General features: G+C 39.8%; 3 protein-coding genes across 5 annotated transcripts; 1 reads left to right on the plus strand and 2 right to left on the minus strand.

The window, feature by feature from the left end:
* Positions 1-16,397: 16,397 nt before the first annotated feature.
* LOC149258390 (uncharacterized) lies at positions 16,398-28,556 on the plus strand. 2 transcript variants are annotated; one of them, XM_089371459.1, is made up of 5 exons: positions 16,416-16,573; positions 27,366-27,490; positions 27,682-27,768; positions 27,862-27,954; positions 28,127-28,556. In XM_089371459.1, exons 2-5 carry the CDS (start codon positions 27,443-27,445, stop codon positions 28,310-28,312), a joined length of 414 nt encoding a protein of 137 aa, XP_089227585.1. In that variant the 5' UTR covers positions 16,416-16,573; positions 27,366-27,442; the 3' UTR covers positions 28,313-28,556. The 2 variants fall into 2 exon arrangements, with proteins under 2 accessions (XP_089227587.1, XP_089227585.1); XM_089371461.1 differs by lacking the exon at positions 27,366-27,490 and having other exon boundaries at positions 16,398-16,573.
* A 12,937-nt stretch (positions 28,557-41,493) lies between these two features.
* Positions 41,494-42,774, minus strand: LOC149258391 (uncharacterized). 2 transcript variants are annotated; one of them, XM_089371471.1, is made up of 3 exons: positions 42,326-42,774; positions 41,874-42,014; positions 41,494-41,787 (listed from the first exon to the last, which is right to left on the minus strand). In XM_089371471.1, the coding sequence occupies exons 1-3, from the start codon at positions 42,521-42,523 to the stop codon at positions 41,623-41,625; spliced, it is 504 nt and encodes a 167-aa protein (XP_089227597.1). In that variant the 5' UTR covers positions 42,524-42,774; the 3' UTR covers positions 41,494-41,622. The 2 variants fall into 2 exon arrangements, with proteins under 2 accessions (XP_089227597.1, XP_089227593.1); XM_089371467.1 differs by having other exon boundaries at positions 42,323-42,767.
* Positions 42,775-169,588: 126,814 nt separating this feature from the next.
* LOC149258392 (asparagine synthetase [glutamine-hydrolyzing] 2-like) lies at positions 169,589-469,632 on the minus strand. Its single transcript, XM_089415256.1, has 14 exons — positions 468,944-469,632; positions 445,651-445,789; positions 425,070-425,165; positions 424,723-424,864; positions 424,492-424,587; positions 424,000-424,094; positions 377,323-377,484; positions 344,927-345,007; positions 344,597-344,818; positions 279,215-279,349; positions 235,688-235,768; positions 171,136-171,222; positions 170,489-170,596; positions 169,589-170,200 (listed from the first exon to the last, which is right to left on the minus strand). Exons 1-14 carry the CDS (start codon positions 469,021-469,023, stop codon positions 169,955-169,957), a joined length of 1,770 nt encoding a protein of 589 aa, XP_089271382.1. The 5' UTR covers positions 469,024-469,632; the 3' UTR covers positions 169,589-169,954.
* Positions 469,633-576,716: the final 107,084 nt, after the last annotated feature.

A 576,716-nucleotide genomic window follows, 5' to 3' on the forward strand; every position in this document is an offset into this window, starting at 1 on the left:
GAGCAAAGGTGATCAAGGAAGAACAGTATACAAGCAAGAGAAGTTCGAAGTTTGGTTTCTGAATATTGAATTGAGTTCTTATCACATCTATTTCACCTATGGTGTTCAGTGGTTTAAGACTCAAATATGCCCTTGATGGCAGTTCAAATTATATAGCTTGGAAGGATCGCATGGTGGCAGTATTAGAAGATAACGGTCTAAAGGACTTCATTGATCAAGAAGTCCAGAAGCCGACTGATGCTACTCAACTGGTGGAATGGAAAAAGTGTGTGGCTAGAGCAAGGAGAATCTTCCTGGAGGGAGTTCGAGATCATATTGTCTCGAGCCTCCATGGGAAGGAGACTCCATTTTCGATGTGGAAAACATTGAAAGACCTTTATCAGAATAGCAGCGATCAAAGGAAGTTGGCGCTGAAAGATAAGCTTCAAAAGATCAAGTGCTAAAAGGGCGACACAATCTCTATGTTCTTGAACAAGCTCACCACCTTCAGGGATGAACTTGGAAGCGTAGGGATCATAACAGCTAATGACGACATGGTGAGCCTAGCACTCCTCAGTCTTCCTAAGAGCTGGCATAGCTACCAGGACTCGGTTAATGGAAGAGAGAAACTGCTAGATTGGGAACGACTTTGGTCGGATCTGATGCAGGAGGAGATAAGGCGAAACACCAGGGATGGATCTTCATCAAAACAAGATGATGAAGAAAATCTAGCTTTAGCAAGTAAAGCTAAGAAAGGGAAAGGGAAGGCATCCCAATCCAAATCTTCTCATGGTGGGAAGAAGGTTGACAAGTCAAAAGTGCGATGCTTTCACTGTCATGAAGTGGGCCATTATGCAATGAATTGTCCACAAAAGAAATCCAAGAAGGGTTCCTCAAAGGGATCTGATGGTGATGCACTAGCTTCACAGTTTGAGCTGGATTTCTCTCTTATCGCATGCATGGTTTCATCCATGGTGGGATGTGTTTGGTACCTGGACAGTGGAGCTTCTTTCCACATGTCAGGTGACAAAAATATTTTCAGTACATTGGAGGAGAAGGATCTCCAGATGCGGATCAAGATGGGCGATGATGGAAAGTATTGTGTCTCAGGTGAAGGTACAATTGTGTTTCAGAGGGAGCATGGTGCTCCTCTCACCCTATCTGTTGTTAAGTATGTACCAGGTCTGAAAAAGAATCTTGTGTCTATTGCTATGCTAAAAGATAAAGGCTATGATGTAGTCTTTAGTAAAGGAAAGGTTTTCCTGAGGCATATCAACACGAAACAAACCAAGCAAATTGGGATTCGAGTAAAGAATCTTTACAAGCTGGAGGTAGAAGACTGTGTTGCACTGAGTTCCAAAGCAGAGGTGGTTCCAAGCCAAGATGTTGGCGAGCTATGGCATAGAAGATTGGGCCACTTGCATCACGGAGCCCTGAAGATCATGCAACAGATTTCTACCGGATTACCCAAGGGAAAACTTGAGCAGATGAGTACATGCAAAGGTTGTACCTTGGTTAAGTCTTTCAAGATCGGGATAGTAGAACTGGAGCGAGTTCACTTAGATGTATGTGGACCATTCTCTACATCCTCCACCGCTAAGCAAAGGTACTATGTTATTTTTGTTGATGATTTTTTCTTGTAGATGTTGGATCTACTTTATGCAAAATAAGGATCCGACCTTCTTGAGGTTTTGTGAGTTTAAAGCCTTGGCAGAGAAAGAATCTGGAAAGAAAGTAAAAGCCTTGCATAGCAACAATGGTGGAGAGTATGTTTCCTAGCAGTTTAAAGACTTCTGTGCTGCAGAAGGAATTAAACGGGAACTGATGGCACCCCATAACCCACAACAGAATGGGGTGGCCGAAAGGAAGAACAGATCTATTGTGGGAGCAGCTCGAGCGATGTTGCATGACCAAGGCCTACCACTTCATCTGTGGGCTGAGGCATGCAATACAACAATGTGCCTTCAGAACAGAAGTCATCATCGTATCTTGGGGATGAAGACACCTATGGAGGCTTTTTTGGGGAAGCGACCAGATGTGAGTCACTTCCGCATCTTTGGATCATCAGTTTACTGTCATGTGACCAAAGATGCTCAGAAGAAGCTAGACCCAACAACTGAGTTGGGGATACTTGTGGGGTACACAGATACACCCGCAGCTCGAGCGATGTTGCATGACCAAGGCCTACCACTTCATATGTGGGCTGAGGCATGCAATACAACAGTGTGCCTTCAGAACAGAAGTCCTCATCGTATCTTGGGGATGAAGACACCTATGGAGGAGTTTTTGGGGAAGCGACCAGATGTGAGTCACTTTCGCATCTTTGGATCATCAGTTTACTGTCATGTGACCAAAGATGCTCAGAAGAAGCTAGAACCAACAGCTGAGTTTGGGATACTTGTGGGGTACACAGATACACCCCACAACTATCGTGTGTTTCTTCCTGCCATTCAGAGGACCGTAGTGCGCAGGGATCTGAAGTTCAACGAGTAGAGAGCCATGCGAGTGTCACTTGAGAGGGAGCTCAAGTTGCATGGTGATGAGGAACTTTTAGTTCCAAAGGAGGAGGAGCCTCCTAATGATGTGGATCAACCACATGCAGAGGATCCAGTAGTGGAGACCACCACTCCTGGAGAGTCTCCTAGAGACGGGTGGAAACACTCGCAGGAAGCTGAAAGATTGATGCTAGATGCGAGAGAGAATGTGGGGCAGCCATCCTCTCAGCGTAGACAAAGGAGATCTCCTGAGAGATACACTGGCTACATGGCCCTAGTTGGGGAGTGTGTAGTGACCGAACCTTCTTCTTTTCAGGAGGCAGTGCAGCAACTAGTCTGGGTTGATGCAATGGTAGAAGAATATGATTCTATCATACGGAACAGTGTGTGTGATGTTGTCCCTAGACCTGGGGACAAGTCAGTGGTTAGTTCCCGATGGCTTTACAAGGTAAAGCAGGCAACTGATGGCAGTGTTGAGAAACACAAGGCAAGGTTTGTTGCCCGAGGTTTTTCACAGGTTGAGGGGATTGACTACGATGAGACCTTTGCTCCCGTAGCAAGGTGCTCATCTATTAGATCGATGCTAGCTCTATCAGCTTAGATGGGTTGGAAGATCCATCAAATGGATGTGAAGACGACGTTCCTCAATGGGAAGATTGAGGAAGAGGTAAACATCGAGCAACCCGAAGGATTTGAGACCTTCGATCACGAGTCGCATGTTTGTTGACTCAAGCGAGCACTATATGGGCTGAAGCAAGCACCCCGTGCTTGGTATACTAGGATTGACAATTATTTCACCAGATTGAGCTTCACTAAGAGTGAAGCAGATGTGAACCTTTACCACATCATGGTAGAAGGAAAGCCATATTATTGTACTTTATGTTGATGATCTGATTTTGACAAGTGATGATTAGCTGATCAAATCTTGCAAGGAGAACCTTGCAAGAGAGTTTGAGATGAAGGAGATGGGCCTCATGCACTACTTTCTAGGCATGGAAGTGTGACAGAAAGATGGGGAAGTATTTGTGTCTCAAGGCAAGTATGATAATGAGATACTCAGGCACTTTCACATGGAGAAGTGCAAACCCATGCAGACTCGTCTAGCTGAGAACTGGAGGAAGGAGGATGCTACTTCAGGTGAGGTAGCAGCTGCTATTGTTTATTGGCAGCTGGTGGGTTTACTTATGTATTTGGTGAACACACGACCCGACTTATGCTTTGCGGTGAACCAACTGAGTCAAGCTATGGTTCATCCTACCAAGCTATTTTGGAAGGCAGCGAAACATGTGCTGAGATATCTCAGAGGCACTACACAGTACAGATTGTGGTACAGACGGACAGAGGGAGTGAAGCTGCAAGGCGTCAAAAATGTGGATTGGGCTGGTAGTCCATCAAACCGGAAGAGAACTTCTAGAGGAATATTCAACCTTAGTTCAGCTGCAGTTTCTTGGTACAGCAGGAAACAGAGATCGGTTGCACTTAGCTCAGCAGAGGCTGAATACATGGCTGCCAGTCAGGCAGCATGCAAGGCCATTTGGATGCGGAAGATTCTAGAGGGATTGTTTGGTCAGATGATGGATCCTACAGTGATATACTGTGATAATCAGAGTTGCATAAAACTCTCTGAGAATCCAGTGTTTTAGGATAGGTCCAAGCATATAGATATTCGTTACCATCATCTACAGGACTGTGTGGTCAAGAGGATCATGATGTTGCAGTATGTTTCAACCAAGGAGTAGGATGCAGATATTTTGACTAAGGCATTATCAAAATACAAGTTCGAGTTCCACAGAGACAGGATCGGGGTTACTGATAATCCCTTTCTTGTTGAGAGGGAGTGTTGAGATCACTACAACAAAACCAGCGATTAGCATCCCTTTTTACTTCTTTTTTTGCATCTAGAGCCCATTTTTGGTGCTATTTGAATCCATTTATCAAATATGGTGCAAAACTTGACACAAAATTTGCATCAAGTTTTGCACCAAATCTTACACCAAGTTTAGCACCAGGTATTGCAATAGGTTTTGCACCACGTTTTGCACCAAATTTTATGCCAAGTTTTGTGTCATCCTTTACACCAGGTTTTGTTCCAGGTTTTGCATCAAGTTTGGCACCTAATTTTGTTTGAAATACTTTTGCATCCTCATTTGCATCCACTTTTTGCACCTACACTTGCATCGACTTTTGCATCCTTTTTTGCATCCTTTTTTAAATCATTTTTTGCATCCATTTTTTCATCCATTTGTGCATCCCTTTTGCGCCAAGTTTTACATCGTGTTTTGTGTCTAGTTTTGCATAAAATGTTGCATCTACTTTTGTTGCATCCACTTTTCCCTCTTGTTTGGCATCCATATTTACATCCTCTTTTGCATCTATTATTGTACCCACTATTGCATCTAATATTTTTGTGCCACAATTAGCGCCTAGTTTGGCACCTCCTTTTGCACCCACTTTTGTTATGCTTCTGGACCTGCAAAGCGATACCCAAACATAGAATTTGCGAAGAAAAGATACCGAGAACACAAAATATGCGAAGAAAATATACCCAGAGCACAGAATAGCAATGATTTTATTATCCAGAGAGAAATGTTCACAGGCCTCTTCGAGGGGGCAACCTCCAATAGAGCAGAGCTCGATTACAAAACAAGACACAATGCTCCTCGTAGGGAGTCTCTATCCTTTATATATGACTCATACATGCAATACCACGAGCCAATATCGTGGATTTTATTAATACCACCTATCTAATACTACCGCCCATTTACCATCTAACTAATACTTCCGCCCATTTGTAACTAACTGTGGTCCCGTCATTAATTGTGGGTTAACCACTTACAATTATTAATATGGGCTTTATTGACTCTTGACTATGACGTGATCCCATGACATAAATAAGGGGGTTAGGGTGGGACCCTAACATGCCCTCCCCATTAAGACTAGCCTTGTCCTCAAGGCTGAAGCTGCGGAAACTGCTGAAGAATAGCGGCTGGTTCCCAAGTTGCATCTTCCGGCGAGGTGTCTTTCCATTTGACTAGGACCTCCTTAATCACGCGGCCACGCAGGTGCTTGTCTCGTGTGTCTAGAACCTGTTCAGGTTGAAGCCAAATTGATCCTTCTTCATCCAGTTCAGGTAGACTGGTTTGAACTCGGCAATTGTTCCCAATCACTTTCTTGAGGCACGATACATGGAAAACTGGGTGGATTTTTGCTGTAGGTGGCAAAGCCAGCTTGTAAGCCACTTCTCCAATGCGCTGAAGTACTTGATATGGTCCGTAGAATTTTGGAGAGAGCTTTTGGCAGCCCTTGTCTTTGAGTGATGTTTGCTTATATGGTTGTAGCTTCAAAAAGACCTGATCCCCTTCTTGAAATTGGCGCTCTGAGCGATGTTGGTCAGCCTGTTACTTCATACGGTTCTGAGCTTGATGAAGATTCTCGCGCAAGTGGGCCAGCATGGTTGCACGGTGTTGTAAGAGTTGATCCACTGCTTGTACTTTGGAGCACCCCGTGAGATAAGAAGTAGGGGACGGCGGAAGTTGTCCATAGACTGCTTCATAGGGAGTCATTTTGGTGGTGGCATGATAGTTGGTGTTATACCACCATTCTGCTAGAGGTAACCACTGTGCCCAAAGGTGTTGTTTTTCTGAAGTGAAGCACCTAAGGTAGGTTTCGAGGCATTTGTTGACGGCTTCGGTTTGACCATCGGTTTGCGGATGATATGAAGTGCTGAGTTTGAGTTGAGTGCCTTGTATTCTGAAGAGCTCCTGCCAAAAATTACTGGTGAAGATTGGGTCGCGGTCGGACACGATCGAAGTGGGCATGCCATGCAATTTGAAGATTTGATCCATGAAAGTTTGAGCAACCAGAGTAGGTGTGAATGGTTGGGGTAGAGCGCAGAAATGAGCATACTTCGATAGTCGGTCCACAACCACCATGATGACTGATTTGTTCCCAGACTTTGGAAGACCTGTAATGAAATCCATGGAGACCTCCATCCAAATTGACGCCGGAATGGGCAATGGTTGTAGTGTGCCTGGTGTGTTGACAGTTTCCCCTTTGTGGCATTGACAGACGTCACATTCTGCTACAAAAGTAAGGATGTCCTGTTTCATGCTGGTCCAAAAAAATGATCTTCTGGTGCGAGCGTATGTCTTCTGAAAGCCCGAATGTCCTGCAATGGGAGAAGAGTGCAATTCTGCCAAAATGCGACTTTTGAGGGTGGATGTTGGTGATATGACGACTCTGTCCTTGTAGCGAAGAATATCATTCTGCCACGAGTAGTCCTTGTTGGAATTAGGATCTGCCTGTAATTGAGAAATGAGTTGGGAGAGCTCAGGATGTGAAAACCATTCCCCGCGAGCCTCTTCAATCCAGTCTGGAATGGGGAGGGATATTGCAAGCAGAGTACTTTCCTCCTCAAATTGGCGTGACAATGCATCTGCTACCCTGTTGTCTTTCCCTTTCTTGTAAATGATCTCATAATCATAACCCAACATTTTGGCTAACCATTTATTTTGTTGGGGGGAAGATAGGCGTTGCTCCAAAAAATATTTAAGACTGTGATGATCTGTGCGGATTTGGAAACGTCGGCCCAACAAGTAAGGTCGCCAAGTCTCAACTGCATGTAAGATGGCCATCATTTCCTTCTCATAGGTAGATTGGCCCAAATTCTTCCCACTTAGTTGTTGGCTGGTGAAGGCCAGTGGTCGCCCTTCCTGCATTAAGACTGCTCCAATACCTGTTCCCGAAGCATCAGATTCAATGACAAATGTTTTGGTGAAGTCCGGTAGTGCTAAGACCGGAGTGGAACACATGGCGGTTTTGAGAGCGGTAAATGCCTGTTGTGCTTCTTCGTTCCAGAAGAAGGAATTTTTCTTGAGAAGTTGCGTCAGGGGCTTCGCTATGCGGCCATAGTTGCGGACAAATTTACGATAATAGCCTGTGAGACCCAAAAATCCTCTCAAGCTTTTCAAGGTCTTAGGTTGAGGCCATTCTTGCATTGCCTGGATCTTTTTGGGATCAACCTTGACACCTTCACGGCCCACAATGTGGCCTAAATACTCAACTTCCTCCATGCCAAATGCACACTTAGACATTTTGACAAATAGTTTATGCTTGCTGAGCAGTTGCAAGAGGATATCTACATGCTTAAGATGTGCTGCCCAAGTGCCACTATAGATGAGGATGTCATCGAAGAAGACCAGGACAAATTTTCTGAGATATGGTCTGAGCAGGTGATTCATAAGGCTCTGAAAAGTGGAGGGGGCATTACAGAGACCAAATGGCATGACCAAGAACTCATAATGACCTTCATGAGTTCTGAAAGCTGTCTTGGGAATGTCAACTTCCTTCATGCGAATTTGGTGGTAGCCTGAGCGAAGATCCAAGTTAGTGAAGAATTGAGCCCCATTGAGTTCGTCCAGCAAATCGTCAACCACTGGGATGGGAAATTTATCTTTGACTGTTAAATTATTGAGGGCCCTCAAGTCTGGACACATCCGCCACTCCCCATCTTTCTTGAGGACCATGACGACTGGAGATGAGTAAGGACTAATACTAGGACGAATGACACCTGCTTCCAGCAATTCCTTGATGATTTTTTCTATTTCATTCTTTTGGGTGAACGGATGTCTGTAGGGCCGCACATTTGGGGGTTGGGCCCCTGGGACCAATGTGATGCTATGATCATGTTCCCCTCGCGAGGGTGGAAGTTCATGAGGTTTGTCAAAGACCGTCCTATGTTTATTCAAAATCTGTTGCATCTCAGGATGAATTGGCGAAGACATGGTCTCTACCCCCTGGATGGCATTAAATTGAGCTACTACTCCATGATGGCCCTTTTTTAACAATTTTTCCATACGATGCGAGCTTATGATCGAAGGGTCTCCCGCTTGTAGCCCACGGAGGGTCTGTGTGTAGTCGTTCTGCTTAAAACTCATATATAACTCCTGAAAATCCATTGTGATTGGCCCAAGAGTGCGGAGCCATTCCGCACCTAAGACAATGTCGCAACCCCCCATGTGTATTGCAAACATGTGGGTTTTCAATTGATAATCCCCCATTTGAATTTTGACATTTTCACAGCGACCTTCACATTTCATTGTGCCTCCATCTGCAATCTGGACTTGGAAGTTAGAAACTGCTCAGACATAACAATGTGCTGCTTCAGTGATCTTTTGGTGGATGAAATTATGGGTACTTCCACTATCAATCAAAACTATTACTGGCCGATGTTTAAGAAAACCCCTAATTTTGAGAGTTTGAGGTGAAGAAATTCCTGCCAATGCATGTAGCGAAATCATTGGTTCATCAGATACCATCTCCTGTTGGTTATCTTCTTCGTTTGCCTTTGGTACCTCAAGTGGTGGATCTTCCTCGGTGGTGCTGTAGTCAGTGGCATCTATTTGAAAAAACTTGTGCTCTTTGCATTTATGACCCGGGGAGTATTTTTCATCACAGTAGTAACATAGTCCTTGCTTCCTTCTTTCGGCCATTTCTGCAGGTGACACCTTTTGAATCTTAAGTGTTTGGGTCATATTGGGAGCCTGTGAGGGACGACCTTTAGCGGGAAAGTTGGGGCGGCTGGATTGAGCTGTTAATGCCCGTTCCACCTTACGGGCTACCTGGCAAGCCTCGTTCCATGTGGGGGGGTGGTGGAGTAGAACCTGAGCTTTGATGGCTTCTTTAAGACCGCTGATAAAGCATTCCATGTAGAATTCATTTGTGAGACCCTTAGTGCGGAAGGCTAAGGCTTCAAAAGCGGTAATATATTCATCCACTGTACCCGTCTGTCGGAGCTTAGTGAGACGCCCCAAAAAGGAGTCTTCCTGTTCAAAGCGATTTCGAAGAGCTTTGGTAAATTGGCCCCAAGTATGAAATTGTCCATTGCAATGTTGATACCATTCCTTCCATTCCCATCGTTCACTGTCCAAGTACATGGTGCCCACCATAAGCTTAGTCCCCTCATCTATGATATGATTCAATTGAAAATACTGCTCCATTTGTGCTAGCCATGCGGACGTGTGAGAACCGTCAAATTTATGCATATCCAACTTGGGAGGTCTGTGATTGGGTGGTGGGTGGGTGTGCCATACAGGAGGAGAGTGGTTGGACTCCCCATCAGGGTATTCATGACCCTTATACGCCTCCTCGTGGGCTGGCTCCTTGCCCTTGTCCTGTATTAGGCAATCTAATCCTTTAAGATGACTTTCGAATCCTTTAAGTTGACTTTCGATCCGTGCCATTGTAGAGTGGAGGGATTGCACTTCTTCTTCTATTTTTTCTATCCTTTCAGTGGCCATTTTTTGAGCGCGAGTTTCTACCATACACCCTCCTGACGAAAATTTGGGACCGCCGAAATTTTTTTTTACTGAAAATTGAATGGTACCACCTTGCTCAGCTCGTCGTCCTGATTCTGATGGGCTAGGTCACCAATAAGCGCCCTGGAAGATCTCAAACTCTTTTTTTTTTTTTTTTTTTGTGGAAACTCCTAACGGAGTTTCACTCCTTTCTGATCAATACTGCAGTCGCCAAATCCTCAAAATGTCAATGCCACAAAAAGTCCTGCGAAAATCATATCCAGGTATAGGAACCCTTCGCAACTACTCTGATCTGTTGGATCTGAGATATCTGAATGGTGGAACACTGCTGCTGCTGATCTTGAATATCCGATCTGGTGGATCTGAGAGATCTGAATGGTGGAACAACTGCTGCTCTTGATCTGGAAGAGATGATGTTTGATCCCCCGATAGAAGGGAACTATGGTCTTGGGGAGTGTCAGGTGCTACAGATCGCAATATACATAAGGATCTGACAGTAGTACTCGGCCCAATGTTTCAGGGCTCTAACTAAGGAGGATCGACCGTACCCTTAGCTGTACAACCCGACTACCCTATCGTACGGGCGAGTAATCTCTCCGAGTGCTGTTCTCGGTGTACTGTAGCAACAAGACGGCCGAAGTTTTATCTATGGTGAGGTTTCAAGGGAGCTAGGGGGCTTCCTATATACCCAGAGGGTACGTGGAAGACAGTCCGTGCGCGGTTCTGTCTAATGCGCTACTACTCGAAGGGGTACCCACAGGGGTTACAAGGGAGTCCAACAGACGTGACCACCTCTTGTATTTCCTGCATGCATGCCTCCCCAAATCCGCAGGTTTATGCGCTTAACGACAGATCCCGTGGTTTAAAGACGCCGGAACACGTCTCTAGCCTAAAAAAAAATTTTGCTAAAATTTGGAGAACCCACCGAGCCCTGGAAAGTGCTCTGATACCACTTGTTATGCTTCTGGACCTGCAAAGCGATACCCAAACATAGAATTTGCGAAGAAAAGATACCGAGAACACAAAATATGCGAAGAAAATATACCCAGAGCACAGAATAGCAATGATTTTATTATCCAGAGAGAAATGTTCACAGGCCTCTTCGAGGGGGCAACCTCCAATAGAGCAGAGCTCGATTACAAAACAAGACACAATGCTCCTCGCAGGGAGTCTCTATCCTTTATATATGACTCATACATGCAATACCACGAGCCAATATCGTGGATTTTATTAATACCACCTATCTAATACTACCGCCCATTTACCATCTAACTAATACTTCCGCCCATTTGTAACTAACTGTGGTCCCGTCATTAATTGCGGGTTAACCACTTACAATTATTAATATGGGCTTTATTGACTCTTGACTATGACGTGATCCCATGACATAAATAAGGGGGTTAGGGTGGGACCCTAACAACTTTTGATTATAATTTTGCATCCACGTTTGCATCCTCATTTGCGTCTAGGTTTTCATCAACTACTACATCTATTTTTGCATCCCTTTTTGTATCCAATTTTGTACCGGGATTTGCATCGGGTTTTGTGTCTCGTTTTGCATCTACTTTTGCATCGACTTCTATTGCATCCACTTTTGCACGCAATTTTGCATCCACTGTTGCACCCATTTTAAATTTCACTTTTTGCATCCCTTTTTACATCTTCATTTGCATCATACTTTGATTCTTTTTTTGCATCTATCATTACATCCACTTTTGTTATGCCACAATTTGCACCATGTTTTGCACTCACTGTTGTATCCACGTTTGCTTCCAATTTTGCATCCATGTTCACATCCTCTTTTGCATCAAATATTGCATCTATTTTTGCATCCACTTTTATGTCAGGTTTATGCATTGGGTTTTGCATCTCGTTTTGTATCTACTTTTGCATCTACTTACATTATATCCATTTTTTGCATCCAATTTTGTTTTGCCTGCTGCATCAATGTTTGCTTCCACTTTTACATCCATTTTTGCATCTTATTTTGCATATTTTTTGTCTATTGTTACATCCACTTTTGTTTCACCATATCTTGCGCCTACCATTGCAACCACATTTGCTTCCACGTTTGCATCCACTTTTGTTTCATCCATTTTTGCATATACTTTTGTTTCCGTTGTTGCATCCACATTTGTTTCACCACAATTTGTGCCAAGTTTTACACCTACCATTGGACCCATGTTTGCTTCCACTTTTGCCTTCATGTTTGCATCCAAGTTTGCATTGACAACTGCATCTACTTTTGCATCCACTTTTGTGTCAGGTTTTTCATGTTGTTGTGCATCTACTTATGTTGTATCCACTTTTCATCCAATTTTACTTCTATTGTTGCCCCCATTTCTATGTTCGCTTTTGCATCCCTTTTCCAACACTCATCATATTTTCTGCATTGATGATATTCCTTATGGCATTGACAATTATGAACAATTGATGACAATGTCAATAATATTGACAATGATGAAAATGAAGATGATGGCGATGACATGAATTGTGATTATGATGATAAAGACGATAGTGGTTACAATGACAATGATGATGATGGCAATGATTATGATGATGACGATGCTAATGACGTTGGCGAATCTTCCCAATTTTAGATGTTGTCATTGTCATAATCATAAGCATTATCTTTGGTGTCATGATCATCATTTTCATCTAGGTCATCATCAAAAACAATAATGGCATGAATGATGATGATGCATGATTACAACAATGTCGATAGAAATTACATTAATGATGATGATGGGGATGATAAAAATGACAATGACGATGATAATGGTGGTGATGATGATCATCATCGATCATTTGTCAAAAACAGAGTTGTTATTTCTCTTACATATATCAATGTGTCCTAAACAACCCTTTTCTAGCACTGATCACATTTTTTGGGTCGATGATATTTCTTACAACATCTACAATTATGAACAATTGCAAACAATGTCCATAATGATGATGATGATGGCATGAATGGTGATTATGACGATAATGTAATGATGGCAATAACAATGACAAGGATGATGGTGATGATGATGACAATGATTATGATAATGAGAATGACCTTACAATCTTATGGATTCGTGAACAATTACTAGTTTCAATACCATCTTCTGGATACGTATTACTATCATACTTTTTAAATTTTCTGTCTCTCTTGAGGTATCTTACTATAATGGTGTTGTCAACACTAGAAAGATATCTTGTTGTAATGGTGGTTCTAATGTTAGCACTAGCAAAGTTTAGTAGGGAGGATGCTACTACAAGAGGAATTCCTTCTAAGTGACTATGGCATTCAAAATGAGGCTTTATGGGCTGCTTGGTAACACATGTTCTCATGCTCATATAAAATTAATGTGAAAAGTTGCTTTAATTGGTTCCCATGCATAATTGATATTGATAATGGGGTGGTATAAAATTGTAATGGGCATATCCGTTAGTTAGTTATGATGGGTCAACAACATTGAAACCATCCAAGTGACATTTCACCTTGGAACAATCGTCGCTCGTGCTAAAACACGAAGTTTATGTAAATGAAAGTTGTGATTGTAGTGGAATTAAAACCATCGAGAAATATCAAAGAAGACGCTGCCTACCAGTTTTGAAAGACAACCAAGGCATTGAACAACTATTTGCGTTAGGATGTAGTGAGGGAATCGAAGGAAATTTGGCAGCCCTAAGTTTCCATTACTATTGCCAATCACACATTCAATAGTAACCATAAAAGGTAGCCACATATAAACAGAACCTCGAGGTGTTGACAGTCAGAATCTATTGTAATAGCTTTGACGTATATATAGTTTTGTGTTTAGATGAGAATGAAGTGGGCTTCATCCAAGGTTCGGCTCAATCCTCGTCCATTCCATGCAGTGGTGTTTAATTCGCCAAGCAAGAGAATATTACGTGAGTGTTCAGAGTTAAATCAACAGAAATCAAGGACGTGTGATTGTCAAATTATTGCTCCTCCCTTATGATTGAGCGCTTGATGCGATGGTCATTATCCTTGGGTGATACTTTTATTCCCCATTTTCTATTGAAAAAGTAGTGTTTTTCTGTTCGATTATGATAGGATTGGATGAACGCTGGTTTGGGTGGATGTAGACCCATGTTTTTTTGTGGTGATCTTCAAATGTCTTGAGGATAAGAAAAAAATCCTTGACCAAGGTCCATGGTTTTGGGGATGAGTTGGTCTTCTAGTGAAGCCATGGTTTCCCAACTTCAATCCTCTCACTATGTTGTGGATGACTACTCTAGTATGGGTAAGATTCCCAGTTTTCCCATTCACTTTACCCATCTAGATCTCTTAGAAAAAGTGGGCAATTTTATTGGAAGATTCGTCAAAGTAGACAGGGAAAGACTTTTGAAAGGCATTTTCACCTATGTTTGCATATGTGTTTAGGTAGATCCCAATGAAGTTTTGCGAGATAAAATTGAGCTCAAGTGGATGGGAATTGTGTATTCCCAACCCCTGGACTATGAAAATACAACTTATAGATACACCAATAAATTTCAACCACAAACCTGTAAATTTCATTTTCCTTCACACCATGCATCTAATTTGTATTCTGTATGAGAATTAACAAAGGAATGATGCTCTTTTTCCTATATTTTGACTCCCGGAGAATACTATGATAAACGTGGATAGACATAGGGTCCTGTATGGTCCATTTACATCCCATGGATGGGAAATCAGAAGTAAATAAAATAACATCCATTACATAGGCACTCATGTAAAATGGGGGAACAATGTTTTCTAGAATAAAAAAACTACAGTTCTTCCTATAATCTAGGATTTGGATACTTAAATTATTAGATAGAACAGTCCCCCAGTCCATAACATAGCTGCATCAATCAAGGGTACCCACTGGTCTGAAAACTTTTGGGTATTGACATAACCAAATAATCTACATATCATAGTGGCAACATAACAATATGGACCGACAAGAGAAGCTATAGAATGCATACCCTTATTTTCTCGCTTGTGCTTGCTGGCATCTCTTCTCCATCCTTTGATGACTTCAGATTGATCCTGATTTTCCTTCATGAATTTCTCAATGAAGGCATTATCATATTTCTTCTGAGCTGCCGACAACTGGTACATTCGAGTCGAATCTTTGTTGGTGAAAGAGCCGATGATTGTGTTCCTCTTGGTCATAAAGTTTCTGTCAGCGATGTTTAGATGGTCAACAACACATGTGATCATATCCATGTAAGGAAGGATGTTCAGCTGAGCAACAATTCTGTGGAGGAATGAATTGGCCAGATCACTATATGTAGTATCAGAAACCGGGTATGAATCTTCGGCTATGACTACTCTTTCTGTGACTCTCGGCTCTTCATCTTCGAAAAGTTGATATGTGGCCTCCCAGGTAGATGTTCCGGTGTTTGAGGTGCATGTGGTATCGGTAAATAATGCAAGCAATTCTGCAAACTCAGGGGGAAGAGAAACTGATTGTTGTTGAACAACAGGTTTCTTCATGGGTTTGGTCGACCAAGACATTTTTGTTGAATTATGCTTGTTGGGACTGACTTGTCAAGAGAAACACAAGGGTGAGAGTAACTAACATTCAGAGCGAATAACTTAGCAAATAACCGATTACATAATAATCCAAGACTTTTATGAGCAAAATCTCAAGAAACCGTTAGTAATAATGAATGCGTTTATTCTATCGAAAACCATTAATTCTCCACATTTGGCCATTAATATCGCATCCGCCATATCTCAACTTTTGAAGCCTTGTCACTTTGAAACCTCCGATTGCAATACGTGTTGCAGACTCGACTGCTCCATCATAGCACACCTTAATATAATATCACAGTTGCCATGTCACGCCTTTCATATCACAAGTTTTAAAGACGTGTGTCTGGTCATGGACATTAAAAGTTGCAATGGTTATGGTGTAAATAATTAAATTGAATGGATATGGTGTAAATAAAGTCGCAAGTTAGAGGCTTCGGAAGTTTGGTCATGGACAATAAAACAAAAACGCCACTCGCGAGATCCCAATATGCAACGTGGCAGTTTTATGGGGTCGACCTCTTTATTACTATTTACATATATATGCCGGCTTTTATTATATTTATGCTTTAAACCTTTAAAATTTATTTGGAAAAGGTTTTAATCGCCATTTTTCTTAAAAGACTTTTTAGGATGTTCTAATATATCCTTTCGCATTGAGGCTTTAGAATTAAACCTAAAATTTATCGCTCTTTTTAATTAATTTTTTTGATCTTAAAACTAATATTTCCTCTCAATTTTTTTTTATAATTATATCCTAAATTTTAAAATAATAACCCTTCTCTATTAATTCTTTTATTAATTATATAATAAAATTATTAATTCATACAACACATATTTAACATTTTACTAAAATATTACTTTTACTTACTTCCATATCCCACTACTTCTATGACGTTGCACAAACCTACTTCCATATCCCACTACTTCTATGACGTTGCACCGGTTTGTGCAAATGCTAGTTCTATATACGATGTAGGGTTTCAGGGTCGGCGACAACGCTCTTTAACTTTTTAAAACATTTATATCTTAAAATGGGTTGTTATATCGGATGTAGGGTTTCAGGTCCGCAGATATATCCTTCTCCGAGGGGTTTCAGGAGGGCCTCTTACGCCGCGCGCCCTTTTCAGGTAGACGCATTTGCAAATATTTGCATTGTGCTATTTTTCTTTCCAGGCGGCGGATTGACTTGATCGGTGCACGGACAAAGGTGCATTTTTGGATAACCGATGCGGCTGGTTCAGATCCTCATATGCAATCGGATAGAGGTGAGTCTAAGCCTTGATTTCTTTTGTCCCTCTCAACCCATATTCTCTTATCACGATGTCTTTTTTGTTTTGTATTTCCGCTTCACATTTTCCAGAAGAGGTGCTGCTTATATTTGCTTTCACAGACTCACAGCAGGCATATTTTTTCAATCTGTGTTTTTTTTGGCGAATTTATTGGCTTACATATCGATTGATATTGATATATTTTCCCTCAATTTTTCTAATCTTTTATTTCATCCGAGTGTAAAGAGATACTTTCTGTAAATGCTTTAAGCTTCAAGAAATATCAGAACGAAAATATACATTCTTTGCTAAGCCTGAAGAAGGCATTGATATTGATTGAAGGGTCCTGCAACTTCTCTAAAATTCAGAATTCTTCTTTTGAGGCACTTGGATCATCTTCAGAATACTGACTGTCATAAGAATCCCCATTCGAGGATGCAAAAATATGTTCGTGTAAGATATGACAATCCTTGATTTCACTTCATAACCTTGAACCCTCAGCCAACTGTAGTCCTTCCTTCCTCAAGGTGTCTGCTTCACCATTTAATTCTTTGTAGACATGTTCAAAGCACTCTGAAATAAAAACGGACAGAACGTTTGATTTCATCTTCTACTACTGCCATTCATCCAATTAATTACTAACAACTGATGAATTTAATAACACTTGTTTAACAGATTCTTCTCCTACAGGAAAGTAGCACAGTCTGAATTTAAAGGCTAATCGAAATTGTAATCTGAATGTCGTTTGAGCCTATAAACGGACACAGTTAGAAAACATGCACAGAACATGTAGATCATTGTCGAGAACCCCTGTTAATGCTATTCCATTATCATTGAATAAAAAGCTGCATCACTAACATATCTTAGTGCAAAATGCACTGCCCCCTTCCAAGTATTAGAACTTGTGTTTTGTGGCATCCTGATGAACTTGCCTAGGCTGCACCATGTACTGAAAGTGTTGACTGCAAAATAAATGTTAGGCCTTGTGTTAACTAAGTACATGAGGAAACCTATCAATTCCCTGTATACAGATGTTCATCAAATCTGAATTAGAATCAGCAAAGTACAATGGATTTACTACCACAGGGGAGTAGCCATGGGTTTGCAGTACATCATTTGAAATCTCATCAGAATTTCAATTTCATACACTGGAGTAGCCATGGGTTTGCAGTCCATCATTTGAAATCTTCTAAGAATTTCAATTACATACTTTTTCTGTCCAAGGAACACTTCACCTGCACTTTGCTACACCCCTAGAGCCAGCAAGTAGTGCTTCAAGTCATGACAAATTCTCTTGCCAATTTTGCCCTGCACCAGTTTGTGGATTCCTTTTAACTTCCTGTGAGTGTAAGATTGTCTACATATGGGACTAAAACAAGCAGATTAGAATGATCTACCAAATTGTAAAAATTAGAATCTGCATCTGTCTCAGTGAAACCCAAATCTGAAAGTTACTCATCGATCTTGGAGTGCCATGCAAATGGTGCCTGTTTCAACTCATAAAGGGCCTACTTCAACTTGTAAACATGGGTCTCAAGCCTATTCACCTAAAAGCCTCTTGGTTGGTTTATTCATATAACTCCTTAATCAACCTATTAAGAAATGTTGTCTTTACATAAATTTGATATAAAATCCAATGGAAGATTGTTGTGAAAGACATAGTAAATCTGATAGAGGTATATTTAGTAACAAGAGAAAAAGTCTCCTCATAGTCAACTCCTTTTTAATGGGAGAACCGTCCAGCCACAAACCGAGCTTTGTAGTTTTATATGCTGCTATCTGGTGCATGCTTAACCATGCATGATTGTTGTAAGAAAAACTAGAGTCAAATACTGACTTCTCCACTAGTCTAGGCACTATCTCCTACCCATCATTCTTTAGGAGGAGATGTATTCCTCCATCATGGCATTTTGCAGTACTTGCTTCCTTACTGCCGTTACTAGAAGGTTTTGTTTCAATAATGAAAGATATCAGTGCAACATAACTAGGGAACTTTTTAGGAGGGTGGCTTATTTGAAGGGAAGTAGTTGGAGCACCAACTTACTTTGTTGCCTCTTTTAATGTCTAGATTAGCCATCTAGGCTTTCTAGCTGAACTTGAAGGTAAAGAGGCACCCCTTGCACTTCCAAAAGCTTGCTGATCTAAGTATGTGTTTCATGATCTTTTTGATTTCTGCAGATCTGTTTTTGGGATACCAAGCTCTTCTGCCTCCATGGTCACTATTGGAGGTTCTTGAGACTTAGAGGACCATGCATTTTCTTCAAACTTGGTATCTCTGCTCACAACTACTTTATGTTGAGATGGAATGTATATTCTATAAGCTTTTGAGGTTTCACTCTAACCTACAAAAATGCCCTTCAAACTAGAAGGTTCCAACTTGGTCCTTTTCCCATCTGGAATATGAATGTAGATAGGACAACTGAAAAACTCAAAGATGTGTTACTTGAGGCTTCTGAATTCCTCCAGTCTTATCCTTCAAAATTCTGTGACGATACCTATTCAAAATATAGACAATGATGAGACATGTTTATACACAGAGACACATGAGCAGAACTAGATCATGAATCAAGGCCCCAAACTACTGAGGGTTGTAGGGAACTATCAACATTTTCTTGATTCTTGATTTCATGCAAAAGGTATCAAACTCCTTTGGTTTTTGTGAATTAAGTCTAGGACTTCCTAGAAGAATCATCAATAAAATATTCATAGTAAATGTTACTTGATAAGGAAGTTGAAGAGATGGGCCCACATACATTTGAGTTGATTAGGTCAGAAACCCCTCTTGACCTATGTTTACTGCCAGGAAAAAATCCTTTACATGCTGGCCAAGTGCACAACCTTTGCACACTCCTTTCTTCTCAGCCTTGAAGATTGGTAATGCCCACACCATGTTTTTCAAGATTGGCAACATTCACTAGTGCAAGTGACCTAGTCTCTTTTGTCAAAGCTCACACATGTTGTCACTATCATACCCTAAAGTTCTTATAGGATTCCCTTGCAATTTAGGATGAGGACTTGTTGATCTTCAAAGTTAGCCCTATATGTAGGATCTATCATCACTGAAATTGGAAAGAGATTTTTAGTTAAGCTAGGTACATACAAAACATCATTAACTTAGTAAGCTTAAGGATATCACTTGATGGATCCCACTCTTGCAACTGGATATGTGGCATCATCACCAAGTTCTACTAAAGGTACTCTTGTTAGAGGTTGTATGTTTGCAGGCTCCACTGTCCACATACCAGTCCACATCAGACATGATGTCAGATGACAGGCATGAGACCATTGAGAAGTGTATCTCGAGATTGGATGAAAGCTCATCCACTTGAGCTGATGCTTTTGTACTCTTTACAAGTTGCTTTCCCTTCCCCTTCTTTTGATGACATTGGAAGCGAAGTGCCCAAACATTTGACACTTTGAGGGACATGGAATCTGTAACAAACCCAGCCCCTAGATGTCCTTTGAGGGACGGGGTCTCAATTTTTTTTGCAAACCTTTAAGCTTGAATCAGGTTTCCTCTCATATCCTTTTGCGTTAAACGAAAGTATGATTTGGTTTCCATTAGATTTAGCAATCTTAATCTTCACCCCTGTAGATTTCTTATTAGTAATCTAATTTTTCACTTTTAATCTCATGTGCTGATAGGGCTTTCTTTGAACAAGTGCATGTACTAAGTTAGTCTATACCCAAAGTACATGCACTGAAATCATTATTACATAAACATTCCCAGCAGGTTGCATCCATTCAGCCAACATAAAACAAATAAATTATCACTTATAAATATTATGAAAACAGATAAAAATACTTAACTGAATATTAATTGCCTGCAACTGAAGAATGGTGAACCTTTTTTCCACCAACCATAGGCTTAGCTACATCCATCCATGTCCACGGCTGGCCACCCCCTAGCCAGGCCATGATACCACTGGGGAAACTTGGTTTTCTCGAGGAAATTGTTGGGTGTGAAGGCTACTCTCCTTCACATACAGTCAGATGGTAGAAACCCCTCTACCCACTGGGCCTGGGACTTACACGAATTCCACAGATGCCTTCTCAGCTGGATTTTATCAGCACAGGGGAGTCCTTTCACTGCCAGTGTAGTTCCTCAGCGCCCTCCCCTCACTGCTTGCTAACTCTCCGAGCTAGCATCAGATTCACAAGCCTTTTTGCCCAGGTCAGGTTCATGCTTTCCTGCCCCATTTCAGCACTCAAATTTGTATCTTAGCAGGCCCAAAAATCTAGTAATGGACCCAGCTCCAATTTGATACCCTTGGGCATGATTTTTAGCAGTCCAAATGAGTTTCATTTTTTGATGCCTGTGAACTTCCAGCTGTGAGCCCACTTGCGATTTTCACTCACTCCGCTCGTGGGCGCTCCCAGAACCTTGTAAACTTTCTTTCAGTACCTCCTATCTCCTCTGCACACTACCCACACATGGAATAATCATTTCCTCAACCCCCCACGTGCATCCCCCTTCCTTGGCCCAAGAAGACTCACAATTTTTCTTGCTTGTGGCAGATGGATTCATGGGTCAACTTGGGAAATCGAGGTGGGTACTTGCCATACCTTTTGTTGACAGTTCCTTCTATCCAGCTACTTCTCATCCCTTCATAACTGTCAGTGGTTGGCTGCCCCACTACCCAGCTCTCCCTCAATAACTGATTTCTGGGAAGTAATTTCAAATTTAAATTTCTGGCAATTTGGCAGTATGGGACTTTTGGCAAAGGTCAATTACTTGGCAGGAAAGGTAACCTCCTAGTCCCCTCACCGGATTCCACTCGTAGTATCATGGCTAGTACTAGTGCTTCATTCTTTAATCAGTGGTTTGGTGAATATTCATTAACTAACAAAACATACGTACATCATTTATAAGTTGTCTGTTCTAGTTTTAAAAAAGTTGAGGAACATCCATGTTGTGATTCACGGTGAGATTGAGACATATTTACAAACTGGGGGGAAACAGGGTATTACAGAATCTAGAAGATACTTCATACTGTAAAATGGCATGGATCCTGGACAATTAACGATCTGGAGGTTGTCTGCTGTGAAATTGGGGCAAATAAACAAGCAAAATGAGTGCTTTATTTTGTTTTTTTTATGTGTCTTTTATAGGCAGATGGCTGAGTTTGAATTGCGAGAAGTGAGAGTCTGACTCACATTTGACCTGCAAGTATGAGTCATACTTGTAAGTCAATGCACAAATATGACATTGGGCCACAAGACAGACTTGGAGAAATTGAATTTGGCTTGGTTTCCTCAAAGAGAAGAGTCAAACTCAGCAGTCCAATTGGACTTGGAAAAATCTGGAAATGCTAGTGAAATGGCAAATTGTCCAAGTAGGCTGCTGCAGGTCTCAGTTGAAACCAGGACAGATGCTGATTTCTCCAAGTCTGTGCATTCTGCTTGGTTTACCGCATATGATATCGAATATACCCAATAAAATAACTATAAACTTGGAAAAAAGAAAAAGAAGAAAAAGACATCTGTTGGAAGACTTTCAATCTAGTATACAAGAGATCTCCTATTTAGAAGAACAACTCTATACTAATAATAATAATCTAATTTTAGATCTTATTTTAGGGTTACAGCCAAGACAGACATGAAATTGTGTATGAGACCCCCTTGTTTGTGTTACAAGTGACCTGCCTCTGCGCAGCAATTTGACTGCTAAAATCTACAGAGGTGTGCATACTCTGCCCCCCTCTGGATTTGATCCTGCTTTGTGGTTTACATAAAGATGATAATGAATCCTTGATTTCACTGTTTGACCATGAGCTACCTGTCAAATTTTAGAGTTTTATTTGACTTCCTGTAGCTTACTGAGGGCCAATATACAGCCCAACAAATCCAAGGAAGCTACCCAACAGCTCTTTAAACCCATTGCTTAGTACAAAGATTTTCTTAATTATCGAGAGGCCCTGTACAGGGTTGTACGCTCCAATGTGGGGGTATCTCTCGCTTGGGAGTGTGGTCACTGGATGGTTAAATGAATTAATCATTCTTGCTCGGCATTTCTTTAAATCATTGGTTTATTTTTCTTTCCTCTCATTGATTTTGGTGTCCTTTTAAGATTTCGGCTTCATCTCAAGTATTCTTGGTGAATGGTGTTTGAACCAGTGCGTGTGGCATTGTGTAGTTCTTTGTATTCTTGCCACCGGATGAAACTGACCCTTGTATGTGTGAACCTTTGTCCATCTATTGTATGCTAATGAGTGGCATTGGAATGGATTAGAATTCGGTTATGAACAGAGAGAACTTGGGATTGTAATTATCTTCAAGCCAATAAGTGGTCATTGAGCTGATCTACTCTTGCATTCTATCTTGCATTCTAGCCTTCCATTATAGATCTATCCAACAACAGGCAACTAGAGGTAGTTTATTACTGTATCCTTATATTAGTCTTGCAATTACTTAAAGGGATTGTGGTAGATTGTAAATTTTTTGGAAACTCGTGTCGGTGAAATGGATAGACTATAAGCCTGTCATTTATGGTATCAGAGCCCAAGTTCGAATATACTTGGTTGGACCTGTAGGTAAGCACCTGCAATGACTATAGAAGAAGTGGACAGGAATTGTTGCTAGGGCTATGGAGAAGCAGAGCACTGACAATGATAGGGGTCCTCATGAAGAAGTTGAAGAAGAAAGTCCTAGGGATAGGTTGGATCGGCTAAAGTAGAACATTGCCATGCTAATGTTGATGGTAACACAACTGTTGGCAGGAAAGGGTATGGAAACAATTTAGAGTATTGTTAGGGAAATAAGCTCGGTGTAGTTATTTGATCCTCACCTAAATCTGTTTTAAATCTGATACAGTGAGAGTTATTGAGATAGAGAACACGTATGGCTTCCCTTTTTTGGGGGGTACCTTGACTAGCTCCATCAAAGTAATCCCCATGTTCCAGATTTGTCCATAGGAGCACGAATCAACTTTTTCTGTGTTGGGGTTGATGAAAAAGCTTTGAAGTTTGAGAAGATTGACTGACCTTGGAAGGCACATTGAAAGAGTTATATACCTGTCTTCAAAGATTTCAACATTTCTATCTTTCTAGATTCCCCATGATACTATTAGAGGAAGGCCTTTGAGGACTGAGTTTTGCTACCACTTTTTAGAGCACTCTTCAGCATAACCTCCTTGTCCACAGTCCTTTATCCTTGTCAAACCATCCAGATTTCCTTTATTAAGGACAGAATATCAGCAAGTGGTCTATGTTCTTTTCAACTCTTTTACACATGATACATTTGCTTGCACTTGATCCATTTCTTCTCTTAAGAACTTCCTATGTGGGTGCTCTATTTAAGATTGCCAACTGCATGTAAATAATGAACTTTTGAAAGGTTCTTATCCAGATGCGCTTCCACCATGAGAGTGTGCATTCTGGTCTGTCCAGGGTACACGATTCTTATCCTAACTTTGGAGTGTAAATCCCCAAGGCTGGATTTTAGACCAGACATGTTCATCATCAGAGTCTTTTATATAGGCATGGCACACTTTTGATTTGTTTATAAATCCTTTTGATTGAATATTTTCTTGGCCTTTGAGTCGTCTCTCTGTTCAACGCTATTCCAATCCTGCTGGCAAATGGAGGAGTTTCCTGGTCCAGCTGCCTGGTCTAGATTGAAGAGAGTTTATCACTGCTTCTGGCAGCTTGTACTCAGCTCCACTGCTTATCCATGGGTCTATACTGATCTTCGCCTTAGCCTCATTGCGAACCTTCCATGCCAGCAATTTTTCTATTAAAGGGAATGTTATAGTCAGTACTTTCAATAATATGGATGCATTGTTGATTGACTTGTTTGGGTTTCCAATCCAGTCTTCTGCTGAATTGGGCTCAATATATCTCTGAATGTGAATATGATTCCAGAGGTCCTCTTTTGATATTAGTCTCCACATACACTTGGCTTTTAGGGCTTTCCCGAAGGAATGATATTCGATATGTAATGCATGTGGCTTTTTTGTATACCTTTGTTTTCTTAGCAAAATATAGTCTTATATTATAAAAAACAGATCAAGTACTGTAATTGCTTTCTCTTTGCATCCATGCTAGAAGAGCCAACATATCAGATTGGGCATCATATTTGGAATGTCTCATGTCATTCTAAGGACAAAATCCACAATAGTGATAAGATTCAATGTTTGCTTTTATTTTTATTGTGCTCTTTCCAGCTTTGTGGCTGGAATGTGTTGTAGGTCCAACTGAATCTGTATTGAGTTCAACCTGATTGTACAATGTATTTTTCTAACTTTCTACAAACGTGGTGTTTATATCTAGTATAAGCAGATGGGGGATAGACTCATGGAGTACTAGGCTTGTGCAGTTACATCCTGTAATTAATCTATTAAGATTGGTTCTGGTCTCCTTAAGTCCATATCCAGATGGGTCATGAGGGGAATGCAGAAGTTGATTTTGTATTCTTATCGGCACTGGGTCATAGATCCCACGATCCTTCATTTAATGTCTAGTTTTTGTCAATAATTAGGTTCTGTTCTTTAGATACTCCAATCTTTAGTTTTAACTTTTAATGTTTAGTGTTCTTTTATGGTGATTATTTTTTAGTATTTAGATCCTGTAATGATCCTTCTACTATGATTGGTTCTTTTTAAATTCTTTTCTAAATCCTTTTCTAAATCCTTGATGTCAAAGGAACACAATTTCGTTATCGAGTCAGGCAAGTCTTTGTTCATTGGAATTAAAAACATTTTACGGAAATGAGAGTGCTACCAGGAAAAAATTTAGATAATACAGTTCTGTAGTTTGATGCTACAACAAATTTTGTTTGTGCTGTCACTGCCTTGTTTGGTTATTGGTATCAATTCTACTTTGGTACTGCATTTAGATACTTCAAGCTACATCATTTCCACATAAGATTGATAGGAATTCGACTATGTAGTGATTATAAAAAACACTGCTGTTTATCTATCCTATTTTAGTACTACCACACGACTTGCAATTGTGCTAAACATAAAATACGAAATAGTTAAAATTTTGATCCATTTTTTGCTTTTGTAAGAAAACAATAGTTTATTTTAACCAGTGTTCCATGAGGATGTGTCCCCTATGGTGGGGTGCACGTATCCACGCTTCCCACACACCTAGGATGGGAAGATGCCCAGGGACACGTTTCCCCACGCCCCCTTTTAGGGAGACACAGGGAGACGCAGGGGGAAACGTTTCCCTACTGTGGGGATGTGTTTCCCCAAAAGGGGTGCTTCTGGGCAGCTCCCCTAAAAAAGGGCTAGGTGCTCCCCCTTAATTTTGCTTGAAACAATAATTTATGAGTGGGAAAGCTCAACATTCAACCCTAGGGCCCTATTAATTGACTTAGGATGTTTGAGAGTGGTTCTGACCTCATTTTATTTCATATGGAGAAAGTAAATTTCAGATTCCACTCAAAATGCGTCAGACATAACAATTTTTAGGATTTCAGGAATGAGCGAATTGCGATGTTTCCATTGGGCTCTATTATATATAAGGGTTTGGAACTACCATTTAATCAAGAGCACCAAGCCCAAAAGCACCCCTTTTGAGGGGGGCCATGTTCTGCTTAATTTTTTTTCTAGTAACTGTTGTAATATAGAAATTAAAAAAAATTATAAAACAACCATAAAAAAAAAAAAATTAAAATTAAAAAGAACAACACATAACAAATATCAAAACCTAAACTAATTTGCAATCTCTAACTCACTCATTCGAGTTACCAAGCTTATGTCTACTCAGCTTGCTGCGCAGCACTATTTGACTTACCAGTTAACTGTTGCACCTCCTCCTCCATGGCACTCCTAAAATGCTCATTGGCCATTTTTAATCGTCAGTTTTAACTTTCGAGTCTTGACTTTAGATATGGATGACCTTAGACTGATTCTTTGACTTTCACTCTTTACTTTTTTTGAGTTTGAGTTATATCAATTTACTATTCCAATCTTCAGGCTTAAGTATCTACTATAGTCTATTTTGGTTAGTACTAATTAGATTCTAGAATCACGAATTTAAATTTTAAATCAATTTAGAATCTAGAATGATGAATGATGAATTTAATTTTTAAATCAATTTAGATTCTAGAATGTTGAATAATGAATGATGAATATGGATCAATCTAGTTCATTATTGAATCTCGTGGTGTATGAATGAATGATGTATGTATTAGTATGAATGATGAGTATGGATCAGTGTATTTCATTATTTAATTCAATCATGTACGGATCAATGTATTTATGCTTTCATTATTGAATATATATATATATATATATATATATATATATATATATATTAAAAAAATTATATACCCCCATATCCCCCTGCCCCCTAATTTTACCTAAAATTTGAGGGTACTCTCACACGCCCCCCCTGTGCATCACCCCAGACATGCATCTCCCTATCCCGGAGTCTTGGTGGAACATTAGTTTTAACTTGCCAACATAGAAGGGTTGAAAATATAGTATGACTTCATATTGAAATATGACCATGCCCTTCAAATTTGATGCCAGGTTGAAGAAGTATTTTAGGAAAAGTATTTTGAAGTGTGTTCTAGTGTTTGCCTTTTAGAAAATGTTAATCTTTTTTCAAGCTTTCTTTTCAGTTCTTATAACTGATTTGTTTGTTTTACTTTAGTGGTTTATTTATAATAGTTAAAAAGGCTTACGAGATTTAATGGAAACCTTTTATACCCACACCAGATATGCCAAAAAGACCTTAGACGTGTGAATGCCAATTTTGATGCACCATTCATATTGTGCAGTTGTGATGTTTTTTGTTAACGATTGTGCTGAATAGCTTTGTGTCGAATGATGCAGGTACCTTCAAGACAATTTATACCACATATGGGAATCACATGAGATGGATCTAGATTTGAAGATATAATTCTTCAAACATGTTAACTAATGCATTCAACTGTCCAATGTTCTTAGGTAGCGGTCTTGTAAGATTTCTTCTGACAATATCTGGTAACAAGAGTATTATTGTAATAATTAAAATGTTATAAATAAGATATATGAAATAAAAATTCAGGTATTGAATTTTTCATTAAACATTATTTAGAATGTATTAATACTTATAAGTATCTTAGACATGTATTTGTGTGAAAATAAATTGAATTGGTTTATGTTTAAGGACAAGGCATCCAAGGCGAGGTTAACCAAGACAAAAGTCACTCATCGTAGTGGCCAGAAAGGTTTAAAAGCACTGATAACAACCTTTGTAAGTATATTAAACATGTGATATTTTTTTAATAAATTTTGTACTAGAAGAAAGTCATTGTTATCTAATTTCTCCCTATTTACTGATTGATAGGAACTAAAATATGGAAGACCTCCAAATCATTTGGAAAAGGAGGTGCTGCAGCAAAAGAGATGGGTTGAATTTGTTGTTTGGATGGACTCTATGGTATGTAATCTTAGTTGGATTTCCAATATACTTTTAAAACATATTTTCATTTTATTTTTTAGTACTATTAGATATTATATCTTACCTCATTTTATGGTTAACATTGTATAACAAAAACATGTGTTGTGCTATGTAATTAATACTAACATGTAATATTGATTTTTTTTGTCAGAATGCTATAGGTAATGATTGCCAAGACGATGATCCAAATTATGTTCAACATATATCAGGAGATGATGAGGATGATGGTGGTGAAGGAGGAGATGATGATGATAGTTGCGGTGTTGGTGATGATGTGGATCAGAGTAATGAGGATGGTCAAGATGATCATGAGGATGATCTTGGTGGTGGTAGCTAGGCATGCACATGCATTGTTTTTTATGAAGAAATTATTGTGTAGAATGACATTGTTATGTTTAGATGGGTGTTGTGAATTTACCCTATATCAATGAGACATTTTGATTTTGTAATCATACGATGAGTTTGATTTATGTATGTTGTTAATTTATCGTAGAATAACGATATTCATGAAATATTTTGATTTGTTAATCATATTTGAATTTTACTTGTTTTGATTAAAAATAATAGTGATTTTATTAGTATTATGTTGCTATTTTATACATGTTTTGAAAATTGTTAATGACACATTGTTATTTTTTTGGATGGATGTTGTCAATTTCTCTTAAATTTCTTTACAAATGATTTTGAATTGTGATATCTGCTTTAATGATATTTAGAAACTATCATATATTTCACTATGAATCTATAAAGGGGGTCATATATGTAAAGAAAAATATACTCTATATAAGAAGTCAAATGTGGATGTAACCATGGATGCAAAATTGAAAGTAAAATTGGATGTTAAACTAAGAATTAATACAAAATGCAAACAATTGACATACAAAGTGTTTTAAATTAGAAGTGAAACATTGTGCAATAGTTGACACAAAGAAGAGAACAAAACATGGCATACAAAAGGATATCAAATTGGGCAAAAACAAGGACACATAAATGGGCACCAAATTAGATGCAAAAAAAGACAACAACTAGATGTAAAATAAGATGCAAAGTTGAGCGTTAAAAAGAAGCAAAAAACGTTACAAATTAATATGCCAAATGATGATGCAAATAATGGTGTAAATTTGGGATGCAAACTTGGGTGCAAAAAAGGAAAAAAAAAAAGATGTAAGAAAAGACATAAAACAAGATGCAAAATGGGGCTGAAAAAAGGTGAAACCAAGGATGCCATATTGGATGTAAAAAATGATTCCTAATCACATGCAAATTTAGGCTCGAACTCAGACACAAAATTATATGCAAATGTGGACACAAAATGAGGCAAAAAAATATGCAAATTTGGATGGTGAAAACGATGTAAAACTAGACACCAAAAAAATGCAAAATTGGATGAAAAAGTCTGTGTAAATAATGGTGCAACATTGGACACAAGTAGACACAAAAAAATGGTGCAAAAAGGGGCATAAAATAGCTTAAAATTGGATGCAAAACTTGGTGCAAAAACAAATACAAAAGTAGACGTAAAAAATGGCTCTAAATTGAATGTACCATTAGACACAAAATAAGATGCAAAGGTGGACACAACACATGACTCAACATAAGATGCAAATATAAATGCAAATTTGGATGCTCAAAATGATGTAACGTTAGATGCAAGAGATGGTGTTAAAAATGATGCAAAATTGGATGAAACAAATGACGCAAAATATGGTGCAAAATGAGATGGGAAAAATGGAGACAAATCAAACGTAAATGTGGATGTAAAAAATGGTCCAAAAAAAGATGCAAAAATGGGCACAAAAATGGATGCAAAATTTGGTGCTAAATCAAATTCAACACATGGTGCAAAGATAGGCACCAAAGCTGGTGCAAAAATAGAAGCAAAAACTAGTGTAAGACTAGATACAAAACCTGGCGTAAGACTAGATGCAAAAACTGACACAAAATGGATGCATAAAAAGACGTTAAATTGGATTCAAAATACAGTGTAAACTTGATGCAAATGATGGTGCAAAAATGGAAGCAAAGAATGACACAAAATAGGAAGCAAAAGAGAATGAAAAATAGATGCAAAAAATGACACAAAACTAGAAGCAAAACCTGTCATAAAATAAGATGCAAATCTTGGTTCAAAAGTTGATGCAAAAAATGATGCATAGTTTGGTGTAAAAAATGATGCAAAATCTAGCATGAAAAAGGATGCAAAATCAGGTGCAAAAAAGGACGCTTTAAAAATTGTACAATAGAGCCAGATTTAGCGCCAGGTTGCTCATCACAATTACAAAAAAAATGCACTAAAATCTGGCGCTAAATCTGGCGCAAATCGTTGGTTTTGTTGTAGTGGATGTGCAACAAGAAATGCTAAAAATAGCCCGGCTATAAATAACAGTTCATCCATTGTGGATCTTAGCAACAATGGGTGAAAAGTGAAAGTGCTAAAAATAGCTTTTCTAAAAGTAGCATTTCAGGATCCCTTCTTATTTTAGTCAGTCTCTGTACTAAACAAAGGAAGTAAAATTCGAATTTGATGTTAACAGCTATTTGTAAATTGATTAATTAATTCATCTTGAGTTAATTAGTTAAGGAATTCTGAACATGAAGTCTATGTGAGGACATGCAACAGTTTCTCTTTTGATTGAGGGATTTATCCATCAGTTAAAGAGATAAGAGTGAGTTGTAATTAGTTGGCTCAGTTAACTAAGTCAAGTCCAGTTAGATTAATTTAACAGTTTGTTAAATTAATGAGAGTTCAGTTAGTTAATGCTTGCATGCATGTAACTATTGTATTTCAGATAACTAAGTATTCACTCATGGATAACTCATGCATGTCGGTTCAGTCAGAGACCCAGTTGAGATCAGATGGAGGGAAAGTGTACTATCATTTGCAAGAATATTCCATTGTGAATATTCCTTGCATGCAAAAGGAATATTATTCCTTAAGGATTGCGTAGTTGGATTAGAGGTTACAGTAAGTGTGATGAGGCCAATTCACACATGTGACATCATTGGACCCCAATCAAAACTGCGCAAGGAAATAGGAGGCTTGGAGGACTTGAGGAAGACATAAACTATGTCTATTCAGTCTGTCAGCTGTATTGTTTGATTACAGAGAGAGCAGGATAGCTTGAGAGCTGATTCTTTTTGTAACTTGAACAAGATTTCCACTTGTATGATAATACAGAGTTGGTGTTTTAGGCTGGTGGTTTCCCTAATGATATATCTTCTATGCTATGGTTGATTACTTCTCGTTCTCAGTTATATTTGTTCTTGTTTGATGATGCTCATATATGTTTAAGCTTCCGCAAAGTTTATGGTAGAAGTAGATCTAGTATTATGCTTTAGGACATTGCATATATCAGGTGATCTACAATGAAAATTCTACAAAAAGAAGTTTTTTTTAGAGACTCTTGTCACTCCTGTTATTTTATATGGATGCCAAGTTTGAGGTTGCAGTATATCTAGAGAGTCATTGAGGAAAATTGAACAAATCCAAAAGTAATTTATAAACTAAACCTCAAGATTAAAGGAAATACTCCCTACCCTATTCTCGTGATTGAAGAAAGTTTTCCCCCATTGAAAGCATGGCTATGACTAGGTTTCTTATGTACAATAAGAAGTGATAAAACATGGATGCCAAGAGGTTTCCTAAAATTGCTTCTAAGTGTAGCCAAAACCCCCATGTAAGGTGGCATAAAATGCTCAATCTTCACTAAACCATTGGGAAATAAAGAAGGAGACCATCTTACACAATTGGGATAATTAAAAATATTATTACTTCCAAATTTAAGGAGAAACTATTGGGAAATAAAGAGTCCGAGGAAAAAAGGAAATTAGAATATTATAAGGAGGTGATCAACATCAATCTAGAAAACCAAAATTATTTTTTTGTCTTGACTAGTATTAAGAAAAAAATGAACATTACCAAGATTAAAACTAATTCTTTTGAGCTTCAAAATGAAACTTACATTGGTCAATTCCCAAAATGCCATGGGATGAAGGAGTTTGGCACGTATGCAATCCTAGGAGGGTTGAAGATGAAAAACACTTTCTATTAAATTGTCCATCTTATAGTCACATTCGATCTAATTTTCCAAAAATATGTCACACAGTGGACTTTGTTGACCTTTTAACTCAACAAAGTTGTGATCAGAAGCACTTCTCTCACTTTTTTTTTAACATAGAAATAAAATATTAAAAAAATCTATTTAATCACTCACTTTCTTAAAATATATGAGACCATATAAATTTTAATAGACATACATCATAATCATCATATATTAATTCTATTATATTTTAAACCAATAAACTTTCAAATTAAAATAGATAAATTACCATTTTATATTTATTAATATTAAGTAGTGTCCCACTGGGTCGCATCCCCCCACCTGGGGGTCGAGTTTCCTAGTTCCCTCGTGCTCCGAGGACTTGGGGACAAGAGGGGGACGTTTCCCCACGCTCCTAAAAAACAGGGTATTCGAGGAAACTTGAAAGTGGTCATTTCCTCCAATTGGGGTCGTTTCCTAGGTGAAAGGGGTCTTAAGGGGTAGTTTCCCTAGAATAAATTTGCAACTTTTTTTATGAAACAAAAAATAGTAATTTTTAATATTTGTTGACCGACCGAGAAGGGTTTACATTATGTTCATTTCACATTTCATTTTCTATTTGCTCCTTTGTTGAACTGAACAGTGCCGCCATCGCCAAGCAGCCTTCTGTCTGCTCCTTCATTGAACGGAACGTTGCCACTGATGTATCAGACTTAACTTTTATATTATTCAATATTCAATGTTCATAGTTGGAAGTCGAACATCAATATGGCTTAAAGTTTAAAGTTTAAAACTTTAAACATTTATAATTTTATAATTTATTTTCATTGTGCATTGTTAGTAAGTTAGTAGACTAGTAGTTACACTGTACAATTACAAAATTACATGTATGATGTATGATTATAATTTATATGATAATGATATCAATGATCATGTTTTTTGTTTTAAATTTGTTTCAGTAGTTATATGATTCCTCCATTTATATTTTATATTTATAAGTTTTTAAGACCCCTAAGTCCCCACGTTCCTAAAAATTGATAGAGAATTTTTGCATAAACCATTCCTACATATCCCCACTCCCTGGCCCCGAAACTTGGTAAAACATTGATATTAAATTTTGGCAAAACATTGATATTAAGTTATATATATATATATATATATATATATATATATATATATATACTCTTTTAATTTAAACGGTTTAAACATATTTCATAAACCATAAATCCCTTTACCCCACAAACAATGTAATAAAAAGTAACTACCTGTCTATCCTTAAACATCATAGATCCTCCAAAATGGTAACATAGACTCTCTCACACGTCTAATAAATGATATAGGAATATTATATTGAGTTTATAAAATAAAATTTAAATATAAAATATAATTTGTTTAAAAATTAATCAAATAAAACTATATTATATTTAAAAATATTTATTAATATTTTAAAAATTATAATAAATTTAATTTAAATTTAAATTTATTAAATATTAATAAGAATTATTATTTTTAAATGTATAATATTTTTTATTTTGTAAGTTCATTTAAGTATTATTTTTTTTATTCAGTAATTTAAAATTTTATTAATTTTTTTTCTTAATATTCGATAAATTTGAATTTAATTGGGTACATATAATTATTTGTTTTTTAAATAAAAATGATATTTATTACAAATTATAAAACACTTTACTACTTTTAATGTAATTATTTTAAATTTTATTAATATCCAACATTTAGAAAACAGATATCCAACAGGTAAAGAGGGTTTATCGCATTTCGAGTAGGGCTTCCACAACTTTTCAAGCGACCTTCTTCTGGTTTTACCTCGACCTCTTCTATAGAAGCCATAAAGGAGCATCCATTGGTCTCGGGGGTTCAACTTTTGAAGTTTTCCAAGTCAACTTGAAGTTTCCAAAGCAGTGCCATCCCCCGCATTCCAATTCTTTCTTTCGTCAGTCACGTCTCTTCCGCTATTATCAGACAAATTTCCGAACCAGTTGCAAATCCATTCTGATTTAGCTGAGAGGAATATAAAGAGGATAAGTTTTTACTTACTCCAAAATTCCCAACCCTCCCTTGAATCCATTTCTTAGATTATTAGAAAGTCGCGTGGTTCTAATAACATGTTTATTCTAGATTTTTACACTAAACTGTGTTGAAATATATATATATATGCACTTGATGTGCATGATGTGTTGGTTGGGGCGGTTGGTTTTCGCATCCCCAGTCACGTTCGATTCCTGCGGGAGTTGTGCGTTGCAACGCGCAGTAGCATTTTGTTTCGAGAATGACACGTATGTGTTTCGATGTGACGTATTATGATTCTTCAGCGGAGATTCTCTGCGCCAGTGAAAAATATATATATATATGGACAGAGCATAACAATTATTAACCAATTGAAACAATTATTAACCAATTGAATCTCAGAATAATAACCCAATACTGGTTTAATAGAGCAGGTCACCCAGGACTCTTTCATCACGTCAACCTAAATGTTAATCTTTGGTGTTTATTTTTCCAGCAATAACAAACCCTAAGTTTGTTTTCGAATGGGGGATTTAAGAAGTCCTTGTAAGTAAAGCGCTGCGGAACATCCCCTGGTGAAAAGGAGACCGGAAACAAGGAAAGGAGTGACACTGGCACAAGAAAAAAAATCTTGCACTCGCACTTTACACATTTCTGTTACTAGCGGTGTAGCAGTGATTCTCTTAGAAGGAGAAGCTTCGATTTCTCCCTTAGCTTCATCAAAACCCTCGATGCCTCTTTGCTTCAACAGGCAAAGAGAAAATGCATTAGAAATTACACCTGATGTCAGAAAAGCCTTAGGTGTTGCTTGTTGGATGGCCATGGGACAATAGACTACATGGTTGTGAAAGTTTATCATTTTTATTATGTTTAATATAATGTCTAATATATTATCTGGATTAGGGTGGAGAATTAAATCCATGTCTTCATATTAAAGGGAATTGAACCCATAACTATATATCAAAAAGAGTCTTAACAAAGCACCGATCACCCTATAAACTTTATTAAATCCATTCAGATTGTATATTTATATATTTTATTACTGTTAAATTTATTTTTGTATTCTTCACTCACTTCCAATGGCATTCACTCTCACAGATTGTATATTTATATACTTATATACTTTATTACTGTTAAATTTATTTTTGTTTTGCTACCCATTTTCATTGACACTCCCACTTGATGTTTCCCTATCATTTCACCATCAGAACTAAAGAGGTATTCCCACTTGATGTTTCCCTATCATTTCACCATCAGACATAAAGAGTTGCATAAAACTCTCTGAGAATCCAGTGTTTCATGACAGGTCCAAGCATATAGATATCCGTTACCATCATCTACGGAACTGTGTGGTCAAGAGGATCATGATGTTGCTCGAGGAGCAGGATGGAGATATTTTGACTAAGGCATTGTCAAAATGCAAGTTCGAGTTCCACAGGGACAGGATCGAGGTTACTGATAATCCCTTTCTTGTTGAGAGGGAGTGTTGAGATGTGTAACAAGAAATGCTAAAAATAGCCCAGCTATAAATAGTAGTTCAGCCATTGTGGATCTTAGCAACAATGGGTGAAAAGTGAAAGTGCTAAAAATAGCTTTTTTAAAAATAGAATTTCGGGATCCCTTCTTATTTTAGTGAGTCCCTGGACTAAACAAAGGAAGTAAAATTCAAATTTGATGTTAACAGTTGTTTGTAAATTGATTAATTAATTCATCTTGAGTTAATTAGTTAAGGAATTATGAACATGAAGTCTATGTGAGGACATGCAACAGTTTCTCCTTTGATTGAGGGATTTATCCATTAGTTAAAGAGATAAGAGTGAGTTGTAATATTGAGTTGTAATTAGTTGGCTCAGTTAACTGAGTCAAGTCCAATTAGATTAATTTAACAATTTGTTAAATTAATGAGAGTTCAGTTAGTTAATGCTTGCATGTATGTAACTACTGTATTTCAAATAACTGAGTATTCACTCATGGATAACTCATGCATGTCGGTTCAATCAGAGACCCAGTTGAGATCAGATGGAGTGACAGTGTACTATCATTTGCAAGAATATTCCATTGTGAATATTCCTTGCATGCAGAAGGAATATTATTCCTTAAGGATTTCGCAGTTGGATCACAAGTTACAGTGAGTGTGATGAGGCCAATTCACACATGTGACATCAATGGACCCCAATCAAAACTGCGCAAGGAAATAGGAGGCTTTGAGGGCTTGAGGAAGACATATACTATGTCTATTCAGTCTGTGAGCTGTATTGTTTGATTACAAAGAGAGTAGGATAGCTTGAGAGCTGATTCCTTTTGTAACTTGAATAAGATTTCCACTTGTATGATAATACAGAGTTGGGGTTTTAGGCTGGTGGTTTCCCCAATGATATATCTTCTATGCTATGGTTGATTACTTCTCGTTCTCAGTTATATTTGTTGTTGTTTAATGATGCTCATATATGTTTAAGCTTCTGCAAAGTTTATGGTAGAAGTAGATATAGTATTATGCTTTCGGACATTGCATATATCAGGTGATCTATAATGAAAATTCTACAAAAAGAAGCTTTTTTTAGAGACTCTTGTCACTCCTGTTATTTTATATGGATGCCAAGTTTGAGGTTGCAGTATATCTAGAGAGTCATTGAGGAAAATTGAACAAATCCAAAAGTAATTTATAAACTAAACCTCGAGATTAAAGGAAATACTCCCTACCCTATTCTCATGATTGAAGCAAGTTTTCCCCCATTGAAAGCATGGCTATGACTAGGTTTCTTATGTACAATAAGAAGTGATACAACATGGATGCCAAGAGGTTTCCTAAAATTGCTTCTAAGTGTAGCCAAAACCCCCATGTAAGGTGGCATAAAATGCTCAATCTTCACTAGACCATTGGGGAATAAAGAAGGAGACCATCTTACACAATTGGGATAATTAAAAATATTATTACTTCCAAATTTAAGGAGAAACTATTGGGAAATAAAGAGCCCGAGGAAAAAAGGAAAGTAGAATATTGTAAGGAGGTGATCAACATCAATCTAGAAAACCAAAATTATTTTTTTGTCTTGACTAGTATTAAGAAAAAAATGAACATTACCAAGATTAAAACTAATTCTTTTGAGCTTCAAAATGAAACTTACGTTGGTCAATTCCCAAAATGCCATGGGATGAAGGAGCTTGGCATGTATGCAATCCTAGGAGGGTTGAAGATGAAAAACACTTTCTATTAAATTGTCCATCTTATAGTCACATTCGATCTAATTTTCAAAAAATCTGTCACACAGTGGACTTTGTTGACCTTTTAACTCAACAAAGTTGTGATCAGAAGCACTTCTCTCACTTTTTTTTTTTAACATAGAAATAAAATATTAAAAAATTCTATTTAATCACTCACTTTCTTAAAATATATTAGACCATATAAATTTTAATAGACATACATCATAATCATCAGATATTAATTCTATTATATTTTAAACCAATAAACTTTCAAATTAAAATAGATAAATTACCATTTTATATTTATTAATATTAAGTAGTGTCCCACTAAGTCTCGTCCCCCCACCTGGGGGTCGAGTTTCCTAGCTCCCTTGTGCTCTGGGGACTTGGGGACAAGAGGGGGAGGTTTCCCCACGCTCCTGAAAAACAGGGTATTCGAGGAAACTTGAAAGTGGTCGTTTCCTCCAATTGGGGTTGTTTCCTAGGTGAAAGGGGTCTTAAGGGGTAGTTTCCCTAGAATAAATTTGCAACTTTTTTTTATGAAACAAAAAATAGTACTTTTTAATATTTGTTGACCGACCGAGAAGGGTTTACATTATGTTCATTTCACATTTCATTTTCTGTTTGCTCCTTTGTTGAACTGAATAGTGCCGCCATCGCCAAGCAGCCTTCTGCTTGCTCCTTCGTTGAACGAAACGTTGCCACTAATGTATCAGACTTAACTTTTATATTATTCAATATTCAATGTTCATAGTTGGAAGTGGAACATCAATATGGTTTAAAGTATAAAGTTTAGAACTTTAAACATTTATAGTTTTATTAATTTATTTTCATTGTGCATTGTTAGTAAGTTAGTAGACTAGTAGTTACACTGTATAGTTACAAAATTACATGTATGATGTATGATTATAATTTATATGATAATGATATAAATAATCATGTTTTTCTTTTTAAATTTGTTTCAGTTATATGATTCCTCCATTTATATTTTATATTTATAAGTTTTTAAGACCCCTAAGTCCCCACGTTCCTAAAAATTGGTAGAGAATTTTTGCATAAACCATTCCTACATATCCCCACTCCCTAGCCCCGAAACTTGGTAAAACATTGATATTAAGTTTTAGATAAATATATATATATATATATATATATATATATATATATATATATATATCTTTTAATTTAAACGGTTTAAACATATTTCATAAACCATAAATCCCTTTACCCCACAAACAATGTAATAAAAAGTAACTACCTGTCTATCCTTAAACATCATAGATCCTCCAAAATGGTAACATAGACTCTCTCACACGTCTAATAAATGATATAGGAATATTATATTAAGTTTATAAAATAAAATTTAAATATAAAATATAATTTGTTTAAAAATTAATAAAATAAAACTATATTATATTTAAAAATATTTATTAATATTTTAAAATAAATATATTTTAAAAATTATAATAAATTTAATTTTAATTTTAATTTATTAAATATTAATAAGAATTATTATTTTTAAATGTATAATATTTTTTATTTTGTAATTTCATTTAAGTATTATTTTTTTTATTCAGTAATTTAAAATTTTATTAATTTTTTGTCTTAATATTCGATAAATTTGAATTTAATTGGGTACATATAATTATTTGTTTTTTAAATAAAAATGATATTTATTATAAATTATAAAACACTTTACTACTTTTAATGTAATTATTTTAAATTTTATTAATATCCCACATTTAGAAAACAGATATCCAACAGGGAAAGAGGGTTTATCGCATTTCGAGTAGGGCTTCTACAACTTTTCAAGCGACCTTCTTCTGGTTTTACCTCGACCTCTTCTATAGAAGCCACAAAGGAACATCCATTGGTCTCGGGTTCAACTTTTGGAGTTTTCCAAGTCAACTTGAAGTTTCCAAAGCAGTGCCATACCCCGCATTCCAATTCTTTCTTTCGTCAGTCACGTCTCTTCCGCTATTATTAGACAAATTTCCGAACCAGTTGCAAATCCATTCTGATTTAGCTGAGAGGAATATAAAGAGGATAAGTTCTTACTTACTCTAAAATTCCCAACCCTCCCTTGAATCCATTTCTTAGAATATTAGAAACTCGCGTGGTTCTAATAACATGTTTATTCTAGATTTTTACACTAACTGTGTTGAATCATATATATATATAGACAGAGCATAACAATTATTAACCAATTGAATTTCAGAATAATAACCCAATACTGGTTTAATAGAGCAGCTCACCCAGGACTCTTTCATCACGTCAACCTAAATGTTAATCTTTGGTGTTTATTTTTCCAGCAATGACAAACCCCAAGTTTGTTTTCGATTGGGGGATTTAAGAAGTCCTCGTAAGTAAAGCCCTGCGGAACATCCCCTGGTGAAAAGGAGACCGGAAACACGGAAGGGAGTGACACTGGCACAAGAAAAGAAATCTTGCACTCGCACTTTACACATTTCTGTTACTAGCAGTGTAGCAGTGATTCTCTTAGAAGGAGAAGCTTCGATTTCTCCCTTAGTTTCATCAAAACCCTCGGTGCCTCTTTGCTTCGACAGGCAAAGAGAAAATGCATTAGAAATTACACCTTGATGTCAGAAAAGCCCTAGGTGGTGCTTGTTGGATGGCCATGGGACAATGGGACAATAGACTATATGGTTGTGAAAGTTTATCATTTTTATTATGTTTAATATAATGTCGGTGGGGAATTAAATTTATGACTTCATATTAAAGGGAATTGAATCCATAACTATATATCTGAAAAAGTCTTAACAAAGCACCGAATCACCCTATAAACTTTATTTTTTTAAATTTAAATATATAAAAAAAAACATATATTTTTAATTATGAAATCCATTCAGATTGTATATTTATATATTTTATTACTGTTAAATTTATTTTTGTATTTTTCACTCACTTCCAATGGCACTCTCACAAATTGTATATTTATATACTTTATTACTGTTAAATTTATTTTTGTTTTGCTACCCATTTTCAATGACACTCCCACTTGATGTTTCCCTATCATTTCACCATCAGAACTAAAGAGGTATTCCCACTTGATGTTTCCCTATCATTTCACCATCGGAACTAGAGAGGTATTCCCACTTGATGTTTCCCTATCATTTCACCATCAGAACTAGAGAGGTATTGTAGTATTGTACAATGAACGGAGCGTTTTCATGGTCGAACATGAAAATCAAACAGAGTAATACAAATTGGAAAAAAACTTCAAAATCAAGCATTTACTCACTGCCATTTAACTTCCTTCATTGCTCCAAGATGAAGCTCTACTGCTCTGGACTGAAAATTTCTCCTACAAGCACCGAGTTTGAACCTGCTGCAGAGCTTGAATCTCTTAACTTGCAAAATAAAATATGGGGTTTTGAGGTCATACTGAAGATCAAGAAGAAGAAGAAAAAACACAGGGGAAGCCAAGCCAGGGACGCATCCCAGACCTCAGGAATGTTTACCAGTGAAACACTGCTTTTAATAATCGAAAGTGAACTCCAGTAGACGAAACGAAAATGCATTTTATTGAAATAAAGGGAACCGTGGTACTCAAAGCTGCACTGATGATAGTCAACTTAGTTGGCCCGGCTACATATATCTCCCATAGGTGGGGTGCCTATATGGTTCCGTGAATGGAAGTGATGTTACACTGAGCGAATTGAATCAGGGACAGAGATCATCATCATTGCTAAAACACTCGGAGAAACAGGACCAAAACCTTGTTTTTCATCATCCTTTCACTCTAGAGAAAAATTGTTCTATGCGGACCTGGCTGCAAAGAGATCCATTCCTGCACCCCCTCATCACCATTGCAGTGATTTTCAGTTCAGTTATGCATGTCAACTGATATGTTTCAGAAGATATGATCCAGAACATAACACACTAAATTTGGATTCGGGATAAAACAGGCCAGTTGTTATTGCCTCATTTTTTAGGTAGAGGACTAAAGCATAAGGGACCAAAACACTTTTCTAAAAAATATAAAGAACACATATGTCATTGACTGAAACCCTTCACTAAATTTCACCAAATTGTTTGCATTGGCCGCATCACCCCCTCCAAACCAGCCCAAATTTTCCAAAAAAATACCCCAACGGAGTAAAATTTAGCCAAGTTTTGATTATTTTGTGTTCTGCTTTTAATGCTTTGATTGCAATTAGGGCATAGAAATATTTTTTAAGACAATCTTGAAAAGAGTCTGATATACCATCCAATGAAACCCTCAATCAGACCAAGGACAAAAGGATCCGAGATCCAATATAATATACACTAATATAAATGAGTACATCCTGAGACATGTTGAATCTCTTCATTAATGTAAGTATCGATATGAGCAACACTGACAAGCATTTCTAAAATACTCTCAAATTTTGCTGAGTGGGGTTCTATGATCCAATCCTCTAGTCTTCTGCATGGACTGGCGAACATGAGCAATGAGCTCACCTGTGCCTTTGTTTCTCAGTTCCACAACTACTGTAGAAAGGCCTCCCTTGTGACCCACAACCCTCGCATCGATCTCAATTTCATCCTGATACCACCGAATTTAACTACTGATTCAATTGAAGGGAAAAAATTTATGGTGAAGCCAGGAATAAAACGGAGAATGGGTCTTACCTGGACTTTGACGGGAGAAAGATATGAAATGTTGTAATCGACGGAGACCTTCAATGTGAGACCACATGTCATGATAGCAGCTGCGCAAATCATGTCTACAAGAGTGATCAGAGCAGGTGTCCGCCAATGGCCACTTTCATCCTGTCAACAATAATAATTACAATTTCAGAAGTGAAGCTTTTGTGAGTTGAATTATGTTGAACTTTTTTTCCTGGATTCAATATATTGGTAAATTATGTACTCAAACTGGTTCATTTTCCTTCATTCATCTGTGTTGATGACGAACCCCAATTTAAAACAATAACACAAAATTTACCAATACTAACTATGGATCTGGAAAATAAGCTCAAATAATCCCAATGTCTGTTTATCTATGAGATTCATTTATCAAAAGGGCATGTGCATATGCGGAGAGAATAATTGGGGGACTCGGGACGACTTGAACATACGACCAGACGAGAAGGTATTGTGAAGGTACAGATCAATCTTCCTTGCGTTATCTGGTGAATCTGGATTCCTCTGAGAGAAAAACTTGCATAAAAACAGGGAATGTCAGAGCGGTCAAGAGCAGAGGATGTCTCTGATGCTGGGGTCGCTGTATTTTGAAGAGATTCGAGCCACTGTATGGCCCTTTTGTAGGGCTCCTCCATGGCACTTATTTGCACTTGTAGCTAAATTTTCTCCTCCATATGTTATAAACTAACTGTTTGAAATTCAACGCCGAGAGAGCATCTTTTGGGTCTATGGAAACGACCTTGAATTATAATAAAAAAATGAGAGGCACGCAGGCGAAGGGAGTTTTACAGCAATTTTCAGAAAGACGGAACGAAGCCGGATAGCACTATCTGCCAGCGGAGTGGTAGAAGTGCGACAGGGTAAAGGGACATAAAATTATAAAATTAAACTCCGTTACTCTGAGACGATGTGATCTGTGGACTTTATGGGCGTGGTCTACGGATGTCATAAATTTGTTGGGAAAGTTTTTTTTGGAATTTGGTGATTTAGTTTTCCCAAAAATGTGATTATAAGAATGTTTGAAGTGTTATGTGATTATAAGAATGTTTGAAGTGTTTTTACAGTGGAAATGGATTCACATTTTGAAAATTTTGGTGACCTAAAAATTGTGAAATATTTAATAGTCTTAACCTAGATTTTCCAGATTTCGAAGGAATTTTTACCATTTAAAAAAAAAATTATAATCTTAATAAACTTCTCTTTTTATGCGCACTTAGTCGTTGTATATTAAAAAATGTGTATTAAATCACAAGGCTGATGATCACCAATTTTTTATTGGTTAAGGATCTCAAATCTCTATGCTATTTATCAAATTATAGATAACATGTTTGCACAAAATTTGTTTAGGATATTGATAAAAGAGTTACAAACAAATTACAAATTAAAGAGTTTAGATTTTTGTGATCTATATTTTGATTGTGAGCGATGAACCATATTAGTTGGTTCGAAACGTGTAGACAAAATGATTCTTTATGTGATTTTGTTGCAATTATTCTTACAATCAAATTACAAATTATAATATGGATGGTGTAATTGAAAATTTTGATGATTTGATAGGTGCAAGGTTAGTATTCCAATGTCCTTAATGAATAAGCGTAAATTTTAAATTTATTTTATTATCAAAATTTTAAATAAATATTTAATTTAATTAAAATTTATAGTTAATTAAAAAATAATTTGCAATTCAAAAAAATTAAATTTAAAAATAATAAATTCAATTAAAATATATTGCAAAATATTATAACTAGTATTACAAATATTTTAATTGGTAATTAATGGTTAAAAACATGTGTTTCTTTTTAAAAAGTCAAAAATTCAAAATTAGAAGAATAAAGTGTGTATGTTTTTGTAGATTTAACAGGGAAATCACTGTAAGAAAATAGATCCCTATCCCACAAACAAAAAATCTCATACACCAATTTAGTATCTGACTTGTAACCTTAAAATTAATTACTAATAATAATTTCTATACTTCTAACAAAAACTAATAAACAGCATTAATAAAATAATTACAAACCCATTCTAATAAAATAATTACAAACCCATTCTAATATATGTAGTAATAATTAAACAAATACTGTGTAGAGATTACTTTACCATAACTGGAAAAAAATTGAAAATCTATTGTTATATTATATTATATAATGTTATGTTAGCATGGTAGTTGGGCATATGCTGCGATATAGCGTCTATTATTATATTAGTGGTCATATCCTGTAATATGTAGCACTCACGTTATTTTGAAAATTTTAAAATAACCTAAATTTAATATAATTAATTTAAAATAAATTAAGTCTGAATGATTTAATTATTAGTAATTATAAAATAAAGTATAAAAATTCATTAATATTTAAAGATTTTAAAAATAATAATTGAAAATAAGTATTTTTTTAAGTTAAAGGTATATATTTAAAAGAAGTTACAGTTTCCAACTATTGTTTTATTTTTTTATATAATAATTTAAAAATTATTTTTAATTTATTAAAAATTAATTTATATTTGTTTTATGTATTTTTTTATCTTGATTTGAAATATGGAAAAAGTGTTGTAATGTTAGAGAAGATTCTTCGGCAAAAATCACATGGAATACCATTTGTCGACGCGTTTCTCCCGTGTTCCTGTGGGACCCTATATTGGGGAGACTGCTCGCTCCATTAGTCAGAGGATTAGCGAGCACGCAGCTGATCTTAAGCATAGGAGAGCTAAGTCTTCCGCTTTGGCTGAACATGCTGAGAAAACCAATCATCATGTTTGTATTGAAGAGGCCAGTGTTATTGCTAAGGTTCCGCAGTTCCATCATCGAAAATTTAGGGAAGCGCTTGAGATTGAAAAGAGACCAAGCAATCTCAATAGAGAAGATGGTTGGAAAGTCAGTAGGTGTTGGGTCCCTGCCCTCTCTTCCTAGTCGTTCTTCCGTCCTTTTTTTTTTTTTTTTAATTTAGTTATTTATTTATTATTATTATTTTATTTATTTATTTATTTATTTGTTTATTTTTTGGCTTTTATCTGTATGTTTACTTGTCTACTGATTTATTTATTTTTATTATTATTATTAATAATTTTATTTTATTTTAGTTACTTATTCATTTATTTATTATTATTATTATTATTTTTTTTTTTTATTTTTTTCTTAACTAATTTTATATTTATTATTTATTTATTTTTCGATTGTTATTTTTATTTTAATTTTTGTTTATTCTTATTCACGTGATATTTATTTATTGATTTATTTTTATGTGATCTCTTCTCTATTTTTTCTCCTTTCTTTTACTGGTATTTTTTCTAGCAACCTATTTCTTCTGATATTTTAAGGTCCTATATGACCTTTTTCCATTTTAATACCTTTTATTTTTATTTTTATATTTTGGCACCCATTTCAATGAATTTATGTATTGTATTTTTCTTATTACTTTTATATTTATTTTATATTCTAAGGTCCTTCATTTAACTGATTTTTATATTTTAACTAATTCCCTAACTTTCATAATATCCTTTGATTTTCTTTATTATATTCTGGTCCTTTATACAGCTTAATTACCTTTTATTTATTAATCAACATGCAATTTTTAATAATACTTTTAAATAATATTATTTATATATTACTTTATATATTTTATTTAAACATTCATCTATTATAAGGTCAGTTATTTAACTAATTTTCCTTTTAAATTATTAATTAACTTATAATCTTTAATAATTATTTCTTGAACCGAATACCCCCATTAATAATTTAGTTATTTTTACTATTTATACTAATATAATAATTTTGACCCTGGTCCTTGAGTCAAACTAGCCGTTAGACAAGAGAGTTGTTAGAGGCTCCACTCAGTCTATTTAACATGATGAGCTTGATCTGTTTCTTCAACTTGTCCTGACGATGAACCACACTGGTTGGTTCGAAACGCGTCGACAAATGGTATTCCATGTGATTTTCGCCGAAGAATCTTCTCTAACTTGATATGGATCACAGAAGCCTAAACTCTATTGTTGTAATGTTACGTAAATAATTTTCAAAATATATAATTAAAAGAAAAATGGAAAGATAAAATTGTTTAAAATTAAAATTAAAATTATAATAAATTAATGTTTATAAATTGAGGTCATAGAATCAATTTATCGTTGGGATTTTTGGGTTCGGTTTTGACAAAGATATTATTATGTGATATAGTCTTAAAGGCTAGAAAAATCTCTCTCTCTCTCTCTCTCTCTCTCTCTCTCTCTCTCTCTCTATATATATATATATATATATGTCTTAACTTATCAAGTGGGATCAAATCTCTAGAGAGATTTGATCTAGGCTCATATAAAATAGATAAATGTCATATTAGATGGTTAAAACTTAGTGTGTTAATGTCTAAAACAATACACTAGATGGGTTCACTTTGTGCATTACCAGCTCACATTATCAATGGTTGAGAGGGATCAAATCTATCATGGTGCAAAAAAAAATTGAGTACAAAATTTGAGGAATAGTTTGCAACTAAAACGATGTGATTCATGTGGTAAATCTAAAGTAAATTTGAGGAATTCACTACTTAATGGTATGAATAAATTAAACTTGAAGAAATGGCTATTTACTAGCACAACCACAGTAATAATGTGGTTGATAAATAATAATAATTAATAATAATAATAAATATATAAATAACAACAGACTCGACAGCCCCTTCGAGGTAAGAGTGTTGCCCCTTTTATAATGGTGAAGGCGGAGATGTCTAGGTGCAAAAATAGTTAAAGCAGCGATCCCTCAGGATCAAAGGATCCTGAGGGATTCGCCGAACTGTTAGTCCTCAGTTATCTCTTTTCTTTCTTGTGCCGAGCCGATATCTCCACTTCCTTTCTAGGGCTGATTCACTTTGATTTGTTTTGCCTTGTTTGCATACGGTTCCCTGCCAAAGGGACAACGGTTAACCCATCCTTGTCCTTTCCTTTGGAACGATAGTTTTTCGTTTTTCCTTCTTCCTGCATAAGAAAATGACAATTGTCAGTGTTTTCGTTTTGCACATTGATCTCAAAGGTTTTATTACAATTCCTTATCATTTTCCTAGCTCATGATGAAAAAGGTTTGTAAGTTATAATGAAAAGACACTGAAATAATTGCCAAAAACATACCTTCTTTAGTACTCCACACAACGCAGTGTCCGTACATTCCGTACGATCAACCGAGTGTTCATTTGGAATTATCCCCTTGTACATCTTTGGTCGTTTGTTCCCAGCTATGGAACCTGAAGGTGATGCTCCAATTACCTCAACGGATGAATCAGAAGTTTCTACTCCACCCACTGTTGAAGAGAAAGAACATCAATTTCCTCCTAAATTTTTCCCCTATGCAAGGAGCATTCCCATTAATGTGTATCGAGATTTACTGCCTAATTATATGACTTTGGCACAATTGGTCTCATGTACACCTAGTGCCTCATCACTTTATCATAACCCTGTTTGGGTGTCTGGTGCCATACCTACTACAGGTCTGTTCATTGCAAACCCGACCTCCCAACAGGTTGTTACCTCAGTCCCAGTACAACCCACCATTCTAAACCCTCTTGTCTTGTCTCGTTTGTCCCAGTGACCCATCTGGTTCAACCGACGGTCTTGACTAATGTTACTGTCAGTTCTTCGATCCCTCCAATAAGTGGCGAAGTTATGCCACTACCTGGGGTGCAGAATTAGAGTGTATCTATGGTGTGAGGCACCACCAATGTGAGTAGCTCACAGGGTCACATGGTTGGCATGAACCAGCCTTCTTCTTGCTTCATCCAAAACCCTGCTAGTCCTGCTGGATCAAGCAATGCCCAGTACCAACAGGTTCAAAATCCCATTGGTGCATCTGGGTCAAGCAATTTCAAATATCAGTCGCCTTATGAGTCTCAGGTTTAGTCACCAAACTCCTTACGTTCCATATGGTTCTCAAGGAATGGTCAATCCACCTTACATCCTTTAGTCTAGGCAGTACGTTCAGCATGGCCCATCCACTTTTCACGGTGGCTATGGCCAGATTCAGTTCGGAAATTTTCTGGGAACTGTTCAAGTACCCTTGTAGTAGTAAGGACAACCTCTCCAGCAACAAGGGAAACCTTTGTTGCAGCAACAACTATCCACACAACAACAAGGGAAGATGATAACACAACAAGGACCACTGCAACAATTACAGGGACAACCCTCACAATAGTTGCAGCAAACCATGCAGCAGCAGATGCAGTATGCTCCACAAACTTCCCAGCATATGTCTTCGCAGGGGCAACATCTGCAACCGTAGGGACAACCTTTGCAGCCACAAGGACAACCTTTGCAGTTGCAAGGTCAATCCTTGCAGCACTAGGGCCAACCCGGGTAACATCAACCCTTATATACATATCAATAGGGTCAACCCTTGTAAGGACAAGGCCATGGTCAAGTCCTGTAGCAGCAGGCCCAAAATCCTAATGTCCTAATGGGGCAATAGGCCTAAAATCCTTATGTCCAAGGACAACAGGTCCAAAATCATATGGTTCAGGGGCAACAGGTTCAAAACCCGTATGTTCAGGGACAACAGGTACAATATCCATATGTCCATGGTCAACAGGCTTAACAACCTCTTAACCCATATGTTGCTTATCAAAAACCTATGACCGGACAGTTCCAAGGTGTTCAAGGTTAAAATCCTCCCTATGGCCAAGGTAACCTAGAGTGGGGGCAAAATCAAATTCCATATGGCCAAAACCCTACACCATGGGGCCAAAATCCTTACCAGCAGGGATGGGCTCCTCGGTTGGACCTGCTTATCGACCTCTAATGCCTCTTAATACTCAATTTTTGTTCTTAGCCACACTATAGTTTCCAGATGTGTCTCGCCTTATGAATGATCCAATTCTTCATTCACCATACTGACCTCCAGTTTCGTCCAAGATCCTAAGCGATTGTCTTAAGTTCGATGGAAAAGCAAAAGAAGATCCTCAAGTTCATGTGATGACATATCACCTCTGGTGCTCTTTGAACTCTTAAGTTGATGATTCTATTCATCTACGTCTTTTCCAAAAAACCCTCATAGGTGTTGCAGCCAAGTGGTACATCGAGATTCCTTGAAGTACTTACCATGACTTCAACTCTTTATCCATGGCTTTCCTCACGCATTCCCTGTTGCCGATTCACTACGAAACTGGCACCTATTTGCTCACATCACTTAATGTAGAAATTTTGAATAATTTAACACATATTCAATGGAGATTATCCTGATCATGTACTAATGCGGAAAACATACACAATACATAAGCTCCTCTACGTTGATCAAGAATATAGCAGCATCAATAACAATAAAACATCAAGAGCATTCACACATTAACACAGTATGTATCACGGGGAAAGCATCTCGCTAAAAACCCCACACTATCTGTATATTAATGATTGAGTCATGTAACATTACACAGCATAATACTTCTCACAAGTATCTCCACCTCTGTTACACACAATACAGCTCAGATCTGATCTCCAAATCTCTTCCACTGCTTGCCTGCCTCCACTGCTCAATACCTGCTCAAGAACTGATGAGAATAGCTTCCCAAACTCGATTTTCACCTGCAAAATAGTCACTCACTCTTTGTGGACGTGAGCAAAGGCTAAAATGCGGGCCAAATACGTGAGCAAACTCATTGGCATACTCAATCCTTTGATTGTGCAAGATCTGGTGCACAACTATAGTCACAACTGATAGCAATATGATTCTCTACCACCTGTCCCTGTTGAACTGAACATGCACTGACATGCAACTGAGTTAACTGATGTATTCTTTAGTTGTATTATGAGTTAATAATTAGTTTAACAACTCATCATTAGTCTATCTGCAGTTAGACTAACTACAACCAGTTTAACTAAGTTAAACTGAACACAACTCCATCAACTGTACCTCCAGTCCACTAAACTCAACTCACTTGAGTTCTAACTGAAGTCATGCATGCAACAACTCAACTGACTCATAAGAAAAACGAATTTCCTTCTGACAGCTGCATGTGCCACTTCCGTAGCTCAAACTGAAGTGCTCCAAGAGAATAAGATTAAGTTTATAGTCCAAATATTATTGTGAGATAATAATATTTGACTTTTCTATTTTTGACAGCCAGTCTAAAAATAGACTTGATCACTCACACTGTGATCACTCACACTTTCATCAAAAATAGAAGTCCATCTATTTTTCCCAACTTGATCAATCATCCATAAACATAGACATGATCCATATGTCTAAAAATAGACATAGTCTAAAAATAGACTTGCGCCAAAAATAGCCTGCGGGCCCACTTAGTGAAGGCGACTCTTTTCACTAAGCTCCATCATCTTGTTGCAATCTCAACACTCCCTCTCGACAAGATATGGATTATCAGCAACCCCTATCCTGCCTCGGTGGTACTCGAATTTGCTCCTGGTGAGAGCCTTCGTCAGAATATCAGCATCCTGATCCTCCGTTGGAATGTACGAAAGTAACATGATCCTCCGCTGCACACAATCTCTGATATGATGGTATCTGATGTGCTTGGACCCGAAAAACCCGACCAAGATCATCCTCATCCACACAGATCTCTGCTTCCTGCTGTACCAAGAAACTACTGTCGATCCAATACTGAAGACCCCTCCTGATGTGCTCTTTCTGTCTATTGGGCTCCCTGCCCAATCTGCATCCGTGAAGCCACATAGCTTCACCTCATCCTCCTGTCTGTACCAAGATCCATATCCCGATGTGCCTCTCAAGTGGCTCAATACATGCTTGCCCGCCTTCCAGAAGAGCTTGGTAGGCTTAACCATAGCTTGTGAAAGCTGGTTAACTGCATAGCATATATCAGGTCGTGTATTGACCAAATACATCAGCGACCCCACCAACTATCGATAAACAATGGCATCCACTTCTTCTCCCGAAGTGGCATCCTCCTTCCTCCAACCTCCAGGAAGAGGAGTATCAACAGGCTTGCAGCCATGCATGTTGAACTTCTCCAGTATCTCCCGAGCATACTTGCCCTGAGAAACAAACAGTCCACCACTGCGCTGCCATATTTCCAATCCTAGGAAATAGTGAAGGAGGCCCAAGTCCTTCATCTCAAACTCTGTAGCAAGATCCTTCTTGCATGACAGTATCAACAGCTCATCACCCGTTAGAATCAAATCATCAACATACAGTACAATGATAAGCAACTTACCCTCCACCACAATCTGGTATAGGTTCGGATCCGCCTCGCTCTTGGAGAATCCAAGTCCTGTGAAATAGCTGTCTATCCGTGTGTACCAAGCACGTGGTGCTTGCTTCAACCCATACAGCGCTCTCTTGAGCCTGCACACATGCGACTCGCTGCTGAAGACTTCAAAGCCTTCGGGTTGCTCAATGTACACCTCCTCCTCAATGACTCCGTTGAGGAACGCAGTCTTCACATCCATCTGATGAATGTGCCATCCCATCTGCGCTGAGAGAGCAAGAATCGTCCGTATGGAAGAATACCTTGCGACAGGTGCAAAGGTCTCCTCATAATCGATCCCCTCAATCTGTGAAAAGCCTCGGGCAACAAATCTTGCCTTGTACTTCTCCACACTCCCGTCAGCTGTCTGCTTAACTTTGTAGATCCATCTCGAACCCACCACTGATTTCCCTTCCGGTCTAGGAACAATCTCCCATGCACTGTTTCTGATAATAGAATCATACTCTTCCACCATGGCGTCTACCCATGCGGGATCCTCCACAGCTTCCTCGAAAGAGGATGGCTCAGTCACAACACACTTGCTCATAAGAGCCATGTATCCAGTGTACCGATTCGGTGACTGTCTCTGCCTGCGTTGGGCTGTAGGTGGTCCTACAACTTTCTCTGCATCTTGAGCCAGTCGCTCAGCTTCTGTCAAGCGCTTTCGCCCTCTGATGGTTGGCGCTGCATGAGTGGTCTCTTCCACTCCATGAACCTCGTCCTGTGGCTGATCCACGTCCTGAAGCTCATCCTTAGGAACTAATAGCTCCTCATCTGCATGCAAGTGTAGCTCCCTCTCAAGCGAACACTTCATGGCTTTCTCCTCCTGAAATTTTATATCCCGTCGCACAACAGTTTTACCACTGTCTGGCAAATACACACGATAGTTGTGGGGCGTATCAGTGTACCCCACAAATATCCCAACCTCTGCAGTCGGCTCCAACTTCTTTCTGGCATCCTTCGTCACATGCATGTAAACGTTAGCACCAAAAATCCTCAAATGAGAAAGATCAGGCTTCTTACCAGAATAAGCCTCCTCGGGTGTACTCATGCCAAGTATCCTATGAGGACAACGGTTCTGCACATAAACTGCTGTATTGCATGCTTCCGCCCACAAGTGAAGGGGTAGGCCCTGATCATGCAACATTGCCCGTGCAGCACCCACAATCGTTCTGTTCTTCCGCTCAGCTACCCCGTTCTGCTGTGGGTTATGGGGAGCTATGAGCTCTCTACGAATCCCTTCTGCCTTGCAGAAATCCTTGAACTCGTCCGAGATGTATTCACCACCATTATCGCTCCTAAGAGCCTTCACCTTCTTCCCCGACTCCTTCTCGACCAGTGCTTTGAATTCACAGAACTTTGAATATGTCTCGCTCTTCTTCTACATGAAGAAGATCCAGCACTTACGAGAGAAATCATCAACAAAAATCACATAATACCTGTGTTTTGCTGTCGAAGCAACTGAGAAAGGTCCACACACGTCTGTGTGAATTCTCTCAAGGATCGTCGTGGCGCGACTATCCTTCTCGTGAAAGGTGGCTTTCACAAACTTCCCCAAAGTACACCCCTTGCACTGATCTGACTGCGCAAGTGTGCCTTTAGGAAGCCCTGTAGTGATCTGCTGCAGTATCTTCAAGGCTCCATGGTGAAGGTGACCCAATCTCCTGTGCCACAACTCGCCATCATCCCGGCTCACCAATCCTTCTGCCTTGCCTGCCATTGCTGCGCATCCATCTACATGCAACTGATAAAGGTTCCTCACTCGAACCCCTATCTTCCGGGTCTCACCAGTTGTCTTGCTGCGCAGGAAGGCCTTTCCCTCGCTGAAAACAACATCATACCCCTTGTCTTCTAACATCGCCACTGAGATGAGATTCTTCTTCAATCCTGGAACATGCATGACTTCCTTCAATACAAAGGGTTTACCAGACTCCCTCTCAAAGGAAATGGTACCGATACCGGTCGCACTGTATCTACCATCATCGCCCATCTCGATGTGCACTCCAAGATCTTTGTCCTCCAGATCAGAGAACAAATCTCTATCTCCCGTCATGTGAAAAGACGCACCACTGTCCAGGAACCACACTGATCCCATCACACTTGAAACCAAGCATGCGATCAATGAAAAATCAAGCTCAAACTGAGAAGCTAAAGCCTCTCCCCCTGCAGATCCAGCAGCTTGCTTGTTCTTCTTCTTTTGCGGACAATTTGTGGCATAGTGTCCATGCTGGTGACAGTGAAAACACTTCACCTTGGACATATCCTGCTTCTTGCCTTTCGCACCAGACTGAGAAGCTTTCCTGTTCTTCCCCTTCTTTGCTTTGGCAGCCAAAGCACAATTCTCTTCATCAGATACCTTTGATGAAGATCCATTCTCACCTTTATTGTTATTGAATTTATCCTTGAGCGCCAGGTCGCTCTTGCTTTGGAATAACATTCGCAATCTGTTGAAAGACATTTCAACAACACTGTTGCAAATTCGAATTCCACCAGCAACCAACTCAACTGCTTCCGATCAACCCTCGCTTGATATCCTGTAAAAATCTCTTCTACAAATCAAGCTGCTCTGATACCATGTAGAAACTTTTTCTACAATTATCTAGCTCTGATACCATGTAGAAATTTTGAATAATTTAACACATATTCAATGGAGATTATCCTGATCATGTACTAATGCGGAAAACATACACAATACATAAGCTCCTCTACGTTGATCAAGAATATAGCAGCATCAATAACAATAAAACATCAAGAGCATTCACACATTAACACAGTATGTATCACGGGGAAAGCATCTCGCTAAAAACCCCACACTATCTGTATATTAATGATTGAGTCATGTAACATTACACAGCATAATACTTCTCACAAGTATCTCCACCTCTGTTACACACAATACAGCTCAGATCTGATCTCCAAATCTCTTCCACTGCTTGCCTGCCTCCACTGCTCAATACCTGCTCAAGAACTGATGAGAATAGCTTCCCAAACTCGATTTTCACCTGCAAAATAGTCACTCACTCTTTGTGGACGTGAGCAAAGGCTAAAATGCGGGCCAAATACGTGAGCAAACTCATTGGCATACTCAATCCTTTGATTGTGCAAGATCTGGTGCACAACTATAGTCACAACTGATAGCAATCTGATTCTCTACCACCTGTCCCTGTTGAACTGAACATGCACTGACATGCAACTGAGTTAACTGATGTATTCTTTAGTTGTATTATGAGTTAATAATTAGTTTAACAACTCATCATTAGTCTATCTGCAGTTAGACTAACTACAACCAGTTTAACTAAGTTAAACTGAACACAACTCCATCAACTGTACCTCCAGTCCACTAAACTCAACTCACTTGAGTTCTAACTGAAGTCATGCATGCAACAACTCAACTGACTCATAAGAAAAACGAATTTCCTTCTGACAGCTGCATGTGCCACTTCCGTAGCTCAAACTGAAGTGCTCCAAGAGAATAAGATTAAGTTTATAGTCCAAATATTATTGTGAGATAATAATATTTGACTTTTCTATTTTTGACAGCCAGTCTAAAAATAGACTTGATCACTCACACTGTGATCACTCACACTTTCATCAAAAATAGAAGTCCATCTATTTTTCCCAACTTGATCAATCATCCATAAACATAGACATGATCCATATGTCTAAAAATAGACATAGTCTAAAAATAGACTTGCGCCAAAAATAGCCTGCGGGCCCACTTAGTGAAGGCGACTCTTTTCACTAAGCTCCATCATCTTGTTGCAATCTCAACACTTAAGAAAGATACTGCGACACAAATCTCTGATCACATCCATGAATGGAGACGTAGACGTCGCCTGATCAAATTTGATATTGTTGATCAGTTTCTCACCGAATGGTTTACCAAGTCATTCGTCGCTCCAATTGTTCGCAATATAGCTATGGGTGGATGCATTGCCGAAGAACAAGCCATTACTCGTGCCCAATACTCAGATCTTGTTTATTCTCAGTCTGGTACTTTGTATGAGTTATTACCCGATGCTCCGTGTCCAGCATCCGATCCCATGGCATCGAAGTCACAAGCTACACCTCCTATTGATGGAGTAATTGGTTCAGTGTCCCAGACCCCTGCCAAATCTGCATCCAAATAGAAGTCAGTCTCAAACACTGCCTCCAATAGTTCCTCCCAGAATCCACCTAGCCCTGGTAAAACCTCAAAGGTCCACGCTATCCAGTCTACACAACAGAAAAATCCTCAAAAGGTAAGAAGAAAGGCAAAGGTAAGGGTAAAGCCGATGCCCCAAAACAGGGTCCTCCTAAGTCATCTACTGGTGATTCTTCACAACGGAAGCCTAAGTATGTGTGCCTCATTTGTGAGGAGGATCACTATACTAAGGATTGTCCCCGACGGTTTGAAGTTAGTCGTTTTCTCAAAGGGACCCCATTCATCCTAAAAGAGCCATTTCCGTCTCAGCAGACTCAAATGCTAGACCAACCTCAATCATTTGCTTCCTCAAGATCTCAAGTGTTCATGATGAGTACCTCTATTAATGTGGCTACTAGATCAAAATATGATCAAACTCCTACTCCGACAGCCAAGAAAGAGAAAGAGGCCACCCCTTCTTCTTCTGCCCCGAGTTTTGGCCCTCTTCATATCAAGTGCCCTAACCCTGATTCCACCATTCGACCACCTTCTCGAGGTGTGCTAAGGAAATCCTCGTACAATCCCAACACGCGAGCTTGATCTGGATTTAAAGAGGAATGCAGCAAATTACAGATATAACCATACATATAGAGATGTAGCAGAAATAATATTTCATTTCATTATTGTCAAATTCTGAAATATGCTTACAAACAGAAATGGAAATAAACTAGCTAGGGCGATGGTAGCTTATCTCTGAGAAGAGATGTGGCGGCTACATGCCTCTGAACCTTGTTACAATGAGGCTCAAAGGCCTATTTATTGTTGAGAAACAATTGAAAATGCTAAACATCCAAAAACCTAACCCTAGAAGATGAAACACCAAACTGTGGGCCCCGTTTGGGTAAATTGGTACATCAACTTCTCGGGGTCGTAACTTTGGCATACGATCTCCGTTTGACGTGCACAATATCTCGTTAGAAATATCTATTCGAGAAATACAAATTTTGGAAGAGAAAAATTGGTCCATCTACCCATGTTGCTCCTATTTTTCCCAAAAAAAGGCCGTTTAGGGCCTCAAAACGGCTCCGGAAGTTCAGGACCCAAAAAACTGCTAAAAATAGTAAATTGTGCTACAATTAAGGAAACTCAAAAGATGAAAGAAACAATGGTGGGGGTCCAAGTGGACTTGGTGGGTGGCCACCAATATCCACCTGGATCATTCCTCCCCCATAAAGAAGAAATGGTCCCCATTGCATTGAATTCCTCCATGAGATGAGGAAACTTCTGTTGAACTTGGTCCCTGGTGAGCCACTTTCCCTGGTGAAGGAGTTGACCTACTTTGACAACTCGATACAGTTGAATATTCTACTAGTGAATGTGCTTGATTTGTGTGTCCATGATCGGATCAGTTGCAGCTTGTACCATGCAATCTGGATTTAACTCTGTGGGTGTGAGCTATTCTGCAATGTCGGATGTGTCTAGTAATGGTGGAAAGTAGGCTGAAGGCGGTCCATATTGAACACTCGGTGCAGGCCAAGGAATGGGGGACTGCTGAGCTCAAATGCATTGTCTCCTATAGCCTTGGTAATGGTGTAAGGACCATATCAAAGTGGTCTGAGTTTTCGATAGGCTCTGGTAAGGAATTCCTTTTTCAAATGCAACTAGACTTTGTCGCCCACCTGAAACTTGTGTGGCACCCGATGTTGATCATGTCGTTGCTTTTACTTGGCATTTGATTTCTCGAGAATTTCATGGACCTGATGGCGAATATGTTGGATGTGCTCAATGAATTTGTTTTCCTTATATGTTTCGGACTAGACATGATCTGAATCTACGTGAGTAGTTGCAAATGGCATGGCCACATTAATGGGACATAGTGGCTGGAAACCCAAGGCCACCTGAAAAGGGTTGTGGCCAGTCGAGCTGTGGAGAGCCTAGTTGTAGTTGTGTTGAACATAGGGGAGGCTCTCATCCCATGTGCATGGATGATTTGAGTTGTACATACACAGAATGTGTATGATTATCCTGTTGACAACCTCTATCTGGCCATCAGTTTGAGGATGGAAGGTTGTGGACTTAGTGAGTTTGGTGTCTAGCATCGACTAGAGACTAGACCAAAATGTACTGAGGAACCTACTGTCCTGATCTGAGATGATAGAATGTGGGATCCCAAAGTATACCCAAACTCGTTCAAAGAAGAGTTTAGCAGTGGCTTCTGTTGTGATATTCTTCTCGTAGGCCGCCATAATGGCCATCTTCGAAAACTTGTCGATGACCACAAAAACATAGTCATTTCCATGCTTAGTAGAAGTAAGGCCCGACATGTAATCCATGGAGATGGATTCCCAAGGTCGACTAGGGGTAGGCAACGGGGTATAGAGGCCTTGCTTCTTGATGGTCTGTTTGGCAATGGCACAAGCAGTGCATGATCTGATGTACTTCCTGACATCCTTTTGAAGATTCGGCCAATAGAAATACTTTTGCAGTACTGCCACCGTTTTCTCGACCTCGAAATTCCCAGCAGCCCAACTGTAGCGTGCTTCCCAAATAATCTTGGCACGCTCTCTTGAAGGAACACAAAGGTGACCTAAGTGGCATAACAGGGCATCCTAGAGGTGAAAATCTGGAACATGTTAACCCTCCAAGAGTGTCTGGTATGAATGGCCGAATTCTAGGTCGCTTTTGTAGAGAAGTGGGCAATCGGAAGTTTCGTGCCCACAAGAGTTGAGCACGGTGGTTAATGCCATGATCGGTGGTCGACTGAGGTAATCTGCAACATTGTTGGTGCTTCCCTTCTTATACTTGATATTCAAATGGAACTGTTGCAGGTATATGGACCACTTCTAATGGCAATCATTCTGCAATTTCCCTTGGGTCTGTATGAAATGCAGGGGTCAGTGGTCTGTGTGGATGACCGTTTCCTTCCCCAGAATGTAATGCTTCCATTGTCGGAAATCCTGCACAATGGAATACATCTCTTTGTCATAAGTGGGATACTTCCGGACTGTGTCTGAAAGTGTCTCACTGTGATATGCCACTGGATGCCTGTGTTGAGTAAGGACTGCCCCAATAGCATAGTCAGAGGCATCTGTCTCGACCTCAAATGGTTGTTGCAAGTCTGGTAATGCGAGCATTGGTGCCGAGCAGAGGTGATATTTCAACTCTATGAATTCCTTCTATTGAGATTGAAACCAAAAGAATTTTTCTTGTGCTCCTCCCTTGGTGACTTGACTCAAGGGCCAAGTGATATGAGAAAATCCCAACTCGAACCTATGGTAGAAGTTGGCAAGACCTAGAAAACTATGGAGCTCTGTCAGATTGGTTAGAGATGGCTAATCCCAAATGACTTGGATCTTGGTTGGATCCACATGCACCCCCTGTTCATCAATAATGTATCCCAGATACTGAACCTGGGTTATGCCAAAAGTTCATTTCTCTAAATTGGCACATAACTTGTGTTGCCACAATTTTTGGAGAACCTGTCGGATGTGGTGGAGGTGCTCTTCCCAACTCTGGATGAAGATCAAGATGTCATCAAAGTATACCACTACAAATGAGTTAGTGAATGGTTGCAAGATGTCATCCATTAGCTTCATGAAGGTTGCAGGAGAATTCGTCAATCTGAAAGGCATAACCAATCATTCGAAAAGGCCCTCCTTGGTTTTGAAGGAAGTCTTCCACACATCAGAGTGTTCGATTAGTACCTGGTGATATCCTGACTTCAAATCAATCTTGCTGAAATATTTTTCCCCCTTCAGTTTGTCCAGGAGGTCATCAATCTGTGGGATTGGGTACCTGTTACTGACAATGATCTTGTTTAGCGCCCGATAGTCAATACAGAGTCTCCAAGTCCCATCCTTCTTCTATACTAACACGATTGGGCTTCCAGAGAGCAATGAACTCGGATGGATGTGACCTTTCTATAGCAACTCCTAAATCTGCCTCTTGATTTCATCATTCTCCATAACAGAGCGCCGATAGATTGGTACATTGGGTAGCGACGCACCTAGGGTTAGATTGATGGAGTGCTTGACCTGACAGTGCAGAGGAACCCCTGGGGGGGAGGTGAAGATGTCCTCATACTCCTCCATGACCTTGTCTATCTGTATTTGTCATGCGGAGGGGCCATGTCTGGAGGTCGTGGTCACCAACTTCTTCTTTCCTTGAGGGCATATCATCAGGAAAACAAATTTCCTGGTTTTGGAAATGAGCTTACTACATTGTTTTGCAGTAACCAAAGAGATGGAGGTAAGAGGTGCTACCTCTGATATGTTGTACAAATTATTTCCCAAAGTAACAATAACAACACGGGGCCTTCATTCATACACATCATGTTGCTTCCACAAGTATGGTTGTCCTAATAATACATCACAAACATCAAGGGGAGCAACGTCACACAATACCTCATCTGTGAAGGGCTTGATGTTGTATGGAAGGAAACACTGCTGGATCATGCGAAGATCCCGTCCTTGGTGAAGCCACCCAATGGTGTACGGTTGTGGATGTGCTATGGTCGGTAAGCCCAGCCGCTTCATGACCTCTACTAAAATGAGGTTCTTTTGGCTCCCGCTTTCGACAATGAATGAAGCGAGGAGCCCTTTACCCACATCTAGGAGTGTAAGAGACACTCCTCCTCCTCTGGATCTTCGGGTTCCTCCTTCTGAATCTTCATTGTGGAAATGGTGGCATTGGGCTTTGCATCGATAATCTGCTTCCCTTTGTCATTCCCCTATCGGGTTCTGACTCAAAGTTTGAACATGCATCTGATTCTGAAACCTTTAGCTTGGCGACCAGTGACTGCTTGGCCTGACACTCACTTGTGTTGTGAGTGGAGCTCTTATGGAACTCACACCACTTCCCCATGTCCTTTTTCGGTTTCGCAGCGCTATTCTTTGCTTGCAACTTTAGCGGGTTGTCTTGGGCCACCCTGCCTTGGCTTCATCCTTTGTTCTATGGTTTTGGGGCACCTTTCTTCTGTTTAAACTTTTGCTCAATCTGGACAGCATATCGGTGTGTTGTGCCGAGCGAGGAGATGCTCAGGAATTCTATTTCTTCCTCGATGTACCTGTGCAGGCAGCCGCAGTATTTGAGTACCAAATTCTACTCCGAATCCTTGATACCCAACTTTGTGTGAAGGTTATGGAAAATATTGGTAAATTCCGACACATCTTGGTCCCTTCCCTACCATAGCGTGTTCCACTTTATGTATTGATCCTCATACCTTCTGACAGGGTAGCACTGCTCCTTGATGGAAGTTCGGAATGAATTCCAAGTGGGTATGGCTGAAAATAGTGAGGTCGTACTTTCATTCCCACTAGTCCTTGATGTGGGGGCGACTTTGAGAAGAGTGAAAGTAATCTTTTCCGGGCCGGAAAAATCATGAACAGAAAAATACCCTTCTAGCATATTTAACCATTTATCTATGACATCTACATCTATCTGACCCTCAAATATGGGAATGTCAAAGTTAACTTGTACCTTAAAGAGTGTGGCGCTTCCAAAGGAGGCCGTTGGGATTTGCGAGGCTGGTCTTGCAAAGGTTCGACCAGTTCAAGCCCTAACTCCTTATATCCCGACCTCGTTGGGGACATGCAAAGAAGGAAAGAGAAAGAGCAGAACACTTTGATACCACTGATCCGGATTTAAACAGGAACGCAACAAATTACAACTATAACCATACATATAGAGATGCAACATAAATAATACTTCATTTCATTACTGTAAAATACTAAAATATGCTTACAAACATAAATGGAAATAAACTAGCTAGGGCGATGGTAGCTTATCTCTGAGAAGAGATGTGGCAGCTACATGCCTCTAAACTATGTTACAATGAGGTTCAAAGGCCTATTTATTGTTGAGAAACAATGGAAAAACCTACACATCCAAAAACCTAACCCTAGAAGATGAAATTCCAAACTATGGGTCTCATTTGGGTAAATTGGTACATCAACTTCCCGGGGTCATAACTTTGGCATACGATCTCATTTTGACGCACACAATATCTGGTTAGAAATATCTATCTGAGAAATACAACTTTGCGAAGAGAAACATCAGGCAAAACTCCCATGTTGCTCCCATTTTTACCAAAAAACATCATTTAGGGACTCAAAACAGCTCCGGAAGTTCAAGACCCGAAAAACTGCTAAAAATAGTAAACTGTGCTACAATTAAGGAAACTGAAAAGCTGAAAGAAACAATAGTGGGGGTCCAAGTGGACTTAGTGGGCGGCCACCAATATCCACCTGAATCATTCCTCCCTCCTTAGGAAGTAATGGTCCCCATTGCGTTGAGTTCCTCCATGAGATGAGGAAACTTGTGTTGAACTTGGTCACTAGTGAGCCACTTGCCTGGTGAAGGAGTTGGCCTGCTTTGAAAACTCGATACAGTTGGATATTCTGCTGGCAAGTGTGCTTGATTTGTGTGTCCATGATCCGATTAGTTGCAGCTTGTTCCATGAAATCTGGATTTAACTCTGTGGGTGTGAGTTGTTTTGCAATGTTAGATGTTTCTAGTAATGGTGGAAAGTATGGCCGAAGGCGTTCCACATTGAACACTAGGTGAAGGCCAAGGAATGGGGGAATGTTGAGCTCAAATGGATTGTCTCCCACAGCCTTGGTAATGGTGTAAGGACCATATCAGAGTGGTCTAAGTTTCTGATAGGCTTCGGTAAGGCGCTCCTTTTGGAAATGCAACTAGACTTTGTCGCCCACCTGAAATTTGTGTGGCACCCGATGTTGATCATGTCGCTACTTGTAATTGGAATTTGATTTCTTCAGAATGTCGTGGACTTGCTGGTGAATATGTTGGATGTGCTCAATGAAGCTGTTTGCCTTATTTGTTTCAGACTGGACATGAGCCGAATCTGCGTGAGTAGTTGCATATGGCATGGCCACATCAATGGGACATAGTGGCTGGAATCCCAAGCCCACCCAAAAAGGGTTGTGCCCATTCAAGCTGTGCAGAGCTTAGTTTTAGTTGTGATGAACATAGGGGAGGCTCTCATCCCATATGCGTGGATGCTTTGAGTTGTGCATGTGCAGAATGTGTACAATCATCCTGTTGACAACCTCTGTATGGCCATCAGTTTGATGATGGAAAGATGTGGACATGGTGAGTTTGGTGTCCAAAATCGACCAAAGACTGGACCAAAATGTACTAAGGAACCTGTTGTCCCGATCTGAGATGATAGACTGTGGGATCCCAAAGTGTACCCACACTCGTTCAAAGAAGAGTTTAGCAGTGGCTTCTGCTGTGATATTCATAATGGCCATCTTTGAGAACCTGTCTACGACCACAAAAACACAGTTGTTTCCATGCTTAGTAGAAGGAAGGCTTGACATGTGATCCATGGATATGGATTCCCAAGTTTGACTAAGGGTAGGCAGCGGGGTATAGAGGCCTTGCTTCTTGATGGTCGTTTGGCAATGGCACAGGCAATGCATGATCTGATGTAATTCCCGACATCATTTTGAAGATTCGGCCAATAGAAATACTTCTGCAGTACTACCGCCATTTTCTCGACCCCGAAATGCCCAATAGCCCAACTGTAGTGTGCTTCCCAATCATCTTGGCATGCTCGCTTGAAGGAACACAAAGGTGACCCAGGTGGCATCACAGGGCATCTTGGAGGTGAAAATCTGGAACATGTTGACCCTCCAAGAGTGTCTGGTATGTGTGGCCGAATTCTGGGTCACTTTTGTAGAGAAGTGGCCAATCAGAAGTCTCGTGCCCACAAGAGTTGAGCACAGTGGTTAACGCCATGATTGGTGGTCGACTAAGGCAATATGCAACATTATTGGTGTTTCCCTTATTATACTTGATATTCAAATGGAACTGTTTCAGGTATGTGGACCACATTTGATGGCAATAATTCTGCAATTTCCCTTGGGTCTGTATGAATTGTAGGGGTCAATGGTCTGTGTGGGTAACCGTTTCCTTCCCCAAAATGTAATGCTTCCATTGTCGGTAGGCCTACAAAATGGAATACATCTCTTTGTCATAAGTGGGATACTTCTGGACTGTGTCTGGAAGTGTCTCACAATGATATGCCACTAGATGCTCGTGTTGAGTAAGGACTGCCCCAATAGCATAGTCAGAGGCATCTGTCTCAACCTCAAATGGTTGTTGCAAGTTTGGTAATGCGAGCACTGGTGTCGAGCAAAGGTGATCTTTCAACTTTGTGAATGCCTTCTGTTGAGATTTAGACCAAAATAATTTTTCTTTCGCTCCTTCCTTGGTGACTTGACCCAAGGGCCAAGTGACATGAGAAAATGCCAACATGAACCTACGGTAGAAGTTGGCAAGACCTAGAAAGTTGTGGAGCTCTGTCAGAGTGGTTGGAGATGGCTAATCCCGAATAACTTGGATCTTGGCTAGATCCAAATGCACCCCCCTTTCATCAATAATGTATCCCAGATACTGAACTTGGGTCATGCCAAAAGTGCATTTCTCCAAATTGGAAAATAACTTGTGTTGCCGCAGTGTTTGGAGAATCTGTTGGATGTGGTGGAGGTTCTCTTCCCAACTCTAGCTAAAGATCAGGATGTCATCTAAGTATACCACTACAAATGAGTTGGTGAATGGCCGCAAGATGTCATCCATTAGCCTTCTTCTGTACCAACACAATCAGGTTCCCACAGGGCGATGAACTCGGATGGATGTGAACTTTCTGCAGTAGCTCCTAAGTCTGCCTCTTGATTTCATCATTCTCCAGAATGGAGCACCGATAGATTGGTCCATTGGGCAATGACACACCTGGGGTCAGATTGATGGAGTGCTTGACCTGACAGTGCAAAGGAACCCCTACAGGGGAGGTGAAGATGTCCTCGTACTCCTCCATGACATTGTCCATCTGTAGTTGTCATGCGGAGGGGCCCTGTCTGGAGGTTGTGACCACCGTCTTCTTCTTTCCTTGAGGGTGTATCATCAGGAAAACAAATTTCCCATTTTTGGAAATGAGCTTACTGAATTGTTTTGCAGTAACCAAAGAGATGGCGATAGGTGGTGCTACCTCTAGTATCCTGTACAACTTATTTCCCAAAGTAACAATAACAACACGGGGCCTTGATTCATACACAGCATGTCGCTTCCACAACTATGGTTGTCCTAATAATACATCACAAACATCAAGGGGAGCAACGTCACACAATACCTCATCCATGAAGGGCTTGATGTTGTATGGAAGGTGACACTTTTGGCTCACGCGAAGATCCCGTCCTTGGTGAAGCCACTCGATTGTGTACGGTTGTGGATGTGCTGTGGTTGGTAAGCCTAGTTGCTTCACAACCTCTGCCGAAATGAGGTTATTTTGCCTCCCATTGTCGATAATGAATTGTAGCGGGGAACCCTTTACCCACATTTGGGAGTGTAAGAGACACTCCTCCTCCTATGGATCTTCAGGTTCCTCCTTCTGGATCTTCGTGGTGGCAACGGTGGCATTGGGCTTCGCATTGATAATCTGCTTCCCTTTTTCATTCCCCTTGTCGGGTTCTGACTCAGAGTCGGAACATGCATCTAATTTTGAAACCTTTAGCTCAGACATCAGTGACTGCTTGGCCCAACACTCACTTGTGTTGTGAGTGGAGCTCTTATGGAACTCACACCACTTTCCCATGTCCTTTTTCGGCTTCACGGTGCTGTTATTTACTTGCAGATTTGGTGAGTTGTCTTTGGTCACCCTGCCTTGGCTTTGTCCTTTGTTCTACGGTTTGGGGGCACCTTTCCCTTGCTTCAGATTCGCAGATCTAAAGTCTCGTTTCTTCTGTTTAAAATTTTGCTAGATCTTAACCGCATATCGGTATGCCGTGCCGAGCAAGGAGATGTTAAGGAATTCTATTTCTTCCTGGATGTAACTGTGCAGGAAGATGCGGTATTTGAGTACCAAATTCTGCTCTGAATCCTTGAAACCCAACTTTTTGTGAAGCGTATGGAATATTGGTAAACTCCAACATGTCTTGGTCCCTTCCCTACCGCAGCGTGGTCCACTTTATGTATTGATCCTCATAGCTTTCAACAGAGTAGTACTGCTCCTTAATGGCAGTCCGAAATGAATTCCAAGTGGGTGCAGTTGAAAACAGTGAGGCCGTACTTTCATCCTTCTACTCGCAGTAGGTTTCCCACCAGTCCTTGACGTGGGGGGTAGCTTTGAGAAGAGTGAAAGTAATCTTTTCCCGACCAGAAAAATCATGAACAGAAAAGTACCCTTCTAGCAGGTTTAACTATTTATCTACAACGTCTACATCTATTTGACCCTCAAATGTAGGAATGTCAAAGTTAACTTGTACCTTAAAGGGTGTGGCACTTCCAGAGTAACTGCTGGAAGTAGATGTGTCGCCCCTGGGTAGCCGCTGAAGGATCTGGGCAAAGTTGTCCATCATCACGTTCCTTTGTCGCTCGAGGGCCTCCTCAAGCAAAATTTTGATAGGATCTCCTACCCCCTCATCTTTCTTTTCATCCTCCATGGGAGGCCGTCGGGATTTATGAGGCTAGTCCTGCAAAGGTTCGACCAGTTCAAGCCCTAACTCCTTATATCTCGACCTGATTGGGGACATGCAAAGAAAGATAGAGAAAGAGTAGACCGCTCTGATACCACTCATCTAGATTTAAATAGGAATGCAACAAATTACATATTTAACCATACATATAGAGATGTCGCAGAAATAATACTTCATTTCATTACTGTAAAACACTGAAATATGCTTACAAACAGAAATGGAAATAAACTAGCTACATGCCTCTGAACTATGTTACAATGAGGCTCAAAGGCCTATTTATTGTTGAGAAATAATGGAAAACCCTAAACATCCAAAAACCTAACCCTAGAAGATGAAATGCGAAACTGTGGGCCCCGTTTGGGTAAATTGGTACATCAACTTCCCGGAGTTGTAACTTTGGCATACGAGCTTCGTTTGATGCGCACAATATCTCGTTAGAAAGATATATCTGAGAAATACAACTTTGTGAAGAGAAAAATTGGTCCATGGCCCCATGTTTCCCCAAATTTTCCCAAATAACGTCATTTAGGGCCTCAAAACGGCTCTGAAAGTTCAGGACCTGAAAAACTGCTAAAAATAGTAAACTGTGCTACAATTAAGGAAACTGAAAAGTTGAAAGAAACATTGGTGTGGGTCAAAGTGGACTTAGCAGGTGGCCACCAATATCCACCTGGATCATTCCTCCCCCCTTTGGAAGTTAATGGTCCCCATTGCGTTGAGTTCCTCCATGAGATGAGGAAACTTCTACTGAACTTGGTCCCTGGTGAGCCACTTGCCCTGGTGAAGGAGTTGGCCTGCTTTGACAACTCGATACAGTTGGATTTTATGATGGTGAGTGTGCTTTATTTATGTATCCATGATCCGATCAGTTGCATATTGTTCCATGCAATCTGGATTTAAATTTGTGGGTGTGAGTTGTTCTGCAATGTGGGATGTGTCTAGTAATGGTGGAAAGTATGGCCAAAGGCGGTCCACATTGAACACTGGGTGCAGGCCAAGGAATGGGGGAATGTGAGCTTAAATGCATTATCTCCCGCAACCTTGTTAATGGTTTAAGGACCATATCAGAGTGGTCTGAGTTTCTGATAGGCTCCGGTTAGGCATTCCTTTTGCAAATGCAACCAGACTTTGTCACCCACCTGAAACTTGTGTGGCACCCGATGTTGATCATGTTGCTACTTGTACTTGGCATTTGATTTCTCCAGAATGTCATGGACGTGCTGGAGAATATTTTGGATGTGCTCAATGAAGTTTTTTACCTTATTTGTTTCAAACTGGACATGAGCTGAATATGCATCAGTAGCTGCAAATGGCATGGCCACATCAATGGGACATAATGGCTGGAATCCCAAGCCCACCTAAAAAGGGTTGTGGCCAATCGTGCTATGGAGAGCCCGGTTGTAGCTGTGCTAAACATATGGGAGGCTCTCATCGCATGTGCATGGATGATTTTAGTTGTACATGCACAGAATGTGTACAATTACCCTGTTGACAACCTTTGTCTGGCCATCAGTTTAAGGATGGAAGGTTGTGGACTTAGTGAGTTTGGTGTCTAGCATCGACCAGAGACTGGACCAAAATGTATTGAGGAACCTGCTATCCCGATCTAATATCATAAACTGTGGGATCCCAAAGTGTACCCACACTCGTTCAAAGAAGAGTTTAGCAATGGATTCTGCTATGATATGCTTCTTGCACGCTGCTATAATGGCCATCTTCGAGAACTTGTCAACAACCAAAAAATAACAGTCGTTTCCATGCTTAGTAGAAGGAAGCGCCAACATGTAATCCATGGATATGGATTCCCAAGGTCGACTAGGGGTAGGAAGCAGGGTATAGATGCCTTGCTTCTTGTTGGTCAGTTTGGCAATGGTGCAGGCAGTGCATGGTCTGATGTACTTCCCGACATCCTGTCGAAGAATCAACCAATAGAAATACTTCTGCAATACTGCCACCATTTTCTCAACCTAGAAATGCCCAGCAACCTGACTGTAGTTTGGTTTCCAAATCATCTTGGAATGCTCACTTGAAGGAACACAAAGGTGACCCAGGTGGCATAACAGGGCATCTTGGAGGTGAAAATTTGGAACATGTTAACCCTCCAAGAGTGTCTAGTATGTGTGGCCAAATTTTGTGTCTCTTTCATAGAGAAGTGGCCAATTATAAGTCTCGTGCCCACAAGAGTTTAGCACGGTGGTTAACACCATGATCGGTGGTTGACTAAGGTAATATGCAACATCATTGGTGTTACCCTTCTTATACTTGATATTCAAATGGAACTATTGCAGGTATGTGGACCACTTCTGATGGCGATCATTATGCAATTTGCCTTGGGTCTATATGAACTGCAAGGGTTGGTGGTTTGTGTGGATGACCGTTTCCTCGCCCAAAATGTAATGCTTCCATTATTGGCAGGCCTGCACAATGGAATACATCTCTTTGTCATAAGTGGGATACTTCCGGACCATGTCTGAAAGTGTCTCAGTGTGATATGCTACTGGATGCCTGTGTTGAGTAAGGACTGCCCCAATAGCATAGTTAGAGGCATCTGTCTTGACCTCAAATGGTTGTTGCACGTCTGGTAATGCGAGTGTTGAGCCCCAAAACTGCGTCTTTTTCAAGCAATTTCTTCACCCTTCTTCCTCTATTTTCCCATGCCAGTGCATTCTCAACCATCAAAATTCATTGTAGGTTGATTCCAGGAGTACATTTTAGTGATTTTCAAATTATATTATTATGTGTGTTATTTGGATAGGGCTTTGTTCTTCAGCTACGGAATGTAGCCACATTCCGCAGCCATCTCCATACTTTTGCAGGTTACAGGTGTCAAGAAGAGGAACAAGCCACATGGGTAGCTAAGGAAATGTTAGTACATGGATAGAGTCCTATTCGTTTGATAAAATTAAAGGAGAAAGACCCTGGTCAAAGGGGAGCCAATGGAGAAGTCCTACAGCAGCTAGAACTCTGTTTTGGCATGCAAATGAGTCTGAGGCATGTTATTGAAGCTAAGGATTCGTTTTGCCACCTTCTTAACCATATCCAACATCCATATTAAGAGATTTACTATTTATGCCAACCGGAGACTAAATTCCTGGATGCACAACCTATTCACGTGTCTGCTGTAGAAGATTTTCCTCTTAGAAACAGTTATGAATTTCTCCTATAAATTCCAGCATTTGGAACGCAAAACTAGTTAATGTTTTTACTGTTGAAGTAGTGTGATTTCTGTTTGTAATCAAGGGACATACAATCCTCTGTTTTTATATACAAAAACTCTGTTTTCTTATATGGCTACCTGAGCATGTGAAGTAAATTTGCGTTGCTAGTCCAAGGCCATGCAGAGGGCCCCTGCGTGGTTGAGGTTCCTTTTTGTTTCTGTGTATTTACATTTGTTTTTTTTCTTTCGTTCAGCTGTATATTTCTTGTGTTTTCATTTATGTCCATAATTGTTATAACATTGTATATATTGTAGCTTTTGTCGCTTGTTTTTACTAACCCTGATAAGTGCATTTCAGTATCACAGTAGTTCTTTAATTTCTTTTATGCTCGAGCTTCTTAGTTGTAGTTTTGAAACTGTATTAAGTAGCATCTTTAGACTCGCTTCTTCTTCTGTTCTTTAGTTTTCAAGTTCAAATTGTTTTATGCTTTTTTTAGGATAGTCACTCATTAGATAAGTGCATGTTTCCATAACCTTTCATTGATGGTTTACCCTCAAACTAATTGGTGAAATATGGAGTTTATGAATGAGATTTTCTTGTTGTTCAGTACCTTTTCTTTCTTAATATAGTCACTCATGTTATAAGCAAATATTTCCAGAGCCTTTCGTTGATGATTGATCTTCAAACTAATTGGCGAAGTGTTATGTTTATAAATGAGATTACTTGTTGTTCATTAGTTTAGAGTTAGATAGTTTAATGTCATTTTCTCATGATATAAGATAATATTTCCAGAGCCTTTCGTTGATGATTGATCTTCAAACTAATTGGCGAAATGTTATGTTTATAAATGAGATTACTTGTTGTTCATTATTTTAGAGTCAGTTTCAGTTTTATTTTTGCCTTTAGTTTAATTGCAGTAGTTCATTAGGCTTTAATTTTGCAATAGACAGCAGAAGTAGTTTTGCTTTTAGTATTTCATTCTTAGTTTGATATAGATAGCTGCACTTCCATTTTCTCACTTAAGTTTTGGTTTTGTAATTAGGTAGACAACAGTTTTAAGAGTCTTTTAAGCTCATATTTTGGAAACCATTACAATAGCAAGAAGATAAGCTTTGTCTTCACTTTCTTGTTTTAAAAACTCCACTTCCAAACTTGGCCTAAAAAGCACTTTTAAACTCTCACTTCAGCAGTAGATTAAGATTGTAAAACTCTAGGAGTCAAAAGAACAAAACCCCAAAACAAAATAAACTTGAAAATATTGAGGTAAGAAAGGGTTATTTAGCACATATAGTGCACTACACTTCATTAGTTTATGACACCCAGATTGATAATTTATGTAGCAATTTAGGACACTAAATTGACTAAAAATTTTGGCTCCGTTGGCTGGGAAGTGTAACTAGGTAGCCTATCTCTTACATTCATTAAAAAAATTAATAATTTCTCGAGTATGCTCTCCTCTTGCACTTTGTGTGATCTGGAGGATCAGAAAAAGAATTGTTATTCCGACTAAAAAAAATGACATGCATAGAGAAAGATATTCTAAGGGTAGATTTATAGCTAGGGGCAGAAGTTCTCTTTTCACAACTCCAACTACTCCACCAAGGATTAAAAAGGACATACCTACATCCCAGACTCATACTTCCAGCCTTAGGATTCCTGGAATTCAAGGGGCAACAACTCAATTAGAAGATTCTCCCACTTCATCTATTAAACTAGATCTAGGAGAGGAACCCTTTTTCACCTCTATAGGGGAACCTATTGTAGTTGAAGAAGTAGGAATACCTAGAGAAGAAGAAGAAATAGAAACTCTCTCTCATCAGCCATTGATAGAAGAACTAGAAGATTCTAAGGAAACAATCATGGCAGAAGAAGAGCAAGATGGAGAATTTTCACAATTTGGAGGAGGGGGTAGAGGTAGAGGAAACAATGGAGGAGGTATAGGAAATAGGGAAGGAGATAACTCATTTGGATTCCCTATAGTAGATGAGGAAACACATACAACAATGAAAATCATTTCACCATCTGTCCTCCCAAACTTTTATGGGTTGAGAAGTGAGGATCCTGAAACATTTTTGTTTGAGTTTGAAGTCTTATGTCGAACTTATGACTTTATAGAAGACTCTCAAAAACTCAAATTGTTCCCTTCAACACTGAAAGGGGCTTCTCTGAAATGGTTTATGGGATTAGTCACTCAATCCATTAGGACTTGGAATGATATGAGGCAGGCATTTTTGGATAGATACTTGGATTACTGTATGCCTACCAATCATAAGGATGAGGTATTCAAAATGATGCAAAATGATGATGAAAACTTAGAGGATTTGCTTGAGAGATTTAACTACAATTTGAAAAGAGAAAAAATGAACAATTTAGATGAAGAGACCTTGAAAGCTCTTTTGTTGAAAGCCATTAGAGATGAATGGATAGATATCTTAAACATGAGGGGGAAGGGAGACATCTCTCAACTTCCATTGAGTGACATACTAGAACTATGTGTCCATCTCTCAAGAGGGAAATCTAAAATTGGGAAAGGACCAAGAGATCATTCTCTTATTAGAGCAAACAAATCTGCAACTAGAACTATAAGTAGGGCAGAAATTGGCAATTCTTGATGAGTTCAAAACTGATATTTTAGGGAGCCTTAGTGAGTAGCTAAACATCCTCAAAATCCAAAACAAGTAGAAAACAAAAGCTGATGCTTTAGCCATCTTTTGTTCAAAATGCAGAAAGAAACATGCTCTAAGGGAATGCCCCTTAGATGCAAAAATTGTAGAAACTTGTATGATTTGTTCAGAAAGTCATGAGACCAAGGATTGTCCTTCAATCCCAGGTCTTAAGGCTATATTTCAAGAGGAAGTGGTCCCAAATCCTGTAGAAGACCTTGGAAAGGGCCACAAAATCAAGGATTTAACAATCCAATGAAGTTTCAGCCCCTACTAAACTGGAATTCTTGGCAACAACCTTGGCCTCAACATCAAAATCAGTATCAATCTCAACCATGGGCACAAGGGGTACAAAATCCTTATGGGAGATTTGCTCAATATTATCAATATCCTCCATCTTATCAAAGCTATCCTCCCCCACAAAATCAATAGCGAAATCAACAACCACAACTTCCAAATCAAAGCCCTCACCTTTCATTGCCATTTCCACAACAACCTCCATAATAGAGTCAAAATCCTCAACTCTTACTTCCAGTTTAACAAAAGCCAAATCAACTACCAACCCAACCATTTCCAAACCCCAATAATAAAAGCCCTCGGAATTCTTACATGGTAGAAGGACAACAATTTCCTACTTACATGATTGTTCCTCTAGATCTTAATGATGTTCAACTTAGATCTGGAAGGATTTTAGAAAAGGAAAAACCTTCTATAGATATTCAAGAGCAAGATGCTTCTAAGGAGGACTCTTTGAAAGTCAATAAAAGTTTTGAGGGGACATCTCTTCAAAACCAATATATCTAAAAAAAATACAAAAAGAATCAATAAACACAACTCCTATAGTTGAGCAACCTGCATCTACTTCCACACCTCCTTTTCCTAAGAGATTACAAATTGATAGAAGAGTGGAAAAATAGATCTTGTTGCCCAATTATGATTTCCTAGATGAATTAAAGAATTTCTGTATCAAGATTCCCTTGTTACAAGCCATTAGAGAAATTCCTATTCTAGCAAAAACAATAAAGGAGTTGAGCATCAAAAGACCAGGTAGAAAATCAAGAGACACAAAAAGAATTCACCTGGTAGGAAAAATAGTAGATATCATGATGGGAAAGATTACCATGCAGAAATATGTAGATCCAGGAAGTCCAATTGTCAAAACACACATAAATGGGATTGAAATTCCAAATACATTGATTGACTTAGGGGCAACTATAAACATTATGAGTAGACAGACTATGGAACAACTTAAACTTCCTAATCTTCTTTACACACCTACCTTATTACAACTTGCAGATAGATCAGTAATCAATCTAGATGGTGTGTTAGAAGACATTTCAGTCTCCTTAGATTCTTGGGAATATACTGTTGATTTTATGATTTTAACTCCCAAGAATAGTCTAGGAGGACACCCACTTATCTTAGGAAGACCTTGGCTGACCACAGCTAATGCTTTTATTAGTTGTAGATCTAGTGACATGTACATTTCTGATGGTAGTTCAACAAAGAAATTCACTTTGTATCCTCCAGCAAAAACAATCACAGAAATAGATGACAAGGAATGGATCGATGATGAAGATGTTATACAACCTATCTTTACTATATCAGAAATTAGTGAGGATAGTCAAATTTTGAACAAATTAGAAACTTTTGAAACATATTCAAAATATGATCATGCACAATTTCAAGTAAATTCTAATATTGAATACTTGTCATCTAGGCAGATGTCTCTTTATTCTATGGAAGAGTTTGGAAGCTCTACAATTGAAATTTTTCCAGGTAGAACATTGAATATAAACAAAAACTTGGAGAAATTACAATAAGAGGAGCTAGCCAAAATCTTATAATAACATTCTGCTGCATTTGCATGGGAGTATACTGATATGTAAGGTATTGACCCTAAGACTTGTATCCATCATATCTATATTGAGGAAAATAGTAGACCAATGAGACAACCTCAGAGAAGGATGAATCCAAATCTTAGGGAGATTGTGAAATAAGAGCTCCAAAAACTACTCAATGTAAACTTCATTTACCCAGTCTCAGATAGCCAATGGGTTTCTCCTTTGGTAATTATGCCTAAAAAGAACGGTAAGTGGAGGGTGTGCATTGATTACAGAGAATTGAATAAAGCAACCATGAAGGATCACTTTCCTTTGCCCTTTATAGATCAGGTATTAGATACATTAGCAGGTAAAAGGTACTTTTCATATTTGGATGGTTTTAGTGGTTATAATCAAATTCAGGTAGCACCTGAAGATCAGGATAAGACCACATTTACTTGTCCATGGGGAACTTTTTCCTACCGAGTACTTCCTTTTGGATTATGTAATGCACCCGCAACATTCCAAAGAGTAGTACTAGGATTTTTTTATGATCTAATACATGATTGTGTAGAGGTATATATGGATGATTTTACAGTCTATGGTAACACATTTGAAGAAGCCTTGGAAAATTTGGAAAAAGTCCTTAAAAGATGTAAAGAAACAAACCTTTCATTAAGCCATGAAAAATGCTTTATGATGTTTACGGAAGGTATTGTTTTAGGACATCACATTTCAGGAGATCGGATTAAAGTAGACAAATCTAAAGTTGAAGTCATCTCTAAGTTACCAATTCCAAATTGCCAAAAAGATGTTAGAATTTTTCTAGGATTTACAGGATATTACAGAAGATTCATAGAAAACTTTACTAAAGTAGCATCTCCACTCTTCAAATTTCTTACAAAAGATTGTGAATTCAAGTGGAATCTTGATTGCCAACTAGCATTTGAAGCCTTGAAAACAAAAATATCTGAAGCACCTATCTTAAGAGGACCAAACTGGAAACTTCCTTTCCATATTTCTACAGATGCTTCAGATACAGCTCTAGGAGCTGTACTGGGACAACAAGACTTGATTCCTTATGCCATTTACTATAAAAGTAAAAATTTGACTCCCACTGAGTTGAATTATATTGTGACTGAAAAAGAGTTCTTAGCTATTGTTCATGCAATTAATAAGTTTAGACATTATATAACATGCTATGAAACTTTTGTTCATATTGATCACTCTACAATTAGATATTTGATGAATAAACCTATTACTAATGGCAGAGTTACAAGATGGCTTTTACTTTTGCAAGAATTCAATATTACTATGCTAGATAGACCTGGAAAACAAAACATTGTGTTTCTGATTTCTTGTCCAGGATTCAAAATATCAAAGAAGACTCTCCGGTTGAGGAAAAGTTTCTTAATGAATATATATTTACAATAACTACTCAAACTCCTTGGTTTGCAAATGTTGCTAACTATTTGGTTACAAGGAAGTTACCTTCACATTTATTTCCTAGAGACAAAAGAAGGATTATTCAAAATAGTTCAAGATATTCATGGATCTCTAACGAATTGTATAAAATGGGGCCAGATTTTGTGATCAAAAGATGTGTCAAGGAAGATGAAATGCCTGATATTCTTAAAGCATGTCATGATGAGCCGTGTGGTGGACACTTTGCTGATAGGAGGACAACCTATAAAATCCTTTCTTCGGGATATTATTGGCCATCCATCTTCAAAGATGCAAAAGAATATGTCAGAAGGTGCGACAGCTGCCAAAGGGTAGGGAAACCTGCTCCCTCAAATTTGATGCCATTACAACCTCAGGTACTTATCGAACTCTTTGAAAAATGGGCTTTGGACTTTATTGGACCTATTAATCCTCCATCCAAGCAGAAAAAGTACATATTGGTATGTACTGATTATGTCACCAAATGGGTAGAAGCCAAAGCATTACTTTTTGCTAACGAAAAGATAGTAGTTAATTTTCTTTTTGAGGATATTTTTACTCGCTTTGGTGTTCCAAGAGAAATTGTGATAGATCAGGGACCTCAATTCACATCCAGAATGATGGAGAGGCTTATGGAAGAGTACAATATCAAGCATAGGAAATCCACTCCCTATAATCCACAAGAAAATGGTCAAGTGGAGTCCACAAATAAAGTGATTGAAGGAATCATTGTTGGAAATAATACTGAGAGGCGGGGGGGTGAATCAGTATTATCACATTAACAAAACTTTTTCATTTCCATAATCAGATTCATATATGCTACTTCCACAACTTCTTATGATTAAGTTAATTGATCTTCAATGAGTGCATTAGAACATTATCAACCATATTATCAGATAACAGATGCCGTAATAGAGAATAGATCATCACACATAAGGCACACACATGAACACCAAATATAAGGTGGAAACCCAATGCGGGAGAAAAACCACCTGCTGCAAGTCATCTCAATCTTCTTCTTAATAAGAAAATCCTTTTACAATATTTGTACTGGTGCAGTCTTATACCAGTACAGGAGCTACAACCCCCTTTGCTCTTGTACTAGCCGATCCATTTACTAGTACGCAGGATGCTACCTACTACAATGCTCCAAAGATCTCCTTTAGCTTTTGTACTAGCTTAGATATTAGTACATAGGCGCTGGCCTACAATCTTCTCTCCTCCAGGTACCACGTTTCATCAATTTTCAGACTGGATACACTGAAGCACAACACATAATCTGAAAGGCCACTTTTCATCCAATTTTCATACTGGACCCAACAACAACATTGAAGCTCATAATCAAACAACCTTCTGAATCACCCAATCACCAGATCCATACATATACAATGATATTATGAGAGTTATCAACCAGATCTAGTACATAAATATAAGTCATTAATCATGCTGTTATCTGAACTCAATACCAGTAACCAAACATCAGTTATGCACCCAAAACCCTGCAGAATAGTCAAAGGCAGTTAAAACAAATTTTAAGCAGGGATCGCAACTTCACTGGTATAGATCTGCGGATATCTGTACTACCTCCGCACCTGCGCCTTCTGTGGCGCCGCGACCACCGCACCTGCACCTTCTGTGGCGCCTCCGCACTGCGCCTTCTATGGCGCCTCTGTGGCGTCTCCGCACTGCGCCTTCTGTGGCGCCTCCGCACTGCGCCTTCTGTGGCGCCTCTGTGGCGTCTCTGCACTGCGCCTTCTGTGGCGCCTCTGCACTGCGCCTTCTGTGGCGCCTCTGCACTGCGCCTTCTGTGGCGCCTCCGCACTGCGCCTTCTGTGGTGCCTCTGCACTGCGCCTTCTGTGGCGCCTCCGCACTGCGCCTTCTGTGGCGTCTCCGCACTGCGCCTTCTGTGGCGCCTCCGCACTGCGCCTTCTGTGGCGTCTCTGCACTGCGCCTTCTGTGGCGCCTCTGCACTGCGCCTTCTGTGGCGCCTCCGCACTTCCGCAGCTGCAGCGCTCGAGAGATCACCCTTCACAGATTCGCTTTCAACTTCACTTTCATAGATCAAACTTTCAAAACAATAACCCAATATTTCAGATCTTAAGATATTCAATTGCAAGGATGATTTAGCCAAGTGATCTCCTTTGCTTTATATAGGCTTAGGCCTTTCACAATACCATGGGCCAAAACCATAGGATCAAAAAAAATGTTGGACTAATACCATGAACCAACCATGAAAGTACGTGAGATCAACACTTTTGACGAAGTACCATGGTCCAAAACCATAGGTTCAAATACCAAGGACTAACTACCATGGACCAAAGGTAAGTTCTCCAACATATACGCGCTTTTCCTCATAGGTTCAAATACCAAGGACTAACTACCATGGACCAAAGGTAAGTTCTCCAACATATACGCGCTTTTCCTTGCATGAAAGTGCGTGAACTTTTTCTCTACTTGAAATAAACTTTTCTCTGCATAAAAGTGCGTGAACTTTTCTCTACATGAAATAAACTTTTCTCTACATATAAGTGCGTGAACTTTTCTCTACATAGAATAAGCTTTTCTCTGCATATAAGTGCGTGAACTTTTCTGCACTATAATTTATCATCTGAGATGAGTGGGTTGCCATCAAGTACAACATATGTATCATAATGCCAACAATCTCCCCCTTTGGACTTGATGGCAACAACAACCAATCACTCTCCCCCTTTGACATCAAGGGCAAAGGGTTATGCTCCCCCTAAGAGCATGCTCCCCCTGAATATGAACCAGATCTGTAAAGAAGAAACATAATCCACCAAACACCATAAATGACCATGAAAGAGATAGATTGCAGCAATAATCAGACCAACATCCAAGATCTCCTTCTGTACGTCCTCCATAATGCCAACAATGCATTATAAGCTCCCCCTGAGTACCTGTTGAAATCTCTGAATGAGCTCCCCCTTTGTATATGTCATGGTGCACCAATCTGATCATGCTCTTTCTGAGAACAAGCTGAAATGTCTGCTCTGCTATATAGTGTTGTTCATGCTCAGGCTCCCCCTGACTGTAAGCAAGGTCTGCAAAAGGATGTTCTACATCACAAATGACCTTCCTAAAAGATTCAATACATACATCCATCACCCAACCAAGTGGGGATATATCAGAAAAATGAAAACCAAATACATTACATCTTCATCCCAGGCATAGTGGGGAAACCAACATAGGTCGTTACATGACCTGAAGAGATGACACTATTACATCATGAGTCTTGATATGACATCACCTAAATAAGATGAACATCAGCAACAACACTTTATGATCTGCTCCATAGTATCTGTCAACAGCAACTAGACCAGCAACTTGTATTAGTGCATGAATCATCAAGGTATGTCTGCATCAACAGAATTTCACATTCTATGTGAGAAACATCATAGCCATCCAGATCTACATGAATCAAGTATCATCAATTGGGAATATCTGCATTAATCAACATATGTATGAAACAATCCTATCATCATATAGATAAGAGCTCATTATCATCATGTCTCCAACAATGCAACTTTGAATAATCATCCCCGTATCCAGCCAACAATCCTCATCCATTTGTGCCAAGAATGAAAGGAATCATAACTGTGATATATGATCTTTATGCATATGACGACAACAGCATATGAGTGACTCAACATCAAGAAGATGTGAATTCAAGCTAAGTGCTTCCCATGCAAGCATCATTAGATAATCAACCATAAATCTGATCCAAGAACCATGTGAACAACTCATAACCATAGCAAGATGAATCATTTATCCATATAAGTATCATCACCAAGGACTATTAACCATAATGCCAATAATGCATTAAGTCCATATGCTCCCTCTAAACCTGTGCCATCTGTCTGATCATGCATATCAATAAGAAGTATCAAGACATCATCAATATCAAGTTAGAACCAAAACACTTCTAACCATCATATCCACACATCATTATTATTAACTAGAGCAAAACTGATCCTTCTCTTGAATCTGTCCCTACTGCCTTTCTTCAAACAATCATATACGCGACTGTGCAGTAACTAACTCGCGTATATATGCAACTTTCCTTTATGGAGTTTGCATATGAGATTCAGGACACTGAAGTTTTGTACTTTCAGCTCCCTCTGATTCTGGTATGTCTGTACGTTGTGCAGTGCTGCCTTTTTCTGACTGTACTTCCTTTTTCCTCCATATCTTCAAGCGTGATGATGACATTTTCTCCTTTTGATATGGTGCCCACACTTTGTTCCTGCATTCCTTAGCTATATGTCCAAGCTTGTTACATGCATAACATCTTACATGTTTCATATTCCTCCTGTAACAATCAGCAACTTTGTGACCAAACATATTGCAAGCAAAGCAATATCCATAAAAGTACCTTGAATGTGATGATCTTTCTGCATAATGGTCTTGAACCCTTCTTCTTCTACATCTAGCTGCAACATGTCCAAGATTATGACATACATAACATTCAACATTATTCATAGGAGGAGTAAAGGATTTTCTTTGAGGAATCTCTTTTCTTGGTTGATGATGAGATTGATCTTTCATTTCTTCGTTGATCACTTTAGATTTCTCTTTAGAGTTCCTTGCCTCACCTTGTGAACTAGATTCACCTTCAACAGATTCATGGAAACCAAGACCAGTCTTTATAGCAGGAGACCTTTGACTACTAAGAATATCATCCAAGACTTTAGAACTATCTTGAAATCGTAAAAGCTTATCCTTTTCTTCTAGTTTACCTTTCAAGATATTTACCTCAACCTGAAGCTGTTCTTCCTTTTCAAGAGATTGCTTTTTCAAATCTTCTTCAGCTTTCCTTCCTTCTTCCATTTGTTCCCTTAGTTTGAGAATCTCCTTTTCTTGTTCTTCATTCAGATCCTGCTTCATTTGACGAACTCGGAAGGCACATTCTAGTTGAGATTTTAAGCTGGTGACTTCGTTTTCTTGTTTTGCAATAGCTTGGAGTAGATCTGTATTCTGCTTCTTTGATTCTTCAAGATCTCCTTTTAGTGAGAGGATTGTAGCTTCAAGATTTTCATAGTAGCTGGATCTATCTTTGAGTTTCTTGATGGTTGTGCTTCTTTCATTGACTTCTTTTCTTAATGATGTCACTTCATGCTGCAATTTTTGACATTGGTCTTCCTTGTCCTTGAGTAGCTTTCTTACCTTGTTTCCTTCTTCTAGTTGGGCTTTAGTTTGGTAGCTTCTTCTTTGAAATCACATTCCCTTTTGTTCAATAGATCTTGTTGATCTCTAATTTTGTCTGTCAGCCTTTTAAATTCTGCCTCTATTTGATATCTTTCTTGTTCACCCATAAGAGAAAATTCAGTAGTTTCGCTATCACTTTCATCTCTTCCAAAAGGAAAGATAGCTGGAACATCAGAGGATAATATATTCATACCTGATAATGATTCTGAATCTGATTCTGAATCTGAAGAGCTTCTTATACCTAATCCCCAATCGATTCTCCCACTGTCATAGTTCTTCTGAGATGACTTCTTTTTCTTAGGTGCTTTCTTCTTAAGCTTCTTTCCCATTGTTCCACGGATCTCCTTCAAGCGATCAAGCTTTTATCAAAGGACCTGCTCTGATACCAATTGTTGGAAATAATACTGAGAGGGGGGGGTGAATCAGTATTATCACATTAACAAAACTTTTTCATTTCCATAATCAGATTCATATATGCTACTTCCACAACTTCTTATGATTAAGTTAATTGATCTTCAATGAGTGCATTAGAACATTATCAACCATATTATCAGATAACAGATGCCGTAATAGAGAATAGATCATCACACATAAGGCACACACATGAACACCATGATATAAGGTGGAAACCCAATGCGGGAGAAAAACCACCTGCTGCAAGTCATCTCAATCTTCTTCTTAATAAGAAAATCCTTTTACAATATTTGTACTGGTGCAGTCTTATACCAGTACGAGAGCTACAACCCCCTTTGCTCTTGTACTAGCCGATCCATTTACTAGTACGCAAGCTGCTACTTGCTACAATGCTCCAAAGATCTCCCTTAGCTTTTGTACTAGCTTAGATACTAGTACATAGGCGCTGGCCTACAATCTTCTCTCCTCCAGGTACCACGTTTCATCAATTTTCAGACTGGATACACTGAAGCACAACACATAATCTGAAAGGCCACTTTTCATCCAATTTTCATACTGGACCCAACAACAACATTGAAGCTCATAATCAAACAACCTTCTGAATCACCCAATCACCAGATCCATACATATACAATGATATTATGAGAGTTATCAACCAGATCTAGTACATAAAGATAAGTCATTAATCATGCTGTTATCTGAACTCAATACCAGTAACCAAACATCAGTTATGCACCCAAAACCCTGCAGAATAGTCAAAGGCAGTTAAAACAAATTTTAAGCAGGGATCGCAACTTCACTGGTATAGATCTGCGGATATCTGTACTACCTCCGCACCTGCGCCTTCTGTGGCGCCTCCGCACTGCGCCTTCTATGGCGCCTCTGTGGCATCTCCGCACTGCGCCTTCTGTGGCGCCTCCGCACTGCGCCTTCTGTGGTGCCTCCACACTGCGCCTTCTGTGGCGCCTCTGTGGCGTCTCCGCACTGCGCCTTCTGTGGCGCCTCTGCACTGCGCCTTCTGTGGCGCCTCTGCACTGCGCCTTCTGTGGCGCCTCTGCACTGCGCCTTCTGTGGCGCCTCCGCACTGCGCCTTCTGTGGCGCCTCTGTGGCATCTCCGCACTGTGCCTTCTGTGGCGCCTCCGCACTGCGCCTTCTGTGGCGCCTCCGCACTGCGCCTTCTGTGGCGCCTCTGTGGCGTCTCTGCACTGCGCCTTCTGTGGCGCCTCCGCACTGCGCCTTCTATGGCGCCTCCGCACTTCCGCAGCTGCAGCGCTCGAGAGATCACCCTTCACAGATTCGCTTTCAACTTCACTTTCATAGATCAAACTTTCAAAACAATAACCCAATATTTCAGATCTTAAGATATTCAATTGTAAGGATGATTTAGCCAAGTGATCTCCTTTGCTTTATATAGGCTTAGGCCTTTCACAATACCACGGGCCAAAACCATAGGATCAAAAAAACTGTTGGACTAATACCATGAACCAACCATGAAAGTACGTGAGATCAACACTTTTGACGAAGTACCATGGTCCAAAACCATAGGTTCAAATACCAAGGACTAACTACCATGGACCAAAGGTAAGTTCTCCAACATATACGCGCTTTTCCTCATAGGTTCAAATACCAAGGACTAACTACCATGGACCAAAGGTAAGTTCTCCAACATATACGCGCTTTTCCTCATAGGTTCAAATACCAAGGACTAACTACCATGGACCAAAGGTAAGTTCTCCAACATATACACGCTTTTCCTCATAGGTTCAAATACCAAGGACTAACTACCATGGACCAAAGGTAAGTTCTCCAACATATACGCTCTTTTCCTTGCATGAAAGTGCGTGAACTTTTTGTCTACATGAAATAAACTTTTCTCTGCATCAAAGTGCGTGAAATTTTCTCTACATGAAATAAACTTTTCTCTGCATAAAAGTGCGTGAACTTTTCTCTACATGAAATAAACTTTTCTCTGCATATAAGTGCGTGAACTTTTCTCTACATAGAATAAGCTTTTCTCTGCATATAAGTGCGTGAACTTTTCTGCACTATAATTTATCATCTGAGATGAGTGGGTTTCCATCAAGTACAACATATGTATCATAATGCCAACAATCATCACCAAGACTATGCATCTACATAGAAGATATTGGGTAGAAAGGCTCCATGAAGCCTTATGGGCTTACAGAATTACATGGAGGAATAAAACGGGACATACACCCTATGAAATTGTTTATGGGAAGCAAGTCTTGTTCCCCATTGAGTTCCAAGTTAAAACGTTCAAGATGGCAGTTAAGTTGGGGATGGATCTATCATAAGCTCAAAAGCATAGACTGGAGCAGTTGAATGAACTTGATGAAATCAGACAAGAAGCAGTTCAAAGGAATAGTCTAGTTCAACAACAGAGAGCTAAGTGGCATGACAAGTACATCAAGGACAAAAGGTTTCAAGAAGGAGATTGGGCATTGCTATTTGATTCTAAGTTCAATGATTTTCAAGGTAAGTTTCAAACTCATTGGCTTGGGCCATATGAGATTGAAAAAGTTTTCAGTAATGGAGCAGTAAGAATTAGAACCATAGATGAGCATCAAACTCCTCTCCTTGCGAATGGTCATACGTTGAATATCTATCAAAAGCCAATCTCAAAGGAGGAGTTTATCAAGATCTTTCAAAATAATTTTGAAATGAAGTTGGTGAAGAAGAATCCTTATTCTCCACCAACTTAGTCTTTGTTCTTTTCATCAAATATATATATATATATATATATATATATATATATATATATATATATATAGCTTGAAGACAAATCACTGATTGGCATCCTTATACAGAAAATACAGGGTGAAAATTAGAAGACTCTGACACCCTATATTTTCCAAAAAAAAGAGAAGGTCCTTCATTTTATTCATGGTTTGTTTTATTCCATTCCATTTCATTTCTGCAAATTTCACTCCCTTTCACCACCACATTCCATCAATAAACTTTTCTTCAGTATTTTTCATATCCACTTTTCATCTCCATTCTGCCATATTTCATCCATACAGTCACCTCCTATTTTCATTCATTCATCAAGTCATATTTCATTCACTGTGTCATATTCCACAGCTGATCTGATTCCGCAGCTAATCCTATTCTGACTCTGCAGTAACAGTTGGATCAGTAGCCAAAAATAAAAATAAAAAGCCAGATGCAGGTATTGAAGTAGAAATCTTTTGAAGACACAACAACGCCTAAACACCTACAAAAGCAAACAATCAAAGGTTAGCAAATGGAAAAGGTATGGTTCCAAAGGTGAGAATAAAGCCTATTACAAATAGCACTATAAAAGCATAAGTTATATAATTTGAATAATCACTACTCCTTAACATGTCATAATGCGATTTGATTGTTGTCATAACTCCACAATGCCTTCCAATTTAATGCTTAATGGTCTCATGATTTGCCTACGAATTTAACTCGTACTTTACTATACTTTCTTACGCCACCTGTTTAAACGGATAATTATGTGAGTGTAATTCAGTTGAATACAGCTCTTTCACCCACCGAGTTTTTCATTTTCTTACTCCCGCAGCCTTCTTATGAATGCAAAGCACTCAAACTTCATTCAGTTTTCAGTTCTGTGCATGAGTAATACTCTGCCTCCACGTAGTCTACATATGCACTAGTCCTTATAGTTCTTGTGCATACGGTCTTCCTACTTCGTAACCCTCCATAATTCACCTTCATATCCATCATTTTTTCCCAGCTCCATATCCATCGATTTTCTCTACAGTTTTCTTCCATTCCCGTCTACTTTGTTCCCATATAATCACCATTTATAGAGCTATTACACAGTGAAGAAAAGTAGAATGGGTCTCATTGTAAGATCAGAGCCCATAGGAGTCAAGTTTATGGAGGGATACCTTCAGTTGAAGGGGACATTGAAGAAGGCTGGCTGGCTAAATTTTATTATGAAATTCAATGGCCATCACAAAGAAGTCACCAAAACATTTGCAAGGTCTTTTGATGGGGTATGTTGGGTCCCTATAATACTAGTGATTACCCCATTACTATTGTAGTTATACCCCTTATTTATATTTTTGTGCCCATATTACCCCCATGTTGTTATTTCTGTGCCCCATAGAATCCCTCTATTGTTATTTTTGTGGCTTTATATTATTATTGTTAGGTCGACTAGATTATATTGTGACTCCTTAGACTCCTATATATAGAAAGGAGGTTTTGTCATTTGTATCATCCAAGAATTATTTATTTATGTAATGTAAAGGAGGTTGCCCCCTCGAAGAGGCTGAATGCTAAGGCGTTGATCTATCTTTTCTTGAACTGGTTTCATAACATTTGGTATCAGAGGCTTTGGATTCTAGGGTTTCGCTGCTCCAAACAGGTCATAGTGGAATTTTTGCTATAACATTTTTTTGTGGCGTTTCAGAAGTTGAAAAAAAAACCCATTTGAGAAGAAATCGTGCTGAACCTTGGGTCCGAATTTCAGAACATTTCGCTCAATATTTGCGGAGATATGATCTGAGGAAGATGGTCTTTTTGCAGACTCCTGAATTACCTTCAAAACAGGTGACCTGGGGAAGATCGTCATAACTTTCTCTCTGGGGATTGGATTGAAATTTCGTAAGAAGGTACAGAAATAGGACAGACTGTAGTTTCTTGTATGTGTGTTTTAGATCCAAAGGTTGAAACAGTGACTAGTGGCACATCGTACAAGTTCGCTCTACTGAACTAGTCTAAAAGCAAGTCACTGTGGGAGATTTCACATAACTCTTCCTTGGAGAATCCAATTTGGGTCAGACTTGTGGCATTGGAAAGAGGATGCAAAAGGCTACTACAAGTCGCAATTTCAGAACTGGATGATCCTAAATTACAGAGATACATCAGATTCAATATCAGGCTTCTATAAAGTGAAAAAAGGTGTGTAGTTTTTTTTTAAATTTTTGTGTAAGCTTGGTTTAACGGAATTCAAAGGGCATAGTAAAGCATTATTATCGGTAACTGATGCCCCGAGGAAAGAAAATGCAAACACCTAGTAAGGAACCTGAAAGCTCTAGCATGACTCATGAAGAAGAGGAAGAAATGATACATGATATATCAAAATTACAAGAACAAGTGCAAAAAATGTCACGCTCACAAAAGCTAACAGAAGCTAAGATAAATGGCGTGGAATCTAAGATAAATGGCGTGGAATCTAAGATAAAGGGCATGGAAGCTAAGATGGATGATTCAAAGACAGATTTGAAGAGAGACATGGCATATTTGAAGACAGATTTGAAGACAGACAGGGCAAATTTGAAGACAGATTTGAAAAATTTTCTACAAGAAATACTTACTAATGGTGAAAAGGTTGTAAAGGAAACTCATGATGTGAAAAAAAGTAATGTTAATCATGATTCCATAGACTCTAATGTTGGATCGAAGACCCACCATATTCCAAAAATCGATATGAGGAAGTTTGATGGCAAGGATCCCACCACATGGATATTACAGATGGAGCAGTTCTTCGATCTCAATAATGTGCAAAACACACAAAAGGTACGTATGGAAACTGTATATTTGGAACCAAATCAGTTTGTATGGTATCAATGGCTTTGCTCTCGTAAACAATTTATCACTTGGGCAATTTTTACGGAAGAATTGATAGCACATTATGAAGATACAAAAAGCAACACTTTTTTAGCCAATTGATAAGTCTCAAACAAAAGGGTTCAGTAATGGAGCACATTGAGGAGTTCCAAAAATTGAACATAAGGGTAAAAGATATTCCAGAGGAGCATAGGATTGATGTGTTCATAGGGTCTTTAAAGGATAATATCCAACATGATGTTCGCCTTTGGGAACCTGATTCATTAGAGAAGGCATTCAGGTTAGCAAGAAAAATGGAAAGCAAAATTATGGCAACCAGGAAGCATACCACTCACAACTATAAAGACGGAAGTGTTGTTGCCCCTAGTCTTCCACAACCTATAAGGTTGACACCACAACAATTGGAAGAAAAAAGAGCAAAAGGGCTTTGTTACAGTTGTGATAGCAAATACACTAAAGGTCATAAGTGTGCTGAGAAGAAATTATTCTACATAGATTGTGAAGAGGAAGAAGAAAAGGAGCAAGAAAGGTCAAAAGAAGAAGATATACTCCAGGAACAAAGCCTAGATGAAGAACAAATAAATCCGACCATATCTTGTAATGCATTGGCGGGAATTACCACTCCTCAAACCATCAAGATAGAAGGACAAATCAAGAAGAAAAAGGTAATAGTGTTGATTGATTCAGGAAGCACCCACAATTTTATTCATTGTAGGGTAGCAAAAGAATTGAATTGCTTCCTATATCCAGCACCAGAGTGTCAAGTGATGATTGCAAATGGAGGAACAATAAATTGCTCTGGAAGGTGCCATAATATCAAGCTATCCATGGGAGAATATGTATTGACTAGCCCAATGCTTTCCATTCCAATGGGAGGTGCTGATGTTGTACTAGGAGTCCAATGGCTACAATCCTTGGGTACAATAGCTTTTAATTTTCAAGAACTTTTCATCGAATTTTCTACGGAAGGAAAGGAAGTTGAATTAAGGGGTATTGCAGGGAAACCAGGAAAGATAATCAGCTCTAATGGTATGACAAAGCTTCTAAAAAAGGAGCAAAGAGGTGTAATTGCACAATTATGTTCGCTAGATGTTTCCACATCGGAATCATCTATTTCTCCAGATCTCCAAAAAGTCCTGGACAATCATTCCAAGGTATTTGAGACTCCCAAAGGTCTCCCACCTATGCGTGATCATGATCATGCTATTCATCTGATTCCAGGAAGTGTTCCTCCAAACATCAGGCCGTACAGATATCCCTATGTCCAAAAAAGTGAAATTGAACGTATGGTTGCAGAAATGCTAGAGGCTGGTATAATTCAACCAAGTCAAAGTTCTTTCTTTGCTCCAGTAGTATTGGTGCACAAGAAGGATGGATCATGGCGCATGTGTCCGGATTATAGGGAGCTCAACAAGCTCACTATTAAAGATAAGTTCCCCATTCCTGTCATTGATGAATTACTGGATGAATTGCATGGATCAATTTACTTCACCAAGTTGGATCTTCGTTCGGGATATCATCAAATCAGAATGAAGATTGAAGACATTCCGAAAACGGCATTTAGAACTCATGAGGGTCATTATGAATTTTTGGTCATGCCTTTTGGCCTTACCAATGCACCTTCAACATTTCAAGGTTTGATGAATTCAATTTTCAAACCATTCCTTAGAAAATTTGTGTTAGTATTTTTTGATGATATACTAATCTACAGCAAGTCTTGGAAGGATCATGTTGAACATGTTGACAGGGTGCTACAACTATTGGAGGAGAAACAATTATATGCAAAAAGATCCAAATGTTTCTTTGGAGTCCAGGAGGTGGAATATTTGGGTCATATTGTATCTCATGAAGGAGTTAAGGTAGACCCTAGCAAAATTAAAGCCATTAAGGAATGGAAAATCCCCACATCCATAAAGCATCTGCGAGGATTTCTTGGGTTGACAGGGTATTATCGCAAGTTTGTTAAGAATTATGGGAGAATAGCAGCACCTCTAACAACATTATTGAAGAAAGATGCATTTTCATGGACTCCGGAAGCAACAAAGGCCTTTGAACATCTTAAAGAGGCAATGTGCCAAGCACCGGTCTTAGCTACACCGGACTTCACAAAAACCTTTATTGTGGAATGTGATGCTTCAGGAAATGGAATTGGTGCTGTTCTAATGCAAGATGAAAGACCCATTGCTTTTGAAAGTCGTCCAATCAAGGGAAAGTTTTTAAACAAAGCTATTTATGAGAAGGAAATGTTGGCAATACTCCATGCACTTAAGAAATGGTGACCCTACCTAATGGGAAGACACTTCAAGGTAAAAACGGATCATGATAGCCTTAAATACTTTTTAGAACAAAGATTATCCTCTGAAGAGCAACAAAAGTGGGTCACAAAGATGTTGGGTTATGACTTTGAAATCATCTACAAAAAAGGGAAGCAAAATGTGGTGGCAGATGCACTCTCAAGAAAGGATGAGGATGTGGAAGCATTGTTGTGCGCCATTTCTATTATCCAACCAGATTGGATAAACGAAGCAAGGGAGGAATGGAAGAATGATGAAGAAGTGTGGGCACTTATTCGAAAGCTACAACAAGATTCCAGTATGTCTGATACATTTAGCTGGCAAAATGATTCATTATGGTACAAAGATCGCTTATAACTCTGTAAGAATTCCCAGCTAAAACAAAAGATTCTTATGGAATTGCACACTTCTCCCTTAGGAGGGCACTCAGGATTTTTAAAAACTTACCACAGGGTTAAGAAGGAATTTTTTTGGGATGGCCTTAAATCAGATATTCAAAAGTTTGTGGCAGAATGTTTGGTTTGCCAACAAAATAAAGTTGAAACAATTAAGACACCGGGTCTATTACAACCTTTATCCATTCCAAGCCAACGTTGGGAGGAGGTTTCAATGGATTTTATCACAGGTTTACCCAAGTCTGAGGGAAAGAGTGTCATCATGGTGGTAGTTGACAGACTTACCAAGTATGCACACTTTTGTGCATTATCACATCCATTTAAAACCAGTACAGTTTCTACTGCATTTATGGAAACAATTCAAAAGCTACATGGAAACCCAAAGATTATTGTAAGTGACAGAGATCCCATTTTCACTGGAAATTTTTGGACAGAATTATTTTCTTGTCTTGGTACTCAGTTAGCTCATAGCTCATCTTATCATCCTCAATCTGATGGGCAAACTGAGATAGTAAAAAAATGTTTGGAAGGATATCTTCGTTGCTTTGTATCTGATAAACAGACACAATGGGTCAAATGGTTGCCTCTGGCTGAATGGTGGTATAACACTTCCTTCCATACAACAAAAAAAATGACCCCATTTATGGAACTTTATGGGTATCAAACACCATCCATCACATCATATTTAAGAGAAAATTCTAAGGTTCAGGCAGTGGAACATCACATCGAACATCAACAACAAGTCCTCCAACTCTTAAAGGATAACCTCGTGTTGGCACAAAATAGAATGAAACAACAAGCAGATCAACATCGCAGTGAAAGAAGTTTTGATGTAAGTGATTGGGTATACCTACGGCTACAACCATATAAGCAAATGTCCCTAAAGCAAGCTAAGAAGGATAATAAATTATCACCAAAGTATTATTGTCAGTACAAGGTGTTGCAAAATATTGGTACTATGGCATACAAATTGGAGCTTCCTGCAGCTTCTCGACTGCACCCAGTTTTCCATGTTTCATGTTTAAAGAAGGTTATAGGCGACAAGCTCCCAGTTCAAACAATATTGCCAGAACTTGACGAGGAAGGAAAAATTATATTGGAACCGGAAGCAGTCACAGAAACAAGAAATCGACAGCTACGAAATCGATCAATTTCAGAGTATATTATCAAGTGGAAGAACTTATCCGCTGAAGATTCCACATGGGAGGATGAGAATTTTATGCAGAAGTGTCCAGAACTACTCAAGCATTGAGGACAACAATTTTTTTAAGGAGAGGGGCATGTTGGGTCCCTATAATACTAGTGATTACCCCATTACTATTGTAGTTATACCCCTTATTTATATTGTTGTGCCCCTATTACCCCCATGTTGTTATTTCTGTGCCCCATAGAATCCCTCTATTGTTATTTTTGTGGCTTTATATTATTATTGTTAGGTCGGCTGGATTATATTGTGACTCCTTAGACTCCTATATATAGAAAGGAGGTTTTGTCATTTGTATCATCCAAGAATTGTTCATTTATGTAATGTAAAGGAGGTTGCCCCCTCGAAGAGGCTGAATTCTAAGGCGTTGATCTATCTTTTCTATCTTTTCTTGAGCTGGTTTCATAACAGGTTAGAAGTGGAAATTGGTGATATAAGGTTCTCAGTGACTGAATCTTCCATTGCAGCTGCAACCGAACTTCCAAAAGATGGAGAAAGGTGGTTCAAAAATAAGGAATTCGATGATGAGGCATGGAAAGTTATTCTCCGGAACCCAGGTATGGATATCTCAATTTTCAGAAGAGGAATTCCTATCTCAACATTAAAGGATAAATGGACTAGTTTGCTCTTGATTATTCAGAAATTTATAATGTGTGAGGGTAGATATGGTTCAATGTACATGTATCACGTAAGGTTGTTGATGAAATTTTTGGAAAATGGGACCATATATCTCCCTTACTTTCTGTTGAATAACTTAAGGAAGATGTCCACCACTGTTCAAAAGAAGATAGAAGATATAGAACCTCACCTTTACCACCATGGTCTCATAAAAATCTTAGTTGAAAATCATTTGAAGGATATAGGAGACACATGGGGAAACTTCCTGATCAGGAACTTTTTCCAAGATCCACCTGAGTTACCTGAAGGGAGTTCAGTAAAGAAGAGTAGGAGGAAGAACCTCTCTCTAAAACTCTAACTGAGGTCATGAAGCAAACAAAACAGAGAGGAAAAATAAAAAGAAAATTTGAGGAAATTTATCAAACTCCTGAGCCTTCATCAGAAGAGGAACAATTGCTCTCTGAAAAATTAGTCCACATTAAAGAACAGTCCAAGAAAGAAAAAGAAAAAGGGAAAAGAAGAAAGGTCATAGGAGAAGAGGACATAGGCTCACAAAGTCTAAGAAGAAGCTCTAGGCTTAAAGGCAAAATGAAGAAAACACAGACAAAAGAAGCCCAATTCATAGACTTGGGAGGGGAGACTCCAACTCAATCACCAGATAACACCTCATTTGAGCAGAGTCCACAATATTCTCCTTATCCTCAACTAGACTTTGAAAGTAGTCCAAGAAAAGCATCTCCAGAGATTGACCAAGCTTAGCAGCAGATCTATGATTATATTGAATCATTGGAGCAGAAGAACACAACAACAGATTAGGGGACTTCATCTAATCAGCCAACTACATCACAAGAAACTCTGATTCACTCACTAAAGCAAGAAATCTATGAATTAGAGGTCTTAAACAGGCATATTCAGAAGGAAAATGAAGCTTTGAAGGAACAAAACAAGCTGGAAAAAATCATTCATGACAATACCATGCTTCATTTGGGTCTATGGCATAAGAAAAACATAAAATTGAAGAAGAAAAATAGGAAGCTAAGCAGGGCCCTCATCAACCTTAAATATAGATTCCTTATGAGAAAGCCTAGAATGGCAGTGGTAGAAAGGAAAAACAAGAAGAGGTTGGATGTTATAGCAGAGGTTTCAGAGCAGATGCAGTAGAAGAAGGATTGTTACAATTTTGGTTGCATGAGGACATGCAACAGCTTCACAGTGGGGGTATGTTGAGCCCCAAAACTGCCTCTTTTTCAAGCAATTTCTTCATGCTTCTTCCTCTATTTTCCCATGCCAGTGCATCCTCAACCATAAAAAGTCATTGTATGTTGATTCCAGGAGTACATTTTAGTGATTTTCAAATTATATTATTATGTGTGTTATTTGGATAGGGTTCTGTTCTTTAGCTATGGAATGTAGCCACTTTCCGAAGCTAACTGGCAATTCCGCAGCCATCTCCATACTTTTGCGGGTTATAGGTATCGAGAAGAGGAATGAGCCACATGGGTAGCTAAGGAAATGTTAGTACATGGATAGAGTCCTATTCGTTTGATCAAATTCGAGGAGAAATGCCCTAGTCAAAGGGGAGTCAACGGAGAAGTCCTACAGCAACTAGAACTCTGTTTTGGCATGCAAATGAGTCTGAGGCATGTTCCTGAAGCTAAGGATTCGTTTTGCCACCTTCATAACCATATCCAACATCCATATTCAGAGATTTACTGTTTATGCCAACCAGAGACTAAATTCTTGGATGCACGACCTGTTCACGTGTTTGTTGTAGAAGATTTTCCTCTTAGAAACAGTTATGAATTTCGCCTATAATATCCAACATTTGGAACGCAAAACTAGTTAATGTTTTTACTGCTAAAGTAGTGTGATTTCCGTTTGTAATCAAGAGACATACAGTCCTCTATTTTTATATACAAAAACTTTGTTTTCTTATATGGCTACCTGAGCGTGTGAAGTAAATTTGCGTTGCTAGTCCAAGGCCGTGCAGAGGGCCCCTACGTGGTTGAGGTTCCTTTTTGTTTCTATGTATTTACATTTGTTGTTTTTCTTTCGTTCAGCTGTATATTTCTTGTGTTTTCATTTATGTCCATAATCGTTCTAACATTGTATATATTGCAGCTTTTGTCACTTGTTTTTACTAACCCTGATAAGTGCATTTCAGTATCACAGTAGTTCTTTAATTTCTTTTATGCTCGAGCTTCTTAGTTGTAGTTTTGAAATTGTATTAAGTAGCATCTTTAGACTCACTTCTTCTGCTGTTCTTTAGTTTTCAAGTTCAAGTTGTTTTATGCTTTTTTTTAGGATAGTCACTCATTACATAAGTGCATGTTTCCGTAACCTTTCGTTGATGGTTTACCCTCAAACTAATTGGTGAAATATGGAGTTTATGAATGAGATTTTCTTGTTGTTCAGTACCTTTTCTTTCTTAATATAGTCACTCATGTTATAAGCAAATATTTCTAGAGCCTTTCGTTAATGATTGATCTTCAAACTAATTGGCGAAGTGTTATATTTATAAATGAGATTACTTGTTGTTCATTAGTTTAGAGTTAGATAGTTTAACGTCATTTTCTCATGATATAAGCTAATATTTCCAGAGCCTTTCGTTGATGATTGATCTTCAAACTAATTGGCGAAATGTTATGTTTATAAATGAGATTACTTGTTGTTCATTAGTTTAGAGTCAGTTTCAGTTTTATTTTTGCCTTTAGTTTAATTGTAGTAGTTATTTAGACTTTAATTTTGCAATAGACAATAGAAGTAGTTTTGCTTTCAGTATTTCATCCTTAGTTTGATATAGATAGCTGCACTTCCATTTTCTCACTTCATATTTGGTTTTGTAATTAGGTAGACAACAGTTTTAAGAGTCTTTTAAGCTCATATTTTGGAAACCATTACAATATCAAGAAAATAAGCTTTGTCTTCACTTTCTTGTTTTAAAAACTCCACTTCCAATCTTTGCCTAAAAAGCACTTTTAGACTCTCACTTCAGCAGTAGATTAAGATTGTAGAACTCTAGGAGTCAAAAGAAAAAAAAACCCAGAATAACATAAACTTGAAAATAGTGAGGTAAGAAAGGGTTATTTAGCACATATAGTGCACTACACTTCATTAGTTTACGACACCCGGATTGATAATTTATGTAGCAATTTAGGACACTAAATTGACTAAACAGTGAGCACTGGTGCCGAGCAAAGGCGATATTTCACATCTGTGAATGCCTTTTGTTGAGATTTAGACCAATAGAATTTTGCTTTCGCTCCTCACTTGGTGACTTGACTCAAGGGCCAAGTGATATGAGAAAATCCCAAAACGAACCCACAGTAGAAGTTGGCAAGACCTAGAAAGTTGCGAAGCTCTGTTAGAGTGGTTGGAGATGGCCAATCCTGAATCACTTGGATCTTGGCTGGATCCACATGCACCCCCTGTTCATCAATAATGTATCCTATATACTGAAGCTGGGTCATGCCAAAAGTGCATTTGTTAGGCCCCTATACTACTAGTGTAACCCCTTATTGTTATTAGTACAACCCACTTATTATATTGATGTACCCATGTAGTGCCCATATTGTTAGTATTGTGCCCCATAGAAGCGCACTATTGTTATTATTGTGCCCTTACATTATTATTATTATGTCGGCTCTGATTATGTTATGACCCCTTAGACTCCTATATATAGAAAGGAGGTCAACCATATAAGAAAATGTCCCTCAAGCAAGCCCCCTTATTGTTATAAGTACAACCCACTTATTATATTGATGTACCCATGTAGTGCCCATATTGTTAGTATTGTGCCCCATAGAAGCCCACTATTGTTATTATTGTGCCCTTACATTATTATTGTTATGTTGGCTCTAATTATGTTATGACCCCTTAGACTCCTATATATAGAAAGGAGGTCTTTTCATTTGTATCATCCAAGAATTGCTCATTTATGTAATGTAAAGGAGGTTTCCCCCTCGAAGAGGTTGAATTCTAAGGCGTGGATCTCTCTTTTCTATCTTTTTGTGAGCTGGTTTCATAACATTTGGTATCAGAGCTTTTGATTCTATGGTTTCATTGCTCCAAACAGGTCATCGTGGTATTTTCGCTATAACTTTTTTTCTGCAATGTTTCAGAAGCTAAAAAAAACCCATTTGAGAAGAAATCGCGCTAAATCTTGAGTCCGAATTTAAAATCTTTTCGCGCTATATTTGCGGAGATATGATCTGAGGAAGTTAGTCTTTTTGAAGACTCATGAATTACATTCCAAACAGGTGACCTGGGGAAAATCGTCATAACTTTCTCTCTGAGCATCGGATTGAAATTTTGTAAAAAGGTATAGAAAGAGGACGGATAGTAGTTTCTTGTATATATTTTTCAGTGCCAAAGGTCAAAAAAGTGACACGTGGCACTTCATACAAGTTCACTCTTCTGGAAAGGTCTATAATCAGGTCATCTTGGGAGATCGTGCATAACTCTTTCTTGGAGAATCCAATTTGGATCATGTTAGCGCTTGAAATTTCACCTCAGGCTGAGAAAGGTAAACCTCAAGGCTACATCAAACCATTTAGCCTCGTAGCTAGCCCTACGGGGCAGGAGAAGGCTCTCTCCGGTCAATCTCGGCAGATCTTCAATGGAATGAGATGACCAACAAGGTAACACTGATATTAGGCTAGTAAACTGATTAAAAAGGGTGATTTGGGGTTTTTTGGGTTTTTTGGTGGCAAATTGAGGAATTGCAATTTTGGGTGCGGGGATTTGACACAGTTTCTGCAGGGAGTTCTTTGGGGCGAGGTAGGAGACCGTATTGATGCCTTTGATTGAGGTGAGTGGATGGAAAAGACCGGTGAGGAGCTAAGGAGAGAAAATAATACTTTGAATTCTCCTTAAACAGTAGAAAACATAGAAATTAAACAAATTTAAAAGCAGAGCATGGCAAGCATGAATTCTTACTTTAACACTTCATTTGTTTAATGTGCAGCAGTAAAGGAAAGGAAATGTTTCACATAAACGCACTTACAAGAACATTGAGAAACACACCATCAACACATGAATCCACAAGAATCCCAAAAAGGACTACAAAACCTTGGTCTTCCTTAGCCAAAAATTGCAGAGATACAAGTGAAATAATACAATGATAGCTTCTCCCTCAAGAGTCCAACCATGAAAATGAGCAAGAAAGTACATAATATAGATGATCTAACCTCTTTCCCTGCCTCCATGGGTCGAGCTCACTATCCTAGGAGCTGTTTCAACCACTTCTAAACTAAGCACTACAAACTAGGCAGTCAAAACAACTTGCCTCTATAAACTTGGAAACCAATTCATACATTTAATTTTTACCCTTTACATGAATGAATCTTCTAGAAGTGTTAAACAAGAGTAAAAGTGTCTTAGAGTTACAATAATTACATCAAAGATAATCATCTTCCACCCCAAAAAGTCAAACTGAGTCAAATCTACGTTTTCTGGGCTGTACAGTGCAATCTGGCAAAAAACTGCCTGACAGGTCGCGCCCCCCTGCCTGACGGGTCGCGCCCCTTTGGATCTCTATTTGAGGCACTTGTAGGTGGCCAAATTGAGAAAACGTGGGCTTGTTGGAAAGGTCTGTGAGTCTACTTTCCAACCCAACTGGAATTTTTGAATTTGGAGTTCATTTGCGCTGTCAAAAACCAATTCTCCCAAGATAGCTTTCTGCAGTTCAAAAAAGTGGCAGAAAGTCACATTTTGCATGTATTTTGACCTTCTGGAGGCCCAAAACTCCATAAAAACTCAAGTCCATCCATGGGCATATGTAAATTTGCATAAAAAATCAGGAAATGCTGAGTTTTTGTGAAAAGGAGTTGCCATGATGAAGGGTCTCACGGGGGGTGAGACCCGTTAAAGAGCCAAAACCTGTAAATTACCAAAAAATGCCAAAATTACCCAAAATTCTCAAAATTTTTTGGGATTTGAGCTGTGGCTAGGCTATTGAGTGCCATGATCTTTGAGTGAAGCCTCAGCCAAGATACGGAGGGGATTTGGCCTCTTTCTCCGTTTTAGAGCCTCGGTCAACCGCCTTTGAAACATCTTCATTTTGGCCTTGCACACATGCATTCTTGCCCAGTAATGGTGTTTCATGTTCCTCAGCAATATCTTCTCTTGGTTGGCCTTAGCCAATAGCCTCTCCAAGTGTGCGTTCTCCTGGATGAGCATAGACTCTCGGTCAGCAGGCAATGGGTCACCGGGTCTTCTACGGTTCAAGGTTCGGTCACTACGAATCCTCCATAGCTCATCAAGTGCTTTCTCCTCCTCCAACTGTTTGTTGCGCTGCTCCAGGTAGGTGATGGTCCATTGGGCACCCTCAAATCTCCTCTACAAAGCATCATTTTCAGCTCTGAGATGCTGAATGATCTCGTTTGCCTCTCAGCTAGGAGAACTGGCCTCAAGATCGATCACCTCAGTGTCTGGAACTCCTGATGGACCCTCATCAATCATGGGCTGTTTGCCCCTCTGTGCTGCCTGTGCTGGTGAAGGAAGCGAGGCCCCTTCCACCTAATGTGGAGATAACACTCGCTGAGCTGAAGATGAAGGCGAGACCCCTTCCACCTGCTGTGGAGATAGTACTCGCCTGGCTGCTGCAAATAAGACCCTCTGGCCTCTCTGATAAGTGATCAAAGGTGAGGAGCTGACATGTCTAGTGACAGGGATGTCATGCTGCTGAGATGGTCCTCCCTCCTTGTGAACAACCTCAGGATGTGGCTGTGATGGCCCTGTGAAAAACTCACGAGAGATGAACTCCTCCCATGAGATGCCCTGCTGAGTCAACTGATGCAATACTACTAGCTGAATCAAACCATAATGGCAAAGGCTCCTATACTGCTGTGATCGCCACCTTTTCCACCCTTATGTGGCCTCCTCTGTACCTCAATCTCGGAAACGGATGCTTGGTCATCACTCTGCTCATAGGTTTCGGTTTCTGACATGTTTAAAAGAGCAAAGTGGACAAAATGTACTGCTGCTTCTGCTTTATAAAATGTTGATTTATATGCTCAAGCGATTTGATGGCTTGGAGGGCGTTTGAGAAAATTTGTAATAAGTTTGTAGGGAGACAGCTTTACGGGTCGCGCACCACGCCCAACGGGTCGCGCTCGCCTGACGGGTCGCGCCCGTTGTAAAATTGCACTGTGGGAAACCCTCTGACGGGTCGCGCCCGTTGTAAAATTGCACTGTGGGAAACCCTCTGACGGGTCGCGCACCAGGCTCAACGGGTCGCGTTTTTCAGGAGGCTTTTGGAGGCCTTCCCGGTGTTAGAATCGGGTGCAGGATAGCTCGTTGGAAAGGTATTTGAGTATAATTTCCAACCCAACTAGAATTTTTCAATTTGGAGTTCATTTGACCTATCAAAAATCAAATCTCCCAAGACTGGTCAAAAAGTGCCAAATGAGGCTGCCTCAAGGAAGAATGCTGTTACAGTCAACTTTTGAATGCCTTTCTCAACCCCAAATTTAACTCATGATAGCTCATTGGAAAGCTCTTTGTGTTTAGTTATCATTTTACCCATCAAGAAAATCATTTGGCCAACCAATCTAGGAGAAAACTTGATTTTCCCAAGGTCACTTCAGAGGTGTCTTTAATTCTCCTGAGGCAACGGTATTCTTGACATTTCTCTCAAACCATGACACCTATGTAAAAAGTGAATGAGGTTTTTCTTCCGTGGCATGGTTTGGACAAAACCCTCTCTCAGTTTTCCAAAATTCATCTTTGATTTCTCTGAAACATCATTTGAGTGAAACTTGTCCCGATGTGTGAAACAAGGAATTTTATCGAAATGAAGCGAAATGAAGGGGATAAGGGGCTTCTAAATTCTTGGGGAAATTTTGGGGAGTAGGGAGGGATGTTAGGAAGTAGGGGAAAGTGTAATCTCAGAGATTGAGTGAGGGGAAGGGGTCCAAAAGGGCAAAACACAGGCCAAACCTAGAAAATTGCCAGGTTGTAGCTAGAAACTAGGGTTTGTGCAAAAATGAGGATTTTGGTGGATCTAAGGGATGGGAAGCATTTAATAAGTTACTTTAAGGATAGGGGAAGGTGTATGAACATCAGGATACAAGTTTTGCAGATGATTTGACCGTCCAAGAGAAATTAGCTTTCAAAACCCTAGGAGAGGGAAATGACCTTACCTAGGCACAACTGAAGCATGAATAATGTGTAAAATGACTCATTCGACACTGACATGATAATGAAAACCCTCTGAATGATGATAGGCTCAGCTGAATGATGACATAGATTGACATTTGGGCAACTTTGAAAAGAGTGAAAGCAAACCCTAGATCTAATGCCTAGTGACCAAATTTTGCTTGAAGACTCACTGAAATGACAAAATTTGACCTTGACACTTCTGATACTACTTTGTAAGAGCATATTTGATCACTGGAGGAAGGCTGGAAAGACTGACACTAACATTGGCTCCAATGGGGATGGTAGCTCCTTGGAGGTGCCAAGGACCTTAGACCTCTGGGAGAGCAGACCAGTGCCTTACAATTATTGGGCAATGGAGTCAAAAACTCAAGCTGAAATGCATGACTAAAAACTGATGAGTTGACAACACAAATTGACTCTCACTCAACTAAAAACTGACTCGATACTTAAGCACAACCGACAAACTGAAATGATGCTCAAAGGGGAGCTTATTCATCACAACCTACTCTAACAGTTTCATACATCACCTGATCAAGTGAAATGAAACAACCAATGTAACCAAGCAAGTATCCGATCTGCTGTTCAAATTCTCCGCAAGTGCTCACTTATGACCAACAAGAGAGAACTACTGAAAGACAACTCCCATGACAACTTGGGAACAGATCCATTGAATAATATGAATTCTTTATCCGCCTCCAAAAACACTGCATAAGGGTCTCGAAATTCAAGCACATTGGGACTTAGCTCATCCAATGGATTAATTCTCTTTTCCTCATACCATGACTGCAAACTTTGATCTGAGCCTTGTGACGGGACCTCTGTTGAAAATGAGAAAGAAACCAGCTTCCGAATCAAATTCATATCAGCACGTGTTTCAAGCTCACATGTAGTCAATGGAGAAAGACTTTGACTGAAAACCTCATCCAAAACATCAGCTATTGGATCATGAAAAACGTGAAAAGACTGCTATAATGTATCCATTGAAAATGCATGACATCCTTCTAGCTGTTCATCTTGTTCTTGAGAGATTTTACGAGAATTCTGCCTTATAAACTGAAATGCTTCAAAACAAAAGGGTATAGAATCTTCCTGTATCATCAAATCATGTATTTTGGCTACCACAGCTTCATCTGTAATCTGCCTTCAATTTCATTTGATAGCTGCAAATCTGATGCTACAGGCTGCTCAAGAATTTTGTCATCTGTCTCATCCTCAACATTTACACTGAGAGATTGCTGATTTGTTATAGGCTGTTCATTTGAAGATTTACTATGCAATCTACCCTTCAAAAACTGAAATGATTCAAAACAGAATGGTACGGAGTCACCTTCTTGTATCATTTGATCAAATATGTCAGCTTCCATGCTTTCATCTGCAACTTGAAAACCAATGGCATTTGGGGGCTGCAAATCTGAATATGAGAAGTCTGGAACAAGGTTTTTATTGCCTCCAAGATGGTCTAGATCAAGACTTGTTGACAGCTGATTTCTAATTTCATGGAAGTTGTCTTTAATGAACTGACATGAATCAAAACAAAAAGGTAAAGATCCTTCACTTACTTCAAAATTTGTTGCACTTTCCTCGTCACTGTCATAGCTGATATGTGATGGCTGAACATTGTATTCAAGCTGCTGAAAATGAACTTCTTCCTCCCACAAACTAGCTGCTGATTTGTCTGTAAGATTAGCTTTTGTTTGGAGAACATAATCATCATCATACTCATCAAACCGAGGCAAATCATCATCAAACATACACATCATATCAACAGCTCTCTCTTCTTCACAATGATCTATAAAACAATCACTATGACAACTCGGATCAGAAACAAAATATTTTGAATCAGCAACTTGTTCTTCTTCAATCAGCACGCCATGATCTTGAACACCATAAGCATTTCTTGTGTTGATCTTGTCCATCATCTTTTCCACGGCACTTACCAAAATGTCAAGCTTCACCTCTAAAGATGTTGATTTTTCCGGATCTATGTTTTTCATCTCTTCTTCTTTCAACCTTGCCCTTCGGATCAGCAGATGAGCTGCTACACTTACTGCACTGTTTTGCATCTCGTGAAGTGTTGCAATATTCTTTTCTCTCAGCTGAAACTCCATCTCCGGATCAAAGGCACCTGGATAGTGCAAGAGAGAAGATCTAGGAGAAGGTCTTATATCAACTGGCATCGAATAGTAAACTTGATTAAATCTGGCTGAAAACTGTTGTACTATCTCCCCTGGCAATCTTTTCAGCTGGTTATACTCTTCTACAATCAAGAAAAGGTTCTGCCCAATCATCCACCTATCGAGAAAAACTTTGACGAACTGCTGGAAATCTGAGATGCTCGCATCAGGCAGGGCTTTGAACCAACTCTTCACTTTGGCTTGCAAAGAAAGAGCAAAAAGCCTTATACTAACATCTTCTTCATCAACTTCAAAAAGATCTAGAAAATTCTCAAAATTTTGGACATGTTGCTCAGCGTTGACATTCTTACATTCACCATCAAACATCGGCAAGTATAGATCATAGTTTTTGGGGAAAGCATGAAGAACAGAAGGTAAAACAAGAGGTTTATACCGATCTGGAATTTTACAAGGTATAGGGGTATGTACAGCAGGTATAGAATTAGTTTTGGTCACTTGAGGTTCATCAACTTGAAGATGGCCATCACAAAATTCGGAAGAAAGGTCTTGATCAAGCTCAAAGGTATGCAAATCTTTGGTATTCACAATCTTCGAAGGAAAAGAATTAACTGTAGGTTGCGGATCTCTTCTCAAATACAGTATTCTTTGCAAAGCCCTTTTTACATTCTCAGGAAAAGAGGAGAAATAATTTAGAACAAAGAACAAAATATCTTGGATGAAATTCCAACTTGAGTACCTGATCTGTCCATATTCTCCTTTCATGTTTTTGCTGGTCGGGATCATCCTCCAGTGGAGTCTTTGGATCTGATCTCAAAACTGATTTAGAGTCGCCAGGTGAATGATTTCAGCCTTTCAAGTGTCTGATCGTTGTCCACCATCAACCATCAGATCTGAACTTGATATATGTGCTGGGGTGAAATGCAAATGAAGTGGTCGTATTCACAAGCTCACGGAGATTGACTGAAGCAGCGTTTATCTACTTGCGCTGATGCAAAGCAAGAGCGTTTTCGAAGGCTACCTGGCGTAACTTCAGGCTCCGTCTAAGACTTATGAAACAAACACATCAACCCACAAACAAGTTTTTCCTCCCCAGTATGGTCACCAGTATGTTAGCGCTTGAAATTTCACCTCAGGCTGAGAAAGGTAAACCTCAAGGCTACATCAAACCATTTAGCCTCGTAGCTAGCCCTACGGGGCAGGAGAAGGCTCTCTCCGGTCAATCTCGGCAGATCTTCAATGGGATGAGATGACCAACAAGGTAACACTGATATTAGGCTAGTAAACTGATTAAAAAGGGTGATTTGGGGTTTTTTGGGTTTTTTGGTGGCAAATTGAGGAATTGCAATTTTGGGTGCGGGGATTTGACACAGTTTCTGCAGGGGGTTCTTTGGGGCGAGGTAGGAGACCGTATTGATGCCTTTGATTGAGGTGAGTGGATGGAAAAGACCGGTGAGGAGCTAAGGAGAGCAAATAATACTTTGAATTCTCCTTAAACAGTAGAAAACATAGAAATTAAACAAATTTAAAAGCAGAGCATGGCAAGCATGAATTCTTACTTTAACACTTCATTTGTTTAATGTGCAGCAGTAAAGGAAAGGAAATGTTTCACATAAACACACTTACAAGAACATTGAGAAACACACCATCAACACATGAATCCACAAGAATCCCAAAAAGGACTACAAAACCCTGGTCTTCCTTAGCCAAAAATTGCAGAGATACAAGTGAAATAATACAATGATAGCTTCTCCCTCAAGAGTCCAACCATGAAAATGAGCAAGAAAGTACATAATATAGATGATCTAACCTCTTTCCCTGCCTCCATGGGTCGAGCTCACTATCCTAGGAGCTGTTTCAACCACTTCTAAACTAAGCACTACAAACTAGGCAGTCAAAACAACTTGCCTTTATAAACTTGGAAACCAATTCATACATTTAATTTTTACCCTTTACATGAATGAATCTTCTAGAAGTGTTAAATAAGAGTAAAAGTGTCTTAGAGTTACAATAATTACATCAAAGATAATCATCTTCCACCCCAAAAAGTCAAACTGAGTCAAATCTGCGTTTTCTGGGCTGTACAGTGCAATCTGGCAAAAAACTGCCTGACAGGTCGCGCCCCCCTGCCTGACGGGTCGCGCCCCTTTGGAGCTCTGTTTGAGGCACTTTCAGGTGGCCAAATTGCACAAACGTGGGCTTGTTGGAAAGGTCTGTGAGTCTACTTTCCAACCCAACTGGAATTTTTGAATTTGGAGTTCATTTGCCCTGTCAAAAACCAATTCTCCCAAGACAGCTTTCTGCAGTTCAAAAAAGTGGCAGAAAGTCAAATTTTGCATGTATTTTGACCTTCTGGAGGCCCAAAACTCCATAAAAACTCAAGTCCATCCATGGGCATATGTAACTTTGCATAACAAATCAGGAAATGCTGAGTTTTTGTGAAAAGGAGTTGCCATGATGAAGGGTCTCGCGGGGGGTGAGACCCGTTAAAGAGCCAAAACCTGTAAATTACCAAAAAATGCCAAAATTACCCAAAATTCTCAAAAAAAATTGGGATTTTAGCTGTGGCTAGGCTATTGAGTGCCATGATCTTTGAGTGAAGCCTCAGCCAAGATACGGAGGGGATTTGGCCTCTTTCTCCGTTTTAGAGCCTCGGTCAACCGCCTTTGAAACATCTTCATTTTGGCCTTGCACACATGCATTCTTGCCCAGTAATGGTTTTTCATGTTCCTCAGCAATATCTTCTCTTGGTTGGCCTTAGCCAACAGCCTCTCCAAGTGTGCGTTCTCCTGGATGAGCATAGACTCTCGGTCAGCAGGAAATGGGTCACCGGGTCTTCTACAGTTCAAGGTTCGATCACTACGAATCCTCCATAGCTCATCAAGTGCTTTCTCCTCCTCCAACTGTTTGTTGCGCTGCTCCAGGTAGGTTATGGTCCATTGGGCACCCTCAAATCTCCTCTGCAAAGCATCATTTTCAGCTCTGAGATGCTGAATGATCTCGTTTGCCTCTCGGCTAGGAGAACTGGCCTCAAGATCGATCACCTCAGTGTCTGGAACTCCTGATGGACCCTCATCAATCATGGGCTGTTTGCCCCTCTGTGCTGCCTGTGCTGGTGAAGGAAGCGAGGCCCCTTCCACCTAATGTGGAGATAACACTCGCTGAGCTGAAGATGAAGGCGAGACCCCTTCCACCTGCTGTGGAGATAGTACTCGCCTGGCTGCTGCAAATAAGACCCTCTGGCCTCTCTGATAAGTGATCAAAGGTGAGGAGCTGACATGTCTAGTGACAAGGATGTCATGCTACTGAGATGGTCCTCCCTCCTCGTGAACAACCTCAGGATGTGGCTGTGATGGCGCTGTGAAAAACTCACGAGAGATGAACTCCTCCCATGAGATGCCCTGCTGAGTCAACTGATGCAATACTACTAACTGAATCAAACCATAATGGCAAAGGCTCCTATACTGCTGTGATCGCCACCTTTTCCACCCTTATGTGGCCTCCTCTGTACCTCAATCTCAGAAACGGATGCTTGGTCATCACTCTGCTCATAGGTTTCAGTTTCTGACATGTTTAAAAGAGCAAAGTGGACAAAATGTACTGCTGCTTCTGCTTTATAAAATGTTGATTTATATGCTCAAGCGATTTGATGGCTTGGAGGGCGTTTGAGCAAATTTGTAATAAGTTTGTAGGGAGATAGCTTGACGGGTCGCGCACCACGCCCAACGGGTCGCACTCGCCTGACGGGTCGCGCCCGTTGTAAAATTGCACTGTGGGAAACCCTCTGACGGGTCGCGCGCCTCTGACGGGTCGCGCACCAGGCTCAACGGGTCGCGTTTTTCAGGAGGCTTTTGGAGGTCTTCCCGGTGTCGGAATCGGGTGTAAGATAGCTCGTTGGAAAGGCCTTTGAGTATACTTTCCAACCGAACTAGAATTTTTCAATTTGGAGTTCATTTGACCTATCAAAAATCAAATCTCCCAAGACTGGTCAAAAAGTGCCAAATGAGGCTGCCTCAAGGAAGAATGCTGTTGCAGTCAACTTTTGAATGCCTTTCTCGACCCCAAATTTAACTCATGATAGCTCATTAGAAATTTCTTTGTGTCTAGTTATCATTTTACCCATCAAGCAAATCATTTGGCCAACCAATCTAGGAGAAAACTTGATTTTCCCAAGGTCACTTCAGAGGTGTCTTTAATTCTCCTGAGGCAACGGTATTCTTGACATTTCTCTCAAACCATGACACCTATGTAAAATGTGAAGGAGGTTTTTCTTCCTTGGCATGTTTTGGACAAAACCCTCTCTCATTTTTCAAAAATTCATCTTTGATTTCTCTTAAACATCATTTGAGTGAAACTTGTCCCGATGTGTGAAACAAGGAATTTTGTCGAAATGAAGCGAAATGAAGGGGATAAGGGGCTTCTAAATTCTTGGGGAAATTTTGGGGAGTAGGGAGGGATGTTAGGAAGTAGGGGAAAGTGTAATCTCAGAGATTGAGTGAGGGGAAGGGGTCCAAAAGGGCAAAACACAGGCCAAACCTAGAAAATTGCCAGGTTGTAGCTAGAAACTAGGGTTTGTGCAAAAATGAGGATTTTGGCGGATATAAGGGATGGGAAGCATTTAATAAGGTACTTTAAGGATAGGGGAAGGTGTATGAACATCAAGATACAAGTTTTGCCGATGATTTGACCGTCCAAGAGAAATTAGCTTTCAAAACCCTAGGAGAGGGAAATGACCTTACCTAGGCACAACTGAAGCATGAATAAGGTGTAAAATGACTCATTCGACACTGACATGATAATGACAACCCTCTGAATGATGATAGGCTAAGCTGAATGATGACATAGATTGACATTTGGGCAACTTTGAAAAGAGTGAAAGCAAACCCTAGATCTAATGCCTAGTGACCAAATTTTGCTTGAAGACTCACTGAAATGACAAAATTTGACCTTGACACTTCTGAGACTACATTGTAAGAGCATATTTGATCACTGGAGGAAGGCTGGAAAGACTGACACTAACAGATCAGACTAGTGGCATTGGAAAGAGGACACAGAGGGCTACTACAAATCGCAATTTCAGAACTTAAAGATCTAAAAGTACAGTGTTACAATCGTTTCAAGATTGAGCTCCTAAAACCAAGAAAAAGCAAGATGAGGAAGTTTGATGGCAAGGATCTGGTAAATTGGATACTTCAGATGGACCAATATTTTGATCTACATGGTGTACCACTGTTACAAAAGGTATGTATTTCATCTTCATATTTAGAACCGGATCAATTTTTATGGTATGAAGGGCTTTGTTCTCATAAACAACTTGTTACGTGATCAATTTTCATGGAGGAAATGATAGCACATTACGAGGATACAAAGAGCAACACCTTCTTTAGAGCAACACCACAACAATTAGAAAGAGTAAAAGGGATTTGTGACATAGTGGAAAGAAAAATTATGGAAACCAGGAAGCATATACCCCTCAAAACTATAAAGATGGAAGTGTTGTTTCTCCTAGCCTTCCACAACCTACAAGGGTTACACCACAACAATTGGAAGAAAAAAGAGAAAAAGGGATTTGTTACAATTTTGATATCAAATGCACTAAAGGTCATAAGTGTGCTGAGAAGAAATTATTTTACATAGAATATGAAGAGGCGGAAGAAAAGGATCAAGAAACATCAAAAGAAGAAGATATACACCAAGACTCCACCCCAGAGAAAGAAGAAGTGAATCATACCATATCTTGTAAAGCATTGGCAAGAATTACCACTCCTCAAACTCTCAAGATAGAAGGACATATCAAGAAGAAAAAGGTGCAAGAAGTGAAAGATCACATCGAGAAAGAAGAAATGAATCCAACCATATCTTGTAATTCATTGGTCGAAATTACCACTCCTCAAACTATCAAGATAGAAGGACATATCAAGAAAAAAAATGTTCAAGAAGTGAAAGATCACATCGAGCATCAAGAAATGAATCCGACCATATCTTGTAAAGGATTGGAAGAAATTACCACTCCTCAAACTCTAGAGATAGAAGGACATATCAAGAAGAAAAAGGTTCAAGCAGTGAAAGATCATATCGAGCATCAACAACAAGTTCTCCAACTTTTAAAGGATAACGCCACTTCGGTGCAAAATCAAACAAAAAAACAGGTAGATCAACATCATAGTGAAAAATGTTTTGATGTAGGTGATTGGGTATTTTTACTGCTACATATCAAGCAAGCTATTTATGAGAAGGAAATGTTGGCAATATTACATGCACTTAAAAAATGGCGACTTTACCGAATGGGAAGACTCTTCAAGGATGAGGATGTGGAAGCATTGTTTTGTGCTATTTCTATTATCTAGCCAGATTGGATAAATGAAGCAAGGGATGAATGGAAGAAGGACGAAGAAGTATGGCCACTTATTAAAAAGTTGCAAAAGATCCCAATTCAAACAATATTGCCAGAAATTGAAGAGGAAGGAAAAATCATATTGGAACCTGGTGCAGTCACAGAAACAAGAACCCGACAGCTATGAAATCGATCAATTTCAGAGTATCTCATCAAGTGGAAGAACTTACTCGCTAAAGATTCCACATGGCAGGACAAGAATTTTATATAGAAGCATCAAGAACTACTCAATCGTTGAGGACAACACTTTTTGAAGGAGAGGGGCATGTTAGGCCCCTATACTACTAGTGTAACCCCTTATTGTTATTAGTACAACCCACTTATTATATTGATGTACCCATGTATTGCCCATATTGTTAGTATTGTGCCCCATAGAAGCCCACTATTGTTATTATTGTGCCCTTACTATGGCCTGTTTCATCATCAGCTACCACAATTCTTCAATTTCTTTTTCCAGCACATCTTTGGGTTGGTCCATACTCTTCCACTTACTTCTTCCTCTTTCTCTTTGCTTCAGGTTGTTGTTTTTGTCCACTAATTCTTCAAACTATTGCTGGTTACTTCCACTTTGTAGCTGCTGGTTTACTTTTTCTTCTTTTTTCTCTTGTTCCAAATTTTGCTTTGCTTACTACCTCCCTATCATCCTTACCCTCTTTCATGATTATTTCTGCCTGCACTGAATCAAGACTTTCCAACATTCTCTCCAGCAATTGAGCATCTCTGTTCCATGGATTGGATTCTTCCACAGAATATTCTTCTTTCATCTTTATTTGGCTGCTCATTTGTGCCAAATTTCCTCCAGTGTCTGCAACAAAAATTGTACTCACAAAACACTTGTTAAAATAAAAAACATAAGACTTCTGTGCCTTATCTTCCTGTGGCAAAAATTCAGTTTGTTGCTCTATTTCTTTCTCCTCTGTCAGCACATTATTATGTTATTTTGAATTCTCAAAAGAACTCATGAAATTGTCAACTAGTCTCTCTTCCACATCATCTTCTGTAATGATGTCTTCCTACTCTTGTCCACCATAGTGAACTCCTTCCTTTGCAATGTCAATCTGCTAAAATTTCATATCCATCTCCTTTTTCTTATGATTATCATTCATGACAATGTTTTTGTTTTCCTTTTTCAGAAATCTCTCTTGAACATCTATTCTCTGTTTTTCCAACTCCCTTCTTTGAAAATCTAATTTTCTATATAACTCAATAACTTCAATTGGAGTAGATTTTGGAAATTTTACACAATTCTCCATACCTGCCTTTGTTACTAATAAATAATCAGATGTCCTTTTTTCCTTTGCTAAGTCTTTTGTATAGACTTCTTCCTTCTTAACATATTTCAGTAGATGTCCTTCTCTTTTTCTAACTGTCTCAATAGCTTCCACGGCTATTTCCATTGTGCCTATCATCATGGTGAATTGATGATCCTTTACTATGTTTTCAACTAACATATTCTCTTTTTCTTCAGCACATTTTTCCTTGTTGTCCCTCTGTAACTCTTCTCCCAGAGTTATCCTTGTCTCACCATCTGCATTAACATTCTCTTGTATTTGGCATTCATCAATAACATTAATCAAACTCATTTGATTACCTTTCTAAGACAATATTCCTTCGTTCTTCATCAGAATAAGATCTTGATTCTTCATCTCTATGACAACTTCTTTAGACTCTTACATAGACTTTTTCTTCTGTATGCAATCAAATTCTTCTTCTTCTGAGAAATTTTATTAGTCACCTTTTACTTCTAAATATTCATCTACTCTGAAGATATCTTCAATAGGTTGCTTTTCTCCTGCAATACCTGCCATCATACACAAACTGTCAGTTTTAAGAACATAAGACCTTGTGGTCTCACTTGATGCTTCAGTCATCATGTCTCCTTGTTGTTCTATATCCTTCATATGATTTAGAAATTCTTTGATGGTCTCCTCTTCAATCTCCTCAAGCCCTTCACTTGGTTGCTTGATATCTTTCCCCAACTATATATGAGACCTATCTATCTCATCTTCTTCCATAACAGAATTTAGATTCTTCTTATCTTCTTTCTCCTTTATGACAATATCAGCAAATTGTCTTTATTTACATGTTTCACCTGCAAACATACACAAATTTTCAGATTTAAATTTATGTGACCCTTTGGCCTCACTTGAAGTTTCAGTCTTCAAGTCTTCATCTTCACTTTCTCCCAGAATTTCTCCCTATTCTGGTTCAAAAATGGACTCTTCCATTTCTAACGCAGCTTCTTTGAGTTTTTCCTTCAGCCACTTTACTTGCTTTTGTTGTAGCCTTCTCTGCATCTCATGCCATTCCATTGGCTTCTTCCTTGATACCCAACCTTGTCTCTTGTTTTCTTCCATCCGCATTGTTAACACACATCAAGTTCTTTTCTTATCTCAGCCAACTCCTTGTCAATCTCCTCTTGACTCATCCTCTTGCCATCTTCTTTGGCATTCTTCTTCTCATATCTTCTACTGTGGCTTCTCTCTAAACCTTTGACATGAATATCAATATTCATCTTCTTCTCCTCTTCCTTCATGAGCTCCTCACTCATCTGAAATAAGCCTCTACAATAGTTAGTCCTCCACGCTACAATCTTACCTCACTAAGCTCTCCTCACTCAGTCTTTTGGTAAGCACAGGTTCTCTGTCTGGAACCCCCTTTTGAGCAATGCCTTTGCTCCTTCTAGGCTTCTGCAATCTCTCACTCTCTCTCGAGAACACTTTAGTTGTCCTCTCTATCCAATCTCTTGTTGGATTTTTTCCAGGTTCACTGCCACTTTTTCTTTAGAGTGTTTTCCTTACTTTGTCTTCAAGAACACATCTAGTTCTCCTCTCATAGCTTCTCTTGTTGTCCTTTGCTGATATGTTTCATCTGCAACCACAATCTTCAATTTCAATTTGAAACAAAACACACTATCTTACCTCCAAGATCTATGTATGATCTTATTCTCCCAGTCTTTTGTACTTTGAATGTATTGTCCTCTGTTTGGTCTCCAAGTCCTCTTTCCTTTAGAACTTGTACTAAGAAATATTGCTCTCACTTTTATTCAAGGAATCCTCTAATCCTGTCTACTCCAAGCCTCCACTGGAATTGCTACAATTTCCCAAGAACTCCAAAAGTTCCCCTACAATCTTCTGTTGTAGCCTCTATCATTCATCAATTAACTTATGCACATTACCTTCTTCTGTGTGCAAACTCATTTTCGTAGGAAATTTTTCCATGCTCTAATTACAACCTGGCTCTGATACCAAATGATGCAGGGTTACCCCCGCTTACACCCATGGTATGCATATAAAATGCATAAGTAAACTAGTCCCGGGAATTTAACTCACAAAGGAGTCAAATCTACAACCATCAATGGTTAATGCCCCTTTATCAATTTTAATGCTGAATAATTTGTTAAAACCAAACATAGCCTAACTCTTAGGCAAAATCCACATATCGGGAATTAAATCAACCCTCAAGCCTTCATTAACCCTTTTATTAAAGCCTTCCTCAAATCTCTCTTATCGGGACTTTTAAAACCCTTCGTAACCTTTATAAAACCTTCACTAACCCTTTAGCCGCACATATATAACATTTTCCTCCTTAAACCTTGGTTATATATATTTTAAGGCATAAACCTTCTATCAGCACTATTTTTTGTTATAAACCTTTTACAAAGGAAATAGCCACAAACATTTATAAACTTACCTTTTCCACCTTTATACGGCCTTTGCACACTTCCCAAGGTTACCTTTATTGCAATCGAGTATCGCTCCTCCGCGGGTCATTAACACATACATGCCTCATCACCCATTACGCCTCTGATATGCGACTATCGGAAGCGTTTAAATAACGCTTAAGCCTTAAAAGACACGACACAACACTTTAACAGGGAATACACGGGAAAACCCCACTACGAACCCTTGGTCGGATCTCAAATATTATACATCTGCCGCTATAACTCCATTGGGTCCATTTCTTTCACTTCCCATTCGCACTTACTCCTCTGAACTCCAATAAACGATCGCTCTGATCTCCGATCGCCGATCGGCGCTTTATCGCTATCGGTGTATCGACATATCCACTTTCCTTCGCTTTGATCTCTTTGATTAGCGATTAGCAATTAGATCGTGACCGTTGATCCCAACTTCGATCCAACGGTCCTTGTTCAATCGCAAATCGCTATCGCAACCTCCCTTTGGCCTGCTCCGATATTGTTCCAATGGTTTCGCTGATGCAATGTTAATCCTAGCCGTTGATCTCAAAGATCCAATGGCTGTTGTGCAACCATACTTCCCTTCTCGCCCATCTCTTTACTTATGATTTAACTCCACTTCTTCAAGGTTTTCTCTGTGGTTTCGGGTTTCTTCAAAGGTTCTCGTCCTTCCGCTATTTTGTTGCGCACTCTCTCTTGAGCTTAACTTCACATGCTCCTTTGATCACTGTCCTCTTGGACTTTACTTGATCCTTCGAATGGATTCAAAGATCCATTACGAACCTCTGTCTCGCTCTTCTCCTCTGTGAAAATTTTCCGGACTCTGCCTGCAACCAATGTCACATAATACACGACTTACATGTAATTAAGTCATTCAACATAATTTTCACGCATTACATAGTTCCAGAATGAACCTATCTATATATAAATATGAACAACTAATTACAATCGAGACTTCTCTATCTCTCACAAGCTTGTTGTTCAATATCAGTAGCCTCCTCCTACTCTGCCCGTAGGCTTAAATTTATACCAGAAAGCTCTGTTGAGCTAATTCTAGTTCCCCTTCTAAATCTATTGAACTAACTCCTAAATCCTCTATGTCCACTTCTAACTTCATTTAATTCCTAAAAGCTCTCTCTCGTTCCTCGAATCATGAAACTTCTTAAGAGTTATAACTAGCTTTTAACTCTTTTGTCTTTATTAGTGAGAGCATTTACAAGATATATCACATTATCTAATTAATTCCTATTCTATGCACTCAATATCCTAAATATTACATTAATTCATCACTTAGGAATCCAACTTCATTAAAGTACATGACCCCCTATGTCTACTTAATTACAATGATTTTCTCTTGGGTTGAATGCTCCTGCATCAAACTGCCACCCTGAATCTTCTGTTGAGTTGCTTGCAGTGTCATGAGCTTTCCTTCAATGGAAGCTGTGATCATATATGCCTCATCTATCCATGGCTGTAGGTGCGCTTTTAGGACTGCTTCTTTGTGCCGAGCGACATCCACCTGTTCCTTAAGCACCTTTTCCTCCTGCATCCATGTGAGCCTCTATGTAAGAGCGATCGTCTGCGTGGTCCCTTTGACCTCCCGGAAATAGACTCCTTTGGCGCATTGGCCTACTAGTGCAATGACAGGCACGGGCACCTCATCCGCGTGGCACTTTCACATCATCTTCCCTGCTAATACTTGCATTGCTACCTTGATTGCAGGGTTGTTAATGCTAGAGATGGCGTATCCCCGCTTCTTCTTTTCCAACTTGAATTTCTTCTTCATAGCTTCCACGAGGGCCAACTCACCACCTTTTCCTTCTAATATATTGGCTGGATCCTCCCCTGAGTAAGGCATTCGTGTGATCTGATGGATCAAGTGGTCTGTGATGGGAATGGGCTCCTCCAGCCATAAACACCCATCATGCAGTAAGCAGAGCAACTGCTTGATGACGAAGACGGTCATTCGGGTGCGATGGTAATGCGGTACCCAAAGCAAGTTGAGTAGCTCGACTTTCTCTACACCCTTCAACCATGTCCACGGCTCTAATTTGATCATTCCAGCAGTCGTGTCAATCAGTTGGCACATTAGCTGCTCAATCGCTAAATGCGGGAATTGCTCGTGATTTGCGAGGTCCCAATCTTCGAACTTTAGTACAGGAACCCGCCCTAAGCGTAGCCCCTCAAAAACAATGTCATCTGGGAGCAACAGATTTTGCAGGGAGCTCTTGCTCTCATATATGCCCTTTGGCACCTTGGCTTTGCCCTTGCACGAAGGAACATATTCTGGTAACCTAGTAATAGGATCCGCACCTTGGGTTTCAACTTCCATTTCCAAATCCTCCTCATCCACTAGGATTTCTTCAGACTCTTCCTCGTGTGCCTCCAAATTAATGACCTTCCCCTTTTCTCGCAAAGTGAGCTTGGTCCTATGTGGGTTTCTTTGTGAGATGCGCACCGGTAGCATAGTCTGCTTATCCTTCTTTGGTCTCGGTGTCCTGGGTGATTTAGGGACTTCGACTACCACTTCGGCACTCTCTAGGGTAGCTTCTACTACCTCAATTTCCTGCACGGCTTCCTCGGTTGTTACCGCTTCTGTGTCCATGGCTTCCATGGGTGTCGACATCATTTTATTCAGGAGGTCCTACGTCTCCTTCAAAAATCTCTCAAACATTGAACTTGCTCTCAAAGCCTCAAAATTCGCACAGTCCATACACACCTGATAGCGTGACAACTGAATTTTCAAAATGTCAAGTGTTTTTCGTTGGACAGCCACTTGTAATTTATAGGGCCTTTTGAATTCAAATCTAATCATTCCCCCCACATTCGGCCCATTAATGCTAGACTGGAGGTAGATTTTCAAGAATCTAATCCATAAATTTCGCCTTAAGTTCCGCCGCCCGCTCCATTTGGCCATAATCCAACCATCAAATTGTGAATAATGACTTTAACGGTCACTTTCCAGTGGACCTGCGCGCTATTTCCATGAGTAGCACAACTGCCTTCGCACTGTCACGGACCCTGTGACACTTCCCTGCTTCACGCAGTCCTGAACTCACGCAACTCCCCAACTCGAGCAGTGTAGTTTATAGTCCCTCACTTCCTTTCAACTGCCTGGAGCACTAAGACTATGCTACTTTCATTTATTCACATGGCTGTACCACCGATGTATGGCTTCAAGTGACTACCATTTACCTTTCCTAGGAAGGGTTCTCCATTTAACTTGACCAGCTGTACCGCTCCTTTGTCGGTAATATTCTTAATAACATAAGGCCCTAACCAGTGCATCCTGAATTTTCTAGGGAATTTATCAAACTTACTATCATACAACAAAACTAGATTGTTTACCTTAAATGTGCGCATCTTGATGTGTCGATCATGCCATGCCTTTTCACGTTGCTTTTAGACCTGTTGGTGAAACCCAACAAAAAATATTTCTTCTTCGAGCTCATCCAGATGCATGAGCCTCTCTTCCAGGGCTCTGCGATCCTTCATACCTATGAGCACTACTATGCATAGACTAGACACGATGTATTCCATAGGAATTACGGCTTCCACACCATATACAAGCTTAAAAGGGGTTTGTCCCGTCAGCTTTTTTCATGTTGTTTAATAAACCCACAATATTGCAACTATGCGTAGGTCCCAATCACTTCGCTGAGCATTGCAAACCTTGATCAGTGTGCTTTCAAGAACTTTGTTGAATTCCTCCACTGTCTCATTAGCATGTGGGTGATAAGATGTGCTCTTCTAGTGATATACCTAAAATTCCTCCGTTAGTGCGCTGATCATCTCATTCAAGAAGTGTGTACCACGATCACTCATCAAGATCCTTGAACACTCAAATCGTGTCAGTACATGCTCAAATAGGAACTTCACGGCCATCGCGCCTGTGCAATCCTTCACCGGCTGCAATTCTGCCCAACGAGTCAAATACTTCGTTTTAGTGATAATGTACCTCACCCTTGTCTTCCCTTGTGGCTGAATGGGTCCTACAAAATCTATTGCCCACTTCTCGAAAGGTTGCAACGTCATTTGTGGATTCAAGGGAATTTCATCCCTCCACGATGGCCTACTTGTTCTTTGACATACATCACATGCCTTGCAATATGCTTTTGAATCTTGATGAAGGGTTGGCCGCCACAACCCTGCACATAGAATCTTCTGTGCAGTTTCTCTCCCTGTATAATGTCCTCCCGCAATGCCTCCATGAGCGTCCATGAGGATGCTACTTCATTTGAACTCAAGTACATACTATCGCAATATCTCATCAGTCCCCATCTTGTATAGATGCCCAGCAATGACAGAGAAATCTGTTGCGCGCAACACTAATTCCTTCTTTTGCTGGACAAAGTATCCTTCCGATGCAGTTCCTGTTGTTAGGAAGTGTATTATATCCTCAAAATGACCATCCGTAACACGTACTACAAATAGTTGCGTGTCATGCAATACTTCTTCCAAGTTAGTAGGTTCCTCCCTTGTTTCGATGCACGACAGATGACCTGGTCCCGCGTTCAATCATCTAGGCTTCACAACAACTTCAAAATCGTACTCTTGGAACAATAAGAGATCTACAGATTTGCCCCCCCCAACACATGCTTATTGATCAGGTACTTCAGCACGGAGTGATCCGTATACATTTTAAAATGGCCTCCTAGCAAGTAGTGCAGGTACTTATGGAGCACATACACCATAGCTAGCCCCTCGTGTTCAGTGGTAGAATAGTTCTTCTCTGCTTTGGATAATCTGCGACTTTCAAACACGATAGGATGGTCCAAGTCTTTGCCTCCATCTTGTGTTAGTACTACCCCCAATGCTATACATGACGTGTCAACATGTACATGAAACTCTTTCTTCTAGTCCGGGAAGATTAGAATTGGCACGGTGACCATCTTTTCTTTCAATATATCCAAGCTTTTCTTACAGTCATAGTTCCAGTAGAACGTGACATCCTTCTTCAATAATTTTTCCATTGGCTCGGCGATCTGGGCATAGTTTTTGATAAACTTTCTGTAATATCTCGTATGTCCCATAGAAGCACGCAACTGTTTCACACTCCTCAGCGCTTCCAAGTTCTATATCACTGCGATCTTCGCGGGGTCTACCATCAGTTCTTGTCTGCAAACCACATTCCCCAATAGGTTTCTAAAAGGAACAAAAAATAGACACTTCTTGAGATTGAGCGCAATCTGGTATGTTCGACAGGTATCTAGCATCAGGAGTAAGCTTGCTACGTGGCGCTTAACCAACCCAAATATAGTCTAGTCATCAAAACATACCTCTAGGAACTTATGAATAAATTCCTTAAATGTCACAACAACTACGCGCGAAAATATTGTAGGCGCATTCTTAAATCCAAACGGCATTACAGTATATTGAAAGCAACCCCACTTAGTCACAAAGGTTATCTTGCTCCTATCCTCCAGTGCAATTTTGATTTGGTGGTACCCAAAGAACCCATCAGTGAAGGAATATGCTTCTTGGCCATCTATGTTGTCCAACACTTCATCCGTGAACAGAGTCGGGAAAGGATCATGCACACAAGCGTCATTCAGTTTTATGAGATCCATGCATAACCTTATCTCATCCTTCTGCTTTTTCTCTTGCACCACCATAGGGCTTACCCAATCAGATTCTTCCACAGGCTCAATTATGCCTGCCACTAGCATCTTGTCTAGCTCTGAGCAGACCTTCTCCTTGTATTTTGGATTGAGGCTGTAAGGCCTCTGCTTAACTAGCTTCGCGTCAGGTTTTAACGTGATCTTCATCACTCCTAGGTCTCTGATTATTCCTTTCAGATCTGTAAACTTGGTAGGGAATAAGTCTTGGTATTAGCGGAGAAATTCAGCGACCTTATCCACCGTCGCATCATCCCAATAGTCTCCAATCTTCATGAATTTGGGTTCTGCCTCCATACAAATGTTCACCTGTTTTGTTTTCACTAACACAGTTATATCAGGGTTCTCAATCTGCGGTCCTTGAACCTCGCAGTGACCTTCTATTTCCAAAATGTTAATCTTCTGCAGATCCTCATCCTCATCTTCAGCAGTTACATTATAACATTCGAGCACGTGACTCAGCTGAGTATCACATTCAGGCTGAATTAGGTCTAAAGGATCCTGTAGTATCCTAAAGATGGTTTCTTTCACATCTTGTAGCGCCTCATCAATACTGTCAAACTCGTCCTCAAAACTAAATTTCATCATGAATCCTTTGCATAGGATATCCCAGTCGCCTGTCCCATGGCGAAGCTCTGTTTCTATATACCAATTCATTGGGATAACATCCAAGGTATGACAGAACAAGTGCACCCACTCAAGTTGGGTCTTTCCTCCATAAGCCTGCGTCCATTTTGCCAAATGCGCATGTCGATCACTCTTCCCATCGTACTTATCTGTCAGTCACATCTTAGGCTTCCCAAATAGTGTTCTCATCATCCTCCTACATTCGCGCCAATCATCAAAGCTTCCCTTGTGCATACCCCACCATCTTGCGGGCGTAGCACGCAGTGCCTAATCCAAGGCCTGGAAGTGCTGCTTTTCTGGTATCTCCCTTTCAAATGCATCCAAAAATATATCTACCTCATTTAGACCATCATAAATACGTAATTTTTTGCCTCTGACGACATACAGTGCAGCGATCGGGTCATCATGTTGCAATTCAGTGTAGTTACTTCGTGTAACCGATTCTTCCAGCATTCTATTTCTTCGTCGGAATCCGAAGTGCAGGAACTCTCGCGATCCCATGTAATCTGTCCATCCGTGTTGGGATTCACCCAGTCTTGGTCTCGCGTTGTTATCTTATAGATGCAATCCAGATCATCATCACTCTCATAATCGCGGATTGGTTCCATATAGCGCGATCCTTCAACAAGATCCAGGGGTATTATTATGCGTAGTGATTTCTTCTCAAAGATCATCTTTCACTTCTTCAGATTGATTACCCCATTCATATCAGTAGCCCAGTCAATTCCCAGGAGTGCAGGGTAGGGATTGCTGTCATCCACTATCTCTATTACTTCAAAATCCGCCAGCGCGCTTGCTCCCTCAATATCCACGGCATGGAAAATTTTTGGGGGCGAATGTTCGCCCTTTGGCAAAATTAAGGGTTTTAAACTTTTAGTGGGCGAATATTTTGTATCATAGTGCATTTTTACAAATCGCCTCAAATAGCCCACCTTATTTTAAGGGAGAGGGTTAAAAAGGTAAATTTAGCCCTTGAAATTAAGAGTTACAACGTTCAATTTGCCCTAATTTTCAAGAATAGGTTTTATTTAAGTGAATCCTATGGGCCAAATACCATATTTATAAAAGAGGTATGGTAAATTAATAAAAATATAAATAAATGAGAGGTATGGTAAATAAATAAGACATTTTTTATATTTACTCCATAAGTAACCTTATATACATGCAAGGGTGTAAACAAATAAAAGTATAAATAAAGTGGAGGTATGGTAAATAAATAAAACCTCTTTTTATGCTTACTCAAAAGGTATGGTAAATAAATAAAAATATAAATAAACTAGACCTCTTTTTATATTTAGTCCATAACCCTCTTTATATTTATGAAGGCTCAAAAAAGAGGTTTTATTTAAGTGAATCCTATGGGCCAAATACCATATTTGTAAAAGAGGTATGGTAAATTAATAAAAATATAAATAAACGAGAGGTATGGTAAACAAATAAAACATTTTTTTATATTTACTTCATAAGTCACCTTATATTTACGAACACTCAAAAAATGCTTTATATTTAGGTGAAACCTATGGGCAAAATACTATGGGCCAAATACCATGGGCTAGATTATTATTAATACTATGCAAAAAAACATTATTAACCCTAATATTAGTATTAATAAAAATAAAAATGGCACATGGTATTGACCCATGGTATTCACGTGGAATGTAGCCTATTTAAATGGGGGAATTAAACCAGCATAGATCCATCTTTACTCTGGATCTACTAAGCCCCGAGAGGTATCAAATATCGTGATATGCAAACTAGCATAGAGTGAAAAAATATTTGATCCCTCTCAGGGCTTGGTGGATCAAGAGTAAAAATGGATGTTGTAATTTAATGTATGTTAAACATTTTAACTTGGTTAAAATGAAAAATAAAATAAAAACAATTATTAATTTTATTAATTTTTATAAATTACTAATAGTAATTTTTAAGCTCGAGGTTTATAATAACCCATGGTAATACCATGGTATTCATGTGAGCATTGACTATTTAAAGGGGAAATTCTATCATCTTAGATCCATATTAATTCTGGGTCTACCAAGTGCTCAGAGGGATAAATAGATTTCATCCCCCTAAGAGTGGTAGATGTGGAGTTAAGATGGATATAGGTTGGTTTTTATGATAATGAAGATATTAAATAGACTTAGGAAATTATATTGTAAAAACATCTTAAGGTGAATGGTTAAAGCTACATTTAGTCACTTCACAAAATTTAGTAAAAAATACCAATATCTCCATTAATATTAGTTTTTAACTTTTTCTGATTTAACAAAAAAAATTCAAAACAATGAAACCTTATCACTCTTTCCGCATCACCCTCGCAGAAGATTTCTCACCATTTTTCAAACATTCTCAATATGATATCTTCATGAAAAAGTTTAGGTACTGATGTTGGATTAGTTGTTTGATAATTAAGTTGGTTTGTACAACCTTTCATCTTCTGTGCTATTTTTATTTGTCCTAATGATCTATAGGGGTTGGAGCCACTGCACCATATTTTCCTAAAAGGTGGAGATTTTTCACCAAAAAGGAAATTAATATACATATTACAACGCTGTTAAAAAATGTGAGACCTATGAGGGTAGTGAATTATGCTAATAAGCAATTTAGATTAGGAGAAACGTAATTAAATTTTATTATTTAATTGAAGATTTCCAATTAAAATAATAATAAATCTACATTTATATATTCATATATTGATTGGAAGGATTCTCACAATGGTCACTTCTTTCAATTAGATCCCCTTCAAGCCCTTGGGATACCTAATACTTTCTTATATAATATAGTTGGGGCTTGCTACTTGGTGTGTTGGGGTAAACAAACTTGATGTGTTTTTTTTATCTCGCATTTGGAGTCTATGGAATAAGAAAGAAATTTGATAACTTGAAAAAACTGGTAGCTTGACAAAAGTTGTACAGAAAAGATTAATATCTCCTACCTTGACAGAACTCGTTGTCAATATCAACACCTACAAGAACTTTGTTGTGGAATATTATCAAAACTAATAGAAGGATATGAAAGAGTGTATTGTAAGAACCTTGACAAACACGGCCACTGAAACTTGGAACATTGTTTGTAGGAAGAGAAAATTATGTTTCTTTTTCCAAACATGTATGTTAGTATATTACAGTTTAATGAATATGTTTTCTTATTATCATATACGGTTTCATACTTTAACAAAAAATTCGCCAAGACTTCACAATATTTTATTATTCAATAAAAGATTTGCCAAGATCTTACAAGATTTTATAATTCAGTGAAAGATTCTCCATCATTGTACAAGATAATATAATCTGGTGAGAGATTCACCAAAAACATTATATATACATATTATATTATTGATAAAATCGCCTCCCATTTTTCCTATGTATCATGGGGATTAGCCCATTTATTATACATATAGAATTAGTGTGGTTCTTAGAATTTTCCCTAATCCACGGTCACCCCCTGCAGCCGCCCCATGGGGATGATTTTTTGTTGATTCGCCATCCTTAGCTGAATTGGAGACCATTACAGCGCATGTCTCCCCATTCACTCCCAAGTCTTCTTTGGTAGGACGTTCACATCTGACCCTAGGTCCAAAATGACCTGATCCATTTCATACTCTCATATTTGTATGGTCAGTCTCATCTCCTGTCCCATCCTTGTTTTATGCTTGCCAATCTTTCGTACTACACGTGGCTCACCTGGCACGGTTCCAGCGCATCTATTGATGAGTTATTGTAACCCTTTCATAGCCTTACTATCACGCAATAACTTCATACAGGTGTCCAGGAAAGTTATGAGCATAGAAGGGTCCATCTCTGGCTCAGCCTTGTCCTTGCTTCCTGACGTGGAAGCCTCAGTGAAGCTCTTCTTAGCTTCCATGAAGGTTTCATGAGTGCGCTCCAAATCGAACTCAGCCTCTTTCATAAGGGCTTTGCGAACCCATGTACTGTCTTCTGGCTGTTTCCCCTTGTCATCCCTTGTTGCGATCCCACTCCAGAGCACTATATTTACGTTTGAATCCTCCTCGCGTGGCTCAGACCTCATCATCTACAGGTTCTAAGTTGGTGGAGGTGGTAGTGCCCCTTTGTCTCGTATGCTAGCTATCAGCGTAGGACAATATTTTGTTTCATTATCAAAGAGTGTGTAATACGTGCATGACGAACGCATTGGATTAGTGAAATCGTGTGCATAGTGTCCTGGTCATCCGCAATTGTAGCAAATCAACTGTCTGTGACCTCTACAAGGTCCCCCTCTGTCTCGGCCTCATCTGCGCCCCTGAAATCTTGTCCGTGCCATCCCTGCATTCTAGTTAAGGGGCCACATTTTGGTCTAAACCTTGTAGGCAGGAGTTCTATCCATCATCAATTCATAGCTCTTGCAAGTGCGCTCATCATGTCCTACTGACCTACAAAATTTATAGAACAGATTTTGTGGTGCTTGTACATACTTTTGTAGCAAGTGATAGTTATCCGTGGCATGTTTTCCGGCTACCTAACAGCAAGCCCCACGCTAGGTCCTGCTTGAGCTTTCGACCTTAAGGGCATCGATCCTCCCCCTGCAAGGTAATGCACAAAGACCAAGCAATGGTCTTTCTCATGACCCTGACTCTTACATTTCAAGCACCATACTTCCTCGCGTACCTCTAGTTGAACCGTCCTGCCCTGCTTTGGGCCTTGCATCTCAAGGCATAGATTCTTTAGCTGCACATGGATCTACTGAACTCCCAGATTAGGATCTTGCATCGAAGTCTCATGTAGTCTCATGGCAATCTCCTCTTCCTAAGTTTTTATCTTCTGTTGCGACAGCGCACTCCTTAAGTGTGGTAGTAGCGAAGCCACAAACCACTCACGATGTTGTCCATTTGTCAAATTCATGTTGGCTTCACGGATTGTACATTTCAACCTCTGACCTAGTTCCCAAGGTGTCTCGTCTAGTCGCATCGCAATCTCTTTGAATCCCACAATCGATTGTGCCTCAGATTTAGGCCTACTAAATTCCCTATTTAGTGTTGCCTTGATGTCTGCTACTCCAACATTCAGGTTATCGTTAGAGTACTTAATATACCAGGTTAGAGCGCAATCTTGCAGAGCACTAACTAGTGTCACCTTCTTTATGTGATCATATATAACACCTTGAGCTTCCCATACAGCCCTCACAACAAACCAAAATTGGTCCAGGTCCTCATTTCCCAAGCCTTTGAACAAAGTCAAATTCACTGTATTTTCCACACTAAACTGTAGTAGAGGTGGAGGTGGTATGGGTGAAGTTGGAGGCGATGGCGGTGAAGTCAGAGGTGGTGTGGGCGGAGGTGGTATTCATGGGAATCCTTATATTATTAATTGAATAGCACTTCGCAGAGAAACCTTCGCTATCACTTCTTTGTCCCTTCGTGGAGGTGAAATCAATGGGCTATATTGTGGACCCTTATTTCCTTTATTTCTGTAAATTTTTCCACTTCACATAGTCCCGAACATCAAGGTAGTTGTGTAACCCGTTTTTCGCACAACAACATTTTAATCCAAGTATTCAAATATTTTATGTACTTACCTTGCGGTCCTTTGAAAAAGCGTCGCTCTGCCTTGCTATGTCTAACTGAGGTGTCGACTGTGAATTCAATAACAAATCCTCCTATGATGAGATCGAGCCAATGATTGACAGGGCGGGCAATATTATCCTCCGATGCTTCCAACCTTTTCACTAGCTCTGGGGTCCACACAATAGGACCATCAAGTTTCCACCTTCCTTGGCTATCTCCTAGCTTCGCGGTCCACTCATATAGCTCAATAGGGAAAGAGCATTAAAAGATCTTGTGGATCTCTATATACAGGTACCAGTCCAACCGCTGTTCCTTTTTCAGTCGCGGGTTTTTGTTCTCCTGTGCCACGAATGCATGGATTTTTCTATCCAACCTGTTAGCGCTTGAAATTTCACCTCAGGCTGAGAAAGGCAAACTCCAAGGCGACATCAAACCACTTAGCCTCATAGCTAGCCCTACGGGGCAGGAGAGGGCTCTCTTCGGTATATCTCGACAAAGATCTTCAAAGGGTGGAGATAACCAATAAAGAACACTGATTTTAGGCTAGTAAACTGATAAAAGGTTTGATTTGAGATTTTTGGGATTTTGGTGGAAAATCGGGGAAAGGCAATTTTGGGTGCGGGGATTGGACACAGTTTTTGCAGGGGGTTCTTTGGGGCAAGGTAGGAGGCTGTATTGATGCCTTTGAAAGAGTCAGATGGTCAAGAATTACTGGTGAGGAGCTAAGGAGAGCAAGTAAACACCTTGAGTTCTCCTTAAACAGATGAAAACATTGATATTAAGCAAACTTAAAAGCAGAGAACGACAATCATGAATTCTACTTTAACACTTCATTTGCCTAATTTGCAGAAGGAAAAGTAAGAAGATGATTCACATAACAAACTTACAAGTACAAAGAGAAACACACCATCAATGCATGTAACCACAGGAATCCCAAAAAGGACTGCAAAACCCTGGTCTTTCTTGCTTTGCCAAAATTGCAGAGATACAATGAGTAATACAATAGAAGCTTTCTCCCTCAAGAGTCCAACCATGAAAATGACCAAGAAAGTACATAATATAGGCAATCTAACATCTTTCCTTGCCTCTAGGGGTCGATCTCACTATCCTAGGAGCTATTTCAACCAATTCTAAACTGAGCACTGAAAACTAGGCAGTCAAAACAACTTGCCTCTATAAGCTAGGAAACCAATTCATTCATTAAATTTTTGCCTATCTCATGAATGAATCTTCTAGAAGAGATAAATAAGTGTCAAAATATCATAAAATTACATCATTTACAACAAGGAAGATAAAAATCTACTCCAAAAAGTCAAATCCAGTCAAAACTGCGTTTTGCTGAGCTGTAGGTGAATTTCTGTGAAAACTGTCCAACACGTCGCGCCCTGATCCTGAACGCGTCGCGCTCCTTTGGAGCTGCTTTTGAGGCACTTCCAAGTGTCCAAATGAGGAAAAAGTGGGCTTGTTGGAAAGGTCTAGATGTCTACTTTCCAACCCAAGTGGAATTTATGAATTTTATGGCCATTTGCCCCTCCAAAATTGCAATCTCCCAAGACTGCTTCCTATGTGTCAAAAAGGTGGCAGAAAGTCATTTTTTGCTTGTTTTTTGACTTTCTGGAGGCCCAAAACTTGGTGAAATTTCTTGGCAATTGCTGAGAAAGTGTATCTTTGCATGACAAATCCAAAAATGCTGAGTTTTCCTGAAAAGGAGTTGCCCATCGAAAGGGTCGCGCGCGGCGCGCGACGTGTTGGTGGAGAAAACCTGTTTTTTGCCCAAAAATTCACAAGTGACCAAAAATGCTCAATTTTTTTTGAAATTTGTGCTGGAGTTAAGTCATTTAGCATCATGCTCCTTCAAGGAAGCCTCAGCCAAGATGTGGAGGGGATCGGGCCTTTTCCTTCGTTTTAGTGCTTTGGCCAACCGTCTTTGGAGCACCTTCATTCTTGCCTTGCATACGTGCATTCGGGCCCAATAGTGGTTCTTCATGTTCCGGAGCAGGTCCTTATCTTGGTTGGCCTTGGCCAACAACCTCTCCAAATGAGCATTGACTCGGAGAAGCATAGCCTCTCGCTCAACGGGTACCAAATCACCGGGTCTCTTGCGAGCCAAGTTGCGGTCCTCATGAATCCTCCGCAACTCATCAAGAATGTGCTCATCTTCCAATTGCTTGTTGCGCTGCTCCAAATATGTAGTTGTCCATTGTGCCATCTCTAACTTTTGCTGCAACAAGTGGTTCTCAGTTTCCTTTTGCTGAATGATCTCGTGAAGCTCCGTGCTAGGAGAATGGATGTCAAGATCAATGATGTCGATATCTGGATCACCTGACGGTCCCTCCTCAATCATGGGTTGCTTGCCCCTCTCTGATACCTGTGCTGCTGTCGGAAGCGAGGCCCCTTCCACCTGATGTGGAGATAACACTCGCTGAGCTGATGAAGAAGGCGAGACCCCTTCCACCTGATGTGGAGAAAATACTCGCCGAGCTGATGCAAATAAGGCCCTGTGGCCTCTCTGATATGTGACCAATGGAGGAGAGCTGACATGTCTGGTCTCAAGGATATCATGCTGCTGTGATGGTCCTCCCTCCTCATGAACAACCTCAGGAGGTGGTGGTGGCGCTGTGAAAAAATCACGAGAGATAAAATCCTTCCATGGGATACCCTGCTGAGCCAACTGATGTATGACCACAAGCTGGATCAAACCATAATGATAGATGCTCCTGTGTTGCTGTTCTGGGCTCTTTCTCTGCATCAAGGGCACCATCTTCTCAATATTCTGGCACATGAAAAATGGTATGTTCATCATCCGTACCCGTGTGAAATGCATCAACAAGCGAATATGGTACGAATACAAACATGAAAATCTGCCCTCACAGGTGAAATAGCGCATGATGAGCCTCATCAAGGGAGCATACTCATCCCTCAAAAATCTGAAAGGAAATACACCAGTCATGTGCCTCATATATGCAGGTTTAATGTAGGGCTCATACTGAAATCTGTCCAATAGTTTGCGCTTGTTCCACTCTTCTCCAACATTAGGTATCCCTGTTGCTTGAGCAACCATCTCAGGTGTCAATGTAAAATCCACCCCTGCAAGGTTCACATGCCTGTCATGCAAATGCAAAACAAACAAGCGGACCAATTCCCTGTGATGATGAATTTGAGAGATCCTCTCTCAAAACTCATAACATGACAGGTGGCGAAAACATGTGACTGCAAGTGGACAAGCCTGCAAATAGGTCAAAGAGGTGGGCTCCTCTCTCACATGGTGACCACTCTTACCACCCCTGTGAGGCCTCCTTTGTACCTCAACCTCTAGTGTTGACTCACGGTCATCACTTTGCTCATAGTCGGTTTCGGTTTCTGACATGGTTTCAAGAGCAAAGTGGCTGAAATGTACCGCTGCTTCTGCTCAAAAATCTGTTGTTTTAATTGTTGAAATGTTGTTTCAAGGGGACAAATAACACAAGGGAGATGTTAGGGAGGGGATACTTTTAAGGGAAATTAGGGAAAATATATGAAATAGGGAATTAAGGGAATGAATCATGACATATACACCATCACACAATTATAATTTGCAAGGGTTTTATGGGAGGTAGGGTTTAGGGTTATATGATTGATTTTTAGGAATAGGGGTAGGGTTTTAGGGCTTTTGGTATTTTTGGTAGGGAGATTAGGTAGAAATGATATGGGAGGTGGTAAAGGGATGTGGGGAAAAAGTGGGGGTGAAAAGGATGACCTTGAAAATAGCAAAACAAACCCTAGCTTTACTAGCACTTTGACATTCTTAAGCAAATACACATGGACTCCTCATTTGAAAATAATGGCTTTTAAATACATTCTCATGCTCTTTCAAGCTTTAGCAAACAATACATTTTGATGATTGGAGGCCTACCTGCAACCTTGAAGAAATTTGGGGTCGTTTTGCAGTTTACAGGCAATTTTCTGTGGATGAATCCCCAACATGTAGCGCGCGGATCTGGACGGGTCGCGCGCGCCCAACGCGTCGCACCAGTGCTTTTTTCCAACTGCGATGACTCCCTTTACGCGTCGCGCCTGCCCAACACGTCGCGTGCAGGTCTGAACGGGTCGCGCGCGGGCTCTGTCTGCAATTTCGCCCAGTTTCTCTTCAAATCGCCTTTCACTCTTGCTTTGAGGCAAATGATGACCAAATGGAGGGAGAGAGGGGCTTTATAAGCTTGATTTAAATTAATTTCCCCTCAAACCCTCTTTCTAATGTTTATAACATGACACTTTTTCAAAATTTAAATGCTGCTGACTTTATGGTTTCCTTTTGTCCTGAAATTGGTTGAACTGATGCTTTTTCTTGAAAATTTTTGCAGGGATAGCTTCTGAGGAATCTTGGCAAAGGGGACCAGGGCTGCATGCTGAATTTCGAAGAATTTTGAATTTTTACAACTTTTTACAAAAATGAGAAAATGACCTTGTCTTTAAACGCAGGGTTTTTAAATCCAAGGTAAAAATTAGCTGTACAAGATGAAATCTTTTGAAGAAATACTTTGATAGTCATCGTTGTGGCCTGCTGGGCATTTATTGACTTTTAAAGACATGACCTCAAAGACAAATTGGACCTAAATCCTAGACCTAGGACTTTTGACCTCAAGACAAGACAAGTAACCTTGAAAGAGTTTATTGACTGAAACAACTTGATCCAGCAGTGCCAAGAGGGGAATAAAGACACCAGCTCCTCCATCAGGGTTATGGCATGCCTAATGGAATGCAATGAGATGACACTAATGAGACACCTACTTATGCAAATGCAAAGATCTTTGATCGCTGATGGAGGGCTACTAGACCGACTCTAACACAACCAGTCTCCAATCTCCTTCTTAGTTGGATTCTAGTGATACGACATCACACATCTCTTATGCAAATTCTGGTCTCAGCAACGGAACCATTTGTTGGCTTGAGGGGGCCTGACCCAAGTTCAGCGTTAGTTAGCCAAACAAATCCCTACACTATTGGCCCTTTCGCCATCAGCTCACGAAGCATGGATTGAAGTCTCACCCGAAGCAGTATGGGGGGATGCTGGAACCAAGTTTCTGCACCCAATGATGGTTGTGATGTCGGTTTATTCTGGTTATACCTGCCTTCACGCAGGTTTCTTAGCCCTCTGTTCCACCCTTCAGTACCTTCATGAAAGGGTACAATGGGCTTTTGCGTAGCCCTAACCTACGACTTAGGGACTTTCGTGCTGCTAAGGCAGCGAATTGCGATACCTCCAAAAACTAGGCTAAGTGTCTTACTTATCTTACTAACTGATCTTAGTTAACTTCGCGTAAACAAATGTTCTTACTTGCTTTCACTTCACCAACACATTTACATACATTCGCACATCATATAAGAATTATAAGTGAAATTAATACCCAACATAGCAAGATGCATAAACAAGAAGTAAAGACGTAGAAATTTTAGAATAATTCTCTTTATTGATAATTCTTGACGATTACAGACTCGACCTGCCCTGCGCACTTAGCTGCAGGGGTCCACACACTCAGCTGCGGACTTCTACCCTAGGCCTCTGTGCACTCAACTGCATAGCCTCTACCTACGCTACGACCCAAACTTAGAATTCTAACTCGGAGCTATCTCTCATACCTCATATCTTTGTGTGTCTATCTTCTCTTCTTTTTTTTAAACAACTTAGAGCTTAGCTCTATTTATAAAATCCCATGGTCCGTGGACCATGATAGATCTTTTACAGTCAACATTACATTTCCAAAATAAGGGTGGACAACCCTATGAATCTTCAACACCTACGCGCTCCGCGACCACAAAATGTGGATTCTTTACACTTGGATTACAAAATTTGACCAAAATATGAGCTTTTAGCCCCAAAACTACCCTTGGGGGATCCCGTGCCCAACAAAAGTTATGGGTCATTGTACTCCCTTTTGCTGCATCATTTGATGATGATCTAAGAAGAAGAATATTTGCAATGGTTTTCCCCATAGTGGGTTTTTCCCTAGTCTTGGACCAATCCTAGTGTCTCTGTGTGTTCATGCTTTCTTCTATTGTTCCTATTATATTTCGTTGCATTGATAATAATGGTAATGTTGTTTCTTTTTATATAATTGCATATGCTAATGTATAATGGTGTAGATATGAATAATGTAATGATGATATGGGGTGAACTAAATATATTAATGATGAAATGCAACTATCATAGCAAAGAACAATGTTGCCCTATGAAAAATTAACACCTAAGAGTACCTTTGTTGTGTACTTTCATGTGTAAGGTCCATCTAAACTATGCAACATGGGTACTCCTTGGATGAAAAAATAAATTTTGTATCCAACAAGTGCTCCTGCTCGAAATTTGAGTAAAATCATAGGGAGATAAGATGAAAATACAAGTAGAAAAATTAGTTTTTTCTTTTTTCCCTCCAAAAATTGATGAGGTAATCTAATCTCATTTTACTATTTCCACTATATTTTTTTAATATTTCTAAGGAGGCCTATTTTAGACCTTAAAATTTCTCTAATGCCCTAACCTGGTGCGAAAGCCACAAATAGACCTTAAGGTTAGAGGGAGAGCCTCTAGTATCTAAGTGGGAGGACTTCAAAACCCTCATAAAGTCACATTTTTACCTTATTGGGTATGTAGAGGACCAATGGATTTGGTGGCCAAACTTCTAGAAAAAGCAAGGGAAAAGCATGCAAGAGTACACCATAGAGTTTAGAAAGATGGCCATAATGTTGGGTATCTCCCCAAAGAACCCATATTTACTCCTCAAGTATTTGGGGGGTCTACAGATCCATCTATAGAAGCAAGTGATGTTTCTCAAGCCCATATCAATGAACAAGGCTTCATTACAGGCATAGTACCTGGAGAATATAGACCTGAAAAAATGGAAATCAAGTGGATCGAAGAAAAAGGAGCAATGGGATGCTTATAATGAGGGAAGAAGAAGTAGAAATGGGGAAAAGATGAAAATATGGAAGACATGACACATCAGTGCAAAGATACGAACAACCACTGCAACATTGAAGGTCATACAAAGGAGAAGTATTAGAAGTTGCATCTAGAGATTAACCCAAAGAACAAAAAGAAAGACAATAAGAAGAAGAATCCCATGGCCATTGATTCGAGCAACCAATTTGAAAGCAGCTCAAACATAGATGAGAAGATCGCATGTACATCAGTGTAAAAGGAGGTGAATCTGTGTAGCCTTCAGCAAAAGAAGAGAAATAAATGAAAAAACTCTTTCATATAAAGATACAAGTCAAGAAGACAAATATTGATGCTTTGTTTGACTCAATATCACAGGTGAATCTCATTGCAGTAGAGCTAGTCAAGAATTTGAGCTTGGAAGTTTGTGATCATCCAAGCCCATATCCATTGGGATGGGTAAATAACAATGTGGAGTTGAAGGTAACAAAAAAGTGAAAAATTAGATTTTTTATTAGTGTTTATTTTGTTGATAAAGTAGTACTAGATGTGGTTCCCCTTGATGTATGTAGAGTTGTGTTTGGGAGTCATACATGTACATGCAAGATGCAACATTCATGCAGACAACCAACCAGTATCGAATCGTCAAGGATGGAAAATCATTCACTAGAAACACACACAAAGGCAAGTCAAAAAATTTAGTGTAAGTGTCAACCAAGCCAAGAAATTGATCAGTTCTAGGGAGAAGTGCGTTTTCAGATTGGATGCTTCTGTGAGAAGAGAAATTTTGTTCAAGCATTTTTAAATTACCCACATTAGACATGTTTATTTTCAACATTTCGAGGCAACAAGTGTGGCTCATCCTCAGGACAGAGATATAAGCCACAGTCGCAAGCTCAAAATGTCGACGATAAAAATGTCTAATTTGAGAAATCCAAAAATGATTGAACATAAGAATGATATTTTATTGCTTTTAAGAGAAAATTAGTTTTTAGAAGAGTCGGTCAAAGGTAAGGCATCCCTAGAAGAGTGTACGAAGAAACAAAAAATAATAATTGGAAGAGTTTCTACAAACTTATAAGGATGTGTTCTGGGAGCCTAAAGGGTTACCACTTAAGAGGGAAGCGAAGCATGAGAACCAACTATTTTTTGACTCCCTATTTCCAAACATTGGGTTGTATAGGCAGCCTATTCTAGAAGCAAGTGAAGTTAAGAAACAGTTTCATCAACTACTAGAAAAGGGTGTCATTCGACTAAGTACATTACCATGTGGGTCACCCATCATCATTGTGCCAAAGAAGGATGGGACTTAGCATATGTGTATAGATTAAAAAGTGTTGAACAATATCATGCTCAATAACAAGTACCCCCTGCCCAGGATAGATGATCTATTAGATCAGTTACATCAAGCAAAATACTTCACCAAGCTAGTTTTAAAGTTTGGATATCACTAGATACGTTTATGAGATTAATGAATGATGTATTATTCCCTTTTAAAGATTCATTTATTATTGTCTATTTGGATTATATATAGGTACACAGTGCTACCTAGGAGGAGCACATCTCACATTTTACAGAAGTGTTGGAGACATTAAAGACGCACAAGCTTCTAGAAAATCTAAGGAAGTGTGAATTTTCACAACAATAATTATTGTATTTGGGGTATGTGATAGGTGGTGGAGAGATGAAGATAGATCCCACCTAGATGAAGGCCATCATGAAATAGTCAATACCTACTAATGTTTAGGAGGTTAGGAGTTTCGTTTGGGCGAAACAATACTTGATGAAATTCATAGCCCCATTTTCAATTATAACAACATTTCTCCATGCCATAACAACAAGTGGCAAGAGTTTTCAATGGGAAAATGGTTAGCATGGGGCCTTCAAGGATTTAAAGAAGAATATCAGTCAAACATCAGTTTTGGCATTACTGAACTTGTAGCAGCCCTTTGAAGTGGAGACAAATGCAAGTGGGTATGTTATGGGAACAGTCTTGAACAAGGAGGAAGGCATGTATGCTACCATTCTGAAGTATTGCATGGGATAGTTCTTAAATACCCTACCTATGACAAGGAGCTCCATGCCCTCATGCAATCTGTGAAGAAGTGGAAGTGCTATCTAATTGGAAATTATACAATGATCCACACAGATCACCAACCACAACAATACATGCAGCCCCAGAGTAAGTTATAACAACCAAGCATTACAAGTGGGTAGGTTTTCTATAGAAAATTTATTTAGTGATTAAGTATAATAAGGGCAACACAAACACGTTGGTTGGCATGCTTTCAAGGCACCCACATCAAAGATCACAACTTTGGGAACTCTGATGCACATGGAGCCATTCACCCATGATGCATACAGAGAGGCATATTCATAGGATGAGGACTTAAGGGAGGTGTTTTAGTAGTTGTAGAGTCAGAGTCATGTGAATAATGGTGATAGAACCGTTGACTACCATCTCTAGGACAGTTTTCTCTACAAGATAGATAAGCTATGTGTTCCTAAAGGTGAGCAATTGCAGCTGATTAGAGAGGCTCACACCTCTAAGGTTGCAGGGCACTTTGGTGTAAGGAAGACAATGGGTAACTTGCAGAGGTATGTGTATTGGCAAATATTCAAGAGAAGGTAGCTAGGTTCATAAGAGGATGCATGCTTTATTGTACTAGTTGTTATCACTCAGGTTGTTCCCAAAAGTTGTAAGAAAGGGAATACGGCCGAGGTAACCATAGACCAATCTTTTAGATACAGGTTCTAGCCAATCTGCATCTAGAGAGGGCTCTCTCTTTATAATTTAGCTTTGTTTTGAGATATATTAGGCTAGTTATGAAGTGCAAGGGTTTTGTTTAGAGTTTGTTTGGAAGGATGGGGACTCAATAGAACAGTGAGGTCAAACTGAAGCATTTCAGTCCATTGGGCATGATGGAGTCAAAGAAGGATGGCTTCCTGGGTTAAGTTTCTTATCAGAGAACTTATCACAGAGCAAGGTACTCAAATATGGAACAATTTATAGGCTGAAATCAGATGGAATGGAGTCAATGGGTGAAGGGAAATTAAGAATCCTTCATCATCTTGACAGAGGGAAAATGGATGATTACTGCTAAGGAGCAATTAAGGATTCCTTAGCTAATATTCAAGATGAAAGAACCAAGGGAAACATGAGTAATTAAGAATTCATTGTTTATGCTAATTCTGAAGAAAACATTAATAATAACAGAGATTGAACATAGAGTGCAAACAAACAAATTCTGAGTTATTCTTTTTCTCTATTATTTAGATCATGAAACATATATGATACAGTAAACACAGAAAACTGTAAGACACAAGTTAGAAGGGACTTATTGATCCATGAAACAATTCAATAATTCTGCAACATGGTCCTTAGCATCAATTCTTCATCCAGTGAGCTAGAAAAAATGGTTCCAACAGCCTTTTATTTCCAAAATTGTTCAGTATTACAGTCAAAACTATGAACATCCACCACCAACCAACCCCAAATACCTCGTCTGGGGGGGGTATATATACAAAAATATCAAGATATCATACAAAATATCTTATAGAAATAAATATCTGCTGACAATTAATGTTTCTTTTACATAGATAGAGACAGACAGTCTCGAAAACAAGGAGACAATAAATAGATGTAATAAATTTTATGCTACGCTGGTTGATCCGTGTTTATGAGAAGTACTGGAGGTAGGTGCTGCAAGTCGGTTCCTAGCTGTCTTCTACTGATCCTCTGTGCTAATTTTTTTGCTTTGGCCTGACTTCCTTTAACGCTGATGTGATGTGTTTTGACCCGTAGGACTGTGATTTATTTATGTTCTGCGCATTGTAACAGATGGTGCACAATTTTGATTTGACCAAAGATAAGCTTACAGGATCTCTAGCATGCTTTTCCACCACTCTGGTCCTAGTATTTTATGTCTCTGCAACTTCCTTAAAGTCTCTTCCATCTCTGTGTATCTGAAAAAATTAGGTGGGATGGTGAACAGATGCTTCACCTCATGCTCTATATAGAATAGATTTTCCAGGTTGTCATAAAGGGACTGGCCAGATGGAAGTGCTTTTTCTCCTGAAGTACTTGAAGATGCATTAGATTGATTGACAGCATATGTATTTAATTTATGTACATAGTCCTTGTGCTTCATCAGACGATCATTATCTCCCAAATGACTTGGCAAACCTTTTTGATGCAGGATTGTAAATTTTTCAGTGAAAGAATCAATCTCTACCTGCATGTCCTGGCATCTTCTATCCAAGTTTTTCATTAGAGTTCTCATGGTTAGAACTCTCTTGATGTCCAGAATGGTACCTGTTCTGTCTCTAATATCCAGTGCTTCCAGTTCTTCACTGGTCTTGGTATTCAAAAAATGTATTACCCTGTTAGCTTGCTTAGGCATCTGTCCCAATAAGGCTCTTGTTTTCTGAATTTCTACTTGGGCTACTCTTATCAAATCAATCTGTTCATAAATGGTTTGAATAGACCTCCATACATCACTAAGGGATTGAGTGATGTTGGTCCACAAAATTCCTCTGATTTCTGCCAGAGGCTTATGCAGAGAGAGATCCTTTTCTAAGGCTCTTACCTTGTTCTCCAATGCTTTGACCTCCCTTGTTTTCTCTGCCACATTCATCTTGGATTTATCATAGCTCTGCTCAACCTTTGCCAATTTTTCTTTGACTTGCTTCAATTCAGATACTTGGAGTTTCAACTCCTCCATGGCTTTTATTAGTTGCTCTGTGGTCATAGTAGTGCTGCTACCTGGTGCTGTTGATATTGATGTTGCTCCTGTGATGACTTCTATTGTTGATGTCGGGACAGTGGAAGGCACTGCTGTTATAACTGTGGGAGGGGCAGTTGTGACTGTTGGAGTTACTTCAGGTGGCTGGGAGGTCGACTCCCCCTTCTTTTCTTGTAGTTCTTTCTCCAATGCCTACTCTGTCTCACTCAATCTCTCATTCAACCTCATGAGCAGGTCCATCATGTCCTCTTCGGACTTCTTCTATACAACATCTGTTGTTTGTGGATGCATAGAAGGAGGCATTTTGAGCTGCTTTCTGAGGGCAGCAATGTCCTCTTCCTTTTTCCTCATTAGTGCTTTTATGCCTTTGGCATCTTTGGGATCATGTCCCAGTTCAATTATAATATCCTCCAAGGATTTGATCTTGTTGTCCTTTGCTAAGGAAGAAGTCTTCTCTAAATCTAGTTGAGCAGAGGTGTTCTCCAATGAGTTTTTCAATTTATGAGCCAACATTGCTTTATCAGCTAGCATGGAATACACCATCTCTCCAGTCTGTTTGTGCAACTCAATCTGGTCTATTGGATGAATGTCTTTGGCGAAGACCTCCAGGTTTGTCCTGATATAGTCAGCCGTTGATTGTGGTTGCTGCACTTTGGGCTTGAAATAGCTTATGATCATTTTGCCCTCCTTTATGTCATAGGCAGACATCAATCTTTTCTATTTTGTGGGGGCCATCTTAAGATATTGGTTATAAATTTGCAACCTCAATGGATCATTTCTAGCCTTTATCTCTCTGAATGTTCTTTTGATATCAAAGGTCTGCTTGCTTGGTGGCCTTGTGGATGAAACTTCCACACTATGCTGCCTTTCTAGCTCCTGCCTGTGTGAGCTGGTTGATGTGTCTATCACTGGGGAGGTCTGTGGGCTAGTTTCCCTCTCACCTCTTAGGCTTTCTATTGTTTCTTCAATGATTTCCTCTTCAGATAGAGGATTCAGTCTTTGCCTTTTTGCACCTGGTTGTTCTGCAGGTCCATTGATGGGTGTGGCCTCTTCTTTGTCTCTTTTCTTGCCCTTTTCCTCATTTAGAGGAGTCCGTAGTGCAGGAATCTCTGCTACTTTGGTCTGTACTGGAGGAATTTGCTCCTACTGATCAGTCATTGTTCACTGCTCTGTCCCTGCTACTTCCTTGCCCTTAGAAGCGCCTAAAACTGGTGTGCTGGTTTCTTGTATAGGTTGATGTGAAGCTCCAGCAGAAGATGTACCTACTCCTGTTTGTTGAGGTAGCTTGAAAGATACCTGTTCAAAAGAGTCCAGGTCAAGAGTCTTTTCTAAATCTTTCATAGCTTGTTCCATTTTTTCTTTCCGAGTAAGTTCTTCTACTAATGTACCCTATACCCACTCATCTTGATTAGCATATTGTTCTACTTCAGGGATCCTATGATGTGTGTAAGTTGACAGCCGGTTTCTTACTTTTCTGTCACTTATAAAACTATTTGGGTCATATGGTACCCACTAGAAGCTTTTCTTGAATTTAAGGTCTTCCCCTATTATCTTATCAGCATCTTCCCATGCTTCCCTCTTGTTAATGATAAAAGGGCCTAACTGATTTCTTATTCTCAGCTAAGCCTTTTTCTTTACATTGCAAAAGTGAGTTAAATCTACATTAATAAGTTGCCTGAAATACTCCAATGCAAATAGTCTCATGGGCACATATTTGGGTAGCTTATAAGGGCACAGTTCACAGCCATATATCCTAATTTCAGTTTGATCCTGGTAGAAGTACCAGTGACCTATCCTGTAGTTTTTGGAGAGCTGTAAAATCTTCTTTATGTGACCAAAGAGCCTAGGAGGAGGATCTCCTATCAATAGAGTGGAGGCTGGATGTATAAACAAGTCAATGAATTCATAGTAGGTATAAGGGGATTCATCAATTTTGTAGAAGACCGAGGTCCAAAAGATCACATACCTCCTTTCTCCTTTAGAATCCAATTTCCTGATTAGAAATATAAAACTGTCTGGGTGATAATACAACAACATATGGTATATGAAAGTTGTGTATTTAAACACTCCTTCTCTTTCCAAATTCATAAATTGAGCATGGATTTTGTCAGCAATGAAAGAGGCATAGTCATACTTAATAGCAGGGGGTTGTCCTGGAGTAAAGGTGGATAACAGAACCAGGACAATCTCATCCACATATTCACTGGACCTGAATCCCAAGATCACTGATATCATATCAAGAATAATTCTTCCAGTCTCATTGAATGAGACATATAAATAAGGAGGTGGGCCTTGGGGCTGGGAATCTGGTCTCATGAATATCTTAGCAATCTGGGTTATTTTTGCACTGGACAGTTGAGAGCCTTGCTCAAGAAAAAATCCCATGGAAAGAGGAGCAATAGGCTGAATTGGATGGAAGTGTAGCATCTCATTGATAGATTCAGCAGTTATGTAAAAGAGAACAGTTTGTGATGGGGTCATAACTGCTTTACTGACAGGGTCATAATTGGCACAACAGTGGCGAATAATATCTGGGAACACATTGACTGAGGGAAGGTAATACCTGGGGAGATTGGATTCCCATATTCCATAGATATCAGAGTTGTTCAGATGACTGTTTCTGATTAGGCAGAAGGTATGAAGATGATTTTGGCAACCATACGGGTCTTTTATTTGGAAATCTCTGTCGGCCAAGGGTAGTTGATTCTGGTCCATATGAGGTGCATTGAGGGGCGTTACATTGAGGGCCATAGGGGCTTCCATTGTTCAATTCTTTGTGTTATTGAACTGGAGGTTGAATTTCTGTGGGAAAAATGGGCAAAAGAACAATTTTGGATGGGTTGGTATGGAAATTATGAACTGTTTTGGCTTGAATTTGGCTCCTATAGGTATAATTTGCAGAGGAAAACCAAAAATACAGGTTCGGGAGGTGGGACAGGGTAAATACCTGTATTTTGGAGGCGAACGAGTGTAATTTGCAGGTTGACTGATGAGTTGAGGAGCAGGATGCTGGACTTTACTTGGTTGGGTGGCGGACTGGAGCTTCTGCAGTTGCTTGGACGTAGTTTGCATGCAACAGTCTCGTAGAAGAAACAAATGAAAATGGATGAAAATGACACTTTCACGAGTTTTTTAACAAAAATTGGCTTCGCGGGGCTTTTTGGCGCTTTTCGGTCGGATGACGTCATCGGGACGTGACGTTTTGTCGTGACGCGGGAGTATGGATGCTAATGTGGAGGTGACGTGGTGATGATGTCAGCAGGCGGGGTCAGCAGGAGGGCAGTAAGCGGTATCGGCCTACACCACTTATGATCCAAGGCAGTTTCGGGAGGAGGGGCCGCGAGCATAGCGGGAGGGCACCGCGTGTCCTAGGTACGGTGACAATACCGTCGGCTCCCCAGGTGGTAAACATCGGCGGCGGAGGGCCTCGCGATATGATCGTGAGCCGTCTGATTAGCGGGCCTGGATCCTACGGTTGCGCTCAACGAAGCTGGCAGAGGGTTACGGCGTGGGGCCCATGTAATATAAACATTTATTTAAGTATATCGGGACGATTGCTATTGGTTGTCTGGGTATTTAATAGTTAATTAACCTAATGTTAATTAAACTTTGAATATTTGCGCGCAGGGAGGGTTATTATATGGTTCCCGATGAACCTATAATCCCTGTTTGAGCAGAAATATGGCCATAATCGACCGAGGGCGGGGTTCATACATATTGGGGGTTTTATTGTACAGATATATTAATACGGGCAAGGGGAGGAATATAGGGATTTAAATAATAATGTTATAATTAATATGAAAAATTGATATGAAGACAAGCGCTAAGTTATAATGTTTAACAGCTTAGGCTTAATAGGAAACAGGGATTTTCACACAAGAAATGTGGTTTCTTTTCCTAAAGCAAGAATGTTATACTTCTCAGGCTTTTTTATAAAATGAGGTGGAGTGATTTGGGAGTATTTGAGTAGATCTCAATCTCCTTGGGGGGGAGGTTAGTAAGTGATTTTGGGAGAAGTGTGAAGGGAAGTTAGACATGCTTCACTTGATTTGTAACCAAATAGTTGCCATGGTACTTATGATACCAATAAGATGAACATCTTTGAAAGACAAAATTAATCATAAGCCTGCTTCTGCAACACCAAAACTAGCTACCCAGCCTACAATACCTAACATTTTTTCTTCCTGTTACATGGGTGCACTTGGACTAGCAAACCCTTTCAAATTTTCTTTTCTTTTCATGGGAATCCTATCTAAGTCTGCCCTTATTTCTTCCAAGGGCTCAGATTTAACTGTTGAGCTTCTTTTCTCTCTACCTATCTACTCATCTGCCAAAATTGAACTGTTTAGACAGATTTTATTCTCTATCTTTAAAACAAGAAATTTAAACATGAACTGGCCAAGATTAAGTTGTTTGGCCATCCATCAACTGTGGCAAGAGTCAACCAACTACACAAAATGAGATTATTTGCAAAAATAGAATAGTAGTGGCATTTTGGACTAGCACACTTTCCTGGTCTTCTTTATTTGGGGTTCATTTCTTTTCTTTTTTTGACCATTTCATTCTTGTTGCCCTTTGATATTTCTTTTAGGGCATACCCTCTTTACATTTTTTAATTTTTTGATCTTTTCAATATATGGAACCTTTGCAACAGGGAAAGGATGAACATATTTGGGAATTTACCAGTCAATCATGAAATATGACACCTATTGGTATATGAGAATAACACTAGTAAGCCTAGAAATAGGAAATAGAGAATATATCATCCCTTACATGTACCCACTTATCCTTGGGAAATCATTTCCTTGGACTTTGTGGGAGGTCTACCAACAACCCGGAAGGGACATGACTACCTATTCATGGTAGTTAAGAGGTTTAGCAAGATGTATGTTTTGATTCCATGTAAAAATACCAGCAGTGGGAAAGAAGCAATGAACATGTTCTTTGGATAGGTTTGGGTGCACTTTAGGATACCAAGGAGCATCATTTTAGATAGGGACACAATATTTCTCAGTGAATTTTAGACTATATTATCTGAGAAGATGGACACAAAGTTGATGAGGTCTACAACATTCCATCCACATATTAATGGACAGACAGAAGTAGTCAATAGGACTTTGGTGAAGCTATTAAGGGGATATAATTAGAAGCACCTGAAAATCTCAGATGAAAATATAGTATATATACAACACTCTTACAACATAGTAGTCCACACTTCTACTTGTATGTCCCCATATGAAACTATTTTTGGATATTTGTCGCCTTCACCTCTAGATATTGCATATGGGTAGCAAGGAGGAGGGAAGATCTTACAAGGGATGCTTTGAGGGCTGAAAAGTTTGTAAAAAAATTAGGAATATATATATACATATATATACATATATATACATACATATATATATATATATATATATATATATATATATATATATATAAATATAAATATATATATACAAGAGACAATATAGAATTCATAGGATAAATATAAGTCTAGGCGTGATTAGCACAGAATAGAGAAACTGTTCAAGGTGGGAGACAGAGTATGGATACAGTTGAATAAGGAGATGCTACAAGGTTCTAGTAAGAAAACGAAGGCTCTACGGTATGGTCCCTTGGAGATAATGAAAAATGTCGGTGATAATTCCTATCAACTTAGTTTACCACCATAATGCACATTTACTCAGTTGTGAACGTAGAGAATCTAAAACTCTATGAGTATTCCATGCTAGATCAAGAAGAAGAAGAAGTCCTACCTTCTGTGAGGATTTGGCACCACATTCTCAGGCAGAGTTGACACAAGATACAATGTTTTAGAAGAGGTCCAAAAGAATAATACAGGATCAACATAACCTATAGCAGATTAGGTTGAAAGGAAATCTTCCAAGCAAAGTTAAACAGTACACCTAAGAAAAGGTGGAGGAAAAATTTCCTCACCTCATTTAGTAGAATCTTTTAGGGACCAAACGCCTCTCAAAATCGGGAGGTGTGGTCTGAATTGGATCATTATATTGTTTTTCATCCATTTAGATGCTTTTAAAGTAAAAAATGTGGAGGAATAAGCTCACAAGACCATTTTTACCAGTGGGACCCAGTTTGGCAAAACAGGGTTTGAAACCTTCTGAGAGTGTTTTGAGGCATCAAACAACATTTTTAGGGGGATAGAGGTTTTTTACTTTTGCATTAGAGAAATTTTGAGGTATAAAATGGGTCTCCTAAGGAATATTATAAAATAATAGTGGAAATAATAAAATAATATTAGATTCCATCACCAAATTTAGAGGGGAAAAATAAAAAACTACCTTTTCAACTCGTATTTTCAACTTATCCCCCTACGTTTTTACTCGAATTTCAAGCACGAGAACTTTTTGGATGCAAAATTTAATTCTCCATCTAAAGATGCAAAAAGCATAATTGTAATCACGTTTTCCATGTATTTCTCATTTTTCATGTAGCAGGGTCCATTGAAAGTCTACAACATGGGTACTCCTTGGATGAAGAGTTAAACTTTGCATCCAATGAGTGCTCCCGCTCGAAATTTTAGTAAAGCCGTAGGGATATAAGTTGAAAATACAAGTTGAAAAGGAAGTTTTTTTATTTTTTATTTTTTAATCTTTTTACTTTTTTACTCCAATAATGGTAAATCATCCCCTATGGTTGAAATAATCATCTTGAATCCTATTGTGTTAAACACACATGGGAAACCAAAAATATGAAAGATAAAACATGACAATACAATTTTATTAACAACTGATATACATTTATAGTACATTGTTGTGACCGTTGGGTTTCACATCCCAAGGTCTCTTGGACTACTTTGTCTATTTAGCTTCCACACTAACCCATTGAGGATTAGGTGTCCAACATTCCCCCCTTAATCTGAAGGGTTATGTATGAGTCCAAAAAGAGAGTTGTAATACAAAATGTGCAAAAATGCATGGCAGCACTAGGCTGAATGTGCTCTCTGAAATGTTGGTATAAAGGGTGGTGGTTTAAGGATGACCACCAACACTGGAATGCTTAGTGCAGTTCCCGGAACTCTTCCAAAACTGGCAAGAAACTGAATTTTTATGCTAGAGGAAGTGCTCCTATTGTTTTGAAGAGGGAAACTTTCAACCAATAAAGGGAGGTCTCACCCCGCATAAAAGGGAGAACTTCAACCTGAAAAGGGAAGTCTCAACCTGTGATGGTTTAAGGATGACCAACAACTCTGGAATGCTTAATACAATTCCTGGAACTCTTCCAAATCAGCAAGACGCTGGTGTCTTTTGCTAGAGGAAGTGTTCTCAATTTTGTTCCTGGAATTCTTCCGAATTTGGCAAGAAGCTAAAGTCTTCTGCTAGAGTAAGTGTCCCAGATTGCCAACTGAAGGCATGCTTAGGGGCATCTTTGTCTCTGGCTACAACTCTGAAACTGGTGTGGCAGGTTGTGGCTCAGGCTCGCTTGATGTGACTTTGAAGCTTGTAGATGACCATCATTTCCCCCCCTGTCAGATACAAGGTGAGAAGATGGAGAAAACTCAACTGCAAGACTGTTCAATACTCTAGAACAAGTTCTGACATGTGTTTGGAATATCTTCTTGGTTGTTGATGCCCATTGCTAAGAAGCGATCCATCCAAGATGAATCTTTGTTCTTGCAGGACGTTTGTTTTTGAAGCATTTGTTTGAAGAATGACTGGTTTTATGACAGTGCTTACATGGATGAAGATCAAAATAGTGATCTTTCAAATGGCCAACTCAATCACAGTGTTGGCATTTCACAATCTGTTGTTGTTGTTGTTGCTGTGGAAGAGGAGTATAATCTGGAATAGCTGGAGGTGAACTGTCATGAGGAGCAGGTGAACTGTCATGAATGAATCCAACACTCTGAAAATGAATGGGCTTGGCATAGTCTGGAATATGAAAGGACAAGTCCTTGTCATATCCAAGACTAGTTATGTTCTTGTTGTGGACAAACTGTTCCCAAGGTCTGATGATGGGCTTGGGAAGTGCCGACTGAGTTTTTGCATCTGTATGTACAATTGTTGCTTTATTGGGCACTGGATCTGAATGAACTTCAACAATATTGTCTTGCTGTTTATGGGAGTCTATTTCATTTTTCTAAATAGAAACAGGTTCAAAATGATGACTCCTCTGTTTTAATTCTTCTTGTTGTAGCTTTGTCTCAAGCTGCAAAAACTCAATATTCTCCAGTGCATTTTGTAGACATATTTTAATATTGAATAGAGAGGTTTTGTTGATCTTAACCATCTCGAAAACTGCAAACTTGCTTGGATCCTTCAAATACTCGTTCACTTTTCAACGTATATCAACACTTCAGTATCAACTAGTGAGAAGAATATACAACCACACAAACAGCCTCTCTCACCCCACCAAATGGGCAGAATAATTTATCTTCAAAGCTATCTCAATCCAAATTCACAAGAAATATCAAAGATATATGTGAACAAATTATTTTCATCTTCATGGCATCATTGGTTTCAAATCCTCAACTAGCAATGGCCCCTGGATTTGTTCCCTTCGCAAATGCAACATGAGGAATAAAATTTAGATGCAGATCACCTATGGATATAATGAGTATTTCAGCCTCCAATTTTACTCCTTAATAAATTTGGCATAGGCAATATTTGGAACACATACTCGCCCTTGACACCTTGATATTTCAGAGCACAATTAAGTCTGAAAACACAACTCAATCCTCAGGTAATGTAATAGATAATGCATCCCTTATTGTCTGATCATAGACCCTGTGATATGTAATTCAAACTTCAGATATGGAAAATTAAATGAAGAACTGTTTTTAGCCATAACATACTTGTTCCTTCATAAATTACAAAATATAGCAGAGCTTTAACATTTGATGAGGGAAACCTGTGTAATTTCTCCACAAAGATCTTAGCCTTTGAGAGTCAGATGGAGCCAAGAATAAACAGTTTTCTGTTTGCTATGTTCAGCCCTTTTTCGTTGGTGTAAACACTATACACCAAGTGAATTACACTCCTAAATTATCTCTCAACAAAAAAATCTTTGGTATTTTACGACCCTCTCAAAGCATAAAATAATTTTAAAGTGCACAACAATGCAACGTAATCCATGATTCAACTCATAGAGACTGATTCCTTATGAATAATATGCACAAAGAATAATATAAATCACTGCTTCAAGGCTTACAGGCAGCTCATAGGTGTGCCTATTGGACAATGCTTCCGGTGTACTGCTTCATGAGTGCGCATAACTTTAAATCACACGAGTCTTGACATTAGAACAAAGTGCAAAACTCAAGATGAATCTAGCAAATCTTTTTGAAAAAGTCTTTACATGATCAAAACACTAATTCCTCGGGCCTGTCAAGTATTAACAAGAAAATATTGTTCTGCTTAGTAAGCTGCATGTTTCAAGCCGATTTACCAAAAATCAAAATACTTGTAACTGAACCACTACTAAACCACAACTCGGTATAAATGAAAAAGTCCTTTCCACTTGCACATTATCATCTACATTAGCTTCTTTGATTCTTCAAATCCTGGTAGCTTCAACCACAAAATACAGTTATGTATTGATGCATCAATGGCAGCACATTTCAAGTCCATAGTGTACACTGCCATTTATCTACGTACATGGGAATGCTGCATATCATATGCTCCCCACGGAGCAGCTCCAGCCCCATAGGAGACTATCAAAAAACGTTTCTTGGAATATGTTCATTCAAATGCCGAATTCTCCTCAGTTCTCCAGGATATTAGGACCGACACATTTCTTTTCGATTGTCCCTCTCAGCAAAATGAGTGATTTGGAAGTTCAGCACCCTTAGGAGACTACCACACTGTGCTATGTCGAGGAAATAGGAAAAGGGGATCACTCTAATTCCACCAACATGCAATATACAGGCAAAAGAATTAACACAAATCCGTGAGGACCAACTACAAGAGAAGGAATGGTTTCTCTGTCGAGTGGTTTCAAGGTAAATCCATAATCACAATGTTTCATTTCCAATGCCAACACAACTCTAACGCATCACATAAAATCCAACAAATCTTGCAACCAATGGTCATCCAACACAGCAAATACAAAATAAGGAAAACCTTTAAGAATCACGACAATTTGATCGAAGGCAAAGTTTCAACACAAGTATGGAGCCTGTGTGAGGGAAGGGCTGACCGGAACGAAACACTGGCGGGCTGTCACGTCGCCATGTCAGGGTGCGTAAACCAAAACTTACGTTCTGGTACCAAAATCCAGCGTTCAATAGACAACGTACAAAAGAGCTTAAGCGTTCAAGAGACGGGCTTAAGGTATCAACGCATAAATACAGCGTTGTCAATGATGCCGAGTCAAGACATCAGTTTTCTTCAAGCATAACAAAAATGCAGTTACAAATAATGGCGCTCCTTTTTCTTTTGACTGAGAATAAATGCATCTTTATTGAAACAATTAAAGATGAGAGGAGAATAGAATACCAAGTTCGTCTTTTCCGAAAAATGGTTAATATTCCACACATGTGGAGTTTTCATCTGAAACTTACGACCAAAAGTAACACATGAATTAACTCCTGCTAACTTGAGGTCTCCAGTTTAAAGCTTGTTGAATGAAGATTCAATACTGCTCGCTCACCTCTTCCGCCCTTGAATCAATAGACAGCCTTCAATCACACAGTGTTGAAGGGTATACAGCGTTCAATGTTTCAATGTCAAGCCAACGTTCAATGTCAGGCAGCGCTCAAACGTTTCAATGTCAGGCCAGCGTTCGATTTCAGGCCAGTGCTCAAACATTTCAATGTCAGGTCAGGATGATAGCGCAATAGAAGAGCAGGGCGCAGGTTTTATAAATGGTATATGGCAAACAGACAAACATTCATGGACAAACACCTTCTAGCTGATAGAGAGCCAGGTAAAAGGAATATGGCAGACAGAGGTCAGGTAACGCAGAACTGACATATATATAGAGACCACAAAACAAGTGGCTCAAATTGGAGCAGGACCAGCAATCGCCCGCTCTGATACCATGTTAAACACACATGGGCAACCAGAAATATGAAAGATAAAACATGACAATGCAATTTTATTAACAACTAATATACATTTATAGTACATTGTTGTGACCGTTGGGTTTCACATCCCAAGGTCTCTTGGACTACTTTGTCTATTCAGCTTCCACACTAACCCATTGAGGATTAGGTGTCCAACATATTGGTTATTATAAAGTTGATTTTGGTTGTACATTTTTATTTTTAGACCTCAAAAATTCTCGAATTGTGCCACACCTTTATTTCTTATTTTACATGGAGACCTTTTTCAACAACGGAAAAATTGCATCCATCGGAGTTCATATGTGAAAGTTATGTCACTCAGAAGTTAACTGTCTTGTTTTCACCACCATAATTCGAGGTGATGCCACATCATCCCCAATTATTCATGAAAAAGGGGCTAGCCACATGCTTATGATTAAGAAGACTCTAGAATAATCTATTTTGTAACTTTGGTTAAGAGTTGAGGTAGTCAAACCTAACCACTAGTAGGCTATTAGACTATGTTATAACCAAACCACTAAGAGGAAAAATTGTTCCATTCTCTTGAGTGCATTTGTTACATAATTGAGCAAAAATTATTCATGAGGGATAGGAGATATAAAACAAAAAGAGAATTTATGCATTGTAGTAGCCCACAAGCCACAATCCATACTTCTTTGTACTCACAATCATTTTCTATTAAGAGAAAAAGAGCATATCAACCTCACCTTCCATAAGGATTTTTCTCCCGAAAGGGTTTCCCAGGTCATATCTTGTATCAAATGTGTTTGTGATATTTTATTTTGTTGTCCTCTATTTTATGCATATTTTTAATTCACATGCATACACTATTAACAATAACCTACAAATCTAGAATTCTAAAATGAAATAAAATTGTAATGGTGTAGAGTTTCAAATTTTAAATATAATTTTATCAAATTTGTTATGGCGAACTGTGCAGCGAAATATCCACTGCAGTTTACAGATCAACCACAAACCCTTTGACTGTAGACGTCAACCACATGTCTAAATTTGACTACTGGAGACAAGTTGACCAGGACAAAATTTTGACTAGAATTAACCAATTTGAAGGCTTGACCAACGTTGACTAAGCTGGGATTTTGACTAAAGTTGCTAGGTGTTTCCCAAGGTTGGGGTTTCCCAAGGTAAATTTGTTTTCTTTATTGTGCATGGATATCTCATTATGATCCTACTATTTTTCATTGCATTATTGTTGATATTTTCTGTGTATAATTGCTCAATGATATAAGTGGCATAAGACAAATTCATTGGAAATGATTAGGAAGTAATTATCAAATCAAAAGATCGGTTTCTACTGTGCATCCTAGTAGAAAATTCAACATTACTTTGTCTTGACCAACTAGTCTAGGATTTATAGGGCCCTAGAATAGGTATGGAGAGTAAATTCTCCAAGGTCACTCAGACTAAAACTTAAAGTTGATTAACGACTGGTGAATTTCGGTATCTTATAATTTGTTGGGGAAGCTCCTCTAACATAGAATTTAAGCACTAGGCCATGTATGGATAAGGAAAGAGAAATACCCTCTCTCCTACTTGTCCAAACACCTTCCCATGATTGTCCCCCTCAACTTCTGATTAAAATTGACAGCTTAGTTGCCTGTCCTAGGGATTTCCTAGGTGATTGCAGGAGGGTACCTGTGGCACCTGAAACAAAGGTTGCATCACTATTGTAGTGCTCCTACAAGTTTCCCCACAAAGCTAGGGTACTTACACCAGTCAATGTTAATTTTAAGAGATCAGTACAACAATTTTTATTACCTTCGCTAGTAGGACTTGTGCCCTCAACATCTCAATATTGCCTTCAGAAGACCCCTTATCCATATCATTTTATAATTAACACTTACTATTTATCACTAATCCATTGTTATTAGTTGCTCGTATTTATACTCCGTTTGCCTCATCTTATGAGAAGAGGGTCTTAGAAAATGCCCAGAGATTGATGCAATTTCAAAAAGAAAGAAATTAAAAGCATATGCCAATTATTAAAATGCGAAAAAATGGAAAATAAATAATGATGAAAAGTCAAGTGAACTTGAGCTCTACCCCCTCATGTAAGGCAATCACCCTAGTCCCATGCATATCACACCTATCAATGTAAAAGGGTCTTAAATATGTTGAATGGTATTTTCCTTGATGCAAAAATCTATTTATGAATGCTCTTAATATTTCTCTAGATTGCATTAGTTGGAAGCCCCAATGGAAGGATGGTTGGAAACCCTAGCCCTAAGGTTTTGATTCCCTGGGTGATTGACATACCCTGCACTTGTTGTAAGTTTTTGAAGCAACAGATCTATGAATTTTCCTTCCTTGTCATTGGATTCTCCTTGTCAATTTGATTTTGTTGGTATGTGGCATGCCATGAGAGCCCTCACTGTTTGTGAGATAATCTATGTTTGAAGTCAAAGACGCAAACCTGTGGGTAAAAACCCGAAAGGCTAATAAGGTGGCATCCCTTCTTTGACCAAGTCAAAAGATCAATTCATGTGTCTCTTCTCCAACAAATAGTAAATTGCAAAAGGTTATTTTTTTTAGGGCTTTCAAAATTATTCAAAGGGGTTCTTAAGTTCCAAATTTTATGGCTCAAACCAAGTTAATATTAAATTTATTCTTGATCCCTCCAATGACTCATCTTTTGGAGGCCCCTTCTAATCAAAGAAAAAACTATATAATGCCATATGATTGTCTCCTCAAGTTGTGAAATGAACAGATATCTTTTGTAAGTGAAGCTCCATCTTTTTCGGCCCTTGTTGAGTCAAAATATACATATGACAAGAGGGTTTGTAATGGATTTTTGAATACGTTGGTTTGTTTGCAAGAGGAAGAGTTGTGATTAGTATTATATACAATAAATAAACTGAAGACTATTAAAATTTATGTTGTTTGAAAGTATTTTCAACCTTGTCTTAGAGCTATGCAGCGTTGATCCATAAGCATTTATCATCCATGATAATAGTTCAAGGCTATTTGATGTTTGCAACTCAATTTACTTAAGTGGTATTTGAGGCTTACAATGTTCAGACCTCCTTTCTAAATAAAATTTGAAGTATGTTAAGCTCTTAAATGTATGCGGTCATGAAATATCACTGCGGCCATCTATTAGAAGTTCTGAAGGTTGATTTATCCCTAAAGATCTTAATTCCAAACTTGGAATACCTCTGCAACTTGGAAAAGTGACTGAATAAGGAGTATATGTGGCTAGGACTTGTGTTATAACATTGAAACTATGTTGAAGCAAATAAATTGGTAACTAATAACCAATTTTACTGGATATTTTATTGCAAAATTATTGTAAGCAGGTTCTGGGCAAGTCTGATCATAAACACGGTATGCACAACGGTTTGTAACCAAAAAAGGTAAAACTTCAAGATAAGTAACAATACTCTATCTAAGGGAGATTTCCATCTAAGTCCTTGAGACTTGGTTCCACAAAGTCTCGGCCTACACTTGAATACCTTGAGATCAGTTACAACCAATAGTAGTGTGAACTTGGAAATTACATGATGCATTTCTGTGCAGTGTCCAAAGTTCTTCAATATTGAAATGTTTGCCTATTTTGAAGCATTACCATGGAGTATTGAAGATAACATATGCTCCAGTATCTGTAGTGACAATTTTTTGACTTAGTTGAAATTTATAACTATGGACATATAGCATGCAATTGCAGGTACAAGATGGAATATTTCATGATGGACAACCCTAATATCAGGTACAAGAAAGTCTAGACAAGAATATAGATGCAAGAAGACCAAGAAAATGAGAAAGTATCAGTAGCAATGCTTTCAGTTTTTGTAAAGGAAAAAGGGCATGAATAATCCACAATAGAAGATGTCAGGGTTCGAGATGATCCATTTGTAGAGTTGGTCTCAACCTTGTTCTGAAATTTGTTGTTGAAGACTCCCTGCCCAATGAATGTTGAAAAGAGGGAGCTTATATAGCAGGTTGACAAATGATAGATGATACATTGCATAAGTAGTCAGAACAACTTTCAGCATCATGGGCAGCCTCAATGGAATAGCAAATTCAACTTGACAAGTAATGGAGAAGATTGCAAAAAGATTCACGAAGAGTTAGATGTGTCAAGTCATGGGACCATAGCAATTATTAAGGAAGATAAGAACATGTAAAGGAATACATGTCCACAATGATTTTCATCTCCTTCAAATTGATAGACATGAAGAAAAGCATATCATTAGAAGAAGTCAAAGGAGTCATCGACATTGTGGGAAGATTAGTCAACTTGTGGAATAGTAGGTTTGCATAGTAGAATTGCAGAAGGTCTCAATTATGGAAATTATTATAAAACATATCATGTCAAGGGGAGATAGGTTTCTTATTGAAGCAAGCAATGATTAATGAATTTCAAAGCAAGTAAGGTATCTTGAAGGAAGTCAGAAGAAGGTTTCTTGTAAGGGGAGCACAGGCAGATTACAGGCCCACAAGTAGCAAGATAGATTATCAGGGGAGTCACCCTTTGCCATTAATGTCAAAGGGGGCAAGAAATCAGGAGAACAATATCGAGGCATGAAGTCACGGGGAGCAGTGATCATAGGGGGAGTACATATGTTGCCATCAATGACAAAGGAGGAGATTATTGAATGGTGTTGTCATTGATGCTAACGTCTATTAATGAATGCTCTTAATATTTGTTTGGATTTCATTACTTCGAAGCTCCAATGAAAGGATGGTTGGAAACACTAGCCCTAAGTTTTGGATTCCCTAGGCAATGGACATACCCCACACTTATTGGAAGTGTTTGAAGCAACAGATTCGTGAATTTTCCTTGGAGATACTCGTCATCAGATTCTCCTTATCGAGTTGATTCTGGTGGTATGTGGCACGCCATGAGAGCCCTCACATTTTGTGAGATATCTCTATTTGGAGTCGAAGACCCAAACCTATCGGTAAAAATCCCAAAGGTTAAGAAGGTGGCAGCCCTTCTTTGACTAAGTCAAAAGGTCAATTCCTGTTTCTCTTCTCCAATAAATAGGAAATTGCAAAAGGTTAATTTTTTTTAGGGCTCTCAAAATTATTCAAAAGGCTTCTTGAGTTCCAAATTTTATGGATCAAACAAAGTAAATATTAAATTTATTCTTGATCCCCCCAACAACTCATCTTTTGGATGCCCCTTCTAATCCAAGAAAAAAAAATATATAATGCCATCTGATTATCTCCTCAAGTTATGAAATGAATGAATATCTTTTGTAAGTGAAGCTTTGTCTTTTTCAGCCCTTGTGGGGTCAAAATATACATTTGACAAGGGGGTTTGTAGTAGATTTTTGGATGCATTGATTTATTTGCAAGAGAAAGAGTTACGGTTGGGATTATCTACAGTAAAGAAACTGAAGACAATGCATTTTTTTATTGTTTGAAAGTATTTAAAACCTTGTCTTAGAGCTATGTAGCCCTGATCCATAAGAATTTATCATCCATGGTAAAAAATTGAGGCTATTTGAAGTTTGCTATTCAATTTACTGAAGTGGTATGTGAGGCTTACAATGTTCCGACAACTTTTCAGAATAAAATTTGAAGGATGTTAAGCTCTTAAATGTTTGCGGTCATGAAATAATACTTCGACCATCCTTTAGAAGTTCTGAAGGTTGATTTATCCCTGAAGATCTTAACTCCAAACTTGGAAAATCTCCACGACTTGGCAAAGTGACTGAATAAGGAGTATTCGCGGGCAGGACTTGTGTTAGAAAAGTGAAACTATGTTGAAGCAATGAAATTGGTAAGCAATAACCCATTTTTCTTGATCTTTTATTCCAAAAGTCTTGTAAGGAAGTTCTGGGCAAGTCTGAGCATCAACACATCTGCACAAGGGTTTGTAACCAAACAAGGTAAAACTTCAAGATAAGTGACAATATCTAAGGGTGATTTCCATCCAAGTCCTTGAGACTTGGTTCCACAAAGTCTTAGCCTACGCTTGAATACCCTAAGATCAGTTGCAACCTATCGCAGTGTACACTTGGCAATTGTGTGATGCATTTTTGTGCATTACCCACAGTTCTTCAAGATTGAAAACTTAGTCTCTTTTGAAGCATTACTGTATAGTATTGAAGATAGTGTATGAACCAATACCTACAGTGCAATTTTCTGAGTTCGTTGAAATATATATATATATATATATATGAAATAATTCAAATCCTACAATAACTTCTATTTCTCAAAAAGGTATGTTCTCTGCTATGAAGTCTTGAAGTCACAGTTACAATTGATAATATTGAACATGAACCACCTACAACAAGAACAAAGGGATAAAGTCTTGATTCGATATTTGGAGACTGTTTATAAGAATATTCTTAGTAAAGCTTTAAGTCACCTTCACCGTCATACCTATGTTGTCAAGTACCATCTTGCATCAAGAGATAAGTGATTGTCATCTGAGCAATAACATCACCACAGTAAAGACTTGTTGTCTAAAATTGCAGCAGTAAGAGTTCCCCGTAATGTGAACCTATGCCAATATTTGAAAGTGAGCAGGGATTGCATCATCTAATGCTAGAATTTGTATGATGTTGAAGCGCAATTGCTAATAGAAAGACACAATGGATGGTTAATGACAAACTTAAAAGGCTATTGAACAATGATAATTGGCAGAATTGGATACTAGTGACCTTGATGTGACATTAAACCTTGATGACTGACAATAATAATGAGTAACTTACTTGATTATGACCTTGTTGCAATGAAAAATGACACTTACGTTGTTCCTATAATGTGTATTGAGAGGTATGACAGTGCCTAGGGCTTGAGACAACAGAAGGAGCTTGCATGTTTCTATTGCAACAGTTGGGACTATTTAAGGCTAGGCACAGGACAGATTGGTGGCATCTAGGTTTGTGCTCATGGGCACAAATAAACAGTGATAGCAGTTGCAATATTACTAGATTGTGATGCCAAAGCAACTATAGTTCATATCATTATGTTAATGAATTGGATATATTATTGTTATATCTATTAACAAATTTATCTATATGACAAGCAGTGTTGGCTACAATTATGAAGCTAGGGTTTGATGTGTAGTATTATAAGTAGTTGATATTGACAGCTAGAGTTTGATGTGCAAAGGCAGATTTGATTGAGATTTTGTGTCGCGGTTCTCTTGTATCGCAGTTTCTTTGTATTGATTCATAACATAAGTGGATCCAGTCTGAAAATTGTGAAACGTGAGCCGTTGAATGATCAGGGTGGCAGGGTGGTGCAAGGAAGGAGAGCGGAGTCTCCTTCAAGTTGGAGCCTGAGAACATGTCAGGGAGGCAAGGTGGTGCTAGGGCAGGTTAGAGCTTTCAAAGGGCGTTGAAGCGTTTGTATAGTCACAGCTGGTGCCTAGGGTATTAGAGCACCTTTAGGTTTGAGCCTATAAACCAGGGTGTTGGAGCATCCTCCTATTTTCAGTTGGTATACATGGCATTGGAGTGTCCTACAGGTTGGAGCTTGTAAACCGGGGGGTTGGAGCCTCCTTCAGGTGGAGCTGAAAACTTGATGTAAACCTTGTAAAGACAAATATTAAGAAGCATTTGGTGGTTTTTTTCCCAGAGGGGTTTCCACCTAAAAATCTATTTGTATATTGTCTCTATATTTTATGCATTGTTGAATGGTATTGATGATGTTTATGTTTATTTGATGCTAATAACAATTATTTCTCTCTGAAATTAAAAATATATTAATTAATAAGAAATATTGATTCACCCCCCTCTCAGTATTTCCAACAAAAGAATCATTGCAATCCCTATGAGCCATAAACTGCCCATATTGAAAGAAGATTAAAATGGAATGAAATCTTGTAAGTAGACCAAATCAAAATAAAGACAAAGGCTATCTAAAAGATGGAAAAAGAAATGTCAAGGAAGGGTAACTCAATTAATGCAACCACTCCCTTTTCCAAGGTGATCATGAATGATGGTCTTGCATAACCCATGGATAAGACAATGACACCATTCATGAAGTACACCCCAAACCATATCACCTATCACTCACACCTATTGATTGAAGGGTCAGCCTAGGAACTCTTCATGTCCCTAGGGTTGGGAGCATCCACAAGGGAATTTTATGATCCTCCCAAACCTAAATATGGAAACTTGCAAGCTAATTTGAAGTTTGAAAAATATACTTTGTGTGATATGCTTACATGATTTTAACATTGATTATCATCCACCTTTTATGCTTCAATGATTCTTATTCCCATGTAAGTGAATCTTACTTGATTCCTTGAGCTTGTACTTGATTATAATCTGAACATGTTCATACTCCTTTGAATAATTTTGACGGTGCTTCTTATACACTTCATACATGGTGATTGCACACCCTTTGAAAGGCCTTCCACTTCACCATGGACCTTGCGACCTGATGACAGGCATTGAGATTGATGATGACTTGACAAGCACTTAAGGACATTATTCCAATCCCAACGCTTTGAACATTGTCCATTAGAGTCCTGAAATTTCTCGTAGATGATGACATGGTACCCTATTGTATAGTGTGGATATTAAGGATGATGTGGGCTTGAGAGAGCATTTTTTGATGATGAAACATGATTTGTGATGAGAAGGAACACCCCATGGACCATTCATTGCACCTTTTGATGGAAAAACATGTCTTTTAAGGATGATGCCACCCTTTTTGGGTCTTTACACTCACATGTGTGGCATGTTACCCACCACCTGTGGGTGAAACCTATAGGAGAATTTTCTCTCCTACATTGTCTTTAGTCGGTAGCCAATAGCCCGTTGCAGCTACTAGATAGCTCGATGTGCCACTATCTCCATCACCCGAGTCATCCATTATGCACCCTTTCCCATTTGTCATGATCATATGTTCGAAGGTGGGCCTTCCAAATCCGAAGGTATGGATTTCATTATGTAATTGGGTATTTTTTCTTACTTATCATGCACACTTTTGGGCATGGATTAGTGGGGGAATTCAGTGTAAAGAATGGGCTTGGTTTGTACTCTTGTCCCCTCATCCAACTTGGTGGTTAAACTTGTATCTGTGTCCCGTGGGGTCTCCTCTATTGGCTACTAGATTTAGGAGTGGCATTACATCAGAAACCTCAATTTTGGTTGCATGGTCCCGCTTCTTGACATTGCATACATCACTCACCTTCGCCCATTATAACCCCTTTTCACATATTTCCCATCTAGGTCCACATTTTTCCATTGGGTCCACAAGGAGTTAGCCTCCCCCTCCCCTTGTCCACACTTTGGGTTGGGCCTAGAACTTCCCTACAGGTTGATGCAGCTAAAAAGAAAGTTAAAAGAACAATTTGGCCACTTACAACAAGAAATGTACCATAAAATGAAAAATATGGATAGGACATAAAAATTTAGTACATGAGAAAAATCCAAACATGAGCTCTACCCCTTATCATGCCCACCACCCTGGATCCTAGGGCCCCTATGTGAGAACCCTGCATCATTAAGAAACCCATGATTGTCCCAACTCTTGGCGGGTGATGAAATGCCCAAAATTAAGGGGGTACTCATTGCTATATCATTCACATCATGCTCTCATTCCCTAAAACCCTGAACCGTTATGAAAAAGAAAAATCATTAAAAGGAAAAAGGCATATGAAGAGAGGTGGAAAGACAAAGATCATAGTAACTCATATACAAAAATTGCTCCCTCTTACATTTATACACCCAAGTGTGGTCTTCCCTTATCAAAGCTACCCTTGTACCATGGCATGTGGCTTGGAGCCTTCCCCGATGCCCCACTTTGTTCCATCATTATATCACATGACACTCGTCAAATGACGAATGTTCCATGGACCTTTCACTCCCTTAGAGGTTGAAACAACTTGATAGGGTCCTTGATTAACCCCCTTCTTGAACTTGGAGATACTTGTACACTCTAAAGCCCATTATGGAAGGGCATTCCACTATGAAGTGCCCACTTTTTTCTATGACTTGTAAGCTCATTTGCTCAATTACAATAATAATTTATTGTACTGGAAGGTGAGAAATGCTTTGGATCTTATGCATGATTACAGGTTCGTCTTCATCTTGGGGTTTGGTCTCTCTATACAGGGTCCAAGCCTTTCAAAGGGTCACATTGGCATTTGTAAGGTGTGCGTTGAGAGCCATAGACCTCCACTATAGAAAAAAGAAGATAGTCATGCCATGGGATCCTTCAGCACCATTCATTTCTCGTTCATGTCCCATTTATTTGATGATGATGATGCACCTGGACCACTATACCCATTCAGCTACACTCTTGCACCACACACTTGGCAGTTGATCCAGGGCCCAAATGGGGTTGTGTCTCACTATGGGAGACAAATGGAGGGATTGCATCATTTTCCAACCCTTGCAAATGGGATACATGCTTGATTGATTCAGTTGGAGATCCATGAGGATAATTTTGTGCCCCTAGAACCACTTAGGGGTACCACAGATCATTTTCTTGGAGATTAAGGGGCCACCCCCTTCATCACTATAATTGGAGCCCTCCTACTCATTTTGGCACATGAGGGACTTCATTTGGCCTTCCAAAGACCCTTTTAGCTATCTTTCTATCATTTCATCCCTCTTGCGAGGTTAATTATTCTTATTATGGAGATATTTGGTGGACTTGTCACCAAAAGCATTGTTATTTTTCCCGTTATTTTATTATTGGAGCATCATTAGGCTAAATTAGGTTATTCAAACCCCTTGAAGGATTGTGCAAATATAAGAGATGTGTTTTGTCTCATTCACCGTCACTTGGATTTGGGATATATCTTTCTAAAGATTTCAGACCTGCAATTTTTGGAATGATTAAATGCATTTTGAAGTGTAGAATATTTGCAAATGTGATGGATGGATATACTCTCTTGTCATGTAACTTTTTTTTATGCGAATTTCTTGATAATTTGTGCCTAATGTATGGAATGTTATGCTTTGATTTAGCTTGTGCCCTAAAATTTAATTTGAATTTATGAAACACTTGTAATATTGGCCCGTTACATATGTTATTCATATTGGCAAGGAGAACGAATTTTCCTATGGGTAGGTTGTGCACCTTTTATCTTGAAACTCCATCAAATTTTTCATATCAAAGTATAAAAATCTAAAGTTTTCATGTCGCTGCATCCATTAGTAGTGAAGTTGCTTCTTTAGGCCTCCTTGAAGAGCAAAGTTCCCTAATCTTGATCATTTTGACTCCAATCTTCCCAATATCCAAGCACCATTCCTAGATCCTTAGTGATCACATTAACTTAACGAAATATCATTATTTTGCCTCTTTTCTTCCTCGTTTCTTCCTCCCCTAAGGACAAGGATATTTTCTAGGGCCTGGTGTGAAATTTTTGGGAGGAGGAATTTTAGGATTTCATCTGGAGTGGTTTCTTCAATTATGTCTCCTCAAGGCATCCTCCAGTTTTGAATGAATTATGATAGTGGAATTTCAAATAAATTAATGCCCTAGCTATCACACCAAGAGGGAACCCTTGAAGCTACTTTGACCTAGCGATTTCTTGACAGTTTGTACTTTGTAGTTCATCATTCAAAACCTTTTATCTTAATTATAAGTGATCATTGGATGAGCCTTTACCACGGTATATCTCTCAACCCTTGGTCTCTTATAGTATTTCTCTCAAGGGGTTTTTGTCGAAAGTCACCCTAGCTTCTCCCAAAGCTCACACTTTAATTGAATCTTTCCATTGAATGAACCATCCTTGCCTCTCTTTGAACCCTAGTATAAACACATCAATCACAAGTGAGGGATTTTGGAAGTTTTGATCTTAGGCATTCATCATTTTTTAATATTCCTAAGCCTGAGGTCCTCCTTCCCTCAAGCCTTTCTTGGAGAGCCTTTTGCTTCTAAAAAAAGAAACCTATTATCATAGCCTCTCCTTTGAATGGAATTTGGAAATCAAAATGTATATTGTTATTGACCTCATCATTCTAGTGATTTCCACCATACCAGGACTCCTCCCATCAGTAAAAGTCCGTAAAAAGCAGGGGATCGACTGAGGTGACAGTGGGTTTTTGCCCATTGTTGCCACTTGATTTTGTAGTAATCCCTTAAGAACACCTCTTAGGACCCCTGCTAAATTGAGCAGCAACATGGTCTTTTTGGGGATTTTTCATGTTTCATTATATTATATTTTCACATATAGGTAATATCAACTTGATGATCTATCCACCTTATATAATGGATTTATTAATTTTTAGGGCCTCTAGTCTAATTTGGGCTAAATCACTTGGTCACCCTAGTATATAAAGGAAAGAACTTAGCTCATTTGATAATTGCACAACTTCAAGGAGATACATCTCTTGGATTAACATTGTTCTCTTTAGTTCATTATGGAGCACTAGTTGAGAAACTTCTTGGAAATTGTAACTAGGTTCAGTCTTCATATTTATTTTTGTAGTTGTATCAATATTTTATAAAGAATGAAAAGAATTTTATTTGTTCAAGCATGGGTTTCATGCTCAAGTCTAGGTTAAGCATGGTCTTCATGCTTTTAGGGATTTATAGAGTCAAAGTCCAATTGGACTCTTTGTAAAGAAAAATAAAGGATTTTTTTAAAGTCAAAGAGAGTCAAATAAGTCCTCCACAAGGCCAAGTTAGCGCTCTAGATGGTCAGGTTGGTCTACTAAACAATCGTGACCCTTCATAGTGAGAAAAAACTATACACTAGTGTGAATCCTCCATAGAAAAAGTTTGTTCAAATCTGTGATCATATGTGAGTTTTAGAGGCAACGATATGCAAATTTCTAAGACACGGAAATGCGAGAATCTGTGGTAGGGATATGCAAGCTCATTGTAATAAGAAACTTGATAAAAGTGTGAAATTTGAAGAGATGAATAGATTGTTTTTGTTATGATATGTAAACTGATATTGGTTATGATGTGTGAGCTGATGAAGACTTTGATCTACAAGTTAAAGGAGGACTACTAACGTACAAAAAAAGGATCACTATGGGACAGGCATCTTGTGACAGATTAACTATCTTATTGAAGATGGATCATGATAGAGGGAGGGCTGACTTGGAGCACTTGTGGAGGTATTTTTCTTTGGGTCTTGGAGGTCTCATTTTGATCTGATTCTATAAGAAGAGGATTGTTTGGGTTTTCCCCAGTTGTGGAGTTTTTCCCTGGCGTGGAGCCTATATCTTGTGTTCTTTATGTTTTGTGATCTTCATGCTTTGGTAATTGCTTGATGAAGAGGAATAATAAAAATAATAAAATGCCAACAAATATCACAAGTAATTATAATGAAAGGAAAATCAATATAAAATCCACAAACTTCTTGATTTCCCAATATGGAATTAGGGCTAAGGTGAATGAAAGTCGGTCTAAAGTTCACAACTTGTTGGCATACCTGATATTTTTAATGCAAAAATGATCTCTTCCTCCATTGAAACTATAGCAAGAAGACTTTAAGACCATCATCATAACAGTACGAATATTGAAGACAAACTCTTGAAGCAACTATATGAATCATCATGAAGGCCTATAATACAGTTCATCGGGAAATGATTAAGTGTTCTATGTGTGAAACCTTGCAATAGAACTACATTATATTGGAAGGGGACCAAAACCAAAGTATGACTCCATTACTATTAGTCCAAATTATGGCAACAAAGTTCTATGCAAAATTTTGTGTGGTGTTCGATTACAAGACAACATGAAGAGATATCATCATCATGTATGTCAAGATCACCTAGTGAAATTTTTGAAGAAGCACTCAAGTCTCCCTCTTGAAATATAATGCAAGTGAAGCTATAGGAATCCAAAATCTGATGCAGATTCAAAATTCTGTGAAAGACCTTGTCCAAAACTACTACAAAAGTTTACATTGGTATATTGATCAAGGTCTATTCTTCAACTAATATGAAAGTCTGGAAAATTAGTAATGAGAGATATCTCATGGACATAACAAAGCTACTCGATAGAAACAAGATGCAATGAAAAATTTCCTTATGAGGCATGTTGTGAGTGATGTGTATGATACTGGTTCTTTCTAAGATTCCCAAGGAGGCCTTAGCTAGGATATTAAAAAGGGTTGCAAGGAAGGCCATCCACCAAATACAAGTCATCATGTAAGTGTTTCACAAGAATATCGTAGACCTTAATGGGCTCAAGCCATGAAGAAGGATAGCATACGATTCATTCTCTTATAGCAAGTCAATCTCAAGAGAGGTTGCTCATGTGATTTTGGGCATGTGATTATAGTGGTGTTCTCTATGTGAAGGCCACATCAAATTTAGAGATAGCAGAGAAGGTCGAGACTCTGCCTTGTGGTGGTTAGTAGGTCGCAAGGTTTGTGATATGATCAACACAAGTGGAGGACGGCCTACATTGGAATTTAGGGCCTGAACAAAAGTAGTCGCGGACAATAGATTAAATGATGTAACCCTAGTTTGAGGGTCGCAGGGATCTAAAGTCCAAATCAAGAACCAATCAAGGAGATGCTAAAAAACAATGGATCCATTTGGGCTAGATGAGTTTCTTATGGAGGCAAGAGTTGATGCCTTGGTGTGGGTCGATAAGATTAGTCCTAAAATATTTAGGACAGAGGTATTAAGCCTAAGTTCAGGATAGCGTTCATCCAACAAGTGCACTACATCATAAGGGAAGTAGATGTGTGGAAGCCATAGCCTTCAAGAGGATTGTCGAAGTGAAGAAGGGTCTTGTTAGTATCATTTCTTATGATTGTCTAGGCTTAAGAGAAGTAGAGTGGTAGCCGAGTAAGAAAGAAGTTGGTTTGGACATGGTTGGTGCTAGTTTAAGGGTTGATAATCTTAAGAACATGCTGCGAAAGTCCTGTGTCTCTTGGGAGATAGGCCAGGTCCTATTGTATGACTATATGAGGGTCGTAAGGCTTAGAAGAAGCCTACTACAGGGGTTGAGTAGAACCCAAGCTAAGCACTGATGAATAGAGTATTAGAAGAGGGATCAGCGTAGGTCTTTGATGCAATGGTAGGTCGAGAGAAGAAAGGTAGTGCATGCTACAGGCATCCATAATCAAGGCCAATATTTAAGGACCAAAGTGTTGGAAACACTGAGAGGGGGGGGGGGGTGAATCAGTGTTTCTTTTCAACTATTATTTTACTAGTTAAAACATTTATATTCAGAACACAAGATGAACAACAAGAATAAATGCTTTTATTAATATAATCTTTGCAATAAAATAGATACAATATATATATGGTTCCAATCTATTGCCAAGCACCAACTTGGACTTTTGTGAGGCTCCAACCTCTAGAGCACCAACTCTGTTTTGTCAAGGCACCAACCTTGGACTTAGGAGCACCAACTCCTAGGACACCAATCCTTCCAGTTCTGAGGCACCAACCTCAAGTACCCCAATCCTTCTAGTTCTGAGGCACCAACCCCAAGTACACCAATCCTCCTACTTCTGAGGCACCAACCCCAAGGACACCAATCCTCCGCTGCAAACTGTCTGGATCTGTTTTGTCAAGGCACCAACCTTGGATATAGGAGAACAAACTCCAAGGACACCAATCCTTCCAACTTCTGGGGCACCAACCCCAAGGGCTCCGACCCAATCTTGTCAAGGCATGTTTGATAGTAATGTTCTGCTCTCAGAACTCTTCTTTACTAAGTTCTGCTTGTTTATAGCTTCATTGTAGTCTCCATGCTACAGCATCAATGGCAATCAGTGTTCTTATGAAGAAGTCTATACAACTCTTCATACTGTCCACACAGAGTCTGCAAAAGTTATCTCATGATGATATCAAATAGCCATCATGATCTTTGATAATATCTCTACACAGCTTTAGTGTGTTTGTTATTAGCTACACTAAGCTCTGCACAAGAACCAACTCTCTGTTTCAAGCCTCTGTTCTCACTGTCACAGTAAATGCTTCAAGCGTGACTGCTTCTCTGCTAGCTACTTCTCCCTTCAAACGATGTCAGATAAAACTTTATTTATTACATCACATAATTTTTCTTCAGAATGCATTATGTACTTGATTAATTCATCACAGGTATGAGTCTTTCACAGGGTAACATGATCAAAAGAGTTGCTTGTCCTTCGATTGCCTCCTGTCCTACTAGACCTTCATCTTCCTTCTGTCTTGCTAGACCTTCGGCCCTTTTCTGTTCTGCTGGACCTACGACTTTCTCCTTTCTTCCTGTTCGCCAACCTCATAAAACTTTCCTTGTTCTCTCTTTTATATGCCTAATACCCCTGACCTTTGTCTTTCTCCTTGCTCGCTTGAGCTTCTACTTCCTCAACGCTCACTCGACAATCTACGCTCGCTTGATTCTTCGGCTTCCCGATCTATGGCTTCCTCTGTCTATTCGGGTTTACCAATACTCACAAGACACGTTAATCCGGAAGAGAGGTTGAATTACAATAGAAAATGTTGCATATTAAAACTATATCAGAGAGGCCCTTTTTCAATATTTATACAATAGATTCAACATTTACGGAGGATTTCATAGGAGAGGTTGTACCAATAGGGAGGTCCCACATGCCACGTCACAATCTCAATCACAATCGCAAGTTCTGGAGGTCTTTTATAAGTCGTGCCCAAAACATAACTGATGGTCGATTCCCCTTCTGGATGCGATATTATATTAACTCCACAACTTTATTGCAATCGGCAGATTTGCACATAACATAGCCAATTCCCCAATACCCGGACGCGATATTACTATAAATTGTTTTTAATAACTCCGTCAGGTCCATATATATATATATATATATATATATATCGCAATCGGCGCTTTCAATGTGGAAAGGCTTGACAAGAGGCTTGTGATATGCGACGGATGCGATAATATATTAGATCATATTGCAATGGTCCAGTCGGGTCCGTATACATATCGCTATCGATCCTTCATCGTTCGTTGATTCGTCCATTGATCCTTCGTCATCGATCAACCCGCGCTAGATCCAACAGCCGACATGCATTTCGGGTGAGCCACTTGCAAGGGAAATAACCACCCAAAAAGGTGGTTTTCTCTCTCCACCCTAGTGCTACGTGTCGCTCGGTTAATGGAATCAAGCGCTCTCCTCTAAATACCACTTACTGCCTAGTGTCCACCCGATAACCACTACCACTATTACAAACCCGCCTTTTGGAATATAACCATGTGCATTAATCAATCATTTAAATAAAGCGCTTAATCGTTTAACCATGAGATTAACACCTAACAAAAGATAATCATCATTTGTGAATAAAAGCATTAAGCACTGAGATTTATGCTTTTCAATGGGAATACAAAGAAATACCCGGTTAACTGTTGAACGCGGATATGTGGTTAACTGTTGAATTGAGCCTTGCCTTCTCAACGAAATTACAGCAATAAATTGACCTCTGTCTCAAACCTCTCGCTTCTCACTCAAAAACCTAATCATCTCAGCTCCCTTGACTCTCCGCTCTTCTCTGGTCTGATATGACTCCACGATGGCTTCTCCTCTTTACTCTTTCTCCTTCTCTTCTGATGGCTTTTGATATCTTTTCTGATATGCCTCTCTTGCTCAATAGGCCTTCCTTTGACTGCTCCTGTGACTTCCAATATTCTCTGCTTTGACATTCTGCAATACTCCTCTGATATGTTAACTCCTCTGTTAACACTATTTATGCACCTCTGCTGATGTGTTCCTCTTTGCTTCCAAAAACCTCTTCTGATGGCTTCCCTGATGGCTTTGCTCCTTGGCTTCTTACTCCTGTTTCTTCATGGATCTACTCTGCTTCTCCTAGAATATTTCCATATTGACAACAATGACAATCTAGGTCAACACAAAGTGTAGCACAAGTCTAGATGAATTGGAACAGAATGACGAAGTTTCAAGTACGAGTATTCTCCTTCCAAGTTTGAGATTAATGTTAGGTTGGTGAGTGCCCAGATTGGACAGTTTGGAAGTTTGCTTCATGTTTTGAAGCAACGTTACGATGATTCCCTAGATCTATGTAATTTGAGGATGAAACCACAGGTATGTGGGTAGAATTGAAGAGCCCCAGCTTTGGGCGATTTAATGGTCAAGTTGCATAGAAGAGGGCAGTACATTGTAGGCCCTAAATGATCCAAATTGGATCATTATATTGTTTTTCATCTATCTTGATGCATTCTGGGTGGAAAAAGTGGAGGAATTAGCTCACGGGATTGTTTTTACCAGCAGTACCCAGTTTGGAAAAACAGGGTCTAAAACCTTCCGAGAGTGTTTTGAGGCATAAAAGAACATTTTTTGGGGGTAAAACTTTGATTCTTTAACACAACACCCTTTCATGCTATTCTACACACATATATCTTTCCAATTACGCAAGAAGCACATCAATCAGAGTATGTATGCAAAAGTTATGCCACTCAAAAATTGACCTTTCTATTTTCAACACCATGGTTCGAGAGGATGTCGCGCCAGCCCCCATTATTCATGGAAAAGGAGCTAGCCACATTATTATGATGTAAAAGACTATAGAGGATTCTATATTGTAACTTTGATTAAAGGTTGAGGTATTCAAACTTAACCACTAGTAGGTTATTGGGTTGTGTTATAATCGGGCCACTATGAGGAAGAGGCATTCATTTCTTTCAAACACATTTATTCCATAGCTTAGCAAAAATAAACAAGAGGGATAGGAGGTAGAGAACACACAGAGGATTTGTGCACTGTAGTAGCCCATGGGCCATAGGCCATACTTCTTTGTACTCGCAACCATATTTCCAACAAAGAAAGAGAGCGGAGCAGCCCCACCTTCCAGTTGGGTTTTCTCCCGAGAGAGTTTCCCAGAGCATATCGTGCATCTTATGTGTGTGTGAGAGTTTTTATTTTGTTGTTCTCTATTTTCTGCATAATTTCTATTCGCATGCATGCACTAATTACAGTAAAATTTACAGGTCTAGAAATGTAATAAAACTATAATAATGTAGAATTTCATATTTTTAATATAATATTATCATATCTTTTGTGACAAATTGTCCAATGGAATATCCACAACAGTTTACGGAACGCTAGATTAGTCAATAATTGACTTTGTATGGGCCGATCAACAAGCCCTAGATGAGGGCAGCTCTAATGCCACTAGATCAATCAAGGCGATGACTAAAGATGAGCATATTTGAAGATGTATGCAATGCAAAAGGTGGTGGTAAACATTGTTACGGATGCTATAGGTGAAGACCTCAAGTACAAGATAATGATATATTAGGAGGGGGAATGTGGAGCTCTTGGAGTAGCAAGATGAGAAATCTCAGTGATAAGAAGGCTAATTGACGAAAGCTACAATTACAAGTAGTTGATGTAAGTGTGGGTACTTTTGACACAAGTTGAGGCTTGATGAATTCTCCTTGGTTGAGATGGAGTGAGCATGGATTTCTCCTCTCAGGTTGAGAGGGAGTAAGGTTGGACATTAGTTCTCCCTGTGTCATATACTAGGGCAGGACTAGCATTTGTAAGTCTAGTGCATGCATCACAGATAGGGAAAATGATAATTTGAATTAGCGTGGTTCTCCTTGTGTCAGGTATGGTGACAAATTATGATTGATATCCTAAGTCAAGTACATGGACATGGATAAGGAGAATGATGGATTGCATAAGCATCATGGGTAGACATTCTTGAGTCATGTACTATGATGGATTAGGATGGAGATTCTAAGTCAACTACATGGACTTGGATAAGAATGATCCAATGGACAGACATTTCCTTAAGGGAAATGGTCTGGTAAAAGATATACTTTGCGTATCCTAGGTGGAGTAAGTACCTCAATGAGGTGGTGTGGTGTCCCCTAAAATGCCTCCCAGCTTTGTGATCTAATCTTTTTGAGAGATAGAGTGTACCTATCAAGGCCTTGGTAATGTGACAATGTTGGTTATGATGATATTTTGATGCTTATCAATCTGATCCCTTATGAGAATATTTCAACTTAAGATAGCCCTGTTGAGTCATTATGAATAACTACCTAGTTAAGAGTGTTGGAAAATGTAACTAGGTTCAGCTTTCATATTTGTTTTTGTACTTGTATCAATATTTTATAAAGAAGAAGAAAAACATTATTTGTTCAAGCATGGGTTTCATTCTCAAGTCTAGGTTAAGCATGTTCTTCATGCTTTTAGGGATTTATCGAGTCAAAGTCCATCTAAACCCTTTGTAAAGAAAAAGAAAGATTTTCTTTTAAGTCAAAGAGAGTCAAATAAGTCCTCCACAAGGCCATGTCGGCCCCCCAGATGGTCAGGTCAGATTGTTGAACAGTCGTGACCCTTCATAGTGATGAAGAACTATATATTGGTGTGAATCCTCCACATAAAAAGTTCATTCAATTTTGTGATCATATGCAAGTTTTAGAGGCATTGATATGCGAATTTCTGAGACGTTGAAATGCAAGACGCTATGGTAGGGATATGCAACTTGATTGTAATAAGAAACCTAATATAAGTGTGAAATTATGAAGAGATGATAAAATTATTTTGTGATGATATGTAAACTGATAATGGCTATGATGTGCGTGTTGATGAAGACTATGATCTGCAAGTTAAAGGACTACTAAGCTACAAAGAAAGGATTATTATGGGATATACATCTTGTGACAGGTTAACTATCTTATTGAAGATAGATCATGACAGAGGGAGGGCTGAATTGGACCACTTGTGGAGGTATTTGTCTTTGGGTCTTGGAGGTCTCATTTTGATCTTAGTCTATAAGAAGAGGATTGTTTGGGTTTTCCCTAGTTGTGAGGTTTTGGCCTGGCGTGGAGTCTATATATTGTGTTCTTTATGTTTTGTGATCTTCATGGTTTGGTAATTGTTTGATGAAGAAGAAAAATGAAAATAATAAAATGCCAACAAATATCACAAGTTATTATCATGAAATGAAAATCAATATTAATCCACAATCTCCTTGATTTCCCAACACTTTTGGGGAACTTATTAATTTGAACGCAGGGTCTTTTCATGGATTATTATGGTGAGGCCTGTATGAATGCATGGTAAAAATTTTTTAGTTTTGGTTTTAAGTTTATTGGATGGATGATTCATGTATTGAGCATGTTGACATGATACTTGTTTCATGATCATTGTTAAACTAGTGCTTCCAAGACTCTGAAAATTGAGAGCCCTAACTCAAACCCTAAGGTAAATAAGTTAACTTTCCCTAGTTCTTTTGAGTCTTGTTTCTACTACAAATTTCCCATAAATTTGTATGTTCCTAGACTCTACCAACCTTATGAGAAGGCACTATTCCAGTCCTCTCTTTCTCTCTCGTAACAATCCTCAAAACTCCAAAATCATTCTCTTGTTCTTATGATAAATTGGAGTTTATTTACAACAAAATCATATATTTTCAGCATTTATTAAGTTGAACACTAATGTCTAAGGCTAGGAATTGTTTGGAATGCATTATGTAAATATAAATTACATTTTATGTGTATTTTCCAGCCATAATTTTAAGGTTGATGTTTAGGGTTTAAGTGTTATACATCTTTTAAATCATAGAAATCACTATGATTTATTCTTTTGTTTCTTCATAATTTTAGCCCTCATTTTACATCTTATTATCATAGCTTTGGGGGGCTAAATTTGTTGTTGTTATAAAGTGTTGTATTGCTACAAATACTAATTTTAAGATCACGTGTATTTGGGAGCCTATATTGGTTAACCTAAACTTTTAGATTGAACCATAGGAATCTTTTAATTCGAATTTGAAAATTTCTCTCTATTCCACGCTAAACACAATTTCCCATCTTTATCCTTGAGTGGAAATCATTGTAGAACCCCTTAGAGGCATTTAGCTTAAGGTAATTGGGTTATTGATCCCAAGATCTACTAGAGAATGCTCCTTTTCTTTTAAGATTGTGTTCATAACTAAAACAAAGAGAATTGTTACTAAGGTGATCGTGGTGGCACTCCCATTATTACACTTTACGTTGCCTAGTGAGACTTTGTCCTAGAGAGCTAGATTTTGTTGTAACACACCCAACAATCAAGCAACACCATGATACATGATAAAGCAATTTATAAAAAAAAAAAAAAAACAAAACAAAACAAAAAAACACATCAAAACAAAACAAGAAAACACACTAAACTTCTTCCATAGCATTCCAAACCAATTAGAATTATTTATATAAAAGAATCCAAGAATAACACATCAAAACAAAACAAGAAAACACACTAAACTTCTTCCATAGCATTCCAAACCAATTAGAATTATTTATATAAAAGAATCCAAGAATTTCCATATTTAATCATTTGCACAACTTTATATTTAGCAAATGCATCTTCAACTTGCAAATGAGATCAGTTCTAGATTTATCTAGAGCACATTTACCAAAAGTGTAAAGTTATTGCCTCCTAAAAACCAATCAAGGATAAGTTTGAATCCTTGAACTTCATCAAAATTACTAAAATGAAACACATATTGTAACTTGCAAATAGCTAAGGAAACTTGTGTTTTCAATTTCAAAAATAGTAAGGCTTATGAACTCTTATCGTTATTATACCTCTTGTTGTAGGCAGTATATAACACATTCAATGTTGCGTAACCCAAAAATAATTCCAGCTCTTCTATAGTTTAACATTACCAAATAAATTTAATTATTTTCCCATAATCTTTAAATTTATTTAGTTAAAACCTTATTGGTTCAATTCTTCCATCTTATTTTGTAATTATGATTTGTGTATACATGTACAAGATATGTACAATAAAAAAAAATTAACAGATTTGACTGTCATCTGACCTCGGTTTTATGATTTTGTTTCACACCCGCTTTATTCACGTGACAATCAATACGTATACTAACAACAAATAATAGGAAGGGCCATCGCTGCACAAACGTCCTTGCGAAATGAAAATCTATACGAATAAATGTTGATAAGACACAGTACAGACAGATTATTTGGAAGTGTTGCAAATTTTGACACTGGTATTTTCCTGTCTCCTCCAAAATGATAACCCCATTGTGTCGTCATCTTGAAAGAAATGCTTAATAAATGTTACCATTGTGAGAGTTTCAATAAAGCCACTCAACTCACACAACTCAATTTATGTTAAGGTTACAAATATGAAAAAAGTAGTGTGTCATGCCCCTTCTTAATTCTCTACATCCTTTCTCATGCGGAATTTTTTAGGTTTTATCATAGCAAGTGTTAGGTTGTTTTTTGGTTTTTTCGTTGTTTTAAAAAAATTGTTTTATTTTCATTTTAAGTACTATTTTAAAATTTTATATAACATATTTAAATTTTTTATTATAATTTATAGAATAAACAAAATTTCAATTATATTTGGATTTTTCTGATTAAGCTATTAAATAGTTATGTATTATTTCGATTTTAATTTTTTTTTTAAATAAATTTTAATTATTTTAGTTTCTTAATAATTAATTTCCCTCAAATTTAATGAAAAAACTTAACTTAAAACTCAAACAAAAACTAATGTGATTTTCACTTATTGAATTAAAACTCAAACAAAAACTAATGTAATTTTCACTTAATGAATTAACATTTGATATGGTATGTTTTTATGGAGATTTTAAAATTAACTATTACTCACAGTATTATCAATTCGTTGTCATTAACTAAATTGCCGACACTCTTGACAATACATTAGAAAGAAGATGAAGGAATATATACAACAATCTACCATCTTGTATGTTTTTGGTGTACCTCGAATAATTTAGATACACGTAGTAGACATCTAAGGGCCACGTGTGAGATGACTCCTTGGAACATGTTCATTTGGATACAAAATAGTGCCTGGCAAAATCCACAAAACAGATCATGAGGTTGCGCAAGATATAGATGTTCAGGTGACCATAAAAATTGTTTACGGTCAATTGCCCCAAAACAACAAAATGATATATAGAAATCATCGTCGTATGTATCAGGCGGACGAGGTAGGCAACAAGAATAGAGGTATCCATGCACACTAATGAAAGGAAATTGTCAATAATGCTCTAACTTCCATGGAATTTAGCTCCATCAGACGTAGAACAAATCCAGGAGGAGCATACAGATTTATACATTAAATGTAAGAACGGTAGTGTGTCTCTAACTTCCATGGAATTTAGCTCCATCAGACGTAGAACAAATCCAGGAGGAGCATACAGATTTATACATTAAATGTAAGAACGGTAGTGTGTCAAACAGTTAGGAAAACATAAAGCTAGAGCATATGCGAACCCTATAACTGAGCTGAGGTAATTTGACTCTACCGCACATGTTATGCCAGAAAAATGTTCATTCCGCCTGGCTCTTATGCATGATATGATTGCCAGCATATACTTTCATAATGTAAACAAACAAAAAATTGTACCAAAATATTAGCACAAATAAATAATTCCTTTTAACCAGCAACTGAAGCTGTTACATACCATAACTCATTTCTTTGGAAATAATTAACTGGACCAGATCCAATGATATCACAAAAACTATGAATGCACTAGAAGATGCCTAACAGCAATACATTATTCCATCACTGGACATCAACATTGAGATCCAATGACCAAATTTAGAAGTTAATATAACACTCGTATCCATCTAAATTCATCTTCTAAATTTCTAAGCATCTCTGTGGTGCCACACTATACAACCTAGACAGCAAAAATACGAAAGCCTCAGTCATCCAAGAGCTCCACAAGTATATACTAAGCCAAAGCTACATTTGAGAAGCATGGATGTCTTATGGCTCAACCGTCAACTGCAACTTTCACACCACCATCTAGAAATTTTGGCTTTTTAATTGAAAAATCTGCTGATACTTCCTCGTCGCCATTGCCGATATCTGCATTTTCTTTGTAAGCATCCACATGAACACCTAAAGCAGCCCTGCCAGAAGGATCGGGGTTCCTAGACCATGCAGCATCCCATTCTAAAGCTTTGGCAGTGCTGCAAGCCACACTAGGGCCTCCAGGTACAGTCAAGCGTGCAGCATTCTGCAAATGAAGCAGACAAAAATAACATAGGCATTTCAATTGGAACATCCTCAAACGTTCTTCAGGACTCAGAACATGTTATAACTACCATCTCTGTAGTTCAATAATCTAATCCTTTCGCAGAAAAGCAGCCAACATAGCAAGCAGTAACTAAATCAATGGTCTAAAGCAGAAGAAAAGGAAGAATTGTGAGAATCAAGCTAAGAGTAACATTAACGGAATCAGTCATGCAACAGAAACCACAAACTCAGAGATTCATATAATCATCGATGGATGGAAATCACCTACCTGAGGAAAGAATCTTTCAAATATCATCCTGTAGTAGTATGCCTCCTTTGTCGTGGGTGTATTCTCAGGGTAAATGTACTTTGCATTTGCCATCATCATATTGGTAACCTAGAACATAAAATCACCAACCAATTTTTAGAATTTACCTCGTGTCTTAATATGACACTCTTTTGCGAGACAATATTGAGTAGTACCACTAACAATCCCAATCTGATGTGGTTGTCACTCAAAATAACTCAGCAAAACAGGGTATTCCAACATTTTTTTAAAATGCAAAATACTACTGCTATTCAATAATTCCTTAGAGAATAAAGCATATTCCTATAGCAAATTAAATCAATTGTAGTATGGTTGAAATTTTCACAAATGAGGATGTACTGCATCCTAACACTGTCAAATGTGAATTATGGAAGAGAAACTTTAGGAAAAAGAAATAAATTAGATATTCCATGACAAAACCTAAGTTACCAGCAGATTCATAAATGCTCTGGACAAATAGGATATCCATAATTAGCGAGTGCATGAAAAAACTTTTCCTTTTATGTTGGGTATACCCACAGATTCATATAACCACAGCTTTAAGATCCAACACAAAGACAAAATAATCACGATAATAAATAGCATGAACCATGGATCAGGTAGCACACATGATTTGCAGCATGCTCTTTCAAACCATCAATCCAACTATAACCAACACCATCGCTGAATTGCTCTTTTTGCCTGTACAAAATATGCTGCAAGACAACGACAGAAAGATGTGAGTTGTTATTGATTGCTAGAGATAAAAAGACAAAACAAAGTTTTCCAGGATGGAAAGCAAAGCAAACTGTAGGTGCCAAGCAAACAGGATAAAAAGAAAAATCCACGTTTGGTATTTTCAAATTTTTAAAACTCCTGGAAAAGTGTGTTCCTTATTCTTACGTTCATCTATTTTTCAGCTTATATAGCTGACACAAGGAAAAACCCAGACTTTCAATCTAGATAAAACAATACCTCCATATTAGCATATTTCGGATACTTTAAAGCAAAAGAAGAGTAAACAGGCTCAAACAGTGGCATGAGTTCAAAATTTCCAATGTAAAATGAGATAATTTGTAGTAATGCAAAAGAAAATTACAGCATATTGAGGAAAATACTCTTGCACATTGAATGCTGAAAGGGAAAAGCAATACATGACCAAAAGTTTAAGATACTAAGCTAGTGGTTGTTTCTTACCAGATCAGTTATAGCCATTTAACTGTTTATATATATATATATATATATACAGAGAGAGAGACAGAGAGTGTTGATTTAAAACAAAGGCATCTACTGATGCTAGCAGATAGAAGGCACGTAAGATATGACACAAAGAAGTTCTATTCTCCTCATGCCTCTTTCCTTTGCTGACAAGTTTCCAGTACAGACACACTTCAAACGGAGGCACCTATTGGTGATAGCAAATAGAAGGCATGTAAGATGTGATAAAAAGTTCTATTCCCCTCATGGGTCTTTCGTTCATTGATAAGTTTCCAGTTCAAACATCCTCTTCACTCTTTCCAAACAATTGCCCTTGATGACTAATGAGAAATCCAAGTTGGCATGCTTCTGCACTGAAGTTTAGAACAGAAACACCGTAAGTAGTATCCAAACTATATCACAAGAATATTAACACCTAGATTATAGTGTAGAAATTCCTTACTGAAAAAACCCCTCACAAATATGGTGTAATTCTGTTATGTAAAAAATTAGTTTATTTTAGGTTATTGTTTAATTTTAGGTTTAGTTAGATGAAAGGGCACGATCATAAGATCATGCCCTTTCCAAAGGGGTGTCCGTGGCGGTATATAAGCCAGGAACCCCATTGTAATCAATCATCATCTGTCTATTCATTTATTAATAAAATATTTCTATATATATTTTTGTTATCCAGAAGTTTTACACTTCATCTGGTATCAGAGCAAGCGATCTTGCCTGACAGACACTGCGTTACCCTGCGGGCCGGTGGCCTTAAAAACTCTGAAGTTGCCCCCTGCTGTATTGGCGACTGTGCCGTTCAATCTTCGAAGCGTCTGGCAGAGGCCACATCCTTCCACAGAACAGAGCAGAGAGTATCTACATCGTTCCTTCCGTAGAAACCGTTAAATATAAGTGGAGCGTGTGTAGAGTCCGATGAGATATAAGTCTAGTAATTGAGTAAAAAAGATTAAACGTGACGCTGCGGAGTCTAAACCGCATAAACCTGATACTGCTTATCCCCGCACACCTACCTGCGTCTGCGGTGATATTTGCGGTTCTATTACAGTGGGTATCACGGTAAAATCAGAAGTTTAATCTGCCACGGTTGCTGCCAATCAACACGACTGTTGACTCTCCAGCCCTGTCGTTTCATTAAATAGCTTTCAATTAAAAGGCGTAAGACGTAATTTCAACATTTCGTTATATATAGTTGTAATATATAAATAACTATATTATATAGTTATATATTATACACTATATATATATATATTATAATTATAACGTGATTTGGTTATATATATATTATATTTTAATTATATATATTATATATATAATTTAATTAAAAGTTATATAATTTATAACTTTAAATTATATATATATATATATAATAATTAATAATTATAAATTATAATTATTATAATTTATAATTAAAAAAAATATTAATTAAATTAAATTATTAAATTAATTTAATTTAATTTAAAAAAAAAAAATATATATATATATATATATATATTAATATAAATTTAAATTAAATTATTAAATTAATTTAATTTAATTATTTAAAAAAAAAGGAAGGAAAAATATTTTAGCTGGCAAATAAATACACGCCTCCGCAAACCCGCTCAATGTCGACAATGACAATGGCGGATTTTCAAAAAAGGTTGTTGGATGCAGAGCAAAAGATAAATAACAACCACGACGAGGTCAGTAAAAGATTAAATGAAGTTGAGAGCAAGCTGGGGGAGCAAGCGGACAAAATCAAAAATCTTGAAGATGCGACAAATCGAATAGAGATAAAAATGGAAAGTCAACATGTCCAAACAGAAGTAATCTTCAAAGAGGTCTTAACAATGCTAAAAGTTCTGTGTAAATGGTCGAATTGTACGCCCGAACAACTACTGAAAGAAGGTGAAGAGAATCAAGAACACGTCTCGTCGGATTCAACTAAGTCCACAGACTCTCATGACAAGGTTGAATCCCCAAAAAAATCAGCGACACCCCACCAAGAAGCAAGTAACACAGTCTTTACAAACAAGCAACTCTGGGATAACTTTACCAATCAACACCCTTTTTTCGCTCAACCAGTAGCAACATACCAGCGAAGGGCAAAGGTCGAGATGCCTAAATTCGATGGTAACGAAAAAAATAATGTTGCATGGATAAATAAAGCAGAAGAATACTTTGAGATATATGACATCACTGACAATGACGAAAAGCTCAGACATGCATCCATGAAAATGGAGGGAGAAGCATATAACTGGTATATGTGGTGGAAAAAGACCACACACGTCATTCGCTGGAGGAGATTTAAAGATGCATTTTTCAAAAGATTCCAAGGTGTAAAGGAAGAAGAGTTCTTTTCAAAACTCATCAAATTACGACAAAAAGGAAGTGTGGACGAATACACTTAAGAATGGGAGACCTTAGTAACACGAGTACCTGGGTTATCAGAATCTCGTCTAATTCAGTCATACATCTCGGGACTCAAAACCCATTTACAAGCAGAACTTGAGATGCATGATATTACATCTATAGAAGAAGCAAGACGAAAAGCAAAAACAGCCGAAAAGAAATCCGAACCAATATTTTGGTCAACAGTGGAAAAAGCTTATGCAAGACGAAGGATACCCCAGTATGTGGACTCAAATAATACAAGATATGTTCCACCACATCGTCGTGAAGATGAAAAATCTAATGTGGAAATGCAAAAGGATAAAAGAGGGTAAATGTAAACGCTGTGGTGAGAAGTGGGACCCCAAACATAGATGTGCTAAAGGAAAAGAACCAAAGAACCTATATAATTGTGAAGCAATCAATGATTCAAACAGTGAAGATTATGACGTAGAAGACACAGAAGATGCCCCAGAATTCTCACCAGAACTAGATGATGGAAGTATTCCACAAGTATCATTATTAGCTATGACAGGTATATCACAACCTCAGACTTTAAAGTTAAAAGGACACATAAAGAAGAACAACATAGTGGTTCTTGTCGACTCTAGAAGCACACACAATTTTCTAGATGCAACCATGGCAAAGAGACTCAATATATTTTCATTTCCCTTACCGAACATGAAAGTGATGATAGCTAACGGTAAGAGGATTGAAAAAGTGGGAAAATGCCATAAGGTTAAATTGCAGATTCAAGACTTCAGTTTAGAGTCTCCGTTTTTCACAATACCGTTAGGAGTAGATGTAGTCTTAGGTATCCAATGGTTGCAAACTTTAGGTACTTATGCCGCTAACCACCAAGTACAATTTATAAAATTCAAATGGGGAGGTCAGAAGTACAAACTACATGGATTCCAAGCACCAGAAAATCATGATGTATCATCATCTCAGATGATGAAGCTGAGTCGAAAAAGAGCACCTACTTATGCAGTACAATGTCATCAATTAGAAATGTTATCTGCAAATATGACCAGAGAAGAATCACCAGAGATACAAGATCTGATTCGGAAGCATGAAAAAGTATTTCAAGACCTACCTATGAAGATGCCGCCTAATAGGGAAATTGAGCATACAATAGAAGTCAAGGCAAGACCAGACCCTGTTAACATCAAGCCATACCGATATCCACATCACCAAAAAACGAAACTTGAGAGATTAATCCAAGACCTTTTAAAATGTGCGACCTTGATCATCTTAGAATATCTGATCAAGTGGAAGGACTTACCCGAAGAAGACGCTTTCTGGGAGAATGAATCATTCTTCAACAACATTCGTCGTTACTTATGCTTTGAGAACAAAGCATTCTTTCGAGAGGAAGGCAATGTTATGTAAAAAATTAGTTTATTTTAGGTTATTGTTTAATTTTAGGTTTAGTTAGATGAAAGGGCACGATCATAAGATCATGCCCTTTCCAAAGGGGTGTCCGTGGCGGTATATAAGCCAGGAACCCCATTGTAATCAATCATCATCTGTCTATTCATTTATTAATAAAATATTTCTATATATATTTTTGTTATCCGGAAGTTTTACACTTCAAATTCTTATGTATGTATTAAAATGGGTACCTTAACACAGAGATTGGATTTCTTCAAAATTCAATCAAAGCGCCTATCTTAAATTGTTTGTGGGTTACATAACTGGATGGATTGGTAGGTCGGTCCATTGATTTGGCATCAACAGTTCATAGAGTGACTTTCAGACTTGGCACATGGTCCCATGTTTTTGTTATTCAAGGGTTGATGGTAGGACAGGTCTCTTAAGCAGTTCATAACTTCATAACTTCATACATATATGCAGGTACATCTGACAGAGGTTTTCAGTGGCAGCAAGTGCCCACATTTGTAGGTTTCCTGTAGCATTTGGAACAAATATGGGGAGTCAAAGACCCCCAGAGGGTATGATCAGATTGGTAATTCCTGCAGTTTACTGGAAGTCATAATTTCCCTGATTTGATCATGGTTATGGATACCCTCTAGGGAGGTGCACATGGAATTTGAATTCCAGGAAATCCAAGAAATTGTCATTTTCAGAAAATCTATTTTTAGCAATTTTTGAGTTTGGTCCAATTGACAGGACCCCATATTGAGTTTGGTCTATTGAGACCCTGCAGAGTTGCTTGTCCTAGACCTTGCTTACAAGTTTAACACAGTAAAGTCTTTGTGTGTTGTTGTAAAGAGAAGGTATTGCAGCCCTCATCAAGGCAAATGATCAGCCTTTCGTTTTGTAAAGGTAAATTTTGGAACTTGACATAGGAGAAGAGGGATAGGGTGATCCGGAGAACACAGATATGTCAAGCCATGATAATGATTTCCTCCCAGAAGGCCAAGCAAATGATGAACCCATCATAGAAGAAGATCCTACTCTACTCGAAAATGGTGTGGCACCATAGAGGAAAATTCTCAACAAAACTCTGAATTTGAAGAACGAAACAATGTTCATGACCATGTGATAGACATCCATGAAACATACGATGACATTACTGCACAAAGTTCTCATGATACTGGAGATATCTTTAACAAAGAGAGTTTGTTTGCTGCCCAAATGAAGGCAGAAGATCAATATAGCAGTGGCCTTTATGAACGCCTTGATCTGGATTCTTTCTGTTGTTGAAATATGTAACTAGGCTCGGTCCTCATAATGGCATATGTAATCATGATTTTATGTATTTAATGAAAAGAGAAAAATGAATTTATTATTTGTGTTCTTGAGGCATGGGTTTCATGCTCAAGGGAAATTTATTTTTAGGTCAAGCACTCATTGAGTGCTTCTAGGTTTATCATAAAGTCCACTGAGTCATTGTCATGTATTGTAGACCCATTTGGGCATGTTACATATTGTAAAGAAAAATTTATTGAGTCAAAATAGAGTTAAAAGACCCTCCAAGACCTTGTCATAGCACAAAGATAAAGTCAACCCACATGAAGGGACAAGTTGGCCTCAAGGCAGCAATTCGTACCCCTCACAAACCTATAAATAAGAAGGAATTCGACATCATTTGCACACTCACTCAAGAAAGTTCGATCTCCTCAAGATAGAAGCTGGAAAAGGACGAAGAGGAAGAAGAAGATCAAGATTGAAGTTTTTCGGCCTCTCTCTCTCTTTCTTTCATTAGGGTTTCTAGGCTAGACGAAATTCTAAATTTGCATCGAAGCTATGAAGCTGTAAGGTTGAAGTTGTGAAGCTGCAAGGTCGAAGCTGTGAATACCTCCCTAGTTAGGAGGAAGAGTTGAAATATGTAACTAGGTTTGGTCTTCATAATGGCATATGTAATCGGGATTTTATGTATTTAATGAAAAGAGAAAAAAAAATTATTATGTGTTCTTGAAGTGTGGGTTTCATGCTCAAGGGAAATTTATTTTTAAGTTAAGCACCCATTGAGTGCTTCTAGGTTTGTCATAAAGTCAATTGAGTCACTGTCATGTATTGAAGACCCATTTGGGTATGTTACATATTGTAAAGAAAAATTTATTGAGTCAAAATAGAATTAAAAGACCCTCCAAGACCTCATCATAGCACAAAGATCAAGTTGGCCTACATGAAGCGACAAGTCGGCCTCAAGATAGCAATTCGTACCCCTCACAAGCCTATAAATAAGAAGGAATTCGAGCTCATTTGCACACTCACTCAAGCAAGTTCGATCAACTCAAGATGGAAGCTGGAAAAGGACGAAGAAGAAGAATAAGATCAAGATCAAAGTTTTTGGGCCTCTCTCTCTCGCTAGTTTTTGGGAATTTTGTAGTTGTGAATCTGTAAGGTTGAAGCTGTGAAGCTAGAAGGTCGAAGCTGTGAAGCTTCAAGGTCGAAGTTGTGAATTTGCCTCTAGATTAAAGTTGTGAAGCTACTAGGTCAAAGCCACTGAAGGTGCCTCTAGATCGAAGTTGTGAAACTGCTAGGCCGAAGTTGTTGAAGCTGCGTCAAGGTCGAAGTTGTGAAGCTACTAGGTCGAAGTTGCTAAAGTTGCATCAAGGTCGAAGTTGTGAAGCTGCTAGGTCGAAGCCGCTGAAGTTGCCTCTAGATCGAAGTTGTGAAGCTGCTAGGTCGAAGTTGTTGAAGTTGCACAAGGTCGAAGCTGTGAAGTTGCTAGGTCGAAGTTGTTGAAGCTACTAGGTCAAAGTTGCAAAAATTGTTGTTGGGGTCGAAGTTGCTAGAGAAGTTGTTGGAAGGTTAAAGTTTGTTGTTGGAAGCTATCAAGAAGGAAGGATGACTTGGTCTTGGAGGGTCTTGGTCAAGGGTTATAGGCCTTGGAATTTGTCAATTGAAGTTCTATAAGAGGAGAAGGATTCTGGCGGGTTTTCCTCTCAGTTGGAGAGGTTTCGGCCTTGGTTGATCGCTTATATCTTGTGTCCTATTGTCTCATTGTTCTTTATGATTTGGTAGTTGTTTGATGATAGAAAACACTAATCATAATAATGGAAAGAAGTTAATCAAGTAAAGTAAAAATACATCACAAGCAGTTGCCAAAGTAAGAGAAATCACCTAATCTAGCTGCCCTAGATTTCTCAACATCTCTGAGCAAAAGAGAGGCAGATCAGATGTTATGTGTTTTAAAGCCAGAGCTATCTATGATAACCGTGATCACAAAGAAGGTTTAGTACATCTGTGTTGCAGTGACAAAACTGCCTATAAAGAGCGACCAAAGGAAAAAAATTTGCATGATGACCCTCACTATTGTGAGGAAGATGAATATTGCCAAGTAGTAGAGTACTGTGTGAGTTTGCAGACTTTGGATGATCAGGATTGTACTATTAAACTGCCCACCAATGATTTGGATCATGAGCATGCTTGTTTTCCCAAGCTTGACAAAGCAGGTCAGACAACTTGGAATGTGAGAAACATTGAGTCCATGCTGTCACCTGTCATTAACAACAATAATGTATCGACTTTGTCAAATGACGACCTAGTTGCTATCTTAAAGCCTCAATCTGAAGGCCAGGTTGATCGTGCCATAGTAGCTGGGTATGTAAGAATAGTAAGCAAACAGGAAAGTTCATGCAGATAAAAGCCCCTTCCTATCAAAAGCAATTATAAAATATGCACACTTAATGCTCAAAACAATTCTTTGTTCCAGGGAGATCGCTGGATAGCCATATGGTCACAAGGCATTTATGGGAATTATGGACTTGCAGAATCCAAAGGACTTGTGAAGAAAGGATATCATTCGATGACATCTACTGTCATACTCAGATCAAAAGGCCACAGGGATGACAAAAATAAAAATGACTCAGTGGCTTATACCTAATAGGTGAGTTAAAGAATGTGCTTTTGATGATGAGGAGGATAATCTTCTTAGCCTAAAAGATGGAGAATCTATATACGTTAATGATCAAAATTTTGAGGGTATCGACAGGGAGGTTGGGGCTGTTGATCCTGCTTATAAATTTAATTAAACAGATACAGAAAATATTAAGATGATCCAGCCAGTCAAGAGTTCATATACATTAATGACCCAGCAATTATATGACACCAAGCATGCAGATAGCAGTATTCTTGACAGTTCCGTTTAAAAAATAAAATCACCTAGAAACAAAAAAGTTTTGCAAATGGAAGAAAGCAAGGGGTACATGTTATGCAGAGTTTATAATCTTGTGCAAAGAGGCACAGACATAACAGGCAGCAGTGAGTTTTGGTATCCTCCAGCTAAAACCTTTGACTAACTAGCACCCATGTTTATATCTAGCTCAGCACTGATGGATAGTGCAATATATGAACCATGGTTTTAAAAACCGAACTGGTAACTGAACCAGTCCACCTATCAAACAGTTTTTTGAACGGGAACCAGAAACACCGAACTGGTCAGATCTCAATGAACCGGTCCTTAAAAAACTACATGAAATAATTAATTTTTAATTGAAAAAAAAATATATATTTTTTAAGATTTAAAACCATGATTCCAAACCATTAGAGACTATAAACAAAGTTTGCTCATCTATATACCATGTAAAGGTGAATATATCAAAATGGCACCGATGCAATACATATCAGCAACAAAATACATAATCAATGACGCTCTAAATGGCCTCGAGAGTCCAAAAAAATGCTGCACGCTATTGGGCCACTAGACTACTACAACTCTACATATCATTGATCAACATGATCACTCATCAAATTCATCACCACTACTAGGCATGGGATCATCAACAAGAGCTACATAAACATCATCTAACTCAAACTCTAAGGACTCAAACTCCTCTACAACCTCAGTAGTAGTAGCAGCAGCAAAACTAGACCTAAAAAAAGCACAAGTTGGACGAGTTGCATGACTAGTGCTTCCCATTGGTTGTTTGCCTTTGCCCGATTCAGCTATTGGTTCTAGTTCCACTGGCATTACCCAATCTAAATTTGGATCAACCCCCCTAGCTCCAAATGAGATGTGTGAGGCAAATAAGAGAGAAGGTATGATTTTATAAGCTTGGGGGGGTTGCTTTTGGAGGGAAACAGCCCCTGGTTTTCCAAAATAGCCACCCTAAACTGCTTTGTGGGTCTGTGACTATGCATGTGCTAGTGGATATTGGTGGCCACTGGCCAATTCCACCTAGACCCCCACCATTGTTTCTTTTAGTTTTTCAGTTTCCTTAATTGTAGCACAGTTTACTATTTTAAGCGGTTTTTCGGGTCGTGAACTTCCGAAGCCGTTTTGAGGCCCTAAACGACATTTTTTTGGAAAACTGGGAGCTACATCGGCCCATGGACCAATGTTGCTCTTCCCAAAGTTGTAGTCCTCAAATAGATCTTTTTAACGAGGTATTGTGCATGTCAAATGGAGATCGTATGCCAAAGTTACGACTCCGGGAAGTTGATGTACCAATTTACCCAAACAGGGCCCATAGTTTGGCGCTTCATCTCCTAGGGTTACGTTTTTGGATGTTTACAGTTTTCCATTGTTTCTCAACAATAAATAGGCCTTCCAGCCTCATTGTAATACAATTCAAAGGCATGTAGCCACCACATCTCTTCTCAGAGATAAGCTACCATCACCCTAGCTAGTTTATTTCCATTTCTGTTTGTAAGCATATTTCTGTATTTTACAGTAATGAAATGAAGTATTATTTATGTTGCATCTCTGTGTGTGGTTATATCTATAATTTGTTGCGTTCCTGTTTAAATTTGGATCAGTGGTATCATAGCAGTCAACTCTTTTTCTGTCTTTCTTTGCATGTCCCCAATGAGGTTAGGATATAAGGAATTAGGGCTTGAACTGGTCGAACCTTTGCAAGACCAGCCTCGCAAATCCCGATGGCCTCCCATGGCAGATGAAAAGAAAGACAGGGGAAGGAGATCCTATCAAAATCTTGCTCGAACAGACCCTCAAGCGACAAAGGAACGCAATGATGGACAACTTTGCCCAGATCCTTCAGCGACTACCCAGGGGCAACACATCTACTTCCAGCAACTACTTTGGAAGGGCCACACCCTTTAAAGTACAAGTTAACTTTGACATTCCCATATTTAAAGGTCAGATTGATGTAGACGCCGTAGATAAATGGTTAAATCTGCTAGAAAGGTATTTTTTTGTTCATGATTTTCCCTGCCGGGAAAAGATTACTTTCGCTCTTCTCAAAGCCGCCCCCCACGTCAAGGACTGGTGGGAAACATACTGCGAGCAAAAAGATGAAAGTGCGGCCTCACTGTTTTCAGCCACACCCACTTGGAATTCATTCTGGGCTGCCATCAAGGAGCAGTACTACCCTGTCGGAAGCTATGAGGATCAATACATAGAGTGGACCACGCTACGGCAGGGAAGGGACCAAGACATGCCGGAGTTTACCAATATTTTCCATACCCTTCGCACAAAGTTGGGTATCAAGGATTCGAAGCAGCATTTGGTACTCAAATACTGCGGTTGCCTGCACAGGTACATCCAAGATGAAATAGAATTCCTGAACATCTCCTCGCTCGGCACGACATATCGATATGCTATCAAGATCGAGCAAAAGTTTAAACAAAAGAAGCGGGACTTCGGATCTGCGAATCCGAAACAAAGCCAAGGCAGGGTGACCCAAGACAACCCGCTAAAGCCGCAAGCATAGAATAGCACCGCGAAGCCGAAAAAGGACACGAAAAAGTGATGTGAGTTCCATAAGAGCTCCACTCTAAAGAGTCATTGGTGGCCGAGCTAAAGGTTTCGGAATCAGATGCATGTTTCAACTCTGAGTCAGAACCCAATAGGGGGAATGACAAAGGGAAGCAGATTATCGATGCAGAGCCCAATGCCACCGTTGCCACCACGAAGATCCAAAAGGAGGAACCCGAAGATCCAGAGGAGGAGGAGCACCTCTTCCATTCCCAGAGGTGGGTAAAGGGCTCCCCGCTACAGTTCATTGTCGACAGCGGGAGCCAAAAGAACCTCATTTTCACAGAGGTCGTGAAGCGGCTGGGCTTACCGACCACAACACATCCACAACCATACACCATTGGTTGGCTTCACCAAGGACGGGATCTTCACGTGAGCCAGTAGTGTTGCCTTCCATACAACATCAAGCCCTTCACGGATGAGGTATTGTGTGACGTTGCTCCCCTTGATGTTTGTGATGTATTATTAGGCCAACCATACTTGTGGAAGCGACCTGCAATGTATGAATCAAGGCCTCATGCTGTTATTGTTACTTTGGGAAATAAGTTGTACAGGATACTGGAGGTCGCACCGCCTACCGCCATCTCTTTGGTCACTACAAAACAATGCAGTAAGATCATTTCCAAAACCAGGAAATTTGTTTTCCTAATAATACGCCCTCAAGGAAAGAAGAAGATGGTGGCCACAACCTCCAAACAAGGCCCTTCCGCACGACAACTACAGATGGACAAGGTCGTGGAGGAGTACGAGGACATCTTCACCTCCCTCGCAGGGGTTACTCTGCACTATCAGGTCAAGCACTCCATCAATCTAACCCCAGGTGTGCTGCTGCCCAATGGACCAATCTATCGGTGCTCCGTTCTGGAGAATGATGAAATAAAGAGGCAGATACAGGAGCTGCTGCAAAAAGGTCACATCCGTCCGAGTTCATCACCCTGTGGGAGTCTGATCGTGTTGGTACAGAAGAAGGAAGGGACTCGGAGACTTTGTATTGACTATCGGGCGCTGAACAAGATCACTGTCCGGATTAGGTACCCGATCCCATGGATTGATGACCTCCTGGACCAACTAAAGGGGGCAAAATCGATTTGAAGTCAGGGTACCACCAGGTATCAATCGAACCCTCCGATGTATGGAAGACTGCCTTCAAAGCCAATGAGGGCCTTTTCGAATGGTTAGTTATGCCTTTCGAGTTGACAAATGCTCCCGCAACCTTCATGAGGCTAATGGATGACATCTCGCAGTCATTCACCAATTCATTTGTAGTGGTATACTTATCTTCAGCCAGAATTGGGAAGAACACATCCACCACATCCGGCAGGTTCTCCAAACATTGCGGCAACACAAGTTATGTGCCAATTTGGAGAAATGCACTTTTGGCATCACCCAGGTTCAGTATCTGGGATACATTATTGATGAACGGGGGGGTGCATGTGGATCCACCCAAGATCCAATTCATTCAGGATTGGCCATCTCCAACCACTCTGACAGAGCTCCACAGTTTTATGGGTCTTGCCAACTTCTACCGCAGGTTTGTGTTGGGATTTTCTCATATCACTTGGCCCTTGAGTCAAGTCACCAAGGGAGGAGCAAAAGCAAAATTCTTTTGGTCGGAATCTCAACAGAAGGCATTCATAGAGTTGAAAGATCGCCTCTGCTCGGCACTAGTGCTCGCATTACCAGACTTGCAACAACCATTTGAGATCGAGACAGATGCCTCTGACTATGCTATTGGGGCAGTCCTTACACAACACGGGCATCCAGTGGCATATCACAGTGAGACACTTTCAAACACAGTGCGGAAGTATCCCACTTATGACAAAGACCATTGTGCAGGCTTGCCGACAATGGAAACATTACATTTTGGGGAAGCAAACGGTCATCCACATAGACCACCGGCCCCTACAGTTCATACAGACCCAAGGGAAATTGCAGAATGATCGCCATCAAAAGTGGTCCACATACCTGCAACAGTTCCATTTGAATATCAAGTATAAAAAGGGCAGCACCAATAATGTTGCAGATTGCCTCAGTCGACCACCGATCATAGCGTTAACCACTGTGCTCAACTCTTGTGGGCACGAGACTTCTGATTGGCCACTTCTCTACAAAAGCGACCCAGAATTTGGCCACACATACCAGACACTCTTGGATGGTCAGCGTGTTCCAGATTTTCACCTCCAAGATGCCTTGTTATGCCACCTGGGTCACCTTTGTGTTCCTTCAAGTGAGCATGCGAAGATGATTTGGGAAGCACACTACAGTCGGGTTGCTAGGCATTTCGGGGTCGAGAAAACAGTGGCAGTACTGCAGAAGTATTTCTATTGGCTAAATCTTCAATAGGATGTCGGGAAGTACATCAGATCTTGCATTGCCTGCGCCACTGCCAAATTGACCATCAAGAAGCAAGGCCTCTATACCCCGCTGCCTACACCTAGTCGACCTTGGGAATCCATCTCCATGGATTGCATGTCGAGCCTTCCTCCCAGTAAGCATGGAAACGACTGTGCTTTTGTGGTCGTCGACAGGTTCTCGAAGATGGCCATTATGGTGGCTTGCAAGAAGAATATCACAACAAAAGCCACTGCTAAACTCTTCTTTGAACGAGTGTGGGTACACTTTGGGATCCCACAGTCTATCATCTCAGATCTGGACAACAGGTTCCTCAGTACATTTTGGTCAAGTCTCTAGTCGATGCTTGACACCAAACTCACTAAGTCCACAGCCTTCCATCCCCAAACTAATGGCCAAACAGATGTTGTCAACAGGATGAACATACACATTCTGCGCATGTACAACTCAAAGCATCCACGCACATGGGATGAGAGCCTCCCCTACATTCAACATAGCTATAACCGGGCTCTCCACAGCTCGACTGGCCACAGCCCTTTTCAAGTGGGCTTGGGATTCCAGCCACAGTGTCCCATTCATGTGGCCATGCCATTTGCAGCTACTCAGGCAGAGTCGGCTCATGTTCAGTTCAAAACAGAGAATGCAAACAGCTTCATTGAGCACATCCAACATATCCGCCAGCAGGTCGACGACATTCTGGAGAAATCAATTGCCAAGTACAAGCAGCGACATGATCAACATCGGGTGCCACACAGGTTTCAGGTGGGTGACAAAGTCTGGTTGCATTTGCAAAAGGAATGCCTTACCAGAGCCTATCGAAAACTCATACCACTCCGATATGGTCCTTACACCATTACCAAGGTTGTGGAAGACAATGCATTTGAGCTTAGCATTCCCCCATTCCTTGGCCTACACCCAGTGTTCAATGTGGACCGCCTTCAGCCATACTTTGCACCATTACATGTCCCAGGTTCAGTATCTGGGATACATTATTGATGAATGGGGGGGTGCATGTGGATCTAGACAAGATCCAAGTCATTCAGGATTGGCCATCTCCAACCACTCTGACAGAGCTCTGCAGCTTTCTGGGTCTTGCCAACTTCTACCGCAGGTTCATGTTGGGATTTTCTCATATCACTTGGCCCTTGAGTCAAGTCACCAAGGGAGGAGCAAAAGCAAAATTCTTTTGGTCGGTATCTCAACAGAAGGCATTCACAGAGTTGAAAGATCGCCTCTGCTCGGCACTAGTGCTCGCATTACCAGACTCGCAACAACCATTTGAGATCGAGAAAGATGTCTCTGACTATGCTATTGGGGCAGTCCTTACTCAACACAGGGATCCAGTGGAATATCATAGTGAGACACTTTCAAACACAGTGTGGAAGTATCCCACTTATGACAAAGAGATGTATTCCATTGTGCAGGCCTACCGACAATGGAAGCACTACATTTTGGGGAAGGAAACGGTCATCCACACAGACCACCAGCCCCTGCAGTTCATACAGACCCAAGGGAAATTGCAGAATGATCGCCATCAGAAGTGGTCCACATACCTGCAACAATTCCATTTGAATATCAAGTATAAAAAGGGCAGCACCAATAATGTTGCAAATTGCCTCAATCGACCACCGATCATAGCGTTAACCACCGTGCACAACTCTTGTGGGCACGAGACCTCTGATTGGGCACTTCTCTACAAAAGCGACCCAGAATTCGGCCACACATACCAGACACTCTTGGAGGGTCAGCATGTTCCAAATTTTCACCTCTAGGATGCCCTATTATGCCACCTGGGTCACCTTTGTGTTCCTTCAAGCGACTGTGCCAAGATGATTTGGGAAGCACACTACAGTCGGGTTGCTAGGCATTTCAGGGTCTATTGGCTAAATATTCAACAGGATGTTGGAAAGTACATCAGATCCTGCACTGTCTGCGCCATTGCCAAACCGACCATCAAGAAGCAAGGGCTCTATACCCCACTGCCTACCCCTAGTCGACCTTGGGAATCCATCTCCATGGATTACATGTCGGGCCTTCCTTCCACTAAGCATGGCAACGACTGTGTTTTTGTGGTCGTCGACAGCTTCTCGAAGATGGCCATTATGGTGGCCTGCAAGAAGAATATCACCGCAGAAGCCACTGCTAAACTCTTCTTTGAACGAGTGTGGGTACACTTTGGGATCCCACAGTCTATCATCTCAGATTGGGACAGCAAATTCCTCAGTACATTTTGGTCCAGTGTCTGGTCGATGCTGGACACCAAACTCACTAAGTCCACAGCCTTCCATCCCCAAACTGATGACCAGACAAAGATTGTCAATAGGATGATCGTACACATTATGCCCATGTACAACTCAAAGCATCCACGCACATGGGATGAGAGCCTCCCCTACGTTTAGCACAGCTATAACCGAGCTCTCCACAACTTGACTGGCCACAGCCCTTTTCAGGTGGGGCTTGGTATTCCAACCACTGTGTCCCATTCATGTGGCCATGCCATTTGCAGCTACTTAGGCAAAGTCGGCTCATGTTTAGTCTGAAATAGAGAATGCAAACAGCTTCATTGAGCACATCCAACATATCCGCCAGCAGGTCCACAACATTCTGGAGAAATCAAATGCCAAGTACAAGCAGCAACATGATCAACATTGGGTGCCACACAAGTTTCAGGTGGGTGACAAAGTCTGGTTGCATTTGCAAAATGAATGCCTTACCGGACCCTATCGAAAACTCATACCACTCCAATATGGTCCTTACACCATAACCAAAGCTATGGGAGACAATGCATTTGAGCTCAGCGTTCCCCCATTCCTTAGCCTGCACCCAGTATTCAATGTGGACCGCCTTCGGCCATACTTTGCACCATTACTAGACACATCCGACATTGCAAAACAACTCACACCAATAGAGTTAAATCCAGATTGCATGGAACACGCTGCAACTGATCAAATCATGGACACACAGATCAAGCACACTCGCCAGCAGAAGATCCAACTGTATCAAGTTGTCAAAGCAGGCCAACTCCTTCACCAAGGCAAGTGGTTCACCAAGGACCAAGTTCAGCAGAAGTTTCCTCATCTCATGGAGGAACTCAAGCAATGGGGACCATTGCTTCCTAAGGGGGGAGGAATGATCTAGGTCGATATTAGTGGCCACTCGCCCATTCCACCTAGACCCCCACCATTGTTTCTTTTAGTTTTTCAGTTTCCTTAATTGTAGCACAATTTACTATTTTTAGCAGTTTTTCAGGTCCTGAACTTCCGGAGCCATTTTGAGGCCCTAAACGATGTTTTTTGGGGGAAAACTGGGAGCAACATGTGTCCATGGATTGATGTTGCTCTTCCCAAAATTGTAGTCCTTGGATAGATCTTTCTAACAAGGTATTGTGCGTGTCAAATGGAGATCGTATGCCAAAGTTACGACCCCGGGAAGTTGATGTACCAATTTACCCAAACGGGGCCCATAGTTTGGCGCTTCATCTCCTAGGGTTAGGTTTTTGGATGTTTAGGGTTTTCCATTGTTTCTCAACAATAAATAGGCCTTCGAGCCTCATTGTAACACAGTTCAGAGGCATGTAGCCGCCACATCTCTTCTTAGAGATAAGCTACCATCGCCCTAGCTAGTTTATTTCCATTTCTATTTGTAAGCATATTTCCATATTTTACAATAATGAAATGAAGTATTATTTATGTTGCATCTCTATGTGTATGGTTATATCTGTAATTTGTTGTGTTCCTGTTTAAATCTGGATCAGCGAATGACTCGGCCAGGTTATGATGCAACTGACCGGTTCATACTGGTTTGGTACCTAATCAGCTGGTTTATGGCTGGTTTGGCACCAAACCAGAGTCACTGGCTAGGTTGACCTCTACGCCTAATGAACCGGCCAGTTTGACCAGGTGCAGTGCAACCTGGCCAGGTTCTAAAACCATGATATGAACATGAATCTAGCGTTGATTTTTCAGTACAATCGATACAAGTACTTTATTTCTTTACTATGGTAATTACATGTGAATATATATTATAGTTCTTTTATCTTCATCAAGCAATAACGCTTCAGAAATTCAACTAATAAACATGAAAAGAAAGTAGATATCACAATGTGTCTGAGAACGATATATGTGAGTGATAAGTGTGTATGTAAAATGAAAAAGTTCAAGTGTATTTTATACCCAAGCTACCCAAGAGACATGTCTCTTAAATGAAATCACATCTCTTTGTAAATTAAATGCTAACAAGTCTGCAAAATTACACTTTTACTTATATTTGTGAAAGTTTTGAAGATCATGTAAATAATGGTGGGCAGTAACTCTTGTAAGTATATTTATTTACGTCTTGTTCTTATTCCTTCTTTTATGCAAATACTTGCTTAAATTATGGTGGGTAGAAACTAATGGTAAATATGTTATTTACGTGAGTATCAACTATTTTCAAGAATTTTAATTTTAGGTGGTGTTACTTGCTCATATGCACATGGTAAGGAATGAAGGCCCCATTGCCCAATGGAGGTATTTAGAATTTTTTTTGAAGATCAAAAGTCAATAAGGCACCTATGCCCACTCTCTCTCTCTCTCTCTCTCTCTCTCTCTCTCTAATTCTGCAACCTTATGGGGAATTGTATTAAATGTCGCTAGCATGATGAATATTTGTAACAGGCCAAGGTGAGAACATAATAAAGAAGTAAAGGAAGCCCACATAAATCACAAGTAATTATCAAGAAAAGAGGAATCAAAACTCTAATACCTACATGCATTGATTTCTCAACATGGTATCAGAGCTTGGTTCATTTAAGTACAGGAAGGAGATCACAAGGGCGTCAAGTCATTGCAAAGAAGTTTGGTCATCTATGACCGAACTCCTAGAAAGAAGAAAATCTAAATTCTGAACACTCTAATTACAATGGCTAGGTCGTAGACAGTAAAGAAATATTAGAAGGATAGTAGAACTATTTTGAAAGGTTGTTTCCCCACTCAAGGCCAAGTTTGAACCGAGCCATCCAAAAAAGAATTTGAGTTGTAAAAGAACATAAAGAAGTAAAGGAAGCCCACATAAATCACAAGTAATTATCAAGAAAAGAGGAATCAAAACTCTAATACCTACATGCATTGATTTCTCAACATGGTATCAGAGCTTGGTTCATTTAAAATTGACTCTACTTTAACCCTGCTACTACACTTTGACTCTGCAACACTGAAATTTTGGATCTGCAATATGTGACTGCAATTCATACTGCATAAACCCTAAATCAGTTGGATGATGGGCAAGATCTCTTCCTTCGCTTGGATATAGGTTTCTTCCTCACCAATTCGGCTTGAAAAATTGAACTTCCCTTACTGGATTTCGGCCTCCTATGGTAGCTATAATATCTCAGTTTAGCCTGCAATAGGAAGATGCCCTAACAATCCCAAACAATTTGGTTCTTCCTTCTTCTTCCTTCGTTGGAATATGAGGCTTATTATTGTCCCTTTATCGAACTTTCTTGCGCTAGAGTGAGTGCTCTTCAAATGAGGATGATGACTCTAAATATAGGCTTCTTGACACATACTTTTTCGGCCGACTTGAAGTGTCCTTATGCCGACTTGTTGCTCCATGAGGCCGGCCTGATGCTTGCACATTTGACATGGTCTTGGAGGGTCTTTTTGACTCTAATTTGACTCAAATAAGTTTTCTTACAATATGTAACATGCCTAAATGGGTCATTCATACATGACAATGACTCAATGACTTTATGACAAACCTAGAAGCACTCAATGGGTGCTTTGAAACCAATGCCTCAAGACTTACACTAATAAATTTATTTTTCTCTTTTCATTAAATACATAAAATCATGATTACATCTGTCATTATGAAGGCCGAACCTAGTTACATATTTCAACGTGTATGATTCTGCCTGATTATTAGTATATACATGCTGACCTGAATGCCTTTTTGAGTAGAGATTATGAAGCCTTTCCCAAAGAACTTTGGATGTTGAGCATTGACCAACTTTTGCTTTTATAGGATCTTGCAAAACATTAAAAATGACATTCATGGCTTTCGTGTTGTACTTTATAGCTTCATCAGTAGATGTGTCTCCAAAAACAACAAATTGCCATACATCATGAGCTTGCAAATGGACTTCCATTCTAGATTCCCCTATCCAGTAATTATCTTCATCAAATTCTGGAATTGGTGCACAACACTGATTTTCTTCAGATGTTACCATACCTGAACTTTCTTTTGCATCCTTGGAATCCTTGGCAACTTGCTTCTTTGATTTTCCCATTTCTATGCCCTGAGATATGCCTCTAGTGGTTAAGTTGTTACTGAAGGAACCAAACTCTAATACCAATTGCCGAAAATACCAAGGGGGGTGAATAAGTATCTCTTAGAAATTAGCACTTTATTAATCTTTTTTAGAGCGTTAGTTAATCTTCACTTATTATTATTGTTTGTTTTTAGATAATCATAAACAATTATCAACAGTAGACAACACCATATAACAATGCAGAAAGATAAAGACAGTAAACACAAGATTTTTAGGTGTAAAACCCCCTCCGAATCGAAAACCACCAAACGCTTCTTAGTAATTGTCTTCTCCTCCTCTTTAAAGGAAAAGTAATTACATCAAGTTTTCAGCTACAACTAAAGGAGGCTCCAACACCCTAATTCACAAGCTACAACATGTAGGACACTACTAAACCCTAATAACCTGCAACTAAAAGGATGCCCCAACACCCTCTGTTGATTTGGGGTAGCATCGGATGTGCTCTAGCCACGAAAATTGGTGGAGAGGCTAAGGCACATGAGATCTCCAATACCCATAAAGGGTTTGGGCAGATTCTAAACAGTTTGGGAGATATTAAAATAATTAATATTTTTAATGAAGTCCCCAAGTCTAAATTTAAGGAAAATAAAATATTAATGTGAATTAATATAAAACTGTGTAGAATGGTCCAAAAGTCGTGGATCAAGCTAGATTTAATTTTAGTCGTTGATTAGGGACTTAACCTCGGTCGTTGATTTGTCAACGACAAAAGTATAAGAGGAGGCTTGAGGGTCACTTGGAGAAAACACCAAGAGATCAAGATTTTGACTTTCTGGGGCTGGGTTTGTTGAGAAAGTTGAGAGAGTGATCAGAGTTGAAGCTGAGGGGTAGTGAATATAGAAGCAGAGAGGTAGAGATAGCATCGGGAGGATCAACACAGTAGCCGGAGAGAGGGACGCACAAGCAGCCCACGCAAAGCTAGTCAGGGCTCACGCAGAGGCAGCCAGGACAGCGTGGGTGACGCACAAGGCCAAATGGCTAACGTAGTGCCTCCAAAGGCTGATGCAAGCCAAGCCAGAGTGACGTTGGGCTAACGCTAGGCCAGAGAGAGGTTGACGTTGGGGTTTCATGGGGCAGATTGGAGTTGTGGAGCTGTCGAAGTGTTTATCCGAGGTTTCGGCCGGAATATCTGCTTCCAAATAGAGAGGTGCTACTGCCGAGACTTTTCTCCGTTGGGTGAGCCGGATTTGGCACCCAGATTGTATTCTAAAACTGCTTAATAAATCAAACCCTCAAATAGTTGCATCAGTTTTCCCGCATTGGGTTTTTCTGGGGACATTAGTCCAAAAAAAACAGTGTCACTTGTGTGCTTGTTTCTGTTTCCTTCAGTCAATGATCTGTAATGTGTTGAGCATGCACTTGTATTTATCTCCAGTATTTACATGGTAAATAACTTGTTAATTAACAGAACAAATAGATAGGAATAAATCAAAAAGTACATGAAGGGTTTCTAACGAGTTAGACTTAGAAATTCCAACATGGTATCAGAGCGTGGTTGCATATCATAGGAGAACTAAGGACATCAACCGACCAGAGCAGCAGCAGCAGAAAACAGTGGTCCCGAGTGACAAAAGTTGTTCCTAGCAGAGCAAAAGCAAGGAAGGGGTGACGCACTACCTATGTCATCAAGATTGAGCTAGGAAGAGGGAGCGTAGAGGCTGAGGTAGGCAAAGACAGGCTCACGCAAAGCCACGTAGAGGCCAGGAGCGCTGACGCAGTTGGCTGAGGAAGCTGATTTGTCGGTGTCGGGATTGCGTAGAGCCTAGAAGCAATAACCTTCAGTTTGTTGGGGTTTAGGAGGCTGTGGGTAAGTTGCAGAGTAGAGCTAGTGGGGTACTGTAGTCAGAACAGTATCTAACAGGGCAAGGCCAAGGTGGAGGGAGTTGCTGTCGAGTCAGATTTCTAGCAAGGAATCTGGATCAGTGTTGTTGTTGCACAGACGATCAAAGAGGGGCAACTTGACGTTGGCAGAAGGATTTCCAGGTGGAAAATCGTGACTCAGAGGGAGTCCAGAAGAGAACTTCCAGACTGGAAGTAGAGAGACTCAGCAGGAGTCGAACCGAGAACTTCCAAACGGGAAGTGGAGGGACTCAGCAAGAGTCGAACCGAGAACTTCTAGACGGGAAGTAGAGAGACTCAGCAGGAGTCGAACCGAAAACTTTGAGACAAGTGGAGAGACTCAGCAAGAGTCGAACCGAGAACTTCCAGGCAAGAAGTAGAGAGACTCAGCAGGAGTCGAACAGAGAACTTCCAGACGGGAAGTAGACTCAGCAGGAATCGAACAGAGAACTTCCAGGCAGGAAAGAGAGAGACTTGGAGGAGTCAACAAGAAGAGCAGAGAGATGGCCATGAATGGGCTGAGGGATCAAGACAAGTTGGATGAGGCATCCAACATTGTCATCTGGAAGGCCAAGATCCTTTCTGTTCCGTGTGCCATGAGTACTCACACACCACTTGAGCGAAAGTGGGGAGACATCGCGCTGTAGTCAGACGGGCTATAAGCGATGAGGGGCAGGATCCTTGAGGTACCCAACATCTCGGATTATACCTGGCTACGGGAGCCCTGAAGAGGAGTAGCAGTGCTGGTAGATGTCAGTGGAGACGGATGCAAATGAAGCGAGAAAGAGAGCAGTGCAAGAAGCACGAGAGTGTTGCACCAGTGGAGGATGGCACAAAGAGATGTGCAACGGTGCAAGATGCACAGAGTTGTTGTAGCAGCAAAGAGGTCAGAGAGGGAGCACTCGTCAGTGACAGAGGGAGCTTCAGCATCAGGAGTGTTTGAAGCGTGACGGAGATGTCAAAGTTGGGAGATAAGTCACTTACTTCTCAGTAACTGGGTTGCAGTGCAGTAGTTAGCAATGGTACTGCTATGGGCAGCACAATCCAACATGATGAGAGGAGTTGCAGTGCAAATGCAGTAGTGGCAGTCGCAGGGCCATGGGCAATAGCACGGATGCAAAGGGAGTTGAGTACGAATGTAGTAGTGGCAGTGGCAGGGCCATGGGTAGCAGTACAGGATCCAGCAATGCAGAGGATGTTGGGCAGCAGGCCTAGCATCAGCACAGGGACGGATGTCCGATGATCAAACTGATGCTCAATGAGGAGTATTACTAAAGCACAGTCCTCACTAAGAGGGAGTGTTGATTTGGGGTAGCATCGGATGTGCTCTAGCCACGAAAATTGGTGGAGAGGCTAAGGCACATGAGATCTCCAATACCCAGAAAGGGTTTCGGCAGATTCTAAACAGTTTGGGAGATATTAAAATAATTAATATTTTTAATGAAGTCCCTAAGTCTAAACTTAGGGAAAATAAAATATTAATGTGAATTAATATAACACTGTGTTAGAATAGTCCAAGAGACATGGATCAAGCCAGATCTAATCTTACCCGTTGATTAGGGACTTAATCTCAGACGTTGATTTGTCAACGAGAAAAGTATAAGAGGAGGCTTGAGAGTCACTTGGAGAAAACACCAAGAGATCAAGATTTTGACATTCAAGGGCTAGGTTTGCTGAGAAAGTTGAGAGAGTGATCAAAGTTGCAGCTGAGGGGCAATGAATACAGAAGCAGAGAGGCAGAGATAGCACCGGGAGGATCAGTGTAGTAACCGGAGAGAGGGACGCAGAAGCAGCCAAGGGTTCACACAGAGCCAGTCAAGGCTCACGCAGAGGCAGCCAAGAGCTGCGAAGTGCCTCAGAGGGCCAGCATGGGGGACGCAAAGGGCCAGAGGGTTGATGCTGTGCCTCCAGAGGCTGACACAGGCCAAGCCAGAGTGACGTTGGGCTAACGTTGGGCCAGAGAGAGGCTGACACAATCCCTAGAGGTTGACACTGGGGTTTCGTGGGGGAGATTGGAGCTGTGGAGCTGCCAAAGTGTTTATCAGGGGTTTCAACCGGAATATCTGCTTTTGAGTAGACAGGTGCTACTGCCGAGATTTTTCCCTGTTGGGTGAGCCGGATTTGGTACCCAGATTGTATTCTGAAACTGCTTAATAAATCAAACTGTCAGATCGCTGCACCGGTTTTCCCGCATTGTGTTTTTCCGGGGACATTAGTCCAAAAACAACGGTGTCACTTGTGTGCTTGTTTCGGTTTCCTTCAGTTGATGATCTGTAATGTGTTGAGCATGCACTTGTATTTATTTTTAGTTTTTACATGGTAAATAACTTGTTAATTAACAGAACAAGTAGGTAGGAATAAATCAAAAAGTACATGAATGGTTTCTAACGGGTTAGACTTAGAACTTCCAACACCCTCTAAGTGAGGCCACAACCCGATGAGTGCCCCAACACTCTGTTTACCAGCAGTTGTCAAAAGGATGCTTCTTCACCTTGTAGTTTATCAGCCCCAACTAAAAGGATGCCCCAACACCCTGTGCAAGCTACGACTTGCCCTAGCACCACCCTGCCACCCAGAAGTGTTCTCAAGCCATAACCTAAAGGTGACTCCAATCACCTGCCTTGCACCACATTACCACCTTGAAGAGTCGACGACCACATTTCACAATTTTCAGACTGGATCCCCTTGTGCCCTGAATCAATATATGTAGATATTAAATAATTTAATGCTGCTCTACTCAAAATGAACATCTTGCAAGTCCTACAACTACACTGCTGATCACACTGTATAATATTGTTCAACCTGCACAACCCTGCTCAATCTAACCACTGCACCATCCAACTATTGATCACTGCACAATGTTATCCAACTAATCACTGTGCAAGTTGTACCAAACAAATCAACCTGCAATGGTCATTGTATTGCATTGCTCATGTAAGGATAAGCATGACATGCTCATGAGATAGTCAGCATATCATATTGTCACACTGTACCAAAATGCTCATGTTGTTGCCTAAGTCACATGACACAAGGACACGAGACACGGAGGACACGTAAATAAGAGTATTCAATACGAAACGCAGCGACATAGAAACAGGACACGGGGGACACGTTTTATATATATATATATATATATATATATATATATATACCGAAATATAGTTTTTTATCCATATTAAATTGCAGGTTGCAGCTTATCTAATCAAATTAAAATATAATTACTTCTCAAAGTTCATAGTTGACTTTAAAAAAATAAATAGAATCAAAATTTACTATTTAGAAATTAGAATGTGATATGCTTGGTCTTGAGTCTTGAATATTCAATGTTCATTGTTCATGTACAACTTACAAGCACATAAGAAAATAACTAAAGTCTAATCCTATTGATTTCCTCTGCCCCTCTTGCGAGAAAATGCCACAGCTTTCCCTTTCCCTCTAGATGTAGATGTTGGTGCTGGTCGAATTGGCAGTGGATTTTGCTATGCTCTAGAAGCTTAAGAACTAGAAGTAGGAGGTAGACCACGTCCTCTACTGGTGGCAGGGGTAGCCCGGGCAGGTGGTGTCACCTGGAAACATTACAATCTCCCAATCCTGAAATCCTGAAAAACTGATAAGTCTGTTGCATTTTGAATGAAATCTAAAATTCTACTTCCTCCATATGAGATCCAATGAGGCCGGAACCACTCTCAAACATCCTGAGTCATTTCATGGTAATGTTAAAAATTTAAGTAAAAGGATGAAAATGAAGATTAAGGAGAATGTCACTTTTACATTACCATGAATAGCATATCAATATTAGGGCCCAGACTTGATAATTAAGCTGCCCCACTCCAAAATTATTTGTTTCTTTCAAAAAACATTGCAGCTTATGCAAGCAACGTTTTCTATCAACGGAATACGCGTTTTCCAGATGCAGGACATGACGAAAACCGGCGAATATGTTTTACATTTTACAGGACACGATGAAAAACGTTTTTGACACATTTTAGGGCCGTTTTTGTTTCCGACACGTAAAATACGGGACACGGGACCTTGGAAGACGTGTCCTGTGACTTAGGTTGTTGCATATAATGTTGCAATCATCTGGCATTGTTATCAAACAACGGCTCAAACCAAGGTGCCTCAAGTCATCCCTATGACCTGCTACCAATGCTCTCAAGCTCTGTGCACGAAGAGCTACCAGCGTATGTCTAAAAATTGTTGCTCAGCTGGTCAAACCCTACTATCCATCTTTATGTCAATATGTTGTACAATTGGATGATATTGCCTTCAAATACCTGCTGCCACGTAAATTTATAGTTATGTTATTTTACAACTAAGACTATACATCCTTTAGGTCATCACTACAAGACACTTAGTATACATCCTAGGTCATCACAATCTATGTCAAGTCAAAGTCAAATCATCATGTCATATCTAAGGTCAAGTCTTCAAGAACTATAGTCACATCAAATGATGGTACTACTGCAGTGCTTGTATGTCACTTGTTTTCCTAGAATAGTCACAGAGATATTTTATATTTAATGATACTACTAACATATGTTGATTAGCTGTTGTCATTGATGTCAACCCAACCAGCACCAAGGGCTACCCCGATCTTGCATGGGCTTTTTGACTTGACAACTCATTATTTTGCATCAAAGATCTTCTTCATGGATTCTACTCATCGAGATGTTTCCGTTGATATATGGTACGCCTCCCAGTTCTTCACAGTTTGAGAGTTATTTGCATTTGAAGTCGGAAACCCCCATTTGTGGGCTAAAACACCAGGGGTTGAGACATCACCTTATTCCCCAATGACTGTCAATATATGACAAGGATTCTCACCGGCATCTCACCTTGTATAAGTTGAATAACTTGAAAATCCAAAGATAGTGAACCAATCATTAACTTAATACACTCGTGTCACCTACAACCACACCAAAAAGGCTTAGTGTACAAATTCCTTAGAGATTAAACAAATAATTTATCAAAAACTATTAAATTAAATTGATTTTATTAAAAAAAATAATCCTAATTATCCTAAATATCCTCTAACATCTACCTAAGAAGCTCTTCTTCAATGTCTAATTAGCCCTTCTACACTCTATAAAAGAATTCCTCATACAACTCAATTAGTCAATGAATTTTTCAATACTATAGCTCTGAAATTTTGTTGTGGCCCTAGGGAATTTAACGCAGGTATTTCAGGAAGAGTTAGGGTCTGTTTCTGGTTAAGAATTCCGTTTGCTGTTTGACACATTTCTGCATGGGATTTATTGAGATTAATCCGCATTATGAAGATGACACAGCAACGCAGGTTTGTTTGGAGGATTGGCACAAGTTCATTGTGAATATAGGGCCTTTTATCAAAGAAAACAAGGTCTAGTTTGTGGCTGTGTTGCTATTCTTTTTCGGCCCTCATCTAGGGCACAAATAATTACACAACAGTCAGCAAACTGCGTATTTATGGATCAGTTTTGTTCTTGCTTGTAGCCAGGTAAATTTGTGTTTTCTTTTGTGAATATGGCTTACCTTTTTACATATTTGTTCCAGTCCTAAGGCAGCGTGAGGGTTTCTCAGCCACTTTAAGAGGTAGGGTTTACTTTCTTATCGTATGGGGTTTGGTCCTTTTGTTGGAAGCTTACATGAGGCATGTGTAGCCCTGTTAGGGCTTGATTAGATCCATATTTATTGGCAATACACACAGACCTTGAAGTAAACAAAACCCTGCAATATACAGTGACATACCTCTTGTGATTGAAGCACGTTTTGTCTTCGCTGGCATCATTCCTCTACATTTGGCAGACTTCTAAAGATCATTCACATAACCTGACTTGGAACAAAACTCGGGTATCTCTGAGTACTCAACAAAGAAGATAAAACATATATCTCAGAAGTCTCAGATGAACTCTATCTCCTCATCATCACAACGAAGAAGTAAAGGACACCCACAAAACAGAGCCACGAAGGGAAGCAACATACTTGTGTTAGAACTGTGGTAGCCGAGGAAGTGAAATCAATGACTAGACAATGAAATCTGAAAGAGTACAGTGACATAAAGACAAGTGCAAATATTGAAGACTGTAAGGCTGAATAGTGCAGTTGAAAATGACAAGCATCTTGAAGGTCCCGGCTTAGGTCCTTTTGTTGATTTTATGATTGCTACAAGGACAGCGAAGGAAGACTAGTTTCACCTAAGAAAGTCTCATTCTTACAAGGACATCAGCAGTCAGGCCTTCATTACTACAAGATTGCTTCAGCAAACATGTGACAGCTACCTGTTGTGACAGAGTTGTGGAAGGGTAGCTAAAGATACGTGGTTGTACAATCTGATTAAGTTAAGTTGTGTCTAGAGGGATTGTTTGTGTTAGGTGATAGGATTTTCATAGTTGTATGGTAGTGTCACAGTATGCATTCAAAAGATCACTGCAGCTAGCAAGGACCACACATCCACAATCAATGGTAATCTGCTACAACAAGGTACGTTCAATCAGTATTTAAATTTTAAATTGTGAATTTTTCTGACATATGTTTTGCAGGATATTTTGTTTGTGTATTAGTTTGGGTCTTGTTTATTAATGCATGTGCAGGAAGGAGGACACTTTAGGGCAATTCGGACATATACTAGAAGGGCGTGCAGCGCCAAAGTACCATTACTTGAAGCAAGCACGATAGTACCTCAGCAGCTGCAAGTGATCCAAGAAGCAGTGTCAAGTCAAGCATCAGTTCTTGTCAAGAGTCAGTATTGTAAAATATCATCATTGTAAAATTCTAAAAGAGTCAATCTGCCTAGAGTTGAAGAGGCATTGTTGGGAGGTATAGGAGTCATTATTGGATGATGTCATGGTTAGGTAGCAGGTCATAGTCTGATTGGGTAATTGGTCAAGTACAAGAAAATCATTGTAAATCATATTGTATCGTGGATCATTGTCCCTGGTACAGGAGTCCACACTCTTGTCTCATTTCTGGTCATTATAGGGTGGCAGGGAGGTGCTAGGTAAGTGCATGACGTCACCTACAGGTTGGACCCTGTGAAAACTTCAGGGTGGTAGGTTGGTCTAGGATGTTGGGGCATCCATTCAGTTGACTACTGAAGAAACCAGGGCGTTGGGGCATCCTTCCAGTGGGAGCTGGAAAAGAATGCTTTTCTAGAATTCTAGGAGGTTGTAACTTTCATTTCAGTTGGGGCTAGAAATTAAACTTTAAAGAATTTATTAGAAAAGCGTTCGGTGGTTTTTGACCCAGAACGGGTTTTCCACCTAAAATTCTTGTGCCCCCTGTGTTCTATTGTTTACTGTTTTTACTGCATAAACATTAATAATAATTGAAGATTAACTAATGCTCTGAAAGATTTTAAAAATGCTAATTGCTAAGGAATATTGATTCACCCCCCCTCTCAATATTTCCAACAACATCAAGTGTTGTTAGATGGTAAGGATAAGTGCAATCAAGTCAAGGTATGTGATAAGTTACTATGCCATATCACTAAGTCACTTCAATATGTCCAGTTGTCAAGTCAATAGTAATGCATCACTGTCATATGGTGTCACAGTCAAGTAAAATTAAAGTCAAGACACTTATTGTAATATTCCTAGTTAGCCATGGCTAATTGGAATATTCGATTTTGTTCAATTTTTGCCTTCTATAGTTATTTATAAATAAAAAGTGAGGAAGGGGGGCATAACTCACTTTAGAATAAAAAAGTTCACTTCCTAGGTAGCACAACGTTGTGACTTAAAGGGGAGCCAAGGGAGCCAAAGGGGGACGCAGAAATGGAGCCCACGCAAACACATGGAGAGACTGCGCAAGAGGGAAGAACACGTGGCAAGAGGAGAAGCACGCAGGAGGAGGTGAGCTTAGGGATTGTGAGAGGCAGAGGCTATAAAATAGAGAGGAGCCACCTCATTTTGGATCATTCAGTTATGTGCATTTTGAGCTAGTCGTTTCGACTTCTGAGCACGCTGGTTGTTTAGCTAATCTGCAGCACTGTTTAGTGCATTGAGTGTCTTCGTTCGGAGATCTCACCTTTAGCCCCGGGGGGCTTCGAATGCCTGCTCGGGCAACGTATTTCCTTTCGTGTTTCAGCAGTAGTTTCATCAGTATTCCAGCAACAGTTTTAGCAGCGTTTTGGAGGACTGCGCAGCATTGGGAGAGTGACGCAGTTCTTTTGGTTGTAGTGCTGCATTGGGGTTTTGAAGGTGGAGTTATGCTGGGAGATTGAGAAGGGGTTCAACTCTTGTCTCATTGGAGGATTTTTGGCAGTGTTCAGACAGTGTTTCAAGCAGAGTTTAGAGGGGTTTTCTTCAGTGGCAGTGCAGGGCATTGAGGAACTGTGTAGAACCCCAAGAGGGTGTTTTTCGAGGGGTCGGCCATTCCAGGAAAGCTTTTTGGGTTTCTTGAGTAGAGCCCGAATCCAGAGTTTCAGCTTTTTCCGAGGAGGAGAGCAGCCCCAAATCATCATTTTTTTTCTAGCAGCAGCAGTAGCATCCACACACAGAGGCCATTCTTGTCATTCTGAGAGTATTTGTTCACTTGCCTTGTGCAAGTCGAGATGCCATCTGTCTAATCACCTCTTGTACTCATTTTATTGCTCAATATAATAAAATGCTTAGCATTTCTCGCTGCATTTCTTGTGTATCTGCTTATATTTCCGGTTTACATTATTATATGTTGTTCCACTGTTATTTCATCACTTCTGGGTTATTATATCATTTGCACATATTTGGTTGGAGTTTTTGTTGGGGTTTGAGGAATATTCTGTGTTAGGAATATTACAATGGTATCAGAGCATAGATCTAGCTCAGTGTGTGGAGCTAGCAATCTATGACATCAGGGGAAAACCCTACATCTGTTATAGAGGTAGGAAATAAAGAGAAAGTGAGTGTAGGTTGGAGAATACCTACGGAGAGGGAGACTATGTTACTGTGGTGGACGCAGAGCAAAAGGATCAGATGGCAAACGAAGATGGGAAGAGATTTGCAGATATGCTCCTCAAATCAGTGCAGGATCTATTGAGATAGATTGAGGTGATGGGGCAGAGATTCATGACAATAGAGGCTAGACAGCGTGAGAGCCCACGGGTTTTCCAAATTGGTGAGGGATCAAGTGCATCCCACCATTTGCCAAAGCAGCGTGATATTGCGCAGTAGGTGGCCTCACATGCCCCTACACGCTCTACCATGCCCACTTTCTTAGGAGCCGACACGGGGACTGTAGGCCAGCAGGAGGCAGAGCCCGAACATATGGGCGATTATTTTGCAGAGTACCAAACCTATGGGCAGGAGTTCAGGGAAGCCCTCTCATTTAGAGATTTTGTTCAGCTCCAGCGGGATAGTAGACCCCACGACCATCACAGAGGGCACCAGCATTGCCATGATGGTGACACCCACCGTGCAGCGAGTAGATTCCACTTGCCTATGTTTGATGGTTCATCAAACAGTTCAGCAAAGTCTTTGGTGGAGAAGCTAGACATATATTTCTAGCTTAACCAGATGTCGGAGGTAGAGGCCATCAAGATGGCAACATTGCATTTGGATGGCGAGGCCCAGGATTAGTGGTTTCATGGGATGGTTACACTGGGGCACTCCACAGCATAGTTTTAAGACTCCAACTCCGACTCCGACTCGGCTGAGGATCGACTCCGACTCCGACTCCGAAACGGTAATGACTCGGCCGGCTCGATTTCAATGACTCGGTCGTTGTAAAAAATACATTAAATATTTATTTTTTTATAAAAAAAACATAATTTTAAAGATTTTAAACATAATTTTAAAGATTTTCATTCATGTTTCCAAACACACAACATTATAATATAGATGGAAGACAACATATGATCAAAGTAGGCTCATGAACCAATCCATTATATAAAAATGGTACCCAATGGCAATACATAGTCAACTGTCATACATGATCAAAGACTCAAAACAAAAAACACATAACCAAGGAGGCTAGAAATGGCCTCTACAACAAAAGTAAATTGTGACGGTGACCAGACTCCAGTACTAGTACTACAATACTACTGGCTAGTAGCTACTGTCAGAGGAGCCAAGATCATGTCGATCAATCTCTGGATCATCATCATCAGAGTCAGACAGGGGGCCCCATGGCTCCTCCTCCTCATCATCATCTCCAACTGCAACTGTAGAAGTGGTACCACTAGCAGCCTGTGCAACTGCAGCAGATGCAAGCTGAAATAGAGTGGATATGCGGTTGCGCTTCTGTCGTGGCGTAGAGGAAGCACCTACAACTGGAGTCCTTGCTGGCTATGAGACTGAGGCTGGTGGATTGGGATCTGCATTCAACTGAACAGGCTGAAGTTGAACAACATGTTCAAGTTCAACTGATGTCTCCATATCTAAATCTACATCAAGATCCTCATCAGGATCAAACTCTGTTGGACGACTCTCCACTACCCAATCTGATGTTGGATCAATGTCTTCCAACACAATGAGATCTGAATCAGGTATTTTGTTCAGCAAATGGTTTCGTCTAAGCCGAAGGTTGTATTGGACATAAACTAGATCATTTAACCGTTTTTGATCCAAACAGTTTCTCTTCTTTGTGTGAATCCTCTCAAAGACAGACCAATTGCGCTCACACCCAGATGCACTAAAAGTTTGACTCAAAATACGAATTGCAAACCTTTGCAATTCAGGACAATGGCCACCAAAGGCCTCCCACCATTGTGATGCAAAAAACATAGGAGTGTAATGAGTTAGCTCAACAAAATTACAAATTATATCTAACTTTCAAATTATAAATGATTTAACAAACTTTAAAAAAAAAGTAAAACTATTAAGAATTTGATAATTGAAATTTTTGTTTACCTGGCTCATCTGCTTCTCTTGCAATCTTTGCTAGGTTCTTCCCAAAGGTACTTGCTGCATTGCTGAAGATATTGGCTTGTCGGTGTATCTCCAACTGATCAGACTCCAATGGGATCATGCGTTCAATGCAATCAACCAGTCCATCTCTGACCTCCCCCCTCAAAGCTCCTGACTCCTTAGCTTTATAATGATACCGTGGGTTCAAAAAATACCCAGCTGCATGTATAGGGCGATAGAGTTGATTGTTCCATCTTTCATCAATGATTGCCCAAATGGGCCCATACTTTGCCATTCTATCCTTGTATACCGCCTTTATTTGCTCCTTTGCTTGATCCATAGCCTCATAAATGAAGCCCATAGCCAACCTTTCCCCATCCACCAACCACAACACCTTAACTAGTGGCTCAGCAAGCTTCACAATCTCTGCTGCCTTTCTCCAAAAAGTTTCTTCATGGACTTTCCTTTTCAATTCTTTGCCTTCTGGTTTGTTAGACCAATTGCTTTGATTCCATTCATCACTGGAAAACATCTTTTGCAAGTTTCTATGTTGGGAAAGCATAGATTGCAATGTCAAAAAATGTGTAGCAAATCTAGTGATGGCAGGCCTAATAATATCCTTGCCCCCAGTGTGTTTCCTCATGAGGCTCAAAACCAATGTATGATTGTAGATAAATTTTGTTATGCTTTTGGCATGATCTATAGTGTTTTTGACCCAATCTAATCTTCCAGTATCCTCAAGCATGAGGTCTATGCAATGTGCAGCGCATGGGGTCCAAAAGATGGTCTTGTGTTTTTCCTCTAACAGTTTACCAGCAAGAACATAGTTAGAGGCATTATCTGTGATGATTTGAACAACATTAGCCACCCCCACCTCCTCAACAACCTGATCCAATAGCTGAAACAACAAGGGCCATCTTTTACCTTACCAGATGCATCAACTGATTTAAAAACATGGTTCCTGTGGGCAGAAGACAAGAAAGTTTATGATGGTACGGTTTCTTTGATCAGTCCATCCATCTGACATGATGGTACACCCTGTTCTTGCCCATGAGTCCCTGAACTCTTGCAAATACTCATTAATGGATTGAATTTCTTTCTGCAAACGAAACCCCCTTAGTTCATGCATAGTAGGGCCTTTGAAGCCTTTTCCAGCAGCATGTATGGCATCAAACGTAGGCTCATAATATGGTGAACGAGCAGCATTATAGGGGATATCAGCATCATACCACCATCTAGCTATGTACTCACAAGCAGTCTCCCTCAATTCTTTCTTCCAATGGTCATCTAAAGTGGGCTGCATTTGAGTTTTACTAACTTCAGGACCATGTGCATCTGATGGAGAGGAGGGAGTGAAATAACTTTTGATAGTCACATCACCCTTTTTCATTCTACCCTTTCCCTTATCTTGAACAGAACCAAAAAAGGGAGGAACATATCGGAAAGGGTTGGATGTATCAGTTTGAGGGATAGAGGAAGAACCCTCAAAATCATAATGGGGGTTGGCAGCCATCATTTTTTGTATCTCCCTCTTCCTCCCAATTTCAACCTATATGTCTCTTTGCCTAGCCTTATCTTCTTTAAATTTCTCAAAGCTGGCCAACAAATTCTTCCTAATCTCCCCAATTTCTGGTGAGGTACATGGGGTAATTTGGCCTCTAATCCCTGCCAAGTGTTGTTTCAGCCTATTAATGCCCCCAGGACCTTCCTTAATTTTCCTATGGCAAAATTTGCATTGCATTTGACTATCAACCATTTCAACATATGCCCAAGCAGGATCTCTTGCTCTAGGTGCCATTTTTTGACTAGGAAATGAAAGAAAACAATCTGAAAATGAAAAAAAAAAAAAAAAAACCTTGATTCAATGTTCATTTATTTGACAAAAAACACTCTCTAAGATTTCTAGATATGCACCTAAAATTTACTAAGCAAAAACAGATTTATAGAGGTGAAAAAAAATACCTCCAGGCACAAACTGCCTCCTCAAGCTTGCTCCAAGAATCAGCTCCTCAATGCTGCACCAAATGGCTGCCCAAGAAGCTCCTCACTCCAACTACAATGCTCCTCCAAGACTCCTCACTGCTGCTCCAAAACAAGCTCAAGAACTGCTCACTAACTCTCAAAGAAGACTCTCACTCAAATGCATAAGATTGTTGTGAGTGAATGAGAGCACTTGGGTGTGTTAAATAGGGTTGGGGGGGGAATGGACCCCAAAAATCATTTAGCAAATTCATATAACTACTTGAAATCCAAACCAATCAAAAAACACCAAAAAAATCCATTAAAAAAATATTAAAACGTTGTTTACATGTGCCTGGGCCGTTTGTTTGTGACTCGGCCGAGTCACAACGGAAACGGCCGAGTCACACATGACTCGGCCGAGTCATTGAATGACTCAGCCGAGTCATGGGTGACTCGGCCAACTGAACCGTTTCAAGGGTCGGGTCATCATTTTTGCCATTGACTCGGATCAACCAGGCGGTTTCGGTTTCAAAACGGCCGTTTCTTAAAACAATGCTCCATAGTGACGACATATGCCGAGTTTACCAGGAGACTGATGGAGCGATTTGTTCGAAGGGATCCAGAGCAGCATTTTGTGGAGCTAGCAAGGCTCAATCAGACAGGGAGCCTAGAAACCTACATTGCAGATTTCTTGAGGGTCTCCGTGATGGTGCCAGACCTATCCATGGCACGAAGGGTCTATATGTATGTTGAGGGATTAGTAGAGCCACTTCAGGATTTAATCCGATCCACTAAACCGGCCACACTCCAGGACGCTATCAACAGGACCCAGGACTTACAGGATGTCTTACCCAGGACCCGGACACCTTATCCCCACAGACAGACTTTTTAGTCTAAGGAGAAGGATGTGAGGATTCCTCCTCCAAAGGGGAATCCAGGACGAGTACAGCTTGATGACAATTCCAGGAGGGAGCTGAAGAAGAAGCAGTTGTGCTTCACATGTCAAGAGCCGTGGGCACCGGGACATAGATGTGCTGCTGGCAAAGCACATTTTATTGAGGTCTTCTTCGAGAGCAGTGGAGAAGAGGAGGACGAGAATGATGTGGAGGCAGGAGATAGCCATGCCATACAAGGACCTTTGCCAACTCCACCGCCAGCAGCAGGTGGTGCATCTTTTGCACCTACCGGAGGGGCCCTTGCAGCACAGCGAAGAGTTCCCAAGTATCTAACGCTACGCGTACGGGGGACAATACGTGGCCAGCAAGTATCAGTTTTGGTGGACAATGGGGCGACCCACAATTTCATCGATGCCCAGATGGTTGAGCGGGGAGGTATTCAGACAGAGAGCTTCGATGGGTTTCCAGTATTGGTTCCAGGAGATCAGACCATGACGTGTGCTCACTATGTTCCAGAGCTTCCAGTGACGATGGGAACCTACACATTGACTGACCACTTTTTCGTAGTCGATATTCCGGACACCAACATGATATTGGGTGTTCAATGGCTTATTACTCTAGGGAAGGTCACGACGAATTGGAAGACCCTAGAGATGGAGTGGGATGATGAGAAGATAGCGAGGCATGAGAAGATACGAGAACAGCACACATATCCGCCTCAGACTGTTTCGACTCATTGGATGGAGGCAGTCTTCCAGAAGGGAGACATAGAGTGGCTAGTGGAGCTGCGAGCATCAGAGGCAGGGACTACACGACAGACGGTACATCCAGAGATACAGTCCATCCTTGATTGGTATGCCATAGTGTTTGGGGAGATTCCACCAGGACAGCCACCGGATCAGGGGTTTGAGCACACCATCGAGCTTGAGCATGGCATACAGGCCGTGATCACCACCCCCTATAGGCACCTCAAGGCCTATCGGGATGAGATTGAGCGGGCTATCCAGGAGTTTCTGGCTCTTGGGCACATTCGACCAAGCAAGAGTCCTTTTGCTTCTTATGTAGTGTTGGTGAAGAAGAAGGATGGTACATTGAGGATGTGCAGTGACTATAGGGCCCTGAACAAGAAGACCCTGAAGAACAGGTACCCCATACCCAGGATCAATGAGTGGATTGATGAGTTGAGGGGAGCACGATTCTTCTCAAAGATTAATTTGAGATTTGGGTACCATCAGATTCGCATGAGGGAGCAGGACATTCCCAAGACCGCCTTCAGGTGTCACTATGGGCACTTTGACTTCTTGGTGATGCCTTTTGGGCTAACCAACGCCCCCGCTACATTTCAGTCCTGCATGAATCACATCTTCCATAGTCACTTGAGGAAGTTTGTATTGGTATTCTTCGATGACATTCTCATTTACAGCAGGACTTGGGAGGAGCATCTCCAGCACATTGAGACGGTATTGCGTATCTTACAGGAGCAGCAGTTATATGCCAAACCCTCCAAGTGTGAGTTTGGGTTGACGGAGATGTTGTACGTGGGACACATCATAGGAGTGGACAGAGTGAGGGTCCACGAGGAGAAGATCAGGGCCATCAGAGAATGGCCGAAGCCGAGAAACATGACGGAACTTCGAGGATTCATTGGCATTTGTACTTACTACCGGAAGTTCGTCAAGGGTTTCTCACAGCTTGCTGCACCCCTAACAGATTTGATGAGGAAGGGGGCATTTAGTTGGTCGGATACAGCGCAGCGAGCCTTTGACAGGCTCAAGGAGGTTATGAGCAGCTGCCCAGTGCTTGCATTGCCAGATTTTACGCAGTCATTTGTTTTGGAGTATGATGCGTCGAGAGAGGGGATCGGCATAGTATTGTTGTAGGGAGGTCACCTTATAGCCTTTGAGAGCCGGAAGCTCCTTCCGCATGAGAGGTTGTATTCCATATACGATAAGGAGATGCTAGCCATCATGTATGCATTGGCTAAGTACCGGTAGTATTTGGTGGGTAACAGGTTCAGGGTGAGGATTGATCACAACAGCCTCAAGTTCTTTTTGGAACAGAGGCAGCTACAGGAGAGGCAGCAAAAGTGGATCAGCAAGATCCAATCATATGACTTTGACATTGAGTATGTCAAGGGTAAGAACAACGTGGTAGCAGATGCCCTTTCACGTAGACCAGCCATGTTGTCTCTTATGAGCTTGGATACAGACTGGAGGACTCGACTTTTAGTAGAGTACTCCAAGGACAGGTTTACATGTGAGGTTCTGGATGGGCATGTGGTAGATGACAGGTACAGGGTGGTCGATGAGATCATCTATTACAGGGACCGGATCTTCTTGACTGAGGGGTCTCAGCGCAAGAAGAAGATACTCCAGGCATCTCATGGTTCATCATTGGCAGGACATCAGGGGTTTACCAAAACCTACAAGGCCATTAGGGAGAGGTTCTCATGGAAGGGCCTCAAGGAGGACGTACTCCAGCACATCCGGGAGTGCGATGTTTGCCAGAGAAACAAGGGAGAGATGAGCCATCCCGCGGGATTATTACAGCCTCTTCCCATTCCGAAGGGGAAATGGGAGAGTATTTCGATGGACTTCATCACAGGGTTGCCCATGGTACAGGGCAAGGATTGTATCTTTGTCGTCGTTGATCGACTGACAAAGTACGCACATTTTTTTGCCATATCCGCACACTATACAGCAGCACAGGTGGCCGAGTTGTTCTTCAAAGAGATCTTTAGGCTACATGGTCTTCCTAAGACCATCGTCAGTGATAGGGACAACCGTTTCATGAACGGGTTTTGGCAGGAGCTTTTCCGGTTGGTGGGGACAGAGTTGACACCAAGTACCAGTTATCACCCACAGACGAATGGATAGACAAAGATAGTTAACAAGTGGCTAGAGCGCTACTTGCGTAACTATGTCAGTGGGCAGCAGCGAGCATGGTTGAGGTGGTTGCATCTGCGGGAGTACTGCTACAATACTTCACACCACATGTCCATTGGTATGTCACCATTTTATGCCTTATATGGGTATCATCCTTTATCTTTTGTTGACGTGATGTTTGGTGATAGCAAGGCTCCTAGAGCCAAGATTTGGATCCAAGAGAGTCAGAATATCCTCTGAGCTCTCAAGGATAACATGGCTACAGCACAGAACCAACAGAAGCTGTATGCCGACAGGGGGCGGGTGGAGAGGCAGTTTGAGGTAGGGGACATGGTCTACCTACGATTACAGCAATACAGACACTCGTCACTGAAGCAGAAGGGGGCTAAGAAGCTCAAGCCCTACTTTTATGGGCCATACAGGGTGATACGCATGATTGGACAGGTTGCATATGAGTTGGAGCAGCCCCAAGGCAGCAAGATTCATAACATTTTTCATGTATCATGCCTAAAGAAGGCATTGGGGCAGCAGGTGACAATGACAAATGAGCTACCACCCATGGATGACGAGGGGCATTTGGTATTGCAGCCGGAGGCTATCATTGATACCAGGGAGAGGCAGATGCGGAGCAGGACGGTCCAAGAATTCTTGGTGAGGTGGAAGAATTTGTCGAATGAGGATGCCACTTGGGAGAGTGAGAAGATCTTGCAGCATCCATCACTTCAGTTGCTTGAGGACAAGCAACATTTTGTCGGGGGAGACTGTAATATTCCTAATTAGCCATGGCTAATTGGAATATTCGATTTTGTTCAATTTTTGCCTTCTATAGTTATTTGTAAATAAAAAGTGAGGAAGGGGGACATAACTCACTTTAGAATAAAAAAGTCACTTCCTAGGTAGCACAACGTTGTGACTTAAAGGGGAGCCAAGGGGGCCAAAGGGGGACGCAGAAATGGAGCCCACGCAGACACATGGAGAGACTGCGCAGGAGGGAAGAACACGTGGCAAGAGGAGAAGCACGCAGGAGGAGGTGAGCCTAGGGATTGTGAGAGGCAGAGGCTATAAAATAGAGAGGAGCCCCCTCATTTTGGATCATTCAGTTATGTGCATTTTGAGCTAGTCGTTTCGACTTCTGAGCACGCTAGTTGTTTAGCTAGTCTGCAGCACTGTTTAGTGCATTGAGTGTCTCCATTCGGAGATCTCACCCTTAGCCCCGGGGGACTTCGAGTGCCTGCTCGGGCAAGGTATTTCCTTTGGTGTTTTAGCAGTAGTTTCATCAGTATTCCAGCAGCAGTTTTAGCAACGTTTTGGAGGATTGTGCAGCACTGGGAGAGGGATGCAGTTCTTTTTGGTTGTAGTGTTGGATTGGGGTTTTGCAGGTGGAGTTATGCTGGGAGATTGAGCAGGGGTCCAGCTCTTGTCTCATTGGAGGATTTTTGGCAGGGTTCAGGCAGTGTTCAGGTAGAGTTTAGAGGGGTTTTCTTTAGTGGCAGCGCAGGGCATTGAGGAACTGCGCAGAACCCCAAGAGGGTGTTTTTCGGGGGTCGGCCATTACAAGAAAGCTTTCTAGGTTTTTCTGGGTTTCTTGAGTAGAGCCCAAATCTAGAGTTTCAGCTTTTTCTGAGGAGGGGAGTAGCCCCAAATCATCATTTTTTTTCTAGCAGCAACAGCAGCATCCATGCAAAGAGGCCATTCTTGTCATTCTGAGAGTATTTCTTCACTTGCCTTGTGCAAGTCGAGGTGCCATCTGTCTAATCACCTCTTGTACTCATTTTATTGCTCAGTAAAATAAAATGGCTTAGCATTTCTCGCCGCATTTCTTCTGTATCTGCTTATATTTCCGGTTTACATTATTATATGTTATTCCACTGTTATTTCATCACTTCTGGGTTACTATATCATTCGCACATATTTGGTTGGAGTTTTTGCTGGGGTTTGAGGAATATTCTGGGTTAGGAATATTACATTTATCAACTCTAACTGTAAACTCATTGTTCCAATATATGGGTCAAGTCAATAGGTCATGTCAAAGTCATGTAATTGTCTCACGAATATGTCATGTCAAGGTCAAGATATTATATCAATATCAATGTGTCACTTGATGTCCCATCACATATAGTCACATCATTATCTAATATCATCATACTCTCAAGTCACTGTTAAAGTCCTTGTCAAACTGCCTGTAGGATAATGTCTGAGAATATTCTAACTACTCCTTGTCTCACTGTCTAGTTTTAACTTTTACCACTGTTGAAGGCTACAATGATTGTTTTAAGGGTATGCCACTGCACTAGATCCAACTTTAGTGAATGTTTATCATAACCCTTGCAAATGTCCTTCCTTCCAAAGTGTTTGCTTCAATAAATTATTACAAAATTCCCGGTAAAGATGGTACCCAGATTATTCTGGTAGGTAATGGGACAATCCTAGTGATATCTCTTCTTTGATTAGTTTCCAAAGGTCGGCTTCCACGCTATAGATTTTCGTTTAACAGTGATTATAACAATATTGTTGCTCACTCAAGAAACCCTTACTCTTCTTCTTCACAACACTTAACAATTGCAATTTTGTTTGATGAAGTGCAACTGTACCTTTAACTTTGAATTGTGCTCTTACAACTTGAGTGCTTATAGGACTAAAGAAAGTCTGAACGTTGTTACTGAGTATTTCAACATGAAACTTCATATTCTTTTGTAATAGAATAGTTGCTAAATCTTGAGAGAGTTTTGTTGATAGAGCTAGTAATTAGGGTTCTTGCCAAGTCTTAGATTATTATTATTAACTTTGAATGGCTTAAGGATTATTCTTGAGACTTCAACTGATGCTTGGGATAACGACCTTCTACTCATGTAATGATGTTGTAGTAAGACCAAAACAGAGGTTCCAAGTACTATGAGACAAAGCTCTTAATGACTGTTTTTTTAGGCTGAGTAGAGTAATAGTTTTCACTTGACCTGAAGTGATCTTCCAATGGTGCTATGGCTGCAAACTGAATCCTTGATCTACTTAACAAATGGTATCTATTGTACAAATAATGAAGAGATATGCTTCAGGATAGAGGGCCAAATTTAGAACTTCGCTGGCCTAGATTTTGTGCCCTAGTTGAGGGCTGAAGGTATATAACAGTAAACCTACTTTTGTCTAAAACCAAGCGAAACACCAAATACCAGAATCAAAACACAAAAATTGTGATGCCAAAAAGGGCAAGCCCCAAACCTAACTGGCCTTCGCTAGTCTTAAACAAAAAAACTAAGCCTATGGCCTAGCCCTAGTGAAAAGCCCTAACTAGTACGAAACATAAATACATAAAAAAGAACTTACCTTGAAGTTGAGATATTTCCCTAGTCCGAATCTCTTCTACCTCGGATCACCGAAAATTTCAGAAAGGATTGTCTCAAGATTATTCATTGAAGTTGTTTATTGAGGTGAGGTATAAGGTCTTACTTATGTGTGTGCGAAAGACTCAAAGAGGGGCTTCACAAATAAACGTTGAAAGAAACTTTCGAATCTTTAATTATTTTGAAATATTTAATTATTATTATTATTATTATTTTATAACATGATCTGCCTTAAGCTCTACTAAAATTTGAAGTCAATGATTGGTTTATTGCCTTTGGTTCTTGAAGTCATTCAACTTATACACAATGAGATTGCGGCGAGAATTATCATCATATATTGACAACCTTAGGTGAATTAATGATAAGGTCTCATGTCACAACCCTTTGGGGTTTTAGCCCAAAAATTTGGGTCTTCAACTTCAAATGTGAATATTTCTCAAACTAGGAGGACTTACGTGGTGTACCACATATCACGAGAAACATCTTTCCAAGGAGAATCCAAAGATGTGGGTCTTCATCCCAAACTCAATAATTTGCCATGCAAAAACCCTCGACAAAGTCGGGGTATGTCCTTAGTCCAGGGAACCCAAACCCTAGGAATTGGGTTTTCAACCATCCAACAGTGTAGCTACCAACTTGATGTAATTCGACAATTATTAAGAAGTGTTCATTAACCATTTGACATCAATGACTGGTGTTTTTAGTCAAAGTTAAACCCAGTCAACTCCATGGGTTGACATTAATGACAACATCATCAATCAAGCTAATAGGAGAAAGACTGCCTCGAGCCATTCACCCCTAGCAAAATCAACATGGCCCCATGGGTGAATATATCATTCCCCCCTGGTCATATCAACATGACTGCATGGGAAAATGTCTGCCTAATGCTACAAATTACAGAAGCATCAACACTCCCTCTCAGCAAGGGAGACATTTTGCATCACGCCAAGCTTGTCTCTGAAGTATACAAAATCCCCCCTAGACAGAGGCCTGGTGAGAATGTTTATAATATGCTCATCTCTGGATATGTACTGGAGCTTCATTACTCCCTTCTACATCATGTCTCGAATGAAGTGATATTTGATCTCAACGTGCTTCGACCTGTCATGAAATACTGGATTCTCCAAAAGTTTGACACAGCTTTGTTTATCACAATGTATCAAGGTCGTCTCTAGCACCTGATCAAATAGTCTTGCAAGAAGTTTCTGAAGCCATACTGCTTCTTGACTTGTGACATTGGCTACTATATTCTCTGCTACTGTTGAATTGAGTGTGACAAAAGTTTGTTTCCTGCTAATCCAGGATACGATAGTTGATCCCAAGCTGAAGCAACAACCCAAGGTGCTCTTTCTATCCACTACACTCCTGGTGCAATCAGAATCAACATATCCTTGCAACCTCAATTCACCACCTGAGTCATATCTTAGACCATATCCAACTGTACCACACGAGTACCTGAACACATGCTTTTCTACAACACAATGTATATGCCTCGACTCAACCATAAATTGGCTTGGGGTGTTCACTACAAAGCAAATATCTAGCCTAGTGTTAACCTGGTACATAAAGGAACCCAATCAACTACGTGTACATAGTGGGATCCGCCAAATCTGAATCTGAAGTAGAATCACCCGACTTCTTCAAATTTGTCACCATAGGTGTGGCCATGTACTTACAATCCATCATATCGAATATCCTGTAGATCTGAGCTATGTACTTCCATTATCCAAGAAAGATCTAACCTAGCCTCTACCACACCTCCAATCCTAAGAAGTAATGTATCAAGCCAAGATCCTTCATCTCAAACTCCGAAAAAAACTCCCTCTTGCACCTAACAATGAGCCTCTCTGCCCAATAAGGAACAAATCATAAACATACAACACTATGATCAAAGGATCACCATTAACAAATGTGTAATAAAGATTACGATTTGCATCACTCTTAGTGAATCCCAAACTCATCAAGTATCCATCAATCCTAGAATACAATTCCCAAAGTGCCTAATTAAGTTCATACAAAGCCTTCTTCAATCTGCAAACATTTGACTCCTTCCCATGTATCACAAAGCCTTGAGTTTGTTCTATGTACACCTCCCCCTCAATCACACCATTGAGGAACGTAGTCTTTACATCCATTCGATGTAACTTCCAACCCATAACTTAGGCAAGAGAAATAATAGACTTAATGAAATTGTACTTGGCGATTGGAGCAAAGGTCTCCTCATAGTCCTCTCTCTCTTTCTGGGAGAACCCTCTCGCCACAAATCTCACTTTGTACTTCTCGATGCTGACATATGTTGCATGCTTGATCTTATAGATCCACTTGGAATTCACCACTGACTTCCCTTCTAGTTTTGGAACTATATCCTGTTGATTTCTGGTAGCATCGGATGTGGTCTAAAGCCTCAAAATTTGTAAGGAGGCTTGGACACATGTATTCCACAATACCCAGAAAACATTTTGGGAAATTCCACCTGCAGACGATTTTATTAAAATAATTAATTATTTTTAATGGTTGCCTAAGTCTAAACTTCGGAAATTAAAATAATTAAGGGGTATTAATCACAATGTGGGTGAAACTTCTAGAAGAAGATGAAGATCAAGCCAAAATGATCTGAGCCATTGATTAGAATCTAATATGGGTCATTGATTCTCAACGAGAAGATTATAAGAGGAGGCTTGATGGGCATTTGGAAAACACATCAGTGAGAGATCAAGAGATTGAATTTCTCAGAGAGGGCGGCGTAGCAGTTGCTAGAGAGAAGATCGAAGTGATTTCTTGCAATGAGGGGCCGGGATAGTTCTGGTTGGAGAGTTCCCTGATCCGAGAATACATTATAGAGGAGGCAGAGAGAGAACCAGAAGAGGCAATGTAGAGGCCACGGTGGGCAGCATAGGTTGACGCAGAAGAAAAGCAAAGCAAAGCCTAAGAGGAGATTTGTATTTTGTTGGAGAAGTAGAGTTTTGGAGCCAGAAACTGGGGTGTGAGACTAGGAGGGCAGAACTCAAAGTCTTAGAGGTAAATCAATCAGTAGAAGGAGTGACGCAGTCCCCAAAAGTTGTGATGCAGGGCCTACACAATGATTGCGCAGCGACAGCAAGGGACTAGCCATTCTATGGCAAGATCAGTCAAGATCACCAGCGATAGTGTGAGGTATATCTATCTCATCTCCCTGTCAGTTAGATTCTCTGTATTGGATTACCAGCAAGGCATCCAAAGATTGTATTGAGAAAACTATTGCTTAATAATACAAACCTCAGTTGTTGCACCAGTTTTTCTACATCAGGTTTTTTTTCCGGGGATATTTGTCCAAAAATAATGGTGTCATGTGTTGTGTATTTCTTTCTTGCTCAGTTTCTTGTTTTTGCATTTAATTTAATTGGTGAAGGTTGCAGTGTATTAGTTTCGGTATTTTCTATAGGACGCAGTAAATAATTTGTTCATTAATTTAACAAATAGAAGAAACTTAATCAATTTTTGTAGTAGAAATTTGGGTCTTCCAAATTTTCACATCTCCCACACACCATTCTTCATGATGGACTGATACTCCATCATGGAATCCTTTCATACCTATTCACTTGCTGCCTCTTCATAATTGGAAGGTTCGGAATCAATGATGTGGCTCATCAATCCCATATAACTCAAGAACCTCGGCGGTCATCTACTCTCCCTGAAGGTACCACTGCGAGTTGCATGCCTCTTCGCATCCTACAAAGTATCATGAAGCCATTTTGGCCTCTTCCTGGTCTTTGCATCATCTCTAGGCAAGTTCACTAGCTCTGTTGGTTCTACTGACTCCTCCTGATAGTCTAAAGGATGAACAACTCGACCAGAGGGATTTGTACCCACATCCTTCGGAGCCTCCTACTCCTCACCATCAATCTCCATATGAGACTCTCTACACCTCCTGAAGGCTACCTCCTCATCAAAAGTAACATCCCAACTAACCTCAATCTGACATTGTCCTGGAACATAGATCATGTAGACCATCGAAGTCTCATTGTATCCAACAAAAGTACTCTTCTTCTCAGAAGGTTCTAACTTCATCCTCTTCTCCTTAGGCACATGGATGTATACAAGACAACCAAAGATACTCAAATGACTGACCTCTGGCTTCACTCCTATGAATGCCTCTTTAGGAGTCTTGTCCTCCAATATCCGGTGAGGACTCCTGTTCTAAACATAAACTGTCATGTTGGATGCCTCTGCCCATAAGAACATGGGTAAATCCTAATCATGAATTATCGCAACCCCATTCTTCTTTTTCGCAACCCTATTCTGCTAAGCATTGTAAGGAACTATCCAATCCCTCTTGATCCTTTCCTCCTTACAGAAATCACTGCAATCCTTGGAAGTATACTCTCCTCCATTATCTAACCTCAAAACTTTTATCCTCTTCCTTGTTAAGTTCTCCACTTGAGCATTGATCTCATCGAACCTGTTGAAGACTTCATGTTGAAATTCCACGACCTTGGGTCTAGGTTAGAGTCTTAAATCACTGACACTACCAAACCAAGAATCTCAACCATAAACTACTTTGCACAGCGGAATAAAATAGCAGTAAATCACACATGCACAGAGTATAGACAGCTTTTTGATTTTTCAACCCAACTTCGTTATACTAATCCAACTGATATAATAGAACAGTCTAGAGCTCTTGTACCAAGGATAATGGCCCTCATACATCCACTAGTATAAGAATACAAAACAAGATATTCTAACCATCTGGCTATAGCATCCTCTATCAGCTCCTCTTGGTCGTACCTTGTACCTGCCCGGTCCTTCAGCGCCCGATCTGTAGCTCCTGCCTCTATCAATGCTCCAAGTCCATCTGGCCACTGAATCTCAGCTATCCAATCTGCTCTCTAGTTGTGCCTTCGTCCATCAAGGCCACAACACATCGAGACTCTTATCGAGTTGTTCACAGCTCCACTTGTGAACAACTCTCAACTGCCCACTGCTACTCCTCAGCTACTCAAGGACTTCAACCCACTATGGTCTTCCTGTGTTGCACTGATGAAGACCAACATATGGGACAGAGGGCTGCCACCTATCACTGCAAGATGTCCATCTCCCACAATGAACATGGGCTAGGAGGACTGCCCATCTTCTGTTGTAGATGTCCTTCTCCACACACAAGTCTCGGGCTTCACAACTGCTCCTCTAATTCATCTACCCTTGAGCTCAACAACTGCCACTCTAGCAACTACCTTTGTCCATCAAGGTGTTGCTCGTCAAGCTCCAACTTGGACACTATCACGCTATCCTCCAGCAGACCATAAGTGCCCAATCTCGTTCACACTTGGTCTTCTCTCACGCTGCCCTCCAATAGTCCACGAGAGACCAAGTCCATGTTGTAGCATCTGCTCTTAGTTAGGGCATCCCAACACCGAGGAGACCCTTACACATGGCAGCACACATACTCCACCAATATGCCCTTTGTTCTGAAATAGAGGAGCTATTGCACAAATCTAGGCACATCAATATGTCCTACACCTAGGACACCATCAACTCATCATCCAAGGAAACATCTGCGACACTCCTTGTTGTTGTCCTCTTGCCTTCCAATCTGATGTGCCTGTTGTCACCTTGGCTACTTGGTAGGCCTCCCAATAATCAACGTGGGCTCCTCTAAACAACTCCTAAGGCCTCCTCAAGCTGCCCATCAACTGATCCACGCTATGGTCAAACTCTTTGACCCAACACACATCAAACTTCCACTCCAAGTCTATTGCCCAATCACTGTGGAAACTATCACTAGTTTAGGGCATCTAACCATGAGGTCTGCCCCTCCTCTTCGACTTCCACAGGCTGCCTTATAAATGATCCGAACACTAGTCAAGACTATGACCCATCACAAGCTAATGTTGCTCTAAGTATGTTGTTTTCTTGCTGTTGTAGCTGTCACTGGTTAGGGCATCAAGGCACACTGCAATAGCCCTAGTCAAGCACCCAAACAACCCTTTATCTCTACGACCCTACTAAGGAAGAGTCCTCCACATACATATTGTTGTTTTGGGCACAAATCTGTCCCAAAACCTCTCCATGTTGTCCATGTTTTGAAGTGGTTAGGCCTATGGCCTATCATAGTCCCACATTGTCACCTACAGCCCACTCAAAACAGAATTCCCTTACCTCTTTGCTACCCCAAACAGCCCTATGTTCACCCTTCTTCAACTCAGCCTTCAAGCTCAGCTCCTCATCCCTCTAACAACAACTCGGTTTCCTCAATTTCGCCCTAAAACAAACCTCAACTCCCTCGTTTCCCTAGCCTTCTTGTTGCAGCGTTCACAGAGTTACCTCTCTACCTTAGCCGAGTTCCTTGGGCTCCTTTGATGAGCTCTTGTGATGCACGAATGGATGAGAAAATGCTTCTCCCTCCCCCTCTATTTATACACAAATGAGGGGCTTCTCAAAACGTCATTCTAGGGGCTTCCATAACTCGTTAAGTCAAGTTAACACCAAGCCGACCTTAACACAAGCGTGAAAACTCCATCATATAACTTCAAAAATTCATAGCTCCTCAACGATAACTTGGAATCAGATGATTCTCGTTGCGTTAGAATCATCTCGCCGAGAGTTATCATCCTCATCCATCACATGTCGAAGACTCGTCATGGTTTTGGCCCAAACATCTATGGGTGCAAAACCCCAAGCTTGGGTTCTAAGCCCACAAGCCTGCTTGTAGCGCTTTGACCTCCAACCCTCGAACATTAGGGCTTGGAGTACCTCCCAAGCTACACAAATCAACACTTCTTCCTTGGCCTTCATGAAGTATATCCATGTCTTCTAGGAAAAATCACCAACAAATGTCACATAGTACAAGAAACCAGCCAAAGATGATGTTGTCATCGGCCAGCATACATTTGAATGTGTTAAACACTCATGAAAATGTGGACATAATTTAGATAATCGTTGAATGCATATTATTACAATGATATACATTTTTATACATTCTTGTGGCCCTTGGTTTTCATATTCCAAGTGGTCTCTTGGACTCCATTGATTATTCACATTCCACATCCAAAACCCTTAGTGGATTAGGTGTCCAACATCCCCCCCCACCTTAATCCAAATGAGTATATAAGAGTCCAAGAAGAGAGTTGAGATACAAAAAATGCAAAAGATGCATGGCAACAATTGGCTCACTGTGCTCTTTAAAATGATAATATAAAGTGGAAGAACTCGAGGTCTCAACCTATGGTGGTTTAAGGTTGACCACCAACTTTGGAACGTTCGATGCAATTCTTAGAACAATTCCAAATCTGGCTACTAGTCGAAGTCTTCTGCTAGAGGAAGTGCTCCCTATTTTTATGAAAAGGGAGACCATTGAGCTCTCAACCTGGAACTCTTGATGCAGTTTTTGGATCAGTTCCAAATCTGGCTAGAAGTTGAAGTCTTTTGCTAGAGGAAGTGCTCCCAAATTTTCTAAGAAGGGAGACCATTGAGGTCTCATCATATGGTGGTTTAAGAAAGGCCACCAACCAAAAGCATGCTCATGAGGCATTGCTTTGTCTCTGGCTACAACTTGTGAAATTTCCACGAATGCAACAAGATATTATTTTCCTAACTAATTAGAAATTTATTTGTTTACGGAAAATACCAAATAATTCACTGATGCATTCTTCACAAATAAAATATGTTGTGGAAATTAAATAAGGAACTGAGAAATAGATGGACACATATAAAATCGACACGATTATTCTGGACTAACAAGTCGCTGCAAAAACCTATTGCAGCAGATGACGATTTATTTTACTATTATGCAGCAATTTGGAGAGTACAATAATTCGGATGCTCAACTGGCAATCCTCCAAAAAATATATTGGTAAAATAACTGGGAGATAAATTTCTCCCTTTGCAAATCCACCTAACCTCCACTAGCCTACTCGTACTCCTGACCCGAAATGTGCACTGTTGACTTGGAATAATCGCACTGCCTGCTAGCTATCTCCAAGTGAGTCGTCTTGCCTCCCTCTGCCTCTGGAAAAACTCGCTCTGCCTTCTAGATAATCTTTTAGGCATCCAACAACTTAAACAACCTCCCTTTGGCAATTTGCACTGGGGTTTCTTGTTGTTCACACTGACTTTTGTGGCCTCCATCCTCCTACCAATCTGACACTGGAGAAACACTGGAAAACCTTTGGATGCCTCTTCCTCAAATTCTTTGTTGCTCCCTCCCTCCGATGCTTGATCTCTAGCTTGAACTGCACCCTTGTTGAATCACTGCAATTGGGTTGCTTGATCTGCCTTGCCTAATTTGCTCTCCCTCTTGTGTCCTTCTCCATCCCATCGACTTACTCTTATAATCTCTCGTTGGAGCATCAACGACCAAGATATAATTGTGATCGATGGCTAAGATCATCTTAGAAAGTTAGACTTGATCAAAGTCATTTTCTGGACGTCTTTAGACCATAAGTCAATCTCCTCAATTAATTCCCATTAATTAATCAATTTTCCTAAGTTAGACTTAGGAACCCTTTAATTATAGATCAATTAATTTAATTGAGTGGTCTCTAGGCATTTTCTCTTGAAACATTTTTTGGGTTTTGGAGATCTCGTGTTCCTTAGACACAAATCAAGACTAGAACACCTGTCTGATGCAACCATATCATCCAAAAACTAACACAACTTTGAATCTGGGTATGGCTAACTCTGGCTCTAGGCTCAGGCTGTGGCTCAAGCTCACTTGATGTATCTTTGAAGCTTGTAGATGGCCATCAATTCCATCCTGTCAGATACAAGCTGAGAATATGGAGAAATCTCAACTGCAAGACATGTCAATGCCCAAGAACAAATTTTGTGGTATGACCAAAATATCTTCTTGGTTGTTGAAGCCCATTGCCAAGAAGTGATCCATCCAGGGTGAATCTTTGTTCTCGCGGGAGGTTTGTTTCCAAAGCATCTGTTTGAAAGACGAGTACTTTTATGGCAATGCTCACACAGGTGAAGATCAAAACAATGATCTTTCACATGGCCAACTCAATTACAATGTTGGCATTTGACAATCGTTCACTGGTGTGGAAGAGGAGCAGGATTTGAATATGAACCACCTTGAAGAAATCCAAAACTCGAAAACTAAATGGGCTTGGAGTAGTTTGGAATATGAAAGGACACATCCTTGTCATATCCAAGACCAGTTTTCTGCTTGTTGCTAACAAGCTCTTCCCAAGATCTAATGATGGGCATGGGAAGTGGAAATTGAACTTCTACATCTTTATGCAAAACTGCTCTTGAAATGGGCACTTGATCTGAATCAACTTCAGGTTTACTAATTTCATCACTTTCTGGTAGCTTACTAGAGTTAACTTCAGGCTCAAAAAGGGGATTGTTTTGAACAAAAACAAGTTCAAAATGATGTCTTTTCTGTTGTAACTCATCTTGCTGTAGTTATGACTTAAGCTTCAAAAAATCAATCTTTTATTGTGCATTTTGCAGATAGGTTTTAATGTCAAAAAGAGTGTCCTTGCTGATTTTTACCATCCTATCAACAATGGAATGAAGTAGAGTATTCAACAACTCTAATGCATCATCAAGTCTAGCCATTTTTCAAGCCCAACAATATAAACTTAGGAAATGAAGAATGTATGCTTTAACCAAAAAGTCACCTGTAAACATACAAAAGGATAGATAGCTCCCAAAACTAAAAGTTGCAACCACACAATGAGTAGTGCATGAAAAATAGTGAAGAAGTCCTCTCAATTGTGAATAAAATGAATCTCACAAGGACACAAAGCAAAGCACAGATTGCAAGGTTGACTATGCAACAATAGAGACTAAAGAAGATGACAATTTGATGTTAGAGTTTACCCACTTGAGTTTTGAACACTCTAGCACTTATCAACGAAAGAAGAGTTGATGGGACACAATTTCTAGTTGCATCGACGACACTTTAATGTTATGCATGTAATATGGTTGGTGCCCATTGAGAATGAAAAGAAAATCTAGCTTTTGGGAGATTAAACTTCACTACAATCTGTGCGAAATGGAAAATAATAGTGTATCCAAACATAGAAATGACTTCAATATACCATACCACCAGAAGACACCAGACGTTTTACAAAAACCCATAACGTAGCACTAAGATGCAACAGAGAATAAAACCAATGTTGAACCGATTGATTCCAACCCCTGACCTAAGAGTCGAAGTATTATGTGTTCTTATCGAAATCGACAACCACTTTAATGTTTATGTGGGTTCTTAGCCAATAATCCCTTCCTTTCGTCAACATCATTATCAATCTCTTTGGCCTCATCTACGATGATCAGTCTCAAACTCTGTTTTCTACCACCGCTTTGTGCATTCGAGCAAATACATAGATTCTGTTTCAGGAACTTGGGAAAGGTTATGTTGTTCAAAATCTCGAAAAACCTTGTTGGAACCAGTAGAGAGAGGAGCAGAGATAAATATCCAAACCTACATTGATAGACCAAAGGAAGTTTGATGGAGGTAAGGAATGCCTCACAGGTGATAACAATGTTATGGAATAAATGTCGACAATACAAATTATATGCTAACCATACCAACTCAAGAATAGAGGTCATTCAGCATGGCAAACAAATCTCCAAGCACACAAAAATTGTACATGGGCAAAGAAACGTCTTTAAATGCTTTTCAACACTGTACGCAGCAAGAGTGCAGATAGAGCAATAGATATGTGATGAAGAGTCAAGTCAAGGAGAGCGTTCAATGGTGAAATAGGTGCGAAAATGGATAAGGAATGTCATACCAAAGAAGTAACGTAGAACTAGATCTACTCATGCCAGAAAGAGAAAATGATGATTAGAGGATCATAAACAGGCAAACAGAGTGACCAAGGATGTTTCTGTTGTCTCTAGACATTGCAAACTTCTTGAGGATGAGGGAGAATGCCAATTTTGCTATTTCGGGACTGTGGGCAAAGATGTAGGACTGACATTCACAAAAATGCCACAAAAAACTATTGGCTCAAACTTGAGCAGGGAAAGAATCCGCTCGTTCTGATACCATGTTAAACACTCATGAAAATGTGAACAAAATTTAGATAATCATTGAATGCATATTATTCACGATGATATACATTTTTATACATTCTTGTGACCCTTGGTTTTCATATTCCAAGTGGTCTCTTGGACTCCATTGATTGTTCACATTCCACATCCAAAACCCTTGGCAGATTAGGTGTCCAACAAAATGTACTAGATCCAAGATCCCATTGGACCTACTATCACTACTCAAAAAAGATCCCTTGGCATTCTTGCCAAGTGCACAACCCTGCAAACACCCTCATGCTCTACCTGGAGGTCTGGAAAACCTGTAACCATCTTCCTCAATGTTGCTAAAGCGTTGTAATGCAAGTGAGAAAATATACAATGCCATAACTCTCATAAACCAATATTGTCATGTACCAATGCCTAGGTTGGACATCCTATCAATTTGTACAGTCCTCCCTCTCAAACACCAATCACTCCTGCTGAGTCTATGCTCGAGCCCTTAGGCCATACAAGAACCTGACCATCCATAAATGCAACTATATAACCTCTATCCTCCAACATTGAAATAGAGAGCACATTCTTATTCAATCCTAGTACAATATTACATCTCTCATGCGTAGAGAATATTCATACTCCAGCTGAAACAATCTTGTCCAACTCCTTTCACTACATACTTGGCATTATCTCCAAGTTCCACCTGCAATGTTGAATCCTTCTTTGTCAAATCTATGAGAATCTTGTGAACCTATCATGTGCCTAGAAGCACAATTGTCCACCAACGAAATATCACTACTATCTATAATAGTGTTTATTACCGCTCAAACTAGCAGGGGTCCTAGGAGGGGATCCTTTAGAGAAACTACTAGGTTAAGGGGCAACAATGGAGCGATAGCCTGCTGTCACCTCAACTAAGGCTTCCTTCTCTTTACGGACTTTCATCGATAGAAGGAGACCCGGTATGAGGAGAATCACTAGGAAGGATGGATCAACAAATGGATAGATAGTGAGTGATTCCTAAGGCCTATTCACAAGAGAGGCCCAATTCAATACCTTACTTGCTTCAAAAGCAAGGTGATGGGCTCTCTAGGAAGGGCTTAGCGGATTCTTGGGCCTAGGTTTGGAGGATGTGCCTTAAGAAGGGGCTTCCTAGATAAGAGGCTTCTATGTAATCCTTGTAGAATTGGAGTTGCAAAGTTGCGAGACCACACAGAACCAAGTGGACTCAAACTAGGTCAAGGGTATGGACTTGATCAACCAATGAGGGGCCTGACCTAATTAGGGTAGGGAATAGGATCAAAGGACTAATTTTCTTTTGAGATTTGAATGCAATGATCCCAATGAAGACACTAACCCAAGTCAATCTAGGGAAAGAATTGGTCTTGTGTCTAGGGCTTGCTATATCTCAGCATTCCACCGTCGGATTTGCTTCAACCTTGGAGGACCTCTAGACAAAACCCCGGTGCAGTAGTGGACCAAAAACTGAAATGATTGATGGCTAGAAGGAAACTCAATTGATGCCCAGGTGACCTATTAGGGCTAGGCCTAGAAAGAGAAGGAGAAGGTGTGAAAATTAATCGTTTAAGTGACCACAAGTGGTTGGATCAGTGCCTTGACTTTGGAAGAGATGGAGTCAATGTGAATTTGTGATTTGGACAGAATTAACCCAATCAAGGAGGCCTATAGGCAACTTTGCATGGCAATTAGGGCATGAGAGCAGCTACCCAAGGACTTTATACTTCGATGTGCAATGTTTAATGACTTATCAAGGTATTCGCCCATTCATACATAACACATGCAATAATGCAACGCTTCAATAGATCAAAAATTCCAGCATTTCGCATAAACTAGCAGTAAATTTCAGACCTAGATAGCAAAAATCCCAAGATCATTAATGTGATATGATAAATATAAGAATAAACATGAAAAAGAAATCACTTACATGTACAATGAGTATATCCAATCATCAAATCATGACAAGAATGAAGCTCCAAGACAAAGAGGATAGTATCCAAACATCAAAATTCATCCATGAAACCAAACTTGTCCTCCAAAAGGTAATGCGAAATTCTTCAAGTAGCTACTAAACCCAAACAAGTGATGATGAGAGAAATGAATCACCTCTCATCAATTTATATGATCTCTAAGGAGTTTGATTTGCCTAATTAGGCCTAATTAAACCCTAAATAATAAAATAATGTTCAATAATAACATCCCTTGGTGACAAGCCCACCAAGATAGCTCAATCACATAAATAAGCCTCTCAAGAGGGCAGAATAATCAATATAATGAGTCGATGGGCCATTGAGAAGGGCTAATGAAGTCCAAAGTGTGCCATGGTGAGAGAATGGACTCCAAACATAGTGGGCAAGAGGTTAGCCCCTTGTCTTCCAAGCAAGTCACTGTGGTGATCCTAAGTAGGTGTGGGGGCGCAAGGACATCCTCATGGGTCTCCAAGTGGATCAATAATGCATGTAAACCATATGTAAGGGCTAAGATAATGACATAAGCCCTCCCTTTGTCTCGTGCAGTGAGACACATTTTGAGAAATCTAGGGCATTAGGATTAGGAGATTTCTCTTTTGATGATAACTGCTTGTGAGTGCTTTTCACTTCTTTGGATTAGGATATTTTCTTTACTTAGATTATTATAATGATCTTCTTCATCAAACAACTACCAAAGCATAAACAATAAAGAGACAAGAGACACAGAATATAGGCGATCAGCCATGGCCAAAACCTCTCCAACATGAGAGGAAATCCCAAACGAATTCTTCTTCTTATAAAGACTTCAATTGAGGAATACGAAGACCAAGACCCTTGACACAATTCCCTTGGTTTAGATTTCGGTTCCTTGGTTTAGATCTACAATTCTTGGCCCTTCTTTAGAAACCCCAGTTGTGGTACTTGACCTAGTTTGATATCTTGATCTCCTTCGCTTGGATAGAAGGACTTCCTTTTGCAATTCGGCTTGATGAGTATCTTCTTTTCTTCCCTTGATTCGACTTCTAGATGGACTATATAAGCCTCATCCCTTCTCTGCAGTAGACAACCCTTTCCTCGCACGGGTGAAGGTGTTAGCCCAAAAACAGATCAGAAAAACAATCTCAATGATGATCTTCCTTTCTTCGCTTGGTGATGGCACTCTTCTTGAGATCTTCGCACTTCTATTTCTCTCTTTCTTACTTAGTCGAGTGAATCTCCTTAGTGAGGCCGAGTTGCCCTATATATAGTGATATTTCCATCAAAAATGAGCCGACTTCTGTTTGTAACAAGGTCGACATCCTTTCTAGAATCATCCTTAGGCCGACTTCAAGGAGAGCTTGTGACATGGTCTTAGAGGGTTAACAAATTTTCTTTTACAATGAATTATATGCCCAAATGAGCCTTTATGACATGATGACCAATCCTAGAGGCTCAAAAAGGTAGCCTTAACTATAAAATAAAAAATCCTTGAGCATGAAACCCATGATTCAAGCATTACAAAATAAATTTTATTTTCTTCTTTACATCAATTACATATGTTAATATGAAGACCGAACCTAGTTGCACTTTTCAACACTCCCTCTTAACTAGGGAGGTATTCATAATTTACACAAGGTACTGCGACATTCTTAATCTGAAGAATTTCTCATAAGAAGAGTTGGATCGGTAACACATTTGTATAGCATCATTTCATCCAGCATTGTCACATAGCAAGACCTTGACTAATAGCTCTATCTCTCCACAAGATTAGAGCTCAATGCTGGCGAGAACAATGATGTATATACTATAGACACCCTCATCATTTTCTCTCTCAAAACATACCCCAGCCGAGTTCTCTCCAAGTATGTTCCACCAGGACTATTCTTATCACGGATTCCCAGTCCTCGAAGAATATTGGTCCTCTATGACTACTCTTATCTTGGATGCCCTAACTCATCCTCAAAGAGTATCGGATCCCAGATATTTACTCAATCCTCCATTATGTCTTCCCAAGTGAAGACAAGAATGATGTGTATATCTCTCCCTCTCAACTTAGGGAGGAGATACCCATTCCACTGAAGGAATGTACCCATTCCTATAAACAGAAATGTACCCAAGCACCCTATTAATTAGGGACTTGACCAAGGTCCCTCTTGACCAGGGACTTGGTTTCAGCAACTCTTCTGGTGGGGATCATCAGACAACCAGTTGCTTGTAGAACTCCTTCCTTTGATGCCATGAATTTCTTCTTTGTTATAGAGTCTACATCTTTTGGGACTTCTTCGTAGGGCACAAACCATCCATCACTTTCATCCATGAGTCATGTCATCATTTCTTTCATTGGAAAGTGATCCATTAGTCCATATTTGCCATTCCTTCATGCCATGTTACCTTCTTCATATCATGTTTCCTTAAGGACCTTTCATCCTACCACATGATTGTCAGTTGTAGAAGACTTCCACAGTTCTTCCCTTAGCAACCCTGCATAAGCCCATCTAGATATCATTCAAAAATAAGAAATGAACATTAAATCAAAATTACCTTTGTGATGGTCTTTCATCATGACATCTTTCTGTTTGCATCAGCATCCGACATATATATTGACACATCTCCAAAAGATATATACTATCAAGACTTTCTTTCTTTTTCAGACTTCAAGGTCTTCATATCTTTCATGGAGACATCAGAGTCAATTTTATCAGTCCTTGGATGTTGATCGCCTCTTCCATAGTTGCATATTTCATGATCTCTTCCTTTCTTTCTTCACACATTTCTTTTTCAGGAACTTCCAATCAGATTTCCTCCAAATTTCGTCAACCACCTCATATTTCATATGAGGACATATTATGTTGATTTCATCTAGTCGATGTGTGAGCCATGTCTTCTTGCATCCTTTCGAAGGAGCAGGCCTTTTGTTTTGATCATGTTCTCGAGATAGAGCATTTACCCATGTTACCTGCAACCATATGACATGACTCTTCATTATCAAATACAAGCATACATACCTCATCTTCTTTTAGGTCATTTAGGCATCCTTCCACAACTTCCTTGATTGAAACATCTTCAATTCCTTGATCTACTTCACTTCTATTGATATCATACCATTGTTCCATGAATTCCTACAAGTTGGAATTCTTGATGAAACACTTGCTTCCTTTTGATTGGTGAATCTTCCAATGAAGATTCCAACAGAGGATCTTGAGTATCCCCATCCAGTAAATGTTTTCTCTTAACTGATGTATGATGAGCTTTGTACTACATGACTTTTTCTTTTTCCATAGGTACCACTTATGCTTTTAATGAGGTTACGAAGAGCTATATCCTTCCATACGTGACTGCCATAGAATTCAACTATCTTTCATGCTTCTCCATGATGATGTCGCAAACTCTTTATTTTAATGCTTCTATGATGCCATGATGCATCCTATCATTCTTTCTTAGTGACTTATGATAGCCATATCTTACAACAGAAAAACTTGAAAAGAACTAGGTGAGGAAGACTATCTCAGTCATACTAGAGATCTTTTACTTCCTCTTTCTTAGATTTCTTCCTTTCAGTTTCCTCCACTTCTTCAGTGATATGGGTTTCTTCTCTTCCCCTTTTGTTATTGTCCTTCTTGAGCTTAGGACAATCTCTCTTGTAATGCCCATATTCTTGACATCCATAACATTGAATCTTAGTCATGTTCTTCTTCTTTTTCTAAGGACCAAATTTCCCAAACTTCCCTTTTCTCTTTGCCATAGCAGCATATGCTTGAGTTTGCTCATTTGATCCTACATTAGTTTTTTCCTTCAGCTTGGTTTCTTCAATCTTGCATAGTGACCATAGATCCTGGAATGGAGTAGCTTCTTTCTTCCCATAAATGCTTGAAGTAAAGTTACCCCACTCCTCTGGTAGTGCATTTAGTACTACGGTGGTCATCTCCTTGTTAGACATTATTTCTCCCAGATCTTGAAGTTGATCCCTTACTTCAAATATGCTCACTATTCTGTCTTCTTTTAATATCCTTAGCTTGTAGAGTTCTTGCCTTAATGAGATAACTTCTCCTGCAGTGCTTACGGAAAACAACTCTACCAGTTTGTCATATATTTCTTTTGAAGTTTCGAGTTTAGATACATATGGGATGAGGGGATCCTTGATGGATTCTATGAGAATCCACTACCCTTATTTCCCCTTTCATAAACTTTGCAAGTGCTTGAGCATCTTCTTTCAGAGGTTTGGTAATTGAGCCTTTGACATGTTCCATGACCTCATTTTCAATGAGATTTAGATTTGTCCTCTTCTTCCATGCAAGAAAGTTTGAAGCCCCAACCAATTTGTTGCTTTCCTTGCAAAAAGACATTTTGACAGATTCAGATGTAGACATAAATATACTTACTTGTGAAGATGCTTCTTCCACTTGTTTCCTCCTTGAATTTGATGATGATATAGATAATAGAGAACTTCTCCTTGACGAAGATAGTTCTTTTCAAGAGTGATCCTTGACTCCACAAAGAGGGAGATCACTTTAGTTCCTTCGATGGTGATGTCCTTGTTGATGATGATCAATGATGACTTCTTGATTATGTCTTGATGCTTCTCGAATGATCTTCTTCAATGATAAGGACCTTGCTTCAATGAAAGGGAGATTGCCTTTAAACTTTATGAAGATTATCACAATGTCCTTGATCTTGCTTCTCTTGGATGAATAGTCTTCAAGATACTTTGATTTGTAGGTCTCTTCAACTTGAGTAGGATCTTTGTGGTCTTTTGAGGATCCGAAGACTTCTTCTAGTATAGACTTCTTCTTCGATCTAGGGTTATGACACTTCTTTGTAGATCTTGACTTTGCTTTGATGTCCTTCGAGATTTGATCCTTGAGTGTTTGTGTCTCCCTTGATGAGATGCCCTTTCCTTGATTTGTCACCTTAGCTCTGACACCATGTTGGAAATCTAGGGCATTAGGATTAGGAGATTTCTTTTTTGATGATAACTATTTGTGAGTGCTTTTTACTTCTTTGGATTAGGATCTTTTCATTACTTAGATTATTATAATGATCTTCATCATCAACCAGCTACCAAAGCATAAACAATAAAGAGACAAGAGACACAGAATATGGGCGATCAGCTAAGGCCAAAACCTCTAAAACTTGAAAGGAAAACCCAAACGAATTCTTCTTCTTATAGAGACTTCAATTGACGAAGACCAAGACCAAGACTTATGTTGCACGGGTTCGTGAACCCTGAGGTGGGGTTCTCGAACCTGTCCCAAGTTCTCGTCCCCAAGTACCGGGTTTGAGTATCGGTTCTTCTAAAATGCACCCAAAAGAATCGGGCTCTCTGAGTAAGCATCGGGTTCTTCGCAACCAAAATTTAGGTTCTTTTGTCTAATTGGGTGCACCGAACCCCGACAACGGGTGCACGGAACCCCAAAATCAAGAACGTTAGGGTCAATTTTTTTTACTTATTTTGTTGTAATTCTTTCCAAGCTTGTCCATTTTACTTTTCTTTCTATAGTTTCGACCTAGAGATGGCCATTATAGATTCATTGCGTAGACCGAATGTCAATACTATTGAAGCTATGTAGCTGGAGAGCATGCTGACTACAAATCTAAGTGATGTTGAAGACATGGCTTGCGGAAGCCACTGTTCACTATTTTGAAATTTACTAGTTCATGTTTGGACGTGCCTTAAGGAAAATTTTGAATGTAGTATGACAATGGGGATATATCATGATTCTTATTAATATGTGAGCTCCAATTTGCGCGTGATATCAAACTAGAAATTTTGAAATTTCAATCTGAAAATTGAATGTTCAGTGATGTGCATGTTTAAATCTTTAAAGTTTAAATCATAAATATTTTATTTTTCTTGTTTAAAGTTGGAAAATATACAAATTCATATATATTATAATTTATAAAATACAATATATAAATAAATTATAATATACCCCTGACAAATCCGCGCAGCCTGTTTCAAGAAGTGACGTACCTGTCCCTGTCCCCTTCCCCAAACCCACATTTCCTGGCAACATAGACCAAGACCCTTAACACAACAACCTCTCCAAGACCAAGTCACAAGCTTTCTAAGTTTGACTCCTCCTTCCTTGAGTCAACAATGGTCAAACTTCCTCCTACTCCCACTATTTCGGCTATCCTTTAGATTTCAGTCCCTTGGTTCAAATCTGCAACTCTCAGCCCTTCTTTAGAAACCCTAGTTGTAGTACTTGACTTAGTTTGATATCTTGATCTCCTTCGCTTGGACAGAAGGACTTCCTTTTGCAATTGATCTCCTTCGCTTGGATAGAAGGACTTCCTTTTGCAATTCGGCTTGATGAGTATCTTCTTTTCTTCCCTTGATTCGACTTCTAGATGGATTGTATAAGCCTCGACCCTTCTCTGCAGTAGACAACCCTTCCTCACACGTGTGCAGGTGTTAGCCCACAAACGGATCAGAAAAACAATCTCGATGATGATCTTCCTTTCTTCACTTGGTGATGGGACTCTTCTTGAGATCTTCGCACTTCTATTTCTCTCAATCTTGCTTAGTTGAGTGAATCTCCTTAGTGAGGTTTAGTTTCCCTATATATAGTGATTTGTCCATAAAAAAGAGTCGACTTCTGCTTGTGACAAGGCCGACATCCTTTCTAGAATCATCCTTAGGCCGACTTCAAGGAGAGCTTGTGACATGGTCTTGGAGGGTTAACAATTTTTCTTTTACAATGAATTATAGGCCCAAATTAGCCTTCAAGCTTTGACATTGACTCAATAGACTTTATGACATGATGACCAATCCTAGAGACTCACAATGGGAAACTTAACTATAAAATAAAAATTCCTCTAGCATGAAACCCATGATTCAAGCATTACAAAATAATTTTTATTTTCTTCTTTACCTCAATTACATATGTCATTATGAAGATCGAACCTAGTTACACTTTTCAACAACACATCCTCATCTAGACCCTGAAACTTCTGCCAAGTGTGTGGTACAAGTGTGAAGTCGGTTGGGCATGGTGATCCAGGGGTATCATCCTCATCCAAACGGTGGAACACAAGCAATCACTAAATGGTGTTGGGGATCCATGAAGTACTCTCTGTTATGGTGGAGGCCCATGGTTCTCAACGTTCACCCTACAAGTGCCCGTGTAGCCATCTAGAGGGCTTGTACCCCATATAGGGAGACCAAACCCCAAATGGAAACCCACCTGCAATCCTGCAGAAGATCCATTGCGTCCCCTTTCTCGGATATTTTCCTTCACGCGATTCTGAATCTCATTTTCATCCAAGACAAGGAGAATCCTAATCTTCCAAGATCTAAAATTTATAGCACCATCCTACCAGTCTTCTACCTATCATCTACAAGCTGCCTGAGTACTGAAATTTTAGGTTGGTCAAAGGCTAATCTTCACCAAAGCTCTGAATACATGTTGAAACTCCATAGCATGTGCAATAGAACACAATTTTATGATCTGATAATTACTTCCTAATTATTTTCAAACAGTGTTTCTCATGCTACTGATATCAATGAATAATTACACACAGAAAATCTCAACTGTCAATGCAACAGAAACAATAAAGATCACAGAAAGATAGCCATGCACAATAGACACAATAGTTTTCCCCTAGGAAAGCCAATTCGGGAGAAAACCCAGCAATCTTTTCTTGAGGAGAAACTGTCTTTTCAGCAAGGTTTATAAATCAGAATTGTCTAGAAATTTGTGCCAATATTACTAGACAACTTTCCAGTCAAACTTTGTCAAAATGTTGTTGGTAAACACTAGTCAAATCAGTCGAAAGTGAACTTGGAAAACTACAGTCAACTCATTCAACAGCCTGTGGTCATGCTCAGTCAACTGTGGCCAAACTCGGTCAATTGATTGTGGTCAACCTACAATCAAACTCGATCAAATTTCCTGTTGTCAAACTCGGTTAACTACAATCAACTATGGTCAAAGTTTGCAGTTAGCACTGGCCAAAAACCCTTGGACATGCAGCTATACAGACTGGTCAAACTTGGTCAACTCCTCACATGTGTGGCCTCCAAGAGCAGAGATGAATATGATAGACAACAAATTCCTCCTTCATCGAATTTTCCTCTACTAGAAAAGATTGAATGACCTTACTATGTTGATGAGTGTCTCCTCACATGCACGTGTATTTAAATAGAGATCTAATGTTCAGTGGAGACCCATTAAAGAAGCCCCTCATCACAAGGAACCCCTTCACTTATTCAGCCTACATTACAACTCAACATTAGACTAGAATTGTTTATTCCAGTGTTGGGTAAAATCCCCATTAAATAAACAAATCAAACCCCCTCTATAAAAAAATAGATCATCCCGGAGCAGGAAAGGTGAGAATGATGGGCTAATCTCCCTTACACAGACACCAAAGCCATTCACCCCTGGCCAAATCAGCACGGCCCCATGAGTGAATGTAATATTCCCCCCTAGTCAAATCAGCATGACCGCATGGGAGAATGTCTACTCGATGCGGCAAAATGTAGAAACATCAACAGTTTATTCTGCAGTTAAATTCCCATCCCGTTTAATTATTCTATGAACTGAAATTTCTATTTTAAATTTTAGTAAGTAATTTTGCTTAAGAATCACAAGGAAGTAATCTACCTAGTGTTGAAACAGAGATTTTAAAAATTAGGGTTAGATTTTTTACACTACCACCTAGGCCACATCACTAGATGTCTATATGCATGTATTTTTCCTCTATCTCTTGTTCTATAAATGAGACTTCACCACTATGTTGGTTAGATAGTTGATGTTTTGAGCTATTGCAAGAGTTTCCAGAGAAGATAGATGTGATTTAGAGTTCAGATTTGTGTTACTTTCTATTTCCAATAGTATTTGTAGATTAACGTACATAATTACTACTGTTTTAATTGGAGCTTTAAGTTTTAGGCTACCTAGGTTTTAGTTTAATTTTATTAAGTTCAAAATCTTCTTACTCTGGTCTGAAACTTTTAACATTATTTTGATATCAATTTCGCCATTACTTTTCTATTTACCACAACCAACCCAAATGTATATATAAAGCAGGAGATTTTAGGATGTAATATTTACTTTGTTACATACAACCATCAATATATTAACACTTCAATGACCAAATATTGTCTTAAGGGTTATCCTTTATGCCAGCATCCCTTATTTGTGTCCCCAGGTCCGTCCTAGGGGGAGATGCTGGAGTTGTGTTGGGTCATTCACTAAGATTGCCTTGTGTCCTAAGTTTCCTAACCCATGAATGGAAGTCCTTGTGGTCCTAGTAGGTTACATGCATAGACCCCATCTGGTTGACTTGTGACCACACTTGATATCAGTGGGGGTTCCCTAAGGGTACCATGCTTATAAGGTTGGGGTGGACAACAATTTGACATGAAGACATATTTATAAGAGGCATCTAACCTCATTTGTACACATCAAAGCATAAAGTCTTTTGATTATTGTTTGATCATTATATCTTTAGGGTATTTTACTGCACCCACAGAATTTCTTCTGTATTATATGTTTAACTGGAATAAGCTTATTAATAATCACTATGTTTATGCACTAGCATTTATCACATAAGAATAAAAACTTTGGCTTAGTAAAAATTATGAACTATAATACAATATCAAGTAGATAGGATAATTTTGTAGCTGCCACCAAAGCCATAAAAAGAATCTCTTCTTTTTGGATGCTTATTATGGAAATGTACAACTAAACAACGTGATTGAAATATTTATGCTATACAGTCACTACTCAGACTCAATAGAATGAATCCAAATCAGTACAAAATGTAAATTGCTATCTTAACATCCTCGCCTTGATTAAAGGTTTTATTTTTCTATCTGTATTACAATGCAGGTAATAACTACTGTAAATGTTACGTCCAATCATAAAGCTACATTTTAAGACAGTATAGCTACCAAATCATGGGAAATAGGCATTACATATTTTGTTTTTTTAAACTGTATAACAATCCAAGCAATAACTACTGCAAAATATGGTATTCAATCATCATAAAGCTACATAATTTAATACAGTATAGCTAACAGAACCTAGTAAATGGACAACAAAGAAAACCTATAATCCATTGGGATCCAAATAGTCTACAAATTATCAAGCAACAAGCTAGAAGTTAGAGAAATATCAACACTACTATTAATACCTTTGGTAGATAAGGATTCTCCACATCGTCAAATGCCTTGCGAAGGATCCACTTCTCAATGCGCCCAAGATCAGGCCGCACCTATCACAATTTTCAAGCTCTAATTAGCCAATATCATCAAGACACAAATCCATTTATTATAGTGAATGTCATCTCAATACAGAATAAGCACATAAGACTTGAAGCTGGGACCATATTATCGACAACTAAGGAACCTGATAAAGGCAAGTATGAATTGCAAGTATTGACTTAGGTGATGTGGTAATAAAGAGATGCCCAACACAACAAAGATGCATGAGACACTCATGAGAAGTGGAAGGAGAGAAAAAGAAGATTCCACCAAATTTAAAATGACCAACCCTCAACTATGATTTTATTCAAAAGGAACTGTGCATATAATCACAATGCAACAATATGGTGAGTAGTTGCACCTACAAAATTTAATGCAGATCATTTTAACAACAATCACACTTATATTCCTACAACTATCATCTTACCTAGACTTAAAAATCCTATAGTGCAAATATTTTATGGCGTATATTGATTGTACTTAATCATCCTGGCTCACATGCCCTGAGCAAAAAGGCAGCCTAAAATACCCTCAAATCTAGGATTGGCCTTTCTCACCAGAACAAATTTAGCAAAACAGACTCCTGAGAGCTTTGGCCTACATTGTTCAACTACCAGAAAAACAATGAAAGAAGTCTAAAAAGATTGTGTGAGACCATGTTTTCCAAACATAACACTATTTTTTGATAACAGAGATGGAAGGAGGGTTCAAGCACTAGGACAGTTGACTCCCTCAAACCACCAACACATCTACTTCGATCTCCTCGGGGGGTGAAGAAAATGAGAATTCATCAGACCCAATTTCTTCTCAATGTCTTTAGCACTTGAAAATCCCAAGTAGCTTGAACTCAATTAAGAGATTCAAGAACCTTCTCCACATTCCAAAAGCTGAGAACGGTCAATTTCGTGGTGGGAGGATGCTATAACACAAACAACATCGATCCATTACCTCTATTATGTGTACGTACCATAAAATTATGAAAGATGAACTAGAGCAACCTCAATTCAGCCCGTTTCAAAAAGGATTACAAGCCCATGTTGCTAAGTTTCAATAGTTTCTAAAGGTCGATGAAATGCAGCAAGCACAAGGGGTCCAATTGTGAGCTAGGCTTAGCTAGATTAAGTCCAGCAAGATGACCACACAAAAAAAAATCTTCAAAGCCCTAGCAAAAAAGGAGGCAACCAAAAATATTGTAGGACTCAAAATGGATCAAGGGCACCCAACCAAGCAAGAAGACACCAAATAAGAGTTCATGAATCACTAAAACATGGTTTTCCAATTGCAAGGCCTCATAAATGTGTAAGATGGTCATGCAAACTCACCTAGACATGGTCCTGCATTATCTATCCAAGGAACAAGAAATATTGTGAGAGAAACAGCTGACTTTTCATGCTTTGACAGTCATTAGAGAAAATTTGAGGCCAAATATCGGCATCGAAACAAAAAAAATGCTATCAATGTCAACTTTGAAAAAACCAATCGAATTTGTAGTAAACAAACAGTATACACAGTGTTTTGTTTGATATTGATGAAGAAATATATTTGTAATAAATGTCTTGATAAATATATAGCCGATAGAATGATAGAATGATTAAATGATTGCAAATGAGGGGGGCCATTATATATACTAGTCGGAGTGCCCTTTCATATGAAGAGTCATGTCTTGTGGATAAGACACGCCTTTACACCTTTTCATATATATTATTTATTATTCGTATGTTTGTCACATTGCCGCCCTCTTAAGAAAATGATTTGTCCTCAAAGCATAATAAGCAGGATTCTCTCTAGTTGCACAAGTCGCTTATCTATTTCATGGGTTTGAATTCAGCATGTATGGGTTAGTCTTCTTCCTTGTGGACCCAACCTCTTCCCACTTTTCCTTTTAATATATATATATATATATATATATATATATATATATATATTTTTACTTTTATTTATTTTTTAATATATTTTTCTATTTTCTTTATTAAGCTAAGTCTTTTATTTTTAACCCGACAAATATCCTATCCTGGGGTGGTTGCCTGATACTTGTAAAATCTGTACTAGAAAGTGTCCGTCTATTGGCTTTCTATCACACATGTTCCTAAGGGCATTTTCAATAACATCCGCAAGATTAGCTACAGCTTTCTATGGATAGGCTTTTGAGCAAAGCCAGGAATGGCACTAGTTAAATGGACTAGGAAGAGGGCCATAATTTTCATCCCCACTCAGCCTATCTTCCACCCTCAAATTAGTCGCCATTTGACGTCCACAACCAACACAAATTTTCAGATTTTACTATCAGCAACTAGCCTCCCTCTCAACAACTGAAGACTGTCACTCTGGTATGTAGGCAGATATGGTTCACTGTTCACTGTTTTAGAAGAAGGTAGCTTGTTGTAGGTTTTCTTGTCAGCTGAAGGTTTCACTGTAGGTTCATAGGCTTTGATACCATGTAGCAATTTAGAGATCTGTAGCCCATCCCAGTTTCAAAGGTTTCTGCATGTAGTTTAATGTACACATCCCCAAATGTTAGCTGATATAAAACCTATTTGCAAATTATTTTGAAACACTTCACGCTACTTCTACACTTTTCATTTTTTCCAGCTGATACAAAAATAAAATAGACAAGCACACACACGTTTTACACTGATTTTTGGCCTAACAGTGACCCTTGAAAAACCCCACAATGGGGAAAACCAGTACTAAGGAGGACTTTGTTATGTAAAAATTAGTTAGTTGTAGTTTATTACGGAAAAGGGCATGATCAAAGATCATGCCCGTTCACCAAGGGGCACCTAAGGCAGTATATAGCCAGGGTCTCTCACAAAAATGTAATCATCATTCACTTATTAATCAAATATTTACGTAATTCTGTTTATTACTGAAGTCTTTATACTTCATCTGGTATCAGAGCGAGTAAGATCGCTGCCTTCGCTGCTGTCCCATGCTACGCTGCCTCAGTCGCTGTTTGAAGCATCCAGCATCTGCGTACCCGCCGTTGTCACCAGTCCGCTGCCCCATCGCCGCCATCATTCCTGTTTCCATCGAAACCTTCCGCATCCGTCTTTCATCCGACTGTTCTCCACCGTCTCAACACCACCACCACCATTTTCTCTGTCTGCTGTCTCACTACCACTGCCGCCAATTCCCTCACGTTGTTGCCGTCTGTCCACTCTGCCCTCAACGTCCCTCACGCTATTGTCGTCTGTCCACTTTGCCCTCAATGTCCCTTCCATCGACATCCTTCACGCTGTTGACCCGTGCCGTCATTACACGCTAAGGTTGTTTCCTTAGCTGTGTCATTGTTTTTCCACGGCATATCATTTAAAATAACCCACGGAGGTTAATATATTATAACATATATTATATACAATATATAATTTATTTATATATATACATATATTATATAGTTTAAAAACTATATGTTATATAATTTAATTAATTACAACAAAACAAAAAAAAAAAAACTTATATGTCATATAATTTAATTATTTAAAAAAACAAAAAATATAGTAAAATTAAATTAAATTAAATTGGCAGACAAATATACACCCCCACAAACTCGTTCAATGTCGTCAATGTCAATGGCCGATTTCAGTAAAAGATTGATTGAATTGGAGAATAGGATTACTAGCCACTCCGATGATTTCAATAAAAAAATAGTCGACTTCGAGAGTAAGTTTATCGAGCATTCTAATGATATCAAGAGGCTTCAGGATACGACAAATCGAATAGAACTACAGCTAGGGCAGAACCAGATCCAATCCGAAATGAATCATAACCAGACCTTAGCATTGCTGAACCACTTGTGTGGAAAGCGGAATATGACACCCGAACAACTACTCCAAGAAGATGGAGGAAATCAAGAGCACAATTCATCAGACTCAATAAAATCAACAGATTCTCAAGAAAAAGTTGAATCTCCAAAAAAATCAGTGACGCCCCACCAAGGAAATAGTAACACAACTTTTTCAAATAAGCAACTCTGGGATACATTTACCAATCAACACCCTTTTTTCGCTCAACCATTAGTGACATATCAGCGAAGGGCAAAAGTCGAGATGCCTAAATTCGATGGGAACGAAAAATACAGTGTTGCATGGATGAATAAAGCAGAAGAATACTTCGAGATTTATGACATCAACGATGATGACGAAAAGCTTAGGCACGCATCCATGAAAATGGAAGGAGAAGCATATAATTGGTATATGTGGTGGAAGAAGACGACAATCGCCATCAGTTGGAGAAAATTTAAATATGCATTCTTTAAAAGATTCCAAGGTGTAAGGGAAGAAGAGTTTTTTTCAACACTCATCAAATTACGACAAAAAGGAAGTGTGGATGAGTACACTCAAGAATGGGAGACCTTAGTAACACGAGTACCTGGGTTATCAAAGTCTCATCTAATTCAATCATACATCTCCGGACTTAAAACTCATTTACAAGTAGAACTTGACCTTCATGACATTACGTCAATAGAAGTAGCAAGACGAAAAGCAAAAACTGCTAAAAAGAAATTTGCACAAACACTGTGGTCAAAACCAGAAAAAGCATATTCAAGACAAAGAATGCCCTAGTCTCTGGATTCAAATAATACAAGATATGTTCCACCACATCGTCGTGAAGGTGAAAAGTCTAATGTGGAAATACAAAGGATAAAAGAAGGCAAATGAAAACGTTGTAGTGCGAAGTGGGACCAAACATAGGTGTGCTAAAGGAAAAGAATCAAAAAACCTATACAATTGTGAAGCAACTAATGATTCAAACAGTGAGGATTCTGACATAGAAGAAACAGAAGATGCCCCAGAATTCTCACCAGAATTAGATGATGGAAGTATTCCGCAAGTGTCACTATTAGCTATGACAGGTATATCACAACCTCAGACTTTAAAGTTGAAAGGACATATAAAGAAGAACAACGTAGTGGTTCTCATCGACTCTGGTAGTACACACAATTTTTTAGATGCAACCGTGGCAAAGAGACTCAACATTTTTTCATTTCCCTTACCAAACATGAAGGTAATGGTAGCTGATGGTAAGAAGATTGAAAAGGTAGGGAAATGCCATAAGGTCAAATTGCAGATTCAAGACTTTAATTTAGAATCTTCGTTCTTCACTGTACCATTAGGTGGAGTAGATGTGATCTTAGGTATCCAATGGCTACGAACTCTAGGCATTTATGCTGCCAACCATCAAGTACAATTCATAAGATTTAAATGGGGAGGTCAGAGGTACAAATTACATGGATTCCAAGCACCAGAGAATCAAGTTGTATCATCATCTCAAATGATGAAGATGATTCGAAAAGGAGCACCTGCTTATGTAGTACAATGTCACCAATTAGAAATGTTATCTGCAAATATGATCAGTGAAGAGTCACCAGAGATACAAGATCTAATTCAAAAGCATGAAAAAGTATTTCAAGACCTGCCTATGAAAATGCCTCCTAACAGGGAAATTGAGCATACAATAGAAGTCAAAGCAGGGTCAGACCCCGTCAACATTAAGCCGTATCGATATCCACATCACCAAAAGACGGAAATTTAGAGATTAATCCAAGACCTTTTAAAGTGTTGGATCATCTCGAAAAGTAAAAGTCCATATGTTGCTCCAGTGGTATTGGTAAGGAAGAAGGATGGTTCATTCAGGCTATGCGTTGGTTATAAAGGATTAAACAAAACAACAATTAAAAATAAGTTCCCAATCCCTTTTATTGACGAAATGTTGGATGAGCTACATGGCGCAAAATACTTCTCAAAATTGGACTTAAGGTCAGGCTATTATCAAATCAGAATCAGGTTGGAAGACATACCAAAAACGGCATTCTGAACACACGAAGGTCACTATGAATTTAAAGTAATGTCGTTTGGGTTAACCAATGCACTAGTGACATTCCAAGCCACTATGAACGAATTATTTCGTCTACATCTTAGGAAGTTTGTATTAGTATTCTTTGACGATATTTTAATTTACAATGAAATTTGGAAGGAGCACTTACAACATCTGTATAAAGTTCTTACACTACTAAAAGAGCATCAGTTCTACGCAAAAAAATCCAAATGCACCTTCAAGAAGGAAGAAGTAGAATACCTTGGACACATTATATCCCATGAAGGCGTAAAAGTGGACCCTAATAAAATCAAAGCTATAAAGGAATGGACCAAACCAGTTAATGTATCCAAGCTAAGAGGGTTCTTAGGTTTGACTGGGTATTACCGAAGGTTTATTAAAAACTATGCACATATAACTACGCCTCTAACAAACCTTTTAAATAAGAATTCATTTCTATGGGATGAGGAAGCAGGAAGGTGTTTTGAAGAATTAAAGGAAGTTATATCTAATGCCCCAGTATTGGCAACTCCAAATTTTTCTAAACCATTTATCATCGAGTGTGATGCTTCCGAATTCGGTATAGGTGCAGTGTTGATGCAAGAAGGGCATCCAATAGCTTTTGAAAGCAGGAAGCTCAATAAAAGAGAATGTCTCAAGTCCACGTACAACAAAGAAATGCTCGCTATTATGCACGCACTGGCTAAGTGGAGGCAATATCTTTTGGGAAGTAAGTTCTCCATTCGGACAGACCATAACAGTCTCCAGCACCTCCTTCAACAAAAAACACTTTCCGAAGAACAACAAAAATGGATTGAAAAAATTGTTGCCTTTGACATAGAAATACTACATAAAAGGGGAAAAGACAATGTAGTAGCAGATGCCCTATCCAGGAAAGATGAAGAGCCAACATTACCTGCAATCTCGATTATTGTTCCTGAATGGCTTAACGAGATTCAAAGTGAGTATGCCAAGGATCCAAAAATAACGGTGATAATCAATAACCTTCCCAACAACTCAAAGTTTGAATGGAAGAATGATATTCTATGGTACAAGGGAAGAATTTATCTAAACACAAATTCCAAGTTTAAAGTTAAGATACTCAAGAAGTCACATGATTCACCGTCAGCCGGACATGTAGGATTCTTTAAGACTTACTACAATGCATGTCAATCATTCTTTTGGAAAGGGATGAGTCGCGATATTCAGAAATACGTAGCAGAGCGTGACACATGTCAAAGGAATAAAAGTGAAAATATTATGACCCCTGGATTACTTCACCCTTTAAACATTCCGAATCAGAAATGGGAAGAAATTTTGATGGACTTTATTGAGGGATTACCCGTATCAGGAGGCAAGGACAATATTTTCATAGTGGTCGACAGAGTCACCAAATATGCTCACTTTATGGCAATAAAGAAATCATACTTAGCTAAACAAATCGCTGAAATATTTTGCAAAAATGTATATAAATTACATGGTTTTCCGAAAGTCATTGTGAGTGATAGAGATGCCAAATTCAAGGGTAATTTCTGGTAGGAGTTGTTCAACCACATAGGAACCTACCTAAATATGAGTTCCAGTTATCACCCTCAAACAGATGGACAAACAAAGGTTGTCAATAAATGTTTGGAGGCCTACCTACGTTGCTACGCAACAGAAAAACAAAATAAGTGGGCTCAATGGTTGCATCTCGTTGAGTGGTGGTATAATTCTACTTATCATACGTTAGCAAAAATGATGCCATTTCAAGCTTTGTATGGATATGAGCCCCCAAAATGGAAGGATTTAGCTATTGTCCAGACAAATCTACCTGCTACTAAAAATCAACTAGAAGAAACCCAAAAAATCGTCCAAATACTAAAAGAAAACTTGAATAATGCAAGGAATCGTATGAAGCAACAAGCGGACCGAAACAGAACCGAAAGAGAATTTGAAGTTGGAGAATGGGTGTTTGTCAAGCTCCAACCATACAAACAATTGTCCTTAAAACAGAAAGGAAAAAATAAATTGGAACCAAAGTTCTATGGACCTTATTAGATCAATAAAAAGATCAGCCAAGTTGCATATGGTTTAAGCCTTCCAGAGAAAAGTCATGTTCACAACGTCTTCCATGTCTCCTGCCTTAAAAGGGCACTAGGCGACCATCAATCAGCGCAAACAACGCTTCCATCCCTGGATGATGAAGGAAGGGTCATTCTAGAACCAGAAGGTATTTTATCTACTAGAGAAAGAAAGCTTCGACGTCGTACAATCAAGGAATACTTGATTAAGTGGAAGGACTTACCAGAAGAAGAAGCTTCTTGGGAGACTGAAGCATTTTGTCAACAACATCCATCGTTACGTATGCTTTGAGGACAAAGCATTCTTTCGAGAGGAAGGCAATGTTATGTAAAAATTAGTTAGTTGTAGTTTATTAGGCAAAAGGGCATGATCAAAGATCATGCCCGTTCACCAAGGGGCACCTAAGGCGGTATATAGCCAGGGCCTCTCACAAAAATGTAATCATCATTCACTTATTAATAAAATATTTATGTAATTATGTTTATTATTGAAGTCTTTATACTTCAGACTTCTAGCTTATTTCAAAAAAAAATATTATAGCATTAAAACATCACGCAAGGGTAATTATCTCTCCCTTGATATTTGAGCCAGAATTCATAGCAATTCGTGCCACTGCTTCAGCTTCCCAAATCTAGAAATTTGTGCCACTGACAGACCTGTCAGTACTCAAATTTTGTGCCTCTCAGTCAGCAATTCGCTCCAATAAATTCGGGCCTCTGACTGATAAATGTTTCCCTTGACATATATGCTAGAAACTTCTGCAAACACCTTGGATTTAGTGCCTCTGCTCCTAGAATTTCGGTTATGGTTTTACCTTGATTTCTGCACTGGTTTAGCCCTTAAATATCGACCAGTTCTCAGCAGCTGTCAGACCTTGTAACTCGGGCCTGTCTCTGACTTAGCCAAAGCTGAAATACCTCTGTTGTTCTCCTCAAACTCCATGTAGCCCTTCTCCTCAAGTTGTGTGCTCCTCCCAGGCATAGAAATTCAGGTCTGCTGCTGTAGATATCAATGTTTTAAAACTCTCGGGTTCGGAACCAGCTGAGGGTCGGCTTCGACTTCGACTCGGTATCAACTCGGCCGGTTTGATTTCAATGACTCGGTCATTGTTAAAAATACATTAGATACTTTTTTTTTATGAAAAAACATAATTTTAAAGATTTTCATTCATGTTTCCAAACACAAAGCATTAGAATATAGAGAGAAGACAACATATGATCAAAGTAGGCTCATGAATATATCCATTACATCAAAATGTCACCCAGTGCACTGTACAATACATACATGATATAGAGATCAAAACAAAAACACATAACCAAGAAGGCTCTAAATGGCCTCTATAACAAAAGTAAATTGTAAAACATCACTAGTCACCAGTACTACTGGCTACTGCTAGAGAAGCCAACATCATCTGGCTTAGACTCTAAATTACAATCAGATAGGGAAATCCATGGCTCCTCCTCCTCCTCATCACCATCTCCAACTACAACTGTAGAAGTAGTACACTAGCAGGCGCAGCAGCTGCACGTTGAGATAGACGAGATATGTGCCTCCATCATGGTTGGGTAGAGGAAGTGCCTGCAACTCGAGGACTTGGGGCTAGGCCTGGTACAAGTGGACCTGCATTCAACTGAACATTATGTTCAACTAATGCCTCCATCTGTAAATCCAAATCAAGACCAATATCCTCATCATAATCAAACTCTGTTGGACGACTCTCCACTACCCAATCTGATGTTGGATCAATATCTTTCAACACAATGGGATCTGTATGCGGGCTTTTGTTCAGCAATTGGTTGTGTCTTAGTTGGAGGTTGTATTGGACATAGACTAGATCATTTAACCGTTTTTGTTCCAAATGGTATCTCTTCTTCGTGTGAATCCTCTCAAAGATACACCAATTGCACTCACACCCAGTAGCTCTGCAAGTTCTCAAAATACGGATTGCAAACTTCTGCAATTGAGGACAATGGCTACCAAAAGCCTCCCACCATTGTGTTGCAAAAAACATAGTTGTGTAATGAGTTAGCTCAACAAATTATATCCAACTTTCAAATTATAAACAATTTAACAAAATAAGAATTTGAAAATTGAAATTTTTGTTTACCTGGCTCATCTGCTTCCCTTGCAATCCTTGTTAGGTTCTTGCCAAAGGTACCTGTGGCTCTGCTGAAACAAGTGATCTGTCGGTGTATCTCCAACTGATCACTCTCCTTAGGGACCATGCGGTCAATGCAGTCAATCAATCCATCTCTAACCTCCCCAGTCAAAGCTTCTGCCTCCAGAGCTTTATAATGATACCTTGGGTTCAGAAAAAACCCAACTGCATGTATAGGGCGATGGAGTTGATTGTTCCATCTTTGATCAATGATTTCCCAAATGGACCCATACTTAGCCACTCTATCCTTGTATATTTCCTTTATTTGCTCCTTTGCTTGATCCATAGCCTCATAAATGAAGCCCATAGCCAATCTTTCCCCATCCACCAACCGCAACACCTTAACCAATGGCTCAACAACCTTCACAATCTCTGCTGCCTTTTTCCAAAATATTTCTTCATTAACTTTCTTTCTCACATATTTGCATCCTGTTGGCAAGACCATTGACATTTATTCCATTCATCAGTGGAAAACAACCTTTGCAAGTTTCTATGTTGGGAAAGCATAGATTGCAATGTCAAAAAATGAGTTGCAAATCTAGTGATGGCAGGCCTAATAATATCCCTGGCCCCTGTGTGTTTCCTCATCAGGCTCAAAATCCATGAGTGATTGTAGATATATTTTGTTATGCTTTTGGCATGCTCTACAGTGTTCTTGACGCAATCTATTTTGCCAATATCCTCAAGCATAAGGTCTATGCAATGTGCAGCACATGGGGTCCAAAAGATGGTTTTGTGATTTTCCTCTAACATTTTACCAACAAGAACATAGAGGCATTATCTGTGATGATTTGAACAACATTAGCCACCCCCACCTCTTCAACGACCTCATCCAAAAGTTGAAACAACAAGTGAGCATCTTTCACCCTACCAAATGCATCAACTGATTTTGGAAACATGGTTCCCTGTCGACAAAATATAAGAAAGTTTATGATGGTACAGTTCCTTTGATCAGTCCATCCATTTGACATGATAGTACATCCTGTTTTTTCCCATCAACTTTCGAAATCTTTCAAATATTCATCAATGGAGGAAACTTATTTTCGCAAAAGAGATCCCCTAAACTCATGCATAGTAGGGCCTTTGAAGCCCTTTTCAGCAGCAAATATGGCATCAAACATAGGTTCATAATATGGTAAACGAGAAGCATTGAAGGGGATATCAACATCATACCACCTTCTAGCTATGTAATCACAGGCAGTCTCTCTCAATTATTTCTTCCAATGGCCATCTAAAGTGGGTTGCATTTGACCTCTATTAGCTTGAGGACCATGTGCACTATCAAAGGGAGAGGAGGGTGTGAAATAACTTTTGATATCACCCTTCTTTTTCATTTTACCCTTACCCTTTTCTTGAATAGACTCCAAAGAGGGAGGAACATAGCGAAAGGGGTTGGATGCATCAGTGCAAGGAATAGATGAAGAGCCCTCATAATCAAAATTGGGGTTGGCAACCATAATTTGTTTTATACTCCTCTTCCTCCCAATTTCAGCCTCTATTTCATTTTGCCTAGCTTTTTCTTCCTCAAACTTGTCAAACTTATCTAGCAACTCCTTCCTAATCTCCCCAATTTGTTCTGATGGTGCTTCACATGGAGTAATTTGGCCTCTAATACCCGCCAAGTGTTGTTTCAGCCAATGAATGCCCCCTCCACCTCCCTTAACTTTTCTACGACAAAATTTGCAATGCATTTGATTATCAATAATTTCAGCATATGCCTGAGCAGCATATTTCATTCTAGGAGCCATTTTCTGATATTTGGACTTGGAAATGAACGGAAAAAATCTGAAAATGAAAACAAACAAAAAAACAATGCTTCAATGTTCATCTCTTTTACAAAAATTACTCTTTTCAATTTCCAGATTTGCACAAAAACAAAAAAACAAAAACAAATTTTAGAAGTGAAGAAAAACATACCTCTAGGCACAAACCACCTCCTTAATGCTGCTCCAACAAACCAACTCCTCAATGCTACTCCAATGGTTGCCCAAGAAGCTCCTCACTGCTGCTCCAATGATTGCCTAAGACTCCTCACTGCTGCTCCAAAAACAAACTCCACAACTCTTCACAAACTCCTCACAAATTCTCACGCAAATGCAATGAGATAGTTGTGAGGAAATGTGAGGGGGTTGCGTAGCTTTTATAGGCTTGAGAGAGGCAGATGGCCTTAAAGAAAACCTAAAACCAAATTAGAATTATGTTTGGGGTTTGATTTTCCCTCCAAAACAAGTCATTGGGCGTCATTGGTCAGTTCAGTCAGTTTAACACAAAGTCCGCCGAGCCAGTCGTTTGTTACCGAACTGGTCAAGTCCGTGACCGGTTCGGTAACAAACCAGTTACCGAACCGGTTTTCTACCGAGCCGAACCGGCCAGGTGTATGGCTCGGTTAGCTCAGCCAAATCCGAGTCGGCTCGGTCATTTTTTAAAACAGTGGTAGATATCTCCTTTCAGCTATGGCAATCTCAGCCTCCTCTTTTTGCTCCTTGCTCTTTTCTCCAAAATGCGCATGAAGAATGAATGAGATCTATGCCTTTTCTCTCCCTTCTTAGCTTCATTAGGTAGGAGAAGTTAGAACCCTAACCCTTTTGATCAAGCACTGAGATCTAATCTCAACCCTCTAAATCAATGGCAGAGATCATTCCCTCACTTGACCCCCTTTTCATGTGGTTCCCCTCATTAATGACTCCCTAGTCACTTTATGACTTTATATTTGTACCATGTACTTTTTCTCCACATAAAATTAACTTAAAATTATAAAATGTCTTTAATATTAAAAGTACATAGTACATAAAGTACCATGAAAAGTGACTTTATCATGACTTTAATATAACTCATAAAGTCACATGCTAAAAAGGTGTTTTCAAGTGTTTTCCTAGGCAAAAAGGCCAATGCAACAGGAAACATCTCCTTGGTACATTTTTCAACACCCTATCTATTGGCTTTCTATCACACATGTTCCTAAGGGCATTCTCAATAACATCTGCAAGATTAGCTACAGCTTTCTATGGATAGACTCCCGAACAAAGCCAAGCATGGGGAATCAAGAACTCTTTTCTCTTTGCCACAGCATTGTCTGGTAGAAAATTATGGAGGTTACTAACTGGCTCCTCCCTCTAGACACAAGTCTTTGTTAGAAAATATCTCAACAAACTCTCTATTATTTATTGGATTTGCCTCCCAAACAAATCCTCGAAAGTTATCCATAATGTGGAAGGAAATGATTGCATCTTATCCACTCATGGGAAAATGGTTTGCTTGGGAAATAGGCAATGGAACACAAGTTCAGATTGGCAAGGAACTGTGTTATGGAGTCAGTAACTATTATTTCCTATCCCCTCCGTTGTTTCAAAGACTAGAAGCAAAAAAAAAAATCATTTCTCAAATGTCACGACGCGAATACCCAACGTGTTGGTTATAGCACGCTGGAAATCAACCCAACTCCTAGGTTTGGAAGGCGACATCGCATTGGAATGGGAAAGGTACATCCAATAGCTTACACAAAACTTTATTATTCTTATACCTAATTCCCCGAACTCACTTTTTGGTCTAAAAATCCCAAGATGGGTTCTTTCACTGGTAAGTTGGGTTACAATGCAAAGGTTGAAGAGGAATTCAAGGGCACCACACAATGGTGGTGGAAAGCCATCTGGAAGGTCAATGCCCCTTTGAAATCAAAAATTGCTTCCTAGTTAGCTATTAATAACAAACTCCTCACCTGGGAATTCCTTTCCTCTCGAGAATGGCAAGGCCTTAGCAGATGTCTACAATCTGAGTTGCTCAACATTTTTTCATCAAATGTTCCTATATATCTCAGGTATACTCTCACATACAGCGTGAATTCTCTCATAAAGCACATTGGATCTCCACTTTTCTCGAAGAATGCTTCAGACAATGGTTGTTAGAAAAACTTGTCTGTTCCTTCTCCAATATGCCCTACATTCTCATTGTTGATCTTATAAGTGCAATAGATACAAGCACAAATTCCTGAAACTGATAATTACTTCTAATGATATTGATATTCTCTTGAATGCTTCCAATTTATCATTAAGCAATTATACCTTAGAAATTCAACTATATAAAATAGTAGGACAGTAGAGATAACAATAAAACAATGATGCACAAAGACAACACAAATTTTACCCAGGGAAAACCCTCTTTTAGGGAAAAACTCAGCAACCTTTTCCTTAGAGAAATTATTCAATTCAACAAGAGATACATTTGATATTTCCAGTCAAAAATAAAGTCGAAAAAGCGAAATCCTTTGTTCTTCCTCTATATGATGGAGACTAAAATAAGCTTCTTATTGTTGCAACCAATGATTTAGCTTCAAGCAATCAATCTCACCTTGATATGTCTTGATGTTCACATTTTCTTCAATTTTGAATAAGGACTACGAATGGTTTATGGCAGTCGAACTAGGTTTATCAATTCCAAGTTCTTTCTTTGGCTCCTCCTTTGTTTCTTCCTGATCCCCTAATCTCCCTTCTAACCAAGCCTCTGCGTTAGAACCCCCATCTTCTCTGAATAGCCCGAGCTTATTGGTCAGGGCCACCATGAGGAGGCTCACATTTTGGTTTATATATGCAACTTGTACTTCCAATCATGGAAACCTCTACTCTCGGGATCAAGAGGACTATTTGCATATTTGTCTGCCATCACTAGGGATTCATGACTTTTGGCTTAACCGATCTAGATCCCTTGCAAATCCCCAAAATATACCCAAAGAGCCTTGCTCTGATACCAATATGGTCCGTAAATTGCCACAAATATTCTACTGGACAATTCGTCACAACAAATCTACTAAAATATATTAGAAATCTGAAATCTACACTGCAAGGATTTATTTCTCCTTAGATTTCTAGATGTATTAATTATTGTTTATTTTGTATGCACGCAAATTATAATTATGCAAAACATAGAGAACAGCGAAATAAAAACTCACAAATCACAATTGACACAAGATATATCCTGGGAAACCATCTCAAGAGAAAACCTAGCTAGAAGTTGGGGCTGCTCTACTCTCTTTTTCTGAATGGAAAATGGATGCAAGTACAAAGACGTGAGGCTTGTGGCACATGGTCTTCTACAATTCACAAATCCTCTCTATTTTCCCTCTCCCTATCCTTCATGGCTACTTCGTTCATTTATGGAATAAAATGCTCTAGAATAGAATGGAACCCATTTTCCTCCTAGCGGCTTGGTTATAAAACAACCCAATAGCCTACTACTAGTTAAGTTTGACTCCAACTCTTCGCTAAAATTACAATATGGACTCTTCTACAGTCTTCTTCAATGTGATCATGTGGCTAGCCCTTTTGCCATGAATAATGGAGGCTTATGTGGCATCCTCTTGAATTATGGTGGTCAAAACAGGAAGGTCAAGTTTCGAGTGACATAACTTTTGCATGTGGACTCTGATTGAGGTGATTCTTGTGTCGTTGGAAACATCTCTATCCGTAGAATAGCCTAAAGAGGTGTTATGCTTAAGCAAAAAAGATTTATCCCTGAAAAATGCCATTTGTTACCCAAAAATGCTTCCAAAAGTTTTCAAACCCCAATTTGCCAAACTAGGTCCCAAAGGTAAAAATGATCCTGTAAGTTGATTCCTCCACTTTTTCCATTTTAAAAGCATTAAGATTGATGACAAACAATATAACAATCAAATTTGGATTAAATGGAGGCAGTCTTCACATTCAGCTGATGTATCCTCCACCCCATCTCTAAACCAATGGAAATAACCACCCTAATATATGCATATCTAGCAACAGGAGCAAAATTATCTTCATAGTCTACTCCCTCCTAGGAGAACCATCTCGCCATGAACCTCGCCTTATACTTCTCGACACTATCACCTACTGCAGTTTAATCTTATAGATCCATCAATAAGTGATCAATGATTTTCCCTCAGGCCTTAAGTACAATCTTCCATCATCATTCTTCATCATGGAATTTTTCTCCTCCACCATGGGATCCCTCCAAACCTGTTGGTCGATTGCCTCCTCAACAATAGAAGGCACGAACTCAATGATGTTGCTCATCAAGGCCATGTAGCTGTGAAATCTCCTCGTCGATCTACCCTCCCTGAAAGAGCTGCTAGGAGCCTCCATATGCTCACCAACAATCCTCAATGTGTGGTCAACCCATCTCAGCCTCCTCCCAATAGAGCTCAAAGGAACATCTTGTTCCTCCTCCTAACCAAAACATTGTATCCCTATTGTTGGAGTCATTGATCACTCAGTCTTCAGAGATTCTTTCTCTCGATCCTCTACCATTGTCCGATCCATCCTCCTAAAGATCTTACCTTCCAGAAATCTAACATCCCTGTTGACCATTGCCTTCATTCACATTGGAATGTCCACCCTGTAGGCCTTTAAAATATTGTCGTATTGAACAAAAATGCCTTTCTTTGTTGAGGGATCCAACTTAGTCCCCTTTTCTGAAGATATGTGGACATAAACTAGACAAACAAAGATGAGAAGGTGGCTCACCTCCAATTTCACTCATATGAAAGACTCCTCTAAAGACTTGTCCTTCAAAATCTTACGAGGACACCTATTCTACTGTGAATTATATGGCACTGTCAACTTCTTTTTAATTCCTACTTCATTGCAGAAATTCTTGAACTCATTGGAGGTGTACCTACCCCCATTGTCTGATCTGAGGACCTTAATCTTCATCCCCATCTGGTTCTCCACAATAGCCTTAAACTCCATAAACCCACTAAAGACCTCATCCTTAGCCTTTAAGAAGCATATGCATGTCCTCCTAGAGAAATCATCAATGAATATCACATAATAGAAATACCCCGTCACAGACTCCATTGGCATAGGACTGCACACATCTAAATGTATCAAGTTAAACACACCCTTAAACCTACTCTCGTTGCTTGAAAATGCAACCTTGACATACTTACCAAGTGCACATCCCTTGCACACTCCATCCTGCTCTACACTGAACTCTAGAAGACCAGTGACCATCTCCCATAACAATGGTAAAGCTCTCTAGTACAAGTGACTCATCCTCCACTGCCACAACTCACACAAGTTGTCACTGCTACGCACTAGGGTTCACACAAGTTACCCTCTCTGACCTCCAATCACTCTCCTCGAGCAAGGTCAAATCCTCTTGCCCTGACAAGTACCTATCCATTTGTAAGGTTGACCTCATAATCCTTGTCCTAAATAGCCAATACGGAGTAAATTTTTCTCACGCCCAGGTACATACACCACCTAATTCACCTCCACTGGACTCCAAGAATCCAACTGAAACTGTATGGTTCCCACACTCTCTATTGCATGCTTGGTATTATCACCAAGCTCCACATGTAGGTCTCTATGTTCCTTTGCCATACTAGTGAAGGGATCTCGAGATCCCATAATGTGACAAGATGCTCCATTGTCCATGAACCACACCCCACATGTGATGGTGCCAAAAAGACAAGACACCAATGAGAATTCCTTCTCAAATATGGTGACCAATTCATCCATTTGTGCAAGATGCAGCCATAGGTGCCTTTTCCTATCCCTTCTTCTTGTTTAGACATTGACATACATAGTATCCATATTTATGACATGTAAAGCAACTAACTGTTGAAGGAAGTGTAACTAGGCCCAGTTTTCATAAATGTGCTTTTGATATTTGTACTTATTCAAGAAAAGAAATATTATTTTTATAATATATGTCAATGAGTTTCTTGCTCATTGAAGTAGGTCTAGCACATGTCAAAGTGCTATAGATAAGTCAAATAGTCAAGAGAAAAATTGAAGGCCTTAAGGGCATGTAACACTATTTATAAATATATATTAAAGTCAAAGGGAAAACCTCCAAGCAAATTCAAGTCTACTCCTAGGCAATGGCACCTTCAAGAAGCTCCTTCTAGCATGCTACAACACCATGGAAACTATCCAAAGTTTGTTCAACAAATCAGCCACCAAACTGCCCTCAAAGTCGGCCTACAATTAAGAGGACAAGTCGGCCTAAAAGCAGTCAGTCAAGTCAGCTTAAATGGAGGGACAATCCTCTATTTATAGAGGCTGTCCACTCCAAAGACAACACATCAATTGTGCTCTGAAATCCGCAAAAGAAAGAGAACAAGAAGGACGAAGAAAGCCAAGGTAAAGGTCTACAAGGGCAGCGAGGCAAGGAGGAAGAACAACGAAGTTTAAAGGGGCTGTTTCTAGGGTTTACACAGTCACACGTGCAAGGGAATGAAAGACAATCTGTGGCTATAACAACAGTAAGATCACAGTTGTATATTTCTCTTTGTTTGGGGCTAAAACTAGGCCTACAAGGCCTCCTACTCCAGCGTGGAAGAAAGACTCTCAAGCAAAGTAAGAAAGCAGAAGACCGAAGTATAAAGGACTGTTTCTAGGGCTAGAAACAGTCACACGCATGAGGTGTAGTAAGGGTATGTCTGAGCCATAACAGCAACTAGTGAACAGTCCATTGTTTTGGTAAGAGATCAAGCCTACAAGGACTCACAAGCCTAGCAAAGGAATCTATCTCTCTAGCAAAAGTGAAAGGCCTCTAATTGGAGGACAAAGTGCTAAAAGACAAAGTGCCAGAAGAAGTGTCGAGACATAAGGTGCAAAAAGGAGTGAAGACTTGACTTGTGCTTGGAGGATCCCTTTGTCAAGATTCTAGGGTTTGGCATTGATCAATAGAAGCTTCAATAAGAGAAATTCACTAAAGGGTTTTCCTCTCAAGAGAAGAGAGGTTTTGGACCTGGCAGAGAGCCAAACATCTTGTGTTCTTGTTTTATGTTGTGGTAGCAGTTTGATGAAGTACACACACATGCATTAATAAGAAGAAGATGATTAAGCTAACTAGAAAAAGTAAAAAGACCACAAATTATTATCATGTAATGAGGAATCTCACTACACTACTTTTCCCTAGATTCTTCAACACTAACTTCACTGATGTCTTTTTATTTATCAGCCTGTGAAGTAGCTCCTCCACTTGGGTTTTTCTTGGCCTTTTCCTTACCCTTCTTTGCTTGACCAACAAGTGCAAGGTTCTCTTTATCCCCACTCTATTGCTATCCACTAAACAATGACCCCTCCAAATTTTCCTTTTGAGGGAAATCATTCCATAATCAGTTCCAATCAAGAAGCTTGTTTTGTGCTTGGATCCCTGCTTGAAGCCCATTGTTTTGAAAAAACGCTCAAGGTTATCTTAACAAGTTCATACTTTGGCACAGCTACCCTAATATTTGCAACCTCATCTCAAACTTACTGGATCTTAGTGAAGTATGATGCCACTATGAAAAAAAATGAATATTTTTGTACCAAACGATTTTTTCCCGATTTTTCCGATTTTTTCCGATTCATTCCCCACGCCGATTTAATCCCGCTCGCGCTTTTCACAACATTGATAAAGGGTACACACATCTACAATTGTTGAAGATTGTAGATACTCGATTTGCCTCCTCATTCATTAGGTTTTAAAGGTTGAGGGTGTTGAAGGAAATGTAACTAGGTTCAGTCTTCATAAATGTACTTTTGATATTTGTCTTTATTCAAGAAAAGAAATATTATTTTTATAATATATGTCAATGAGTTTCTTGCTCATTGAAATAGATCTAGCACATGTTAAAGTGCTATAGGTTAGTCGAATGGTCAAAAGAAAATGTTGAAGACCTTAAGGGCATGTTACTCCATGTATATGTTTGTATAAAAGTCAAAGAATACTCCTCCAAGCAAAGTCAAGTCTCCTCCAAAGCAAAGGCACCATCAAAGAGTCTCCTCCAAAGCAAAGACACCATCAAAAGAAGCCAACCGAAGCTAAGACATCAAGTCGGCCTACAAACAGCTAGTCGGCCTTCAAGTTGGCCTAAAGGAGGGACAGACCTCTATATATAGAGGCTGTCCACTCCCTCAAAAGACAATGCACTCATATCTCTGAAATCTGCGAAGTAAAGAGGCAAGTAAAGGGTAACGAAGGACGAAGAAGAGGTCTCCAAGTGCAGCGAAGAAGGTGAAGCCTAGACCGAAGTCAAGAGGACTGTTTTCTAGGGTAGAAAACAGTCACACATGCGAGAAACAGAAGCATTCCTACAGGCATAACCGCAGCAACATAACAGTCCTATATTCATCTTTGTTTGGGCTAGAACATAGGCCTAAAGGGTCTCCCACCCAAGCGAAGAAGTAAGGAAGAAGAGTGAAGGTAATATGGCTGCTCTAAGCCTATTAGAGTCACACGTGCGAAGAGGAGGAGGTTGTCTCTGCTGGTATAACAGCCCTCCCATTACAGTCATACAAGTTCATTGGTTGGTGAAGAGAAGGAAGGGATCATCATAAGGAAAGGGTCTCATCAAAGGTATCTCTTCTAGAGCAAGTGCAACAAAATCTAACAACAATTGAAGACGAAGTGACGGGAAACGAAGTGCTGGGGAACAAAGTGCAGAAAGGAGGAAGGACTTGACTTGTGCTTGGAGAACATTCTAGTCAAGGGTCTAGGGTTTGGCATTGATCAATAAGAAGCTTCAATAAAAGAAACTTACTAAAGGGTTTTCCTCTCAAGAGGAGAGGTTTTGGCCCTCGAAGAGAGCCAACATCTTGTGTTCTTGTTCTTATGATTTTGATAGCAGTTTGATGAAGTACACACAGATGCATTAATAAGAAGAAGAAGATTAAGCTAACAAGAAAAGTAAAAAGACTCCACAAATTGTTATCAAGTCAAGAAGAATCACACTACACCTAATTGCCTTTGATTCTTCAATAGAGGTTGGTCAAGACCATCCTTGGGGCCATGCGTATTTCAAAGTTTTAGTCTTTTTGGAGAAAGAAAGATCAAACGTCAAAAAAAGTCAATGACACATTGTTAAATGATGATTGGTGGGAGAAGGTAGATCTTACCATTAAATTCACAGACCCTATTATTTCTTTGTTGTAGTTTGTAGATGTGGACTAGCCCATCCAAGGGATGTTAAAGAGGGGCGGGATTCCATGATTGAGCGTGTGAAGACCATTATTTTAAAAAATGAGAGCCCTAAGTATGCAACACCAACAAAGACCTTATTCACCATCATACAAGAAATTCTTATTAGAGGGTGAGATAAGAATTGCACACCTTTGTTTTCCTTGGCTCATTCTTTGAATCCCAAATACTACATTAATGATTGGCTCAATGGTGGGCATTCATGCAAATTCCCTCCTCACATGGATCGACAAATTTCACAAGTGAGGAAGGAAGCATTTACAAGGATATATCAAGATAGAGAACCCTTCATGAGGTGGAGGACAGCTTCGTAGAGTTTTCCACTAGCACTAGGAGATTCGGAGGCTATTGTTGAAATTATAACTAGTGTCGGTCTTCATAATGTAATGTAATTTTATACTTGCCATATTTATTATATTCATTATTATTATTATTATATTTCTTTTTGGTCAAAGCGTGTTCTTCATGCTCAAAGAGTCAAAAAAAAGAAAAGAATTTATAACGAGTCAAATGAAATTGTATTTGAGTCATGTCCCATTCGGACATTTGTAAGAAAAAGGAATTTGAATTTTTGTTTGAGTCAAAGTCCACCAAATGAGCAAGTCAGCCCTCCTTGGAACAAATCGGCCCAGTCCTCCAAGAGCCACCTATTTGACTATTATGAATGTAATTTATATGAATAATAAATTAATGAAAATAAATATAAACAATAAATAATCAACGTAATGATTAACTAAATAGTCATTAGTTAAATGGAAAGGCATGTCTAAAGGACATGCCCATTCATGAAGGGGCACCTACCTAGGTATATAAGCAGGCCCTCATTGTAAACATTCATCATCTTGGTAGTATCAACTTATCAATAAAAAAATTATTACTTTCAATAAATTTGTGTATTTTACAATTAAAGCATAGCAACTCAAAGTTTTGTTGCTACAGTGGTATCAGGGCAGTTCATTCCTCGACTAACCGCTCCATTGTTAATCCATTAAAGTTTAAGTCCGGAAATCATGGGAACATATTCCTGAGATTATGACCATATGACTAGACGAGAATTATTATTGGAAACGAGAGAATTACTTGCAAAATCAATAAAGCGTTTTGAAACATATTCAACATCTATAATGGAAGAAGACATTGACATCAAAGAGACTAACAATTAAAAATGCTCTAACCGAGAAAACAATGTTGGACATGTTGAATTAGGAACTCCTCAGAGTGACATAAAGGAGATTGGGTCTGAAAATATGAAATGCGAGATCACTCTTCAGCCAGAGCTAAATAGACGTCAAATTTTCAATCAAAAACATGCATCATCAGCAATTAAGGCTAAACTAGTCAACCATCTGATTTCAAATCCTGAAGCATTGGTTTCTCAAAATGAAAATCCTAATGCACTGTACAAGGAGAAATCTGATATCTCTTCATCACCTAGGTTGAACAGTTCACCATATGAATCAAGTGCTAAACTAGCATTTTCACCAGAATCACATGTTGGAATGCAATTGCAAGATCTAAATGTTGAAATGAGCATTGGAATTCCCAAAAGCATAGGTTTTGATGCTCGCAGTTGGGAAAGCAATAGAGACGAAACATCCACCAGCAGAAACTTTGTAATGATACATAAAAATCATAGAGATAAGAAATCAAGATGCAGAGCCTCTAAAACCCGACACAATATCAGAAAAACTGTTGATGTAAATGATAAGGTGGTAAAACAATATACTATGAACGAACATGATAGAGAGACTTATGAGATAAGCCTGGATTATAGCTATAGTGTTGAAATACCCAAAAGTATAGATTCTGAAAGTTTTGGCAGTCATAACAGTTATGCACAGGGAAATCCCATCAGCAGAGATTCTGAAATCCGCCATAAAAGTTATACAGATGAGAAATCAAGACAAACATTCTAAAACCAGCGACCAGATCAGTAAAATATTGTTGCAGATCATGAAGAGATAGAACAATACACAGGAACTAAACATAATGGAGACGCATCTGAAATCAGTATGCATAAATGCTAGTGCTAAAATACCCAGAAGTATAGATGTTGGAACCAACAGTCAGAAAATCTATAGAAATGCATTACCACTAGCAGAGATCATAAAATCAGCCATAAAAAACCACAAAGAGAAGAAGGGTTTTATGTCCAGAGCAAATATATTATTATGAAAACCAAGCATGACGAATTTTGGATTATAGAGGACAGTACAGCAAACAAGAAAAAATTATGTGGTCAACCATGTCTATGGTGTTGACTACAATCAACCACATCTTGTATACTCATATCAGGCCAGGGATACCGTAATGATTAGGCACAGATGCCATAACGTTGAAAATGAGCACCAAGACATTACGCCAAAACCCCATGATAGAGGTAATCAGGATATTATAAGCCACCCTTCGAAGGAAAAATTTCACGATGAATTGAATAGTTTAATTGGACTTCATTCCGTTTCGATTAGGTTTGTTTCCGGTTTGAGTAGCTTCAGTGAAACCCATAATAAAGCTCTTGACGCGCCAAAATTATCTTTGAATGGTAGCTATCTTCATAAAGGAAGGAAATTCACATTGTTTGACACTGAAATTTATGAAGAAGAGGTACGCGATAGTTAGGAATCATCGAAAAGGAAGAGATGCAGGAATTCATGCTTGCCATTACAGAATATCGTACCTCCAGCAGAGACATCTGAGAATCTATGTGCTAGCATGTATGATGTTATGTCAAGCTAATTTCATGGAGTTCTATGTTATTAACTGGTGGCATGAAGAAAGTGCACAGGCATGACTGTACAGCTCTTCAAAAACAATTTAATTATATTAACAAAAAAACCATTAACAATAAATAAATAAGAAACAGCATTAAAGAAATATATATAAAGTTACTTTATTAAATATTATAAAGTTACTTTATTAATTTTATAAGGTTAATTTATAAATATAATATTAAAAAAAATTGAAAAAGAGTAAAAAAAAAATATACATATATATATCAAGAGGAAATTGGATAATGCGCAATAGTACCACTTACACATGCCGAAATGACATGGAGAAGTTGGAAAAAAAAAAAAAATTGCCAGCAATTAAGCTTTGAGGACAAAGCTTTTTGAAGAGAAGGGCAGTGTTATAACTTATGAATATAATTTATATGAAAAATAACTAAATGAAAATAAATATAAACAATAAACAATCAAAGTAATGATTAATTAAATAGTCATTAGTTAAATGGAGAGGCATGTCTAAAGGACATGCCCATTCATGAAAGCGCACCTACCTAGGTATATAAGTAGACCCTCATTGTAAACATTCATCATCTTGGTACTATCAACTTATCAATAAAAAAATTGTTTCTTTCAATAGATTTGTGTAATTACAATTAAAGCATAACAACTCAGAGTTTTGTTGCTACATCAACCCTCCTGGACAGCTATATATGAGGCAGTTAGACTCATTTGGGAGATCATCCTGTTAGTGTCCTATATTATAGTAGTCAAAAACAAGTTTTGTATTTTTATTTTTATTTTATTTTTATAAATGTGTAAAGATTTTGCTATGATCTCTTAGAGATCAAGCTATTGGTCTTAGTAAAGAATGAAAGATTTCATTATTGATGTAAAGGTAGTTATGGATTCCCTAAAAATTGAGTCAAGTAAGGCTAAAGTCAATGTCTCATAAAAGATCATGAGTGAGGTCATAGTGAGTCTTATCTTCTCATCATTGGCACAAATTAGTGGGGTCAGGATAGTCAGTTAGGTTGTCAAATCATATTGTGCCATGACATCACCACCAATACAACGGTTATGAGACATGTGTTGTGCTTCTTTCAGTTGTTGCACTTTCATGATTAAGGCTCCAAATCGCAATGATTATCCTTGAAAGCCGAGTTTCATCACCTTGGAAGTTCAAAAACTTGTTTTAGCATCTAAAATACCGGAGATTCATTCTTTGTTTCATCAAAAGCTTTCTAGACATCGTTTGAAGTGCGTTGCGCTAAGTCTGCAGGGGAGGCACTATGCTTCAAGACAGTCATTGTGTTTCTTTGAGACATAGGGTTATCGCCACTTCCAGGTTCCAATTCATCATTTTCTTGGATGATTTGTCTTGCATGTTGTCTAATTTGTCCTTACCAGTCGAAGAAAACACATAGATGACCTTGCAAACTTCAAATTTTTAGCTTGCCACCTTTTCTTTGTTGAGACTAGAGAATAAGTTGTGCTTTCATTCACTCGATGCACTTTATGTTGTTATCTATGAAAATTCCTGGATCTAACACATCAGAAACCCCTGCTGCAATTACTGGTTTACAATCTCCTACTTGTTCTTAACATTAACAAGTTATTTAATTGCATAAACATCGAAGTAAACATTATTGCAGCCTTCACAAATATACAGATCATGCACTGAAATAAACATAAACAATAACACAAGGGATATTGTTATTTTTGGACAACCGTCCCCGAAAAAACCCAATTCGGGAAAACCAGTGCAGCATATAGAGGGTTTGTATTATTAAGCAAATTCCATGAATACAACTAGAGTGCCAGAAATGGCTCACCCAACAGAGAATATCCTCAGCAGTAGTACCTCTATCCGGAGACAGATATTTCAGCAAATCAACAACCAGATGATCAAACCCCACAACGACTCTCGTTGTTCGCTATGCTGGACAGCGAAAGCTACTCCAAGCACTGCTCAGGAACTACGTCACTCCTCAATGAGCTGTGTCACCCTATCCCAGCTCAAAATCTGCTGATTTGCTCCCAATCTGCCCCACAGAATCTCCCCAGCGCTGCCTTTGAACCCCTCTACAACTTCTGTGTCAGCCTCTACGTCCCTCTACGGCCTCTGCGCCAGCTCCTACGGCCTCTGCGTTAGCCCTCCTAGGGCTTTCGCTGTCTCTCCTGGCACTTCACTACCTCTCTGCTATGTATTCTTCAGCCTCGGATGAAAATCCCTTGCTAAACTACCCCTCACTGCAACTAATCACTAACTTGATTTCCTCAACAAACCTCGCCCTAGAAAATCGAATTCTTGATCTGTCTTGGTGTGTCTCCAACTGACCCTCAAGCCTCCTCTTATATTTTTCCTGTTGACGATTCAACGGCCGAGATTAAGTCCCTAATCAACGACTAAGATTAGAACTAGCTTGATCCTCGTCACTTAGAACTTTCTCACACATATTATATTAATACACATTAATATTTTTATTTTCCTAAGTTTAGACTTGGGAACTCATTAAAAATATTCATTATTTTAATATCTCTTCATCCGGGTGGAATTTTTCCAAACGATTTCTGGGTCTTGGAGATCTCATGTGCCTTAGCCTCTCCACCAAATTTCAATGCTAGAGCACATCCAGTGCTACCCAAGATCAACACTCCCTCTTCGTGAGGAATGTGCTCTAGCAATACTTCCCCATAGAAGCATTACATTGATCCTCTGCATCAGTCCTCTGTGTTGATGCTTGGCCTGCTACCCTACATTCATTGCATTGTTGCTTCCTGTACTGTTGCCCATGACACTACCACTTCCATTGCTACATCTGTATTGCAGCTCCCTCTCAACATGCTGCCCATAGCACTGCCACTGCTAACTGCTGCACTGCAACTTAGTTACCAAGAAGTAAGTAACTGACTTCACCCAAACACTGACATCCTAGTCAGTCTGGAAGCCTCGTGATGCTGAAGCTAACTCTGCTGCTATCCTCTGCTCCCTCTGCTGCCTCTGCGTTGCTGCAACCTCTTTTGTGCTTCTCGCACTGCTGCAACCTCCACTGCATTGTTGCAGACTTCTGCACTCTAACATTGCCTTGCCACTCCATCACACCTTGCTCCACCCGACATTTGTATCATGCTATTGTCGTTAAGGGCTCCTGTAGTCGTATGCGATCCAAGAGTTTGGGCACCTCATGGATCCTGCCCCACTTTTGTAGTCCTATCGACTACAGCTCTATGTCTCCCCACCTCTTCTCTAGAGGCGAATGAGCACTCATGGCATAATCGTCATCAGTCTTGACATCCTTCTTTGCCTTTGCTGGAGCAGCCTTTGAGTCAGAAGCTTCTCCCTTGCCTTTCTTCTTGGGGCACTGAGAGGCATAATGTCCCAGCTCCCCACAGTTGAAGCACTTGACCTTGGAGATGTCTTTCTTCTTCCTCTTTTGTAATCCCTGTTGTCCCGCTAATGCAAGAGTTGCATCCTCCTCCTCTTTCTTGATTTGAACTCCCTTACCGCTACTCCCTGCCTTAGTCAATCTCCTGAGCTCTTCCTGTCGAAGAGCTGCCCACATCTCCTCCCAACTAGGGAGAGTCGCTCTACCCAAAATGCTTTGGACAAACGTCTCCCACTCCTCGAAGACTGCATTCAAGGTAGTCCTGACCATGAACTCTAGATCTGGTGTAGACCCCACGGAAGTAAGTTGGTCACAAATTCCTTGCAATCTGAGAAGGAATGGATCTATATCCTCTCCCTTCTGCATCTAATATGACCTTAGTTGATTCTCCAATAACATCTTCCGCTGCATCGAAGAGCCCTGGTATAAGGTGGTCAGCGTCTGCCAAATCTCCCTTGCTGTGTTCTTCTCAACAATATGTGGTATTACATGATCCTTGACCCTATCTAGGATCATGCATTTCGCCTTTGCCTGGGCCTCCTCATACTTCTCATTTGCATCAGGATGAACTAGGACAGCTACTGTTCTTAAGGCATAGTCCTTAGTGTGATATTTATCCAGGATTGCCAAGATCCTGGCCTTCCAGATGAAAAAATTGGAAGCCCCGTCCAATCTGTCCTGATCCCTCTATCCGTTCACTGCCATCTCTGCTCCTCTTCTCTAGACTCCCTCTGAGTCCTAATTTCCCTCTCGGAAATCCTCCGGCCAATTGTCGAATCACTCCTCTCCAATCCTCCTTTGTCGTTGCAACACGGATCTAGATTTCTTCGCTAGAAATCTATCAAGGTAGTGCTTCCCTCTACAATGGTTCAGTCTCCTTAGACACTATTTTGCGCTGACAAAAACAGCGTCCCACCAACTCCTCAAATCGAAATATGCTCAGCTCCCTTAGCCCCAGCAACTGAAGAATCTAAGCCCTTCTGGCTCTACGCAATCACAGTGAGAGATGGATCATCTTGGCCACTACATCAATCCTTCCTCGCTCAGAAAGATGACCTGGCACTGCGTAAGCCTGATCTACCTCCCTCTGCCTCTGCGCTAACCTGGACAATTGACACAACTACTGCGTGGGCTCCTCCCAGCTACTGCATCACCTTCACATGGCTCAGAGTGCTAACGTCGACACTGAGTGGGCCTCTGCATCACCTTCTTTGCACTGCATCACTCCCCTTCTGCATCTCTGGCTTTGGAATATGTCACCTTCTCTGCACTGCGTCACTCCCCTTCTGCGTCTCTGGCTCTAGAATGTGTCACCTACTCTGCATTGCGTCACTCCCCTTCTGCGTCTCTGGCTCTGGAATGCGTCACCTTCTCTGCATTGCGTCACTCCCTTTCTACGTCTCCGACTCTAGAATGTGTCACCTTCTCTGCATTGCGTCACTCCCCTTCTGCATCTCTAGCTCTGGAACAGCGCTGTCACTCGGGACAGCGGCTTTTCTGCTGCAAATTCTACGGATTTCTTCACTGGTGCCTTCAGTTGCTTATGATCTGCAATCCCTCTAATACCATGTGAAAATTCCTGAATCTAACACATCAGAAACCCCTACTGCAATTACTGGTTTACAATCTCCTACTTGTTCTTTACATTAACAAGTTATTTAATTGCATAAACATCGAAATAAACATTATTGCAGCCTTCACAAATATACAGATCATGCATTCAAATAAACAGAAATAATAACACAAGGGACACCGTTATTTTTGGACAATCGTCCTCGGAAAAACCCAATTCGGGAAAACCAATGCAACATATAGAGGATTTGTATTATTAAGCAGATTTGGTGAATACAACTAGGGTGCCAGAAATGGCTCACCCAATAAAGAATATCCTCGGCAATAATACCTCTATCCGAAGATAGCTATTCCGGCAAATCAGCAACCAAGTGATCAAACCCCATAGTGACTCCGGTTGTTCCCTATGCTAGACAGCGAAATCTGCTCCAAGCACTGCTCAGGAACTGCGTCACTCCTCCAAGAGTTGTGTCACCCTATCCCGGTTCAAAACCTACTGATCTACTCCCAATCTGCCCCACGGAATCTCCCCAACACTGCCTCTGAAGCCCTCTACGACTTTTGCGTCAGCCTCTACAGCTTCTGTGTCAGCCTCTACGGCCCTCTGTGTCCTCTGAGTCAGCGCCTACAGCCTCTGCGTCAACCCTTCTAGGGCCTGCACTGTCTCTCCCGGCACTTCACTACCCCTCTACTATGTATTCTTCAGCCTCAGATGGAAATCACTTGAAGAACTGCCCCTCACTGCAATTGATCACTAACTCGATTTCCTCAGCAAACCTCGCCCCAGAAAATTGAATTCTTGATCTCTCTTGGTGTGTCTCCAACTAACCCTCAAGCCTCCTCTTATATTTTACCTGTTGACGGTTTAGCGGCCAAGATTAAGTCCCTAATCGACGACTAAGATTAGAACTAGCTTGATCCTCATCACTTAGTACTTTCTCACCCATGTTATATTAATACACATTAATATTTTTATTTTCCTAAGTTTAGACTTAGGAACTCATTAAAAATATTAATTATTTTAATATCTCTTCATCTGGGTTGAATTTCTCCAAACGATTTCTGGGTCTTGGAGATCTCATGTGCCTTAGCCTCTCCACCAAATTTCAAGGCTAGAGCACATCTGATGCTACCCAAGATCAACATTACATGCATCCAACATTCAAAACTTTGTTTGCCACCCATATTTTGAAGCCTGGCATTCCATTTAAGTGCTATGGAGCCTCACATCTTGTTGCTACTGCCCTCAAGGAGCAAGGAACATTTTTCTCCCAGGCGTTATGCTTTCTCGTTGCGCCTGTGTTTTCAATTTTCCACTATAGGCAAAAAACAACAAATTGTTGCTTTGCGTCTGAGAAATGAGTTTTGTTGTCTGAATCTGCTTATGTAGGGATTTTCATTCTAAATTGCCATAAAGCCCTAATTTCATAAGTTGCTACTCTATTGTTGCGCTCAATTGTCAAACATTGAAATTGCATTCAAAAAACCCTAGAATTCATCTCTATTGTGAAGTCATGAAAACTCCATATAGAAAGAAGCATAAAGGAGACATAGTCAGGTTTGAGCCCCAAGACCTTACCTTGATAAACTCAGACCCAACAATTAGAGTTGCATTTGAACAGGCTAGCTACATCAGATTTTGTGAGAAGATCTAGGGTTATAGTGTGCAACTCACCAAAGAGTTTGCCTTGAATTTCACCGAGGTGGATGTTAAGATTGGAGAGTTGAGTTTTCTAGTGTCAAATGTCACCATTTCAGCTGCTACAGAAATTCCTCTACAAGGAGAACAATGGTTCAAAGGCATGCCTCTAGACATAATCAACTACAAAGATTTCTTAAAACCAAAGTATAGAAACAAGGGATATGGAGCTATTGTACCAAGAGAATACCTACTTGAACCCTACAGCAAGCTTCTTAAGGTCATCCAGAGATACTTCACTTGTGAAGGCAGATTTGGGAGGATTTATCAATATCATTTTAGGCTATTGATGCACCTCACAGGAAAAAGCTGTCAGGCCAGGCAGTAACTCTCCAATAGGCAGTAAAACTGATCCGATTTATTTCATTAGGTATGCTATTGTTATATACAAAAGGGTGTGACTGCTCAGTTCATCTCCTGATGACTGTTCACATTCCTAATTTAACTATTTACATAAATTCACCCAATCGTGAGGATTAGGTGTCAACATTCCCCCCCTTAATCTGAAGGGATGTTGGTGAGTCCAAGCATCGTTCTGAATCTTTCAAGCTTTTCTCTTCCAAGCGCTTTGGTGAAGATGTCTGCAATTTGCTCATTTGTCGAACAATGACGGAGATGGATTGTTTTGGCCTCAACATGATGTCGAATCATATGATATTTAGTATTGATGTGCTTTGTTCGATCATGGAACTTTGGGTTCTTGGCCAACTTTATTGTAGAGGTGTTGTCAATCATGAGTGGAGTTGATTGTACTTGTTTTACCCGTAAATCTTCAAGAATTTTCCTGAGCCACACAATTTCTTTTGTTGCTTCAGCTGCTGCCACGTATTCTGCTTCTGTTGTGGAATCTGTTGGAACTGATTGTTTGCGTGATCTCTAGGAGACAGCCCCTGATCCAAGATTCATAGCATATCCTGAAGTAGATACCCCAGTTTCGTTGTCTCCATCGAAGTCTAAATCAGAGTATCCGATCAAACTGAAGTCATCCACCTGTGTGTACTTGATTCTAAAGTCTTGAGTTCCCTTCAAGTACTTTAGAACTCTTTTTGCAACAGACCAATGTCCCTCACAAGGTTTTTGCTAGACCTGGAGAGGATTCCAACAGCAAATGAAATGTCTGGTCTGGTAGTAGTAAGGTAGTTGAGGCTTCCTACAAGTTGTCTATACTTTGTTGCATCCTCAAATTCCTTTCCTTCAATAGATGTGAGCTTTAAGTTTTGTTCCATTGGAGTAGTAAGAGGATTGCACTCTGTCATGCCAAATTTGTTTAACAAATCTCCAATGTATTTCTTTTGAGAGAGAAATATGGACTTTGGATGTTGGGTTACTTCAATGCCAAGATAGTAATGAACATAGCCCAAATCAGTCATTTCAAAACTTTTCCCCAATTCCTTCTTTATGGATGCAATGTAGCTTTCATTGTTCCCTGTCATTAAAAGATCATCTACATATACCACAAGATATACAACTGTTTTGCCAACTTTCTTGACAAATAAAGTTGCATCATCAAGATCAAAATGATTGAAATTGAGTTTCAGAAGATGCTCAGTTAGTTTTTCATACCAGGCTCGCGGTGCTTGTTTGAGGCCATACAAGGACTTCACAAGTTTGCATACTTTATGTTCATGTCCTTTCACAACAAATCCTTCAGGCTGGGACATAAAAACATTCTCTTTTAGATCTCCATTCAAGAAAGCAGTTTTTACATCCATTTGATGGACTTTCCAACCGTTCTGAGCTGCTAGTGCAAAGAGTGTCCGGATGGTGGCCCATTTTGCTGTGGGGGCAAAAGTCTCCTCATAATCGACCCCTTCTTTCTGTGCAAAACCTTTTGCCACAAGCCTAGCTTTGTGCTTGTCAAGTGAGCCATCAGCTTTGTACTTGTTCTTGTAGACCCACTTGCAGCCAATTGGTTTGGTTCCAAATGGAGGATCAACCAGCTTCCAAGTGTCGTTCTTTATGAAGGCATCATACTCCTTTTGCATCGCTTCTTTCCATTCATCATGAGAAGCAGCTTCTTTAAAGGAAGTTGGTTCAAAATCTGTAGACAAGTTCAATTCGCAATCATAAGAAACATCCATATCAACAGGTGAATTAGAGTCATCTACATCACCTCCATTTTGTCGGTTTGAATTTCTGGTCCCTGTTTTTCCAATTTCATCAGGATGAACACTTTCAAGTGTCTTTGTCAGCCACTTTGAGGGACCTTTCTGAGATGGTCCAGGCTGCTCTGTTGATTGAGTTGGGTCTGAATCAAGATTGAGTCTCCCAATTCTATCAATTACATCACTTAAAGCATCATCTGTTGTTGGAGTTTCATTCGGAGGAGAGTGTTCTTCAAAAGAAGATTCCACATGTTGATCTAGAATAGGAATCCCCCCTTCAAGATGTGGAATCTGATTATCAAATTCTTGAAACGATTTCGTTTTTGCGAATCTATCCAAGCAATCAAGTTGTCGCTCAACAACATTGTCAGATTTGGATGATTCAAGAAAATTACATCTCTAGATACAACAAACTTTTTATTTACTTCATCATAGAGGCGGTATGCTTTAGAGGTGTTTGAATACCCCAGGAAGATACACTTACGACTTTTAGCACCAAGTTTGTTTCTATGTACCTTTGGTATCAAAGCATAACAGGTGGAACCAAAGACCCTGAGATGTTTTACCGAAGCAACATGTCCATACCACAATTCATAAGGAGTCTTGTTTTTTATAGCATTAGATGGACATCTATTCTTTATATATGCAGCACATAGGACAGCATCAGCCCAAAACATTATCTTTACATTTTTGAAGAAAAGCATGGATCATACCATATTCAAGATTGTTCTATTCATTCTTTCAGCTACACCATTCTGTTGGGGATTATAAGGCACAGTTGTTTGATGTTTGATCCCATGTTGACGAAGATAGTTTTCAAATTCATTTGATGTATATTCTTTTCCATTATCAGTGCGAATAGACCCAATATGAGATTGTGCATCATTTTCAATCCATTTATGAAAATTCTTGAATGTTTGGAAAGCATCAGATTTGTTCTTCAATAGATAAACCCAACACATTCTGGTGTAGTCATCAATAAACGTCATGATATACTTATTTCCATTTGCAGAAGAAACAGGCATTGGACCACACAAATCTGAATGAATGAGTTCAAGTTTCCTATGTGCTCTTGAATATGAATCATGAAAACACTGTTTGCTATGCTTTCCTAGAATGCAAGCATCACATTGCTTAAGTTTTCTAGGAATTGTAGGCAAACCAGCAACACCATTTTTCTTCAATAAGCGGAGACTGTCATAGTTCAAATGTCCAAATCTAGCATGCCATAATAAACTTGATGGAAGTGTACCTTCTTCATGATGATAATTGTATGAGAAATGTTGTGCATGAGCAGATGTTCCTTGCAGTTTGAGAAGCCTTTCTTCTTCTATTCCCCTCTTGACAAGTGAGTGATCAGATGCATTTCTTACCTCAAGCTTGCCATCAAACCTGTGAATGGACTGACATTGCTGGCAGATGTGGACCAAGGACAGCAAGTTTCTCTTGAGCTATGGGAGATATAGAACATGATCCAGAAGAAAGTCTGGAAGACCAGGCAGTTTAAGCCTAATTGTGCCAAGCCCTGATGGCTTGATTTTTGACTGATCTGCAAAGTATACTGCTCCATCAACATTGTCAGTGAAATCTTCAAAAAAATCTTTTCTATTAGTCATGTGACAGGTTTCTCCTGAACCAAGCAACCAATCATTTTTCCAGGAAGCAAGTGAAGCATTAAACAAATCTTCATTTACTCCAATGTTACATTGTGCCTCAACATAGTGAGTGGATTCAGGTGCTTTACCTTTGTCTGTATCATCAGTTTTACCTTTCTGTTGGTTTCTTTTCTGCTCAATTTTGTCCCATGGTAGCTTGCATGTAGAGGCATCATGTGATCCATTTCTTTCGCGGCGAATACAGTGTAAATCTGCCTTTTCTCCTTGAGAATGTCTGCCCCCCCTGCCTCTGAAATATCTTCCTCTTCCTCTTCGTCCACCTCTTCCTCTTGTAGAATCTTGAGCAGGATGCTTTTCTTTATGAGCAAGGCACACAGTCTCTTCAGAAGACTCAGGGGTTGTCTTCTTTCCAAAAGCTTTCTCTCTTTCAGCAAACTTTTTCACAAGAGAGTCAAAGGTTATATCTTTGAGATTTCCATTTGCTTGCAAAGACTCAAGATAATTGGAGTAAGTAGGATAAAGTGCCTTGAGAAAAGCAATAAGAGGGATATCCAGCTCAACCTTAGTGGATTTGATATCATGCATTATAGACCTCGTTCAAGGGTTCTGCCTATTTTGAATATTCAATCTGCTGCATATGATTGAAAGTCACTTTCTTCTCTAGACCCATACTTCGGGCTAATTATCACCTCTTTACAACGACCTACAGTGGTCGATCAAACTTCTTTTCTTGATTACACATTACAAGATGGTTTTCTGTACAGATCAAATCCACTTTGTGTTCCAGCTGGTTCAGGACGCCTCACACTCCTCAAAGAGGCACACTCCTCATCATATGGTGGTCATTTTGGCACATCGAGGATGCTACAGCATGGCTCGACTGAAACGCGAGCTCCATATATCGTTATATATGCTTTCTCTGTAACCGAAAGAACGACCGATACCGAGTGACCGAAAGAACGACCGATAAGGGACCGACGCTTAGCTGAGCGCCGTACCTCTCCCGCTGGTCGAGTCACTAACGTACCTCTCTTTCTAACCGACCGATAGGGGTGGAACGGCGGGTGACCGACTTTCTCTCTCTCTCGAATACTTCAGATGCAAGAGCACGAGGATCATTATTTTGCAGTTCAAGAGTGAAGAGTTTAATCATGAGTTGAACAACTTCAAGTGCAGAATGTGAGTCATAGAGTTCTTTCAGCTTTTGTAAGGCTTCAAAGGCAGTTGAATATGACGAAATATGGCAACTCACCTCTTCATTTACAGATGTTGCGATTAATGCATAGGCTTTGTTGTTCTTGTTTTCCCAAATGACGAGCTCTTTGTCTGAGGTAGGCTGTACTGGATCATTGTCTCCTTCTCCGACACACACTCCTTTCCACAACTCATTGAAGATGAGGGTGTGTTTTATCATCCGGGACCATTCAGGATAGTTCTCCTTGCCAATGAGAACTATTCCTGCCATGGATATGATTGAATTCATTCTGTAAAAAAAAACTTTTGCTGATAGAAAAGAATACTTCTGTCAATATACAATAAAAATGTACTCAAAAATTTATGTGGGAAACAATTTTGGTTGTTTAATTCATATCACAGTCAATAATCAATCAATCACCGCGAGCTCTACAAAGTTGGAGCAGCAACGACATCAACCGCGAGCTCTACAAATTTGGAGCAACAACGGCATCAACCGCGAGCTCTACAAAGTTGGAGCAGCAACGGCATCACAATTTCAATCTCTGATGGTAGACATCTCATGTAATCTTGGAAAAACGATAATCACATGTAAATATAATATTGTAATATGCCACCCAATTTATTCCTTTCGCGCCCAACTTTGATTAAAGAAATATACCGAAAGGATCTATTTTTTTTTTATATGCAGCTTGCTTATCACGCAAATAATTGAAGAGATACAAATTTTAAGTCCATTCGTCGAAGATAGTTATTCGCGTCGCTGTATCGTTACCGAATAATATAAATTTTCAATCCATGCGTGGAAGAAAGTTATTCTCAGATCCTTCCCACTCATCTAAAACGAATCCAAACCAACGAAAAAATTGTATGGCCAATGCACTAGATATCCAAATACAAGTTGTCATGCAATTCGAGCAAAATTTCCTGGAAATTGCAATGGAAGAAAGACAGTACTATCACTATCACTAAGCAAAGGAACAGGTTGAGATTCAATAATAATTTTCAACCAGAACCACAAGAACTGCTCGTGCAAACTGTTAGAACAAATACATTTGAAACGCCACAAGAAATTTAATCAGTGGCACATCTCCACGCAGAAAAGGTCAGCACCTCTCCACGCAAAAAAGGTCACACATCTCAGGTATTATCATGTTGTCTCAAATACGCAGTGTTGATATCTCTCGCGCGGTGTTGATATCTCTCCACGCTCACTGCACCAGATGTTAATATCTCTCAGGCGTATTAATCAACAGCAGTATTTTCATTGAAAAAGAAACTATATTCGTATAACAGCATTCAAAAATATGAAACTGATACCAGGTCAGATACCAGCGTTCAAACAGCATTCAATACCATGTCAGATACCAGCGTTCAAACAACATTCAATTATTACAATAGCATTCAATTATTACCATGTGCACCGCCTTAATACCATGTCCAGCGCAGGTACAAGGACAACGCTCACTTCAGAAACGCATACAATAATACAGTTAAACGCATACCAATTCATTCAGAACGACAGAGGGATAGCGCTTAGTGGATTAGTTGAGAACGACAGAAAACAGCGCTCAATGGACAGTGCTCAGACCAGCGTGCAGCCCACAGTAGCAAAAATGAAGGGAGTTACAACTTATTTTGAGAGTTGGCTCTGATACCATGTCAGGCCAGGCAGTAACTCTCCAATAGGCAATAAAACTGATTCGATTTATTTCATTAGGTATGATATTGTTATATACAAAAGGGTGTGACTGCTCAGTTCATCTCCTGATGACTGTTCACATTCCTAATTTAACTATTTACATAAATTCACCCAATCGTGAGGATTAGGTGTCAACAAAAGCCCTTTGAATCTACCTTTCTATTTGTTCAGAAGCCTTAGTAAGATGGCAGATAAGGTTCAAGGTAAGCAAAGCCAAGTGGAGCCCAATCTTTTCCATTTCTCTTTGACTAAGTTGTTGGTGGTAGAAGAACTAAAGAAGAGAAATCAATCATGGCAAGCATTCATAGATTCATCAAAGTTGGCAGCTGAGTTACCAACTAGCCCTTGGAGTAAAAAGGATACACCTTCATCTATGGCAAGAGATGTGCAATCACCAGTTGAAAGTTCAGTAAAAAGGCCATCAGTTTCAGTTGATCCATTAGAAAAGAAAAAGGGTAAAAAGTTGCACTTTTCTCCTGAGGTAGTGGAGGTTCCCAAGAAGCCACTCACTAGAGCTACTGCAAAGAAATTGCCTTTGGAACACACACTTGAGCAGCCAACTAAGGTTTTAGATACCATACCAGAGGATATTGTTCCAAATGATAAAGATAAGGAGATTTTAGAGGCACAAGAACAGCGTAGAAAGGCACACTTGGTTATTTCTCAACTATGGCATGACAATAGGGAGTAAAGGAAGACTGCTTTAGAAAGGACATCTAAGATTAGTGAAACATAGCTAGTGATAAAGACAGCTCCATCTATCACCAAGTCCAAAGGTAAAGAGAAGGTAGTAACAGAGGATATTCAAAAGTTAGAGGCTTCATCAGCAAGAGCTCCTGTGACCAAGTCTTCAACAAGAAAGTTGCAGTTACAGAAGGAAGAGTCAATGCAAAAAGAGAAGAAGGTAGAGGTGGATGAAGGGAGCATACTTTCCATAGGTTGAGGATGCAATTGAATAAAGCCCAAAATGAGATCACTAGATGAAAGGATTAAGCAAAAGATATATGACCATTTGAACATGTGTGAGCCAGCATTGTCAATTGCTAAGTATATGCTGAGAAGGACTCTACCCTTACACAGGCAGCTCAAGAACATCTGTAGGCAAAACCTCACTTTGAGGAAGGAGCTAAGAGTTGCTAAACAACAATTACAAGAAATACAAGAGAAGGACAGAGGAAAACTTGATTTGTTGGCTAAGGCAACCAAAGTCTGAACATCGAACAGGTAATCAAAACAGTTTTGGTTTTTTGTCTTTCTGCCCGAGCATAATAGTTGAATGATGTTGGATAAGGAGGTTGAGAGGTTTATATTTTGCATGAATTCCTTTTGGGAGCATAGTCAGTTAGAGTTATGATGCTTATGAATTTTTTCCTTAAGGAAGCAACTCACACAGAAAGGATCAAGCAAAAGATATATGACCATTTGAACATGTGTGAGCCAGCATTGTCAATTGCTAAGTATATGCTGAGAAGGACTCTACCCTTACACAGGCAGCTCAAGAACATCTGTAGGCAAAACCTCACTTTGAGGAAGGAGCTAAGAGTTGCTAAACAACAATTACAAGAAATACAAGAGAAGGACAGAGGAAAACTTGATTTGTTGGCTAAGGCAACCAAAGTCTGAACATTGAACAGGTAATCAAAACAGTTTTGGTTTTTTGTCTTTCTGCCCGAGCATAATAGTTGAATGATGTTGGATAAGGAGGTTGAGAGGTTTATATTTTGCATGAATTCCTTTTGGGAGCATAGTCAGTTAGAGTTATGATGCTTACAAATTTTTTCCTTAAGGAAGCAACTCACACAGCAATGCTGCATTTTTGACAAGACATTAGGGTTTGATGGAGATGTGAAGTTTTGGCATCTTTTTGGTGAGTGGGAACTTGAAAATGGCTTTCAAGACTTTCAGCATCATCAACAAGTTGTTTATTTTATTCAGAGACCTCAGCACTAGTCAGAATTGTGAAGGAAAAATTTTGTTGCACTTTCATACAAGCGTTGCGCTTTTACTGTAGGTGGAGTTTTAGAAAGATGGAAGGTTTGTAGCAGGAAAAGAGGTTTCTCAAGGAGAAGTTGATGATGTTGAAGTTTCTAAGTTTACTTAGCTGAGAAACCCTTCATGCACCTTTTCTGATTTATTCCTACCTACTTGTTATTTTTCTTTAACAAGTTATTTACAAAGTAAATACTGAAAATAAACACCAATGCATGCTCAATATATTACAGATCAGCAACTAAAAGAAACAACAACAAACACACCACATGGCACCATTATTTTTGGACCAATTTCCCCGGAAAAACCCAATGTGGGAAAACCGGTGCAGCTATCTAAGGGTTTTCTTATGAAGTAATATCAGAGGACAATCTGGGTGCTGAAATTGGCCTACCCAATAGAGAATTTCCTTAGCAGCTATACCTCACAGTTTGAGAGAAATCTCCTCGCTGAAACCCCGGAAAATCCTTCCGGCAGCTCTTCAGCACAAAACTACTCCTGCAACCCCAGCATCTGCCCAATATGGACTGCGTCAGCCCCTCTCTGTCTCATGTTGGCCCTGCATCAGCCTTTCTTGGCCTGTGTCAGCCCAGGAGGCCCTGCATTATCTCTGGGAGCCTCTGCATCAGCTACGCTGGCCCCTATGGTGTTCAAAAAAAAATGAATGAAGATGGACAAATCATCAAAAATAAGGCAAGGCTTGTTTGTAAAGGTTATTCACAAATTGAAGGAATCGACTTTGAAGAAACCTTTGCACCAGTAGCTCGTGTGGAAGCTATAAGGATGTTCTTAGCATTTTCTTGCTCAAAAGGATTCAAAATCTATCAAATGGATGTAAAATCAACATTTCTGAATGGGGAACTCAAGGAAGAAGTCTACATGGAGCAACCAGAAGGGTTTAATCTAGCAGAAGGAAAAGACTTTGTTTGTAAGTTGAAAAAGGCATTATATGGGTTGAAACAAGCTCCTAGAGCTTGGTACGCAAAATTGGATCACTATCTACAACAAGGCTTCCAGAAGGGGGTGGCAGGAAGTAATCTCTACATAAAGATGGATGAGGATAAGTTACTAGTCACTCTTGTCTATGTTGATATCTGATTTTTGCTAGTAATAATGATGAGATGAGCCATGAGTTTCCTCAAAATATGTCAAAAGAGTTTGAAATGTCGATGATAGGAGAGTTATCTTACTTCCTTGGACTACAAGTATCTCAAACCACAGCAGACATGTGCATATCTCAAGCAAAATATCTCAAAGACATGCTTAAAAGATATGGAATGGAAGATTGTGCACCCATGAGCACACCTATGACAACAAATTGCAAATTAAGTAAAGATGATGACTCTCCTCCGGTAGATGCAACTCATTACAGGTCAATAATTGGAGCCCTCCTATACTTAACTGCTACAAGACCTGACATTATGCAAGCAGTAGGAATGGTGAGAAGATTTCAATCAGCGCCTAAACAATCCCATTTGTTGGTTGTAAAAAGAATTCTCAAATACTTGAAAGGAACTCCTAATTTTGGTCTTTGGTACCCTAAGAGCTCAACTCTTACTGTGACTGCATACACCGATGTTGATTGGGCCAGAAGTGTCGATGATTGAAAAAGTACTAGTGGAAATGCATTCTTCCTAGGAGATTGTCTAGTATCTTGGCTCAGCAAAAAACAAACATCCATATCACTATCTACAGCTGAAGCCGAGTATATAGCTGCTGCAGATTATTGTACTCAAATATTATGGATGAAGGAAGCTTTGAAAGATGTCAACATAGGTACCAATCAACCAATCACCATCTATTGTGATAACACAAGTGATATCAGTGTCAGCAAAAATCCAGTGATACACTCAAAGACCAAACATATACCAATCAAATATCATTTCCTTCGTGAACAAGTAGTTGAACAAAACATCAATTTGGAATATATCAATACTAAGGAGCAGATAGCTGATATTTTCACAAAACCTCTTCCTCGAGAAGCATTTGAACATCTTCGCCAAAAGATGGAGGTTATTTCTCTAGCATCGCATTAAGTTGATTCATAAAGATGTTGCATGACAGGAGCAGTTCGATAGGGGGAATTCGTGTGCACCTTTTTGCCATTGATGTCAAAGGGGGAGAGAAGGAGAATATTGCCAACAACGAAAAAGGGGGAGATTGTTGATCTAGATTGTCATTGATGTCAATATGGCAATATTTTGGATAGTAAATAATGATGTGAAGCCAAGCAGAGCAGATTCATGAAGCAACAGGAGCAGGAAGAGTTCATCAAAATCCATCAAAGAAGAGCTATCGGAAGAAGAGTTATCGGAGCATAGAAGAACTATCGAAAGAAGAGCTATCAGAGCAGTGTATCAGATAGGAGTAAAGAGAAACCACAGGAGCGACGAGCCAAGACAATGCAGATCTATCACATATGCCCAAGAAGAACCGAAAGGAAGAAAACAACGGAGGAGCATTGCGGCGGAGGAGCATAAATAGAGTTATCGGAGAAATCGTATCGACAGTATATAATATCAGCGTTTTCTATTATATGCCACTGCTCAAAACCCGCTGATTGCGATATAAGTTGTGGACCTGATGGTCCTATTACAAAACGCCCTAAAGAAATATCGCATCCACCATACTGCAAGTTTTTAAAGCCGTATCACCGCCCCAAATCTGCCGATTGCGATATGTACTGCGGACCCAATGATTCCATTACAATACGCCATAATACAATATCGCATCCATCGTATAAAATTTCATATCGCAAGTCATAAAGGGATGTCACAATAAAAACTGCAATTGCGATATAAGGTGCGGACCCGATAGCTCCATAGAATATACCTTTATGTAATATCGCATCCAGGTATCAAGGAAGTTATGCAAATCATAAGGGTTAACACCACCGGACTACTGATTGCGATAAGTCTTGTGAACCCGACCGCCGATTGCGATATTAGCTGTGGACCCGACGGATCTATTGACAATGGTTTAATATTATATCGCGTCTATTTCATTGGCAGTGTGAATATCGGTGATGTTAAGAGTTGCGATTGCAGACCACCGAAAGTTGCGATTGCGATTGATGACGTGGATGTGGGACCTCCTTGGGTACAGTCTCTCCTATGAAATCCTCCGTAAATAAAACAAGTTTATGAGTGATTGGATGAATATCCATAAGTCGGCCTCTCCTTCCCAATGAATGTGTCTTTTGGTTATTGGCAAAACTCACATACATACAAGTTGAAACACTTCACTTTAGGAAATCGATCTCGGGCATCTAACAGAGAGAAGAAGTAACAATTCACAACTTGTGAACTTGAAGAGACAGAGGAAGCCGAAGATCAATCCTACACCTCTCAGAGAGAGGAATCCAAGAAAAATATCAGCTGTCATAAATAAGATGACCCATGTGGAGTTTGGCCCTAGTTGCCAATTTTAACAAAAGCAGTAACCAAAATCATGATAAAATGCCATATCAAAATCCAAGTTCCTAAAATTTCAGCCACCTATGATTTCGCTGGATCAGAGATGCATGAGACAAAATTTGATGTGTCCAAGTGAGGAGAGATGATCTCTTTTATATAGCCTTCAAGTGGGGGTTGAATGGGTGTCTCTTAGGGGGCCAGTTGACCTAAAACATAATGAGGCTGACCTGAAATAAGTTTGGAGGAAAATTTAAAACTTCAAATTTCCCCTTTCTTTTCCAAGATGAAAATACCAACTATGGCTACCATATTTCCCAACGGGTTTTATAGTTTACCTAGGTTGACCGCCAGTTGTTGGAGGTCACAAAAGCTGGCCAATGTGTCGATTTGTCTATGTAAGCCCTTATAGAGGCCAACAAGACCAAGTCATCAGTGAATAGGAGCAGGGAGATTAACACCCAATGTAGAAGACAAGCACCACCCTCACAGATATATTACTTGATGGCATCAGCAAGAACATGCTTAAATAGGTAATGTCTCTCAGACATTTCACAAAGAATCACCATGGAAAAAATTATGTATGAAATGGAGGTGTCATATTACTATGAATAATTAGGAAGAAAACGTTTCAGGTATTATTATGCTGCAACCAATTGGAGACACCATGCTCTACAGCAAAACACATTAAACACAGCCATGTTACACACTGAGATGCATGTAAACAACCATGACCATGATGTCAAAATGAGAAACTGAAACCAAACTTTGATCGAAAGCAATGCACGGTAGAATGTGTATTATAACAAAATTTAATGAAAAATTCTATGAGAAAACTACACAAAAGTGCTAATAGCAGGTTATAAAACAGACAAAAAATCTAAACAAACAAATAAATAAATACTATATGGGCAAAAGCAGGATGCAACAAATAAGAGACAAAGCACAAGAGCTCATAAAAGATTCTGAACATTGGTAAAATATTCACTTTCAGTCTCCTATATCTAGTCCTTAATAATTTCTTAGCTATAACAATACAACAAAATATTCTTGTGTCTAATATGTGAAATGTGGCACTTACCATCTTCCACTCTGGATCAATTCCCATGGAAATATTGATAAACTCCTTATCTAGAAACGGCACACGAGCCTCAACACCCCATGCTGCTGTTGACTTATTAGCTCTCAGGCAGTCATATAGATGAAGAGACTTTATCTGAATTGGAAACAATGAACATAGAAGAAACAAAAACGAATATTACTGGACATAAATCATAGGTCATCAATAATTAGATGCATAATAATATCTCTTTTGCTGAATATATGAGAAATGTCAGCATTACTTGTAGATTTAGCAACATAAGTTATAGCTAGAGTAGATTGATTCATAACAGATATTTGATTCACTGGGAAATGGAGCTATGACCAAGATGGCCCATCTCAAATATTTGAAGAAAGACAACATAAACAGAAATTTGATGTAAATCACATGCTTTTCGATGCAAGATATTTTTCCCGTATAAAAAATAGGCAAAAAGCCTAATATTTATTCATTGATCTGTTTTTTCTCACACCTATTAGTAACCAAAACAAGATTGCTGAGCATGCCATATAAGCATCTATAGAAAGGAATGTTTTGGTGGAAACAGGATGGACAAAATAGGATGAAATGCCCACGTAAGTCTCATATACAGTATCATTAACGTTGATGGTAATCAAGACTGTTACCTCCTGGATATGCACACAAGGTAAGTCCAAATCATTGAAAGTACGAACCCTATATAAAACTCTTGGAAGTTCTACCCACTGTCGCATAAGTAGAACCACTCTTTACTTTAGGCTCGCACTCCTCCAGCACAAGGGAGGATTCCCCGAATCAAATCACTAATCTGACTTATCAACCAAGGTTGGAAACTCAGATTAGTGATTCGGCATGTTTAAAGATTTATCTTTACAATAATGTATAAGAAAACAAGCAAGACCGAGTGCCTTGTCCTTTGGGAAAATGGAGTCACAGCATCACACGATGAAGTTATGATGAAAAGAAGAAATCAGCAAGTTATGTTATATACATCAACATCACCAATTAAATCAATCATATTGATACAAGAATTGTATGAAAAGCTCACCAAGATGCCCTCTCATCACCAATGCAAAACTACTCACATATGATGTAACCCATAAAGCTAAGAGAATAACAACAGTCATCAAATAAGAGTGAACAGCAGCCTTAATCTTCAGTAAGAGCATTGATTACATCATGGAAGAAAGCTTAATCTTCACTAAGAGCATTGATTACATCATGGAAGAAAGAGGACATGAATGCCTCTACAAAATGCCCTTCTCTAACACCAAAATAACCCAACAGAAATGTTCCACATCTCTGACGTAAAGACATATACCAGCAGAATTTGATATGGCAGCCCTAGCATCTACATGACTTATACCCCAATTAAAGACAACATATTTTACCAAAGATTTTCCTCCTTTTAACCTGCAAACTACAATATCCTTAGCCTTCTAAAGGGAATTCTCTCCACCTAAACTTCTGATTTGCAAAGTGAGAGGCCTCTTCCTTTTATAGATCACCTCTTCAAATAATTTTGCAATAAAATATTAATGAAAATCCTATAGAGATCTTTAGATCCATCTTTTCTCCAAGAAATATTAATAAAATATCATGAGAATTTAGAAGTACCACTTGTCCTCTTGAAGATGCTTCCCTTCTCGGATAATGGGCCTCTCTCTAGGACCTTCTTGGTTGAGTGCTTCCTTCAAACATGGGCCTTTTTCTTATAAATATTACTTTTTCCCTCTAAGAAGCCCCCTTTAATGGAACGTTCCTCTCATTGACCACATCATCCATTTAAATATTAATAAAAAGCTCCGTATATACCAGGCCTGAGCAACATCTTAATCAAGATAACCATAAAACAAATCTTCTAAACCTTCAAGTATAGAGCACTCCTCTTTAGCCTAATCTTTTAACCTTAATTATGTGCAATGTGTCTCCATGTTAAGCAGAGTGTACCTCTAGATGCTCGTTTCTTCATTACCAAGTGGGAATCATTACCTCAAAACCACCTCACTATGTGCAGTGTTCTTGGAGTTGGTATTTTAACCTAGAAACCCTCATTGACGTTCACAAGGGTCTTCAATAGAGCTAGGGTTCTCTCTCCATTAGTCTCAACAACTCCCTCAAAAGGTGGATCTCATGAACAAAAGTATAGATGAATGGGCAATGGTTGTCACAACAACCTCTAAAGCAAGTGCTTATTTGACAGGAGCACTCCACGACATCCTCCAAACCAGCCTGATCCACCTAAGCATGAGCATTGATTAAATGTAAGAACAACCAAATGAAGAATAAAGCTGTCTCAATATGGGCACTCTTCATAATCTCCAACATCCCAAAGATGTAGTAGTCATCCCCCTCGATATGCTACTTTGCATCAGCATATATGAGATGTGTCCTTAATGAACAAATATGTATGAAAACATGTACATAGCTCAAATGGTCAATTTTTTCCAGTCATGCAAACTTACCTCCAAATGTGTGAACTCAACCATAAAATATGCCTCAAAAGACAAAGCATAACATGCGAAACAAAAGGCAAACATATAGATCCCCATCCCTCCGAGTCCTAATGAGCAAGATTATGTTAGAATCCACGACTCGTACTAATCTTTCAAAACTCACATCCTTATCACTATAATGTCCCCAATCGATTAATTTCCCATGGAAAGAAACAATAACTTATCCAACCCCATAGGCTATAGTCTTGATAAAAGGGGAAAGCCCAATTTTCCCAACGTTTGGGGCAACATTGGGTGAATTTTGGATCGGCAGGGGCAATAAAACCCAAATTGGGTGTTGCATTGCAAGTTGCAACCCGTCACATCAAACTGAACACCATGAGAAAATCTATAAATAAAGGGGAATTGTAATCATTTTGCATCATTGATTTGGACCATATATGTCTGTCTTTCTTGAGCTGAGACTTTGAGGATTTGAGACCCCTTCTCTTTGATTGTAGGTGATCCCACCCTATATAATCTTTTTTATGGTTTCGGTGGAGCTGATCCCACCATACCTAGACACTCTTTTTCTTCTTCTAGCACATATCTTTGGAGCAGATTTGTTTTGGCATATTGAGACACTTTTTGTTCAGCTGAAGGAATCTGACCTGGGTCTTATTGAGGGACAAGCTTAGGCAATTTGGTGGCTCTTAAGCATCCTATTCGAAGCCTGAGATTTCTTAAAACGGCGTAGGTGCAGAACAAAAAAGTTTGGCCTCTTTCTGAGGTCAGTGAAGGTCATTATCAGGAGGGTTAGGAGGCTATAGGGCCGCAACTACAAGGGCCGCAAGGAACCTGCACAAATAAAGGACTTGTTTTGAGCACCAACATCTCGATCTGATAATCAGGGATTCTATTAGCAAGCATTTGGTCATACATCTCCAATTTGAACACATCTAAGGAAATGTATGACAAGTTGGTTGGCATGTTCAAAGCTAGCAATGCAAACCAAGTTCTCTTTCTCAAGAACAAATTGAAGGGCATAAAGAAGGGAAGAGGTGAAGATATTCAATCCTACTTCATGAGGATTACCGAGATCAAGAAAGATCTTCTTTCAATTGGAGAAGCTATTGCTGATAGGGAGGTCACTCTCATTGCCCTTGGAGGACTCCCTCGTGAATGGCATGTGTTCAACACTACTATTCTCAACAACAACAGGATTCCAAGTTTTGAAGAATTGTTGACTAGATGTTCTTAAGAAGAAACAAGGATGATGGAAATGGATATGCCTTCAAATAGGAATGATCCCACTGCATTCTCCACTCATGCTAAGAAGAAGAACAATGCAGGTTCAAAGAAGCAATGTCAAGGAAGGCTAGGATTCAAAAATGGAAGGAAGGGAAGATGCTTCATTTGCAACAAGTTTGGCTACTATGTTAGGAAGTGTCCGAATAGAAGGGATACACCTCATGAAGATGACAACCACAACAACAACAATTTCAGGGGCAACATCAATCAAAGGAATTGCAGATTCAGCAACAAAGGAAAAAGGAATGCTCCCACTACTCAACATGGAAATGGTCAACCTCCCAAAAGATCAAGAAACTCCAGGTATGATGAATCTAATGTTGTTGATAACAAGCAAAAAGAATTTTATCTTATATCTACCCTCTCTACTACCTCTCCTCTGGATACTTTGGGAAATTGGTTGATTGATAGTGGTGCCTCAAGGCACTTCACTGGGTATAAGGAAGCTCTTTCAAATCTTATAGAAAAGGATGCAAATTTGGAAATCATTCTTGGGGACAATACCACCTATCCCATGAAGGGAGTTGGGAATGTTACTCTTTAATTGAATCAAGGTAACACCATTCATCTACAAGAAGTACTATATGTACCTGATCTAAAGAAGAACCTAGTATCTATCTCGGCAATGGAAGACAAAGGATTCAAGGTGGCATTCATCGATGGAAAGGTATGTGTTTGGAAAAGAAATTTCAAAGAAGCATTTACTCTTGGATTCAGGGTTGACAACCTATATCAAGTTGGAGGAAGTCCACTAGGAGCTATGTCTTGCAATACATCTCTTCAATCCGAATTATGGCACCAAAGGTTTGCTCATCTTCATTATAAAGCCCTACCCGATGTGAGGAAGATGGTAACAGGTATGCCCGAATTTAAAGTAGAACATGAAGGTGTTTGTCAGGGATGTGCCGAAGGAAAACATACAAGGGGACCATTCCCCTCAAGTGATAGCAAGGCTACCGACATATTGCAATAGATTCATTTTGATCTATCTGGTATGATGCCCGTGAACTCTTTGGGAGGATAGATATAGTATGTTATCTTTGTTGATGATTTCTCTCGCAAAACTTGGTTATATTTCTTGAAAAAAAAGCACGAGGTATTCTTATGGTTCCGTTCTTTCAAAGCTTTGGTCAAAAATCAAACAGGGAAGAAGATCAAAATATTGAGGACTAATAATGGAACCGAATATGAATCAAATGAGTTCAATGACTATTGTAGAGAAGCTGGCATTAATAGGGAGACTACTACTGTTCTTTCAAAGCTTTGGTCGAAAATCAAACAGGGAAGAAGATCAAAATATTGAGGACCAATAATGGAACCAAATATGAATCAAATGAGTTCAATGACTATTGTAGAGAAGCTGAAATTAACAGGGAGACTACTACCGCATATAATCCTAAGCAAAATGGTGTTGCTGAGAGGAAGAACCGTTCTATTATAGAAGTCACTCGTGCCATGCTTCGTGATCAAAGCCTTCCGAAGTTCTTATGGGTGGAAGCTGCCAACATTTTTGTGTACGTTCAAAATAGTTGCCCTCATCAAGCGTTGGATTCCAAAACTCCGGAAGAAGTTTTCACTGGTAAGAAACCTGATGTTTCTTACTTTAGAATTTTTGGTAGTCCCATATATTTTCATGTGTCGAAAGAAAAGAGAAGCAAATTGGATGCATCTAGGAAGAAAGGAACATTTGTGGGCTACAGTGAAACTTCTAAGGTATAAAGAATCTATGTGCCTAGACAAAGAGAAATAGAGATAAGTCATGATGTCACCTTCGATGAAGATGTTGCCCTCGGGAAGATTAGTAACCTTCCTATTCCAAGGAAGGACAAAGAAGCAAATTCCCGATGGTGAAGGACCAATGGATCCCACTGATCCACCTCCTCATGAGCCCTCCTCCTTGAAAAGGAGACCCTCATGGTTTAGGGAAACTGTCGAAGATGCCGAGAGACATGTTGCACCAAGGGGGACATTTCGTCAAAGTAAGAAGCCGAATAGGTACCAAGGGTACTTAACTGCCATGAGCACCATCGTTAAATTTGAGCCTTGCACATTCGAAGAAGCTGTGAAGCACCAAGTTTGAAAGGATGCTATGAACGAAGAGTATGAGTCGATTATGAAGAATGACATCTGGGATGTGGTCCTTAGACCGCAAGACAAATCCATTGTCACCTCGAAATGGCTCTACAAGATCAAGCATGGAGTTGATGGAAGTGCTGAAAAATTCAAGGCTAGATTTGTTGCTCGAGGCTTCTCTCAAAAGGAAGGTGTGGACTATGATGAGATATTTGCACTAGTTGCCCGATATACCACCATCTGTTCAATTATACCCCTTGATGCCTCACAAGGACGGAACCTACACCAAATGGATGTCAAAACCGCCTTCTTGCATGGTTCAATTAAAGAGGAAGTCTATATAGAACAACCGGAGAGGTTCGAAGTTCAAGATCGTCAGACACATGTATGTAGGTTGAAGAAAGCCCTCTATGGGCTGAAGCAAGCTCCCCAAGCTTGGGATGGGAGGATCGACAACTATCTGATGAAGCTAGGTTTTACAAGAAGTGAATTTGATCCGAACCTTTACTTTAAGGTTGAGAATGACAAACCTCTCATCTTGGTACTTTATGTGGACGATCTCTTTCTGACAGGTGCAGACCCTCTTATTCATCAATGTAAGAGGGAGAGTTTGAAATGACCTAGGATTGATGGATTATTTCCTAGGGTTGGAGGTCTGGCAAAAGGCAGGTGAAATTTTCCTTTCTCGAAGAAAATACATTGTGAAGCTACTTGAAAGATTTGGGATGGTGGACTGCAAGTCGGTGACTACTTCGATGGAACTTCACTTCAAGAAGTTATGTGGAAGTGTTGCTGGGCCCAATTTGGGAAATCCTTCTGAGTATCGTCAACTCGTGGGGGCCTTGATGTTCTTGGTGAACTCCCGTCCGGACATATGTTTTGCAGTGAATACATTGAGTCAGTTTATGGTCGAGCCTCATCACATACACTGGATTGCTGCCAAGAATCTCTTGAAATATCTTCGAGGCACAATCACCTATGGTTTGAGGTACACTGCCGAGAATGTGAGGCTCCATGGTTATTCTGATGCTGACTGGGTTGGTAGTGTGGTGCATCATAAGAGCACATTTGGATGTTGCTTCTCTCTAGGTTTGCTTTGATATCCTGGATGAGAAGGAAGCAGAAGTTGGTTGCTTTGAGCACCACTAAGGCTGAATACATTGCAGCTAGTATGGCCTTCTGTGACGCTGTTTGGTTGAGGAAGCTCTTTAGTGAGTTGTTTGGACATGTGATGGATAACATAGTGATCTATTGCGAAAACTAAAGTGGGATTCGTCTTTCTAAGAATCCTGTGTTTCATGACCGCTCCAAGCATATTGATATCAGGTACCACTTTATCCGGGATATGGTACAACGAAGAGCAATAAGGCTATGTCATATTAGGTCTGATGATCAGGTCGCAGATATTCTTACGAAACCCCTGGGGAAGGTTAAATTCTTCACCTTCCGTGAACGACCTGGAGTCGTGGAGAGACCCTCTTATGAGGGTCCCATTTGATTTGGATATTGAGCTCTGGGAGCTCCGGGGGGATTTGGGGTACTTCTTGGAGCGATGAGCGACCATAGGGTCAGTGGTTCACCTTCCCCTAGTGGTGCACGATGTACAAGGTGAATGGTTCACCTTCCCCTGTGATACCCTGTGTTGATATATGCATAGGATGAGTGGCTCACCTTCTCCTATGGCATATGAACAGGATGAGTGGTTCACCTTCTCTTACTGATACATCCTACCCATGCAGTCTGGAACTCATGGGAAGTACCTCTCATCTAGCCAATGAGTAGAGAAATGAGGATAGGGACCATAGTACTACTGATGGACACATCGTGTACTATTGTACTCCCTATGCTAGGATGTTTGATATTGATCTGGGATCAATGGAGACTGACTTTGGGCCAGTGGAGAGTATTATGATACACTCTCGATTATTGGAGACTGACTTTGGGTCAGTGGAGAATGGTATGATACATTCTCGATCATTTCTTCTTCATTATTTCTCCATGATTCATCAAAGCAGAGCAGGGATGACAGGGATGGTACAGATTGTCAGATGGTTTGGTAGGTGGAGTTCTTCCTAGTTGAGAGGGAGTGTTAAATTTGGGAACTAGGGTCAAACTCCACCTTGGACAGCAAATATGATGCAGTTGATATTTTTATTGGATTCCTCTTTCCAAGAGGTGTAGGATTGATCTAAGGATTATCTCATTCTGACATGTACAAATGGAATTATGAATTTATTTCTATTATGGACAAACTGACGAGGTCGGCCAGTGAACTAATGTAGGCTCACAAGCCCACAAGACATCTCTTTTCATTCTCAACATTGCATATAAATAGAAGGAGCCTCTTCCTCATTTGCTCACTCATCTTCACACACATCTCTCTTTCCTCATTTGATTGGGTACGGATTTTTGCGCAGCCTCTCTCTCTCTCCACACGTGCGAAGAAGACTGTAACTTTCTGTTTGGATGTTGACCGAATTGCAGGAGGGTTTGACCAGTGTTGACCGAATTGCAGGAGTTGACTTGATTTGACTACGTTTTTCTTCAAGATATTTCTGTTTGGGCAAGCCGCATTTCTGGGCACAGAAATAGAGGCAATCCGAGTTGTTTGACCAGCGTTAACTACAAGAGGGTTTGACCGCAGTTTTGACTCCGTGTTGACCAAGTTTGACTGACTTTTTTGGGACTATTTTGGGATGATTCGGATGACTGTTGGAGGCCGAGTTGACTAGATTTGACCGAGCTGTTTTGGAGGATAAATTATGCCCCGTTGACTAGCGTTGACTTTCTGGTTAGGGCTTCTTGTGGCTGTTGTTTGTCTAGACAAATTTGACTTTGATTGGGCAAGTGAATTTTGCATATTGTACTCTCTCTCTGTGTTGGGGCTTCTTGTGGCTGTTGTTTGTCTAGACAAATTTGACTTTGATTGGGCAAGTGAATTTTGCATATTGTACTCTCTCTCTGTGTTGAACTTTTGAAGAATAATAAGAAGAATTGATCAAAGGGTTTCCCCACATTGGGGTTTGTCCCTAACGTGCACCACATCTTGTGTCCTCTTGTCTTCTATTGTTTATTTATGTTCTATCTGCATTTACTGTCATGTTCATGTGATTGCTAATCTAGAAATAGATATTGGGCTAATAAGAAAATTGAAGTAAATTGCTCTTAGGCATAGAAAATAGTTCATACCATTGTTACCTAAAATTAACAATTTGGAGGGGCTCAATGAAGTATCCGAAATCCCTTTTGGAGAGAAATTGACCTTTTGAAATTCAAATATGTTGGGGGGGTTTTGAATTTTTGAAAATTGAGTTGCCTTTAAGCTCCAAAAACCCCCTTTCATGATTTTTTATTTTTCAATAGACTTTGAAAACTCTCCAAAATGATCTTTTGCCATAAATAAGATTATTTTAATCTTTTGGAGAAGAACCTTGTTGTTTGAGCATGTGTCTTGACCAAAAATATGTTGCCACCTCAACGCCCAGTGGGGTTTTTGCCCACAAATTTGGTTCTTCGTCTTCTAATGGGCATAACTCACAAAATGTGAAGAATCACGTGGCATGCCACATACCATCACAATCAGCTCAACGAGGAGAATCCAACAAGGATGGTCTGGTCTCAAGCAATCATGAATTTCCATGTCAGTTTGCCTAACAAAAGCCAGGGCATCTCTTGGTGTTGCTTGGGTGGACATCAATAACAATCACATATCAACAAAGGTACATAGAGGGTTTGGTGCTCTTGATTAAATACGATTTCCATACCCTAGTACATGACAAGATCCAATGGAAGCATTGCAATCCCCGCAATCCTAAAATCCTCAAAAACTAATAAGTTTGTTGGATTTGGAGTGAGATCTAAAGCTCTACTATCTCTATATGAAACCCAATGAGGTCTGAACAACTCTCAAACATCCTGAGTAATTTCATGGTAATGTTAAAAATTTAAGGAAAAGGATGAAAATGAAAGATAAAGGAGAATGCCACTTTTACTGTAAGAATTTAACATTACCATGAATTGCATATCAATACTAGGGCCAAAGGATTGAATATTAGGCTGCCCCACTCAAAAACTCTTGTTTCTTTGAAAAAAATTATGTTTGGAACATCTTTGTGAAAAGAAATTGTGAAGAAAGCCAAGGAACGAATTTTTTTTGCGGGAGCACACTCCCGAGTATCTCTCAATATGCTCTCACTAAGAGCGCACTTCGGGAGCGGATTCGAGGGAGGGGAGCCTCTCCACTCTCATTTGTGAAGAGCATCATCATCATTTCTTGGATTCTTTCTCTTGTATGAATTTCGCAGTTCTTCTTGGATGTCTTTTGGAGATCTCTTGATGCATTTTGATATATTTGGAAGTTGACATTTCATTCTTTCTTGGAGTTAATTCTTGATCTATGATTGGATATATCTCTTGTTATCTTGTAAGTGATTTTTGTTGAAGATTTTTCATGAAATAACGTCTAATGTGTGGAATTATTACAACTAGCTAAATCTTGGGGGCCTAATTTTATTGAATACCATTGTAAATATTGTTAGATTGTGAAATTGCACATGTTACTCATTGAATAACAAGTAGAGGAATGTTCCTAGTGGATTGAAACTTGTTTTTCTTCCATGAAAGTCCATAGATATTGGGTGGGCAAATGTTAAAGAGAAGGTTGCTAGGGCATCCCTTTTTAGCCTCCTTGAAGACAATTTCGGCAAAAATTTTGAAACATCATAGACTCCATAACCCAAAGATTAGGCACTGATCCAAGTAAATTTGGTGGTCACCTTCTCCTTACCTTCCTTTTTCTCTCCAAAATAATTTGGCCCCTCTCTTAGACATCCAACTAGGGTTGCCTGCGAATTGCAAGAGAAGGAATTTTGAAAAAGTAATTGGGCAAGGATCTGCGTTGGTGTCTCCTCTAGTGGTCCTCCAAGTTTGCAGCAATTCCCACGGTTGGTTTGTAAGAAAACTCAAGCCCTAATTGCACCTCTGGAATCCCATCTTGAACGTCTTGGGTTGGTGGTCTTATATAGGAGAAAAAAAAATCTACTAGATGGTCCTTAGTCGACAGCCCTTTGCAGCCACCAGATAGCTAGATGTGCCATTATCTCTACCACTTGAGCCAGCGATGTGATCCCTTCCCCACTTGTTATGATTGTATGTTTGAAGGTAGGCCTCCCGACCCTGAAGGTATGGATTTTCATTGGTGTAGTTGAGTAATTTTCCTTACTTGTCATGGGCACTTTTGGGCATGGATTGGTGGGGGGATTCAGTGGAAAGAGTGGGTTAGGTCTGCATTCTTGTCTTCATTGCCCGATTTCATGGTTACCCTTGTATCTTAGTCCTGTGGAATCTCCTTTACTGGCCATTAGCTTTAGAGTCGGCACTGCTTGGGAAATCTTGTTTTGGTTGCGTGGTCCTGCTTCCCGGAACCATATACATCACTCCCCTCCGCTCATTTAGGCCCCATTCATCATTTGTCCCATCTAGGTCCACATGTGCTCACTGGGTCCAGATAGGGTTAGCCTCCCCCTACCCTTGTCCACACCTTGGGTCGAGCCTAGAATGATGCCCCAGAGGTAGATGCAACTAAAAAGAAACAGAAAAGTATAATTTGGCCACTCTCAATAGGAAATGTTCCACAACATGCAAAATATGGTTGGGACATACAAATTTGGCACGTGGGCAAAAGCTAAACATGAGCTCTACCCCTCACCCATGGCCATCACCCTTGTTCATATGGGCCCTAGATGAGCCCCTTCCGTCATTAAAGAACCCATGATTGTCCCAACCCTTGGTGGGCAATGAACCACCCCACCTTAAGGGAGTATCCACTGCTATATACCACATATCATGCTCTCATACCCTGGAACCCCGAGCAGTTACGAAGAAAAATCAATTGAAGGCAAAAGGCATATGAAGAAAGGTGGAAAAAAAGAGTTGGGGTAACTCATGTACCACGATTTGCTCCCTCCTACACTCATATACCCAGTTGTGGACTTCACTTATTATAGCTACCCTTGCAACTTAACATGTGGTTTGGATGATTCCCCTGATCCCCACTCTGTTCCATTACTATATCATTTGCCACCTACCACTTAAGGGATGTACCATGGACATGTCACCCCCTTTAAATGTTGAAACCACCTAATAGGGTCCTTGATTAACCCCTTATTGAGCTTGGAAATGCTTGTACATACCAAAGTCCACTATGGAAGGGCATGCCACCATAGAGTGCCCCATTGATTCCATGACTAAGTTGTTTTACATGACTATTCTAATGATTTGTTGTATTGGAGGGCAAGGGGATGCAATCGACCTTATGTAAGATTGCAGGTGGGTCTCCATTTTGGGCCTGGTCTCCCTATACAAGGTCTAAGCCCCCCAGAGGGCCACATTGGCACATGTAGGGTGAGCATTGAGAGCCATGGGCCTTCAACATAGCAAAGTATACTTCATGGATCCCCAGCACCATTTGCTGATTTCTCATGTTCCACCTTTTGAATGAGGATGATGCACCTAGTTCACCATGCTCAGTCGGCTCCACACATGTACCATATACTTGGCAAAATGTTCTAGAGTCCAAAGGATGTCTCCCGCTACATAGGGAGGCCTTATGTCATCATCCTAGCCCTTACAGATGGTCTACAGGCATTTTCGATCCACTTGGAGACTCATGAGGATGTCCTTGTGCCCCCACACCCATTTGGGAGCACCACAGGTTCTTGCCTGAAAAACAAGGGGCCACCACCTTGTCCGTTATGTTTGGAGTCCATTCTCACATTATGGCATTAGGCCTCCTCAAAGGCCCAACGACTCATTTTATTGATCATTTGACCCTCTTGAGAGGCTTCTTATTATGTTTTTGAGCTATTTTGGTGGGCTTGTCGCCAAAAAGTATTGTTAGTATGCACATTATTTTATTGTAGGGGCATTATTAGTCCAAATTAGGCCATCCGAATCCCTTAGAGGATTGTATAAATAGAAGAGAAGCATTCTCTCTCATTCATCATCACTTGGATTGTACTGGTATCTCTTGAGAGATTTTTGCACTTTTTTTGGGGTAAACTTTTTGGAGCTTTCTTAATGCACTTTGATATATGGATTTCGAAGTTGTCTTTTGAAGCTTCTTTCTAATGCGAAATTGACAAATGGATATGCTCTCTCTCTCATGTAAGTCGAAACTTTAATGCTATTCTTGTTATCTTACTTAACAGATGGATGCATGTATTTGTTGTCATTATTCTTGTATGGGTTAAATGTGATGTGAAATTCTTCTAGGACCTTGAATAATTGATTTAATTCATGCGTTGATCTTTAAGCGATTAGGTGAATGTTCCTAGAGGTGCCTCTTAAGGTCAAAAACCTCGAAATTGTCTCCTTTGCAAATTTTAAGTATAAATCCCTATTGACCTAGTTGTTGCCCTTGGAGAGGCTAGCAAAGGTCAATTAGGGCTCCTTAACTCACAAAATTCCTTGATCTAAGTGATCTTGACTCCATTAAGCCCCCTAAGCAAGGCACAGATCCTCGCATACTCTTGGTGGTCAAATTCATCTTTCTTTTCTTCACCTTTCCCAATTTTAGGCCCAACCCTAGAAGGTCACCTAGGGCATCAAGTCAATTTTTTTGTAGGCATCCAAACACCTTGAAAATTGGTTCACTACTGCATTGGAGATTGCTCAAGAGGTCCTCCAAATTTGAAGCAAATCCAATGGTGGAATCTCAAGATATAGCAAGCCCTAGCCACAAGACCAATTCTTCCCCTAGATTGACTTGGGTTAGTGTCCTCATCAGGATCATTGCATCCAAATCTCAAAAGAAAATTAGTCCTTTGATCCTATTCCCCACCCTAATTAGGTCAAGCCGCTCATTGGTTGATCAACTCCATACCCTTGACCTAGTTTCGGGTCCACTTGGATCTATGTGGTCCCACATCTTTGTAACTCCAAGTCCGCAAGGATTACATACAAGTCTTTCATCCACAAGGATCCTTCAGCCTAGGAAGCCCCTTGTTAAGGCACATCCTCCAAACCTAGACCCAAGAATCCTCATAACCCTTCCCAGAGGGCCTACCACCTTGCTTTTGAAGCAAGCAAGCTATCTAATTGAGCCTCTCTTGTGAATAGGCCTTGGAAATCACTTCCTATCCTTTCATAGATTCATCCTTCCTTGCGATTCCCCTTATATCGGGTCTCCTCCCATCGGTGAAAGTCTGTAAAGAGCAGGGAGCCTTAGCTGAGGTGATAGTGGGCTATTGCTCCATTGTTGCCCTTGACCTAATAGTTGCTCTATAGGATCCCCTCCTAGGACCCCTGCTAATTTGAGTGGTAACAGAGCCCTTGCTAGATTGTGTGCTAGTTTGAGCGGTAACAGAGCCCCTGCTAGATTGTGTGGCAACAGGTTTCATCATAAAAGCTTGATTGTAACTTCGGTTATTCTGGGGTTCCAAAGTTGGCCATGCATGAATAGTTAAATTGGCGGAGGTGTGAACCATTGTATATGGTCAACGGTTCTATGGTACATTTTGTTTAGCTTGCAGCTTCGACGGTAAACCCTGGGAGCTTTTGAAGGCCTCAGATATATACATATGTAGCAAACACCAATCCTGTTTTAAAACTTAGTGAAGGGATGGTCAAGGAGTGATGCCAAAATCAAGTGGGCTATTGTTTTAAATTGTTCTAGCATAGTTATATACAAGGAAATGTGGAGTTCTGTTTGGACTACTCAGTCTTGTGTCATTCTTTCGCCTAAGTCTGTTTCTCTAACCAGGTGATTGTTGATGCGATGGTTATGGATGATTATCATTGTGGGCAGAGCTTGTATAGCTCTAATATTTCTGATATTACACGATTGAAGAATAATTGAATGGATAGTGTGAAGAATCACTAGCAAAGGTTGACCAACGTGGACATACATTTGCCTAAGGTCATGGAAGTTATCACCATTACAATCTATTTGTTTATGTGTGTTGTTATACCCAGTCACAATTTGAAAGCAGTAGTATGACCAGTTATTTGATCAAGTATCTTTCTCCTTGTCAAAGTATTAACATAGAAAGGATCATTGCACATTGATTACAAGGCAAAGGATAGCCTAGTACAAGAGTTGGAAGATTTAGGGTTTGACTTGGAGTGTTGAATGCAAGTGAGAGATCCAAAGAATGAAGAAACCCTAGCCCTTACAGGTCATTCAAGAAGAAAATTGAATGCATTAACAGCTGATGTTAAGGACAAGGATGAGCATTGAAGATGGATTTCAATGATTTATGTAAGTAGGTAAGAATCAAGAGGGAGTTGACAATTCCCTACAAGTACTTCATATTTTTCTCCCTTGATTATTATTATTATTTTTATCCCGTAGTCAACCTCTTGTATTTTGTATTTTCTTGGTTATAATTGTTTCTTCCATGGCATCCTAAATGAGGTTTGCAAGTACGTCGCGAAGGCTGCCAAGACTCTGGTAGTAGATGGCAGCACCAGGAAAAACAAAGCAAGACTTGTGACAAGAGGGTTCTCCAAGTAAGAGGAAGTAGCAACAACAAAAGGACTTGCTCACGTGACAGAGGGAGCAGCAATAGAAAGACCTACTTACATCCCAGAGGGAACAGCAGTGGTTGAAGGACTTGCTCATGTGATAGAGGGAAAAGCCAAGACTACCACAGGAAGACCTACTTCAGCAGCCAGAAGGACATGGTCGAGCCACTTCGTCCGACACATGATACAGAGAGGGCAATAGAGCTCCAGTATATATCCACAAATGAGCAGATTATGCACATACTTGAAAGACAAGCTTAGTATGATGTTGAATGTCTCCCTCAATGGAAGGGAATGATGAGGTCTTTGCAGGATTGGGCTGACCATCTCTTGAATCCATAAAGGACTTTGGCTAGGTCATAAAGGACTTTGACCTTTGATTCTCCACTTTACTTTATTTATGTGACTTTCAATTTTTTTTATTTAAGTCACTTTTCCCCTTATCGCCTTTTTCTCTAATTAGGCCCCCTTCCCCTTTTTATTTAAGTGACTAATTAAAGTCACTTTTAATCCTAGGAAATGAATAATTGACCACCATACTTTCTCCAACCACTAGAAACCACTTCTCACCATCCCATCATGTACATCTATTCATTTCAGCTACAACGAGCTATTACACTAATGCGTTTCTCCAAAAAATCCCCTCCACATAACACCTTTAGCATTATTAATTAAATTATGTTGATCATAACCCCATTTTACGGGGTTCATCATGATGCAACGAAACAAAGAATGAACTATGCGGAACTACCCCCGATAGTGAAATACAGCAAGAAAACTCCATCGAACCCCTTACAACTCCTCCAAAACCCTTCGAGCCCTCTGATGACTTCATCTCGTTCATGTAAACTGGTTGCCACCAACCTGTAACATTCCCAATTTTTGTCCATGCAAAAACCACTTACGAGTTTTGTTAAATTTTGGCATAAAATTTAGCAGGGGCAAAATACTATTTTGTGAGAAAGGGGAAGAAATTATTATTTTAATGGAATGGCGGCAAAAGAATACTTTATTAAAGGAAGAAGGTGAATTATTATTTTAATAGAGAATGGCGGCAAATAATATTTTATTGGAGGATGGAGGAAAACTATTATTTTATAGAAGATTGGCAGCAAAATAATATTTTATTGATAAAGCAGGCAAATTATTATTCAATTCAAAATGGCGGCAAAAGTCTCTTAATGGAAATTGGGCCCCACCAATAAAATAATAGGGAAAAAGGAGAATATAGAAGCTAGAAAGAGGCTCAAGGGAGAATTATAAATGGAAGATGGACTCAATTGCAAATCATTCCATTCTAACTATTTCATCTACAAACTGAAAGCAGCTCAAGCGAGTTCAAGAGTTTCAAGAGAAACTCAATGCTACCTTCGGTGGACTTCAAGTGCCACCCTAGTTACACTTAGGGAAGCTTACTCCAGATCTTCCATTAGTGCTCAATTGGTTTGGTTGTTGATTCGATTTGAAGATTTGACCATAATCTGTGCAGGAGATTGTTTGCACCATAAATTTGGATTTGCAGGTCTATTCCTCCTTCACCCAAGGACAAGTGCAATTCCCCATTTCAGGAGATTGAGTGCTAAAGGTTAGGATCCTAAATCTGAAGTTTTCCAGAGATCATGCATGAAATCTCCAAGGCCGTGAGTATTTCCAAGCAGGGATGATATGTAGGCCAAGTTGAAGAGCCAATGAAGGTGGTGTTGAGGAGGCTGAGTTTATCTAGTGTAAAGGCCGAGTTCCTTAGAGGATTCATCTTGATTTCGAACTGCCTATGGGCTATTGTTTCTGCCTTAAACCAGTACGCCGAATTCACCAGTACTAGAGAAAATCCATATCAATTCCCTGAGGTTGACCTTATGGAATTGGCTGGAAATTAATCTTTGATAAATAAGTCATTTTCTGGAGAACAGTGTTGTAGCACATCTTGTCTCGGAACCAAAGGACACCATTCAAGAGGGCGAATCCTTGCAATAAACAGTGTTGAGTACTTCTGTGGCTACCTGGTTGAAGTTTCAGTTAATGAAGGACGATTTTTCCATGTCTTCCATAGACTTAACCATTGTCTATCATCTGGGCCGAGTTTTGGACATTTAAAGGTCGAATTTGCTGCTATACTGGGCCGCATTCTCTTCTCATACCTTGCTGGCTGTGCGTACACTCCATGGGACTGATCTCAGTGTATTTGTGTGGCTAAGTTGGGTGTATTTCATTGCTGGACGTTATGGGCAGTCACAAGCAGACATGGTTATTGTCTTGCTGATTTGGATAGCCGATACGCTATTTCTTGTGCATGCTGGGTTACCAAAGTTCAGACTTTATCAAGAGAACAAGCTGCTGGTCTATTGATACATGTTCTGGGTTGTATAGCTAGAAATGTGTTATTAAAAATGGGACTGATATATACTTACATATGTGCCACTGCTCAACTTGAAGAGGTCTGATATTCAAGTCAAATTGTTAGAAGAACACTCCAGGTTCCCTTATCCCTTTGCTCACCGCATTTGTCCATGTCTAAATAAATTACATGTTGGTTCATGTTCAGTTTTGTCATTATTTACTCTCATATCAGCCTTGAATATACACTTATATAAATTTCTGAGGGCATTACATATAAGTAGTGACTGTGAAGTAGTGTTTCCATGATGCAAAATGTCCATTGTACGTTTTATTTGAAGCTAATTATACAAGACCTACACCTATAGCAGTGTATTCTCAATGTATTTGATGGAATCCCTCACTGAAAACATTCCTTAAAACTTAGGAAAATTCATTGGTCATTTTGGATGTTTCTAGTGGGAACATTACAGTGGTATCAGAGCCACATTCTTGGCCAGCTGTGGGACTTAAAATGTTTCCAAGACAAGAAGAATTTTCTCAGAAATTTGAAGACTATAACAGAACTTTCCTAAACATGGAAGAACTCATGGAAGCATGGGTATCATCAGAGTTGGAAAAAGAGAGAAAAGAAAAATTACAAACCTAGACTCAAGGCCTTGAAGAAGGAGATGAAAGAGGCCCTAAGACAGCCCTTCAAACATAATTAGAACCATTACATGAGGCTGCAAAAATTGAAGAAGCGCAAGGAACAGCGAGGGACTCTGACCAGCAGAGTGGGAAGGAGATAGAAGGGCCCATGGTTGGCAAGGTGACATACGTGGTGCTCATTGACTCATGTGATCATGGGGAGTATTATAGCTCAAATCTATACCATGAGGATTATAAGCTTCCACCTTTGAAAATGGCTCAAGAGATGGAGATAGTGGAGACGAGTGAGTATTCATCTTTGGGGCCAGCCATCGATGAGGTACAGGTGGGTACCAAAACATCTAGCATGCCCAAGGCTACCAGATGATAGGCACCAAAGTAGATTTAAGCACATAGAGGGACATGAGTGTTGGGCCTTGAAATTGTCATTCACTTCCATTACATTTTCACTTATATTTCCATATTGTCACCTTCACTCCACTTCCATTTCATTACATTTACCTCCATTTCATTACATTACCTTACCATTGTCATTATTGGATCACATTTATGTTTTTCCAAACTTTATTAATTCTTAGCATTTTTAAATGAATTTATGGTTAAAAATTAGAAAATAATGTGCATATGTTTATACCTAACAAGTGGGATGAGATTGTTGACATGTGTAGGTCAAAAGGAAGTCTTCTAAAAGACCTTTATGTGGCCTCCCAAAACCAAATTCGAATTTGAGTGGAGAAAATCATGAGATCATAAAGATATGTGTCTCATTTCCTATTTGTATTGAAACTCTAAGAAGACGTGTCTTAAAATTTCCTATTTTGATTGTAACTCTAGAGATATAGGGACAGATTCATGGACTCTCATTAATGAGATAGCTTCTCATCTTTTTGTATAAATCGGGGAAGTTTTCTCCTATCATTTTATGTGTAAAGTTGGGGAATTGCTCATGTTTTGAATAAAGAAGAAGGCTTGCATTTGAAGCTTATCAAATTTCCATCCTCATACTTTTGGATTGGCCATCTACAATGTGTGAGATTTATTTGTTTTCATAGATTAAGATTTATTTGCTTTCATAGATTAAGATTTATTGATTTCTTAATTATTGTGTAATCTTATGCTAATCAAAGCATCTCAAAAAAGGAATTTTCTCTTTTCCAAAATTGGATTGTGTTTGAAGCGTTGGAGTATACAGTGATCTTAGTTTTCCTTTACATGTTTTTACAATGCTTTCTTAGGATTAAGTTTTACATTCACTATTTAATCTTATGCAACGCATTTCAAGAAGGTAGTTCTACCAAATCTAATTGCTTGAGGCATTTAGAACAGACAGTGATTTAGTTTCCTTTCTCATGCTTTTTAGATTAAATTTATTATCTATTATGTCATCTCATTTTCAGCATTTCAAGAAGGTAACCCTTCCGAAATTGATTGCTTAAAAACATTAGATTACACAGTCATTGCAAGTCTTTACATGTTTTCTTTTGTATGCTTTCTTTATGCTTTCCTAGATCATGTTTTCTTTCATTTAATGTATAATCTAGTACTTAATCACTTGAAGAAGATTGCGTCCTAAAATGAATGGTTTGTGGGTATTTGATCATACAATAGATCATAGTTGTCTTTTCCATTTTTTTTAGATTGTCATTGTTATTTTGCTTTCAGTCCATGAATAGGATTAGTTTGATTTTGATCAAGAGCTTTCAAGGATAAGAAAGAAAGTGATTTCATTTTCATCTTGTCATATGAATGTAATTGTATTTAGATTAATGCTCTATTTTTCATAGATTAGTTCAAGTACATTTCCTTTTCTTCCTTCTTTTTCATAGTTTAATAATTTCATTTAGAGTAATTCCTAGTTTAGTTTCTTTCATCAAAACATTTCCTTTTATTCCTTCTTTAGAAATTAGTTTTCAACATTAAAATTCATTAGATTTTGTCCATTAACATTTAAAGATTTCATCTAGAAGCATAACTTTCATTTCTTAGATTAATTTTCTTAGGCATAAGAAACAAAACCCCAAAACAACATAAAAACATACTCAACAAAGTAAGAAACAAGGTTAACTAAGCACATATTGTGCACCACACTTCATCAGTTTACTAACCCCGGTCGATAATTTATGTTAGCAATTTAAGACATTAAATTGACTGAACAATGAGCTTGATGAGGATGTTATGCATGATGAGCTACCTACGGAGGGGCAGCTAGTGACTCATGTTGAGCCCATGGTGGATGAGGATGTGCGGTCATCTTTTGGGCCAACCATCAATAGGGAGCACATGTTGGGACTTTAGCACATTTCACTTCAAACGCATGTTGACGAGGCTTACAGCATTATTAACCCACCCCTATGCATTGGACTCAAAGAGGAGGCATTATCTACACAGACCATAGAGGACAAGCAGGTGAGCAGGAGCAAGCGACTTGCGCTGAATATGGCACAGCACCAACATGAAGGGCTTATTCCATAAACAAGAGCTTGTACATTCGATCCCTCCATTGCGATTGAATGGCGAGAGAATTTGAGCTAGTACTCGATGGAGCAGGCTAGGAGGTTGGATACATCCATGGTCACGATTCAACATAGGTTGTGCATTACCGGAGGGGCTAGAGGGCCAGACTGTTGTTGGGGTCCGGGTGGGATTGTAGAAATTTCTGTTTTCCCACCCCGATTTTCAGTTTCACCTTATTTCTCCCATGTAGTTAAATGCCCTTTCCCATAACCATACATTTAACAAGCTGAAAAAATAAATATTGTTGAAAACACAAATTCTGGAAATTTTACAGAATGCTGGAAATTGCAGAAATAAAAATCAGCAGTAATAAACATCCATTAAAACACATTTAAACACTGAGATTTTTGGTCAACTTGACCCTGGAAAAACCCCCTACAACTCTTGCGGAAAACCAGTTCGAGAGCTCTTCTATATTTCTGAAAATTGTCTTTTTATAGTGAGAAATATTCAGCAAAAAATCAGCAAGCAAATTTACAACTTATCTCTTTTCCCATGCCTCACAGCAAACTAGAAATTACAGCAAACAGGACAGCAATAAATGCTATACGGCCTCCTCGATTTTCGTGCCCACTTTCAGCATTAAATGTTGTTGTACGGCCCTCGTTTTGCGTGCAGAAAAATCAGCAAACTACTCGATTTTTGTGCAAACCACTCCTCGAAAATCGTGCCAAAATCTGCCTGTCACTGTGTGTTGAATCAGCTGTACAAATCTGCTCAACTGCTGCCTTGGAATGTGTGCCAAGTTGTTGTCTCCTTCTCCTCCCTGCTTAGAAATATCCCTTGCTCTCTTGCTCTCCTTCTCCCAATCTGCTCATGAAAGAATGAATAACCTTTTCCTCCTTTTCCTCCTTCAATCTAACCCCAAGTGACTTTTGGGTGATCCAAGTAACTTTTGGGTCATCCCTAAATCCAATGGCTGAAATAGATTGAGATCTAAGACTGAGATTAAATGCTCATTTAAATCTCACTTTTTATTTTTTAATTCACCCCACTTTAATAAAGACCCACTTAGTCATTTATTTCCAAAGTCACTTTTCCTTTCTAATTTTTCATTGACTTTATAAAAGTCACTTTAAAATTATCACTTAAAGTCACTTTTAAATTAGATTTAACTTTATAAAATTATAAAGTCACTTTAGGAGGAAAATTAAATTCTTTTGGACACTTTTCCCCAGGCCAAAGATCGAAGCCTAAGGGAACCACCTGTCCTCCGGTACCAAATTTCAACACTCCCTCTTACCGAGGAAGGTGTTCCTCACCACACCCATCTTGTCACTGAAGTAGACATGCTTGCCCCGTGGTGAGGCTTTGGTAAGAATATCTGCAACCTGCTCATCAATGGAAATATACTCAAGCTTCACATCTCCCTTCTGAACATAGTCTCTGATGAAATGATATCTGATCCCGATATGCTTTGACCTGTCATGAAATACTAGATTCTCCGTGAGTTTAATGCAACTCTGATTATCACAGTAAATCACTGAAGGTCTCAACGACAAGACCAAATAAGCCAAACAACATCTTGCGAAGCCAGATAGCCTCACAACTAGCTAGACTGGTTGCCATATACTCTGCTTCCGCTGAACTCAGTGCTACTGACTGTTGCTTCCGGTTGAACCATGACACTACTGTTGAACCCAACCCAAAACTGCAGGGCAGTTTAGCATGCATCAAATTTATTCATGATATATGGAGTACTTATATGAATAGCTTGCAGGGACCAGAGACGAGACACGGGTGGATTCCAGCAACAATCAGAACTCAGCCACCGCAAGTCTAGCTATGGGATACAAGGATTCAATTAGCCATAGGACACTCCATCGCGTGATGAGAAGGATCATGGCAAAGGGTGATCTAGTTCACCTTGGGTTTGACACATGGGGGATCGTTGAGACCTCCATTGTCTAGCGAAGCATATTTATCCTGTTGTTGCTCAAGACCAAGATTGATAGTGGATGGCTAGACATTGACATCATGGAGATGCCTGGGCAGGATGAGCTTACCCTTCACAGATTTTTAGCCATCAAGTTTCAGGAGAAGAGGATACCATTTGCGTACGATGGGTAGTCTACCATAGTCAGAGTGGCGTAACGTCAGCATGGTGGCACCCTTCTAGGTCTGGCATGGGATACGAGCATCATAGGATATGACGGTTTAGCTACCCTAAGGGGTGAGCAGGATTCTATAGGGGAAGATCACACAGATCTTCCATCGTGCTTTAGTGATATGTTGATGACTTGAGAGACTTCATCAGTATGGAAGGATGTCCAACAGGGGGAGATCAGGGGGAACACATGCAAACGAGGGTTCATCTCCACAAGAACTGGATTGCATCTTCAAGATTCTACTCTTGAAGTGTGCGAGATCATTTACTCAGGAGGGAAGATTCTCGATGATTTGCTCAGGATTTTACATTGTTAGGGTGATCTACTCATGCAGAGGGCTTCAAGCGACTTTATCTTACGAGACAATGAATGGAGCAAAGGAGACTTCCCATGGGTCAGGACGTTTTGGGACACTAGTGTCACAAGATGTATTCATGCGGGGATGGTGTCGCAGTGACTGGTGCAGTGCCACATCTGGGACCCTAGCATTAGGCCAACATGGAGACTAGCAGTTGTTGATTTAGGGTAGCATCGGATGTGCTCTAGCCATGAAAATTGGTGGAGAGGCTAAGGCACATGAGATCTCCAATACCCAGAAAGGGTTTGGGCAGATTCTAAACAGTTTGGGAGATATTAAAATAATTAATATTTGTAATGGAGTCCCTAAGTCTAAACTTAGGGAAAATAAAATATTAATGTGTATTAATATAAAATTGTGTTAGAATGGTCCAAAAGTCATGGATCAAGCCACATCTAATCTTAGCCAGATCTAATCTTAGTCGTTGATTAGGGACTTAATCTCGGTCGTTGATTTGTAAACGAGAAAAGTATAAGAGGAGGCTTAAGGGTCACTTGGAGAACAGACTGAGGGAGACCAGTCAGTTCAATTTTTGGAGCGGGGTTAGCTGAGAAATTGAACCAGTGGTCTGGTGAGCAGTCAGGAGGCAGCAAGTACAGAGCAGAGAGGCGAGATCAACCAGTGGAGATCAGCGTTGAAGCGAGAGGCAGACGTTGGGCTTTTCAAGTAGACGCAGAGGCAGCAGAAGACTGCGCAATCACTTGATGGGCATGTGTGAGTGGCGCAGAGAGGCCCAAGGCTGACGAGGTCAAGCAGGGGCTGACGCAGAGGGTTTGAGGGACACACAGAGGTCAGTCGGGCTGACGCTGGGATTGGGATAAGTGCTGGAGAATTATTTCACTGTGTGGGTAATCCAGTTTGGCACCCTGTTGTATAGAAAAATTGTTGAATAATAAAATTTTCCCTTGCTGCACCGGTTTTCCCACATTGGTTTTTTCCGGGGACTGTGGTCCAAAATATCTGTGTCAATGTGTCAATGCTTGTGCATATGTTTGTTTCTGTATTACAGTGTGATATCTGCAACAGTATTGTTAATTTTAGGTATGTTCTATGCTAGAGCAATTTATTTCAATTTCTTTTCCACATTAGCAATCACATCAGCGTAAAGTAAATTGCAGATAGAACATAAATATAAATCGTAGAAGACAAGCCAAGACAAGAGGACACAAGATGTGGCGCTAGCCAGGGACAAACCCCAATGTGGGGAAACCCTTGATCAATTTTTCTTTTATGTTCTTCAAAGTTCAGCAGAGAAAGTGAGAGAGATAGTACATTTACAATAGAAGTCAATCACTTTGACTTTTGATATCGACATGAGATCAGTTGAAGACATAGTGCTTCAACTGATTCTCTAAGGTGACTCGTTCACTTATCATAGTGTTGCATCTCGTCTATTTGTTGCGCATTACCGTGTGACACCTTGCTGTACTGTCACATGTGTTGAACCTTGATGACTGAGCTACTCTCATCTTCATGCTTCTCATCATGCTTCATCTTCCATGGTCTTATTCATCATCAAGCTGCCCATGCTCATGATCTCATTCATCATTATGTTGTCCATGCTCATATCATCCTGCATCATTATGCTGCCCATGCTCATATCATCACGCTGCTTATTATGTTGCCCATGATCTCATACATCATGATGCCTTCCTTCGGAGACAGATGCTCCGGCTATTTCGGCAATTCCCAATACTTCCGGCTTTTCCGACAGTTCCGACAGTTCCGGCATTTCCGGCTTTTCTGGCTTTTCCGGTATTTCCGACTTTTCCGGCAGTTTCGACAATTCTAGCTTTTTCGGCTTTTCCAGTATTTCTGGATTTTCCGGCTTTTCCGGAAAATTAAATTAAAAAATTAAATTCTTTTGGACACTTTTCCCTAGGCCAAAGATCGAAGCCTAAGGGAACCACCTATCCTCCGGTACCAAATTTCAACACTCCCTCTTACCGAGGAAGGTGTTCCTCACCACACCCATCTTGTCTCTCAAGTAGACATGCTTGCCCCGTAGTAAGGCTTTGGTAAGAATATCTGCAACCTGCTCATCAGTGGAAATATACTCAAGCTTCACAGCTCCCTTTTGAACATAGTCTCTGATGAAATGATATCTGATCCCGATATGCTTTGACCTGTCATGAAATACTAGATTCTCCGTGAGTTTAATGCAACTCAGATTATCACAGTAAATCACTGAAGTTCTCAACGACTGACCAAATAAGCCAAACAACATCTTGCGAAGCCAGATAGCCTCACAACTAGCTAGACTGGCTGCCATATACTCTGCTTCCGCTGAATTCAGTGCTACTGACTGCTGCTTCCGGCTGATCCATGACACTACTGCTGAACCCAACCCAAAACAGCACCCTGAAGTGCTCTTCCTATCAGAAGCACAACCTGCCCAATCAGAATCAGTGTATCCTGCCAATCTCACTCCATCTCCCTGCCTGTAGTCCAGACCATAATCCACTGTCCCCTGCAAGTACCGCAAAATGTGTTTTTCAGCCACCCAGTGAACCTTCCTAGGCTCACACATAAACTGACTCATCGTGTTGACTGCAAAACAGATATCCGGTCTAGTGTTGACCAAATACATCAAGGAACCAATCAGCTGCCTGTACAATGTGGGATCCACCAACTCGGAATCCAAAGCATGAAGCTTCTTCTAGTTAGTGATCATCGGTGTCGACATGGGTCTACAATCCTCCATGTGGAATCTGCTAAGGATGTCCACAATATACTTCCCCTGCCCCAGGAAGAAATGCCCCTCCTCCTGCCACACCTCCAAGCCCAAAAAGTAATGCATCAAGCTGATGTCCTTCATCTCAAACTCCATCGCAAGATCTCTCTTACAGTGCTCTATGAGTCTCTCTGCACCTGTAATGACCAAGTCATCCACATACAGTACCTAAATGAGAGGCTCCTCACTAATCACAATAAAGTAAAGGTTCGGATCTGCCTCACTCTTTGTGAAACCCATCCCCTGCAAATATGTATCTATCCTGGAGTACCAAGCTCTGGGAGCTTGCTTCAGGCCATAAAGGGCGTTCTTCAGTCTGCACACATGGGACTCCTTCCCATGCACCTCAAAGCCCTGTGGTTGCTCAATGTACACCTCCTCCTGTATGAAGCCATTGAGAAATGCAGTCTTCACATCCATCTGGTGGATCTTCCAACCCATCTCTGCTGCTATCGATATAATGGAGCGGATCGAAGTATATCGAGCCACAAGAGCGAAGGTCTCCTCATAATCAACTCCCTCTACCTGGGAGAACCCTCTAGCCACAAACCTTGCTTTGAATTTCTCAATGCTGCCATCTGCAGCATGCTTTACCTTGTAAAGCCATCTGGAAGTAACCACAGATTTGCCCTCAGGCCTCAACACCACCTCCCAAACATCATTCTTCATGATAGAAGAATACTCCTCCTGCATAGCCTCTCTCCAGACCTGCTGGCTAGCTGCCTCCTCATAGCTAGAAGGCTCAGAGTCAAGGATGCTGGTAACCATCGCCATATAGCTACAAAACCTCTCAGGTGGTCTACTCTCTCTGACCGGCCTCTTCGGCTCAGCAACAGATGTGGCATCTCTCAAGGTGTCCTGAAGCCACTTGGGCTTCCTCTTCCCTGAGCGCACTTCTCCCACTGGAGAATGAAACTCCTCCTCCCCATCATCATCAGGAGCCTGAACTCCTGACTGTCTATCTGTTGTCCTCCCGCTTGCACCTGAACCTGTAGAAGCTGAGGTACCGTGTGAATTGTCCATCAGTGGACTCCCTAGTGAACTACTCTGCATGCTGCCCGGAGCACCACCCCTCTGGCTCGGTGAGCCACTGCTCACTGATGGCCCTGACATCCTAATAGATGTACCTCCTGATCCTCCTGATCCTCCTGATCCCTGCCCACTGGATCCCTGCGACTGACTCAACTGCTGCTGAGGTTCGGGCTGATCCAAATACTCTAACTCCCGTGACCTCCTAAAGGCCCTGTCCTCCTCGAACTTCACATCCCGTCTGACAACAACTCTCCTCTGTGCAGGAATGTAAATCTGAAAGGCCTTTGAGGTCTCACTGTAGCCCACAAAGATACCCTTCTCTGCGGTGGGCTCTAGTTTGGTCCTCTTCTCCTTGGGTATATAGGAGTATGTAATGCATCCAAAGATATGAAGATGACCAATATCAGGCTTCTTCCCAGAGAAAGCCTCCTCCAGAGTCATGTGCCCCAAGGCACGATGCGGAACTCCTGTTCTGCAAGTAAACAGCTGTGTTGCAGGCCTCTGCCCACAAGAACAATGGCAACCCCTGATCATGTAACATGGCTTTGGCAGCCCCTATGATGGATCTGTTCTTCCTCTCTGCAACCCCGTTCTGCTGGGGGTTGTAAGGAACAGTGAACTCCCTCCTAATGCCTGCCTCCGCACAATAGTCAACAAACTCTCCAAGGGTGTACTCTCCTCCATTGTCCGACCTCAGGGACTTGATCTTTTGACCTGTCTGTGTCTCCACAAGAGCTCTGAACTCCTGAAACCACTTGAAGACCTCACTCTTGGTCTTCAAAAAATAAATCCAGGTCCTCCTGGAGTGATCATCAATGAATAAAACATAGTACTCATATCCACTCAAGGAAACATGAAACGTCCGACCGCTCACATCGGAATGAATCAAATCAAGTATCCCAGTCGCTCTGCTGTCACTGTTGGGAAAAGGGGATTTGGCAAACTTGCCCATCGCACAACCTCTGCAAGTATCAAAGTGATCAGTACTGAAATCTGGCACACTGTAATGATCTCCCGCAATGTCCTCAAGGCTCCATGATACATATGTCCCATCCTGCAGTGCCAAATCTCACACAGCTCAGAACTGCTAGCTCTGTTGTGGTACTACTGCTCAATGCCAAAAGGGGCTGGAATGCAAACTTGTACACCTTTGCATGGCGTACACCTATCACTCTAGCTGAATCAGCTGGAGTGCCCCTGGGATACATCAACACCTGTCCTCCCCTAAACAGTACCTCATATCCTCTGTCCTCCAAAGCTGAGACGGATATGAGGTTCTTCCTCATCCCTGGCACATAAAGAACATCTGACACTTTCAAGGGAGGTTTGGACTCCCTCTGAAATGTCAATGTCCCCACCCCGACTGCTCTAACAACTCTGTCATCACCGAGTACTACCTCTATACCAGTGCCACTCTCTAAAAGCTCTGAGAAGTACTCACGGACTCCTGTCATGTGACGTGAAGCCCCACTGTCCACATACCAGATCCCTGAAGATGCTCCGCTAATCAAGGGAAAAGCATGCTCCCTCTGAACCTGTGTGGCAGGTGATCCTGCACGAACGCAAACTCCCGGTCAAAACGACCTGCAAAGTCCTCAATCTCTGCTGAAGCTGCCACGTCCTGGTTCTTCCCCTTCTTCTTCTTCTTCTCCGGACACACAACTGCATAGTGTCCCATCTTTTGACAATTCCAACACTTCACCTTGGAATAGTCCTTCTGTGTGTTACTCTGTTTACCTTTACCTTTGCCTTTGCCCCCACCACTGCTTGTGGAGCCTGCTTCTTCCCTTTCCCTTTCTTGCCTCCTGCCACCAGTGCTACATCCTCATCCTGCTCAACTGGCATGGCTGCCCCAAGCTGACCTTTCCTGATCTCTGTCTGAATGCAATCATCCCAAAACCTCTCCCATGTGGGAAGGGTCTCACGTGCACAAACCCCATCAGCAAAGTTCAACCATGAACGGGGGAGGCCATTCACTGCAATCCGCACCAACTCAGTGGGTGGAATGGCCTCTCCAATCACTGCCAACTCATCTCTCACATTAGTAATCTTTGTGAGATATCCAGCTGCACTATCATTACCCATCTTAATGTTCTTCAGCTTCTCCTTCAAGACCATCTTCCGGTTCTCATTGGTACTCTGGTAGAGATTGGACAATGTTGTCCACATCTCATGGGCATTGCTCTTTCCTCTCACGTGAGGAATGCAATGGTCTTTGATTCCGTCTAGAATCACTCTTACCCTTGTTGTTCTTTTTATTATAAGCTGTCAACTGAGTAGCATCAGTAGGCACAACAACAGCGTTCTGTGTGGTATGCACCATGATATCCCAGAGTTCTGCCTCCTCAAAGATACTCTGCATTCTCTCCTTCCAAACGCTGTAATTTGTATGTCCATCCAGCCTATCCTCCACCCTCAATCCCAATGACATCCTGCTGTCCTAAAACTGAAAAATAGCACTGTTGTAGTAAAGATAAAACTGTTGTTTATGAAAAAATCAGCTTGCTGGAATTTTCTGAGTGAAAAATCAGCCGTTGTAACTTTTCCTTTTGCTGTCCCAAACTGCCCTTCAGCACTCAAGCTCTGATACCATGTAGAAATTTCTGTTTTCTCATCCCGGTTTTCAGTTTCACCTTATTTCTCCCATGTAGTTAAATGCCCTTTCCCATAACCATACATTTAACAAGCTGAAAAAATAAATATTGTTGAAAACACACATTCTGGAAATTTTACAGAATGCTGGAAATTACAGAAATAAAAATCAGCAGTAATAAAAAGCCATTAAAACACATTTAAACACTGAGATTTTTGGTCAACTTGACCCTGGAAAAACCCCCTACAACTCTTGGGGAAAACCAGTTCGAGAGCTCTTCTTTATTTCTGAAAATTGCCTTTTTACAGTGAGAAATATTCAGCAAAAAATCAGCAAGCAAATTTACAACTTATCTCTTTTCCCATGCCTCACAGCAAACTAGAAATTACAGCAAACAGGACAGCAATAAATGTTGTACGGCCTCCTCGATTTTCGTGCCCACTTTCAGCATTAAATGTTGTTGTACGGCCCTCGTTTTGCGTGCAGAAAAATCAGCAAACTGCTCCTCGATTTTTGTGCAAACCACTCCTCGAAAATCGTGCCAAAATCTGTCTTTCATTGTGTGCTGAATCAGTTGTACAAATCTGCTCAACTGCTGCCTTGGAATGTGTGCCAAGCTGTTGTCTCCTTCTCCTCCCTGCTCAGAAATCTCCCTTGCTCTCTTGTTCTCCTTCTCCCAATCTGCTCATGAAAGAATGAATGACCTTTTCCTCCTTTTCCTCCTTTAATCTAACCCCAAGTGACTTTTGAATGATCCAAGTGACTTTTGGGTGATCCCTAAATCCAATGGCTGAAATAGATTGAGATCTAAGGCTGAGATTAAATGTTCATTTAAATCTCACTTTTTTATTTTTTAATTCACCCCACTTTAATAAAGACCCACTTAGTCATTTATTTCCAAAGTCACTTTTCCTTTCTAAATTTTCATTGACTTTATAAAAGTCACTTTAAAATTAGACTTAGTAACTTTATCACTTAAAGTCACTTTTAAATTAGATTTAACTTTATAAAATTATAAAGTCACTTTAGGAGAAAAATTAAATTCTTTTAGACACTTTTCCCTAGGCCAAAGATCGAAGCCTAAGGGAACCACCTGTCCTCCGGTACCAAATTTCAACACTCCCTCTTACCGAGGAAGGTGTTCCTCACCACACCCATCTTGTCTCTGAAGTAGACATGCTTGCCCCGTGATAAGGCTTTGGTAAGAATATCTGCAACCTGCTCATTAGTGGAAATATACTCAAGCTTCACAGCTCCCTTCTGAACATAGTCTCTGATGAAATGATATCTGATCCCGATATGCTTTGACCTGTCATGAAATACTGGATTCTCTGTGAGTTTAATCCAACTCTGATTATCACAGTAAATAACTGAAGGTCTCAACAGCTGACCAAATAAGCCAAACAACATCTTGCGAAGCCAGATAGCCTCACAACTAGCTAGACTGGTTGTCATATACTCTGCTTCCACTGAACTCAGTGCTACTGACTGCTGCTTCCCACTGAACCATGACACTACTGCTGAACCCAACCCAAAACTGCAGGGCAGTTTAGCATGCATCAAATTTATTCATGATATATGGAGTACTTATATGAATAGCTTGCAGGGACCAGAGACGAGACACGGGTGGATTCCAGCAACAATCAGAACTCAGCCACCGCAAGTCTAGCTATGGGATACAAGGATTCAATTAGCCATAGGACACTCCATCGCGTGATGAGAAGGATCATGGCGAAGGGTGATCTAGTTCACCTTGGGTTTGACACATGGGGGATCGTTGAGACCTCCATTGTCTAGCGAAGCAGATTTATCCTGTTGTTGCTCAAGACCAAGATTGATAGTGGATGGCTAGACATTGACATCATGGAGATGCCTGGGCAGGATGAGCTTAGCCTTCACAGATTTTTAGCCATCAAGTTTCAGGAGAGGAGGATACCGTTTGCGTACGATGGGCAGTCTGTCATAGTCAGAGTGGCGTAACGTCAGCATGGTGGCACCCTTCTAGGTCTGGCATGGGATACGGGCATCATAGGATATGACGGTTTAGCTACCCTCAGGGGTGAGCAGGATTCTATAGGGGAAGATCACACAGATCTTCTATCGTGCTTTAGTGATATGTTGATGACTTGAGAGACTTCATCAGTATGGAAAGATGTCCAACATGGGGAGATCAGGGGGAACACATGCAAACGAGGGTTCATCTCCACAAGAACTGGATTGCATCTTCAAGATTCTACTCTTGAAGTGTGCGAGATCATTTACTCAGGAGGGAAGATTCTCGATGATTTGCTCAAGATTTTACATTGTTAGGGTGATCTACTCATGCAGAGGGCTTCAAGCGACTTTATCTTACGAGACAATGAATGGAGCAAAGGAGACTTCCCATGGGTCAGGACGTTTTGGGACACTAGTGTCACAAGATGTATTCATGCGGGGATGGTGTCGCAGTGACTGGTGCAGTGCCACATCTGGGACCCTAGCATTAGGCCAACATGGAGACTAGCAGTTGTTGATTTAGGGTAGCATCGGATGTGCTCTAGCCATGAAAATTGGTGGAGAGGCTAAGGCACATGAGATCTCCAATACCTAGAAAGGGTTTGGGCAGATTCTAAACAGTTTGGGAGATATTAAAATAATTAATATTTTTAATGGAGTACCTAAGTCTAAACTTAAGGAAAATAAAATATTAATGTGTATTAATATAAAACTGTCTTAGAATGGTCCAAAAGTCATGGATCAAGCCACATCTAATCTTAGCCAGATCTAATTTTAGTCGTTGATTAGGGACTTAATATCGGTCGTTGATTTGTCAACGAGAAAAGTATAAGAGGAGGCTTGAGGGTCACTTGGAGAACAGACTAAGGGAGACCAGTCAGTTCAATTTTTGGAGCGGGGTTAGCTGAGAAATTGAACCAGTGGTCTGGTGAGCAGTCAGGAGGCAGCAAGAAAAGAGCAAAGAGGCGAGATCAACCAGTGGAGATCAGCGTTGAGGCGAGAGGCAGACGCTGGGCTTTTCAAGTAGACGCAGAGGCAACAGAAGACTGCGCAATCACTTGATGGGCCTACGTGAGTGGCGCAGAGAGGCCCAAGGCTGACGCAGTCAAGCAGGGGCTGACGCAGAGGGTTTGAGGGACACACAGAGGTCAGTCGGGCTGACGCTGGGATTGGGATAAGTGCTGGAGAATTATTTCACTGTGTGGGTAATCCAGTTTGGCACCCTGTTGTATAGAAAAATTGTTGAATAATAAAATTTTCCCTTGCTGCACCGGTTTTCCCACATTGGTTTTTTCTGGGGACTATTGTCCAAAATATCTGTGTCAATGTGTCAATGCTTGTGCATATGTTTGTTTCTGTATTACAGTGTGATATCTGCAACGGTATTGTTAATTTTAGGTATGTTCTATGCTAGAGCAATTTATTTCAATTTCTTTTCCACATTAGCAATCACATCAGCATAAAGTAAATTGCAGATAGAACATAAATATAAATCGTAGAAGACAAGCCAAGACAAGAGGACACAAGATGTGGCGCTAGCCAGGGACAAACCCCAATGTGGGGAAACCCTTGATCAATTCTTCTTTTATGTTCTTCAAAGTTCAGCAGATAAAGTGAGAGAGATAGTACATTTACAATAGAAGTCAATCACTTTGACTTTTGATATCGACATGAGATCAGTTGAAGACATAGTGCTTCAACTGATTCTCTAAGGTGACTCGTTCACTTATCATAGTGTTGCATCTCGTCTATTTGTTGCACATTACCGTGTGACACCTTGTTGTACTGTCACATGTGTTGAACCTTGATGACTGAGCTACTCTCATCTTCATGCTTCTCATCATGCTGCATCTTCCATGGTCTTATTCATCATCAAGTTGCCCATGCTCATGATCTCATTCATCATTATGCTGCCCATGCTCATATCATCCTGCATCATTATGCTGCCCATGCTCATATCATCACGCTGCTTATTATGTTGCCCATGATCTCATACATCATGTTGCCTTCCTTCGGAGACAGATGCTCCGGCTATTTCGGCAATTCCCGGTACTTCGGCTTTTCCAACAGTTCCGACAGTTCCGGCATTTCCGGCTTTTCTGGCTTTTCCGGTATTTCCGGTTTTTCCGGCTTTTCCGGCAGTTTCGACAATTCCAGCTTTTTCGGCTTTTCCTGTATTTCTGGCTTTTTCGGCTTTTCCGGCAGTTCTGGCTTTTTCGGCTTTCCCATCCTTTCCGGCAGCTCCGGCTTTTCCGGTAGTTCCGGCTTTTCCGGCATTTCTTTTCCTTAGGATCTCTCCTCCTACTAAAACCCAAAGACAAGTAGAGAGAGGAAGAGATCCAAGTGTGTGTAGAAATGACTTGAAGTCCTCATCTATTTATACTACAACGTAGAGGTTGAATAGACATGACTGTTGGGCTTCTGAGCCTACATAAATTGTTGGCTGACTTAACAATTTGTCCATAACATAAATAAATTCATAACTTCATAAATACTTATCGGAATCGAATGATCTTTAGATCAATCCTACACCTCTCAATGAGGGGGATCCAATGAAAATATCAGCTGCCATAAATAATATGACCCACATGGAGTTTGGCCCTAGTTGCCAATTTTAACACTCCCTCTCAACTAGGGAGAACTCCATCTGTTGATCCATATGTCCAATTGTACTATCTCTGCTATCAGTCCCCTGCACTGTTCTGCTTAGCTTCCTTGGCTCTGCTCTGCTCAGCTCTCTGCTGGCTCTGCTCTGCTCAGCTCTGCTAGCTCTGCTCTGCCTTGGTCAACTCTGCTCTGCCCTGCTCTGCCCTGCTCAACTTTGTTGGCTCTGCTCTGCTCAACTTAGCTCTGTTGAACCATGAAGAAGAAGAATTGATCGAGAATGTGTCATACCATTCTCCACTGACCCGAAGTCAGTCTCAGAGTGTGTACCACTGGCCCCAGACTAGTCCTCAACCGACCCGAAGTCAATGTCATAGTAGGTACAACTCCTACCACTGGTCCCAGACCAGTCCTCAACCGACCCGAAGTCAGTGTCATAGTGGGTACAACTCCTACCACTGGTCCCAGACCAGTCCTCAATCGACCCGAAGTCAGTGTCATAGTGGGTACAACTCCTACCACTGGTCCCAGACCAGTATCATTGATCCCAGATCAATGAAGGTCATCCTAGCATAGGGAGTATGGTAGATACAGCGATGCATCCATCGGTACTACTATGGTCCCTATCCTCATTTCCCTGCTCATTGATCAGATGAGAGGTACTTCCCATGAGTCCCAGACTACATGGATAGGATGCCTCGACAAGAGAACTTAATTAATCATGTCCTCACAAGAGAACTAATCATCCTGCTACACAATCGCCATGGAGAACACATCATCCAGGCCTCACAGGAGAACTAATCATCCTGCTACACAATCATCATGGAGAACACATCATCCAGACCTCAGAGGAGAACTAATCGTCATGGAGAACACATCATCCAGACCTCATGGGAGAATTAATCATCCTACTACACAATCGTCATGGAGAACACATCATGCAGACCTCACAGGAGAATTAATCATCCTGCTACATAGGAGAGCGAATCATTCTGTCCCACAAGAGAGCGAATCATCCTGTCCCACAAGAGAGCGAATCATCTTGTTCATAGGAGAGCGAATCATCCTGTCCACAGAAAAGCGAATCATCCTGTCCCACAAGAGAGTGAATCATCTTGCCCCACAAGAGAGCGAATCATCTTGTCCACAGGAAAGCGAATCATCCTGTCCACAAGAGAGCGAATCATCTTGTCCCAGCGTGCACCACCAGGGGAGGGTGAGTCACCCTGTGGTCGTATGTTGCTCCAGTAAGAACCACAAGCCCCCAGAGCTCCCAGAGCTCAATGTATACAACATGCAGGACCCTTGTACAAGGGTCTCTTGACGACTCCAAGTCGTTCGGGAAAATCACAAATTTGATCTTTCCCCCGGGGCTTAGACAAAGTGTAGCGACCTGTACATCATCTCATAGCGATGGAGCTTCCTTGCTCATAAACTTACCATATCCCAGATAAGGTAGTATCTGATGTCTATCCGCTGGAGCAATCATCGAATACGGGATTCCTCAATAATCGAATCCCACATCTAGTTGTCACAAAGAATCACAGTGGTACAAACAGCTCACTTGAAGAGCTTCCCCAACCAAGCAGCTTCATACGAGATCATACTCGTAGATATGTATCCGGTCTCAGCGGTGCTTATAACAACCGACTTCTGCTTCCTGCTCATCCATGATATCGAAGCAGAATCCAAAGAGAAACAACACTAAGAAGTGCTCTAGTGATCCTCCACACTGCCTGCCCAATCAACATTCGAATAATCATGCAGTTTCATATTTTCGGCAGTGTATCTCAATCCATGAGAGATTGTGCCCCGAAGACATCTCAGAAGATTCTTGGCACCAATCCAGTGAGGTTCAACCAAATATGAGCTCACCATGCTAACTGCAAAACATATGTCCGAACGGAAGTTCACCAAGAACATCAACGCGAATGAGTTTATGAGATTCAGAGGCATTTCCCAAATCTGGTCCGACATCACTACCATATAACTTCTGAAAGTTAAGATCCTCGAGGTAGTCACAAGCTTGCAGTTCACCATTCCACATCTGGAATCCAACTCCCTCTTACTTCTACAAATGAGAGGGTCTGCACTTGTTAGAAGTAGGTCGTCCTCATAAGGTGCTGGTATGAGAGGTCTATCATCCACAACCTTCGGATGGTTTGGATCCGTTTCACTCCTAGTGAATCTCAGCTTTATCAGACAGTTATCGATCCTCTCATACTATGCCCAGGGTGTTTCGCTTCAAGCCATAGAGGGCTTTCTTCCACTGCATATGCGAGATTCCTGATTATCAATCTCAGGCCCCTTGGGTTGTTCCAGACCTGTGGACCTCCTACATGAGGGGAATGGTCCCCTTGTAAGATTTTCCTTCGGTACATCTCAGACATGTACTTTCATGCTCCTTTTGAATTCAAGCATCCATGTCACCATCTGACTCGCAGACCTTCGGTGCTACATGACAATGGACATGGTCCCCAGTGGACTTCCTGCAATTTGATACAACCCTGAACTCAAAAACATCTTTGAAAATTCTATTTCCAAACACATACCTTTCCATCGATGAGTGCCACCTTGAAACCTTTGACTTCCATTTCCGAGATGGACACCAGGTTCTTCTTGCGATCAGGTACATAAAAATGATTCGAGGTTCCTTGCTTTCTTTGAAGAGTCGACCATTTCCTTGATGACCTACATTACCTTCGGACACTCCTTCGCATAATGGTTGAACTTATTGCAACCAAGGCATCTGCCTTTCCTTCCACCCTTAGATCCGAACTTCCCAATGAGGTGATCTTTAGATGGGCCATCAGAAACTTCTGCTACGCCATTCTGATATTATGTTCTGCGTCGACTTCACCCTTAGTGAACCTAGAAGAGAGATGTGGAACCCATTGATCCTTTTGTCTTGTCCCTATTGTCTTTGGTGATTGCTCTTTCATTTTTGCTTTGGCATTTTCTTTACCTCAGCTCTAAAATACCATGTTAATTTTAGGTATGTTCTACGCTAGAGCAATTTATTTCAATTTCTTTTCCACATTAGCAATCACATCAGCATAAAGTAAACTGCAGATAGAACATAAATATAAATCACAGAAGACAAGTCAAGACAAGAGGACACAAGATGTGGCGCTAGCCAGGGACAAACCCCAATGTGGGGAAACCCTTGATCAATTCTTCTTTTATGTTCTTCAAAGTTCAGCAGAGAAAGTGAGAGAGATAGTACATTTACAATAGAAGTCAATCACTTTGACTTTTGATATCAGCGTGAGATCAGTTGAAGGTATATTGCTTCAACTGATTCTCTAAAGTGACTCGTTCACCTATCATAGTGTTGCATCTCATCTATTTGCTACACATTACCGTGTGACACCTTGCTATATTGTCACATGTGTTGAACATTGATGACTGAGCCGCTCTCATATTCATGCTACTCATCATGCTGCATCTTCCATGGTCTTATTCATCACCAAGCTGGCCATGCTCATGATCTCATTCATCATTATGCTGCCCATGCTCATATCATCATGCATCATTATGCTGCCCATGCTCATATCATCATGTTGCTTATTATGTTGCCCATGATTTCATACATCATGCTGCCTTCCTTTGGAGACGGATGCTTCGACTATTTCGGCAGTTCCCAGTTGTTCCGGCTTTTCCGGTATTTCCTGCTTTTCCGGCAGTTCCGGTTTTCCAGCTTTTCCTTAGGATCTCACCTCCTACTAAAACCCAAAGGCAAGTAGAGAGAGGAAGAGATCCAAGTGCATGTAGAAATGACTTGAAGTCCTCTTCTATTTATACTAAAATGTAGTGGTTGAATAGACATGACTGTTGGGCTTCTAAGCCTACATAAGTTGCTGGCCGACTTAACAATTTGTCCATAACATAAATAAATTCATAACTTCATAAATACTTATCAGAATCAGATGATCTTTAGATCAATCCTACACCTCTCAATGAGAGGGATCCAATAAAAATATCAGCTGCCATAAATAGTATGACCCACATGGAGTTTGCCCCTAGTTGCCAATTTTAACAAATATTTATTTTAATGTTTATTGAAGTAATTTCATAAATAACTTATTGTGGAATAAGTAGGAAAAATAAATCAGTTGTTGCAGTGATAGAATTTTCACATGGTATCAAAGCAAGTAATCAGAGACAAAAAGGGAAAATCAATTATGGGTCGAAACCACAATGCAAAGGCATCCACGTCAAGGGACTCACACAAATTTTCAAAAGATTGCACAAGAGAAAGAGATTTCGATTTCTCTATGTTGGCTTCCAAGCTGGAAGAAGAAGTGGCGTGTATGACTAGTGTTGCATCATCAAAAGTATGGTATATAGACAGTGGAGCTTCGTGGCATATGACGGGAATCAGAGAGTGTTTCTCAGAATATCGAGAAGAGAAGATGAGTTTTCAGATCACCACGGGGAACAAGGCAAAGTGTACTCCAGTAGGGAAGGGTACCATAATTTTTCAAACAGAATCGGGAGAATGGTTCCGTGCTATAAATGTAATGCATGTACCAGGATTGGGGATGAACTTACTTTCCGTGTCGCAACTACAAAGCAAGGGCTATGACGTCTACTTCATCAAGGAGAAGGTATACGTCAAACACCCGAGCTGGAAAAAGAAAGTGCAGATCAGGATCAAAAGTAATCGGTTGTATAGATTGCAACTAGAATCACCAATGGCACTAATAGGAAGTCATGGAGAAAAGGACTTGAACGAACTATGGCATAGAAGAATGGGTCACTTGCACCATGGAGCTCTGAGAATTCTCAGGAGCACTGTAACAGGAATTCTGAATCCGAGTATGGAACGAGATGATGTATGCAAGCGATGTGTTCTAGGAAAGTATGCCAAGGCAGCATTTCTTAGGAGCAAACACAAGGCCAAGAGTGTACTAGGATTGATACACTCTAATATCTGCAGACCTATGTCCGTCAAAGCTCTCAGTGATCTAGAGTATTTCCTTAACTTCATTGATGACCACTCAAGGAAAACTTAGATTTATTTTCTTAAAACCAAAGATGACGTTTTCTACCGATTCAAGGAGTTCAAGGCTCTAGTGGAGAATCTGACTGGGAAGAAAATAAAAGTTTTGCGCTCAGATAATGGTGGAGAATATGTCGATAAGGACTTCACTGATTTTTGCGCTAAGGAGGGCATCAGAAGAGAGTGGACAGCGCCATATAACCTGGAGCAGAATGGGGAAGCAAAAAGAAAGAACAAGACTATTATAGAAGCAGCTAGGGCCATGATGTATCATCGGGATATGCCAAAATTCCTGTGGGCAGAAGCATGCAACACAGCAGTCTCTGTTCAGAACAGGACTCCTCATCGAGCAGTGGGCAAGATTACTCTAGAGAAAGTCTTCACAGGGAAGACACCTGAATTTAGACATTTCAGGATATTTCGGAGTCTAGCATATTGTTGCATACCCGAAGAATAGAGGAAGAGGTTGGATCAGACTGCGGAAAAGGGATATCTAGTAGGATATAGCGAGAATGCTAAGGCATACAGAATCTATCTTCTAGGGAGCAGGAAGGTAGTAGTACGACGAGATGTGAAGTTCATGGAAAACAGGGCTTTCAGAAGATCTCGCGAGATGCCTTCCAAGAAGCAGTCAAAAGAGGAGTCGTTGGTTAAGCCTCTTCAACCAACAGAAGTAAAGAAATCTTCCTCAAGACAGGAAGATTCTCAGGATGAGGAGGAGGAGCGAACAGAAGCACCTGATGCCAGAGGAAGAACTAGCAGTGAACTTCGTCTGATTTTGCGAGATGTAGAGGACTTCATCCGTGCGCCAAGAAACAATAAGAGGGAGCGAAAACAGCCAGATAGATATCAGGCATTAGTAGCTCAGGATGGAGAGCCTACCAGTTCCAAGGAGGTAGCTCAACATCAAGTTTGGCTAGATATGATGGTAGAGGAATACAACTCCGTAATGGAAAATGATGTCTGGGAGGTGGTGCCAAGACCTCAAGACAAATCAGTGGTAGGTTCAATATGGATCTACAAGATCAAATATGCTACAAACAGCAGTGTTGAGAAATACAAGCCCAAGTTTGTGGCTAAGGGGTATGCTCAAAAGGAAAGAATTGACTATGAGGAGACCTTTGCCACGATAGCCAGGTATACATCTATTAGGACCGTGATATCTCTTGCAGCCCAGATGGGATGGGAGATCCATCAGATGGATGTCAAAACAACATTTCTGAACGGGGTAATAGAAGAGGAGGTATAAATTGAACAACCAGAGGGCTTTGAAACTCATGAGAAGAAGTCTCATGTACGCAGATTGAAGAAAGCCTTGTATGGGCTGAAACAGGGAATGAGACCATGGTATGGTCGAATAGATGGCTACTTGCAGAAGATGGGGTTTGTCAAAAGTGACGCGGATCCGAATCTCTACTATCTGGTTGTAGAGAATGAGCCGCTAATCTTAGTATTGTATGTGGATGATCTCTTTCTGACAGCATCATCCAGACTCATTGGGGACTGCAAGAAGGATCTATCACAGAATTCGATATGAAGGATTTGGGACGAATGCACTACTTCCTAGGGTTGGAAGTTTGGCAGCAGAAGGGAGAAATCTTCCTTGGGCAAGGGAGGTATGCTATAGAAATGTTAAAAAGATTCAGGCTGGAGGACTGTAGACCTACGGCTACGCCAATGATCACCAACTGGAAGAAGATTGATGCATCAGAAGACAAGGATGTCGATCCCACCCTGTACAGGTAGCTCATAGGGTCCTGATGTATTTGGTCAATACCAGGCCAGACATTTGCTACTCTGTCAACACCCTCAGTCAGTTCATGGTGGAACCAAAGAGGGCGCACTGGGCAGCAGCCAAACATGTTCTCAGGTATTTACAGGGAATAGTCGATTATGGACTCTTGTACACCAAGAGTAAGGATATCAGATTGAGTGGATTTACTGATGCAGATGTGGCAGGAAGTTCAGTGGATCAGAAAAGTACCTTTGGGTAATGTTTCAACATTGGATCAGGAATGACGTCCTGGTGCAGTAGGAAACAGAAGTCCATAGCTCTGGCCTCATCTGAGGCAGAATATATGGCAGCAAGCACAGCTTCGTGTGAGGCCATATCGCTTAGAAAACTACTTGTGAACCTATTCAGAAGGAATATGGAGGCGACCAGGATCATGTGTGATAATCAGAGTTGCATCAAGCTCTCTGAGAATCCAGTGTTTCATGATAGGTCGAAGCATATTGATATCCGGTGTCACTTTTTCAGGGATTGTGTCCAACGAGGAGTTGTACAATTGAGCTACACTCCTACAGAGAACAGGTGGCGGACATCCTCACCAAGGCCCTTGGAAGGACAAAATTTGACTACTTCAGGGAAAAGATGGGGATGGTAAAGAACCCGTTTCAGTAGCAAAAATGGGAATGATAACTGCAAGGATGCAAAGGGAGTTGCAATGCGGATGCAGTGTTGGGAGAAAGGACCAACAGTAGCACAAATGCAAAAGGAGTTGTCGTACAGATGCAACAGTGGTAGTAGCAGAGCCATGGGCAGCAGTAAAGGATGCAGCAGTGCAGAGGATGTTGGGCAAGAAGGCTTAGCATCAGCGCATGGACCGATGCCAGATGATCAGGGTGATACTTAGTGAGGAGTATTACTAGAGCACAGTCATCGCTAAGAGGAAGTGTTGATTTGGCGTAGCATCGAATGTGATCTAGCCACAAAAATTGGTGGAGAGCCTAAGGCACATGAGATCCCCAATACCCAGAAAGAGTTTGGGCAAATTCTAAACAGTTTGGGAGATATTAAGTAATTAATATTTTTAATGGAGTCCCTAAGTCTAAACTTAGGGAAAATAAAATATTAATGTGTATTAATATAAAATTGTGTTAGAATGGTCCAAAAGTCATGGATCAAGCTAGATCTAACCTTAGCCATTGATTAGGGACTTAATTTCGGTCGTTGATTTGTCAACTAGAAAAGTATAAGAGGCGGCTTGAGGGTCACTTGAAGAACAGACTGAGGGAAACCAGTCAGTTCAATTTCTAGAGCGGGGTTAGCTAAGAAATTGAATTAGTGGTCTGGTGAGCAGTCAGGAGGCAGCAAGTTCGGAGCAGAGAGGTGGGATCAGCCACTGGAGATCAGCGTTGAGGCTGGAGAGGCAGACGCAGAGGCAGCAGAAGACTGCATAGTCACTTGTTGGGCCTGCGTGAGTGACGCAGAGAGGCCCAGGGCTGACGCAAAGGGTTTGAGAGCCACGCAGAGGTCAGTTGAGCTGACGCTGGGATTGGGAAAAGTGATAGAGAATTATTTCTCTTTGTGGGTAAGCCAGTTTGGCACCTTGTTGTACAGAAAAATTGTTGAATAATAAAATCTTCCCTTGTTGCACCGGTTTTCCCACATTGGATTTTTCCGGGGACTGTTGTCCAAAATATTTGTGTCAATGTATTAATGCTTGTGCATATGTTTGTTTCTATATTACAGTGTGATATCTGCAGCAGTATTTATTTTAATGTTTATTGAAGTAATTTCATAAATAACTTATTGTGGAATAAGTACGAAAAATAAATCAGTCGCTGCAGTGATAGAATTTTCACAGCGAAATAGGATGATATCGCTTGAGGACAGGGAATTTTCGGATGGGAGGATTGTAATATTCCCAATTTTTGTGCATGCAAAAATCACATAAGAGTTTTGCTAAATTTTGGGATAAAATTTAAAGGGGGAAAATATTATTTTGTGAAAAAGGGGGAGAAATTATTATTTTAATGGAATGGCGGCAAAACAATATTTTATTAGAGGAAGGCAAATTATTATTTTAATAAAGAATGGCGGCAAACCAGTATTTTATTAGAGGAAGGCAAATTATTATTTTAATAGAGAATGGCGGCAAATAATATTTTATTGGAGGATGGAGGAAAACTATTATTTTATTGGAGATTGGCGGAAAAATAATATTTTATTGATAAAAGAGGCAAATTATTATTTAATTCAAAATGGCGGAAAAAGTCTCCTAGTGGAAATTGGGCCCCACCAATAAAATAATAGGGAAAAAGGAGAATCTAGAAGCTAGAAAGAGGCTCAAGGGAGAATTATAAATGGAAGATGGACTCAATTGCAAATCATTCCATTCTACCTATTTCATTTACAAACTAAAAGGAGTTCAAGCGAGTTCAAGAGTTTCAAGAGAAACTCAACGCCATCTTCGGTGGACTTTGAGTGCCACCCTAGTTACCCTTAGGGAAGATTACTCCAGATCTTCCATTCGATTTGAAGATTTGACCATAATTCGTGCAGGAGATTGTTGGCACCATAAATTTGCATTTGCAGGTCTATTCCTCCTTCACCCAAGGACGAGTGCAATTCCCCATTTCAGGAGATCGACTGCTAAAGGTTAGGAGGCTAAATCTGAAGTTGGAATTCCAGCAATCAAGCATGAAATCTTCAAGGCCGTGAGTATTTCCAAGCAGGGATGAATTTGTAGGCAGAGTTGAAGAGCCAAGGAAGAAGATGTGGAGGAGGCCGAGTTTATCTAGTGTAAACAGTAAAGGCCGAGTTCCTTGGAGGATTCATCTTGATTTTGAGCTGCCTATTGGCTATTGTTTCTGCCCTAAACCAGTGCGCCAAATTCACCAGTACTAGAGAAAATCCATATCAATTCCCTCACGTTGATCTTTTGGAATTGGCTGGAAATTAATCTTCGGTAAATCAGTCATTTTCTGGAGCAGAACATAGTGTTGTAGACTGTAGTACATCTTGTCTGGGAACAAAAGGACTCAACTTAAGAGGCCGAATCCTTGCAATAAACAGTGTTGAGTACTTCGGTGGCTACCTGGTCAAAGTTTCAGTTAATGAAGGACGATTTTTTCTTGTCTTCCATAGACTTAACCATTGTCTATCATCTGGGCCGAGTTTTGGACATTTAAAGGTCGAATTTGCTGCTATACTGGGCCACATTCTCTTCTCATACCTTGCTGGCTATGCGTACACTCCATGGGACTGATCTCAGCGTATTTGTGTGGCTAAGTTGGGTGTATTTCATTGCTGGGCATTATGGGCAGTCAAAGGCAGACATGGTTATTGTCTTGCTGATTTGGATAGCTGATACGCTATTTCTTGCGCATGCTGGGTTACCAAAGTTCAGACTTTATCAAGGGAACAAGCTGCTGGTCTACTGATACATGTTCTGGGTTGTATAGCTGGAAATGCACTGTTAAAAAGGGGACTGATATATACTTATATATGTGCCACTGCTCAACTTGAGGAGGTCTGATATTCAAGTCAAATTGTTAGAAGAACACTCCAGGTTCTCTTATCCCTGTGCTCACTGTATATGTCCATGGCTAAATAAATTACAAGTCGGTTCATGTTCAGTTTCGTTATCATTTACTCTCATACCAGCCTTGAATATACACTTATATAAATTTCTGAGGGCATTACATATAAGTAGTGACTGTGAAGGATTGTTTCCATGATGCAAAATGTCCATTGTGCATTTTATTTGAAGCCTAATTATACAAAAAATACACCTACAGCAGTGTAATCTCAATGTGTTTGATGAAATCCCTAATGAAAACATTCCTTACAACTTATAAAAAATCAGTGGTCATTTTGGGTTTTTCTAGTGGGAACCTTACACAACCTTGGAAATCCATCCTGACTGCATCATAAGGGAAACTGAAAATGGGGACATTACAGATAAATCAAAGGCTCCAAACACTTTTTGGGGAGAAGCAGTTCAAACAACATTTTTCATATTAAATAGAGCTCAACTCAGAGTAAATAGTGATAAGACTTCTTGTGTATTGTGGAAAGGTAGACCTGCATCAGTCAAACATCTTAAAAAATTTGGAAGCAAGTGCTATATCCAAAAATATAAAGACAACTTGGGAAAGTATGACTCCATAGCTAATGAAGGAATCTTCCCGAGTTACTCATGTAGGAGCAAAGGCTATAAGTGCTACAACAAAAAACTATGCAAGATAGTGAAAAGCATTGATGTAATGGTAGATGAAGCATTGTCACAAAAAGAAAGGCAACAAAGAAATGAAGAATGAGATGAGACAGCAAGCATAGATCTAGAAAAGGAAGAACAAGAAGAGCAAGATGAAGAAGAAGAGGAAATGGCACCTCAGCAACACAAAACAATCAGACAAATATGTGATATGTAGGAATTAATTAAGGGATCCATCCTCATCCATCAGTTCCATACAGTTTGTACATTGTCCTCTATAAATCAAGCAACAATCCACTATCCTGTCATACAGTTGTTAAACTAGTACATACATCCACCGCCATAATTTATCTGTACTACTACACCATGCTGCCAATTCCAATATTTCTATACAACCGCCTATCCCAATCAATTAGCAGATTAATTCGATTCCATACGATTAACCCATACCAGTGACAACCTAAGTCACCGGGTTTGGCGAATTTAATCCTAGGGATTCGAAATTCGCCGAACTTCAACCGAATTTGAATTTGTTCGATTAGGTTGCCGAACAAAATGACGAACTCGAACCTGAATTCGAACCCGAACTTAATTGCCGAACTTCATTAAATTCGAATTAAATTCGCCATTGAGTTCATTGAGGTTCGTTTTTTTCTGGTTTTAAAAAATTAAATTTCATGCGGGCTCGTCTAAGTTAGGGTTTCATTTTTTTCGTTGTTTAAAAATTAAAAAAAAATTGTTGTTTATGTATGCCGCGGAGGGTGGGTTTGGTTTTGTTTTATTTCACAAATCAAAACACAGTGACAGCGTCCGCGGGTTTTGTTTTGTTTTATTTCATAAATCCAAAACACAGTGACAGGCACAGCGTCGCTCTCCGCGGGTTTTGACATTTGTTTTGTTTCATTCCACTCCTCGCACAACGTTGCACGCATACACAGCCTCAGCCCTCTCGTGACCACTGACAGAGACGCTGCACACATACACAGTAACACAGCCTCGACCCTCTCGTGACCACTGACAGAGCAGTGAACCGCCACAGAGTAGTGACAGCACTGAGCGACGACCGCACACTGCACAGCAGGACGACAGCGTCCAAACTCCAGTCTCCCCGTCCCGTAAGCAACCTTCAGCAAGCCGCATTGTCCAGCCTCCAGGTAAGTCAAAAATTAAAATACACATTTTTTTTATCAACTAAATACAATTTACTAGTTCTTTATTAGTTAAATACAATTTATCAGTAAGTGACAAATTACAATTTACTAGTTCTTTTGATATAGTGTTTGGACTCTCAGGCTTCAGCCTGAGAGATCCGGACTCTTTAAATTTATTTTATAAATTATAGTTTCATAATTTCATTCTGCAAAAAAAATTAAACTCAAAAATTAAAATAAAATATACAAAAAAAAAAAAAAAAAAAAATTGCAGACATTTCAGGCTTCAAGCCTTCACCTTGGTCTTCAACAATCAGAAGTTCAGAACCTTCAAATTTCAATGGCACCCCCAAAATCAACTGTTGTAGCATGAAATTTTGTCAAAAAATAGGGGAAAATCTTTTGTGTCAGTTGTGTGGACATCAATTCACTGGCTCTTTAATTAGAGAAGTGGATCACCTTCTCAGTATTATCAATTGAAGTGGAGGTGGTGTTGAAGGCAGCACTAAGATCTCTGATGAACCAAAAACCGCAGTGGAGAAAGACTATTTCACATCAAAGATGGAAAAAGAGAAAAGGGAAAATAAGAGGCAGCGAGGGAGATTGCCATGTCTTCCTCCAGCACCATTAATTCAATCTCAACCATTGGTGGATCAAGTTCTACTTGAGTAAAAGCAGGTGGAACCAAAACATTAAATCAATTCTGGAAACCTGTTGAGAGACAAGAAGTTGATGATGTTGCAGAATTCTTTTATGCATGTGCAATTCCCTTTAATGTGGCGAGGAGTCCATATTTCAAAAATGTAACTAAAAAGGCCATTGATTTTGGGAAGGGCTATGTTCCTCCCGGATCTGAAGCTTTAAGGACAACTTTGCCAAAGAAAACAAAAAACAGAGTGACAGGAAAGTTGGTTCAGATTAAAGAGTCTTGGAAGCTTACAGGATGCACAATTTTGAGTGATGGTTGATCAAAAATGTGTCATCGCCCATTGATCAATGTGCTTGTTTATAGTCCTCAAGGGGTACTTTTCTTGAAGGCAGTAAATGCAATGGATCGAGTGAAGACATCAAAATTTATTTTTGGAATTTTGGATGAAGCAATTCAAGAGGTTTGGGAGAAAAATGTGATCCATGTTATTACAGATAATGCATCAAATTGTGTTGGTGTAGGGAAGCTGATTATGGAAAAGTATAATCACATTTATTGGACCCCTTGTGCAGCTCACTGCTTGGATTTAATGTTGCATGACTTAGCCAAATTTCCTTGGGTCAATGAGACAATCCGAAGAGCCAAAACAATTGCAAACTTCATCATCAACCATCGTCTCACTTTGAGCATATATAGGAAGAATGCATCAAAAGAGTTGTTGAGGCCTTGTGATACAAGGTTTGCCACTTTTTATATTATTCTAAAAAGAGTTATTGAGGAAAAAGCAAAACTAAGAGTTGCTTTTTGCAATACTAAGTGGGAGAGATCTACCCTTTCAAAAGAAACTAAGGGGAAAAATGTTGAACAAATAGTGCTCAATAATGGCTTTTGGGAAAATGCAAACAAGGTCTTAAAAATATGTGGCCCAGCTGTTAATATGCTCCGCATGGTTGATGGTGACAAACCTTGTATGGGTTTTGTTTATGAAAGCATTGATCATAGCAAAGAGACCATTGCAAGTGATTTTAATAATGTGGAAGTTGATTACCAGGAGATATGGGATTTAATTGATCAAATATGGAAGATGATGCATAGTCCATTACATGCAGCAGCATGCTATTTGGACCCTAAATTGTTTGGGTTATCAAGACATAGGGATGAAGAAATCATGAATGGACTTATCCAGGCTATTGAGAAGCTAAATCCAGATCTAGTAATTGCAGGTTTGGTCAGAAGTCAGTTGAGGGCATACAGGTTAGAAGAAGGGTTATTTGGAACACAATCAGCAAAGTATGATAGGAGCAGAAATGATCCAATAGTATGGAGTGAATTTTATGGTTCAGGGGCACCAGAATTGCAATATTTTGCAATTTGTATCTTAAGTCAGGGATCAAGTGCATCAGCGTGTGAAAGGAATTGGAGTTCCTTTGACCACATTCATTCCAAGAAAAGAAATAGATTGTTAATAGTTATCTAGAAGATTAGAAGATCTTGTTTATGTTCGTAGTTGGCTTTGAAAAATGTGGCTAAAGAGTCGTCCAATTCCTCTACTCCGTGGATCGATCCTGTTCCAAATGCATCAATGGATGAAGCTGATTTTTACATTGATAGTGACATTGACAGGGAATTGAGTGATGAATTTGATGTTGAAGCATCTAGCGGATTCACAGCTCCTACTGCTATTGATGATATAGAACTTTTTGATATAACAAGTGGGCCACAAGAACATCAAGAATAAAACTTGCGTTCCTGTTTTAGATTTCTAGTTTACCTTTTGCATGAACAATTTTCTAAAACTACCAAGCTACTTTAAACTTTCGAGTTTATATATTTTGAATACTTTTTATCAGATTGTATTTCAATATATGAAATCTGATATGGCCCATGGTTTTGTTGAATTTGATATGGGTGCCAACGTCTATGATGAATTTCTCACCTTGTTTACTATGTATGGAAGTTGGTTCTTTATTGGCACTCGCTTTCATGGTTTATAAAATTATGTGGAAATGATTTAAATGTTTGAGCAATAATCTTATGTATTTGCAATGTACATTATGGACTTTGAATTTGACTTTAAATTGATTATATATATATATATACATTTTTTTTCAAATTTCTATATGTCGAATTTTATGTCGAACTTTATCGGCAAAATTTTAGGTGCCGAACTTTATTCGAATTTCAACGTCACTGAACTCGAACACGAACACAAACTTGGTGACTTAGGTGACAACTTGTCTTCTAGTAGTACAATTGCCACCATTCTAAATCTCCAACAGCTTTGGACCTGTCCATAAAAGTCATACATGCCTTTTCCTAAAGTCCCATCCCCTTCAACTCATTTCGAACTTTTTCCATGGGAAACTTTTATGAAGTCAGTTTTATTGGCTTATAAGTACATTTATTCAAAATAAATAAAAATCAACTATATACGCATAGTATATAATGTAAACTAAAAGTGTGTCCCATAAAGAAAAAACTACAAAATGGTAAATCATAAACACCTCCAATCAAAGAGTACCACCTTGCAAATTATGGATAGGATTTAAAAGTCACCAAAAAAGTTAGTGGGTGGGAAAAAAAGAGTCGAGGAGAAAAAAATGACAAATTAATGGGAATTAAGGCCAGATTTGATGAAATAATTGAAGATTCCCAAAGATGATGACCAGAATTAATAAATACGGGAAATATTTTTTGTCAATATGGTAGGAGATAGATCCCGAGACATCTATGTGAGTGAAAATATGACAAGGACAAGGCATCAAAGATAATTAACAAGCATAGAGAAGATTAACCAACCAATTGAAAGATGAGATGAGTTAACAATAGAACTTGAACCTTAAAAAAGTCCACGATAAACGTTGATCTCATTGACCACAATTCAGGAAAGAAGTCAATGTAGAACAAGTCAACTGAATAGATTTAAATCAAAAAATTGGCTACTGATAATGAAGCACAACCAAAAATATCACAAGCTTCCATCTCATGTGCCTAACAAAATAGAAATGAGGAAGGTGTTCTTCAATTATAGACTACTATAAAGTACCAAATACAACAACCGATAAAAAAGTATCTTTCGCCTCATCTCAAGAAAACTGATAAGATCCAGGCTCCTTAAAAAATAAAAAAACCCTACAATTCCACTGGAATCCATAACTAGAAAATCACAACCTAAGACCCCCAAGCTTAAAGGAGTTTTAAAAAATAGAAATGTAATGGTATTCATAAATTCTGGCAATTCTCATAATTGTATAGACATAAATGTTGCTAAACAACTAAACCTTTTTGTTGAACCCACCAAAGGCCTCATAATTAAAGTTGTTGTTGGACAAAAGGTCAAGGAAGTAGGTAGATATCATAAAGTCTCAATTCAAATCCAAGAATTGGATTTACAAACAGCTTTCTACATTCTACCATTCAATGAGTTGGATATGGTGCTAGGTGCAAAGTGGTAGATGCAGTAGGGAACTTACACCACAAACCTTGAAGAACATTTCATGGACCTTAACTAGCAAGGTCAACATTACAACTTATATGGTTCTATTCTCAAGAGAGGTGAATTACAACCAATAAAGAAAGAGCCCAAATATAGAAAGCAAGGGAAATATGTTACCAAGAAGCATAAAGGGTCCTGTTAAACAACCAGGTTAAATGATTTCAAGATCTGAAACAAATGATACAAAAAAACCTCACCAACAGTCAAAGAAAAAATGAAGTCAAAGCACTGAAACTAGACAAACTCGATGCCACCAAGGAAACAAGCTCAACTAGAAAGAATGCAATTTACTATGCTTTGGACAAAGCATTCCTTAAGCAGGTGGCAATCTTATAATCGTAATGATACAAATCTTAATAATATTAGTACTATAATTAGGCTAATGAAGAGTCAAGTGGTACATACCCCTTCACCTAGGAACCAGCCAATACGTATAAATACACCATCATCAGGCTTATTGTAAACATCCTCATTCCTATCATTTTTTCAATTATCGATTATTCAAAAAGGTTCTTATATATTCGCAGAAATCTCCCGCCAATTGTAATAAACAGGGTATATTTACAGGCAAAAGTTGAGATCTAAAATCCCAAATCGAATTTTGGGTTGGTTATAACCACCACAGAACTATTTGTAACACTTCAGATGAGATCCACTTTGAAGGAAACATCCCACCTTTCAGAGAAGTTAGCTGCATTCAAGAAATAAATATAGCATAAATAAATGCATGTACATATTATTAGGTTGTTCCTCATTTGTGCTCATGGTTTTGAAAAAGTGTGATGTTATTTGCACACTATTTTTAAAAGCACATGGTTTTCTTACCTTGGAGTTTGTGCCACCAATAATGCACACGGATTTTTCCTCTGGGGCACAATTCCCCTCTTGAGGAGTTTGCACATATTTCCAAGACCTGGATGGTCTTGGAGAGAATGCCCTAACTCCCTTTGATATATCCAACATATCTTTGATCTTCCACGTGTTGAAACTTGACTCACCAATCAAGGGGAGCAGTCCCTTCAATGGAGGTATTATGCACAGTTTAGGAGGCATATTGATGGAGCATTCCATGGAGAGGATACACATGACCTTTTGAAGGGATTTACATGGTCAAGTTGTTGAAAAAAGGTACCAAAGAGGTGTTTCCTAGTGATTTTTTCCTTTGGCCTAGGAAAATATGTGAACCTACCTTTTAGTGTGAATTTATGTGGTCATTAAAGTCATGTGACTTTTTAGTCACTTTATGAGGTACAAAAAGAACATGGTACTTTATTATATTAAAGTGACTTTATGAGAAAAAGGTACAAGTTACAAAAAGACATTAAAGTGACTTTATGAGAAAAAGGTACAAGGTACAAAAAGACATTAAAGTGACTCGGGAGGCTCATTAATGAAGGGGCAGACATAAGAGGGGGTCAGTGAGAGATTAAATCTCCACCCTTGATCAAGAAGAGCTGAGATCTAATCTCATTCCTTGATGCTAGGGATAGGGATTCTCATCATTGTGAGACTAAAAAGGAGGAAAAAGGCAAGTGGAGAGCTCATTCTTCATGTGCAAGTGTTGGAGAAGAGAAGAGCAAGGAGGAGGAGAAGGCAAGGAGGCTGAGATAGCAGTTACTGAAGGAGAGAACACACAGCAGAAAGTAGAAACCACACACAGCCCCAGTTTCTAGGCTGGAAATCAGGCATGCAGACCAAGGTACAGCAGGCCACCTCTCAGGGTGATTTTTGAGGGACTGCGGGTAGAGATTCAGAATGATTTTCGAGGGGCTGAGGGCAGAAACTCAGCATGAAAATCGAAGAGCCGAAGTGCTGGTCTGAGGCAAGCATTTCAAGGACTGAAAAGGGAGGTCTGACAGCACTGTTTTCAAGGCAGAAAGGGGCAGCCTGTGACACAAATTTCGAGGGTCATATTCTGAATCTGTAGCCCGAATTTTGAGGAGAAAATTCTGGGCACAGGGCACAAAAATCAGGAGCAGAGATTGCTGACAGTGGTCCGAACTTCAAGGAAGTCAGAGGTCCAGAACAGTGGCACGAATTTCCAGAACTTTGGCACGAGTTTCTAGGATGACTGGCCCAATTTTCAAGGGAGAGATAAGTACCCTCAATGTGTATTTAATGCTGTAATAATTCTATGAGATAAGCAAAATCAAATCCTCCTAACTGGTTTTCCTTCCGGGCTTTTTCCAAGGTCTGTGATTGACCAAAAATGAGTGTCCAAAATTGTGTGTACTTGCTAAATTTTTTTTATAAGCTGAAAGTGAAAATGAAAAAGTAGTGGTAGCCATTTAGTGTTTTGATTGAAATTTTATATTCATGTTTAACTCAGCAAATGAGCATGGGGTTGGGCATTAAACATGATGTGTAAAACAACTTGAAACCAGTGTAAAACAACTTGAAACCAGTGTGGGCTACAAGACATGCAAATTTTCTACATAACCATATTTGAGGAGGCATCCAGGGCAAACACATTCATTGGTGAGCTTTAAGGGGATTTTTTACAGTTTCAGAATTCCATAAATCATGTACCTGTGGGATTTTTTACAGAATTCCATAAATGTTAAAATTGGCAACTAGGGCCAAACTCCATGTGCGTCATCTTATTAATGGCAGATGATCCCTCTCATCGAGAAGTGTAGGATTGATCTAAAGATCATCCAATTCCGATAAGTATTCATGGAGATATGAATTTATTTGTGTTATGGGACAGTTCGTCAAGGTCGATCAGCAACCAAATAAACCCCACATGTGCTCAACGTTTTAGTATAAATAGAGGTGGCCTTCAAGTCATTTCTACTTGTCTTTGGGTTTTAGTAGGAGAGATCCTAAGGGATAACGCTGCCCTAATGAAAAAGCCCTAGACGCAGAAAGGAAAGGAGATCTAGCATGGTGAAGGAAGCCTAAACAGCAGACTCTAACGCAGCCTATCATGCCCTAATATATACGCTGTTCTGGAAGGATTTGGGACAGCCCTTAGAAGCAGCAAAAGGGATACCCTAACAGCAGTAAGGAAGCTTCCATACACACTGCCCTAACACACAGCCCTAACACACAGCCCTAGCCACATGTTCTAGCCTTAGCCGCAGGCAAGGGAGAGAATTGGCCGCAGTCAAAGGAGAACTCTAGCAGCATTGCCTAATCCGCAGTCCAATAAGGTGCCCTAGCCACAGTCTAAGGAGGCCTAATGAACAGCAAACAAAGGCCCTAATCCGCAGTCTAATCAAGCATATCTAGTTGCTGTTTTGTCTACAATACGCAGCCCTTATCAACAGCACAAAGAAACCTAATGTATGCTGTAGGTGACAGCATGTCTAAGTGCTGTAGGTGCCTAAGTGTGCTGGAGATGACAGCATGGACTAAGTGCTGTAGGTGCCTAAGTGTGCTGGAGATGACAGCATAGTGCTGTAGATAAAACAGTTACAAGGCATGAGTTAAGAACTGGGAATTCGCTGTCATAAAGAAGAAACAGTGAAGTCTGCTCTCTAGGTTGTATGTTATCTAGTGAACACATGACAGCGACATCTTCAGTCTGATGTATGGCATGTCAGATATATACATGTTGTAATAAATGGAGGACAGCCTTGTGGAAGGCAGTGACAGCCTTCCCTTAGAGGACAATTGCAGACAAATCAAGGCAGACATTGTGACTGTTAGTTGACTGCACTTTGGAGGAGTCTAGCTGCTCTGCTAGGCTGTAAGCCATAGCAAGCAGCTAAGACTGGTGAGTGTAAAGCAGCATATTGGATGCAGTAATGAATGCAGCATGATGAGTGCAGCATTGGGTGCAGATCAGTGATGAGTGCAGCATTGGGTGCAGATCTGTGATGAGAGCAGCTCAGTGATTGGAGCAGCACAGTGACGGGCAGCAGCATGAAGTGCACAGCATGGTCATTAGGTCCAGCACTGTGATGATGGGTGCAGCATAGTGCAGCACGGTGAGATGCAGCATGATAACGAGATGTAGCACGATGATAGGTAAAGGAGACACCTTGGAGAATCAGTTGAAGCAGCTTGTCTTCAACTGATCTCATGCATCATCTTCTTAGCTAAGTAACCGGATTCGTTCTATAGGGCCCATGAATCCGAATTTGTCGTGTCCGACACGATTCCCTCGAAATTCGTGTCCAAAAAACATGACACGTCGAATCCCCCAGCGTGTCACGATTTTGGCAGCGTGTCACGATTTTGGAAATCATGTCCTATTTTCTAGGACTCGCTAGGCGGAAAAAGTGACCTGCGCGGGTATGAAAAGGCCGCATTTGGTCATTACAGCCACGCATATTTTCATTTGGCAAGCGTTTTGTGAGCTGTTGGCAAGTGGAGAAGGGTTTGCAGCAAGGAGTTAAGGGAGTAGAGCATTCTTCAACATTGGGCAGACTGGCTTGTGCCCTTGTCAGTCTTGATGCCAATTTGTATGCGGATTCCTATGGAGCATGTATTGTGTTGTATTTCCGAGTTACACAGATCACAAAGATCACTTCCACATGACTTTATGTCGAGGCCACTTTCTCACTGAATATTTCGTCTTTCCTTCCTGTAGCAACTCGGTGGTCGAACTTACTGAGCATTTTCTTTTAATTGTGAAAATGTTTATTTGTTGATTAGCATCCTAGCTCTGTGTTGATCAGATATTCAGCAATTGTCACTGTTAAATCCCGTAGGACCCTCGTCGAAGCAATATTTGTGGGAAATTTCGAAATAATAAACGATTTTGAAAGATAACAAAAACCAAAATGCTAGTACATGTTTACGGAACCTTTAACTTATTAGATTCCTCTTGTTGTGTAGGCTAGATATTCAATCGTTTTCATTTTATTTTTATTTTAATATTTGTAGAAATTGTAATATAATAAACGATTTTGACAGAACAAAACCAAAGTGTCAGTACATATTTGCGAAACTTTCAACTCATTAGATTCCTCTCACTCTGCAAGACTAGATGTTCAATCATTTTCATTTTATTTTTATTTTAATATAATAAACTATTTTGAAAGATAACCATATATTGCATGATATATATTGAAAATATATATTGCATGAAAATTGTGAAAATATATATTGCATGATAATTATGAATCATAATTTATGTGACCAGTACCACTGACATGTATTTGAATTTTGTATGTACTATGCATGCTAATAGTTATAGATGAAGATCTATGTTTGAAATCAATAAATTTGTATCATTAATTAAAATTTGTGTAAGAAATATCTAATTTTAATATATATATATATATATATATATATATATATATATATAATGAATCCTAAGTGTCCTGCTCCGAGGGGTCAACATGTCCGAATCCGACAGCACAAATCCCGAATCCTCGTGTCAGGTGACTTAGCTTCTTAAAGATGATCTATGCTCTTATCTAGATAAGTCAAAGTGTTGACTTCTGTTGTAAATGTACTATCTCTCTCTCTCTCTCTCTGCTGAACTATTGAAGAACATATAAGAAGAATTGATCAAGGGTTTCCCCACATTGGGGTTTGTCCCTGGCTAGCGCCACATCTTATGTCCTCTTGTCTTGGCTTGTCTTCTGCGATTTATGTTTATGTTCTATCTGCAATTTACTTTAATGCTGATGTGATTGCTAATCTGGAAAAGGTATTGAGCTAACTGTGAAAATTGAATTAAATTGCTCTAAGCATAGAACATACCTAAACTTAACATGTGTGTACTTGCTAAAAAAATTTATAAGCTGAAAGTGAGAGTGAAAAAGTAGTGGTAGCCATTTAGTGTTTTGATTGAAATTTTATATTCATGTTTAACTCAGCAAATGAGCATGGGGTTGGACATTAAACATGATGTGTAAAACAACTTGAAATCGTTGTGGGCTACAAGACATGCAAATTTTCTACATACACATATTTGAGGAGGCATCCAGGGCGAACACATTCATTGGTGAGCCTTAAGGAGATTTTTTACAGTTTCAGAATTCCATAAATCATGTACCTGTGGGATTTTTTACAGAATTCCATAAATCAAGAAAATCGTTCATTAGTATTTGTAAGATTAAAAGGTGGAACTATCACCACTTATTATTATTTCATTGGAGAGTTGTTGATAAGGTTAGAGAGTAATATATTTTATTATTTTATTATTTTTTCTTGCAAAAAGGTGGATATAGAATCCACTAATATTATTTTATTGTAAGAAGTTGAGCTAGAGACTCTATTTATAAAGAAACTCCCTCATTTGTTTCTCAAGGATGTATTTGGGAAGATTCCCTTGGAGCTTAGTTGAATATCTTGAAAGTTGAAAGTAACGAAGTTAAGGGTTTTCCCTTCTTGTGACATATGTGTTTGAGCTCAATATTGTTGAGGATTAATGCTGGAATTTATTACATCAAATGTTGCATGAAGGGCCATCATCTTGGTAACATTGTTCCATGGTTGGAATGTAACGAACAAAGTTCATATACTTAGAGAAATGCTTTGATACCAATGTAACAAATAAAAGTTTGTATACTCAGCGGAATGTTCTGAAACCAACATAACGAACAAAGTTTGTATACTCAGAGGAATGCTCTGATACAATGTAACAAACAAGGTTCGTATACGCAGCGGAGTAATCTTCAGAGTACTTCGAATACAAAGACGTCCATTGTAGGATAGTAATTTTATTCTAAATATTGTATAAAAGAATTGATAAGATCATTACAAATGAGAATGAGGGCCTGCTTATAAACCATGGGCAGGTACTTCTTCACCAACGGTCATGTCCTTAGGGACATACCTCTTCATTAACTAATTGCTAGTTATTTAAATCATTATTTATTGTTTACATTATATATATATATGGAACAAGTTTCATCATTATTTGCTTTCCCTTTGAATACTTTGTTTTATTGCTAGAAATGTAAATGTGTACACTTTCGCAAAATTAAGAGTTGGTTGCCATTCACATTGTCTATTGGAATACAACCTCATGCATGTTTTAACAGTTTTCCTTATTAAGATTCCTCACAAGTAAATTTTACATTTGTGGATAGCAATACATGATTGATGTAGATTGTCCATTTTGTGAAAATTCGAGAAGCCCCGAATCACTACTACAGCAAACTGATATTACTTCTCCTACTTGTTAATCCATGCAAGTTATTTACAATGTTCCACCATGTTTCCGGGACGAGGAGGCGAGGGAGCGAGGATACGCAGGAGTTGCCTATGCAAAAGCTCCCCACCAATTTTTAGGAAACGTGGGGGGACGTCGAGGTCTTAAAAACTTATAAAATATAAATCGATGAATCATATAACTAAAACAAATTTAAAACGAAAAGCATGATCATTGATGTCATTATCATATAAATTATAATCGTACATCATACATGTAAGTTTGTAACTGTACAATGTACCTACTAGTCTACTAACTTACTAACAATGGACAATGAAAATAAATTATAAATGTTTAAAAGTTTTAAAATGTAAACTTTAAACCATATTGATGTTCCAGTTCCAACTATGAACATTGAATACTGAATAATATAAAAGTCAATTCTGATACATCAGTGGCAACGTTCCGTTCAACGGAGCAGACAATAGGTTGCTTGGCGATGATAGCAGTGTTCGATTCAACGAAGGAGCAAACAGAAAATGAAATGTGAAATGCACATAACGTAAACCCTTCCTAGTTGGTCAACAAATATTAAAAATTACGATTTTTTTTGTTTCATAAAAGAAAATTGTGAATTTTTTTCTAGGGAAACAACCCCTTAAGACCCCTTTCGCTTAGGAAACGACCCAAGTTGGAGGAAACGACCCCTTTCAAGTTTCCTCGCATACCCTGTTTTTTGGGAGCGTGGGGAAACGTCCCCCTCTCGTCCCCAAGTCCACGAAGCGCGAGGGAGCTAGAAAACTCGACCCCAGGTGAGGGATGTGACCCTGTAGAACATTGGTTATTTACTATGTTCTACTGTAAATATCGAAGTAAATACCACTGCGGCCTTCAAAATTTTAAAAAATATGCGGAAACAAGAATCTAAGCAAGAAAGAAATAACACACACAAGTGACACCGTTGTTTTTGGACTAATGTCCCCGAAAAAAACCCAATGTGGGAAAATCGGTGCAGCAACTGAGGGTTTGTATTATTAAGCAGTAATTTCCGAATACAATCTTTGGATGCCTTACTGGTTATCCAATACAGAGAATCTGACTGGCAGAGAGATGAGTGAGAGATACCTCACACTATCACTGGAGATTCAATACTGAACCAGACTCTGGATGGCAAGCCCCACACTGCTTTTGCGTTACCTCTGCGTCAGCCTATGCAACTTAGTGTCACAACCAGTGATGATAATATCGGCGAGATATCGTTGACAATCGAAAATATCGCGATATTTTCGGCGAGCCGAAATATCGCGATATTTTGGCTCCCGAAAATATCGCAATATTTCCGAGATATCGGCAAAATATCACGCGACGATAGAAAATATCGTCGAGCAAGCTAGGCCGCGGCTAGAAAAAGGACAATTTGTCCTTTTTTTCTACATTTTTGTTTTTGAGTGTTGGAGAAGGAAGGGGAAGAGTTTTGTGGTGGTTGTCAAGGAGGGATTGAGGATCAAATAGCGATTATCACCACCAACTAATATTTTTTTGTGGACCAAAGATTGAAGAACAGTGAGACAAACTTCATTTCTTCCATTAACAAGTATGTTCTTAAAAACCCCTATGTTAATGATTTTTTCATAGATTTAGGATTATGCTTGCTTGCCTCTTTGCCTACCAACATTTTGTTTCTTTGTTTTTTTTCCATTTGCTATGATTTTCATGCCCATGAGCCAATGCAAGGATTTTCTCCATATTTGGACAGCAAGCTTCATTTTTTTTCAACTTTCTTATGCACCCTCTTATTGCCATTTTTCATTCACATTGCAAAATGCAAATAATGTAGTAATTTTTTTTAAATGAGGTGGTTATTACTTATTATTTTTGTGTTGGGGGGTTTAATGCCAATTTTTTGTTTTTTTTTGTGCCCTAGGTTTGAATTAGTTCACTACAAATGTCAAATTTGCCAAAAGCCTTGGACCCATTTTGGGAGTATGGGGAGCCTGTTGGTGGGGCAAATTGGGCATATATATCATACAAATTGTGTGGGACCAAGATGTCAGGAGGGATTACGCAATTGAAATACAGTCTGGCTAGACTCCCTGCACATGATGCAGATGTAATGCATTGTATGGTTTCTAGTGCGGAGGTTATACAAAAATCTCTTGAAGCAATTGTTGAACAAGACAGAAAGATAGCTGCTAGGGAGAGGGCACTGGTCTTAGATAGATAGTTGCTAGTTTTATTTGTTTTGCTACATATAAGTTTATAACTCATGATCATGAGATACTTTTATATATGTGATGTTATTTTGTTTGAGTCCTTGATTGGACAATTATCAGGGATCAGCAGGATTTGGTATTGCCTTTGAAGTTTGATGTATCATTTCTATTTGACATCATATATATCAATATTTTCTTCATATTTATGTGCCAATGTGTTTAGTTGATGTTGTTATTGCTTTATATGTTTAAAAATCTAAAAAAAAATGAATGTATTATGCATTTTTTATGCTTGTCGATATTTTCGCTGATATTGCCAATAAGATGTTTTCTGGACCCTTGTCAATATTTTGCCGATATCGATATTATCAACACTGGTCACAACTACTAGGCTCTGCATCACCCTTCTTGCTAATCGATTTGCCTCTAGAACTTCGACTTTCTACCTTCCCAGTCTCACACCCGGGGTCTTGGCTCCAGAACGAAACCCTCCATAAAATTTTGAATCTCCTCTCAAGCTCTGTGTTGCCTCAGCGTGGCTCTACGCTACCCAGCGTGGCTTTGCGCTGCCTCAGCATGGCTCTGCGCTGCCTTAGCATGGCTCTGCACTACCCAGCGTGGCTCTGCGTTGCCTCTTCTAGTTCTCTCTCTGCCTCTTCTACGATGTATCCCTGGATCAGGAAACTCTTCAATCGGAAAACTATCCCTGCCCCTCACTGCAAGAAATCACCTCGATCACTTCTCAGGGAACTATTGCGCAGCTCTCTTCAGAATTCGATCTCTTGATCTCTCACTCAATGTGTTTTCCAAATGCCCATCAAGCCTCTTCTTATAATCCTCTCGTTGATCAATCAACAGCCCAGATTAGATTCTAATCAATGGCTCAGATCATTTTGGCTTGATCCTCGTCTTCTTCTGGAAATTTCACCCTCATTTTAATTAATACCCTTTAATTATTTTAATTTCCTAAGTTTAGACTTAGGCATCCATTAAAAATAATTAATTATTTTAATAAAACCTTCTCTGGGTGGAATTTCCCAAAAAGGATTTCTCGGTATTCTGGAATACATGTGTCCTAACCTCCCTGCAAATTTTGAGGCTTAGAGCACATCTAATACTATTAGAAATCAACACATTTCAGCTTCATGCTCCCCTTATGACATAAGAAAGAAGTTAATCATTGCTCCCCTACCTAGTTTATCTTTTGATTCCACTTGCCCGATGGGTCGACACTAGTCATGGTCCATCCATCTCCCTATAAAAATCTATTTTCCAAATATTGAAATATGTAACTAGGTTCGGTCTTCATAATGACAGGTGTAATCATGATTATATGTAATTGATGTAAAGAAGAAAAATAATATTATTTATGTTATGCTTGAGTCATGGGTTTCACGCTCAAGGAATTTTATTTTTATAGATCAAGCTCCAATTGTGAGCTCTTAGGATTGTTCATTAAGTCATAAAGTCAAATAAGTATTTGTCATGTATGAGAGACCCTTCTTGGGCATGTTACATATGTATTTGAGTCATTATAAGAGTCAAAAGACCCTCCAAGGCCTTGTCACAAGTACTCAAACAAGTCGGCCTTCCAAAGAAGATATAGATCATTCTAGGAGATATCGGCCTAGGCATAAGGACAAGTCGGCTTATTTTCAGGGGCAGATCACTATATAAAGGAGGACTCGGCCTCACTTGGAGAGCATTCATTCAAGCATCCAAATAGAGGAAGAAGTGTGAGAAACACTAGAAAAGGAGCCTCTCATCTAGCGAAGAAAGGAGAAGAAGGAACCGAAGTGTTTTGGGTTTTTTTGGGGTAAATATCTCTCACACGTGCGAGGAGGATTGGTACTATCTGTTGCAGAAGTAGCCGAGTTATCACAGTCATCCAAGAAGGCCGAATCAAGGAAGAAATCAAGTCACCTTTCAAGTTGAATTGTAGAAGAAAGAGACACTATCCAAGTGAGAAGGGAATCAAGGGATAAATCATTGTTTATCCCTCACACATGCTGCAACTAGGGTTTCTGAAGAGGCTGAAAATTGTAGGCATGTGACAATAGGCCAAAATCTGAAGAGAAGTCGATATCTGTGGTGAAACAATTAGTTTGACCAACGTTGACTTAAGGAAGAAGAATTGTTTCAAGGAAGCCTTGTGACTTGGTCTTGGAGAGGTTAGTAGGTCAAGGGTCTTGGTCTTGGAAATCATCAATTGAAGATTCTATAAGAAGAAGAATTCGGTGGGTTTTCCTCTCAAGTTTGGAGAGGTTTTGGCCCTAGATGATAGCCTATATCTTGTGTCCTTTGTCTTATTGTTCATCATGTTTTTGGTAATTGTTTGATGAGAAGAACACTATAATAATCAAGCTAAATAAGAACTAATCAAGAAAAAGTAAAAAGATATTCACAAGTAGTTATCATTGCTAGAGAAATCACCTACTTTTACTGCTCTAGATTTCTCAACATGGTATCAAAGTTGAGGTAACAAGTCAAGGAAGGGCAACACAATAAGGGACATTCAAGGAACAAAGTTCTAGAAAGATATCAAGGGAATCAAAGAATCAAGAATATCCTCTCATCTCAAAGGCATTTTGAAGACAAGGACTACATCATCATCTTAAAGCAAGTGTCAAAACCCTAAATCGATCAAAGAAGTCCACACTTAAAGCATTCTTGGGATCCTCGCTCAAATCATCATCACAAGGAAGGTGACCTCAAAAGACCCTACCTCTACTCAAATTGAAGAGATCTACAAATCAAAGCATCTTGAAGTCTACTCATCCAAGGAAAGCAAGAAGAAAGGAGTTGTTGGAATCATCAAAGGATTCAAAGTGATCTCCCTCTCTTAGGAGTCAAGAATCATTTTTGAAGGAAGAAATCTTCTCAAAACCATATCATCATAAAATCCGAGAAGGTAGCAGATTGAAGATAGTGACATCAAGGAGTATCTTCTCAAGTAAGTATTTTTATGTCCACATCTAAATCTATCAAAATGTCTTTTTGCAAGGAGAGCAACAATTTGGTTGGGTCTACAAATTTTCTTGCATGGAAGAAGAGGATTGATTTGATCCTCATAGAAAATGAAGTGGATCATGTTAAGGGTTCAATCATTAAACCTCCAAAGGAAGATGCTCAAGCACATGCAAGGTATATGAAAGGGAAAGTAAGGGCTCAAAGGATTCTCATAGAATCCAGTAAAGATCCCCTCATTCCCTATGTATCAAAATTAGAAACATCAAAAGAAATATATGACAAACTTGTAGAATTATTCTCCGTAAGCACTATAGGAGAAGTAATCTCGTTAAGACAAGAACTCTACAAGATGAAGATATCAAAAGAAGAAGGAATAGCCTCATACTTATGAGGGTATCTAAAATAAGAGATCAACTACAAGAATTGGAAGAGATAATGTATGACAAAGAGATGACTACCATAGTGCTCAATGCACTACCGAAAGAATGGAGCAACTTCACATCAAGTATCTATGGGAAGAAGGAAGCTACTCCATTCAATGATCTGTGGTCACTATGCAAAATTAAATAAACCAAGTTGAAGGCAAAGACTGATGTAGGATCAAACGAGCAAACTCAAGCATATGCTGCCCTGGCAAAGATAAAAGGGAAGTTTGAGGACAACAACAAAAGAGGAAGATAAGAAGCCCATATCACTGAAGAAGTGGAGGAAGTTGAAAAGAAGAAATCCAAGAAAGAGGAAGTAAAAGATCTCTACTATGATTGAGATAGTCTTCCTCACCTAGTTCTTTTCAAGTTTTTGTCTCAAGTTTTTCTGTTGTAAAATATATCTATCATGGTAGGAATCATTAGAAGCATGATAGGATGCATCATGGCATCATAGAAGCATACAATTGAAAGCAAGAGCTCATGACATCATCTTAAAGAAGCATGAAGGATAGCTGAAATAGAAGTCTATGGCAGTCACCCATAGAAGGATGTAGCTCTTGGTAACCTCATTAGAAGCATAAGTAGTACTTATGAGAAGAAGAAAAGTCATCTAGTATAAAGCTCATCATACATCATTCAAGAGGAGCATTTGCTGGATAAGGATGATCAATATCCTCCATTGGAATCTTCATTGAAAGGTTCACCTATTGGAAGAAGCAAGTATCTCACCAAGAATTCCACCTTGTATGGATTCATGGAATGATGGTATGATGTCATACGAAGTGAAGCAGGTCAAGGTTATTGAAGTTCTATCAATCAAGGAAGCTGCTAAAGTCTAGATGACCAAAAGGAAGAAAATGAGGTATGTATGCTTGTATTTGCTAAAATTAAGTCATGCCATATAGTTGCAGATAACATGGATGAATGCTCTACCTCAAAAGCATGATCAAAATAAAGGATCTCCTCCTTTGAAAGGATACATGAAGACATGATTCACACATTGACTAGATGAAATCAACATAATATGTCCTCATATGAAATATGAGGTGGTTGACAAAGTTGAAGGAACTATGATTGAAGTTCGTAGGAAGAAATGTGTGAATACAGAAAGGAAGAGATCATGAAAAACGGAACAATGGAGAAGGCATCAACATCCATTGACTAAAAGATCTGACTATGATATCTCCATGGAAGATCCTGATAAAGTCTGAAAAAGAAAGAGACCCTTGGCATTGTGTATCTTTTTGGAGATGTGTCAATATCAATATATATGCAGGATGTTGATGCAAAAGAAAAAGTAAAAAGATATTCACAAGCAGTTATCATTGCTAGAGAAATCACCTACTTTTACTGCTCTAGATTTCTCAACACTAAAAACTGGTTTGCCAAAGATAAACTCTTCAATTTCGTTTCACCATAAGCTTCCATCACATATCTTTGGCAATCCTACCACAGGGATAACCCACTTGTGCTGAAGCAGAGCTGGCTTAAAATGATAGAGGGCGCTACTATGGTGATATTGGATAGTCCATCTTAGTTCCTCCAAGGTCTTGCTTATGCTTTAGGATCTTATCACAAGAAGTAAGGGTTTGGATAGCAATACCCCCCATTATGAAAAGATCAAAAAATTGTAAAGTAAACTCCAAATAACACGATACATGATACAAGAGACATTGTGGGGGGTGGCTATATTTGTGAGCTTAGGATTAGGGTATTTTAACATATATTTTACTGTTTTTCACTGGTTTTGGGGTTTATTAGTCACGCTTGCTTCATAAGGTTCCACTCTTGATTGAGTTGGCACCAAAACAATCCTCTTGCAAAACTGTTTTCGCACACCTGTAGATGCCCAAAACATTGCAACAATGCCCATAAGAACCCTTTTTTGGGCAGCATACTAACTGGAAACATTCCCAACATTGTTCCCTGCCAATAGGGACAATTCCCTACCCACTCCAAATTTACATTGGGATGTGGGAACTCAATGAACAGGTCTCCTAACAGTTCGAATGAGCTCCCGTGCAACTATGATAATGATAATATCCCTTTGACGAGATGTATAAGTCACTACAAGACAAACAACAAAACACAGTTGGAGCTAACAAGGTGCCATCACCAATTAGACATATGGATGATAAATATCATTAAATTATCCGTTCTTTTTCATATGTATATAATCATTTCATTTAACAGTATGATACCTTTTGACATGTTTCACGATGTAGCTCCTCTTTGTTGGGAGCCTTGTGGAAATACAAGTAACCCCCAAATATCTCATCTGAGCCTTCTCCGGAAAGAACCATCTTTACTCCCAAAGACTTAATTTTACGAGACATCAGGAACATAGGTGTGCTTGCTCTAATTGTGGTCACATCATATGTTTCAATATGATAGATAACCTCCTCAATTGCATCTATGCCTTCCTATTACCAAGTGAACAAAGCAAGATGTTAGATTTTTTTCTGTTTAATGTATAGTTGATATAGATGTTTTTCCAAACATGCATTTATGCAGTGTAGATAAAGAGATACCTGTACAGTGAAGTTAAATTCATGATGAAAACTGTCAAGGTAATCTGCTACTTCTCTTGCAGCCTTCAAGTCTGGTGAACCCTGCAATAATATATAGTGGAAAATCAGGGGAAAATTGCTAGAAAAATAATCTCTAACATATCCGAAACAAGAATGCATCAAAAGGAGCATTACAGAAGATGAAGGACAATAATATAAATTGAAAAGAGGAAGATAGGAAGAGAACACAACAAAGAAAGAAAACAAAAAGGCAACAAGATAAACTTTAGAAGGCTCATAAAAAGGTCTTAGCACAACCAAAGGTACAAGAAATCCAAAATAATCTCGAATATATCTGCAACAAGAATGCATCAAGAGGAGCATTACAGAAGATGAAGGACAATAATACAAATTGAAGATAGAAAGAGAACAAAAAGGCAACAAGATAAACTTGAGAAGGCTCATAAAAAGGTCTTAGCACAAACAAAGGTACAAGAAATCCAAAATAATCTCTAACATATCTGCAACAAGAATGCATCAAGAGGAGCATTACAGAAGATGAAGGACAATAATATAAATTGAAGATAGAAAGAGAACAAAAAGGCAACAAGATGAACTTGAGAAGCCTCATAAAAATGTCTTAGCACAACCAAAGGTACAAGAAATCCTGCAAATCATATTCCATGCCTAAAAGTATAAGGGTTAAGAAAATCTGTTTCCTCATAAGAGGTCACCAGTTCAAATTCAATTCAGAGAGGCGTAGAGCATGTACTCCTCCATAGGACTTTAGCAGTCAAATCGCTGCACAGAGGGGGTTCCCCTGTCCCACAAATAAGGGAGTCTCATGCACCAATTTGGTGTCTGGCTTGACCTTAAAAATAGATTACTATTATTATTATTATTATTATTATTATAAAGCCAAACACTTCGGAATTGACAGATCTAGAGTCTTTTCTGTACATTTTATAGTTGACTAAAGTTGCATAATACAGGGAAATTGGTACAAGTTTCTCAAATGGACACATGCTGGAAAAATGACCCCTCAAATATTTGGAAACAGGGAATAAATGAACAAAATGACAAAAAATGTTCCAAAATCATTTATATTGGGATCGTCATAATTAGTATCACCCTGTCCGTCATCTAGATTTCGCTTCTACCTTGATCTTCCAGGGGCATCAATCAACACCATCCAATTTTAATGAAACTGCCTAATCCAAGCCTTATGATATGGCAGAAAAAGCTTGACAGCCCTAATCAATGATTTTGGCTTCAGCAAAAGGTACTTTTTATACTAATGCCATGACAAAGGAGTTCAACAATCAATGCCACCAATGTTGTGTTGAAAAATAATGTAGCTATGGCCAGCATTTTTGAATTTTCATTGCAAACATAAAGAAGAAATTAAATTTTTGGTCTCATACAAGTTGGCACAACTAGCCCTACAAGTCGCCTCCAAAAGGTTTACATGTCAGCCCCATTAGGGCTAATTAGCTCTCACATGACGCCTATATATAAGAGCTCGTTGGCTCTCATTTCAACCAACCAATTCATCAAGCATTCGATCTGCAATTAGAGAAGCAATACCACACGTGTGAAGGACAGAAAGAGGACTATTACAGCTGCGTTGACTTTCTTTTGGTATCTACATTGACTGAAGTTTGGCTTGGGCTTATTTGCATTCATTCTACCACAAACCTAATCTCTTTGAAGGCCGAATACCTCTGAAAAAGTTCGTTGATTCTTGGGACTGTGATTTCGCTCCTTTTGCAAGGCGTTGACCTGGTTTGTCCGACTGTGTTTGACAGTGAATTTAGGCCGAGCTTCTGTGGAAATTTCAGGACTATTTTCGACCTCTTGTAACAGAAACCTCAGGCCAGATTTTCAGCCTCTTTGTGCAGACCTTATTCATTGGACAGAAGTGGATTATCTCTCCTTTTATGAGAAGACTTTGATTGGTATTTCATTGTTGACTAATTTAGATTTGTTGGAACATTCTGATGTACTATTGATGAACAGAATCTCTTTCCTTATCAGAATCTCTCTCTCATAAGGAAAGAAAAATTTCTTGGGTAGGAAACAAGAATTTCTTGGGTTCCCCTTGTGGGTTTTTCCCTGGATGTGAGCCTAATATTGGTGTCTCGTCTCTTGCTTATTGTCTATTGTTCATTGTCTACCACTGTGGTCTCTATTTGCTGCTCTTGTTGAAGAATTAATGGTTGAAGTTTTTCATGTATAGCTACTTGTTAATTAAAGTATAAAGAAGGAACTGTTTACATCAATAGAAGTAGTTATCAATTGCGAAAAAAAACTAGAACTTATTGTCTATTGTTCATTGTCTACTACTGTGGCCTCTATTTGCTGCTCTTGTTGAGGAATTAATGGTTGAAGAATTTCATGTATAGCTACTTGTTGATTAAAGTATAAAGAAGGAACTGTTTGCATCAATAGAAGTAGTTATCAATTGTGAAAAAAACTATTCTAGTCATTGCAACACTAGAATTTCAACATGGGATCAACATGGGATCAGAGCGAGATTGCATTCAAGAGCAGTTATAATCCAAGTTATAAACCAAGTTCAATTTGAGTTTGAGAAGGATACCTCTATGATGGGACAGTCAAAATTCTTTGTACATGCCTATACTATTTCCCTTCAGTTTCAGACCTCCGAATTTCTATTCTATAGCATTATGAAGGTCTGAGGTTCTGGTCCAAGCCACAGTAGAGATCCAAGCCTATTACTTGTGACGTAGGAAAAACCTACAATACCCACAGTATGCATATAAAATGCATAATCTCATCTGTCCCAGGAATTTCAATGACCTGCCTAGTCAAACATTCATAATTTAAGGTTTAAGGCCCCTTATGTAAATCTCATGCGGAACGATTTAACAACTAACCCCAGTCTGATCCTTTTCGTGGAACCTTACAACTCACCCTTCAACCTTTATACCAACTTTGGTTAATTCTATACCCGCGCATATTAACCAAACCCCACTGTACGTGCCAACTCATCCTTTATCGCAATCGCGGAGTTTCAAAGGACTCAATATAATATGCATTCAAAATTCCCGATTTGTGATACATGATTGCCCTTTCCACCTTTGATTTCGTCCACCAGATCAACGGCTATCGCAATATCACATCAACCAACATGTGATTCCATCGCACTCCTAAGACTCCTCTCACATGCGATATGCGATAACCTATGACCTGACACGGGGATTCGGGATTCGTAGGATTCGGGATTCATAGTATCGGATTCAGACACGTTGACCCCCCGGAACAGGACACGTAGGATTCATTATATATTATTTTATTAAAAAAAAAATATATATATATATATATATAAAATTAGATATTTCTTACACAAATTTTAATTAATGATTTCAAACATAGATCTTCATCTATAGCAATGTAGCATGCATAGTACATACAAAATTGAAAATTCAAATGCATGTCAGTGGTCACATAAATAATGATTCATAATTCAAAACTGAAAGAACTTACAACTACAAGATAGTAAGATAAACACACTAACAACTGTAGTTTTCTCATTAAGTCATCAAATCAAAATGTGTTACATAGGTAGTGCCGGTGCAATGCCAATGGCAAATAGAAATAAAAAATGTAAAACAACGACAGGTATACAAGCCTCAAGGCATCAATCCTCATCATCAGCATCAGAATCAGCATCAATGTCCTCATCATCATGGTCCCCACTGCTCTCCTTTGCATCCTCCTCCTCCCCTGTATCCATAGTTGCCTCTGCATTTGCTGCTGTGGAGGATGACCCCTCTAAGTCATCAAATCTAACAGGCTCTAGCACTGGATCATTGAGATCCATGTTTGCCAATGCCAACTCAACACTGGTGTCCAGACCCATATCATCAGGAAAGACATCCCACATCTTTGTCTTTCCCCTCAACCACTTTTCCCTCTGCCTGTAAATAAGACAAAGGTTGGTGTGCACATACACCATTGTCTCTACCCTGGACTGCTCAAGCCTGCTCTTCTTCACACTGTACAAATTCCCATATGTGCTCCAATTCCTCTCGCAACAAGAGGATGAAGTCACCTAAGAGAGGAGCCTCATGGCTAGCTGCTGAAGAGGAGGGCTTGTTGCCCCATGATTTGCCCACCAAGAATAGGGCTTCTTAGCCCCCCTGTCTCTAATCACATCATAACCTCCAAATCGACCACTGCCAGTGGAAAACTCTGCAAAGGCATCCTCCACCTCATCAAGCAATGCACTATCCTGAAAAATCCGCCTGAATGCCTCTTTCCTCCCCTGTGAGATTTCACCATCCATGTGAAGAGGGAATCTGCAGGAAGGTCCACCATTCAGCCACTCATGGTTGCAGTATTTGGGGTTCAATGAGTGAGCCAAACAATGTAAAGGTGTACAATTCTTGTCCCATATGCTGACAAGAATATTCTGTATAGTATCACGAAAGGCCTCTGGTGATGTCTCATACTTGGGGCACTCACTCTGTAGAATAATGCTTCTCACAGACTCAATCATGGAATCCCATCCCTCATAAACCTCTCCTAGGATGGGTTTGTCTGTATCTGCAAATTGAAGAAAAGAAATGATAAGGTCCATGATTCGAATAATTAGATCTACCCTCTCCCACCAAGCATCATCTAGCACTGTGTCCTTCACTCTTTTAGAGGCTACCTGATCTGTCTTTCTCCAAAAAGACCAAAACTCAGAAATAACCATGGACCCAAGAGCGGCCTTGACCTCCCTCAACCTCTTCAACATCATGAATGAAGAGGCAAACCGTGTATCAGCAATCTTCAACAATGATAGATTGGTGTACTCCTTGTAGATAGTGAGGGCATTTGTATGATTTTGCATAAAGTTACGGATATGTCTTGCATCCTCAATAATGCTTCCAATCCAAAGCACATCAAAAGCAATGGATTTCAGTGCTAAGTTCAATGAATGGACAATGCAGGGTGTCCAAGACACTTGTGGATATTTAGCTTCCACGATCATGCTAGCAGCCTTGCAAACAGGTGCATTATCTGTAATGATTTGCACACAAGAATCAACACCTACATCTTCAATAGCTTTAATAAATAACTCACCAATAAATTGTGCATCCTTGTATTCTCCAAGTGTATCCACTACTTTCATGAAAACTGGACCACTCAAGGAAGACACCATGAAGTTGATGATTGGGTGTCGTGTTGGATCTGTCCATCCATCAGAAACAATGCTAACCCCAGATGTTGGCCATGATGCTACAATAGGCTCAAGCATTTTTTGTACCTCTTTTTTTGCCTTCGTCAACAATGTGGTTCTCAGCTTCTCTGACCCAGGAGACACATACCCTGCTAGAGCCCTTTGAGTTAGAGCTCAGCACATCTCAATAAATAGAGGTGAGCGTGCAACATTAAATGATATGAAGTTTTGATAGAAGAAGAAGGCAATGGTGAGATCAAGCTCTTCCTGTCTCTCTTTTTGGAAAATCTTGTCCATTGGACCAAATGCAATTGCTCTTCTTTTTGCTGCTTGTCCCCCAATAGAAGTAGAACTCTCAAATGGAAATTTGGTGGTGGCTTTCTTCAAAAATGGCAGGGGGTCTTCATTCTTAGGTTTTCTTGATTTTGAAGCCACATTTTCCATACCAACAGTGGACTCATTTTTCAATTCTTTTCTCTTTTGTAAAGAAACAGCTTTGCAAGCTCCAATCCCACAACCCAGTAAAGCCAACAAATGTGCTTTCACACACAAATATGTGCTTTTGAAAGCAATGTGACAAAACTTGCATCTCCATTGCACATTGCCTCCTCCCTTCCCCTTGGTGTTTGTCCCATCCTCTCTTGTGACATATTTCCACAATGGATAGTTATCATTGTTGTCTTTAGGTCCTCCTCTTCCATCAACATTTCTTGCAGCAGACTCTAATGATATTGGGGGAGGAGGGGCATCTCCAATGGAGACATTCTTGCCCTTCCTTTGCCCCCTAACTGCTGCCTTTGATTGAGCCATAAATACTGTAAAAGAAATGAACAAAACATGCACAAATTTGTAAACAAAAAATCATATACAAACTGTTGTAATAGAATAAGAAATGCAAAAAAATGGAGCTGAAATGCACTTACCTGATGCTTGAATCTCCTTGCCGAACGCTTTACTCCCTTAGCTCCTTGCTACAAACCCTTCTCTCCTTCCAAACAGCTCAAACAATGCTCTCCAAATGATAAACAACGTGACTGAAATGAGGAAATGCGGCCTTTTTTTAACCCGTGGGAGTCCCTTTTCTGCGACACGAATCCTAGAAATCAGGACACGCTGGCAAAAATCGGGATTCATTTAGGATTCAAAGAATCCGATTTTAGGATTCGTTTTTTGACCGAATCGTACCCGACACGCCGGATTCCGATTCGCCAGGCCATTTGGAAAAATCCGGTTACTTAGGCGATAACACAACCAGACTTCAAATAAAACCGCACTTATCACCTTCTCGGGTCCGCTCTCCACCAATCTTATCACCGCAATCTCCACTGTCGATCTTACCTTTAATCCGATGGTTGACGTCTTCCCCAATCAACAGAGTTGCTCGGTGATCCTGCGCCGTAGATCAAAACCCATTTGATCCGACGTCTGTAGTGACATCACCTCAGAAACTTGCGCGACACTTACCCACCTCACGGCGCCGATATGGTTCATAAACCTTGGTCTATAAAACTTCGAGTCCGGGTTTAGACTTAAACTCCGATCACTTTAAAACCTGATATCCATTGGATAACGGAGGCCATCAAATCCTACGGTCTGCGGCCCTTCAACTAGCATGCAAATTACCAAACACTCAACCCCCGTAGTTGACTTGTGACGTAAGCATTGAAATTTAGATCAGTAGCTAAGATCGATTGCGGGCCTTAAACTGCGATCAAGGCATCCCGTACTCTCTACCCCCACTACGGTTACTAATCACCGTCGATCTACCAAATCTGTCGATCTGATGGTCCAGATCGATTCCCGCCTTTCACCTTCTGCAAGTACTTGGATTTAATCTCCGCCGTTCATTTCTTTCTCTTATGTTGTACGACTTAATCTTGGTCGCCCATCGCCTTCAGCCTCGTTCGTTGATCTTTAGATCCAACGACTCTTGTGCATTGTTACCTCATTCCTTCATCCTTCTCTTTACTTTGTTTTTATGTCGTTCCTTCAATGTTCTTCTGTGGTTTTGACTTTCTCTAGGGTTACAGTCTTTAGTTGTTCTGCTTCACAACTTCCTCCTAAGCTTAACTCCGCTCGCGCCTTTATGCTTCCTTCGCCTTCACTGTAACATTAAAGGCTTCCTCCTGTACTTTCGGTGTGTACAAAGCCGTAACACCTCTCTGTCAGTCTTCACTATATTTTGCCTCTGATTCTGCACATGCAACTCCTGTTACATAGAACTTACTCTAGTTCACATACAAATTATAACTAAATTACTCCATATACACACATAAACTCATAATTGAGTTGTTTGTATTAATAAACAGGTATTTACACAGTTTCTTCTCTCAGGCCTGATTTCCAATATCAGTGGCCTCTGTTTCACAATCTGCCCGTAGGCTTACAATCAAACCTCTAACTACTAACTTGACTTGACTAACTAGCTAACCCCTGACTATGCCTTTTAGGCTTACATTTATACAAAAGGATTCTACAACCAATTCCTAGTTTAGATCCATAATCTTCTCAACAAAATCCTAAAGTCTCTTCTTATCTCTAAGGATCCTCTCTAATCCACAAAATCATGAACTAACTCCTAATATAGGATTTGTAATAAATTCTCAAATCTCTCAATCTCTCAACTATCCTGATTCTCTCATGTTCTCCTACATTCGAGAATATTTACTAATATGCCTCACTATACTTAATTAAATCCCTATTCTAGCTTCTCTCATTAAAATCACTCAAAACCTTAATAATTACATTAATTCAAAACATAGGAAACCAACTTCCTTGAAAACACAAGACCCCCTATGTCTACTACGATACAATGATATTATTGCGCTGAATGCTCCTGCATCAACTTGGAAGATAATTTGAAGCATTTATGTGACTACATGAGAAGGGCCGAAATCCTTTTGTGATGGTTGTCGAGAGAAGGACAGAGTTTCCTAAATGGCATCAATACACTTGCAAACCTAAGGCATTGTCTCTCTGAAGAAAGTGAATACCCTATGACATTATACTGGCCTATTCTCTATGCGAGCCTCCTATAGCAATTCATGAACTACATGTGAGCTCTGTGGCAAGGTCTCCAAGGAAATCAAAGGGTAAACAAATGAAGATGACCTTCATTCACCATCTCTTCTAAAACCTTATCTAAGTTTGAATCCTATAGTCTGCTTTATAAACTCGAGCACCCCAGTATCTTCCAACACTTTTCATATCCGCTCATTCCATGAGCAAAAGTTGGAGGCTCCCTCTAAACAGTGATATGATCTTAGTCCTTGAATCGCCATCCTGCTTATCCAAAGAACCGCTCTTCAAACTCTAGCACTAACCTTCCTGATTGATCTACGCTCTTCACTAACTTATCAACTTGGTGCTAGTCTTTATGTTGATCTCAGCTCTGATACCATGTTTATTTTCCATGAAATTCTGCAACTACTTAGTGAATAACTGAAAACTCGGCAACTGAAAACTGAAACCAAATTCACTTTCACCAAGATACAGAATTTCTTCACTGATAAGCAACAAAATATAATCACAGAGATAAAAACACAATCACACAAATTGACACACTTCTTTACCCAAGAAACCCAAATGGGAAAACCTACCTTCTTTGTTGTAGTATTTTATTGATTGAGCTTAAGCAATTGAACATTTTACAAGGCAATATATCACACTAAGAACAACCTTGTTCTCTTGCTGAACTAGCTTGGCCTCACCCTGGAAATCTCATGATCCCTGCTCCTAATTATTGACATTCTTGAGACATGGGTTTCATGCTCAAGGGATATTTATTTTTATAGGTCAAACACCAATTGAGTGCTTTTAGGTAGTGTTGCGAACATCTCAATAACATCCCAATTTTATCTTGAAATCACTATTTTTTGGCCTAGCCGATGTTTGCCGATTTTTGCCGATGTTTGCCGATTTTTACCGATATTTGATGGTATCTTGATTTTGTCGATGTTTTCCAACCTTTACTGATATTTCCCCAATTTTTATGATTTTTGGGTTTACTAGATCCTTGCTAATTTAATCTCGATGTCGATGTTTGCAACATTGCTTTTAGGGCTTGTCATTGAGTCTACAAGTCAATTGAGTCATTGTCATGTATGGAAGACCCTCTTGGGCATGTCACATATTGTAAAGAAAAATTATTTTAGACTCTAGAGTCAAAGACCCTCCAAGACCTAGTCAATGTGGAAGAAACAAGTCCGCCCAAGGACAAGGTCGTGGAGGCGGCGTAGTGGTAAAGTCGGCCTCGTCATGACGGACCGGTCTTGTGTTCGATCCCGAGCAAGGTCGTAGCTCGTCGTGCGAGTAGTAACCGAACCGGGCCAAGCCCACTACCTTTTAAGGTCGTGGAGGCGGCGTAGTGGTAAAGTCGGCCTCGTCATGACGGACCGGTCTTGTGTTCGATCCCGAGCAAGGTCGTAGCTCGTCGTGCGAGTAGCAACCGAACCAGGCCAAGCCCACTACCTTTTAAGGTCATGGAGGCGGCATAATGGTAAAGTCGGCCGCGTCATGACGGACCGGTCTTGTGTTCGATCCCGAGCAAGGTCGTAGCTCATCGTGCGAGTAGTAACCGAACCGGGCCAAGCCCACTACCTTTTATACAGTGATATGGGGTTTAGCGGTGAGTTTCGCTGAGTGAAAACCACGAGATGAGGGTTCAAATCTCATTGAGTATATATATGACCTGTTGTGTCTTGGCTAGAAGAGTAGGCGACCCCATAGAGGACGTCTCGACTCTTGTTGAGGCATAAGTTTCCTGCTATTGTGCGGCTTGCAGGTTGTTGCACGTAGCCTAGGTTTATAGTGGCAGCCAGTTAGATTTGATCCTGGGTCTATTCAGGATAACTCTCACCAGTTACCGATTATCCTAGATTCAAAAAAAAAAACAAGTCGGCCCAAGGACAGTGACAAGTCAGCCTACAAGATGCAACAAGAAGCCTATATATAGAGGACTCAACATCATTTGCAAGAGACATCAATCGTGTTCGTAGAAGGACAAGAAGAGCGAAGGGAAGGAGAATCTAAGGAAGAAGAAAACAAAGCTTTTAAAAATTGTTTTTGGGTTATACACCTCACATGTCTGAAATATTTAGGGCTACTTTTTGCTGCAAAAGTACCAAATTGCAGTCATACAAGGAAGCTGAAATTTTCTTATAAATAAGCTATGTTGCACGGGTTCCCGAACCCGGGGGTGGGGTTCTCGAACCCGTCCCGGGTTCTCGAACCCAAGTACCGGATTCTTGGATGGGTGCTTCTGAGAAGAACCCATAAGAACCGGGTTCTTCTATAAAGAAACGGGTTCTCCATTAAAAAAAATTGGGTTCTTTTGTCTTGACAGGTACGAAGAACCCTGATGATGGGTACTTGGAACCCCAAAATCGGGTTCTTTGGAGTTCATTTTAATTTTTTAATTTTTAATTAATTTAATGGGCTTCCCCTAATATTCCAAGTAGCTAGTTCTGCATCTTTCGAGAGGAATTGGAGTACTTATGTCTTTATCCATTCAGTAAAGAGAAATAGGTTGGGCTCAAAGAAGGCAGAGAACTTAGTGTACATTCATAGCACACTTTGTCTCATATCTCGAAAAGATATTCGTTACAAGGAGGGTCCTTTCAAGAGATGGGACCAATACACAGATGATGTTATGTGTGTGGGTGAGGAGATACAACCAGATGGCCTTATTGAGCTACCTCCAGTTGCTATGGATGAGAAAGAGCCTCGAGATGAGAGTGATTCCTACCTGGAGAGCATGCTAACTGAAGATCTGAGTGATGTTGATGACATGGCTTGAGGAAGCCATTGTTCACTATTAGCTATTTTTATTTTAGTATTTTAAAATTTCCTAGTTTTTGTTTGGAGATGCCTTAAGGCAAATTTTGAATGTAGAATGACAATGGACATATATCATGATTCTTATTAATATGTAAACTCCAATTCACACTTGATATAACACTAGAAATTTTGAAATTTCATTGTGAATGTTGAATGTTCAATGATGTGCATGCTTAAATATCTAAAGTTTAAATCACAAGTATTTTAGTTTTCTTGTTTAAAGTTGAAAAATATACAATTTCACATATATTATAATTTATAAAATATAATATTTATATATTATATATATAAATTATAATATACCCCCGACGAACCCACGCACCCTGTTTCAAAAAATGACGTCCCCGTTCCCGTCCCCGTCCCCGTACCCGTCCCCGAACCCACGTTTCCTGGCAACATAGTAAATAAGTATCTGTTGCAAGCCGAGTTCCCTAGGAGAAGAAGTATCCCAAGCGAAGGACAAAATGAGGGTAAAAATATTTTATTCTTCCGCACATGCAAAAAGTAAGGTTTCTGCGGTAGCCAAAAATTGCAATCTAAGTTGCAGGTCTGAAGTTGAGGTCGAAGCAAAGAGTTGCAGCAATTGTGAAGCTAGATTGACTTGGGTTGACTTTGCTAGAAGAAGGTTTTTCAAAGGAGAAGTTTGACTTGGTCTTGGAGGGGTCTCAGTGAAGGGTCATAGGTCTTGGAATTCATCATTTGAAGTTCTATAAGAAGAGAAGAGTTCTTGTGGGTTTTCCTCTCAAGTGGAGAGGTTTTCGCCTTGGTTGATCGCCTATATCTTGTGTCCTCTTGTTCATTGTTCTTTATGGTTTGGTAGTTGTTTGATGATAATAACATAATAATAATAAGGGAAAGAAGAAGTTAATCAAGTTAAGTTTAGAATACATCACAAGAAGTTATCAAAGTAATACAAATGACCTTATCTAGATGCCCTAGATTTCTCAACATGGTATCAGAGCTAAAGTGACAAGGCAAGGAGAGGCAGCATGTAGAAGAACCATCAAAAGGAGTATCAAGATTCAAGAAAGGTCAAGGCATCAAACAAGACATCTAACCATCATCATAAGGGCCGAGCAATCTAAGAAGACCTCAAAACCCTAGCTCATCCAAAGAAGGGTTCCACAATTGAAGCGTTCTTGAGAAGTTCACACATCTTACAATAATCATCTCAAGGAGAAGAAGATCTCAAGGACCCCACCTCCACTCAAAGAAAGAAGGATTACACATTGAAGCATCTTGAAGTCTCTACATCAAAGAAGAAGCATTGCCATCATCATCAAAAGAATCAAGGTGATCTCCCTCTCTTTGAAGAAAGGATCACATCACAAACATATTTGAAGAAGGACATCTCTAGGAGAAGTAATTGTCATCTTCAAGAAAGCAAATATCATCATCAAAATCAAGAATGCATCAATTTGAAGATATCATCATCAAGAAACATCTTCTTCACTTGACAAGTAAGTATCCTTATATCTATGACTGAATCTACTATCAAAATGACTTCATTCTGCAAAGAGAGCAATAAATTGGTTGGGTCATCAAATTTCCTTGCATGGAAGAAGAGGACAGATTTTATCCTCATAGAAAATGAAGTCATTGAACATGTTAAGACCACCAAAAGAAGAATATCAACCTCTAACAAAGCATATGAAGGAGAAAATTGTTGAGAAATCTAGGTCATCAATAGATAGTTGAGTTCTTTACTTAAGATAATTGCTTATGATAGTCTTTTGCTTCTTGATTACGATCTTCTCTTCTTTAGTTATTATTATGTTCTTTACATCAAGACAATTACCAAATCATGAACAATAAGGAGACAAGAGACAGTATATAGGCTTGTCAGCCAGGGCCAAAACCTCTCACCCTTTGAGAGGAAAACCCAAACAAAATTCTTCTTATAGATCTTCAATTGATGAATACCAAGACCATGACAAAGACCCTTGACACTAGAGTCCTCCAAGACCAAGTCACTAACCTCCTCCTCGACGTTGCTCTTCCTTTTCCTCTTCTCAACTTCCTTCATATTCTCAGCCTCTTCTTGTAGGCCTGCAACCCTACCACAAAAACCCTAGAAGACCTTCACTCCTTGACTAGTCTCTTTAAGAGGGAGACTCCTTTCACTTCCTTATTCAGCGTCCTTGAGTGAAGTCATTTCCAAAACTTGATCACTGCAAACTTCGGTCTATCCTTGCCAACTTCGACCTGCAATTTCTCACACGTGTGAGGGTAGTTTGGCCCAAAAAAAGTCCTTTAAAGATGACCCTCTCCTTCGTTATCTTCTCTTCCTCCTTCCTTATCTAAAGGCTCTTTTCTTCGTATGTTTCTCGCACTTCTTAGTAAACTTGCTTAACCGAATTTCTTGTCTCCAAATGAGGATAGGCACTTGTATATATAGTCATTGGTCATGACTGTTTAGGTTGACATGAACTATGGAGAAGGCCGACTTCATCTTCTAGAATTCTCCCTGCATCGTAGGCCGACTTGATGAGGGTTAGTGACAAGGTCTTGGAGGATGCATTTACATAGACAAGTATGACTCTTTACAATGTGTAACATGTCTTCATGACAATGACTCTATTACACTTTTATGACTAGACGACAATATCACTAAGGACTCTCAATGGGAGCCTTTACTAAAATAAAATCCCTTGCTCATGAAACCCATGATGGCACTACAATAAATTTTATTTTTTTTCTTTACATCTCTTTAGATAAAATCACAATTACATGTCATTATGAAAACCAAACCTAGTTACACTTTTCAACACTCCCTCTTAACTAGAGAGGTATTCATAATGGTACTTAGTAATTCTCAATCTGAAGAATTTCTCATAAGAAGAATCAAATTGGTAACCCATTTGTTTAGCATCATATCAACCAGCATTGTTACATAGCAAGGCCTTGACTAATAGCTCTACCTCTCCACAAGATCTGAGCTCAATGCTGGCGAGACCAATGATTTATAGACACTCTCATCATTCTCTTCCAGAACATACCCCACCTGGATTCTCAAGGTGTGTTCCATCAGGACTATTCTTATCTTGGAGTCCCCAGTCCTCAAAGAATATCGGTCCTCTATGACTACTCTTATCTTGGATGCCCTATCTCATCCTCAAAGAGTATCGGATGCCAAATGATTACCCAATCCTCCATTTTGTCTTCCTAGGTGAATACCAGAATGATGTGTCTATCTCTCCCTCTCAATTACGGAGGACATATCTATTCTAATAAAGGAATGTACTCATTCCTACAAAAGGAATGTACCTGAGCTCCCTCTTGGCTTAGGAATTTCCAAGTTTCTTCCAAGTAAGAAATTTCTTTACAGGTTCCCTCTTAATTAGGGGCCTACAGCAGCTCCTCAAGTGGAGATGATGGGACAACCAGCTACTTGAAGAACTCCTTCCTTCGATGTCATGAATTTCTTTGTCATGGAGTCTTCATCTTTTGGGACTTCTTCATAGGGCACAAACCATCCATCACTTTCATCCATGAGTCAATCATGTCATCATTCCTCTCATCAGAAAGTGATCTATCAGTCTACATCTGGCATTGCTTCAAGTTATGCTACCTTCATCATGCTTTCTTCTTCGGAAGGATCTTGCATCCTTCTACATGGTTCTCTTGGAAGACATCCACAGTTCTTCCTTTTAGTAGCCATGCATAAGCCCATCCAGATATTAGTTCATAAATAAGAAATGAACACTTAAATCATAATTACTTTTGTGATGTTCTTTCATCATGACATCTTCCTGTAGGCATCAGCATCTAGCATACATGTTGACACATCTCCTAAAGATATGTATTGTCAAGGGTCTCCATCTTTTCCAGACTTTGATCAGAATCTTCATACCTTTCTGGGAGATAACACAGTCAAATTTTCTTGGTCTTTGGATGTTGACTGCCTTTACCATTATTGATTCTTCCACGATCTCTTCCTTTCTTTCTTTACATATTTCATTCCCAGGAACTTCCAATTAGAGTTCCTCAATTGTAGTCAATCACCTGATACTCCATATGAGGACTTATTATGTTGATTTCATCTAGTAGATATGCGACCCATGCAATCCTGCATCCTTTGCAGGAGGAGATCCTTTCTTTGATCATGCTTCTCAAGATAGAACATTGATCCATGTTGCCTGAAACCATATGACATGACTTCCATAATATCACAGGTAAGCATACATACCTCATCTTCCCTTTGGGTCATCCAGCCTTCCTACAGCAGCTTTCTCTGAATGAAGGGGCTTTATTCCATTGACTTGCTTCTTTGTTATGTCATCATACCATCATCCCATGATTTCCACAAGTTTGGAATTCTTGATGAAGCACTTGCTTCTCCTTATGATCGGTGAACCTTACAATGACGATTCCATCAGAGAATCTGGAGGACCTTGCATATCCTATCCTACAAATGTTATCTTATTGATTAATGTATGATGAGCCTTGTCCTAGATGACTTCTTTTCTTTTTCATAAGTATCCTTTGGGCTTTCAATGAGGTTTCCAAGAGCTATATCCTACATAGCTATAGATTTTTTTTTTCAACATCCTTCATGTTACCTATGTCACGAACTCTTATTTCTAATGCTTCTACCATGATGCCCTTCTCTAATATGATGCATCCTATCTTATTTACCAAGCTTCCTATCTATAATTTACACAACAGTAGAATACCTTTTAGTGAAGGAGATTACCTCAGTCATAGTGGAGATTTCTCACTCCCTCCTTCTTAAACTTCTTTATTTCAAGTTCTTCCATTTATTTGGTAGTGTAAGCTTCTTCCTTGTTTCTCTTGTTATTGTCCCTTTTAAGTTTAGGGCAATCTCTTCTATAGTGCCCATATTCTTGACATCCATAGCACTGCACCTTAGCCATGTTCTTCTTTTTCTTTTGAGGACAAAATTTACCAAACTTTCCCTTTCTTTTTGTCATAGCAGTATATGCTTGATTCTGCACATTGATCCCACATCAGTTTTTGCCTTCAGTCTGGTTTCTTCAATCTTGCATAATGACCATAGATCTTCGAAAGGGGTGGCTTCTTTCTTCCCATAAATACTTGAAGTGAAGTTTCCCCATTCCTCTGGTAGTGCATTTAATACTACAATGGTCATTTCCTTGTCAAACATTATTTCACCCTGATCTTAAAGTTGATCTCTTATTTCTGAAATCCTCATAAAATATGAGGTTATTCCCTTTTCCTTTGAGATCTACAATTTGTAGAATTCTTGTTGTTGAGAAATCTAGGGCATCATGAATTAGGTGATTTCTCTTGATTAGTAACTTCCTGTGAGTATCTTTTACTTTATTAGATTAGGATCTTCTCTTTGCTTAAGTTATCAGTGTTCTTCTTCATCAAACAGCTACCATTGCACAAATATAAATAGACAAGAGACACAGAATGTAGGCTATGAGCCAGAGCTCACTCTTTGAGAGGAAAACCCGCACAAATTCTTCTTACAGAGATTCCAATTGACAAATACGAAGACCAAGACCCATGACCTATTAGCCACTCTAAGGCCAAGATACTAGTTCTCTTAACTATCTTCTCTTCTTCTTGACTGCTCTTCCACTTTGACCTTCTTTGCATCAAGACATAGTTATCATCGAGATCTTATCACTGTCTCCACATCAAGAACTCCTTTACTGTGAGACCTTCTCGCTGTCACATTCTTGAGAACTTAATTTTATGATGGTCATCCTTCGAATTGAGATGAATACATCTATCCTTCCTACTGTAAGTATATGGAACCCTTAACACTGTAATACTGTAATCATCAAGACTGAGATAGTACGGAACCTATAATCACTGTGAGGACCAAAACATGTTTTCTGAGATAACATCGAATCTAAGGCTTCCTTCATATCAACGAAATTTATGACTATAATACTATCCAAACTTGTCTCTTATCCTTTTTCGGTGCCACCGTGATACAAACTTCAGAGGGATCCGAATTCCCTTGACAATACCCAATCTCCACTTTTGTTCCCAAGTCCGAACTCCTTCTATACTCTTATCCAAACTCTGTGATTGTGACTCGAAAAACTTAGAGATATCGAACTTCTGTACTGTGTAAATGCGGAGATCCTAGCCACATATTTATAGTAGTCTATCCCATAAGTAAGCCGACCTATATTTCAAATAGGTGTGTCTTTCATAAGGTGAGCTGACATGAGCTTAAACTCTCTGTTTTGAGGCCAACTTCAAGAGGATAACTTAGTGCTTGTTGTTGGAGGGCTTCTAGACACTTTTATAGACATTCTTCATACATGACATCGACTCTATATGACTAATATGACAAATCCTAAAGGCTCTCAATGGGAGCCATCTAAAATAAAAGCTTTTGCTCATGAAACCCATGAAGCAAGGCATAATAATAATTTTATTTTCTTCTTTTCATCATTTACAAAAATCATAATTACATGTCTTTATGAAGACAGAACCTAGTTACACTTTTCAACGCTCCCTCTTAACTAGGGAGGTATTCATAATGGTACTTGGTCATTCTCAATCTAAAGAATTTCTCATTAGAAGAGTTGGATTGGTAACCCATCTATCGAGCATGATATTTAACCAGCATTGTCACATAGCAAGGCCTTGACTAACAGCTCTATTCACATGATCAGAGCACAATGCTGGCGAGACCAGTGATTTATAGACACCATAACCATTGTCTCTCAAGGTACATACTCCACCTGGGTGTTCACAGAGTATGACCTACTTTGGACTATTCTTATCTTGGGTAGCCAGTCCTCAAAGAATATTGGTCCACTACAACTACTCTTATCTTGGATGCCCTATCTCATCCTCAAAGAGCATTAGATGCCAAATGTTTACCCAATCTTCCATTCTATCTTCACAGGTGAAGACCAAAATGATGTGTCTAACTCTCCCTCTCAATTAGGGAGGACTATCAATTTTCAGGCTCCCTCTTAATTAGGGACCTACAGCAGCTCCTCAACCAGCTGCATGAAGAGCTCCTTCTTTCGATGTCATGAATTTCTTTGTCAAGGAGTCTTCATCTTTTGTGGCTTCTTCATAGGGCACATACCATCCATCACTTTCATCCATGAGTCAGTCATGTCATTATTCCTTTCATCAGAAAGTGATCCATTAGTCTTCATCTGGCCTTGCTTCATGTCATGTTGCCTTCTTCATGCCATATTTTCCGGAAGAATCTTACATCCTTCTATATGGTCCTCTTGGAAGACATCCATAGTTCTTCCCTTGGCAGACCTACATAAACCCATCCAGATATTTGTTCAAAAATAAGAAATGAACACTTAAATCAAAATTACCTTTGTGATGGTCTTTCATCATGACATCTTCCAGTTTGCATCAGCATCCTGCATACATGTTGACATATCTTCTAAAGATATCCATTGTCAAGGGTCTCCATCTTTTTCAGATTTCCATCAGAGTTCATATCTCTCTGGGAGATTTCCTAGTCAAATCTTCTTAGTCTTTTGGATGTTGATTGCCTTTACCATGGTGGCATATCTCACGATCTCTTCCTTCCTTTCTTCACACATTTCATACCCAGGAGCTTCCAATCAAGATTCCTTAATTGTAGTCACCCACCTCATACTTCATATGAGGACATATTATGTTGATTTCATCTAGTGTGACTCATGCCTTCCAGAATCCTTTCATAAGAAGAGATTCCTTTCCTTTTATCATGCTTCTCAAGATAAAGCAGCGATCCATGTTACATGCAACCATATAACATGACTTTATAGTATTGAATACAAACATACATACCTCCTTTAACTTTAGGTCATTCAGGCTTCTTTCAGCAGCTTCCTTGATTGAAAAGAACTTCAACCCCTTGACCTGCTTCATCTCTTATGTCATCATGATCATACCATCATCCCATGAATTCCACAAGTTGGAGTTCCTAATGAAACACTTGCTTCCTCTCTAGATCAAAGAATCTTGAGGATCTTGCATATCCCTATCCAGCAGATGTTTCCTTTTGACTTGATGTATGATGAGACTTGTACTGGATGACTACTTCCCTTCCTTTAGTTTCCAATGAGGTTCTCAAGAGCTATGTCCTCCATAGTTGACTATCAGACATCCTTTCATGTTTCCTATGGTGATGTCCTGAGTTCTAATGCTTTTCCTCTTCCTTGGACTTCCTTCGTTCATCTTTCTCCACTTCTTCGATGAAATGGACATCATCTCTATCTTCCTTGTTATTGCCCCTTTTGAGCTTAGGACAATCTTTCCTGTAATGCTCATAGCATCGAGTCTTCGCTATGATCTTCTTTCCTTTCAACAAATGTCTGAATACTTTTTTCCCTAAACCTGTCTTCTCTATCTTGCACAGAAAACAAAAGTTGTTGAATGGAATAGCTTTCTTATCTTCACAGACATTTGTTACCTTGTTCATCAGTTAGTGTATGAAGATTAATGAGGATTATCTCTCCCAGATCTTGCAATTGAGATCTTATGAAGATAACTCTTTATCCTTTAATAGCTTCAATTTGTGTAGATCGGATCTATGAGATATAACCTTTCTTATTGCATCTTCAGAGAATAGTTCTTTCAGCTTATCATATATATCTCTTTGATGTCTCCAATTCCGCTATATGAGGGGACCTTTGACTGATTCCATAAGAATCCCTTTCAATGTATTCAGATAATGCTTGACCTTCAGATGGTTTGGAGACTTTTCCATTGAAATGACTTCACTTTCTTCGAGGACTATGTCTATCCTCCTTTTTCATGCAAGGACGTTCGATGACCCAACCAACTTATATATCTCCTTGGAAAACAAAGTCATTTTACTATATTAGATTATAGAATGAAAGATACTTACTTGACAAGTGAAGATGAAATCTTCAACTTGATCACTTTGATGGTGGTTGAAGAAGATGTATTAGAGCCCCTTTTTGGATGATCTTCTTCCAAATGAAAATCCCTTCTTCAATAAAGGAGATTGCTCCTTTTATGATGACAATGCCTTTGATCTAGCTCTCCTTTGATGATCCTGATTTGATGAGGATCTCTTGATGCTTCCTTCAGATTATCTTTTTTAAGGATGAGGAGATCAATGCTTCAATGAGGGGAGACTACCTTGGAACCTTTTGAAGATGATGACAACGCCCCTTAGCCTTCTTTGGATAACTAGCCTTCAAGATACTTCGACTTCTTCAGTGATGAATGAGTGCAAATCAGAAATGTTCTAAAGTTTCGATTTTCTCCAAGATGATGTGATCCTTGTCCTCGAAGTGCTTCTCTTGAATGTCTATGCTTTGGGCAACCTTGCTTTGTAGATCTCTTCAACTTGATGAGGGGCTTTGTGGTCTTTGATTATGACTAGAGGATCAAAACTTTTGTTGGTGTAGAGTCTAGACATCTTCTTCGATCTAGGGTTCGATATAGGTCTTGACTTCGCTTTGATATCTTTATCGAGATTCGATCCTCGAGTGTCTCTTTGATTGCAATGCCCTTTTTTTAACTGCCACCTTAGCTCTGATACCATGTTGAGAAATCTAGGGCATCATGAATTAGGTGAAATCTCAGGATTAGTAACTGCTTGCGAGTATCTTTTACTTTATTAGATTAGGATCTTCTCTTTGCTTAAGTTATTAGTGTTCTTCTTCATCAAATAGCTATCAATGCACAAACATAAATAGACAAGAGACACAAACTGTAGGCTATGAGCCAGGCCTCAATCTTTGAGAGGAAAACCCGCACAAATTCTTCTTATAGAGTTCGAATTGATGAATACCAAGACCAAGACCCTTGACCTATTAGCCACTCAAAGGCCAAGACACTAGTTTTCTTGAATGCCTTCTCTTCTTCTTGACTCCTCTTCGGCTTCTACCTTCTTTGCATCAAGACATAGTTATCATCGAGATCTCATCATTGTCTCCACATCGATATCTCCTTTACTATGAGACCTTCTTGTTGTCACATTCTCAAGAACTTACTTCTGTGATGGTCATCCTTCGAACTGAGATGGATCCATCTACCCTTCTTACTGTAAGTATATGGAACCCTTAACACTGTAATACTATAATCATCAAGACTGAGATAGTACCAAACCTATAATCACTATGAGGACCGAAACATGTTTTCTGAGATAACACTGAATCTGAGGCTTCCTTCATAGCAACGAAATTCATGACTGTAATGCTATCTGAACTTGTCTCTTATCCTTTTTCGCTGCCACTGTGATACAAACTTCAGAGGGATCCGAATTCCCTTGATAGTACCCAATCTCCACTTTTGTTCCCAAGTCTGAGCTCCTTCTATACTCTTATCCGAACTCTGATCCGAAAAAAACAAAGATATCGAACTTCTGTACTGTGTATATGCAGAGATCCTAGCCACATATTTGTTGTAGTTTGTCCCATAAATAAGTCGACCTATGTTTTGAATAGGTGTATCTTTTATAAAGTAAGCCGACATGAGCTTATACTCTCTGTTTTGAGGCCGACTTCAAGAGGATGACTTAGTGCTTGTCGTTGGAGGGCTTCTAGACACTTTTATAGACATTCTTCATACATGACATTGACTCTATATGACTTATATGACAAATCCTAAAGGCTCTCAATGGGAGCCATCTAAAATAAAACCTCTTGCTCATGAAACCCATGAAGCAAGGCATCATAATAATTTTATTTTCTTCTTTTCATCATTTACAAAAATCATAATTACATGTCTTTATGAAGACTGAACCTAGTTACACTTTTCAACACTTTCCTTAGAGAGATAACTTCTCTTGCAGTACTACGAAAAACACTCTACCAATTTGTCATATATTGCTTTTGAAGTGTCTAATTTTGATAGATATGGGATGAGAGAGTCTTTGATGGATTCTATGAGAATCGATTTGGGCCCTCACTTCCCCTTTCATGAATTTAGCAAGTGCTTGGGTATCTTCTTTCGAAGGTTGAGTTATTGACCCCTTGATGTCATCCATGACTTCATTCTCAATAAGGTTTAGGTCGGTTATTTTCTTCCATGCAAGAAAATTGGAAGCTCCAACTAATTTGTCGCTTTCCTGCAAAAAGACATTTTGATAGATTCAGATGAAGTCATATACTTACTTGAGTAGATGTTGATTTCTCCACTTGCTTCCATCTTAATCTTGATAGTGATATAGATAGTACAAGACTGCTCCTTGAAAGATGATTTGATGGGAGAGAGCTTGCGTTATAAACCCTTTTGAAGATGATGACAAAGTTTGTCAATCTAGCCTTCCTTAGTCTTTGAAAATCTTCTACTCCTTAGGTGATGGATGAATGATTATCTTGGAAATGCTTCTAGGGTTTTGGTCTTTCTTTTTACTTCCTCATTGATGATAATTCCAAGACTCTTGCTAAGGAAGATTTCTTTGATCTAGGGTTTGGCATGATGAATATCTTGATTTCTTGCTTAGTATTCTTTGTCTTGCTTTGATCCCTTTCTTGAACCTCGATCCTTGAGTGTCTCCTTGATTAGATGCCCCTCCTTGACTTTAGCACCCTAGCTCTGATACCATGTTAAGAAATCTAGGGCATCAATAGATAGTTGATTTCTTTGCTTAAGATAATTGCTTGTGACAGTCTTTTGCTTCTTGATTACCACCTTCTCTTCTTTAGTTATTATTATGCTCTTTTCATCAAGACAATTACCAAATCGTGAACAATAAGGAGACAAGAGAGACAGCATACAAGCTTGTCAGCGAGCGCCAAAACCTATCACTCTTTGAGAGGAAAACCCAAATGAAATTTTTCTTATAGACCTTCAATTGACGAATACCAAGACCATGACAAAGACCCTTGACACTAAAGTCCTCCAAGACCAAGTCACTAGCCTCCTCCTCAACTCTGCTCTTCATTTTCCTCTTCTCGGCTTCCTTCAGATTCTCGGCCTCTTCTTGTAGGTCTGCAACCCTACCACATAAACCCTAGAATACCTTCGCTCCTTGACTAGTCTCTTTAAGACGGAGACTCCTTTCACTTCCTTATTTGGCCTCCTTGAGCGAACTCCTTTCCAAAACTTGATCACTGCAAACTTCAGTCTATCCTTGCCAACTTTGGACCTGCAATTTCTCGCACGTGTGAGTGTAATTTGGCTCAAAAACAGTCCTTTAAAGATGACCCTCTCCTTCGCTATCTTCTCTTCCTCCTTCGCTGATTTAGAGGCTCTTTTCTTCGTATGTTTCTCGCACTTTTTAGTAGACTTGCTTCACCGAATTGCTTCTCCAAATGAGGACAAGAACTTGTATATATAATCGTTGGTCATCATTGTTTAGGCCAGCATGATCTTTGGAGAAGGCCAACTTCATCTTCTAGAATTCTCTCTTCGTTGTAGGCCGACTTGACGAGGGTTAGTGACAAGTTCATGGAGGATGACTTCACAAAGACAAGTACGACTCTTTACAATGTGTAACATGTCTTCATGACAATGACTCTATTAGACTTTTATGACTAGATGACGATATCCCTAAGGACTCTCAATGGGAGCCTTTACTAAAATAAAATCCCTTGCTCATGAAACCCATGATGCAAGCATTACAATAAATTTTATTTTTCTTGTTTACATCTCTTTACATAAAATCATAATTACATGTCATTATGAAGACCGAACCTAGTTACAGTTTTCAACAAAAATAAGGACTCAAAGAATCCTTATAGAATCAATCAAGGATTCTCTCATCCCCTATGTAGCAAAATTGGAGAAGTCAAAAGACATCTATGACAAAATAGTAGAATTGTTCTCCATAAGCACTGCAAGAGAAGTGATATCTTTGAGAACTGAGCTATATAAGATGAAGGTGTCAAGGGAAGAAGGGACAGACTCATATCTTATAAGGGTGTCACAAATACGAGACCAACTGCAAGAGTTGGGGGAAATAATGTCCGACAAAGAGATGACCACCGTGGTGCTCAATGCACTACTTGATGAATGGGGCAACTTTGTATCAAGGATCTACGGAAAGAAGGAAGCCACCCCATTCATTGAACTCTGGTCATTGTGTAAGATTGAAGAAACCAGGTTGAAGGAAAAAAGCGTTGTAGAACCAAGAAAACAAGTTCAAGCATTTGCTGCCATGGATAGGAGAAAAGGAAAATTTGAGAAGTTTGGTCCTCAGAAAAAGAAGAAGATCGATATGTCAAAGATCTAATGCTATGGTTGTAAGGAATATGGCCATTTCAAGAGAGATTGTCTAAAACTCAAGAAGGGCAACAAGAAAAGGAAAGAAAGAATTGAAGCCCATTTCACTGAAGAAGTAGAAAAACCTAATGATAAGAAATCCAAGAAAGAAGGGATAGATATTCATTGTTAAGGTCTCTCGAATATATAGGAAAAGTAGGAGGTGAAAAGACCTCTACTATGGTTGAAAATTGCTAGTAGATGAGAAGCATTGTAAGTATGACAGGATGCATCATATTGAGAAGATGGCATCATGTGAGAAGCATATGATCATTATAGAAGCTTGAAAGGATAGTTGAAGTACAAGTCTACATGGCTGTAGCATCATCATAGAAAGGAAGTAGCTCATGGTAACCTCATTGAAAGCATAAGTAGTATATATGGTTGAAAGAAAGTCATCTAGCATGATAGTAGATAGAAAGAATTCATCATACATCATCATCATTAGGAAGTAGCATTTGCAGGATGGGGATAATCAAGATCCTCTGTTGGAATCTTCACTAGAAGGTTCACCTCTATTTGGAAGAAGTAAGTGTCTCGCTGATCATTCCACCTTGTGTGGGATCTATGGTTTAGAAAGATGATGGTATGATGACAAAGGAGTGCAGCATGTCAAGATAATTGAAGTACTTTCAAGCAAGGAAGGGAAGTTGCCAAAGGAAGATTAGATGACCAAAGGGAGAAAAGAGGTATGTACTTATTTGATAGATTAAGTCATGCCATCATATAGTTGCAGATAGCATGGGTGAATGCTCTATCTTATGAGCATGATCAAAGACGAAGGATATCTTCCTTTGGAAAGATGTAGGAAGGCATATACCTTGAACTAGTTTACATATTGACAAATAAAATCAACATAATATGTCCTCATATGGAATATGAGGTGGTTGACAAAGGTAACGAAACTATGTATAGAAGTTCCTGGGGAGCAATATGTGAAGAAAGGAAGAGGAGTTCGTCAAAAAAGAAACTGTGGTCACATGAGATAAGAGAAAGTGATCAACATCTGATGACTAAAATAATTGGCTAGGACATCTCCATGGAGAAGGTATGAAGACTCTGATAAAGTCTGTAAAAGGAGACCCTTGACATTAAATGTCTTGGAGATGTGTTTATGAATGTGTAGGATGTTGATATGGCAAACAAATGTCATGATGAAAGGCCATCATAAAAGGTAAATTTTGATTTGATGTTCATTTTTATTTTTAAACAACATTTGGTTGGGTTGAAAAAGGGCTACCGAAAGAGAGTTGTAGATGTTACCTATAACCGAGAATGGATGGAAGATCCTGAAAGTAACATGACTTGGAAAACGTAGTTGGATGAAGAAAAAGCCAGATGTGGACTAGAAGATCACTTTCCGATGAAGAGAAAGATGACATGACTTACATGGTTCATGAAGGAAAGTGATGGATGGTTGATGCCCTACGAAGAAAAACCTAAAAGATGAAGATGAAATTCGTGACATCAAAAAGAGGAGCTCTACAAGCAGCTAAAGGTACCATGATCTCCACCAAAGAGCAAAGAGTTGTTGTTGGAAACAAGTCCCTAGTTAAGAGGGAGCTTGGACAAGTCCCTGGATAAGAGGGAGCTTGGGTATATTCCTTTTATAGGAATGAGTATATCTTCCCTAGTTAAGAGGGAGAGATAGACACATCATTCTTGTCTTCATATGAAGAAAGAATGGAGGATTGGGTAAGCATCTGAGATTGACTTTGATACTCTTTGAGGATGTGGTAGGGCATCCAAGATGTAAGAGTAGTCGAAGAGGAAATTCCTTGAGAATGTGTTATTCCAAGATAGAAATTGTCCTAAAAGGACATACCCTATGAACACCCGGGTGGGGTATGTGCCTTGAGAGACAATGATGATGGTGTCTATCAGTCATTGGTCTCGCCAGCATTGTGCTCTAATTTTGTGGAGAGATAGAGTTGTTAGTCAAGGCCTTGCTATGTGACAATGTTGGTTGGTATGATGAGATACTCTGGCATAAGCTAAGGAAGTAGCTTATGAGATGGCTTACCATCTTCTTATGAAAAATTTTCAGTTTGAGAATGTCTAAGTACCTTGAATGGCTTATGAATACCTCCCTAGTTAAAAGGGACTATTGAAATATGTAACTCGGTTCGGTCTTCATAATGACACATGTAATCATGATTTTATGTATTTAATGGAAAGAGAAAAATAAATTTATTATTGTCATTCTTGAGACATGGGTCTCATGCTCGAGCGAAATTTATTTTTATAGGTCAACCACCCATTGAGTGCTTTTAGGGCTTGTCATTGAGTCTACAAGTCAATTGAGTCATTGTCATGTATGGAAGACCCTCTTGGGCATGTCACATATTGTAAAGAAAAATTCATTTTAGAGTGAAAGACCCTCCAAGACCTAGTCAATTTGCAAGCAACAAGTTGGCCTTCATAAGAGACAAGTCGGCCCAAGCACAGTGACAAGTTGGCCTACAAGATGCAACAAGAAGACTATATATAGAGGACTCGACATCATTTGCAGGAGACATCAATCAAGTTTGTAGAAGGACAGGAAGAGTGAAGGATACCTAGCAAAGGGAAAAGGAATTTAAGGAAGAAGTAAACAAAGTTTTTTAACATTTTTTTTGGGCTATACACCTCACATGTGTTGAATATTTAGGGCTACTTTCTGCTGCAGAAGTATTGAATTGCAGTCATACAAGGAAGCCGAGATTTGCCTCTAAATAAGTCTCCATTGCAAGTCGAGATTCCTAGGAGAAGAAGCCATCCCAAGCAAATGAGAAAAAGAGGGTAAAAATACCTTATTCTTCCACACGTGTAGAAATTGAGGTTTCTGTCGTAGCCGAAAATTACAGTCCCAATAGCAGGTCCGAAGTTGAGGTCGAAGCAGAGAATTACCGCAGTTCTGAAGCTGGATTGACTTGGGTTGACTTTGCTACAGGAAGGTTCTTCAAAGGATAAGTTTGACTTGCTCTTGGAGAGTTCTTGGTCAAGGGTCATAGGTCTTGGAATTCGTCATTTGAAGTTCTATAAGAAGAGAAGAGTTCTTGTAGGTTTTCCTCTCAAGTGGAGAGGTTTTGGCTTTGGCTAATCGCCTATATCTTGTGTCCTCTTGTTTCATTGTTCTTTATGTTTTGCTAGTCGTTTGATGATAAGAACATAATACTAAGAAGTTATGTTGCACAGGTTCCCGAACCCAGGGGTGGGGTTCTCGTACCCGTCCCAGGTTCCCGTCCCCACATTCTGGGTGTTGGAACGGGTACCTCTGAGAAGAACATGGTTATTGTAAGAACCCGAGACTTCGCAAACATAAAACGGGTTCTTTTCATGCATCGAGTATGGAGAACCCCGAAAAAGGGTGCTTGGCGGGTTCGTTGAAGGCACGGGGAGCAAAAAAAAAATATTTAATTAAAAATTGCAGAACCATAATCGAATGTCAGTTTGACCCTTTATTCATTGGCGGCAAGACATTTGGTTCTTTTTCATTGGCGGCAAGAACTAGCTCCCTGCTCAAATTGCAACTCGATTTGCAAGCATTAGCGACATCCATTTCCGCAGCAGTGAGCACAGGTCACAAACCCACGGCATCCATTTTCGCAACAGTCAGCACAGTGTCCATTTTCGCAGTTGTGAGCACAGGTGACAGCGTCCATTTTCACACAGGTGACAGGTGAAGAGTCCAAACAGCAACACAAGAGACGTGACTGGTCAACAGACAGTGGCGAGGTGTTTGGGTGCAGCGATACAGTAGGACCGCAAGTATTTGTTTTTGAGCATTTTGACAATCTGTTGTTAGTAACAAACTAACAAGTAACAACACATATTGATATAATTGTCCACATTTTCTTATTTTCATAAACCAGTTCCAGACTTCCACAATTTTTCTTCTAGTTCTTTCAGATGCCAACCAAACCTCATGGTTGTCAAGACTTCCACGATTTTTCTTCCTGACTTCCACAATTAAATAGGAAGATTGTACACTCTAAGAGCCTGTCTTCAAAATTGAAAAAACTCATGCCTCAATTTTTTTGCCTGTATGCAAAGTCTTTTAATATTTTTTATTTTATCTGGTTGTTGTTACCATTTACGTTACCTATTGTAAACAAGCCGCTAAGGAATTGAATTTTTTTTAACTGTGAGTATACCTCTAAATGAGCAGTGCCAGCCAACAATAATTACCAATTCTTTTACATGGGTAGCATTAAAAAATTCATTCATTGAGAAGAAGTGCAAATATAAAGATCTCCCATGAAATGAACAAATCTCTCAAAACTTCAAAGTTCAAACAGTAAACTTAATGTGGCCTTAGCAATGTTCAAATTGGTGACCAGTCACATGCCATAACAACAGATATTTATTATTTTCCCTAGAAACCCAAATAGAAAATTAAATAATAAAAACTAGTAGTTTTGGTGTTGGGCAGCAGGGGGTTATTTTGCTCTGGAAATGGTTACATTGTACAAAGATGAGCCATTGAGCTGCATTCTCAAGGAGAGGGGTCGGTCCTCTGTCTTTTTAATTTTACGACCATACTCACAGCTCAACATATAAATATTCAAAAATGTTCAATGTACTTAATTTCTGCTTGAAATAAATTATAAAAGTATGTTCTCTTTTCTTTCTTTATTTCTTTGATTTTCACTTTTCGTCTTCACATTTTTAAATTTTCTAAAGTCTTTGCTTTCAAGGTTGGCCATTTGGTTAATTTCCAAAATCAAGAATGTCTTCATCAAATCCACAATATCCACTTTGGAAATATGTGGATAGGCAAAAACCTCCAAAGTGTGTTGGGGGTACAACAACAATAAAATGCAATTTATGTAAGTTTGAATGGAAAGGGAGCTATATCAGAGTTAAAGCTCATTTTATACCAAGGAAGGGTGTTGATGCTTGCACTGGAGACCCAAATGATCCCACTAGACTCCCTAGTGCACAAAGAGAGCAACAAAGGGTTGACGGTAAGGCAGGCAAGTCAATCTCCAAGCCATGTCGTAATGTTGAGGAAGATGATGACTCCAATGAGGAAGAACTGTCATCTGAGGATGAAGTTCAATTTGGTGATGAACATGTGCCATCTAGAGCATCAAAAATCACTACCAGTCATGCACACAAGAAGCCTAAAGTTGGTGGCCTTTATGACATGCAATAGCAATATTTTTTCTTGCATATGGCATTCCCTTCAATGCAGCTCGTTCACCCTATTTTGAGCAAATGGTTCGTGATATTAATGATGGACCTCCAGGATATAAAGTGATTGCTTTTGAGAAGCTTCGAACTGTGTTGGTGGACAAGGAGAAAGCTCGTCTTGATAAGACAATGGCACTCTTGAAGGCATCTTGGAGTGTAGATGGATGCTCATTTTTCATGGATGGATGGATTGATTGTAAGAATCGTCCATTGATAAACATCATTGTCTCTTCCCTATCTAGTCCTTATTTTCTTAGGGCCATTGATTGTTTTGGTCAAGAAAAGAACACTATGTTCTTAAAAGACCAATTATGTGATGCCATTGCAAAGGTGGGGCCATCCAATGTTCTTCAAGTTATTACTGATGCAGCTCCAGTGTGCAAAGCAGCAGGGGCAATGGTTCAGAAAGAGTACAGGTAAGTGACAAGTTTCAACTTTCAAGTTTGATTTATTTTATATTTAAATTACATGAATTACATTTTTTTATTTTTTTATTTTGATTACAAGTTTGATTTGTTTTCTAATTTTTAACAATAAACATTTTGATTTAATAATATTTAAATTTTGTCTTTGATGTACCTAGGCATATTTTTTGGACACCATGTGTAGTGCATTCTTTGAATAATGCATTGAAGGACATTAGGAAAATTGAATGGATCCGAGCAATAATTGAAAATGGCCGTAAAATTCAAATGTTTATATGCAACCATCATCAATCACAAGCCATTTATCGCAAGCATGCCAAAATGGAGCTTCTTAAACTTACAAATACCAAATTTGCATCTTATTACATTTTACTTAGGTGGCTTGTGGAGATGAAGGAGGCTTTCTCTGCCACAGTGGTCAGTGACATGTGGGATCAGTGGAAGTTATCTACCTCAAATGTAGCTTTGGAGGTGAAGAGGTTGATTTCGGATGATCATTTTTGGGTTGATTCCAAATTTGTTGTGGAATTTATAGAACCGATGTGATATGATCTGTTATGCAAATACAAATGGTCCAAGTTTAGGTGAGATTTATGAGAACATGGACTCCATGTGTGAGAGGATCCAAACCATCACAGATAGGAAGGATCCTACTTTATGGCCACAACTGAAAGAATTTATACATGGGCAGTGGAATAAATTGAACACCCCTCATCCTATGGCAGCCTATGTAGTTAATCCAAAATGGTATGATCCCACAATAGGAAGGAGGCCTCCTTCCCAAGATAGAGAGGTGTTCAAAGGCTTCTTGATCGCTGTCAAGAGAACTTATGGTTGTACAGAAGAAGCCTCTGAATTACAATCTCAATTTGCCCAATTTTCACGTGGACGAGGTGTTTTTGGTTCACATGCAGCTTTGGCCGATAGACGCAAGGGGAAGGATCCAATTGATTGGTGGTGGCTTCATGGTGTTGATGCTCCTAAGTTGCAGCAATTTGCTATACGATTACTTGGACACGCAGCGATTGAGGTAGTTATTCCTCATCTTATTTCTCAAGTAAATTTATGTATTAAATTTTCATTTTAGCTTTTATTTTTTAATTTCTTAATTAGTTTAATGGGCTTTCCCTAATATTCTAGGTAGCTAGTTCTTAATCTTGCGAGAGGAATTGGAGTACTTATGCCTTTATCCATTTAGTAAAGAGAAATAGTAAAGAGAAGTAGGTTGGGCTCAAGAAGGCAAATAACTTAGTGTACATTCATAGCACACTTCGTCTCATATCTCAAAAAGACCCTAGGTACAGGGAGGGTCATTTCAAGAGATGGGACCAATACACAGAGGATGTTGTGTGTGGATGAAGAGATACAACCAGAAGGCCTAATTGAGCTACCTTCAGTTGTTATGGATGAGCAGGAGCCTCGAGATGACAGTGATTCCTACCTGGAGAACATGCTGATTGAAGATCTAAGTGATATTGATGACATGGACACTGATGACATGGGTTGAGGTAGCCACTGTTCACTATTTTAATTTTGTTCATGTTTGAAGATGCCTTAAGGCAAATTTTGAATGTAGAATGACAATGGACATAGATCATGATTCTTATTAATATGTAAACTCCAATTTGCACTTGATATCAAACTAGAAATTTTGAAATTTCAATGGAATGTTGAATGTTCATTGTTCAATGATGTGCATGTGTAAAATCTTTGAAGTTTAAATCATAAATATTTTATTTTTCTTCTTCAAAGTTGGAAAATATACAAATTCATATATAATATAATTTATTAAATTATAATATATATATATATATATATACCCCCGACGAACCCACGCACTCTGTTTCAAAAAGTGACATCCCTATACCTGTCCCTCCCGAACCCAAGTTTCGGAGATAATAAGTGAAAGAAGAAGTTAATCAAGTTAAGTTTAAAATACATCACAAGCAGTTATCAAAGTAAGAGAAATCACCTTATCTAGCTGCCCTAGATTTCTCAACAGGAATGACTGTCAAAAACTTTTTGGAGATATATGGGCAGAGAGAGCTTAGATTATTGAGCATCTGGACAAGCAATAGAAACAACATCCTATCATCCACATTGGATGCTTCCAATGCAAAAGGCATGGACAAAATGTTTTCCCCTATGTTCTGTTCTTATATTAACTTAAGCCTTATACATCAATATTTTCTAAAAAAATTTCACCTGATTAAAGACAAATTATTCAACTTTAGTTTTTCAATGTACGTTCTAGGAGAGAAACAAATATTTCGGCTAAACTCAGTAGCCTCAACTCTCAGCTCTATTGAACATTTAAATTCTGAGAAAGCCTCAGTAACAGGGGTGCAAACAATGGCTTGAGCCATTGTTATATAAAATGGTGGGTTAAAAACAAGTAAAATTTCTTGGAAGAAGCTTATATCCCACCAACTAAACTTCTGACAACGATTCAATATCACAGTGTGTTTTTTTCTTAATCATCCATTTACCACTCCTCACAGTTCAAATATTGATAACTAAATATAATTCAGACATGCAACAAAATTTACAAATAAAAATAAGAATGCAACTAAAATCAATACATTAATTATTCAAGCATTTTTTCGCAATGGGGTGATTAGATATACCTGCAGACCAATGCAGAAGGTATGGAGTTTTGCTCCCCACTGTCTAGCAACCTCGGTGCCCGCCAAATAGCGTGAAGCCACAGCAGCAACTAATGAAGAATCCAGACCACCCGACAATAGTACACCAAAAGGAACATCTGCCATAAGTCTTTTTATAACTGCCTGTATTGGCAAAATGAATGTAATCAGTTACCCCAAATTTTAAGACAAGATAAAAGAAGACAAACATTTTAAGACAAGATAAAAAATAAGTCTCTTAAAGCTGAGGAAAGTTTTCATCCTACTCGAAAGCACAAGAAAATGTGTTCCTTTGTATAAATAATTCTGAACAGACATAGTCACATACTGCAGAAAAAAAAAATAATGAAAATATAAGTAACGGATAAGGATAAAGGATTTAGATTTTGAGAATAAGTTTGGATATGATATATCTGGATACAACATATATAAAAATACATCATATATATCATTTATAATATATAATAGCTTTATACAAATAATATATGTAAATGCAATCTATCATATACATGCAAAAGTACATATAAATTTATACTATATATAGATATATTATTATTATTATTATTATAAAAAATGCACTGCACAGTATAACCAGCAGATGAAATCAACCAACACCAGAAAATCCTCCTGAAAATCTGCCTACAATGAATAAAATCAGAACTCAGTAAAGAAGATCCTTCAATTAAACCCACGATCAAGAAAGTCAACCAACAATAAAAAAAAATACCTCCTTCAAATTGCCCATCAAACACTCAAACTCACCCTTCAAAAAAATTGTGTACAACGGAAGTAAATTGTAGCGTGAGTCTTGTGAAATGAGACGTGAAACCTTATTTATATCTTATATTCAGTGTAGTTTGATTCAGCCAAGACACACGAGTCTTGCCAAGTCTGTCCAAGTCATCTCTCGTCTGAGAACTCACCGTCAAACTCACTATTAAACTTGCCACTTAGCAAACACCATATTTTTTGTGCGCAGAGTTTACTATATTTTGAAGACTTTTTATATTTGCATATGTTTTTCAAGTCTTACTGTCGAGTCGTTCCTAAGTCACCAAGTCTTGCCAAGTTTAATGTGGCAAGTGTTAGACCTTTTCTACTTTTTTCTTTTTCTTTTCTTTTTTTAGTTTAGGATATGTTAGTCGGTGTAGCTCGGACAAGTGTTCTAATCTCAGATTGTGTCTATGAAGCTAGGTAACACATTTTCTCCAATACCCAGAATTGGTTTCGCAAGAAAAGGACCTAACTAGATTTAATTAAGCAGTTAATTAAATTTTCCTAACTTAGGGAAACAACTTAATTAGTCAGTATTAATTGGGGTAAATTGATTTTCCTCTATAGACTTCCGGAAAAGTCATTTGATGGCGTCAAGATGATCTTAGCCATCGATTGTGATTAGATCATGGTTTTTAATTCATCAACGAAAGATTACAAGAGGAAATCGATGGGCATATGGAGAACATGAAGGAGACACAAGATGCAGTGATAGCAAAGGTGCAGCGGCAGCACAAGGGCATCAGCAACAGGGGTTTCAGCAAAGATTGCTGAAGAGATTCTTCATAGTGATTTCTAGGGAGAGTTGGAGATCGATTTTTCTACAAAGAGCTCAATTTTCCAGTAGTGAGAGATTCTCCAACAACGGGTGGGTGGTGCAAATTGCTCAGTGAGATTGCAGTGTCTGAGCAAGATAAATTTGTCAGAGAGATTAATTTGCACAAGAGAATCGATTTGCCAGAGGAGGTCAAATTTCCAGAGGGAGGCCGATTTATTTCTCAACAATGCGCATTTGCCAGTGAGAGGCCACACATGTGAGTCAGTTCGAGTAGCCAGAGGGAGGTTGAATTGCTCAAAGGAGGCCAAGTTGATTCTTGGAGCTGATATTGACCAAGAGAAGTGACGAAAAGAATTTTTTGAAGGTTTGTCATCTTATAGCAACCAATAGTAATAAATTTTGCTGAAGAATTTAATAATAAAACTCTCATTTGCACACCGGTTTTCCACTAAGGGCTTTTCCCGGGACATTTGTCCACAAATACCGGTGCTCATTATTTGTGTGTGTGCATAATTTTCTCAATTCCTATGGTTATTTATTTTCAAGTGAAGTTGTAGTTGTGTTTTATTGAATATTTTCCGCAAGTATCTTGCAGTTGAAAAATAATCTGAAAAGAAAGGAAAATAATAACCAACAATTGCAACAGTAGATTAAATTTCACATGTTATCAAAGTGGATCTAAGGGCAGAAGCAAGATTTGCACGGGCATAGGAAGAAAAGCACACTAGGGTTTAACCTAGTTCGAGTTCTTCAGTTTACTTCTCCAGATTATTTGAGTTCGCAGAGTTTCTAGATTATTTCCAAAGATGGTTGTAGTAGGATTGAGAGATCAGGACAGGTTAGATGGAGCCTCACATTTTGACGTATGGAAGGCCAAGATGTTGTTCATGTTGGACGAATTTGGCCTGAAGGAGTTTGTTACAGCCACTATTGTGCTGAAGAATCTAGGGCAATGTAGATAATGAGATTCTTCTTCTCATGATAACTATTTGTGAGTTATTTAACTTTACTTCTTAGCACAATCTTCACTTGTTATTATTATTAGAGTGTGTCTTCTTAGTTCATCAAATAGCTACCAAAACAAAGAGACAAGAACACAAGATTTTTGGCTTTCTGCCAAGGCCAAAACCTCTCCCTCTTGGAGAGGAAAAATCGCACAAAATTCTTCTTATAGAGATTCCAATTGACGAATACCAAGACCATGACCCTTGACTTATGATGCCACTCCAAGACCAAGACACCAATCCTCTTCTTCGTTGTTGTTGAGATCATCATCACTGTTGCTTCATCATTGTTCCATCATCACTTAGATCATTGCAACCTTCTCACTGAAATCATCTCTACAGCACCATCATTACTGTTACATCATTATTGCACCTTGTTGCACTACCACCAAGACCATGATTGTGACTGGGATCATGATTGTATCTAGAAGGTATGCCGAGACTGTATGATCATTGAGATCCTCTTCATCATGAATACACCAAGACTGTGAGACAGTGATTACTGTGACTGTGTTTATAGTATATATGTCGAGACAGAGTATTGAGATCCTTCTTATAATTATGCCAAGACTATGAGATAGTGACTGTGTTCTTTCTTGTACTGAGATTATCATTACACCGAGACTGTAACTGTGCCTACGAAGTTTCAGAGACCTCCGAAGTTGTGTCCTCCTGTAGTGCGGATTGTAGACCCATGTAACCATCCGAAAATTATCCTATGACAAAATCCGAAAATCGCAAACAAATCTGAGTTCTGTGTCTCTGTTTTGCGCAGACCCTAGCTGGGTATATATAGTAATTCGTCCTCCATATTGAGCTGACAAGACAGTGTGAAGACTTGTGTCCATTAATGCAAGCCGACATGATTTATATTTAATTCATTTGTTGGTCGACTTCTTCAAGAGGATTGTGCTTGTCTTTGGAGGGCTATTGGAGACTCATATATATATTTTTCTCATGCTCAAGAAGAGCTTCATACATGGCATTGACTCTTTGACTTTCTAGAAGCACTTAAACATGTGCTTTACCTATTCAATGAGCAAGAAACTCATTTTTATAAAGTACAAAGATCAAAATTACATTTATGAAGATCGAACCTAGTTACACTTTCTTCAACATGTTGTTGTACCAACAAATCCCATCCGGTTGGATGAGTACAGGAGGGAAGATGCCAAAGCAAAGAGGATGATTCTTGATGGAGTCAGGGATCATATTGTTCCACATCTCGCTGAGAAAGGGATAGCGAAGAAAATGTGGGATGCCATCATGAAATTGTACCAATATCCTTCAGAGAATAGTAAACTGATCCTCAAAGAGAAGTTGAGGGCCATCACGCAAAATAAGGGAGAAGAAGTCACTTCATATCTCAACAAAGTTCAATCTATCGGGGATGAACTTGCTGGAGTTAGAGAGAAGTTGAGTGATAACAAGCTAGTGCGTATATCATGGGTTCTCTAGGGAATGTGGATGTTCGTCCAGGTGATTTCAAGACAAGACAAGCTTCCAGATTTGGATCACCTATGGAGTGACTTTACTTAGGAGGAGCTTAGGCTCAGCTTAGTAGAGGGCACCGACAGTCGTGACAAGGCATCGAAGGTTGAGAAGGAGCAGGAAAGCATTAGCTTCGCAGGGAAAGGAAAAGCAAAGAAGGGGTCCAACAAGGGACCTAGCTCAAAAGGAGAGAAGAGCAAGAAAAAGGACCTATCAAAGGTCAATTTTTATGGTTGTCACGAGTTTGGTCATTATGTCAGTGATCGCCCACATAGGCAGAAGAAGGGCAAGAAGCAAGTTGCAGCTTCAGCAAATGTCGATGAGCTCTCTAGCAGGATGGAGCAGGAGTTTGCATTGATCGCTTGCCTGACTAGCTCGACTTCACAGGGTGTCTGGTACATAGACAGTGGAGCGTCATTTCATATAACAGGAGTTAACGAGTACTCCTCCAGTTATAAGGAGGAGGGCATCAAGTACTAGATTCAAATGGGGAACAAGTCCAAGTATTGTTCTATTTCAGAGGGACAACAACAAGCAATTACCTATCCATGATGTGTTGCATGTGCCAGGCTTGGGGATGAACCTGATCTACATATCAATCCTTCAACATAAAGGGTAGGATGTTCTCTTTAGAGGGGCTAGAGTGTTGTTACAACACAAGGATTGGAGATCACCTATAGCAGTTGGGGTGAGGAGCAGCCAGTTATACAGGTTGTAGTTAGACACACCTAAGGCACTAGTTAGCAGCAGCAGTCTGAGAGACCAGGGGGAGCTATGGCATAAGAGGATGGGCCATATTCATCATGGAGCACTTAGATTGCTTCATGAGACAGTGACAGGTGTTCCAGAGGTGAGCACAAAGCATTATGATGTTTGTAGAGGATGTGTGATGAAGAAGTTTGTCAAGGCACCTTTTCCTAGGAGTTACAGTAGATCACAAGGGATTCTAGACCTTGTACATTCAAACATATGTGGGTCAATGTCTACAAGATCTCTCAAAGGATATGAGTACTTTTGTACTTTTATCGATGATTTCTCTAAGAAGACCTGGATCTATTTCTTGAAGACCAAGGATGAGGTCTTGAGTCGCTTTCATGAGTATAAGGCTTTAGTAGAGAATGCAACAAGCAGAAAGATCCAGACTCTTTGGTCAAACAACAGAGGAGACTCAGGATACCAGCAAGGGTTTCCAAGAGTTTTGTACCAGGTAGGAATCAAGAGAGAGTGGATTGTTCCTTACAACCCACAACAGAATGGGGTTGCTGAGAGGAAGAATCGATCGAATTCAAAGGTAGCACGAGCGATGCTATATGACTAGGATCTACCACGCTATATATGGGCAGAGGCATGCAGTACAACGATTTATATTCAAAATCGGGTCCCATGTAGAGCGCTTGCCAAGATGACTCCCAAGGAGGCTTTTACTAGGAAGAAGCCATATGTCAGTCATTTCAAGATATTTGGTTGTCTATCGCATTGTCACATTCCAGGTGAGACACATTCAAAGTTGGATCAGACTACAGAGCGAGGTTACTTCTTTGGCTATAGCGAAACGTTGAAGCCACATAGGATCTTCAACCCAGGGGCCAGTTGGATTATAGTTGGGCGGGATGTTAAGTTCATGGAGGAAAAGGCATACAAAAGGCCCAGAGAGTTGCCAGCAACTGAATATTAGAGTGAGCAACCAGTGAAAGCTCCTAGAGTTGAGTTGCAGAATCAAGGGCAGCAGATCACGAGTACAGTCACTAATACGAGCACTAGCTCAGGTGTAAGGATTCCTAAGGCTTCACAAAGTATGGAGCAACAAATGCAGCAGATCGTGTGTTGACCAAGTATACCAACATCCCGATGAGTTGCTTGTATATTGTAGCATCCACTCGCTCTGCTCTACTAACATCCACCTTCCTCCAGTTTGTGACTAGAGGCGTGGCCATGGGCTTGCAATCTTGCATATGAAATCTCCAAAGAATCTCTATAGTGTACTTCCCCTGTCCCATGAAGATCTCACCATCACCCTTCCAAACCTCCAAGCCAAGGAAATAGTGCATAAGCCCGTATCCTTCATCTCAAACTCCCTTGCAAGGTCCTCCTTGCAATCTTGGATCATGTTGTCTGCTCCAGTTAATATAAGGTCGTCAACATAGAGCACTAGAATGAGCAGAAGCCCTCCAACCATGATGTAGTACAGGTTGGCATCCGCCTCACTCTTAGTGAAGCCCAATCCTCGAAGGTAGTTGTCAATACGAGTGTACCATGCTCTCAGAGCCTACTTGAGCCCATAAAGAGCTCTCTTCAGCCTGCACACATGTGTGTCTCTATTGAACTGCTCAAACCCCTCTGGTTGCTCCATATAAATCTCCTCCTCAACTACTCTGTTGAGAAATGTTGTCTTTACATCCATCTGGTGGATCTTCCACCTCATCTGTGCCGCAAGCAATGTCACATGGTTCAAGTTCGAGTTCAGGTTCGCAATGATTAGGTTTGGTTTGAGTTTGAATTTTTTGATGAGGTTCGCCATTAGGTTCGTATATATATATATATATATATATATATATATATAAAACGAATTATAGGATAAAATAGTAAGAAATCAATATCAGTAAACATCAAGAAGGCTATCACGGACATGGAAACTACAAGGATAAATTACAAGCTTGATTTGTGATATGAAGTTATGAGTTTTGATCTACGGACATGGTTAATCGCTATGAGGTTCGATGAGGTTCGCCAAACCTCAAAATTATTTTAAGGTTCACCAAAATTTGAACCTCAAGGTTAAAGTTCAACGAACCTTGTGACATAGGCTGCAAGTGCCAGAATAGTATTGATGGATGAATACCTTGCTACTGGGGCAAGGGTCTCATCATAGTCTATGCCTTAAATCTGTGAGAAGCCCTTGCCCAAAAACCTGGTGTTGTACTTCTCCACACTCCCATCTGCTCCATGTTTCACCTTGTACTCCCAATGTGAGCCTACTACTGATTTTCCCTCGGCTCGTGGCACTATCTCCCAAACATCGTTCTTCATGATGGAGGAATATTCCTCCACCATGACATTCTGCCAATCCTGCTGAGAAGTTGCCTCCTTGTAACTAGAAGGCTCAGTGTCCACCACCTTTGTCATCAGTGCCATATATCCTATGTACCTATGTGGTTGCTTCCTCTGCCTGAACATGGTGCTAGGATCTTCAACCTGCTCCTGGGCCTCCTGAATCAACTTCTCGACCCACTTGACTTTCTTCCTCCCTGTGCTAGGAGTCTTTAACTGAGTAGTTGCATGGTCTCTTCTCCTCATCATCCTGTTGTAGATCCTATTGTGCGGGCCTCTTGCCACTTGGTTGACTCAATATGTGATCTTGTTTGAGGCTCCTCCTTGGGAGCGAGTATCTCCTCCATCTCAGGTACTCCAACCTGCTCTCATTCTAAGGAATCCCTAAGAGCTCTAGACTCCTCAAACCTCACATCCTGCCTGAGAACTATCTTCTTGAGTCCTAGTATACACCCTGTATGTATGTGTTATCTCATTGTATCCCACAAAAATACCCTTCTCTGTTGTGGGCTCCAGCTTCTTCTTGCTATCTTTGGACACATGGCAGTAAACTTTTGTGCCAAAGATACGGAAGTGTGAAACATCAGGCTTCTTGCCTATGTAAGCCTCCTCCGTTGTAACTCATCCAAGAACCCTGTGTGGACACCTGTTCTATAGGAACACTGCAATGTTGCATGCCTCTACCCACAAGAACATAGGTCGTCCTTGATCATGCAACATGGCCTTGGTCGCTCCAATAATATTGTGGTTCTTCCTCTCAGCCACCCCATTATATTGAGGGTTATGGGGTGCTAACAGCGCTCTCCTAATGCCATCCTTCGCACACAACTCCTTGAAGGCATTGGAGACATATTCTCCACCATTGCCACTCCTCACTACCTTGATCATTTTCCCGGTCTAGTTTTCTACCAAGGCCTTAAACTCCATGAACTTGGGTAAGACCTCGTCTTTCTTCTTCATGAAAAATACCCAAGTTTTCTAAGAAAAATTATCAATGAAAGTAACATAATACCTGTGTCTCATAAGAGACAAAGAAGAGAAGGGCCCGCATACATCTGAATGCACCAGCTCCAAAATCCGTTTGGCTTTGTTGTCTTGGCCCTGAAAAGAAGTCTTGTCATACTTGCCAAGTGTGCACCCCTTGCACACATCATGTTGATCAAAATTGCACGTTGGTAATCCTGTGGCGATTTCCTAAAGAATCTTCAGCGCCCCATGATGCAAGTGTCCCATGCGCCTGTGCCAAAGTTCTCCAACATCTCTACTCTACTCACCACCTACCTTGCTGCTCAAGGTTGCACATGTCTCAACCTACAACCTGTAAAGGTTCTTCACCCTCACACCTATCTGCTTCACTGCTCCAGAAGCTAAGTGCTTGAGGTACACCTTACCTCTGCTGAAGATGACATCATATCCCTTGTCCTCAAGGGTAGCTACTAAAACAAGGTTCTTCTTCAGCGTTGGAGCATTGAGGAGATCTCTAAGATGAAGAGGGCTCCCGAACTCCCTCGCTAATAGTACCAACTCCCCTAGATGTGTACTTGTTATCATCTCCTAGCTCGATTTGAAACTGCATGTTCTGCTCCTTCAACTGGCTGAAATACTCCTTGTTCCCGATCATGTGGAAAGAGGCTCCAGAATCAATATACCACGCATTGCTCCCTACTAAGCTTGCCATGCAAGCTATCAATGAGAAGTCTTTCTCAAACTAAGAAGCAAGCCCATCTAGCTCAGCTGATGCAGTCGTATGATTCTTACTCGACCTCTTATTCCAATTTGGACACGTAGTAGCATAGTGCCCAAACTCATGGCAATGGAAGCACTTGATCTTACTCAGATCCTTCTTCTCGCCCTTCTCAATAGACTCGGCATTCCCTTTGCCTTTCTTGCCCTTGGCCTTACCTGCAAGAGCAAAATTGTCCTCATCCTCGGTCTTTGTTGATCTACCATTTCAGGTTCCTCTCTGGATCTCCTCCTCAACGCAATTAATCCATAACCTTTCCCAACTAGAAAAGTTATCTTTTCCACTAACAGTATCCTGGAACCCATACCAAGACTTGTGAAGTCCCAGTAAGGCAAACCTAACAAGGTCATGCTTAGGTATAGTGACACCCACACAACCTAACTCATCTCGAACCTGAGTGAACATCGTAAGATATCTGACGATGGGCTCTCCTAGTCTCATCCGTATACTCCTTAGCTTTTCCTTAAGAGCAAGCTTCCTAGTATCACTGGAACTTTGATATAGATCTAAAATAGCTTCGAGCATCTAAAAAGATGACTTCTTCTCAAGGATCTGAGGAACTATATGATCTTTCACCCCTTCTAGAATAATCCTCCTAGCCTTGACATCATTCTTAGTATGTTAGGCCAACTGTTGGGGATCTTGAGGTGGAGGTATAGCATTCTTGACAAACTCTCCTTCCCCATTATCCTCTGATACTATCATGATCCTCCCTTTCCAAGAGACAAAGTTAGAGGCTCCCTCTAAACAATGGTCAGCTCTCAATCCTTGGTACACCATCCTCCCTGTCCAAGGAACTACTCTTCACAAATCGGATCTCTATTCTCCAAAACCTGATCATTGTGTGTTGGTCTTTATGTTGTTCCTTCATCTAATACCATGTAGAATTTCCTTGAAATTCTGAAGCTACTTGATGAACCAAGTGAAACTAGGTTCAATTCTACAAGTCCCAGAATTTCTCTACTAAAAATTTGCAGCGAAATAAACACAGAATTAAAAACACAATCACACAAAACAATAACACAATATTTTCTAGGGAACCCAACTGGGAAAACCCTCTACTAGTTGTAGAATTTTATTCACAGAAAATAGAGCAATCTGATCTGTTTACAAGGCAATTGTTTCAACAGCAAATACAACTTATCTCACTACTTGGACTAAGCTAGCAACCTCCCCGCAAGACTCAAGCTTTTCTCCCTATTTCCATGTGTTGTTCAAGACCCTATTTCCTAGCGCTGGATAACCCCTATTATTTAGGAATTCCTCCTAAATCCTAGCGCACTTCTACAAGGAAATTCTTTGCCAAAGATCTGCGTATAGGTTGCTCCTAGGTGCGCTCTTCTCACAACCAGCTCATACACAAAACTCGCGCACAACAATAATATTACAATTGTGCTTTTCGACCTCCTTTTATGCAATTAGCTCAACTAAATCTAGCAAGTTAATTTTAGAAGTCAGACTTGTGATTTATTAGTTAACTGAGTCAAACTGACTCTTGTAACTCGTCCTAGCCTCAATTAGACATTGATGTTGAAAATAGTACCAAGGAGAGGTGTTACTAGGTTTGTATCCCTTTTAGCCTACTAAGCACATTAATGGCTTTGGTCTTGATGACATTTATGAGTTATATTAATGTCATAGTGAGAAAAGGTACTTAGAAGTGTTGTATCATGTATTTTTTCTAATATTAAAGTCACTTGTACTCTATAAAGTGGCTTTATATTAAAAATACTAAGTGTACTTTTCTAATATTAAAGTGAGGAGAAAAATAACTTCATGAGAGAAATTAAAAAGGTTCACAAGTTAAGAAAAGGTACTACGAGACTTTTAAGTGATGGGGCCAATGTATGAGGAGGGTCATTTGAGAGAAATGATCTCAACCACACATCTTGAGATTTGAGGATGAAATCTCAGCGATTGGATTCAATCTTAGAGATTCAATCTTTTCCCAAGAGACAAAAAAGGAAAAGGGAAACTCAATCTTCACTTCACACTTGAGAGAGCATGAGGAGAAAAGAAGAGAGGAGAAAACTTCAAGGAGAGGAGAGACTGCAGCGGTGAGAGAAGGGCTCGAATCCCAAGGAGAGGACAGTATTGGCAGAACAAATTTCAAGGGAGGTAGCACGATCTTTTAGGACAACAGCACAAAATTCAAGGCATCTAGATACGAGTTTCGAGGAAGATTCAGCAATGTTCTGGGTCGAAATTCGAGGCACAAATTGCGGGATTCGGGTTACTACATGCAACGAAAATCAAGGAAGATTCATGTTGTTTTCTGGCACGAAAAGCTTCGAGTACAAAATTCGACACACATCTGAGCACTGTTTTCTAGGCAGATTCTGGGCACAGATTTCGAGGAGTTGGGAAGAGAAGAAGTGCTAAATTTCTGGGCACAAATTTATGTGTAAAATCTGAATTATCAGTGAGCACAAATTTCCAGAATGTGTGCATTTTATGCTACAGCAAAAGGGAGATAAGCATTGTGTATTTTATGTACTTGCTTACAATTTCTCGAGCAATAAAATCCTCTTTTGAAGACTAATTTTGCCCAAGAGGCTGTGGGGTTTTTCCAGGGTCAATTTGACCAAAAATAAGTGTCTCTTATGTGTTGAATGCTTGCATTAAATTTTGCATTAATTATCAGCTATTAGGAAAGTTAAAAAGAGTAGAAGCAACCTTTATGTTTGCAATTAATGCATTCTGAATTTTATATCAGCTTGACAGAACATGTGGGTTGGTCATAAATAAACACATGCAAAATTGTAAACGGGGTCAAGGGGGCAGGTCATTAATTTTCTACAAAGTAGCGGAGTTAAGTTGAAAGCTCAGATCTCAAATTTCATACAGCTGATAAAGAGGGCAGCAAGCATTAAATTCTGCTAATAGTGAACCAAAACTTTTTGAAACTGTCAGAAACCCAAAGACTTCAGCAGTTTAGAGCACGGAAGGTTTTAGCTCACAGATTTGCTCCAAATTGTTGGTTGTGGGGTCATGGCAACAGGATTCAAAGTAGAGGACAGACTGGCAGGGTCTGAAAATTTTAGCCCATGGAAGGAGAGAATCATGCTTTTACTGGAGGAAGTTGAAGTGTAGGATGTTGTTGAAGCAGTTGTGCAAGCACCCACTGATCCAGCTCAGTGGGTGGAGTTCAACAAGAAGAATGTAAAGGCAAACAGGATCCTTCTAGATGCCATCAAGGACCATTTATTCCCTCACATATCCGGAATGAGATATGCCTATCAGATGTGGGAGTCCTTGGTCTCTTTACACCAGACTTCTAATGAGAACAACAAGATGGTGTTAAGACAAAAGCTGAAGACCGACGGTGTGACCTCTTAACTCACCAAGATCTCACAAGTGAAGTATGAGTTAGCTGCCATTGGAGAGGCTATTCTAGATGAACACTTGGTTGGGGTAGCCTTAGATGGGTTCACCAAGAAATGGGATGGTTTTATCCATGGCTTGGTGGCCAGAGAGCATTTTCCTGGTTGGAGGAGGATGTGGGATGATTTCATCCAAAGGGAGACCAGGAGAAGTGCAAAAGAGGGCAGCAAGAGTGGTGGGGGAGGTGAAGAGGAAAATGTTGCTATTGCAGCAAAGGGCAAGAAGAAGAAGGTCAAGAAGGGGTCTTCTAGTGGAGCAACAGGAGAAGGGGAAGCAGAAGGCTAAGGAGGACATGAGCAAAGTGAAATGCTTTGCTTGTGGGAAGATGGGTCACTATGTTGTACAGTGTCTGAACAAGAAGGGTAAGAAGAAACAGGGAGTTACAGCTTCAGCTAAGGTGGATAATTTTGCAACGACATTTGATTTAGAGTTTGCATTGGTGGTGAGTTTAGCCACTCATGTTACACCTTCCCGTGCATGGTTCATTGACAGTGGAGCATCCTAACCATATCACCGAAGTGAGAGAGCACTTCGCAAGACTTTTAGAGGATGATGTAGACTTGGAGGTTGTGCTTGGAGACAACTCCAAAGTCAAAGCGGCAGGAGTGGGGACAGTTTCATTTCAAAGGGAGTCATTACCTCCTCTAAAGGTGACAGATGTTATTTATGTTCTGGGATTAAAGAAGAGTTTGATACCAATCTCTAGCTTGGAGGACAAGGGGTTTGAGGTACTGTTCCAAAAGGGACAAGCGTTGATATATCCCAGAGGATCCAGTATCGAGTATGCTCGTGTGATTGGAGCTCGTAGTGGGAGATTATACAAACTTATGTTTCAACCTCTTAAAGCTATGGTGGCATAGACCAATAGCAGTGAGTTGTGTGGGCTATGACACGTTTGAGCTTTTAGGATGTTCAGGGAGATGTTTACAGGTTTGTGTTACTTTAGCACAGAGCATCATGATGTGTGCAAGGGGTGTGCTTTGGGAAAGTACACCAAGACATCTTTCCCAAGCAGTGACAGCAGAGTTGTAGGTATCCTTGATTTGATTCATTCTGACGTATGTGATCCCATGTCCCATGTTTCATTGAGTGGATGTGAGTATTATGTGACTTTCATTGATGACCACTCCAAGAAGACCTGGATTTACTTCCTGAAGACTAAGGATGAGGTATTCCAAAGGTTTCAAGAGTTTAAGGCTCTTGTGGAGAACCGGACAGGGAGGAAAGTCAGGGTGTTGAGATCAAATAATGGGGGCGAGTATACGTCCACAGAGATGAAGGAGTTTTGTGGGAGTGTCGACATCAAGAGGGAGTACATTGTGCCTTACAACCCCCAGCAGAATGGGGTGGCAAAGAGGAAGAATGGAACCATTGTGGGTGCAGCTATAGCGATGTTGCATGATCAGAGTTTACCTTTCTTCTTGTGGGCCGAGGTGTGTAACATTGCTATATATTTGCATAATAGGTGTTGAAGTTTCTAAATTTACTTAGTTTAGAAACCCTTCATGCACTTTTCCTGAATTATTGCTACCTACTTGTTATTTTTTTCTTTAACAAGTTATTTACAAAGTAAATACTGAAAATAAACACCAGTGCATGCTCAACATATTACAGATCAGCAACTAAAAGAAACAAGAACAAATACACCACATGACACCATTATTTTTGGACCAATGTCCTTGGAAAAACCCAATGTGGGAAAACCAGTGCAGCGATCTGAGGGTTTTCTTATTAAGCAATATCACAATACAATTTGCGTGCCGAAACTGGCCCACCCAACAGAGAATTTGCTTAGCAGCTATACCTCACAGTTTGAGAGAAATCTCCACGTTGAAACCCCGAAAAACCCTTACGGCAGCTCCTCAGCACAAAACTGCACCTGCAACCCCAGCGTCTGCCCAAACTAGACTGTGTCAGCCCCTCTCTGTCTCACGCTGGCCCTGTGTCAGCCTTTCTAGGCCTGTGTTAGCGCCAGGAGGCCCTATGTCAGCTCTAGGAGCCTCTGCGTCAGCTACGCTAGCCACTCTGGTGCTCTGCACAGCACTTGGCTGCCTCCGCGTGGCCCTGCATGAGCCCTTGCTGGCTTTGCGTCACCCTCCTTGGCTATTGCGCTGCTCTCCTAGCACAATCTCTGCCTTCTTTGTTTCTTTGTAGTATGTACTCAATGCCCCTCAGCTGCTCTCTCGATCATTGATTCTACCTCTCTTAGCAAACCCCGCTCTAGAGAATAGAATCATTCATCATCTAGTGTGTTCTCCAAGTAACCCTCAAGCCTCCTCTTATACTTTTCCTGTTGACGATTCAACGGCCGAGATTAAGTCCCTAATCAATGGCTAAGATTAGATATGGCTTGATCCTTGTCTTTTGGACCATTCTAACACAGATTCATATTAATACACATTAATATTTTATTTTCCTTAAGTTTAGACTTAGGGACTCCATTAAAAATATTAATTATTTTAATATCTCCTGATCTGTTTAGAATCTGCCCAAACCCTTTCTCGGTATTGGAGATATCATGTGCCCCAACCTCTCCACCAAATTTCGGGGCTAGAGCACATCCGATGCTACCCCAAATCAACACTCCCTCTTAGAGAGGATTGTGCTCTAGCAATACCCCTCACAGAGTATTACTCTGATCATCCGGCATCGGTACCTGCGCTGATGCTAGGCCTTTCTGCCCACCATCCTCTGCACTATTGCCTCTTGTATTGTTGCCCATAGTTCTGCCACTACCACTGCTGCATCTGTATGACAGCTCCCTCTGCATCCATGCTGTTGCTGGTCCTTCCTCCCAGCACTGCATCTGTACTGCACCTCTTCTCATCATGTTGCATCGTGCTGCCCACTACTACATTGCAACTCAGTTACTGAGAAGTAAGTAACTGATCTCCCAACTGACCTCCCTGTTGGGCTAGAAATACCCATTGATGCTGAAGCTCCCTCTGTCGATGACAAGTGCTCCCTCTCTAACCTCTGCACTGCTGCAACAACTCCCTGCATCTCACACCGTTGCACACCTCTCTGTGCCATTCTGCACTGGTGCAACACTCCTGTGCCTCTCGCACTGCTGCAGCCTGCTAGCTCTGCGCTATCTCGAGATTCCTGCACTGTAGCTCTCTCTGCCGCTCCATCCGCATCCGTCTCTACCCACTCAGCCAGTCCTGCTACTCCTCGTCAGGGCTCCCGTAGCGAGGTCTAATCCAAGAGGCTGGGTACCTCAAGGATACTGCCCCTCATCGCCTATAGTCCACCTGACTACAGCTCGATGTCTCCCCACTTCCGCTCAAGTGGTGCGTGTGAACTCATGGCACAATCATCGTCTGTCAAAACTTCCTTCTCTGTCGTGCTAGCGCTGCCTTAGTCTCGAAAGACTCTCCCTTACTCTTCTTCCTTGGGCACCGGGTCGCATAATGACCCATCTCCCCACGATGGAAGCACTTGATCTTGGAGAGACATTTCTTCTTCCACTTCTCCTACTTTCCCTCAGATGCTAGGGCCATATCCTCCTCCTCCTGCTTGACCTTGATCCCTTTGCTGTTGCTACCTGTCTTTGACTATTGTCTGATCTCTTCCTGGCGAAGAGCTACCCACATCTCGTCCCAAGGTAAGAGAGTCCCTCTGCCCAGGATGCTCTGAACAGACACTTCCCACTCTTCTGAGACAGCATTCAGGGTTGTCCTTACCATAAGCTCCTGATCCGGTGTTGCTCCAATAGCAGTCAATTGATCTCGGATCTCATTCAGTCCTCCAAGGAAGGAGCCAATCGTTTGACCCTTCTTCATCTGATACGACCTCATCTGGTTCTCGAGCAGCATTCTTCTCTGCACAGAAGTATGCTAGTACAAGTTCCTGAGAGCCTCCCACATCTCAACTGTCATTTCCTTCTCGGCTATATGTGGTAGCACATGATCCTTGACCCCGTCAAGGATAATGCACTTGGCCCTCGCCATCGCCTCTTCGTACTTGTCATTATCATTTGGGTCGACTGTGATAGCTATTGTCTTCAAGGCGAAGTTCTTGACACAATTCCTGTCAAGCACTGATAAGATTTTGACCTTCCAGACTGCGAAGTTCGATGCTTCGTCTAGCCTCTCCTGGTCTCTTACCCCGTGTAGTGCCATGACGCTCCTCTACTTCCCTCCTAGAAGTTCTCTGTTCGACTCCTCTGAGTCTCTACTACCCATCTGGAAGTTCTCTTCTAGACTCCCTCTAAGTCCTGATTTCCCTCCTGGAAATCCTTCTGCCGCTTGTCGAGATGTCCCCTACTCTGATCGTCTTGTGCAACTGCACTGTTGATCCAGGTTCCTTGGCTAGAAACCCTCGGTAACAACTCCTCTAGCCCTGCTCTGTCAGGTACTGTTTTGACTACAATACATCACCAGCTTCACTCTGCAATATTTCTGCAGCCTTCTAGACTCCAACAACTGCCTCTCTGTGAACTGCGTCAGCCCCTCTCTGCCCCACGCTGGCTCTGCGTCATCCCAGATGGGTCTGCGTCAGCTTGGGATGCCCTGCGTCAGCCCTCTAGCCCTCTGCGTCGACAACACTGGCCTCTCTGAGGCTCTGCGCGATTCCCGGCTTCTTCTGCGTGGCTCTGGCTAGCTCTGCGTCACACTTCCTTGGCTTCTGCACTGCTAGAAACAGCTTTTGTCACCTCGGGACAGCTGTTTTTTGCTGCTATTGCTCCACTCGACTGATGACTTTTAGTCCTCCTGTGATCTACAATCACGCTCTGATACCATGTTGAAGTTTCTAAATTTACTTAGTTTAGAAACCCTTCATGCACTTTTCCTGATTTATTCCTACCTACTTGTTATTTTTTTCTTTAACAAGTTATTTACAAAGTAAATATTGAAAATAAACACCAGTGCATGCTCAACATATTACAGATTAGCAACTAAAAGAAACAAGAACAAACACACCACATGACACCATTATTTTTGGACCAATGTTCTCGGAAAATCCAATGTGGGAAAACCGGTGCAGCTATCTGAGGGTTTTCTTATTACGCAATATCAGAGTACAATCCGGGTGCCGAAACTGGGCCTACCCAACAGAGAATTTCCTTAGCAGCTATACCTCACAGTTTGAGAGAAATCCCCTGGCTAAAACCCCGGAAAACCCTTCCGACAGCTCCTCAGCACAAAACTGCTCCTGCAACCCTAGCGTCTGCCCAAACTGGACTGCGTCAACCCCTCTCTATCTCACGCTAGCCCTGCGTCAGCTTTTCTAGGCCTACGTCAACCCCAGGAGGCCCTGCGTCAACTCTAGGAGCCTCTGCTTCAGCTACAGTAGCCCCTCTGGTGCTCTGCGTAGCACTTCGCTACCTCTGCATGGCCCTGCGTGAGCCCTTGCTGGCTCTGCGTCACCCTCCTTGCCTGTTGCTCTGCTCTCCTGGCACAATCTCTGCCTTCTCTGTTTTTATGTACTCAATGCCCCTCAGCTGCTCTCTCGATCCCTAATTCTACCTCTTAGCAAACCCCACTCTAGAGAATAGAATGACTGATCATCTGGTGTGTTCTCCAAGTGACCCTCAAGCCTCCTCTTATACTTTTCCTGTTGACAATTCAACGGCCGAGATTAAGTCCCTAATCAACGGCTAAGATTAGATATGGCTTGATCCATATCTTTTGGACCATTCTAACACAGATTCATATTAATACACATTAATATTTTATTTTCCCTAAGTTTAGACTTAGGGACTCCATTAAAAATATTAATTATTTTAATATCTCCTGATCTGTTTAGAATCTACCCAAACCCTTTCTGGGTATTGGAGATCTCATGTGCCCCAACCTCTCCACCAAATTTCGTGGCTAGAGCACATCCGATGCTACCCCACATCAACGATAGGAGCCCCCACAAAGTCTTGGGGAGCAAGACTCCTGAGAAGGTGCTTACCGACAAGAAGCCCGAAGTTTGGCACATTAGGATATGTGGGTGCCTTACTTATTCACACATCCCTGAGGAGAAGACGACGAAGTTGGAACCCACTGTAGAGAAGGATATCCTAGTGGGTTATAGTGAGACCAGCAGAGCCTACCTTATCTATCTTCCTGCCCAAAGGAAGATTGTCTTGAGGCGAGATGTGAGATTTTAGGAGGAGAGGGCTTTGAGGAGGTCTCGGGAGGTTGATCAGGTAGAGCAGCGGGCTCATCAGCACAGGGACACACTACAGGTTTCAAGAGCATCAGGTGATACATCAGGATCAGGAGGTTCACCTTCTTCAGGGGTGGTAGGTTCATAGAGTACAGTTTCACCTGGTTCAAGATCACCTAGTGCAGGCTCATCAGGCACAGTATCTCAGAGTCCAAATCTCCATTGGTTATAATAGAGCCTTCCTCGTCAGGAGGAGAGGCACCAGTTGAGGATTTTCCCATACCACCACAGGAGACTACTACAGGGAAGAGGAAGCCAAAATGGATTCAGGAGACCCTGAAGGAGGCTCAAGAGGCAATGGGGAGACCCAAGTGGTCAGTGAGGGAGAGCAAACCACCAGAGAGGTTGGGTGGCTTTGTGGCAGATGTTGTGGAGACAAAGCCAGCTAGTTTTGAGGAGGCTGCCAGTCAACAGATCTAGAGGGATGCCATGGTGGAGGAGTATGCCTCTATCATGAAGAATGATGTCTGGGAGGTAGTGCCACGTCCTGAGGGGAAGTCAGTGGTGACTTCTAGGTGGCTCTACAAGATCAAACATGTTGCGGATGGCAACGTGGAGAAGTTCAAAGCTTGATTTGTGGCACAGGGGTTCTCACAAGTAGAGGGAGTTGACTATGAGGAGACCTTTGCACCGGTTGCTCGTTATACTTCCATTAGAGCAGTGATATCTATAGCAGCTGAGATAGGATTGAGGATTCACCAAATGGACGTGAAGATTGCCCTTCTCAATGGTTTTATACAGGAGGTGTATATTGAACACCTTGAGGGCTTTGAGTTGCATGGGAGGGAGTCTCATGTGTGTAGGCTTAAGAAAGCTTTGTATGAACTGAAGCAGGGACCAAGGGCATGGTACATGAGGATAGATGCCTACTTGGAGCAGATGGGTTTCCGAAAGAGTGATGCAGATCCGAACCTATACTTTATCATGGTAGGTACGATCCACTCATTTTGGTTCTATATGTGGATGACTTGTCTATTACAGGGGAGGACAAACTCATCCAACACCGCAAGAGAGATATTGCTTCAAAGTTTGATATGACTAAGATGGATTTGATGCATTATTTTCTGGGGTTGGAGGTTTGACAGGAGGACAAGCATATCTTCGTGAGCCAGGGCAAGTATGCAGGTGATATATTGAGGAGATTTTATATTAAGCGTTGCAAGCCTATGGTTACTCTAATGATCACCAACTGGAAGAAGTTGCATGCTTCAAATTTCGAGTTGGTAAACCCCACCTTGTATCGATAGTTGATCGATTCATTGATGTATCTGGTCAACAATAGACTGAATATTTGTTTTGCAGTCAACATATTGAGTAAGTTTATGATGGAGCCCAAAAGAGTACATTAGGTGGCTCCAAAACATGTGTTGAGGTACTTACAGGGCACAGTGGATTTTGGGCTGGACTATGTCAGGTGTGATGGGGTTAGATTGATTGGTTGCACAGACTCAGATTGGGTTGGCAGTGCTAGTGACTGGAAGAGTACTTTTGGGTGTTGTTACTCATTGGTTCAACAGTTGTATCATGGTTCAGGAGGAAACAAAATTCAGCGGCATTGAGCAGCGCAGAGGCAGAGTATATGGAAACTAGACAGGCAAGGTGCGAGGCATTGTGGCTTCGCAAGATGTTTTTTGGTTTAGTTGATCAAATGTTGAGACCAACTACAATTTACTGTGATAATCAGAGTTGTACCAAACTCTCTGAGAATCGAGTATTTCATGACCGGTCAAAGCATATTTAGATAAAATATCACTTCATCAGAGACTGGGTTCAGCAAGGGCAGTGAAGCTTGAGTATATATCCACTGATGAACAGGTAGCAAACATTCTCAGCAAATCAATGCCAAGGGGAAAGCATGTATTTTTAAGAGACAAGATGGGAGTGGTGAGAAACACCTTACTCGATAAGAACGAGTGTTGAAAATAGTAGCAAGGAGGAGTGTTACTAGGCTTTTATCCCTTTTAGCCTAGTGAGCACATTAATGGCTTTTGTCTTGATGACATTTATGGGTTATATTAATTTCATGGTGGGAAAAGGTACTTTTTAGAAGTGTTGTACCATGTACATTTTCTAATATTAAAGTCACTTGTACTTTATAAAGTGACTTTATGTTAAAAGTACTAAGTGTACTTTTTCTAATATTAAAGTGAGGAGAAAAATCACTTTATGAGAGAAATTAAAAACGAACACAACTTAAGAAAAGGTACTAGGAGACTTTTAAGTGATGGGGCTAATGTATGAGGGGGGTCATTTTGGAGAAATGATCTCAACCACACATCTTGACATTTGAGGATGAAATCTCAGCCATTGGACCCTAGGTTTAAGGATTCAATCTTTTCCAAGGAGACAAAAGAGGAAAAGAGAAACTCATTCTTCACTTCACACTTGAGAGAGCATGAGGAGAAGAGAAGAGAGAAGAAAACTTCAAGGAGAGGAGGAGAGATTGCAACTATGAGAGAGGGGCTTGAATCGAAGGAGAGGACAGTACTAGCAACACGAGTTTGGAGAGAGGCAGCATGATTTTCAAGGAGGACAGCAGCACGAAATTCAAGGCATCTGGGCATGAGTTTAGAGGAAGATTCAACATTGTTCTAGGGCAAAATTTGAGGCAAGAATTTCAAGATTCACGCTGCTACAAGCAGCACGAAAATCGAGGAAGATTCTTGCTATTTTCTAGCACAAAATTCGAGGAGGTACAATCAGCTTTGGGCACAGAATTCAAGGCAAATCTGAGCATTGTTTTCTAAGCAGATTCTAGGCACAAATTTTGAGGAGTTGGGCAGAGAATAAGTGTTAAATTTCTAGGCACAAATTTCTGTGTAAAATATGAATTATCAGTGGGCACAAATTTCCAGAATGTGTGCATTTAATGCTACAGCAAAAGGGAGATAAGTATTGTGTATTTCATGTACTTATTTACAATTTCTGAAGTAATAAAATCCTCCTTTGAAGATTGGTTTTCCCCAAGAGGTTGTGGGGTTTGTCCAAGGTCAGTGTGACCAAAAATAAGTGTCCCTTATGTGTTGAATGCTTGCATAAAATTTTGCATTAGTTATCAGTTGTTAGGAAAGTGAGAAAGAGTAGAAGCACGCTTTATGTTTGAAATTAATTCATTCTGAATTTTATACCAGCATGACAAAACATGTGGGTTGGGCCTAAATAAACACATGTAAAATTGTCAACGAGATCAAGGGTGCAGATCATTAATTTTCTACAATTGAGACTCTCACTCGTCCCTTTCCATAAATAAACTAGCACTTGGAGACACACAAAACTAAGCCTCCAAATTCAGCGCATAAGTTAACTGCTTCATGACCCATTCTAATTTCTAGGAACTCGTGCATACTAAGGAAGACTTGAGCGAGATCCATCTTGAATAAGGCATGAGTCAAGAAGACTTTTACTCGCTACTTTTCAACACCATGATCACCAATTAGAGGAAGATAGATACATCTAGGGAGAAGGATGTGGAGCCCACCTTGTACAGGTAGTTGATAAGCTCTCTCATATATCTGGTCAACACTAGGCCAGACACATCCTATGTAGTTAACTCTCTGAGTCAGTTCATGGAGTTGAAGAAAACGCATTGGATAGCAGCTTAACATTTGTTGAGGTATTTGCGTGGCACAGTCGAGTATGGGATCATATATGCTCACGATGATGTTGTCATATTGGTGGGCTATACTAATGCAAACTGGGCAAGGAACATAGTAGAGTGGAAAAGCACTTCAAGGTGTTGCTTCAGCATCAGATCAGGAGTTGTTTCTTAGTACAATAGGGCGTTGAAGTTTGTGGCACTGAATTCAGCCAAGGCAGAGTACATAGCAGTGAGCATGGCTACATGCAAGGCCATTTGGCTTTGGATGTTGTTGGTAGCCTTGTTTGGTCAGAAGATAGAGCTGACAGTGATACACTAGGACAATCAATGTTGCCTCAGATTGTCAGGGAATTGGTGTTTCACGATAGGTCCAAGCATATAGGCATCAGGTACCACTTCATCAGGAATTGTGTGTAGTGCAAGATTGTTTAGCTAAAGTATATACCTACAAATCAGCGAGTAGCAGATATTCTGACAAGGCTTTGGGAAAGGTGAGGTTCATTTTCTCCAAAGACAAGTTGGTTGTTATGCATAACACCTTCCTCGTTAAGAGGGAGTGTTAGTTGGTGTAGCTTGGACAGGTGTTCGAGTCTCATATTGTCTCTATGAGGCTAAGGAACACATTTTCTCCAATACCCAAAATTGGTTTCACAAGAGAAGGCCCTAATTAGATTTAATTAAGTAGTTAATTAAATTTTCCTAAGTCTAACTTAGGGAAACAACTTAATTAATCAACAATAATTGGGGTAAATCGATTTTCCTCTAGAGACTTCCAGAAAAGTCACTTGATGGGGTCAAGATGATCTTAGCCATCGATTGGCATTCGATCATGGTCGTTAATTCATCACCGAGAGATTGTCAGAGGAAATCGATGGGCATTTGGAGAACTTGAAGGAGACACAAGTTGCAGTGATAGCAAGGGCGTAGAGACAACACAAGGACATCAGCAGTAGGGGTTTTAGCAAAGATTGCTAGAGAGATTCTTCATAGCAATTTCCAAGGAGAGTTAGAGATCATTTTTTTTGCGGAGAGAGGTCGATTTTCCAGTGGTGCGAGTTACTCCAACAAGGGGTGTGAATTTCCGTAGCAGGTGGTGTGAATTGCTCAATGTTGAGAATTGGGTAGGGCAAACATTAATTTAAATTCTCTTACATGATAATTGTTTGTGTAGCATTTTAACTTATTATCTTTGTTCATCATTATTGCAGGGTTTCAGTACATCAAACAGCTATCAAAACAATAACATCAGTGACTAGTTAGGCTCCAAGCCAGGGCTAAAACCCCTCCTCTTGAGGGGGAAACCCACAAACCTCTTCTTATAGATTCTTCACAAGATGAGTACAAAGACCATGACAAAACCTTGACCTAAACTGCCTCTTCTAGACCAAGACACAGTCACCCTTCTTTCTTGCTCATTCTACACCATGTAGCATTGATAGCTTGACTTCTACTTAGCTCTAAGGATAACTCTGTGACTGCTCATCTTTCATTGAACCAAGTCACCTATCCACGATCTGTCTCTCCATCCGAAATTGATCCATTGTCTTGACACCCGAACTGGCAAAGACATTTGATCCACGATTTGTCTCTCCATCTGAATCTTCAGTGACATTGGACTATGCTCCTTCATCGAACCTTCTTCTATACCCTTATCTGAATTTAGCATTGTAATTGACCTCTGAAAAATCTCAGAGATATTTGAATTCTTGTTCGAGGTAGCCATCCGAAGAATCCGAACTATCATGACTGTAATGATCATCGAAGTCTTCAGGGATGCCGGAGTTCTGTTTACTGTAATCACTTACCGAAATTACAAAGGATACGAAATTTTGAACTTCTGTTATCCATACGAAATCATCGACCTTCTCACTATCACTGCGATACGAAAATCTCAGAGATAGATCCGAAAATTGTGTCTCTGTGTTTGATCTGAGCTTCCTTTATATAATGGTTGGGTCATACATTTGAGCCAACCTGAAACTATTGAACCGACAAGTCTATATATGCAAGTCGACATGTCACATTTGAGCATATATATATATATATTGGAGCCGACGTGGAGCTTCTTTCTGCACATGTTGACGCTGACTTAAGGATGATTGTGCTTGTCTATTCTAGAGGACTTTTACAAGTGTAACAACACTTCATATACATGATTTTGACTTATACATTTATGACAAGATGACAAATCCCTAAAGACATCAAGAAGAAATATTTGAACTATAATAAAAACTCCTTGCTCATGAAACCCATGATGCAAGTATTACAAAATACATTTTATTATCTTTGTCTTCTTCATAAATTCATAATTACAAGTCATTATGAAGACCGAACCTAGTTACATTCTACAACACTCCCTCTTAACTAGGGAGGTATTCATAATGATACCTGGTCACACTCAATCACTTTGAAGAGATCTCATAAGAAGAGTCGGATTGGTAACCCATCTGTTTTAGCATCATAATAACCAACATTGTTTCCACAGCAGGGCCTTGACTAGCAGCTCTATCTCTCATCAGATCAGAGCACAATGTTGGTGAGGACAATGACCATATACACCTTCATCATTATCTCTCAAGGTAAATACCCACCCGGGTGTTCACTGAGTATGACCTTCTAGGACTATTCTTATCTTGGGTTCCCAGCGCTCAAAGAATATCAGTCCTCCTGCCTACTCTTCTCTTGGATGCCCTACACACCTCAAAGAGTATCAAATGCCAGATCATTACCCAATCCTCCATTCTGTCTTCTCAACTGAACACTAGAATGATGTGTCTATCTCTCCCTCTCAAATAGGGAGGATATATTCCACAAAGGAATGTACTCATTCCTATACAAGGAATGTACCTAAGCTCCCTCTTGGCTTAGGAATTACCAAGTTTCTTCCAAGTAAGAAACTTATTACCAGGCTCCCTCTTAATCAGGGACCTGCAACAGCAATGATGAAAACACCCAGTTGCTCATGAAAGGCTCCTTCCTTTGATGTCATGAATTTCTTCGATGTTGAGGAGTCTTCATCTTTGGGATCTCTTCATTAGGGCATAGATCATCCATCACTTTCATCCACGAGTCATGTCTTCCTTCTGTCAGAAAGTGATCCATTAATCTTCTCATCTAGTCTAGCTTCATGTCATGCTGCTCTCCTTCGGACCATATTTCTTTCAAGGATCTTTCATCCTGCCATATGGTTATCAACTGTGGAAGACATATACTTCCCTTTGGCAGCCCTACATAAGCTCATCAGATATTATTCAATTATAAAAATCACAAGTTACCTTAGTGATGATCTTTCATCATGACATCTTCCTGTAGGCATCGACATCCTTTGTACAAATTGACACATCTCTCTAAAGATATGTATTGTCAAGGGTCTCCATCCTTTCCGGACTTCTATCAAAGTCTACATATCTTCTCAGGAGATTTCCTAGTCAAGTCTTCTTGGTTTCCTTGGATGTTGACTGCCTCTTATCATGGTTGCATATCTTGTGTTCTCTTCCTTTCATCACACATTCTATTCCCAGGAGCTTCCAATCAGAGTTCCTTGATTGTAGTCAACCACCTCATATTTCATATGAGGACATATTATGTTGACTTCATCTTAGTGTGAACCGTGACTTTCGGCAACCTATTATAGGAGGAGATTCCTTTTTCCTTCAATCATGCTTCTCAAGATAGAAGTATTGATCCATGTTACCTGCAACCATACGACATGACATTATAATATTAAACACAAGCATACATACCTCATTTATCTTTAGGTCATCTGAGCTTCTTTCAGCAACTTCCTTGATTGAAGAGTCTTCAACCCCTTGATTTGCTTCATCTCTTATGTCATACCATCCATGAATTCCACAAGTTGGAGTTCTTGATGAAACACTTGCTTCCTCTCTAGATTAATGAACCCTTCGACGAGGATTCCATCAGAGAATCTTGAGGATCTTGCATATCCCCATCTGGCAGATGTTTTTCCTTTTTGACTTGATGCATGACGAGCCTTGTCCTGGATGACTTCTTCCTTTCCTTCAATGTCCAATGAGGTTCCCAAGAGCTATATCCTTCATGTTTGACTTCCATGGATTTTGTTCCCTCTATCCTTCATGATTCCCATGGTAATGTTACAAGCTCTTGTTTCTAATGCTTCCGTGATGTCGTAATGCATCTTATTATTTACCATGGTCATATCCATAACAAAAGATTTAGGAGCTTACAATAAGACTCTTTTGTGAAGGAGGCCATCTCAGACATAGTAGAGATCTGTTACTCCTTCCCTTGATGTTTTTCTTTGGTTTCCTCCATCTTTCCAGTGATATGAGCTTTCTTTCCATAATCTTTCCATAGCATTGAATCTTAGCTATATTGTTCTGTCTTGATTGAGGACCAAACTTCCCTTTCCTTTCTTCAAATGTTTGAATGCTTTAACCTTCAACACTTTGCCCACAACTTGTCCCTTTTCTATCTTGCATAGATACCACAAGTTGTTAAATGAGGTAACTTTCCTATCCTATTAACATTTGTTACCTTGCTTATCAGTTGAAACAGAGGTGTTTATCATTTTTATGAATTCTTCCAAATCTCACAGTTGGGATCTTATGAAGATATTATTTTAACTGTATGTAGATCAAGTCTAAGTGTATGACCTTCTTTACTGCATTTTCAGAGAATATATCTTCTAGCATTTCATATATCTCTTTGATGTTTCCTCTCTTGCTACATAGGGATGAGAGGACCTTTGATTGATTTCATAAGAATCCTATGAGTCCCTTGATCCTTTTCCATGCATTCAAACAATGCTTGACCTTCAGAGACTTTTCCATAGATATCAATGACTTCTCTTTCAGGGACTATATCTATCCTCCTTTCTCATGCAAGGAATTTTGATGACCCAACCAGTTTATAGATTTCCTTGCAAACACGAAGTCATTTAACCAAACTTGATTATAGAATGAAAGATACTTACTTGGCAAGAGAAGATAGAATCTTCACCTTGATCACGTTGAAGATGCACTGATGCTTCCTCCGGGTGATCTTCGAGTTGATGTGATTTTATTGTAGATCCTTGTGGTCATGTTATAATGCTCCTTGTTGGTGTTGAAGATACTTTGACTTGTAGATCCTTGCTTGAGTTGCCTAGCATGAACAACTGAAATCCCTTTTCAAAGATCTCCTTTGAGACCTTCTTGCACTGTCCAACACCAAGCACCGAAACTGCTCCAGACTATAAGTTATTGAGATCACTGTGGTATGACAGAGATTGTAATGACACCAAATGTGTGGCTAGAACTATGGTTATTTCAAGAATGAATAGAGATACTGAATTAGCACCGAGACTGTGAGAGGTACCGAAAACTCTCTTCTTTTGCCCGTGATCCAAGTTCTGAGCACTAGCATCGAGACTTCAATTTGACTGAGATCAAGTATAAGTTATCAAACTGTGGGAGAATGTGATTATACCCGAATTGTAGGTCTGTAATCACCATCCGAAGGTTTCAGAAGGAGTCTGAATCTGAGCCTGAGGTAAACTACCTGAGCCATGAATGATCTGTGGAAGGTACCGGGACTGTGGGTAGTATGACACCTGACTGGAACCCGAGATTGTAGACATATCACCAACCGAGAACTTCAAGTATCTATTCAAGTTGTTCCGCTATATGGCTTATTCTAAATTGTCTCACTTATCTCTCTGGTAAATCTATTCGAAACAGTTCTTCATTTGAGACTGTGTACCATCAAACTGTGATATATGCTGAGGATATATGTTGGTGATTTTATCTCCATTCATATCTATAAATCAATCCTTGAGTGTCACTGTAACCAAACTTAGAAGCCCTTAGTTTGACTGTAACCATACACCTCTGATACCATCTTCAGAATTGGGTAGGGAAAATATTAATTAAATTCTCTTACATGATAACTGCTTGTGTAGCATTTTAACTTATTATCTTTGTTCATCATAATTGCAGTGTTCAGTACATCAAACAGCTATCAAAACAATAACATCGGTGACACATAGTTAGGCTCCAAGCCAGGGCTAAAACCCCGCAAACCTCTTCTTATAGATTCTTCACAAGATGAGTACAAAGACCATGACAAAACCTTGACCTAAACTGCCTCTTCTAGACCAAGACACAGTCACCCTTCTTTCTTGCTCATTCTGCACCATGTAGCACTGATAGCTTGACTTCTCCTTAGCTCTGAGGATATCTCTGTGACTGCTCATCTTTCACTGAACCGAGTCACCTATCCACAATCTGTCTCTCCATCCGAAATTGATCCATTGTCTTGACACCCGAACTAGCAAAGACATTTGATCCACGATTTGTCTCTCCATCTGAATCTTCAGTGACATTGGACTACGCTCCTTCATCGAACCTTCTTCTGCACCCTTATCTGAATTTAGCATTGTAATTGACCTCTGAAAAATCTCAGAGATATTCGAATTCTTGACCGAGATAGCCATCCGAAGAATCCGAACTATCATGACTGTAATGATCACCAAAGTCTTCAGGGATGCCGGAGTTCTGTTTACTGTAATCACTTACCGAAATTACAGAGGATACGAATTTTTGAACTTCTGTTATCCATACGAAATCATCAACCTTCTCACTATGACTGTGATACAAAAATCTCAAAGACAGATCCGAAAACTGTGTCTCTGCGTTTGATCTGAGCTTCCTTTATATAGTGGTTGGGTCATACATTTGAGCTGACCTGAAACTATTGAACCAACATGTCTATATATGCAAGTCGACATGTCACATTTGAGCACATATATATATATATATATATTGGAGCTGACGTGGAGCTTCTTTCTGCACATGTTGAAGCCGACTTAAGGATGATTGTGCTTGTCTATTCTAGAGGACTTTTACAAGTGTAGCAACTCATCATATACATGATTCTGAATTATACATTTATGACAAGATGACAAATCCCTAAAGACATCAAGAAGAAGTCTTTGACCTATAATAAAAACTCCTTGCTCATGAAACCCATGATGCAAGTATTACAAAATATATTTTATTATCTTTGTCTTCCTCATAAATTCATAATTACAAGCCTTTATGAAGACCGAACGTAGTTATATTCTACAACACTCAGTGAGGTTGAAGTGCTAGAGAAATAAGAATTTTCCGTAGAGATTAATTTGCACAGAAGAATCGATTTGCGAGAGGAGGTCAACTTTCCAGAGGGAGGCCGATTTATTTCTCTGCAATGTGAGTTTGCCAGTGAGAGGCCGCACATCTGAGCTAGTTCGAGTAGCCAAAGGGAAGTCGAATTGCTCAGAGGAGACCGAGTTGATTCCTGGAGGTGATATTGACCAGCAGAAGTGAAGAAAAGAATTTTCCGGAGGTTTGCCATCTTACAGCAACCAGTTGCAATAATTTTTTCTAAATAACTTTTATAATAAAACCCTCAACTACACACTGGTTTTCCCTTCGAGGTTTTTCCAACGACATTTGTCCGAAAATACTGGTGTTCATTATTTATGCATGTGCATAATTTTCTCAGTTCCTGTGGTTATTTATTCTCAAGTGCAGTTGCATTTGTGTTTTATTTAGTATTTTACGCAAGTATTTTGAAGTTGACAAATAATCTGAAAAGATAGGAGGATAATAACCTGTAATTGCAATAGTAAATTAAATTTCATAGGATATGCAAGGATTTCCTTATCAATTGTGTCCAGCGTGAATCCCAACCATATCTTGGCTTGTATCTACTAAATCACATACATACACAAACAAATTCAAAGAGAGAGAGAGAGATATTCAATTCATGTAATAACGAAAAACATCGAAGTAATATGACTCATGGGAGAGAAAAGTACCCATACAACAACCTATTGTGTTAAGACGTAAGTTAAAACTAAATAACATTTACATGTCTTCAATTAATTTATCACATGACTTGATAACTTTAGAGCTAGACAACTATTTATGCAATCATCTGATAAACATAAAGATTGCTATGAAATCAACCATTCATCATACACAAAATAGAAATGAGAGATATCAAAAACAATAATTTTATTGACAATGGAGTCATCGAATACATTGACAGCAAACGTCTTTTATTCGGCTAGAAGACAATTGCATGTAAAAAATTTCTGTTTTCCCACCCCGATTTTCAGTTTCACCTTATTTCTCCCATGTAGTTAAATGCTCATTCCCATAGCCATACATTTAACAGACTGAAAAAAAAAAAAAATATTGCTGAAAACACAAATTCTGGAAATTTTCAGAGTGCTGGAAATTGCAGAAATAAAAATCAGCAATTAAAAACAGCCATTAAAACACATTTAAACTCAGTGATTTTTGGTCAACTTGACCCTGGAAAAACCCCCTACAACTCTTGGGGAAAACCAGTTTGAGAGCTCTTCTTTATTTCTGGAAATGCCTTTTTACAGTTAGAAATTTTCAGCAAAAATCAGCAAACAAATTTACAACTTATCTCGATTTCTGAGCCTCACAGCCCACCAGAAATTTCCAAACAGCGACACAATGCTGTACTGCCACTGTACGGACGGTACGGGCGGCTGTACGGACGGTACGGACGGCTGTACGGACGGTACGGGCGGCTGTACGGACGGTACGGACGGCTGTACGGACCTCGATTTTTGTGCAGAAAATCAGCTGCCTCGATTTCTGTGCAAAAACAAATCTGCCTTTTGCTGTTTGCTCAAGAAAAATCTGCCTTTTGCTGTTTGCTCAAGAAAAATCTGCCTTTTACTGCTTGCACATTCAGCTGTAAGGATTTGCTTAAATGCTGCCTTGGTATGTGTGCCAAGCTGCTGCCTCCTTCTCCTCCTTGTCCAGAAATCTCCCTTGCTCTCTTGCTCTCTCTCTCTCAATCTGCTCATGAAAGAATGAATGATCTTTTCCCCCTTTTCCTCCCTTAACCCAACCCTAAATGACTTTTGGGTGATCCCTAAATCCAATGGCTGAAATAGATTTAGATCAATGGCTGAGATTAAATGCTCATTTAAATCTCACTTTCTATTTTTTAATTCACCCCACTTTAATAAAGACCCACTTAGTCATTTATTTCCAAAGTCACTTTTCCTTTCTAATTTTTCATTGACTTTATAAAAGTCACTTTAAAATTAGACTTAGTAACTTTATCACTTAAAGTCACTTTCAAATTAGATTTAACTTTATAAAAAATTATAAAGTTACTTTAGGAGAAAAATTAAATTCTTTTGGACACTTTTCCCTAGGCCAAAGATCAAAGCCTTAGGGAACCACCTGTCCTCCGGTACCAAATTTCAACACTCCCTCTTACCGAGGAAGGTGTTCCTCACCACACCCATCTTGTCTCTGAAGTAGACATGCTTGCCCCGTGGTAAGGCTTTGGTAAGAATATCTGCAACCTGCTCATCAGTGGAAATATACTCAAGCTTCACAGCTCCCTTCTGAACATAGTCTCTGATGAAATGATATTTGATCCCGATATGCTTTGACCTGTCATGAAATACTGGATTCTCCGTGAGTTTAATGCAACTCAGATTATCACAGTAAATCACTGAAGGTCTCAACGGCTGACCAAATAAGCCAAACAACATCTTGCGAAGCCAGATGGCCTCACAACTAGCTAGACTGGCTGCCATATACTCTGCTTCCGCTGAACTCAGTGCTACTGACTGCTGCTTCCGGCTGAACCATGACACTACTGCTGAACCCAACCCAAAACAACACCCTGAAGTGCTCTTCCTATCAGAAGCACAACCTGCCCAATCAGAATCAGTGTATCCTGCCAATCTCACTCCATCTCCCTGCCTGTAGTCCAGACCATAATCCACTGTCCCCTGCAAGTACCGCAAAATGTGTTTTGCAGCCACCCAGTGAACCTTCCTAGGCTCACACATAAACTGACTCATCGTGTTGACTGCAAAACAGATATCTGGTCTAGTGTTGACCAAATACATCAAGGAACCAATCAGCTGCCTGTACAATGTGGGATCCACCAACTCGGAATCCGAAGCATGAAGCTTCTTCCAGTTGGTGATCATCGGTGTCGACATGCGTCTACAATCCTCCATGTGGAATCTGCTAAGGATGTCCACAATATACTTCCCCTGCCCCAGGAAGAAATGCCCCTCCTCCTGCCACACCTCCAAACCCAAAAAGTAATGCATCAAGCCGATGTCCTTCATCTCAAACTCCGCCGCAAGATCTCTCTTGCAGTGCTCTATGAGTCTCTCTGCACCTGTAATGATCAAGTCATCCACATACAGCACCAGAATGAGAGGCTCCTCACCAATCACAATAAAGTAAAGGTTCGGATCTGCCTCACTCTTTGTGAAACCCATCCCCTGCAAGTATGCATCTATCCTGGAGTACCAAGCTCTGGGAGCTTGCTTCAGGCCATAAAGGGCCTTCTTCAATCTGCACACATGGGACTCCTTCCCATGCACCTCAAAGCCCTGTGGCTGCTCAATGTACACCTCCTCCTGTATGAAGCCATTGAGAAATGCGGTCTTCACATCCATCTGGTGGATCTTCCAACCCATCTCTGTTGCTATCGATATAATGGAGCGGATCGAAGTATATCGAGCCACGGGAGAGAAGGTCTCCTCATAATCAACTCCCTCTACCTGGGAGAACCCTCTAGCCACAAACCTCGCTTTGAATTTCTCAATGCTGCCATCTGCAGCATGCTTTACCTTGTAAAGCCATCTGGAGGTAACCACGGATTTGCCCTCAGGCCTCGGCACCACCTCCCAAACATCATTCTTCATGATAGAAGAATACTCCTCCTGCATGGCCTCTCTCCAGACCTGCTGGCTAGCTGCCTCCTCATAGCTAGAAGGCTCAGAGTCAAGGATGCTGGTAACCATCGCCATATAACTACAAAACCTCTCAGGTGGTCTACTCTCTCTGACCGGCCTCTTCGGCTCAGCAACAGATGTGGCATCTCTCAAGGTGTCCTGAAGCCACTTGGGCTTCCTCTTCCCTGAGCATGCTTCTCCCATAGGAGAATGAAACTCCTCCTCCTCATCACCATCAGTAGCCTGAACTCCTGACTGTCTGTCTGCTGTCCTCCTGCCTACACCTGAACCTGTAGAAGCTGAGGTACCGTGTGAACTGTCCATCAGTGGACTCCCTAGTGAACTGCTCAATGAACTGCTCGGAGCACCACCCCTCTGGCTCGGCGAGCCACTGCTCACTGATGGACCTGACATCCTCATAGATGTACCTCCGGATCCTCCTGATCCCTGCCCACTGGATCCCTGCGACTGACTCAACTGCTGCTGAGGGTCTGGCTGATCCAGATACTCTAACTCCCGTGACCTCCTAAAGGCCCTGTCCTCCTCGAACTTCACATCCCGTCTGACAACAACTCTCCTCTGTGCAGGAATGTAAATCCGAAAGGCCTTTGAGGTCTCACTGTAGCCCACAAAGATACCCTTCTCTGCGGTGGGCTCTAGTTTGGTCCTCTTCTCCTTGGGTATATAGGAGTATGTAATGCATCCAAAGATATGAAGATGACCAAGATCAGGCTTCTTCCCAGAGAAAGCCTCCTCCGGAGTCATGTGCCCCAAGGCACGATGCGGACTCCTGTTCTGCAAGTAAACAGCTGTGTTGCAGGCCTCTGCCCACAAGAACAATGGCAACCCCTGATCATGTAACATGGCTTTGGCAGCCCCTATGATGGATCTGTTCTTCCTCTCCGCAACCCCGTTCTGCTGGGGGTTGTAAGGAACAGTGAACTCCCTCCTAATGCCTGCCTCCGCACAATAGTCAACAAACTCTCCAAGGGTGTACTCTCCTCCATTGTCCGACCTCAGGGACTTGATCTTTCGAACTGTCTGAGTCTCCACAAGAGCTCTGAACTCCTGAAACCGCTTGAAGACCTCACTCTTGGTCTTCAAGAAATAAATCCAGGTCCTCCTGGAGTGATCATCAATGAATAAGACATAGTACTCATATCCACTCAAGGAAACATGAGACATCCGACCGCTCACATCGGAATGAATCAAATCAAGTATCCCCGTCGCTCTGCTGTCACTGCTGGGAAAAGGGGATTTGGCAAACTTGCCCATTGCACAACCTCTGCAGGTATCAAAGTGATCAGTACTGAAATCTGGCACACCTGTGGTGATCTCCCGCAATGTCCTCAAGGCTCCATGATACATGTGTCCCATCCTGCGGTGCCAAATCTCACACAGCTCAGAACTGCTAGCTCTGCTGTCGGTACTACTACTCAATGCCAAAAGGGGCTAGAATGCAAACTTGTACACCTTTGCATGGCGTACACCTATCACTCTAGCTGAATCAGCTGGAGTGCCCCTGGGATACATCAACACCTGTCCTCCCCTGAACAGTACCTCATATCCTCTGTCCTCCAAAGCTGAGACGGATATGAGGTTCTTCCTCATCCCTGGCACATAAAGAACATCTGACACTTTCAAGGGAGGTCTGGACTCCCTCTGAAATGTCAGTGTACCCACCCCGACTGCTCTAACAACTCTGTCATCACCGAGTACTACCTCAATATCAGTGCCACTCTCTGAAAGCTCTGAGAAGTACTCCCGGACTCCTGTCATGTGACGTGAAGCCCCACTGTCCACATACCAGATACCTGTAGATGCTCCGCTAATCGAGGGAAAAGCATGCTCCCTCTGAACCTGTGTGGCAGGTGATCCTGCACTAGAGGACTCACATGTAGTGAACGCAAACTCCCGGTCAAAACGACCTGCAAAGTCCTCAATCTTAGCTGAAGCTGCCACGTCCTGGTTCTTCCCCTTCTTCTTCTTCTTCTCCGGACACACAACTGCATAGTGTCCCATCTTCTGACAATTCCAACACTTCACTTTGGAATAGTCCTTCTGTGAGTTACCCTGTTTACCTTTACCTTTGCCTTTGCCTCCACCACCGCTTGTGGAAGCCTGCTTCTTCCCTTTGCCTTTCTTGCCTCCTGCCACCAGTGCTACGTCCTCATCCTGCTCAACTGGCTTGGCTGCCCCAAGCTGTCCTTTCCTGATCTCTGTCTGAATACAATCATCCCAAAACCTCTCCCATGTGGGAAGGGTCTCACGTGCACAAACCCCATCAGCAAAGTTCAACCATGAACGGGGGAGGCCATTCACTGCAATACGCACCAACTCAGTGGATGGAATGGCCTCTCCAATCGCTGCCAACTCATCTCTCACATTGGTAATCTTTGTGAGATATCCAGCTGCACTATCATTCCCCATCTTAATGTTCTTCAGCTTCTCCTTCAGGACCATCTTCCGGTTCTCATTGGTACTCTGGTAAAGATTGGACAATGTTGTCCACATCTCATGGGCATTGCTCTTTCCTCTCACATGAGGAATGCAATGGTCTTTGATTCCGTCTAGAATCAGCCTCTTACCCTTGTTGTTCTTTCTATTATAAGCTGCCAACTGAGTAGCATCAGTAGGCACAACAACAGGGTGCTGTGCTGTATGCACCATGATATCCCAGACTTCTGCCTCCTCAAAGATACTCTGCATTCTCTCCTTCCAAACGCTGTAATTTGTATGCCCATCCAACCTATCCTCCACCCTCAATCCCAATGACATCTTGCTGTCCTAAAACTAAAAAATAGCACTGTTGTGGTAAAGATAAAACTGCTGTTTATGAAAAATCAGCTTGCTGGAATTTTCTGAGTGAAAAAATCAGCAGCTGTATTTTTTTCCTTTTGCTGTCCCAAACTGCCCTTCAGCACTCAAGCTCTGATACCATGTAAAAAATTTCTGTTTTTCCCACCCCGGTTTTCAGTTTCACCTTATTTCTCTCATATAGTTAAATGCCCATTCCCATAGCCATACATTTAACAGACTGATAACAAAAAAAAAAATATATATATATATATATATATTGCTGAAAACACAAATTCTGGAAATTTTTCAGAGTGCTGGAAATTGCAGAAATAAAAATCAGCAATTAAAAACAGCCATTAAAACACATTTAAACTCAGTGATTTTTGGTCAACTTGACCCTGGAAAAACCCCCTACAACTCTTGGGGAAAACCAGTTTGAGAGCTCTTCTTTATTTCTGGAAATGCCTTTTTACAGTGAGAAATTTTCAGCAAAAATCAGCAAACAAATTTACAACTTATCTCGATTTCTGAGCCTCACAGCCCACCAGAAATTTCCAAACAGCAACACAATGTTGTACGGCCACTGTACGGACGGTACGGGCGGCTGTACGGACGGTACGGACAGGCTGTACGGACCTCGATTTTTGTGCAGAAAATCAGCTGCCTCGATTTCTGTGCAAAAACAAATCTGCCTTTTGCTGTTTGCTCAAGAAAAATCTGCCTTTTACTGCTTGCACATTCAGCTGTAAGGATTTGCTTAAATGCTGCCTTGGTATGTGTGCCAAGCTGCTGCCTCCTTCTCCTCCTTGTCCAAAAATCTCCCTAGCTCTCTTGCTCTCTCTCTCTCAATCTGCTCATGAAAGAATGAATGATCTTTTCCCCCTTTTCCTCCCTTAACCCAACCCTAAATGACTTTTGGGTGATCCCTAAATCCAATGGCTGAAATAGATTTAGATCAATGGCTGAGATTAAATGCTCATTTAAATCTCACTTTCTATTTTTTAATTCACCCCACTTTAATAAAGACCCACTTAGTCATTTATTTCCAAAGTCACTTTTCCTTTCTAATTTTTCATTGACTTTATAAAAGTCACTTTAAAATTAGACTTAGTAACTTTATCACTTAAAGTCACTTTCAAATTAGATTTAACTTTATAAAAAATTATAAAGTTACTTTAGGAGAAAAATTAAATTCTTTTGGACACTTTTCCCTAGGCCAAAGATCAAAGCCTTAGGGAACCACCTGTCCTCCGGTACCAAATTTCAACATTGCATAACCTAGTCGTCTTTTCTTGATCACATATGTTGATCTGAAAATCACCCTGTGAGTGACCTCAATTGAAGATTTATCAACAAAAGGTATAACAGACTCATGTGCTGGTGTTTGTGTTCTGTGTTATTGAAACAACGGATCGATCAGATTGCCAATACACAGACATTTTAAATGGAAAGACAACAGAGAAATGCAGTAAGCAACACAAAGACACAAGCAATTTTTAATAAGGAGTTCACCCTATTCTCCAGGGCTACGTCTCCGGTCCAACTTCAGTGGTGGCCTTGTTTTATTGTGTCTTTCAGCAGAGAAATTACAATGCAGGGACTCAGTATGAGTTCTCCTGAAGCATATTTTGCTTGGTAGGGTGGTTCTTGGATTCCCCAAGCCACTCGGAGTACACAGACTCTTATTCTACCTACCAGCTCTGTGACCCTTGGTCTACAGTGGAAAGAGCCAACTGTGATGCTCAATCCAGACAGATTCCTCTATGGGAAGGCTTGAATCTTCAAGCTCTCTAGTGCTCGACGCTGCCTGTGGTCAGCTCGGCCCTCTGTCTCCTCTGCTTGGCTTTACTGCTCTCTGTGCTCAGTCCTCCTCTCAAGGTTCACTATTCACTGTCTCTCTTGGTCGCTTGGACTCTTCGTTCTCTCTCTCCCAATCCTTGTTCACTGTCTTGTTCATGGCTTTAGCCATTCGATCCTCAGCCTGTTCGGTTCCTCTCCCGCCTACGTCGATTCGCCTGCCGCCTGCGTGCTTGGAATTCCCTGTTCAACGTCAGCATGAACGCTCGGGGAGTAGCCACGTGTCTCCATCGGAACTGCGCCAGTCCGCTCATCGATTCGTTGCTTTCTCCACTGTGGCGGTCAACGGATTCCAAATCCCCCTTAAATCACGGCTTAATTCCCTGTCAATTCCGATCTGTCTATCGGACGCAATCTCAGCCGTCCACTCTGGGCTCCTCCAAATCCAACGTCATTCGCACGTCAAGCGCGGTTAACTTGCTCGACCGATAATGCGCGATCACGGCGGTTTTTCTCTCACCTCCGCTGCCACACGTCGATCGCTGAGTGTGATCGCTCCGCTTTCCTCCAAAACCGCTTACCGTTCAAGGGCACCCCCGATCAAACCGCCGGTTTCCAGGTTGTGGGTCCCACCTTCGTACAATGGCGCTTTTCATTTCTCCGCCCATGGTCCTCTGGCTCCCAACGTGACCGAGTGCTTAAGGCTCTCCATTTCGGCCCTGTTTGCCCAACGATGCGTGTTAACGCTAAGCACGCATCGAAAATTAGCTCCTTTTCCCATTCCAGGGCTCCCAGGGGCTTCATCGACCTCTTGTGCAGTCTCCATGGGCCTCATGGCCACTGGTTCAGGGTGTTTTCGATTGTTGTTTTGGATTCTTCAAGGATTTGTTTCGTCCCGATACAGTCATGGTTCTATGATAGTCGTTTATGGATCCGATTTGGATCATATGTTAAACTAATGTGTATTATAAATAAAAATTAAGTGCACTTATGTAACATGCCTTTATTACAATTCATTATGTTAGGCATATGGGCAGTGTTATACTCAAAACACCCCCTCTTCACACTACAATTTTAATTATTAAAGTTTTTAATTGACAACAACATAAAAGAAAAACATTTTCTTAATCAACTTCTCTATTTTGCAGATATAGAATCTTGCAAGTATTATTATCTCATATATCATCACCCTCATAAGGGTAGAATTCTCAAATTCCTAAACCTTATAAATTCTCAAGCCCCGCAATTCCTCAAATTTCCAAACTCCCAAATTATCCTAAGTTCTTGAGTTCCCAAATTCCCAAACTTCCAAAATATTGAAATTCTCAAATTACTTGGACAACAATCCATGCCAAGTTAAACCTTTTTATTCCCTCCTATATCGAATATTCAACCACTCAATACAAGTAATCCCCTCTTCTCATTGTTGCATACGCCAACTTCATATTTAAGCTCGGATGATTCTTCAAATATGACATTTTACACTATCAAGGTTATTCTTTATATTTTGTTATCCTTTGTCTTAGTCTAGACTCTAAAGGGTTCCAAATCGATATCTCAATGTCGAGAAACAAACAAAAAGTGTATAGTTGATGCCCATGTAGCACACTCAAGGTTAAGGTCCTTCAAGCCCAATGTGTAGTTAAGGAAGGAGCTGCCTAATTGTAGAGAGTTCAGCAAGACTAAGGATGGAATGGGAGCCCCCATACTCAAGGTTGAGCTCATTATCTCAATGGAGGCATTTCTCGATTATCTTGGCTTGTATCACCTCCTCTACCTTGACAAACATGGGGGGGGTTGCTCCCTCTTTTGCACCACCTGAACCCAAGAATTAGAACCTTTTTTGTTGTGGTTGTATCTCCTGTTCAAACAGGTTTTACTATGATTTCATCTCCTCTTGCAAGCTTCTAATGTCCAATATTTTAGATTAAACTGGAAGGTTACCCAACCAAGATTTTGAAAGTGCACATTTTCCAAGAGTTTCATTTTCAAAATCAGCAGCTTGAGGATTGCAACTTCTAATGGAGTTTGTTGTTTTCAGTGTCAATAAATTCCATTCTCTATAGTGGAATCCTTTTATCTATGTTGTCCAATATGGGAAATCCATCTCCAAGGCCTTGCTAGTAGTTTGTGGATTGATTCTTTATTTTTTATTTTTTTTTGTTGCAACTAAATTCAGCCTCTATTTCAAATGTTCCAATTTGTCTATAATTGGAGACTAGATGGAGGTAAGCAAGAGCTAGAGATGGGGTTATGTTAGGGGCAAACAAAGATGATGAGGGTGGTATATGACGAAAGTGGATGGTGGTAAGAATCGGGGGTTGAAGTTAGTGACTCTGAAGAAAAAGAAAGAGTTAGGGAGGATGGATATGATATGATGGGGAGTGTTGATTTTTGGTGGATATGGTCGGTATTCAAGTCAGCCAAATTAAAAGAAAGAAAATTATTAATTTTGAGCTCATGTAGGCTGCAAAGAGACAGGTCAACCCCACCAGATGAATGGGTGTGACTGTTGGTCAAGACCCACTCGATTTGACCACTATATATTGGCATTCGACCTCCTTCATTTGGCATCAATTCAGATCATAAGATACACATTTGTTTTCAGTTCACACATGAAAAGGAGAAGGAAAGGAAGACCTAAGTTTGACCGAGCTCATTTGAGAGTCCATTGACCAGCATTGACCTATTCCGTTTGACCAAGTTTTGAGGCAGTTTGCCCAAGACTTTCTATGCAGTTTGACCAAAATTTGTTGAGAAAAATAGTACCAAGGAAGTGTTTCCTAGGCATTTATCCTTTTGGCCTAGAAAAGACACATTAATAACATTTTTGTCATGTGGCATTATGTGTTATATTAAATTCATGGGGTAAAGTCACTTTATGTTTTAAATGGGACTTTAGAGAGAAAAGGTACAAAGTGACTTTTAATATTAAAGTGACTTATATTTTAAAAGTCACTTTATGAGAGAAAAAGTGCACATGGTACAAAATATTAAAAAGGTGACTAGGAGTTCTTTAAGTGAGGGGGGCAACCTAAGAAAATGGGTCAAGTGGGGTACTTGATCTCAACCATTGATCTCATGGGCTGAGATTTAATCTCAGCCCTTGATCATTAGGTTTAGGATTTCCCCCTCTAAGAGAAGATAAAAAGGAAAAGGAAAGGGTTTTTGCATTCATTCTCATGAGAGTCATTGAGAAGAGAGCAAAGGAGAGAAGGGAGATGAGTTTGCAGAACAAGGAAGAAGACCACAACAATTCAAAGATCTTGGAGGCTGAGTTCAAGCCAAGAAGGGAACTCAAAGTTTAAAGAGGCAGTCACATTCATTGCTGCACACAGGCCGAGGGTCTTTTCTGAGCCAAGTCTAGTTACATCTCAATTTGGGCCAGCTTTCTAGCAGCACATACATTTCTCAGTCAGCCTAAACACATTTTTGTGGCTGCCAGCGAGATTCTCGGGCCAGTTCAGAGAGAGTGAATCAGCGATAATTTCAGGCCTATTCGAAGAATGTATCAGTGAGATTTTGGAGTTGTTTAGAGAGCGTATCATCTCACATTCCTGGGAGGTAACAGCCAATAAAATCCTTTGTATATGTCGCAATACAAGCTCGAGTTTCATGGAAAATTGTGACTGTCAAGTGGCTTAATTTCCTATGCACAAGGAATTGTCAAGAGGCGGAAATTTTCGATGGGGGAGAGCTAACTCTGTGTAGGAATTATCAGTCCAGAATTCAATTGAAAAAGGACCTCAGAGACACTCCTAAAGGGAAGAGCAGATCTATGAGAGATCTGAAATTTTCTTATTGGTTCCTGTGCACAAGGAATTGTCAAGAGGCGGAAATTTTTGATGGGGAAGAGCTAACTCTGTGTAGGAATTATCAGTCCAGAATTCAATTGAAAAAGGACCTCAGAGACACTCCTAAAGGGAAGAGCAGATCTATGAGAGATCTGAAATTTTCTTATTGGTTGGAGAGTCATGGCGACTGATATAAGGGTGGAGGACAGATTGGCAGGGGCAAATAACTTTGGCCCTTGGAAGGAGAGGATGATGTTTTTGTTTGAGGAGTTGGAGGCATGGGACATTTTGGAGAATGTCGTGCAACCTCATACAGAACCTGCTCAATTGACTGACTTGAACAAGAAGAATGTAAAAGCGAAGAGAATCATTCTTGATGCCATCAAAAACCACCTATTTCTTCATGTGACCGTGACGAGGTTTGTCTACGAGATGTGGCAGTCCCTAGTCACACTACACCAAAGCTCCAATGAGAACAAGAAGATGGTGTTGAGGCAGAAGCTAAGAAGAACCAAGATGACCAAGACCAACATAGTGACCTCATACCTCACCAAGATCTCTCAGATGAGAGATGAGTTGGTTGCAGTGGGAGAGGCTATCCCCAAGGACCAGTTGGTTAAGATTGCACTAGATGGTTTCACCTAGCAGTGGGATGGATTCATACATGGCATTGTGGCCAGAGAGCATTTTCCAGACTGGAGGAGGTTGTGGGATGATTTCATCCAGGAGGAGACCAAGAGGAGTGCCAAGAGTGGAGACAGAGTGGTGGGAGAGATGAGGAGGAGAATGTTGCCCTTGCGATTAAGAGCAAGAAGAAGAAGCAGGGGTCCACCAGTGGGGTCGCGCAACAAAAGGAGAAAGAGAAGTTCGAGAAGGACATGAGCAAAGTGAGATGCTTTGCTTGTGGGGAGATGGGTCACTATGCTTCTAAGTGTCCCGAGAAGAAGGAGAAGAAGAAGAAAGATGTGGCAGCGTCACAACCGAGGTGGAAGAGTTTGCCTCGAGGTTTGATACAAAGTTTGCATTGGTGTTGAGCTTAGCCACTAGTGTTATATCCACGAATGGTTGGCTTATAGACAGTGAAGTATCTAGCCATATGATTGGAGTGAGGGAGCACTTTACGAGTCTTACAGAGGGTTTAGACTTGGAGGTGGTGCTTGGAGATGACACTAGGGTCAGAGCAGCAAGAGTGGGGAATGTATCCTTTCAAAGGGAGTCATTGCCACCTCTAAATGTGACGGAGGTCCTTTATGTACTGGGGCTGAGGAGGAACCTCATATCGGTTTCCTGTATTGAGGACAAGGGATATGTTGTGGTGTTCCGAGATGAACAAGTGTTGTTATATCCTGCGGTATCTAGCATAGCATCTACTAGAGTGATTGGTGTCCGTGAGGGGATACTTTACAGGTTCAAGTTTCAGCTTGCTAGGACCGAGAGGAGGTCACAAGAACGTGATTGTGTAGAGCAGCAGGCTCCTGGGCAGGGGAGCACACTACAGGTTTCGGGATCTACTAGTACAAGTTTACAAAGGTCAGGAGGATTACTGGCTTCTGGGGTGACAAGTTCACAAAGTGCAGGATATCTGAGTGCTGGATCTCTAAGTGCAAAATCACTACAAGCCACAGGGGCATCTTCATCAAGGCCACAAGTGTCAGAGGATGGAGATGAGCCTCCCACACTTGTGCGGAAGACTTCTTTAGGGAGGAGGAAGTCGAGAAGGATTTATGGTACCTTGAAGGAAGCACATGAGTTGATGAGGGAGAGTAGACCACCAAAGAGGTTCGATGGCGATATGGCAAGAGTAGTGGGTGACAGGATGGTACCAAAGGGTGAGCATATCCACTTCAAAGATAAAGATGGAGTGGTGGGAAACAACTTCCTCAGTAAGAAGGAGTGTTAAGAAAAATGGTACCAGGGAAGTGTTTCCTAGGCATTTATCCTTTTGGCCTAGGAAGACACATTAATGACCTTTTATCATGTGACATTATGTGTTATATTAATGTCATGGGTTAAAGTCACTTTGTGAGGTGGTACATGTGCTAGGCACCTTTTATTTAAGTCACTTTATGTTTTAAATGTGACTTTAGGGAGAAAATGTAAAAAGTGACTTCTATATTTTAAAAGTCACTTTATGAGAGAAAAAACACACATGGTACAAAACATTGAAAAGGTGACTAGAAGTTCTTTAAGTGGGGGAAAACATGAGAAAGGGGATCAAGTGGGGGACTTGATCTCATTGGTTGAGATATAATCTCAGCCCTTGATCATTATATTTAGGTTTTCCCTCTCTAAGAGAACACAAAAAGGAAAAGGAAAGGCTTTTTGCATTCATTCTCATGAGAGCAATTGAAAAGAGAGCAAAGGAGAGAAGGGAGGCAAGTTTGCAGAACAAGGAAGAAGACCACAGCAGTTCAAATCTCTTGGAGACTGAGTTCAAGCCAAGAAGGGAGCTCAAAGTTTAAGGAGGCAGTCACATTCATTGTTGCACACAGGTCCAAGGTCTTTTCTGAGCCAGTCCAGTTACATCTCAGCTTGGGCCAGCGTTCTAGCAACTCGTACATTTCTCCGTCAGCCTACATGCATTTCTGTGGCTGTCAACGAGATTCTCAAGCCAGTTCAGAGAGTGAATCAGTGACAATCTCGGGCCTGTTCAAAGAATGTATCAGTGAGAATTTGGATCTGTTTAGAAAGCGTATCAGCTCACATTCCTGGGAGGTAACAGCCAGTAAAAGTCTGTGCATATATGCTACAATACAAGCCCATGTTTCAGGGAAAATTGTGACTCTCAAGTGGCTTAATTTCCTGTGCATAAGGAACTGTCAAGAGGCCAAAATTTCGCTGGAGCAGAGCTGATTGTGTGTAAGAATTATTAGTACAGAATTCAGTTGAAAAAGGGTCTCAGAGATACTCTTAAAGGGAAGAGATATGTTGTCTTTTCTCTGTGTACAAATTTATCTAAGCAGCAATAAAATCCTTCCTTAGAACTGGTTTTCCCCTTGTGGGTTTTTCCAGGGTCATTAGACCAAAACGATTGTCTTTATTTTCTGAGTGTGTAAGCTTGCAATTAGTTCTTGTATCAGTTGGTGAAGAGAACAGAGTAGTATAGTTCTTTGTTTCAAGTCAAATGCAAAATTAATGTATATATCAGTAATATGTTTATGATGGGTTTTGGGCATTAAAGCATGCAAAAACTTGAACTGGGTAGGCTGCATAAGCATATTTTTCTACAAAATTCAGAGCAGACTGTTTGACCAAAATTCGGACCTATTTGACTGAGTTTATCTGAGGAAGTTTGACCACGCTTTGACTGGAGAGTTTGACCAAATTTCTAAGGCAGCTGACCGAGCTTCCGGACAGCAGCTGGAGGCCAAAATTTGGCCTGTTGACTCATGGTTGACCGGATTTGTGGGCAAGCTGCAGAGGCCGAATTTAGGCCAGTTTGACCTGCACTGAATTCTGTGGTCTGTTTGACCAAGTTTGACTGGAAATATCAGATTGTACTTTTGTTGAATTGAACAATATCTCCTAGAAAAGATTGTTGGGTTTTCTCCCGAGTTTGGTTTCCCAGGGGAAAAAAATGTGTCTCTTTGTGTGCTTGGCTGTCTCTTTATGATCCTACCGTCATTATTGCATTACTGTTGAGATTTTCTATGTATAATTGCTAATGATTTATGTGACATAAAACAACTGGTTTAAGAAATCATTGGAAAGTAATTATCAGTTTAGAAGATCAGATTTCTCCTGGAAAATAAACAGGGAGGAGAATGTGAAAGATGACAGCAAAGAGGGAGTGCATCAAGTAGGCTGTCAACAGGGAGGTTTTCAAGGTCGTAAAAGGTGGTGGAAGACAAAGGGGTGGGAAATGTCAACATCGAAGAAGCTAGGGAAAACACGGAGGGAGGAGAATGGAATGAGGGTTCGACCCGAAGCACAACAGGGAAGAGAATGGACTGAGGGTTGACCAAAAGCACGAGAGGGAGGAGAAAAGGAATCAAAACCAAGATGAAAGGGAATCAGCATCATCATGATCAATCAAAAACAACTATGCGCAGGTGAAAGAATAAGATCTCATTAGGAGGGCTACAATGCCATCATTGTTGGGGCACACTTTGAAACTTAAGGTTGACGCACCATACCTCCAACAACTTGGGGTCAAGACACTACAATGGCAACAGCTCGAGGACACTATAGCAGCAACAACTCGATTTGAGGTGTTGCAAGAGGAAAATTATCTTTCTTAGAGTGAATATGCGTTCATCCATTTAGTGACGATTAACAAACAACACAACAAAGAGGCAAAGGAGCTAGAACATGTTCATTCAAACCTCCATCTTTTATCACGAGCAAAACATGAATTGAAGTCAGGCAACTATTAGGTGTGCTATTGTTTGGGATTCATGGACAACAACAATGATGTGTTGCCACTTGATATCATTGAGGATGATATATAGGACATCTGAAGTAGACGTTGATCTTTGTCATGGGTAAAGGGGTAGTGTAGTAGAAGTTAGAACTAATGAAGGTTCAAGTTTTTTGTAGATATCTTGAATATGTGGCACCTAGACATGGCATAAGATTAGCCTTTTGGACGATGATGTTCCTTATTAATAGCCATGTTAACTTCTAATGTTTTTATAATAGACTATATTTTAGCTATTGTAGCGTATTTATCATGTATGAAAATTCTAAAAATTTTGAAATTTTTACAATGGCGTACATTAATGATTTAATTTTATCTGCAAACATGATGCACTAGATAGATTTAAAGTCTAAATTTTAATTTCATCAATCATGTCTATTTTTGTGTCCAAAAGAGGTGATATGGGGAAAAAATACAAAAATTCTGTAATTTACATATGAAAAAAAGCAATATGTAATTTTTAGGTTTTTTCTATATATAATATAAAAATAAGGTGTCATCTTTTATTTTCTGCGATCTTCTCAACCCCATTTCGCATCATCTTGTCATTATCATGATGTTTCCTATTTTGTGCTTTTGGTAACTTAGATAAGACGCATATGTTTTCTGATGTAACATAAGATGCCATTTCCATCCATCCATATATACACACTTACATATAGGTACATCTTAGTCAAGGCAAGCTTGCTTACATGGTATCGAATATGCTTCAAACCAATGGTATAGGATAGCCAACCTACTTTGTTTAGTATTCAATGCAACTACGAACATATGATATGAGATTCTCCCACGCAAGCTTGTGGCTTCAAAGGACTCCATTCATTTCTATCATATATAAGTAATCTAGAGCAAACTCAAATAATATCATGTCAAAAATTTCTAACCTATCTGACAACCTTTAAATGGAAGGTCACAAAAAGTGAAAGAGTAAGTTGGACTTGATTGCAAATAGAAAATAATAAATAAATTTGAACATGGATATTTAGAATAAATCAACTATTAAGAGAAGATTAAATAAATTTAATGGAACTTGAAGTTTCGAATTAAAGAATATACAAGTCTCCCATAAGCATAACAAGTACAAAAATATCTGCAGTATACCTGCTCAAATGCTTTTCGCAAAACCAAGGGATCATATGGGGTTGAGGGAATGTCCTCGGAGTACCAAGGTGGGTTGTACCACCTTTTGTAGCCTCCTGCAAGAATTATTCAGACAATATATTAAAACCAGATTTTGAACAAAGACATAACATCTGATAGAAGACACTATATAAATGATTCAAGTTACACAACATGTCCTTTAAAACACCGTACAGGCCTTCAATTTTTCTTATGTGAGTCGTATTGTATACTCCAACAGGCTATTAGCATGTGAGTTAATAGAAATAAGTAACTAAAGTAGAACTTTCTCCCTGTCTTTGGACGTATTTGATCCATCTTGATTTCATCACCACCTTGCAAATTGATAAAATTTTGATCCACACTTTGATGCATCGTGGGAAGCAAAAGAAAGTTTTCCAAATGTCACCAGACAGATGATTGAATATTAGATAATGTTAAAAGCATTATCCAAACAGCAGTGTCTGAAAGTACCTAATTTACTGGAGTATAAGTGTCCAGGAGGAAAGCACTCAAAGCGCTCACAGTCATCATTCAAAGCTTTCATTTCAGATGCAAACCATATTGATCCTGCAAATGAGAAAAAAAAGGTAAATAGAAGTGCTGTTTAATATAAATTAGTCTCTGAAAACCATATCAAAATTTACCATAAATCTTCAATCCAAAAATCGCAGAGAACTGATTAAATAACTTCTAATAACACACCATCAATGCCCCAGCCCGTGTAAAGGGGTGTGATGCCAATTGCATCTCGAGCAGCAATAAAACTATTGTCACGGGTGTCCAGAAGAACAAAAGAGAACATTCCATCCAACATGTTGACAAAGTCCTCCCCATATGCTTCATACTATCAAGATACCAAAATCAAACAAGCAGATGTCATCAAGATGCTTACATATACTCGGTTACAAGCTAAAGACTGTGACATTACACTTTTCTTTAACTCCGACATTTTGGACTTTGACTCACAACACAGTTGGAGAAAAAGGCCTTCATTCAAAGGTCTCCCATTGTAACCAACTGACAGATATTACAAGTAGAACTGTACTTACAAGATGGGCAATAACTTCACAGTCACTCCTAGTCCTGAACTTGTGAGATCCGAGTTTTGTCCTTAAATCCTCGTGATTGTAAATCTCTCCATTCACCTTTAAAAATAGCAAAAATCCACATAGTTACCATAAATCCCTTTACTCCCTAGAAATTATGTTGGAAGAAAACCTACAGAATAAAATGTGTAACAAAATTCATTTCTATTGTAAACATCTCAACATAAGTCTGACTCTAAACAGTAAATACAATATGCATACATTTCAATGTTTTTAAAAGCTACATAGTAATAATAAGACATCTATCAAAATTTAAAACGTTCTAAACTCTAGAGTTTGTACAAAGGAGAAATAAAGACACAAGTAAAAGAAGATACATATTGATCCCTGTGGACTGTTGCATAACCAAAAGGTACACAGCTGCATGATTTAAGATATGTCTTTGTTGAACTTTTAATGCCAGATCTGATTTATTTTCCTCACAATTATTTATATCTGAAATCTATACTCAAATTAATTCTGAAACTGTGAAAATAAATATACTGGTGTTCCCAACTTTCAGAAATAAAATATGCAATTAAAATTAGATAGGAAATCACCACAAGACAGCAGAAATTCTGTCCAATAAATCTCCCTTCACTTTCTATTATATATGGAAATTTTAGGGCCTAGACCCACAGAAAAATTATATAGAAAATACAATAATATTAGAACCTACAATTTGGCCCTGAGATTTTCGGCCCCTGAAAGATGGGTTCTCTGGAAGATGAATTGGCCCTAGCAGATCTTGGCCTGTACCTGCAAGAATTCAGCCCTCCTCGCCATAAAGCCTGCACACTGGAATTCTCATCCTGTTCATGGAAACTCAACCTCCAAATCTCAGCCCACCTGCCAGAAATGTCAGCCCTCTCTTGCAGTCTCTGCCTGCTCAGGTTTTACATCTGCTCTCTCTCCTCCAAGTCTCGGCCCCACTCAAGATTCTCAGCCCTCACACAAATTCTTCTTCCAAAAATCCGCTGCACACTTTTGTTCTTTCTCCTTAGTCACTCAAGCCTCTCACTCATGAGAAAATCACTTCATCAAAATAATGTGTCTCCATGCTATTAAAATTTCTCGAACCCAGCACCCGGTTTTCAGTTCCCAGCAATTATTAACTGAACGAATACACGCTAAGTTCCTAACCAAAAATATTTAGCAAAAGCAAAATTATTCAATCTGAATCACATACACATAAACAGGTTTCTTCCCAATCAGAAGTGCTTCATTAATAAATTAATCACAGAACTTACTTGGCTTTTGTCCTGGAATAATGGCCCAACTGACAAAATACAGATTACAAAACTGGTCACCGGCCTCTCTACACTCTCTCAGACCCAGCACACACTCACTGAGAAGCCTCTCTCAATCTTGTGTTGTTGTTATGTCTTAGCCTCAACACTTAGGCTCAATTTATAACTTTCATAAGCTAAGATTGAAAACCAAAATTAGCTCGTCAAATTAACTGAAGATAAGTGACTTAACTTTAGTTAACTTTCCTAAATTCAAGTACAAGTCATAAATTTAGATTGCTTTACATGCACATCTCATGCATGTCGCATGCAACACATCCGTGTGCGTGTAACTCACTTGCATACTCTACATGTCACATGCAAACTCCTAAAGAGGCAAATCAAGGTCCTTCCAATCAAGAGTCAAGACACAAGGCTAGAAGTACTTCCGAGCTAAAAACTCAACACACCCTCTCCCTTACGTTCTCATTATACTTTCCTTTGAGCCAAATCCCTAATCTCCAAAGTGATAGAGGGCTAAGAGTAAATCCTAACCCACTTAGATCAATGTTGGAGATTAGATCTCAGTCACTTAAATAATTAGATTGTTTACCTTGCTTTATATGGTCTTAACTTCGAGAAGACTTGATCTTTCTTCTTCATGAAAAAGATCCATGTCTTTCTCGAGTGGTCATCAATAAAGGTGGCATAATATTTGTATCCCATCAGGGATGGAGAGGAATATGATTTGCATAGATCCAAGTGTACCAGCTCCAAGATGCTCTTGACTCTGTTGTCTCTACTGGAAAATGATGTCATGGCATACTTGCCAAGTGTGCACCCCTTGCACGGGTCATGCTAATTTGCACTCTACTATGGTAACCCTGTAGCAATCTCCCTCAAAATCTTTAGTGCTCCATGGTGTAAGTGACCCATACACCTGTGCCAAAGCTCCCCAAGGTCACATCTCCACGCACTGATCTTTCTGCTACTCAAGGCTATGACTATCTCAAATTGTAGCCTGTAGAGGTTCTTCACCCTAACTCCAATCTGCTTAACTGCTCCGGAGTTGAGAGGCTTGAAGAAGGCCTTCCCTCCGCTGAAGATAACCTCATACCCTTTGCTCTCCAAGTTTGAGACTAAAACTAGGTTTTTCTTCAACCCTAGGACATAGATGACATCTCTAAGGTAGAGAGGTTTTCCGGATTCCCTCTCAAACTTGACTATACCCACGCCCTATGCTAGGTACCTGCCATCATCTCCCATCTCTACATGAAACTGCATATCCTTCTCTCTTAATTGGTTGAAATAACCCTTGTCCCTAGTCATATGAAAGGATGATCCACTATCAATATACCACATGTTACTAGCCACTAAGTTTGCCATGCAAGCTATCTCCTCCACCTTTGTTGATGTTGCCACGCAATCTTTCTTGGATTCCTTCTTCTTGTTTGGACACTTGATGGAATAGTGCCCAAACTGATGACAAGAGAACCACTTCACTTTGCCAAGATCTTTCTTCTTCTTACCTCCTGTTACACTCAAATTGTCAAAGTTCTAGGGAAGCGAAAGTACAAACTTTTTTCAGCAAGGATCGGATCACATATTAGCAGTCCATGTGTCATGGTCATCCCATTCCGCAAGTTATATATCGTAAATGATCTTAGTAAAATCTTGAGTCTATGTAACAACCTAGGTAAGCCTATAATTTGATGATGAATTCCATCCTAGGAGGTTTTTTAACTTCACTGATTACCTGTGTTTTTCGACACAGCTAATCAGAAGAATTTTATCCCTCCAGCTTAAACCCCTAAATCTAGGGTGAAATTTATTGTCAGATTATTAAGTGAGTCCTAGTGTTTTAGTCGAGTTTGATGTAAAAGTGGTTTGGGAATAATTTAAGCTAATTGGCTAAATTATTTTATTACAAATCACTTGGTTTACTAGATCATATTGTGTCGCAGATGGGTTATGTGTCTTGAGGGTCTAAGACAAATGTGCATTCTCTCTTTGAGTCTTGTAAATGAAAAATCATATGTATTAGAGAGTTCAAAAAATAATTAATCCCCTCATGTGTAAATTAATTAATTTTTCTGGCAAAATTAAATTAAATCTTAAGCCAAAAAATTAATTAATTAGAGTCAAGTTAAAATGTCTTAGGAAAATAAATTCTCCGAATGGAAAAATTCGTGGGTCTTAAAAAAGTAAAATTTTAAAAGTCCTCCACCAAGGCAATATTGTCTTTTTCAAGAAAATTTGGACCCTTGGATCTTGGTGGTTAAGTCAAAGTCAATTTTTTGAGGAAATTAGCTCTCAATAATTAGTTTTGAGCTAACTAAAATGGAATTAGATGATAAATTCAAAAATTCCTCAAAAATAAAAAATCAAGGGCCAAGATTAAAAGATCTTGAAGTGTCTATCAATGGCCAATATTATTTTGACAAGGATCAAACAAACTAGCCGCTATTTTTCCACTTGAATGATTTATCTATAAATTAGAGAGTCATTTGAGACTCTAGTCATCTTGATCTCTGGCTAGAAGCAACTTTGTAACTATTGCCCCACTGGGAACTATTTTTTCAATCATAATAAAGACTTTCGGGTGTCATTCAAGGTGTTTTTGCTTATTGATTTGTGGTATGTGCTGACTACGGACATCTCTATGTTTTTTTTCCGAGAAAAAAATCGAACTTTTCATTGCAAGACAAAAAGTTACATTGTATATGTTGTTGAGCATTCAGGTGACTGTATGATTTTTAGTCATAGAGTTGCTGAGATTTTGCTTGAGGGAAACCCCCTCCTGCCATCTCGAGAGTCTGATTCCGGTTCACTGATCAGTTTTGTGTTCGAGGTCTCCTTAAAGCGGAGAAACCCCCTGCTGAACGATCAGTTTCCTGTGCATCTTAACCAAACAATTCACTGTTTCCAGTTGTAAAGTTTACTGCTTTGGCTGAACCATTCTCAGGTCTCCTCAGAAGGGAAAACAACCCAAACAGGAATGAGTCAGCTATGCATTTTTGAGTTTTTTAAGAAGTTTAAAGAGTGTCTGTAGCGACTGTTTTGAACTAAAAGAAAAGAAAACTGTAAAAAAGAAAGGTGCCAAAGCCCTGGCTGTGGCTTCAAAGGGAAAATTTTTGTACATATGGTGGACGATCCGACACACGGATCTCATCCATCTCTTTGTCCTCTATTCGCCAACAGCCCATATTTTGTTGCAGACCCTCTTTAGAAAGCTGGTCTGCAGCATCATTGTGTTCCTTGTATATATGACATAGAGAGATGATGTTAAAATGGGTTTTTAAATGCATGGTTTCTTCTAGAAGTGATGATAACATGTAGTTCTGACATCTGCTTGATCCATTGAACCATTTGACAATGTTCAGAGAGTCCCCGAAGATCTGAATCGTGGATATGCCCAGTTGAATGAGCCAACAAAGGAGGAGTTTTAAGGTTGTCAGCTCGGCGAAATTATTGGTTCCATTCCCTAAGCCCACTGAGGCTTTGAGGCTTCTATGGGGGTTTAGATGGATGATCAGCCCTGCTCCACATTTGTTGTCTTGGCTGGAGGCCCCGTCAAAATATGCCCATGGAATCCCTTCCCTGATATTCTCTTCTATGATCGGGCGAGGTAGCTCCTCGTGGGTGGGTTCAGGGATGCTTGTGAAGATAGACGCACTTCCGATAGCTATGCTTTCCACCGATGGGATTTGGTCTTGAAAGATGCTTTTGTTCCTTGCGATCCATAACCCCCAGGAGATGATAAGGGGGAGGTTCCTCAGGTTCCCTTCAGGATGTTGGGTCCACCATGATTTCCAGGTTGTTGCTATCGTCTGCCCATTCCATGCAGCACTTTTGTGTATCAGTTCCCCAATCGCTTGCCAGACTGCTTTGGAGAAGGAACAGTCCATGAAGAGATGAGAAATTGTCTCAGAGGCTGCTTTGCAAAGGGCACATCTTCCTGGTCCTGACTTGAATCTTTTCTAGAGGATGTCCCAGGTAGGAACCTTCTCCTTTAGGATACACCAGAAGAACATTCGGGCTTTTGCCGGGCATTGCAATTTCCAGATTGAGGTTACCCACCAGTCCTGATTCCCCCAACCTTTCTTTGTCATTAAGAACTTGTATCCTTGTTTTGGGGAGTATTTCCCTGTCTCTGCATGGGCCCATACTAATTGATCTGGTCTGTCTCTTAATCAGACATTTGATCTAGACAGCTCCGAGGTGAAAGTGTTCCACTCCCCTGTCCATTGGGGGTTAAGATTTAGATCCGATCCTGAAAGCCATGCTTGGCCCCAAATGGAGGAGTGTCCATGATTCTCAATCTGGCTAAGGTTATTTATGCCTCTGGAGTTAAGATAGATGGTGAGTCCCTGGGATAGTCTGAAATCTTCATTGCATCCTACCCAAGGGTCCTTCCCTAGTCAGACATGTTCGCCATTCCCTACCTGCCAGGATAGGCCTTGTTCTATGATCTTAAAGCCTTCTAATGTTGCTTTCCACACCACAGAGGCACTGCCTTTCTTTTTGGTTTGGCTTTTGATCTAGTCTTCTAACGGCATTGGGTTGATATATTTCTGTTTTACCACCGTAGTCTAGAGGTTCTCCGATTTGATGAGCCTCCATCCAAACTTTGTTGCTAGCGTTGATCCGAACCCTGTTAAGTCTTTGATTCCCCATCCTCCCCATTCCTTTGGCCTTGCCACCTTCTCCCAGGCCACCCATGGGAGTACCGAATCTTCCTTTGATCCTGCCCATAAGAATTTGCTGCAGACTCTTCTGATTTTCTCCAGAATCCCTTTCGAGACCCAGGTTAGTGCAGCCCAGTAGACCGGAATAGCCAGGAGGATTGATTTGATTAGTGTCAGTCTGCCAGCTCTAGATAGCCATTTGAAGCTCCAGTGGGAGACTCTTGATTCTATCTTTGCTATTAGCCAATGCCAATCCTGCTTCCTATATGAGTAGGGCTTTAGATAGAACCCAAGATATTTGAAGCAGTCTTGGAGCTTTTGATCCTCGAAGGGCAAGTCCTCTTTGATTTGGGCTACTTCGAGCCTGTTGAATCCTTCCAACAAAAGTTGAGATTTAGCGTTGTTTATTTGAAGGCCTGTTGCTTTTAAGAAGAGCTTTAGTAACCTTTTTAATTCCTGGGTTTCAGTTCTTCTTCCAGTAGAGAAAAGCAGGATGTCATCCACAAATAGGAGATGGGTTATTTTCAGATTGGTTGCCACTTCCAGCCCTTGGATATTGCCTTTCCTTCGGGCATCATTGATTAGTTGGCTGAGGCCTTCGACTGCCAGTAGGAAGAGGAGAGGCGAGAGGGGACATCCCTGACGAAGTCCTCTTTGACTCTGGAAGAAAGAGGTGGCTGCTCCGTTGATGAGAATAGCAAAGCTTACACTGGTTAAGCATCCCATTACCCAGTTTATGAATTCTATGTGGAACCCCAGGTGCGTGAGAAGCATCCGAATGTACATCCAACTGACCCTGTCAAATGCTTTAGATAAGTCAATTTTCACTACTGCTCCTTTGATTTTTTTTGGATGATACTGTGGATGGATTCCTGGGCTACTCCAATAGCTTCATGGATCTGCCTTCCGTTTAGAAAGTCGAACTGTTCTCTTGACATGTGCCTGGATAGGATTGGTTTAACCCGGAGGGCTATCACCTTTGCTATGATTTTATAGATACAGTTATAGAGGGAGATCGGTCTAAAGTCCTCAAAGGAGGAGGGTTCTTCTTTTTTTGGAATGAGGGCTATGAAGGTTGAGTTGAAGGGCGGATAGATTACTCCTTTCCTTCTAGATTCTTCAACAACTTCGGTTAGATCTTGCCCTAATTGCTCGAAGAAATGTTGGAACAGCTCCACTGTCCAGCCGTCTGGGCCAGGACTTTTGTCTTTTGGCATTGCTTTTACTATTCCTTCCACCTCCCCCTGGTAACTTTTCCCATTAGTTCCCGTGAGTCTTCTTCTTCCACATAACGAGGGAAAGTTTGGGCTGTTTGGATTACTTCTACCAAGGAGATTTCGCCTTGGTCAGAGAAAAGGTTCTGAAAGTGTCCTATGCCCATTTGGGAGAGATCCTTGAAGGATCGGGCCTCTTTGCCTCCTTCTTCTTTTAGATGCCAGATGGTGTTTATGTTCTTCCTTCCTCTGGCATAGTTTTGGAAGAATTTAGTATTTTCATCCCCTGCCTTTAGCCAAATGGCTCTAATTTTCATTCGCCATTGCTCTTCTCTTGCCAAGAGGATTTTATTCCTTTTGCCTTCCTGGTGCATGATTTTTTCTTTTTTTTCCTAGGCTTCAGGGCTTTCAAGCTAGTGGAGATTCCTTTCTATTTGGATGAGTTCTTTGTCTTCTTTCAGCTTCTTTTCCTTGGCCTAGTTCACTGTGGCTTTTTTAAGGCGTTTCAGATTCTCCATAAAGAGGAAGGCTTTATTATCCGCATCACTGGTGCTTGCAGGTCTCCAAGTGGATTTAAAGAGGGAGTTGAAAGAGTCCTCTTGAAGCCAAGCGGGTTGAATTTGAAGGGGGCTGCTGGTTTTTTGGGGGGCTTGGATAGTTCAAGCAGGATTGGCATGTGATCCGAATTCCCTCCTTCCCCCACCCACTGGCGAAAGACTGGAATTTTGGCAGCAATTTCCTCCCGAAGGAGGAATCGGTCCAGTCTTTTTGCTACACGGCCTTCCCCTGCTCTTCTATTTCTCCAGGTAGGTCTTATCTTCAGGAAGTTAATGTCCAGTAATTTGTTGTCTCTGAAGAGGTTGGTGAAGAAGTCTGACAGTTGATCTTGTCTGGCCGAGGGACCCCAGGTTTCAGAGGAGCCTATGGAGAAGTTTAAGTCTCCCCCGATTACTAGATTGGGGTTGTTCATAGAGGACTTGGAGAGAAGGGTCTTCCAGAAGAGGGCTCTTCCCTAGCAGGGTCCATAAATGTTTACTATCAGCAGAGAGGTGCAGAGTTCTTGGGAGTAAACTTCCATCCCCATAACCTGATCCATCCCCTAGGAATTTAGGCCTTTGAACTTCTCTTGCTTATAAGCCATGGCTAGGCCCCCAGAGTGTCCTTTGGCGTCCAAAACCTGGATGATCCAGCTTGGCAGAATTTTTGATAATGTTTTGGAGACCTCTTCGCCAGCTCCCAAGGTTTCTTGAAGGAGAAGCATATCCAGATTGTAGTTTCTGATTACTTCTTTTAAGGCCAGCTTTTTTGGGTTGTTGGCTAACCCTCTGTAGTTCCAGGAGAGAATTATCATTAGATAACCTCCAGAAGGGGGTTTACTGCTATAAGCACCCCAGAAATGGACATCTACTTGCCATCTGCAATGTCTATCTTGGCTCTTAGCTGAGCCTTGGATAGGTTTGATTTTCTCCCTCTTGTCTTCCTGTCTTCTGGCTGGGAGGATTGCATGTCAATTCCTCCTACTACCTCCAAAGTTCCCCACGGGGGAGGTTTCCTCTCACGGGGTCTGAGGTTATAAGGATTGGTGGCAGGGATGGTTTCCTCTCTCGGGGCCTCAGCATTGGAAGGAGCATATTCACGATTCAGATCTATGTTGGGGATGGAAGTAATTATACTTTCCATTTGCATGGTTTCTGAAAGAAGAATAGGAGCAACAATGTTCTAATGCCTGGAGGGACCAGGCATTGATTCATCTATATTTAAAGAATTTACAGGACAGAAAGAATGTGGTTTTAGTGCTAGACCCATACCCTCTTTGGCGGTCGAGTGGCTTCCTTCAATGTGAGCTTGAGAGTCCTGGATCGTTTCCTTCCCTTCGAGCTGGATGGGAGGCTGCTACTCCTGGGTGGCCTTCTGCTGCTGATCTGTTTTCTCACCTGAATTCTTCTGGGGTCCCTCCATGTCCAAATCCATCGGCTCTTCCCCCTTATTACCCTCTGCTGGGCTGGTTCTGTGAGTTTCCACTGATGATCCCCCTGTCCCGGCCTTCTTCTTCTTTCCTCTGCGTCTGTGGGCCATCGGGCATTCTTTTGCCAAGTGTCCATAAATGTGGCACCTGTGGCATCGAAATGGCAGGTGTTCATAGTCGAGTTGTTGTAGGTATTTGAAATCTTTGTAATGCAACTGTATTTCTTCGGCCAGTCCTGCCCGAGGGGTGAGGCTTACCAAGATGCGATCCATCCCCATATCCCTGGTTTGTAAGAAGGACATGTCCGTTTCCATGTATTTCCCTAGATGGTTCCCGATGGATCTGAAGACAGATTCAACCCAAAGGAAAGGTGGGAGCCCTGGTAAGCGGACCCAAACTGGTAACTCGTCGACTCTTTCCCTCTGGGCGTCGAAAAGGGGATTCCATCGTTTGAATAGGATCGGGTTCCTTCCGAAAGCCCAGTTTCTGTCCAGTACCCAGTCCACCGCTTCTTTGTTTGCAAATTTAACCATAAACCATCCCTTTGCGAGAGTCGACACCTGGAAGGCTGAATCCGGGCCTTCCTTCCAATGTTGGGAAGCCCATTCCTGGATGAAATTTGCTGTGTGTTTTTCCCTCTTGCCCTTCCAACCAGTGTCAAATCCGCGACTTCCATGGCTTCGTCTATTGACACATTTGTTCCCAGGATCAGGTTTGCAACCGATTCTTTTCTCTTAATTAGCTTGGGTTTTTTCCTCTTCTCCCCCTTCTGCCTCTGTCGTGGCCCTTCCTCCCTGTCCAGAGCGATCATTTCCACATCTGCCACTTCTCGATGGAGAGCGTTCGTTCTCCTCTCTTCCTAGGTGAAATCTCTTCCGTCTTTGGCGTTGCCTTCTGCTTGTCGCTTTTCGCTGCTTCCCACAGCCCCTCCGAGTGTTGCTTCCTCCCCTAGCTTTAGGCCCCGCTCCGCTGTCGTCCCCTCTTCCTCCAACCCATCTTCAAGGTTCAGGATCCCCGCAAACCCTGGCCCCGGACTCTGGAGTTTTTGTTTAGCCTGCCTGCAACTGTATGAATTTTGGGGCTTCGCGGCTTGTAGTTGTGTCGTTCCCAGTTTCAGCCCTGAGCTGTTCCTTTCAGTGTTCCCTAACCCACAGCTTATTACGACGTCTTCTAACCCTCCAAAAAGAATAGGCTGAGGGGGTGAGGGTTTGATGTACTTACTTTGGGTTTTTTGCTGCCACTTCTGTCGAATCACCCTGGGTCTGCGCCTTTTGGATGAGAGGGAATTCCTTCCGACTGCTTAGGAAGGGCAGGCCTAGATTGCCCTCCAGCCGCCCTAGGGTATCCTTCAGGTCCCAAACCTCCTCCGAACCGCGCGATTCCTTCCCTAGACTTCCAGCTGGACGAATATACCATTCAATGTTCTGATCTATAACCTCTAGACCCTAGACCGACAGGATATCGCCAGGATCAGGGTCCAGATCAACGATGTCGTTCAGATAGACCATCCTCTTGCCGATTGCTCCTCGGTAATAGCTGGCTGCGCCTTGGTAACTGCTGGCTGTAATTTTCTCCCCTGATCGACCTTCCACCGTTTGCGAGCTGTGGACTGGGACCGGTTGCACTACTAACTTGTTTTGTTAATCCCGTTTTGGTGCCCATGTCTTTCCCCTTACGCCGCACATGGATTTTCCCCGGTTTCAGCCTGGGGCTCGTCCGCCATCCTTTCCCAGTTGTCACCTTCCTCAGGCCCTGCTCTGACGTCCCTTCTTGTGCTGCTTCCAGCCGTCTGCCTTCCGCACACGCCCCTGTCTTTGTCTAGGCCTCGTGGCCTCCACCTGCAGGTCGTCCTGCCCCTACATCCACCTGGTTCCATTCTTCGAAACCCTAGGTCCTCTTCCGTCCGCCACCGCCCTCTCCTTATTGCGAGTTTCCGTCATATCTTCAATTACTCATATCCTCTGGCATCTCTATGTTGTGTTGAATATTGGTAAGATTTGTTTTTTCATTAGATGAAAATAGAACCATACTATTGATAGTTTTGGGCTAATCTTAGGTGGTTTGATTCCCCGTGTGATCTAACAAATTATTTTGAAATAAATTCATAGTGCTTGCAAGTACTTCAGTCCTTGGCCTCCAAATTCACAAACTTGGGCAAGAATCATTTTTGTTTGGATTCCAAATATTTATATGGTTGATTAAATCTTCGCTAAGGCTATAGTATACATTGGGGTTTCTAAAGTATTTTTACCCATTCTTGAAAGGAAAAAACTCCATAAAAATAATTTTCTCAAAAATTTAAAATTTTTAAAACCCTTATATATTTGTAAATCTTGTGAATAATTTTTTAGATCTAACTTGTAAATTATTTTTTCTAACTTGGGTTTTGGGGATTTTTAGTATTTTGTATATATTTGGGGTTTTGGTGTTTTTATTTTCATTTTTGCAGGTTGGATCAAGGAATCAAGTAAGATAAGAGCTAGCTCTAGGCCCTTGAGGGTAAAATCTAGTCTCTAGACAATTTTGCAAAGACATTTACTGAAGATTTTTTATGGCAAATTCAGATTCAGAAGAAAAAAAATTGAGACACGAGTTTTCAATTTTTTGCCTCATCTTGCCATTTCAACCCCCGATCTATCATTTCAGCCCATTTATCCCCACAAATTGGCTTTGCTTGGCCTTGTTTTGCCTTTTCTTAGCCTCTTTTGCCCTAATCTACCCTAAACCCTTATCTGAAATTTTTAAGGCTAAATACTTGGCGGTTTTGCAGGTTTAAAGCCTCAAAATTCATATTTTTCAAGTGGCAATGTGATCCCAAAGTTTCAACGATTTTCAACCATGGGATCCCCAAGGCCTTGGGCCTAGGGTTTGACCTCTAAACTCTTGTTTTGATTCAGTTTTATTACAGTGCTCAAATCATTAATATCAAAGCCCTAAAATCAAAAATTAAATGGCCAAAATCATTTAAAATTGCAAAATCTTATTTTTCACATGTTTTGGCCATTTGAGCATCTCTAATTTGACCTAGATCTAACTTTTTAGCTTTGCTGGAATTTACTGCATAACTGCAAAATTCAGGTCTGAAATATATCTGAAGCATAATCCATAATAAGGGCCAAAAAAATTGAATTTTCAATTTCTGGCAAAGTTTTACTATTTTTTGAAATATTAGGGTTTGTCTTAAGTATTTCTAGCTCGTTGATCTGTCACTGTTTCACTGTTGTAATAAACATATAAATTCTGAAATTTCTGAATCACATCCTCTAAACGTGTGGAAAAAGTCAGGGAAAAATCGAGATTAAATCCCCAAAATGCGATTTTTTTGGCTAGCTGATTAAATCGGCCGATTTTTTGCCGATTTTTTCCCAGTTGAAAAAGTCGGGTTTAAATCGAAAAAGTTGAGATTAAATCAGGACTTTTTCCAAAAAATCGTGAATGAGGTAGTTTCTTTAAAGATTTTTTTTTTTTTTTTTTTTTGAAAAAATCGGGATTTTATTGAAAAAGTCGGAATTTTTTTTAGTATTTTTGGGGATTTTTAGTATTTTGTATATATTTGGAGTTTGGGTGTTTTTATTTTCATTTTTGCAGGTTGGATCAAGGAATCAAGTAAGAGAAGAGCTAGCTCTAGGCCCTTGAGGGTAAAATCTAGTCTCTAGACAATTTTGCAGAGACATTTACCGAAGATTTTTTATGGCAAATTCAAATTCGGAAGAAAAAAAAATTGCAACACGGGTTTTCAAATTTTTGCCTCATCTTGCCATTTCAACCCCCGATCTATCATTTCAGCCCATTTATCCCGACAAATTGGCTTTGTTTGGCCTTGTTTTGCCTTTTCTTAGCCTCTTTTGCCCTAATCTACCCTAGGGCCTAAACCCTTATTTGAAATTTTTAAGGCTAAATACTTGGCGGTTTTGCAGGCTTAAAGCCTCAAAATTCATATTTTTCAAGTGGCAATGTGATCCCCAAGTGTCAACGATTTTCAACCTTGGGATCCCCAAGGCCTTGGGCCTAGGGTTTGACCTCTAAACCCTTGGTTTTCAATAAAATCCCAATTTTTTCAAAAAAAAAAATCGTTAAAGAAACTACCTCATTCACGATTTTTTGGAAAAAGTTTTGATTTAATCCCGACTTTTTCGATTTAAACCTGACTTTTTCAACTTCTGGACCCTTGACGATTTAATCCCGACTTCGACTTTTTCCACATTGCTCTAAATAGCTCCAAAATTTGATTTTTTCAAGTTTAACAAAATTTTACTATTTTTGGACATCTTGGGGATTGTCTTGGGTCTCATTAGCTTGTTGATCTGCGATTTATTCCCTGTTGTTATAAATATTTTAGATCTGAAAATTTCACTGAAAACATACCTTAAGAAGCCTAATGCGTCTGAATTTTCAATTAGATAAGTTTATTTGATAATTGAGCAGATTTTTGTGATATTGAGCAAGCATAAGCACTGCTAATTTAGCATTTCTTTACTGTTGCTATAAATTTTTCATTGCTGTCATAAATTGCTTACTACAATTATTTTAGTCACTTGCTGCTCATAAAAAGGATCATTGGAACATAAAGTACCCAAGTGTTTTCATATCTGGTTATTTGTTCCTAGCATTTACATTGTTAAAGTGACTAAACATCTCTTGGGCATTAAGCACTATAATCTTGTTTTACATCTTCGGTAATTGTGATTGGAATCTTGATTAATTTAACTCATTGGTTATTTGGCATCTCGTGCAATATCGTTGAAGTTCATACTTGTATCTCTAAGTATCTCGTCTTGTTTAAGATTGTATCACAACATTGTTAAGTACTCTTGCATTAAGTTAAATTTCACATTAAGTACTTAAATAACTCAAACAATCTTAACTCAAGACAATCTCACTCATAATCTCGTGCATTAGCATATTAAGTCTAGATTGCACTAATAATTTACCTCCTAGCATAAGCTAGGTTGATAGAAACATAGGACAACTCTTCTCACTTAGTTTGAGGGGCCTCGGTAACTCTTCGATGGTTAATACGATGACCTTGCAGTCATCAAAGCCACAGTCTCTGCAGCGCCGAAGGCATTGGGTGATAGGAGCACAACAGAAGGTATCGTTAATCAGGCTCTAGCCTGCTTCCTATTGGCCTCCTTCCCACAACCTACCTTGGAGCCCAGCTTCAAAATAGTTAAAGGAAGGTTACATCTAGATTAGGCATTTAACTAAAAATAACCAAGATCTCTGCATCACACATAGGTCATAGGTTTGCATATCATTCAGGTTAGTCAATCATCTTAAGCAGTGGGTGTCCATCCGGTCATTTGGTTCCAATTTACTATAAGCAAGAATTGGTGACTCCATTAAGGCACTGGTCTCATACTTTAAAATCTAATCTAATTAATAATCTTGCTCGAATTTAACCAATTGGCTAGGCCACTCATCCGTGTCTCCCAAACAAGTTGGTTTCCAACTTGTTTTCCTTCATCTCATTGCATAGGGACTATGTTAATTTTAGATAACAATGGTCTGTTCAATGTTTTAGCACCATTTACTTCAACGTTTCTTATCAGCCCAATGACAATTTCCAATTATCTTCAGTAGCAATCACATTAACTTATACACATTGACATTAAATGCAGATAGAACATAAAAACATATGCAGAAGAAAAGCCAAGACAAGAGGACACAAGATGTGGCGGATGCCATGGACAAACCCCAATGTGGGGAAACCCTTTGATCAAATCTTCTTATTATTCTTCAATAGTTCAGCAGAGAGAGAGAAAGAGTACAAATATCATAAATACATGCCCAAAACAAATCTGCCAAATCAACAGTCAATGCAGCCCTAACCAGAAATTCAACGCAATAGTCAACTCAGTCAAACAATCGCTAATCACCTTGAAATTTGTGCCAAAGAATGTGACCTACAAAAATTGAAATTATGCCCCCAAAACAGAAGTCAACGCTAGTCAAATACTGCAGGTCAACGCATGCCCTAGTCCTGAAATTTTCAGCCTTCAAAACCAGTCTAGAAATCTGCCTTCCTTCCACACGTGCGAAGAAGAGAGCCTCCAAGTTGTACGAACCAATCAAGAGAGGAGAGAGAAGATGATGTGATGAGATGAGTGATGTCCAAATGAGAGAAAGGTCACTCCTATTTATACAATTCAATGAGGGTGACGAGACACGTCCATTGGGCTTCATGAGCCTACATTTGACTGAGCCCAACCTTGACAATTTGACATTGAGAAAGAATAAATTCAAAATTCCATTTCTGCTTGTCAGAATGAGATGATCTTTATATCAAAATTGTACCTCTCAAAAAGAGGAATCCAATGCAAAAATCATCTCTATCATATGAGTTGTCCTAAGGTGGAATTTGGCCCTAGTTGCCAATTTTAACAGACTACCTCCCACAGCCTGTTGTTGGGAGACAGCTAGAACGGAGTGGGTAGGGATCAGAGTGGCAACCCCCGTCCTGAGCATTGTCGCGGTGCTTGTACAATCCGGGCGACAACACTTCCTAAACTGGACTCAACCCCTCCTAGATTTTTCTTGCCCTTGGCCTTGCCCCCTTCGCCAACTAGGGCAACCTTTTATTCTTCCTCAGTCTTCACATGAGACCCAAATTTAGCTTACTTCCGGATCTCCTCTTACACACAATCACTCCATAGCCGCTCCCAATCTGGTAGTTTTTCTCTACAACTCACTGCCTCAATAAAGTTTTCCCATGATAGTCTCTCCAACCCCGACTAACTCGTCCTTCGGGTGAATCTAGTTAGGTAAGAGATCACGGACTCAAACTTAATCATCTTGATATTTACCAACTTCTTGGCCTCACTCGTACACTGGTATAGCCCTAAGATAGTCATCCATGTGGCCTGAGTTGTCTTCTTTCCGGAAAGGTGAGGTATGATATGATCCTTGACTCCTTCAAGAATTATTTTTCTAGCCTTTGCGCCCTTCTTGTTATGCAAGCCAATTGTTAAGGATCCGTTGGTGCGGCAAGTGGACTCTCCATAAATTCCCAAACTCCTTGCTACTCTAATACTATACCAATCCTCTCCTTCAAAGAACAAAAATTATAGGCCCCATCAATGCAGTCCTTAAATCTCAACCCCAAATATGCCACGCTGCTAGATTGAACTACTCAGAAAACCCCTGCACAAACCCTATTAGGAGGAAACCCTAGCGCACTGATTTCTCAGGAAAGACGGTGCTCTCTTTTCTACATTTGTCACCTACTCATGAGGAAAATTTTCTTACTTTTTGGTCTTCAATCATAACATAGCTTTGATACCATGTTAGCTTTCTAATACCCAACTGCTAATTTAATAAAAGATATGAGATGAGGAAACTAAAAACTGAACTCCAAACTCTTTTACCAAATATGTTGATTATTCTAACAAATAATAGCAGTAGAAAACAAAATCATGAAGACACAAGCACACAATAAATATTACACTAGATTTTGCGCAGGGAACCCCAACTAGGGAAACCCTGCCAACTTGTGTGGTTTTGTTAATCTACTCAGCAAAATCCCAAAATTTGATTACAAGGTACTAGGAAAAAACTTCCTCACAATTTACTGATCCTCAACACACTGCTCTGCGCACTCTTAATCAATTATGCCTCTCTTTAAGATTGTCTCTCTGCACAAACCAACTCGGCCCTAGAAGTGATGTGCTCTGCTCTAAAAATCTCTTGAGGCTATTCGGCATCTTTTTCTTCCTTCACGCACTGAATTGGAAACTCCCTTGCTGAGCTCAAACACACATTTCTCTAGTGCATAATCACGTGATTACAAAATCTATACCCTTCCTGTTTATAGAATCGAACTAGCTCCTCAACTCAAGGATGTCACTTTTACTTAAATTTTTAACATTACCATGAAATGACTCAGGATGTTTAAGAGTGGTTCCGACCTCATTGGATTTCATATGGGGAAATTAGAATTTTAGATCTCACTCAAAATCCAGCAAACTTATCAGTTTTTCAGGATTTCAAGATTGGGTGGATTGCAATGTTCCCATTGGACTTTTCCATGTACTAGGGTATAGAACTCATATTTAATCAAGAACACCAAGCCCTCTTTGTACCTTGATGTTAGTGGTATTGGTTGTCAAACTCCTCTATCATGACACTATTAAAAATGTACCCAGCACTCAAACAAAATCTTGACTTGACATGCTATGTTTTTTTGATCTTATGTTAATGCTTAGAGGGTGATATTAATGACAAAGATCCCCAAGTAAGCAATGATTTTGACAGTATGTAGGTATTTGTTGTAGCATGATTTTTTTGGATGTTAGAGGCCATCTAGAGCCTATTTGTTGATGTATTTTCGGTTCAAATATGGATTGCACTCATTGTTGTTTTGGTCATGTGCACTCTTACATGCTATATAAATGAGAACTTGTAATTTGTGGACTTGTGGTTGATGAAGATTATAACTACTAGATGAATGATGTTATATGGTTTAATCCATGTTTTTATGTTTTTTATCACTAATTGTTAAATTTGGACAACTAGGTCCAAACTCCATGTTCTGATGCTCAGATTAAGAGGCTAATATTTTTGTTGGATTCCTCTTTCTGAGAGGTGTAAAATCCATATAAAAATAGTCTTAATCCGATGAGCAGAACTTATATTTTGAATTTATTATTCTTAATAAATTATATGTGCAAGGTCAGCCAGTTTTGTAATGTAGGCTCACATGCCCAACAGATGTGTCACACACCCTCATTGATGGATATATATACAGGAAAAGTTGGAGAGAATTTGATAACAACTCAACTCACATCTTCCTCTCTCATCTTAGAGAGTACGCTACCTGGAGGACGAATTTCAGCCACACGTGGGAAGGACGAAGAGGACAGACCGTACGGATTTTCTGCTGCTAGGGTTTCTGCTGCTAGGGTTTCGCAGAAAGTTTGACCAGTGTTGACTTTGGTCAACGCTTGGTCCAATCAAGCTGAAAATTGGTGGAAAGTTCGATTTTTGAAGGCCGTACTATCTGGCACAAAAATCGAGGCCAAAGGGTTGACCGTTTTGCTGCTGCGTTGACTTTTAGCTTGCTGCCCCTGCGTTGACTTTTCAGGACAGCGTTGACTTTTGTAGAATTGACTTGGGTTGACTCATCTACTAGTTGGAGGGATCTTGTGACACATCTGGGCTGGCTGACCAAAGGAGACTTTGCTGGTTGAAGCATCCTGTTGACCGCCGAAACGAACACACACATTTTTTCTGTTTCTGATTTGTCTTTTGTAAGATCTGCTTATATGTTCTATCTGCATTTTGCTTAACTACTTGTATGATTGCTGTGAGAAAAGTGAAATTGCTCTTAGCATAGAACATCTACAAAACTTTACATGGTATCAGAGCTGAGGTGAAGACAAACTCTATCTATAGCAATCATCATCGAAGGAAATGGATTCCGCTAAGCTTGAATTCAGGGAGAATGACAAGCTGACTGGAAGTGATGACTTCCATGCCTGGAAGATGTTATTAGATCTCAAATTGGAAGATCATGATCTCCTAGATCATGTGACAGGGAAGATTCAAGAACCCCCATCAAATGCCTCTGCTGCTGTTAGAACCAAGTATAAGAAGGGAGAAATCAGAGCAAAGCTGTTGATCAGGGAATCCATAAATAAAAGTCTGTTTTGAGAGGGCCGAGAGGCCCAGCAAGGAGCAGGACGAAGGCCGCAGTACCCTTGACCATCAACGTAGGAATTAAAGAGGTTTGAAGGCTGTATAGTGGGCTATCGTAGAAGCCACAGAAAGCCCTAACCAGGGCCGAAATTTCAGGATCCTGTGCATTGGTCAAAATGTAGTTGTGGACAGAAATATGACGTCTATCACAGGTATGTGCTTGTCTTTTATAATGATGAATTTGCCAGATACTATGGTCCAGATTAGACAGTTTGCAATTCTGGTATAATGGGCTGTAAGAAGATGCTTGGTAAAGCTCCAAGTATAGTCCCTTGAGAAGGACAACAAGGGCTGTTAGAAGGTAGATGATTTGGAGTCTTAAAAATGGATATATGGAAGAGCTTAAGGGTAGTCAAGTGGGCTTATTATCAGACCCCATCTTCTGTACGTATGACAGTGAATGATTTGATAACAACTCAATTCACATCTTCCTCTCTCATCTTAGAGAGTACGCTACCTGGAGGACGAATTTCAGCCACACGTGGGAAGGACGAAGAGGACAGACCGTACGGATTTTCTGCTGCTAGGGTTTCGCAGAAAGTTTGACCAGCGTTGACTTTGGTCAACGCTTGGTCCAATCAAGCTGAAAATTGGTGGAAAGTTCGATTTTTGAAGGCCGTACTATCTGGCACAAAAATCGAGGTCAAAGGGTTGACCGTTTTGCTGCTGCGTTGACTTTTAGCTTGCTGCCCCTGCGTTGACTTTTCAGGACAGCGTTGACTTTTGTAGAATTGACTTGGGTTGACTCATCTACTAGTTGGAGGGATCTTGTGACACATCTGGGCTGGCTGACCAAAGGAGACTTTGCTGGTTGAAGCATCCTGTTGACCGCCGAAACGAACACACACATTTTTTCTGTTTCTGATTTGTCTTCTGTAAGATCTGCTTATATGTTCTATCTGCATTTTGCTTAACTACTTGTATGATTGCTGTGAGAAAAGTGAAATTGCTCTTAGCATAGAACATCTACAAAACTTTACACTAATTCATCATTCTCCATGCTTTTCTTCACATATAGGCATCAAAATATATATTATATAAAAATCACACCTGATCCGGGAGTTTTGAAATGTATTTAGTCATCAGTGAATTGTTTGCATTTCATAATGAGTTGACCACTTTAATTAAAGAAAATATTCTCCCCACTAATGTGCCTCGCTCCTCATGCATAGTGAGCCTTCTCTAGAGACCAACAAGTCAAACCTACTCCAGTTGGCTCAACGCGTGTCAATGAAACTTCAACAAGACAATCTCAACCTTCTTAATTTAGAGAGTATCAGTTCAGGAAAGTTAAGTGTGACTTTTAATATCTTCTTTATTTGTTTGTTGCGTACTTCCACTACTTGGATGCTTGACATGAGCACGTGATGAGTTGACAGATCTCGAGCAAGTGGACTGCCTACCTTCCTAGGATGTCTCTTTGTTGTACTATATCATTGTAATCATTCCTTCATGGTTAATAAGCAGATTATCGTTTTCTGCTACAGATTTTGAGCTTGTTGGTTTTGATTTTTAGCAGGAGTATCTCTCACACTTATCCCCTGTTACTCGGCAAATTGATACCAAATTCAAATATGTTGCATCTCTACCTCTGATCTACACTTCAACAATATGTGGTTCAAAAGGGAAAGTTTGATTGGTGTTTCATAAAATTTCATTTTCAGGTCTAGATTAGATCTTTGAGTTCAGATCTGGACATCATGAATTGAAATTTCAACAAAAATTATGAGAAAGTTTGCGAGGGAAACTTACCGTGACAACTATTGTTTTATCCTCATTATACAATGGTTGATTCCCAGACGTTGGATCCACTATGGCCAATCTCTGGTGAGCTAGAAAACAATTTCCATGGTGGCTAATCCCACTCCAATCTGGTCCTCTGTGCCTTAACCTGCCAATAAACAAAGGAACAACAATACATTAATACGTAAGACAATGTAAAAATTCCATACATGCATCTAACAAGTTTCTCATTATTTCTTATACCCACATTTTTTATGTTATGACATATGATGTAAAGGGAGGATGTAAATATTGTACTGTGTTGAGTGATGGCATCCCGTTTTTTTCAAAATAGAAACTCAAGTGCCAAGGGGCCATAATATACATACTCATTTATTTGCAGTATTTATATGATGTCCACTTACTATCTCGTTGCAATATAAACCCAAATTCATAAACCAAGTAATTAAAAGACATGTGGGCTAGACTGCCTTTGAACATCAAGAGGGAAGCACATCATATGACAGATCAACCAAATCTATCTACCCTATCTTTTGTGTAGCAATGAAACACATTGAAAGAGAGAGAGAGAGTGAGAGTGTGAATTCCAAAGGATAGAAATGTTACCTCACTTCTAATCATTAAATCTTAACCTACCATCACCCACCTTTTTTGTTTCTATACACAGACCAACTTGAGATGAGCAGTGGATCACTCTCATGTATTGCAGGTTGCAAGTTCTATTAGTTTCACATTACAATTTTTAGCTTCTGCGCCTCTGAGGGAATTGGAAAGAAAGATGAACACAGAAAGACTTGTTGCTATAACATTATTTAAGAGTGTAATTTGTTCCTGGACATGGTAGGGGCTAGCAAGGAGATATTGATATGTGGCTATTCCCTTCATTTAGTAGCAACCAAAAAGAATATCTTGGATAAGTATTAACCAGCAAAATCTTATGAGATTGTAGAAGTGTTCTCAGTACATAATTCATGTGCTGGCATCTCTTCAAGCCATTGCGTAAATACAGATAGCAAGAATTTTTGTTGCAATGATTTGTTCCAACTAAAGTAATAATATCACCAATAAGCAGTGTGATATTTTCATCCTCGACAATACTGTGATAATATCTTAGATATTGCGAGACACACAAAAACATCGCACACCGATGGACAGAGGTGCATAATGTCACATTTTTGGTTTTTCATTGTTCATTTGGAAAACAGAATGAAGAGTTTGGAGCAGTATGGAAAAAGTCTGCAAAAAATCACGATTTAATCCTAAAAATGCGATTTTTTAAACTAAACAATTTAATCCCCCAACTTTTTGGCGACTTTTTCAGAAAGGAAAAAATCGTGATTTAATCGTTATACTCCCAATTTAATCGGGAGTGGACCCAAAAAGTCGGCCTCCCTCCCAGGCCGCAGATAAAGAGGCCGCAAAGGCGAAAATGATATAATTTTCTGCTGTTTTCTCTCCCATTCGGCGCTGTGGAGATTCATAGGGGTTTGCCATTGCCCTAGAGGAGAATATTTGTGAGTTTTGTGGTGGGGATTTGGAGATTTGTCCACTGCTCATCGTGGGAGATTCAAAGTGCCAAATTGCTGCTGCCAGGTATGTATTTTAATTTCTCTCTTAGTTTTTTTTACACAAATGATTTCTTAAATCTTTCTATACTTCTCTAAAATTCTATTAGTTTGTTTATGTCTTATTTTTGCCTAGAATTTTGAAAGGGAAACATTGTTTAGAATCTAGATTGAAGCAAAACTTCAACTTTCAAGAATAAAATGACAAAAATTCAAACCCTTGTTTACTGAATCTGAGTGTTTTCAAGTGACTGAGAAGAGGCATTTAAAATCTAAAATCAACTATTGCATTTGTGTTTGCTTTTTATGTGATGGGAAATTTTTAATTTGTTTCAATTTTTTTTGTGCCCAGGTTTAAATTCAAGTTCAAAGTTTAAAACAAAATGCCAAGGCTTTTGGAAGCTATGTGGAAATATGGTGAACTTGATACTATACACGAATCTGGGGGGATCAATAGAATGTATTTGACTTGCAAGTTGTGTGGCAAGCATATGTCAGGAGGTATCAACAGATTAAAATTCCATTTGGGGCAAATTCCGGGGCAAAATGTTGACCTTTGCCCAAATACAACTCCAGAAATCATCCGACAGGCCATTCAATCATTGATGGATAAAGAGGAGGGAAAAGACACCAGGGCAGTACTAAAATTCCAACTTGTAGGGGCATCAAGAGTGGGGGGAATTGATAGTGGCAGTGCTTCTTCAGCATCACCTTCCTCACCCATATGTCCCAACCCCTCATCTATCTCATCTTTTTTGTTCCCAGAACCACAGTTGGTGCACAACCTGGCATCAAATCAGCACTGAAAAAAAAGGAAAAGGCAGAAGCTGATAGGTTGGTCAGTAAGTGTCTTGTATGGAGTGATGTTCCTTTCAACATTTCCAAGACAAACCCATTCTACCAGCCTATGTTTGATGTTGTTGTTGTCGTTGGCCGGGGGTATAAAGCCCCCACCTTCGCAGAATTGAGAGGGCCTCTTCTTCAGGATGAAAACACTGATTGCACTTCTAGATTGGAGGAGTTTAGGGCATCATGGGAACAAACTGGATGCACAGTCATGTCAGATGGTTGGACTGACTAGAAAGGTAGGACCCTTCTTAACTTCTTGGTTAGTTGTCCCAAGGGGACAATGTTTATGAAATCTGTTGATGTATCTGCACACATTAAAGATGCACGTACATTATGTGAGTTGTTGGACATCTTCATTCAGGAAGTAGGCCCAACCATTGTTGTCCAAGTCATAACGGACAACGTTGCAAATTATGTTGCAGCTCACAAGTTGCTTATAGAGAGGTATCCTAACTTGTTTTGGACACCTTTTGTTGTTCATTGCATTGACTTGATGTTGGAGGATATAGGTAAGATTCCTATTGTGAGGGATATTGTTGAATCATCCAGGAGCATAACAAAATTTATATATAATTATGCATCTGTGCTTAGCTTGATGAGAAAATACACCAAAAACAAAGAGTTCGTGCGTCCTGCCATTACACGATTTGCCACTACTTTCATATCTCTTCAGTCTCTGTTGAACTCTATGTGGGATGTGAAGAGCATGTTTCTTTCAGCAGATTGGCGTGCTTTATCTATTAGCTGCAAACCAGAGGGAGAGGGCATATGCAGACTAGTTTCATATGATCAGAGCTTTTGGGCAGGAGTAGAGGAGGTGTGTGCCATTTCAGAACCTTTGGTAAGGGTTCTTCGGTTGGTGGATGGAGACAAGCCCGCAATGGGCTACTTGTATGAGGCCATGGATAAGGCCAAAGAAGCCATTTGTGCTTATTATGAAGATAAGGGAGACGAGGGATTAGAGAAACAACAGGTCATATGGAGAGTGATTTATGAGCGATGGAACAATACCCTCCATCGCCCCATTCATGCTGCAGGTATCTACCTCAACCCCGCGTTTTTTTACGCCTGTGGTTTCAGATTTGATGGCAAGGTGATGGATGGATTCTTCACTTGTGTCAAGAGGATGGTGTCATCTGAGCAAGAACATGAAGATATTTCTAAAGAAATGGAGGTCTATAAGATGGGACGTGGCACATTTAGTTTTACCATGGCTATTAAGAAAAGGACGACCAAAATGCCAGGTAAGCTTCAGTTTGTTTCAACCTTTCAAGTTTAGAATTTCAATGTTTTTTTTATGTTTCTCATTTTTCTTTTAACTTATAGATGCTTGGTGGACAAGCTATGGTGCCATAGTACCCCATCTCCAAAAGCTTGCCATTCGAGTGCTCAGCCAAACATGCAGTTCCTCTGGGTGTGAGCACAACTGGAGTGTATTTGACAAAATACACAGCAAAAAGCGCAACAGGTAAAAAAATTTCAAATTAAATTTTTTGAATTCATTTGATTATTTTTAATATTTAAATTTTCTAAGTATTTGAATTCATTACAATCTATGACCCTAATACAAATTGGAGTCCCAACGCCTCAAGACATGGTCTACGTCTACTACAATCTTCAATTGTGGGTGAGACAACTTCAGACACCTACTGATGTGGAAGCCATCTCATTGGACAATATTGATACCACCGCTGCATGGAGGGTCGAGACTGAGAGGCCGATCATGGACTCAATCCCGAATTGGTTAGGTGTGGATCTAGAAGATCTAGCAGTTGCAGGGGAGGGAGAGCCAGAGGTAGAGGAGGAGGAGCAACATCAGGGTCAGGAGGCAAAGCTAGTTGAGGATGATGAGGAGGAGGTGACACCATCTAGGATGGGAAGCAGCAACGTAGGACAGAGGGCACCTCTTCCATCGACTTCTAGAGGACGATTGAGTCCATTCGTATCCCATAAAAGGGGAAGAGAATCTCAGTGACTGATTACTTTATGACTTTTAGATGACTCATGATATACATTTATTATATTTTTTGTTGATATTTTGACTCTTGAGAGTTGAGACTCAGACAGGACTCAAGATTCAGGAGTTGATTCACTATTTTGATATGTGATGTAGCACTAGACTTCATATACATATTATATATTAGCTTTCTTTACATGTTTATGTGGAAATGCATTTATTTGATGTTGTGGATACTCTAGATGTTAAAAAAAATGAATAATTTTGTGTTTTTTTAATTTTGCCGACTTTTTCAAAAAACTCCAGACTTTAACGAGTTTTTCAACTTTTGGACCCTTGCCGAATTAATCCCGACTTCGACTTTTTCCACATTGGTTTGGAGAGCAAAAGAGGAGGAGACCCGTTTTGCTTGAACCAAGAACAAGGACACCATTTTCCTTTGCCATCACCATGTTTTTTGGAGTGGGGATTGATTTCCCTCAATTGTGGACACATTTGCAATATGAGCATCAATTTCCACACTTTTTTTTCGTTTTTTTAGATTTTTCATAGGGTTTCCTTTACCCATTAATTTTCCCTCATCTTGCCAGGGAGAGAGTGTAATTTATTTTCCAACATTAATTTATTGTGGAGTGGGGATTGATTTGCATAGCCGGCGTGTATTTAAAGATATGTCCACCTCCTTCTGTTTTTCAAATTTTTGAGAGGCCTTGCATGCCTATCACAAAACCCTTTTCATTTTTATTGGACTGTAGGGGATCTAGCATTTACATATCATTTACATTTGTATTTGTTTATGCAAATTTATTGTATTTTGATTCTAGGAATGTCGATTTGAACTTTTTCAACGTTTTTTGTGCCCTAGGTTTAATCATTACATTGAACACTTAAAAATGCTAAGACATTTCCCTATGTGGGAATAGAGTGAACCCAAGGGGGGTTCAATAGACAAAAGTTGAATTGCAAGTTGCATGGGAAGGAAATAATGGGGGGGAATCTCCCGATTGAAATACCATCTTGCACAAATTCTGAGACATGAAGTGGGAATCTGCTCAGAAGCAAGCCTGGAAATCCATCCATATTGCCAACAATGCACTTGCAGATATGGGTTTAGCCAGAAATAACAGCAAAGTTGTGATAAGTCAATTTGCAAGGGGAGGAGCTACAGTAACCGAGTGGGGAGGAGAAGTGACAATGTTTCTTCAGCATCACCTTCAATAATACCCAGCTCCTCCTTGACCTCATCCCTTTTTGTTCCTAGAACCACACCCAATGCAGAGCCTTCTATGAGGTTGATGCTTAAAATAAAGGAGAAGGAAGAAGTTGACAAGCTAGTGGGTAAGTGTTTTTCTATCGACTGACATTTCTTTCAGCATTGCCAAGAACAATCCATTCTACCACCCTATGTTTGATGAAGATGTTGTTGTTGGCCCAAGGCACAAGGCCCATAACCTATGATGAGTTGAGAAGGCCTATTCTTCAAAATGAAAAGGCCAATTGCAATATTAGATTGGAGTAGTTTAAGGCATCATGGGAAATCTTTGGATGCACTATGATGTCAGATGGTCAGAATGAACAAAAGTGTAACTTGACTTCTTGATTAATTTTCCCAAGGGGGCAATGTTTATTAAATATATTGACGCAAATGCACATATTAAAGATGCAACATTATTATGTGAGTTGTTAGACATGTTCATTCAGGAGGTAGGTCCACAAAATGTTGTCCAAGTCATAACGGACAATGTTGTGAATTATGTCATTGCTGGCAAGTTGCTTAGGCAAAGGTATCCTGCCTTGTTTTGGAATCCTTGTGTTGCACATTGTATTGATTTGGTTTTCGAGGATATGGGGAAAATTCTTTATATCAAGGATATTGTTGAATCAACAGGAGCATAACAAAATTTATATATGATCATGCATATATGCTTAGCCTGCTGAGAAGATTCAAAAATAACCAGGAGTAGGTGCATCATGCCATCACACGATTTACCACTAGCGTCATATCTTATCAAATTTCCCTCAACTTCTATGTGGTATGTGAAGAGAATGTTTCTTTCAAAGGAGTGGTGTGCTTTATCATTTAGCTGTAAACCATAGGGGAAGGCTATATGCAAGGTAGTCTCATATCAAGAGAACTTCTGGGTGAGAGTGGAGGAGATGTGTGCCATTAGTGAACCTTTGGTAAAGGTTATTTAGTTCGTTGATGCAAACAAGTCCGCAATGGGCTACTTGTATGAGGTCATGGATAGGACCAAAGAAGTCATCCATATCTATTATGGAAACAAGGGGGTTTTGGGTTTCATAAACATCTATTGAAATGCAGAGTAATTGATGAGCGATGGAACAATGCACTACATCACCCCATTCATGTTGTAGGGATCTAGCTCAACCCCGTATCTTCTTACTACTGTGGTTTCAAATTTGATGCTAAGGTGATGGATGGATTCCTCACTTGTGTTCAAAGGATGGTGCCATCTTCTCAAGAACATGTGGAGATTTCTGAGGAAATAGAGATATATAAGATGGCAATTGGAACATTTTCCTTTGACATGGCTATCCAGGATAGGAAAATCAATACGCGAAGTAAGCTTCATTATGTTTCAAATTTCATTCTCTCTATACTTTGTTTCAACTCTCAAATTTCAATGTGTTTTCTTATGTTTCTCTTATTTGTTATAGATGTTTGGTGGACAAGCTATGGTGCAAGAGTACCTAATATACAATAGCTTGCCATTTGTGTGCTTAGCCAGACATGTAGCTCATATGGATGCAATCGCAACTAGAGTGTGTAACAATACACAACAAGAAGCACAACAGGTAAAAAAATTCAAATTAAATTTTGAATTCATTATAAATTATAATTTAATATTGTATTCGCCATCACTCTCTACATTATGTAATATAATTATTAGTTTATAGTTTATGACCGTCATATAGATTGGAATCCCAACACCTTTAAGACATGGTCAACATCTACTTTAATCTTCAATTGTGGGCGAGGCAACTTCAAAAACATGTGACATGGATAACATCTCATTGGATGGGATTGACACCATTGTTGCATGGAGGGTTGAGACCATGTCATGGAATCAATCCCTGATTGATTAGAGGAGACACGAAAGGATCTAGCTAGGGAGAGAAAGGTAGAGGAGCAGGAGGGAAAGGAGGTGACTACTGAGACTAGAAGTGAGCCAGCACCATCACCTTCACAGACTCTAATAGAGCAAGTTCGACTTAGAAATAGCACCAAAGAATGTCACAATCTACCTCTTGCTTCTTCTTCTAGGGTACGTCAGACTCCAACGCCATCCTCAAACCTTCTTCCTCTGGAGGAAACACCATTTTTAGACCCACCACCTTTGCCCATAAAAGGGGTTGAGGAAAACACTAGTTTATTTATTTGATTTATGATGATGAGATACATTTATTGTATTTTTTGTTGAATTTTTGAGGTTGAGCCAATACTTAAGAGTCAAGACATAATTCAGTGTTGATGTGTGATATAGCACTAGACATCTTATACATCAGATATATTAGTCATGTTTTCATATTTATGTAGCAATGCATTTATTTAATGTTGTTGTGGCTCTCGAAGTTTTTTCTTAACAATTAAAAAATGATTTTTTTATTTTATTTTGTAGATAATTTTTGCAATATTTTCCCTATGTTGTCGATATTTTCTTTTTCGAACCTTTCATTTGTTCTTGCGTAACCTAGTTGTGGCTAGCAAGAATTTGCAGCTATAAACTATGAAGTATTCGAAGAGAGTTTTACTCCACGGAAGTGACTCCATTGCCATATCACTGTACCAACACAATGATGACATTCAAGTAGGATTACCTATGGCTAGGCAACAAATCTATCTAATGGCAATCAATTTCATAATTTGTTTTAGTTGAAGATAAGTAATAAAGTCAGGCTAATTTTGATATTTTGGTATATTTCTTCGATTATGAAAGAAAATATCATTTCAATGGATTAGGTTCAAAAAGGAACCATTCCAGTGAATTAGGTTCATTGCCTTTCAATGGTGATGGTCAATTCACGATTCATATGCCCATGCATGCATTTAGCTCTAAAGAGCACATTAGTTTGAACTTTGAAGAGATATCGAAGCATAAGATGCAATGTCCTTGTTGGTTTTGAACTTGGGGTGCAACAACAATCAAGAGTCAAGACAAAGCAAGACATATAAACTTGATCAACACACTCAAGTGAAGGCCTCGTGACATGACAATTCCTTTGAGAAATAGAAGAGTCTATGATGAACAACAAGTAGGTTAATAAAAATAAAATTTAAAAACCATAATAATAATAAAACTAAAAAAAGATAAGCAAAGATGCCATTCGAGTTTCAAGTCTTGAATTTAAAATATATAAATGCCCACTCCCCAAAACCATCCAAAAGATTGCTTTAACCAGACTCCCTCAAATATTAATAATTACAATTTTTTAAACAATAAAAGTAGGTCAATAAAATTAAAAACTGCATCCAAAAACTCAAGTACAATGTGGGAGTGCGAAAGCAACTCCTAGAGCAATGCCAAGATCAAAAGACCTACACTCACAACTCATGGATAAACAACTAACAAATAAAGCAAATAAAGGACAATAATCAATACACATTGTTGCTTGACATCAATCTCTACAATCCTTCTATGATTGTGGCAACACATTGGCACCTATTTTGTTTTCATGATTTATGTCGAGAGTTGAAACTCTAATGTGTAATTTGTTTTGGTCATCTTGTAGGCAGAAAAGCCTCTTGATCCATAGCAGCGTGGGAACCCATTGTTAGTGAATCAAATACTATTATGATGGATTGATGGGGTTCATCCCCAAGGACAAATACAACCCGCCACCAATGTCTACATGATTCCCTCAACTGCCTAGTTTATGACTTTTGTTGTTTGGACTCTATTAAGAAGAGGACTTTGATGGGACCAAGAAGAGAATGCCCTAGCATAAAGAAGAATAAATGACCTTTGACATAGTCAATATCTGCTATGGCACGGTTGACAAGGTTTGGGGGCATTAATGTTCTTTTTTTAGGTAGCCTCGAGAGTATTCTCACATGTGGGGCAAGTAGGCTAAGTAATGGGGCTTTTCACCCATAGACCCATGATATTACCCATGGTATTCTGATGACCCTTGGTATTATGACCCATAGTATTACACTTGTTGGAAAAGTATAAGTACAAGGGTGAGTGATCCATTCGTGTGGTCAAATAGAGATCCATTCTCAAAAGAGGAGAAGGGTGAGCCTCAAACCTTTGAGGCTCGAGAGGGCCGGTGGAAGGTGACTTGACAAGAGAGAATCTTGTGGAGGAGAAGGTTGAGTAGGCCTCAAACCTTTAAGGGTGGAGAGGGCCTCTGGAAGGTGACTCAACAAGAGAGAAACTTGTGGAGGAGAAAGTCAAGTCCTCAGACCCCTTGAGGGCCGAGAGGGCCTGTGGAAGGTGGTTGGAAAGAGAGCATCTTGTGGAGGAGAAGGTCGAGCAAGCCTCAAACCTTTGAGGGCTTATAGAAGGTAGACGGCAAGAAAGCATCTTGTGGAAGAGAAGGTCGGAGGGCCTGGAGGGCCTGTTGAAAGTGAAGAAGGTTGAGAGGACTTGTGGAGGACCAAGAGGACCTATGGAGAGCCAAGCAGGGTTGGCAAGGACCGAGTTGAGCCGAGAGGGCCTATGGTGGTCGACAAATAGGCCTCAGATTTGTGGAGAGCTAAGAGGGTTTGTGGTAGGCCTCAAATCAGTGGCTTGGCCAGGAGGTGCATGAGGACTAGCAAAGCTGAGAGGGTCGAGAGGATCGAGCAAGTCGAGAGGATCGAGTGGGCCGAGAGGGCCGAGCAAGCCAACAGGGATAGAGGATCATGAGCAAGAGGCTACTAAGGTTGAGTATGGACCAACAGCAGGGACACAACCTATAGATCTAGAGGAGCAGCGAGATGTTCCTTCGAGCACTACCAAGAGGAGGTCGAGATGGGTCCAAGGAGAAGACAACATACAATGGCACTAGCCTCAAGAGGAGGAGTGTGATACTCCAATGCGCCAAGTCCAAGGAAGGTGCAAGGAGTAGCAAGGGAGATAGATCCAGTTCAGCTGAGGAAGATCGAAGGATATTAGGTAGATAACTCCAAGTTATTATTATATATGTAATTCCTCAATTGGGCCATTATCCCAGTAAGGTAGCCCAAGTAGGTTTTGAGAAGAATATAATGAATAATTATTGATTGGGCAGAACTTGTGTGTAATATGTTTATTGTGCATGATCTAATCGTTGGTTTTATAAGTTTTGATGTGCATAATTTGTTTTTGGTTAGACACATCAGCGTGTTTCAATTCATTAGTTGTGTAAAGTTAACAGGAAGTTGTTATCATATATGGTTTGAGTGTGTGCACTAAGTCTAGTGCCCACAAAATCTAACATGGTGTTAGAGCATGGTCACTAAGAAGGGTAGCTGGATGTGCGATTTGCACATGTGACAGCTCTGAGAGGGAGTTGTAGGAACTGTTGCAAGTAGAATCAATGTTTGGAAGACCCATGCCAAGTGAGTTGGCTCAGTAAGGCACACTATAATAATAGAGGAGGAAGAGTGCAGGTCAATGCAAGAGATTTCCAGGAAGTTGAATCGCTAAAGTGAGAATGAGCTCGATTTACTAGAAAGGCCGATTTGCCAGGGCTGAATTTCCTATAACATTTGAGATTGTCCAAGGGGAAGGTGCAAGGCTAAGTTGTTGATTAAGAGGTGGGTCGAATTCTCTAAGTTGAATTTCTTCAGAGGATGATTTCCAGTGTGTTGAATTTCTTCAGAGGATGATTTCCAGTGTGTTGAATTTCTAAGGCCTAATTCTTCCAGTGGGGCTAAGTTACAAGTTCCAGTGAATGCATATTTCCTTGGGTAGCTCAAGGCTATGATAGAAGGTTGTAGTGAAAATCCAGTAGAGACCAAGAGGGCCATGCATGCTACAAGAGAAAGCAGTTGGAAGTGTGGGTGCAATAGTGCACACACTATAAAAAGATCATGCAAAGACCACAAGCAGGACTGCTAACAGGGCAGCATGTCACAACCGTTGAAACTAGGCTGTGGAAGTCAGGTTTGGTCATTGGTGCAAGCAAAGCCACAAAGCACTCTGAAAGATCGTTCCATGGGCAAGGTGACATGCTAGGCATGATCAAGTAACGGCAAGATATAGTGGGAAACAAGGAGTCGTTGGGCAGAGGATCTGCCACAACAGGGTATGACTTACGAGTGTTGGCAAGATTCAGCCAACAGAGTATGGTACGAAGGACAATACCAATAAACAAAAGGATTGGTGAAGGTCAACCCTCAGAGGGAGAGAGGGAGACCATACCAGTGGAGGGTTTGGTAGCAATGCTAGAGAGACCTAGCACTAGGAGATATAAGATGGAGAATAACGCTTGGGACATTGCGCAAGATCCATAGGGTAATCCAGTTCCAGGTGTTTCTTCCAAAAGTGTTAGAGTTTGTAGCTCAGGCAGATACTTCAGAGGGATAAGATAGCCATTGGAGATCCAAGTAAGAAACTTAAGAGTGAAGGTCAAGCAGAGACCTTGAGGGTCGAGAAGGCTTGTGATCTAGAGTCCAAAGGGAGTCAGTCTTCAGAGGGAGTGAGCAATATCAGGAGGGAGTCAGCAGCTCAAAGGAAGACAACCTTTAGGTTTATGAAGTCATGGTATAAGATGGCCCTGCAAGATGCTCAGGAATGGGAGGCTTCTACAAGCAGGATGTCTTCGAAGAAGGGTCCTTGTCATACAGCGGGAATTGGTTCTGTCATATGCAGCAATTGTGGTTGGGGATGTGTTATAAGTACGAAGACAAAGTCACTTCCAGGTGATGTTGTGAGAATACATCCCTTGCTAAGAGGGAGAGTTGATGGTTTGAGTAGCATTGGGAGTATTCTCATGTGCAGGGCAAGTGGGCTAAGTGATGGGGCTTTGCACCCATAGACCCATGATATTACCCATGGTGTTCTAATAACCCATGGTATTTTGATGACCCATGGTATTACACCCTTTGGAAAAGTACAAGTACAAGGGTGAGTGATTCAATCATGTGGTCGGCAAGAGAGCGATTCTCACAAGAGGAGAAGGTCGAGGCCTCAAACCTTTGAGGGTTGTGAGGGTCTGCGGAAGTTGGCTTGACAAGAGAGCATCTTGTGGAGGAGAAGGTCAAGTAGGCCTCAACCTTTAAGGGTCGAGAGGGCCTGTGGAAGGTAGCTCTGCAAGAGAGCACCTTGTGGAAGAGAAGGCCAAGTCCTCATACCCATTGGGGGCCGAGGGCTCGTGGAGTCAACCGACAAGAGAGCATCTTGTAGAGGTGAATAAGGAGTAGGCTTCAGACCTTTGAGGGCTAAGAGGGCATGGCATGTAGAAGGTAGACAGGAAGATAGCATCATGTGGAGGCGAAGGCCGAGAGGACCTATTGACAGCGAAGAGAGCTACAAGGACCTGTTGACAACAAAGAGAGTTGAGTTAAGACAAGAGGGTCGAGAGGCCCTGTGGAGCGCCGAGAGGGCCTATGGAGAGTTGAGCAAGGTCGACGAGGGATGAGAGGGCCTATGGAGAGTTGAGCAAGGCCGACGAGGGCCAAGTTAGGCAAAGAGGGTCTATGGTGGTCGACAAGTAGGCCTCAGATTTGTGGAAGGACATGATGATCTATGGTAGGACTCAGAACACTGGCTTGGCCAGGATGGTTGAGAGGGCTAGAAGGGCCAAGAGGGTTTAGCACGGCAAAGAGGATCGAGCGAGCCAAGTAAGGCCAAGCGAACCAATAGGGGTAGAGGATTAAGAGCAAGAGGCTCCTAAGGTAGAGTATGGACCAACAGCAGGGACACAGCCTATAGATCTAGAGGAGGAGCAAGATGTTCCTTCGAGCTCTACCAGGAGGAGGCCGAGAAGGGCCCAAGGAGAAGACACGCCATACAGCGACACTATCCTCAAGAGGAGTATGATACTCCAATGTGTCGGGTCCAGAGAAGGTACAAGGAGTAGTGAGGAAGTCAAATCCATATCAACACACGAAGATCGAAGGACAAATCTAGGGTTTGATTAGGTGGACAACTTCATGTTACTGTTGAATATGTAATTCCTCAAGCCATTATCCCAGTAAGGGAGCCCGAGTAGGTTCTGAGAAGAATTTAGAAAAGAATTGTTGATTGAGCAAAACTTCTAAGTAATATGTTTACTGTGCATGATTTAATTGTTGGTTTTATAAATTCTATTGTGCATAATCTATTTTTGATTTGACAAATTAGAGTGCTTCATTTCATTAGTTGTGTAAAGCTAACAGGAATTTGTTACCAGATCTAGTGTGTGTGTGCACTAGATCTAGTGCCCATAGAATCTAACATGGTATCAGAGCATGGTCGCTAGGAAGGGCAGTTGGATCTAATATTTGCACAGGTGACAGCTCTAAAACGGAGTTGTAGGAACAATTGCAGTAGCAAGAGTGCTTTAAAGAACCATGTGAAGAGAGTTGGCTAAGTATGGTAGACTGTAACAACAAAGGATGAAGAGTGTAGGTTGATTCAAGAGATTTCCAAGAGACCGAATTGTTGGAGATTGCATGGTCAAATTGTTGAAGCAATGAGGTCGATTTATTGGAGAGGCCGATTTACTAGGGCCGAATTTCCTATAACAATTGAGGTTGTGCGAGGGGAAGGCACAAGGCCAAGTTGCTAGTAAAGAGGTGGGATGACTTCTCCAAGCCAAATTGCTTCAGAGGCTGATTTCCAGTGTGTCGGATTTCTAGGGTTGAATTCTTATAGTGGGGCCAAGTTACAGGTTCTATTCAATGCATATTTCCTTAGGTAGCTTAGGACTACGAGAGGAAGTCGCTGTGCAAATCTAGTAGAGGCCGACAGGGCCATGCATGATACAAGAGAAAGAAACTAGCCACATGGGTGCGATAGTGCACAAGTTATAGAGAGGCCATGTCGAGACCACGAGTAGGACCTCTACTAGGGCGGCATGTGACAGTGGTCGAGACTAGGCTATGGAAGTCAGGTTTGGTCACTGGTGCAAGCAATGCCATAAAACAGTGTGAAGGATTATGTCGCGGGCAAGGTGCCATGCTAGGCATGATCAAGTAACTATAGTAGAGCCCTTAGAGGGAGAGAGGGAGACCATATCAATCGAGGGTTTGGTAGCAACACTAGATAGACCTAGCATTGGGAGCTACAAGATGGAGAATGAGGCTTGGGACATTGCACAAGATCCAAAGGAGAAGCCAATTCCAGGTGGTTCTTCCAGAAGTACCTTCCTCGCTAAGAGGGAGTGTTAGGGTTTGTAGCTTAGGCAAATACTTCAGAGGGCTAAGATAACCAATGGAGATCCAAGTGAGAAACTTGGAGTGAAGGTCAAGTAGAGAACTTGATGGCCGAGAAGGCCTATGATCTAGAGTTAGAGGGAATGAAGCTCAGGGGGGAGTCAGTCTTTAGAGAGAGTCAACAGACTCAAAAGGAGTCAAGAGCTCAAAGGAAGACAAATTTCAGGTTCAGGAAGTCATGGTACAAGATGGCCATGCAGGTTGCTCAAGAGTGGGAGGCTTCTAGAGTTGGATGTCTTCGAAGAAGGGTCCTTGCCATACAACAGGAATTGCTTTTGTCACTTGTGTCATATGGAGCAGCTATGGTAGCGGATCAAGGGTGGAAATGTGTTCTAGGTTCGAAGGCAAAGCCACTTCGAGATTGTGTTGTGAGAATACATCCCTCGCTAAGAGAGGGTGTTGACATTTTGGGTAGCGTCAAGAGTATTCTCACGTCTAGGGCAAGTGGGCTAAGTGATGGGGCTTTGCACCCATAGACCCATGATATTACCCATGGTATATTGATGACCCTTGGTATTAAGACCTGTGGTATTACACCCTCTGGAAAAGTATAAGTACAAGGGTGAGTGATCCCTTCTTGTGGTCAGCAAGAGAGCGATTCTCACAAGAGGAGAAGGCAGAGGCCTCAAACCTTTGACAGTCAAGAGGGCCTGTGGAAGGTGGCTCGATAAGAGAGCATCTTGTGGAGGAGAAAGTCGAATATGCATCAAACCTTTGTGGGCTGAGAGGGCCTATGGAAGGTGGCTCAATAAGGGAGTAGCTTAGGTTGAGTCCTCAAACCCCTTGAGGGCCAAGAGGACCTATGGAAGGTGGTCAGCAAGAGAGCATCTTATGGAGGATAAGGTTGAGCAAGCCTCAGACCTTTGAGGGTTGAGAAGGTCTGTACAAGGTAGAAGACAAGAGAGCATCTTGTGGAGGAGAAGGCCGAAAGGGCCTCTGGAGAATCGAGCAAGGCCGACAAGGCCAGCGAGGACCAAGTTTGGCTTGGAGGGGCCTTTGGTGGTCGACAAGTAGGCCTTAGATTTTTGGTGGGCTAAGAGGTCCTATGGTGGGCTTCAGATTAGTGGCTAAGCCAGGAGGGTCGATAGTGATAGACAAGCCAAGAAGGGCCGAGAGGCTCAAGTTGGTCGAGCAAGGTCGAGAGGATCAAACGAGCCGAGAGGGCCAAGCGAGCTAGTAGGGATACAGGATCAGGAGCAACAGGCTCATAAGGTTGAGTATGGACAAACAATAATAGCAACAAGGACACAACATATAGATTTACAGGAAGGGTGAGATGATCCTTCGAGTTCTACTAAGAGGAGGACAAGATGGGTCCGAGGAGAATACACACCATACAACAACACTAGCCTTGGGAGGAGGATGAGTGTGATTCTCCAGTGTGTCAGGTCCGAGAAAGGTGTAAGGAGCAACTAGGGAGACAGATCCAAATCAATTGAGGAAGATCAAAGGATAGATCTAGGGCTTGATTAGGTGGACAACTCCAGGTTATTGTTAATTCCTCAATTGGGCCATTATCCTTGTAAGGGAGACCGAGTAGGTTCTAAGAAGAATTTAATGAGGAATTGTTGATTGGGCAAAACTTGTGCGTAATATGTTTACTATGCATGATCTAATTGTTGGTTTTATAAGTTCCGTTGTGCATAATTTGTTTTTTATTAGACACTTATGTGTGTTTTAGTTCATTAGCTATGTAAACTTAATACGAAGTTGTTACCAAATCTAAAGTTTGTGTGTGTGTGCACTGAGTTTAGTGCCCACAAAATCTAATAATTAAAAGGCTTTTATGATAGAGTGCTCGAGCTTAAGGGCAAAATAACACACTTAAAGCATTATGTGAATACGAATGAGGTCAACCCTAATCTAAAGAAGCCCTATCTTAAAGCAAAAACCCTTTTTAAAACACAACTTAAAGTTGCTTGAAGGTTGGCCCTAAGTCACAAGTCAAAGGGGACAAAGGTCACCAATTAGATGCTCCTAATGAAGAAAATTTGCACTACAGTTGAAATGTTTCTCTTGGGATGTGCACCCTACTATAGAAGGTGTCAAGTGTCATTTAAAGGTGGATCAAGCAAGAAGAGCTAATCAAGCAGACACCATAATTGAGGAATGAAGAATATAAATACTAGAAGAAGATGCGAAAGGGTGTGAAAAAGTGTGAAGTAATTCCAAGGGCTTAGTTGAATATCTAGTTGGAGCAAGAAAAGTTAAGGGTTTGTTCTATGTGAGGTTCATCATATTCTTTTCATCTTTCAATGTTGAATTATATAGCTGAAGTTGCCTTTATAAATATGTTGCAAAAAAGTTTTGTATAAGGGCATTTTTGCCTTATAAAAAAGGGTTAGCGACTGAGTTTAAACCCTCCTTCCCTCTTGTTGTTGGTTACTAATCAATATACTATCTTGTTGTTGTCATTTCTACTCTTTGAGATGCTACTGCTATCTTATTTGTACATGACTACACGTATTTATTGCTAATTTGTAATGGTTTGTTAAGGTGCACTTTTGGAAGGCCCTCACTTTATTTATACATATTGATGAAGCCTATTTGGCTAATTATTGCATGTTATTAACAACCTAGTTACACCTTCACTCATTTAAATCAAACCCTCTTGAATCTTACCCTAACTCCGTCGCTAAATTGGGTTGACAATACCCTGCTCCTTCCTCCTTTTATGTCAAAGAATGTCATTATCTTTGTTGATTTTTTGTAGCATCGGGAGCTATTCCCACATGGCAAAAGAGGTTTCCAACTCCACCTAGAAAAATTAAAATAAAATTTATTTATGTAGTGATAAGTTGGCCCAGGAAGTCAAGTGGGCCTAAGAAGGTGAAGGGACATGTCCCTTGGGTTATTTCACCCCATTTGACAAGTATAAATCGCTGATGTGATGCCTCATTTGTTCACCATTGAAGATCAAATCTCATCTGATTTTTCTAAGGTCTCCCATGGATAGTCCCACGTGTGAGGAAGGAGGACGATTTGATTTGGCCCCTTGACTGAAGTTGATCAAACCTATGACCAACTTGTTTGACCAAGCTACTTCACCAACTTTGACCACAAGACTAGCTGAGTTTGACCTCACGTGTGAAGAGTTGACCACAAGGATTTGTCTGCAAGTTTGACCATACGAGTTGATCGGAGGTCCTAGTTGACAATAGGGCTGAGATGACCGCATTTGAATTTTACTAGTGAGAAAGTTTGGCCAAATTTGACTTTTTAGCTAGTTTGACCAACGCTTACTAGCTATTGATTTTGACCAAGTTTCACTAGTATTTTGACTTGAATATTGGCACAGATTTCTAGATATATTATCGATTTGTACACCTTAGTGAACAATGATTTCTCCTGAATAAAAGTTGTTGGGTTTTCTCCCAATGTTGGGTTTCCCAAGGTAAAATTATTGTCTCTATTGTGCATGGTTGTCTTTTTGTGATATTTATTGTTTCCGCTGCATTTACTATATTTCTAAAGTGAAATTATTCAATGATAGCAGAGGCATAAATACTGAATTAAAATCATTAGGAAGTAATTCCCTGGCATAAAATTGTATATACTATACATCTTGTAGAAAAAACAACATGATTTCAAAGCCTTATTGAAATTTTAAAGAGCAGCCATGGATGTCATTCTAGAGTGAAAGGGAGATGAGGAAAAGTAAGAAGAATGAAGCCAAGGCTAAGGAAGATGTAGTACATTTGCAGTACAGCAAGAGATCTTAGGCAAACTAAGGCAAAATTTATGTGGAGGAAGAACAACATACTAGTGCATTTTTTTGGATTTTATCTCTGCCCTTTTGTGGGTTTTCCTGAGGCAAGCCTAAGGCATAGGCCAATTTTTTCCTAAGGTGACAACTAAGGACGAGCTAAGTTAAAGAACATTTTTCGGTTATCTCTGAGATATCCTTGTTTGTGCAGCTGTTGTAAAGTGTTATTTATGTGAAGATTCCAAAGAGGAGAGAAGAATGGAGACATTAAATTCAAAGCCTATGTCAATTTTAAAATTTATTTTCATATCTATGCATTTTTATGTGATGTTTTGGCTCATTGTGCATGTTGTGTGGTATTAATGATATATGACATAAGAAAATACATGCATCACTCTTGATATTGACCAGGATCATCAAAGCCTACACTTCAGTCTAGTTTCATATATTGATATTTCCTTTGTTGTCCGAGCCTTTACCAGAGTTTGTTTGTTAGCCCAAATCCTTAACATTTTTACCTATACTTTACCCCATACACATCCAAAAAGAGGGTTAGGTGTGAAGTCTAGGAAGGAGCTAAGCGAGCTTCAAGAGGAAGTAGAACGTGTGCCTTAGAGAAAATCCGAGGTTGCATTTCTGAGGTCAACTATTGTGTAAAGCAGGGTATAAACTGTCGTGATTAGCGTTGTTAGATTTTGGTAGCATCGGACAAGTTTTCTAGTCTCGATTTGTGTCTAAGAGACTAAGGAACACGAGATCTCCAAAACCCAGAAAAGGTTTCGCGAGATAAGCTTGTAAAACACCTTAATTAAATTAATTGATTAATAATTAAAAAATTCCTAAGTCTAACTTAGGAAAATTGATTAATTAATGGGAATTAATTAAGGATGATCGAGAATGCTCTAGAGACTCACACGGATCGAGTCTAAGATGATCTTAGTCGTTGATGAGGATCTAATCATGGTCGTTGAAGCTCTAGCGAGAGATTATAAGAGCAAGTCGATGGGATGGAGATAGAGACAGTTGCAAGAGAGAGAGCAAGGCAAATCGAGATACCCAATGCATAGAGATTCGGCGAGGGAAGAGTTCGAGCCAAAGGGAGAGCACCAAAGGGAGGGAGCAGTAAAGAGAATTCCTTCAGAGTTTCCCAGCAGTTTTCTAATGCCAAAGAGGCAAGAAAAGGGGGGTTGAAATTTTCTGCAAAGAAAGTCATCCAGATAATGTGAGTTAGCCAGTCTAGTTGAGCGAGTTGCCAAGGAAGGGTTAGTTTCAGTGGTTAGAGGCCAGAAAGATCATCCAGAAGGCAGAGCAAATTTTTCCAGAGGCATGAGGAGGCTAGATAGCCCAGTTTGAGCTCGATTCAGGAGTCGTACGACTTACGCTCGCCAGTAGTACGAGCAGCCAGAGAGGTAGTGTGAACAAGCCAAAGGGAAGCAGAGTCATTTTGCAAAGGGAAAAAACTTCTCCTAATTATTTTGGCTAGATTATTTACCGGAGGATTCCCAACTTGGCATCTAGATTATTATACTCAGATTTATGCAGCATAATAAAATAAACCCTCATTTGCTGCACCGATGTTCCCTTCAGGGTTTTTTAGGGGGATTTTAAGTCCAAAGTTATTGTGTCGATTTTTTATGTGTGTGCATCTATTTCTCAGCTCTTGGCTTTTATTTTCTACAACGTTTTTATGGTGAAGATTGCAATTGTGAAATATTCGTTCGTAAACAATTAAACTGCTAACAGTTAGGAGAATAATATCCAGTAATTGCAATCATGGAATTTTTACAAGAGTTGTCTAGAGGCGACCTAAAGGAACTCTAATAGCTCATTGTTTGAAGGCAGCCTAGAGGGGATACAACCACACAGAAAAGGAGGTAAAGCAAGCCTCTTCAAGAGACGTTTTTGTTCCAAAGGCTCGTCCCTCTGGAAGAGTTTCCTCAATCAAGTCCAAGGTCAAGTTTCCTCCGTCAAGTCCAAGGTCATCTTGTAGACAATGCAAAGACAGGTTTTTGGGACAAGGCAAGGTGTGCCCTGATTGGTCAAGTAACGAACAGATCCATGTTTGATCAGATATAGAGAGTTGACATGTTGCAAAACCAGCCTAAGAAAACTTGACATAGAAGAAGATCAAGTAAGATGTCATATAATGGAGGAGAGTATACTTCCAAGGACTTCAATGACTTTTTCTATAAGGAGGCAAGGATCAAGAGGGAGTTGACAGTTTCCTACAATCCTCAGCAATTTCTTCCTTAATCAAGAGATAGGAAGAACAAGTCCATTGCAGGAGCATGCCAAGGCGGTGGCAACGTCGAGAAATACAAAGCAAGGTTTGTGGCAAGAGGGTAATCCCAAAATGAGGGAGCGGACTATGAGGAGACTTTTGCTCCAATCACCAGATGGCTAGGTTCTTGTATGGCCTAGGGCTCGAGCAAAGACTCGGCAGGAGTGATTGGTGTTCGAAATGGAGGATTGTACATATTGTTGGGACGTCCAGGACCGTGTTAAATGATCGAAAGAGCTTCCAGTTCAGAGCGAGTTGATATTCATGCAGAAATGGAAGGAACAGCGTTCTAAGAGGATGTCATGGATTGAGATTGTCAGACTAGATGCTTAAAGACATGAGGTCTCTAGGAGCAGTGTACTTTCTATGAGGGTACCATGCCAAACAACATGATATCTAAGTTGCACTGAAACGGATACGGGAATGGATATAGATACGGGGTTTGAAACGGATACGACAAATTTTCAAATTATTGTTCATCTTTTAGACTCTAGATTATATCTAAAAATACATAATCAATTATCATCTATCATCATCATGAATTCAGCATAAACATTGTCATCATCATTAATGATTATCATAACATTCATGATTCAACATATGTCATATCATCAAGTTTCAACTTTTTGTTTCAAATTTCAATCATCGACATGACAAGTTACAACTTACAACATCATCACCAAAATTAATAATGCATACTACATAGTACAAAGCACAAAATGGACTATGACTGGAAGTCTACTATCATTATTCATAATTCATATGGTTGTTCAAAAGTTTAAAAGTTAAAACACCATCATAAATTACATTTACATATCATCAAATGTCTTCATTCCTGTCACTAAGAAGTTCCACATCCTCTCCAGAAGTGGGAACATTGCTGCCATGTCCAGTTGAGGATCCACCTATTGGTGACTCCGCATCAAACAAAGTCATATGAGACATGGAATTCAACGTCATATCCAAGTCAGGCAACTCTGGTTCCAAATCCCATAATATAGCGTCCCCAAATTTGTATTCATCTCTCTTGTGTGACAGAGGGCGAAGTTTTGAATGAACATACACTAGTTCCTCAGCCTTCTTAGAGCCCAATCTGTTTCGCTTCATGGAATGGAGGAAGCCATATGTACTCCAATTCCTTTCTGCTGAAGAGGAACTAGCAACCTGTGACAAGATCCTAATGGCCAATTTTTCCAATATGTGGAAGTTCCCCACCATAGTAGTTCCACCATTCAATTGGACTCATTACCCTCTTGTCCCGCATACAATCAATATCAGAACCCCAACCCTCTGATCCAACAAAATGAGCAAACTCTACACGAATTCAAAGCCCAATTTCAGGATCTACAAAAAGCTTTCTAAAAGCTTTTTTAAATCCTTGTGAAACTTCTGGGTCATTTCTTGGTGTGGTTCTTTCTGGATCACTTAGCAGATTTTGGAACTCTTCTTCCATACTAGAGGTAGGGTTTATATCCTTATAAAATTCTTCTTCAATAGCCATTTGTGGCTATCTCCACATGTGTGAGTAATGGGCGCTAATGTAACTTCCAAAAGGCATTGCAATGGTCAAAGCAATAGTCAACTTTGTCAGGGCATAACTTTCAAATACAAACTTCGTATTCAAACTTCTTTAGCTCATTGCCAACGATAGCGAGATGTGATATGCCCATTTCATTGAGGTTTCCCCAAAAAATATTGTTTGAAGACTGAAACATATAATTTTCAGTTTTTACCTTGCTCGATAGAATTCATGATTGGTCCTAAAGACAGTAGCTCTGATTTTCCAATTCATAAAGCAACAAGACAAAGCACAAATATTAAAAGAATCCATTTTGGACCACTGACAGTTCTCCATTTTGTGTCCATCTTTATATGCAGATTATTGTTAGATCTTAGACTTTTGTAATCCGTATTGATAATGAGATTGTCTTTCAGATTAATCACATCATTGAGATTTGGTCGATGTTTCGAACCATCTAATGTGGTTCATGCAGGTTATTGTTTAGGTACAGTAAGTGAAACCAGATGTGGTGCATTTGCACCAACCATTGGAGTGTTGTGAGGGCAGGGTGATCCCTGTCACGAATACCCTACCTTTGCAAAGGTGGAGTCTAGGTCAACTTGGTATTCTAGCTGTACTGGCATTTTAATCTTATTAACTTTTAAATTCCTGTGCTATAATAAGCCCTCCGTTTTCCTCTGCTTGATACACTTATTTTTGTATAAATTCTTAAGACTTGCACCTTCTGAACCAAGCCTCTCCAGGGCTTTATTTTTTATAACTGAAACAAATTTGCTGATGATAAACTGGAGACCTAAACCCAAAAAGTATAATGAAAGAAATGAATATGCAATTACTACAAAAGTTCGTTCTCGGTACACTTATTTTCAAATGCTTAATAAATTCTAAGGGCTCCAGTTCTGCATTGAGATTCTTAATGTATTTCGTTTTCAACCAAAAACCCAATTGACAGAACGCCTAATACTTCAATAACAGAAAGACTGTTAATGTGAACAAGGTCAGAACTTCTCACCATTTAGTTCTCATTGCCTAATCAAATGGAGGTTTAAGGTCCAAATCTGACAAAGCACTTACCTTCGGGAGAGTTCCAGAATTCGAGCTCGTTTAGCCTGAGATACATCGATGCAACCCAATGCAGCAAGTATCCCACACATGATTGGCCGGTTCTACAGAAAAACTCCACCGATTATACACCTTGCAAGCACACTACACTGGAGAGGATGAAATGGAGGAAGAAAAACACAGTTGCTTGAAGCTTATGACCGAGCAGAGCTCCTGACAAAATTCCCCTCGGTCAGAACCTGGAAAAGCTAAACCCTGCCGGCTTTTCCTTATTTCCCACACACCACTTTCTTCCCGAATTTCAACCACGTTTAAATCTCAAATCAATATTATTCCTCGCCGGATTCCAACCATTTGTGAAATTCAACTACATAAATCATATTTTTAATCACAAAGCCCTAACATGACAAGGAAAGTCGGTCCATGGTTGAAGATATTTAAGATTCAGATTCCTATGAAGCGACCAAATACGTAGACGAATATTTGTGAAAGGCAACTTGCAGACTCTATAAATTTTTTTGGTCCTTGGAGATCCCACCCATGGTTTTTGACTTCTAAAAAATTTTGGGAAGGCGCACGAAACGTAATGGGTTCTTACTCTTTTCCTTGGCTAAGTATGAGAAATTTTTTTGACCACCGCAACATCAGCAGCATCAGTTACGGTTGAAAGCTTCTCAGCCTAGTGCTAGTTCAGTGGGAGGGCTTGCCAGCCCATAGTTCCGAGGATGGCGCCCATTCAATCTAATATTTTTTTTAATTGTTGATAGGGACTAGGGATAAACTAAATTTTTTATAATCTAAAATTATATTTCGAATTAGTTATTAGGGTTTTTTTTCCTTTTGCTTGATTAAAATTATACTACGTTTTTTATTTTTGATCAAAAATTATTTTATTTTTTTAAATAAACATTTGCTAAGTTGTTAGATAATTTTCGGCAAAATCACATAACCAATCTTTTGTCGACGCGTTTCGAACCAACCAGTGTGGTTCATCGTCAGGACAAGTTGAAAAACCAATCCAGCTTAGCATGATTAAATAGAGCGTGCAGAGACTCCAACAGCGATAATGCGAACCGCTAATTTTGACCTAATGATCTTGGTCAAACTACTAAAAAGTCAATTAATATTTGTCGAAAAAGCTAAAATTAGGTAAATAAAGGAATCCATTTGGTAAATTTAAAATAATTAGGTGTATTATTATTATTATCCCAAATATTAAGAGACATACATATTTTAATTACGATGGTCATTATATCCCATAATATATAATAATTAATCTATATTTAATTATTATTCCAACGTAAAGGTAATCAAACCCTATTATTTTAAGAATTTAGTTATACTAGATAGTTGTGTGATAATTATTTAATGGTCTTTGGTAAGTTAGATCTATATCATATTTATTATTTAAATAGATTGGTCCATTAAATTAAATTAATAAAAGTTTATTAAATAATCTCAATCTTCTTGATAATTAATAGATCTAAACAAATTGTTAAACTATTATTATTCCTAGAGTTTAGTTATATCAGGTAAATATTATAACTAATATTATGGTAAATCATAATTACCTTTAAACCTAACGGTCAATAATCCATATTATTTATTCCATAGGTAAATCTATTATTACTCATAATTTACTGTTGATATGTTTATTACTATAACTAATATCATAATTTATCCTTTAAACCTAAAGGTTAAATCATTATTTATTAAAAAGATTTTTATTCCAAATTTATTAAGGTTAACTATGTCATTATTATTTATTATTATTATTTATAAGGTTTAAAACGTGTTTTTTAGAAATTAGTTAAAGGAAAACTCAATTCTAGGTTAATATAGAAATAATTAAATAGTATAATTAAGAATACTGAAATCTAATTATAATATGTCCAAGTAAAGTTAATACAATAATAGCCCGAAACTAATTTGCTGAGTTGTTGACGCAATAAGAAGATGACCTCAATTTTTCTAACGAGGTAAACTTGTACAATATTTTATTTTTAAATTATTTTTTTTTTGGTAATATTTATACTTTTAAATCAAAAATATATTATTTTGGAAAAAAGAAATTCCTTTGGTCGCTGAAGGAATAAAGAGAGAACATCAATTAAAAATTGTTTAGTTGTTTCGGAACAAGGAAATGACCTCAATTTTTTTCAATGATGTGAATTTGAGTAATATTTTTATTTCTAAATCAAATTTATATTATTTTAAAATGATACATATTTGTATAATATTTTGTTTTTTAAATTAAAAGTATATTATTTTCAATGAAACTTGGTTTCATTATTGAAAGAATAAGGAGATTATATTATTTTAAAATGATACATATTTGTATAATATTTTGTTTTTAAATTAAAAGTATATTATTTTCCATGAAACTTGGTTTCATTATTGAAAGAATAAGTTGATAACTTTATTTTTTCATGAGATAATTTTATGTTTTGATTAATTCAATGCGAATGAATATAAAGTAAATAGGATGTTTTTTTTTTAATTAAAGTCTTAGAATATTTTTTTTGGATCAAAGTATAAAAAAATATTTGTAGAAAGAAAAAAATAAAAAATAAAAAAAATTCGAGGTTATGTTTTGATTTATTTATTTTTTTAGAACTTTTAATGATATGGATCATTTTAAAATTTATCAAATTTTAATAGAAAAGTTTTATAGAAAATAATTAGTATTTTATCATTTTTTTGCTTGTGGTATGTTTACGCTTTGTAAGTCTATTTTTGATTGAGGCTTTTTGTGAGCCCATTGTTGTTTGAGCCTCTTGTGAGCCATGAAGAATAATTTACTCTTGGTTACAAGTTAGGGGTAGTGTTTGTTGCATGTTAAAAACAAACAAACAAAAAGTGGTATTAATGACATTTTGTTTGTTGAAAATGGTTGTTATTGATGTCAAAGGTTGTTGAAATGAAAGAGAAAATTATATAGTCAAATAGCATATTTCAATACCTTTTCAACGATATTCGGCATGCCTTTTGGAAATATTGTTTTGGATTTTTTATGACCCATTTAGATACCTTATTTTTTAATGCATTTTTACTCCAATTACCTAGCTCCAATGGGAGCATAATATATATGGTTGGAAAGTTTAGTTTGAGACCTTTCCAACGGTATATGGAATTCTCTCTAACTCCTCAAGGTTGAGGAGAAATGATTTTTTTGAATATTAATTATACAGTCTGCCAAGTCAACCCAACTGGTGCACAAGTTGGCCCTGCTTTTGGGGGTCAAGCACACTATATATAAGTGTTATATGGAGGAACCTACGACTCACTCACTCAAGCTAATCTGGGTTTGTCTAAACAAGTGAAGGAGCAATTTTGAGGTTCATACCTCATGAACCAAGTGAAGTGGAGTCGAGTTGAAGAGGTTTTTTGTGGGAAGAGTTTTAGGCACATTTTTGGAATGGTTTTTGGCACTCTATGGGAACATTTTGGGTCTTGGTTAGAAGGCGAGTTGCAAAGTTGTTCTAAAGTCTGAGCTTTAGCCCTATTGAAGGTTGATATTCAACCCTGTTGAAGTTGAGTTTTAGGTCTGTTCTGGGGGCTAAATTTTGGTGTTTGAAGGTTGAGTTTAGACCTAGTTTGAAGGTTAAGTCCTAGAGTTTTGAAGGCCAAATTTAGGTATGGTTTGAGGGCCAAGTTTTGGCGCACTAATGGCCAAGTTCAGGTCTAGTTTGAAGGTTGGTTTATGGAGTTTTGAAGGTCAAGTTCAAGTCTAGTTTGTGTCCAAAGTTGCAGTCCTATTATAGACCAAGTTTTGGTCTAATCTTTGAGGTGGTTGAGTTATGTTCAAGAACAACTGCATGGATCTTTGGAGGCTAAGGGAGTTGTTAGTTGAAGTAGTTATGATGTTAAGGTGATGATAAGGTCGAGCCCTATTGTGGACAGAGGTGCAATAATAACAGGGCTATTATGGACAATTTTTTGTGATAGGCCTATGTGTTGCATAAGGTGAGCATTTAGTGCAAAGGTTGATAGGTCGAAGGAGGTAGACCTTCAAGGTTATAAAGGCTTGCTTAGTTTCAAGTGTGTTGAAAAGCCTTATGTCATAGAAAGAAATCTTTTGTGCTAAGTACAAGCTACCATGTGAGTAAACCTTCTCTTTGAACATATAATAAGCCTAAGCAATGACAGTCAAATAGTGAATAGCAAGAGTTGAGGAAGTTGAAGTGTCAAATGGGAAAACCTCTCTTTGTTCAAATACAAAGAACTAACTTGTAGGAGAACAAGTCTAAAGAGCCAATTCAAGAAGCTCAGTTGAAATTCAAAAAGTTAAGGTGTATAGGTTAAGTGATTTTGAAGTGATTGTGATCAAGCTTGAAGGCACAAAACTTAGGGTTACATGGTTAGATGAAAACTAATTGAAGTATTTGTCGATGACTAGAAGTTATTGATGACAGATCCAAGGAACAACTTGTAGACGTATGTTGGTGCCTACAGTTTATTGTGTTGATGCTCAGTTATGGGGGATTGGCGCCTCATGTATGTTGGTGCCTACATTTATTGAGTTGGTTTTTAACTAGGGGAATGAAATCTCATGTAGGTTGGTACATACAAAAGTTGTAAGATGATGCTTACTTTGTACGAGGAAGTTTATAAAATATTTACAAAGAAAAAATGTATGTGTTTCTTATGTAAGGATATGTGTTTCGTGATTTATGTGCATCAAATTAAAAGTAAAAATAGTTTAAAATAATGAACACAGCCTAACAGTTGGATTTAGCAAGACTTATAGGATTTGATTAGATTTTAAACAATTGATACCAGTGCCTTATGGAGTCAACAATCTTGCTAGGGAAATTAAGACCAAGTAATCGATTAGCAACTGCTGCTTAGATGAATGACTATTTTATATGAAATGCAGATCCTAAAACTAATGTGAGATGCAAGAATCTTGGTTAATTTTAGTTAAATGCCTATTTAAATGTGAACCCTTCAATCCTTTCTGTGTTGAGCCTGATTTCGTAGTAATTGGCAAAGAGAAGATCAGGAGAAGCACACTAAGGTGTGATTAACGATACCTCTCTTGAAATTCTAACATACCCAGTGCCTTCGGCACTGCAGAGAACTATGGCTTTGACAACTGCAAGGTCACCGTTTTAAATACTAGTAAAACAGGCTTCTCAAGAAAAGACGGATGGAGATCTATCTGTCTATCAACCAAGCTTATGCTTGGAAGTAAATTTTATCTATGCAAAGTTAACTTATATGCAAATGCACCGGAAGATGAGATGAAGTTAGACTCGAGAATGGGAAAACACTTATGCCGCAAAAAACCCTCAATTACCCAAATGAAATGCTTGCCTTTTTTTTAGATGAAGACATAGAAAACAAACTCTTGAAGATATTATAGTTAAAACACCAGCTTATTTCAAATCTTCTTGATATAATTTAGCTTGAAGAGAACAAAAACAACTTTGCAATTCGATATCAATGTCAACAGATGCTCAAAAAAATACTCAGTTTATGAAACAAAGGATATGCATTTTATCACAATTCCATGACAGAGTACTTAATTTTCATAAATTAATTTTTAGGACAGCAGTAAGAAAAACTTTATGACAACAGCAATATGACAATGAAAATAGTAAGCTGTCAATGATATCTTTATGCCAAAAATTTACCGAAATTTTTCCAAACTTGCCCACATGAATTATCAAAAATTTCTAGCCTGTTGTGATGTGATTTCCGGAATTATATCAGATCTGATATACTTATTATAGCCATCAATTAAAACATGAAATAAGCCTAATGATGAATGCCCAACTCAATAAATTAATTCCTTAATGTATTAGACAACTTAAGAACTGATTTTAGGCTAACCACATGAAATTTTGCCACTGTTATATTTCAAACTTCAAAAACAGAATTATTCAGAGATAACAGTCATCCAAAATCTAGATCTAGGCCAAATATAAATGACTTATTAATGTATCTAGCAATTTTTTAGTTAATTTCAAACCACTTAGATGTGTTTTTCACCACTATTAGAAAGGTATATGACTGTTGTAGCAAATAGTGAGGAAAAAGATGGTTTAGAGATCAAACCCTTAGGCCCTAGGCCTTGAAGATCACATGCCCAAGTTGCCAAAAAAATTTCAATATCTAAAACACAAATTTTTGCCAAATTTTCTGCAAGAACCCACCAATGATTAGCTTCAGAAAATCAAATATTCAAATCAAAAATGGAGCAAGGGAATCTAGGGCCAATGAGAGCTAGCACTAGGCCCAATAGAACTAGCGTTGGGCTAGGAGAAGGAAGATCTGGGCTTAGGAGCCCCAAAACTTGAAACCCTTGCTCTGAAAAAATTATTTTGCTTCAGATCTTCAAATTTATTGCAAAATATGTAATGGTTGTCCTTGCAAAAATATTTGGGACAAGATATTTCCCTCCAGGGCCTAATCCTGTCTCAGAACCCCAGGATCTGCTTGAAAAAATCTCATATTTGAAGATTTACTTGGCTGATTTCTCAAATCTGTTCCTGCAAACAATCTTTGAGCCCAGATCTTGCCCTCCAAGGTCTAGATCTAGCTCAGATCTGAAGATTTTCTTGGTTGATTTCTCATATCTATTCCTGCACAAGTGAAAAGAGAAAAATGCAATACCCAATATGTACAAAAATAGAGAAAATCCCAAAAACCCAAGTGTTAAAATTCAAAATTATGTTACAAAATTTCAAATCTACATAAGTAAATAACAGATCTATAAAAATAATTTATAGATCTATACAAATAATTTACAGATCTATCAGATCTGAGGAGTATGAGTCCAACTCCGCTCCAAAATCTGATAATCTAAGGCTCTTACTAGCCAGATCTATCAAAATTTCCACAAAATATTTAAAAGAATTTGAATTTTTAGAGAGGTACTAGCCCAAAAACACCTTGCAGAAAAAACATTATCGTTATATAAATCTTGAAACTTATATGAAGTAGGCTCTTCAGAAAATATGTGTTGAGAGTTGGTTGGTCCAACCGAGAACTATCCCCAAACGCTCAATGAGAACCTGAGAGATCTTCTGCAAACACTAGATCAACCATCAAATCAAGTAGAGAAATAGAACAACAATAAAATTATGAAGAAATAGAGATACCTGCTACTTCAATCAAAATTAAAAATGCTACCCTAGATCCAACAAACTGAATAAGATACCTGTATTCAGATTATTCTAAGAGAGTTATTGATTGATAGTTTTCACATAATATTAAGCAGAAATTAAAACAATGTTACCATAAATTCATGAAGAGGAACACTACAGCACGTTGAAACCCCAAAGACTTTTGCATTAATTCAAAAAAGTATACAAGAGAGCTTGAGAGCTTAGTACATGATCCAGAGATCGGATCATACTAACTGACAAATGACCTCTTATTTAAAGATAAATCCTCCAACGGCTAATTCGAGTGATCTTCGTCAAAGCAATCTCGACCGTTGATGAGGATTAAAATTTCTTTCAATTAAATGCATTTTAATTAATTCAAAAATTACTTTCCTCAAAATTTTGACTTTGACTTAACCCCAGGGACCAAAGGCTTAAAATTTAGCAAAATAATCAATTAACCTTAGTCCCTGGACCTCTTTAAAATTTAATTTTTAAAGGACCCACGAATTTTGCCTTTGGAAAATTTAAATTTACCTAGGACCTATAATTAATTAAATTTCTGGCTTAAGATTTTAATTAATTTTGGCCAGAAAATTTAATTAATTAACCTATGAGGGGATAAATTATTTTTCTAACCCTCAAGACACTTTACATCATGATTTCACAATTTTTACATCTCAAGGGGGAATCCCATTTGCAAAAGACCCTCACAGACTACCCAATTATGCGACACAAATATAATCTAGCAAATCAAGCAATTTGCAATAAAATAACCTAACCAAATAGTTAGGATTATTCTAAATCACTTTTACATAGACTCGATCTAGAACACTAGGACTCCCCTAAGATCCGAGTGACAAAATCCACTCCGGCTTTGGAGTAAGGTTGAAGGAAAACTCTGTCAACCATCCGAGAATGGATCGGTGAGACAAAAAACCTCCCGGAATGTAGATCGTCACCAAAAAAGTAGGTTTACTTAGGCAATTACATACACAACACGAATCTGTTGAGATTATTTACAATTTACACATGCAGAAAGGGTTTACAATAACATGATGATTAGGCTGATGATGATATTTGAACGGCACGAACATGTCGATCAGGCGCTATCCCTTTTGCGAAAAAAGGGGGTGTACTACTATGGATCGTTGACACGTAATGGTCAACACAGCCATTGGCATCAAAGCTAGTACCTTCAAACACAGCCTAACAGTTGGAAGTTAAACCTCATAAACAAGATGGAAAAGTTGAGAAGGCATGATTCCAAACCCCTAAAAGTAGTCTCTTTCATAGCCATGAATATATAATATTTTAAAGATGATGAAGACATTCAAAAGAGTCAGTAAGATCTAGAAAAAATTTACACCATTGATTTTAAAACAAAATTTGTGGATGCTTGAGAACAAACAAGCAGGCTCAAACAATAAAATATAAGGCTTAAAGAGCATTTGCAAATCCTTCAAGAGAAGAGTCATAACATTGATGAAACAAAAGATTTCCTCCTAAGATGTCAAGCAAAGGAAACAGAAAAGAGAGAAGAACTATTGTCAATTCAGCTAAACGAAAAGGTTGAGGATTATGAGAAGCTAGTAGAAGAAGTTTATAAAAAACAAAAGAGCAAGAGCAGAAATTTGAAGAAGTCATCTCCTTGAAAATTCAGTTAGAAGAAGCTAAGAGAACAAAAGAAGTGATGAAAAACTAGTTGAAGAAAATTGTGAGAAGCTTGAAGTACAAATTGTGTCATTTTGTAATGAAGTAGAGAAGCTCAACAAGAACTTGAAAGTTCTCAAATGTTAGATGATATTCTTAGCAGTCAAAGATCGCCAAATGGAAAACAAGTCATGGTTATGTGGCCAAGATTTCATACAAAGAAGATGCAAGCCTTAGGTCACTAGAAAATAAGATTGAGGAAAAGCTTGAAAGTCATGTTAATATTCTTCAAAGCCCCAACCATAGTGGAAGCAAGGGAAGAAAATAGGATGAGTTTAGAAGAGCTACTACACCTAGAAGTTATACAAGTAGTAGTGAAATAAGAGACAAGGATCAACAAAGAATTGAATCTTCTCCAAAGAAGAACAACTTCAAAAGAGTTATTTCATCAAGACAATCCTTCTCAACTAGGCATCAAACTATATTTCTTGGTCAATTTTTTTCATGCACAAAATTTGGACATAAAGCAATGAATTGTAGAGCCTATGATAGGGATGTTAATAAAGGCCCTTATTAGCCCTCTAAAAGCAAAATTGTAGGCAACCAAATCATAAGGTCTGATGACTACAACAATACAAACTATAGTTTGCTTTCCCCCTTATTCAAGTACAATACACAATGCTACAAATGCCACAATTTTGGGCATATAGCACGTGATTGCAAAAGCAAAATGAGACAGTCTCCTAAGAAAACCAAGGAAGAAGATATATCTACTATGCATAAAGAAAAACACACCAAGGTGTGGAGAAGAAAACAAGAAGATCCCAAGATGGATCTGTATGCTCAACACATAGGTCTTTGTGGATGGAAACTTATAATTGATGCACCGGATCAATGCAATGCGTAGGAGCTAGCTTATGCTTCTCTGAAAGAATCAGGGTCCACCTCATCAATGGACCAAAGTCAAAAGGATGATTGAAGAGCAAGAGAGAACCAAAGAGTTTGCTTAAAAATGAGAAGAAGAGAGGCAACATCTAGCTAGAGAATAGGGGGTGTGTCAAAGGATACTTGTGGATTGGAACACTCTCTAAACACAAGGTAAGCATTGGACAAGTATCAGGTTGTGTCTCAAAAGTTAAAGGTTGCAATCTCAATAAGGGCATCTTGTTAAACTTGTGGATGGAGGACGTAATGTTGTGAAAACTAAATCTATTATAATTTTTTGTTTAAACATGTTCTATTGAAGAAACTAGGGCTAGTGCATCTAAGCTCTACAATCTTATTAAAGCTACGGGAAATGTGGCACAAAGGACAGGCTCTCTTAATTACTCACAACAATTAATTAAAGACGTAGGAAACGTTCCATAAAATGCATCTAGTCAAAATGCATCTTCAGTTGGGAAAGAGGAGAAGGATAAACAATCTACAAATAAGAAGGTTACTCTTGGTCGACTCGAGGAAAATAGAGATGGCAACAAACTAACCAACTGATATGGTGGATTAGTTGATACTGTTGGTTTCCGTGAGTAGGTTGGAAGACTTTTTTAAGATTGGGCTCGTATTTATGATCCTCTTGAAGTGAATGACAAAACATATGATGTTTACATATCATAGTTACAACGATTTAGGATGTTGAAGGGAGATGGTATTTCTGACCATTTCTTTCGTGTCTTTACAGAGTTGTCTATCCAACATTTTTTAGCCTTTGAAATCTTAGTGTCGGTTTCTCTTCCACTCCCATCCCAATAAATGACACAAGACACTTCATTTAGATTAATTGTTATGTATTTAAAACTCATGGTTTTATTGGTTAAGTATTATGTAGCAGAACTAGGAATGAGTAAAGTCAATCTTCCAAACAATGTGCTTGCAGTTTTGTGTCTGTCATTGAAAGGAATGTAGAAGATAAAAAAATAAAAATAAAAAGTACATTCCATCCTATACCCTATTTCTAGTTATTTTTGAATTGGCTAATGGATTCTAACTCCCTTGATCTTGCTCTTGATGCCATCATTTTCAAGTACTCACAACACTTGTAAGTGCTTTCTATTCTTTACGACCTTTAAGAGTACCTAGTTCAAGTTTTGCTTGGTTGGAATAAACAGGAATATTATAAGGCTTTTGATGAAGAATAACCTTTGATTCATGATTTTGAAGAAACAATAGAGCCAGATGGAAATGAGGATGAGTTACAGGGAAAACATGACAATAGTGTGCATCAAGCATTTCCCTTTGAGGGTGAACTTTCAATGGTTACAAATCATGGTGAACATGAAGTCCATAAGAATGAGACTTTGGATACCTAGAAGGAGGTCTTCATTAGTGAGGAAGAATTTTCAGATGAAGTACAATAATACATGATACAACAACCTATTGTTCAACAAGCCTCTATGGGAACACCTAGCTTGGTCTTAGTGGAGTTGGGCCCAACAGTCTAGAAGACACTATGATATAATGGTCGACTAGATGGAGCATAGCATATTAGATATTATTTATATACATATGATGTTTTTTAGCTATGGAGAAAGACGTCCATATTCGACATTGATGGAAAATCCTCAATATGAAGATAAGGATTTGGAGCACAAACTTAGGGGGAGTAGACCTCAATGACAGAATAAGAGGAACATCTATCAAGAAGTGTTGAAAGATGCAGACAAAGGGAGTACCCTTTTTTATTGATTTCAAAGGGGGAGATAATGCAAACATGGGGTAGAAACTGACAATGAATATGAAGAGAATGTAGAAAGGGGGAGCAATTTCCAAAAGAGGCATATATCAAAATATGTCATCAATAACAAAGGGGGAGATTGTTGAAAATGGATGTTATTGATGTCAAGGTGTTCCAAATGAAAGAGAAATTTATATATTCAAATAACAGATTTCGAGATCTTTCCAACGATATGTGGCCTGCCTTCTAGAAATATTATTTTTGGATTTTTGAAGCCCCATTCAGATACCCTATCTTTGAATGCATTTTTACTTCAATTATCTAGCTCAAATGGGAGCTTAATATATATGGTTGGAAATATTATTTTGAGATCCTTCAAATGATATATGGCACTCCCTCTAAATCCTCACAATTGAGGAGAAATCATTTTTTGAATATTCATTAACAGTCTGCCAAGTCAATCGAGCCAGTGCACAAGTCACCCCTGTTTTGGGTGTCAAACACACTATATATAGGCATTATGTGGAGAAAACTAGGACTCACTCACTCAAGCCAAATATCATCTATCTAAGCAAGCAAAGGAGCAGTTATGAGGTTCATACCTCATGAGACAAGTGAAGTGAAGCCAATTTTTTTGTTTGGCACATTTTTGTAATGATTTTTGGCACCTTTTGAAAAGGTTTTTGGTCCTAGTTAGAGGCAAGTTGTAGAACTATTCTAGAGGTCAAGTTTTAGCCTTGTTGAAGGTTGAACTTAAATATTGTGGAAGTTTAGTTTCAGGTTTGTTATGGGGGCCAATTATGGTGTTTGAAGGTTAAGTTCATGCCTAGTTTGAAGGTTAAGTCCTAGAGTTTTGAAGGCCAAATTCAAGTATGTTTTGAGGGCCAAGTTATGGTGCATTGAAGGTCAATTTCATGTCTATTTTGAAGGTTGGTTTTTGGTGTTTTTAATGCTAAGCTCAAGTCTAGTTTGTGCTCGAAGTTGCAGTTTTGTTATAGACCAAGTTCTAGTCTAATCTTTGAGGTGACCAAGCTCTATTGGAGAATTGTTGCGGGGATCTTTGGAGGGAAAGTTTGGTCAGCTAAGGCAATGTTAAGGGAGTTGTTAGCTAAAGCAGTTGTGATGTTAAGCCGATGATAGGGCCAAGCCCTATTGTGGATAGAAGTGCAATAAGAATAAGGTTATCATGGACAATTTTCGTGATAGGCCCACAGGGTGCATAAGGTGAATGCTTAATGTAAAGGTTGATAGACCGTAAGAAGTAGACCTTCAAGGTTGTAAGGACGTATTTGGTTCCAAGTGTGTTGAAAATCCCTATGTAGTAGAAAGAAATCTACAATGCTACGTAATGTGGGTAGACCTTCTCTTTGAACATATAAGCGTACACAGTGACAATTGAATAGTGAATAACAAGACTTCAGGAAGTTGAAGTGCCAAATGGGAAAACCTATTTTTGATCAATTGCAAAGAATTGACATGTAGGAGATCAAATATAAAGAGGCAAGTTAAGAAGCCTAGTTGAAGAGCAAAAAGTTAAGGTGTACATGTCAAGTGATTTTGATCAAGCTTGAAGGTGCAAACTTGAGGGTTACATGGTTAGATGACAACTCACTAAAGAATTTGTTGAGGACCAAAAGTTATTTATGACAAATCTAAGAAACAACTTAAAGATGTAGGTCGATACCTACAATTTGTTGTCTCGGTTCTCAGTTGGGAGGGATTGGTGTCTCTTGTAGGTTGGTGCCTATATTTCTTGAGTTGGTGCTCAACTAGGTGAATGAAATTTCTTACATGTTGCTGCTTATGAAATTTGTAATTTGGTGCTTACTTTGTACAAGGAAGTTTACAAAATATTTAGAAAGAAATATTAGATAAGTGTTTCTTATGTAAATATTTGTGTTTCATGATTTATGTGGATCAAATGTTTGAAAAAATAAAAATAGTTTAAAATAATGAAATATTGATTCAACCCCCCTCTCAGTATTTCCAACATAACATTCTGATTGTACACACACTAATAGATTTAGGAAATGCAATTAATGTCATGAAAAAAAGAACCATGGATTAATTAAAATGTTTAGTCTTCATCATATACCTATTATTTTACAATTAGCAAAATCTACAATTAAATTTGAACATGTTAGAAGATATTATAGTATCGTTTGATTGATGGCAATAACTTGTAGATTTTACTATTTCATAGCCTAAAACTGACATTGACATCCATCAATCGTAGGTATACCATAGTTATTGTAGATGCATTTATTAATTGTAGATTTGGTAATATGACAATTTCACATGGTGATTTAGTTCAGCAATTTACTTTAAACCCACTAGCTAAATATTTTACACAATTAGAAAACACTAAATAGATTGATAATTCAAATAGTGAAGAGTGAATAATACAACCAATTTTAATAATTTACCAATTTATGAATTTCAAAGAGGGTATTAAAGGAAATAAAATTAATATTTTTTCATTAATTTGGATTTTATTCAATATTGGTGGGGTTGGGGGCGCGGGGGGGTTTGTTTTGATCATATATTGGACAAAAAGTTTTAGGAAGATTACACCATAGATACGTCATTATCACTATTTAGTTCTAAGACTTTTGTAAATGCAAAATTGGAATCTCAAAGTAATATTGAAAATAGTCAAAGAAAATATATAACCATTAATTCTAAACTTGAAGAATTTCAGATAAATCAATTAATCAAAATATTACAAACTCAACCTTGTGTTTTCTCATGGGAATATATTGATATGCGAAAAAATCATCCTAAAACAAGTACACATCATATCTATGTTTAGGAGAATTCTCAACCCATTAAACAACCCCAAAGACAAATGAATCCAAATCTAAAAGATATTGTAAGAGAACAATTACAAATGTTACTAGAAGTCAATTGCATTTATCCAATTTCAGATAGTCTATGGGTATCACCATTAGTAATGTTGCCTGAACAAAACAATAAATGGTGAGTTTAAATGGATTATCGAGAATTATATAACTCCATTTTTATGTCGAAAGGCGTTTTCTCTATGGAGTTGGCTAGGCCAACACTGTTCAGCCCAGGTAATCTCCTCGCTCCATTTTCACCATTCCCTCCCATCAAAATTCAACACGTGGAAACCATTTTTTCCTTGTCGTTGGTACCTTTGTCCGCTATAGGGTTCTTCGAGTCTCGTTTACTCCACATATAAAATATATAAAACCCAACTGCAATTCCAAAAGCTTTTGCAATAGAAAGAGAGACAATTGATTTTCAAGCATCATCAGATCTCTGACAATGGAATTGTGGGCAGCATTGGTGCCACTCGGATCTAGGACTCGTCCAAGTTGCTTGATGTTTACGTCAAAGTTTTTTTCGGCGTGTCTCACATAAAATTGCAGACACTCGAGAAGGAAGATTGCGTCGAGAACCATGATCCATGCCAAGGTTTCTTCCTTGTAGTTGAGGAACTTGTGGTAGCTTCTCCAGATTCACCATTCGTGCTTCTTAAACTCCTCCACAACCACTGACTCAAACTTGAGTCTATTGATTCTTTTTTGAAATCTACGAGCAACTTGAAGTTTGTAGTGCTCCATGTCATAGAGCTCAAATCTCCAGTGATGATAGGGGTCGATGGAAATGGATTGAGGAGTGTATGCTTCAGGTTTCACTGCCAATAACTCTTTGGGCACATTAAAAATAGACATACATAATTCCTTCACTTCTTCTTCTTCTTCTAGTAGATCAAAACTTCCCTTGATTTGAATAACCCAACCGTTCTCATCGATCTTCAATTGAACATCAGTTGTGGACTCCATGTTTTTGAGTTAGAGGCAAATAGTCTCACAAGAAACAAAGGAGAAGAGGTGGGAAATATGTGAGATAGTTGAGCGACTGTAGAACCTTATATGGAGCTTCTCTGGTTAATGAATACACAGACCAGACCGGAGGAAATGGGTACTAAAAACTTTCCTTATTTCCTTCCTTTGAAACAAGCCTTATAACATATTATCCAACACCCCACAGGGTCCTTATACAGTGCCTTTGTCGACAATATCTTTCACATGTTTAACACAATTTCTATATTTATGCCGAAAGGTATTTTCTTTATAGAGTTGGCTGGGAAAACACTGTTTAGCCCAACCAATCTCCTCGCTCCATTTTCGTCGTTCCCTCCCATCAAAATTCAACACGTGGAAACCATTTTTTCCTTGTCATCAGTCCCTTCATCCGGAATAGGGTTCTTCGAGTCTCGTTTACTCCACATATAAAACATATAGAATTGTTGGCTCATAGGTTCCAGTGATATAAATTCCAACACCATTCTTTGAACACCTTTGCGCCTTCTGCTTGTTCCAACAAGTTCCAACAATTCCATGAAGATTATTGCAGAAGGAAGTTCCAACAATTCCATGAAGATTGTTGCGGAAGGGCTGTAGAAGGACAGATGCTTCCCAACATCGATCTGGACAATGCAACCATTGAATTCATCATTTCTTTTTCCTTGTTTCTACACCAAAAATCACCACTTGTTCTTTTTTGTTGGACCCCTTGGGAGCCTTCGCCTTCTTAGCGGCCTTGGGCTCCTCGACATTTGTTTAAGGATCAGTCGTAACAACTTCCTCAGTGGTGATAAAAACTCCTTATCGGCAAGTGTGAAGGCCATCGTTATGATTCATAGGCTTCAATCATAAGAAAATCTTAGAGAATTACAGGGACCCAATGACTTCAACACACAACAATGCAAACATGCCAAGACAATCGAAGAATGAGCATGTATAAATTCAAGAGAGCGATAAGTAAATTCAAGATAGCATAAGGAAGGAATTTATTAAGTGACTAATGTAGCGTAGGTGTCTTCTAACATGTAAATTAATGGAATGAACTGGCTTGACAACCACATGTTGAAAATAGCAACAAGAAATGTTAAAAATAGAATCCAAAAATTCCAGTTTAATTTGTCCTTGAATTAAATTGTAATTCTTTTCTCATATCAACTTGTAAATATTTAATTAAGTTTAATTGACTTAATTTGCTTAGGAATTTCAAGTTGGAAGCCTTTTTGAAGTCATGTATATGTTCTCCCTATATTATAGGGGTCCACGATGAGTTAAGTATGGGTTGTAATTAGTTAACTCAGTTTACTGAGTTAAGTCCAATTAAATTAGTTCCAAACTGTTTGAGGAACTAATAGTGAGTTAACAGTGAGTTGATGCATTAATGCACTCAACTAGTGCTACTCCAGTTAACCAAATATTCCCTCATCAGAAACTCATGCATGTCGATTCTGAAAAAGACCCACTTGAGACTAGAGTGTAGGGACAGTGTAATATTTGTTTTAGATTTTTCTAAGTTACATTGATAGTGCACGCATTCACGAAATGAGGGATTTCCCTTTAAATACAGGCTAATTCTCTCAGGAGTTGTGCTAAGGAAGTCATCAAGCGGAGGATAGGAAATACTTGTGCATGTTAAGCTCAAGGTTGAGCAGAGCATATTGTATTCATCTGAATTCTTTGACCAAGGGTGCATTGGAATAGAGACTTGGAGAGCAAAGAAGACGCTGGGATTTGGCTTGAGCTTACGTGTGAGTTGGGAGATTGATTTTACTGAGTGCTAGAATTGTTCTTGAGAGAACAAGCATTGTATTATCATCTTGGATTTCTTATTAATGCAATACAGATAGTGGGGTTTTGAGTTGTGGTTTTCCCTGGATATTTATTGTGTTATGTGCCATTGATGTTCTTCCTCTTGTCAATTATTGTTTTGCTCAATATTTATGGGCTTAGAGTAGAAGTAGAAGTAGCAGCAAATTCTTCTCTTTCTTTAGTACATTGCATGAGCTTGTGAATCTATAGGATTTTCTACATGGTAACAGAGTTAGATATGTAGAAATCTCTACATGGCATCAAAGCCAGATCTTTTTGGGTCGCCAGTTTGCAGAAAAGATTTGAAAATTGTTGTGCAATATTTTCAGAAACAAATAGAAGATCTAGATTCGTTGCGAAAAAATACCCAAATTCAAAAACAAATCAGCCGAATCGGAGTTCGGATGAGGGAGATATCATTGATTTAAAATCAACTCTTTTTCCAGAAAATTTTGTGACAATGAGACAGATGAAACATATTGGTGTGCTAGCCAAGAACCTATATTATCTTGAGGTTCAAGATGCATACAAAGTCTTGAGGAGAAAGGAAAAGGTTAGAGACTTGGTGGTTGAGAGGGAGATTAAATTACCTCTCAACATGCAACCCCAGAAGAAGCAGTCTCACACAATTGTGGAGCAACCACAATTGGATAAGCCAAGAGGAGACCGAGTGGAGGCATCCATTCATGCAGAGACCTCAAGTAGGGGGAAATTTTGAGCCAGGTGGGCAGAGGTATCACATGCAACCATACCTCCAAGTGTGAGGTGGGGCGATTTGAAGTAATAGTCCCAAGAGGGCTGAAATTGGGCAGGGTCCATTGAGTGGTTTTATCTCATGGATCGTACCTTGCTACGGGAGCCCAAAGTACACAATAGCGGGAGGAATCAGTGGGATTGATGCAGTCAGAGATCAAAGTGACAAAGGCTAGAGCAGTTAGATATTAAAGGAGCATATAGAGGGTTGACAACAAGTGCAGAAAGGCAGAGTCAACAAAAGCGTAGAGTTTTCAGTTGATAGAGGCAATAGTAGTCAGAGACTTTGATGACAGAGGCATCATTCTGATTCAGGTTCAATGTTTTTTGTTTTTGGAGTTGCTGGAGCTACAACACTCTAGAGAAGTGTTGCATGCAGAATATTCCAAAGGTTCAGGATTGGGATCGAGTTGAATTCCTTTCTTGTTGAGAGGGAGTGTTGAAAATAGCAACAAGAAATGTTAAAAATAGAATCCAAAAATTCCAATTTAATTTGTCCTTGAATTAAATTGTAATTATTTTCTCATAGCAACTTGTAAATAGTTAATTAAGTTTAATTAACTTAATTGGCTTAGGAATTTCGAGTTGGAAGTCTTTTTGAAGTCATGTATATGTTCTACCTATATTATAGGGGTCTAGGGTGATTTAAGTATGAATTGTAATTAGTTAACTCAGTTTACTGAGTTAAGTCAAGTTAAATTAGTTCCAAACTGTTTGAGGAACTAATAGTGAGTTAACAGTCAGTTGACGTGTTAGTGCACTCAACTAGTGCTACTCCAGTTAACTAAATATTCCCTCATCAGAAACTCACGCATGTCGATTATGAGAAAGACCCAGTTGAGACTAGAGTGCAGCGACAATGTACTATTTGTTTTAGATTTTTTTGAGTTGCACTGATAGTGCATGCATTCAGGACATGAGGAATTTCCCTTTAATTACGGGCTAATTCTCTTAGGAATTGTGCAAAGAATTGGAAGCTTGGAAGCTTGGAAATTTGGCGAAGTATTGGCCAAAGGAAGTCATTAGGTGGAGGACAGGAAATACTTGTGCAGGTTAAGTTCAAGGTTGAGTAGAGCATATCATATTCATCCAAATTATTTGACCAAGGGCGCAAGGAAATAGGGACTTGGAGAGCTGGAGAATTGGCTAAGTGTTGGCCAAGGGTTTGCTGTGAGTTGGAGATTGATTTTACTGAGTGCTGGAATTGTTCTTGAGAGAACAAGCATTATATTATCATCTTGGGTTTCTGATTAATGCAATACATATAGTGGGGTTTTTAGCTGTGGCTTTCCCCAGATATTTATTGTGTTATGTGCCATTGATGTTCTTCCTAGATTATTGTTTTGCTTAATCTTTACGGGCTTCCACTGTAAAGAGTAGAAGTAAATTCTTGTCTCTTGCTTTAGTATATTGCACAAGCTTGTGAAGCTACAGGATTTTCTACACCACATGTGACAACGAGGCAGATTTGTGAACTACCACGTATGAACCGAAATAGAGGACAACCACTAGAATTTTCACTGCAAACGATGCCACTGAGGTTCCTCTTCTTCACATCCAACGACAATATGAATTGAATCACTGAATGTAGACTTTAGAGACATGAGGATTATTCAATGAAGAGGAAGTTGCGCTCTTAGAGTTGTCCTCTGTATTCAACGCGTAAGAGTTTTCACTATCATGAACTCCTGTATCATCTACTAGAACTCGTGAAGATTTTAACTGTTCTCTAAAATGTGAAATGTTAAAATCAATTTCAACACATGGTCTCTGCTAGATATTGTAGCTTGATTTTAGGGTTTAATTTTGAGTCACGTTTCAAAAATATAGAATCCCAGTGTAGATATCAGGTCGATTGTCTACTATGTAGCATGATATTTCTCTCACCACGATCGCAGATTAGACTTCCACAAATTTGAAACGGGTTGTTGATTTAGTGTACAAGAGGGTTTCCACCATTAGTCACTCACCTCTCGGTTTGAATGGCAGAGTCACTCATGGTTGTGCAATTGATTCATCAGAGGGTGGTGATTGTATAACACATGGAGATTTTTGAAGTCCCTTGGAGTATGTAAAAGCTCTAGGTCGTAGGTATTCTAGCATTGTAAACAAAGGTGAAAGCTCTGCAGCAGGTAAGCGCTGGAAGTATGGGGAACATCCCTCAAGTGCCTTGCGGCAAACCTTAAGAAAGGAGGTGGATAAATGTAGTAATCCTTCACTTTTTTCAACTGGGATTCAAGGAAGGAGAGCTCTCAATCACTGCTTTGGGCCATATTGGACTCGAAGTATAGGGCAAGGAAGGCGATTCTACTATGTGGATAGATAAATTGTACAACACTTTAGACCAAGAGGGTTGTGATGATGGATTGACAATCCACGACAACTTTTGGTTATCGTAGTTCTTAACTCAGGTCTGGTTCTTACTATTTATTTCTCAAACTTGGAAATTGTACCATATTCTCATCACAAACATTTCATTTTGATATCCAATGAGATGGAAAAAAAGATCGGTGAAAACAAATTTGAGCAGGTGAGCCACTCTTCTCCTGATACTGTTGGTGCTCTATTATGGTAAAATGGTTGAAACTTGAAAGTATATATTTTTAGGTTATAAGTCTAGCTCCCCTTTGTTTTGGGTTGGAGTTGAGGTATTTCTCCCACTACCACTATACCGGTCTTTTAATTGCCTCTTTACCAAACTCCTCTAGGGCTGAGTTGACTCAAGTCTGACTCCAATCTTTGGGGAAAGAATCAAATCAAGCCCATTAAGAGATAACTTGGTTTGGAGCATTGTTGCAATAGTCAGATTGACTATCAAACTTTATTATATCTTTAAAAGGACAAAAAAAAAATCGTTATCCTTGTTTATTTATCTGATTTCATAACTTGGTCTCATAACATACATATGGAAAACCACCTGTCGATGCATAGATTCCATGGAATTTTGTTGGATGTGATATCATCTATAGCATCCGTGGATGTTATAGAAAAGTAAGACTCAAGTAAAGATCACATCCATTGACAAAACCCCTTTTGATTAGAAGGAATGGAGTGGTTCCTGAGGTCTAGAGGTTAGAAAGTTTCCCCCCTTTAGTGTGGCATTATGCACCCCATAAGGTGACATTGATGATGTACCTTGACATGTAGCACAAGGAGATAGTTTCCTTCCCCATTCTTGGCTCCTCCTTTCAACGTTCCTTTGCACCTTTGCACCTCTCGATGTAATTGCTAGTAAAATATCACTTTCCACCTTCATTCATAGATCAAGTCTTGGATACAACTGGACTATTAAAAAAAATAAAAAATAATAATAAGTTCTTGATGGATTTAGTGGTCATAATCAATCCCAAATTGCTCCCAAATATCAATACATGCCCACATTTACATGTTCATGGGGAACATAGGCTTACATGGTGTTACCTTTTTTATTATGTAATGCTCCTATTAGATTCCAAAGAGCGGTATTAGGTATTTTCTCTGACTTAATCCATGATTGTGTTGAAGTTTATATGGATGGTTTTACTATTTATGGAAACACTTTTGAAGGAACAATTTTTTTTTGAAAAGTTTTAATTAGATGTAAAGAAAGTAATCTTTCATTAAGCAATGAGAAATGCCATATGTTGCTTAGTGAAGAAGTTGTGCTTGTATCATTATATATTTATTGTAGGAATCAAGGTTGATACAACAAATATCGAAGTGATTTTGAAATTATCAATTCCAAAAACTGAAAAGGATGTTCAATATTTCTTAGCTCATGTAGGTTGTTATAGATGATTCAGAGAAATTTCACAAAAATAGCATCACCATTATTTAAATTGCTTACAAAGGATAATGATTTTTGTTGGAATATGTAATGTCAAACTGCTTTTGAAACACTTAAGGAAAAAATGCTTATAACTCTACTTCTAAGAGGACCAAATTAGTCTTTACCTTTCATATATTTTTTTTTCTCAATCTGTCTACTTCTATTATTATACAAAAAGATTCAAAATGTTACAGCAAGGCCGTAGCCTTGAAAATCTTGCCATGAGATTGACAATTAGCACAGCTGAACACCTTCCAAAAATGGTGGACTTCCATCTGTTACATCTTCTCCTAAGACTCTAAATATTGCGAAACAGACAAGCTGATACAAACAACTATTGCACTGTTGTGCAGCGCTGAACAAGGACAAATAGACATAGATCCAAACAGTCGACACAGAGACATATAGACACATACTATGACCTGACACAGGCACAATTGCGAGTTCCAAAAACAGAGTAATGCGCCTACTTCTTAGGCTGCCGAGAGCAGAGTGCCATCCAAGATCAGTCGTCATCCGTAGTGTAGGGTTCCTCCACTACCCTGCACCCAAATTGCAAAGAGTCTTCCGAGTCTGAGCGAAGGACCACCGAGCCGGTTGGGACTCCCGGAGCAGGCTCGCTTGGACCATCAGGGGCGGCTTGAGTCGCCAAGGAGGAACTTCCCGTGACCGGGCGTTGAGTGTCAATTGGAGGCGCTGTCCCTTGTTCTGGCGGAATTGCCTGATGAGCTGCTGCCTGGCCGCTGAGATTTGCACAATTTTCAATAGTAACAGAGACTAAGAAAGTGGAATTGGCAAGAGTGTAGGGGATACGATAGCGGACTGTTGGATGCGCTGCATGCTCACATTCAACCAGCCTTCCACGCCCGTGACCTCTGCCTCTTCCAGCTCTGGAAACTTGAGGGCGATTTTGCTCAGGTGCCACCTCAACCGAGGAGGAGGGAGAGATGGGGGCAGACCTCTGTGAGGTGGCGCGTCCACGGGAGCCTCCGCGTCTGCTACCCATTCTTGGACGCTCTCTCGGCATTGCAGTATACAGTGGATTGACCAGCGCACAAATACACGGAGGGGAGCAACTAACCAGAACGTGAGCTCGTTGAACTGGAGCTAAATTCCTGTGAAACACTCTCGAGTCTGAGACGGAGATGGACTTGGGCACAGAGAGTGAATGCCCCTGAGCTACCAACAGGACCACAGAGGAGTGCGAAGTGGCAGCAGAGGGATGCGAAGAGGCCGCCGAGGAATGCCAAGAAACCATAGAGGAATGCGAGGAGGCTGCGGGAGCACAAACATTATGAAGCGCCATTGCACAATTTACCAGGAGGTAGATGGAGGAGTAAACGAACCACATTAATAACCCTGCGTGAGACCAGCTCACTTGATCTGCACGGTTCCTCGTGGCGCGCATGGGCTGACACCTGCCCATGTGAAGCGCCACCTTCGTACCCTTACGCTGATCTTTACCTTTCATATATTAATTGATGCTTTAGATACAACTATAGGAGCATTATTAAGACAAAAGAATATCATCAATCATATGTTATATATCTCATTAGTAAAAAATTAACTTTTACATAATTAAATTATATTGTGAAACAAAAACAATTTTGAGATGTTATACATCGTATCAATAAGTTATACATTACATTATTGGTTATGAAACATTTATTCATACTGACCATTTTGTTATTAGATATGTCATGAAAGAATCAGTTACAAATAATATAATTATTAGATGGTTATCAGTACTACAATAATTTAACATCGCAATATTGGATAAACCTGGGAAATAAAATCTAGTTGCAAATTTCCTTTCTAAGGTGTCTAATGAAGGTGAAGTTGTTCTTGTAGAAGATAAGTCTCCTAACAAACATGTAGTCACAATATCTACTAAGTTACTTTGGTTTGCAGAGATTTCCAACTACTTGGCCTCAAGATAATTACAACAACACCTTTCACAAAAGGAAAAGAAAAATATTATCAATTTAAGTATCATATATTAATGGATTTAAGGAGATCTCTTTCGGACATGAGTAGATTTAATCACCCGGTGATGTGTATGAGAAGATGAGATCTTTGATATACTAAAAACATGCCATGGTGAACCATGTGGAGGACACTTTGCTGCCAAAAGAACAACTTGCAAATTCCTTCATCCAGGATATTATTGGCCTACTCTTTTTGCAGATGCCAAGAAGTATGTTAGAAGTTGTGATAGTTGCAAAGAATGGATTGACCACTACAATCACATGAGATGCCTTTTCACTTAGAAATTCTAGTAAAGCCTTTTGAAAAACGAGCTCTAGATTACTGGGAACTTATTTAAAGATATCAACATATTACAACAATAATTTATCTTCATGATAGATCAAAATAAAAAGATTCTCTTTCAAAGAAAATTTCTTCATCAAGCACTAGTAAAGAGCAAGGAGAAAAAGTCAAAAGGTATCGATCGTAGGCTCATGTGAATTTTCAAACTTTCAAAAACAAAATTTAAACAATAATCATTATATAAACAAATACAATATGATTACTATTATTGACATCCAATAAACTTAAAGTATTTTTGCATGATTTACAATATCGACGTTTGACAAAACCAGAATTCTTTTTTGAATCCCACCAAATATTAGAATGCTAACATTTAATTTTTACATTAAATGTTTAATCAATCACTAATGAAGCCATTAAACCGAATGACCACCATATATCTTCTACAAGAACCATTACAATCATATTCAAACTAATATCAATGAAGTTTGTTTCTTCCGTCACCCTGTTAAAGCAAACTAGTCATGGGTGATAGTATTACCCAACATGAACCATAGTACAATGAGCATTTAGAAGTGTTTACTGAATGGAGCAAAACTTTTCAAAGAGTGGGACGGTTTATATTTTTCCAAATCTTTTAGGAGCATAATGAGAAAGTTTCCTTGGAATTTGTAGAAAGTTATGCAAGAGTCTCTGCACAAATTAGAGAAATAGTGATTCATATCTTAGAGTAATCAATTGTTGTTGTTATAGGATTGCCATAGACTGGAGAATGCAGTTCAAGAACAAGAAGATGGTTCCCAACATTTGGAAATATCCTGTAGCCAAATGCTCTAGATCTAGATTAGGGTAAAGGAAGTCTACGCAGTTGGATTATTAAGCCATGGAAAGACATGATATACTTCATACAAAAGTATATCATTTGCAAAGGATGATATATTAGCATTGTTTTCCTATATCATATTCGACTTTTGCTACATTTAAAGGAAGATAAGTTGATTAATATGACCTTTTTCTTATGAAAGAGTTTAATTAAAATGGCTACATCTGTATAAAAAACATCACGAGGAGAAAGAAACTAGTGTACGTGACCACAGTCTCATAGAATTGTTGGTAAAGGTATAATCACAAAGGTTTGGCATGACATAGGAGGTTTTCTTGGAAGAATAAGGGTTTCAAGAAAGCCTTATTTCAAAAACAAGAAAAGCTAGCAATGCGACAACACAAATAGTTGAAGGATCATCAAAAGGCAAGGGAAAAGCTATTAATATTTTAGAAGAAAATGAATGTGGTGAGCTTGATGAACAAGACACAATTCTTCAAGGAGCCTTAAAATGTAGAAGAAGATATACAAGAAAGATGATGGGGGTTTTAAAGGTATTGAAGAAACCTATACAAAAACACATGACTTATAATAAATGTGGATTTTTCAAAGGAGAAGTTTGTTAATCACCCCAAGAAGTCAAGGAGAATAACTCAAATGATAGAGGAAAGAACGGAAATAAGGACCTTCAAATAGACTTGGAAAAGAAAGATACAATTGAACTTTGTGCCAAGGACATAAAGGACATAGAGCAACTCCAAGAAGAAGAAAGAAGGACAAAGGAATATTTTCCAAGAACATAGAACCAATTGTTTGATTTTCCAGAGGAAACAATAAATGCTCCTAACTTAACCATCGATTAGACCTTTTATTCATTGAAAAAATTTAAATTGAATATAAGGCTACAAAGTACAGGAATATTAGAAGAATAAAATTTGTAGTTGAAGAAATTGGTTTGAAAACTTCAAAAGAAAAGGGGTGGCAAGTGTATGGGGTTATTTTAAACCTCGAAGGACAACCAAAAATTAGTGTCCCTTCGAGTTTGGTGGTGGATTCTAATAATCAAGCCAAAGTGTATTGAATCTTTCAAGGGCTTTCTTTGGCCCATGCAAGCAACATTAAAAGGATTCTTATAATTGGCAACTCCAAAATCATTATAGGCCACCTTAAAAAAGGAACCAATCCAAAGGACCCTCTACTCAATTCAGTCTTTAGCCATACAAGTCTTCTTCTCTCTTGATGCTCTGATTGTCAATGCTTTCATATTTAAGGCATAATAATTTCAAGGTGAATGCAATGGAAAATCAAGCAATCAGATTAACGGGGGGGGGGAGAGGGGGTGGGGTAATTATTAATTAATGATAAAGTCTCTTGCTCTCTTATCCCATGACTTCACCTTTATCGGCAAAAAGTCAAATTGGGGATTGGTTTTCCCAACCCCTGTCTAGAAAAGTTTAAGTTGGGTCCACACGTTAAAAAAAAAAGACAAACAAAAAAACAAAAAACAAAAAAAAACAGGAAAAACAAAATAAAAAACAAAAACAATAACAAAAACAAAACAAAAACAAAACAAAACAAAACAAAACAAACAAACAAACAAATAAACAAAACAAAACAAAAAACAAAAAACAAAACAAAACAAAAAAACAAAAAACAAAAACAAAAACATGTTTAGGGGAGTGGACCCTCCCTCCTTCCACATGCCGTGTATGTAGGTTCATTATAGCTTGGTACTCCATAGGTTTCAGACTTTTGTGTTTGCAGAGGGGTTGGTTATTGTTTATTGTGGGGATGAAGGTTTTAATGTTGTATTCAATGAGGAGGGGTGGGAGATTAAATTTCCCAGGTGTGCAATGAATCTTTCATCCCCCACCATCCTTTGGAACAAATGGATTATGCTTCAAATAACTGACTTCATGTTTTGACTTTAGGAGGTGACCTCTATGCATTAATTCAAAAGGCGGGAGAGGGAGTTTTATGTAATCAAAGAGACTTCCATATTTGCAGAATTCCTCATGGAGCCTATCATATCAATTTGTTAGAAATCTCCACTCCAAGGTATGACGACTGTGATTTATGGCATCTGTATGCCTTTATATTTTGGTTTCACAATTTAAATGGGTTATGTTATGTGAGGGTGTGAATCATCTCTGTGTAAGGGCTCCATGAGGGAATTGTGGTGTATGTTTTTGTTAAATCCATTTGTGTATCCCTTGTCTCTGAGGGATAGTCCACTTTGGGATTATTTGGTTTTAGTTAGGGGAGTCTATCATATCAATTTGTTAGAAATCTCCACTCCAAGGTATGATGACTGTGATTTATGGCATCTGTATGCCTTTATATTTTTGGTTTCACAATTTAAATGGGTTATGTTATGTGAGGGTGTGAATCATCTTTGTGTCAAGACTCCATGAGGGAATTGTGGTGTATATTTTTGTTAAATCCCTTTGTGTATCCCTTGTCTCTTAGGGATAGTCTAATTTGGGATTATTTGATTTTAGTTTAGAAGAATAAAGTATCATGTATATTTGTCCAACATGTTGGGATTTACATGAATTCCCTCTATGCGTATATGTGGTTTTCATAGAGTGTAGGCCTCCAAAGGTTGAAATTTCTATTTTGAATATGATTGTGTTGATTATCGATTTGATAATTTCTTTCGTTGTCCTTAAGGTTGTGATTTGAGCAATTGAGTTTTACTACACCACGCACTCTCCCTTCTTTTTGGTTTCTCTCCTACCCTAAGTTTAGGTGGCAACATAATTTTTTCTCTAGGCTCCTAACGCTACTTTCTTAGGGCTAGTAGTTTCATGCTTTCAGTGGAGGAAAGAGGGTTCATATCTGTTTGGGTGTGGTGGGAAATAGTGTCCTCTTTGCTTGGGAGAAGAATGAGTCTCTGTTGTGGAGCGGTTTTGGTTGGGCTCCTACAAGGTGTTGCTATTGGTTACATAGTGAAACTAGTCCTTTGCAAATCCCCTCCACTAGAGTGGGCATATATTATAGAATAATTGTAGTAAGAATCACTACATCTTTAGCTTCAACACAACTAATCTATGTTAACTTTCATTGTTGCTATGAAATATTTGGTGGAACACAGAGTCAAATTGCAAGGTCTTGAGGATGTGATGATAGTGTTTCATCAACAATTGTTTGAGCTACAACTTACTATAGGCCAACATCCTCAGGATGGGACCTCTCCAATTTATTCATCTTCTCCAACCATAGGATGACTTCAATATTTGAATGCTCCCCCTAATGATGAGCATGATCATGGAACTAATGCCCTCCCCCCTTCTCCTATTTAGTTTGTATGCATTTTAAATGTATTAATATTTTAAGGGTGTTTTTGATAATTTATGTTTCTATTCTAATTAGTTTTTCATGGAATGTAACTAGAGAAATTTGGATGCCACACTTGGAAAGGCCTATCTTTAACAACATACTAGAGTGTAAAAGATTCCATTTTTGTATTGTTGATGTGAGCTCATGTCCCCAAGCACATATTTTAATATAGATATTTATAGTTATGGTTAAAAAAAAGAGTTGATAAAACAAAAAAGAAAATGGAATTCAACTAATAAAAAGAATGTTCATGGAATGATGGTTAAGAATAGAAATTTCAAAGTAAAATTACACAGAGTTAGACGAGAAAACAAGGAACCAAAATCATGATTTGATTTGTTAATAGCAACAATGGAACAAGAAATACCTCATTCCAATTCAAATATAGAGATATTAAAACCAAATGGTGTTATAAAATCTGGCTAGGATTTTATTAACCACATCTTAGATGATATAGTTACAAATACCTTAGCATATGCTACAAACAAATGAATAGGGAACATTGGGAAAACATAAATAATATATATGATATGGGCATTATACATCATGAATAATGTAGAACAAAGATAAAATGTCTTCAAGAAAAGTTGCATCAAACTCAGGAGTAGTTATAGACAATAAAATAAGAAATACAACAGGGTTGTGGAATTTCCTTACAAGCCCTATATTTTAGACCACCTTACAATATTTATGCAATTTTTCTACAAGAATAATAGGATAAGATTGGAAAACATCACATGGGGTGGTTGTGCCATGTGCTATGGGGAGGAGACATGCTAAAACATCCAATTAGCTTAGGGTTGTTGTGGCCCAGGCCAGGTGTAATCCCTTGGTGACTTTGATGGATTAGATGCCCCTGGGTCACAACTCCTCAAGCCATAGGTCACCTGGAGGATCACAAGCAACTTGAAAAACAAAAAAATGAGATCAGCTTGGAATTTCTAGGTTAGTAACTAGAAAATGATATGCAATCGAATATATTAATGATTTTTACTAGATGTATGAATATTCTACAGAGGGTGATAAAAATATGTTATATGAACTATATTTGTTCAATCATTTTCTACATGAATATAAGAGATGGAATCTTAATTGTATCACGAATGATGAACAAATAAGAGCATTCTCCTTTATTTAATCTCAAATCAAAATAGATGGAAAGAGGATTGAGACTCTTGTTCCAAAGGAAAGTTGACATCAAATTTGATTATCAAGGGGGAATGTGAAAATCCAACATTTTTTTTTTCTAAGTTGTGTGAGCCTTGAGATGGCTGCACGCTTAACCTTTGGCTTGAGAAACCACAACCTAGGGGAATATAAGCCATCAAAATCACCCAAGGATCGTACATGGCATGGGCCACACCAACCCTTAACATGGTTGGATTTTTTCCCATAGAGTTTTGAATTGTTGACCTTCACACCACGAAGTACCTTAACAATACACCCCATCACCGTCTATTCTACGCCTCATGGGCTGTGAAAATCCAACACTGGGAATTGAAGACCATAAGACATTTTTATTAGAAATAGAGAAGATGAAATAAATGAGGAAAATCAAAAGAGGGGAATCTCAAATTTCGAAGAAATCAAGGACAATCAAAATATAAATGTTATTATTGCATCTCCTGAGAGGTGGCACTTGTTGCCACCTATGCTTCAACAATTAGATCCTACACATTATCCTATGTTTAACATAGTTTTGATTACAAAAAATATTTGCCTGGATTTCTTTAAAGAGAAATGCTACAAAATGGATTGGATTGCAATTTCGTTTTCCCATGATCTAGTGTACTACAAAAATCTACAACCCAATTCAAAATTGGAATGAATTTAACATGATTGTTGCATGGTTAGAGATTGAAAAAATACGCGAATTTAATGAAGAAACATATACAAACTAAGAAACATATGATTGGATCCAATTACATCCCATACTCCACCATTTACTAAAATGAATTGCACAGGGACATACAATATCTTCCGTATGGGGGAATGTTGGCTGATTGATTTAGTTCCAATTTTTAAGTGAAAGATAAACCTTTTTGACATCATTTTCCCACAATTTCCCAAAACTAACCTTCTTTTCCTTAATCTATAATAAATATTAGATAATAGCAAGTTAATGTGAACAAGATAAATTTAACTATCTTTAGCAATAATTTCTCTAGTATAAACATTTTTATGAGCTAACTTCTTTTGCGACAAGATTGATTTTATCCTATAACATCCATTGGTTTTATATACGTGTACAACAAAAATTGAGAAAAGGTCGATATGATTTTATTCCATAAATTATGGAGGTGATTCGTTGTCCACATGACAATGAATCATCTCATATATCTACTAGAATCCAGGAAACTTCAACTAATGAGATTTCACTGGTAAAATAACTAGCTTAAAGAAGATATTCAATTCCAAAAGGAACTTTTGAACTAGTATGTGGACAAGAAGTAGCGGTTTGAGGATCAACAACGCTACAATAATTAATCCAAATCTAGAAGATAATTCTTTCTAAAAGATAATTCTTTCTAAAAGATAGCTTTCTAAAAGACAACACATGACTAATTAGAAGATCGCAATCATTTACATATCAAGGGATTCTTCATTTGAGTTGCAATAGAACATGAAACTAAAAGTAGGATCTGAAAGCTCCGAACGCTATAAAAGCATGAATGTATAAACATTAAGTGTGTGAAGAATTTAGAAACAAAGAATAATAGAAGAACAAAGTATACTGTTTTATAAAGAGCATAATTGTTCAGGCTATTTTATTATTATTATTATATTATGAATTGAAGCGTGTTTAGTGTTTATATCAATTTTTTTTGAGTTAGTTCACACTATAAATTATGGAAAGCCAAGGTCCGGTTACTTAATGTTTTTATTTTATTAATGTTTTTTTCATTTCAATAGTATTATTTCAATATTATAATTTAGTATTGCTTACGGCTTTCTTTAATTTCAAGTTTTATCTGAAATCAAGATTTACTATTGCTTAAGGCTTTCTTTAATTTCAAGTTTTATATGAAGTCAAGATTTACTATTGCAATTGAATCAACCTAAGAAAAAATTCGTCCAATGAGATTTAAGAGAAAAGTGTTGCAATTAATTCTTTGACCAAAATAAAAAAACTACAATTTTTTTTTCAAGGAAATCTCTGCGCAGATCCACCCAAAGGGATCACCTCACATTGGCTTATTAGAAGAGCCTAACCTTGAGGGCGTCAATGAGAATTGACCCCGTGACCTCCCATTGGGGAGGTGCTTTAGCGACAAGAACTTGACGAATTGAGCTAACCCTCACAGCTAAAAGACTACACCCTAATATTTGACATTTGAGATTTCAATAGGCTACAAATTGATATAAGTTGAAATTTAAATTGCAAACATTTTTATTCTTTTATCTTTAAAAGTTTTTGGTTCACAATTAGAAATTTGATTATTATATTAAACATAAGTAATTATTGAATTAAGCTATTTTAGTTCTAATCCAAATGAAGCATTGTTGTAAGATTGTTTAATTCTTAAAGCATTGAAGAAATTCAATACAACTAAAAAAAAATTAGCACTCTTCCATAAAATGATTTTAGCTTGAAACGATAAAACTATAAAGGTTAAATAAAGCATTCAACAAATTCATTTGTCTAGATTAACTTTGATATCTTTATCTATACATAGGCATTTTATAGGTTATAGAAGCTAATTTTGCACATATTGTGCCAAACACTTCACAAGTTTAATATGATTGTAGGTTGATAAATTAAATGAATATATATTTAATATGCGTTTTTTTGTTTTTTGTTTTTTGTTTTGTTTTGTTCTTGTTTTTTTTAGTAAAGAGGACACATAAATTGATTGTCAAGTAATAAAGATTTTCATAGCTTGAAATGAAGTTGCAAATAAAACTTAGAACTTATACCATGAGGACTATCTAAACAAAGGCTAGCGCTAGGACATGGTTAAGATGTCAATGCTTTAAATTAAAAGGCAAGGAAATGATTTGAAAATGATTGATTATCTAATAAAGACACACCACCAGGGGTAGCAACACCATACAAGAGTTAAGTTTTTTAAATATCAACATATAGATAAGGAAAGTAATTGGCCATAACAACAATTAAATAACTAGACATAAGCAAGGTAAAGTGACAATGCGTAGACGAGAGGCAAAGTGTCAAAACTTAGAGAGAAATGGTGCAACATGAGAATATGTAGTCAACCAAAGCATTAGTTCCACTAAAAACAAATTATAGGTCAAAGCCAAGCTCCAAATGATGCATAACCACAACAACTCCAAATCCATTGAAGCTCTATGTGACAATGACACTGGAGGTGATTTTATGTTCTTTGAAATAATTACAAGCTGAAAGTAAAAACCATATCTAAGAGGATGCTAATAAAAAGTAAAAAAGGTTGAGCTCTCATCTCACCAAGTTCAAAACACAAGATGAAGCAACATGGGGAGAGGAGGATAGGTAATTAAAATTCCTTAATCAACACTATCCATAGATTTTATCAACAAGAAACCAGATCAAAAAAATTACACTCATCATGCCATGCATGTTATATTCCTTTTATAAAAGCTTGTTCACTTTCAATATAAATGGCCAAGCATCTAAATATTGAGGATATCAATGCTAATGATAATAATATAAAAAAAATATGTTCCAATAGTTCACAATCACCACCATAATTTCACATGTTCACCAATTTTAACAAAGTTGTTAGGTGAACCATCTAATGATTGACACTAGTATTTACCATACCAGAAAAATAACCAAAACATGTGCCAAAAACAAGTAGCAAAAGCAGGGGTGGTTCTATCCAAATGCATAAAGATTTGAGACCATGGACTTAGTACAAGTTGATGAAAGGTAAGTATACTTGTAGTGCCATAATGCAAACCATAAGCCTTCAGCTCAAAGTAACCACAATTATGACCATACAATAAAGATGCCAAGAGCCAATGCCGCATAATCAAAGCACTTTACTTATAGCCAAAGAAATCATCAAATGCATGAAATGAAGTATAATAAGGCACCTCCATTATTGATGCATGAGTTCACATCTGGAACACAATGCATTTGAAGTGTTCAACATCCTTTATATTTCATTTATGTGTGTGGACAACTAACCTTTTTTTTGTATCACACAGCTGCCACTCATACAACCATATGAAATTAAAAAACCAAAATTTGTCTCCCTATTTCATATCAAACACATGTAAAATAAAAGAGTGGTCATAATATAGCATGTTCTAAACAACATATGATGTTGAACCAAATGGTCATGAATAACAAGGAAAAGGGCCATCCTCAAGAACCATAGAGAGAAGTAGATCTATGTGATAGTTAACATTGATGCTTCCAACCCATCCATCACAACATGCCTTCCATGCATTAGGTGGTTGGACCTTCTTGAGCATAAGTTAGAACAAAAAATGAAGAGGAATTTTATAAATAAAAGCTTGAGGAGTAGTTCACAGGTTATATTTAGGGAAAATCATAGTTTTGTAAAACAATATGGCATAATTGTTAAGTAAAATGCATCCAACACATGGTGAATCCATTGAGAGGATTGGTTACGTCTGGGGCAGAGCTTAGAAATTTTTCGTTTTGTACATCAGTAACACAAGATGAAATACTATAATGGGTACAGGATAAATGATAAAAATTTAGCTAACAACTATGAATAACACTTTATAATATCATTGAAGGGACAATAAGGACATCATAAATCTGATGCTAAAACTTTGCAAAGGATTTGAGTTACGATAAAAGAATAAAATTGTAAGAAAGATCCTCTAGTTGCCATTATAGCACTTCCACTTCCTTTAAATGAGGATTATGTGGGCACACACAACAAGATTAGATATAATATTGGGAAAGTATTCGAACAATATGTCATAGTTAGCTCAATAATGAACAATTACCAATTGGGCATTAAACTTCCTTTAGTTGAGGGGGGCTTCTATATCAAAATAAATTAAATTAATATATATATATATATATATATATATATATATATATATATATATATATATATATATATATATATATACAAAAATTAAAAAATTAAGAGAATGCAAAAAAACAAAAAACAAAATGGAAAAAACAAAATAAAAAACAAAAGTAGATTAATTAACTGAAACAAATAAGGAGAGACAAAGATAAAAGGGAAATAAATATGAAAGTAGATAAAAAACCTAAAATTTTATTTCCTTTTATTTTCTTAACATGTTTTATTTACATATACGCATTTGATTCTTGGACTATTTTTCACACAACTTTACACATTTACCATGTACAAGAACAATCATTCTTGATCATCCTTAAATTTGTAGGGTTATTTCCTAGTACATAAGCAAATTTATAGTCCAATCAATTGGATTTGGAACTTTGCAAGCTCGCCTTTATCACAATAGACAAAATCACACAATAACACATGCTACCTAACTCGTAAGGGCTTGTGATTGGATTTCTTATCAAAGTGTCTTTTAATAATGTCATATCTCGATTTCAGATTGTGTAAGGAATTTGTTGGTGCTCTTCCAAAGATAACAAAGTGTGATGTCTTTGCTATAAGTGGCTAACAAATAATTCTATTGTTCGGAAAGCAATCCCTTAAGGAGGAAAGTTCTAATTCAATATGTGTTATAGCCTCTTTTATGTAGACCAACTGAAAATGTGTTTCGTTGGTGCTTATGTACATGGAATTCTAGTCTAGACATAAGGAATAAGTTAACATAGTATACCATTGGTTTGAATTATCACCAATGATCATTTTCATAATCTTCAACAAGTTTTTATATGTAGACTAAACTTGGCCATTTCTGTATGGGATATAGGTAAATGAAGTAGAATGCATAACATTAAATGATCTATAAACAATTGTGGATATTCCACTCGAAAATTCGTCACAACAGATGTACAAAAATATATTAGAAAATCCAAAATTTAATCTATGAAAGGTTTATTTCTTTTTAGATTTTTGGATATGTTAATTATTGTTTATTGCATATGCATGCAAATTATAATTATGCAAAAAATAGAGAACAATGAAATAAAAACTCATAAACCACAATTGACATAAGATATATCATGGTAAACCCTTTCAGTAGAAAACCCAATTGGAAGGTGAGGTCGTTCTGCTCTCTTTCTCTAAATTGAAAATGGATGCAAGTACAAAGAAGTAAGGCCCGTGGCCCATGGGTTAATATAGTGCAAAAATCTTATATGTGTGCTCTATGCCTATCTCCCTCAACTACTCTACTCGTCTATGGAACTAAATGCACTCGAAAAGAATGGAACTCCTTTTCCTCTTAGTGGTCTGGTTATAAAACAACCCGATAGACTGCTAGTGGTTACGTTAACTCCTTCAAATCTTAACTAGAGTTACAATATGGAATATTCTAGAGTCTTCTTCATCATGATCACGTGGCTATCCCCTTTTCCATGAATAATGGAGGCTAATGTGGCATCCTCTAGAGTTATGGTGTTCAAAACAGAAGTTCAACTTTCGAGTGACATAACTTTCGCATACAAACTCCGATTAAGGCTATTCTTGCACCATTGGAAAAGTATTTGTATGTAGAACAAGAAGAAAGGTTACAGTGTTAAAGAAATAGAGTTTTACTCCCACATCCCCTAAAAAAAATTGTCATTTAATGCCTCAAATTCCTTTTAGAAGGCTTTTAGACCCCAATTTGCCAAATCGAGTCCCACTAGTAAAAATAGTCCTGTGAGCTAATTCCTCCACTTTTTCCACTCTAAAATCATCAATATGGATGAAAATCAATATAATTATCAAATTTGGATCACACCTCCCCACTTTTGGAGGATTTTGCTTCCTAAAATCTTATGCTGAATGAGGTGAGGAAAATTTTCCTCGACCTTTTCTCGAGTGTACCATTTAGCCTTGAGTTGACAATGCTAGATCATCTGCCAACACTAGGGGTTCTCCCCAATGTGAAGTTCCAATTAGACCTCACACCATTTGGGATAGGAGACCCATTTTTATACTGGGTCGGCTGCCATTGTGTGTGTGTTTTGCTCCTTGATATCAAATGCGGAGATAACTATGAGACCAAGTGTATTATGTCAGAAGGATGAGGACGAGGTCAACCCTCTATTGATAGTTTGTAGAACAGATATAAGAACATAAAAACTGCATCATGAGAAAATGCATGCCTTAAGGAAGAATAAAGTAGTTGAGACTAACTAAGACATGCACCATAAGAGAGCATTAGAGACCAAAAGAGAATTGGTTCACAATTAATCACTAACATTAACATTGAATAAGGGGGAAAAGATTCAAAACCAACATGTTGAAATTTCTAAGTCTGACACATCAGAGATCCCTACTGCATTATCTGGTTTATTTCCTCCTACTTGTTCTTTTCATTAAAAAGTTATTTATATAAATACTGAAAATAACCACAAATGCAACCTTAACACATATACAGATCAACAACTGAAATAATTGATACAAACACACAAGGGACACCGTTATTTTTGGACAATCGTCCCTGGGAAAACCCATTGCGGGAAAACCAGTGCAACAGATATGAGGGTTTTATTATTATGCAGTTTTTGAATACAACTAGGGTGCCAAAAATGGCTCACCCAATAGAGAATGTCCTCGGTAGTAATACCTCTCCTCGGAGACAGATATTCTGGCTGATCAGTCACAGGATGAACGATCCCACAACAACTGTGGAAGCTCCTTAGCTGGACCACAAAAGTTGCTCCAAGATTCTCCATTGCTCTGTGTCACTGATTTAGGGACTGCATCACCCTTCCCAGCTCACCAGCACTCAATTTGCCCCACGAAAATCACCCAGCGCTGCCTCTTGGCCCTGCATCAGCTCTGCTAGCCTCTACGTAGCTACCGATGCCTTTGCTTCAGGCTCTTGGCTCTCGTCATCGTCACCCACGCTAGCCTCCTCAGCCTCTACGTAGCTCCCAGCTGCCTCTACGTCAGCCTTCCAAGGCTCTGCAATGTCTCTCTGGCACTATCTCTGCCTCTTTGCTATGTATTCTTAGCCTCGTGCCAAATCTCCCATCGCTGCAACAGATCACTGGTTCGATTCTCTCAGCAAACCCCGCTCCAGAAAATCGAACTGATTGATCAATATGGTGTGTCTCTAACTGACCCTCAAGCACCCTCTTATACTTTTCCTGTCGAGTCTTCAACGATTGAGATTAAGTCTCTAATCAACGACTAAGATTAGATTTGGCTTGATCCATGTCATTTAGAACATTCTTACCTAGTTTTATATTAATACACATTAATATTTTAATTTTCCTAAGTTTAGACTTAGGAACCCCATTAAAAATATTAACTATTTTAATATCTCTCAAACTGGGTGGAATTTCCCCAAACCATTTCAGGGTCTTAGATATCTTATGTGCCTTAGCCTCTCCACCAATTTTCATGGCTAGAGAACGTCTGATGCTACCACAAATCAACACTCCATCTTAGCGAGGAATGTGCTCTAGTAATGCTCCACTACTGAAACATCACACTGATCCTCCCGCACTAGTCCCTGTGCTGATGTTTTGCCAGATGTCTCACATCATTTGCACTGCTGCTTCCTGTACTGCTGCCTATGACACTGCCACTGCTAACTGCTGCACTACAACTCAGTTACTGAAAGTAAGTAACTGATCTACCCAAATACTGACATCTTGGTCAATCTGGAGGCCTCATGAAACTGAAGTTGCCTTTGCTGTTATGTTGTGCTCCCTCTACTGCCACTGCGTTTATGCATACACCTCTGCACTGCCACAACCTCCACTACGCTACCTCAGATTTCTGCACCTAAGCATTGCCTTGTTGCTCCACTACAATTTGCTCCACTTGACCCCTGTCATCCTGCTACTGTTGTTAAGGTCTCCCGTAGCCGGATATGATCCAAGAATTTGGGCACCTCAAGGATCTTGCCCCTAGTATGTAGTCCTCCTGACTACAACTCGATGTCTCCCCACCTCTTCTCTAAAGGTGCATGAGCACTCATGGCATAATCGTCATCTGTCTCGACTTCTTTCTCCGCCTTAGTTGGAGCTACCTTGGAATTGGAAGCCTCTCCCTTGTTTTTCTTCTTGGAACATTGGGATGCATAATGTCCCAACTCCTCACAATGGAAGCACTTCACATTGGAGATATCCTTCTTCTTCCTCTTCCCCTGTTGTCCTGCAGATGCTAGAGCCGCATCCTCCTCCACCTCTTTCTTGATTTTTCCTCCCTTGCCACTATTCCATGCCTTGGTCATCCACCTGATCTATTCTTGGCGAAGAGACACCCACATCTCCTCCCATCCTGGAAGGGTAGCCCTGCCCAAAATACTTTGGACAAATGTCTCCCACTCCTCGGAGACTGCATTCAGAGCAGTCCTCACCATGAATTCTGGGTCCGATGTAGACCCCATGGAAATAAGTTGGTCATGAATCTCTTGCAATCTGAGGAGGAACGGATCTATCTGCTCCCCCTTCTGCATTTGATACGACCACAACTAATTTTCCAATAGCATCTTCCACTGCACGAAGGAGCCCTGATACAAGGTCTTCAAAGTATCCCACATCTCCTTTATTGTGTTCTTTTCAACAATATGTGGTACGACATGATCTTTGACCCTGTCAAGGATCATGCACTTCTCTCTCGCCATTGCATCCTCATACTTCTCATTCTCAACTGGGTTGACCGGGATAGCCATGGTTCTCAAGGCAAAGTCCTTGATAAGATGTCGATCTAGGACTGTCAGGATCCTGACCTTCTAGATGACAAAGTTGGAAGCCCCGTCTAACCTGTCCTAATCCCTCAGTCCGTTCACTACCATTTCAGCTCCTCTTTTGGACTCCCTATGAGTTTCAACTCACCTCCTGGGAATCTCCCTCTAAGTCTTGATTCCCTGCTGGAAATTCTCTTGGAAAATGTCGAACTGCTCCTCTCCAATCCTCCTTGCAACTGCAACTCGGATCTGGATTTATTGGCTAGAAATCCATCAAGTTAGCGACTCCCTCTACCTTGGTTCTATCCCCTTAGGTACTGTTCTGCACCGACAGAAACAACACCCCACCAGATTCTCAATCACAATGTGCCCATAGCTCCCCATGCCCCGACAACTGAAGAAACTGAGCCTTTCAGGCTCTGCGCAATCCCAACAACAACAAAATTTGCTCCTCCTGGCCACAACGTCGATCCTTCCTAGCTGAGAAAGATGACCAGGCATTACGTAGGTCTGATCAGCCCCTCTCTTCCTCTGCGTTGACCCTCCTTCTGGCTGGAAATGATGACGCAGGCCCTCTGCGTCACTTCTTCTTTGCTTCTTATGCTCTGGAACAATGTTGTCTCTCAAGAGAACTGCTACTGCTGCAAATTCTTCAGATTATTTTTGGTGCCTTCAGTTCTCCTATGATCTGTAATGCTCTGATACCATGTTGAAATTTCTAAGTCTAACACGTCAGAAATCCCTACTGCATTATTTGGTTTATTTCCTCCTGCTTGTTCTTTTCATTAACAAGTTATTTATATAAATACCGAAAATAAACACAAATGCAACCTTAACACATATATAGATTAGCAACTGAAATAACTGAGACAAACACACAAGGGACACTGTTATTTTTGGAAAATCGTCCCTGGAAAAACCCAATGGAGGAAAATTGGTGCAACAGATATGAGGGTTTTATTATTATGTAGTTTCTAAATACAACTAGGGCGCCAGAAATGGCTCACCCAACAGAGAATGTGCTCGGAAGTAATACCTCTCCTTGGAGATAGATATTCTGGATGATCAGTCACCGGATGAATGATCCCACAACAAGTATGGTAGCTCCTTAGCTGGACAACGAAAGCTCCAAGCTTCTCCACTGCTTTGCATCACTTAGCTAGGGATTGCATCATCCTTCTCAACGCACCAGCACTCAGTTTGCCCCACGAAAATCACCCAGGGCTGCCTCTTGGCCCTACGTCAGCTCTGCTATCCTCTGCACAGTTGCTGATGCCTCTGCATCAACCTCTTGGGTCTCTGCGTCAGCCCTATGGCCCTCTGTATCACCCTCGCTAGCTTCCTCAGCCTCTATGTAGCTCCCAGCTGCCTCTGCGTCAGCCTTCCCAGGCTCTGCGTTGTCTCTCTAGCACTCTTTCTGCCTCTCTACTTTGTATTCTCAGCCTCGTGCCGAACCGCCCCTCGCTGCAACAAATCATTGGTTCGATTCTCTTAGCAAAGCCCACTCCAAAAAATCGAACTGACTGATCAATATGGTGTGTCTCCAACTGATCCTCAAGCCTCCTCTTATACTTTTCATGTCGAGTCTTCAACGACTGAGATTAAGTCTCTAATCAATGGATAAGATTAGATTTGGCTTGATCCACGTCATTTAGAACATTCTTACCCAGTTTTATATTAATACCCATTAATATTTTAATTTTCCTAAGTTTAGACTTAGGAACCCCATTAAAAATATTAATTATTTTAATATCTCTCCAACTGGGTAGAATTTCCCCAAACCATTTATGGTTCTTGGAGATCTTATGTGCCTTAACCTCTCCACCAATTTTCATGGCTAGATCACATCCAATGCTACCACAAATCAACACAACGCACCGACTACATGAAATGAAATAGTTCATAAACATGAAACCAATGTGCAAACTCACATACATAAACAACACAGGCATGAATAGTGATTACAAGTGCCATTAACATGTATGGGAATCATTGCATAGATGGAAATATTCTCATTAATACTGTCATCCGTCCAAATACATGTACACGACCTCGTCAAAACCCAGTAGTGGGACGAGAGATGTTCATATCATCTTCATAACGTAGCCCTAGCCTCACATTTCCTCCACTTACAAGCTGCCAAGAGTGAAGGATTTAAGCTCGCCAAGCACAAAGTATCAATCCTATTACTAGTGTAGCTTAAGTGCTAAAATTCCTATTGCTTGAGGCATGAGGTTAAATTTATAGAAATGAAGAGGGGATGATCTTTGATCTTCTCTTGTGACTTTTGGACTCCGTCATGACCTTTCGACTTCCAATTGATTCTCTATCTCCCTTAGGGCTTTTAGACTTCTTTGTGACCTTTGAGCTTCCCTTTTGTCCATTTCCTTGATTTTAATATTTGTCATTTATGACAAATTAATACATTTACAATATAATAAAATAAGGTCAATTGGCTATGGCATAATATCTTGTGAATTATGGTGTCTCATAAATGTCTTCATCCCACTCTAAGATCATCTTGATATTGAGTTGACTTTCAAATAATTGTTATGTATTATGAAGTATCCATATATAAATGACAAACAACTACTCTGCAACATTAATCTTGCAAATACATGACCATTAAATAGGATTTCATATTTTAATAGAATAAAAGATAAAATAAAAAGTGATCCATATAATCAAATAAAAACTTATAGCCTCGAAATAATGATATTCAAACACATTGATTTAGTCCTCTTTCATCCTTTGTATCCTTATCGAGGTTACCCTTGCAGTGGTTCTTGATGTAATGTTTCATTGGTCTTCACACTGCATTCAAATGGTATTTATTTCTTCTTTAAATGGTGTGTGTCTTGACCCATTTCTCCTTTTGAATTGCACCCTTTCAAGCATTATCCTGGCTTTGATTTTTGTGGTCGTACCAAAGGTTCATGACACCTCAACATGAATATTTTATCTGCTATGATGTGATGTTTATCTTTATATTGCTCAACACCATATACTATATTTCAATGTTCATTCATCATGCTTTTCATTGCACTATTTGAATGTATTGTTTACGCACTTCTTAATGCTCCTTTCCACAATATTCATCGTTGAAATGTTGTGTAGTTCTAGGGATTAACATATATATCTCATGTTTCATTGTTTGCAAAGGCGATGGCCTTTCAATTAACGTCGTGTTGGAAAGACAAAGGAGGAAAGACACAAAATTTCACACACACACAGACACACAATAATTTGATGATTATGATAAACTCGGTGTGGGGTATTTAAAATTTTTCGTCTAGTGACTTGCCCAAAATAACTTCACATGCACACACACTCTAAATTTGAATTTTCCCAAAATATGACTTAACTTGAACTCACTTGACTTTACTCAGTGAACTGACTCTCCAAATTTATCCAACTCTTGCATGTGAGAGTAATTAAAATTTCCAACACTCTCCCTTAATTACGATCGTATGACTCAAACATGACTCAACTATGCCTGCTAGGCTTACAATAGAAATTGACTCAATCATCACTCAAACATGCCTGTTGGTCTATGTCTCAACTAGGCTTACAATGACTCAAAACTTTTACAATTTTTCATTTTCTTTTTCTCTTCTTCCAAATTCTATATCCTCGAAATTGCTTCATTCTTTGTTGCACGTTCTTGTTGTAGGCTCCATATTTCTTTACTTGTTGCTGCTGCAATGTTTCTTTGGCTTGTCTTGAATTTGTGTTGAAAAATAATCTGATCCTATCTTCTACAACTTCTTCTTCAAAGATTCGTTTAACTATGGACTTCGGCCACAACTTTTTATCTTCAAACTATATTTTTTGCTCTGCTTCATATCCCTGACTTTCTTTATGCCATATTTCTTGATAGCAACACCTTATCTCTTCTTGAATCCATTGCTGAAAAATGGTTTCAATGCTTTCATCTTTGTCTTCAGAAATGTCCATCTCTTTCTCTTCACTTTCATCATCAGATAATACTGTTTTTTTCCTGTATTTGCACACTCAAGATCAATTTTAGAAACATCTTCATTATGCTCTGTATTGAGAGCTTCCTTTTCTTCCTCTTCCTTCTTTGCCTTATCTTCCACTCCTTTACAAACTTGTACTTCTACAAATAGATTTTCTTCCACTTGGCTTCTAAATATAAGTGAGCTTCTCTCACCAAATAACAACATATTAATAAGATTTTTTTGTTGCATCATGTTCAACGACTCATCACGAGTTAAATTATCTTCATCAAAATTAACATCAACATAATTTTCATCCACTCTATTGTGGGATATTGGAGCATGCATGTGCTCATTGACAATTTCAGCTTCACAAAATTCATCAGCTGCGGCTGGATTCACCAATTCACATCTCACTTTCAAGTCATCATCCACATGTGTTTTGACATAGTGGGATTCACCATCATTTGCTCCATCCGCATTACTGTGGAGTCCTTGAGCATTTATATGCTCTTGCTCCGCTTCACACACAAAGGCTTCAACTTCTATCTCTGCAATATTTGCTGCATCTTCTTCATCCATATGCATGTTTGCATAATGGGTTTCACTTTTATAGTTTTCATGACCATCATCCACTTTTGAGTGAGATTCTCCAAGCTCTGTTGTCCTCTCAGAGTCTTTCTCATCTACTCTCAAATCTACGGCCAACTCACCAAATTGTGACACATTTTGCTGCAACATGTCACTCCCCCTTGCACCAAATTCTTCTTCCAAGATCTTCCATGCTTCCTTGGAAGTTGTAACTTTTTCTACCTTGCACGAACACTTCTCATCCGATGTTTGTTTTATAAAATTCAATGCTAAAACATCACATACTTCATCATGTTGGTTATTAGACTCGTGCTCAATTAACTTTTTAGCTCGAAGAAAAGTTAGCATTTTGACAACACAAAATTCAAAATATTCACTAGTAAACATAGGAGGTGGTAGCAGATCAAAGCTACACCAATCAACCTCAATTTCTTCTTTGTCTTATGCTAGACTTCTTAGTTCCTCGGCTGCAACCTAAACCTCTCTAAACATGGCAACGATCTTTGCATCTTCTTTTCGATTCATTTTCTTAATCTTCTTCAGTTGCGCTTTGCGACTCATAACTGTTATCTTTCCTCTGTCTTATAGTTGCTTTCCTCATTACATGAGACTATCTTCCATATTGGCCCTGAAAAAAAATATGATTTTCAATACACTGCCATGTAAAGCACAATCTTCACCCAAAACATTATCATGATTGACAAAAATAAAAAAATTGCAGAAAAATATACATTTTCAAAACCATAAACACATTTTCCAATAAACCCTTTTTTTTAATACCATACACTTTGGAATAAATTTTATATATATATAAAAAAAATATTCCAAACCCTTCAACAAACACCTTTTATAAGCTTCCCTATTAACCTTTATAATAAAACCTTTCGACTGAACCTTAAACACCTTTTAAAAACTTGCCAATTTTTTAATATATTAAAAGGACTCCTTTAAAAATACATGATTAGATAACTTTCGGTCTCACCAAATTTTCGAGGACGATTTTTATTTTTATTTATTTTTTTTAATTTTTAATATTTTATTTTTTTTCGTAAAAGACCTTTAATATCGCAGTTGTCTATAACGCGACTTTTTGAAAGCCTTTCCGGCACAAGATTTAACCTCCTTTTCCGAAATCTCCAAAAGTCGCATTATAGACAACTCCTTTAATATCTCCTTCGAAAAAAATCTTTCGAATATATTGTTTTTAAAATCTTTGATCTTGTGCCACGGATGTTCGTTGTATACCCAGACTAATGCTACGTGGGATAAGAATTGTAGGTCTCGGTGGCTTCGGTAGTATACTTACAATGACTATGGCTCTTCAGGTTATGGCACACTCACTTCTTAGAACATCGGGGTGTTGGAGGTACTACACACGTAGGACCTTCATTATTGGCACATGCAGACACTTAGTTAGAGCATGGGACTACATGAAAGATCCTTTCTGCATGATTTATTCCCTAATTTTCTCCTCCTTTCACTCTGAAACTGGCTAGTTCTTCTGCATGATTTACTCCCTGATTTGCTCCTTCTTTCACTTCGCAACTGGCTAGTTCTTCTGCATGATTTACTCCCTGATTTGCTCCTCCTTTCACTTCGCAACTCGCTAGTTCTCTCCGGAAGTTGCTGTAGGTGTTGAGTCCTCTCATTGATCACCACTATGGCACATTACCTTGGGATCTTCACCCAGTAATGCTATATCATTAGCATTGTAACCTATTTTCTGAATCAATCATTCTTTTTGTTCTTTCGATTTTCTTTTAGTGTTTTTGCTCTGCAAAGCTGTGTTCAACCTTTACTAGCGAGATTCATCTGTGCAAGTTTTCTAACACATTTACATGGTATCAGAGCCCACAGGTTGCTAGATAAAAGGTGCACCAGTACTTTATTTTGCAAGTATTACAACTTAGAGATCGAAGATCGATAGAAAAATGGAGTTTCCCAAAGCATCGATCCTAACACCGTACAACTATCACGAATGGAAGGACCAAATGGCTCGATACCTTCGTCAGAAAGGGTTGTACAGGATTACCATGGTTGCAGAAGTGGAATCCACTTCAGCCATAGAGAAATCCAAGTACCTCAACTGCATGGATGAGGCCCACGGATCCATATGCATGTGCATCTCCCCAGAGTTGCAGTTTCATCTATCTGCCTACAATACTTCCAATGAGATTTGGAAAAAAGGTTGAAGAAGTGTATGGGAAACAGGATGAGATGAAAGGACATCTGCTCAAAGTGGAGCTACTATCATTGGATCCACAAAACTATGACAGAATTCAAGGCTTCTTCACCAAATATAATGATCTATTGCTGCAACTCAAAGGTTGTGGAATTGACAAATCCAAGGAGGAGAGTCACCAAGTTCTCTCTATTATGTCAAAGCTCAGACCGTAATACTCCATCTTTGTGTCTACATTTCATTCAGTAAGGCTCGCAATAGGTAAATCCTATACTATGCCTTCTCTCAAAGAGTTCATGGAGTCCCTCACTTTTGAGCAAGATAAACCCATTGGCATGGGGAAAATCAAACCTGCAAAAGCGCATGCACTTGCTGTGCATGGTGGTAGCCATAATAAAAGTCATAGATCTGATTCAAATAAGAAAAATCAGCAGCAAAAAGACAAGGGAAAAGCGCATTGCCATCCAAAGAAGGAAGGGTACACCAAGCCCTTCGATGACTCCTCCGGCTCCAGAAATGAGAAAGGAAAGAAAGGAGACAAATGCACCTACTGTCACCGAGGATTCCATCCGGAATCCTCTTGCATGAAGAAACAAATTGACCAAATGGCAGAAATCCTTCAGAAGCACAACCTTGGGGACCACATCCCTCAGGGCGCCAAGAAGAAAACTAAGGATCCGCCACACGGGAAAGGTAACAATTTTCATGCTTTAGTTGCAATTAACTCTTCCCTTGATGCATGGATTATAGGTTCTGGTGCATCACATCATATGGTTGTTGCAAAGGAAGTCTATTCCTCTTTTGATGCATGCAAAGGATCTCCCATCCTCATGGGAGATGACTTACCTATTGAGGTCACCGAAAAAGGTAGAGTGGAACTTTTACACGGAAGCTTTGAAGATGTGCTTCATGTTCCAAAACTTTCGGTAAACTTGCTTTCAGTTTATCAGATCACTCATTTCAGCACCGGAAAGAGAGTGAAATTCACTCCAGATGTAGTGAACATATATGACCTACATAGCATCTCCAAAATTGCAACAGGTGAGGTAAACAATGGAGCTAGACTGTATACATTTTCTGAATTTATTGAATCTGAATCCTCCTTATTGCTTACACATGCTGATGATAGTAGTAGGCTTTGGCACGAGAGGTTTGGTCACTTAAATTATAGGTATATGCAGCAACTAAGCAAGCATGAGATGGTGGAAGGCTTGCCAAATATCAGTTTCTCCGAAGGAGTTTGTGAAGGGTGTGTCCTTGGCAAACATCCTAGAGAAAAGTTTGACATCGGTAAGACTCACAGAGCATCCTCTCCTCTAGATCTGATCCATAGTGATCTCATGGGGCCTTTTCCTCATCCTTCCATCAATAAAGCAAGGTATGTGCTTACATTTATTGATGATTTCTCACGGTATACTTGGGTGTATCTTCTCAAGGCCAAATCTGAAGTTTTTGTGCACTTTGAAGATTTCAAAGCACTAGTTGAGACACAGTCAGAGAGAAAGATCAAAGCCCTCCGTATAGACAATGGGGGGAATATGTTAACACAACATTTCAGAACCTTTGCCTTGAGTCCGGCATATAGTTGTAGTACACAGTTCCATACACTTCGCAGTAGAATGAAGTTGTTGAGAGAAAGAACCGATCTCTCAAAGAGATGGCTTCCTGCATGCTGCATGCTAAGTCACTGTCTCATAAGCTATGGGCTGAAGCACTTAATTGTGCTAACTACATCCAGAACAGATCTCCTCATAGGTCTGTCAAGGATCAAACCCCCTTTGAGGCTTGGAGCGGCACTAAACTGGAGGTCACCCTTTTCCGTGTTTTTGACTCCCGAGCATGGGCTAGGATCCCCTCTAAAAAGAGGAAAGCTTTTGATCCACAGAGCATTGAGTGCATCTTTGTTGGATACCCTGATGGTGTGAAGGGATACTGACTCTCGATTTCCTCTACGGACAAGCTCATCATTGAGCGAAGTGTCCAATTTGAGGAAAGTCTCTCGCATGCACCTCAATTGTCGCATGCAGACACCTTTTATCTACCTCATGACCAAGATGATGAATTAATACACTCAGATGCAGATACAGAGCATGTAGATGCCGAGGTAGAGCATGCAGATGCAGAGATAGAGTCTTCAGATACAAATCTAGTGCATGCATATGATGATCCACATCCAAGCCCAGATCAGGCTTCCAGCAATGAATCAACTTCCCCTATCATAAATCAGAGAACAAGGAGCTTAAGTGAGATATATGCACAAAACCACCCAACTGCTAGAAATGGTCTTGTGGGGGATAATTCTGATCCGCGGAGGACTAACTCAGAGTTTATTGAGCCTCCTCTTGCCCTCACTGCCACTGAACCAACGCCATCCTGGCATTGTCATTTGGTTCAGTCTTCTGATCCGCAGTCTTATGCTGAGGCTGCTGGGCATCCCTCTTGGGAGTCCGCCATGGAGGAGGAGTATAACTCCCTCCTCGAGAACCAAACCTGGGATATGGTCCCCTTTCCTTCAGGAAGGAAACTTGTTCGATGCAAATGGGTCTACAGGACCAAGAGTGCTACAGATGGGTAAATCACCAGACAAAAATCCAGGCTAGTAGCCAAAGGCTTCCATCAAGTGCATGGCATTGATTATGATGAGACCTTTGCTCCAGTAGCAAATATGGATTCCATATGCCTTGCACTTGCCATTGTGGCTGCCCAGAGGTGGGAAGTACATCAGATGGATGTGAAGAATGCCTTTCTTCAAGGAGACCTATCTAAGGAGATCTACATGGAGCAGCCACATGGTTTCATTAATGATTCATATTTGGTTTGCAAACTGAAGAAGTCTCTCTACGGCCTTAAGCAAGCCCCGAGGCTTGGTATGCAAAGATGGATTCTTTTCTCTTGTAAAAAAACTTCGAAAGATGTAAGTCTGATCCGAATGTTTACATGCTCAGGACACATGATTCTCTTCTTATCTTAGTTTTGGATGTGGATGATCTCCTGATCACCGGCAGCTCGGCTTCAGCCATTGCTGCAGTCAAGAGGACCTTGCATGATGGGTTCTTGATGACAGACATGGGTCCATTATACTTCTTTCTTGGTCTTGAGATCAGCCAAGATGCCACAGGCATCAAACTCTCTCAAGCTAAGTATGCACAGGATCTCCTCAAGAGATTTCACATGACTGACTGCAAGCCAACACCGACTCCTTTTCTGTCTGGGGTTTGCCTTGAGGATGGAGGTGACACTCCATTAGTTGACAGTACTCTCTACTGACAACTAGTGGGGAGCTTACTGTACCTCACCCACTCCAGACCAGATCTCTCTAGTTTCCAGATACATGCAGGAGCCACATGAGTTACACTGGAATGCTGCCAAGCGCATCCTCCGATATGTGCAAGGCACCATCACCTTCAGGATTCACTATGCAGCAGGCACTGCATTGAATCTCCTTGGCTTCACAGATTTTGATTGGGTGGGCGACAACATTAATCACAAGTCCACCTCCAGATATTCACTCAGTCTAGGGTCTGGCCCTATCTATTAGTCGAGCAAGAAGCAGGCTACTATTTCTCTCTCTTCAGCTAAGGCCGAGTACATAGGAGTAGTCAACATCACCATTCAGGCTCTGTGGCTACAACACTTCCTCACTGAGTTGGGCATCCAGTTCCACCAGCCCACTGTCATCTGGTGTGACAACCAGAGCACTCTCAAATTTTGCAGGGATCCAGTATAGCGGCAGCGGACGAAGCACATAGAGATCCATATGCACTACATCAGAGACTTAGTACATGATCGGGTCATTGATTTGCAGTTCTGTCCTTCAGCAGAACAGACTGCAGACATCTTCACCAAGACATTCACTGAGCAGAAGTTTCACTCTCTGCGCGATCGTCTTGGACATAATTGCTTAGCAACCTGTCATTCTTCCTCTTTTCATTTGATTACCTTGTATTTTGAGGGGGGGTTTTCCCACAAGGTTTTCCCTCTTTCCTCAATTTTAGTACATGTTGCATTGTATTTTGGGTGACCTTTGGCCTTAGTTGCCAGGGCCCATTTTCTATTTTTGCCCATAGTGGTGTTCAGGGGGGGGGGGGGGGTGTTGGAGGTACTACACACCTAGGACCTTCATTACTGGCACATGCAGACACTTAATTAGAGCATGGGACTACATGCAAGATCCTTTCTGCATGATTTTCTCCCTGATTTGCTCCTCCTTTCACTCCGCAACTGGCTAGTTCTCTCCGAAACTTGTTGTAGGTGTTGAGTCCTCTCATTGATCACCACTAGGGCGTATTACCTTGGGATCTTCACCCAGTAATGCTATATCATGAGCATTGTAACCTATTTTCTGAATCAATCATTCTTTTTGTTCTTTCGATTTTCTTTTAGTGTTTTTGCTCTGCAAAGCTGTGTGTTCAACCTTTACTAGCTAGATTCATTTGTGTAGGTTTTCTAACACATTTACAACGGGGATGGGTGTTCACGGCAGCTGCCGCTGCCTTTTCAAAACAAATGGGTTTTCAAGCCCTCAACCAACTCTATTTACATTGTTGGCAGACCAAACGAACTCGGCTACAATGCCTGAGAAACTTTCGACTCTCTTAACACTCACATAGTGCGGCTATGCATGTTGGGGCGGTAGGTTTTCTCACTTTTTAGAGTTTTGATACCAATTTATTGGAAAGATACAAAATTTTATACACACAATAATTTGATAATTACAATAAATCTAGTTAAAAATATTTAAACTTTTTTTACCAACCCAAAATAACTTCACATACACCCTCTAAATTTAACTTTTCCCAAAATATAACTTAATTGTAATTCACCAAATTTATGACTCTCCAAATTTAATTAACTCTTGTAAACGGGAATAATTACAATTTCCAACACGTCGATACTTCTTTATCACACTTGTTGGTACTTCTTTATCACACTTAAGTCCGTTACCGGCCTCATTGCAGTCGTAGCCTTGATATGTGTACATGCACTGTCGCTATAGTTTGGGATGTGCAAATCAATGGTGGTAGAATCAACCATACTAGTCTAGCTTGGAATTGAAAATCTTACTTATTACCTACTAACTGGAAATGTTTCTAATGATACATCAGAAGTTATTGATGCATTGGACAATCCACATGCCTCAGTGTTAGAGAGAACTTTGCATTGTGACACATTTATTGACTCTACATTGAAGAGCCTTCCAGTTTCTTCATCCTCGTCACTGGAGTACGATGTGTTGGAATAAGGAATTCCTTATTGCACATCGAAACATGTTGAGGTTATTGGGTCCAATGCATTTCACATAGAAGCGTTCTTCCGGAGTAACTGTAGTCAGGAAGATATTTGACATGTACCAATACAACAATAGAGTGGATGGTAGGCAGGTGGGTCACAAAATGAGAGAAGATGGGCGGAACCCCACGAGGAAGGTCTGTATAAACAAGGCTAATACCAGTAACCTGCATAAGGCCAAGGCTTGGACCAAGACCTAGCACCCATGCCATTGGTACCTTGCATTGCATCTCAAACTTGTATTTAGTTACAGTTCCATAATGGCACACACACAAGACATTCAAAAGAACCCAACCACCCTGGCCCACTTTGAATAATACGACTGAAAAATAAACCATTTCCATAAAGAAAAAAGTGAGTATAAAGATCGCCACCAGGAGCATGTTGCTTCACCAATTAATGTTGCTTCAGGAATACATATTTGTCGAGGAAATTGTTTTGAAGTATGGACCGGGAAAAAAAAAACCAAGAACCACTAACTGCTTGATAATTTCAAATGTTGCAGATATTGTCACCTGGCTTGTGATCACAACAACTATAGTTGCAACAACAAATATAGGCCACAATCTGTAATGGACCTATAAAATGCTTTTGAAACATTGTTTGGATGTTTTTATAGGCCAACAACAGGCAAGGGAAGACCATAATAGTAAAAGAAATATTCACGGTGAGCAAAAAAAAAATGACCCACGTTTGCGAAGAGAGCTTCAGTTTATGTTATACTAAGCATAATCCCTCCAAGCGAAACCCAATTTTACTTCTTGCCTCTCTTGAAAAATTCCACAATGTAATGAAAGGGAAAATGCTCTCAGGACTTTTGGATTATGTTCGTATATATTGTAAGCTCCAATGGTACCAATGGATGGAAACCAAATCAAAACCAGATGAGCAAAAAGATATCCAACTCTGTCTGTACCATACCTCTACATGCTGAATAAATGAACTAATATGACCAAGGTAATTACAACCACTACATCATTACTCATCCTAGGTTGGTCAACTTTGAAGCCACCAACTGATGATAGAACTGACCTAGCAGGAATGAGAATGCCATCGCCGATGACTATGCAGGTTCCTAAAACAACTAATATTAGTAGGGCATTATGGCGATAACGTTTTCCCTCCAACAACTGTTTTACTTTTGCAGCCACTGAAGTACTTGAATTCCAGATTACTATAATGTTGGAGGTCAGATGCACAACAAATTAAACAAAATACACAGCAGATAAATCAAGCACATAAAGACACAGGAATTAACGTGGTTCACCCAACCAATCTGGGCTACGTCCACACAACATAGGCATCGGCAATCTTATTAATCAAACAAGAGATTACATAATTCAATCCTCACAAACTCTCACCCTCTTACAAAAAAAAATCCGTATGAATACCTGTTTTATAGCAAGGAGGATCTAACTGCCTCATAAATCCTCTCAACTCAAATTTAGGATGCATTAACTCCCTCCCAACAAACTGGAGCTAATCTAGGAACTAATTCCTATTGTTGTCATCTACTGAGATTTTGCCTATTTTATTCAAAACAGAAAATCTCAACAATCTCCACCTTGACAACAATTAGCCTGATGCCCTGTTATTATTATTTTATCTTTTCTGCAAGCCAAGAGAAGCCAAACACCAACATAGCTTCTCTAACAAAACTGGTTTCGTGAACATGTCTGCACAATTCTCCTTTGTATGCACCTTTTCAAGAGAGACTCCCCTTTCAGTGATAACCTGTCTTACAAAATGGTATTTAATTGGAATATGCTTCGATTTACTATGATAGGCTGGATTCTTAGCCAAATGTATTGCACTTTGACTATCACAAAGTAACCTGATGTTGTCCTGTAACCTACCAAACTCACCAAGCAAACCTTTCAACCAAACCGCCTCTTTGCAAGCATGCGAAGCAGCAATGTATTCTGCTTCAGTAGTGGATAAAGCGACAATGTTCTGTAGCTTTGAAATCCAACTTATAGCTCCACCTGCAAGAGTAAAGACATACCCTGAAGTTGACCTTCTCTTATCCAAATCACTTGCAAAATCGGAATCAACAAATCCGCAAACAAATTCACTACTCTTATTGTAAGTGATACAATAACTACTTGTGCCTCTCAGATACCGAAGCACCCATTTCACTGCTGACCAGTGTTCTTTACCCGGATTTGCCATGTACCTGCTGACAACCCCAACTGCATGTGAAATATCTGGTCGCGTACACACCATCGCATACATTAAACACCCTACTACATTAGCATATGGAATTCGAGACATAAATTCCTTTTCTTCATCTGAATTAGGACATAAACTCGAAGAAAGCTTGAAATGGGAAGTGAAAGGGACTGACACAGGCTTCACGTTATTCATACCAAACCTCAAAAGTATTTTCTCAATATACTTTTGTTGTGATAGCCATAGCTTACCATTGCTCCTGTCTCTGAAAATCTCCATGCCCAAAATCTGTCTTGCTACTCCTAGATCTTTCATATCAAATGTCCTTGCCATCTGAGCCTTCAACCTGTTGATTTCTTCTATGATTTTGCTTGCTAAAAGCATATCATCAACATACAATACTAAGATAATGAATATGTCATTTTTCAATTGCTTAAAATAAACACAATGATCATATTCACTTCTAACATATTTCTGACCCAACATGAAAGAATCAAACTTCTTATACCACTGCCGAGGCGACTGCTTCAGGCCATATAATGACTTCTTGAGCCTGCAGACAAATTTCTCATTGCGATGCTGAACAAACCCTTTCGGTTGTTCCATATAAATTTCCTCATCTAAGTCTCCATGTAGAAATGCAGTCTTAACATCTAATTGCTGCAACTCTAAATCAAGCAAAGCCACTAATGCTAACACAATTCTAATTGAAACAATTTTAACCACTGGTGAAAAAATCTCATGAAAGTCAATACCGGCTTTCTGAGAAAACCCTTTTGCAACCAGCCGCGCTTTGTACCTGTCTTCCGTATCATTCACACCCCGTTTCAGCTTGAAAACCCATTTACACCCCACAGTTTTCCTGCCTTTCGGAAGCTCAACCAGATCCCATGTGCCGTTCTTACCCAAGGCCATCATTTCGTCCTTCATGGCTGCTTTCCACTTATCACTTTTCGAACCTTCTATTGCTTCCTGATAGCACAGAGGTTCATCGTCATTAGCAGTAAATGCAACAGAAGTGACATAATCATCATACCTTCTCGGTGGTCGTTTGATTCTTGTCGACCTCCTTAATGATGTTTCTGGCGCTTCCTCGATTGGCTGACTACCATCTGTAGGAACTTCTTGACGATCAGTATCTGAGACCTGTTCATGATCTAGACCTGCACCCTGTTCATGATCTGATTCTGAAACCTGTTCATGGCTAGTATCTGAACTATGGTCATCATGACTATCATTAGAAATGCTATCAAACTGAATGTGCTGAAAATCAGATACATCATCCTGTTTCAATCTACTATCTACATCTAACTGTACAAGAGAGGATTCATTAAACTTTACATCTCTGTTGATGATGATTTTGCGGGTAGTAGGATCCCACAATCTATATCCCTTTGTTCCAACACCATACCCAACAAAGATATACCTTTTCGACTTTGGATCTAATTTAGTTCACTGATGTTTAGGCACTAGAGCATATGCATCACAACCAAACACTCTGAGTTTAGAATAATCACAAGGGCGTCCTTTCCATACCTCTTGTGGAATCTTGCAGCCTATCGCCGTTGATGGAGATCGGTTTATCACATAACAAGCTGTTGCCACTGCTTCCATCCACAACTCCTTTTTCAACCCGGCGTTACTCAGCACACTCCTTGCTCTCTCTAGAAGAGTCTTGTTCATGCGTTCAGCAACTCCATTTTGCTGAGGAGTATAAACCGTGGTCTTATGTCTCTCGATCCCTACATCCTTGCAATAGCTGTCAAAATCCTTGGAAGTAAACTCACCACCATTGTCAGTTCTTAAACATTTTATTGTTCTACCAGTGTTGTTTTCTACCAATGCTCTAAACTGCTTGAAAACTGAAAAAACATCAGACTTCCTTTTCAACATGTAGACCCACACTTTCCTAGAAAAGTCATCAATGAATGATACAAAATAAGACGAACCACCATATGAAGTTGTAGGAGCTGGACCCCACACATCTGAATGGATATAATCAAGTATGCCTTTACTAGTATGTTTGCCTGTTTTAAACTTTTGTTTACTTTGTTTTCCAAACAAACAATGCTTACAGAAATCTAACTTTCCAGACTTCAGATTTGGAAGTAACTTGCGATCATCCAAAATTTTCAACCCTCTTTCACTCATATGCCCCAATCTTTGATGCCATAAGTGAATGGAACTACTGTCATGTTCAGACACAGTAGACACAAAATCTGACCCTGTACCTCCTTCTAACTGAAATAGATTTCCTACTTTCTTAGCTTTGATAACTAGTAAGATGCCTTTGTAAATTTTCATTACTCCACCTTGAATTACAGTTTTATATCCATTTGAATCAAGTGCGCCTAATGAAATCAAGTTTTTCCTTAAATCGGGTACATGCCTCACATCAGTTAATATTCTAGTTGTCCCATCAAACATTTGTAGTTGTATGCTCCCAATCCCAACAATATTACATGTTACATCATTACCCATGTACACAACTCCATCATTAATTGATTTATATTCCTTAAACCATTCTTTATGGATACACATGTGGTTTGATGCACCAGAATCTAACAACCAATGTTGACCATGATTTGACACATTAACTGATAATACTTCATCACTCATACCTGAACCAGATGTCGAACCTGTATCTGTCGCATTTGCCTCCTTCTTCTCTGTCGAAGAATCTGCTTTTGAAGTTTGCTGCTGTCGCTTCCAGCAGTCCTTCTTTAAATGCCCTGATTTGCCACAAAACCAACACTTTAGCTTACTCTTCTTCCCTTTCGACTTTGAATGTGAGTCGCTCGGCCTCCTGGAGTGTCTTTCTTTCGAACGACCTCTAACCATCATAGCTTCTGATGTAGAGGTTTCAGAATGCGACCTTCTCCTTGTTTCTTCCGATAATAAGGATGCAACTACATCATCAAACTCAATAGTTTCTGATGAACTAAGACTTATAGAAGTAACAAAATGATCCCATGATTCGGGCAACGAGCACAATAAAGTAATAGCTTTATCCTCAAATTGAATATTTACTTCTATACTTTGTAATTGCACAAGAAGAGTATTAAAAGCATTTAAATGATCAGCAATCGATGTACCTTCCTTCATTCGCAAACTGTACAACTGTCGCCTCAGGAGAATCCTATTGGTTAAGGATTTGGTCATGTACAGTTTCTCCAGTTTCATCCACAAACCAGCAGCTTTTGTCTCCGACACGATATTAAACAGGACATCATCAGCTAGACACAGTCGAATAGCACTTATCGCTCTTTCATCCATCTCGGCCCACTCATTATCTATGATGTTGTAAGGCTGTTTGGATTTTCCCAACAACGCCTTTGCCACACCATGTTGGACAAGCAAATCGTACATTTTCACCTTCCAGATCTTGAAATTGTTTTTGCCATTAAACTTCTCAATTTCAAACTGGGCACTCTGAGTTTTCGCCATTTTGTATCAACCAAAAAACACAATAATCTCCAAAATAACAACTTTCAATAAATGAAGTTTGTGTTTAAAAAATGCCTTTGCCTTTAAAAACAAGCAAATATCTGCCCTTTGTACTTCACATACATATTTCTGCCATATGCCTATGCTTTAAATAAAAAACAAAATTTTTCCTTTTACTGCAACTGCGCAGCATAAATACAGATTCCAATTTGGAGCGCCGATCTTAATATTATCATCTTAATAAATAAGACGAATCCACATACTGATTGAATATCACATATGCAAACTATGTTTAAAATGGCACATCTCACTAACCATTTATATGTACGACATCCTTTAAATATTAACGATGGAGAAAACAGATGTTTAATTACTAAAATTTCGATGTGAACGGTTAATCGTCTTCTTTTAATATAAACCTCTGATCACCTCTTTCGCATCTCCAAAGAACAAACACGATTTTACATAACCAACCAGCAATACACACCAATATCAACTCAGCAATACGCACCAGCGTTGATCTACGACACTCCACCTCCAACACGCGCTCCACAGTATTTCACAGATATCGGTGCTTGCCTGTACAGCGGCTTGAAATGGCAGATGGATTCGAACGACAGAGTGACGATGTGGCGAGCTGAAGATATGGGGAGCGTGAGTTGGACGGCACGCTGAAGGAAACCCTTCCAATCCGTAAACACCACCTTGTGACCGTCAAACCCGTCAAGGAGTTGCCACGCCCCAGCAAGCAAACTTCACACGCTGCCAGCAAGGGGTACACACCACGCAGTAATCCTTAGTAGCGCTTCGCTCCACGCACCAACAGCAGTGCGCTCCAGCAACGCATCAAAAAATCTATGCTTCACGCAACTTCTTCACGCTCACACGACGCCTCCAACATGCTCTGATACCACTTGTTGGAGGTCAGATGCACAGCTAATTAAACAAAATACACAGCAGATAAATCAAGCACATAAAGACACAGGAATTAACGTGGTTCACCCAACCAATCTGGGCTACGTCCACACAACATAGGCATCGGCAATCTTATTAATCAAATAGGAGATTACATAATTCAATCCTCACAAACTCTCACCCTCATACCAAAAACAATCCGTATGAATACCTGTTTTATAGCAAGGAGGATCTAACTGCCTCATAAATCCTCTCAACTCAAATTTAGGATGCATTAACTCCCTCCCAACAAACTGGAGCTAATCTAGGAACTAATTCCTATTGTTGTCATCTACTGAGATTTTGCCTATTTTATTCAAAACAGAAAATCTCAACATATAAGTCATTAGTTGTTTATTTGTTCGACACTGATTTGGGATTGTGTTGACTTTGGAATGTTTACGTATAAGCGAATAAAGAGCAAAATTCCCACCTTCTCCGTTGTAATTGGCTCTCATTAGGAAGAATACATTTGATAAGAGGTATCATTGTCAAAGTGTATATGAGGAAGGAAAAGGAGTCTAAAGTATCTTCCATGTCATCGATGCCTAGGGGAAATGTACACATATAAAGGAGAGATCCCCAAATCCCCATATGCAACTCCGAGGCATTGAAATGCTAGCCGCAACACAGTCAGAGTTGTTCGCTCCTTTAAATAAATTCAACAACACATTAAATGGGCTTTAACGCTCTTTAAAATGGTTCCTCTTAGTAATGCTCATGACATCATTTAATAATCACGGGCCTTGCATAATCTCTGTTACGTGCCACCAACTATATGCTTTGTGAAAGACCATTGCAGGCTATTGTGATGTTACGACTTTCTCTTATACCACTGCTCCTACCGCTTTTCTCTTATACTACTGCTCCTACCGCTTGTGCGTTATGATTGTGCTTTGGTGTCCTCAACTCTTTCCGGTAAAGATTATATTAATAAAATCATTTGGTTCATTTTGTGTTTTAAATATAAGTGATTTAACTAGTAAAAGTAACAATTGAAAAGAAACACTGATTCACGCTCCTCTCAGTGTTTCCAACAATTGGTATCAGAGCCAATATCTTCATTCAAAGCCTAACAGCTTGAAGGTTGATCATTAGAACACAAATGGCAAAGCCAAAGAAGAAATTTTCCAATCCTCCTAAAGATGTGTCTCCCTCAACCACCAAAATTGAAGTCAATCAATTTGTGAAGGCTTCATTGTTCAATGGAAACTTTCATATATGGAAAGCAAGAATGAGGAATTTCTTAAAGAGTTGAGGCATTGAAGTCTGGAAATCAGTGATTGCTGATAGCATGATGGATGGAGAATCCAAGGAACATAATACAAGAGCAATGAAAGTAATCTTGAATGGGCTATCAGAATCTATGAAGGCCGATTTTGAAAAATGTTCGTCAACAAAAGGCATATGGGATAACCTTCATGATCTTCACTCAAAAGGAGCATTGACAATGATCTCTAATCAAGAAAATGATGGAAAACAAGAAAGAAATCCACAACCCATCAAGGAATGTGAAGATAAGAGTGATAACATCAAGGCTAAAGAAGACCTAGAAGATGAAGAGAATGAAAAAGATTTTGAAGAAGATCTCCTCACTAAACTTATGGCTACCATGGAAGAGATTAACAATTTGAAAAAGGAAAATGAGGAACTTAAGAAGAAAGTGCAAGTTGGTGACCAAGACAAGACAAGGAAGGAAGTTGACCTCGTCAAGCTTCAAGTACAAGAAAGAGATGAGGAGCTCGCCAAGATTAAGGAAGAATTTCATCAAAACAAGAGAAAGCATCATGAAGAAGTCATATCCATGACAAATCAATTGGATAAGGCAAAGAAACGGAAAGATACCTTGTCAAGCCATCTTGAACAAAGGCACAAAATCTTGAACAAACTTGAAGCAAAGATTGGTCAATACAAGGAAGAGGTCTCCTCCCTTAGATCTCAACTAGAAGAAGTAAGGAAACAAGCACAAGGAGCTGAGAAGGTGATGGAAGCTTTGACATTCATAGAAGGACAAGTTGATGAGGCAGAAAAGGAGAGAAACGCCATGATATGCCAACTAGAAGAAAAGGATGATGACATCACCAAGTTAAAATCAGAAATCACTTCGCTTAAGGCCCAATCATGTGAAGCAACCAAGATGAAGGAAGAAATGGAGATCATTCTATCAAAGAAGGATGAAGAATGCAAGAAAATGAAGGAAGAAATTGTCTTTCTTAAAAAGGAAGTTGACTTGCTGAATACGAACTTGGAAAGTTCTCAAACCCTAGATGACATCATAAGTCATCAAAGGTCTCCCCTTGATAAATCAGGTCTTGGCTATGCATGTGAATCCTCAAGCAAAAATGATAATGCTTCAAACAACAAGGATGTGAGGAAGCCTGGAAGAAATGTTGATGCTCCCAGCAAAGGCAAGAGTCAAGTTGACATTGGAAGAAATCCTACTCCAAGAAGAAATGTAGATGGTGTCACAGAGGCAAGAAGAAATGGTTATCATCAAAGGATCCCAAGGCAAAAATACTTGAGAATTACATCAAGGAAACCTTCTTCTCCCAGGTACCAAAGTATATTTCTTGGTTATTGCTATTCTTGTACAAACTTTGGGCACATGGCAAAAGATTGTAGGGCATATCACAAAGATAATTATAATGGTCCTTGTCAATCTCCGAGAAGCAATTTTGCAAGAATAATTCATGAATTTTTATACATGAACATTATAGATTGCTTCAAGTGTCATAACATTGGACATATGGCACGTGATTTTAACTTGACTTGGGCCCCTACACAAGCTAGAACCATGAAAGAGAAGAAAGTTACACAAGTATGGAGAAGGAAGAAAATACAATCCGAAAATCCTCTGAACTCTCCAGCCAACAACACATGTTGTTAACTTGATCTTCGATATTCCAAGTATTTGATGGGGAGACTCTGCCAAAAAGAAGACCATGCGTACAGTTAGGGGGAGCTTATGATGATTAGGCATTCTTGCAGAAGCTATCTGTGAATGGGCCCTATGAAATCCTTGATGAGCAACATGGACATTCATTCTTTGATAGATCATCTCTTGGGAACTTTCCATTGAAGAACATGATCCCTTATTCATCCATGAACTACTATTGAAGATCTCTTCCACTTGATCACTAAGCAGGTAATCTTTCATGAGCTAGAGGAGGTCGTGCAGATAGGGGGAGTTGGTTCATCACATAAAGAAATGCAAACACATCTATTATGGACCACATTGCGAGAAAGAAGAGCATCTTGACAAGGGGAGCAACATATCTATCATGGAGAACTATCTTTGATGAAGAGAATACGATAAAACAACATGTCAAGAAGCAACTTGGTAGGGGGAGTACTTGGGCACCCCATTTGCCATTGATGTCAAAGGGGGAGAGAATGCTGAAAGGGGGAGAGTATTTCCATCAATGACAAAGGGGGAGATTGTTGGATAAGGTTGTCATTGATGTCATGTCTAGCATTGTTGAAGCTAACCCTATGTGTCATTGATTGTTGGGTCCCTATAATACTAGTGATTACCCCATTACTATTGTAGTTATACCCCTTATTTATATTGTTGTGCCCCTATTACCCCCATATTGTTATTTCTGTGCCCCATAGAATCCCTCTATTGTTATTTTTGTGGCTTTATATTATTATTGTTAGGTCGGCTGGATTACATGGTGACTCCTTAGACTCCTATATATAGAAAGGAGGTTTTGTCATTTGTATCATCCAAGAATTGTTCTTTTATGTAATGTAAAGGAGGTTTCCCCCTCGAAGAGGCTGAATTCTAAGGCGTTGATCTATCTTTTCTATCTTTTCTTGAGCTGGTTTCATAACATTTGGTATCAGAGCTTTGGGATTCTAGGGTTTCGCTGCTCCAAACAGGTCATCGTGGCATTTTCGCTATAACTTTTTTTCTGTGACGTTTCAGAAGTCGCAAAAAAAACCCATTTGAGAAGAATTGGCGCTGAACCTTGGGTCCAAATTTCAGAGATTTTAGCGCGATATTTTCGGAGATATGATCTGAGGAAGTTGGCCTTTCTGCAGACTCCTGAATTACATTCAAAACAGGTGACCTGGGGAAAATTGTCATAACTCTCTCTCTGAGGATCGGATTGAAATTTCGTAAAAAGGTACAGAAAGAGGAAGGACTGTAGTTTCTTGTGGGTGAGTTTCAGATTCAAAGGTTGAAACAGTGACTCGTGGCACGTCGTACAAGTTCTCTCTACTGAACCAGTCTAAAAGCAAGTCATTGTGGGAGATTTCACATAACTCTTCCTTGGAGAATCCAATTTGGCTCAGACTTGTGGCATTTGAAAGAGGACGCAGAAGGCTAATACAGATAGCAATTTCAGAACTAGATGATCCGAAATTACAGAGATACATCAGATTCAATATCAGGCTTCTATAAAGTGAAAAAAAGGTGTGTAGTTTTTTTAAAATTTTTGTGTAAGCTTGGTTTAACAGAATTCAAAGGGCATAGTAAAGCATTATTATCGGTAACTGATGCCCCGAGGAAAGAAAATGCAAACACCTAGTAAGGAACCTGAAAGCTCTAGCATGACTCATGAAGAAGAGGAAGAAATGCTACATGATATATCAAAATTACAAGAACAAGTGCAACAAATGTCACGCTCACAAAAGCTAACGGAATCTAAGGTAAATGGCGTGGAATCTAAGATAAAGGGCATGGAAGCTAAGATGGATGGCATGGACACTAAAATTGATGGCATGGATGATAAGATGGATGAATTGAAAAAGTTGCTACAAGAAAGGGTCACTAATGGTGAAAAGGTAGTAAAGGAAACTCATGATGAGAACAAAAGAAATGTTAATCATGATTCCATAGACTCTAATGTTGGATCGAAGACTCACCATGTTCCAAAAAATCGATGAGGAAGTTTGATGGCAAGGATCCCGCCACATGGATATTACAGATGGAGCAATTCTTCGATCTCAATAATGTGCAAAACCCACAAAAGGTACGTACGGCAACTTTATATTTGGAACCAAATCAGTTTGTATGGTATCAATGGCTTTGTTCTCGTAAACAATTTATCACTTGGGCAATTTTTACGGAAGAATTGATAGCACATTATGAGGATACAAAAAGCAACACTTTTTTTAGCCAATTGATAAGTCTCAAACAAAAGGGTTCAATAATGGAGCACATTGAGGAGTTCCAAAAATTGAACATAAGGGTAAAAGATATTCCAGAGGAGCATAGGATTGATGTGTTCATAGGGTCTTTAAAGGATAATATCCAACATGATGTGCGCCTTTGGGAACCTGATTCATTAGAGAAGGCATTCAGATTAGCAAGAAAAATGGAAAGCAAAATTATGGCAACTAGGAAGCATACCGTTCACAACTATAAAGACGGAAGTGTTGTTGCCCATAGTCTTCCACAACCTACAAGGTTGACACCACAACAATTGGAAGAAAAAAGAGCAAAAGGGCTTTGTTACAATTGTGATAGCAAATACACAAAAGGTCATAAGTGTGGTGAGAAGAAATTATTCTACATAGATTGTGAAGAGGAAGAAGAAAAGGAGCAAGAAAGGTCAAAAGAAGAGGATATATTCCAGGAACAAAGCCTAGATGTAGAACAAATAAATCCGACCATATCTTGTAATGCATTGGCGGGAATTACCACTCCTCAAACCATCAAGATAGAAGGACAAATCAAGAAAAAAAAGGTAATAGTGTTGATTGATTCAGGAAGCACCCACAATTTTATTCATTGTAGGGTAGCAAAAGAATTGAATTGCTTCCTATATCCAGCACCAGAGTGTCAAGTGATGATTGCAAATGGAGGAACAATAAATTGCTCTGGAAAGTGCCATAATATCAAGCTATCCATGGGAGAATATGTATTGACTAGCCCAATGCTTTCCATTCCAATGGGAGGTGCGGATGTTGTACTAGGAGTCCAATGGCTACAATCCTTGGGTACAATAGCTTTTAATTTTCAAGAACTTTTCATCAAATTTTCTTCGGAAGGAAAGGAAGTTGAATTAAGGGGTATTGCAGGGAAACCAGGAAAGATAATCAGCTCTCATGGTATGACAAAGCTTCTAAGAAAGGAGCAAAGAGGTGTAATTTCACAATTATGCTCGCTAGATGTTTCCACATTGGAATCATCTATTTCTCCAGATCTCCAAAAAGTCTTGGACAATCATTCCAAGGTATTTGAGACTCCCAAGGGTCTCCCACCTATGCGTGATCATGATCATGCTATTCATCTGATTCCAGGAAGTGTTCCTCCAAACATCAGGCCGTACAGATATCCCTATGTCCAAAAAAGTGAAATTGAACGTATGGTTGCAGAAATGCTAGAGGCTGGTATAATTCAACCAAGTCAAAGTTCTTTCTCAGCTCCAGTAGTATTGGTGCACAAGAAGGATGGATCATGGCGCATGTGTCTAGATTATAGGGAGCTCAACAAGCTCACTATTAAAGATAAGTTCCCCATTCCTGTTATTGATGAATTACTAGATGAATTGCATGGATCAATTTACTTCACCAAGTTGGATCTTCGTTCGGGATATCATCAAATCAGAATGAAGGTTGAAGACATTCCAAAAACGGCATTTAGAACTCATGAGGGTCATTATGAATTTTTGGTCATGCCTTTTGGCCTTACCAATGCACCTTCAACATTTCAAGGTTTGATGAATTCAATTTTCAAACCATTCCTTAGAAAATTTGTGTTAGTATTTTTTGATGATATACTAATCTACAGCAAGTCTTGGAAGGATCATGTTGAACATGTTGACAGGGTGCTACAACTATTGGAGGAGAAACAATTATATGCAAAAAGATCCAAATGTTTCTTTGGAGTCCAGGAGGTGGAATATTTGGGTCATATTGTATCTCATGAAGGAGTTAAGGTAGACCCTAGCAAAATTAAAGCCATTAAGGAATGGAAAATCCCCACATCCATAAAGCATCTGCGAGGATTTCTTGGGTTGACAGGGTATTATCGCAAGTTTGTTAAGAATTATGGGAGAATAGCAGCACCTCTAACAACATTATTGAAGAAAGATTCATTTTCATGGACTCCGGAAGCAACAAAGGCCTTTGAAAATCTTAAAGAGGCAATGTGCCAAGCACCGGTCTTAGCTACACCGGACTTCACAAAAACCTTTATTGTGGAATGTGATGCTTCAGGAAATGGAATTGGTGCTGTTCTAATGCAAGATGAAAGACCCATTGCTTTTGAAAGTCGTCCAATCAAGGGAAAGTTTTTAAGCAAAGCTATTTATGAGAAGGAAATGTTGGCAATACTCCATGCACTTAAGAAATGGCGACCCTACCTAATGGGAAGACACTTCAAGGTAAAAACGGATCATGATAGCCTTAAATACTTTTTAGAACAAAGATTATCCTCTGAAGAGCAACAAAAGTGGGTCACAAAGATGTTGGGTTATGACTTTGAAATCATCTACAAAAAAGGGAAGCAAAATGTGGTGGCAGATGCACTCTCAAGAAAGGATGAGGATGTGGAAGCATTGTTGTGTGCCATTTCTATTATCCAACCAGATTGGATAAACGAAGCAAGGGAGGAATGGAAGAATGACGAAGAAGTATGGGCACTTATTCGAAAGATACAACAAGATTCTAGTACTTCTGATACATTTAGCTGGAAAAATGATTTGTTATGGTACAAAGATCGCTTATACCTCTGTAAGAATTCCCAGCTAAAACAAAAGATTCTTATGGAATTGCACACTTCTCCCTTAGGAGGGCACTCAGGATTTTTAAAAACTTACCACAGGGTTAAGAAGGAATTTTTTTGGGATGGCCTTAAATCAGATATTCAAAAGTTTGTGGCAGAATGTTTGGTTTGCCAGCAAAATAAAGTTGAAACAATTAAGACACCGGGTCTATTACAACCTTTATCCATTCCAAGCCAACGTTGGGAGGAGGTTTCAATGGATTTTATCACAGGTTTACCCAAGTCTGAGGGAAAGAGTGTCATCATGGTGGTAGTTGACAGACTTACCAAGTATGCACACTTTTGTGCATTATCACATCCATTTAAAGCCAGTACAGTTTCTACTGCATTTATGGAAACAGTTCAAAAGCTACATGGAAACCCAAAGATTATTGTAAGTGACAGAGATCCCATTTTCACTGGAAATTTTTGGACAAAATTATTTTCTTGTCTTGGTACTCAGTTAGCTCATAGCTCATCTTATCATCCTCAATCTGATGGGCAAACTGAGATAGTAAACAAATGTTTGGAAGGATATCTTCGTTGCTTTGTATTTGATAAACAGACACAATGGGTCAAATGGTTGCCTCTGGCTGAATGGTGGTATAACACTTCCTTCCATACAACAACAAAAATGACCCCATTTATGGCACTTTATGGGTATCAACCACCATCCATCACATCATATTTAAGAGAAAATTCTAAGGTTCAGGCAGTGGAACATCACATCGAACATCAACAACAAGTCCTCCAACTCTTAAAGGATAACCTCGTGTTGGCACAAAATAGAATGAAACAACAGGCAGATCAACATCGCAGTGAAAGAAGTTTTGATGTAGGTGATTGGGTATTCCTACGGCTACAACCATATAAGCAAATGTCCCTAAAGCAAGCTAAGAAGGATAATAAATTGTCACCAAAGTATTATGGTCCATACAAGGTGTTGCAAAAGATTGGTACTATGGCATACAAATTGGAGCTTCCTGCAGCTTCTCGATTGCACCCAGTCTTCCATGTTTCATGTTTAAAGAAGGTTATAGGTGACAAGCTTCCAATTCAAACAATATTGCCAGAACTTGATGAGGAAGGAAAAATTATATTGGAACCAGAAGCAGTCACAGAAACAAGAACTCGACAGCTACGAAATCGATCAATTTCAGAGTATCTTATCAAGTGGAAGAACTTATCTGCTGAAGATTCCACATGGGAGGATGAGAATTTTATGCAGAAGTATCCAGAACTACTCAAGCGTTGAGGACAACACTTTTTTTGAAGGAGAGGGGCATGTTGGGTCCCTATAATACTAGTGATTACCCCATTACTATTGTAGTTAAACCCCTTATTTATATTGTTGTGCCCCTATTACCCCCATGTTGTTATTTTTGTGCCCCATAGAATCCCTCTATTGTTATTTTTGTGGCTTTATATTATTATTGTTAGGTCGGCTGGATTACATGGTGACTCCTTAGACTCCTATATATAGAAAGGAGGTTTTGTCATTTGTATCATCCAAGAATTGTTCTTTTATGTAATGTAAAGGAGGTTGCCCCCTCGAAGAGGCTGAATTCTAAGGCGTTGATCTATCTTTTCTATCTTTTCTTGAGCTGGTTTCATAACATTGATGATGACAAATTCTAGAATCACTTAAGTCAATATGATGTCAAGCCATTAATGAAGTTAACCCCAGGGAAATTAATATAGTTGAAGATAAAGGAAACCCTAACCTTAGATGTTGTGTATTTCTGTCAAACACTTGGTGAAGATGTTAAAGATACCCTAAATGCATATATGAAACTCTAGATTCATATGCTACATGTATGAAAAATACTAGATGCATATGAAGCCTTACACACGTAAATGATGCCTAACTAACTTTGCAAATGAAGAGCATTTAAGGAACAATTTTGGAAGGCCCCTATACAAGAATTCATGAATTTGAGGCAACCAAGAACATGAAGAGGGCACAGACATAATGACATGAAGACAAGGACATGAATTGTGAAGACAATTAACGAAGGAATCATCCATGAAGAGGAAGCCCATCTATGAAAGAATGTTGTTGTCCTATATTTCTGCACTCATAAATATCAGTTGCATTAAAAAAATACTTTTTGCTACCTTAGAGGCAATATTCTTCCATGAGACTTACACCATCTTAAAGAGCATAATTTTGCCTTTCCAACGAGCTATTACACATCTCGAAATTCCAAGCGGTCGGAAAGTTATTGATTTTTTTTAAAGTTAAGGTATACTTTCTGTCCAGCAAGCCGACTTGAACATGTAAATTCAAGTCGGCCTACCTTTATGACGTGACCATTCAATTCATGCACGAAATGTGTATATAGAAACCACAGACCTCATTTCTAATTATCAGTTTCGGTGATTATTTTAGAGAAGGAGCACAAAATTAAAAGGAGGACGAGGAGAAAATTATAAAACATTGTTTGGGCAACTTTTTAAGGAGGCCAAGGAGGAATACCTCTGTGGTATTCTGGATCTCTGGAGAGACTACATTGCAGCAGACTTCAGATTTATGACAGTCTGCTTGAAAGCTTGGATTGCAGTCCTATGGAAGAATTACAATCTTGGATCTGTGGTTATTTTGGTTGGGTTATCACTCAAGGTTGGAAAAGAAGCACAGATTGTTGACTAGTTAAATTGCAGTCCTGTGGTGGTGGACCTTGGGCTTAGTGTTGAAGGTTTAGAGCTGTTGTAGCCATTGTGGAAAGGAGTTTAATTCCTTTTGAAGACTAAATTTAAACAAGACCTATTCAATCCAGGAGCAGTCTACTATTGAGGGCTTCCTTGTAGAATTTCTGAAGTAACCTTTAAGTGGAACTTGAAGTAGTGTTGGGCAGAACTTTAAATACTGTTATAGCAGATTTGAAGCAGCCTTTTTTGCCTGTTCTAAAAGATCTTCATTAACCATATATGTGGGCCAACCTGTGAAGTATTTATTGGTATTCCTAGATTATTGCATGGACCATCATTGAATACAACTTGAAGCATAATTTGAGGCTTTATTGAAGGCTGATTTTGAATCAGAAATTGAAGCAGAATTGAAGTACCCTTCAAGTCTTGTTGAAGAACATTGTAAGAGTGGTGTGCAGATCTTTTGAGAATATCTTGGAGTGGAATTTGAAGAGCATTTCAACACCTTGGAGAATATCTTGGGGCAGCCTATTAAAGATACCTTAAGCATTGAAGACTTGTTAAAGAAGACTTGAAGCAACCTCATTGAAGAACTTGTGTAGTAGCAATGTTAAAGCGTTATTAAGGCAATTGTGTTGAAAACATATTGTTGGGGCAAGCATTGTTGAAGACATTTTTAGAAGCTGACTTGGAGGCATTAGTTAAGACCTTGATGCATGATTCAAGCTCTCATGGAATAACCTTGGAGAATTTTGTTTGGGTGACATGAAGAGAAGTGGTGACACCTTCATGTGAAGAACAAGGTAGCCATTGATGGTGTGACGTGGAGACTACATTGAAGTTGAAGATTGACAGGGCTCGGTGAATAAGACTTGGGAAGCCGTGAAGTACAACCAAACATACCTTGACAAAGTGAAGCTATAGGTTTGGAGACCTTGGGGTTGGTGCCTCGGAATTGACAAGGTTAGTGCCTTAGATAAGATAGGGTTGGAGCCCTAGAGGATCGGAGTCCTCAAGAAACCAGGTCGAAGCCTGTACCAGATATAGGGTTGGAGCCCTTGAGGTTGGTGCCTCAGAATTGACAAGGTTGGAGCCTTGGAAGTCCAAGTTGGTTCTTGGCAACAGGTTGGAGCCTGGAAGTTTGAAGATCGGTGTCTTCATCTAGGGTTGGAGCCCTATATACATTGTACTTGATTCATTGTAAAGATTATATTAATAAAATCATTTATCCCTATTGTTCATTTTGTGTTCTAAATATAAGTTATCTAACTGGTAAAAGTAACAATTGAAAAGAAATACTGATTCACCCCCCCAGTATTTCCAATAGTCTGTCCATCTATTCATGAATGGAATGATGTAGACCTATTTAACTTTATGTCCATATTCTCCCATAACGTAGTCCAAAATGCATTGAGAAATTTTTTGTCCCTTTCTAAAACGATACTTCTAAGTATCCCAAAGTGCACCTAGACCTCTCCAAAGAACAAGTTTGTTGCGTCTTTCCCACTAATGGTATTTTTACAGGGCATCAAAATAGAAATCTTGTTGAGGATATCAACTACCACAAACCAATGGTCATATCCCTTCCTAGTTGTTGGTAAACCTCCCACAAAGTCCATGCAAATTATCTCCCAAGGACAAGTAGTGGGGTACAAGTAAGGGATAATATATACCATGTTTCCTGTTATTAGGCTTGTCGGTACAATAAAGCATGCATCCTATTATGAACCTAGCTACTCGCTCTTGCATCTTGGTCTAATGCACATACCTCTACAAATTGGCCACTTTCTTCCCTACACCAAAGTGCTCTGCGACCTTAGAGGTGTGAGCCTCTCTAATCAATTGCATTTGATCACCTTTAGGAACACATAACTTATCTATCCTGTAGAGTAACCCATCCTGGACATGGTACTCAACAATGCTACCACCATATTGCACGACTCTGGCTATGCGAGTGTTGAAACATCTCCTTGAATTCCTCATCCTTTGAATATGCTTCTATGTATGCATCATGGATGAATGGCTCCATGTGTATAAGGATTCCCATAACTGTGATCTTTCATGTGGGAGGCCTTGAAAGCATGCCGACCAACTTGTTTGTGTTTCCTTTCTTATACTTGATCACTAAATGAAATTGCTATAGAAAGCCCATCCACTTGTAATGCTTGGGTTGTTGTAACTGATCCAGGTGGATATTGGTGGCCACCCGCTAATTCCACTTGGATCCCCTCTAGTGCTTCGTACAATTTTTTTCAGTTTCCTTAATTATAGCACAGTTTACTATTTTTAGCAGTTTTTCGGGTCCTAAACTTCCGGAGCCGTTTTGAGGCCCTAAATGACGTTTTTTGGGAAATCCACCGCCAGCAATTTTTCTGACAAAAATCGTCTTTTCCATCGTAGTCCTCGGAGAGATCTTTCCAACGGGCTATCATGCACGTCAAACGGAGATAGTACGACCAATTCGCGACCCCGGGAAGTTGATGTACCAACTTACCCAAAAACGGGGCCCACAATTTGGCGTTTCATCTTCTAGGGTCAAGTTTTGGAATGTGAAGGGTTTTCCATTGTTTCTCAACAATAAATAGGCCTTCGAGCCTCATTGTAAGATAGTTCAGAGGCATGTAGCCACCACATCTCTTCTCAGAGATAAGCTACCATCGCCCTAGCTGGTTTATTTCCATTTCTGTTTGTAAGCATATTTCAGTATTTTACAGTAATGAATTGAGGTATTATTTCCGCTGCATATCTGTCTTTATGGTTATCTCTGTATTTTATTGCGTTCCTGTTTAAATCCAGATCAGTGATATCAGAGCGGTCTGCTTTTCTTATCTGTTTTTCTTTGCATGTCCCCAACGAGGTCGGGATATAAGGAGTTAGGGCTTGAACTGGTCAAACCTTTGCAAGACCAGCCTCGCAAATCCCGACGGCCTCCCATGGCGGATGAAAAGAAAGACGAGGGGGCAGGATATCCTATCAAAATCTTGCTCGAAGAAGCCCTCGAGCGACAAAGGAACGCGATGATGGACAACTTTGCCCAAATCCTTCAGCGGCTACCCAGGGGCGACGCATCGGCTTCCAACAGCAACTTTGGAAACGCCACACCATTTAAGGTACAAATTAATTTTGAAATCCCCATATTCGAGGGTCAGATAGACGCAGATGCCGTTGATAAATGGTTAAATGTGCTAGAGGGTTATTTTTCTGTTCATGATTTTTCCAGTCGGGAAAAGATTATTTTCGCTCTTCTTAAAGCAACCCCCCACATCAAGGATTGGTGGGAAACCTACTGCGAGCAGAAAGATGAAAGTACAGGCTCACTATTTTCAGTCGCACCGACTTGGGATTCATTCCGAGATGCCATCAAGGAGCAGTACTACCCTGTCAGAAGCTATGAGGATCAATACATAAAGTGGACCACGCTACGGCAGGGAAGGGACCGAGACGTACCATAGTTTACCAATATTTTCCATACCCTTCGCACAAAGTTGGGTATCAAGGATACAGAGCAGCATTTGGTACTAAAATACCGTGGCTGCCTGCACAAGTACATCCAAGAAGAAATAGAATTCCTAAACATCTCCTCGCTTGGCATGGCATACCGATATGTCGTCAAGGTCGAGCAAAAGTTTAAACAGAAGAAGCGAGACTTTGGGTCTGCGAATCTGAAACAAGGGAAAGGTGCCCCCAAACCACATAACAAAGGACAAAGCCAAGGCGGGGCGGCCCAAGACAACCCGCCAAAGCTGCAAGCAAAGAACAGCGCCGCGAAGCCGAAAAAGGACACCGGAAAGTGGTGTGAGTTCCATAAGAGCTCCACTCACAACACAAGTGAGTGTCGGGCCAAGCAGTCACTGGTGGCCGAGCTAAAGGTTTCAGAATCAGATGCATGTTCTGACTCTGAGTCAGAACTCGATAAGGGGAATGACAAAGAGAAGCAGATTATCGATGCGGAGCCCAACGCCACTGTTGTTACCACGAAGATCCAGAAGGAGGAACCTGAAGATCCAGAGGAGGAGGAGCGTCTCTTCCACTCCCAGATGTGGGTAAAGGGCTCTCTGCTACAGTTCATTGTCGACAGCGGGAGCCAAAAGAACCTCATTTCGATAGAGGTCGTGAAACGGCTGGGCTTACCGACCACAGCACATCCACAACCATACACCATTCGGTGGCTGCACCAAGGACGGGATCTTCGCGTGAGCCAACATTGTCGCCTTCCATACAACATCAAGCCCTTCACGGATGAGGTATTGTGTGACATTGCACCCCTTGAAGTTTGTGATGTGTTATTAGGACAACCATACTTGTGGAAGCGACATGTTGTGTATGAGTCAAGGCCCTGTGTTGTTATTGTTACTTTGGGAAATAACTTGTACAGGATACCAGAGGTAGCACCACCTACCGCCATCTCTTTGGTTACTGCAAAACAATGCAGTAAGCTCATTTCCAAAACCAGGAAGTTTGTTTTCCTGATGATACGCCCTCAAGAAAAGAAGAAGACGGTGGCCACGACCTCCAAACAGGGCCCCTCCGCACGACAACTACAGATGGACAAGGTCGTGGAGGAGTATGAGCCTCCCCCGCAGGGGTTCCTCTACACTGTCAGGTCAAGCACTCCATTGATCTAACCCCAGGTTCGCTGCTGCCCAATGGACCAATCTATCGGCGCTCTGTTCTGGAGAACGATGAAATCAAGAGGCAGATTCAGGAGCTGCTGCAAAAAGGTCACATCCGTCCGAGTTCATCGCCCTGTGGGAGCCCGATCATGCTGGTACAAAAGAAGGATGGGACTTGGAGACTCTGTATTGACTATCGGGCGCTGAACAAGATCACTGTTCGTAATAGGTACCCAATCCCACGGATTGATGACCTCCTGGACCAACTAAAGGGGGCAAAATATTTCAGCAAGATCGATTTGAAGTCAGGATATCACCAGGTACCAATCGAACCCTCCGATGTGTGGAAGACTGCCTTCAAAGCCAAGGAGGGCCTTTTCGAATGGTTGGTTATGCCTTTCGGATTGACGAATGCTCCTGCAACCTTCATGAGGCTACGCATGTACAACTCAAAGCATCCACGCACATGGGACGAGAGCCTCCCCTATGTTCAGCACAGCTACAACCGGGCTCTCCACAGCTCGACTGGCCACAACCCTTTTCAGGTGGGATTGGGATTCCAGCCACTATGTCCCATCGATGTGGCCATGCCATTTGCAGCTACTCACGCAGATTTTGCTCATGTCCAGTTTGAAACAGATAAGGCAAACAGCTTCATTGATCACATCCAACATATTCGCCAGCAGGTCCATGACATTCTGGAGAAATCAAATGCCAAGTACAAGCAGCGACATGATCAACATCGGTTGCTACACAAGTTTCGAGTGGGCGACAAAGTCTGGTTGCATTTGCAAAAGGAACGCCTTACCGGAGCCTATCGGAAACTCAGACCACTCCGATATGGCCCTTACACCATTACCAAGGCTGTGGGAGACAATGCATTTGAGCTCAGCATTCCCCCATTCCTTGGCCTGCACCCGATGTTCAATGTCGACCGCCTTCGGCCATACTTTCCACCATTACTAGACACGTCCGACATTGCAAAACAACTCATACCCATAGAGTTAAATCCAACTTGCATGGAACAAGCTGCAACTGATCGGACCATGGACACACAGATAAAGCACACTCGCCAGAAGAATATCCAACTGTATCGAGTTGTCAAAGCAGGACAACTCCTTCACCAGGGCAAGTGGCTCACCAAGGACCAAGTGCAGCAGAAGTTCCCTCATCTCATGGAGGAACTCAACGCAATGGGGACCATTGCTTCCTAAGGGGGGAGGAATGATCCAGGTGGATATTGGTGGCCACCCGCTAATTCCACTTGGATCCCCTCTAGTGCTTCGTACAAATTTTTTTTTTCAGTTTCCTTAATTATAGCACAGTTTACTATTTTTAGCAGTTTTTCGGGTCCTAAACTTCCGGAGCCATTTTGAGGCCCTAAACGACGTTTTTTGGGAAATCCACCACAGCGATTTTTCTGACAAAAATCGTCTTTTCCATCGTAGTCCTCGGAGAGATCTTTCCAACGGGCTATCATGCACATCAAACGGAGATAGTACGACCAATTCGCGACCCCGGGAAGTTGATATACCAACTTACCCAAAAACGGGGCCCACAATTTGGCGTTTCATCTTCTAGGGTCGGGTTTTGGAATGTGAAGGGTTTTCCATTGTTTCTCAACAATAAATAGGCCTTCGAGCCTCATTGTAAGACAGTTCAGAGGCATGTAGCCACCACATCTCTTCTCAGAGATAAGCTACCATCGCCCTAGCTGGTTTATTTCCATTTCTGTTTGTAAGCATATTTCAGTATTTTACAGTAATGAATTGAGGTATTATTTCCGCTGCATATCTGTCTTTATGGTTATCTCTGTATTTTATTGCGTTCCTGTTTAAATCCGGATCAGTGGTATCAGAGCGGTCTGCTTTTCTTCTCTGTTTTTCTTTGCATGTCCCCAACGAGGTCGAGATATAAGGAGTTAGGGCTTGAACTGGTCGAACCTTTGCAAGACCAGCCTCGCAAATCCCGACGGCCTCCCATGGCGGATGAAAAGAAAGACGAGGGGGCAGGATATCCTATCAAAATCTTGCTCGAAGAAGCCCTCGAGCGACAAAGGAACGCGATGATGGACAACTTTGCCCAAATCCTTCAGCGGCTACCTAGGGACGACGCATCGGCTTCCAACAGCAACTCTGGAAACGCCACACCATTTAAGGTACAAGTTAATTTTGAAATCCCCATATTCGAGGGTCAGATAGACGCAGATGCCGTCGATAAATGGTTAAATGTGCTAGAGGGTTATTTTTCTGTTCATGATTTTTCCAGTCAGGAAAAGATTATTTTCGCTCTTCTTAAAGTAGCCCCCCACGTCAAGGATTGGTGGGAAACCTACTGCGAGCAGAAAGATGAAAGTACAGGCTCACTATTTTCAGTCGCACCGACTTGGGATTCATTCCGAGATGCCATCAAGGAGCAGTACTACCCTGTCGGAAGCTATGAGGATCAATACATAAAGTGGACCACGCTACGACAGGGAAGGGACCAAGACGTACCAGAGTTTACCAATATTTTCCATACCCTTCGCACAAAGTTGGGTATCAAGGATACAGAGCAGCATTTGGTACTAAAATACCGTGGCTGCCTGCACAAGTACATCCAAGAAGAAATAGAATTCCTGAACATCTCCTCGCTTGGCATGGCATACCGATATGCCGTCAAGCTCGAGCAAAAGTTTAAACAGAAGAAGCGAGACTTTGGGTCTGCGAATCTGAAACAAGGGAAAGGTGCCCCCAAACCACAGAACAAAGGACAAAGCCAAGGCGGGGCGGACCAAATAATATTGTGCAAACTCATACTTCATGAGATTTTCTAGCTGTTGGTGCTTCTTTAATGTTTCCATCACTTCATCAAATGTTTGATGTGCTCCTCTTAGGTAGCACTATATACCATTATATCATCTAATAGACAATAACAAATGATTCTATAAAAGGGTGCAATATATCATTCATCGACCTTATAAACATAGTTGGTGCATTGCATAGTTCAAATGACATGAAAGACTACTCATAAAAACCTTTCCCATTTTTGAAGGTGGTCTTCCAGGTATCTTCTCCTCTAACTTGAACCTAGTGACATCCTAACTTTAAGTATAGCTTGGTGAAGTATTTCACTTGTTGCAACAAATTCAAGTGATCATCTATTTTGGGTAGGGGGCACCTATTCTTAAGCGTAATATTGTTCAACACCTTGTAATCTATACACATTCACCAAGTCCCATCCTTATTTGGCACAATGATGACAGGTGGCTATAACACACCCCCTCCTAATTCCCACCAAAGCATAGGTTAGAAGGAGGTTGTCACTATGATGACCCGAGATCCAAGGTAGCATTATTGAAATAGGGTATAAATTTTTTGATATTCTTCAACTTCCTTAACCTTCATACATATGATTTCACCGCGTTCGTCTCATCAAGACGATTTCGACAATACACATTTTGTCCTGATTCGACCTTTAGATCAAAAGTTATGGCCATTTAAATTTTAGTGCCACACCATCAACCCACCACATGGCATCCATGTGGTGCCCATGCGGCCGCCGCAATCATAATCCTCCCCACCATTTAGTGTTGTTGTACCAGCTGCTAACCCATTCATACTATCCATGTAGTAACTCATCATGGGTTCACATCATTAATTATACACAACATATGTAGGGTAAGCAGGTGCAGGCCAAATCACCCCAAAAATAAGCATCTCAAAGGTTTCCCTTGGCTTGTTGATTCATTTCCTCTGAGACATGTTTCCTCCAAGAGCCTTTACCGCTATTCCTCCTTGTCAAGAGCCCATCTAGCCAAAAAAATCCACCTTGGAGATAACCCAAACCTCAGATGAAAAATTCTCTCGACGAAACTTTTTTGGGGAAAACCAGTTCTCCGAAGAAAATCCCTTCTCGGTGGGAACTTCCTCGGAGAAAAATCCAACTTGCAAGAACCTTTATCGACGAAAACTATGTCAGAGAAAACTCTGAGAGACCTCACTTCAAATCACCGAGAATGTGATGGCACGACTATTCCTAACGAAAAATCTCTCAGGGAAAAATCTCGAGAGATGATTCTCTAATTCACCAAGAATATAAAGGCACAACCCAACCTCTGACCTGCAAACAATGTGCATTGTCTTTCCGCTTAGCCTCTTAGTTCTCTTGTCGTCCAATGTGTAGGCTCTAACACATCTCGACCTCTTCCACATTGTTGGGTACTCCATGTCATCCTTGTCCCTATCATCTTGGAGTTCCCTTCACGTGCTCCTCCTTTGAGATTTCAAGGATGAGACCTCCAGGACATGTCACATGAAAAGGAAAGAAAAGAAAACAACAAGAACATCAATATATATAAAATAAATTAATTCTATTGCTAAAAAACTCATATAGTTGCTTAATTAATCATACACACCTTCAAATGAACCTATGGTGGATCATAATATATTGTTTCATAGTACAAATGTATCGCTTGGTTCTTAAGTTTTTTCTTTTATATTGAATTAATTTTTTTTAACAAAATTTCAGGTTTGTTTTAGTAGTAGGATTTTAAGTTGTAATGTAAATTTGAATTTCAAATGGCCAAAGGAATGTCATGATCAAAGACCAATTCTTAAAAGAAACTCTAAATTTATTTTATCATGGCTAATACTCCTTATGGCAAATAGTTAAGATTAGAAACAAAGCTATAATACAAAATGTGACAACCAACCTTTCTCTTGAAGATGTCTAAAATATTTTGAATATAAAGATATCCATAAGGATAAATTATTTGTGTGTAAATTATATGATAATGACGAAAGATCCATATATATACCTAGGTGGGAGTATCCTTTCATTAAAACTATGTTCTTTGAGACAAATCCTTGTATTATTACAAACTATACTTATAATTATTATTATTTATTTGTCCTTAATCAATAACTCAAATAATTAAAAATAAAGTAAATCAATCTCAATTTCTATAAACAATAATAAAGTAATCATTCTTACTTTTATAGAAATATTGTATTTTATTTAAAAAAATACAATTTCTGTATTTTTTTAAGTGTTCAAAATATTTACAATAATATATTCTTAGACCAAAAAAATTGCAAATGAATAAGACACTTACAATAGGATAGATATGAGAGCTACATACTAATTAACAAGGCCCAATTCATTATCTCAATCAAAATATCTATTTCTTCATTTCACATTCTTTCATATATAATTATATTTTAAGAAAAAGATTATTAATTATTTTAATAAAAAAATTTGTAAAAATTTATATTAATCAAATAAAATTTATATTAAAATTAATCAAATAAAACTATAAACTATCAAAAAAAAATATTATTTTTATATTTAAAACAAGGTGAGTGGAGAATGTTCAAAAAGTATTGGGAAAAAGGGATTTAAAAGCATAATGCCTATCTCGATTGATGTTTTGCATATCGAGATAGGCATTATGCTTTTAAATCCCTTTTTCCCAATACTTTTTGAACATTTTCCACTCACCTTGTTTTAAATATAAAAATAATATTTTTTTTGATAGTTTATAGTTTTATTTGATTAATTTTAATATAAATTTTATTTGATTAATATAAATTTTTACAAATTTTTTTATTAAAATAATTAATAATCTTTTTCTTATATATGAAAGAATGTGAAATGAAGAAATAGATATTTTGATTGAGATAATGAATTGGGCCTTGTTAATTATTATGTAGCTCTCATATCTATCCTATTGTAAGTGTCTTATTCATTTGCAATTTTTTTGTCTAAGAATATATTATTGTAAATATTTTGAACACTTAAAAAAATATAATTTTAAAAATTTCTTAAAAATATAGAAATTGTATTTTTTTAAATAAAATACAATATTTCTATAAAAGTAAGAATGATTACTCTATTATTGTTTATAAAAATTGAGATTGATTTACTTTATTTTTAATTATTTGAGTTATTGATTAAGGACAAATAAATAATAATAATTATAAGTATAGTTTGTAATAATACAAGGATTTGTCTCAAAGAATATAGTTTTAATGAAAGGATACTCCCACCTAGGTATATATATGGATCTTTCGTCATTATCATATAATTTACACACAAATAATTTATCCTTATGGATAACTTTATATTCAAAATATTTTAGACATCTTCAAGAGAAAGGTTGGTTGTCACATTTTGTATTATAGCTTTGTTTCTAATCTTAACTATTTGCCATAAGGAGTATTAGCCATGATAAAATAAATTTAGAGTTTCTTTTAAGAATTGGTCTTTGATCATGACATTCCTTTGGCCATTTGAAATTCAAATTTACATTACAACTTAAAATCCTACTACTAAAACAAACCTGAAATTTTGTTAAAAAAAATTAATTCAATATAAAAGAAAAAACTTAAGAACCAAGCGATACATTTGTACTATGAAACAATATATTATGATCCACCATAGGTTCATTTGAAGGTGTGTATGATTAATTAAGCAACTATATGAGTTTTTTAGCAATAGAATTAATTTATTTTATATATATTGATGTTCTTGTTGTTTTCTTTCTTTTTCATTTTTTTTCATGAAGTAGAAGGTGAGGATGAAGATGAACATGAGGATGATGATGGAGGTGAAGGCGATGGTTTGTCATCATTCCCTCCATTCCATTTTGGAGGCTTGTCTCTTTTTTCTCTATGAGATTTTGAGCTCTCTCCAAAGTTCAAACAGTATGGAATTCCTCTCCTCATACAAAACCTTAACCATCTCTAACATCTCAAAGAATGCTTTTCTGAAGGTCTTCTCATCTTCAAACATCTCTTGTGGACCTTCTTCATGTGCCATGACTATTGAAGCTTCAGGATTGTTTGTTCTCCTTGAGACAATCTAAGATCTTGGCTCCACCAATTCTCCTTCCCCTCTCTTGAGCTTCAACCTTGTAAGCATCAGAAAAACAACTTGCAAACAAATCATATCTTCACAAAAAAACCTGTGCTCTGATACCAAAAATTGAACTGTATGTGAAACTTAAAGATTTTAAAACATTTTGCAAGTTAAATTTGTATGTGTTTTGGGTAGAGGATCAGCTTCCTAAAAACATAAATAAGTAAATTTAAACCGAATTTTACATCCAAACAAAAACAATTAATCACATCTAAAACACATAAAAAGCAAATGATAAAGGATTTCACCCCTCTCTTGGGCTACATCTCTTGTTCCAACTTCCAATGCAGGGCCTCTTCCATTATGCTAAAAAAAATGTGTTTACGTCAACTTACAATGCTCAAAATGATGAAACAATGGCTCCAATGGATCCAGAACAGTAAAAAACCCTTGTTTTGGTTCTTTATGCACCTAATTTGGTCAAAAACTGAGAAATTTATGCCTCCTTCTCTCTTTTCCCAAGTTATGTAGCTAACCAACCTACAATTTGGCTAAAACATGGCTCGAGCGCCCCAAATGAGGAATCGACGCACAAAACCTCGCACTATTCCTGCTCGACGGGCAAAATTGTAGGACAGTTAAGGGTGGCATTAAACCCCCAATCTCGAAAATTTTGGTCACGTGGCAACCATATGACAACTTAGGGGGCGGAGATTACAAGGTTGATGTTTGGCCCCCTTCGCTGGCGCACCCTTGGGCTTATGCTTCGCATGTTTCCTTGGGCTGGCACCCTTCTCTGAGCGCGCTCCTCATTGTAGGAGGGTGGCATGTGATTGTGGCTAGGGCTAAAGCCTAACGCCTTCCCACCAGGCTCTTTTTCCGCGTTGGTGGTCATATTATGTGCAGGTGCATACCCATGGGGCTAGGGCTAAGCCGTGGCCCACGGTCCCATCCCTTGGTCTCCTCAGGTGTGGTGACCAGGGTTGGGGCTTAGCCCCAACCCTGCCTCCAATGGCGCGATATTATAATTCAAATCAAACCCGCCGGTTTATACAAACAAGAAGTATGTGCGGTGTAGTAGTGGGACCGTCGGTAGCTCTGTGGCAGGTTCTGTGTTCAAATCCACAGAGGTTTATTCGGTTGCTAAACCAAACTTTTGGCCGCTATGAGGAGGCCACGTGGCACTCACTCATTGGGCCAACTCAACAAGCCTTAAAACAATTACAACTTGTCATGCCAAAACCAATCTCGATATGCCAAGTGTTGACCACCCACTAACCAATGGAGATCCAGTCAACGTTCCATGTCAAGGTCCAGTCAGCAGTACAAATTGCTGACTGGGCATCCCTGCAACTCAAATTTTTAGTTGTTTCCCAAAACTATCAGAACACGTTTCTGGGAGCATCTGATATTAGATTTGAGTGAAACAATTTGCGTTGGATTCATATCGCTGAGATCTATCCAATCATATAGGTTTTGAGCCCTCTCACACACTTGCAATTTTGAGCATTATTTTGATCCACTAGATCTGTTACACAGTAATTTCTCACTGTCTCCCTGTCAGTCACCCTACTGTGTCAGGAGTTCACAATAATCAAGATCATGCCCTCTGAACTGGCCAAAAACCCACTTTTCCAAAGTTCTCATCATCAGCGCGACTGTTATTAAAATAACCGCGCTGACTGGCGCTTCATAACAAACCGCATGCGCTGCCAGCGCGGAAGCACACGAGTTTTCCGCGCTGGTCGAATTTCATGACCAGCGCAGCCTCTGTTTGTATTAAGTCGCGCTGACATGAGCCTGTCTATTATTACTTTGCGATGTCAGCGCTCCAGTCCAGTTATGCACCCGCGCTGATCCAGTTTGGGCGAATTTGTTCCAACAACCAGCCTTCCAGATAACTCCAGACTTGGTTGTTGGCCTTGTGAGTATCGCCTCCCTTCTATGGCATGTCTGTTCGTCATTTGAAACCACCTCCCTTGAAGATAAGCTCATCCTTCCACCATTCAAGGAGACTCCTTCTCCTATTTAAACCTCTACCATTGCCATGAGCAGCTAGTTTTTAGTTTGGATTGTGTGGAGTTTATAGTGCTCAGATTGCTGCTACTATAGGTAGTTGGTGTGATAAGTGTGGAATTGTTAGATAGCTTAAGGAAGGTTGTGGAGTGTTGCTTGTGTGAGAGAGAGTTCTTGTCTTGGGAGATCTATCTCTAAAGGTGAATGCTTAAGAGACTTGCTGGCTGGGCCCTCCTGAGAAGGATATCGACGTCAGAACATTTGGTTGTACTCTTCTCTGTTATTGATTAATAATAGATGACTACTATTATGGTTCCATTCTCATTTGTCTCTGTAATGGTTAATGTGAATTACATCCTTTCTGACTGATGTATAGTTGCTTTTATTAGATTTCACGCTTGTGTTTGTCTTTCTCTTCGTGTGTGTAGGTATCTATTCGCGGAGATCGCGGAGGATTGTGACCGGCCAGAGCGAAGGAGCGAGAGCGGCATCTCTTCGTCGAACAATAGCGTTGGAATCCAAGTAGGTGTTCATTGCCTACCTTTTAATTGCAATTAGGAACTTGCATAGTAGCATTGACTGATTGTTGCTAGACCCGTTCTGGGCTAGTAGGGATCGCCTCTATCCGTAGAGGGGATTTACCTCTCCAACAATTTGGCGACTCCACTGGGGAGCTGGCCTCTGTCCCTTTTCATTCATTCTTGCCTTGAGCTTGCTTGATTGCTCTCTCTTTGAAGATTAGGGGTTAGTCTTTTACTTTTGGATTTCCTGGTTCAATCTGGGAAGTGCTTTAATTGTTTGAAGAACCCTTGCCTTGGTTTGGGAGATTTTTGTTTGATTCTGCTTGTTTTTTAGCCTCAGCGCATTTTTAATTGAAACAGTCGCGCTGACATCGCTTGCCTGTTTCTTGAGTCTCGCGGTCATCGCGCTTTCTCATTGAACAGTCGCGACGGTTCTGAAATCGAACCAGCGCGGATAACCCGTGTCCTTCCGCGCTGACAGCGCATTGTTGCTACGCGTGACCTCTGGTCAGCGCATTGTTGCTGAGTTCTACCCGCGCTGATCCTGTAGAATTCAATTTGTTTCAAATTTGCCTCCTGAGCCTGTTGGTTTGACTGCCCCTCACTCTTTCCACTTGGTTTATGGCTTGTTTTTCATTGTTTGAACTGTGAGACACTTGCTTGCGAAGTCTTGTCGGGCGGATTTTGTTTCGTGTCCGGTGACCTAGTCTCGTCGTCCCGTTTTCGCTGGATTGATTTTGTTCACGAAGATCCGTTGCTACTTGCCTTTGCTTTTGCGAAAACCTTCCTCTTTTGCTTTCTTTGCTTGGTTGTTTAGGTGATTGTCCTCGAACCAGTCCTTCGTTGTTTCGATTACTTCTCGCCACCCAGACATAGATTACGATTGCTTGGGTTCAACCAGCTCTTTTCACGCTTGTTGTGTTTTTCATTGAGTGATTTTGTTTCTCTTTACTCGGTGTTGCTGTCTCTCAAAATTCATTGTAAAGTGCATTATGCCATTGAAAAAGAAATCGAACTAATATCTTTTGCATTCAATAGTTAATGAAAAGAAGAGCATTTCGCTGATTTGTATTCTCAAAAGAAAAGTCTCGTTTCTTCGCCATTAGCTGCACTAGATTGTTTGATTGTTTGAGTTCGTTTTGTTTGATTGAAAACTCTTAACCCTCTCATAGTTAGAATTCATCGAACGAAATGGTGTTCTTTGGCATATAGCTTGCATCTAGGTAATTGTGAGAGATCACACGATAAGGCCTGAAATCGAAACTTAAATTCAAGATCAACCATAAAATAAACCGAATAAACCTAAAAACGCATTGGAACTTAACGCAAACATCTAGAGGTCTAGGTTAGAGACGTGTTCCGACGTCTTTAAACATAGTCACTAGATTCCTCCTTCTGTGACTCGATAGTGGTCTAACACGGACTGTGCTCCCACGTACCGTCGCGTATATAGGGAGACCCCACTAGGATTTTATCCTTGATCCATAGGAAGCCGAGTCTGCTGCCTTGTGAACCGTAACGCACCGAACACAGCATTCGGGAAGATTGACTGCAGTACGGAAAGTCCTTGGTTCTCATACGATTTCCAAGGTGTATAAGCAGTTTTACGAATTGCTTGGTAAACCCCTTACCTAGAGTCTCCAGAGCAGTCACTTTTGATCCTTTTCGGACTCCCTAAAAAGAAAAGGTGCCAGTGAGCGTCTTGTCACTTCGTGCTCATTAAACATTCGAAGGAGACTGGAGTCATCTTTTCGTCCTTTTCTCAACTCTTGAAACATGAAAAGGTCAAGTTTGGTTCATGTGTCTTAAAATTTATTCGGCCACGATAACATCACCTGGTTAGATCTTGTGTGCCTTAGCTTGAGTAGGGTCTTTATCGTTAGTTTTCTTTAGGTTTTCTGTGGGGTCTTGTCATCCTGGCTGACCCGTCAACTCCCGGTCCAAGTGATCAAGGTTCTCCATCTTCTGTTGCTCCTGAGGTGCCTGTTGTAAGCGATACTCTCCCTGTTATCCCGAGTATCCAGCTTATCAACGTACGTGCCCCGGGCGATGAGGATTACGAAGAAGATTGGAATCCTATCTGGGAGCCTGACGAAGACGATATTCCTGTTACCCCTCCCGGTATGTCGTCTCCGATGTCCACTTCCCACATGGATGAGACATCTCCCAGCGCAGGTGAGACACCCGTGGTGTCAAATATTGAAACTCCCATTCCGGCTACTTCTCCACTCCCTCCACGATATCAGTCGATGAGGGATAGAATAGCTGCCAGAAGTCCTTCTACGACTATATGGGATCCTAGTCTTATTGCCACCACGGGGCCCTTTGTTTCACAACCCCTTAATACGCCTGTTACCTCGGTTCCCACCAATCCAACCGTTTGTGTAGCGCACTCGACTCCGGTCGTTAGTGCCGTGACAGCGTCCTCATCTACGAACAATGGTGCTGGTCCTTCTCACAGTCAGGTGAGTAATGGCCAGCCGGAACTTTCATCTGGAGTCGTTGATCCTGCACAGAGTGCTCAACCCTCTTCTGGTCCTGTTCCAGGAGGGGGGCCGTATGATGCCCAGGGGCAACCCATTGTGGACCTGAATTACCAAGGTCCCCTCTTTTATTATGACTCTACTGGTCAGTACCTTCAGTTCACTCAATCTGCGCCTCTTCAACATTTCGTTGAAGTCTCGGTACCGTTGTCCATCTCTTACGACGCCAGTACTCATACTTTTCGTGGGCGCCAGGTAATCCCTGGGCAGCCTCAAGGACCGCCAAATCAAGGCCAGCCACCTTATGTGCAAACCCCTCAAGGGCAACCACTTTATGGCCCGCCTTACCCAGGACAATCTGGGGGCCCGCAAGGACAACCCTACCCGGGACAACCTTCGGCCGTTGGTGGTCCATCGTTTTCCTATCAGAGTCAACCTTCTGGTTACCCAGGACAACCTGGTAGCCAGCAAGGTTACCCGGCTGGACAACCAGGGCAGCCTTACATCCAACAAGGCCAACCTGGTCTCCAGCAGGGTTACCCATCTGGACAAGCTGGGCAAGCTTATACTCCTCAAGGTCAACTAGCAGTCCAGCAGGGGTATCCTCTTGGGCAGGGGGGCAACCCTACATACAGCAGGGCCAACCTACTGCCCAGTCTGGTCATCTTTCTGGGAAAGGGGGGCAACCCTACATACAGCAGGGCCAACCCACTGCTCAATCCATGCATCCTCCTGGGCAAGGGGGGTAGCCTTCTATACAGCAAGGCCAACCCACTGCTCAGCCTGTGCACCCCGGGGGGCAGACGGGCCAACCTTCTATACAGCAAGGTCAACCCGCTGTCCGCCCTAATCATCCATCTGGACAGGCTGGCCAACCTCAGGGTCAACCAGCCGTCCAGCCGGCTCAGCCATCTGTTCCGCAAGGACAACCCTTGGTGGTTCACGGACAACCTGGCACCCAGCAAATTCGTCCTTCTGGGCAAGCAGGTCCGTCCCAAACCCAACCAAGTCAACCTTCCGGCCAGATGATCCAAGCCCAACCGGTTCAAGGACATTATTCTGGGCCCCAAACTCAAATGGGTTATCAAATGCAAGGTGGGCCACAACCTCAACCTTCTTACCAAATGCAGCCTCCTTATCAGGCTCAGTATGGAGCTCAGCAAATGTATGGCTACCAGCAACCCCAGGGGCAAACTCAGTTTACTCCTTATCAAAATTATCAACAGATGCAGGTCACTCCTTACCAAAATTATCAGTATGCTGCACCTGCAGGGCAAGTTGCTAATACATGGGGTGCTGGGGGGCAGACACAGGGACAACTGTCCGCGTATGGCCAAAATACGTATGGACAAAAATCCTATGGGCAAGGTCCCTATGCACCAGGTCCTTTTGGGCCGAGTCCATCTGGACAAAGCCCGTGGGGGCAACCACCATCTGGTTGGAACCCTAATACTGCCTCGAATCCGCAGCCACAAATGTCCTTTAACCCTCAGTTGCCTTTCTTAGCGACATTGGAACTTCCTGATGTGTCCAAGTTGACAAACGATCCTATTTTGCATAATCCGTATTGGCCACCAGTTCCAACTAAAATACCAGGTGATTGTCCAAAATTTGATGGCAAAGCTGGTGAAGATCCTCAGGCCCATGTCATGACCTATCACCTTTGGTGTTCATCGAACTCATGGCTTGATGACGCTATCCGACTCCGCCTCTTTCAGAGAACTCTCACTGGTTCAGCCGCTAAGTGGTATATTGAGCTGAATCGCGGCATGTTTCAAGATTTCAACTTGTTGGCTATGGCGTTCTTGACTCATTTTCAGTTACCCATTCGGTACGAGACAGGGACACATCTCCTCACGTCTCTCAAACAGGATACGGCTACGCATATATCTGATCATATACATGAATGGAGAAGGCGTCGTCGCTTGATCAAATTTTGGATTCCTGATCAACTCCTGACCGATTGGTTCACGACTTCCTTTGTCCCTAAAATTGCAAAAGACATCGCAATGGGAGCTTGTGTAACTGAAGAGCAAGCGATCGCGCGTGCTCAGTACCTCGACTTAGTGTACTCTCAGTCGGGTACTTTATATGATTATTTGCCAGATGCCCCGAGGCCTGGACAGTCCAAGGCTCCGCCGAAACCATCTGTTGATGGAGTCATTGGCTCTGTAAACTCGTCATCGAAGAAATCGGCCGCGAACCCTGGGAAGCAGAAACAGAACGCTTCTGACGGAAATGCTTCTCAGGGCCAATCAAATTCTGGGAGTACCTCTGAGGTAAACGCCGTTCAGTCCACCGCGGCGGATAAATCCTCAAAAGGGAAAAAGAAAGGGAAAGCTAAAGATAAATCTGGACAGCCCAAGCAGGATCCCCCTAAGCCTCCCTCCGAGGAAGGAGCTAAACGAAAACCTAAGTATCCTTGTCTCATCTGTGATGAGGATCACTACACTAAGGACTGCCCGAGGCGGTCCGAAGTTAGTCGACTTTTGAAAGGTGCTCCTGGGTCTCCCGCTATGCTTAAAGAGCCTTTCCCTTCCCAGCAGACTCAAATGGTGGCAGATCCGTCTCAATCCTCTTCCTCGTTCGGTTCTCAAGTGTTCATGGCTGGAACGATTCCCATCCATGTTTCAACTCGAGCAAAAGATTATCCATCTCATGCCGGGAAAGAGCCGGAGGTTCCCTCCAGCGCTCCTCCGTCCAGTTCTGGTCCCCTTCACATCAAACGGCCCAGCACTGAGACGATCCCCCGACCCCCTCCGAAAGGTGTACTCAGGAAGTCATCTTATAACCCTAATGCTCGTGCTGCCCAACATTATAGCATTGTTGAGGACTTAGCTCAGGCTCCGTCTGCTATGTCCGCGTTAGAAGTCCTCCAGAGCTGCCCCTCCCAGAGGAAGTCCTTGCTATCAGCTATTGGTGGCATCGACCCGGCAGATTCAGATTTGATTTCTTTTGATCTCGAGGGTTTTACGCAGAGACTGCCCCACCAAGTGGCTTTCCTTATACAGGTCATCATCAATGGCAAAACGATTCATCGTACAGTTATTGATGAGGGAGCCTCAACCTGCATCATGTCTGTTGCTTGCTGGAAGGCTATTGGTTCTCCTACTTTGAGCCAGTCTCCTACGACCCTAGAAGCCTTCGATGGAAGAGAATCTCGTCCCTATGGTATCCTCCAACGCTTGCCCATTTCTTTAGAAGGGAAGACCGTAGAGGTGGAGGTCGAAGTTGTTGACGCTAATCTCACTTACAACCTCGTCCTTGGACGGAGCTGGACATACGCCATGCAAGCCGTGGCTTCCTCCTTGTTCCGTGTCGTTCGTTTCCGTCACCAGGGGAAGATTGTCACGGTGGACCAGCTCTCCTTTTTTGCTTCTTCTTCTGAAGGTAATGTGCCATTCGTGGAGCATACCTCCAAGTCATTAGTGAGTGTGGGTGCCGGACTTTTCAAAGATCCCGCTTTAATGGGAGTCTTTCCCCTCCCACCTCCGAATCTCGCCCCCATCAACATGATCTCAGTACGTTCTGATCCATGGGTTCTTCCTCCCCCGAATCAGGAAGGCTCTTGGGGTGATATGATGCCGTTGAGTCCTGCCGAGCTCAACTACGTCGAGATTGTCGCTTCATCGGCTCCCCCTGATGAACCTGCTCTTCCGAGCAATGTTCCTGATTCATATGATCATTTCCCTTGGCTAGGAGATGAGGCTACTTCGAATCCATTGAAGGAAACATTTCCCTCCGATGAAGCCATCATAGAGACCATGTCTCTCGAAGAGCTCCCTTGGTCAGATCACCACCATCGCTCTTCGTTCCTCCCTCCACATTCGGAAATGGTCGCATGTCTCGAGCGGTTTGCTTCATGTGTCCCATCCCCGCCCCTCCAAACACCTGTTCAGCTATATCAAGTGACTTCTGAGGGCAATATGGGCAACATCACGCAAACCCAACCTATCGACATCTCTGTCAAACCAGGGGTTGTCGAGAACATTTACATTGGAGTCACGTGCACTCCTGAGGAGGTTCAACTCTATACTGCTCTATTTCGCGAATTCCGTGATGTCTTCGCATGGTCCTACGAGGAAATGCCCGGCATCGACCCTAGTATCATGGTGCACGAAATACCTACATATCCGGGTGCTAAGCCTGTTCGTCAACGCTTACACCCAATGCACCCTCGAAAGGCTGCAGCCATCAAGGCCGAAGTCGAAAAGCTTCTTAGAGCTGGTTTCATTTACGCCATTCCCCTTACGGATTGGGTGTCTAATATAGTCCCTGTGAATAAAAAGCAGGGCACTATCCGGGTCTGTGTTGACTACCGCGATATCAATCGTGCCTGTCTGAAAGATAACTTCCCTACGCCCTTCATCGATCAGCTTATTGATGAATGCGCAGGAAGTGAGATTTATTCGTTTATGGACGGCTTCTCTGGCTATAACCAGATCAACATAGCCCCTGCAGACCAGCATAAGACAACTTTCATTTGTCCTTGGGGCACCTTTGCCTATAAGAAGATCCCTTTCGGTCTCAAGAATGCCGGCGCCACTTTCCAGCATGCGATGTCATATGCTTTTCATGATATTCGACACATCGTACAGCCTTACCTGGATGACCTCCCAGCTCATTCAGCTAAGTGTCAGGACCACCCATCTCATCTACGCGAAATTTTTCTCCGCTGTCGACACTACCGTATTCGACTCAATCCGCACAAGTGTGTCTTCTGCGTAGAATCTGGCCGACTGCTCGGGTTCATCGTCTCCCGAGAAGGCATCCGTCTGGATCCCCTCAAAGTCGAGGCCATCTTGAATCTTCCTCCCCCTGCCTCTTTGCAGCAATTGCAAAGCTTGCAGGGCAAAGCTAATTTCCTTAGACGATTCATTCCGAATTATGCCGAGGTGGCTAAGGGTTTCACACGGTTATTAAAGCGAGACACACCCTTTCGTTGGGATGCTATCGCCCAGGAATCTTTCGAGCGACTTAAAGACCTTCTTGTCTCCGCTCCGCTCTTAAGACCTCCAAACTACCACCGTGATTATACTCTCTATCTAGCTGCCGCTGACACCACCATCGGCATGGTTCTAGTGCAGGATGATGATGACGGCACCGAGCACGTTATCTATTACCTCAATCGCAACCTTCTGGATACGGAAACTCGCTACGCATATGTCGAGAAGTTGGCATTGGCAGCTGTCTGCGCCGTTCAACGTTTCTGGCACTATATCCTGTTGCGGACAACGACCGTGATTTCTGACTGCAACCCAATGACCTACATTTTGTCGCGTCAGCTGCTGGGGGGCAAATACTCGAAATGGATTGTAATCCTCCAAGAGTTCGACTTGAAATTTACTGCGGCCAAGTCTAAGAAGTCTCTGTTCTTCGCTGAACTGCTCTGTTCCTTGCCATCTCATTCTGCACCATCTCGTTCGAAGGAGCATATCCCGGATGAGACATTGTTTCTCATCAGCACCCTCGACCCGTGGTATGGGGACATTATAGTATATTTGCAGACGTCTTCCTTCCGTCCCAATGTGTCGAAAGATGCTCGACGGCGAATTCGTCACCAATCTCAACCTTATCGCATTCTTGGCGATACCCTGTACCGCCTCGGCATTGATTCTGTTCTCCGCCGATGTTTGACTCTCGAGGAGGCTGAGCGGGTGTTGAATGACTGCCACTCTGATGCTTGTGGCGGCCACATGTCCGGAAATGCTACCGCCCAGAAAATTCTCCGTGCTGGTTACTTCTGGCCTTCTATCTTCAAAGATTGCATTCTTGCCGTCCGTGCATGCCATGAATGCCAGGTTTACCACCGAAAAATGCGTGCACCTCCTGCACCACTGCACCCTGTTGTTACCGTAGGTCCATTTTCCAAATGGGGCATCGATTATACGTCTTGTAACCCTCGTTCGGCCGGGGGGCATGGGTATATCATCGTTGCCGTGGATTATTTCACCAAGTGGGCCGAAGCGATGCCTACACTGAACGAAGACGGTTACACAGCGGCGCAGTTTTTGTTTAATCATGTCATTACTCGTTTCGGAGTCCCTCAGGCGATCGTCACAGATCACGGAAAACATTTCCGTAATCACATGATGACGGAATTGACAACCCAGCTAGGCTTGCATCAAGATAGTTCGACACCGTACTATCCCCAATCCAACGGTCAAGTTGAGGCTGTGAACAAAGTTTTGATCACCATGCTTCAACGCACCGTCAATACACACAAGTCTAACTGGCATCTGATGTTATTCCCCGCCTTGTGGGCCTACCGAACCTCTGTGAAGGACGCCACCAGTTTCACTCCTTTTCAGCTTGTTTACGGACTGGAGGCCACCCTTCCTGTTGAGTGTGAGATTCCTTCATTGAAATTAGCTGTCGAGTTGCTTCCCAACACCACTCCGGTGGAGGAACGGCTTCTTTACCTAGAACGGTTAGACGAGACCCGTCGTTTAGCTTCTCTGGCTATCGAAGCGCAAAAGAAGAGAGTTAAGGCTCACTTCGACCATAATGTTCAACCTCGTTCCTTTGTTGAGGGAGATCTAGTACTGCTTTATGATCAAGCTAAGGATAAGCTGGGGGCAGGAAAACTCGAATCCATGTGGCTAGGTCCCTATATTGTGAAAAGAGTTTTGCAGAAGGGCGCATATGAGCTGATTGATTACGAAGGAAACCCTCTTGACAAGCCCCGCAACGGGCTTTATTTGAAGAAATATTACGCATGATTTCGTGCACCTAGCTTGTACATACGTGTGTTTTAGTGTGTTGTGTGTGCATGATTTCACGTTTTGCTTAGGTGTGAAGGCGTGTTTGCCTCTTATTGTGTTTTCTGCTTCTTGTGTAGATGTCTAGTGCACCTTATGTTGGTTTCGCTGATGGCGCCTGCTGTAGTACTTGCAATTTGTCTTCTGCGGCATGGGCAATCTATGATCCTCACGGAGAGTTGCTAGACCTTCAAGGAGTCTGCTTGGGTCGTACCACTAACAATGTTGCCGAATACAGTGCCGTAATTGAGTTACTAGCCGAAGCAGTTGATCTCGGCATTCGTGCAATGATGGTAAACCTGGACTCTCAGCTCGTCGTCCATCAACTCAACGGGCGATATTCCGTCAGGGACCAACGCATTCTAAGGTTGTATCTACGTGTCAGATTGTTAGAAAGAAATTTTGATTATATCACATATCAACATATTCTGAGACGATTAAACACGTTGACTGATGCATTGGCAAATCATGTGTTAGACAGGCATTTGCAAAATAGATAAACATCATACAAGAAGACATAGAAAGCATAATAAGACCATAGAGTAAAGCATATGTAAATAAAATCTTTTTCCAAGCATAGTTTGCATGCGTGTTGTGTGTGCTTTTAAGCTTGCAATTCAAAAAATTAAAATATGTGGGTCGTGTGCTATGCAACTGATACATGAGATTACACCTGTACTAAACATTTGCATAGCATATAAAAACATCATCATATGTAACAAGATCCATCCAAAATCGGTACGTATATATATATATATCGTGTGGCGCACTAAGGCACTCAAAAATAAGTGTATATGTCAAAAATAAGGCCGATGTCCTCAGTACATCTGAGACACGTGTCTCTCAAAAACAGCAGTGGAAATGAAACCTAGGCGACTACTGTGGTAGGTTATGCTCTCTATAACATACTACCGCTCGTGCCACCCGCCTCAAAAGGCGGTGCATCCTGGGCTCTACTCCCACTGTGTGAATTTGGGATGCTATGGGGACCTCTTCGATCCCCTGGTAATCTGGGACTCCCTCCAGTAAGCCCTCGAGGTTATGCACTACGATCTCGGGCGTGTTGACTCCTGGAGGAGCCAGGGCCAAGAATCCGTCACCCTGCGCCTCTCTCCTCGCATCTGGAGCCAAACCAAGGGGTCTCACTGGTCCTACATCTACATATCATAACATTTATCATCAAGGCATGTACATGAAAAATAAAAAAACATTACAAAACATAAAAAATTAAAAAGAGATCAAGTGGCTTACCACCATCGTCCCACTGCTCTCCCGCAGGCAGCGGCATGTCTGGGTCACCTCTGAAATCAATCCCAGCATATGGCCAGTCCTCTACAAAGATCACCTGGCGATCCAGCCACTCTCGGAAATAATGCCCCCATGCCACTGGGCGGCCGCCACCTCCTCGCGGCATGATGTGGCCCCACCGACTGGCCCTCGTCTCTCGGGGACCCCTGGGTGGATCAAGGGCCATGTCCTGCAGCTGTAACGCTGGCACCCGCTCCAGCATGAGCGGGACTAGAATGGACCCATAACCAAACTGCTTCGACTCCCCGCGTCGGTAGTTGCTCAATTGTCGTTTCATGCTAGCGGTTACTGCTGCCGCCCAGTTGAATATGGTGGGTTGCAGACACTCGAGAGCCAGAAGTAGATGGGTCTTTGAGGCCTCATGGTTGGCCAAAGAGCCCGCTGCCCGGGTCACCATGAACAGTATGCTCCGAAGGATGATGTCGTCCACTGACGGAATGGACACCTTTCCACTCCGTGTTTTGCGTGCCCGTGGGCACACCCGAGCCATCAACAGATCCAAGGTCTCACTGCTAGGTCGCTGCCCCTCCAGAATGGGCATCTCACCCCGGCGGGATAATCCGGTCAAAAAATAAATATCCGTGGAATCGAACTCGATGTCACGGCCTCGGATTGTGAACTTGCCATCAACTGGGTTCCAGGCTCTGATCAGGAACTCCAGAAGATCAGGTTGCGCCCGTAGACGCGGAGTCAGGAAGAATTTGAGAAATCCGCATGCCCGCATGGCATTGCGGCTCCCGGCATCGGAATACGCGGCAATATCCTCGTTATCGTGGGCTCTCTCTTGCCACACAAACGCCATTTTGTCCTGCATGGCCATTAAAAAACATTAGAAGCTTGCCTACAAAAATTCACACGTTCAAAATTGAAAAAATAATTCTTTGCGGCGTCAGCGCGGCTGTTTCTAAAACAGTCGCGCTGACCATGGCGGACCTGTGTTTTTTCCACTGGGTCAGCGCGGAAGCACACGTGTTTTCCGCGCTGACCCGGAGGTGGTCTGTGTAATAATTTATCGATCAGCGCGGACCCGATAGGGATTTCCGCGCTGACCGAGAGCGCACCAACGCTCCAAAAATTCGCCCAAATGGCCAAATCCCACCGTTAAAATGCTGAAGAAGGGACTCAAAATGGAGCGTAGGGAGAGGAGAACCTACCTGGAACAAGTTGCAGGATGAACGGTGCCCGAACGGGATGGAATTCGCTCCGTCAACTTTGCAGCTTCTCAACGTTCTCCACAGCTCAAATGGTAACAATGGTAAAAATAGTTCATTTACCCCCCTATTTATGGTAAAAAATCTATATTTGACTATGGTAACTCATAAATGTGGGTTTTTGTTCAATTTTTGCCATATATTTCATGCTAATGTCGTTGTACTATGATTTTCTACATGTTTTACTATGTTTTTAACATGTCGAACAGGTTTTACGTGGGTAGTGTTCTTGTGCAGATTTCCGTCTCGGTGGAGTCATAATAGCCCTGTACACACTTGGTCTCGCAATGTCGTCTTCATGCTCTTTTTCGACATAAATCAGGAAAAGATTGTCGGGTTCCCTCTCGACTCGTTAAAAGGAACAAGGGGCGGTCGCTTTTAAAGCTCTTTTTTCGACCGTTTAACTTAAAAAGATTGTCGGGTGTTTGTCGTTTCGCACTCGTTATTGGCTCCAAAACGACGTACTTCCAATCACTTTTTTACTTTTTTCGGGTCGAAGTCACTATTTACGAAAAGTACTCCTCGATCATACTGGTCGGGCGGTTCTTTCGAGCATTGTTTTATACTTTTTCGGGCTCGAGAGACACAACTTTACGAAAAAGGACCCCCCTGGAGTTTTCTTTTCCGCGGTCTTTTCAGACTCTCTAAACAAGAAAAGACGCCGAGTTTTTCCTTTGTTAGACTCGTTAAAACTTAATGACATCGAGCATTGTCGAAATGACACTCTCCAAGCATATGCTATCCCCGTCAAGCTTGTCATCCAAAAATAATCGGGGTACCTGCCAGAAATGGTGGGGAAAATGGAACTGTAATAATTGTCGTGTCGGCGAGACCTAGCCCGCGCTCTGCTCTGCTCTGCGGAGTTGAAACAGAGTTACAGCCGCCATCGATCATCGACGCAGCCATGAGCAGTCCAGGGGGCGGGGAGGCCGCTCCCACCCCTCCAATTTCATCTGAAGAAGCATTTCGCAGCCTTTTAAAGCAGCAAGGGAAGAAACGCAAGTCCTCAGAGGCGCCGAAGTTCATTAAGAAACTTGAAGAGATTCCTGAGATTGCTCTCCCAGAGGAACAATCGATCAAAATCGCTCTAGCTCTGGCTGACAGAGGCCTAGTAGGGCAGTTTATGGGCCGTTGGCCATCCACAAAAATCACGGACGAATGGATTCAGCGAAACTGGAGACCTCAGCTAAAAAACAACGTGATCTGTTATGCTGTGGGACGAGGCTACTTTATTTTTGAATTTACATCCAAAGAAGATCGTGATTTGGTGTTCAGAAACGGGCCGTATTTTATGGGAAATCAAGGTCTGTACCTAAACAAATGGAGCCCCGACTTCGATCCCTCCGTAGATGTCCCTAAGGAGGCGCCGGTCTGGGTTCGCCTTCCTAATCTCCCGATACACTGCTGGAGCTATCAATCCCTGCAGAAGATCGGAAATGGGCTGGGTCGTTTCATTGACAAAGCTGATCACAAGGGCCAATATACCTGCGCCAGAATCTGCGTGGAAGTCGATCTGGAAGCCGGTCTGCCCGAAGCGGTCAAGCTCACAGTTGGAGAATGGCAGCATTATCAGAAGCTGGATTACGAGCAGTTGCCGTTCAAATGCCGAACCTGTCATGAGCATGGACATTTCCAGCGAGACTGCCCAAAAGCTTCAGCAGGGATCACGGTTGAAGAGGAAGGATGGAAAGAAATTAAAAAGGGAAAGGCTGTCCCAAAGCCCCCGGGGCAGAATACCTCTGCATCGCTGGGGAAGCCACAATCTAACCCAAAGCTCAATGCTGATTTCAAAGATGGCTCCTCCTCAGGAGAAAAGGTGGAGGCCATGGAGACACAAGAGGAAACTGGAAATAAGTCGAAGCAAGTGAAAGATATTGAAGGCGAATCATCGGCTCCTCCAGTTGATGATGGTCAGAAGGGTAAAGAAGGTAATGAAGAGCACATCAGTCTCGCCTCCGAATCTGAGGAAGATTCAGAAGAGAGAGACTCTGAAACTGATAACTCGCAAGTCACTCCTATTAAAACGACAAGGGGCCGGAAATCCAAGAAGAAACAGCGTGAGGAAAAAACTTATCTAGATGTCCTCCAAGGTTCCCAAAAAACCCTCAAAGGAATGATGAATATGAGATCTGGGCGCAAGAGTAACAGGGCTCCAAAAGGAGCCTCAATCCCTCAAGTCAGTAAATAATGAAATACGTCTCCTGGAACTGTAGAGGATTAGGCAGCAGGTTGAAAGAGGAAGCCGTCAAAGACATAGTGAGAATATATTCGCCTGAAATCCTCCTCTTCCAGGAGACTAAGCTGGAGGAACTCCTTCTCCTCCAATCCAGTAAAGTATTTTGGCAAAAAGGTCAAGGAAGAGCGGTTAGTGCAAGAGGCGCTTCTGGTGGAATAGCCACCTTTTGGAACAGCGCCATTTATGATCTCATTCAAGAAAAAAGCAGTCCCCATTGGCTTTTCACTCAGCTCCTTCACAAAGATTCTGGTCAACAGGTAAGTATGTTTAATCTATATGCTCCTGTTTTACCAGGGGAAATTTTTTTTTGTTGGAACTCGCTTCAATCTTTTCTTTCAGAACAAAATCCAGGAAATATTATCATTGCAGGGGATCTGAATGTCACCCTTGCTCTTGATGAGAAAAAGGGAGGCTCCATTGTCAGGGACCCTGCCAGAGAATGGGTTGAAGATATTATGCTGGGCTGGGACCTGGAGGATATTAAACCTACTTCAGGAAAATTCACCTGGTCCAACAAAAGATTAGCCCCCAATCATATAGCTGCCCGTTTGGACAGATTCCTTGTCCATTCTTCCTTCCTGACATGCGGTCTTATGGCCACTTCTAAAATTCTTCCAAATCTCATTTCTGATCACAAGCCCATCCTCCTTGAGCTTTCCCTGGATGGTAATTTAGGCCCCATCCCATTCCGGTTCAGCCCTCTGTGGATTCAGCAAGAAGGATTTCAAGATGTAGTATCGGATGCCTGGAATAGGCCTGTCCATGGTTCCCCATTCTTTGTGTGGGAAGAGAAAATTAGGGTTTTAAAAAGAAGTCTTAAGGAGTGGGCAAAAAGATTGGAAACACCTACTGCCAAAAGAAAAGAATCTCTCAACAGTCTTGCTGCTCATCAAATAGCCATGGAGCACAGTCCTGTAACACAAAATCTACTTCAAAAAGAAGTCGAGTTGCAAAAAAAGGTTCACAGATCTAGCAGGGAGGAGGAAGAATTCTGGAGACAGAAATCTAGGAATTTATGGCTAAAGTCCGGAGATAGGAACACCAGCTTCTTTCACAAACAAGCCGAAGCCAGAAAGCACTTCAAAACAGTTTCTGAGATACAATACCAAAACACAGTGATAAAGGATTTTGATGGCATTAAGAGAGCTGCTTATTCATTCTTCAAAGATCTTTATTCGGCTCCTGAAGAAAACCCTATTGATCCCCAGGCCTATCCGATGGACTTAATTCCCAATAGCGTTAAGGAATCGGACAACGCCATGTTGACTGCTCCGATCAGCTTGGACGAAATTAAGCAAGTTCTGGATTCTATGGAGCCTGATAAAGCCCCAGGCCCTGATGGGTTCACTGTCAGGTTCTTCTTGGCCTGCTGGTCGACAATTAAAAAAGATTTATTGAGAATGGTCAGAAAGTCCCAGAATTGTGCAAAGCTGGGCGGTGGCATCAATTCGGCATTTCTAGCCTTGATCCCAAAGGAGAAAGGCGCTTCCGACTTCAGCAGATTTAGGCCCATATCCTTGTGCAACTCTAGCTACAAGCTGGTCTCCAAAATAATTGCCAACAGGTTAAAGAATATTTTGCCAGCCATCATCCCTGAAAATCAAGGCAGATTCATAAAAGGAAGAAAGATATTGGACAACATTGTGCTGGTGCAAGAAGCTGTCCATTCAAGTTGCCAAAGAAAAGAGAAAGGTATGGTTACTAAGCTTGATCTGGCTAATGCTTTCGATAGGGTGAGACACGATTTTTTGTTCAATGTAATGAAGAAACTAGGTTTTTCATCCGCCTTCATAAACTGGGTGAATGCCTGTATTGCCTCGCCATGGATCGCGCCACTGGTCAACGGCCGCTCAATTGACTTCTTCCAAGCCTCTATAGGCCTCAGACAAGGCTGTCCCTTGTCTCCACTCCTTTATGCTATTCAGGCCTCGATCCTCAGTTTCCAGCTTGATCACAATCAGAAGATTCAAATTCTGCCTGGCCTCAGAACTACTCAGAGGGTGAAGGATATCAATCATGCACAGTTCGCAGATGACACATTGCTGCTTGGAGGAGCCAGCCTAATCTCTGCCAGATCCTTCAAGAAGGAGCTGGACATTTATAAATCATACTCAGGCAGCAAAATTAACTATCGAAAATGCTCAATCTATGGCTGGAACTGCGCGATCAAGGAGCTGTCTGACATTGCAAGGCTTTTAGAAATGGATGGAATTCGTAATTGGGAGTCATTTAAATATCTCGGGATCCCAATCTTCAAATCCAAACCCAAATTTGCCCATTGGATGCCGCTGCTCGATAAGTTAAAGAACAGAATCCAAGCTTGGTGTGCCTCATGGCTGAATAATGCAGGGAAAGTCATTCTGATGAAATCGGTCCTTATAAGTATGCCTCTTTACCAAAACTCTGTTCTCCTCGCCCCCAAATCCTTTCTCAGCAAAATGGACAGTTTGTTGAGAAGATTTCTATGGGAAGGTGGGAACAACAATGACAGAAGGATCCATTTAGTGAACTGGGAGACCATCAAGAAACCACTTCTGGAAGGCGGCCTCCATCTGCGTAACTTGGCTATTCAAAACCTCGCCTTGGGATCCAAGATCTTGTGGAATTTAGTTTCCGGTAAATCTAGTTGGAGCAAAAGAGTCATCTGGAAGAAATAATACCAAGGGCAACGCTTGAGATGCCTGGATAAGCCTCCAAGAACCTTAAAAGGATCTCCGATCTTCAATCTCTGCAGTTCTGCTATGGAGCAATTCAGCCAGCAACTTTACTGGATCCCTGGCAATGGGAGAAAAATGAAAATCTGGGAAGACTCAATTCTGGGTGACCAACCTTTGATTCATGTGGAGGGGCTTGCAAATATCAGAGCTTGGCTTCAGTCCTCCAACTTGCACACCTTGTGGGACATTTCCACCTGGAAGAACGATCCAGATAGGCTTTGGGATTGTTGGAATCTGGGGGAGATTCCTCTTATGTTGCAGGGGGAAGCTTCACTTCTGCTGGATCTGCTTCAAGGCAAGTCTCCCTCAAAGGCCACCTCTAAAGACAAAAGAGGCTGGGGCTCCCTCTCAGGTTCTTACACAGCTGCCGAAGGTTACAAAAGTATAATGGCTGTCCCTTATGCTCCTCCTGACCCAGCTAAATGGAAATTTATATGGGATTTCCCCTCTCTCCCCAAAATTGACTTTTTCTGTTGGACTGTTGCGCACAATAGCATTCTCACCAGAGATAATTTGAGAAGAAGAGGGATGGAAGGGCCTTCTAGATGCCCCCTTTGTTTGGCTGCTGAAGAAAATGTCAATCATCTGCTGTTGCTATGCCCATTTGCTCAGGTAGTCTGGAGGGGAGTTCTGAGGTTAGACCCTGCAAAATTTGTTCTTCCAGAAAACATCTCTACTCTGCTCCGAACCTGGGCCATTCTATCTCCCTTTCGCCTTAAAAAAAAAAGTCTCCTCAAAATAAGCTGGATGTGGATCCCTAAGTTTATATGCTGGAAACTGTGGTTGGAGAGGAATAATAGGATTTTCAGAGGAGAAAGCTGCAATTCTACACGGGTAATTTCTAAAATCAAAGCTCTGCTAGGCGAGGCTTTGGAAGCCAATTCTACTTCCAGGAATGAAATGAATTTGGACAAAGAAGAGGAGAAATGGCTCCAAGAACTGGTACCGAATCTGAATGAAAGATCCACACCTACTGCTCCTACACATGCCAACTGGGAGATCAGACTGGAGGAACAGGAGTTTATCAAGTGGAGATCAACCTTAGATGAACACTGTTTGTTCTTCGATGGGGCTTCTAAAGGAAACCCTGGGGTGGCTGGCAGTGGTGGGGTTCTTTTGAAACCTGGAGGATCAACAGAATTGCGATTCCATTGGGGTCTGGGCATCGAAACCAACAATAGAGCAGAGGCTCTAGCATTGTGGCAAGGGTTGAATCTGGCGATTAATCGAAACATCCTCTCTCTCTGTGTATTTGGAGACGCTAGACTCATCATCCAGGCGATGTCCTCTCATAAGACTCCTCATCAGGTTCATTTAGCCACTGTTATAAAAAAAAGTCAACTCTTACTGCCCAAGTTCAGAAAAATCTCCTTCTATCACATATTAAGGGAACTCAACTCTCAAGCTGATATGGAGGCCAATCTTGGCTCCCTCTGCAACCGAAGAGCACTGGTGGTCAATTCGAGGGAATCCTCCTGTCCCATTCCATAAAGTTTCTGCTGTTCGAACCACTGCTCCTATCTGCTCCAATGATTATTACTCTGCTCCTCCTTCCCCTGTTTCTCGGGACCTTCCCTCAAGGTATTTTCAATCTATGTAAAGTTTTGATATCAGGCCCGCTCTCAGACAACCTTCCTATCAATGTCTCTATCTCCTGTCAGAGCTCTACTTGCGGATTCAAAACAGTCCCTCAAAAGCCAACTCAGATCCAGATCAGAACCTACCCTGTTCTCTCATCCGAATACTGGTTATCCCTCACAACTGTACACTCTCATAGCTATTCAATCCCTACAGGCGGCAATCGTTCTTTAGTTCTAAGAAAAGCGATTTTGTGCGATGAAGTTCCTCATGTCAACTGTATTCCCTCCAAAGTAACCGAGGTTTCACTTATTCCCAACAATCAAGAGTTCGGTCCTCCATTGTTAGCTAGTTCAGGGATTGACCAAGGAAGTCCTTCGGCCTCGGACGTTGCAGTGACCACTGCCAGGCAGCTTCTTCAACAATGCGGATTCTTCTCTTATCGAAGCAATTAATCTTTCTGTAATGATTCGCTTGGTGCTCTGTCTCCTGTTCTCGGTGACAGATTGACAAAACAGCTATCCATGACTTCTCTCCTTCTGTCAAAGCTGAATTGTAAAAGCTAGCGGCAGGCAGTTTGCCGCCATAAATAAAATCTATAACCGTTATTGTCAAAAAAAAATAATTGTCGTGTCAGCAGTATGTCGCTCTTGAACATGGCACTGGTCTGCATTCGTGTCGGGTGGGGATTTCTCATCTTGTTTCACACTAGCCTCCGTGGGTTCGGGTTATCCTATTTGACCTCTCGTTTGCTCATTGCCTCGTCATCATACCCTCTGCTCATTTGATGTCAGATACTGCCAAATCCACTGTCGTGCCGCCGATATGTTCAAGAGAAGTTGACCTCTGCAACCTCCTCTGTTGTCTCACATAAAACATTTTACCTCTGTCTCGTGTCGATGATGTGGGAAACATTATGGCCCACCTTCGGTCAAGGTCACTTCCTGTCGACTTCAGCTCATTATCCAGGAAGGTGACTTAGAGACTCCCTTCAGGTGCCTTAGAGCCTGCATGCCTCAATGGCAGGCTCTTCGTATTCGACGCGAGGTTTTCATCATCGGCCTCCGATCAAATGATTCTGCGGGTGTTCGACACCAGCTCATTGATTCACACGCCGCGGATTGTACCTATAGTACCTTGAGGACCATTGTCATTATTGGTGGTCCCTCTCGCGTCTGTTAACAATTTTCATCATTGACTGGTAATCAGACGATGTTCATGCATGTTCGACTTCAGCTCATGTATTCACATGCTTGGACTTGTACTTTGTTCGGGTCGGGACGGAGCGCAAGACCCTGGATCTCTGTTTGTTATGATCCAGGCTGCGATTTTGTGGATGATCATTACATGACTCATTGATGGATGGCTGCGCCCATACCTGAGTCTTCATGGATGGCTGCGACCATACCTTATCATTACTATGGTCTCTTTAGCTGGGTGGCTGCGTCCATTCCACAGACCTTCTTCGCATGTCTTTTGGATGGCTGCGCCCATGCCTAGACTGCATGTACTTGATTATCAGAGATATTCGGTCCTTCCTGGTGGTGTTCCAGTTCGGCGAGTTTTGTAAAGCATTTCACCCCTCCCACTCTCTCGGTCTTCATGCTTTAGGGGGCATCTGTTACACAGTAATTTCTCATTGTCTCCCTGTCAGTCACCCTACTGTGTCAGGAGTTCACAATAATCAAGATCATGCCCTCTGAACTGGCCAAAAACCCACTTTTCCAAAGTTCTCATCATCAGCGCGACTGCTATTAAAATAACCGCGTTGACTGGCGCTTCATAACAAACCGCATGCGCTGCCAACGCGGAAGCACACGAGTTTTCCGCGCTGGTCGAATTTCATGACCAACACAGCCTCTGTTTGTATTAAGTCGCGCTGACATGGGCCTGTCTATTAATACTTTGCGATGTCAGTGCTCCAGTCCAGTTATGCACCCGCGCTGATCCAGTTTGGGCGAATTTGTTCCAACAGCCAGCCTTCCAGATAACTCCAGACTTGGTTGTTGGCCTTGTGAGTATCGCCTCCCTTCTATGGCATGTCTGTTCGTCATTTGAAACCACCTCCCTTGAAGATAAGCTCATCCTTCCACCATTCAAGGAGACTCCTTCTCCTATTTAAACCTCTACCATTGCCATGAGCAGCTAGTTTTTAGTTTGGATTGTGTGGAGTTTATAGTGCTCAGATTGCTGCTACTATAGGTAGTTGGTGTGATAAGTGTGGAATTGCTAGATAGCTTAAGGAAGGTTGTGGAGTGTTGCTTGTGTGAGAGAGAGTTCTTGTCTTGGGAGATCTATCTCTAAAGGTGAATGCTTAAGAGACTTGCTGGCTGGGCCCTCCTGAGAAGGATATCGACGTCAGAACATTTGGTTGTACTCTTCTCTGTTATTGATTAATAATAGATGACTACTATTATGGTTCCATTCTCATTTGTCTCTGTAATGGTTAATGTGAATTACATCCTTTCTGACTGATGTATAGTTGCTTTTATTAGATTTCACGCTTGTGTTTGTCTTTCTCTTCGTGTGTGCAGGTATCTATTCGCGGAGATCGCGGAGGATTGTGACTGGCCAGAGCGAAGGAGAGAGAGCGGCATCTCTTCGTCGAACAATAGCGTTGGAATCCAAGTAGGTGTTCATTGCCTACCTTTTAATTGCAATTAGGAACTTGCATAGTAGCATTGACTGATTGTTGCTAGACCCGTTCTGGGCTAGTAGGGATCGCCTCTATCCGTAGAGGGGATTTACCTCTCCAACAAGATCACTCCTCCCCATTGGAAGCTTTTGGACTTACAAAAGCTCTTTATTACTGAACAAATAAATGAGGTACAACTCCCTCACCCTTCCAGTCTTATCCCACCGGAAATTGCTTGAATGTAACAATTTGAAATTTTCATGAAAACTAATCATTTTCCATGATTTTGGAGACCTTGTCTTGTTGTCATAGATACCATCTTGCTACAATTTCCCAGAATATACATAACCAAAAACTGTCCTTGAAGGAATAAACACATTTCCTCCTTAGTCATCAATCAAAGGAAGCTTAAACAACTTCAAATTCTTTGCACCTTGAACATTGTCGACATGACGATGCTTGACATGCCTAGCCTTGCACTTGGCTCAACTCTTAACCAAATTTGATCACCATCGCCATGCGCCATCCCATTTCAAAGACAACACATCGTGAAACCCACAAGAAGAACTTTTGGAATCAATGCCCTCCTTGTCAAATTTCTTTAGCACTTGCTCTTTGACTTCTACACTCTTTAGCATTGGCATCTTGTTCACATCACTGTTCAATAATGATGTATGCTACTAAAATTTTACCTCATCTTATTTATCTCTTTTAGGAGGCAACATGTTAGAATCCTAAAACATCTTATCACACCCATTAGCAACATCAATGAAATCATATTTTTCATTTGATGTATCTCCTTGAAAGGTCTCATTCACAACATCTTTATGTTTGAACATTAACAAAGAAATTTTTTGACTAGCATTCACAATTCTCTTCATTTTTCTAGCATGCATAAGAGACAAACTCATCTTCTTACTATGCTCTCTAATAATGTACTCAATCCCATTCTTGAACAAGTGATACTTATTCTCATGGCAATGAAATATTTCTCTCCTATCATAAAGATATGGGCTTCCCAAAACAATACTAGAAATATCAAGTGGAGCTACATCAAGTTCTACCTCATCTAAAAAGTTTGCAGTGATTGCGAATTTCAATTTACATCTTCTTGTCACCTCCAATTTTTCATTATCACATATCCATCCTAAAGGATATGGTTTAGGATGAGGAATGGTTTCTAGTTTCAACTTCTTGACAAAGTCTTCTGAGATAAGATTTGCTTGAGAACTACTATCAAATAGTGTGCCAATCTTGGTATCTTTTGAAATAACTCTAATGTGGAAAAGCTTTGTTCTTGTTTCTTCATCTTGAGTATCATTGAGACAACTTGAAGAACTAGTACTTGCAATGTTATTACCTTTCAAACCCATCATTGTGATCTTTGTTTCATCTTCAAAATCTGAACCTAAATCATGTTGTGTAGTTGTAGTTGTCTTCTCCTTCTCCCTGTTCTTAAATATTTTGGGTCTCATTTATGGATGAAGTTTCCAACAACGACCTTCATCATTTCCATATTTGGAACAATGTTTACATGTGCGTTTTTCTTTCTCCATCTTAATGGAAACATTCTTCTTCCCTTTTCCTTTGAACTTACCTTTTCCTTTTTCTCCAGACTCAAAGGAACTCTCACTAATTTCTTCGGAAACATTTTTCTGTCTTGCTTCTAAATGAGTTTCTTGGACACAAACCTCATCTAAACTTTTAGGGTTAAACATGAGAATGGTATGTCTCAAATAACTATGAAAAACTGCAATATATTTGAGAAAAATATCTTGTGAGGAAAAATCTATACCCAAAATCAAAGCCCTTTTTATAAACTAATGAGTATAAGATTGCACATTTTCCCCCTTAGCTTGTCTAAAGTTCTGCCAATCCATAATATCCTTTTACATATATGCTAATGGATAAAACTGCCTTCTTATTGCAACAATAAAATCATTCCAAGAGGAATAAACCTTACCATGTTTCTTCATGTCCTCTTGAGTTTTGGCTTCCCACCAAATTAGTGCTGGACCTTCCAATCTAAGAGAAGCAAGCTGAATCTTGCTTTCATCATCTTTGATTCTTTGTATCCTACAATACACTTCAATTTGAAAAATCCAATTGTCTAATATTTCTGCATTTACCTCTCCATTGTACATAATCAATTCAAAATTAACATCAAGCTTAAGCAAAGGAGTTTTATGATGAACCTTTGGGGAATTTGGATGTGTTTGTTAAAGGGTAGAAGAAGTAGAAGGTGAGGATGAAGATGAGGATGATGATGGAGGTGAAGGTGGTGGTGATTTGTCACCATTCCCTCCATTCCCTTTTGGAGGCTTGTCTCTTTTTTCTCCATGATATTTTGAGCTCTCTCCAAACAAACTGGAATTCCTCTCCTCACACAAAACCTTAACCATCTCTTGACATCTCAAAGAATGCTTTTCTGAAGGTCTTCTCATCTTCAAACATCTCTGGTGGACCTTCTTCATGTGCCATGGCTATTGAAGCTTGGGGAGTGTTTGTTCTCCTTGAGACAATATGAGATCTTGGCTCCACCAATTCTCCTTCTCCTCTCTTGAGCTTCAACCTTGTAAGCATCAGAAAAACAACTTGCAAACAAATCAAATCTTCACAAAAAAACTTGTGCTCTGATACCAAAAATTGATATGTATGTGAAACTTGAAGATTTTTAAACAATTTGCAAGTTAAATTTTTATGTGTTTTGGGTAGAGGATCAACTTACTAAACACATAAACAAGTAAATTTAAACCAAATTTTATAGCCAAATAGAGATAATTAAGCACATCTGAAACACATAAGACAACAAATGATAAAGGAGTTCACCCCTCTCTTGGGCTACATCTCCTGGTCCAGCTTCCAATGCAGGGCCTCTTCCATTATGCTCAAAAACATGTGTTTACATCAAGTTAAAGTGCTCAAAATGTTGAAACAATGGCTCCAATGGCTCTAGAACAATAAAAAACCCTTGTTTTGGTTCTTTTTGCACCTAATTTGGCAAAAAACGGAGAAAGTTATGCTTCCTTCTCTCTTTTTCCAAGTTTTGCAGCTAACCATCCTACAATTCAGCCAAAACCTGGCTCGTGCGCCCCAAATGCGGAATCGACGCACAAAACCTGGCACTATTCCAGCTAGGTTGGTGAAATTGTAGGACAGTTAAGGGCGACATCAAGCCCCAGTCCTGAAAATTTCGGTCACGTGGAAACCATATGACTGCTTAAGGGGTCGAGATTCCAGGGCTACTATCTGGCCCCCTACGTTGGTGCGCCCCTGGTCTTATGCTCTGCATGTGTCCTTGGGCTGGCCCCCTTCTCCGAGTGCACTCTTGGTTGTATGAGGGTGGCATGTGACTGTGGCTAGGGCTAAAGCCTAGTGCCTTCCCGCATGGCTCTTTTTTCACGTTGGTGGTAATATTATGGGCAGTTGCGTCCATGGGGTTGGGGCTAAGCCCTAGCCCATGGTCCCACCCCTTGGTCTCCTTAGGTGTGGTGACTAGGGCTGGGGCTTAGCCCCGACCCTTCCTCTGATGGCACATTATTATAATTGAAATCAAACCCACCGGTTTATACAAACAAGAAATACATGCGGTGTAGCAGTAGGACCATCAGTTGCTCTGTGGAATTTTTTGTGTTCGACTCCGCGGAGGTGTATTCGACCGCTAAACCAAACTTTTGGCCACTATGAGGAGGCCACACGGAAACTGTTGGTTGGCCCATGTGGCACTCACTCATTGGGCCAACTCAAAAAACCTTAAACCAATTACAACTTGTCATGCCACAACCAATGCTAATGTGCCAAGTGTCGACCACCCACTAGTTGACGGAGATCTAGTCAACCTTCCATGTCATGGTCTAGTCAGCAGTACGGATTGCTGATTGGGCATCCCTGCAAATCAGATTCCAAAATTTTTAGTTGTTTCCCAAAATGATCAGAATGCGTTTCTGGGAGCATCCAATATCATATTTGAGTGAAACGAGTTGCGTTGGATTGAGATTGTCGAGATCTATCCAATCGTATAGGTTTCGAGCCCTGTCACACACTTTCAATTTTGAGCATTATTTTGATCCACTGGATCACATCTTTAACAAGCGAAAATTTTGGAGGTGTGATACCATTCAAGGCACAAGTTAAATTTGATAATCCCTTATAAAGGAAAAATAGATGAAGATGCTTTGGAGAAATGGTTAAATATGTTATAGGGCTATTACATTGTCCAATTTTTTCCCGACCATGATAAGATCAACTTCATGCTCTTGAAATTCCTTCCGCATGTCAAATATTGGTGGGAAGGTTACTGGGAAATACACCACAAAGACGAGTCTAGGATATTCAATGAACACCCCACTTGGGTCACTTTTGTTGATTTCCTCAAGGAGGAATTCTACCTTGCAGAGAACTTTGATGACCAATACATGATATGGACAACTTTGCGACAAGAGTGAAACCAAACACTGCTAGAGTGCACCACTATTTTCCTTACGTTGCACTCAAAGTTGCATATCAAATATTTTGAGCGACACTTTGTTTTGAAGTACAATAGTGGCCTTCATTGGTACATCCAAATCGAGATGGATTTCCTAAACATCTTCTCATTAATCGATGTGATCTAAAATTAGAGAAAAAATTCAACCAAAGGAATAGGTGGGAGTTTGGGTCTACAAATCCACTGCAACAAAAGCTTGAAAAAGGAGGCCCTAACTCATAGAACAAAGGACAAAGCGAGAAGAAACAACCTCAATATAATCAACCCAAGCCATTTGCAAAGAAGGGTAATGGGAATTCGAAGAAGGATACTTGAAAGTGGTGTAAGTTCCACAAAATCCCATGGCACAAGATTGATGAATACCACTTCAAACAACCATTATTAGTCATTCTTAAAGATAAAAAAATAGACGCTGGCTTAGATTTTGGTTCATAAAAAGATAGAGGAAAGTTGATCATCAATGCTAAACCTAATGCTACCACAATAACTAAAGAGATCCAATCATAAGAGTCATAGGATCCTTAGGATGGGGAGTTCCTCTTCCATTCATAGATGTGGGTGAAGGGGACCCCACTACATTTCATTGTTGATAGTGGGATCCATAAGAC

This window comes from Pinus tabuliformis, chromosome 6 (assembly GCF_031772625.1).
Source record: "Pinus tabuliformis cultivar Carrire ecotype Pingquan chromosome 6, CPIR1, whole genome shotgun sequence".
Classification (NCBI taxonomy): domain Eukaryota; kingdom Viridiplantae; phylum Streptophyta; class Pinopsida; order Pinales; family Pinaceae; genus Pinus; species Pinus tabuliformis.

Coding starts and splice junctions, on each gene's coding strand:
- LOC149258390 (XM_089371459.1), top strand. CDS start 27,443: ATGTTAACTAATGCATTCAACTGTCCAATGTTCTTAGGTAGCGGTCTT. Junction 27,491..27,681: donor TGTTCTTAGGTAGCGGTCTT/GTAAGATTTCTT, acceptor TTTATGTTTAAG/GACAAGGCATCCAAGGCGAG. Junction 27,769..27,861: donor AAGCACTGATAACAACCTTT/GTAAGTATATTA, acceptor ACTGATTGATAG/GAACTAAAATATGGAAGACC.
- LOC149258391 (XM_089371467.1), bottom strand. CDS start 42,523: ATGGAGGAGCCCTACAAAAGGGCCATACAGTGGCTCGAATCTCTTCAA. Junction 42,015..42,322: donor CAATACCTTCTCGTCTGGTC/GTATGTTCAAGT, acceptor TATTGTTGACAG/GATGAAAGTGGCCATTGGCG. Junction 41,788..41,873: donor TTTCTCCCGTCAAAGTCCAG/GTAAGACCCATT, acceptor CGGTGGTATCAG/GATGAAATTGAGATCGATGC.
- LOC149258392 (XM_089415256.1), bottom strand. CDS start 469,023: ATGTGTGGGATACTTGCTGCATTGGGTTGCATCGATGTATCTCAGGCT. Junction 424,865..425,069: donor GTGAAGTTATTGCCCATCTT/GTAAGTACAGTT, acceptor GTATCTTGATAG/TATGAAGCATATGGGGAGGA. Junction 424,095..424,491: donor CTTATACTCCAGTAAATTAG/GTACTTTCAGAC, acceptor TAATTCTTGCAG/GAGGCTACAAAAGGTGGTAC.